This window comes from Colius striatus, chromosome 14, assembly GCF_028858725.1.
Source record: "Colius striatus isolate bColStr4 chromosome 14, bColStr4.1.hap1, whole genome shotgun sequence".
In the NCBI taxonomy this organism is placed as follows: domain Eukaryota; kingdom Metazoa; phylum Chordata; class Aves; order Coliiformes; family Coliidae; genus Colius; species Colius striatus.
Genome location: NC_084772.1, coordinates 3,195,362 through 3,753,485, shown reverse-complemented (window position 1 = coordinate 3,753,485; position 558,124 = coordinate 3,195,362). Strand labels below are relative to the sequence as shown.

Sequence of the window (558,124 nt, the reverse complement as noted above, 5' to 3'; positions counted from 1 at the left end):
TCAGTTCTGGGGCCAGTCTTGTTCAACATCTTCGTCAACCACCTGGATGAAGGGACAGTGTGACCCTCAGCAAGTTCCCTGCTGGCACCAAACTGGGAGCACTGGCTGATTCCCCAGAGGCTGAGCTGCCAGTCAGTGAGAGCTGGGCAGGCTGAGAGCTGGGCACAGAGGAATCTCATGAGGTTCAACAAGGTCAAGTGCAGAGTCTCACAGAGCAGGTCAGGGGGTGCTCCCACCTCAGGCTCCAGCATGGGGGGGAGGCTGTGTGAGGCATTACCCATGAGACACAGTTTTCATGCCAAAATCACTCCGTCCTGCAGTTTCAGTGTTGATTTGAGGACAGAGAGTGATGCTGCAGGCAAACGGATGCTCAGGCAAGTTTTGTGCCCCTCTGACTTCCATGTGTCCACAGTGTTAGCCACAGGCTAAACATGTTAAGAGTAAGGAAGGTTTCTGTTTCATTTCTTTCATCCCCTTGGGCAGGTCTTGATCTGTGTCCTGCCCAGGTTGTGCCCAGGCTGTCACCAGAGGGGCTTTGCCATCGTGTCTGTATTGGGTACCACAGAGAGAGTCCCTCTTACATTAGAAGCTGCCAGATTTTACCCTCTGAACACTAATTAACAGTATTCAATCTCAACAATGGACTAGGGAAACCTTCTTTCCTCCCAGCAGCGTGGCCAGAGGTGGTATCTACTGGGCAAAGGAGGGAATTACTTGAGAAATTCATTACAGAGGGCACAAGCAGTGGGGAAAATGCCAGTCCCTCCCCCCTCCCTCCCCCTTCACTAGGAAGAAGCTTGGTAGCTCTAATTTCAGTACCCTTGCAGACACGTTTTGTCCACTAAAAGGGTATAAATTAGCAGATTTATGTTGCAATTGGGGAGGTCAATTATAAAGAGTCAATAATTTATTTAGGTGCAGTAACTCACTTGGTTTTTTGAACTGGTGACTGTGCCCACACACAGGCTTATAAAGCTGAAAGGCTACAAGTCCACACTTCCATGCCTTTTATACTGCTACTTGTGATCTGACCTCGGCTCTACCAGACACGAGAAACACAGGGTAATTCTGCAAGGTCATCAGAAATGGATTAGCCTCTTCCAAGGGCTCTTAATAGCTCTGATCTAGATTGCATGTTGAAGGGAAAAATATTTTGGCCTGCTTTATGTGAATACTGTTGGAAGGAATAAACATGCAAGAAAGGTGTTACAGCATCCCTTCTCCCTACAACTGCACCATCACAAGCTCTAGCAAATCAGTGGCCTGTAACTTTAAGGTGAGTTGGTTCTGGTGTTAGATGCTCCTTAATTGCTAAAGCAACACAGCTGGGTAATGCCCCTTAATACACAACAACCCCTGACCACCCTCCTCCCTCCCTGGATGGATTTGGCAGCCACCAGCAGAGGAGTTTCTGTGCAGCACTCAGCTTCAGGCTCTGTGTCTTCTGCCAAAAATTTGCTTAGCTTGCCTACATCCCTGCACCTCAGGGTAACAAAAGTCTGATATTCTGTGGTTTTTAAGGTTTCTGCTAAGCAGTGGCACCTCCCTGAGGCAGGAAAGGCCCTATCTGGAGCTCTCCTGGAGTCCCCAGCCTAAGAGCTCTGCTGCTGTTAAGGGCTGAGGAGAAGCTGCCCAGCTCCTAAGCCCTGCCCAGGATGGTCTGTGTGTGCCATGGGAAGGTGAGTCTCGTTTCTTGGAGCTGTGCTGGCGTTTTGTTTTATTTGAGTTGGTTTCTTGTGCTGGTAATTCCTCGTGCTGCTCTGAGCCATCTGAGAGCTCTGGGGCAGTTTGGGCTATGTTTTCATGATGCCATAGGAGTTTGATTGATGGTGAGCTTAGTAACTCCCCTTCCTGAGGTTTCCCAGGTGCTGAGGCCTTGCCTTTAAGGTTAGAAGGGGGCCCAGCCTGTACCTGGTCTGTGTTTGCAGCCATTCCTCAGAAAAGCCCCCTGAGGGGATATTTGCAGGGGAGCTTTAAAAGAAGGGCTTTTTGTGCTCATCAGTGTGACTGCAGTTGGAAAAGGCTCTGGAGGTGTTTAAAGTCAATGCCTGTGTTTAGTCTTAAAATGAGGACCAGCAGAGCACTCAGAGATCAGTGTGTGTGTGAAGGTTCATCTGCTCCTCATTGCAGGCTCTGGGTCAGACACTCCGTGTCCTGGGGCTGGGGGGGAATCAATGCTTTATTCCCAGTGTGGGTGAGCTCTGTGTGTGTGTGTCCAGCCATGAGCTCTGCACAGCCCCCAGCTTGCACAGGAGAGAGGGGTTTGTTGTATTGTTAGAGGTGACCATACATCAAACGTGTATGTGGTCGCCCTGGGTCTTCTTTGGGTGTGGAGCTTGGTGCTGGGGTGTAAATCTGCTGCAAAAGCAAATGGTGATTACATGTGGCATTGTAACATAAATTAGGGATGAGAGCTGTGTTTCAGGCTGGGCAGGTGAAGCTGCTCTGCCTAATTCCCCTCTTCAATGGAGCTGTCATTTCTTCCTGCCATCCAACCCTTGGCTTACCTTCCATCCCTTGGTCATTAGTAAATATAAGTCATCTGTGACATTTTGCACCAAGTGAGGCTGCAGGTCCTGCCTGTAGGAAGTGTTTAATTAAATGAAGCTCCCCACTGTGGGCAGAGGGCCAGGGGGCAAAAGGCAGAAATCAAAGAGGAGATGAAAGCCACTACCTCTACCTGCCATTGTGGAGTGCAGTCAGGGCTTCTGCTCTGCCTCAGTTTGCTTTTAGAGAAGTCCTTCAGGTGACTTCTCAGATGAAGTTACAGCACAGGGTTTGAGCTCCTGCTCCAAAAGCTTTTCCAGAAGCTGCTGGAAAACAGTTGGTGTAGTAGCCAAGTCCCCTATGAAAGCTTGAGAGCAAGTGTTGCTAGTGGTAGGGGTAAACTGATATATTGTGATGTGCAAACACACACCAGGGAGGAAAAACTGCTGGGCCGAGATCAGACCTGAAATTCAAATGACAACAGCTTGCTCTTGAGATCTCTGAACTTCTAGTTGGGGGTGAGGGAGAAGAGCTGTGATCTCTCCCACCTTTCAGCAACCTTCCTGCCCCTTTAATTTATGGAACTGTAGTGGTGTGGGACCACATGTGTGCCTGGCCAGTGCAGCAGTGAAGAACCACTCAGTTTAATGTCAGGGAAGAGAAGGTGGAGCTGCAGCTGCTGCCTTTCCCTTTGCAGCTCTCAGGAAGGAAATGCCAATGGGTCAGCAGTGGGGATGGCAGGCTGTGCTGCCTGCTGAGCTCTGCTGCCTGATTGCTTGGTGATTAAGATCTGCTGCTTTCATTGGGATGCACTTTGCCTGGATTTGACTTTCCCTTTTGTCATCTCCTCTTTATTCCTCTGCCATTCAGCACCTGCCTTATGCATATGCATAAAGCTTTCAGAGCAACCAGTGGCTGCTGATGGCCATAACCTTTGATGAAAGTGCAAGAAGTGTGCTGGATGCCAGGGAGCAGCAGCTGAAGAGATGCTCCACCATCTATCTTAAGAGGCAGGCAGGTGCCAATACCATATTGTCTCCACTTGTCCATCACTTGCTTGGCTGCTGCTTCTTCTGGCCCTGACTGATGGCTGCTTGCCAGAGACCTGGGCAGTGCTTTGACCCATAGCACAGAGTGGCAGAAGAGGCTGGTGAAGCCCCAAGGCCTTGGCTGCAGTTGAGTATTTTTGCACAGGACACTGTCCTATCACCCTTGGCAAGAGGTGTGGGTTGAGTTTTTGGCTCCAGGAACCCAAGCTGAGGTGTGTGCCTCTGTCCTTCCCTGGGCTGTGATGTGACACGTGGGCAGGGACCAGCCTCAGCACATACCTTGGGGTTTCCTGGGCTTTCTCCCTTGGCCAGGAAGTACAGAATTGGCTTCTCTGTTCCTCAAAGGGAGATTCAACCTCATAGAAACCTGGGAATAACCCTGTCCCTAGCAATATGGCTGGTTCACTTCCCAGTGCAAACAGCCAGCTTCTGCCTAATGCTTGAGAAACTGAAGCTCTTGCTATCTAGATCCATTTAAGAGGAAAAAACCCAGAGTATTTAAATGCCACAGAGCTGGCTTTGGCACTAACAAGAACTGATCTTTTTGACAAAGCCATGGAAATAGCCCCACACTTCCAAGCCAAGTAATGACTCCTCATGGCACACAGAAAAGGAAACTCAAAGAGCCTTATTTACTAACTGCTCAGTACTCAGTTTAAAGTAACAAGCAGTGCCACGCTAGGTGTGGTGAGTACAGTCTGAAGCAGGCAGTTAGTGGAGGGTTGTCTAAAGGAGAAAGAAGCATCTGAATAATCTGAGCACTATAGCAGTACAAGAGAGTGCAGGCTGGGAGGGATACAGGCCAATGGGCAGAAGTGGTCAGTGCATTGGGATCCAGCCCACCTAAGCCAGTGGCAAGGGTGATAAAATGCATCTTGCATTAGATAGTTTCTGCTGTGAGGGATAAGTGGTGACTGAGCAATGGCTGGGTTTTACAGCAGCCTGCTCTGAGTACCCCTGTACATGAACACAGAGCCATTACTGTGCTCCCATGAGCTAATGCCAAGCCCCTGAAGTTCCTCTGTTTTTCCCCCATTAATTTTGTATTGCTGGAGAAGGAAACCCTTAAAGGTAAGAGCCTGGTGAAAGAGAGGCTCAGCCCATGGGCATCCTGCTCCCCTTTGCTGTGCCCTATCTATTTAAAAGCCTTTCAAGAGCTTTCAGCCATTATCTGCATCCTCCAGCAGAGAGAAGAGGGCTCCCACTTGCTTTTGTTTGAGCAGCAGATGAGAGAAAAAGGTGCATTTCCCTCCCACCTCAAACACAGAAGTTTCACCCTAATTTATCTGAACAAAGAAGAGTGGTTATAGGAAGAGGCTTCAGGTGGGCTTTGCTGGGGGTCTGGGCTCTGGTGCAATACAGTATAGAAGTGCTGCTTAAAGTAAATCATTTGTTGCTGGTTATTTTCCTCTTAAAGCTGTAGCATCTCAGGCCTTTCAGAGTGATTGTGCTGTTCCTCATCTGGAGCTCAGGCAAGGGGTCAGTGTGGGAAGTGTATGATGCTTGCAGGGGGATGCTGGGCTTGTCAGATATTTAAACCTGGGGATATGATCCTTTTAAGGAATGAAGGGAGAGGGAAAAGCCGTTTGGAGCCTGTGGCCACTCCAGTGCACTGAGGAACCTTCCCAGAGGGTCTGGGTCAGAGCTCTTGGGCTGTGGTGCCTTTCTGGGTCTGAACTTACCCTGGGAGCATCAACTTGAGCGTGGAGGGATAGATGAAATGATGTAATTTTGGCCAGATGACTTATTGCCCCTATGCAAGAGCAGATCTTGAGCTGTGTTGGTGAGTGCAGGAGCATCACAAACATAGAATTACAGGATTAGAAATACTTGTCCAGCTGAGGCTGTGGTTAGCTCTGTAGCCATGAATGCTGCAGTACTCCAGCTGGAGTAATTGCTGGCTCTTATAGGGGGCTGCTGGAGTAGGGGTACGGGTCAGAGGCAAGTTTTCCTTCCCAGCAAGGCATTTGTTCTCTGCCGTCCCTAAGAAGAGCTGCCAAAATGTGTTGTGGGGGTAGGGAGGCTGCAGAGGCGAGAGGGCATGCTGTGTGAATACTCCTTGTAGGTGGAAAACGCTTGAAAGGATGCTTTATGATGGAGCGGGAGGGCTGCATTGGGGCGGGCTGATTTACCCCCACCCCGAAAACCCTCCCCCCGTCCCGTTTTCGGGCAGGACCCCATCTCCCCGGCCCCCGGGTCCGCCCCCGGCCGCTGCCCGCCGCGCCGCGATGGAAAGAGGAGGAGGAGGGGGCGGGGAGGGGGGAGTCCCCGGCTCCGGCATGAGGCCGGGCTGAGCGATGTGCGAGCAGGCGGCGCGGTACTGCCGGGCGGGCGTGCAGAGGCTGCTGCGCAAGCCGCCGCCGGCGCTCCGCGGCTTGGACGGGCTGCTGCGCTGGGTCGTGACCAGGATGGGCGACAAGGGCCTCGCCGAGCGGGAGCTGCTCACCCCCGGCGCCGCCGCGCAGAGGAAGGGCATCTCCGTCATCCTCGATGTGAGTGCTCCCCAAACTCGGGGCCGGGATGCACCCCGCGTGCTGCGCACCCACCTCCCCGCAGGAGCCCCGATCCCCCCGCGCGGGTCCTGCCGCCGCGAGCCGGGTGGGCGAGCAGCCAGGGTCCCGCTTTCTGCCCCCCTCCCCGTGCCCGGCTTTCCCCACCCCCGGCCGCCTCGGGTTCGGCGTTCTTTGCCGGGCTCTGCCCTGGCGGGGCTTTACCCGCGGGCGCGGACCCCGCAGCCCGGAGTGTGCCCCGCGGCTCCTGTACCGGACCCTGCGCCCCCTCCCCGAGCGACTTGACGTCCGGGTTATTCCTCGGGTCCTGCATCCCTGGCTGGCTGGGGATAGGGTGCAGCTCAGGTCCTGCACCTCACGCACTGGCTAGGCACAAGGCTTTCCTAAAGGTAGTAACCCCGTTCCAAATCTTGGGCACGGGGTTGCAGCCCAGCTCCTGTACCCACTTGTCTGGATCTTGCACCTCCTAAACTGGGTGGACTCCAGGGATGCAGCCTGTGTCCTGCATCCCCTTTGTTCTGCCCACCCTGGGATAGCTGGGAATGAGGTGTTCCTTGGTCCTTCATCTCCCGGACCAGTTGGGTGTGGGGGTGCAAGCTGGATCCTGTACCCCTTTTCTGGAGTCCTGCACCCCCAAAGTGTCTGGCCATGAGGATGCATACCAGATCCTGCATTATTCTCTTGACCAGCTGAGTACAGGGATGCAGCCTCTCTGCTTGCCAAGATCCTGCATGCTCTGGACCAGCTGGGGATGGGTGTGCACCTCAGGTCCTGAAACCCCTGAGCCAGTTGGGCTGGGGATGCACTTAATGCTGATATTAGCTTACTGGAGGAAGATGCAGGACTCCAGGTCCTGCAAACCAGCCAGTCTTGCAGTATGGGTTGCCCTATGTAAGCTGGGCATAGCAGTGCATCACAGTCCCTGAAGGGCTGCAGCTGTGAGGGTCTGGGTGCGTGGGGCTGAGTTGAGACCCAGGGCTCCCTTACTCAAGTTTGGGGGGGGCAGGCAGGGTTGTGCTTAGTGCCTCAACTTTGGTGTTTGTAGGCTTCCTGACTGGGGAGCTAACGAAGCTGCTTACACTTAAATGAACTGGGAGAATGGGATAGAATTGACCAGAGTGCAAACAGTGTAATTACCCACTCTTCCTGCAACATCTAGTAGTTACACAAATAGATCCTCAGCTTCACTAGCTGGTAGCTTGAAAAAAACCAGTGAATACAAAAATAAACTACTGAGGCTGTAGTAAAGGATAACTCACACTCTCCTCCAGCCTCCTTGGAGTTAGGCAGTAGTAGCTCTTCTAGGCAAGCTCTTGCATTGTCTAAAGAATCTTCTGCATCTTGGTGGGCATCGTGGTATCTGTCCCCTGTAGGCATTGGCATGGGCTGGTGTGTCCAAAACCCATTGCTCATGAGCACCCTGGGCTGACAGACACTTGGGTTCCCTGAATGAACCAACGCAACTGTGCCTGCTGAGCTGCTGAAAGCAGCTGGGAGAGGAGATAGTGAGCTTGATGATGTGCTGCAGGAAATGCTGCTTCATGGGGAAACTGAAAGGACAAATGAAAAACCTTTATGGCTGTTAACTTTGATTTCTTCTGGGTTTTTTCCCTCTTTTTAACCTGCCTTGAAGTTACCAAATTTGTACAACAACTGTAATTTATGTGAAGTTCATACAAGAGGTTCTTGAGTTAGGGCTGGTTTTCCACCAAAATAGTATCTTTCCTGTTCAACTTTACCCTTTTTAAATAGAGATTGGTGGGGGTTTTTTTTCCACTTTGAGGTTTGAGCTGAGAAAATGAGCTGTGAACTTTCAGAATGGCCATACTGGTGGGAAACACAACAGAGCTGTGTATGCAGCTCCTGATGTTTTTTCCTTTTCACAGCTGGGTCTGGGAGCCCTTTCTTTACCTGCTGAAAGTAGAAATGGATGTTGGAAATAAAAGATTTGAGGATTTGGTTGTGTAGGGGTTTTTTTTCCCTCTTCTTCCTGAGAACTTGCTTCTCTCCTTTTCCTTGTGACAATAGAAATGTCAGCTGAAGCTGTGGCTTCACTCTAACAGGATCTTCAAGTGCGCCGTGTGGCACCCTCCTTAAATACAGAGAGTTTAAACACAGAAACATGAATTTAGGTGAGTGTTCACACATTAGCAGGAACCAAGAAAGATCTTGCTGAATCCTCAGGGATGAGAGCACATTTTCCAATGAACTCCTCCCTGTTCTTGCATTCCCTGGGTGTGCTGGGGAAGCAGCGGCTCCCAGACACGCAGCAGTGCGGCTCCTCGGTGGGTGGGGAGGGATTAAAAGACCTGTAAGATTTGATATTTAACTAACACATTTGCATGAGCTGGTGTGCTGTGTGGGCAGCTCATCGGGGGCTGGGGAAGGTGGGCTAAGCTTGGTTTTGGCTATGCATTGGGTAAGGTGGCTATGATGCTAATGGTACCTTAGTCACTTTTTCTTCCTCTTCTGTTCTGGCTTTCTTTTGACTCAACTCATCCCCAACCTGCTGCTTCTCACTCCTCCAGACTGTGAGGGTGGCTGGTGGGTCAGTATGAAGTTGCCTGTACTCTTTCCACCATTGAAACAAAACTATGGTGTTATGGGGGAGAACAGGGCTGAGAAAGAAGGAAATGAAACAAGGGAGTTTAGATGTCCTTTGTCACTGACCTAGCTCCTTCTCTTGGAAGATGAATCCTACCTTAGGGATGCCTTCAGTATTTTTCCTTTAGTTTGCTGTGTCCTCCTAGGTAAAGGATTAGAAAAAGGTTGGGATATGTTTACCAGTTCAGCTCAAAATCAGGGGACTCCAAGTGTAGAAAGCATCTGAAACTGCAGATTAACTAAACCTTGGTAACTATTGAAGAAAATAGTTAAGCCCTAAGCATCTCCTAAAATAGACAGCAAATAAAACTAGGGAGGGACAGCTGCTCTTCAGTGGTGGCAGTAGTAGATCAAGCAGAGGTGATGTCACACCAGGAACCTGGCAAACACCAGTTTGCCTGTAGTGGTCACTTGTTCCCATGTCAGTCAAATCAGCATGAGTTGGGGCTGAGCAGAGGGTCTGGACCCATCCTGCACTTGCCCTCAGGTGTCCACTCTGGGTGTTTGCTCTGTGGGTCTGGATTGTGCATGGCTGCAGGAGCCAAAAGCTGGCAGGTCTTTGTGTGTGTGTCTGCTGTAGATAACTAGTGTCTAGCCACAGCTTAGGTTGTGAGACTGTGGGAATGCTACATTTGTTCTCTGTCTTCTGGGCTGCTTGAAATAGTCTCCTTGAGCTGTGCTGGCAGGACATGGCTGGGAAGCAGGGGCTGGTGGAACTCCCTGCATTTGGAGATTGCTCCCTGCAAGGTACCTAATTGCACAGAAAAGTTCATCTTTTCTCTCTTGCTCTTCAGGGCTTTGTAAGCTGCATCCAGGGCAAATGTTTATGGGGAAGTAACTTCCAGTGCTGTGAAGGTGGTAATGTCTAATACAACTCTTGCTTGTCTCCTGCAACCTTTATTTAGGGCATCTAGGTAAAGTCTAAAGAGAAGGTAAGTGTAAGAGGAGAGACCAGGACATGGTGCTAGCTGCTCTTCTTGTGAGGAGACAAAAAACCCCCAATCCAGTCAGCTCTGGAGTGGGAAAAATGCTGTGAGACCTGGAGTTCCACAGCATCCTCCCTTTGGAGGGGGTAGCCAGTAATGCTCAGCCAATATCTCCATACCAATGACATATTTCTTACTGAAGCACCAAAATGAAACCTATCTCCTGCATAGTGTAAGGTTATTAGATGGTGTCTAATGATGTAGTATGAAGTGACAAAGCTGCAGGGCATCATTTTCTCACATTAGTATTGGGAAGAGCAGCATAAGCTGTAGGAGAAGAAATTCCTACCAGTGCCTGAGGTTAGAGCCATTTTAGGCCATTCCTGATATGGACCAAATCATAGAATCATTACAGTTGGAAAAGACCTTTAAGATCACTAACCTCACACTGCCAAGCCCATCTCTAAACTAAGCCACATGAGGCATTGAGACTTGTAGGGAAATGGAAAGGAAGAACAGGAATGTAGGCACACAGTGGGCAGATGAACTGGGTTTTTAGGGGCATCTGAGTGTGTGGATGCTGCCTCATCCATAAGCTTTCTTCACTCCAGGGACTTGGTTTTGTTTGTCCTTGATTATGCACCAAGATTGTGTTGGAAAATCAAATTCTAGCTCAGTTGCACTCTATTTGAAATGAACACTATATTAACCTGCTGAAGGGATAATAAACTCTACCAACCCTGCAATAATTCTCAGGCCTTTTAGGGGGGTGCTTGTGTTTATTTAATAAAACTGCTGAAAAAACCTCCATTCAGCAGCTTCCAGCGTTGCACAGTCTCATCCATGAGCCTTGAGAAGGCAGAGCTGAGTGTTTAAATTTGAAACCATCAGGGTTTTTGTCAAGTTTATTATTACCACTAGTGTTTTGAATGGCTGCTTTCTGCCAAATATCCACAGTAGCCATTTGAGAGTACAGCAATGTATGCTTTTCTAGAAAAAGCTGTTGGAAACCTTGACAGAGGCTCCTTGCTCTAAATAAAATAGATCTTGTATTCCTCTAAACACCTGGTAAATGGAATAAGTGTGCTGCAGGCAGCAAAATGCATGCATAGCCTATGTAAATCTTAGAAAATGGGATGATCTGGCCCATATTGTGGGCATCCTGTGGGCTCACCATGCAACTCAGCCTGTGCTTTGGGAGACCTCTTCAAGAGGTTTAAAGGAGAGCTGGTTTCTGTAGTGCTTTTTAGGCTGGGTAATTTCACATTTACCATCTGAAAGCAGCATGTTGCCCTGATGATTGGAGAACTGGGGGTGATGGAGTGGAAAGAACATCCCTGGCCAGGCTGCGTGGTGCTGCTGCCTTCTGTTCTGTGAAGCCCTTGGCCGCTGGGGATGGTCTTTGGATGGGGTGGAGATGTGGGAAACCAATGGCTGCTCAGGGCCTGGCAGGACATGGTGTTGCTTCATCAATATTTCACTGCTTCCACTCTCCCTGACCTCCAGGGCTGCTGCTTTGACTAAGTCTAAGTGACTCTGCTGCTGAGTGAGAATAGCAGGGATGGAGAGAGAACAGCAACCTTGTGAGGTGCAGCAGCTTTGCAGGCTTGGGGCTGGAGATAACACAGCATCCTTGCTGACTTTCCTTTTGTCCTGCAGCTGGCTGGAGCTTTCCTTTCCCTGAGCTCTCTGGGAGCCCAGCACTGAGCTGCTCTCAGGGCTCTTCCTCACTGGGCCATCAGGGAAGGGTGAGGGGCTGCAGGCTTCCCTTCCACCACTGAATCTTATACCTGTGCCTTCCCAAAAGCACACCTCGTCCTTCCTGCACTGGAACAGCTAATTCAAGGCATGAGCAGAGAGCATCTGCAGGTTGTGTGTGGGAGGGCACTCTTGTTTGCTGAGCTAGAGCATAAATCCTGGGTCTTCACAGCAGCAGTGTTTTTGGCAGCATGACCAAGCTATCACAGAGCCTATTATGTCTTTATCAGCCTCCTGATGCTCATTCCAGCGCTCCTACCTTGATGCACTGCCTGCCTGTGCTGACAGATGACTTGATCTTAAATTGCTTTCCCTCCAGGTGTACAGCTTTAAATTTTTGTGTGTGTGTAAGTTTTAGGGGAACCAATTAAGCTGGAAGACTAAATCTTGCTCGTTAGCAATAAAAACTAAACATCTTGGTCCTGTGGAATAAATCCTGGTAGGTAACACAGCTGATGTGATCAATGTGTTCATTTACAAGTAGTCATACTTTCTAGGAGTGTCTGGGAGAGTTAAAGCCCTAAAAAGTTCACTCAGTGAAGCTGGCTATAAATACTTCTGTTTCTTGCTGCAGATTGAGCCTTTCTCCTGCTTCAGGTTACATTGTTCTGATGGCTTGTGCCTTCTCCCTCTGACAGTTGTGCTTAAAGGGGTGATGATTTCCCACAGGACTTTCAAGGCATCCTTGCCTCCTCTGTGTTAGAATTGATGGAATGTCTTTGTTTCAGAGCAGTGGGAACTGTAATAGAAACATGTAGCAATGAAACAAAATACCCTAGAATTCATCAGCATGTATAAAGAGAAATGCCTCACCTGGAGGTGCTCACAGGGAGTGAGGTGCTGGGGTGTCCAAGCCAGGAAAAAAGGAATATATCATACTCTGGGCAAGGCATGTGGTGCATGGGTGGATGATGTGTGCCAAAGCCCCCAGGGCTTGCTGGGGTCCTGGTTATCCTTCCTGGCTTTAGTCTTTCTTCCTATAGACAAGCCATGATTGTCCAGCCCTTCAAAGCCCATATTTACCTCCAATGAAGTCTATAATATGGAGACAGGTAGAATTTCCCCCTCCCAAACTTCTAACTGCTCTAATAAAAGGAAAGTCACCCCAAGAAGTAAGCAGCTCTGGAGTGGTCCCAAGCTATGAGCCTCGTAGGGTTTTTGTGACCCTCTCCTGAAGCTGGGGCTTGGTGACTCCTGTTTGGCTTTGGCTCACACAGTGAGTGTTTGCTGAAGTACACCAGAAAGTCCTGCTTTGACTTTGCCCTCTGCAGCCTAGGAAGAACTTTGGGCAAAAGATTATTGTTCCTTGATGAAGCCATGTTCACTTAAATAGCATATTCTGCAATTCAACTTGTCTCTTGGGCTTCTTGTTTCGTGCAGCAGTGTCTCTTAGGATATGATTCTTTTCTTTAATGATTTTATGACCCAGAAAATAAGAGATTTCATCTTACAGCTGACTCTGATCCGTCCTGCTGGTGCTTTTATTCCCTCCACAGGGAAATTTCTTGCTACAGCCAAAATCTGTGCTCTTGCTCAAATTAATAGGGTCAAGTCTGAAGAGGATCTTTTCCCTTTTCTGCCCAGCTGATGAGCATGTTAATTTTTTGGTAATTCCTGCCCTTACTTGTGCTAGCAGCTGCTTTTTTGGCAGGTACCTATAAGATTTCAGACTTTGCACAAGCCTTTTGCTATTGATTGCATCATGTCAGGGGACTTTTCCTATGATGAAACTAGTCAGAAAAATAGCAGTTGTTTTTGCTGTCTTTGTCCCTGGCAAATTCTACTGTACTACACATTATTGCTTTTTTCCTTCTCAAAGGGCTATTTGATTCCTCTGTGTGGGCTGTTCTTCCACACTGTAGTTTTAAGTCTAAATATAATCTCCTTCCCACGCAGGAAACCTGCTTTTTTAAAAAGAAAAGATTGTAAATAACTTTTCAGAAGTGCAGAACTGAGAAACTTGGCTTAAGAGATATTTTTGGTGCTGGAAAAATGGTCTGTGCTGCCTGCTGTGTGGCTGTTGTAAGTTTTCTTTTACTGGGTATTTTTACTTGTGTTGGATCCGTTTTTTTGAGCTTCCTTCTGTGAAGGAGGTGCTGGAGCTGCTGGAAGCATTTTGTGTTACCTTTATTTTGCTGGCTAACTTCTTTTTCCCCTAGTTATTCCAAAGGTAACCATGTTGATCCTCTACCCTGGCAGTGGTAATTCATTGTGTAGGGTCTGGTGATGGGCTGAGCCTAGTGAAGAGTGAGCTCAGTTAATGGCTCATGGTGGGGATGGAGCATGTGGCCCTGCCCTGTGTGTGGGGTTGAACATGGTCCTGATGCAAGGAGCTTCACCCTTTCAAGTCAAAGTAGTAAAAATGTTTTTCTCTCTCTTTCCATTCTAGATTTTCAGAAGAGCTGACAAAAATGGTAAGTCTGTACCTTCATCTATCACATTTCTTGACTGAACTTGTGTCAGTATTGCCATTTTCCCTAATAGTACCATTTAACCATTTAAATGTTCAGTTTGCTGGGTCTGACTGATACAGTCCAAGCAACAGAAAAGGTTTTGTCATTTCTTTGACTGAGATATTCTTAGACCAGATATGATACTATGGTGCAAGTTGGCATGGCAAGATGCCTAAGATATGTGTCAATTTTGTGAAATACAACATAAAAATAAACCACAGCTAAGTGATAAATGAGGATCCAGCTCTCAGTAATCCTGGAACTGCTCTGCAAAACAGATCTCACCTATGGATGTTAGAGTTTGGTTCCTGAAGGGCTGGAGACACAAGCAACATGTATTGAAGTCTGTTTTTAGCCTGTATCTGTAGAAAGCTCAATAAATTCGAGTCTTGTCCTTAGATGGGAAATAGCACAGAGGTACCTTCATGTGACCTGGGATCCTGAAAGGAGAGAGCTGCTCTGCTGTGAGATTATGAAGTTGGGTGGGGGCATAAATCTGCTTGAGGGCAGGAAGGCTCTTCAGAGGGCCCTGGCCAGGCTGGAGTGATGGGCTGAATCCAAATGTCTGAGGTTTAAGACTGAGTGTTGGGTCCTGCCCTTGGGCTTCACCAAGCCCAGGCAGCTCCAGGCTGGGGCAGAGCGGCTGGAAACTGCTGCAGGGAAAGGGCCTGGGGGGGTTGGTGCCAGCGGCTGAACAGGAGCCAGCAGCAAGCCCAGGGGGGCAAGAGGCCACGGGCAGCCTGGCTGGGATCAGCACTGGGGGGGCAGCAGGAGCAGGGCAGTGCCTGTGCCCCTGTGCTGGGCCCTGGGGAGGCTGCAGCTCCAGGGCTGTGTCAGTGCTGGGCCCCTCACTCACTGCCACAGGGACACTGAGGGGCTGCAGCGTGGCCAGAGCCGGGCACAGAGCTGGGGAAGGGGCTGGAGCACAAGGGGCTGGGGAGGGGCTGATGGAATGGGGGTGTTCAGCCTGGAGAAGAGGAGGCTGAGGGGACACAGGAGCACTCTCTGACAGGAGGCTGCAGGGAGCTGGGAGTCAGTCTTCTCTCACAAGTAATGAATGACAGGACAAGGGGAAATGGTCTCCTGTTTCCCTGAGAGGGGAGGTTGAGGCTGGAGCTGAGGCAGAACTGTTTCCCTGAGAGGGGTGTGAGCCCCTGTGCCAGGCTGCCCAGGGAGCTGGGGGAGTGCCCAGCCCTGGAGGGATCCCAAAGCCGTGATGCTGAGGGCCAGGGGTTAGTTGGAGAGGTTGGACTCATAAGCTTAAAGGGCTTTTCCAACCAAAACAATTCTATGATGTTGTAGTTATGGGGAAAAGAGGCAAGAAATCCTTTTCTCCAGGATCCCTCTCCACCCTGAAAAGCATTTTAACTTTAGATCCCAGGTAAAATCCCAAGAGGTGATCTCTCTTCTTTCCCTTCTGTACAAGATGAAAACTAAATATGTATCAAAATGTGTGTGCTTGCTGAGAGACAGGTGGGAAAGTTTTTTTCAGAGGACCACAGAGGAGGGCTTGTGGTTTTTTCTCCTGACAGATTTAAAAGGGAGATACCCAATTTCTGTAAGAGCTTGTGGAAGCTTATGATCCCTGCCCCTAGGTAAGGCACTGAAGGATGCTGTGAGCTGGCTGCCATTTAAGCAGTAAATGCCCTCTTAACATGAGCATTTGGTTATAACAACTGACAGTCATAAGATGTTTGAAGTTTGTTGCTTGGATAAGCTGAGCAGATATGTGATGGCCAGGGAAAGTGAGGGGGAGAGTGCTCCAAGTGCTGCTTACAGGGAAAAATCAGCTTGTGCTCCTGATACACAGATTGTTGTACTTCATGGCCTCTTGAGCACTTAATTGTTTCATAATTGGAGACCTGAAGGGTTTTGTCTGCTGAACTATTAGATGCTGCCTCTGAGAGATGCTGCCTGCTTGCTTTCTGCTGGTGCTGTGCCTTCCCCCACGGAGCTGAGGGCTGGGACTGCCAACTTGTAATGAAGTCTTACCTGCCACTTGCTCCCATCAGGAGAAGCCTGAGATTTTTGGACTATGATTGTCCATGTCTTTGTTGCATGCAGATATGAGGCTAAAATCGATGCCTAGTTATTCCCATCTCAGTTTGAAGCTGAAAATGACACTCCAAACCTCCCCTAGTGAAACGATTCCTTGCTAAGCCCATGTCTGGCCTCCATCTTGACAGTTTCCTTCTAGTTTCCAGGGCAGCCAAAATCAAAAAGCCATGCTTTTTTATTTCTTTTCCATAAGAACTGTTACCCTGCTGAACAGAGCTTGAAAGGATATACTTTAATGTACTGGTCTTGATGTAGTTCTTTCCAGTGACTGCTTCCCGGGCTCTGCCAAATGATGCTGTGTTTCTGGTTTAGTATCAAATTAATGATGGGTGTGATGGGGCAGAAGAATCAGAACTCTAAGTACAGAATCTTGTGCTGGCTGGTGTGCTAATATTAAAGCTTTTCTAGGATGCACGAGGGGAGCAGCTGAGGAGTTGTTTTCACTCACTGCAGCATGGTGGCAGGAGCTACTGCTGGCCAGGGGCAGGCAGAGCCATCTTTCCAACCCAGCTACGAGGGCAAAGCTGTCATTTTGGTGGTTTCACTGTGTGACAAGGTGATGAGGGTAAAGTTTTAGTGCAGCTCTTGCTCCAGGGACAGATCTCTTGCTGTATATTAATCTGTGTTTTGTACTATGGGTGGTAACCTGGGTAAACTATGAACCTTTGGACCTGCCTGGTCTGCCCTGGCAAAGGGCTTCTGAGAAGATGTACCTTAGGAAGGCTGGTGACTTTTCCTGACCAGTTCTCTTGCTGTTGTTGAAACCCATCCATATCTCTTGTTTTTGCAAGCTTATACTCTGTTGCTAATGATGAGAAAACAACTCCTTCAGTGTTTTAGTGTGAATAAGAGATAAAGGCAAATCAAGGGGCTTCTGTCAGCAAGAGCCTTTTACCTTTGCCCTTCATCCTGGGGAAAAATCTGTCCACTCCTCTCTATCTTCTCCCTTTGAGGCTCCAGCAAGTGCTCCATGTGATAACAGGCAGGGTCACTGTTACACATGGAAAGGAAGACAGTGAGTGGCTCAGGTATGGTGTGCACTTAGCATTTTCTTGTCCTGCACATCTGACTAGAGGTAGTTTGGATTTGAGCAAACAAGCAGAGATGAATACCCCAGGGCTGATCTCAGTGTGCATCAGTCACTGTGGGCATGCAAACACTTCTCCATGGAGTTGCTGTCCTTCCCAGCAGACCTACCCTCCTGAGGCCCAGGTACCCTAAAATGTAAAGCCCCTGAGGAGCATTGCTCATAGATGAGTGGTCTCTTTGGCTGTGCAGATGTGAAAAGGTGTTCACCCCTTTGTGGATATTTGCCTCTAAGCTGTTCATCTGAACATCTTTATTTCATGTTAACCAGTAATATCCCAATTAAAACTCAAAACAGGGATGCTCTCGTGGATTGGAAGAACTGGAGCTCTCCTTGTCCAAGTCACAAAGTGTTACAACAAATGTGGGTTGCCAATGACATGTCTGCCACGCAGTAGCTGCTAATCCATTGGGTTGTAAAGCTGATGGGCTGACTTGTCAGGACCCATAACCAGCCTGGGATGGTATGAATAGGCAATAGCAGGACAAACTCTAATGTCTGGTGATTAAATTGGTGGGTCATTGTCAGAGACAGTGCTGGGCAGGAATTTGAGCTGTTAATGCTGAAAGCTGTCACTGCTGGGGTGCAGCAGATCTGAGCACTGGGCTTGCAGGGGATAAGGAGATCAACAACTGATCATGGGCACAAAAGGTGTCCCCAACCCTGGTAAAGCTGAGGGCTGCTCATCTGAAATCTGTCCTGCCTCTTCCCAGGTCTCCATGGGCACTGCACTGGGGGAAGCTGGTTCTGTTAAACAAGGCCAAATGTTCTCTGAAGAGAGAGTTCTCTTTATCTCTAGTTCCACTCTCATTGCTTGCAGTGCAGGTCACTTAACTGCAGGTGACTTAGGACAACACAACGTGAGTGGGACTTGGTGCTGCCTTTTCCTTTTGAGGACCTGGCTGACAGGCTCTGTGCTTGCAGAGCCAAGAGCTTGCTGTCACAAGAAACTCTGGAGTTAAGTAGCAGCTCTGACCCTGTGTTGGTTCCTGCTAGGTGAGGTGGCTGAGCATGTGTGGCTGCTTTCCAGTCCTACTGAGTCTGCCCATCTCTCTGATTTTGGGGCTGTCTTCTGAAGGGCTGTATGCCCTGTAGTTATTTTCCCTGTGTTTTTCCAGATGCTGCTTTTTTTCTTGAGATGTGTGCCAGTGTTGGTGGCCAGCTTCACCAGCCATTTGTATTTGCTGAAGTCTTGATAAGGGAGTTTGCCCCTCTTCATAATCAGCTCAGTATGTTCCTTTTGGGGTCACAGCAGTTGCAGCAGGAAACCTGCAGGATTATTTCCCCTGGTACAGCTTCCCACAAAGTGTGGCTCAGAGGTTTCTACAGCCAGAGGTAATATCTTTGTATTTAATATCTGTAGGGATTTCTCACAATTTTCTCTGACATGCTGGCCTTGAATTTATTGATTTGTTGAAATTCAGTCTCTTCATGGCTTTACTTGGTAAAGCATCAGTGGAAGCATCAGCCTGCTTGCATGTGTCACTGCAGACAGACTGTGTTCTGTGCACAGCCCTGCACTGAGAAGTGAAAATCTTGTGCTTTTAGATGTTTGTCAGAATCTTGGGATGGGGCCTTGAGCCTCTGGACAGGCTGCTGCAAGCAGAAGCTCATGTGCTCCCAAAAACATTTGAGATAAATATCTGTTAATAAGCTTCTGCTGTCTGCACACCTGCAGAGGTTCTTGTCTGGCAGGGACCTTGCTCAGTTTAATTACCTACTGAGACAAATTACCTGATGCTGTGTGCCAGAGGCATACTAGAGGAGAGAACTCCCAGGGGAGGAAATGCTGGCAGCCTTACCCAGGCAAGCTTTGCTTTCCTCCTTTTCCTTGTGGCAAAGCCACTCCCATAGACCTGTGTAGGAGCCCTGCAGAAATGGGGCAAAAAACCCAAAGAAAACTTCAGCACTTGTAGTTTAATTAGACTGTCTTGTGTACCCTTTGCCCTCCTGAGGGCAAAGGAAAGGAAAAGATGGGACTGTAAGCTTCAGGGATTCTCATTTAATGTGCAGCTTTGTGCAGTCAAGAGGTCTTAAATTTGGAAGTCTTTTTATTGTCTTTTTTTGCCCCAGTCTAGTAGAAATGGCACATATTGTGTTAAAGCAATGTGGCTGGTTCAGACATGGTAACTATGGAGCCTGATTGTGTGAGTTCAAGAGCTGCTGGCTCCCTCCCTTTTCTTTCAAAGCTCCTCAGCATAAATTGTTTATTCATGTGAAATTGGATGTTCTTGGTGTAAGATGCTGAAACACATTATTGTTCCTGCCATGTTCAGGTACTTGTGTCAATGTGATTTGATTCAGTGCCTACATGGACTAGGAGATTTGCTAATGAGGCAGCTCTTGCTGCTTAAAAGACGTCTGGATCCCTTGCCTCAGAGAAGTGAGATTCTGTCTCATGAGAGTTGAGTTCCCAGCCTTGATACCCATCAAGGATATCAAGAACTAGTTGTAGGATAATCCCAGCAAACACCTTGAAAGAGCACACCTTGAAACGGTGAGCACATGGGAGGCAGCTGGATAAACTGGCAAACAGTCTGAAGAGAAGGGTGTAACCTTCTGACAGTGAATAATTTGTCTAGCTCTAGTCATGCTTTGCAGGGGCATTGTTGTTAGTCATTCAAAGTAATCCTGTTCTTCTGTGTAGGAGTGGTTTTCCTTTCCCTGCTAATAAATCCACCTACTGTCTTGTAATCCTCCCAGTCCAGTAAACAATACTGAATCATTTAATTGGCATGTGGTAGGAAAACAGAGGTATCTTGGTCTAGGCTGGTGGAGCAGAGCTGTCAATCACCTGAGTTATCTGCTGTGCACTTTAATCCTCTCATTAGAAAGCTGTTAATCAATTAGAAGTTAAATAGCCCAGGATTTGCTTTGAAAGATTAAGACAGTTTTATTTTGACAGAACAGCCTAATTGCTAACGATTCCTGTTAGAAATGTTGCTTCCTGAAAAATGGAGTTTTATTGTCTTGAAATCTACCCAGCTCCCATGTCTTGGCTGTAAGTGAAGGTGAAGTGCATCCAGCTGTCATCTTGTGGCTTAGTTTGGTGGGTTTTGCCATATTTCTTACATCTTGCTCATGCAGATGAGTGCTGTCTACCCCATCCATGGGGCTGGCTTGCTGAGCTTTGTTTCCTCTGGACTTCTGCTGTGAAAAGAGGAGAGATGCAAAAGAAACTGTGCCAAAACCTCAGCTTATGGTTATAAAGTGCCTACAGCAAGTGACAGGAGGAGCTGGTGGTGGTGCAGTACTTTGACAGTGACCAGGGGTGAGTTAGCATCGTGGTTCAGTCAACTTGGCACCTTCCTACTGCTGCTGTCCTGTGGCTTCTGCACCAAGAACCATCCCAAGCTGTTGTGCTTCTCCCTTGAATTTATCATATCTAGAGAAAAAGTGAATGGGAACAAAAACCATTCAACACATGCTTTCTTGGATAGCTTCTGCCACTGTCAAAAATTAAATACAAGGAAGGGTGAACAGACTGAACATAGATCTGGAGTGCAAGTGCTGAGAGGAGGGTTGTTTTCAGGGGATCTGGATGATGAGCTGAAGGGCCTGTAGAGGATGTAGCAGAGCTAATAAAGGCAAAAAGGAAGTGTGAATAGGTGGCTGGAAAGGGCTTCTTGGTTAGGAGCCACAGAGGGCAATGGAGTTGTGCCCATTCCTATCCCATCAGGGCTTGTCCTTTAAATAGCTGCATGCAGATATCTGTTAGTCATTTAAGAGTTCATTAAAGGAGGTTTGTGCTGTTATTATTGGCAATTAGAAGTCTGCATACCCCATGCTGCAAGCCTCATAGCAATTCACCCTAGGAATGATGGGACACAGGTAGAGCTGCCAACAAGCAGTAATGTCAGTAATATCTTTGGACATGAACATCATAAACAGGTTGAAGAGCCTGGTTAGCTGGCAGGGAACTGTGCCCCGTGAGCAGAGCAAGCTCCACTTCTTACACAGAAACCAGCAGCGGTGGCTTTGTGGCTCTAACGTCAGTGCCAGCTCTGGCCCCTTGCTCTGTGGAACTCACAAGCCTCAAATGCTGGAAACAGGCAGAAAATGAAAACCTAGGAAACAAAAAGCTCATCTCTCAGCCACAGCTGGATATGTTAAAGAATTGAGACATAAGTGTCACCTAAGTAGAAATTGGTCTTGGTAATCACCAGTGCACAAATGAGGAGACTAAGGCTTGAGGTTTCTTTCATGCTTTCTTGCTTTAAGGGATAATGGTGGGGGAGCAGGGAAAGCTCTGGGCCTTTAGCAAAGGGAGAGGGCTAAAAGAGTCCTCCAAAAAGACCACGTGCAAGTATATTGTCCAAAAGGGCCTCAGATTAACAGGAGATAAGTACTCCAAAAGAGCATGTGAGTGAAACTCTCAGCAATTCCCATCCCTTCCCAAGTGCTGTGCGCCTGTCCTCAGTGTCTCACTCATAGGTTAGAGACTCTTCCTTCAAGGACTTTGAGGATCTGGGAAACTTGCAGGACTTCTCATGGTAATAACTTCCAAAGTCTTAGCCACCCTTTCAGACCTCACTTGGAGAAATGATTTGCATCACCTGCAGTGAGCCTAGAATAGGAAGAAACGAATGTTTGTCTGTGGATGTGCTTGAGCTTAAAGTCGTGGCAGCTGGACCCAGATCACTGCATGTTTCCTTTTTGCCCTTTCCCTCTGAGAGTGCCCCTCACTGAGCTTGAGTCATTAATACAGAAATTGGGGCAGAAAGGGGTGCAAATGCCTCCCAGTTCTGGCAGTGCCTGGAGAGAGGGAAGGAGAAAACTGGTACTGGTGAGCAAATGGTCCAAAGACCTCGTGTTTGATGTTTGCTTGTATTGCTTTATGTCCCTGTGGGCTCCTTGGCTGCAGGTTAGAGGAGTCCCCTGTGGGTGAAGGAAATGGGACTATAGTCTGAGCACAGCCCTGCTGCTGTGGCATGTGCCAAATGTCATGTATTGCTGGCTTGGTGTCCTGCCTGTCATGGTGGTTGTATCTTAGTCCTTTCCTTCTTTTGGAAACCCAAGAAGCTGTCACTGCTTACAGACACCTATTATTATTTACCTTGTTCATTTACTGAGACACTTTTAGAAGACTACTTGATTGGAATTTAACATGGTTATTGTCCACCAAGGTGGTTTTAAGGCTTGGAGTACTTATCTCTTCACCTTCCCCTGTTAATGTGAGGCCCTTTTGGACAATATACTTGCACAGGATTTGAATGGTGATAAGCAGCTGGGACACAGTGTGGCACCCCAGGCATCAAGGAAGAAAAATGACATCACCATAGCTTTGGGTGCTTTTATCTAATCATAAGTAGATGTCATCTTGGAGATGTGATACCTCCAGATATATATATCTCAGAATAAAAAGACACTAAACACTTAATAAGCCTCCTATTGCATGTACAACTCTTTCTTCCACAGCTCTGCACTGAGTTTTAAGTGATAAACCTTTACTCTGAGCTGGGAGCCTTGCAGTCCCTCTGTTAGGGGCTACCACTCAAACCCACTTATCTTCCAGGCCTAGGTAATTACCTTCTGTGTGGCTACTGCCCCTCAGGCCCAGGGAAAACCTTGAGCTATTCATGTCCTGGTGTGTCCAAATTAAATCATTTGTTCTGAAGGAGGATATTTATAATTCTTGCATACCAAACAGTTATTAGCAGCCACATTCAAGTGGAAGAATGCAGTGAGGAATCAGCTGTTGTGTGTATGGGTAAGTCTGGTAGGTTCTTCCATGGCCAGATGACCAGTCTAAATGGATTTCTCCTTAAAAAAATAAGAAAGACTTGCATTTAGTCTAGATTTCATGTGAAGATCAAACACCTTGTACTGGGTTTTATGTACAATGAGAAAGCTTGGCTCTGTTTTCACTTCTCTGGGCTCCTGTGTCATTTCCTAGCTTGCTCTCTATTGTATATTCAGTTTTCCTTCCAAGTCCTTGCAGAGCTCACAGCACACAGTTTTGAAGAGGTGACATCTGTTTAAATAGGGACATGCTATTCCCAAAATAATAAACCTATCAACCAGATGATGAATGTTGAGGTAATGCAGAAATGGTGGAAGGTGGCTGCTGGCCATGCTTTTGGTGACTTTCCATGTGCACTGTATGGGCAGAAGTGCCAACCCTTAGGCCATTGCTGATCTCTGTTTTCTGCTGGACCTCACTCAGGTCAGATGTGGAGGAGCACACTAGATCAAAGCTTTTGCATTGGAAAGCACCCACTAGTCTGCCCCATACCTGGATTTCCAACCTGACCCATCGATTGAGCCTTCTTGCTGCCTGTGAAAATCCCTGGTAGAGGTTCAGGACATGCCTGCCCAGGAGCACCTTGCCACAGTTCATCACACCTTTTACCCACAGGAAATGTTGTTCTCCATGCTGAGCAAATGCTGATCTGGCAGAGCAGAGGGAGGTCTGTGTGAGTGGGCTCTGACTAATGAATGCTTTGTCTTGGGAATATGGGACAACGTAGCTGTGTTCAGCCTTTGAGGTGGATTCTGTGTGTGTGATGGAGCCAGTGCGATTCCACAGGCAAAATGCTCTTGTTCTGCCTCATCCATTCTCTCACTTGGCTCCTCCTTTCAGTTCCTTCAATATGGGGAGTGAAACAGCAGCACATTGATGTCCCTGAGTGACACAGGGAAGGAACATTGAGGTTCTGCTTTAGCCTGGCAATTGGAGGCTGAACATTTGATCTGCAGGGCAGCATTTCCAGACACTCCTGCTTTGCTTTGAAGTGCACCAGTTAAGATCTGACATATGACAACCCAAAGAAGAGGGAGGTTTATTTTCTTCCTCTCTGCCTGGGTTGGGAGATGTAGGTTTTCATCTGCAAACCTCAATAGAGATTTCAGGCTGGATAGGAGTGAATGGGATATATTATTCTAAGACATTTAATGGCCTTGTTGCAAGTTGTGGAGGGTGGGAATAAGGGATTGTGGCTTTCTAAGGAGACTTTGAAAAGCCTCTCAATTAGCCAAGGAAATTTTAAAGACCTTTTTTTCCAGAGCCAAAGTTGAGATACTTAATTGGGAGCTGCACAGCAAATACATCTGCATGGCGTGATGACAGCTAGCAAAGGGCACTAAAACATTTACAGAGCTGTTACCTACTGGTGGTCCCCAGCCAACAAAACCCATTGAGCTTTAGTGGTAGTGTCTTAAAAGTGTGGAGCATGGCACTTGCTGGATATTGCCAGTTGGCACAGTGAGCTGTGGCTGTAGCCATCCTGGAGGCCATTTCAGATGAAGTGTTACATGTGGATGTTTTCCTTGCCAATGGGTTGGTCTTTGTGCAAGGATCTGGAGAACAAGTCTTGTGAGGAGCAGCTGAAGGAGCTGGGGTCATTTAGCCTGGAGAGGCAGAGGCTGAGAGACGTGATCACTCTCTGCAACTACCTGAAAAAGGGGTTGTAGAGAGATGGGAGTTGGTCTTTTCTCTCAAGTAATGAGTGACAGGAGAAGAGGAAATGTCTCAGGTCGCCCCAGGGGAGGTTGAGGCTGGAGCTGAGGCAGAACTGTTTCCCTGAGAGGGATGTCAGCCCCTGTGCCAGGCTGCCCAGGGAGCTGGGGGAGTGCCCAGCCCTGGAGGGATCCCAAAGCCCTGGAGCTGAGGTGCTGTGGGTTAGTGGTGGGCTGGGCAGAGGCACTCGATACCTGTGGACAGTGGCATGAATAGCCTGTGTCTGGTGGGGAGGAGGTGGCTTCCCCTGCCCCAGCGATGCCGTGAGCTCATGGAGATGTCACTCTCTGCATTGGCCCAACCTTATCATAATGCTTGTTCTAGTTTCAGGAGAGAAGGGTATCTACAGGAAAGACTTTTCTGCATGGGGGTGGCAGCATGGGGCAAAGGGAAGGCTCTGGCTGTAATGGCAAGTCACAGAACTGATGGGTGTTGTGGGCTTGGCACCTCAGGCACATTTTGACACATCTCAATAATATCTCATGCTGCTGTATCTGGGAAGCTTTTCAAAGTAGATCCAACAGATCAATATTCCTCCTGCTCAATTCTTCCCTCCCCCCCCCTCTTTTTTTTTTGACAGGGTTTAAATGTTGAAGTGTTTGGCAAAGACAACTTGTCTGGCTATAGCAGTCGGGCAGGTTAAAGAGATGCCACAAGCTGCAGGTTTTGGGGGCTCAGCTGCTGTGACACTGATCATGGGCCCTGGCTGAGTGCAGGGACAAGCTCCCAGGGTGAACATTTGCATTTTGAGTGTTGAGAATGGAACCCTAATACATGTGTTGGGCTTCAGTCACCTCATATAGCTCTCCTTTGGCAGGCAACGTGCCCGTCTCTCAGGCAGGACTAAGAGCTTGCTGTGTTCTTGTCCATCAAAACTAGATGCAGCTCTGGTCTGAGGCTCTTAAATCCTTGGGATACTCAGATTCACTGATGAGTATGAGTCTAAAGGGTCTTACCTGCTCCTCCCTGCTCTGTGCTGCCATCCTTGCTGCCCATATGTATCTTGTAACAGGAGGATGTCATACAGGGCAGCAAGGACCTCGCCAGACAGCAGAGCTGACTGTGCCCTCTCTGCCCTGGAATTTTCCTTGCAAAACCTAAGCCCCTTTGCTGTAACTGAGCTTAAAAAGGGGTTGGTTTTGTCCTGCTCCCTTGATAGGAAGGTGTCATCACCACAAGTGTTTCCCAAAAGGTGTTTAAAGGGACAAAGTGACTGTGAGATGACTTTTCTGCAGAGATTCTCATTAGTGCTCAGTTAATAATCTCCCTTGGATGCACTTACACATGATGCTGCTTTTGGAGAGATGTTCCAGCCTGGATGTTTCACCTTGCTTTTATCAGGATCAGTGATGTGGTTTGTGTGCTCCTGGTGTATCACAAAGGAGTGACAAGGTGCACTGTGGCAGTAGTGGCTTCGATGAGCATGGAGGAACTCCTTCAAACACCTTTGCCACCACCTTGCATCTCATGTGACCCTCCAGCTTGTGTTATTCCCTCTGCCACTTGCCCTAAATCCCACCTCCATCTTCCATTGCTATTTCTCTCTCTTGGTAGCAGGATTTCCCTGTGTTTGCCTTCCAGTTTCCTCAGGGGCAGCACAGCAGATCCTGCATGGAGGGGAAAAAATCCCTGCTTTTGCCTCCTGCCCTGTGCTTGCAGGCCATCCTCTGCTCTTGGCAGTGTGGGAGCAAGGGGCAGCACCAGGCATCACTTTTCATGTGTCTCTCGTACAGATCAGCTGCATTTATTGAGGATGGTTTATTATAGCTGTTAAAATTAAATAAGGCAAAAATTGCATCCAGAACAAATATGCTGCTGCGAGTAATCCTTATAATTCGCTAGCAATTTCTGCCAGACAATGGTGAGAAAATATGTTCTGGCAGCCTGTGTTCAGGCAATTGGCCAGAAACAGCTATAAATCATGTGTATCTTTCTCTTCCTATCATCTTTCTCACTCTAAAACCCATGGGTTACTAGACAATATGCATTGGAGAAAGAATAAGAATCTTCCTGACTTACAGTGGAGAAAGAAATGTGTGAAGCTAAAACAATGATCCCCCCAGAGCTATAATTGCCAGCAAGGACAACCTGGGGGACAGGAACAGCTAATTTATGGGGGTTTTTTTACTGGGGAGGATGTGTTAGTAAAGAATGAAAAGGGATGTTCATGGACACGAGACACAGGAGCCCTGAGTGTCTTTGGTTTTGTTGTCTGCACAGTGGGAAGGCTGCGTGTTGCTCTGGAAAAAGCCTGATGTGCTTGCAGAAAGTTTTACAGGTAGAAATAATTCTAAGTTATTTTTTGAGTGGAAATGTTTCTCCTGTGATCCTGCAGCAGCTTCAGTATAGAGGAGGAAACCTGTCTGTCAGACCAGTCCCAGCCAGAGCTCAGCTGGGAGGGAAGATGCTCCGGTCATGCTCAGCAGAACGTTAAAGGGATACGGCTCAGGTTCCAGAAACAAAGCCTGGGCTTTGGATCTGAGATCAGATCCTGCTGCCAAGTTGCTGCATTGGTTAGATACTGGTGTTGAGGCACCCAGCCTAGTGCAGCACTGGAGCAAATGGTTCCTAACCTCAGTCTGTGAAAGGGCTCAGGTTTTGGGGTGCTGCTCTCAGTAATGATCAGAGTGGGTGGCTTTCAAGTGCTTCTGCTGCTTGCCATGTCAACATTACATTGCTTTACCTTAAGCCAAAATAATTGACCTGGGAGACTGCAGGGCCTGTGTGTTCTGCAGGCACACAGTGGTTTGGTTCTGTAGTGCTCTGCTGTGCAAACATGAGTTTGCATCTGGTCTGCTAATAACAATCAGTATGCTGAGGCTTATTTTCCTTTCCAAAGGATTTTCTGTTGGTCACAGAGATGTTACTTTTCCAGCTGCCTGGTTTGCTGGCTTTAAAATGTTACACTGTTAAGCAAGGCTGCTTTTTCTTCCCTTGTCTTTGTAGTACCATCATGTACTTGCATTGTTTCCTTACACTTCCTTCTCCAGTTCCTAAAAAAGGTTGAATGAATATTGGCAAAAGGTTCAAGACTAACCAAAATCAATGTTTAAATGAATAAGCCCCTCTTGGGGTTTTTGCGCTCTCAATCTGCAACAGGTACATCTGTTAGGAATTAGTCATAGAATCCCAGCATGGTGGGGGCTGGAAGGGCCCTGCAGAGCTCATCCAGCCCCTGCTAAAGCAGGTTCCCCTCGCTCCAGGGGCCCAGGAACATGTCCAGGTGGGTTTGGAAGCCCCCTGAGAAGGAGCCTCCACACCCTCCCTGGGCAGCCTGGGCCAGGGCTTCCTTATCAACAAAGGAGTTTCTCCTTGTGTTTAAGTGGAACTTTCTGTATTCCAGCTTGTGTCCATTACCCCTTGTCCTGTGACTGGACACTAGAGGAAAAAGTGTCACACCATCCTCCTGACACCCACCCTTTAGGTACTTTAAAGCATTGGTGAGGTCCCCCAGTCAGATGCCACTTGGTGGCTGGTTATTCTGGAGGGAATTACTTTCAGCTTTGCAGGAGGTAAACAGGACAACCCATGTTCCTGGCAGGCAGGAGCAGCCCCAGTCCTGTCTCTGCAGCAGGTAAATGTGCCTCACTCACCAGCTCCTGTGACTTCCCTGTGAGGTGGGATAAGGGGAGAGAAAGGACAGAAGGGCAGGAAGAGACTGTGCTTGAACCTGAGATGCTTCTGCCTGGGAAAACTGAGCAAGGGGAAGGCATAGCTTGCCTGGCTGGGTTCCAAACTGGGAGACTGGGAGTAGTGAGGGAGATGAGTCAGTCCCAGTGGCTTTATGGAGCTCAAAGCTTGGTTATATGGCCACATGCAAAACTGTTAGATTTCTGTAGTTGGAGCAGTAGTGGTATCAAGTAATATGCTTGATGTGTGTCGAACAGTGGGGAAAGAAGTGTGTACTGTAAATACTCACACAAGACTCTAAAACCAAGATCTTGTTTCTCCTCCCCTGCACCCTGTAGTCATGTTGTTGGGAAATGACAGAGTTTAGGTGTTGCAAAAGGAATTCTTAAGTTGGAAACGAGGGAGGAAATGGTTTTGTAGCTTTTAACTGGATGAAGGGTTAACTGAAGTGATAAAAGTGGGACTGTATGTAGTTAGGAATATTGAAGTCCTGATGTAACAAGAGCTTTCTGAGTGCAGTAAGTGCAAGATCCTGGAGAGATGAGGGAGGAAAGGAAAATCAAGCAGTGGGGGATGTTCTTACAAAGCATCATCTGCAAATGTGGCTGGAGCAGGACACAGAGCCTGAAAACTCTTCAGAACCAGTTGCTGCTTTCTAAATGAGGCCCCTGACATTTTAAAGGTCAGCAGCCAGGGAGAGGGTGACCCCTGCTAAGGAAATGCAACCAGTGAGTGTGCTTACTGATTTGGCATGGGGCTGCTCAATTGCCTGAGGAGACAATTGTGGTGGCTGTTTCCTAAGGAGACAGGTTTGCAGTACCCAAATGAGGGAGGATGCCTGATATTTTTCCCGTTTCCTCTCCCTCTAGGAAAGCTAATAAAGGGAAAGTGGGTAAGAGAGACCTCACAGGAGTTGAAGCATGGCTTTGGGTAAGAGGAGAAGGAAGCAGGAGGCTTCTCCTGGCAGGGAGGATGGCTCCACAGACTGAGGCAGCAGTTAATAGCAGATACAGATCCTTCCTTGCCCACAGCCAGGGGCCATGGGGGGATGTGGCCTGTGGCAGCATCTCAGCAGGTCTCTGCTCCATCCCAGCAGAGTGATCCCTCCCCAGCCTCCTGGGACTGAAGGCTCAGGCTCTTTGGTGTGAAATACAGCTGGGGCCTGGCTGCAGGCAGAGGAAAAATAAACTAGGCAAGCAGGTCTGCAGGCTTTAAATATCAAGGACCTTGAAGTGTGGCTTGCTGGAGCAACTGGCTTCCTTCTCATGTGCTTTATCTGAGAGCCCCTCATGGAACTGAGCAAGTGTGTTCATATAGTGAGACCCAATAACCAAGGCAACACAAGAGAAAGCATTTGTCTTAAATGGCCACAAGACAGGACTGGACCATTGCAGTGTAGCACAAGTTAGGAGTCTTTTTCCCTTTTACCTCCTGTCATCTACAGTTTTGCTACTCACATTTCAAGCCTACAGTATGTATTTCTTTGCTCTGATTCTGGGATGTTGAGACCTTTGAATTAACAACACGCTGAGCATTTTGATCCTTTTATGAAATAAGAATGAGGATTAAATGTTTTTCTCAGCCCTGTTCTGGCAGCATGCATCACAGGTTCACAGAGGCTGCTCTTGGAGTAGGAGCCAAGAGGTTCTGTAGTACTAACATCTTGTGGGACTTGGGCAGGTGGGAAACCACTGAGCTGATCAGCTGCAAGTGCCTTTCTCACTGCAAAGGCACGTCACTGTGTGCATTGAGACAGACAGATAAGGTCTGGGCTTAGCTTCTCTCTAATTAGAGTGGAAGCAGCAGGAAACAGCAGATGTTGTGTTATCTCCCATGCCAAATGTTATCAGAGCCCTGTGTCAAAGGCTTCTTGTGAAGGCATGGCACCAAACCCTGCAGCACCCTGCTCTTCAGCTTTGGGAGGTTTGTAAAGGTTTCCCTGAAGGGAAACAGGTCACCCTTGGATGAGCTCAGCAGGGCTTGGTGGGCCAGTGTGGGCAGTGCACTGCCCAGTTTTGGAAGGATAAGGAGAAAGTGGTGAAATATGTTGAGCAGTGTCAGGCTGCACAAAAGAATTGTGTCTGTTTGTGCAATATTGGAGACTTGATTGTCCTGCACACAAAAGAAAGCTTAAGACTTCCCCTGAAAGAAATGCATCTATGGAATAAAGAAGGGGAGGCCAATAGAGAGGCATTTTGCCTGCTGTTAATTTGTTGTGATCCTTCTGCATGAAAGCAAAGTAAAGATGTTTTAACTGCAACATTGCCAGAAGCCTGGTTTGTTTTAGTTGTGTATGCTTCAGTCCTTCAGGGACATTTGAGGTTAATATTTGGACAAGTTCTGTGAATCTGCAAGTTTCTCCTTCCAAAGTGGGCAATGCAGCCCCTGTGCTTCCCTCCTCCTGCTTGAGGTTTGCATTGGGTCTGACCAGCACCCTCACCCACATCTGTGTGTTGGTAAAGACTATTTCATTTACTTAGATTATTCTGAGTTACTTTTCTTCTGTGTGTGTGAATAAGACACAAACATCTGGAGATGGGCAATGAAGCTGGTGAAGGATCCAAACCCTTCCAACCCCTATTGTTCTGGGATTCTATGACCCATGTTCCCATTTTCCTCCTTGTTCAGCACAATGGATGAACTGGTTTCCCAGCTGGTTGCTCATGCCAGTCTCCATTTCCCCCTCTGCTCTCCAGCCATCACCTTCATGCTTCATAAGACTTCAAAGAGAAAAGAAGAGAGCAGCAGTTCCTTGAGCAGAGGATGCAAACTTTGCTGGGCTGGGAGGTCTGGACATGCTCTCAGCAGTGGTGCTGTGAATTCCCATGGGTGCATCACTTGAGTCTGGGTTAAACCCAAATAGTGGCTCAGGGAGTTTTGCCTCTCAGAGGCAGATCTGGCAGCATCTCCCTGTGCTGCTTCTGTGCCATCCCTTAGCATGAAACTAGTCTCAGGTTATTGGTCATGCCAGGAGAGGCTGTGAGCCGCTGTTGCGGATGTTGCTGAGATGATGTGGAGAAAATGTGGATTCAGCAAAAGCTAAGTAGCACACAGCATTAAAAATTCACAAAGGCTTCTCTGAAACCCAGTCTCCTGGAGAAGCATTTTAATGAGGTGCAGCAGGGCTGGATGAAAGAGCAGAGAGACCCTTCCCCAGCGCCGGTAGGAAACAGGCCCCACGTATCTACGGGTCTCAGCTTTCAATAAAGGACTGCACCAGAGGGATTTTCTCCTCTTTTCACACTCAACAACTCAGTGGAAACTGTCAAGTTTGCTGTGGAAAAGGAAAATCAAAGTTGAGAGGCTGTTTTCAGCATTCAGGGGAAAATGTTGGGATTAAACTGAAACAAAACTTGAACTGTTTTAGGCCTGGGATTTTCGGATGTTCCTTTGAAAGCTTTAAGAGAAGACAGGTGATCCTGCTTTCTCCTGGGGAAAAAAAACCTCAAACCACCTTGTGGACATTCTTCCAATGGCTTCATCCTTCAAATACTTTTTTTTTCCTCATCTTACATGTAGCCAAATTAAAGCAGGCTGGGCTGAACTGCAGAGCCCCAGAAGGAGTGGCTGGAATGTTGGAGATGCAGACTGAGAGGAACTAACTGGGAGATGCTGAGCTGGTGGGGGAGAAGGTCTAGAGGTGGTTCCAAATAAGTCTTGAGTTAGTACACAACTTTCAGTTTGCTTTTTGTGCTGCTACTAATGGGCTTTGGCAGCTTTTGCAATTAAATCTGGAGAGGAGTACATGGAATGGGTGCATCAGGGCTGCTCTGCCTCAGCCCTTTGCAGAGCTGCACGGTGACCTACTTGCTCAGCCAGTGCTGCAGTGGCTCTTGTTCTTATGTGATCCATCATTTGTTTAAATTTATGGCTTTTTTCATTTGAACTTTTTCCTCTATTCCCTACAACACAGGGCATTGTGGAATTCTTTACTCTCCCTTAAAGCATGAAGCCTGATAAGAATCCTGTCTTCTTTTTAACCTATTTTAGAAATGAGCAACTACCAAAAAAACCCAACAGAAAATATATTAATGCTATGGCTTTGTTCAAAACTAATTGCAGATGTATGTGATTAAAGCTGTGGTGGTTTAATTTGCTGGAGTAGAAAATGTATTTAGGGCTTTATTTTTTTTCCTTTGCAGTCTTTTCAGAGCAGATGTGCCATTCCTGCAGGACTGCTCTGCTTCTGTGCTGCTCAGCTGGTTTGCAAACAGATGAAAGAGGGTGGAAAACAGCCTGAGCATAGGGCTTATGGGTTGTTTTTTCTGAGAAATTACAAGAGAAATTTGGAAGTTTATTAAGTGGGAGTGTAAAATTAAGAGCAACTGTGCTGGGCTGAGTGAAGTTTCACCTGGCTTCTCTCCCTGTGACCACAGGGAGCTTGGAGGGACCCCTTTGGCTCTCATTCTGGATCCTGAAGCAAAGACTACCCCAAATAAGTAAGTTTCTGGAGGAGACTTTGCTGTTGACAAAGGATTTTCTCAGAGGAACCATCAAAACACTAGTGGTAGTTTGATTTAGAGCCTGAAAACTTTTTCAATGGTAATTGTGAGACCATTGAGTTGCAAAAAATTACACATTTGTGTTGCTAGAGATCAAGGGTTGCAGGCTTATGCTTGGACTTCGTGGTTCAGGGGTTAAGATGAAAAGCAAGCTCTTAATTCTGCAGGTTCTCACTTGCTGTTCAAGTACCTGTTCTATCCTGGCATAGGGAGCTGGTTGTCCAATATGCAGCAAATGGTAATTCAGTAGGGTCCTTTCTGTGGCTTCAGAGAATGCAAATGAGGTGTTTGCTTTTGGAGTTAATTTTCTGCCTTCATCTCTGCACAGCTTGTTAGCTGAACAGAAAATCATTGGTGCTGCCAGTGCAATCTGGATATTGTTTCCTGGGACTGCAGAAAGGGCTGAGTTTGTAGCTCTCTAATCCGTGGTAATTTGCTGCTAATTTGACATCAGTCAACAACTGCAATGGCTACTGCATCAAAACAGCCACAGTGCCACTGGCTTCCTCTTATTAGTGGTGGAAAAGGCTGTTTCTAGCAGACCTTAGACCCTGAGAGTGCTGGGAAATTGAGTTAAATCCAGTTGTTGGCTGGTCACCAGTAGTGTTTCCTAGGACTCAGTGTTGGGGCCTATTCTGTTCAACATCTTTATCAATGATGAAGATCAAGAAGGGGATCGAGTGCACCCTCAAAAATATACAAATGACATGAAGCTGGGCAGGAGCACAGATGTACTTGAGGGCAGGGCCAGGCCCTGGGCCAAGGGCACTGGAATGAGAGTGCCCAAGGACAAGTGCTGGGTCCCGCCCTTGGGCTACACCACCCTCAGGCACCACTCCAGGCTGGGGCAGAGGGGCTGGAAAGCTGCCTGGAGGGAAAGGACCTTGGGAAGATTGGTCAACAGCAGCTGAACATGAGCCAGCAGTGTGCCCAGGGGGGCAAGAGGCCAAGGGCAGCCTGGCTGGGATCAGCACTGGGGGGGCAGCAGGAGCAGGGCAGTGCCTGTGCCCCTGTGCTGGGCCCTGGGGAGGCTGCAGCTCCAGGGCTGTGTCAGTGCTGGGCCCCTCACTCACTGCCACAGGGACACTGAGGGGCTGCAGCTCCAGGGCTGTGCTCAGTGCTGGGCCCCTCACTCACTGCCACAGGGACACTGAGGGGCTGCAGCGTGGCCAGAGCCGGGCACAGAACTGGGGAAGGGGCTGGAGCACAAGGGGCTGGGGAGGGGCTGAGGGAACGGGGGTGTTGAGCCTGGAGAAGAGGAGGCTGAGGGGAGACAGGAGCCCTCTGACACTCCCTGACAGGAGGCTGCAGGGAGCTGGGGGTTGGGCTCCTCTTCCAAGTAATGAGTGACTGAGAGAAAATGGCCTCAGGTTGCCCCAGGGGAGGTTGAGGTTGGAGCTGAGGCAGAACTGTTTCCCTGAGAGGGGTGTGAGCCCCTGTGCCAGGCTGCCCAGGGAGCTGGGGCAGTGCCCAGCCCTGGAGGGATCCCAAAGCTGTGGAGCTGAGGTGCTGAGGGCCATGGGGTAGTGCTGGGCTGGGCAGGGTGAGGGGAGGGCTGGGACTGCAGCAGCTTGAAGGGCTTTAACAACCAAAGTTATTCTATGATCCTTCAGTTAGATTGAAATGTAACCTCTGCATATCATAGGTAAGGAAACCAAACAAGATGTCACATTTGCATGTTTGTTCCCTTTTTTTTAACTGAACTCTCTGCCTCCCCGGGAAGGGCAGCAGCTGAAATTCTGCCCGTGGCTCCTGCCCAGGCTGTCTTTGGGAGCCACCAAGGCTTTGTCATGGCTACAGCCCTCTAACCTGAGCAGCTCACTGAGGAGCTGACAGTGGCACCAGCTCTGCTGTCACATCTTGCTGCATGCAGATTCAGTCTTTTGCTGCAAGAGAACAGCCTGAACCCTAGTTACATCCTCTCCCAGCCACACCAGGACCATGCTTTTGAGAAGCAACACAATGTATTTTCATGAAGGTTTCTTCTTTTGCCCAAACACTTGCCTGTTCTTTCTTTTTTTGAAGCTGAGTGCTGGGTGTAATGAGCTGAAGACAGTGCACACTCTACCTCAACCCTCTGAAATATTCATCTGCACCTTTTAAGAAGATAAAGCAAGTGAGAAAGGCTGGTTAATGAGGAGCAGAGGGGATCAGGGCTGTTTGGTGCCCATTTCTGAGCTTTCCAAGAAACCTGGATTTAATAGGCTGTTGCAGAGCTGGGATGTATTACAGCTGGTGGTGCTGGCTTTTGCTTGGAGATGATTGAAACTTCCTGGTATATATATATAAAAACAAGTGAACCTGGGATGATGTTTCTGTCACAGTTTAATGATCAAGTTTGAAAACATTGATGCTGGCAGTCTGCCTGGAGCTGATATTTCCCTAATGTGCTCCTAGCTGGGGAATGGTGCAAAATTCCATACGTTGCCTTTCTAAATCTGTTTTCTGACTTGTCCTCAACCAGAAGCAGGGATGTTAATTTGGCAGAGGAGGTCAGTATGATGCCAATATCTTCCCTTCTGGCTCTTCCAGTCAAGTAACACTCAATTTTGGTCCATATTGGAGTCTTAGAAAAACAGCTACTTGTGCACCTTAGTAAGGTTGCTGCAGGGCTGCAAACCTGTAGACTGGGCTCTGCTACAGTCTGCTGCAGGTATGGTAAATATGGTCTCTTCCCTCATCAGAGGGCTGCCTGCTTTGCTGCTCTTTCTGGGAGTGAGAGGGCTCTGTACAGATTATGATGTGTTGTAGGAACGTGTAAGAAGTCACTGTCAGTAAGCAGTGATGTTTCCTTACATGATTTGACTTTGAAGAACCTGTTTCAAATTCTCTTCCTCCTCTCTTTCTTTCCTTTCCACCCTGGTCTTTGGCAAAGCAAGTACCTGCTGCTACTTACCATGGAGGCTAAACACTGAGCCCCATCATCTGGGTTTGCTACTAGGCTTGAGGCATGGAACTGCGGAGTTGTTTGTCTTTGAGATGATCCTGATATCTAGAGTACATCCCAGAGCTGCCCTGGCACTGCAGCTGCTGTGCACAGGCTCTGGCTCTTCCAGCAAATGCCTGAGAGCAGTGGTCACACTCTCCTGTTCTGGCTGGGTGCAGGAAGGGGCTGTAACTCCAGGGTCTGTTTCTCAGTAAATGGGAGCGTTTGGCAGCCTTCCTGGAGCTGGAAATGAAGTGACCTGGTAAGATCCAGAAGTGATGTTTTCACCTACAAGTGAACATAGATCAGGCACTGCTGTGTGTATGTGATCTGTCCTCAGCCACCTTGGACAGGAAGGACTCTGCAATATGTTACCTATGGTAGCTTCTCCAAGGCTTTCTGTTCAGATATGGTGAAGGTAACATGGAGTTCAGGAATGTATGAGTTCCCTTAGGCACCATCTCACTGTTGCAGGTGTTCTGGAGGAGATCACAGTGAGTGCTGTTGTGGTTTTTTGTCTCTTTCTGCCCTTTTAGCAGATCCAGTGTGATGCCTCTGGAGGAGGACCATGGCAGGAGTAAGAGCCTTGCAACAGCCCCGAGCCATGTGTAGCTTTTGATGTGAGTGGGGGGAATAGCAAACAAGTCTCACTCCTCTGCTTTGATGGTAGCAGAGCTCAGTAGCAGACTTAAATAGCTCTCTGTGATTCCCAGGCCACCTCTATTGTGCATACAAAGAAACACTGAACCTTGCAGGGAATTATATCTAACACTGTGGCTTGCTGATGCATAGAAATGAGCTATTTGTTGCATACAAAAGCAGTAGCTGTACTAATTAATATTTTAATATATGTATCTAAATATCAGGCTTTCTCCCACTGTTTATTTTAGTGTGTTTGTCATGGTTTGCAGTGCTTCCTGAGCAGAACTGTCATTTTTAAGGCACTCTAGAAGACAGGTTCTGTTATTTTTCAGCAAGATCTCTTTGGAAGAATTTTGCCTTAAATGGAAGGAGGAAGTTTTGAAGTCAGGATTTATACTTTGGGATTGCTGGAGCATAGAGTGGTCTTGTATTATCAACAAGCTGTGCTGTCTTTGTAGCTTATTTCCCCTTTGGATCAAATGAGGCTGTCAGCAGCTTGTGTGCTTTGACTAGGGACTTAGTAGGGGAAAGCTTGTTGGTGTTCTGGGAATACAATGTTTCAGGAGGATGACTGGGAAAGGAGTGTGTGACAAGGCTACCTGGGTAATAAACCAACATTTTGGGGATCCAAGTGGTAGGGATTGAAGGTTAATGATGTTTCAGCCTACTTCTCTCTGTATTTCCCTAAAGCAGAAATCCCAGTTTTGTACTACTGCATCCACAGCTTGAGCTCAAGTGGAAGAGAAGGTGTAAGTGGGACAAGGGAAGATGCTGGAGGCACATTAATGGAAAAGGAACTTGGGATGACTGAGAAGGATGAGGCTGAGTAACAATAGGGAGAACAAGGCAATAGTATGCATATGTGGAGAATCAGAACCTTTGGGAGAGAGAATTGGGTTCTTTGGGTCAGGAGGTTGCAAGATCTGCACAGGAATCTGTCTGCTACTTCGCCCTTGTAACTTGTGCCTGTGTAACTTGGAGGGGAAATGGTTTGAAAGGGCAAATAAATCAGAGGTGCTAAAAAGTTATGGTTGTTCAAAGTGAGTCAACCACTTAACAGCAACCAATATAAAGGAGACAGGCTGAGGCCAACTAGGATGAAAAACAACAATCAGTGGCAGTTCTTTGTCTGGAGCTGGGTCTGTTGGTGGTTGCAACAGCTTGGAGACAGAGATGATCTCTGTGGTTGAGTGAAGAGGTGGGAGAAGGTGTGTCCTCAATCTCTTCATAGTCACTTGTTTATTCTCTGTAATTTATTTACTGTATCTAGCCCAGAGGAGCCCTGAGGCTTTTCTTGTGCTTCCACACATCCATTCTGTAAGGAGCCTAAAGGCTAGCACCCAGAATTCAGATATTGCCTCATAATGTGAACTATTTGCTAGGATGTTGCTTTTATTGCAAGGTACAGTTTCTTTTCCCACTAGTCTGCCCTGAGCCAGACCAACATGTTCATGTAGAAATCACCTGAGGGTTTCACAAGAGCAGCAGCACGTGGAGGGACTAGCTCAGGATTTTCCTTGTGCTGCTGCAGATGTGAAGCAAATGTGCTGAAATCAGCTGTTGATGTTCATTTTCTTTTTAAATTGCAAGAAAAGAAACCTAATTCATGAGAGGAAGACTTGAAACAAGTTGCCTCCTGTTTTCTGTAAGAAAATGGTGGATTGAGGAAGGCTTTGTGGACTGCTGCCACCTCTGTCTGAATCCTCTTCTAAATGAGTAATTCTTGTTACAGCCTCTATTAAGCAGCAATTACATTGAACAACTTGCACCCTGGAGAAGTCTGATCCCAGTATTTAATTTGTAAAGAACTGGGAATTTATTTGGAAGATATTCCTAAATAACTGGGATAAAACATCCAGAGTCAATATATTGGGTGAGTGCAGGAAAAAACCCACCCCATTTAAATCAGCTCATTACAGCAGGGTGAGGATGATCTGAGAAACTGAGGCCAAAAAATAGTAGTCTTCACAAAAGGCAGTGGGAGCAAATGTGCTCTGTCACTCCTGCATGTCTCCCTGCCTACATTTGATATCTATCTATAGCTGCTATGAGAAGGGGTTTCAAAATTACTTCTAATTCTAGGATGACAAAAGGCTTGATTTGGTGATAAAAGCTGAGCAGCTTGGGGAGACTTCTGGCATGTTAATGGACACTGTTGGATGCCCAGGCTGTTTCTGATGAGAATGAGGTGCAGATTTTAAACACTAGTGTTTAAAACTATTATTTAAACACTTCTAAGCATTTTAACATAAGTATTTAAGTGTGTATGTCAGGAGGATGGGGCAGCACTTTTTTCTGTCATCTCCAGTGACAGGGTAAGGGGTAATGGGTATAAGCTGGAACACAACAAGTTCATTTTAACACAAGGACAACATTGATTAGTGTTGAGCTGAGGGAGCCCTGGCCCAGGCTGCCCAGGGAGGGTGTGGAGGCTCCTTCTCAGGAGGTTTCCAAACCTGCCTGGACATTTTCCTGTGCCCCCCAATTGAGGGGACCCTGCTCCAACAGGGGCTGGGGCTGGAAGAGCTCTGCAGGGCCCTTCCAACCCCCACCCTTCTGGGATTATCCACTGTGATGGAAAGATCAGTCTATCTCTCAGGCTATCTGTGTGGATCACTTGGTGTGATACCAATCCTGGTGAAAACATCTGGGCTGAGCATTAGTTACCTTTCAGAAAAAAAAAAAAGGGTGATTTTGTAGTTACTCCTTAAATCCCTTTCACCAGAAAACAATTGTGGTCATTTTCTTTTAATGCTGTATTAAAAGGTTCTAATTAGCAAAGACATTTGCAGAGGCTCTGTTCATATTGCAGTGGCACCATCTGAGTGAGGAGCCACCAAAACATGGGCTGTGCTTGTAGTGCAGAGCTCCTGCTGTTTCACAGCATCAGCCAAAGCTGGAGGTGAATCACCAGGCTTGCTTCTGCCTAAATGCAGCTGCCCCCAAAACAGCACAGTGATACTGGTGTCAAAGTGTGTGGATGATTTTCAGCTGGGTGTGGAGGAGCTGCAGGTGACTTTGGGAGCAGATGGGAGGCTGCAGTGAACAGCCCTCTTCTTCAGGCAGCAGAAAGGTTGCACAATACCATGTGAGGGACATGGGCTGCTGGTGATGCAGGGGATGTGGCCCATGAGCTGCACCTGAGTGGCAGCTCAGCAAGCTTCATTTGGGATCCTCCAGCAGCCTCCCCAGAGCCACTGATTAAGGTGTTGAAGGACATCAAGACATTCATTAGGGACAGCATCTAGATAGAAATAAACTGTCTAAAAAAATCTCACATAGTTCTTCTGAAAGTGGCAGATGGAATGGCCTTCTGAGTCTGCTCCATGATCCTTCCCCCTGTTAAACAGGACTTTGCAGATGCTTCTTGGAGCACAGTTCCCAGTACCTCTGGGTGGGTGTATCTGTTACACAAGGAAAGAGGATGATGAGCAATGGACTGCCTGCCCAGGACATCCCTGTTGGGATGGGCCTGATGTGGAGAACATGTAGCTTACAAGGCAGCATTTTGCAGCTTAAAAACTCTGTTAAAAGGGATATTTTGAGGTCTCACATTCAGTGGCTGATCTGCATCTTTCAAATCCATCAGAGATCAGATCTGTGGACTTGGAGCTAATTTTTCCTAACAGGCCAGGAGTGAAAACTCTAGTCTTACATCCAGCTTAATGTGACTATCAAGCTGCTCCTGCTGACTTCTGACAGGACTGGATGATGAGTCCAGGGTAGAAGCCAGTCTGTGTTCTCACTGGCTTGTGTACCTGCACATACACCTCTTCCAAAAAGGAGGAAAGCCAGCAGTTGTCACTTTTATTCACTGGCCACAATAAAATGCAGTTTGCTTACCCACAGCTCTGCTGATGCTTGCACAGTAAGCAGGCCTTAAGGCAATTTAGACTCAGTAATAAAAATCAAGATGAAATATATTCATAATATAGCTAGAAAATATATGAGCAGTCTTAACCAGGTGTAATTGAAAATGGATGTAACAAACTCAGGCTCAGAACAGTGACCTTATTTTGTAGCTGCTTTAAGCTATTTATGTCACTGAATGAGGTTCCAAAAACTCAGCCATCAGATTTCCTCTGTTTTGGATGATTTATGACCTTAGATTTCCACCACCACTGGCTGTGTTGCTGAGTGAGAGCAACACGATTGTGCGAGTTAGTGCTAAAACCATCTCTAGCCTCCTCAGACTTTCACAATGGCAAATGTAGCAATGATAAAATCCCAGTTGGGACTTTCTGTTCTCTGTTATATCCTTCTCTCTTTGGTTAGTTTTAACTTTGATAACTCCATTTGACTGGTAACTTGCTTTGGTCTTTGCCTGGGACTGAACTATTTTGAGTAAAATGGAGATTACTGTCTCAGGAAGAAATGATGGCAGAATATCTGTGACCTGATTATCTCTTTTCTCAGCCCATCAGTGCCAATGCAGGCAACTCCCAGTTGGTATCTGTCCTTGCTGTCAGCTTAGGTGTTGACTACAAGTGCTGGGTTTAAAGTAGGGGGAGTGGGTGAACGAAGCTGCCTGCTTTTAGTGTGCTCACTCAAATGGGAGTCACAAAGGCTTCTCTTAGATCTTCAAATGATGAAAGCTTTATTTTAGTGAGGTTTGGTGTGGAAGCTCAAATTTTCTACTATCCTCCCTATCGAAATTAGCCACCTAGAAGCTCATCTGGGGATGCTTCAGCCCCAGGGGCCAGGGCATGGATGAGGTTGGGCTGTACAATTAGCACTGCCACTTCATTTGGAGAATTTCTCTCTCTCTCACACCCAGGAGCTTTCAGCAAAAAGCAGGTTTCTGGAAGTCTTATCTGTTCTTTGGTGAACACAGACACTTCTGCTTTCAGGAAAAAACTTGCTTTTCTGTGACTTTGCTGATAAGATTGCTCCTGGAGCACAGCATCTCCATCAGCTCTTATCACAGGCCCTGCTGGCACATGGACCTGGTGTCACTAATGTCATGGTCAATCCTTCCTGCCCAGAATTTGCTCCCAGTTTAATTTTAACTGCCAAATCCCAGCTGGGTCTGCTTCCTCTTATCAACCAAGTTCCCCAAAGGCTTCCTTGCCTGCTGGGCTCCAGCAACTCATGGTTTTCAGTCTCTTTCCCAATTATAGATATGCAGCTCAAGGATTATCTTGTTACCCTGGAAGGCATTCGCTTTGTGTGTTTGCAGACAAGTATTTCAGCTTGTGTTAAATAACCATCACCTTAAAGTAGAATGGGACTTTATGGGGTTATTTATTGGGGGGTGAAAGTCTTGAGTAAAACTTGTGCTTTTATTCAAATTCCTGCCAGGGGCAACTGGTTCTGTGGGGCCCCCAAACAACAAAAGTGAAATGAAACTTGTCTTGTCCTCCTCCCTCAGATCCTTCACCTGTATGGCTTTGGGCTGTTAAATGCCAAAAGAACTTAGTGCATGTGCTGTTGGTTTTTCAGTGATCCAGTCCATGGTGGTTGATACCTGTGCTTCTGGAGGCTGCAAGGCAGGAATCAGAGCAGCATTTTGGCACAGGTTTTAAACACTGACATTTCAGAGGCTGTGGCAAAAATGCAGCCTGGCACCTGCTACCTTAAAAAGCACAGAATCAAACAAAATGAAAGACAGGTTTTAAGATATAAACTAGGCAAAGGAAAAAGGATTTTTTTTTTTACCCTGAAACACCTTTGTGCCTTTCAGAGGAGAGCAAACTCTAATTTTGGATTAAAATACACTCCTGAAAATAAAATCTCTTGACTTTAGAGTTTCCCAGTAAGTTGATTCACGTGACTTTCCTGGGAATTCAATTCTGCCTGCCTAATGTGTGACAATTTTGAGGTGAAGCAGCACTGACTCGAAGGTTTGCAGGGATTGTAGCCCAGATGAAGCACTGCTTAGCCCTCATGGGACACTGCCAGTCAGGATCAGAAGAAACCAAACCTTGATCTTGGCAAGGATACTGCGTAAAAAGGAGCACTCTGGGGGAAGCCTCTAATCCAGCTGTGCAATGGAGAAAGTGGATAGTGCAGATGGGGCTCTTGCTCTGGGCACAGTCTCTTTATTTCCTTCAGCAAAAGGTCACCATTGACCTCGGGGTGATACCAGTGGGATGCTGTGAGCAATAGGGACTTGTTGAAGTGTAGATGCTTTAGTCTTCTGCAGTCAGAAACAGGCAGCAAATCTAGGACCCATCCTCCGAGCTGTGTGTTGGCATTCTGTACCCTGCCTGCTGCAAAGAGGTCATGGTTTGGGGAAGGAACACAGAAAAACAAGCTAGGCAGCTGGGCACTCTCTGTAGCCATTGTGCTGCTCTGGCAGCAAGACCCTTTTCACTGTAGAGTTTGTTCTCCTGCTGTGTTCCTTTTGTAATTGCCAATTAAATAAGTATCTTGGACTCAATTTATCACTGCTCTAAATGTGTCTGTGTCAGGCAAGGGAAAGTGGGTTAGCATTTGTCAATGCAGGTATGCTTTAGGAGCAGCAGACTTAGTTTGGGGAAGAAGTATTGATGTGTATGTGGGAAGCTGACTAATTTTGTCCTCCAGCATCATTTCCTGAAAGAGAAGCAACAAGGTTTATAATTGATTTGATTAAATAATAAATGATACATTCTCCTACTGCAAAGTAGGCAGCATTTCTAGTCTGAATCTTCTGTGGATATGAATGGAGAGACTCTAAATAGTACATGACCTGAGGTAGTTATTCCCCCCCGCCCAGGCACTGCTGTACATCAGAGCACAGTGTCAGCGACTTGAACAAGAAACTTTACCTCAGGTTTCTTTAAAGTTTCTTTTCTCTCCCATTGCTTTATCACTTTCTTCATTGGAGCTGTCTCTAGACCTTCTCACTTCCAGCTGTGGCTTTCAAGACATGCTGTCCACAGCACACAGGGAAAAGCTCCAGATTTAAGTTGGGCTTTTTGTCAACTTATTAGCAAAAGTTGCTGAGAAGTCCTTCTGACATCCCCTTGTGTGTGGATTTGATGTTACTTCTCCTTTCTAGGTCATTTCAGTAGGCTGTAGTAAGCCTAGTGTTAAATTAACACAGAGGATAATGTGGAAATTAATATGCCAGGTTTTCAAACCTCGATATTGAGCCCAAAAGCACTTTCTTCCAAGCATTGGCTATCTGCAGGGCCCCTCTGTGCAGCTGGAGGTGAGGCTGCTCAAGACCCTGGACACTTCTTGTCAGAGCCAGTATAGAAATAAACTTTCAGGGCTGAGCTTGGAGTTTGCTGCTGAAATTCCTGCAAGTTTATCTCCAGGTGCACAGGAGAACACCATTAACCCTCTGCCTTGTGACTCTCATGTGCTGGTAGGTTTGCCACAAGGCACCCAGCAAGCTGTAGCCTGTACTGCTGGGCAGATGGATTTTGTGCGTCATCAGGTGCCTCAAGAAGTAAAGGCACAACTCTAAAGGTGATACAGTCCTTGTGTGTTCAAACAGATGACAAGAAGGAAGATATGCCTGGTTATGCTTGGTAGCTGCTGTTCTGCATTTCTGTGCAGAGCTGGGAGAAGCACTGTGCCAGAGAAGATGCAGATGGATGGAGATGGCAGAAGGTACAGCTGGGTCTGCCATTAATGCCAGCCCTGGGCCTTTGCCTCTCTATTACACATCCCTTAATGAGCATCCTGCATTGCTCAAACATACAGTACACAAAATGCTCCATACCTTCTTTAATGTAATCCACTTTCAGGATGAAGCTTGCAGGCTTTTCCTCTTTAGGCTTGGATTGTGCTTGGGGTTAATAGCCTGGTCAGCTGTTAATGGCCAGAGCATCCACAATTGGGAACGATGGCTCAGATGACTCTATCTTGGGTGAAGGCCTGTTCTGCAGAAGCACTTTGAGATAATTTTGGTCTGAAGTGTTGAATCTGACCGTAACTCTTGTTTTTTCAGCCAGGCCCCTTGCTTTGCCCATTCCCTAACAGTGGCTGTGTTGTTCTGCAGATGATGGGAAGCTGTCCCTTGAGGAATTCCAGGCCTTCTTTTCTGATGGGACGCTCAACGAAGAAGAACTTGAGAAGCTCTTTCATACCATTGACTCTGACAACACCAAGTAAGTTCCCTGTACTGATAGTCTCTTATTTCACAGAGCCTTTGGGTCACAGTGTTAGTGTGCTTCAGAGGCTGCTGGGGTGCAACTTGCTTTGCAAAACCTCCATTTCTGCTTCATGATGGCTACTATGATTTCTTCTTGTCCTGGTGGGTTTTTCAGGCCATTTTCTTTAGTGCAACCTGATCTTTATGGCATCTGAAATGATGCTGAGTTTTACTCATGAGGGCATTTAGATGTCTCCTTAGTTTTTCCACTTCATCTAAAAGCTTTGCTGTGCTATAAAAGACAACCATGTGAATCTCTGTAAGTGTAGTTGTATCCAGCTATTTTACACACCACAAACTGGACTGATTTGTGGTCTCATCTCTTTATGATATCTCTGTATCTCCTCTATTAGGACTGTGCCTGCTTCACCTCCCACCCAAAATATCCCCTGGACGGTAGCAATGACTCTAACAGAACAGAAATGAGGCCTCTTCTCTTTAGGATGAGTTCACTTTGCATGGGGGAGGCTGCAGCTCCAGGGCTGTGCTCAGTGCTGGGCCCCTCACTCACTGCCACAGGGACACTGAGGGGCTGCAGCTCCAGGGCTGTGCTCAGTGCTGGGCCCCTCACTCACTGCCACAGGGACACTGAGGGGCTGCAGCGTGGCCAGAGCCGGGCACAGAGCTGGGGAAGGGGCTGGAGCACAAGGGGCTGGGGAGGGGCTGAGGGAATGGGGGTGTTGAGCCTGGAGAAGAGGAGGCTGAGGGGAGACAGCAGCACTCTCTGACACTCCCTGACAGGAGGTTGGAGCTGAGGCAGAGCTGTTTCCCTGAGAGGCGTGTGAGCCCCTGTGCCAGGCTGCCCAGGGAGCTGGGGGAGTGCCCAGCCCTGGAGGGATCCCAAAGCCCTGGAGCTGAGGTGCTGAGGGCTGTGGGTTAGTGGTGGGCTGGGCAGGGTGAGGGGAGGGCTGGGACTGCAGCAGCTTCAAGGGCTTTGCCAAGTGCAACAATTCTCTGACTCTGGAAGTTCAGCAGTGTGGAGTTCAGCCTGAGCCCTGCAGCTGCTGCTGCTCATGCTTTGTCCTGGCTCTGACTCTGGCCAGCCTGCTGTGGCTGGAATCTGGCACAAAGCCTGGGCAGGGCAGTGAGGAGACAGATCCCCAGGCAGCACCACGTCACCTGCACCGTGGCTGCAGGCAAAGGTGATGGCAGTGGAGGGCTCTGGACATGCTTTAGTTTGACATTACATCAAATTGAAGCTAAATGTGGCACCTGACGGCCCTTCCTGAGGATCAGACTTTTGAAGGCTGTGCCAAGCTATCAAATTAAGGTGACAAACTCATTAGTGGCTGATGTTTCCTTCCCCTCCACCTGCCTCTGTTGTGTCCCCCTCAGTACCATCTCTGACTGTCTGTCCCCTTGGCAAGGTCTGAGGTGTTTCTGAGCCCCATGATGACTGTCTGGCACCAGCAGTTTCTGTCTGTGGTAGGAGCCCCAGCAGGCAGTGATGGTGCTGGGCAGCAGCACAGAGGGCACAGCCTACGGGTGGGTTTCCTCTTTCCAAGAGGAATCCATCTTCAAAAGCCTGAGTAGCTTAGGCTGCTTGGAAAAACAAAGGACAGCCAGCCTTGAGTCATATTCCAGTGTGATTTATTCCTCTAGAGAGAAAAAAATCCATCCAAAAAGTAGATGAAAAGAGAATCCAATTTCAAATGAGAAGTGTTGCAGTAAATGCTTAAAAAAATAATAGTGTGGTTCATTATGAAGCTTTCTGGCAGCAAGTGGATTGAGTCTTGCCCATGTGAGTGGTGCATGCTTTGCCACCCACCCAAAATACCCCCTAGAAAGCAGTGATCATTCTGGAGTGCACTGCTACCAAAGAAACAGGTTTCTTGAGCCTGGGACAGGGTCTGCTGCTGAAGGTGTTTCTGAAAGCAAAGTAAAGGTGTCTCAGTCCTGTCTTTCCAATGTGTGTACTTCCCAAAGTCTACCCTCAGATCACATATGCCAAAGGTCAGCTTGGTGTGTACTAACTGAACCATAGGACCTTCAGTGACCTTGTTACTGAGGTGAGCTGGGAATGGTCCATTCTTTCTAATGGTTCATCTCCAGTAGCTGGGAGATGCTGCCATATGCTTTGTGGGTCCTTTGATTGAGCTCCAGGGGACATTCCTGGGTGGGATTTCTATAGGCTCAAGGACTTGGGTGCTCACCTGCCTCTGTTTTGAGATTGATTTATAACATTGAGCTAGTCAGCTTTCATCTGGCCTTTGAAAGGATGCAGCTAGCTGATGTGTAAACCAGGGGTTAGTGTGTAGATTCTTGCTGACATGGGACATTGGATTGCAGTCTGGTTTTGCTTGGACTGTGTAGAGAATCTGCAGCTTGCTCTGAGTCTTAGTAAGGGTTGTCTTCTAAACTGGACAGAGGGAAAATGTACCATTTCTAAATGTCATGCGACACTGCTGCTGGCAAGTGGGGTCTTGCTGAGCCTCTCCTGAGTGTGGCAACAGTTCCCACAATTCAGCAGTGTTTTTCTTTCGCCAGGCTGGCTTGATTCAGTCATCAATACCCATTTGGGACCAATATATGCACAGAGCAGTGCAGCATCTGCTGTTCTTGGCTGGAAAGCAACGAGTTGATCACCCTTCTAAGTTAAATCCTTGCATGAAATTGGCACTTGCTTATTGATTTGGAAAGCACAGGCACCTACAGCAAATGTATCAACTTGGAGGAAGAAAATATTCCTTGTTCTTTACCTGCAAGAGCTCCCTGTCTCCAGAAAACCTATTTCAGAGCCTGGCTTCCTTCTGCAAAAATGCTTTCTGCTATGAAATGAGGAGTTTGCTTGACTGCAGTCTGGCACCTAGTACAGCCCTTCAGGTTGTGTGTGTGCTCTTTACCTTGCTCTGAGTTTTAGTCTCAGTGCAGCGAATCAGTGAGTCTGTGGGAGGTTGGGCAGGAAGGATGCTGCCTGCAGCATGCCCAAGCATTAGGGTCACCAGTTTGAGAGCTGCTGCCACCAAGCAGGAGTGGAGCTTTCCATTTTACAGGTGAAGACAGGAACAATATTAACTCTTATCTTTCTCAAAGGCTGTTTGACAACCAGCTGCTGTTTGAGACATGTTTGTTTATTTTTAAGGCTGTTTTTCGTTTCTCTCTTGTGTTTTTTCTCACATCATGTTTGTTTAGTGTGCAAACCGAAGTTTGCTATTGGAATAACATTAAAGCTAGAGCAGAAAATGAAGAAAATCATGTTCCTGCTGATGATTAGTAATTACCAGACAAATTACAAAGTGTTGATTTAATTTTCCAGGGTATTTTTAGGAGCAGAGAACTGCCTTAGTGGAGTAAATAAAATCAATGTCTGTACTGGTTTCTTGACTTAGATAGCAGAAAGGAGAGAAGTTGGGCAGAGAAGTGGGAAGATGAGGTTGGTTACAGATGCAGGAGTAGCTGTGCTGCTGGAGAAGTCAGTCATGATGTGCTGTGGCTGGAGGAGCTTGTGCTTCTGTCTCAGATATCACAGGCCTTGAGGGAAATAGCTCGTTGTCAGAAAGGTGAGGTTTGGAAGACACTGAGCTGAATTAAGATACCCCAGGGACATTAACAAGGCTCCTTCTTTCCTCTTGACTTGCCTGGGAAGTGTTGAGGAGGTGAATGATGTGGTGTGGTGGGTGTGAACTCCCAACACCCACCCTGGGGTTTTATTACCAGTATCTCCATGAGAACCTTCCATCTATGGCAGGGTGCAAGGACTGTGCTCCAAGTCCCATTCCCCTTTTTCCTCCCCACTGAAGCAGGAGGCAAAAGCAGGATGTTGCTGGGTGACTTTTCACTCTTGGCTTCAGCTGCAGTCCCAGGTTTCAGAGGTGCTGTATGGGGAGCTGCCTGAAGATCGATGGAAATGTAATTGCATGTTTCTATTAATATCACTGCTACTGGAATCACACCTTATGTGTATGATATGTAAGCACACATATATATATATTTGGTTTGGTGGCAGAAGAGGATTACAAAAAACATTAGATTGATGTACTCCCAGGTCTCTCTCCCAGTGCTGCTCTCAGCAGGTCACCCCCAGCCTGTGCTGGTGCAGGGGGTTGTTCCTCCCCAAGTGCAGGACTCTGTACTTGCCCTTGGTGAGCCTTATGAAGTTCCTCTCTGCCCAACTCAAACTTGCTTTTACTGACCCTCTGCTCCCATCTTGTGCTCACTGGAGCAGGACATCTCACATGAGCTGTGCAGGTCCATTCACAAGGAGCCAGGAACAGGCCATTAGCATTCTGCTACCCTGCTGTTTATCTCTTTGCTAGGCTTATAGTTATTATGTTAATTGCTTTGTGCCCCCCCATCTCTCTAAATGAGCTCTTCTCTCCAGTGACAAACACTAGAAAAGGTTGGAGTGTGTAGGTAGAGTAATTAACAGAAGCAGTATCTCAGAAACCCTTCACAGCTGCTCCAGAGCATCACTTTTGTGAGGAGGATTGTGACAGAAGGCAAAGTGGAGACGATGAGGTTCTCCTGCCCATACCACGTTTGGCAATGTGTTGCCTCCTGCCTTCCCTGTCAGTTCCCTTTGGCATTAGCCCAGAGGGGTGATGGTGGGGGGACTGGTGGGGCAGTTGATGATGTACCTTAGAGTGCTGAACAACATCCTTCTTGGAAACACAGAGCCACCTCCTCCTCCAAGCAGGAGCACTGCTTACTTAAGGCTGATGGAAGCAGAGCAAATGAGGAGGGACAAATCTTTCAGGGGAAACTGTTAAGATCATGTCAGCACTAAAGAGCCATATAAGTGGAGCAAGCTGTATCCTGCAGTTATGACTTCAAAGAATCCCAGAATAGTGGGGGTTGGAAGGGATGAGCAGAGCTCATCCACTTTGACCTCCTGCTAAAGCAGGTTTCCCTGGCTCAGGGGGCACAGGAACGTGTCCAGGTGGGCTTGGAAACCTGAGAAGGAGCCTCCACACCCTCCCTGGGCAGCCTGGGCCAGGGCTCCCTCACCTCAGCACCAAAGGACGTTCTCCTCCTGTTCCAGTGGAACTTTTTGTGTTGTACCTTGATTCTGAAAACTCCTGGTTTGATAGTGTGCAAGAGCAATGCGGCATTCTGGAGGAGTCAGAGACTAAGGCAGAGGAGCTCAAATCTGTTCCTGAGGGAGCAGCTTTCAGGGAAGCTTGATGTGTTTAAGGTAAAGGTACACCTTGTACCTTTACCTTACACCTTGTGCTACAGCACCTTGTGCTACAGCTGGTAACTGGCAGAAATGGAGCCTCACATCACAAGTGAACATTAGGTTCTCAGCACCCTCCATCTAGCACATGACCCTGCTGCAGGCCTGGACCTCTCCATTACCTTTGATCATGCAGCATCCTGCTGTCCTGTTCCAGTTGTTTCTTTCCTCAGTGGAAAAGGTCTGTTGTTACCCCTTTGAATACCAGAATCTCCTCAGGCACACGTTTGAGATGCTTTACCTTCTCACAGCCCACTTCAGGTCTGGTGCTCTTTGAGGTGAGAAGACTCCATCTGATATTAAGCTATGGGCAGGGAGACTTCAGCATCAGTGCTCTGCTGCCAATGCATTTTCCCAGGTTTCTGCAGCTTAGTCCTTTCAAGTTTGAACAGAAAGTACTTCCACTTCTTGGGCAAGGAACAATGCTGATTGTGATTGACTGGTATCTTTCTCTGATTTTTCTCCCTTCCCTCTTAATCTTGGCTATTTGCATTACAAATCTGATCCAGTGCAGTGCTGGATTCATGCTGGATTGGTGTGGGACCTGAAGCCCACACTGCAGAGATGGATGTGCCCATTGAAACCAACTTAATGTTGGAGTATTGAATGTTCTCAATTAACTCTCTGGGAAATGAACTACGGCTGGTCTAATCAGCTGAGATGTTGATTAACAGATTCAAGAGACAGTTCTTGTCTCTTCTGAAAGGGGCAAGATGATTGCACAAAAATTATATGTCTGGCTCTAATTTCTGGCTCCTGAAATCATGGGCATGTGGTGGATTTTGTTCATTCTCTTTACATGTAAGAGAGTTTTTTCAGTCCTAGCTTATTCTTCTCTGTGCCTACATGTTACTTCAACTACAAGGTGCTTTATTTCTTTTGTAGTGAAGAAATACTTGGTGCCAAAGCTGGTGCTCACCAGCTGGGTGCTGATAGAGCTTCAAAAGCATCTCACGCTCACCAAAGAGAAGAGGCTTTTAAAACAAATCACTCACTGGGAAGGTCATGGGGAGAAATATGAAGCTGAAAAACTGCACAGAAACTTGTTTGAATAAAGATTTGAGAACTTTGTTTTTTCTACTTCTAATCATATTTCCCAGATGTTTTCCCAAGCAGCCTGTGCAGGGTCCCTGGAGGGAGCCTGTGTTGGCAGCAAGGCAGGTTGGAGCTGGGAGCAGCTGACTGGTGTTTACTGCAGAGGGTGAGGATGAGGGGAGGGTTTATCTTTGCAAATGGAGTGGAGAAGTATCACACCCAGAGCCTTTGCAAGCTGAGACTGGAGCTCAGCAGCTTATTTTTCTATTGGGAGTGTGAGGGACCATTCTGCATCAGAGATTTTCTTTCCTAAGGAATGGAAGGATACCAAGATTTTGTGTTAAAAGCACAAAAGTGACTAAGATATCTAATTCTAATCAGCCCCTTGTGTTTGAGTCACAGAGGCATTCAAAGGGATTGTAGATTGGGGTTGAAGCTCCCCTCTTACTCAGAAAAACACACACAGATGAGTTTGTAAGTGTGCACAGGGCAGCACGCCCTAGCAGTAAACATGTCCAGCTGCTGCTTGGTAGGCAGAGCAAGCCATCTGCCTGGGGACTGCATTTGGGGAGAGTTCTTCCAGATCATTCTTCAAAGGCAGGAGAAGAGAATCCAAGAGAAACAAAGGTACTGGGAAGATCCAGGCGTCAGAGTACAGAGATTTCTTGCTTTAGTATTCTTTTACCAATTCCCTGCCAGTTGTGTGTCGTGTATCCAGACAACCCCGTTTCTGTCTCTGATTTCTTCCTCTCCTACATACAGTTTTGTGGATAACTGAGATACCTGTACAGTCTAGAAGGAGAAGGAAGCTGATTTAATTTTAACTCATGCCCTCAGTGTCTTCCCATTTGCTTCTGGCAGTTAGCAAATAATTCAGCTGAGTTCTGAACAATTAGTTTTTTCCCTGGCTCTTTTGCAATTCAATATTACAGAGATTACAAATAGAAATCAGATTAGTTCAGGCTTCCATGTCAAGCATAAATAGGCAAAAAAGATAAATGTTACTTCATCAAAACAAGTACTTTCTGACTGAATTGTACTGCTGGCAGGTTGTTTGAAAAGCCTGAGAGCTCTTTCCTTCCCCTCCAAAAAAATGGAAGGAGTATTTACTTGTCTTAATGGTTTGCTCTGAACATTGAGCTAAAAGAAATAAGCAGAGATAAAAAAACCATCTGTAAATGATTTCTTTTGATGGAAACAAGAGGGCCAAGAAGTAGAGGGGAGTTTGTCTCAGTGAAAAGAACTGCTGAAGTTGAGCTTTGCTGCAAGGCCCTGAGAGTTACTGGTGCCATTAACCTGTGCTGCAAAGGGGGAAAATCACAGCATGTCTTGTCTTTCTGCACAGGGAGCACCAGGACACCAGCACAGCAGGACAAGGGCCTCCAGTCAAACAGATACAAATAGTTCTTCTTGGGTAACTCAGGCCAACAGTGTCCTGCTCAGAAATCCAGGCAGTGATTTCCAGTCCCTGTTAGGCATCAATAAAGCTTTTCCACCTTTATAACTGGTTCTCCTTCTGCTCTCCTCTGCCCTGGTGGGGTCTCATCTAGAGTCCTGTGTCCAGTCCTGAACTTCAGGAGAGACAGGGAACTGCTGGAGAGAGGCCAGTGCAGGGCCACTAACATGCTGAGGGGACTGGAGCATCTTCCTTATGAGGAAGGGCTGCAGGACCTGGGGCTGTTCAGCCTGGAGAAGACTGAGAAGGGACCTCATCAATGCTGAGAAAAACCTAAGGGTTGGGAAGATGGGGATGGTGCCCAGTGACAGGACAAGGGGTAATGGACATAAGCTGGAACACGAGAACTTCCAGTGGAACATGATGAGAAGCTTGTTTGCTGTTCAGATTAGGAAGCCCTGGCACAGGCTGCCCATCCACAGAGGAGGGTGTGGGGTTTCCTCTCAGGAGGTTGCCTGGGCACGTTCCTGTGCCCCCTGATCTGAGGGATTGGGCTGGATGAGCTCTGCAGGGCCCTTCCAACTCCAAGTGTTTTGGGATTCAGTGAAAGAGGGTTGTGATGTAGGATACTGGCTCTGCATGGAACTAGGGTGCCAAGATTAAATCATTATCTTGTTAGAATATGATGGCAATACAAAAATCACATTGTGTTTCTGAAGCAAAGCAAAGGAGTCACCTGTGCTGCCTCTGTGCTGGCCATGGCATGTCCAGCCCATCCTTCCAAGGGTCCAGAGTCCCAGTTTTGCCTGGCATTGTCTGGAGGTGAATGTAACATGAGCAAATATTATCCAGGGTATATAAACACTGGACTCAAGAGTGTATATAATAATCAACTTAATAAATGTGGAAGGGCCATTCTTTCTGGCATCTAAGCTACCTGTAGGCTGTAATTAAACTTGCCTTCTCTTTTCTTTGAGATACTTGTGAGCAGAGTGATGTTATCCCCCTTCCCCCAAAATCCCCAAACTGAGGGCTTAGATGCAATTGATTCAGGGTCTGGCATGCACAGAGACTGAAAATTTCTCGTACTGTGCTGAATGTCTGTTTTATTTAAGGTGTGATGACTGTGCTCACATCCCAGCTGTTGCATTAAGCTTAGTGCTGCACTGAGAGGTTTTTCAGGTTACCAGTTGTGCTATAAATAGGTATTTTGTCATGTTGTCATCTGGATTGGAGTTTTGATGAGCTTTTCAATAGGTTTCTCTTTTGTAAGTGCACAGTTAGAGGTTCTGTCCACCTCTGACAAAGCTGAGAGACGTGATGTTGATTATTTTTAACACAAGGTACAAAGAGATGCAAAAGGAGCGTGCCTTAATCACCCCAAATCACCTTCCCTGGGTGGAAACAACCCTCACCAATCTTTGGTTTTAACATGCAGATCCTGGGTGGCCGGATAGGACACAGAGACAAAAAGCTCTTGCCCACACTGGAGTTGCCAGAAGGTTGTTGTGTCCCTGACCCTGCAAGGTCTCTGCCGTGGATGCTGAGGGGCCGTGCTTCAGGGAGAGAGAGGTCGTGGGACATCTCTGCCTTGAGCTTCTCCTGCACTCCTTGGGGTCTGGATTCATGATTGACACTTTCTGGAAAATCTCACCTTTATGCTGCATTTTTGATGTTAATTTAGAGAAGGAATGGGGCAGGGAGGGCAGTGCTTTGCCTGCTGGGGTCTGCTCATCAGTAGTGCCTGGAGTCCCTAGCTCCTGAGCTGTGGGGCAGAGTGTGACGGTCTGGCACCAGCTGACAGCCTGCAGTGCCATATTGCAGTTGCTGGTGAATGAGCAAACAAATGTCTGCCACTCTGCAGGTGCCACTTTATTGTCCCTGCTTGTTTTTTTTTTTTTAAGTGACATTTATTTCTCTCTTAACTAGTGAGAGCTCAGAGCATCTTTTCCAGCAGCATCCAGACTGTTTGTTTCCTTTTTATCCTTACCCAGTCTCTTTTCTCGGTGCCCTTGATGATTGCAACTGGGTGTTTTGTTCTGTCAGATACTTCACTGTACAGAAAATGTCGTTTTAACTGCCTTGAAACTACTGAGGGAAGCATTTGGTTTGCAGCTTGGGACTTTCTGAGGACATGGGAGAGGCAGCTGGGGTTTTCATGCTATTTCTGAGCCTTACCTGCAGCTGTAGGTAGGAAATCAGTTGGTGTGGAGGCTTGTATAGGGCAGGCTGGTGTTAGGTAGGACCTGATGCTTCCTAAGCAATGTGTCTGCAGTATGCTAAGGGAGTGAGGAACTGGAGCAGCCTTGAAATATAGTAGCAGGTGGGAGTCTTTGAAAATGAGAAACTAAGCAAATAACAGGTTACATGGTAATGGTCTCAGTCTGTATGGTTGGTATTGATTCCCTGAAGGGAAATGGAAACTCTGAGAGTTGTGCTGCAGGAAGAGCATATTGCAGCTGGGGGAGTGTTTCATTCTCCCCACCCTGACAAAGTGCCTGCACTGGTTTTCTTAGCTGCACCAGCAAAAGCAGGAATATTGCTGTTTGCACCAAAGCAAGCCCTGGCGTGTGTGTATATGGGCCTTGTGCTCATCATCTCTTACCCCCTGGGTCACTTGTAGGAGACTCTGAGAAAACATGAGCTATCACTGTAAGAGATTTCCCTTCTCCAAACCTGGGAAAATCCACATCAAAAGCCTTCTTCTTGAGGGTTATGGTGAATGTGAAGCAGTGGTGGAGATAAGGGGCTCTAGGGGGAATGCATCTCACAGGAGAAGATTTGCAGCTAAGGTGGGGTCATGGGGGGCAAGGGATCTCTTTGGTTGCTGCATCCATACCTCAGCTTTGGTGGTTTGGGACTTTGGAGATTCTCTTTAGCAAGTTCCATAGCCTCTTTGCATTGTTTTTTACCAGGTTTATGGCTGCTACAAGGAAAATGCCATTGTATGACAGGTTGAGGAAGTGACATCTTTCTGTCACATCCCTAATTACTGCTCACTCCAAGTGCTATGGCAACCACCCTTCTGCCCCATGCTGCCAGGCAGGACATCTGCACTCTGCTATTGCAGGCATTTGGAGAAAGTCCAGGCTTTTTTTGGACCAGCTGCTTCCCAAAGTGTGCTGCCCACCTGTGGGATTCAGCTCCATGACCAATCAGTTAGGAGTCGGTATGCAGTGCCACCCATCCTTTCCTCCCCCACCCCTTTTCCTTTGCAGTCAGAACTGGACTAGTCTCTATAACACAGACACGCTACTGCAGTGGTATGAAAGGTGCTTCAGGCTGAACTCAGCATCTTCTGGCGTGGTGGTAGGGATGCCAAGTGACAGATCTATTTGTAAACCCTACACTCTGGACTGTGTGGTGGCCATAGGGCAGTATGGCTCTTGGCTGAGGTGTGATCATCCCCAAGAGGGCCACAAGCTGAGTTCATGGGTCTGTCCAGGGGTTTCCATCTTGAAGAGCATCTTTGGTGAGATTGAAACCACAGATGTGGATGTCTGAGATAGTTTTTGTCTGCTGTGGGCAGTGAGAGCCCTGCCTGCTAGTGCTCAGCAGGGAATCAGGACCTCATGAGTTCTGTCTGTGTTTCTACAGACAGAGGGAGTCTGTCCTAGTCTGCCTGGGTGACACTGCAGCAGCTTCACTGGGGGTCCTTGAGTGAGGAGGGTATCAGGGGACCTTAGGAGTCTTGATTGGTAACAAATTCAACATGACCAGCAATGTGCTCTCATGGGCAAGAAGGCCAGTGGCATCCTGGAGAGCATTGAGAAGAGGGTGGGCAGCAGGTCGAGAGAGGTTCTGCTGTCCCCTCTCCTCTGCCCTAGTGAGGCCTCATCTGGAGTCCTGTGTCCAGTTCTGGAATCCTCAGCCCCAGGGAGACAGGGAACTGCTGGAGAGAGGCCAGTGCAGGGCCACCAAAATGGTCAGGGGACGGAACATGTGTGTGAGGAGGAAAGGCTGCGGCCCTGGGGCTGTTCAGCACTTCTTGTTCTGGGGCTCATCAACACTTGTACCTAAAGAGTGGCTCTCAGGAGGATGTGGTGACACTTCTTTCTGTGGTGCCCAGTGACAGGACAGGATAATGGACATAAGCTGAACCACAAAAAGTTCCCCTGGCCCAGGAGGAGCAAGTCCTGTGGTGCTGAGGTGAGGGAGCCCTGGCCCAGGCTGCCCAGGGAGGGTGTGGAGGCTCCTTCTCGGGAGGTTTCCAACCCCACCTGGACATGTTCCTGTGCTCCTGATCTTGCTTTGGCAGTGGCTTGGGCTGGATGATGTCTATAGACATCCCTTCCACCCCTTACCATTCCATGCTTCTAACAGCTTTGAAGCAGCATGAGCAAAGGAGTGTTTTATCCTGAGCCCACCAGCTTCACTGTGCTTGTTTGTATTAAAGGTCAGTTCAGCTTATCTTGAAAAAATCAGTGTTTTCCAGGTTATTGGCTTGTAATGAGGAGTTTGCTGCCCCAGTGCTCTGGAGCAAAGCACAGTGCAGAGCACGGAGCTTTGGGTAAGAACATTTCCAGTTTCAGACCTATAGTTTGAAAACTGGGTTTGGGCCATGTCTGTACTAATGAGACTGCAGATGGCTTATCAGGGTAAGAAGCCATAGAGAAAGCCACATGCAAATATTGATATTTAACTAGGAAAATGTCAATCATGACCCTGAATCCAGGTTTAGCATCCAGTCCTGCTGCTGCTCACTTTCTCTCTCACCAAGCAGCATTAGCCACAGTGGCCATGCAGTGTGGAAAAGCAGCAAAAAGTGCCCCTGAGTCATCACCTGCCTAAGTCCAGAGGAAGGCTGTGTAAGGAGCAGCAAGGAGCTGCACCTTGCCTTTGGGTGGGTAAAACATCCTTGGGAACATTAGACTTCAGCCTTCAAATTGCTGATAGCAAGGGCAAGTAGGAGGAAAGAGATTCTCCCAGAGCACCTAGAATCTGTTATAATCCCAAATCACACACCACAGGTGATGAGGCCCTTTGTGATACAGAATCTAGACATGAGAACTTCATACAGAATCCTTCTTTTGCTTCTTTCTGTTGCTGAGCAAATCTTTGTCCCTATTTTTTCTTCTCTGGTAACAGCACTTCAGAGAAAACCACGATTCACTGCTGTGCTTTCAGCCTCCTTTATCGCGCTCCCCAAGTGCTCAGTGAGGGAGCATGTGCCGAGGAAAGAATAAAGTTATTAGTGTTGCTTTGGAGCAGGCAGAATTTCTCTCCCTTTCAGGAGCCCCATGGGAACTGTTCCCTGTAGGTATTTGAATCAAATTCATTTTGCTCCAGAGCTGGAAATGTCCCAGTTGTCAATCCACAGGGACTCTGCAAAACTGCACGTGTTTCATGAGAAGATGGATGTGGGGGGAAGCCTCTGTCTGGAGTGAATGGGGAACCCTATGTCAGCTTGTGCAAATGAGCTCCCCTCTATCCACTCTGGGCATTTAAATAGGGGATACTCTTTGCCCTGCACCAAAAAGCAGAGCTGAATGAAAAATACCTATAGGCTCAGAAATACCTGCTGGCTCACTCCATTTATTGGCTGAACTGAATGATGTGCAGGGCAAGGGTGCCTGGGTCAGTACACCCACCTTTCAATTCTTCCTGCTGAAGTGCACCACAAAAACACATTTTAAATTGATTTCCTGCAGGAAGAAGGGACATTTGGTGGGAGATTAAGACCATCCTTTAAAGTAAGAGCCAGATGGGTGCCAGAGGCCTGACTGCTAGCTTGCCACAGAGAGATGAAAGCCAAAAGCGACATATGTTCTGAATACTTGTCTGCCTACGGCACTCGAAGCTGCAGCTGTCTGGATGCACCTCTGGTCGTGGACAGCCTTGGCAGATGGTTGATGCTGCTTCTTTGCATGTGGCAGCTCAGATTTTGGAAGTCCTTTTCTACGTCACACCATGAATAATGTGTTGGATTTTGGTTGTGGGGTGGGTTTTTAAAGCAACTGGACAGGTGATGCTTGGATAGGTCTGGATTTAGCAGAGTTCTCCACAAGAGTACAGCGCTTAGTTTCTTAAAGTTACTCAGCTCCTGGCTGTCATCCAGTACTTGGTATTTCTCTTGCTCTGCCTGGAATAATTTCCCTCACTCTGGGGTTTGTGTAAAAACGTTGCTTTGAGTTCAGAAATTGATGCTCAAGAGTGGCCATCTGTGACCCCTTAGTAGGCATCTGGATGTGCATGTTCCACTTGTGAGGTGTTGAGATAACGGCGCTCTTGCTGCTGGGACCAGAAGGCCTATCATCAGATGTAATAATACTTTCCATCTGCACATGTTGGTCTTTAGTCTTTCCTAAATGAAAATGAGTTTTGCAGGTGGCTGACACTGGGGGATAATTTGTTTCCATGCTCATTTGACGTCTTGTAGCAAACCCAAAGCTGTGAACAGGAGATGGAAATGAAAGTAGAATGTGATTTCAGAAAAACCTCCATTTTCTGTGCTGCTGAACCGACTGAGCAGTGTGGCTGCTGCTGCAAACCTTTCCTCTGCCCAAGTAAAAGTGTTTATTATCTTCATCTGAAGCGGATCAGGTGTTGTGGCATTTGAGCAGCACATCCAAGCAGCTGTTTGCATGAGAAATACATTGTGAAGATGAGGCTTGGATGTATTTGTGACTCCTGAATTCACATTGTGTTTTTGATTGTGGCACCCATTGGGAGAGCCTGGGAAACCTTTCCCTTGGCTGAACTGGAACCCATGCTCTGCTCACTCCTCCATTGTTACCTTTTCCAAGATAATATTTCCACTCCTCTCTGTACTTGGAGAGAAGCCTGGAGCAATGGCATTGAGGCAGCTGGGGAGATGCTGGATGGTATATTCACAGCTGCTTTGGGCCTCTGCAGGGCTCTAGGGCCCTAGTAGTAGAACCATCACCAGCATTGGACTGGGGCAGCCCTGGCTTTGCTATTTTCAGTCCCAAAGACCTCCTGGGCTTCTCTTTGGGTAACCCCTTCCAGCACTGTGCTCCACTGGGTTTGCTTATTAAGAGCTAAAGCAAGTAATCATGGTGGGAAAGCTCCAGAGACACCTTTATCCTGCTGGAAAAAATGCTGATTGGCTTTAAGTGTTGGACTGATCTGGATCAATGTAGCTGGAGTTTCTGACCTGAGACCCAGAGCTTACATGAGGGACCATCACCCACCCAGCGATCTGACTGCTAGGATGCACCGCTTCAGCTTATAATCCCTGGGCTGCATAGAAAGAAAGTCTCCAAGATGGCATGCATTTCAAGAAAATCAGGCAAAGAAGGGAAAAAAAAAAGGCTTGTAAGTGCTTTGAACCAACAGAAAAGCAGCAGTCAGTACAGGCACAACTCTGATAAAAGCCCATCCACCAGAAAGTCTGCAGTCGGGGAGGGGAGGAGGCAAAGAGGCGACTTCCCAGGGATTCTTGTTAGCTCAGGCATTCATCAGATTACATGTTAACATTGGATGGGGTTGGGGGGAAAAAGGAGTATGCAAAAGGCACAGCAGTTACTCAGGGCAGCCACCTCCTCCTGTGGGTCACGTGGCAGTAATTACTCTCTGGGTAAATTCACTTAATTAACCCGCCGAGGAGATGCTCTCACAGCACGGCTGTTGCTCTTTCAGCTCCCACGTACCAGGAGGGGAATATCACACTTTGAGGACTTTTCTTTGAAATAACTGGATATAAACCAGCAGGGAATGTTATTTCCCTATTGCCAATGTGTTTATCTGGTCAAATTATCTCAGTGTATTTCGATGGTGGTGGGTGGTGAGCAGCAAACAGTTCTCTCTGTGGCCAAGTTGCTTTATGGCTTGGACTCTGGTCTTTCCAAAGATGCTCTAGGTTGAAAGCTGAGTGCTCGTGTTTGGCTCCTAGTTCTGCTGGAGAATTTAGCTCCCAGGTGGCAACTGGAGGGTCTCTAAAGTATATCTTTGACTTGGAAAGTAATCTCAAAGGGTGCACATCCCCAGCAAGGCTGGGCTGCTCTGTGTTACAGCTTTATTGGCTGGAAAACAGAGAAAAAGACCTGAAACCCAAACGACTTGGATTTCCTTTGTTTGGGTTTTTTATACTGTGAAAGAAAGACTTATGTTTTGGAAAGACATCAGATAGATGTGTTCAAAGAAGGGTAGCAAAGCTGATGAAGGATCTAGAACACAAGTCTTATGAAGAGAGGCTGAAAGATCTGAGCTTGTTTAGCCTGAAGAAGAGGAGGCTGAGGGGAGACAAGAGCAGTCTCTGCAGCTCCCTGACAGGAGATTGTGGCTGAGGCTGGGGGATTTGGTCTCTGTTCCCAAATAATGAGTGAGAAAACAAGAGGAAATGGGTTCAAGTTGCCCCAGGGGAGGTTGAGGCTGGAGCTGAGGCAGAACTGTTTCCCTGAGAGGGGTGTAAGCCCCTGTGCCAGGCTGCCCAGGGAGCTGGGGGAGTGCCCAGCCCTGGAGGGATCCCAAAGCCCTGGAGCTGAGGTGCTGAGGGCTGTGGGTCAGTGCTGGGCAGGGCAGGGACTCCAGCAGCTTCAAGGGCTTTTCCAACTGGAATGATTCTATGACTCTATACAGATGAGGCAGCTGTGGTGGCACCTTCTTGTAAGCTGCATCTCACACCATCAGGGTATCTGTATTTGTCTGCCAGTGCCTGGCAGATCCCACAGCTCAGAAGCAGCAGTGGAGGGGACCCCAGTATTGGTACCTGGGGCTTTGCTTTTGAGGAGAGCCCAGGCACAGCTGGCATTCTGAATTTGTGTTTCTCTGTAGCTGTGGTGTAGCTGGCTGAGGGACCCAGCAGCATCCCCAAACTGACATCTGCTCAGACAGAGCTAAAAGGGAAAGAAAATCCTCCTAAACTATTTTCTCTGCTAAAGGACAAAATGCTTTGTAAAGATGTTTGAGTGGGAAATGCAGCCTGTGCCCCATCCCACTGCCACACACAGCCCAGCAAGGCTGCTTTGCTCACACAGTGTCTGAGCCTGCTGCAGAAAACAGCAACACATTTCAGCAGAGGTGAGATGTTTTGGGGGTGCTTCAGCTCACTGCAAAGGCACCATGCTTTGTGTCAGTCCTCAATGACAGGGCTTGAGCACGGCCTTGGTAGTGAAGAGCAATCCCAAATTAACACTAGCTCACCCTGCATCAGCCCTTCAGAAGAGTCTCTCATCCCAAGAGAGGGCCAGCAGTGAGTGAAAGCTTCAGGGCAGGGAGACAGGGAATAGCTCAGGAGCTGTAGGCTGGAGTGGTCAGGAGGATATTGAGGTCCAGGACAGAGCTGCAGGGGATGCCACTAATGAAAGTGATATTGAAAACATCTCTTTCCCTAATCCACTTATGTTGACAGGTCAGACAGGGCAGGGGTGAGTTTAGCAAGAGAAATAGCTTTCCAGAACATAAAGGGACTGATAAAATATAATTCTATTAAGAGATCATTCTAGTGCTTGAATGGCAGTAATAATTGTGTGGGAATCTGAGGCACAGAGAGATGAGCAGCAATCTTTATTTCCCAGGCAGGTTGTCTGCTAAGATGTCATTATGTAAACTGAATGTTCATCAATCAAGAAGGAATTGTGTGGTATTGTGCAGAGGGAGCCCTGAGTGGGACCTGTGTGCAGCCCCACGGATGCTTCACAGGGGCAGGATGGAGATGAGAGACCCATCTAGAGAAGGAAGTGTTGCAAATTTTTATTGTGAGCAAATGGGGACAATTCCTGTGCTGCATTGGGTGCCCCACTGGGGTCTTTAGGAGGAAGGCAGAGGAGTTGCTGTGCTGGCTGTGCCGAGTACCCCATGGGTACAGGTCCATTCTCATGGAGAAATGCCCAAGTCCCTATTTCCTCTCAGAGAATATCCAAAATACTGTGTGAATCTCTCCCAGCTGCAGAGATGCTGAAGATGCAGAGGCATGTGGCTATCCTGAGTGCTACTAACTATTGCCTTCTCCTTAGGCTGGCCCCACAGGAGCCTGGGGGATGGCGGAGGGGTGGGAGGTTGTTGCAGGTGGATGTCAGTTAAGCCTGCAGCAATCATACCTTTCTGTCCCTTACATTAAAATCATCTTTCTCTCTCTCTTTTTTTTTCCTGCTTCCTCCCCCTCTTCCAGCAACGTGGACACCAAGGAGCTGTGTGGTGAGTGCTGTCCCTCTCTTGGGGCAAAAGCAATTGTGAGATGTGCATGTGCCTTTGAAGGTTGCAGGAGGTCTGTTACAAAGCTGACAGTGCTGTAGTGGTCACAGAGCTGGGAGGGTGGGTTTCTGGAGGTTGCATTTCTGCTCCTTTCCTCTTTACTCCCCATGAAAGCTGGCAAAACTTTGCTTCATTTCCTGGCACCACAAAGAGAGTCAGAGCTGAGCCTGGCTCCTGCTCAACAAGCCAGAGTTTCATTTCTGGCAATGTCATGGCTTTCAGCTCTGCACTGAAGCTCAATAAACCAGGATCCCTCTGCAATACCTGCAACGTGTTTCTCCTCAGGCAAACCTTGGTGTTTCCCAGCAGGCTGCCTCAGTTGTACACCACCTCTCCCACACTCCCCAAGGCTTGCAGAGATCACAGGCTGACAATAAAAACTCTGAGAATATTTTGTCCCACACCTTGACCAAAAAGAGAGTGTTTCCTGCTGAGGTTTCTGAAGAGCTTTGCCTTGGTGGGAGGTAACTCGTGCACAGGGCTCTTACTGCTCCCTTGGGTGGGCTTTTCCATGGCATTGGGAAATGTTTCCTGTCCACCAGCTTTTTTGGGAGGAGGCAAGTCAGAGGTGTGTGGCCTTGCAGAGGGCTCATCTATCTCTTCTCCTCCTTTCCTATGCCAGGATGCAGAAGAACATATAAAGCTACCTTGTCCAGTCCTCACCACTGACCTTTATTACTTTGCTGCTATTTACAGCCTTCAAGCATCTGGCTGAGCACAGACTGTGTACCCAAAGGCTCTTCCCAGGGTGCCTGTTCCAGCACACCCTGCCTTTCTCCCCACAGCACCATGCAGGACGTTGTGCATTCAAGCCTGCAGCAGCCTTTCAGTTGGTTACCTCCATTTCTTGTTGTTTTGGTACCCAAGAAACGAAGCCTTCCTTAAAATCCTTTTGGTTTGCTGATGCCATAAGTCCTTCCCACTGATTCTTTCTCATCACATTAGGTCTCCCTGCCAGCTGATTTAAGGACCCAAACCCCACAGCCTTCTACCATCAGCTTTGGCAGGAGATAGAGGGGTAGTAATATCATTGCTTGACCCCATGCTGCTTTCCCCATCAGTCTGATAAAGTCAGAAAATGACGTGGCTGTCACTCAGTGTGATCCCATCTCACTGCTAGGAGAGGAGGGAGATAAACCCATCACCTCTGGTAGGAAGCCAGAGCACATTGTCCTGCCTAGATCTGCTGTCTGCCTAGTACCTGCCCTTGTCTACAATGTCTTATTTGTTTGCTACTCTTGTATTAGTTTAAACATGAAACCTCATTTTGGCTAAATGGAAGCTGTGGTTTTCTCTCTTGAAATGAATTGTGTGTTGTGAGAAGTTGAGAGCATCTTAAAAGGGATTTTTTTTTGAGCCCTGCAGCTTGTATGAGAAATTGGATATGGCTTAATCTGCATCAGGTAGCATTTATAAAGCTCTGGGTTTTTTTTTTCCCAGCAGTGAATGCAACAATCCCCAGCACCTAGACTGGCTTGAACGTGGTTGTGTAGCTCCCAATCACAGCTGAGAGCATTTAGTATACCTGGAAAATGCAGCTACAGCTGCTGAAATGTATGGATGCAGCTCTTTATTTCAGGACTTTAAAAAGTCTGTACATTAAGGATGTGCTCAGTTTTCCCTTCCCAAGTGGAGAAATAAGCATAACGTGAATAAACACGCTGCAGTGAGAATGAGCTGTTTGGCTGAGCGTGGAACAGCAAGCAGCTGCTGTCAGTCATGCTGTGACATTCTGCTTTCTGCCTTGGATATGTTCTCAGGCTGTAAATAGCAATAGGCTCTTCTAATTAAGCCGAGAGCCTAATTAGTGGGATTGTTTCCTGGAGTTTATGTCTTGTTGTGTTCTGCAGAGATGGCACCTCAGTGTGAAGCTTCATGTCCTGGTGCTAAGGAACGGTGCTGGTGGGTTCCAGGAGCAGCTTTTAGCTGTAGTCAGTGTCAGTCACCCAGAAGCTGGGTAACTTTGGGTCTGTGCTGCCAGCTCACCCCAGGCAGTGCTGCTGGGCTCTGCTTCTCACTTCTTCACAGAATCATGGATGATTCTATTCTAAACCCTCAGGATGGGAAGGGCCCTGCAGAGCTGCTCCAGCCCCTGCTCAAGCAGCTTCCCCTGGCTCAGGGGCACAGGAACGTGTCCAGCTGGGGTTGGGAACCTCCTGAGAAGGAGCCTCCACACCCTCCCTGGGCAGCCTGGGCCAGGGCTCCCTCACCTCAGCACCAAAGGACTTGCTCCTTGTGTTTAAGTGGAACTGTTTGTGTTGCAGCCTGTGCCCATCACCCCTTGTCCTGTCACTGGACACCACACAACAAAGCCCATCCCCATCCTCCTGACACCCACCTTTAGGGACTTGTAAGTGTTGATGAGGTCCCTCTGAGCTCAGGCTTCTCTTCTCCAGGCTGAACAGCCCCTGGTCCTGCAGCCTTTCCTCCTCACACACATGTTCCAGCCCCTCAGCATCTTGGTGGCCCTGCCCTGGCCTCTCTCCAGCAGTTCCCTGACTATCTTAAACTGAGGAGCACAGAACTGGACACCAGTCTCCAGATGAGGCCTCACCAGGGCAGAGTAGAGAAGAACCTCCCTCAACCTGCTGCCCACACTCTTCTTCATGCCCCCTTCATTGGCCTTCTTGCCCATGAGGGCACATTGCTGGCTCATGTTCAGTTTAGTATCAGCCAGGACTCCCAGGTCCTTCTCTGCAGAGCTTTCATGGTAAATGGAGGATTTCAAGACTCCTTTGCTCATGCATGAAGCTGCCCTGGGGCTGACGTGTTGTGGAGCCATCAGTTGTGAGGGAAACACCAGGTTTGGGTGTATGTTGCTTCAGTGAAGAGTGACTGACCACAGTACCCGGCTGCTGCTGGAGCCAGGGTGTAGCCTAGTGTGAATCAGCCCTTCTGCAGGAGGAGTGAGAGTGTCACAGAAAGCGTGGGCTCTCTCTCTGTGGAGAACATGGGCTTTTGGGCCCAGCTCATGGCTCCAGGCTCTTTGTTTCCAGGCATCCTTTGCTCTCAGAAGCCTGTGTGGCCTGTGGTTTTGGGCTGAGGTGCCAACAAGATGGGAATGGAGGAGATGATGTGAGACCAGTCTCAGCTTGTATAAGTTGGAATGAACCTGTCAGGTGTTTGGATGCTTTGTGAGTGGCAACAGCTGTCAAGGAAGTGGAAAAGGAGTTTCTTTGGAGGCTTCTCCCTCCATTGTTGGCAATAATGAAGTCTCTGATTCTATGCAATGCAGAAGCAGGCATGGAAGTAAAGCACCTGGTAAGTTATTTTCACTGGGAGCTACTATGCCTTATATCTCTCAAAGTTCATGGGAATGGCACCACTTCCCATCCCTGAAGGACAAGTTGTAGCTTTGGCTGAGGATATAGAATATAAAAACACACCTGAAACCACCCTCCCATGTTTTTCTTTCCACCAAGTAGACCTTGCTGTGTTATGTAGCCTTGAAGAGTGAAGTGACATCAACGGTTCTCATCGTGTCCCTCTTGCTTTCCCAGACTATTTTGCTGACCATATGGGTGACTATGAAGATGTCCTGGCCTCACTGGAGACACTGAACCTCTCCATCCTGAAAGCCATGGACTACACCAAACGGGTGAGTCCTCCTTACTGCCCATTCTGCTCCACAGGCTCAGAGCCAGAATCCCAGAGTTAAATTGCCAGAGCAGCTAAGTCTGAAGGTCTTCATCCCATGCAGCAGTGCTGGCTCCTCATGCTGTTGTCTGGTAAGTGGATCATCACAGCAACAAGAAGACAGTGGATTATTATTGTGTGTGTATTAACAGCAGATGAGCCTCAAAAGTGTTGGCCAGATTCTGAACTAAGGTGCCAATGTTATGTGCAGTAGATGGTGGCTTTCTGGCAGAGAACCAAAACCTTCTCAGCACCTTTCCTAGGTCTAACATGCAGTCTTGGCTGTGCCATGGCTTATATCTGCTTTGCCTGAAGGATGTAGGTGCTCCAATTGTCTTCAGACAACACAGAGTCCTGCACCAGCACAGGCTGGGGGTGACCTGCTGGAGAGCAGCTCTGCAGAGAGAGAGCTGGGAGTGCTGGGTGATAATAAACTGACCATGAGCAGCAATGTGCCCTCGTGGGCAAGAAGCCAATGGCAGCCTGGGGGTAGCAAGAAGAATGTGGGCAGCAGGTCAAGGGAGGTTCTGCTCCCTCTCTACTCTGCCCTGCTGAGGCCTCAGCTGGAGTCCTGGGGCCAGTTCTGGGCTCCCCAGCTCCAGAGGGACAGGGAACTGCTGGAGAGAGGCCAGTGCAGGGACACAAGATGATCAGGAGACTGGAGCATCTTCCTTATGAGGAAAGGCTGTGGGACCTGGGGCTGTTCAGTCTGGAGGAGACTCACAGAAGGAACTCATTAATATTTAGACATATCTCACTGGTGGGTGTCAGAAGGCTGGGGCAGCACTTCTTCCTGTTGTATCCAGTGACAGGACAAGGGGTGATGGGAAAAAAAAGCTGAAACACAGAAGGTCCATTTAAACATGAGGAAAAACTGACTGTTTCAGTGAGGGAGCCCTGGCCCAGGCTGCCCAGGGAGAGTGTTGAGGCTCCTTCTCTGGAGGTCTTCAAAACCCACCTGGACACATTCCTGTGTGACCTGATCAAGGGGAACCTGCTTTAGCAGGGGATTTGAACTGGATGATCTCTAAAGGACCATTCCAACCCCCTCCATTCTGTAATGCTGTGATCCTCTTCCCCTCGTTGCTGAGTAAAGAGCTGGATTTCCCTACTTGATCAAATTCCATCCTTGTTAATGTTTGCAAAGAAGGCAGCACAGAGAGCAAAGCCACATATCTCACATGATGGTGTCTTGCCATAACAAATGCAAGGCAAAAGTCATCTGCCTACAGTGTTTGTGGAACTGGCAATGCTATGAGAGGGGGAAAGAAAATCAAGACAACCAGTAACAATTTCTTTTTTCTAATCAAGTTGCTGAGGCTGTTTCATTATTCACCATTAGCACCCTTCCTGGCAGTCAGATTTGCCAGCTCTGTGTTTTAAATACTTGTTACCATGCTAATAGATATATCAGTAATTCACTCCAACTTACTGTTCCTGATGCCTTCTACCATTGCTTTTGGAATGAGAGGTTCATATATATGACTAATTCCTCTCAGTGTTTAGCAAGAGGAAGGTGGCTGATTCCCTGTTAATAAATGAGGCATCTGAGCATGTGGGTATTACATTGCAGAGTAAATATGCAGCAGGAGCAGGGTGGCTATTCATAATCCCAGTCCACTGCCATCATAAGAGCATCTTTCTCCCTCATTGATTCAGGAGCTTGTGGCAGGATTCACCTGCCCTGGTTGTGACAGGTAAAGGTTATTTACCTAAAGCTGAGCTGGGCACCTCCATCACCATCGCATGGAGGGAACTGAGGAGGGCCAGAGCTCTGGAGGCATCTTCCTCCTGTGATGCTTAGGGATCCTGGCCCTCTTCATCTCAAGTGCAGACATTTCCCTTCTAGATGGCTAAAGCCAGGAAAGGGAATTCTGCCCCAGGGTCTTCTCATCACCCTCACTCTGTCAGCCCATAGAATGTGTTGCTCTTTGCTGCCCAGCAGAGACTTCTGGAAGCCAGCAAACAGAGTAAGACTTCATAGAGTCATAGAGTTCTTCACAGAGGGGAGCTGTCAAAGAAGCCTTTCATTAAAAAACATCCTTCCCTGCTGTGACTTTGTGAACAAAGTGGTACAAACCTCATCAATGAATTACTCAAACACAAGCTCTTTGTTCAAGTAAAGAACTGAAAGAAAAACACAGCAAGAAAAGAAGCCGCAGGGGGGTGCCACAGGGGTGTTTTCTTCCCTCCAGGGCTGGGACCATAGCTACAGGATGAGGCTTCAGCCCCAGGGAGAAGATCCATCCCAGGACTGCAAGAAGTGGCATGAGCTCCCCCTTGTCTGATGGGTCATAGAATGATAGAATGGTCCCTCCATAAAGATTTGCTCCACCTCCTCCATGGATGATGCTGTGATCAAGGGCCTCGTGCTGATGGCAGGGTGTTTAGGAGATACCTGCACATGAGTAGAGTTTTAGAAACACCAGATCAGGATGCTGAGGGGCTGGAACGTGTGTGTGAGGAGGAAAGGCTGCAGCCCTGGGGCTGCTCAGCCTGGGGAACAGAAGCCTGAGCTCAGGGGCACCTCAGCAATGCTGAGAAATGCCTCAAGGGTGGGTGTCAGGAGGATGGGGATGGGCTTTGCTCTGTGGTGCCCAGGGACAGGACAAGGGATAATGGGCACAAAGTGGAACACAAACAGTTCCCCTGGCCCAGGAGGAGCAAGTCCTTTGGTGCTGAGGTGAGGGAGCCCTGGCCCAGGCTGCCCAGGGAGGGTGTGGAGGCTCCTTCTCAGGAGGTTTCCAACCGCAGCTGGACACGTTCCTGTGCCCCCTGAGCCAGGGGAAGCTGCTTGAGTAGGGGCTTGGGCTGGATGAGCTCTGCAGGGCCCTTCCAGCCCCCACCATTTGGGGATTCTGTGAGAAGACTGCTGAAGCAACAGTTTTTGGTTTGAGCCAAGGGTGATTTTGTGCCCCCTGATGCTGGAGCCTTTTGCTCTCTCTGCAGCTTTGCCCTAAGGCAAAGGATCTTGCAAAGAGCTTGGTGCTGATGCCGGGTACTGTTCCTTGCTTGTGAGATGCTCCTGCTTATCCATGTTAAAATAAGCATTTAATCAACTGGAGAAAACTATCCATCATCTGAGAGCATTCCTTATTCCATCCCTTTCCCTTTCATTAACAAAAGTGCTCACTGCAAGTGATGAATGAAGCCTGAGCACCTTCTGCCCTGGCTTTGTGACGAGCGGTGCCCGCTGACGAGAGGGGCCGGGTAGCCGTGGCATTTAATCGCTGTTTATATTTCTCACCTTAAAAGACAACTGATTATTTCTTGCTCATGAAAAGGGAAAGCAGCAATTATCTCGTGCTGGAGGAGCTCATAAAGTATCAGCAGTAATTAGGTTCGATAGTGGAAGGTCTCATACAGCAAAACAAAATCTGTCATTGTAATTATTTCCCGACGCGGTGTCCGTGCGGTGCTGAAATGACTGTCAGTGACGCTGGGGAAGGCCAAGGTAAACCAGAGAGAAAGGAAATGAATCTTCAGCCTCTAACAAGAGCTGACAGCAGGAGATGTTCTTATATAATTCTCATTTACTCTTTTCTAGTGGAATCGACAAATAGCAAAATTGATGTGACTGGGGAGGACATGACTCGTGTGTCTGATGTTAAAGGGAGTGTGAGGTATGGGAGCTGGGGCACACAGCCAGGTGACTGCTGTCCCTCCTGTTTGGTTCCTGAACCCCCGCACCCAATGGTGCTCATCTGATGCCTCCCCCATCCCTGCCAACCTTGAGGTGGGACAGGGATGGGGGGAGCTAGAGGGATGGTACTGGGGTGGTGGTTAGCACTGAGCACCACCCTCACCCAGACATTCTGGGAAATATGCTTTATCTTGGGCGAAAAAAGCACATTTTGTGGGATTTTTGATGCTCCATGAGCAGCTCCATTCTTGCTCTGTACAGCTTCTTGCTCCTGCTCCCCACCTGTGCCAAATAAGCATCTTGCACCACTGAGGATGGAAGCGTCAGCAAGGCTGACCTTTAGCAGCCAGGCAAACTTTAAAAACAGGCTGCAAAGTAGTCCCAGAAATGCTGAGTGAGGAATGTCCTCAAGGATGAGGCAGCTCAGATTTCAGGACAAATCCTTCCTTCCTGGAGATGCTCCTGTTGGGCACTGGACAGGTCTGTGCAGCACCAGTGGCCATCCCTGATGTGTGCCCCAGCTGGAAGGGAGCTGCTTGGAAAGCAAAATTGCCCAAAACTCAGAGGTGAAGTTGTAACACACACATACACACTCCCTCATCTCCTCCCCATACAGGAGTGAAGTGGAGCTGCTTGCTCTGGGGCTTGTGAACACAGTGAGGGAAAGGGCTGTGCTGCTCTGCACTGGTGAGGGCTGGGAGCAGGGGGAGCAGAGGAGGGGGGTGCTGGGGAATTAGCTCACAGACTGGCTTCAGGGGCGAGTGAAGGGCAGTAGGAGGGATTTATGGAGGAGACCCAAGGACCTGCAGCTGGCCCTGGACCACTGATGCTCAGCTTCAGCTCCTGGAGGGGAGCAAAAGGAGATATGAAAGATGGTGTTTTACTCCTTGCTTGCTTGCTGCCAGCTCTGCTGTCAGTCTGTCACTTGCCAAAATCCTTTTTGTCCCATTTAATGGATCTGGAGTGGATTTAGGACCAAGTAGTGACATATCACACACCACCCCAAGAGCCTTCTTGTGTCAGGATGCCAGAGACCACACGTGTGTCTTATGGACAGGCACCGTCCCCAGGCCAGCTACAAACACGTTTTCCCTCAAGAATCATTATTTGGGTGAGACAAGATGTAAATCACAAAGGGAAAACTGAGTGTTCTGACCTTCAAGACCTGCTCCAGCAGCACTAGGGAGCTCAGAGGCGTATACATACAGGTGAATAGGTTTGCACACATTATTTGTGAGTTAGATTGTTCCAGCTGCAATTCCCCTTTCTTGTCTCTGCCCTGTGGTGGTGTTACAGTGAGCAGGCAACACTGGGGCTCCTGGGGCTCACTGGCAGCTGCTGCACTAACCCTCCCCTCCCTGCTGCCGTGGCATTGGGCTTCCCCCAGCTCTCACCCCTCAGCAGCACACTGCTTGTCTGAGCATCTTGGTTACAGCCCCAGAGCAAGCACCATCTGCCGCCAGTTTTGGATGCTAAAAATGATGGATGGGATGAGTTTGGTGGTTTTTAATATCCCAGTGCAGCAAAAGCAAAATACAGTGCTCTCATTTGCATTCCTACCTGCCAAAATGCAGCTTGCCAAATATGACATTGCTCTTTTCTGAATGATGACACCTCGAGATAGTCAGTAGAAATAATCCTTAGAAGTAATCTTTTCCTCTCCCCCTCCAGCTCATCCTTTATCTCATGCTTTCATTGTACCTGCTCTGCCAAACAAACGTGGTGTCAGGAGCTCTCAAAGCAGAGCTGTGATGTGGCAGGAGGCTGCTGGCCTATGGAAGAGAGTGACAGCAACATGGTGGGAACAGCTTTGGGTAGTGAACATCAGCTGAGGTCTCCTGGTCTTGGTGTGAGGGCCATGGGTACCACTGCATCACAGCACATCTGTTCCTTCATCTTTCCTCCTGGGAGGGTTCATACCCTCAGGCATATCAGTTCCTCCTCTGGAGACACACTTCTCTGGCTTGGAGCATCTTCCTTATGAGGAAAGGCTGTGGGACCTGGGGCTGTTTAGTCTGGAGAGGAGGAGACTGAGGGGAGATGTCATTAATAGTTACAAGTGTCTAAATGGTGGGTGTCAGGAGGTTGGGGCAGCACTTTTTTTCTGTTGTTTCCAGTGCCAGGACAAGGGGTGATGGACATAAGCTGGAACACAACCAGTTCCATTGAAACATAAGGAAAAACTATTTGACTGCTGAGGTGAGGGAGCCCTGGGCCAGGCTGCCCAGGGAGAGTGTGGAGGCTCCTTCTCTGGAGGTTTCCAAACCCTCCTGGACAAGCTCCTGTGCTCCCTGATTGCGGGGAACCTGCTTTGGCAGGGGGGTTGGACTAAATGATCTCTAAAGGTCCCTTCCAACACCCACCATCCTGTGACTCCTCACTCCCAAACACAGGAACAGCTTATCTCTTGGTGCTTTGTACCTGGGAGATCTTAGGGATCAGGATGTTTGCTTTTCAGAGAGGTTCAGAGCATTGTCCCTCCTCACCTTTGCAGCACAGAGATCTGCCCTGTCAGGGAATGAGTTGCTTTGGGGGTTATTAGCTGGGTTTTTTTGCCTCTTTCTTGGATGGGTGAGTTTATGATGAAACACCAGCTCCTGGAGTCCAGTTAAAGATGTGTTTGTGTGAATGGTTTTGGCTGAGAACAGCAATGATGAGGCAGTGCATTGGTAAAGGCTGACTCATCTTTGCATAGATTTTGAATTATACATTTTTGAATAATTTCAGTATCAATTTCTATAGCAAAAAGAAAAATGGCTTTCTAGAAAAGTTATGGATTGTTATAGGTCAAGAGTAATTGAGAAGGAAACACGGTCTGTTTGTTTAGCATCTTGGAAAGTATTTCTGCAGCTCTCCTCCGAAATGAAGAAAATATTGGACCACAAATTAAAGCAGAAAGTGCTTCTCCAGCTCTGCAGGAACTGAATTTTCCTCACCTTTTCTGTTCAGGCTCTAGACCACAAAGCTGATTCTTCATGCAGTGTCCCCCAGAGTGATTTCCCTGCCAGCTCTGCAGGGCTGTGGGTCAGATCCTGACGGGGAGCACAGTGGGGCTGGCAGGGAAAGGAACGTGAGGAAGGTCTCTCTTGGAGCTTAATTTTAGACAAAGATGTTTATCTGCTGCTCTTCTGCTCGTCTGTTGCTGCAAAATTTTTGTCTGTTATCTTGTCCTGAGAAGGAAAAGCATCTTCTACAAAGGGCTGCCAAGATGCTGAGGGGACTGGAGCATCTATGTGAGGAGGAAAGGCTGCAGGACCTGGGCTGTTCAGCCTGGAGAAGGGAAGGCTGAGAGGGAACCTCATCACTTATAGGTACCTAAAGTGTGAGTGTTGAGAGGATGGGGATGGTCTTCTCTGTGGTGGCCAGTGTCAGGACAAAGGGTAATGGGCACAAAGTGGAACACAAAAAGTTCCACTGGAACAGGAGGAGCAAGTCCTTTGGTGCTGAGGTGAGGGAGCCCTGGCCCAGGCTGCCCAGGGAGGGTGTGGAGGCTCCTTCTCAGGAGGTTTCCAACCCCAGCTGGACACGTTGCTGTGCCCCCTGAGCCAGGGAAACCTGCTTGAGCAGGGGCTGGGGCTGGGTAATTTTTGGAGGTCCCTTCCAACCCCCACCATTCTGAGACTCTGGGATTCTATGGAGGTCCTCCTCGAGCTGTCCTGGTTCCAGCTATCACAGGCCTCTTGTAAGATATGGCTTTCCTCCTCCTCCTTCCCATTTCCAGGCTATTACTCCTGAGATTCCATAAACTGTATAATGAAGGGAATGAATCCACTAGCCATCAGTGCTGTGGCCCTGCCAAACTCCCTGAGCACAGCTCGGAAGGAGCCACCAAAAGGAAAGACAGAGACCAAGTCAACATGCAACCAGCTGGCAGAGCCAGCCTGAGCCTTCAGCAGCTTGACCATCCCACGTCCTTACATCTGTGGGGTTTTTTGAGTAGGTCCTGTTTGGAAAACAAAATCTGTACTTTCCTTGGAAAACTGGAAGAAAATATGTATTAATGTACTGTCTTGTGGATACTGAATGTGGCTAATTAGGAACTTGTGTGAAAGGAAAGGCTAATTGTAGCCAGGGTGTGCAGAGTAGGAAGCCATGCTGCATCTGCAGGCCTGGTCTTTGCCTGCCAAGTAAGTGGATAGGGTGCAAATAGTGCCATGTGCCTCTTGATCCATGGGTGTCCTCAGGGAGTGTGCTGGGGCCAACAAATGCCTGCCCTTCACAGCCATCTGACGAGAAATGGTGGGATCAGATGGCAGCAAGGTGGCTTCTGATAATGAACAGAAGAGGGAAGTCCTGAGATAAACTTCTTGGGAAGGATCCACAGCAGGAGATCTTCAGGGCCAGACATGGCAAACAGAGGAGGGTGCAGCTCCAAGAGTCTTAGAGAAGGAAGATGTCATAGCAAAAGACTTTGAAAACCCATGTGATACCATCATCATTTTTTTAATCTGAGCAGGTGTCTCATTTGGGTTTCTCAGAGCCATTTCAGGAAGGCTGAGGGTCTTTCATATGTTAATGCTTTCATTTATCAACTATCTAAGTGTTCTCTTCAGGTTTCTCCTACTGATTATGTGCCAGGCAATCAGTTTTGGGTCTCTGCTTTTGAAGGAGTTGAAGAGTTAGGGGAGGGAAAGGAGCGAGAGGCAGGTCTGAGTGTTACTCTAATTATCAGAAAAGTGTCTCTAGTGAGAAAACAGGCAATTAGCTTCAATCCACCCCTCAGAGGTTACAGCACAACACGTGCTGGCGTTTTCAAGGGGTGAGTGGGTGGAAAAGAACCTCTCCTCCAGCCTGGGAGGAGGTTTGAGAGGGCTGTTTCATGGCACAGCAATGAGTTTGGTTTGGGGTTGTGGTTTTCCAGCCACAGGAAGAGTGTGGGTGAAACAGAATTGGCTCTGGTTTCAGGTTGAAAAGCCTCCTGGGTTTGTTGCTGTCGCTCCATGGGCACGTTTCAGTGGTGGCTGAAGAAGCAGCAAAGTCTCCAGGCTTGGTAAATGGAAACTAGAGAAGCCATCAAAGTCCCCAGGCTTGGTAAAAATCAACCAGTCTGGCCAGTCTCACTGCAGCCCAGCACCAGAAAGCCTTGCTGGCCTTGCTGCCCAAGGCAGAGGGAAGCTGTGGGGTTGTCATGGGGGGGTCTCCGAGTCTGTGGGTGGTATAGAATCACTCATATTTGTTTAGTCTTAATGAGCTAAGGAGTGACCTTTAAAAATGCCAGCAAATAAGCTTTTAGGTTCACAGCAACATTGAAAAATCCTCTTTTCCAGTCATTTGGTCCCCACAGGAACAAGTACAGGAGATCCCAGTTTCAGGCATGGGTTTGAAGTGCCCAGTGAGGGAGGGGTGCTCGATGCTGGTGTTGGCAAGTCAGTGGTAGCAAGATCCCAGCTGTGATTTGCACGGGTAACACATCCCAAGGGTGTTTTCATTAATCTGGGGCAGGTGCATAAGGAAATGGAAAGCTGGAGGAGCCATGGCAGGGCTTTGAGCAGCCTGTGCCCCAGTGTGTGCACCCATTGTGTGTGGGAAGCTGCACTACAGGCAGATCAAAAGCTTGTAATATGAAAAGAGAGGTGGGCTTTGGGGCTTGGACCTCAACTGACTGACCAAAGAACCCAGCACTACAGTATTTCCCCAGTTACCAGTGGTTAAGCAAGTTGTCCTTTCCCCACTCTTCCCTTCTGTCAGGTGTTCATTATGGTGTGTCAAACAGTGCTGCTTCCCGAGGCTCTCCTGAGAGCTGGCCCCTGCAGAAATCTCAAGGCCATCCTTTCAACCAAGCTTTTGTCTTTGCTCCTTGCTGCAGATGCATCTACCTGTCCCTCTGCAGCAGCAGCCATGAAGGCCAGGCAGCTGGGGATGCAGCAAAGGGAGAGGTGCCTTTTTTCACCCTCCACTGCCTCTTTGATGGCCACCGTGCTCCTCTTTGCTTAATACCTGTGATGCCAAAGTCTTTCTAGCCTTGAACTAATGGCCCAGCTGGGTAGAAAAGAGCAGGCTTGGAGATGAAGCCCTCCAAGAGCTGCTGGCACAAAGCAGCTTCATTGAGCAGCAGTTATTGCATTATCTCCATAAATATTTTAAGCTCTCAAGCAAAGCAAGAAGGAAATAACTCTTCAGGGTGGGATTAATGAGACCAAAACCTCATTAAATCTCCATAGGGCAGACTGACAAATGTTTTAATAAGATGATGGGAAGGATTCCTTTGGAGCTGCTCTTCCTAATGATTTGTTTTCACAACACCAAAGGAGATATTTGCTAGAGGAGAGCCCAGAGATCGCTGAAAAGCCTCCGAGCCTGTGGGTTCTCAGACATGACTCCTGAGAGCACATGTCACAGCTGGGTGGGCAAATGGCCAGAGTTAGCCAGGTGATGTGATGAAAATAACCACCATGGTTTTCATGTGAAACCTGGTGGACTTCCTGGCCTGCCAAAAGCATCAAATCTTCATGGACACTCCAATATTCCCCTGCTCTGTGGCTTTGTACCCAGCACCCATCCACCCACCCACCAGATCTTGACATAGGGAGTTAAGGTGAGTTGAATGCATATGGGCACCACCTGTGTGGGGTTTTGTCATAGAATCATGGGATCATGTTGGTTGTTAAAAGCCCCTGAAGCTGCTGCAGTCCCAGCCCTCCCCTCACCCTGCCCAGATCACCCACTGACCCCTGGTATTCAGCATCTCAGCTGCATGGCTTTGGGATCCCTCCAGGGCTGGGCACTCCCCCAGCTCCCTGGGCAGCCTGGCACAGGGGCTCACACCCCTCTCAGGGAAACAGCTCTGCCTCAGCTCCAGCCTCAACCTCCCCTGGGGCAACCTGAGGCCATTTTCTCTCAGTCACTCATTACTTGGAAGAGGAGCCCAACCCCCAGCTCCCTGCAGCCTCCTGTCAGGGAGTGTCAGAGAGGGCTCCTGTCTCCCCTCAGCCTCCTCTTCTCCAGGCTCAACACCCCCATTCCCTCAGCCCCTCCCCAGCCCCTTGTGCTCCAGCCCCTTCCCCAGCTCAGTGCCCGGCTCTGGCCACGCTGCAGCCCCTCAGTGTCCCTGTGGCAGTGAGTGAGGGGCCCAGCACTGACACAGCCCTGGAGCTGCAGCCCCTCAGTGTCCCTGTGGCAGTGAGTGAGGGGCCCAGCACTGACACAGCCCTGGAGCTGCAGCCCCTCAGTGTCCCTGTGGCAGTGAGTGAGGGGCCCAGCACTGACACAGCCCTGGAGCTGCAGCCCCTCAGTGTCCCTGTGGCAGTGAGTGAGGGGCCCAGCACTGAGCACAGCTCTCCAGGTGAAAACCTGCCTCAATTTACTGAGGCACATTGCTGCTCATGATCAGTTTGTCATCAACCAGACCCCCCAGGACCCCCTCTGCAGAGCTGCTCTCCAGCAGGTCACCCCCAGTTCCTGTGTGTGCTGTGCTTTGAGCAGCAGTGCAGGGACATGGGGGTGTATGTGTAGCCCCCAGCTCTGGCCAGGCCTCATGCTTGCCAGGGCAAATCATGTCCCAGAAAAACCCCCCTCTTAATTAAAAGAAGAATCCATTCATCCCCTCACAGGAGTGTGCACAGCTCCGTGTTTAGCAGTGGCTGGAGACCCACAGGTCTGTATTTAATCGTGGAGGGACAGCAGTCAGAGCCCAGCCCCCAGCAGTCAGAGCAGAGCTGGGTGCAGGAGCTCCTCAGAACCCAGCTGTAATTACAGAGCCTGCTTGAGCCCTGATTAATATACTTACACCTTCATTAGGGGCAGGCTGCTGGTTTCAGGCAGAAGGGAGCAGCCTTGGGGGGAAAAGAACCCACAAAGGAAATTGTTTCAGATCCTAAATGCAATGTTATGTCTTTGCCAAGGAGATTTATTGATTTAATACACCCTCCATAGCCAGAGTGTGGGTAGAAGAAGATGTGTTAAATGCTACAGTAATTGCCTGGGTGAGGAGGCGGATTTGGCCCAGTGTGGGACTGTGTCCACAGCGTTGGCAGAGGAAGGTGAAGGGTGAGGGACGCTGGCAGTGAATTTAATGCTCTGTCTACACAGGCTGGGTCAGATGTGACATATGAGAGTGTGTGTGTGTACAGCACAGTGCTTGGAGATGGATGTATGGTGTATATTGCATGTTCTGAGAAGGTTGTGAGGGGTTTTCTAGGGAGAAGAGAGACCATGCAGCTACCCAGGGACCATGGAGTCATTTCCATTGGAAAAGACCTTGGAAAAGATCAGGTCCAAGCCCTCACCTCATACTGCAGAGCCTGAGTACAGAGGGTGCTTCTGCCCCCCCAGTGCTGATCCCAGCCAGGCTGCCCTTGGCCTCTTGCCCCCCTGGGCACGCTGCTGGCTCCTGTTCAGCCCCTGGCACCAACCCCCCCAGGCCCTTTCCCTGCAGCAGTTTCCAGCCCCTCTGCCCCAGCCTGGAGCTGCCTGGGCTTGGTGAAGCCCAAGGGCAGGACCCAGCCCTGGCCCATGTTCAGCCTCATCCCATTGCCCTCAGCCCATGGCTCCAGCCTGGCCAGGGCCCTCTAAGGAGGGATCTTCAGTTTCCTATTTGTGGCTGCACTCAATTTTTTGTGTGTTCCCAGTCCAAATGGGAAATCCCGGGGGGGCAGGACAGTGCCCGTATCCTGCAGCCTCTGAGCAGGCTGTGGGTCACTGGTAGTACTGGTGGAGCACACTGGGCTGTACTGGGAGCACTGGGGCTGCAGAGGGGAGTGTGGTCCTGCTTGGAGAAAGGCTGAAATGGTGGCAGGGTCCTGTCAGAGCTGCTGAGTGCGTGCCCCAGACCATCCAGCAGCTGATGCTCCCCTGCAAAGCAGGAGTGAGGAATCAGCTCTGCCACCAGCTTCCCCAGAAGTATTTTCCTTCAGCTCATCCTTCTTTTATGATTCAAAATAGGAGATAAAATCCCTCTGGGTCCTTGCAGAGCAGCTCCAGTTGCCATGGCAATAACCCTCATTAGTGGCTTTGCCATCAAACAAGAGTCATTTGCTTTGGGGAGCTGGGGTGAGTGTGTTGTTCTGCCGTGTGCTCAGGTGGTGCTGGGACCACTCTGGCCTCAGCCTGAGTTTGGTTGTTGCCAGTGGCATGTGAGGAGCCAGGAGCACACATCCTGGTGCCAGCCTCAGGCACAGAAGGGTTGAAGAGGAAAGAGGAACCTTTTTTTTCCCCTGCCAGTGGTTTGTAGCTGTGGTGCTGAGGGGCCAGTGACAGCCAGGCCTGGTGTGGGCAGGGGCTGGGCTGGGCTTGGGCTGGTGTCACACTGGTTGTGGTGGGCTTGTGCCAGTGTCAGTCTGGTTGTGCTGATGTTGGGCTGCTTGTGCCAATGTCAGTCTGTTTGTGCCAGTGTCAGTCCGATTGTGCCAGTGTCAGACCAGTTGTGCCAGTGCCAGTTTAGTTGTGCCAGTGTCAGTCCGATTGTGCCAGTGCCAGTCCAGCTGTGCGAGTGTTGGTCTGGTTGTGCCGGTGTCCTGCCTGTGCCAGTGGCTGGCAGGAGGTACAGCAGCAGGCTGCTGTGTGGGCAGGGTGCAGTGAGGCCATGCTGGGGAAGGGACTGAGGGTGCTTTGAGCAGTTAAGTTGTGCTGTTAAAACATTTCCTTGGTTTGTGTCTTGGGAGGGTTTGGATTTCCCCAGGAGCTCCTGTTGCTCAAACAGCTTCTCCTCCACCAAAGCCCCCTGGGAGCAGTGTCTCTCCTGCTGAAAGCATTGCTGCTCCTCAGGCTGTCTCCATCCTGCCTCTAGCCCCAAACAGCCAGATCTTTCTTTTCTCCCTCTTCACAAAAACCAATCCTAATGCAAAAATAGGCTGAAGCTCCCATCTCACCAGGCAGGACGGACACAGGGCCAGGTGGGGACTGCCAGAGCTTCCTGCTTGGGTTTGCAGCTCCCCAGAGAGAGCCACAGTCATCCCAGACCCCTTGTGCTGGGCTGGCCATGCCCTTGTGGCCTGAGGCCCTGAATGACATGCCAAAGCTCTCAGAGTGGAGATTTCCAAAGCCACAGGAGGAGCCACTTTTGACACCTGCATTGCAAGGTAACAGTGCAGTCATTTTAACATCACAGTGCAGTGAGCTACTGTGGGCATTGGGCAGTCACCTCCTCCCGTTGCTTTGTGTGTCTCTACATGAAGTAACGCTGATGTATGTGCTGCCCACCTTCCCCTCATGGCCTCTGTTCCTCTGTCTCAAGCCGTGGGTGGCCTGTGGGTGCTGGGGGGCTGTATGTTGTGTGACCCATAGGTGCTGGAGGGCTGTGTGCTCCCCGTGGGGCAGCACAAAATGTGCTCACAAACCCCTGTCCCCTTACAGCTAGGGGGGCAGAGGGGCCCAGCTTGTGCGTGGGATGCTGGATGGGTGCTGGTGCCCACTGGTGCTGGGTCTGACCTGTTCCCTCTCTGCCTGGGCAGGTGTATGAGAGTGGCAGCAACGTGGAGCAGTTTGTGACACGGTTCCTGCTGAAGGAGACGGCGAACCAGACACAGTCGCTGCTGAGCTCCGTGGAGAGCGCTGTGGAGGCCATCGACGAGCAAACCAACCCAGCCAGGTCTGCAGCACCTCCCACCCTCCTCTCCCCTTCCCCAGGGCAGAAGGAGGAAGATGCTTCCACAACAGGAAGGAGAGGGTCATCCCTGCCCAAAGGCAGCTCCATCTCGCTGTGCATGGAGGGCAGCTGCAAACCCCTCTTAGGGGCAGCCACTGAGGAACTCACACACAAAGCCCTTGAAGCTGCTGCAGTCCCAGCCCTCCCTTCACCCTGCCCAGCCCAGCACTGACCCACAGCCCTCAGCACCTCAGCACCATGGCTTTGGGATCCCTCCAGGGCTGGGCACTCCCCCAGCTCCCTGGGCAGCCTGGCACAGGGGCTCACACCCCTCTCAGGGAAACAGCTCTGCCTCAGCTCCAACCTCAACCTCCCTTGGGGTAACTTGAGGCTGTTCCCTCTTGTCCTGTAATTACTAGGGAGCAGAGCCCAACCCCCAGCTCCCTGCAGCCTCCTGTCAGGGAGTGTCAGAGAGGGCTCCTGTCTCCCCTCAGCCTCCTCTTCTCCAGGCTCAACACCCCCATTCCCTCAGCCCCTCCCCAGCCCCTTGTGCTCCAGCCCCTTCCCCAGCTCTGGCCATGCTGCAGCCCTTCAGTGTCCTTCTTGTAGTGAGGAGCCTTGTTTTTTACTGTAGGAAGGTCACAGGGAATTTGTGATGTTGCAGGATGAACCAGGCCAAAGGGGTTTTGTAGCCCCAGAGCAAGGTGGAGGAGCTGCTATGGTGGATGTGTCTCCAGGAGAACCCTGGCTGCAGCCTGACAGTGGGACATATGCCCATGGGGTTCAGGCATGGGCAGACCACTGATGCTGCTCTAATCCTGACCCACTCCCCACTCTGGGTGATGCTGAAGGGAGGGAAGGAGGGAAAGAGTCTGATCAAAAAGTCTGCTCTCGTGTTGGCTCCCTGGGGCTGGCTCACCCTGTGCTGTACATACCCCTGAGGGTCTGTGTGCTTTCTGGTTGCAGGCATTACCCCAGCAAGGCTGCCCATGGCCTGAGGGACACTTGGTACGACAGCCCTCTGCCCAGCTACTCCCCCAGCAGCTGGATGGTCCCCAGGGAGCAGGGGAAGAGCTTCCAGACTGGTAAGAGATGGCTGCTTCCCTGCTGTGCTGGCAGGGGGGGCTCAGGGGAGGGAACTGTAGCCCCAGTGGCAGCACAGATGTGATGTGCAAGTGCCCCAGAGGGTGCCAGGGCTCTGAGGTGCCTTTCACTCCATCGTTGCCTCCTGGACCCACGCAGGTTCCCCTGACACGAAGGTGGAGGGGCTGGAGGGGCAGATCAACAGGCTGGCTGAGCTGATCGGCAGGCTGGAGGACAAGGTAAGGGCCAGCGTTTGGGTGTGTGGGGCTGTCCCTGGGGTGGTCCCACAGCCCCACCACCTCCCTGCCCTGCTTGGTGGCCAAGAGATGGCCTGGCCCATCTCTGTGCTCTGGAGTTGAGTTGCTGGTGGTGGTGGGGGGTGTTACATTGGCTCTGGCATTTATTGAATGTGAAACGATTAACTGTGAGTTTAAAGAAGAAGAAAAGGAAGTCAGTCCCTTGCAGAGGCAGCCTTGCTCCATCTAGGGACTGAGGGAGAAAGTCTTGCAGTGTGGGAGGTGTTTCTGAAACCCTCCTGCTTTGCACTTCTGGGGCAGAGGGGAGAGGAGAAAGGTGCTGCTGACAGAGACGGGCCGAGAAGGTTGAGAGCACAAAAATGTCAGTTGTGGCTGCCAGAGGAAATAGCAGCATACCCAGGGCTGGGAGGGCTGGGAACTCTGCTCCTGCCACCCCAGGAGTGACAGTGGTCTGGGGCTGGTGGGAGGACGTGGTGCCAGAGAGCTCTTGCAGCGGGTCCTGACAGGAGGGCACGAAGGTGCAAACAGCTCAGAGCCACCCCCTGCAGAGAAGGGAGCACAGCCTGGGGACAGAGACCCACGAGCCTGGGAGGGACACATCCTCAGCCCACCTTCCCCCCTCACTGCTTTCCCCCCTTTCCCCAGACCCTGTGGTTCGACCTGCACCAGCGGCTGTCGGACAGCGAGAGCGCAGCCTGCGCGGTGAGTGCCAGGCCAGCGGCCACGGCTCCGGGCTGGCCCTGCGGCGTGGCATCGGGCCTGGGGAGGGCTGGCACCACGGCTCTGGGGACTCACGTGCCCTTGTGTTTCGTGGGGGGCTCTGGCAGTACCTGCTCCTGGTGCGGGACGAGATGACAGTGTCGCACAAGCACGTGGGCGAGTTCTGCAGCTCCCTGAAGCAGTACCTGAAGAGCGTGGCCGGCGAGAGGGACTGCTTCCAGTGGGTATTGCCCCGGCTCAGGGGGCTGGGGGGCTTGGGGGAGGGCAGAGGGCATCCAGCAGCCCTCACAGCAACAGGCACCCCACCACAGGGGCCTCTGCAGCAGAGGGCTGCCAGGATGCTGAGGGGCTGGAACATGTGTGTGAGGAGGAAAGGCTGCAGCCCTGGGGCTGCTCAGCCTGGGGAAGAGAAGCCTGAGCTCAGGGGCACCTCAGCAATGCTGAGAAATGCCTCAAGGGTGGGTGTCAGGAGGCTGGGGATGGGCTTTGCTCTGTGGTGCCCAGGGACAGCACAAGGGGGAATGGGCACAGGCTGGAACACAAACAGTTCCCCTTAAACACGAGAAACTCCTTTGGTGCTGAGGTGAGGGAGCCCTGGCCCAGGCTGCCCAGGGAGGGTGTGGAGGCTCCTTCTCAGGAGGTTCCCAACTCCAGCTGGACACGTTCCTGTGCCCCCTGAGCCAGGGGAAGCTGCTTGAGCAGGGCCTTGAGCTGGGTGAGTTCTGCAGGACCCTTCCCACCCCCTCCTTCCTGGGATTCTAAGTGAAGGGCTGAGGCAAATCAGCCAGGGTTTGGAGTGTAGTGGTGCTCAAATCCATTTGCCTGGCCTGGGAAGTCTGGGGAGGGGGGAGTTCCCCCATCTGGGCTGCTGGGGTTGGGAGTCAGCCCTTGGTGACCCACCCTACAGCCTGCCTGTACCCACAGAGGCCAAGGGGGAGGGATACCTCGTGGTTCAGGGCTCACCCCTCTCCCTGCTCCCACCAGTGTCACCGCGGTGAAGCTGCCTGACGGGGTCACCTTCATCGTCTATGAGTTCTGGGAAACTGAAGAGGACTGGAAAAGGTAGGAAAAGGCGCCCAAAAAGCTCATTTTTGGGTGGAGTGCTGAGGCATGGAGAGGTGCCAGAGCTGCTGAGCCCCAAGCTCTGACCCCTGGCTGATGGCAAAGGTGAGGAGCGGGCTGGCTGTCCTGAGGGCATTGCTGTAAGGGGTATGGGGGGCTGGGGAGGCCCCTGTGCACCTCTCACCTGGGGATGCCTTTGGACATGGTGGGTGAGAGATCTCACTATCCTGAACCGTGGCAGGGCGCTTTGGCCAAGGAGAGGGTGGGCAGGATGGCTGGCACCCAGCCCCTGCCAGAGCCAGAGGGGTTGAGGGGGGCTGAGAGGGTGATTTTGGGAAGGGACTCAGGCTGTCACTCACTCTCTTCACCTGGGCACAGGCACCTGCAGAGTCCCACCTGCAAGAGCTTCCAGCACGTCAAGGTGGACACGCTGAGCCAGCCCGAGGCCATCTCCAGCGTGGCCGTGCCAGGTAGAAGGGTGGCAACTGCCTGGGGTGGGGGACAGGGACCCCAGGCTGGGCTGGCCCCTGGGGTGGCATGTGGGATGCATGGTGTGGGATAGGGGGCTGGGGTGATGTGGGGCTGTGCAGGGGTGACTCAGGTGGATCCCTGGAACGCCCATGTGAGGAGGAAAGGCTGCAGCCCTGGGGCTGCTCAGCCTGGGGAAGAGAAGCCTGAGCTCAGGGGCACCTCAGCAATGCTGAGAAATGCCTCAAGGGTGGGTGTCAGGAGGATGGGGATGGGCTTTGCTCTGTAGTGCCCAGGGACAGCACAAGGGGGAATGGGCACAGGCTGGAACACAAACAGTTCCCCTTAAACACGAGAAACTCCTTTGGTGCTGAGGTGAGGGAGCCCTGGCCCAGGCTGCCCAGGGAGGGTATGGAGGCTCCTTCTCAGGAGGTTTCCAACCCCAGCTGGACACGTTGCTGTGCCCCCTGAGCCAGGGGAAGCTGCTTGAGCAGGGGCTGGGGCTGGATGAGCTCTGCAGGGCCCTTCCCACCCCCACCATTCTGTGTTTCCATGATCCCTGCAGCTGCCTGGTGCACCCTGAGCCGAGAGTGAGCGCTGGGGCCAGGAGCCCCCCCAGCACCCGTCCCTGCTGCGGGGTGCTCGTGACCCCCTGCGTGGCTGTGGGGGGAGGGGGAGGTGTCAGTGTGACCTGTCTGCACCCCTGTCTGTGTCCCCAGCACCCCATAAGGTCATCCCCCTCAGCTGCTCCATCCCCTGGGTCACCTCTCCCTGGAGTGGGGTGTGTGGGACAGAGGGAGGCTCGCCGGGTCTGCCAGGGAGGGTTTGGGGAGGCAGCTGATGGGGAGGGGGCAGGGTGCCGGGGTGGGAGGCTGGAGCCCCCCAGGGGGGAAGCTGAGGGTCCCTGCTAGTCCCCAGGGCCAGCCAGAGCAGGGGCTGCAGGGGTGAGGCTGTGCCTGGTGCAGTCTGTGTGGGATGGGGGCCCACGTCCCTGGAGGGCGTGGGAGTCAGGGTGGTGGGCTGGGGGGTTAGCCCTGCTCCCAGGGTACCTCTCAGTCCCATGGGGTGTGGGTGATCCCGAGGGGTTGCCTTTGGAAAAGGAAAGCTGTGCAGCCCCCCTGCCCTCCCTGGGGTCTATGTATGTGTGTGTGTGCAGTCCTCCCCCGCCATGCCCCTGGGGTGTGTGGCACAGGGCCCTCACCATACCCTGTCCCATCTTTATTAGCCGCTGTACAACGGGGACGCCCAATAAAACCGTGACGGGATCCGTCCGTGTCCGGGGTGGCTGTTCAGGGCCCGGGGGGGGCAGGAGGGGGTGGGCAGGGCTTGGGGGTGCAGGAGGGGGGTGGGCAGGGCTTGGGGGTGCAGGTCCCTCAGCGCAGCAGCCCCAGCACGGCCAGGGCAGCGCTCTGCCCGCAGACGAAGGCCCCGCCGAGCACCGACAGGACCCCCCAAGCCACGAGCACAGCCCTGCGGGGACACGAGTGGGGCGGGTGGGAACGGACACACTTGGGCACACACTGACCCCAAAACTCAGCAGCCCCATGCCCAGTGCCCTGACATGGGCTGAACACCCTACAGCTGCCCACCTTGGCACACCATGCCCCCCAGACCCCCAGACCAAACCGGGTACCCCAGTGCCTCCAAACCCCACAACTGCCTTTCCCTGGTAGGTCTGGTAAGTGCCTGGGCACCTCTCCAGTGCCTGGTACCTGGGCAACCCTCCTGATACCCAGCACAGTCCCACTGCCCGAGCACACCCTGGCACATCCCCAATGTCTGCACAGCTCCCCAGTCCCTGGGCTCATCCCTGCTGCTCAGGCACATCCCTGACACCCAGGCACATCCCTCACACCCAGGCTCATCCCTGACACCCAGGCTCATCCCTGACACCCAGGCACATCCCTCACACCCAGGCTCATCCCTGACACCCAGGCACATCCCTCACACCCAGGCTCATCCCTGCTGCCTGCCTGACAGAGGCACAGCCCCGATACCCAGGCACCTCCCCCATAGGCACATCCCCGCTGTTGGAACACATCCCTCCATGCCCACCCTTCAGCCCCTCCACAGACCCCACGTCCCACAGCCAGTGCTCCCACTCTCAGTGCCCACAGGTGCCCTAAATCTCCCTCCCGTGGGGCTCCCAGGGTGGCCACGGGGCGCTGCCCCTGCCCGTCGCTGCGCAGACACTCACCTTTTGTGAGGCCCCAGGCTGCGGGTGCCGGTCATGCACACCAGGCACAGCCCTGTCACCAACGCAGAGGCTCAGCCCCGCTGCCCCTCACCGGGGCCAGGAGGGGCTGCCCTGCCCCAGCACGGCCATGCCCTTGGCACCGCTGACCCCCTGCCTCTCCCCCTCGCTCCCTTGCCTGGGAAGATGAAGATGAAGAAGGCGCTGATGCCGCCGATGAGCTCGATGACCTTGCCGATGTCGGGGACGAGGAGGGCGATGGCGAGCGTGGCGGCCATCCAGGCCACCGTCAGTGCCACGCGGTTCCGCCGCTCCCGCGCCGCGGCCACCTCCCCGGGCCCGGCCTTGGGGGTCACCCACACGTCCCGCACCACCGACCTGGCGAGGGGAGCACGGGGGGGGTGGTTGGGAGGCACCCACAGCGACTCCAGGGGGCACCCCGGGCTCCCCGCCGCCCCCTCACCGGCCCAGCAGCACCACGATGGGGTAGATGGTGACGATGGAGACGCCGAAGAGCAGGCGGGCGACGATGACCAGCGGGTCGCTCCCCGGGTACGACATCAGCACGTCCGGGGCCACGGCCTCGCCGAACGTCAGGTAACCGTAGAGCCCTGCCAGGGGAGCGGGGAGGGCAGCGCCAGCACGGCCTCGGGAGCCCCGGGGAGGACCCAGGAGCCCTGAGGAGGATGGAAAAGCCCCGGGGAGGATGGAGGAACCCTGAGGAGGACGAAGTCGCCCTGGCGAGGACATGGGAGCCCAAAGGAGGATGGAGGAGGCCTGAGGAGGAGGGGAGGACCCCAGGGAGGATGGGGGAGCCCTGGGAAGGTCAGAGTTGCCCCAGGGAGGAGGGAGGAGCCCTGAGGAGGATGGAGAAGCCCTGAGGAAGAGGGGGGAACCCCAGGGAGGAGCAGGGAGCCCCAAGGAGGGTGGAGGAGACTTGAGAAGGACAAAGGAGCCCTGGGGAGGATGAAGGAGCCCCAAGGATGGAGGAGCCTCAAGGATGGAGGAGCCCCAGGGAAATGGAGGAGCTCTGGGGAGGGTGAAGGAGCTCTGGGGGAGGATGGAGGTGCCCTGAGGAAAAGGATGGAGGAACTCTGGGGAGGATGAAGGAGCCCCAGTGAGGAAGGGGGAGCCTCAAGGAGGATGGAGGACAGAGGAGACTGAACAAGTGCTAAGGAGGGCAGAGGAGCCCCAAGGACAGGGGAACCCCTGGGGTGAAGAGCTGTGGTGCTGGGGTTACCGGTGAGGGAGTAGATGAGTAGGCAGATGAGCATGGAGAGCACGGAGACAGCGAGCCAGTGGGAGAAGCTCTGGTTGCGCATGCTGCTGTAGATGGTGACACAGGCCTCGTGGCACTGCAAGGCACAGGGGGGACAGTGCTAGGACCCCGTGCAGGAACAGCCTCCACCACCACCGCCTTCCCTCCCACCCGTGGCTGCCCTGTCCTGCTCTCTCCCATCCCCAGAGGCTTGTGTCTTGCCTCCCAGACACCTCTGGTGACAGCCAGGGGTCCCCTTCCCTGCAGTCCCCGACCTCCCCCATGAGAGGTGGTGTCCCTGTGCTCTGGGATGCTGTGGGAGGCTGCCAGCACCACCCCAGCAGCTGGGAACAGTGGGGCCTGAGTGACCCACCTGGAAGCCAAAGCAGATAGTGGGGATGACGCTGAAGATGGAGGCCCAGGAGGAGGCCCTGTGGCATGGTGGGGAGCGAAAAGAGAGCAAAGGACATGAAGCCCTGGGAGACAGTGGGGACCTTGGTGACATAAGCTGTGAAGCCTGGATGCCACCACAGGAAGCTCCCACACGCTGATTTAGGGAGAAGGGGGGATTTCTGGGGTGAAAGCTGGGGCTGGGGGCTGCCACCCACCCACTGCCCTGCCAGTTCTGGCCCCAGCTCGCACCCCCACCGTCTGCACTGCCTCCAGCCACTGCTAATGACAGGGAGGACAGGGTGGGGGGAACACTGGGCTGACCCCCACCTACCTGGCAGGCTGGGGGGGCTCGGGCAAGCCCAGCCTCTCTCCCTGCAAGTGGTATTTCAGGATGATGACCAGCGTGAGGTAGCAGGCGGCCAGCGTGCCCAAGATGCTGCCGGACATGAGAGAGCGTCAGCGCACAGGCTCCCCGCAGCTGAAGGCAGGGAGGGGGGATCCCGTGGCCCCACAGGGACCCAGGGGGAGCCCGGGGTGCCCAGGGGTGGGCCACAGCCACACCTGGAGTACTTCTGGAAGCCGATCTCCCTGGGGACGGAGAGGGGGAAGATGACGAGGCCGCAGAGTGCCGGGAGGGTGAAGCGCTGCTCTGCGTACCAGGGCCGCGGGGGGGCCAGGCTCAGCGTCCCGTTGGCATACAGGGAGTCACACACTGTGTGGGGGGAACAGGAGCGTGGCAGGCCCCACCGGCCCCGCAGAAACACCAGGGCTAACGCAGCCCAGCCGGCGCTGCCCGCAGCCGCGGCCCCCAGCGAGCCGCAGGTGTGTGGGGAGAGGCGGGGAAAACAACTCACGTTTCTCCAGCTGGTCCCCCACCACCCTGAGCAGGGCCACGGAGATCATGAAGAGGTTGAGGAGGAAGCAGACCTCGCAGAGCTTGCCCAGCGCCGGCCCACACAGCGCCCGGACGACGCCCTGGTAGGTGGGCTGGGCGCTGAGGGCCGCGGCGTAGCCCAGCACGGCCAGCCCGCTCACCAGGAACACCAGCGAGCCCTGCGGGGGCACGACGCGGCCGGGAGCAGCGCGGCACCTCGGGCGTCCCCGCGGGCCGGGCTCGGGCTGCCAGCCGAGGCGCCTCGTGGCTCCGCTGAGGTGAGCAAACCGCGGAGAAACCGCCCGACCTGATGCTTTGGGCTTAGACTGGGGGCTTTGGGGCGTGTAGGGAACCAGACAGCAACTTTTCTGTCAGGTTGAGCTAAAAAGCCGGCTAAGAGCATGGCTTCAGAAGCTAAGAGCAGCTCTAGGTGCCAGTGGCCTTTGCCTCTCTGCCCTCGTTGTCGTCTCTCGGCCCAGGACAGGGTTGCTGTGCAGGGTCCCGGCAGCCCCCCCAGACCCCATGGCAGAGCAAACACCCCCAACCCCTTTCACCTCTGCCGGTACAGCATGTTTCTCGGCTCCCTTCGGGACACCCCTGCCCGCAGCCCCCCCGCATCGTGCCCCCTCCCCATCCCCGCTTCCCCGTCCTTACCAGCTCCACCAGGAGGGCAGGGGCAGCCCCGCCGGCCCTGCCGAAGGCCCAGGGGAAGCTCAGCAGCCCCGCACCCAGCGCCGACTTCAGCATGATGAAGACGGCCCCGGCGGAGGAGAGCCCGGCGCTGCCTCCCCCCGCCGGCAGCAGCGCCCGGGCCTCGCCGGCCGCCCGCTCCATGCCGGGGCTCTGCGGCGGGACGGCCGCCCCCTCCCCTCCCTCCCCACAGCCCCCTCCCCTCCCTCCCCACAGCCCCTTCCCCTCCCCGCAGCCCCCGCACGCTGCCACCCCCGCGGGGCGGGACACCGAGGGGGCTCCCTGGGCCCTCCCGCCCCGGCTGGGGAGGAGCGGGGGGCACCGGAGGATGGGCTGGGAGCTGGTCGTGGGACACAAACACACACGTTCCGCCCACCGAGGGAAGCGCCGTCCTGCCCCAGGCCCCTGGGCGGCGGGCGGCTGCGGGTCCCGCCCCAGCATGGGCAGCCGGGGAGCTCCCCGTTCCCCCGCCCTGGGGGGTTTTGGGGAGGGGAGGCAGCTGCAGCAAGAGCCCGTCACAGTGAGGCTGGTGGGTGCTTCACCGCTCCACCAGTAAAAGCCCACCCCTGCCCTCGGGAGCCCTTGGCAGGGGCCCACCCCATCCCATCCCCAGCTCCACGTAAGGAAATGGGGTGCTGCGGGGTACGAGGATGGGGTGACTGGTGCTGCTGGGACATGCTGCACCCCACGGTGAGCAGGGACCCCATCCCCTGTGTGGGGGACACCGGCCTCTCCCTGGGGCCCAGCACACGGGTCCCCTCCTGACAGCCCCTAATGCATTTTTGATTTCCCAAATATGTGCCCTTCTGATCTCAGTAAGAAGGATAAAGAGACTTTAATCAGCTGCTGGGAGGAATTATGGATGGCTAATTGTGCCTGCCACCTCCATTACATCTCTGCCACCTACGGGGCTTAGAGCCCTTAGAAGGGTCCTTCCAGAGCTTCATTAGCTGCACACCAAAGGCTTCGGAAATAATTGGCCTTTATGACTTAGAAATTAGCCACTGGGCTGTAAAATACCTTTTAATTCGGACTGGGGCTTTGCTGCAGCTCCACTCGGGCTGGGAGGCTGTGGTGGAGCTGTAATCACTCATTAGTGCGGGGGGAGGAGGAGGGAGCCTCATTAGCACCCACACCAAAGCTTTTCAGGCTTTTTTCCCCCTACCAGGGCACAGCCTCCCCCACCCCCTTCATGTTCAGGACCTCTGAGCTCCCTCATACCTCCCCCTCCCCCATTTATTTGGCTGCTCCAGAGGCTCTGAGCCATAACCCGAGGGTTGCTGTGGGTTGGCAGCTTTACCCACTGCTGTGTCCCTCTTGGCACGAGCCCTCCTCCCTTCCTTATGATGGAAAAAGAGGCTGCTAAGGTATTTCCCACATTACTCTTCTTAAGACCAAGGTACAAAGGTGCAGACAGACAGGCTCCATTGTGGACAAATGAGAACAGTGACTGCAATTACACTTCAGTCCTTTCCGAGGTCTGGGCCTCGAGACTTTACACCTTTACTGGCAGCTCTTGCAGAGCTGCTGCTCATTGACCCCACAAGAAACCCCAATGCCACAGGTGAGATGGGCAAAATCCCTTCCCTGTCAGCACAGGGGTGTGTTGGGACGTGGAGGAGCAGAGATATTACTGGGATGAGGAAGGCCAATGGCATTCCAGAGTGTATCCAAAAGAGTGTGGGCAGCAGGTGCAGGGAGGTTCTGCATCTCCTCTACTCTGCCTTCCCGAGGCCTCACCTGGAGTCCTGTGTCCAGTTCAGGGCTCCCCAGCTCCAGAGGGACAGGGAACTGCTCGAGAGAGGCCAGTGCAGGGCCACCAAGATGCTGAGGGGATGGAACATGTGTATAAGGAGGAAAGGCTGCAGGGAGAAGGCTGAGCTCAGGAGGACTTCATCATTGCTGAGAGAGCCCTAAGGGTTGGGTGCCAGGAGAATGGGGCAACACTGTTTTCTGTGGTGCCCAGGGACAGGACAAGGGGTAAGGGGCACAGGCTGGAACACAAACAGTTCCCCTGGCCCAGGAGGAGCAAGTCCTTTGGTGCTGAGGTGAGGGAGCCCTGGCCCAGGCTGCCCAGGGAGGGTGTGGAGGCTCCTGCTCAGGAGGCTTCCAACCCCACTTGGACATGTTCCTGTGCCCCCTGAGCCAGGGGAACCTGCTCTAGCAGGGGCTGGGGCAGCTCTGCAGGGTCCAACCCACTCCATTCTGATTCAATGACCAGGACAAACCAAATGAGTTGAGGCTTTGTGACCCCAAACTGCTCCAAACTCTCCCTTCCATGACAGCTCCTTACACAGCCCACTGCCGAGCTGCCCCTGGGTCGCCCTCTCCTCAGGAGCTGCTTCTGTCCAACCCTCTGCACTCCTGCCCAGTCAGTGCCCCACAGGGAGGTCTGTTCTGCAGCTTGGGGTGCTGTGTCCAGGATGAAGATGGGGGAGGGAAGAAGCGAGACGTGAGGATTTTCTCCAGGCAGCAGCTCGCTCTGGCTGGCAGCAGAAGGAAGAGCCGTCCAGCAGCCCGGCACTGCTTCATACAGATAACATATTTATTGAAAATCTGCTTCACCAACAACGGTGAAATCATGGCCAAGAATTACAAAACATCATGGTAGTTGGCTTTATAAAAATAAACTGCAGGGGTATGTCTCACTGATCTGCCCTGGCCTCTCTCAGCCCCCTTCCCTCCCTCCCTCCCTCCGTGACCGCTGACGCCCTTCTAGAAAACCGCGCTCCCTCCACACAAATGCGCCTGTTTTTCCTTAGCAGAGGTCCTTAAAGTGACTTTTCCCCCCGCCCTCCCCCACAATAAATATAGAAAATAGCCTCTAAACAAATAAATTTTAGTTTGGTCAGCTTAAAAAACCCGAAAGGTCCTTTTCCTCCCCTCCTGGGATATGTAGTGACTGAGCAGCCGCTTCGACAGCGTTCAAGTCTTTGGTGGCTTCGGCTGCTTCAAGCTGCAGTTTTCTGCAGGGATGATCCACTGAGGCCCTTCTCTCCAGAAACCAAAGACTATGAGATGATGTGAGGTGTGAATCCCTCGTGCTGCACTGGCTGGGAGAGGCAGGGAGGTGCTCTTTGGGCAGCCAGAGCTCTCACACAGAAGGAGTCTTCGGGGGGTGAACCTGCTGCATGAGCTGCGGCCGCTTCACACGCGGTTTCCGTCTCTTTGGCCTGCTCTTGGCTTTGTTGATCTGTACCACAAAGAAGGCCAGAACCACCATGGCACCAAGGAAAGCAAAGACTGGGATGGTCTGTCCTACGTCCTGGTTGTAGCGCCCAGGCATTATACCTGAAGAGGGAGAGAGGTTTGGAAGTGACACGGCACGAGCTGTGTTAATGCTGCCGGCCGGCACTGCAACTTGTGTTCAAAGACAAGCCAGCAATTCATCACTTTACCTCTCAGACAGGAAGATTAACAACTGCAGACTGATGAGTGGAAACAAAACAGGATGCCAAGGTTACAGAAAAGCACCTGCATTTCCTCCTTGACCTACTTGGGCACATAACTCAGCCTTCCTCTGCAACAGCACTCTGTTCTGCGTCAGAAGCTGCAAACGCTTGACTGTCGTTTCACCACTCAGCAATTGCTGAGTTACACCAAATCCTGATGCCAGGAAGAAAGTGGCTTTGTGCTTGCTCCAGAGCTGCAGGCTCAAACTCTTTTGTTTTTACAGCATCTTCTGCTCCAGCAGCTCAGGCTGGGAAAAGAGCACGTGTGAGGCTTTCAGATCTGGAGGCCTTCAAACGACCTCCAGGCCGGCCTGTGGTGCTCAGCTCCCACAGGACAGCAGCTGACCATCCAGCTCAAAGCCATTTCAAGTGCTCTACAGCCTTTGGTAGTTCAGCACCTTGCCCAAGGCACTGCTCAGAGAAACTCTCCTGGATTTCTCTGCACTGCACAGCACACAAGGAATTTTAATGAGCAGGAGGTGTCCAGCCCCAGCTCCCAAGGACAGCGGCTGCTGCTGTCTGAAGAGCACCAAAACAAGCCTCAAACACTGCAGAAGCACCCACTCACATCTTCCTCTGGGTGTGTCACCCAGGCTTTCTTCCCAATAAACTACCTATATGCAAAAGCACTTCTCTCAGGGCTTCACCAGCCAGCCTTTACAAACACAAACACCTATTATTTGCATGCAAAGAAACATGTGGCCCCTCTCCTGGCTGCAGTGTTTGGGGTTTACTTTTCAAAGCTTATACAAAAAGCAAAGCAAAACCAGCAGCTTTCCAACTTCTCACTGTTTACCTCCAGGAATGTCCCACGCTCCACTTTCTCCAGGGGACAGGGGTCTCACTTGGGGTCGGTTCTGTCGAAAACTGGGCAGAGCCACTTTATCAAGGTCAATGGACAGTAGCTTTTGATGTTTCCAAAGGTTGCTAGAAGAAAAGACAGAGGTGTCTGCCTACTGACTTCAGTAATGCAAGTATAGAAACATCCAGGGAAAGTGGCAGTTGGAACCTACAGCTCCCTAAGCTCACTAGTTTGGAACCAAACCATAACCCGACCCATTCTTTACGTTCCAAAGCTGTTCCACAGGCAGCCAGCAACGGTGGATTTCAGCAAGACTGGTTGCTCTAAGCTGGGATCACTCAAGCACAGCACTGTGAAGCTGTCTTTAAACCCCTCTCATTTCATGGTGTAGCTATAAAGGGAGTCAGAATCATTCACTGAAGAGGCATCAATCATTATTTCTTCTTTGGAATCTGGTTTTTCTCTAGGAAAGGCATTTTTGCTGTCCCTTTCAAAAGCATGGAACAAGTCAGTTTTCATCTGAACTTAACAGCAAGACCTCTTGTAGAACCAGAAGAGAGACATGTACTAACCTGGGGGCAGTTTCATTCAAAGGCTGTGGTTTGGCCCAGGACAGGTGAGGACAGGCAGGAAGGGACCTGGGTTTAGGGTCTCCCAAGTGAGCCTCGAGCACCTTTGAGTATCGATGCAAATGGTTACCTGCAACCCACAGCAGATGCAGACAGGGGTTACCAAAAGACTGTTAGGGTAAGAGTTAATGACACTTGCCTCAGGCTAATGAACTGCTGGAAACCCAGGAGCTCCTCACAGTAAGGACTAAATCTCAGTTAGAATCAACCAAAGGGCACCTTACAAACCAGCAGGACTGTGCACCTACCATGGCAGGTTTTGCTGGCAGCATGTAAGACAAGACTACAGGCTTCACACACACCCTGTAGCTCTTAACTAGAACTCTACCTGGCAGAACTAGAGGTCTGGGAATTCCTGCTCTAGGAACAGAACGTGTTCTTTAGTTGAACCACAACTGTGCTGTGACAAATCCCTGCAGCAAATGCCCTCCTCCAGTAACCCAAGAGAAAAACACAGAGCTCACACCAAAGCAATCCAACAGAGCAATGCAGAGCTCACACCAAACGAACCACACTGGTGTGTACCTCCAGGGGTCTGCACGGCTCTTCTTTTAAACTCCACCCTGACACTCCCTCAAGCTGTGGGCTCTGCTTGCTCACAAGGCTCTCACCTTCCATCCTCTCGGGGAGAGCGTGTCCCGCTCCCGACGGCGGGCGCTGCCTGTGCTCCGAGTGGCTGAGGCTCGGCGGCGTCACCCCGTACGACGTGTACTGCAGGAGGGAATCCAGGAGCCAAAAGCAATCTGGGGATTTCAGAGAATCACACAGTCAGTTTGGTTGGAAAAGCCCTTGCAGCTGCTGCAGTCCCAGCCCTGCCCTCACCCTGCCCAGACCGCCACTAACTCACAGCCCTCAGCACCTCAGCTCCACGGCTCTGGGATCCCTCCAGGGCTGGGCACTGCCCCAGCTCCCTGGGCAGCCTGGCACAGGGGCTGACACCCCTCTCAGGGAAACAGTTCTGCCTCAGCTCCAACCTCAACCTCCCTTGGGACAACTTGAGCCCATTTCCTCTTGTTCTGTCAGTGGTTACTTGGGACCAGAGACCAACCCCCACCTCCCCACAGCCTCCTGTCAGGAAGCTGCAGAGAGTGATGGCTTTGGGATCCCTCCAGAGATGAGACTCAATCACCTCCCTGGGCAGCCTGGCACAGGGGCTGACAACCCTCTCAGGGAAAAAGTGTTTCAATCTAAAAATATTCTTCAATCTCCAACCTAAATCTGCAACTTGAGGCCATTTCATCTTGTTCTGTCACTCACTACGCAGGGGAAGAGCCCGACCCCCAGCTCCCTGCAGCCTCCTGTCAGGGAGTGTCAGGGAGTGCTCCTGTCTCCCCTCAGCCTCCCCTTCTCCAGGCTGAACATTCAGAAGTACAATCAGCTTCTGTGCTTCGTTCTTCTCCTTCTGAAGTTTAGGCCCAGTTTCAGAAAGATGGAACTTCCAACACACAGCCCACATCCCCCCTCAACACACACACAAAGAGGATCTGTTCAGTCTTAAAATATCTTCTGTACCAAATCAGGCTCTTTTTTGGGGGAGTAGGACATAAACCAACAAGTCTCAAATATGGGAGTTCCAGGTTCAAGTTGCTGCAAGAATTGGGAGGTTTTTTTGGTGTGCAAGCACAGGAAGCTCAGAGCTTCTGGTATCACTTATTTGGAGAACCAACTATTTTTCTGAAAGGACAAAATAAACACCTTGGCAAAGAGAATTAAGAGCAAGGTAGTGTTTTCAGCCAGAAGTTAGGACTCATTTGCTTAAAAGAATAAACAGACAAACAAAGGGGAAAGGTTTTGGCTACATCCCAGCTCCAGGAAAAACAAATACCTCCAGCAGCTGTGGGATAGACTGAGCTGGGAAGCGATGCCACAAGGTACTCAACCATGGTTTCCCTTGGCACTTCAAAGGCACACATGAACCCTCATCTTGATTCTGTCCTGAGTTACCACCACCTCCACCCAGAGCTACCTCTAACGAAGCAGCAGCCCAGCCAGCCAACATCACACTTCTCTCCAGCCTCCCTGTGCAGGAGCAGGACGATGCTTTATCAGCTGTTTCTACCACACAGCAAACTACTTTTTTCTCAGAACTTCTCCCCCCAGGACCAGCTGGCTGGGAACAGGAATTAATCTTCATAATCCTGGTGTCCCTTAAACCCTCACCTTTGATTTTTCAAGAGGTCAATCAGATTGTAAGGATTTATAGTCACAAATGCTAGGAATTTACCTCAGTTAAAGCCACCGATGTCTCTGCAGGAGACACAGCTCCTGGGTCACAACTTAAAAGCTAATTTTAAAGGATTTCTTTAGAGCCCTTTTTTAACCACTTTTTCTTGCTTCACAGGTCATACTCAATTTAACAGCATTAGGGAGGTCACACAGTGTGGTTTTCTATTGCTTAATTTAGAGCTACACACCTTCTCTCAGGCTACAACCTACAGCAAGCACCTAAGGCACCGAGATGTGGGTGCTGAGGCAACTCCCTGGAAGCCACTCAAGGACAGATAAGAGAAAAAAATCAGAGAATTTGCAATGAGAAAGAAAATGTTTGGGAGAGAAAGAAATGAGCTACAGATGGAGATTGCCCTCTAGGCACTAAGTTCCCTTAAACTTAATAAATCAGGCAAGGGATGGATTACACATCCCACTGTTTGAAAAATGCTGGTGACAAGAGCTTAAAAAAATGATCAACACACTTTTCATCAGAAAAGGAGAATTTAGGCTGAGTGGGATGTTCAGTAGAAATGTAGAAAAAGGCTTCACATGTTGGATTACCTTTTGCCTCTCAAGACATGGGTTGTGCTTTACATCTGGTGAGAAAACAAATCAATCTCTTAAAAACTATAAAAGTCAGGTCTGATGAGGTGCTAGAAGAAAGGTTTTCTAAGGACCAGGAGGCAAATGCAGACACAGCTCACATGCCTGCTACTACAGTTGCACACAAATGTTCTGAAAACCCAAACAGAAATCTCTGTTTTCTGGCATATTTACACCAGCTGGTTTGTGTCAAAGCAAAGTAACAAGAAAATAGTAAAGCACAACTGAAATGTTGAGCATTACCACAGACCCTCATGGGAAACACTGCAAAGGGAATGAGGCCAAGGCAGCAAAGGGAACAAGGCAAACTCAAGAGGTAAAATCCATTGTACTACATAAATATCCTGAGAGCACAACTGGGGAAGGAGTGAAGGGATGACCTCAACAGTCTATGCACAACTTTAGATCAAGCAAGTGTAACTGTCAGTGCTTTCTGGAAACAAAAACACCCCACAGAAGCAAAAAAACCTCCTCCACACAAACACCTCACCCCAAAAAACCCAGCCCCAAACCAGCCCCCAAAGCTTGTGGAGTGGGAAAAACAGGCAAGGGGCCTATGGCTGGGGGGAATGCTCCCATCTGTCAGAGGCGGCTGCTTAATTGCAACTGCACCTTGCAGCGTTTTCAGGAGAGCTCTGCAGAGAATAATCCCCAGCTAGGAACAGTGAGAGTCTGCAGAACACAGCTGCTTCTGATGGGAGCTGTAAGATGCCCAGAGGACAGCTGCTAGCTGAAGGCAGGAACTGTTCCTGTGTGGCAGGGCTCACCCACCTTTCTGTCGATGGCTGTCGTCCAAGCAATTGGAGTCGCCGTACAAAACAATTCTGCCGCCGCCTTCCGAAGGAACTTGGTAAAGCCCCAAAATAGGGACATTTTCAATGACAGCAGTTTCTTGCTTTAAAACTTCAAGACCTAAAGCAAGGTATAAATAAGCAAACTTTGAAATGCAGCTCTGCCATGCTTGGTGTCACACATTTATGCACAATGTGTTCAAAACCCCCACGATGTTACGATAAAGCTGCCCCAAGACCCTGATTGTGAAGCTGCCTCTTCTTTGCCAACTGACTTTGCTGCCATGTCTACTCCTACAAGAAAATGAACCATAGAACTGACAGAAGAGAGACTCCAGGAAATCCATCTGCCTCTCCATTGCAAAAAGAGAGGAGAGAGAGGAAGAGAGAGGAAGAGAGAGTGAAAGAGAGAGGGGGAGAGAGGCGGAGAGAGGGAGGAAGGACAAGTTTCTTATAAAGCCTCAGGGGAAGCTCATTTTAAAGAAAGAAAGGAAGGAAAAGTTTGTGAATGAAGCCTCAGGGGAAGCTCATTCTGAAGACTGCTGGGCTTGCATCTCTCTGGAGCTCTGCAATTACTAGTTGCCCTTGCACTTCGTCTGTTCAGCTTTCAAGTCAGGAACAAAGAGGAGCATTGCTTAGTAAGGATACCTAACAAAGGAAAAAGAAACTCATATGACTTTGCACAGAATCCCAAGGGCTGGAAGGGACCTTGAAAGATCACCCAGTCCAACTCCCCTGCCAGAGCAGGGCCACCTAGAGCAGGTCACACAGGAACTGGTCCAGGTGGGTTTGGACCCACCTTCCTCCCCTGTAACCTTTGGCAAATTTTACCCCTTCCTCACCCCAGGTGCTCTTTGACCTGTCAGACAGAACCAGTTTTCAGCCCTGCCATGGGCTACATAACACCTGAACAGTTCTGGTCCTTTGGTCCTACAGAGCAAGTCCTAAAAGCTCTTTTTGTTTCAAAATGGCCTGTTGCCATTACAGTTCTGAATTACCACCTCACAAATGGAAAGACATTATGATAAAACTAAAGAGAAAGGATAGGTACAGGGGATAAATGACTCCAAACTGAGAGCACAGACTTCTGTATGCCAGAATTCCTCCTTAGCAGACTCCAGCAGGTGTCATTTTCATTGAATCATTTTGGTTGTTGAAGCCCTTGAAGCTGCTGCAGTCCCAGCCCTCCCCTCACCCTGCCCAGCCCAGCACTGACCCACAGCCCTCAGCACCTCAGCTCCAGGGCTTTGGGATCCCTCCAGGGCTGGGCACTCCCCCAGCTCCCTGGGCAGCCTGGCACAGGGGCTCACACCCCTCTCAGGGAAACAGCTCTGCCTCAGCTCCAATCTCAACCTCCCCTGGGGCAACCTGAGCCCATTTTCTCTCATTCTGTCACTCATTACTTGGAAGAGGAGACCAACCCCCACTCCTCCTGTCAGGGAGTGTCAGAGAGGGCTCCTGGCTCCCCTCAGCCTCCTCTTCTCCAGGCTCAACACTCCCATTACCTCAGCCCCTTCCCCAGCTCTGTGCCCGGCTCTGGCCATGCTGCAGCCCCTCAGTGTCCCTGTGGCAGTGAGTGAGGGGCCCAGCACTGACACAGCCCTGGAGCTGCAGCCCCTCAGTGTCCCTGTGGCAGTGAGTGAGGGGCCCAGCACTGACACAGCCCTGGAGCTGCAGCCTCCCCAGGGCCCAGCACAGGGGCACAGGCACTGCCCTGCTCCTGCTGCCCCCCCCAGTGCTGATCCCAGCCAGGCTGCCCTTGGCCTCTTGCCCCCCTGGGCACGCTGCTGGCTCCTGTTCAGCCCCTGGCACCAACCCTGCCAGGTCCTTTCCCTGCAGCAGTTTCCAGCCCCTCTGCCCCAGCCTGGAGCTGCCTGGGCTTGGTGAGGCCCAAGGGCAGGACCTGGACCTGGGCCTTGTTCAGTTTCATCCCATTGCCCTCAGCCCATGGCTCCAGCCTGGCCAGGGCCCTCTGAAAAGCCTCCCTCCCTACAAGAATTTTTCCTTACCTATCTCCTTGGATGACCCCAACACTCACACCACATTTGGCAAGGATTAGGGAATATATTTCAGTAGCACTTGAAAATTGGAGAAACATGGATAAGTAACACAACTAAGACACAATTCCTTCTGAAGAGGCAGACAAACGTTCATGTGGATGTGTTTACAAGCAGCAAACCCAAAAAGGCAAGGAAGCACTTACCTTGATCCTTAAAAGTCTGTGCAATGACAATGCCATCTTCTGGAAACTTGGCAATACTGCATCCTGATGCATAATTCACTGAAAGACATTACAGAATTGCAGTTCAGGCTAAAAATGACCCTCCTTTCCCTCCCTTTCCACCACATCCCAGTGAATGCAGAAGAAAACATTCCTGAGAATGCTGCTCTGGATTTGCCAATGTGTGTATTCACAGAGAAGGCATTTCTAAGCACTGCTTTCCCAGCTTCACCTTTACACAGTGCTTTCAAATCTCTACATCTAGGAGACTGATATTATCTTTTTTAAACTGAAAAGCTTAATCAAATGCCACGAGAAACGTATTCCACACTAACAGTCATTATTCATAACTACAGGGAACCTGCCTCCTTCAATCAAGGCTGGTGAGCATGTAGAGCCATCAATGCTTGTTGCCTTCTCTTTTCACACGTTTTCTGAATGAACCAGTCAGAAGACAGCAGCTTGAAACAAAGCATGAAAACATGGAGTGACTTGGTGAGATATAAAGAATGGCTGGCTAGACCTACAAAGTCAGAAAAGAGTCAGGTCACAGACCTGTGGCCTAACCATAAGGTCTGAAACCAACCAAACATCCATTTCAGGGGAAGAACTGAAAAGATTACAAGAACAGGAATGCACAAAACATCTCAGGATGTAGTGATGCATGGCTAAACCTGTCTGTTCCAAGGAAAAAGGCCTTATTGATTTTCTTCCTCCAAAATTTCCACATAACTGCAAAATTAAACCAAAGGCTTCATCTTGCAAATAATATTTAGAGTCCAAAGATATACAGACAATTGTCTTCAAAGCATCAGCACTTGGGATGCAAACCCAAGCTGAGCACATTCATGATCTGGTCTGACAATCAGTCCCATACAGTTATGAAGGACAGAATCATTTAAGCACATTTATAAGACTCTTTTCACTGAATCTGTGTGTTTCCCTTGACTCTCCCTCTATCTCATTCTCACAGGAAACTATTTTCCAGCCACCACACTCTAGCCTTGCATAGGCAGTGGAGTCCAGTACTCACTTTCATGATTTGCCATGGTAAAATCTCCTTCATACAGCCCGTCACTAAAAGCCATATTCCAGACAGAAAGCAGATCGTTGAGAGCTGGTATATTGGCACCTCCAGTATCAGGCATCCACCACTGTCTGCAAAACCCACAGCATAACACACTTTATTAGTATTTGGCACATACTCCTACTAGAGTTTGCAAAATGAGAAGTCAAATATATCTATATCTATATCTTAAAGCTTTATCTGGCTCCAGGGGCATCCGAGGAGCTGACATCAAAGCTTCTGAGCAGAACTGAAGTAAAACTACTGTGAAGTTCTCAGTGAGGTTCAGTTCGATGGAAAACTCCCAAGTTCCATGAAACTTCAGCCTCAGGCACTGAAGCAAAACGTGGAATAGATCTTTCCAGCTTCACAAACCAAGCTGACCAGCTACAGTAATTACCAGAGCCTTTATCACTATTGAGGATATCTGTGTCTGTTCTCTTTCTATGACACACTGGAATGATTTCAACAATGGGTGCACAATCTGGCAGCTGTTTGCAACCCTCATTTTCTTTCTATTCTGCTCCCCAAGAGTGGAAGTATTTTTTGCCACAATCTAATTTCTTACTTCTTTTCACTGTAAATGCTTTTTCTGGACTTTAAAAGAAGATGACATAACCAAGAGGGCCTTTGCAATCATGACAAAATAAGCAGCTATTCTCCTTAAATTGCAACTTAACATCCATTTTGCTCTTCAGCTAGTCCTTCTGACAGGTAGCATGCAAGCACTGAGGTGCAGCCTATAACATTTGCATAACACATGCATAAAATGTCAATTCTATCACAGTCTATATCACAAATTGACACAAATCAGTCAGTACCTTGTGTTTTCGTCATAAAACTTGACTTTTCTCATCACAGATGTGTTGTACCAGTCACTAAAGACTACAAGTGAAAGTCCATTATCAACATCCCTTCTCAGCTTGGTGATCTCTTCAGGAAAATACTCTTCCTCACTGTCCACCATCAGTAAGGTCCCTGTGTGTAAAAGCAAACCCAAGAGCTAACCAGGCTGTTCATTTTGCTGTTACCACCGTTCACACAACCCACACAGAAGTCAACACAAGCACGTCAGTCCACGTGCCCTGCTCTGGCAGCTCACCGAAAGAAGTCACATTTAAGGCTGGGGAATACAAGACAATTCAGCTTACAGATGTATCCAAAAACTAGTATGCTTTCTAAGGGTGTCACTTAACGACTCATGTTTGTGTGGCCTCATGAACTGAATGTCCACCTCTGTCAGGTGTATATTTTGCAGTTTGGTCTCAGCCAAATGCTCCATTAACCAAGCCAAAAACTGTGGCAGGACAAGCAGGGGATTCACTGCTGTGCTACTGCAGGTGCACCCCAGGCAGAAGGTTTTTCACTGCTCCAGATTTGCAGCCAGGAAGACAACAATTATTCTGACACCTGGGTTTCACTCAGACCTTGGAAACTACAGCTGCATTTAAAGCAGATCTGACTGAAGTACCATTGCCACTTTCACATAACCCTGTTGCCACTCATGTGAACAACCAAGCACAGCCTTCTCTCCATCACTATAAAACACAACCAGGAAAATACACTTTTATTCCCTGAAAACACATCTATGCTTTTCGATTGCTTCTCTATCACCATGTTATTTGGCTTCTGCACTTTCTGACTGCCCAGGGAGGTGGTGGGATTTCCACCCTGACAGACAAGGCAAATCTCACCAGCACGATACCCTGAGCAATCTGATCAAGCACTGATGCTCACCCTGCATCTCTCAATCCCTTGCAACCAGGCGAGTTCTACAAGTCCAGGCAGTCTGTGTTTTATCACAAAGCCTTCTGAAAAAGAGCATCTTAATGAGATGGATGATGTGACAGTGCCCCATCACTGAGTTTGCAGACAATACAAGCTTGGGGGAGGTGGTGGCCACATCACAGATCACTGCAGTTTTCACCCCTCACTTCTTCCCATTGAGGACACTCTGGAAGTCCAAGAAACTACTAATCAGATGAGGTACAATGTAATGGGGAACCAGAGAAAAGTCACCTAATGCTGCTCTCCAACTGTAAAACTAGTTCTTCTTCAGAAGATAAACTATTCTGTGTCCAGCTACACACTCACTGAACTCAAAAATCAATGGCAAGATATTTATTGAAGAATCAAGATAAATACAAGAGGACTACTGACAACATCTCCAGAACTAGAAAGCTGGCAGGAGAACACACCCTCACTTTACACTCACTGAAGAACATCACACCCAAAAGGGAAGAAGGTCCTGTTGGAGTATGTCATGGTTAAACAGAGGGGAGTACTGGAGCATAAAAGAGCAAGGGCTGCTTGGTTTGTCCCCTGCCTGGCTCTGCCTCTTTCCTGATGAGCACAAAAGAAACAAACCACACACTGTTTTGCTATCACCTATGGTTAAATGGAATACTTTCCCCATTCTTTTACCTAGGCACAAAGATCAATCTTGGAAAAAAAATCCCCAAATCAACAGAAAGGACACTTTTGATTTTAGTCTGTTATTCACATCATGCTTCACTCTGACAACTCCAGGTCTGTCTTTGTGGGACTGAATACAGGGAGGCTTTTAACCCACTCAAGAGGTTGGCTGTCCCTCTCATTTTTCCCATAAGGACAGAAAACTGCACTAATTCTACTAGACTCCCAAGCAAGCTTCTGCAGTGGCACTTTATACAGCATATATCAACATATAAATAATAAATACACCCACTGTTACAATATTTTTCTACTACCATGAGAATTTTCCTTTGTACTCCCCCCAAATTTCTTGTCTTCCAAAAAGCAGGTCATTTTAGGAAGAAGTTATTAGTATGGAGAACAAGGCAATTAACTCGTGCTTACCATACTGACTTGCATCAAAACATGTAAATGGGGAACCAAGAACCTCAACAAAGTACCCCATGCTCCTTAGGTGCTGGTACATGTCCCTGAAGTTTGTGTGGATATGGTCACCATTCCTTAGGAAAAGAGCAAAGTTTGGAACACACTTAAATCTGACGTGCAGAAATCTGATTTGAATCCTCTAATCATAGATCACTTCCTAGTTCCCTTTCCAAAAGGTCCACTTCTTTCAAATGATAACCTGTGTTTTCTCACATACCATCTCCTCTTTGCACAATTCTTTACAAGTTACACTGGTTCTGAGTGCTACAGAGAAGAGTTATACAGGCAAAGCTAGAGAGTGAGCTCCTTAGAAAGCACAATTCTGCATGTTTGTGTCACACCCCAGAGAGAGACTGCTGGAGGGAAACCAGGTGCTCTTCACAGGACTTCCTCCTCACAGAACAGCCACTAAGAGCAATTTTAACTGCTAACTGGAGAAGCACAGAGGACCACCTGTAAATAACTGCTGAGACCCAGCAGAGAGTTCCTCTTCATTTGCCATACCTACAGGCTCCAAGAAGCTTTTCACAAGCTTATGTCTTGGTCCCTGACTCAATCCTTACTTCTATACTGCTGTGCAGTTCTTTCTATGGATGCTTTCCCTCTCCATCTATGAAAGGTAACATGTCAACTCAGCCTTTCTCTACTTCAGTTTCCCTCAGCAGCTAAGGGCTCTCACCCTTAGGATTCAGTCTTTCAACTTTCTTATATTTTTTGGATAAGAGGATGCTGAAGCAGCTGTTAAAGTGCCCCCCTCAACTTCCTGGGAGAAACTAGGGCAGAAAAGCAAAATGCTACCCTTGCAAAACCTCACAAGAATCTTAAATGTCTCAAATGTGTGTTTTAAAAGCTTTTCATTTCATGTAAATAAAACCACAGAGCCCCCAATATATCCTGCAGCAAAAGCACGCAGAGTCCAAGGGCTTTAACTCTGTAAAGTTACTCCCTATCATTCACATCCCACCATGAAACACTGATTTAATAGATAAATACCAATCTAATGGATCATTCTTCATCCTCAAGTTATCCCTGGGGAAGTATCCTGGTGGGTAACGCAGATTGTGATACTGATCCCAAAGGACTCGCTTGCTACGAGGTGGAGTAGGAATAATCTTCACTTTTATTGGAAGCTTCACTGTTGAAGTCTGCTCTGCACCATTCTTGGACTGAAAGACAAAACAAACTACAGTGAAATCCTTTTACCCCACGGGAACACTCACCAGTTAACTGTGGATTCTAAAAGACTAAGCAAATGGAGGTATCAAATCTGCTTTTAGTCACCAGTAGCAGCTCTGGAGACAAAGAGATGTCGTTTGCCTTAAAATGGTACTTTTTCTGCATTCAGCAGTTTATAGCTATGTTCAGAAGTAAAAGACCTAAGATATGTTACAACTGTAATTTGGTTCAATCATTAAGAACCTTTAAAACTTCTCAGGAACAATTAGGCATGTTTCTGGAAGGAATATGTTTAAGCCATGCCTTTCTCCAAACACATAACTTGAATTCACAATGAACAAATGGAACTATGAAGTTGTCTCAAAGAGAGGTTTTCTGGCTCTGAAGCAATTTGCAGGTTCATCCTCCTCTCCCCTATAAAGATTATTACTTGTACACTTCTATTTCCTGACCCCAATCTAACTTCTGGTTCAAATGACAGGATCAGAGCAACCCCTTAAAAAGAAGGTGTTTGTATACTGGGAAGCAATTTTAATCATTATTAACATAGAAAAAAACCCCTCCAAAATGCACAGACTTACTTCATTTTCTGCAGGGGACGATATTGTGATCATAACATGACCTTGAGCAATGCCTTCCCAAGATGCTGCTTTCTTTGCCACCGAGATGGAAATTGCCAAGTATCCAGACCAAGGCCACAACACAGGGGAATAAGAGAAAGCCACTTCGATATTATCCCCATTTTGGGGGAGATAGGGTTGCCAGTCTGGCTGTGAAATGAAGAATACAAAGCATCAGTAAAACAATATTTGCACTCCCTAATTTTTGTGCACATAGCACTGATCATTCACACACAGAAATAACAACTCTTGGCTCTTCTCAAGGTGCTCTGGCAGGGGGAGTGGACTGGATGATCTTTTGAAGTCCCTTCCAACCCTTAAGATTCTGTGATGTCAAGTTTAAAAATGTCCACAAAGCCCAAGAGGCTGGTGTTATGTGAGTAAATCAATCTAATCACTACAGCTTTCATGACCTGGACTTACACAGACTCTCTGAAAATCCACCTGAACGCAAAATTTCCTTTAGGTAACAAAGTTACCTCATACAGGCAAACAACATCAGCTGTGTCTGAGTATCACCATAAGGTAATGCTGTTGGATAACAGCTTCCAGGCTCTTGAATGTAAACTTAACTCTAAAACAGACCTCAGGATTCGCAGTAAAATGTTGAAAGTAAGGTCATTTCCATTGGCTAGAATGTGGGGATAGGAGCCTTATTTAACTTGCACCAATTCCCACACCTGTTCTACACTTGAACTTAAAGCTCAATAAACAAAAAGAGAAAGAAAAACCTCCCTAGTCAAGCAACATGCCCAATATCACTTGTGTAAAAGAACAGGTTTTGCAGCAGCCCTTGGTAAGTCAATACATTCAGGTCGTTTTGACCCATGCAAGAGGTATGATCTATAACACCAGGATTCTTTACTGAGACTGTTTATGCTCCAGACTAAGAAAAGAAACCAGGAGGAAAACCTATCCACAAGATTTTAAATGCTATCAAAGCAGCTGTCAATCCAAACTGGTTTTACAAAGACCAAATGCTCCACGCCCCTGAAACAAATGCATTGCTTGAAAACAAGAGCTGGTGTTGACAACCTGGGTGTGCCCTTTCAAATCAAACATTTTGCATCTCTTGCTCTCAGCTGTGAGAAATCTGATTTGTTCTATGAAATTTATAGCTAAAACAGCCTTTTCTGGGAAGGTTTTAGTTAAGTCAGGACTTGGGTCTTACCTTGTCTACAATCCTCCCTGTGACTCCCATACCATTCAGGATGGTGACATTAACAATGGTTGGCATCCCTCCGTAATATATGGGCTGAGAACAATAGGGCCACATGTAGGGACATTCTGTCAAGTCAATGTAGCTTGGACTCAAACTGCAGCAGGATGAAGAAGGTACGATAAAACAAAAATCAATCAATCAATCAACAGAAGAAGAAGTGCCACTATCTATAACTCTGAAACAGTTACAGATAAAACATAGATTCATAACATCTGAGGCTAGAAGAGAAAGTAAATGTATCTCTCATAGACACTTCATTCCCTACAACTTAGGCAGAAAATACTTTTTAGTCATTCTCTTGTCAAAATTCATGCTTCAGGATTAAATAAGGCTCATGTTCTCCTTGTTGCACAAGCATGGATTGCTCAACAGAGTTACACATGCATCACCTGCTCTCTGAAGAGAAATACAGCAGATTATAGTGTAATGTTGATTAATTAAGGATTAAAATTAACCTGGCCTGTGGTTTATAGCTGTTGAGGATCTGATAAGCTCTCAGAAGATCCAACTTGCCATGTCCTTGTTCAAACATGTTGACACCAGGAAGCCTCCGTGCTGACGCAATCAGAGCCTGCTTCATACTTGCTGGATTCACCATCTCGCGCTTCTGAACTGTGCTGAAACAGGAGCAACACATCACGTTAGGTTGCCTTTATTCTAATTTCCAGCTAGTCTTGCTTACCATTTTGCCTTAACAGTCATTTGATTTGAAGAAAATGCAAGCAGAAATCAGCTTGCTGTAACATCTTCTCGTTTGGGGATAATTACTTGATTTCTCCTTGGAACAGCTGAAGAAGAGTGACAAGGTTCTGACGCATTTCTCTTAAAAAACAGCTATTACATGACTTTTTCTCCTTACAATGAGCCTCATTACCAACAGTCATTACAATCAGGGCAGTTTCTTCCTATGCTACATAAAATACTCTGAAAATCAAAGCCCCTGTAACTGGAAACTTGCTGGCATCTTTCCCAAAATGACTCTTTCAGGGGGGAAAGAGCTTTGTTGTTTAAAGGAAAACACACCATTTAATGGAGAAAGTATGATGATGGTTTTGATTTTTTGGCCTGTTTCTCAAAGAAAGGTTTGTCTCATTCTTATGCAGTAGCAATGCAAGACTTGCAACTCCCACTTTCCTTTCAAGTGCTCCAGTTTGCAACAGATGATTTGCGCAACCGGATAACAGCCATAAAACCCTAAAGCCTATAAAACTTACAAGTACTTAGATCATTATCTGCTACAGGTGCCTACTTGGAGCAGCTGCTCTTCTACAACACAACTGACAGAAGCTCAGCAGTTCAAAATGGTTTAAAAATGTGACAAAATTGCTTTGTGGTCCTGTTCTCAAAGATGAAACTGTTACTCAAAACAGGTCTCAAGTTCTCCCCATACAATTTAGAGCTGGTTAGTCAAACAAGGTCATCTCCCAGGCAGAAGAACCTTGACCTTTATCCTCTGAGTTTGTTTTTCTACATCTAAACACAATTTGGTTTTATCTGGGGGGGCTCCTTTAAGACCTTCCTGAGTCAGTATCTCTTTAGAGGTTCTTATTTAAGACTCACCTCACTAACAAAGTAACAGCACCTGCCACCACAGGAGAGGCAACACTTGTCCCAGAGAGTGAGCGGCATCCCCCTTTCATACCAGAACCTCTCACTCCAGAGCCATAAGTAACAATATCAGGCTTCACTCTACCATAGCCTCCAGGCAGCTCCTGGGAAAGAAAGGAGCATGGATTATTACCCTGATATATGATGTTACACTTCATTAGGCTGTTTAAACTAACTGCAGGTCATGCTGAAGTAAAATCATCACCTAAACTAGCTGAGAAAAGCAAGTAACACCTAAAGAAGGATTCAAGCTGTTTGTCACATGTTGTTGGTGTTTCAACATCAATATGACTGCCTATTATTACCTTGGTGTCTATGCTAAGAATGTAACCACTGACAAAATGATAAGCCAACTGCTACAAGTCTACTGAGATGCAGCACAAACAGAAACACACCATTGTCCCCTTCATCAAGAGCACAACCCAATCTCATCTGAAATCACGTGTCAGTACCCATCACCTCAGTTCAACAGGTAAACATGTGTCACGTAGCACTTGTAGCACATGGAAATCCCAGGACTTCAAGGAAGGACAAGAGCAGGCCTTCACTTTTGCAGATTTAACCACACAGGCAAGTCCTCACTTGAATCAAAAGGTACTGGACATCTTACATCAAGAATGTCAGTAGCAGTCAAGGTTAATGATGAACAACCTTCCAAAGAATCACAGAATCAATCACAGACCCTTAAGGGTTGGAAGGGACCAGTGTAATCCCCCTGCCAGAGCAGGACCACCCAGACTAGGTCCCACAGGAACTCGTCCAGGTAGGTTTGGAATGTCCCCAGAGAAGGGGACTCCACAGCCCATCTGGGCAGCCTGAGCTTCTTGCTTTAAGACTTAAAAATGTTAACTACTCTGATCATTGATCAAATCTTTTACCACTGGTTACTCCACACGTGCCATCTGCATGGGATTACCCCTTCAAAAAAAGGCTCCCTTGCCAAGGCCCTTAATTTGGCTGCAAATGTGGCTGGCCCCAGTCAACGTAACTCACCCAAGTGGTCATTCCCCTAGATGAAAAGCGAGCTATGTTATCTTCAAAGTCAATGCCACCTACTCCAATCACATCCATCTGGTCAGCAGGGTTATTGAGAGTCCTAGAACAAGTTGAGAGGTAGGAAGTTTGAAAGGAAACCCAAACCAAAAAGCCATGACATAGTCGTGAGTTAATCCTGATAAAGGACACGCTGCCATCATTTTTGTCAGATGCTCTTTTAAACTCCACAGAAGCAGAAACAGTTCTGGCCTGATCCCTTCTGTATTCCTTAAGCCCAAGATCAGCACCCAAAGATGTCTGCTCACACTAACAGGGAAATGTCAGCTGGAAATACTGCTGTTCTCCTTTACTGACTTCCCACTTTACTAGCTAAGTACTTCACAAATTGCTGTACTACCACAGCAAATGACAAACACAGTGCAAACAGTTTGACTTGAGTCACTTTCTAGAAACAGATTACAGGAAGACAGGAGGAGGGAAAAGTTCCTGACCAAGCACATGCTTCCAGAGAGCATATAATAACACCATGTTTGCTTTTCTTTGAAGTGGGCACTGAAGCTTACCCATACAAAGGACCATCGTTGCCAATAGCAGAGACCATGATGACGTTGTTGGCTGTCAGTTCCCACACCTACAGAAAATAACATTTACAATAAGGCTCTGCCACCAAAAAAGACTTTTCTAACCACCCTACACCCTGTGGGGCCTCACATAAGGGAACAATTAGTCCAGCCTCTGTTTCTCACTGAGACTTAAAAAACAGATCTCACTAGTATGTTCAGTTTAAGATTATGTGACCAATAACCCAGACTCAACAGCAACACTGCTGATGGTATTTGTTTAGGTTGCACCAAGGAAAATCTCCTGTCCATAACAAAGCACTCCACATGACAAAGTCAAGTTATTCTAAATCCCCTCCTGTAACAGTCTGGGGAGAGCAGTGAAGTCACTGTCAGACTCAATTTCAAAGCAGATTATCATAAAGAAACCAAAAAGGAAGAATGTCTACTCCTCAAATCCCTTAATTACCCTTTACAAGGAAAGCTTTTATCCCTCTTTAAAACCTAAATGAATTCACTTAGTGCTTCTGAAGGACAGATCACCAATTCAGGGAACCTTGACATTTACAAAGACAAAAACCTAATTCTGTCTTACCCTGAAACAAGTCTCTTACCACACAGCTGAATCAACAACCTGTACTTTGTACCTATACAATTTGCTGCTCAATTCATGCTATACATATTTTTACCATGAAATAAACTACCCATGCAGAGGTTTAAAAAACCCCCACAAGGGTGGATTTCAGTTAAAACTTCTCCTGCTAAGGCCCACTTCCTACATACAGCATTTTGTAAAAGACAGCTCTGTGAATATTTGGGTTGTGTTTGTTTGGCTTTTAAATCTGCTTCTTAAATATATTCTTAAAAGCATGTAGACTCTAAAAAATGTCTCTCATGCAAATGGAACTCCACAGAAACTGTCAGCAGCTGCAGCAAAGAAGTAGCTCTGCCAAGTCCAGCACTTGTCTGAGGATTAGAAACACCATGATCACTTCCTTTCCACATACTAACCTTATCAACAAATGGATGATCCATGAAGTCTGGCCCACCAATACTTAGATTCAAAACATCTATCTTCTTTAAGATTGCATAATTAAAGGCATCCAGAAACCATGATGTATATGAGACCTATGCAAGAAAAAGGGGGGGAGAAAAAAGCAATCATTGGAAAATCCAGAGATTCCAAGACAACACAGACTTCAGCCAGAGAGCAGAAATACCACTGAACAGGGCACAAAAGGGACAGCAGTCTCTTAGTATTCTAGAGATCAGTACATTTGAGTGACTGCTCCAACAATCAAACAGATCAAACTTCCACACATGATTTAAGGAAGATATACCAGATCTGGAAAACTTAAGACATCTTGCAGTTAAGTCTCTTCTAAATGTATCTTCTTGACTTATCAAAGAAAACGTGGCAACACTTCCAAGTACCTCCAGTAATCCCAAAGGGAAAAGTTAATAAAGCAGTAATGTGAAAAGGCAACAATTGAAACACATGTAAAATCAGTCACCTGGTTATTGGTGAATACTCTAAAAATGTGCAGCTCTGCATTTGGAGCAAATCCCTGGCACTCTCTCATGCTGGCTATCACACCTGCTACAAAAGTCCCATGGCCTAAACCTATCCCAGAGAGAAGGAAACACAATGTTAGAAGACAAATCACTTCATTGTCAAAGATCTGTACTGTTAAACACTGCCTAAGCCAAGAATTACATCAACTTAACAGACTTTACAACAGCCCACAAAACGTGGGTTCAGCCCTTTTCTTCTTGAACCGTATTTTGCCACTGGGTTCAGTGAGGACAGAATTGCCAGATGAAGAGACTTTAAGTTTATCCACTCCTGATTGCTAGCAATGAAAACAAGAGCCACAAAAAGCAATCATGACAGAAAAAGGTTATTTTGACAAATGCATGTCACGAGGCCAAAGTCTTTTCACATCAATTCCTTAGAAGATTTTTACCCTTTCTCTGCAATAACTCTCATTTTGTGAAGGGTGAAAAATGAGACAAAGACACAGTTTGTTTGGGTTTTTTTAACTTTCCTCAATAAATCATTCAGCCTTTGTTTTATGGGACTGCCTGGGACTCCAAATCTGCCTGTCCAGCAATCATATAGGCACAAACCTGCTACAAAAAGCAGGTACTGCAATGCAAAGAAATACTGCACGGGATAAAACTACAGAGGGTGCACAAAAGACTGAGCAAAACACACATATACCTTGAACTCTAAAGGGATTAAATTGCCAACTGACTCACTGACCCAGACTGTATGAAGTTAATAATCTGTGAAAGCATACAGTGAGGGCAGGTTAGGGTTGAGATATGAGAAAGGGACACAAACACACTGCAGAAAATCAACAGATCTTTGGAACATTGATGGGCACGAGCCAGCACAGTGTTTGTTCATAAAAACTATATAGAATAGGAAACCTTACAGGAAGGTGCCAAAATCTGGTTAGTTTAGGACTGCACAGTAAAAGTGCTCTCCCCTCATAAACATGGAAATCTGTGGAATGGCAGAATACATAAAAAGGAATAAGAAAGAAACAGCTCTATAGGGTTTGTCTCACCTCCACCTAATATGACAACGTATTGATGCCTGAATAATGTCTTCTTGCCCCTACAATTTTCAAGTGCTATGATGAGAGACACATATCATTCAAAGAAGGCTTATGCCTGGAACTTTAATGCTCTTTGTTGAACTTGGTATGAGTACAATGTGCTCAAGACACAGTAAAATTATGCTTAAAAACTCAAGACAGACATTCTCAACAGATGTCAGCACCACAGCAGCTTTATAATGGAAAACAGAACATGCAAGTGTCAGGAACAGAATCACAGCATCATAGAATCAAAGAATGGTGGGGGTTGGAAGGGACCTCTCGAGGATCATCTAGTCCAACTCCCTGCTAAAGCAGGTTCCCCTCAATCAGGGGGCACAGGAATGTGTCCAGGCAGGTCTGGAAACCTCCTGAGAGGGAGCCTCCACACCCTCCCTGGGCAGCCTGGGCCAGGGCTCCCTCACCCTCACAGTAAAGCAGTTTTTCCTTATGTTTAAGTGGAACTTTTTGTGTTGCAGCTGATGTCCAACAGTGCACAGCAGCTCACCATCATCCAAGGTTCTCTCATTAGTCCAGTTTGTTCTCTCCTTTACGTTTTTGAAATGTGGATGTTTCTCGCTCAGCCCAGTGTCAAACACTGCTACTCTTACACCAGCACCTGTAACACAAAAGCATTGCTTTTTCTGATTCAACTTCAAAGTAAATGTTTCAACTGAAAGAAAACTTTTCTGTTTAATGTAGCACTCAACTTACAAGCTCTGTAAGTTACAGGATCATAGAATCTCAAGGGCTGGAAGGGACCTCCAAAGCTCATGCACTCCAAGCCCCCCCACGCCAGAGCAGCACCACCTAGAGTAGGGCACACAGGGACTCATCCAGCTGGGTTGGAATGTCTCCAGAGAAGGAGACTCCACAGCCCATCTGGGCAGCCCCTGCCAGTGGTCCCTCACCTCACCAGGGAAGAGATTCTTCCTTGTGTTTCTTTGGAATCTCTTGTGTTCCAGTTTATACCCATTGCCCCTTGTCCTGTCATTGGCCATCACTGAGCACAGCCTGGCTCCAGCCTCCTGACACCCACCCTTGATGGATTTGTAAACATGAATCAGGTCACCCCTCAGTCTCCTCTTCTCCAAGCTACAGATCCCCAGCTGCCTCAGCTTTTCATCACAAGGCAGATGCTCCACTCCATCATCTCTGTGGCCCTGCCCTGAACTCTCTCCAGCAGCTCCCTGTCCTGGAACTGAGAGGTCCAGAACTGGACACAATACTCCAAATGTGGTCTCACAAGGGCAGAGGAGAGGAGTAGAACCTCTCTGACCTACTGCCCACAGCCCTTCTAATCCACCCCAGGATGCCACTGGCCTTCTTGGCCATGAGAGCACACTGCTGGCTCATGCTCATCCTGGTGCCCACCAAGATCCCCAGGTCCCTTTCCTCTGCACTGCTCTGTAAGAGTTCATTCCCCAGCCTGTACTGGTACAAGGGGTTAATCTGTCCCAGAGAAGTTACAGACCTTAAAGAAAACATATTCCAATTCAGAACCTCAACAACAGATGATAAATATGATCAATTTCTCCTAAGTCCAGCACACACACAGACAGAAGAGCACTCCATAACTACACAATGGATCTCAACACAAAGTATTTCTCAATCTTTCTGGAACTGCCACCCAGTGAGAGATCAACACACAGGAGCCAATGAGCCTTTCCTTCCGCTTCACTTGTTGTTTTCAAAGAAGGTAATTGTTCTGAGCCCCCAGCCACAAGCATACCTGTGTAACCCATCTGCCAGAGGACATCTGCCTGCAAGGTCTGGGCGACCTGGCGTGGGATGGCTCTGAGCAAGCGCCTGCTGGAGTGGCGGCCGGTGGCGTGCCAGAAGCCAGAGCCCAAAGACAGGCTGGCTCTCCTCAGAGGACGAGACGACTGCCATTTCTGAGTCCATCTGGTCTCATTGCAGTGCACCACTGGATCAGCTAGGCAGGATGAGGATGAAGGAAAGACAATACAGCATGAGGGGAATCACAAAAGGTTAGATTTTTGTGCAAATATCCACATCATGGGGTTACAAGAGAAGGTTCAGAGGAGTGAGCATCCATTTTGCCTAATCCATTTTATCTCCTAGGCCATAGCTGGAATCACTACCATGCTTTCACAAAGATGTGACAAGACCTTGATAACTTTATAAGGCAGAAGAACAGATTTCTGTAAGTTAAAGAATAACTGTAGGGCACTTGTCATTTAGAAACACATAATCATTTCAGCTGCAAGAGACCTTTAAGATCCTCGAGTCCAGCCTCTGTCCAGCCCTATCAACCACAAGACCATTTCCCTCAGTGCAACATCTACCCATCTCTGAAACCCCTCCAGGGATGGTGACTCCAGCACCTCCCTGGGCAGCCCATTCCAATGCCTGACAACCCTTTCAGCACAGAAATTCCTCCTCAGATCCAGCCTGAACCTCCCCTGGTGCAGCTTGAGGCCAATTCAATCTGAAATAAGGCTCAGAAGACTTTTCCAAAGCAGATCTCACGCAACCACACAGAAGATTACTCACACTCCGCGTATTTGAGCGACCGGAAGACCTTCCGCTGTGGTGTTACACGCTTGATGTTGGGATGATCCTCCAGTGTCAGTACTCCATCCTTCTGTTTCTCATTGATCTGAATAACTTCAAAATCACTAGGATAGTCACTGGCTGGGTTGTTGCGAGGTACAATCCTCCAGTTCTCAATATCACTGCTTTTTAGTGCACTTGAAATAAACTTACTTCTAGCTTTAGCTGTGAAGTATCCGTTAAAAGCCACAATATATTCTGGAACAAGAGCACAACTCATCAGAACTGATGTTTAAGCAGCTTATGCATTCACATCACAAAGGTCCAAATATTTTCATTTATCCAGAACAAATAATCACAACTTGAGGCACTTTTTGTTGCCCTTAGAAACCTGTAATTGATTCTGCACTACATCATGCTTGGCTTTTTATGTTTTTTCCTCACTAGGAAACCTGAACATGATAAAAACCTTTGTTAAGGAAGGTAGAATTGTAAATATCATGGAAAGGTGGAATGATGAGGGGAAGCAGGGGAGAGGTAACAGATCACAGAATCATGGAATCTTAAGGGTTGGAAGGGACCTTGAAAGCTCACCCCACCCAACCCCCCCATGCCAGAGCAGCACCACCTAGAGCAGGGCACATAGGAACTCATCCAGCTGGGTTGGAATGTCTCCAGAGAAGGAGACTCCACAGCCCATCTGGGCAGCCCCTGCCAGTGCTCCCTCACCTCAGCAGGGAAGAAATTCTGCCTTGTGTTGCTTTGGAACCTCTTCTGTTCCAGCTTGTCCCCATTGCCCCTTGTGCTGTCATTGCCCATCACTGAGCACAGCCTGGCTCCAGCCTCCTGACACCCACCCTTTATGGATTTGTAAACATGAATGAGGTCACCCCTCAGCCTCCTCTTCTCCAAGCTACAGATCCCCAGCTGCCTCAGCCTTTCATCACAAGGCAGATGCTCCACACCCTTCATCATCTCTGTGGCCCTGCACTGAACTCTCTCCAGCACCTCCCTGTCCTTCTAAGGGGCTCAGAACTGGACACAATATTCCACATGTGGTCTCACAAGGGCAGAGGAGAGGGGGAGCAGAACCTCTCTGACCTACTGCCCACAGCTTTTCTAATCCACCCCAGGATGTCATTGGCCTTCCTGGCCATGAGATCCAGCAGTACAAACAACTGCTTGATATGCCAATTCAGTCTGTGTCTTGACACATGTGAGTTAATGGTATTAAGTTCTACTGCAAGTAACTGACACCAAGAACAACATGGACAGAGAATTAAGCTGGTCCAACAGTCCAGCCCTCAACCTGAATGAGTGACTTGTGAGTGGAACTCAGCCCCAGTGAACATTACCACACTCACCACAGCAAGTCTTTGGCTAAAGACTCACAGAAATGTCACAGGTTGACCTTTTGCCTGGAAGCACCCAGGTAGATATTGCGGAAACATTAGGGCCCCTGAGGGTCAAGGTCATTCTCATGCTACCCTCTGCCACCTCAGCACTGCCATCTGCCTCACTTTGCCTTTTGTCTCCTCCCTTCACAATTATCTTTCCAACTTCTACACACTTCCAAGCTTTCTCCTGAAGGAACACACAGAGAATTCTTGCCTTCTCACCTCTTCAAGGCCTACTTGTGGTTACACTTCATAAAAAAGCCTCAACCATCCCACTGGCTGGGTCAAAACACACCACTACTAAACACACCAAAGTGACCAGACTTGCCCACCTGAGCCTTCATTCTCACTTTTAACATCCTCTTAATTTCCCCCTCTCTTCCTTCTCTGAATCTCCAGTTAAACCAAGAACCTCTGAAAACATGTTTCTCTTTGAACAATCAGCAAACAAGACGCTTCTGCAGAAACTCTCTGCATTTTACAACGGCACAAACACCACAGATCAGTGACATTTACATAAACTTGGTGGTTTTTGTCATTTTGCTGTTTAACTCTTTATTACCATGTTCCACGACCGTCGAAGTGAATTCCACTTTCAAAGTAAGGCGAGAACATCCAGGACATATCTGAGCCTCATGAGAGGAATTCCCTAGTCTGGTACTGAAGTGTTTTTTGCCACAGAGTAAAACAACAACCAGAACCAACCAGATGTTTGCAAACTTCATGGTCATAGAAGAAACTGGTTTCATTCCAAAAATTCCATATATTCAAATCACGATTTTGTTCTTCAGAAACTAGTTAATTTTTGTTTCAGTAAACGTTGCTTTCACTGTGCTGATCAACTGGGTACTCTTAAAGCTGTGTCCAGAACAAGCAGAGATTTCATGGTCTTTTGAGGTAAAGCCTTATAAACAGGCTCATTTCTTTCTACGCTTCTTCTCCATTTTGTATGAAAGGATTCGGTCACTGAGGATGTGGCAGCTGAGTCCTGTACTCCATTGCTGATGGCAAGGTTAACTCCCTAGAAGAATTAGCAAAGCTGACTGTGAGCCAACCTGGAAGGTAAGGCAATACAGAAAATAATTAGGTTCACATTTGTGCAAATGTGTAGCCTGAAAATCACACAAGATAAACACCTTTGGAAGTTCATAGCACCAATAACACAGAAAAAGTTGGTCCTGTGTTTCATTTAGTTAATTTTTCATGAATCATGGAATCACAGAATCTCAAGGGCTGGAAGGGACCTCAAAAGCTCATCCAGTGCAACCCCCCTGCCGGAGCAGCACCACCTACAGCAGGGCACACAGAAACTCGTCCAGGTGGTTTGGAATGTCTCCAGAGAAGGAGACTCCACAGCCCATCTGGGCAGCCCCTGCCAGGGCTCCCTCACCTCAACAGGGAACAAATTCTTCCTTGTGTTTCTTTGGAACCTCTTCTGTTCCAGCTTGTCCCCATTGCCCCTTGTGCTGTCATTGGCCATCACTGAGCACAGCCTGGCTCCAGCCTCCTGACACCCACCCTTATGTATTTGTAAACACGAATGAGGTCACCCCTCAGTCTCCTCTTCTCCAAGCTATAGATCCCCAGCTGCCTCAGCCTTTCATCACAAGGCAGATGCTCCACTCCATCACCTTGGTGGCCCTTAGCTGAACTCTCTCCAGCAGCTCCCTGTCCTTCTGGAACTGAGGGGCCCAGAACGCGACACAATATTCCAGATGTGGTCTCATGAGGGCAGAGGGGGAGCAGAACATCTCTGACCTACTGCCCACAGCTTTTCTAATACACCCCAGGATGCCACTGGCCTTCTTGGCCATGAGGGCAAGTTGCTGGCTCATGGTCATGAATGCTCAAGTCTCTTCCTTGCTTGTCCCACTCAGCTACTAACCTGACAGTTAAACAGGCAACAGTAGCAACCAGACTCTACCACTCTTTGATAATGGGAGCAAAGAGAAGGAAACCACATGTCAGGCCCATGGCATGGAAAAAGTAAAGTGCAAAACAGAGTAGTAACGTGATAGTCTTTCAGATTTTCTTGAGGTGAAATGTGAGTTGCTACAGAGTGGGCACCTGAGAAAATGTAGGCTGGGATTACAGATGGAATAATGCAGAGCTAAATGAAACTGGTTCTCATGTGGAGGGGAAGATCCTTCCATCCACATTCCAAGGTGCAGAAAGCATTTGAGGAAAACTGAAAATACCACCATTTGTTTAGATTCCAAACATCTGACCAGCAATTAATAAATAAAAACTCATTAAGAGTGAGTGAAGAGAACCATTTTCTGTCTGGCCTGTCACACAACGTGGAGAAGCAGAGCTGGAGGAGCAACAAGGACTGGAACGCAGGAGCCTTACCAGGGGATTCACAGTACTTGGGAAAATGATGGGCTGACCGCTCAGCACAACAGCAGAATTAATCAAGCCTGTAGATGATAGCTCTTACTTCATCTTGATTTTAACTTTATTTAGCATTCTCAAGTATTTCCTTACAAGAGGGATGGAGTTACCCTCTATTTCTGTCTGACACCATGACAGAACTGCTTGTGATGACAAAGTTTCCTCTAAACACATCTCTAAACACAGTTACAGGACTGCAGATCTTGGCTGAGCTCTACCTACATTACCATCTTGTTCCTTACAGCCCCTACACCAAGCAACTAAATAAAACTTTAAAACACAACTACACAAATGAGAAAAATAAACATTCTTACAGCTGGAGAGTTGGGCAGAAAGGAACCTCCTGAGGTTCAACAAGGGCAAGTGCAGAGTCCTGCAGCTGGGGAGGAACAGCCCCATGCACCAGGACAGGCTGGGGGTGACCTGCTGGAGAGCAGCTCTGCAGAGAGACCTGGGAGTGCTGGTTGATAATAAACTAACCGTGACAAGCAATGTGCCCTCATGGGCAAGAAGCCAATGGCATCCTGGGGGTCATGAAGAAGAGTGTAGGCAGCAGGTCAAGGGAGGTTCTCCTCCCCCTCTCCTCTGCCATATCTGGTGAGGCCTCATTTGGAGTCCTGTTCTGGGCTCTCCAGCTCAAGAGAGACAGGGAACTGTTGAGGAGAGGCCTGTGCAGGGCCACCAAGATGCTGAGGGGATGGAACATCTGTGTGAGGAGGAAAGGCTGCAGCCCTGGGGCTGTTCAGCCTGGAGAAGACTCGGGGGTGGGGTATCTTATTGACACAAGTATTTAAAAAGTGAATGTCAAGACAGCACCTTTTTCTGTTGTGTGACGTGACAGGACAAGGGGCAATGGGCAAAAGCTAGAAAACAAAAGGTTCCCCTTAAACATCTGCCCAGGGAGGGTGTGGAGGCTCCTTCTCAGGAGGTTTCCAAACCCGCCTGGACACGTTCCTGTGCCCCCTGAGCGAGGGGAACCTGCTTGAGCAGGGGCTGGATGAGCTCTGCAGGGCCCTTCCCACCTCACCCCTCCGTGAGCCTGTGGTAACAGACGGCGAGCTGGATTCTGAAACACGACAGGAACTAAAAGCAGAGGGACAGCGCACCCACAACTTCGTGCTGACACCCTTGCCGTGTGGAGCTGGACAAGGCTTCCCAACAACAGCTACACTCGGAGCTACTCCCTGTTTTGTCTGAAGTCAGGGTACCCCAAACCGAGCGGTGACCGAGATCGCCGACCGAGACAGGCCGTGGGCAGCCCCTGTCCGCGGGCAGCCGAGCAGCCATCCGGCCCGGGAGCTCTGCCCGTGCCCCAGCAGGGGCCGCTGCCCGCCACAGCCGCCGCAGCGCTGAGCCCTCACAGCGGGGAAGGCCCCGCGCAGCCGCCGCCTGGGACGCACCAGCCCCAGACACACGGGGGAACCGAGCACCGGGTGCGGCGGGCCCGGCTGCTGCCTGCTCCGCTCCGCGCTCCCCCCCGCAGCGCATCCCCACAAGCGGCGCGGCGGCACCGCCGTGCCTCTGCCCTTCCCCCCGCGCCCCGCTCACCGCGCCGCCGCCGGGCCCGCCGCCGCCATCTTGGGCCGTGTTTACCACGGCGCTCTCGCGAGAGCCCCGCGGACACCGCGCACGCGCGCGGCCGGCGCCGGGGCGGCGGGAACGGGGCGGCGGCGGGAACGGGGCGGCGGCGGAGCGATGGCGGCGGGAGCGGGCAGCGGTGAGGGGCTGACGGCTCCCGCCGCAGCCGGTGAGGAGCCGCGCAGCAGCCGCCCGCTGGGAGCCGGTTGTTTGAGAAGCTGGTTGTTGAAATGTGGCCGCGCGGGGTCTGACGCGAGCCGGGAACAGCGGAGCTGTGCGGCTGGCAGCAGCTGAGGAGCATGAGGGACACACGGGAGGGGAAACGTGCCACAGCTGCGCTGAAGCTTCATTCAAGCCCTTGCTAAACATAAACGTGTTTAAAGCTCATTCGCCAACGAAATCATTAGTAACACGTAATGCCCAGTTGTGTGCTGCACGATAGAAGCAAACAGCCTTCAGGGCCAGGGGAGGCTGGGGACAGCCACAAGAGCTGACTGCCCCAGATCCTGCCCCCGCTGCTCCCTTCTCACTCCTTCCCTCCCTAAAAGCACCAACAGTATGGGGCTGCCCTAACAGCGGGTCAAAGGAAGGAGAATCTCCTCTGGAGGTTCCCAAGCTGCCTGAACACCTCCCTGTGCCCTCTGATCCAGGGGAACCTGCTTTGGCAGGGGCTTGGGCTGGAGGAGCTCTGCAGGGCCCTCCAGGCCTGAATCAAAGGCCTGACTTTCCCCCTGGGCAATAAATGCAAAGATCAGTGTCCTCCTCCATGGCCCAGCCCCTACAGGGGATGTCTCATTCAGTGACAAGGCGAGGGGCAGCGTCACTATATTAAATACATGTGATTTCTGTTTCTTTATTGGGGGGGCTGGGGGGATTAAGAGCTCTCATCAGCATTTCACATGACACAAATTAAGATTTGTACCCTGTCTCTTAGTGGATGGGGGCAAGCACTGAAGCATTCTTTACAAAACCAACTCAATAAAAGCTTGGGGAGGACATTGCCATTAGAACTCCAGGTTCTAACATCACCAATCCAGAGCTACCATGGAGGAGCAGCAGCCACATTTCACAATAGCCTTATTCAGCAACACAAGTCTTATTGCAACATTCAACCAACAAAGACCAGCACCAAGGAGGGGAGGATGCTCCCTGAGTCATGTTGCTGCCTATAAGATACTGCTGAGAGAGTTTATGGGTTTGGTATTTCAGGATATCGTTACAACAGCAGCACTAACAAGCCCATGACAACATAAAATAGAGGAAGATTGAGAATATTCTTCCTAAATCATGTCCCTCTTTCAGGTTGTAATTATGTGTACGCAGAAAAGAGGAGCAAATATATTTATATAAACAAAAGCATCAAAATCATACACCATCAAAACTCCAAGAACTTTTAATTATTATAATAGAAAAATCAGAATTTTTAAATCAAAACATTAAAGAAAAATACATCCTTTGTTTCAGATTGCTGAAGCAAAAAAGTATTAGCAAGATCATTCACACTTGGAATAAAAAAAGCATACAAGCCTCAGTTCCTCAGATGTCTATATTACACGAAGCTTGATTAGCAACGTACAGATGAGTTCCAGTAAGCCCACCAAAGTTCACTAAACATTTTTGCAGCACTCCGATGAGAACATACTCCTCAGTACACAGGACATTTGGATGATCCTCTTTCACTTTGTCTTATAACTTCCTTGACCATAATTCTGCAAAAAATGCATTGCAAACCATGCCCAGAGCCATTCGGGGAGGTGCTCAGCCAACGTGAACTGAGGAGAGGCACAGGGAGGCAAGAGAACAGAGAAAGGAGGGGGACAAAAAAAGGGGACAGGTTAGGATACATTCCATTAAACAAACAGTTTCTCCACGTACCACTACAGCAAGGCACAACCTGCTTGAACATCAGCACCTAAGCCTTACATTCAACCCCCTGGAAACAAATAGGTATAGCCATTTTGGAAGCCCACAGCTGAACAGTTGGGTTCTGCAAATAAATCCTGAAGTGGGTTGTTCAAATTGACAACAGCAATACTGCCTACTTCCTTTAATTGCCACATCTTGCCAGAACTCTTCCTCTTTTATTCCTTTTAGGCTAATCCCCACTTCTCCAATTCCTTCTACTTGACCTAACGCTCTAAAAGCCACGAGGCAGGACACACGAGATGTGACCAGTGTTTGTAAAATTACCTTGCAGCCCACAGTCTGCCCCCCAGAATGAACAGCAGATACATGGAGGGCCTACTTGCACATAGCTTAGGATGAAAATGAGGGCTTTTTAAATGCTATTATTGCATCCTCCCTGCCCCCTCTTCCCCAAAGCAGAAATACACTCAATAAATGAAGACTGAAAAGAGCTACTTCTGTTCATAGAAGACAGCCAGCAAAAGCCCGAGTGAAGTGAGATGTTCTGTGCTTTCGAATAAAGATTTCTTTCCCATTTTTGCTGTTCAAGTGGGAACTGGATTCACTCTCTCATTCTAAAAATAAGCATGCCTGAGCATAACTTACTAAAGCAGAATGAAGAATGCCTTTTAGTCCTACAATATATATTGCACTTCGTCAGACTCACAGAATGGTAGAGATTGGAAGGGACTTTTAGAGAGCATCTAGTCCAACCCCTCTGTCAAAGGAGCCTCCACACCCTCCCTGGGAAGCCTGTTTTCATTCAAGAAAGCAAACAGCTTATTTACTTGTGTTGACAAACATGCAACAGTTTAATTCTGTTACCTTTATTGCATGCTTCCAGTAACCAGTAGTCCTCATGGATAACCCAAGAGTAGAAACTGCATGACTGGCATATTCTTCAGCAGAAGGGAAAAAGAAAGATTTCCTTGATACGACAGTGCTGCCCGTTACCATTTTTGTAGCAACTACAAACGGGGTTAAACTCTGAAAAAAGATTCCTTTTGAGGCATACTCATAATGTAGTGCTCTACTGCAGTAGTCCAAGTAGGCCTAGTAAGACAAAAGCAGACAGATTTTTTCTTTCTCTCTTTTAAAAAAGCCAACAATGAAGCCTTAGGGCAGAGTCTTACTAATTACAGAAGAGTTGTAGAGTATTTTGTACTGAATACAGCTTAATAAAATCTTGAATAAATAGTATAAAAATACATTATATATAAATAGTACAAACCCACACATTTCTGAAGTATTACCAGCATTTGTATTTGTTGTTAGTTGTTTGCTAAAAACCTGCAACAACACAGTAACTTGAAGAACAAAGTGACTGCTTAACTCTGATACCAACTAAACACCAATCTGACTATTTCTGCTTAGAAGCAATACAAGAACACCATCATCTGAAACACCTTGTTTAGTCTGGGGACACTGCAAAGCTACTGTTAAAAGACAAAATGAAGTCCCATTTTTTAATACATTTACAGGTGATTTTCACACTCCACTATCTTCCCCTTCTTGCAACTTTTGTGCAAAATTAAACATATGTTTATGTGTATCTTTACTATCTCCTTTAGTTCCTTTTACTTTTACAGAATGACCTAAAAAAGCACAAGTCTGGTAAGTGGGATTGCTGAAAAATCCCTGAAAAAGGGCATTTTAGGCTGTTTGTGAGTGAAGGGGTTTCTCACACCTGCTTTAGGAAAACAAACCAACCAAACCAACCACTTCCAACACTACAAGCTATTAATGCACAACGAGGCTCAGGATGCCAGAGCAGCTTGTTCCCACTTCTGTGCCAATGTAACTGCAGAGGCCAGGCTCTAAACTGAGCTGTTGATCTAGGATTTGGAGGAATGACAGCAGCTAAAGGAAGAAACTTTGCTGCACTTGGTTTTGTTCTGTTCTTTTTCATTCAGGTCTTTTAATTGTTTGAGTTCTGAGTATAGTTCTACATATGCTCAGCATAACCAGTAGGGAGATACCCTGCAAGAGAAACAGGAATCTTAAGCCAGTTTCCACACTGAGGAAAATCTGCAAGGCTTTTTACACTCAGGAGTAATGGGAGCTGGTTTTGCATCAGGCAAAAGGAAGTACTCACAAGAGCTGTTCCAGGAGCAAGGCTACATCAGAGAGCAGCCACAGCCAGCCAGGAGCAATAACCATCTGTGTTTGGTACAGTGGATTGATTTGCCACAGCCCTTGTCACAGCACTGGCTTGAGCATGAGTACAGCCTGTCTTGCTACCAAATACTGTGATTCTGTAATACTAGTGTGCAAGGAGCTTGAGGTATGTCTGTACAGTTCAGCTGAAGAAGAGAGAGATTAAATTCTTGACCCTTTCAATGGGACATAGAACTAACATTGTTCTTTCCTCCAAGGTAACATTTTTCCATTACACCACAGTTGACACACAATACAAACAGCACTGACTGTGGTTCCAAGCCCAGTACTGGTGAGCATAAAGAGTTTACTGCATATTACAGATCATATTCACCTCCTATATTTGAACAAATCCCTACAAAGCATTCAAATATCTTTTGATCTCCTCGCTGAATGTGTTTACAACCAACCTATAATGCTCTACTTTTCAGCAGAAACTTACCATTAGACATTACACCCCAACTTACTTTAGAGGCTCCATAGATTGTCATCATTGGTGTTGGCTGACAACAGGATGCAGAAGAAATATTCACAATTGCCCCTTTCTTCTTCTCTACCATGCCTGGCAGCACAATATGCATCATCATGTTAGCAGAAGCAATATTTACATTGATTATGTCCCACAGCAAATCCTCAGGTAGGTTGGTAAAATAGTCTGGGTAGGGATAAAAAATTCCCACGTTATTCACCAAAATGCCAATTTCTCTGTCTCTCAGAGCCTCCTTAATGGCTGGGTAAGGCTCACGTCCCTTGCTGAAGTCAGCCACTATGAAATCTGTTTCCACTTTGTAGGTTTCAGATATACTTCTAGAGACAGCCTCCAGCTTGTCTTTGTTTCGGCTGATTAAGATGACACTGACGCCACGCTTTGCCAGCTCCTCAGCATACGCCTTCCCAATACCATCCGTGCCACCTGGAGGAGAGGATTGAAAAACAAGGTGCAAATCAGAGCAGCCCCAGCCTTCTCTTTTGTTAGTTCTCTCAATTACAGCTTTATTCTCTTCTCTGATGATCACATGGCACTGAAGATCTCAGAACCACAACAATAAAGTTGTATGATTGATTAGGTTGGAAAAGACATTTAAGCTCATCCAGTTCAACCATTAGCCCAGCACTGCCATGTCCACCACTAAACCTGTATGCACCACAGCTACACAACTTTTGAATATCTCCAGGGATGGGGACTCCACCACTTCCCTAGATGCAAAACCAGCACTGTACCAGCTACTAAGAAGAAACTCTATCCCAGATGAAACCAGGACAGAGGGCTGGCTACCCAGAGAACAGTTTAAAGACTGAGGCAAAGAAGGCATCAAGCATGTCAGCCTTTTCCTCAACCTGTGTCACTGTTTCACATCCAATAAAGGATGGAGATTCTCCTTTTGTTGCTAACACACTTATAGAAACCTTTTTTCTTTTACAGCAGTAGCCAGATTAAGTTCAATCTGGGCTTTGGCCCTTCTAATTTTCTCCCTGCATAACCTCATGACCTCCTAGTATTCCTCCTGAGTTGCCTGCCCCTTCTTCCAAAGGTCATAGAACCTCATTTTCTTCTAGGACAGTCTTCTTCCCTGCCAGCTCATCTTTCAGCACATGGGGATGGCCTCCTCCTGCACCTTTATGATTTCCTTCTTGAAGACATTCCAGCCTTCCTGGACTCCTTTGCCTTTCAGGACTGCCCCCCAAGAGACTCTCTCAACCAAGCTCCTAAACAGGCCAAAGTCTGGTTTCCAGAAATCCAAAGTAGCAGTTCTGAACATCCTCCTAACTTCTCCAAGAATTAAAACCACTCTCATTGTGTAATTGTTGTGCCCAAACTGGCCTCCAACCATCACCTCACCCAAACAACAAGAAACAACAGCTCCAGCCTTCCCTAGGTGGCTCCCTCAGCAGTTGCATGAGGAAGGTCCCTTCCACACTCCCCAGGAACCTCACAGACTGTTTCCTCTCTCTTATACTTTATTTCCAGCAGACATTTGGTGAGTTGAAGTCCATCCAGGACAACAAGGGCTAGCATTTCAGACTTCTTCCAGCATCTTATAGAATATTTCATCTGCCTGGGTGCATGGTCTGTAAGATTCCCACCATATCTGCCTTGTTGGCCTTCCCCCTGACTTTTACCCAAAAACACTCAACCCTATCACTGTCATTAAGCTCTAGACAAGAAAACACTTGCTAATATACAAGGCTGTGCCAACACCTCTCCTTCCTTCTTGCCCATCCCTTCTGAAAAGGTTATAGCCATCCTAGTTGTGCAAGTCATTCCACCACGTCTCCTTCTGTGATCCCATTCATACAAGCTTTATCTTTTCCATGACAACAATACAGATTTTAGAGCAGAACCTTAATGAATGGTGAGGATGTCAGAGGCACACAACTTATACCTCACTGAAGAACTTGAGCTCAAGTGAAAAACCCACAGCAGAAAAGGGATCTTGTCTGCACCTCTGTGTGTGCTTCTATGCATTCAGAGGGGAGCTTGCAATTGTGGGGAAAATTTGCCCTGTGACTTTTTCCCAGCACTCAGTCAATACACTGAACTCGCTTGTCTCCTGAGAAATTCAATTTAGTAAGGCACCGAACAACTGTCATTGTTTACGTAGAGTAACTTGCAACCTGAGGTAATACAGGTGACACAAAGCTCACCCAGCAATATAAACTAGCAAGTTTTGGAGGACTGCCACCATCTCTTACATAAACATAAGTAAATGTACTGTCTCTTACCAGTGACCACGGCCCACTTTCCATACCGCTTGACAAGATCGATCTCGCCGCCCAGCCTTGGAATCACATGCAGCCTAAGCACGCTGTAAGTGTCAAACACAAGAGAGACACACTTTCTGACTGTGTACCAAGCTCCAACTAGAGCCAGAGCCTCCATGTAAAAACTGCAGGAACGACTGATCTCTCTGTACAGGAGGTAGAAACGATCCACTGCAGCCATGGTGATCACAAGCCTGGAAAAAAATGAGAGAGATGCAGGCAATTACAACTGGCACATAATAACGGGTAATGGTTGACATGCAGCATGTTACAGCCTGAGCAACATTTCAATGCGGATAATGCCACAAGTCAGCCTGCTAGAACTTGGCTGTCACCTGCCATCACCCCTACTTGTTTAGCTACTGTTTATCCCTTGTTCAAGGGTTTAGCTCCTCATCAGTTATACTGTGATGACACCAATCGATACCACAAATAAAACGATTCCAGTCCAAGCAAATAAGGGAAGTTCAACATGTAAAAAGTAATCTTGGGTGATTAAGATCCTCCTACAGAAGTGGGAAGGGTAACCATCAGGAGAGAGCTGAGCACATAAGAAGCAACACAACCACAACACAATCCTCCAAGCACAGAATGCTACAGAAAGCACAAAACAAGCTCGGTCCGACAGCCCTCGGCACAATGTCTGACCACTAACCCCTTCCCAGCAAACGCGCTCCTCTGCGTCTCCTCATGCCTTAAAAACCCTTGAGTCACGGCACGCTGCCAGGTACAAACGCCACGGCAGAAAGCTGCGCCCCACAAGCCTTTCACCTGAGTGTAGTTTGTTTTCTAAAGCCAGCATCAATTCGCCCCGCCGGGCCCGGCAGCTCTCCCCTCACCCACCGGGCCCGGCAGCTCCCCCCATCGCCCGCCGGGCCCGGCGGCTCCCCTCACCGCCCGCCGGGCCCTCGCAGCTCCCCCCATCGCCCGCCGGCTCCCCCCTCACCCACCGGGCCCGGCAGCTCCCCTCACCGCCCGCCGGGCCCTCGCAGCTCCCCCCATCGCCCGCCGGCTCCCCCCTCACCCACCGGGCCCGGCAGCTCCCCCCACCGCCCGCCGGGCCCTCGCACCTCCCCGCATCGCCCGCCGGGCCCGGCAGCTCTCCCCTCACCGCCCGCCGGGCCGGGCAGCTCCCCGCATCGCCCGCCGGGCCCTCGCAGCTCCCCGCGTCGCCCGCCGGGCCCGGCAGCTCCCCCCGTCGCCCGCCGGGCCCGGCAGCTCTCCCCTCGCCCACCCCAGCAAACCGCGCTCCGGGCCGCAGGCCTCACCCCTCCCGGGGACGGATAAGGGGCCCCGGGCCCGCCCTTGCTGAGCAACGCGCAGCGCCTCGGCCCGGCCGCGGCGGCGGGGAGCCCTCGGGCGCGGGCACCGCGAGGAGCCGGGCGCGGGGCCGCCGGGAGCGGCCGCGGGGCCTTGTGGGGCTGCGCGCGGCGTTGCTGTGGCGACGGCGTCCCGCGCCTCAGGGCCCGGCGGTGGCGGCGTCCCGCGGCCGCCCCGGCCCGCCCCGGCCCTCGCCGTGTGCGGCTCCTGCTGCCCGGGACGTACCGTCGACCCCCGTGAGCCGCGGCCCGGGTCAGGTAAAGGGAGCTGCAGGTTTACCGGGAGGTGCGGCAGCGGGCTCTAGGACACGGGGTTTGTGGGCAGCCACAAGCGCAGGGCCGAGACGTAACAGCAGACCCAAACTCCCCAAGGCAGCTGTTGCACAAGGCCGGGCTGTGCCTCCAAGGAGCACCATCACTCCATCCTCAGCACAGCGGGACCAGAGGGATTTGCTTTGGTTCTGGGCCACGGTCCGCGCTGCTCTGAGTGAGATCCATGGTGGCACGAGTTACAATAAACCCACGGCGGTTTGATGGGCCCAGGGTCCAGCTCCACACAGGTGTCATCATTTACTGATACTGGCCTTATCTGCCACAGGCTCTCCTACGGAAACGTTTAGACATTTTGTCTGGAAAAGTTGGATTCTAAATCAAATCCTGGCTTGGTTGATGTTTGTCTAAATCACATCTCTTAAAATGCAATCACAACTTGGAGACTTGGACCAAGGCCTTGGAAGGGAGGTTGCTGCACAAGGGGAATGGCTGAACACCAGGAAGGAAGCCAAACCAAGCGAAAAGGAAAGCAATTCTGTCAACACAGGTGAGCCCATCCAGCCCATCCCTCACTAGGAGGGATCCTTAGTGCACATAAAGCCTAGACATCAAATCTGTCATTAAGCATCTGGGTACAAAAGCAGTTTATTCTTTCCTCCAGCAAATACACTGAAACTCTTGCTGTAACTGGGGCTTACTCAGTTGCTATCTTCTTGTGCTTTCATTGTTTTCCTGTTTCTTTACTTTCCTTGCTGGAGATACCCCTTTTCCTGTGTTGCAATCATACAGCTAGCCTGACCTCTAAATGTTTTAACTACTGTCCTATTTAAATGAGCTGTTACAATCATCTTGTTTGCACTGTCTCTTTTTAAGTGTCCAGACTACAAGTGCAAGTAGAAGGTGCAGAGCAAGATTCTGAAGACAATCAAAAGCAATCTAAAGACAGCTTGAATGAGAATAGCACCGGAGACACCTTCCAAAGAGGGCAAAAGGGTACTTTTGTAGGAGAGCTAGACTAAGAAATAGTGTTTGAGATGACTCTCATACACCATTTGTGTAGTCTCTTTACATGCAAAGTTAGCAGGTTACTAGTTTATTTTCTACTTCTTATTTTACTACTTTGCCTTCTGAAAAAATCAAGTTTCCTTTCATTAAAACTATCAGCAAAAGTCTTGATTGAAACGCTTCTTTCCTTGAAATTAGTATTTAAGTACTCTTGCATATTTCTCTGAAGTCACTGGCAGCATGACACTTTTCCCCCCAGCCATGCTGTTTAACTGCACTTGTTTTGTTACTTACAAAGATGTTGGAACTCAAGAGAAAGACATCAACTGTATACCCAGAGTAGATGAACAGAATGAACAAAAGTCAGATGGCGGTCACAAATCAGTCACCAGGTCATTCAAGCAAAGGACAGAAGAGAAGAGAGGCTGTGTAAGGTAAAACAGTATTGGTTGATGTTTTGTGTTTAAATCCTGGCATCACTGAAGTCAATAGGAGTTTTGCTATTCTAAATGTTCATCTTAATTCAGGAGAACAAGTTGCAAGACAAACTTTAGAATAATCTATAAATCAGGAACTGGTGATATTTCTGTACAGTTTTGGGGGTTTTTTTGGTGGCCACAGGAACAAGCTACATTCACAGAATCACAGAATCTCCAGGGTTGGAAGGGACCTCCAAAGCTCACCCAGTGCAACCCCCCTGCCAGAGCAGCACCACCTACAGCAGAGCACACAGGAACTTGTCCAGGTGGTTTGGAATGTCTCCAGAGAAGGAGACTCCACAGCCCATCTGGGCAGCCTCTTCCAGGGCTCCCTTGCCTCAACAGGGAAGAAGTTTTTCCTTGTGTTTCTCTGGAACCTCTTCTGTTCCAGCTGGTACCCATTGCCCCTTGTCCTGTCATTGACCATCCCTGAGCACAGCCTGGCTCCAGCCTCCTCACACCCACCCCTATGTATTTGTAAACATGAATGAGGTCACCCCTTAGTCTCCTCCAAGCTGAAGAACCCTAGCTCCCTCAGCCTTTCAACAGAAGGGAGATGTTCAACTCCATCACCTTTGTGGCCCTGTGCTGAACACTCTCCAGCAGAGTCCTTCTGGAATTGAGAATTTTTGATTTTGAACTTGAATTCTATGTAGCTGAAGCTGAACTGCCCCTGTACGGTTCAGCTGTAGCCCACAGCTCCCCTGAGTAGCCTTTTCTTCCTTCTCCTTTGCATGAATCATCCAAGGAGTGGAGCTGACCAGTAAGCAATTACCACTGATCAGGTATTGTTCTTCCTGGGGCATTCCTAGCCAGTCACAGTTGTCATAGAATCATAGAATGGTAGGGTTGGAAGGGACCTTTAGAAATCATCTAATCCACCCCCCCTGCAGAAGCAGGTCAGCCTAGATCAGGACACATAGGAACATGTTCAGGTGAGTCTTGAAGATCTTCAAGGAAGGAGCCTGCACACCCTCCCTGGGCAGCCTGGGCCAGGCCTCCCTCACCTCACAGTGAAAGAGTTTCTTCTTACATTTAAATGGAACTTTTTGTGTTCCATCTTCATCCCATTACCCTTGTGCTGTTGTCTTGAGTGCTGTTTCTGAGTTGACATTTCACTAAAAAATGAGGTTGATAACTGTTGCTTTTTCTAGTCAGAAACATGTTGTGTACTGGCTGTGCCACCAAAGAGCAGCAAGGAAAGAACTGTCAAGAGCCAGAATGTAACACAATCATGCTGCTCCCTTCCAAGAAGAGGGACTCTCTTATACCCCACCCACTTTCCTACCTACTCTGTCTTTTAAGCAAAAGAGACAGTAACTCACTTCAAACAGGTAGAAATGGAAAGCCACTCCTTGCTTTATTTGGAGTGTAGTCCTGAGAGCTGTAGCTATCTATTTTTCCCTTGCATAAAAGAACTATTAATTGTCCTGAAATCTGTTAAACCCCAAGATTTCAGAATGTGCCCTGAAATAGTGTTTGTTTTCCTTTTGCTTCCCTTTTTTGTTTTAGGATGACAAAAAAGATTCTGCAAGACCTCTGTAAGCAGCAGAAATTATACTGGACCCCACATTTAAATGATACCCTTTATTTGCATTATAAAGGTAAGATGTGGACACGACTGTTTGGACTGGTCATTCTAAGTAGCATTTGTGCTTTGTGGCTCACTGAAGGAAGGTGTCTAAGAATTCCTTTAAATTAGAAATTGTTTAATTTTATACCATAGTGAAACTGTGAAACAAAATGAGTCGCTATGAAGGTAGAAAAGTGAACTGATTATCAAACTAATTTGTGGAGTCAAAGGATGGGATGGGCACCTTTTTTACCTCACCCCAAAAAACAGTGGCCTCTGAAAAATGTCTTAATATACAGGGATGGGCTGCATTCAGAGGAAAACAGATGTATTTCTTCTTAAATGTGCTTGTATAAAGAGGCTGTTTTCCAGCTTTGGGGACTTTTTAAACTAGCAAATAAAAAACAGTCAGAAAGAGAATGAACAGTAAAGACTTGCTGCATGTTCTCAGACACTCCTGAAAGAAAAACAAGTTGCTAGAATGAACATAGATCATCCTTTTGTGATCTTTGAGCTGTTTTTTTCATGGGGGGTGAGCTGGTTCAGGTCAGCAGAAGAGTTGTTTTAAATAAATAGGCTGTGCTAAATCTACCTTCTGCATTTAGCCTTGTTTTTGCTGTTTCCTCAATATGTATCACTTGAGCAGGGCTGCAGGAGATATAAACCAGGATAAACATCCATCAGTGTTTTCCCCTTTGTGGACCTGGTACTGGGTGGAATTCAGTGGCAGTATCGGCAGCAACCTGAGAACCAGTCTCACGAGCTGTTTCAGCAACACTGCTTCAGGACATTTACTCTTCCAATGACTTGGTTTCAGTCAGTGCAATTTCACTTTAAAATCTCTTTTTTTTTCCCTGCAGGATTTGACCGCCTGGAGAATCTTGAGGAATATACTGGGCTGAGGTGTTTGTGGCTGGAATGCAACGGCCTCACCAAGATTGAGAACTTGGAGGCTCTGACGGAGCTGCGTTGCCTCTACTTGCAACTCAATTTAATTACCAAAATTGAAAACCTTGAACCCTTACAAAAGCTGGATTCCCTCAATATCAGCAACAACTACATAAAGACCATTGAGAATCTCTGTAAGAACTGTTGGTGCCACCTGGTTTGACCTATAAGGAGCCCACAGCCCTGAGCTTTGACAAAGCCAGGCACTAGTAGCAGTAGTTTCAATGGGGGGGGGTTATGCATGATGCTTTCCCATAGTCCACAACGCTTCTGTTGAAGAGTCAGACCCATGTATTTTGCAGTTTAAATAACTGAGAAAGCAGAAAAGACATAGTAATTACTTTCATGTGGATACCTAGGCCAATTCAGTTAGTTTTTTCTCACTTCTCAATAGCATCTCAGTACTTCCCCGTGCTGCAGACAAGCTGACAACCTGTTATTCACCATGTACTTCACAGTGAAGATGTGCTCTGGCACTTGCAGCCTTGATTGCCAAATCTTTTATATCTGTTAAAGGATTTTGTCCATCTTCAGCAGAACATACAAAGGAATCCTTCTGCATTATCATTTATGTCCATAGGGAGTCACTGAAAACACAAAGTCATGCTTTTGTGTCACTGACTAGATTGAAATTAAAAACAACCACCATCCTAAAACCAAACAACTGATTTTTTTTCCCACGGTGAAGAAAATAGCTTTGGAGGCCTAGCCAAAAAGTGCATTTGGTGGAATAATATATTATATATATATATAAATTGGTATCAAAAAGGCTTCTGACACTATAGTTTTCTGCTTGCTCCAGAAAACCCTCAGTGAATTAATGTCACCTTTCCTTTCCTCCTACTGTTGTTATCTGGCAGCTTGTCTGAAAGTCCTGCAGACTCTGCAGATTGCTCACAATAAGTTACAAACTGTGGAAGACATCGAGCACTTACGAGAATGCCCAAGTATTTGTGTCCTTGATCTTTCCCACAACCACCTAAGCGACCCAGGCATCATAAGCATCCTGGAGACCATGCCTAACCTGGTAAGCCAACCAGCCAGAGGGTTTGTATCAGGTAGATGAGCCTGAAATCCCATGAAATGGTTTGGTTGGGTAGCCCAGAGCATAAAAGGCTGTGGTGTGAAAGAAATGAGATTTGACTGTAGCTGGTTTTTGTAGGTGAGCTGTAACACCCAGGATGTTTTATTCACTTCTTGGTTTTGAAATGAGAAAGTGCATATCCAGATGGAGATTTGGGTTGGTGGTGGTTTTTTTTTGCTACCCCACTTAAAAAATTGTTTCCCTTGTTTCTCCAGCGTGTGCTGAATTTGATGGGAAACCAAGTGATAAAGAATATTGCTCATTACAGAAAAATACTTATTGTTCGACTAAAATTCCTGACACATCTGGATGACAGACCAGTTTTCCCAAAGGACAGGTAAGAAACAGAGACATCTCCATTACCCAGCAATAAAGCTCAGATGCTAATGATCACACATCCATGTTTTGTCAGTATGGAAGGAAAGGAAGACTGACTGGTATAATTTATGGAGGGTTTCACACTGTGGAGTTCTACATCTAACATACTTAGAAGAAATAAAGGCTTTTTCCACAGGAGAATTAATTCTTGGACAGAATTGTTTTGTGCCAAGTCTTCAGACCAGAGGCAAATCCTGATTTCAACAAAAACTGAGCAGGTGTCTGGAAAGCAGAGCCAAGCTCAGCACTCCTTGCAGGTCTCTGGTGATGCATTTGGATGTCTGTGCATCAGCACTGGGATATCTTTGTTTCTTGCAGTTCCACACACTACATAAGAGAGATGTGCATCTCTCTTGCATAAGGGGTTGTCACCATTTTTTTCTCTTGTAGCTATTTTATGCTGTTTCAAGCTATTTTAAATTTTTCACTCATTCTGAAGATGAGCTTTTGTGTTTTCACTAGAGCCTGTGCAGAAGCCTGGGCTGTTGGAGGGCTTGAAGCTGAGAAAGCAGAAAGGGAAAAATGGGAAACCAGAGAGAGAAAAAAAATCCAGGACAGCATCAATGCTTTAGCAGCACTCAGGCAAAAAGCAGAGGAAAAGAAAAGACAAAAGTGCATGGAAGAGAGAGATGCAACAGACATCCTGGAAGGTTTGTGGTTACTGTTTTGGAAGATGTCTGTGTCTACTTCTTTTGGAGGATTTCAAATAAATGAACAGTTCCTAAAAGTTCAGAAGCAGATAGATGCAATTTTTGCAATACACTTAGGAATATTCTTTTCCCATATGGTGCATCTTAGATTAACCACAACCTTTTAAAGCCATCATCACCTTTCTCACTGCTGGTGAAACAAAAAAAAACCCAAACAACTGCTTCCTGCCCCAGCTTTTCAAGCTCTTGTGCTCTTAAGCAGAGCAGCCAGGTGCTGGTCAGGGCAGCAATGGTTCCAGCAGGCAGGTACACCCCAGAAGCAGTATTTCCCCAATGGAATGCTTCAATAGGCACGTGAGTTCCTGTAAGAACCAGAGCTAACCACCCCACCAGGCACTTCTCCACTACTGCTGTCACTAACAGGAAGAGCTCCAGAGCCCACAGCAATGCTAATACAGGCAGGAAGAGAGATGTCTTGAATCATTTGCTTCACTTACTGCCCTGAATTCTTCTGTCACATTATTGAAGGATGTATATGTTTGTGGCCATTAATAGGTCCCAACCTAATCTTTCAGGAGGAGTGTGTGTGTGTGTGTTTTTCAGGATAGACAGGCCCAAAGCCAAATAAGAAGACAGTGCTACAGTACAGAGGAGTGTTTGTCTGAGATGCTTTGGGCTTTCCCGGGCTCTGAAATCAACCATAGCTAACAAGTAAAACTTATCCTGTAAGCAGGTAGACTGCATAAAGGAAAGGGTAACTTCAGCACTTGCCACTGGTCCATCCAAATGCTGAAGTGTATGTTTAAATACGTAGTCCCTTGTGAGTCTTTTCAAAGTCAACTATTGACCAGCCAATTATTTACTGCATTTCTTTCTCTAGAGGAGGTGGGGTTTCTTTGATGGGGAACTGTAATTGCTGGGCAGTTGAAATGGGAAAACCCACAAATTGCTGCAATGTTGGGAGGACTACTGACCCATGAATAGGTGTTCCAAGTAGGAGCTATTGATGCATATTCATAGGCCATACTATTAAGATCATGTAAAGTTGGGATATTTAGAAAGAGTAATGGTTGATTAAGTTTTAATGAACTTGTTTCTTGTGTAGGAAAGAAAAATGCAAATTCAGGTGACAGTGATGGAAGTTGTAATCCATCAGAGACTTCAAATAGATCACAAGAGGAGGACACTCCAGAGGAGACTGAGAAATTTAGCAACGAAAGTTTTGATGCTTGTGATGAAGTGTTAACACTCCTGCCAAACAGGGGAGATAACACAGATTTCACATCTAGAACTATTCCTGCTAGAATTCAAGAGGATGCACAAGAATCCCGCTCATTCTCCAGCTTCCAGAAGACAGATGGTAATGTACACAGGGAAGAATCAAACCAGGCTGAGGATGCAGAGGGGATGAGCCATAAACTCTGCCACGACTCAGACCCCTAACCATAATTCATTAATTCATGGATAAGAACACCCCATTAGGTTTCCATGGTGATTAGGTGAAGATCAAGTAATACTGGATAAAATATTCTATAAATACAACAAGCAAATTTCTGAGGGCTCAGCCTGCAACTTGTGCCACATGAAGGTGGAATTCCACTTCTCAGACACGCCAGGTTTAGCACCAGGAGAGGAGAGCTTACAGGCTTCCCTCACTCCCATGTAAACTGTGTGGTCTGTCTGCCAACAGAAGCTGGACATCCCCTGAGAGGTGGTTGTATGCTTTTGGAGATTGTGGAATATGCTATTGCAAAAAGCAGATATTAATTTATACAATACAAGGGAGACCAAGACTATGATGGAAAGACAAAGTGCTGGATTCAGCTGTGTCAGGGCCCCAGCAGTTTGCTTTTGCAGTGCTTGCTGTTGCAATAGAGAAACTTTGATTCTTTAGATCTCTGCCACTGACCATTGCTTGCTCTTTAGATCTAGAGACAACTCCTGACAAGGCCATGCTTCCTGAACTGGATGGATATGCTGACATTGAACAAACAAAACTGGAGACACTGGAGAAACTTTATCTTGATGTATGTATTGGATTCAGATTTCAAGAAGTTCATATTTGGGTATTATCTGTTCCTAAAAGAATCCTTGTAACATCCTGGGTAATAAAATTATATAGCCAGGTTTCTATGAAAGGTCTGCTGTTAGGAAAAGCAAAAGGAAGGAGGAAGGGAGAGAGAAGGGGAGAGAGAAGGGGAGAGAGAAGGGGAGAGAGAAGGGGAGAGAGAAGGGGAGAGAGAAGGGGAGAGAGAAGGGGAGAGAGAAGGGGAGAGAGCAGGGGAGAGAGCAGGGGAGAGAGCAGGGGAGAGAGCAGGGGAGAGAGCAGGGGAGAGAGCAGGGGAGAGAGAAGGGGAGAGAGAAGGGGAGAGAGAAGGGGAGAGAGAAGGGGAGAGAGAAGGGGAGAGAGAAGGGGAGAGAGAGCCCCAAAAGTAAAGTTGCAGAGGTATTAATTCTCTCCAGTGTAGCACATTTAAAGAATTTATCACCATTTCTAAAGTTTATTTTGTCCTTTGGCCATAAACCACCTGAAGTTGACCTTCCATCTCTGTGATTCCCCTGGAGAAGTGGTTGAGGGCTCTCATTCAAAAAACCAGGAATCAACAAACCATCAAAAAGAATCTAGTGGATACATGCATCCTCTGAGGCAAAACTGAACTGAAACATGCGGTTGAAACTGTGAACTCTTGCAGAGAGAGCATAAGGAAGAAACAGGCACCTCCATTAGCTTGCAGCATTAAGTGCAGAAATTAGTTCTCAAAATGAGGCTTTGAGGTACATTTCCCCAAGAGAAGCAGAATATGTGTTGTTTGGGTATACAATAAGAGATTGACAGTTGTGATATGGTTTTCCATTGTCTAAGATTTCTATCTGATGATGCAAACATGTAAACAGTGTTTAACCATGAGGAGAACATGGATACCACTGAGAAAGACAGTCTCACTTCAGAGGAGATTCACACAGAATCACAGTCTTAAGGGTTGGAAGGGACCTCGAAAGATCATCCAGTCCAGCCTCCTGCCAGAGCAGGACCACCTAGAGTAGGTCACATAGGAACTTGTCCAATGATGACACTGCTGCTAAATCGACAGTATCACCTTCTGACACATTTAGCCATAACAAACTCCTAAGCTTATCATTTCCCAGAGCACTTAACATACTCTATGATCCCTTATACCATTGCTCTTAACTCAATACTTACTAGAATGTCTTAGAAAAGTCCCTTCTATCTTTTCCATGCTCTTAATTTCCATCCTCTTATCAAAGGGCTCAAGTGAGTGCCTCAGTAGAGGGTTTCCTGATGCATCCCCCTGCTTGGCTGCTTTTAATAACAGGTTTAATAAGGACAGTGGAGAGAACTGGCAACACTTCCTAGTATATACAACATTATAAGCAGGCCTTGCAGGGTCTGAAACAAAAGTTCTAAATCAATAGTGATGCTGTAGGTACCCCCCTTGTGAAGATCTCCCTGTTTGTGCTGTGTGGCACCACAGCAAACTCCTGTGCAAAACTTTAACACAGTAAAACAGCAACTCTTCAGCACACCTGGCATGGGCTTTTTTACAACTCATAACAAATAGGACTCTTCTAATTCTATAGCAGAAAAAACACCCCCCAATCACACACCCACACACCTTTCAGGGATCTGTGCCACTTTGTTCTCCAACTGACCTTTACTCATGGAAAGAGCTTCCCACTCCGACCTCCAATACTTACACTATTGCTGATTTTCCCAAGAGCCTGAGTGCTGACATAGTGAGGAATGGCTGTGAGGAGGATGATGCTGAGCAGCTGCTGCCGATCCTGGAGTCAACAGATGGTCTCAGGAGTGATGTAAGGGAGAAGAGTGGAGGAGGATTTGTAACGTGGTGGTTACGACATCCCTCTGCCAAGCAGAAACAAGCTGACGTTGCTGCACGTGTCCCGGTGGTGTTGGAGCTAATCCCATGTGCCTCAACCAGCGTGAGTGCAGGGAGAGATTTCGGTTTGATCTGCAAACGCACCCTGCTGGTTGGAACCAGAATAACAGTGAATTCCACCCACTAACATTAGCCTCAAAGCTGAATTTGTGCATTTTAATGACTGACTTCAGGACGTGCTGCACTAACTACAACCATACCAGGAAGCAGAAATTTCCTTTGTGGGTTTGACTTCTGTAGTGATCCTCACCACAGCACAGTGCAGATTAGATGTTCCACACGCTACCCTGCCAAGCAGCTTGCTACAAAGTCATTAGGCTCTAAAACCAAAAGGAGATGCTTTTACCAGTATTGACCTGCACCACAAAAAATGGCAAAGAGGTTTTACTTTCTCCCTGTCACTTTGTATTCCCACCCTCTTCTTTTGCATTCATGTCAGCAAGCAACAGTGGTCTTTGCTAGTATCTTCTAATGGAATGCTGCAATGATTACACCTGTCTCAGGAAAAAGTTCTCTGGAAGTTTGCAATTGAATATCCTTACGAGGCACTGACAGTCAAATGTTGTATTATTAGATATAAGTACGTTAACACAGTTGCCTGATAAACAGTTTCAGGTAGACTGCAGCTCTTGATTTGGCTCTTACCCATAAAGACAGGCTGCAGTGGAGACTGAGCATGGCAGAAAACAGTACTTGGTCTGACAGGGAGGTTGTTGCCTTCTTGTGCTCCCCAGAGAGAGCTGTCAGCTGGAGAGGGGGGCACTGCTGCCTGTGCCCTCTCACCCTGGAAAGCGCTGCTTTGAAGATTCCCAACGAGACAGAGATAGATCTCCTTTCTTTTGGTTACAGTAGCTTTTCCTACCTATTATTGGTCTTGTGTTTGTCTTCAGGAACTGCCTGATTTAGAAGATACAGATGTAAGCGAATTGTCCACAGAAGAGGAAATCTTTATTCAAAAGGTAAAATACTTATTACTTTCCTAACCACATTTACAGGTGTTCTCCAAAACAAGGGCAGTCCAAGTTGTGAAATGCTCTTTTGGGAGATGCAATCAGGTCTGCACGTATAAACTAAAATGGCTGTTTCAGCAGATCTTCCCTAACCACCTGTAAATCTTTTCTTCATGGGATGCTTTACATGGTTGTGTTGCAAAACCAGAAGGAAAACTGAAGATCAAGTAATGCAACTTGTTAAATTAGATTAATTACAATTGAATGAGACTAATTTCTTGAATTAGGTAAATAAAATTAATTTCTTAGTTAAGGAAAATTATTTACCATTATTAATATGCTGCAAAGGACTGAATAGATAGAAGAAATTGGCTGCTACCGAGTAAAATCAGACCTTTTCAATTGAAAACACAGCAAAGTTGAAACTCCTGCGCTCCACTGCAGGCCAGTCAGAGACAAGGCAGTTTGTACCCACATCAGCATTGTGCTGGGCTCAAACTGAGCTGCTTGGCAAAGGCCACAAACAGAAACTGCAGAGGCAAAAAGGAAAAAAAAGCACAGCTCTGATTCTCCTGCTGCTGTTGACTCATGGTTGCCTTGCTGGAGACAGAGGCTGGGCCGGTGCATGTTTCTACAAGTCCCTCCAAGATAGTGCAAACTTTTCCCTCAGTTACTATCAATCATGGAATTTATTTGCTCTCTTGGTTATGGACTCATCAACAGTGTTGCAAAACGTGTTGCTAATGAAGCCTCCAATTAAAACAATATAAAGGAAGGGAAGGCAAAGACTATTGATGGAATATGTGCTGGCAGCTCTCATGCTCTGAAGGGTCTTCAGTTCCTTACTGAAGTCAAACAAAGATATTAGATCCCTCTGGAGGTAAAGGAACAGAAATGAGCCCTCATGTTGCTGAACTGCTGAAATAAGTCATCTTTTGTTATGACCCATGAATAGTTTATGGTCAGTTTCTCACTGATGCCTAAGAAAGAGTTAACCCAAGATTCGTTCCCAGAGCAGCAGAGCTGTTGGGTGAAGCACATCTTCCATACCTGTGGGGAGAGCAGCACAGCAAAGCTGACTGTGGATCCAAGAGGCATTTACCCATCTTTTAGCTTTTACATCTACAATAATGTATTTTGAATTACACTTTCTACTTTCCAGCAGGAATATCAGCCAAAGATTGAAATAATTTCTGAAATGACAAGTGACACCGACTCTGCATTAGAGGAAACCAATAAAAGCACGTTTGAGTGCCCAGGAGAAGTTCCAAAAGCCTTTTTTTCACGGGTGTGCAAGAGGCCTAAAGAGCACCAAAAGGAGCACTTAAGACCCCTTGTTGAAAGCTTCTTTCCAGAGCCTGCCAATTCAGAAAGATACCTGGAGAGCAAAGATCAACCAGCAAGCCCCTCGAAACCCTTGATACAGGAGATTACATCTGAGCCTGAGGAAGGACCAGAGGAGCCATGCTCATGGGGAGGGGACAGCTCCTTGCCCTGCTGAGCCCACAGCAACACAGTCATCACAGACAAGGAGGTGAGAGGCACTTACCCACTAAAAACAGGGAGATGCTCAGCTCTTATGGAAAAAAAATGCAAGCCCCTGTTATTTAACAGCCACCTGTTCCTGAGTTGTGTGAGAATCCTGATAGGGAATGCAAATGCCACTGTCTCATTCCACACAGCATTTGTTGCTGAGTTTTATTATTTAAAGTGTTTGGTTTGTTTCTTTGTTTGTTTTTAAACTGGTCTTTCCATTTCTTTTTCTGGTATTAAAGACACAGTGAGTTTCATTTGCCTTTTGCCTTCATGCTTTGACCAGGGCAGGGCATGGGGGGAGCAGCAGAGGGGGCTGTGGGTGAAGGCCAAGGACAGCCCCAGTGGGTTGGGTTAATCACAAACCCAACCAAACCTGAGCAGGCTGCTGACAGCCTGTGCTGATTCTCCAAAGGCAGACCTCGGCCATGACACTTGGTTAAACCCACAGAACACTTCCCTGGGGCTTCAGTCTGCCACGATCTCTAGCCTCTGACCTTCAGGGCGAGTTTGGGCCGTGCCAGCCCATGAGTCTCCCCCAGCCCCAGCTGCTTCGTGCACTGCTTCAATTCTCTCTTGTGCCATTTTTCCCCTTCTAGAAATAAAGATTCTACTGGTAACCACATACGTTTTGTGGCATCCTGCTGCCAGTGTGTGCCACACGATGGACTCAGTGATCGCTCCTTCACTGGGATTACACAGATCCAACATTCATAACATGACCACAGGATCACACAGTCCCAGCATGCTGGGGGCTGGAAGGGCCGTGCAGAGCTCATCCTGCTCAAGCAGCTTCCCCTTGCTCAGGGGGCACAGGAACGTGTCCAGGTGCGTTTGGAAACCTCCCGAGAAGGAGCCTCCACACCCTCCCTGGGCAGCCTGGGCCAGGGCTCCCTCACCTCAGCACCAAAGGAGTCTGTCCTTTATGGTGACTGTTTATGCAAAAACAGATGCAGAAATAACATCCATGCATGGAAAATTTGGTTTTACCTTTTAGGTAGAGTTCATTTGTGATGAAGCACCAACATCTGTCCTTTTCACTGGTTTGCATTGTGAGCTGCAGCTCAGGATCTGGATTTCAAATGTAGCAGGAAACCAGCAGCCAGGCAGCAGTGGCAGAACAACAGCTTTGATGGAAAAAGCCAATCAAGGGAATTCTTCTGTCATTAGTTTCTCTTTCACACCACTGTAGTAGTCTTGTGCCAAAGCTAAAGGAAACTGGTTCTCATGTGGAGGGGAAGATCCTTCCATCCATGCTCCAAAGTGCAGAAAGCTTTACTTTAATGAGTGGATGTGCTAGGGTAGATTCCCCTGGTCCCCATCCGTTAACTCCAGTAGAAGCTCTCCTTCTAGGGTCCTGTAAAAGCTTTGGTCATTCCCTCTTCCAATGCTCTTCCTGTGTACAGTACAAACACGGATTCAGTCCTACCCTGCCACAAAACTCTCTTTTATCCCTTCTGTGAAACCCTCCTACACCACTTTCAACTCCTTCTCTTTTCATCTTCTCTGCCTTCTCCTGGTCTAGTACAGCTGTTGCCACTATCATCATGTTCTCCATACAATGCTCCCCCATGTTAGAAGCAGAGCAACATCTCCTCAATCGCTCTCCCTGTTCTCTATTCCTGTCCTTCTCCAAAACCAACACTACAGAGCTCTGTGGTTAAATTAATCCACTCTCCCTCTGCAAATTCTGGTGATTTCTGGGAGTGAAAAACACACCTGCATAACCAATTTCACTCAATTTTTCTTCTCTCAACATAAAAGGTAACAGCTACATCACTGTTTTATGACTAAGAGTTCCATTCCTTGGCCACTCTTTGTCATCATCCCATTTATATTGTGGCCACCATTGATTACAATATCTAATTAAAGTTTTCTTTTTAACACTGCTTTTAGGTCTCCCCTTATTTCCCTCCAATGAGCAACCTAATGGACTTTCCTTGGGCATTTCACTGCTCTGCTTTCCTTCCATCGTTAATTTGTGATTGACCCGGTTTTCTCCAATCTCAACAGTGAATTCAATGAGAATATTCTATCCTTCTCAGCAGGCTTTTAACACCTAATATTAAAAGCCAATCTTAAATCCTGAGTTGGAAAGTTCCCCTCACAGCCCATGCACCTAATCTCTACAAAAGACTAACATCCATCTTGTCCAGGACAAAGGCACAGACCAAGTCTACCACTCTGAAACACTTTGCAAACACAACCTTTGGCTGTGGAGTTTCATCCCACACAGAGCTATTTAGTTTAGACAACACCAAGCACCATCAGGCAGTTCACTGGATAGCGTTTATAAATCATAGCATCACAGAAAGGTAGGGGTTGGAAAGGACCTTTAGAGCTCATCCAGCCCAACTCCCTGCAGAAGCAGCTCCCATCTAGATCAGGTCACACAGGAACGTGTCCAGCTGGGGCTCAAAGCCCTCCAAGGAAGGAGCCTCCACACCCTCCCTGGGCAGCCTGGGCCAGGGCTCCCTCACTGTTTCAATGGAACTTTTTATGTTCCAGCTCCATCCAGCTTGTCCTTTCTACTGGATACCGTAGAAAAAAAGTGCTGCCCCAACCTCCTGACACCAACCACTGAGATACTTGTAAATATGAGATTCCCCCCTCAGTCTCCTCCAAACTAAACAGCCCCAGGTCCTGCAGCCTTTCCTCATAAGGAAGAAGCTCCAGTCTCCTGATCATCTTGCTGTCCCTGCCCTGGCCTCTCTCCATCAGTTCCCTGTCCCTCTGGAGCTGGGGAGCTCAGAACTGGACACAGGACTCCAGATGAGGCCTCAGCAGGGCAGAGCAGAGCAGAGCAGAGCAGAGGGGGAAGCAGAACTTCCCTCAACCTGTTGTGATGAAGCAACTGATGCTCATTGAAGAATGTAGACAAGGGATATTCATGCAAGAATGCCCATGGGCACCATTGCACAACCAACAGGGCTGACTCAAAGCCACCCTTGGTTTGCTAGCTACTTACTTATACATGCTGCTTTCTCCCATGTGATCACACAGGGCTCAACTGATTAACATGCAGCACTTGTTCTTAATAATTGGCAGCAGCTTGCCAGCTGCATCAACTTGTCCCTGCCACCTTTATTCAAATATCTATTTATTTGATATTTATTTATTTATTCATAATATCATTTTTTTATTTTTACTCAAATATCAAATATTCAAATATCAAATATCAAAATTCAAATAAGGAAATATCTGGCTGGTCCAAATCATATCCTATCTCAGTTAAAACACATAGTCACAGCAACCTGCTGTCACACTCTTCTTGATGCATCCCAGAACGCCATTGACCTTCTTCCCTCTTATTGCCATTGGGCTGTGCAGGCAGGGAAGGCCAGTGCTGGGCACAGCCACCACCCAGTCAGAGGGAGAGCTGGGAGAAACCCTTCCCTTTGCTCACCCTCTGCAGCTGTCCCAGAGCAGCAGCTCCAGAGCCAGTGAGCACGTGCAGCAGGCGCTGTGGTGCCTGCAAGCCGTCCGTGCAAGAGGCGGCCGTCAGGTTCATGGGTGAGACACGGCCCCTGTCCCTCCCTGCCCCGGCGCAGCTCAGCCCCAGCCCAGGCTGCGCTGCTGTGGGCTCCCCGCGCCCTCTCCCAGCCCTGCCCTGGGCCCCGTGCTCGCTGGCAGGGGAAGGCCCTGGGCTCAGCCCAGATGAAGCGAGGCGAGTGCTTGGCCGGGCTGGAGGGGCCGGTGTGGGGCAGCCGTGACCCGCTGTGTGTTCCCAGGGCTCGCCGGGCAGCGCCTGAGGGGTCGGCAAGAGGAGCTCCAGGTCATGTGTGAGGGTGAGTGAGGGCAGCGGGGTGTCAGGGGGCTGGTGGGGAGGAGGAAAAGCCCTGGGCTGGGAGCTGCAAGCGGGTGAGCTCTGCCCTTGTGCAGACAAGGGCTGGTGTGGGCAGAGCAGAGAGATGTCAAGGGCACAGGAGAGTGGATGCACTATTGCAATCAGTGATGGCCACTGTAGACTTCAGGTGATAAGGAGAAATGGCCTAAAATTAGGAGTTTGGATTATAATGCCATTTTGTAGTTCATGTTATTGTGTAAGCGAGAAGAAAATGGGGTGAAGCAGCGTGTGTCGATTTGTTCTTGTCCCTGCATAGTACTTACGAAGTGAGAAAGGAATGTGGGCTGACTCCTAATGAAAGTACAGAAATGGCTTCAGAGCATAAGATGAAATGGCTGAGGAAATGCTGTTCTGCATGTTGTATTGGAAAGAGATGGAACAAGCTCAAGGAGCCTGAATGGGAGGAAGACGATGTTGAAATGTTGGTAGAGGGGGACTGGAGAGGTAAGAGAGGAAGAGAAAGAGATTGTGACGGTCAAGAGGGTGGGACAGAGCAGTCAAACAACTTCAAAAAAGTTTCAGTGGGCCCACAGTGCCCAAAGTGAGATCGTTGCTTCACTTCTCTTTAAGTTATATAAAGCGTGTTCTTTCATTTTTCGGTGTACACATTAGAAGGAGAAATCCCCTGTGCACATGGCACTGCAATAAGCTACTGTCAGCTTTCCAAACTGTAAAACCTGGTTTGGGGAGTGCACTCCTGTTACAGATCTCAGTAACAACTGACTTAAAAGTCCACTTCAGAAAAGAAGGCTGTGGATAAGGTGAAAGAGGGATGGGCAGTGGCTACTGTGAGTGACCAGCCCTAAGCGAGCAGAAGGCGAGGTCAAAGCGCTCCTAGCATCAGCTGCAGCCGTAGCCAAAGCCCTTCTAAGAGTCAGACTCGAAGCCACAACAGCGGGGCCAACTCCGGAGAGACTCGGGATTGAGGGAAAAAGGAGAAGCAGCAGCACGATAAGCTTAAGGAACACAAGAAGGGAAAGAAACACAAGAAGGGAAAGAAACACAGAAAACAAGATGGAACGAGGAAAAAGACAAAAATCCAAACTCAAGAAGCAACAATCAAAGAGGAAAGAGAAAGATGAGCAAAGCAGGCGGCGCGTCACTGCACAGAACGATGGAGAATTAAACACCGACTTAATTCTAACTCATCTCTATTAAACGTTGTTAGGATGTCAAAGAAGCGCAGCGTGGCCAACAGTGACATGAAAGACTCCGCGCCGCACTCACGGTACGTTGTGGATCTGTGTCCCACCCTGACGCCCCCATCCCGCTCTGTCCCGAGCCCCACCCCTGCCCAGATCCGCCCGGCCTGCAGCAGCCTCCCCCCTCCTCCGGGCAGGAGGTCACTCCGGCTCCTTCACTCGGGGGGCTCCCGGGGCTCCTGGGGGTCGCGGCGGCGGCGGCAGAACCTGCGGGGAGGGGGCAGGGCTTAGGGCGGGCCATGCCCACCGCGGCAGGGGCGCGCGCGGAGCCTCACCACACAGCGGCCGACAGGGCGGCGAGCGCGGCCGTGGGGACGGCGGCGGCCGCGGCGATGGGGCCGGGGCCCAGGCCGGGGCTGGGTGCTGGCGGGGCCGGGGGCGCCTGGGAGGGCAGCGGCGCGGGAATCACTGCGGGGGCAAGGAGAGCCGTCAGCGGGGGTCCTCCCGTGGGGAGGGGGCGATCGGGGATGGGGTTCGCTCCCGGTGTCCCCACCTGTGACGTTGAATTGGATCTCAGAGGCGACTTGGCCCCGCGTGTTGCGCATCTCGCAGCGGTACCGTCCCCCCACCGCCGCCGTCACCTCCTTCTGCACCAGCACCGGCTCGGGGCTGTCCACCAGGTGCTGCTCCCTGGGCTCGGCATGGTCCGTGGGGTCCTCCCAGAGCCGGTAGAACCAGTAGCTCTTGGTGCCGTGGGCTGCCCGGTGCCAGGCCAGGTTACAGTCCAGCAGCAGGTCCTGCCCCTCCTCCACCCACAGATGCTGGTCTGCACAGGGGAGGTGGTTTCCGAGGGGACTGCCCTCTTCCAAGTTACATCCCCCCAGGGACCCCATACTGCCTCCCCCTCCCCAGGAGATCCCCCAAATTGCCACCCCCCAGGATCCCTCTATCCCCAAATTGCACCTCCTGCTGTCCTCCTTCCCAAATTTTACCCCTGGGACCACATAACTCGCCCTCCCAGGACCACCTTCCTCCAAATTGTACCCATGGGATGCCCCAAATTTCATCTACCTCACTCCTGAGACCCCTTAGCTCTATCTCTCCTCCTCTGGGCTCCCCCAAATTGCATCTCGAACCCCAAGTTTCACTTCCCCTTTGGCCCCCAAACCAGTCTGGCATCCCCCAAGACCTCCCTGGCCCTGCTCACCCCCACAGTTCACCCCTCGGTTGCAGACATAGAAGCTAACGTTGCAGGACGTGCACTCGATATACACCACATCCATTCGCCCTGGGGAGTGAGTCACAGAGGGGGTCAGTGAGCGGTCAAAATGAGGGGCAGGAACCCCTGAAACTACCCCCTTCAGTCCCAGCCTCGACACTCACCGCAGGTATTGGCGCAAAACACTGCAAGAAAAGGTGGAAAAGGAGGTTATAGAGAAGTCGGACAGTGCAAAGCTCGGAGGGTGTTCGGGGGGGCCCCCATGGTCATGTGGGCTCTGGGGGTGGGGTTGTGGGTCCCACCTTGGCTCTGGAAGCGTCTCATGATCTCCTCAAAGTTGTTCTTCACCTCCTGCATGGCCCAGAACAGCTCGTTGTAGAGCTGCTTGTCTGCAGGATGTGGGGGAAAACCTGTCAGATACCCCCTGATTCAGACACCTGATTCAGACACCTCCCTTTCAGGAACCCCATCATTAGCTTCTGGAGTTAACCAGGCTGTACACCCTGCAGGGACCTCAAAGGCTCCAGAGTTAACACCACTCTGCACAGGCACCTGTGGGGTTAGTTGTGCCTGAGGTAAGGGATATGTGGATTCAAGGGGGAAGGTCTCCCCATGGCCCTCCACTCCCTTTTACTGGGCTTTGGGCTCACCTTGGAGGTTTTGCTTCATGAGTCGGGATATGGTCCGGTTGAAACTGGTTGTGGCCTCCTTCAGTGTCACCTCATCTGGGGCAGCAAGGGGGTAGAGAGGGCCTGAGGAGCTGGTAATGAACCCCATCCTTCACCACAGCCTCTGTGGGGTGTGGGGGCAGGGTCCTGGCAGTAGGTTTGGAGGCAAAGGGGTTGGTTCTTTGATGGGTTTAGGTAGAGTTTGGGGCATGTTCAGGGGGTCAAGAGGGGGCTTGGGGAGTTCCTGAGAGCCAGGGTGGGTTCTGGGGAGGATGGAGAGTTATCTGAGGAGAAAGAAAAGCATTGGGAGGGTTTGAGGAAGGATAGGGAGCTCTTGGGCTGCGCCTGACCTATGATGCCCCTGAAGGTGTCAGGGTGGTGCGGCAGCCAGCTCAGCCCCAGCACCCCCTGCAGCAGGAGGGTGCCCACGCGGCGCCGCATCTCCGGCTGCCGCGGCATTGCCTGGTGCAGGAAGGGGCCTAACAGCGTCTGCAGCGTCTCCGCTGCCTGCGGGGAGCAGAGCAGGCACCCGGCAGCCCCCTGCAGCACACGTAGCACCAGGAGCCCGAACAGCAGCCGCTGCATCCTGACGGCTACAGGGCTGCCCACAGGTCCGGACATCTCACCTGGGATACACCTGTGGCTGCGACACCATGGGGTGAGCGTAACTCTGGTGACATCACAAGGCTCCCTGGGGCTCTCTCAGGTCCTCCCCCATGCTGTGATGCAAAGCCCCTCTGGCAGCACGCTTCCTCTGTGTGAAGTGTTCATTCACCACATCTTTGGTCAGGAGCCACTCAGAGCAGAGAGCCCATTTTTTTTCCTATTCTTGCTGTGAATGTGCTTGCAGAAACCCTTCTGGGTGCCCTTCAGATGCATCACTCCAGCTGAGCTTTGGCTTTCCTATCTTGGTTCTCATATGCTCAGGCAACACTTCTATATTCCTCTTGGCTGTCCATCCCCACTTCCACCTTCCTGATACTTCCATTCTGTCTTTGAGCTCAGTCAACAGTTCCATGTTCAACCCTACTGGTCTCCTACCAATTCTGTTTGCCTGCTTACATGTGGGTATCAGTCACACTTGTGCTTGGAGGAAGCTGCTGGGGAAGATGAATCAGCTGTCTGAGCCCCTTTGCCTGCCAGGACAGTCTCCCATGAGACTCACACCCCACAGGGCCCCCCAGGCCCCCTCCCCACCATTGTGGGAATTGTCAGGAACAAAAGATGTAAACAATGAAGAAGCTGGTGCCCTCTCCAAAGTTGTGAATGCAGTAATTCCTTTTGTCTGGGTGACTGAGAAACCTGGAAAAGCTCAGTCAGCTGAACCAGTAAATGTAGAATTAAAGCCAGCAGCCAGACTGATGAGATTAAAACAGTATCCTACAAAACTGTACAGCTCTGAAATGAAACAATGACCACTTAAAGCCCACACCACTAACTCAGCATTGTGTGCTGCCATGTTAGAAGCCTAGAAGGGCGAAGGAAACGAGCAGGAAGTATCTTCTGCCTCACTCAGACTCTGGGTTCCACACCAGCAGTCCCTTTTATGCCTCTCATAGAAATGCCAGCAATCTAGAGGACACGCTCATTCTGCTCCAGCCCAAGGTGACTGAGAATCATAGACCAGAGCCTGGCATGGTCAGCAGCTGCAGGTGCTGTGGGGATTTTGGGATTCCCTGAGGCATTGGATATTCAAGCAGCCTTCTGCAAAAACTAGCCCCTTGCAGGGGTTTCTAAGGCCTGCCCAGCTCCCCGGCAGGTTCACAGCACATGCTGTCTTGTGTGAGTGGAAGAGGAGTGACAACATAGTTGGGGTGTTTATTGGCGTGTTTGCCCTCCAGGACCAGATAGATGCCCTCCTTCCAGAACCAAGCTCTTCAGGCAAAAGCAGACCCATTGAGGAGTCTCTGAAGAAAATCTACCAGGAGCATGTGACTATCTAGTCATAGAATCATAGAATGATGGGGGTTGAAAGGGACCTTTAGAGCTCATCCAGTCCAGCTCCCCTGCAGAAGCAGGTCCAACCTTGATCAGGTCACACAGGAACGTGTCCAGCTGGGGCTCAAAGCCCTCCAAGGAAGGAGCCTCCACAGCCTCCCTGGGCAGCCTGGGCCAGGGCTCCCTCACTGAAACACTGACACAGTTTCTCCTTGTGTTTCAATGGAACTTTTTGTGTTGCAGCTTCATCCCCATCACCCCTTGTCCTGACACTGGATACAACAGAAACAAGTGCTGCCCCAACCTCCTGACACCCACCAGTGAGATACTTGTAAATATTAATGAGCTCCCCCCTCAGTCTCCTCTTCTCCAGACTGAACAGCCCCAGGTCCCACAGCCTTTCCTCATAAGGAAGATGCTCCAGTCCCTGACTGGGAAAAGTCCAGAACAGCTTCAGTCAGTGACAGTGTCTCCTTGGTATAATTCAGATCACATCTTTTGCCCATGAGTTGAACCCTCAAGCTTTTGAGCAGAGGAGGAACTTTTTCCCACCAGCTCTGCTCTCTGTGCAGAGGTGCTGGGATGCTGCCGCAGACGAGGCAGGATGCTGCAGGTTTTGCCTCTAGCCCCCTTGTCCAGTTTCCTCGGTTTCATGTTCATGCTTTTCCCAAGCCAAAATCCATTCACAAGCATAAAACATCTTCTGCAGTTCCCAAGCTATGAGGATGGATGAGGCTGCTGAAGCATCCCCCTCATCTAGCCATGAGACTGGTCGTGAGAACGGCACCGTTGGCCTTCCAGCCAAAGGGATAGTCTGGGAGAGAAAAATCAGGGTTCAAACGGCCTGTGGAGGCCCAGGTCCAAGTGCTTTCCACATTACTGAGACTCCTAAACCACTGGGTTTTGGCTTTGAGGGGCTGTCATCTTAGGCCTGAAGATCTGTTTATGGTTGGCAGATAGCCAAAACACCGGTATATTTCCTAGATGAGCTGCACATCTGCAATTGAAAAAAATATCTGGAAAGCTTCAGTTTCTGGAAGTGACGAACCAACAGCTTCATGAGCAGGAGACAGTGATTATGGAGCTAGAAAAACAAGGGAGTTGGCATTTTCCCTCCAAAGAAGGCATCAGGGCAGGTGACAAGGTGCCTGTGGGTGTCCCTGGAGTGCATCTGTGGCGAGGCTCCCAGGAGCCTCCTCTTCCTCCTGCAGCAGCAGCTGGTCCTGGCATCACCAGGGCCGTGGCTCTAGGGCAGAAGCAATGCAGAGCTGGGGCTGTGTCCATGGAGACCAGCATGGCCGGGCAGTGGGCAGGTCTGGGCTGTGATTGGTGAGGCTGCCCTGAGAACGTGCCCCTGTCACAAGGGCCTTGCCCCAGCACGCCTAGGAAAGCGGGACAGGGGCACAGAGCCAAAGAGCCCTTATCAGCCACCAGCCAGGAAGGACCATGGAGTGGCGAGGGCAGTGGCTGTCCAGGCATGGCCCCCAGGCCTCCCCAGCGCCACAGCTCCTGCATACCTTTGTGCTCCCTGAAACCTACAGCCAAGGTAGGGACCAACTCAAACCCTGCAGCCTGGGGATGCTCCTGGAGGCAAGACCAGAGGTGACCGCCGGCCACCACTCCCATCTCTCTTTCAGGCTCGGCCAACGTTTTGCAGCTGCCCAGGCAGGTTCAGACACTCCCTGCAGCCACAGCAGCCGTGGTTTGGCAGGCACCCCAGGCCACCCAGATAGCACCAGCAGGTATGGCACCCCGCTCTGCCCTGGCACCTTGGTACTATCAGCATCCCCAATCCTTGGGCAAGCCCCACCATCCCTCTACCCATGGCAGGTTTTGCACAGGGGTTTGGCAAGCCTGGGCAAGTGGCCTTGCCCTCACCTGGGTAATGTGTGCCTGGTAAATCCAGTTTCCAGAGGATTTCCCAAATACTTGGGGCCATCTCTCCCCTTTCACCTCCTAGAAGCAAGTCTCCTCCTCAGTGTACAACCCTGTGCCCCCAGCACCACAGCTCAGCCCACAGGGAGTGGCCCAGCCACCAGGTCTCCACAAATCTGATGCCAAGGGAGGGGACAGTGGCTCAGCAGGTTCCCCTGGAGGGCATTCTCAGCTTAGCATGTCTTCCACTCCCCCATACAGGGCTGCAGATGACTTCCTATGGCTGCTACTTGGCCCCCCAGGTGTTCTATACCCAGGGAACAAGCACACACCTGCCTCCACCAGCCACCAGCACAATGGGCCATGGTGCTGCTTCCCTGCTGGTCAGGGCAGTCCCTGAGGACCCCGGGGGGCAACCACAACACCCTCCACCTCGCAAGAAACGAAAGCAAGCAGTGCCCTCAGGCCCCAGCGTGCTGCGGCTGATCATCCGCGGCTCCAAGCACACCAAGGAGCAGTCTGGTCAGAGCAACATCTCCAGCATGGACACCTCCATGGGGCAGCCCCAGAGCAGCGAAATCCTCACAGGCAGCAATGTCCCCCCCAGCTCCTCTTCTGCTTCCTCAAGACAAGGCATTGAGGACACAGTTGGTGACCTTCAAGTGAACAATGAAATGCTTTTCCAGGAGGCCCCAGGGCTGTCTGATTGCTACTGGAACACAGTGAGGGTCAGCCAGGATGGTCCCAGCAGCAGCTCCATGCCTGGCATCACCGGCAGAGAAGGCAGAGCAGTGGCCCCAGTCCCTCCAGTGCTGCTGACATCCATCCCTGGTGATAAGTATGTGGAGGGGCAGTCTGTGCCAACCAGCATCTCAGGTACAGCCATCCACATGGAAACAGCCCCAGGCAGCAACATGCCTCCAGGCATCAACACCCCCGCCAGTCCCTCTGCTGATCTCAAACACCAAGAAATGACAAGGGACAAAGACCTTCTTGAAGAATTCCTAAGGCTCTTGGATGGCTGCTTGGAGGACTCATTGGATACGATGGGGTTCAGCCAGGAGGTTCCCAGCAGCAGCTCCATGCCTGGGGACGTCGGTGGCACTGGTGCAACCACTCCCACCAACCACTGTGGCTTCCTATCAGTGCCTGAGGATGAGCAGCTCAGCCCCAACTACAGCCTCCCTGAGATCACCAACACCACTCTGGGCCTTGAGGAACTTGATAGCATTGGGCTGGAACCCCTGGAGCTCTGGGGGGATGCCTGGATGGACCTGCCACCATTCTAGCCGGCTGTGTCAGAGCAGCAGGGGAAGCAGCATCTTCTCAGAGACATCCAGCAAGCACAGAGCTCTGGCAGCCAGCACAGGAGGGGGAGGGGAGAGTTAGACCCACCACAGGGCTGAGATGGCACTGGGGAGAATGTGTGGTGGGTGGTGGTCATGCATTTTTGGGGGGAGGGTTCTAATGAGTCCTTTTGTTTTATCCATTAAAAGCTGTTTCTCCAAAACTGTTCCTTGCCTCTGTGGAAGGGGGAGGGAGTGCAGGGGATGCTGGGAAAGGACACCCAAGAGCTGCAGAAGCCCCACTGAGCCCCAAATCAGAGCCACTCCAGGGCTGTCATTGCCAAGAGGACAGGCAATGGGAGAGGTGGAATTCCCCTGTGCCCTTCCCCAGGGGATGCAGCCCTTTGACAGGTGAGCCAGGATAGACTGGCTGTGACAGGACCTACAGACACAGCTCCACAAAGAGAGCAGCAAAGAGCACCTGGGACAAGAACAGACTCTGGTGGCCCAGGGGCACATTAGCACACACGACAAGGGTTGCAAGGCCTTGTCAGCAGCTCCTCCAGCAGGGACAGGGCTCAGGGCAAAGTTCCTCAACACCTCACGACAATCCTCTTCCTTGTGTCCCATCACATTCAGCTCCTGAACCCAGCTTTGCCTCCCTGCTGCAGAAGAGTAACCCCAAATTGCCCTGAGAACAGTGTGTGTTACTTGTGTCTAAAGCACTCGAACAACAAGCAAAGTAATGCAGTAAATTTAGCAAAGCAGTGGAGAGAATAAGGCAATGACCTTAAATATCACTACATAAAGTTAGCATTAGTAATTAAGAAAAATACATCACCAGTCACCTTGATTATCATCACCCAGATCTGCAGTCACAGGGGAGTCCCGGTTGCAGCGAGGATTTGGAGAACTTGTTCCAGCAATTCCAGCAATTGGGAGCTGGCTCACAGTGCATCCACTCATAGGGGAGATCTCCACTGCAAGGATATCATTGAATAAACAATGTCACTTAACTTCAAATGCAGGAACATCTGGTTTCACACTCCGTTGGCCACGGCTCAAGGAGGAACCCAGGCAGTTTCTGTACCTATTTGGCTTTGACAATGTATTTTCAAACAAGGCCAGACACCTGGTTTCATGGCCTTGGCAGCTGCCTCTGAACAAGCAGAGGAATACATTCTCATGGCATCTCTCTGCACTAATTATTTTGTCTAAGCTACATCTTTCACAGAATCATAGAATGATGTGGGGTGGAAGGGACCATTACAGATCATCTTGTCCAACCTCCTAGTAAACCAAGTCCCACCTAGATCAGGTCACACGGGAACGTGTCCAGGCAGGTTTTGAAAACCTCCAGAGGAGGAGCCTCCACACCCTCCCTGGGCAGCCTGGGCCAGGGGTCTCTCATCCTCACAGTAAAATAGTTCTTCTTCCTTGTGTTCCAGCTTCTTTCCACCACCCCTTGTCCTGGCACTGGATACAACAGAAACAAGTGATGCCCCATTCTCCTGACACCCACCATTTAGATATTTGCAATGGATTTTGAAGTGGCAGGCAAACTGCTGTGTGAAGTGGTGCAGGGAGAAAGAGATCTCGGACTGTGGAAGCAGGAATGGACAGATGCTTCCACCAAATGGAAACAGGCTTCGGTGAGAGCACCGGCTTTAGGGCTCCCCGGTTTGGAGAGACCATTTGAACTGTTAGGACATGAGAAATGACAGATTGTGCTGGGAGTGCTCCCTCAGAAGCTGGGGTCCCGGAAAAGACCAATGGGATACTTTACCAAACTGAGACAGCGTGGGCTGGATGATGAGGTAGTGAGGTGGATTGTGAACTGGTTGAAACGAAGAAGGCAGAGAGTGGTGATCAATGGGGCAGGATCTAGTTGGAGGCCTGTATCTAGTGGAGTCTCTCAGGGGTCAGTGCTGGGACCAGTACTGTTCCATCTATTCATGAATGAATTTGGTGGGGGAACAGAGGGCACTGTCAGCAAGTTTGTTGAGGATACTAAACTGGGGAGAGTGGCTGACACGTCAGAAGGCTGTCCTGCCAATTCAGCAAGACCTGGACAGGCTGGAGGGTTGGGCAGAGAGAAACCTAATGAAATTCAACAAGGGCAAGCGTAGTGCATTGCACGTTTCCATGGTGACTTTGGGGCCCGGGACATGCCATATAAGGCCACAGGGCCCCATGTTTCCATGGTGACTTTGGGGCCCAGGGACATGCCATATAAGGCCACAGGGCCCCATGTTTCCATGGTGACTTTGGGGCCCAGGGACATGCCATCAGCACCTGGAGAGAGAAAAAGAGGTTTTGGAAGTGCAGAAGGTCAGGCTGAGCAGCCGCAGATGGTACGGTTGTATCACTGGGTACGGAGCTAGGCCAGCACTTGTACATGACTTGGTTGTCATTTTTGCAGCTTGGACATTTCCTCTCAGAATTTAGTGGCAATAATGACACTCAGTTCATGGGAAAAATGGAGGGACATGATTTTTCCCTCTTTTCCATCCTCCCTTACTCATTCAAATTACCTGCAATAGCTTTTGACAATTTGGAAGACACTTGTGGTGTTTCAGCCACCGTGGGTTTATTGTTCTGTCCTCTAAGTAGGGTGTTTTTCTTGGGTAGGGTTGCAAAATGTGTTTTTCAGACTGTTATGAGATTGGGTAGCTATGGAGGGATTGACATACAGGAGAATATGAACAGGTATTGGAAGAGTTTTTTACTTGTACAGATTAGGAACCTCACCCTAGCAACAACTGTGGCGATTCAAACTGAGGCAACTGACACTGTTGCACCAGCAGAGATCCAGTGATTTCCATTCATAAGCTGATTCACCAATTGGAGAGCCAAGGGGTAATCAGCAAAACTCACTCACCCTTTGACAGCCCCATATGGCCAGTGCTGAGGTCCAGGGGAGAGTGGAGACTGACAGTGGGCTACCATGGCCCAAATGAAGTCACGCCACCGTTGAGTGCTCCTGTGCCGGACATGCTGGAACTCCAACGTGAACTGGAGTCCAAGGCAGCCAAATGGTGTGCAACCATCGACATTGCCAACGCATTCTCCTCAATTCCTTAGGCAGCAGAGTGCAGGCCCCAGGTCGCTTTCACTTGGAGAGGGGTTCAGTACACCTGGAATCGACTGCCCCAAGCATGGACCTGGACGAGCAAGATACAGAATGGCGAAATGTGAATTGGCGCCCAGTGACGTCCTCAAGATCAATGCCTTCAGCTGACAGACAAGACACACCGAATAGATCAGCTGCAAACTCCTGATACTGCATGCAATGACCCATCTCACACACACCCCATCTGTCTATCCCCCATTTACTGTTATAAGTGTTTTCTCCTGAGCTTGGTTCTTCTTATTGTTGCTCTAGTAAACTGTTCTTATTTCAACCTATGTGGGTTTCCCCTTTCTCTCCAGTTCCCCTCCCCGTTCCGCCGAAGGGGGAGCAGTGAGCTCCCCCGTGGCTCTTTGTCCCCGGCTGGACGAAACCACGACAAGCTGTTCCTTGCTGCCACACTTGAGTCGTGTCTCTGGTACCCAGTTGTAATACCAGGGGTGTACAGACTGGCTAAAGTTGTCTTCCTCACAGCTCATGGGCAGCTCACAGCCAGATCACAGCCTGACGTGTTTGCCCTGACCCAGAGGCTCCCTCAGCCCACAGCCCCAGAGGAGGCCCGAGCCCAGGGGCAGAGCTGACGGCCTGACAACGGCTGCCCAGAGAGGGCCGGTGACCCAGGACAGCCAATGGGAGTGCAGGAGGGGGGCTCAGCCATGAGTGACGTGAGCCACGCAGCCAATCAGAGGCGGCAGCGCCTCAGGGAGGGCGGGCCCAGCCCAGGGCGGTGAGAGCCCCGCAGCCAATCAGAGGCAGCAGCGCCTCAGGGCGGGGCCAGCCCAGGGCAGTGAGAGCCCCGCAGCCAATCAGAGGCGGCAGCGCCTCAGGGCGGGCCCAGCCCAGGGCAGTGAGAGCCCCGCAGCCAATCAGAGGCGGCAGCGCCTCAGGGCGGGCCCAGCCCAGGGCAGTGAGAGCCCCGCAGACAATCAGAGGCGGCAGCGCCTCAGGGCGGGCCCAGCCCAGGGCAGTGAGAGCCCCGCAGCCAATCAGAGGCGGCAGCGCCTCAGGGCGAGCTCGGGCCCCTCGGCCCTGTGCTGCAAAGCCACAGCCAGAGGCTGAGTCAGGGTGGGAGGGCCGGAGTTGCTGGAGAGAGGCCCCGAGGGTGCTGGGATGCTGAGGGGATGGCACATGGCTGTGGGGAGCAAAGGCTGCGGGCCCTGCAGAGGAGAAGGCGGAGCTCAGGGGGCCCTTCTCAATGCTGATGGATGCCTGAAGGGCGGGTGGCGAGAGGATGGGGCCGGGGTGTGTTCTGCGCTGGGCAGGGTCAGAACAAGGGCTGACGGGCACACCCTGCAACTGGGGAAGTGCCTCTGGAACACCAGGAGAAGCTTCCTTACGGTCATACAATGCCCTGAGCTGTAGATGGACAAACTGGATTCAGGGCTGTGCCTCACAGAGCTCCAGAGACCCTTCCTCAAGCAGTTTCGATTCCCAGACCTAGGTGGGCACTGCTCTGGACAGCCATTGTCTGGAACGTAGCTAACGTGGATGCCCTGCTGCCCCCCAGAATGCCTTCCAGTTCTACAGCCTACCCTCTTGTGCCCCCAAAATGCCTTCCTGATCCTTCACCTACCCTCCTGCCGCCCAGTATCACCACCTGCCCCCCCAAAGAGACAACATGCCCACCAAAATGGCTTCCTGCCTTCCTCCCTGCCCTCAGGAAAGTCTTCATTGCTGTCTGCCAGCAATGACAGCCTGAAAGAGGAGCAAGAACTCTCTCCTCCACTCTGACATCTAGTGCTACTGCTGTAAACGTGAGGGGCCAGAAACGGGGAGCACTGGGTGATTTTTGACGATGGAGCTTTATTGTTTCTAGCAAAGCAGCTGAGAGGCCAGGAGCCACCAGGCCTTCCCCACCGGCTCCAGTGGCCCCAGCACAAGGAGCTCCCAGGGTCTGCTCTGCACAAGGCTCCATCTGCCCAGTCAGCCACGGGCCCAGAGAGAAGTGCATCTCCTCCAGGCCCTGCGGAGCCGGTCTCGCAGGCTGTGTCTGGAGGAAGCTGTTTCCTCTACACCTCCTTGGGAGTTTTTGCCTGGAAATCTGATGTTCTCTGGGATGCTTTCAAAGGCTGCAACAGAGAGGAACAGAGCTGAGATCAGAGCCTGGCTTCACCCCACAAACCTCTTCTGCCAGGGCCACCCCTCCAGCTCTTCCCAAGGCCCAGACGGAGCAGAGGCCAACAGGATCAGCTGGAAGGTGCAGCCCACAAACACCCCACATGCCACTAACATCCCTCTGCTCTGCCCACACTGTGCCTTGTCCACACAAAAGCAGAGCTCTCTCTGTCCAGGGCAGGAGTTGCAGCTCCCTGCCCAGGGCCTTTCCTCCTCCCTACCTGTCCCCACTGACACCCTGCTGTGCTCACTCACCATCACAGATGTACCGGAATTCTTCCTCCTCACGCCCCAGATGCGGCACAGCGAGCTCTGGGAAAAGATCTTTGGTCACAACAGCCCCTCCAGCCCAGCCTCCCACCCTCTCCCCTTGCCAGGGCTGAGCCCCGGGTGTTCCCCAGGCACCGGGCACTCGCGGCTCCGCAGCCATGGGGCCACTCCTGAGGCCACGGCACAGCTGGGGCTGGGGCCGAGCTGCAATGGGGCAGGGAGGGACAAGGGGCCGTGTCTCACCGATGAACCTGACGGCTGTGTGACGCACGCGCTGCTGTTGGCTCCAGAGGCAGCACATGGCCTCCCGCACGTAGTGCCCAGCTCTGCTGCTGCTGCACCCTGAGAGCTGGAGAGAGCAGAATATAGAAAGTTGGTGCTGATTCTCCCCCTGGCCGGGTGGTCACTGTGCCCAGGACGGGCTGCAGCAGCGGGCAGGGGCACAGCTTGCCCAGGCTGGGGCTGGGGCTCGGGGCCCATCCTTACCAGGCACTCGCCCAGCGCCCCTGTCTGCCTCCCCTCCAGCAGCCGGACGAGCCTCCTCTTCTTGAGGAAGATGGCAGCTCGCAGCAGGGTTACCTGAGAGGCCTGCAGGGACACAGAGAAGGGAGATGGTACCACGGACCGTGGGACAGAGGGGCTCCTCAGCTGCTGCCTGTAGCCAAGGCCAGGAGGAGGCAGGAGGCGGCCAGGCCACCTCCTGCAAGGACACGGACAGCTCAGAGATCCTCACCTCTGCCACCTCCTGGCTCTCATCATGCAGGTGGCAGAGCAGTCGGACCAGGCTCCGGCGCACAGGCCTCTTCAGCAGCTTTCTCGCGTCTTTCTTGACCAACTCCATCACGTGCTGGAAGAGCTGAAGGGACAGCAGCTGCACGTGGCTGTTTTCCTGGTGGGAAGGAAGAGGGCAAGACCTCAGCACTGGCTGCTGCAGGCCCACCTGGGCACGGGTCTGAAAATGCACAGAGCACAAAGTTTCCTGGCAGCAGCCAGTGCCTGTGGTGGGGGGCACAAAGCCTTACGTGGTCAAAGAGTGGCCGGAGCCTCTGAGCCAGCACCAGAGCGATGACGTTGATAACTGTGCTGTTGATGGCCCGGAGCATCTTTCTTAGCAAGAAGAGGGTCATCTGGACCACTTCCACATCTGCATCCTCCAGTAGCTCCATGAGCCTTCGCTGCAGCTTCCACATTCTCTCGGCCTGTGTGGAACACGATGGTTGTGGTGAAACCATGAAAAGCTGCACTGCCAAATCCATTCCAGTGGTTCAACCCCACGCTGCTGCCTCGGGACCCAGAAGCCAAAGACCTGCCGCAGAGGACTTGAGGAGGCCAGTGGGGAGGCAGGAGGGCTGGCAGCAGCTGCCAGAGCTGCCGAAGCCTAGCCAAGTCCCAGCTGTGTCCCCCAGCACCCCTCAGCCAGGCCCACACCCCCAGCACGGCTCCGGACGGCTGCCCCCTGCTCACCATGGAGGGCCCGTTGCACAGGGCGATGAGGGCTCTGAGCACCAGGCACTGCATCACGCTGCTCTCGCTCTGCAGGTACCTCGGCAGCAGCTGCAGGACACGTTCATCGCAGCTCCTCATGTCAGGAGAAGCCAGGAGCTGAAACACAGCGAGCAGTGATCCTCTGCCCCAGCCCACCAATGGGGCTCCCCCCGCAGCTCAGCTCATCCCTCGGGCTCACCTCAGCCAGAAACGCCATGGCAGGGACCTCCCAGCACGGCTTCTTCCTCCTGAGCATCTCCACCAGGGAGTGAATGAAGTTCCAGCGTGAGCTCTTGCAGACACCACGCATCTCCCTGGCAGGGGGGAAAGAAGACACTGTTGACCCCAAGCAGGGTGGGCAAAGCTCTCCCAGGACTGACTTGCCAACGGCTGCTCTTTCCCCACCAGCCCTCTCCAGGAGGAAGGCAGTGCCCCACGAGAGGGGATGCTGGTGTTTTGGGGGGTGTCTGCTCCTGTGCACTCACCTCTCTCAGACCTCTCCAATCTGGGGGGCCAGCCCTCAGTGACAAGCCCCTGTCACCCACCAGCAAGGGGATTGTGGGGGGTGCCCTGTTTGCAAGGGGAGAAAGGCTGGGGGGAGCAGGGAGGAGGGAGCTCTCACCTGGCCAGCAGCCCCATCGCATGGTGCCGGGTCTCAGCACTGAGCAGCTCTTCCCAGCCATCCTGATGCTCAACTTTCAGCACCATGTCCTTATAGCCCAAGCTGCAGAGCAGCTCTTTCACGGCATGCAGCACAAACCTGTGTGCAGAGCAAAGCCCAGGTCATACTGGGAGCCCTGGCCCCAGCTCCAGGCTGTGGCAGGGATGGCAGGACTGGCATGGGGCACCTGCTGGGGGTGGTGTCAAGGTGGCCTTCCTGCTGGCATTCCTGCCAGAATGCATTGACCTCCTTGGGCAGCTCCTCCGCGATGAAGAAAATTTGGAAGAGCAGAGCCAGGAAGAGTTGTGGGAAAAACACGCTCAGGCTGTCCTGGCACCTGGGCCTCCGGATGATCTCCAGCAGTGCCCTGGTTGCCTGCAGAGAAGAAAACACCCTGAGACCGTGCTCAGTGCCAAGACGTCCCCGTGGCAGAGCCCGAGCCCGGGGCTGAGCAGAGGCACGGGACAGAAACTCACAGCCAGGGGACAGATGTTGATGCTCCTCTCGTCAGAGGTCAACGTGCGGTGCAGGGGCCAGTCCGTCAGCACACAGAGGAGCTCCTCCAGCACGTCTTCTAGCATCTGAGTCGTGGAGACAGTCTGCCTCCAGAGGATTTCAGCACCTCTGCAAGGCCAGAGATCAGTGTCAGAAGGGGCTCGGCCACAGCCCCGTGGGCTGGGCAACCGTGGGGCTGGAGCTGGCTGCCAACTCTGCCTCTGCTCACTGCCCTGAGCGATGGAGCCTCGAGGGGCAGGGAGGGAGCAGGGCAGTGGGCTCTGGGGCTGACAGGCCAGCACTGGCAAACGGAGGGTCCAGAGGGTCCTGAAACCCTCCATGGGACAGGCTCTACAGCCACTGAGCCTGGGACTCTCAGGGCAGGCGGCCACGTTACCTGCTGCGCCACGGCACATAGTACAGGAGGGCCACCATCAGGTCACGTGGGTCCCAAAAGCTGTAATCAGCAGACTCATCACTGGAATCGTCAGGCATGTCCCAGGCTGGATGGGACAAAGAGCGAGCTGAGGCAGAGCTGAGGGGAACACAAGCGAGCCCTGCGCTCCCCAGGCAGGGCCAGCTCTGGGACAGGGGCTGCTGGGGATGCTGACCCACGATTCTCTGGCTGCATTCTGGGTCTGGGGGTGTGCAGGGCTCTGGGCATGGCTGTGGGGAACAGCCCCGGCCCCTCTTTCTGTGGGGATTGGCATGGGGATGGGACAGGGCCCAGGCGCCTGCAGCCACTCACCAGCCTCCGGGTACAGGACCTGCTCCTCTTGGGGCTGTCCTGCTGCAGCAGCCCCAGGGCTTTCCTCCTCAGCTTGCTCCTCTCCCAGCCTGGCCGGCCTGGGCACGCGGGGAGGTCTCTCCGCCATCCTGCTGAGGCCTGGCCTTGAGGGCTGGGAGACACTGCGCAAAGCGCCGTGGGCGCGGGTCAGGGGGAACAAGGTGTTTGCGCAGGGGCTTCTGGCAGCCGCACTCTGTCCCGTCCTGTCCCGGCGCCTCCTCCGGGCACTATGGGGATGCCACGGCAGTGCCTGCGCTACATCATGTCAGTGATGCAAGGGCTCTGTGACACGCTGCCACGTTCCACAGAAGGCCATAGGGCCCCACTCCATTGTGACATCAAGCCCAGGACGGGTATGAAAGGCTGCGCTCGCCACCCCGGCTGTGGCAGATGTGGCAGAATTGCTTTGTAGCCAACACCATGGCATGGGCTGTGGTGGGCCAACGGTCAGCAGCACGCAGCAGGCCCTGGCCGCACTGGGAGCCCCCTGGCAGCCGTGCGCAGGAGGACAAGCAGAGGTGGGAGCTGCAAGCCCTGCGGGCTGAGCTGCAGGAGGAGCAGCTCCTGACACAAGAGCTGAGATGCAAGTTTGATGCTGAAACCCGGGAGCTGAAAGAGATTTTGGCGAAGAAGCGGCAGCTCCTGTCAGAGCGGCTCCAATCCAAGTTGGAGAATAGACAGGTTCAGGAGCTGCGGCGGCTGCAGGAGCTGAACAGGCAGCGGCGGGAGGCCGAGACCCGCCGGGTGCTGCGCTGGAAGGAGGCCGAGCTCCGAGAGACTCAGGAGCTGCTGCGCCAGGAGCGCAACACGGCCATTGGCCGTGTGCAGGACCTGCAGCATCAGCTGGCAGAGGAGCTGATGATGCCCAGCCAAGGGAGCAGGGAGGCCCTAAGAAAGCTCCAGGGTCTCCTCAGCACGGTATTCTGGGAGCGGGAAGACTCCATCCGCCACCTCCAGAACAAGCTGCAGCTCGAGAGGACACTCTTTTCCAAATACATGCTGCAGCAGGTCGAGGGTGAGCAGGAGAGTGCTGTGGAGAGGGAGAGCCACCACCTGACACAGGAGAGCTCTCCGGGAGCGTGCAAGGAGGCAGAGAGGCTGCAGATAAATGCTCATATGGATCCTCTTGCCACAGGGCTGGAAGAGAGATCCAGGCAGCTGCAGGCAGCCAGCAACTGCCTGAGCAATATTCCACTGCTGCTGCTCAGCCAAAGCTGCACCGGGCAGCTGAGCACGGCACCGTCCCCTCAGCACAGGGCTGGGGGAATGGGATACCCTGACAGGGCTTTGCTGGCCCAGGACCAGCCTTGGGGCAGCTCCCAGGAGGCAACTGAGGAGCCTCAGGCCCAAGAAGGCTCTGGTTGTGTCATGAGCACTCGTTGCCCAACTCAGGAGGAGTTACAGGGGCAGCTGCTGGAGACAACAAAGGAAAACACTCGCCTGGCTGAGGAAAATGCTCATCTGTGTGAGCAGGTGGGTTTGACAGAAATGGCAAGGGAGGTGAGTGGCAACAACGTCTGCCCTCAAACCCACATGGAAGAGGCAGAGTGTGAACTGAAAGCCATGAGAGAAATGGCAGAAAGGAATCAACAAGTGCAGAAGGGACTGGAGGAGATCAAATCAGTGCTCAGGAGGAAAGAAGAGGAAGTCGAGAGCTGGCAGAGGGCTCTGGCAGAAGAACACAGGCAATGCCTGCAACTACTTCAGGACAAGCTGACGGGGCTGACAGAGCTGTGTCACAAGACAAATGAAGAACTGAGCCGATATTTTAGCAGCTCGGCCAACTGGAAAGAGGTGGATCCAAGCCTCTGATTTCTAAGCCACAACAGGCTACTCGGGACACATCCCCACAGAGGCCATGAGGAAACAGTCGACAAAGCTTCAAAAATCCCTCCCTCGACACAGCTGTCATCCTTTTCAGTAAAAGACTTTTGCCTTATGTTTCAGTGGAATTTTTTGTGTTTCAGTTTCTTTCCATTATCCCTCGTCCTGTCACTAGATACAATGGAAAAAAAGGATGTCCCAACCTCCTGACATCCACCACTTAGATACTTGTAAATATTAATGAGATCGCCCCTCAGTCTAAACAGCCCCAGGTCCCACAGCCTTTCCTCATAAGGAAGATGCTCCAGTCCCCTGATCATCTTGGTGGCCCTGCCCTGGCCTTTGTCCAGCAGTTCCCTGTCCCTCTGGAGCTGGGGAGCTCAGAGCTGGACACAGGACTCCAGATATGGCAGAGCAGAGCGGGACCAGAACCTCGGAGGGTCTCTGAGATTTGATGATTCTCCGACTGTATGTTTCTATGACAGAGGAGCAAGAACTATGGTAGGCACAAATGTGGCTTGGACCAGCCAGCTTGAATAAAGACGGTAGGGACAAGTTAATGCAGCTGGCAAGCTACTTCCAATGATCAGAAACAGGTGCTGCAGGTTAATCAGTTGGGCCCTGGGTGATCACATGGGCAGAGGCAGCATATAAGGAAGTAGCTAGCAAAGGAGGGGTGGCTTTGAGTCAACTCTGTTGGTTGTGCTGTGTTGCTGTCCTCAAATCCAGCCTGGGGGCTGCTGAGCAGTTTCAGGTTGTGCACTCTCTCTTGCCTCTCCTGATCATTGGCTTTCATCCGCGCACCTCTCGAGGACGTGGCGACACCGTGTAACTGTGTGCGGAAAAGAAGCCACCTGCTTTAGGCAGAGGGCTCGACCATCTGTGTGAAACAAGCCCGACGTGGGGATCACAATCACAGCTGTGATCCACTACGGTTTGTGTTTCAACCCAGGGAAATATGCTTGGCCTTGGGATAGGAAGCAGCCCACAGCCCCAGAGGAGGCCCGAGCCCAGGGGCAGAGCTGACGGCCTGGCAACGGCTGCCCAGAGAGGGCCGGGGACCCAGGACAGCCAATGGGAGTGCAGGAGGGGGGCTCAGCCATGAGTGATGTGTGACCCACAGCCAATCAGAGGCGGCAGCGCCTCAGGGAGGGCGGGCCCAGCCCAGGGCGGTGAGAGCCCCGCAGCCAATCAGAGGCAGCAGCGCCTCAGGGAGGGCAGGCCTAGCCCAGGGCAGTGAGAGCCCGGCAGCCAATCAGAGGCGGCAGCGCCTCAGGGAGGGCGGGCCCAGCCCAGGGCAGTGCGAGCCCTGCAGCCAATCAGAGGCGGCAGCGCCTCAGGGCGGGCCCAGCCCAGGGCAGTGAGACCCCCGCAGCCAATCAGAGGCGGCAGCGCCTCAGGGAGGGCCCAGCCCAGGGCGGTGAGAGCCCCGCAGCCAATCAGAGGCGGCAGCGCCTCAGGGAGGGCCCAGCCCAGGGCAGTGAGAGCCCCGCAGCCAATCAGAGGCGGCAGCGCCTCAGGGAGGGCGGGCCCAGCCCAGGGCAGTGAGAGCCCCGCAGCCAATCAGAGGCGGCAGTGCCTCAGGGAGGGCCCAGCCCAGGGCAGTGAGAGCCCGGCAGCCAATCAGAGGCGGCAGCGCCTCAGGGTGGGCGGGCCCAGCCCAGGGCAGTGAGAGCCCCGCAGCCAATTAGAGGCGGCAGCGCCTCAGGGCGGGCCCAGCCCAGGGCAGTGAGAGCCCCGCAGCCAATCAGAGGCGGCAGCGCCTCAGGGCGAGCTCGGGCCCCTCCACCCTGTGCTGCAAAGCCACAGCCAGAGGCTGAGTCAGGGTGGGAGGGCCAGAGTTGCTGGAGAGAGGCCCCGAGGGCCTAAAGCAGGTGGCTTCTTTTCCGCATACAGTTACACGGTGTCGCCACGTCCCCGAGAGGTGCGCGGACGGAAGCCAATGATCAGGAGAGGCAAGAGAGAGTGCACAACCTGAAACTGCTCAGCAGCTCCCAGGCTGGATTTGAGGACAGCAGGGCTTTTTGGAACAGAGTGAGCAGGAAGCACAAGAAATGAGAGAGAACCAAACAAACGGCCTGATGGTCAGGTGTGAACAAGCTTATTTCTTGCCATGTGTTCCTTTCCTGCTTTGTTTCCTTTGATGGGCTGGAATCTTTGTTTCCCGCTCGCCCGCTCTGACAGCCCCTGGGATGCCGTTGGCCCCGGCACGGGACGAGCACGTGGTTCCCATGGGCCCAGAGCAGTAAATAATGTTTTCTTCCTTTTTAAAAAATATAATTTAAGATACTTACCCTCCCTCCTGCCCTTATTTTCTGCAGCTCTACCAGGGAGGAAGAGAAGCAGCAGCTCCTGCAGCTGAGGACTTGAAAGCTGGCAATGCCAGAGCCTGGTTGGGGTCTTGCCTGTGGGGAGAGAGAGAGAGAGAGAGAGAGAGAGAGAGTGCAAGGGAGAGTGAAGCCACTCAGGTTTTTTTCCTTTTGTATCCCTTCCTCTGCCAGAACCAGAGGCTGAATTCATATGCTGAGGTAAGCCAGTGGGCTTTCTTCGTGGCACATGCCATTATCATAAAATCACAGGACTATTTGAGTTGGAAAAAACCTTTAAGATCATCGCATCCAACCACTCACCTCACACGGCCAAGCCCGTCATTCAACCGGGTCCCTCACTGGCACGTCTTTTGAATATCGCCAGGGCTGGGCTCTCCATCACCTCCCTGGGCAGCCCGTTCCAGTGCTTATGTCCAATCTAGACCTCCTCTGGTGCAACTTGAGGCCATTTCCTCTTGTCCTGTCCCTCGTTCCTTGGGAAAAGGAGGATGCTGTGAGAGGTGGTGTCAAAGGCCTTTCTGAAGTCCAGGAAGACACTTCCACAGCCGGCGGGGAAGGCCTGGTGGCTCCTGGCCTCTCAGCTGCTTTGCTAAAAACAATAAAGCTCCATCGTCAAAAATTACCCAGCGCTGCCCATTTCTGGCCTCTCACGTTTAAAGCAATAGCTCAAGATGTCAGAGTGGAGGAGAGAGTTTGCTGTAGTCATGCAAGCTATATTCATTCAAAGATGTAGAGAATCTAGGTAATGCACATGCAGATACATCCACAGGCAACAGAGTTGACTCAAAGCCACCCCTCCTTTGCTAGCTACTTCCTTATATGCTGCCTCCGCCCATGTGATCACCCAGGGCCCAACTGACTAACCTGCAGCACCTGTTTCTGATCATTGGAAGTAGCTTGCCAGCAGCATTAACTTGTCCCTACCGTCTTTATTCAAGCTGGCTGGTCCAAGCCACATTTGTGCCTACCATAGTTCTTGCTCCTCTGTCATAGGAACATACAGTCGGAGAATCATCAAATCTCAGAGACCCTCCGAGGTTCTGGTCCTGCTCTGCTCTGCCATATCTGGAGTCCTGTGTCCAGCTCTGAGCTCCCCAGCTCCAGAGGGACAGGGAACTGCTGGACAGAGGCCAGGGCAGGGCCACCAAGATGATCAGGGGACTGGAGCATCTTCCTTATGAGGAAAGGCTGCGGGACCTGGGGCTGTTTAGACTGAGGGGCGATCTCATTAATATTTACAAGTATCTAAGTGGTGGATGTCAGGAGGTTGGGACATCCTTTTTTTCCATTGTATCTAGTGACAGGACGAGGGATAATGGAAAGAAACTGAAACACAAAAAATTCCACTGAAACATAAGGCAAAAGTCTTTTACTGAAAAGGATGACAGCTGTGTCGAGGGAGGGATTTTTGAAGCTTTGTCGACTGTTTCCTCATGGCCTCTGTGGGGATGTGTCCCGAGTAGCCTGTTGTGGCTTAGAAATCAGAGGCTTGGATCCACCTCTTTCCAGTTGGCCGAGCTGCTAAAATATCGGCTCAGTTCTTCATTTGTCTTGTGACACAGCTCTGTCAGCCCCGTCAGCTTGTCCTGAAGTAGTTGCAGGCATTGCCTGTGTTCTTCTGCCAGAGCCCTCTGCCAGCTCTCGACTTCCTCTTCTTTCCTCCTGAGCACTGATTTGATCTCCTCCAGTCCCTTCTGCACTTGTTGATTCCTTTCTGCCATTTCTCTCATGGCTTTCAGTTCACACTCTGCCTCTTCCAGGTGGGTTTGGGGGCAGACGTTGTTGCCACTCACCTCCCTTGCCATTTCTGTCAAACCCACCTGCTCACACAGATGAGCATTTTCCTCAGCCAGGCGAGTGTTTTCCTTTGTTGTCTCCAGCAGCTGCCCCTGTAACTCCTCCTGAGTTGGGCAACGAGTGCTCATGACACAACCAGAGCCTTCTTGGGCCTGAGGCTCCTCAGTTGCCTCCTGGGAGCTGCCCCAAGGCTGGTCCTGGGCCAGCAAAGCCCTGTCAGGGTATCCCATTCCCCCAGCCCTGTGCTGAGGGGACGGTGCCGTGCTCAGCTGCCCGGTGCAGCTTTGGCTGAGCAGCAGCAGTGGAATATTGCTCAGGCAGTTGCTGGCTGCCTGCAGCTGCCTGGATCTCTCTTCCAGCCCTGTGGCGAGAGGACCCACATGAGCATTTATCTGCAGCCTCTCTGCCTCCTTGCACGCTACCGGAGAGCTCTCCTGTGTCAGGTGGTGGCTCTCCCTCTCCACAGCACTCTCCTGCTCACCCTCGACCTGCTGCAGCATGTATTTGGAAAAGAGTGTCCTCTCGAGCTGCAGCTTGTTCTGGAGGTGGCGGATGGAGTCTTCCCGCTCCCAGAATACCGTGCTGAGGAGACCCTGGAGCTTTCTTAGGGCCTCCCTGCTCCCTTGGCTGGGCATCATCAGCTCCTCTGCCAGCTGATGCTGCAGGTCCTGCACACGGCCAATGGCCGTGTTGCGCTCCTGGCGCAGCAGCTCCTGAGTCTCTCGGAGCTCGGCCTCCTTCCAGCGCAGCACCCGGCGGGTCTCGGCCTCCCGCTGCTGCCTGTTCAGCTCCTGCAGCCGCCGCAGCTCCTGAACCTGTCTATTCTCCAACTTGGATTGGAGCCGCTCTGACAGGAGCTGCCGCTTCTTCGCCAAAATCTCTTTCAGCTCCCGGGTTTCAGCATCAAACTTGCATCTCAGCTCTTGTGTCAGGAGCTGCTCCTCCTGCAGCTCAGCCCGCAGGGCTTGCAGCTCCCACCTCTGCTTGTCCTCCTGCGCACGGCTGCCAGGGGGCTCCCAGTGCGGCCAGGGCCTGCTGCGTGCTGCTGACCGTTGGCCCACCACAGCCCATGCCATGGTGTTGGCTACAAAGCAATTCTGCCACATCTGCCACAGCCGGGGTGGCGAGCGCAGCCTTTCATACCCGTCCTGGGCCTGACGTCACAATGGAGTGGGGCCCTATGGCCTTATATGGCATGTCCCAGGCCACAAAGTCACCATGGAAACATGGGGCCCTGTGGCCTTATATAGCATGTCCCAGGCCCCAAAGTCACCATGGAAACATGGGGCCCTGTGGCCTTATATGGCATGTCCCGGGCCCCAAAGTCACCATGGAAACATGGGGCCCTATGGCCTTATATGGCATGTCCCGGGCCCTAAAGTCACCATGGAAACATGGGGCCCTGTGGCCTTATATGGCATGTCCCAGGCCCCAAAGTCACCATGGAAACATGGGGCCCTGTGGCTTTATATAGCATGTCCCAGGCCCCAAAGTCACCATGGAAACATGGGGCCCTGTGGCCTTATATGGCAAGTCTCAGGCCCCAAAGTCACCATGGAAACATGGGGCCCTATGGCCTTATATGGCATGTCCCGGGCCCTAAAGTCACCATGGAAACATGGGGCCCTGTGGCCTTATATGGCATGTCCCAGGCCCCAAAGTCACCATGGAAACATGGGGCCCTGTGGCCTTATATAGCATGTCCCAGGCCCTAAAGTCACCATGGAAACATGGGGCCCTGTGGCCTTATATGGCAAGTCTCAGGCCCCAAAGTCACCATGGAAACATGGGGCCCTGTGGCCTTATATGGCAAGTCTCAGGCCCCAAAGTCACCATGGAAACATGGGGCCCTGTGGCCTTATATGGCATGTCCCGGGCCCCAAAGTCACCATGGAAACGTGCAATGCACTACACTTGCCCTTGTTGAATTTCATTAGGTTTCTCTCTGCCCAACCCTCCAGCCTGTCCAGGTCTTGCTGAATTGGCAGGACAGCCTTCTGACGTGTCAGCCACTCTCCCCAGTTTAGTATCCTCAACGATCTTGGCTGGGGAAATCTAATCGCCCAGGAATCCTGGAAGAAATCATGGACTGGCCAGAAGGCAGAGATTTTGGAGCATTGCCTGAGGAAGTAGCTCGCGCCCAAGAGGCACCACCATATAATGAACTATCAGAAGATGAGAGGCACTATGCTTTATTTACTGATGGATCCTGCCGCGTGGTAGGAAATCATCATAAGTGGAAAGCTGCTGTGTGGAGTCCCACACGACGAGTTGTCGAGGCCACTGAAGGAGAAGGTGAGTCAAGTCAGTTTGCTGAAGTGAAAGCTATCCAACTAGCTCTAAAGATTGAAGAACGAGAGAAGTGGCCAGTACTCTATCTTTATACTGACTCCTGGATGTTGGCTAATGCTCTATGGGGATGTTCTGAAGACCTGCTCGCTAGGCCATGCACGGAGGACGCTGGTCCTGAGAGACTCCACTAGATACAGGCCTCCAACTAGATCCTGCCCCATTGATCACCACTCTCTGCCTTCTTCTCTTCAACCAGTTCACAATCCACCTCACTACCTGATCATCCAGCCCACGCTGTCTCAGTTTGGTAAAGTATCCCATTGGTCTTTTCCGGGACCCCAGCTTCTGAGGGAGCACTCCCAGCACAATCTGTCATTTCTCATGTCCTAACAGTTCAAATGGTCTCTCCAAACCGGGGAGCCCTAAAGCCAGCGCTCTCACCGAAGCCTGTTTCCATTTGGTGGAAGCATCTGTCCATTCCTGCTTCCACAGTCCGAGATCTCTTTCTCCCTGCACCACTTCACACAGCAATTATGTCCCTCCATTTTCCCCATGAACTGAGTGTCATTATTGCCACTAAATTCTGAGAGGAAATGTCCAAGCTGCAAAAATGACAACCAAGTCATGTACAAGTGCTGGCCTAGCTCCGTACCCAGTGATACAACCATACCAATATCAACCAGTGTATCAGAGTGAGTGCTTTCGTCCCTTTTCCAAAGGCAATAAATACTATCACAGAGAATACACATTTCATATGAGAAGTTATTGCCCAACACCATGCAAGCACATAAATCAACATTGTCACCAGCAGCTTTCTTAATATCAGAAATGTACACAAGAAATTTGTTCCAGCCCACTCTGTCTTATTTCAACCCTCTAGCCCCATGTTGGGCGCCAAATAATGTTGTGGTTTTGTCCAGCCAGGGACAAAGAGCCACTCAGAAGAAACAAACTCAGAAGAAAACACTTATAACAGTAAATGGGGTGGTAGACAAAGGGAATGGTGCGTGCTGCTGCTGCTCACCACCCAGGACCCAACACAACGTGTACTGACCTGTTATAAATTGCTGTGATCAAATTCACTCGCCAATTTAAGTGACTCATGGATCACATTTATTAAGCAAGTGGCAAATGAGCAAAACAGCGCTGGGCGGCGGGGAGCCTCTGCTCCACCAACGGCACACGACCCACCCCCGTATCAGAGTCCTTTGATACAGTCCTTATCAGTCGGGTGCATCGCTCCCTGGTGCACTCTGCGCACGTGCCCGTCTTGTTACTAGGGGGTCTTCTGCCTCCTGGTGCTCGTAGGGTGGTCGCTGGGATGAAGTCAGTAGTCTTCCTCTAGTGGCCTGCTCATGAACTCTTCTCTTGGCTCTTATCAGCTCATGCACAACCTATTGTACCTCCTATAAGCATCCCAGCCAACTGCACCTGTGCACATTGTAGAAACTTTACAATTAAAGTGTTTCAAGACTTTTACAATGACTTTAAACGGTTCCTTGCACAACTATTCTTTCATGATTTGATTAACGAACGGGACCTTTTCCATTACAACCAGCAGCCGAACCCACGGTTCCGCAGCACCCCTCCGAACCAGCTCCCTGCCTCTATGTACTGGGCATGACTTCAGGATGGTGTGGAATACCTGTTGGCTGGCCCGGGTCAGCTGCCCATGCTGTAGCCCTTCCTACTCCCTCCTTGAAGTTAACCCTATCCTAGCCCAAACCAAGGCACAGCTGTATTAGCTTATGGCAAGATTCCCTCTAGAAGTGTAATACAGAGATGCCAGGGCACACACTGCACGCACAGAATGTCAACCTTGTTTCTAAACATGTGATCTGTGCTTATACACCTACTCATAAACAAAGAGAAAGGGAAATGTTTTCAAGAAATAAAACCCCATCTGAATCAGAGAAATACTATAAATGTGGATTACATAAATGCCATCCATGAAGTACTCGAGTCACTGGGCAAGTTGAATTAACTCAGACTCAAAAGGAGAGGCATTTGTGGACAAGGATGACAGAAGTCAGCAGTCGGCAGAAGAAATATCAGCATCGGATTGAGATTCTCAGTGATTTAGACAGCAGGAAGGAAATCCTGGAAATGTGGGAGCTGTATCCCTGGGGCACTGGCTACCAGGCAGCCATGCTGGCTCCTAGGGCATGTGGGAGCTGTAGCCCTTCAGCTGTGCTCCTTGTGTAGCTGTGCTCTTCAAGGGCAGTAACCCTTGAGTACAAGTTCCTTAGTTCATCATCTTTGCCATCTCGAGGGGCAGGCTGACCTGACACTTGCCTGATATTTGCATATTCCCAAACTCCTACTTGATAACTGAGAGCAGCTGTTACATTTCAACGACTTGGCTCAGGGGAGAAGCTCTGCGGCACCACAGAGTTCCAGCCTTCTGGGATTCCCCCTGCAATGTCTTCTCTGGAGGAAAAGTGACAACTCACCTACACTACTGACTCATGCATTACCATCACCAGCTGCTTAGCATGATGCTTCTGCACTTCCAAAACCTCTTTTTCTCTCTCCAGGTGATATTTTTCAAGCTGCAACAAAAGCAGGTTTTTGTGTCTGAAGAAAAGCCAACACCTGATCCAAGAGACCTTGTTCTTGTTCCTTCTCCAGAGGCCCCTGCCAATCCCTCCCATCCCGTGACTTTCACTTCATTCCTTCAGTGATGTCTTCTCAGGGCAAAAAATGACAGCTCACCTGTTTTTCTAGAGCTATAATCTTCCTGTTCTGTTCATAAATCAGATAGTTCTTCATTTCCAGAACTGCCTTCATGCTCTCCAGATAGTTTTCTAGGTGCTGATGTGCAGCTGTTGCAGCCTAGTAAACAGCAGGAGGTTGGATATTTGTCAGCCCTAAATGCACCTTCAGCCAGAATACAAAGGTTCCTCAAGGCACCCAGTGGTTTAGGAGTCACAGTGATGTGAAAAACACTTGGACCTGGGCCTCTGCAGCCCACCTGAACCCTGATTTTTCTCTCCCAGACCATCCCTTGGGCTGGAAGGCCAACTGTGCCCTTCTCTTGCCCTTCTCTTCTTCTACCCTTGCTGACACAGAAACGGACTCCAAAGACAAGGGCTGGGGAGCAGGTTGATTTCCTTGCTGCAGCCACTCAGTGCTGGCAGAGTCTGCTCTGCAGAGGGGATGGGGGACACTGACCTGCTGTGGATCCTGGAACTCAATTTGCTCCAGCAGCAGCCTGTGCATCCTCTGCAGCCCCAACTCCAGGGCCTGCAGCTGCTTCTCCACTGCCTGCAGCTTCTCCTGCTGCCATCTCTGATGCTGATTCAACATATTCTCCAAGCTCCTCTTCAAGTTCTCCTTCTCTCTCTGCAGGTTGCTGCATGTCCCTGTGTTGCGGGCTGTGGAGACCAGACCGTGCAGGCAGGCTCTGAGGCTCTGGAGATGGACCATCTCCACAGCAAAGAGACAGAACCGTGGAAAAAGCCACCACAGCCCTTGACACTGGGCTCCAGAAGACCCTCCACTGCAGGGATGCAGCTTGCCCAGGGTCAGGCCACAGGGAAGAACTGCTCTTGTGCCAAGGGAGACAATCACTTTGGTGTCACTTGTCCTACTCACCAACTTCATCTCTCAACTCCTCAATCTCAACTCCCAATTGCTTGCTTTCCAGAACAGCCTTTTCATCCTGTTGGAGGAGAACAGAGAGAGAAATAGGTACAGTCCCCAGGAGGAGCACTTTCCCATGTCCATTTAGTGAGGCAGCTCAGGTGGATTCCTCAGGATGGCTGCACTGCATGTACAAGATGGTTCCACTCCTGCTGTGGACACACTGGCATCTGTTCCTGCCTGCACTGAACCGCCTCTCAACACAGTCCCTTGGCCACGCAGCCCAATGTGCAGAGCCTATGCCTGTCCTTCCCCATCTGTGCTGCAGGATCCCGAGACGTGAGGCGCTGCAGGGCCTGTGACAGCGGGGTCAGCCCCATCCCTGCAGCCAGAGCGCAGCCCCTGGGCCCAGACAAGCGTCTCTCCCCTCTCGCCGCCCTGCCACACGCACTCCCCAGCACCGACAGCCGGGAGCTGCGGCACCGTCTGGGCCACGGCAGCGGCCACCTTCTGGCCCAGCCCCAGGGCAAGAGAAAGAGGCACAAGTACCATCTGCTTCTGGCTCCCAGCACAGGAAAACCACTTGGAGCAGCACTTGCCCATCCTGGCAGCACCACGGACAAGCCAGACTGAGGCTGGTGCAGCTACCGTGGCCTCTACCAGAGCCCCCAGTGATGCCACCATCACAGTGGGGGTTGCCAGGGAAGGGCTGGGCCACAGCCCATTGGCTCCCGGATGCCTGCGGCTTGGGGCACCAAAAAGGGGCCGCCAGAGTCCTGGACTCCTTTGGCTCTGCCATGCCAGCCCATTGAAGCCACACAGGCCAACACACTCAGGTGTCTCTTTGCTCACCTGACTGTAGACAGAGCCCCCTTCATCCTCTCATACTTCATATGCAAAACCACAGCCTGGGCCCTGCAGCACCCATCATTCAAGTCAAAATTAAATTTGCACCAACATTTGTGAAAAGAAACCTGAGTGTCAAGTCCTGACTGGAAAGCTGCCAGGCAGAGATGGACCTGGGAGTGTTGACTGACAGCAGCTGAACATGAGCCAGCAGCGTGCCCAGGTGGCCAAGAAGGCCGAGGGCATCCTGGCCTGGATCAGGAACAGTGTTGTCAGCAGGAGCAGGGAGCTGATCATTCCCCTGTACTCGGGTTTGGTGAGGCTGCACCTCCAGTACTGTGTCCCGCTTTGGGCCCCTTGCTACCAGAAGGACATGGAGGTGCTGGAGAGCATCCGGAGATGCGCTACCAAGGTAGCACATTTGGAGCACATCTCAGATGAGGAAGGGCTGTGAGATCTGGGGCTGGTCAGCCTGGAGAAAAGAAGGCTCAGGGGAGACCTTCTTGTGCTCTACAGCTACCTGAAAGGAAGCTGTAGCAAGGCGTGGGTTGGTCTGTTCTCGCTAGGAACAAGCAATAGAACAGGAGGAAACGGCCTCAAGTTGTGCCAGGGGAGGTTCAGGCTGGATGTGAGGAGGAATTTCTTTGCTGCAAGGGCTGTCAGGCACTGGAACATGCTGGAGTCACCATCCCTGGAGGGGTTTCGGGAGACGGGTAGATGTTGCACTGAGGGAAATTGTCTAGTGATTGATAGGGCTGGACAGAGGCTGGACTCGATGAGCTTAAAGGTCTCTGCCAGCTGGAACGATTCTATGATTCTATGACTCTCCAAAGAGCCCTTAGTTCTGACTGATGTTCCCCTCTTGGGCTCCTCTGTCACCAGGGCTGAGGTGCCCATTCCCTAGTGCTGCTCTCCCTTCTGTGGCCTCGTGAAACAGCTCCTGTGATTTGGCCGTGTTTGGAAGGCACCACTCACTGCAGGGCTTCTCTGGGATGCAGAGGGAAAGCGATGGTGCAGGTGCAAAACTGTGGCAGAAGACTGAGACTGTGAGAGCAACAGCTCTGCAGCCACCAAGGTCGGTGAAGAAGGAAGTGTCAATGACAGGAAAATGCTTAAAAATGTGTCTTAGATGGTATAGAATAAGGGGTGGACGTTGTGATGAATGCAAGTGATGCTCATTCAAAGACTTAGAAAAACTAGGAAATGTACATACAAAGGTGCACACGGGCAACATAGTGCAACCAGCAAGGTGAACTCAAAGCTACCCTTTGTTTGTTAGTTACATGCTGCCTCTGCCCATGTGATCACCCAGGGCCCAACTGATTAACCTGCAGCACCTGTTTCTGATCATTGGAAGTAGCTTGCCAGCTGCATTAACTTGTCCCTACCGTCTTTATTCAAGCTGGCTGGTCCAAGCCACATTTGTGCCTACCATAGTTCTTGCTCCTCTGTCATAGGAACATACAGTCGGAGAATCATCAAATCTCAGAGACCCTCCGAGGTTCTGGTCCTGCTCTGCTCTGCCATATCTGGAGTCCTGTGTCCAGCTCTGAGCTCCCCAGCTCCAGAGGGACAGGGAACTGCTGGACAGAGGCCAGGGCAGGGCCACCAAGATGATCAGGGGACTGGAGCATCTTCCTTATGAGGAAAGGCTGCGGGACCTGGGGCTGTTTAGACTGAGGGGCGATCTCATTAATATTTACAAGTATCTAAGTGGTGGATGTCAGGAGGTTGGGACATCCTTTTTTTCCATTGTATCTAGTGACAGGACGAGGGATAATGGAAAGAAACTGAAACACAAAAAATTCCACTGAAACATAAGGCAAAAGTCTTTTACTGAAAAGGATGACAGCTGTGTCGAGGGAGGGATTTTTGAAGCTTTGTCGACTGTTTCCTCATGGCCTCTGTGGGGATGTGTCCCGAGTAGCCTGTTGTGGCTTAGAAATCAGAGGCTTGGATCCACCTCTTTCCAGTTGGCCGAGCTGCTAAAATATCGGCTCAGTTCTTCATTTGTCTTGTGACACAGCTCTGTCAGCCCCGTCAGCTTGTCCTGAAGTAGTTGCAGGCATTGCCTGTGTTCTTCTGCCAGAGCCCTCTGCCAGCTCTCGACTTCCTCTTCTTTCCTCCTGAGCACTGATTTGATCTCCTCCAGTCCCTTCTGCACTTGTTGATTCCTTTCTGCCATTTCTCTCATGGCTTTCAGTTCACACTCTGCCTCTTCCAGGTGGGTTTGGGGGCAGACGTTGTTGCCACTCACCTCCCTTGCCATTTCTGTCAAACCCACCTGCTCACACAGATGAGCATTTTCCTCAGCCAGGCGAGTGTTTTCCTTTGTTGTCTCCAGCAGCTGCCCCTGTAACTCCTCCTGAGTTGGGCAACGAGTGCTCATGACACAACCAGAGCCTTCTTGGGCCTGAGGCTCCTCAGTTGCCTCCTGGGAGCTGCCCCAAGGCTGGTCCTGGGCCAGCAAAGCCCTGTCAGGGTATCCCATTCCCCCAGCCCTGTGCTGAGGGGACGGTGCCGTGCTCAGCTGCCCGGTGCAGCTTTGGCTGAGCAGCAGCAGTGGAATATTGCTCAGGCAGTTGCTGGCTGCCTGCAGCTGCCTGGATCTCTCTTCCAGCCCTGTGGCAAGAGGATCCATATGAGCATTTATCTGCAGCCTCTCTGCCTCCTTGCACGCTCCCGGAGAGCTCTCCTGTGTCAGGTGGTGGCTCTCCCTCTCCACAGCACTCTCCTGCTCACCCTCGACCTGCTGCAGCATGTATTTGGAAAAGAGTGTCCTCTCGAGCTGCAGCTTGTTCTGGAGGTGGCGGATGGAGTCTTCCCGCTCCCAGAATACCGTGCTGAGGAGACCCTGGAGCTTTCTTAGGGCCTCCCTGCTCCCTTGGCTGGGCATCATCAGCTCCTCTGCCAGCTGATGCTGCAGGTCCTGCACACGGCCAATGGCCGTGTTGCGCTCCTGGCGCAGCAGCTCCTGAGTCTCTCGGAGCTCGGCCTCCTTCCAGCGCAGCACCCGGCGGGTCTCGGCCTCCCGCCGCTGCCTGTTCAGCTCCTGCAGCCGCCGCAGCTCCTGAACCTGTCTATTCTCCAACTTGGATTGGAGCCGCTCTGACAGGAGCTGCCGCTTCTTCGCCAAAATCTCTTTCAGCTCCCGGGTTTCAGCATCAAACTTGCATCTCAGCTCTTGTGTCAGGAGCTGCTCCTCCTGCAGCTCAGCCCGCAGGGCTTGCAGCTCCCACCTCTGCTTGTCCTCCTGCGCACGGCTGCCAGGGGGCTCCCAGTGCGGCCGGGGCCCGCTGCGTGCTGCTGACCGTTGGCCCACCACAGCCCATGCCATGGTGTTGGCTACAAAGCAATTCTGCCACATCTGCCACAGCCGGGGTGGCGAGCGCAGCCTTTCATACCCGTCCTGGGCCTGACGTCACAATGGAGTGGGGCCCTATGGCCTTCTGTGGAACGTGGCAGCGTGTCACAGAGCCCTTGCATCACTGCCCTGGGCCCGCCCGCCCTGCGGCGCTGCCGCCTCTGATTGGCTGCGGGGCTCTCACTGCCCTGGGCCCGCCCTGCGGCGCTGCCGCCTCTGATTGGCTGCAGGGCTCTCACTGCCCTGGGCTGGGCCCGCCCTCCCTGAGGCGCTGCCGCCTCTGATTGGCTGCGGGGCTCTCACTGCCCTGGGCCCGCCCTCCCTGAGGCGCTGCTGCCTCTGATTGGCTGCGGGGCTCTCACTGCCCTGGGCTGGGCCCTCCCTGAGGCGCTGCCGCCTCTGATTGGCTGCGGGGCTCTCACTGCCCTGGGCTGGGCCCTCCCTGAGGCGCTGCTGCCTCTGATTGGCTGCGGGGCTCTCACTGCCCTGGGCTGGGCCCGCCCTCCCTGAGGCGCTGCCGCCTCTGATTGGCTGCGGGGCTCTCACTGCCCTGGGCTGGGCCCGTCCTGAGGCGCTGCCGCCTCTGATTGGCTGCGGGGCTCTCACTGCCCTGGGCTGGGCCCGCCCTCCCTGAGGCGCTGCCGCCTCCGATTGGCTGCCGGGCTCTCACTGCCCTGGGCTGGGCCCTCCCTGAGGCGCTGCCGCCTCTGATTGGCTGCGTGGCTCACGTCACTCATGGCTGAGCCCCCCTCCTGCACTCCCATTGGCTGTCCTGGGTCACCGGCCCCCTCTGGGCAGCCGTTGTCAGGCCGTCAGCTCTGCCCCTGGGCTCGGGCCTCCTCTGGGGCTGTGGGCTGAGGGAGCCTCTGGGTCAGGGCAAACACGTCAGGCTGTGATCTGGCTGTGAGCTGCCCGTGAGCTGTGTTTTTCCTCGGTTATCCACAGAGAAGTGCAGAGACCCTGAGGCCCAGACAGTGCTGTTTTAGGGGTGAAAGGAACCAGGAGTGCCCTTGGCTGGCAGTGCAGTGCTGAGAGCTTGAGGAAGGGCGAGACACAGAGTGGTCGGAGGTGGATCCCTCTGCTCTCAGCAATGTCTGGGGCTGTTCACAGGCACTAGGGTCTGTGATCACCCTCCATCTCAGAAAGCTGTCCACTAGGCAGAGGGACAGCCCAGCTGCCCTGGCTCTGCACTCAGCCACAGCCCATCCTCAATCCTCACAGCATTTGCTCTGTTCTCCCTGGGGGCAGCAGAAACACTGAGGACTTCTGTGGAAATCCATCTGTGTACAGAATGTTCTCTGCTGGTACATTCAGGGCCTCTAAACCCCCATCAACATCCCATTTCTACTTTGTCGCCAGTTACGCGAGAGAACAAAACAGGACAAGAGCAAGTCCTCAGGTGTTTTGTCTCTTCTACACAAGTACCACAAAGATGAAGCCTGGACTACAGTTTTGTATGCTTGAACAGTCAGCCATCAAAAGAGGAAGACAACTTTAGCCAGTCTGTACACCCCTGGTATTACAACTGGGTACCAGAGACACGACTCAAGTGTGGCAGCAAGGAACAACTTGTCGTGGTTTCGTCCAGCCAGGGACAAAGAGCCACGAGGGTGCTCGCTCACTGCTCCCCCTTCGGCGGAACGGGGAGGGGAACTGGAGAGAAAGGGGAAACCCACATAGGTTGAAATAAGAACAGTTTACTAGAGCAACAGTAAGAAGAACCAAGCTCAGGAGAAAACACTTATAACAGTAAATGGGGTGGTAGACAAAGGGAATGGTGCATGCCGCTGCTGCTCACCACCCAGGACCTGACACAACTGCTGCCGACTAGCAGCCAAACCCACGGTTCCCCAGTGCCCCTCCCGACCAGCTCCCTGCCTCTATGTACTGGGCATGACTTCAGGGTGGTGTGGAATACCTGTTGGCCAGCCTGGGTCAGCTGCCCATGCTGTAGCCCTTCCTACTCCCTCCTTGAGTTAACCCTATCCTAGCCCAAACCATGGTACTCATGCCATGACAGGAAAACACAGGAAAAGGAATGCAGTTGTTGTTCTGTAGAAATGGCTTAAGAGTGGAGGAAGATTTTGGGAAGACACCATTGCAAGACAGGCTAGGAGGACATCAGCGCAGCCCTTGGGGACCAGTCCAAGGCTGAACCTCTCTCCCCTTCCATAGGGGGCACCTTTGGGAGAGAGCACAGAGGAATGGCACAGTTAACATGAAATCCTGTCTGGAGTTTCCATAAGGTTTCTAACCATTTTCTCAAATCCCTTTTAGGATGTTCTTGCTTCCCTCTTGCTTAGCCATCATCTGCTAGCACAAGGAGTAGAGATGCAAAACCATCAGACTTTATTCTGTAGTCTGTTCACACAGTTGTAAGGTACAGAAACAGATAAAGAACGACTGGGCTGGGCAGGAACTGGCAATTCCTCTCCTTTCTCTCTGCAGAGAGGAGTCGAGGCATCTAGGACTTTTGCAGGCCTAAGGACAAAACACCGTGTGACTGGTGCAGGGGCACGCAGAGGGCAGATGTCAGTGAGTCAGCCCTTTGTACCTCCTGCCAGTCAGTCTCAGCTCTCTGTGCACTAGATACGGGGGCCTGGAAGACAAAATCCGGCAGAGAGAAAGTCAGCAGCACAGACAGGCTGAGGACACCTCCACCCCTGCCATGGGAAGCAATCCTGCTGCCAGAAGCTACATCAACAGGTTCAGTTGGAACAGGTTGGCCATAGCAGCCAATACCAAACCAACGTGAGCAACTCAGACCCCCAGGCCCCAGTTCCAGCAGCTTTGGCCTCCAGCGTTGAACCCAACCCACTGGCAGACACTTTTCAGCTGCAATTCATCCAACATCCTTCCCAGTCCAGACTGCCTGGGCTGATACACATCCCACAGCTGCTCCTGCAAGCCCAAAGGGACCCTGCAAAAGGGGTTGGTAAAGCTCCAGCAGAAAGAGCTATTTAAATGCATTCTCAGCCCGAGAGCAGAGGCTTCACGTGCCCAGGCACAGGCGGCTTGTCACATCCCTCTACTGCAACAGCAGTAAGCAGAACAGTTTGGTAACAGCACTGGCCTGGCAGAGCCATTAAATCCTGCTATGTCCCCTTTCCTACCCCTCAGCTGTCTCAGTGCAGAGCTTTCAGCCTTGGCATCACCTGGCTCCACAACACCCTCCTGGACCTTCACGTCACACCAGCATGAACAAGGCAAAACCCTTCTCCTCCTGGGGTTACTCTCAGTGGAGAAGACGTTTTGTGGATTTAGTCCTTGTTGGCAAACTCACTCCCCATATCTTGCCTCAAGCAGCATTCCAGCTGCTTTGTAGTCCTTACAAAACACACCCTGGCCGTAAGGACTGCTGGCAGCACAGGCTGTGTTCAGGGATTGTAATGTCCATGCCCAAGGTCACAGGGGTTCCCATGTGCTCAGCTTTGTGTTCTGTCAGGCACACACCATCTGGGATCTAGAAGGCCAAAGCAGCACAGAGACCAGGGGGCAACTCCATGACCAGGACTCCAAGGTGGCTTCCTGTTGGGAGTTCTTGCCATGCACCAGCGCTTGCAAGCACAAAGGCTTCAGGGCAATTGCTCTGAGGTTGTCACAGTCCATCAGAGCCCTTCCTTGCTTCCCCCACCAGCACCTCAGCACCCTGCCTAACAGCTTCCCCCAAGCAGCAGCCCAACAGCCCAGTGCTGACGGAAAGCTACCTCAACTGAAGCAGAAGCTGCTTGTGTCAGTGCCGGCCCAGCACAGCCCTTACCTGCCGTGCCATGCACATGGCTGCCCATTGCCAGCAGCCCCGCAGCATCCCTCCTGGCAGCCGTGTGCTCAGCGGCTGCTGCCACCTCCACCAGCCCCCGCTCAGGGGCAGCAGCGCCGGCCACCTCCGGACAGGCATCAGCTGGGGCAGCTGCAGCCGGGCAGAGCCCAGCGGGCACATCCCGCGCAGCACCCAGCAGCGCTTCCTCGCTGCACACACGGCGCTGCGCCTGATGGGCTCTGGCTCAGTTGGGAGCGGCAGCAGGGAAGGGGCTGCGTGTGACATGGCCTGTGGGGATGGCAGCAGCGCTCTGGGCACTGCTCAGCTCCGGCAGGGTCCCACACGTGCTCGTGGCGGTGCCAGCGCTGCTGACGGGCGCTGCTCTGGGCTGGCACCTCAGCCTGATCCCTGTCCAGGGCTCGCTGCAGCACGGCTGGGGCTCTGAGCTCTCAGCAAGCAGGACAGACAAACCAGCAGGGACACAGGCTTCTGGCTTGGGCCACGATTCCCTCGCTGTCCCTGCCTTCTGCTGCGCTTTCTCAGCGCCTGTTTCTCAGTTGCTTCGTTGCCATCTCTGGCCTGCTCTTTTCGATAGGAATACAGCCACCAGCAGCCAACAAGCGCCAGCACACTTGCACGGTGTAGGGGATCATGCTGCAGAAGCGCAGAGACGTTGCTCAGAGCAGGATCTAGTAGGAGAAACAGAAAGCGTGTTCAAATAGTCACAGGGAAGGGAACAGGAAGGCTAAAGTTTCAGGAATGCATTGAGGAATTGCTCTGGGCAGTTCTGCTGCTCTTTAAATTCACATCTCTGCTCTGCCATCTCTAGCTCCTAAACACTCATGTTTAACACCCATAATAACCTCGTTATAATACCAAACCACAGCACCATCCCAAAGCCCACCACCCCCGAGGTGCCACCGGCCCACACTGAGCATGTGCTCTGCATTTTCCTTACCCTACACCCTCCAAAGCGAAGCGAGAGCATTTCACAGCAATCCTGACGAAGGTCTGTATGACCAGAGTCACTCAAGCCTCACCTGGAAGAGACAAATACTACAAACATTGCTTAAGAAAGGGGGCTGTTAGTGAAGACAGCATCATGAATAAGTCAGGGAAGGCTGCATCAGTGGCTGCCTCTGGCTCCTGGGAGCACCTGACGGCTGAACCTCCCCCTCCCCATGGGGACACCTCTGGCTCAGCCTTGGGCAGCAGCGGCTGCACCTCAGAGCTGACTGGCCCTGTCAGATACAGGGGAAGCTCCTGACAGCTCTTTGTTTAAAGAAGCCCCCCTTGTAGCCCCTGCTCCCAAAACCTGCCCAGACAAACCTACTGCAGACACTCATCCACACCAAGGGCCAAAAGGAGGATGCTGGGAACTACAGGCCTGTCAGCCTGACCTCGGTGCTGGGGAAGGTTCTGGAGCAGAACATCCTCAATGCTATCTTGAGGCACAGAGGGGACAACCAAGGGTTCAGGCTCAGTCAAGGTGGGTTTATGAAGGCCAGGTCCTGCTTGTCTTACCTGATCTCAACAAGGTGTCTCACCTAGTGGATGAAGGAAAGACTGTGGATGTGCCTATCTGGCATCTGGGCTTTGGTAAAGCCTTTGACACCACCTCCCACAGCATCTTCCTGGAGACACCGTCTGCCCACGACTTGGACAGATGTGTTCTGTTTCAAGAAGGCTGGGCCCAGAGAGTGCTGGGAACAGAGTTAAATCTCGTTGGCAGCCGGTCACTAAACAGTTCTGTGATTCTATGACCCTATCACACATCCACGCTGCAAATAAAGCACATTTGTCCACACAAAGCCAGAGTTTCACTGAAGCTGCTCACCCCGCTTCCCTTGGGGCCTGAGTGTTCGGTGAGCTGTGGCACACACTGCTGGGTTTTTAGAGGCCAGGTCTCTGTGTGAGACACTAAAATCTCTTTTTAATGCTGCAGTCCTGACTGCAAAGGAAAAGTTTTGAAAATGTCAGCAACGATGAAAACATGAGGAAGGATGAAGGGCTGAGCAACAGAGAAGAGCTGGGGGCTGCTGTTCTACCAGGAACCAACAGGGAAACACCTGGGAAATGCCTCAAGGGAATTAGGCCATGCTCCTCTGAAAGGGTGTCACAGCCAACAGTCCATCTGAAGGGCCTCTGCATGCAGAGGGTAACGAGCAGAAGGAGCTGGAAGCCACTGTGCAGCTAAAGAGCTGCAACTTAATCACTGTCACAGCTGGAGAGCACACATTGGTGCACTGATGCTCTGAACTCGGGCTTGGGGTAGCTGACTGGCAGCCATTTCTAGCTGAGGCAATTTGGAGCCCAGGGCAGCTTGTTTCTGATCTCTCTCCATTCCTTCTCAACACCAGCTTTGGAGGAAGGGTCCAGAGTTCAGGCACTCTCCTGGGTAGATTCCATTTCAATAGAGAGATGCTGTGAGCGAGCCACACTTCCCACTGGGCTCCAGCTGGGACAGAGCCAGTTCAGGCCTGAGCTGCAGGGAGAGGAATCCAGACTTTTCTAGAGGATCATTGTAAGCACAGATCCCAACAGTCACAGCAGGAATGACCAATATCCTGATAAAGACAGTTTAATAAAGGAAAGCAAAGGCTGCATGTGGCAGCAAAGAGCAACAACAGGATTTCCTTCTGTGTTTCCCCTTGGCTCCTGCTGCCCAGCCCCTTTCTGGGAAGAAGGGCCTCAGGACACCCCGCAGGTGCTTTGGAAGACAAATGTCGCAATACTGACTTCTCATACTTCTTGGCTTGTGTTGCTGAGCAGGACACCACAGGGCATGGAATCCTGCTGGGGGTAGCTTGGGGCAGCTCTTCTGGCTTTGAGGATTTGGATGCCGGCACAAATGGTGCTTCTCTCCTGCTCCACTTCATTCAGCTTGTGTGCTCTAGCAGGGGAGTTGAGGCTCTGTGGTGAGGACGCCCTGGGTCCGGCTGGGTCATCCTGCAGGCAGAGGCCAGGAATGGCTCAGCTCAGCACACTCAGGGACCATGGGAAGGACACCTTGTAACTGGGCTGGTTGTTCCAGGCCAGTCAATCAACAGTGACTCAGGTGGCGACGTTTCAGAAGAGAATTTCCCTTCTGCAAGGCTCAGAAGGGACAGATGCACCGCCACCATCGTTTCTGTCCTGAGGGTGACTTCTCCTGGAGAGAAGTCAGCATGCAGATTGTCTGAGTTGCCAGGAGAGCCACTGAGAGTTCATCATCTCTTGTCAGGTGCTGGAGGGCTGTAAGAGAAGGAAGCAGAGCAGCTATGAACCTCCCTGCCTGCAGAGACCCCCAGCAGCGCCCTCCAGGCCATGCCTACCCAGCCGCCTCTTTCCCTGGGCAGGAGGAGTGAGACAAAGAGATCCTCTGGAAGCTGCTGCCCAGCAATGCCCCATGCCCCTGGCAACCCTCTGCCCCTCAAGTGTTTTCCTGGAGCAGGGCCATGCTCTGTGCCCTGTCCTGCCAGCACAGCACTGGCCCTACTCACCATTGCAAATGTCCTGCAGCTTCTGGCGTCTCAGGGGCTTTGGGTGCTGCGCGGCAAGACCTGGGGACAGAGCGGCTGTCAGAGCTGCCACAAGCCCTGCACCCTCCTCCCCCTCAGCACAGAGGGCCCCAGGGAAGAAGGGGAGTAGCTGGGGCTGTGGGACTGACAGGCTGCCTACAAGCCAGGCATGTGGGCAGGGGGAAGGCAGGAAGGCACAGGGCCAGGCTGCCAGGAGAGGGGCCCCAGGTGCTGTGGCTCACCCAGGAACCTGATGGCCGCCGCTCGCATGGGTGGTTGAGTGTCCTGCAGGTATGGCAGGCTCTGGAGCAGGTACTTCTCTGCCCTGGTGCTGTCCTGCTGCAGCTGGAGAGAGCACAAAGACAGGGGCTGCTATAGACCCTCCCCAGTCATCCACACCAATCCCTCCTACCAGCACTCCCCTGCCCCCCAGCTATTCCCATCTCTCAGCTAGAAGCCCTGTGGGACTGAGATGAGAGATGCGTGCAGAGGGGGCCTGAGGGTGCTGAGCCCCCTCTGTCCCACTGCCAGGGCTCATCTGGGTCTCCTTCAGCACCCTGGGCTGGGGAGGAGAGAGAGAAGAGCCCTTGGCGGGTCCGTGCTGGAATGAGGGTGCAGCTGTGGGCTAGGGGCTCGTGAGGCAGCCCTTCCCCAGTCTCCTGGGGCCATGGGGGTTGTCCTCACCAAGCACTCTGCAATCTTTTGTGTCTGACTTGTTGCAGCCAGGTAGCTGAGCTTCCTCCACCTCAGGGTGCTTGAGCAGGACAGGAGCGTGAGCCTGGAGGCCTGCAGAAAAGCAGAGGCTGGAGATGGCACCAGAGCCCAGGGCACTGGGCATCCTCCTCCTCCTCCTCCTCCTCTGGGCCAGGCTGGGGGCCCTTCCCAGCCCCTTGTGAGGAGAGGCAGTGACAAACAGAGGCTGAGCTGGGTGCAGGCCGCGGGGCAGGACACAGGGCAGCCACCACCTTCCAGAATCTGCTGCTGCCAGCCACAGAACAGGGATCCTGAAAGCTGCTGAGCTGCTGCTGGGGATGGGGCAGGCCCAAGGGCACAGGAGGTGAGGGCCCAGGGCTGCAGGCAGGGAGGGCTGGCTGCCAGAGACCCAGAGCAGGACGCAGCAGCAGCAGCTCCCCACGGGCATCGCCAGCTGAGGCTTCCCCAGCTGCTCCCGCCCAGGCTGTGGGCAGCAGAGCTTTGTTCCCAGGAGGCAGGGCCAGGGCCCCTCTGGCAGCATCTCCCCTCCCTTGCTCCAGGCTGGGGAACAAGCCCTTTCCTACTGGGGCTGTGTGGGAGGAGGGCTGAGTGGCAGGAGCAGGAAGGTAGCCACGGGCCTGCTGCAGGGCAGGAGGGAAGCTCTGCCCAGTCCCCGCTGCCTCAGGACCCCAAGGGGACACACATTCCAACGGGCTGACTGCCACCAGCCCCAGCCCCCAGGGCCCCAACCCACCCCGTGCTGCCAGCAGAACCTTCCCCACACCACTGGGACTCTGTGACATCTGTACCTTGGCCACGGCCGTGTCCTCATCACTCATACGGAAGAACAGCGCGATCAGGTTCCTGCGCACGTTATGCTTCAGCTGACGCCTGCTTTTCCCCTCCACCATGTGCAGCACGTCTCCAAAGAGGCTGATGGAGCTCTCCCGCACCTGGCTGGACTCCTGGGAGGGAACAGGACAGGAGCACTTCAGCAACAGCCACTCCCTTGCCCAGGCGAGCAGGGGCATTGATGTGGAAGGGAGAAGCTCCGGGGTTGGCTCCTCACATGTGGGTCACATTGGCAGCTGCAGCTGAACAGCCCTGGCCTGTGAAAGGCCACCCAAGAGGAGTGGGGAGGGGAGAGGAGTCGTCCTCCCAGAGTGCCCATCAGTGGGGCTCAGGCTCCTTACATCATCAAAGAAGCGTGGGAGCTTCTCGGAGAGGTTCAGAGCGATGGGGCTGGCCTCGTGCATCTGCTCAGTCCCCAGCACATTCCTGAGGAGAGCCAGGGCCTTCAGCTTGATGTCAGCACTGGCACAGAGCATCATCTCCATCACATCTGGCAGCAGCATCTGCATCTTTCTGGCCTGGATGAAACACACAAGCTCTTGTGTGTGAGGCACGGAGAGACCCTCCCCCAAGCTGCAGTCACTTGACTATGCGCTGCTCACCATCTCGGGGTCCTGCGACAGGGTGACGAGGCCTCTGAGCAGCAGCGAGAGCACCGGCGTGCTGGTGTGCCTCGGGAACCTCCAGGCTCTGTACATCTCCTCCAAGCCCGCTACAGCCCTGTTCCCCTGGGCCAGAAGCTACAGGAGAGATGGCAGTGAGGGAATGGCAGAGCCGGCCGGGCTCCGTGTGGCTCCCCCTTCCCAGCGGCACCTCAGCGCCAGGGCAGGGGGGCACACAGCCCGTGCTGGGGGCAGCTGGGCCTGCGAGGGCCTCGTGTCTGTGCCAGCTCCTCCTGCCCTCCCAGCCCTGCTGCCTCTGAGGGCTGATGGGGCAGCGAGAGCCGGCACAAAGGTGGTACCAGTGCGGGCACTGACGTGTGTCCAGGGTCCCAGCCTTTGCAGAGGTTGTGCAGAGCTCTGCCTCTGGCTCCTGTCCCTCCCTAGGCCCAGCCTTGCCCCAGCCCTGCAGCCTGCACAGGAGGCTGCAGGCACAGGGGAACCAACTCCTCACTCACTGCCAAGGGATAGATGCAGGCATCCTCCAGTTCAGAGCGCAACAGCCTGCGCGGCCGCTGGTCCCACAGCACGTCCGTCATCTCCTTCAGGGCACCATGCAAAGGGCCAGGCACCGAGAAGATCACCTCCAGCATAGCCAGGGCAGTGCTGCAGAGACAGAACCTCTGTCAGCAGGGCTCTCTCAGAGCCTCAGCACCGCCAGCCTGTGCTGCCACCCTGCCCCAACACCTCCTGCGCTTGGGGTGCCCGGGGCCCTGCTCAGGCAGGCAGGACGGGGCTGAGGGGCTGCTCCCCACGGGCTGGGAAGGAGTAGGGTGCTGGTGCTCTGCCTTGGCCGGCTCTGGCCAACCCACTGGGACTGGGACATGGGATGCGGGATGGGAAGGATGGTGGGAAGGATGGAGGGAGGGATGGGTGGCCCTGCTGCTTGGGGATGTCCTGCAGCTTGCCATGGCTCTGGCAGCCATTCAGCCCCATTCCCCAAGGAGAACAAGCCCTCATGGCTGTTGGGGTCACTACCTGTCACATGCTGGAGTGATCTTCAGCAGGCTTCTGCTCACCTCCCTGGGGTTCCTGTCCATCAGCAGGAGAAGGAGTGAGTTCAGTCTCTGCCGGGATGTGTCTGTGTGCACACACTCCATGGCTTTGTGCATGCACATTACGATGATTGGCACCTGGAGGGGACACAGGGGAGGATGGTGCTGCCCACCATCTACCTCTGAAACCTCTGCCCTTCCCACCCCTCTCTGCTGCCTTGAAATGGCCTCAGGTGCCCGAGAGAGCTGGGTCAGGGTGGGAGGGGGAACAAAGCCTGGCAGGGCTTTTGGGCTGGGCAGTCCAGCTCCAGGGCACTTACATCCCACAGCCAGGCGTCTGGGTTACTCATGGCCGTGTCCAGGATGTTGCTGCCCATTTGCCTGTAATGGGCTTTGTCGCTTGTTAAGGCCTCGATGGCCATGAGGACTCTGTCTGTCCTATAAAAAGGCTGCAGAAACACCTATGGGAGAGAGGAAGGAAGGAGAGGAGAGTGAATGAAGAGACGTCCTGCCCAGCACCCCCTGGCTGAGCAGCACAAGCAGCTCTGGCAAGAGGTGATGGGCAGTGCTGGCAGCAGCGCCCAGGAAAGTTGGCAGCAGGGGCTGCAGCCTCTGCAGGGCAGAGGATCCCCAAGGGGAGGGAGCAGGAAAGCTGGGATCACGGGCACTGTTTGTTTGCCAGGCAGAGAAGCAGGGCTGGCTGGTGGCCAGGAGGTCTGCAGCTCTGCCTGGGACACTGCAGTGCCACTTCCAGACAGTCCCTGCTCGGAGACAGCAGCCACACTCTCCCCAGGGACGGTGAGGCCCTGCCAGCCCCAGCGACTCTGAGTCCCTCTGCTCACAGCAGCACCCTGACAATGCCACGGACAGAAGTCCCAGCAAGGCCAAAGCTCAGTACCTCAACCACAGCGCTGCTGCTGTTGCTGCCTGAAAAAGGAGAGAAGGTGCTCTCAGAATGCCCTTCTGGCCGGAGCTCTTCACCCTCTGTCAGCATCTCACCTACATGGAGTGTAGACAAGGGTCAGTGGGACTCATCAGCCTTGCCAGCCACCTCCCCAAAGGACTGAAAGAGCTGTCATCGTGGCTGAGCAGGGAGAGGCTGTGCTGGGGCCAGCTCCCAGCAGCCCTGGCATCGCAGCCCCCCCTTGCCCCGTGCCCACGGGACAGCTGCTGCCAGTGAGCCACAGAAACGGGCTCTCAGCCAGCCCAGCCCTGGGGCCTCTCACTCACCCATCTGCAGCACCTGCACCTCGGTCACCTCGTTGGGCTTGGGCGCGGACCTGCTCTCCCGAGGAGCCCTATCCTCCCAGGCCAACCTGGGGCAGCTGAGGGGCATCTGTGCCACCCTGTGAGATGGAGGCACGTGTGGGTTAGAGGGGAGGGCAGCTGAAGGCAAACGGCTCAGCAGCGCGGGGCTGCCGGCGGCGACAGGCAAAGCCGGGGGCTACGCTCAGCGGCTCCTGGGCAGCTCCCTGCTCCTGCTCCCGTCACCGCCTCATCTGACACAGCAGGGCCACGGCTGCCCTGGCTCTGGGCTGGGGCCTGGAGGTGTCACTAAAGGCCTGCTGTGACCCAACACTGAGTGGGAGGGGCCCCGTGTCCATGGCGACGGGGACCCGCAGGGGGACGAGTCCCTGTGCCAGGCCCTGCTCTCGGGAACCTTCCCTGCGGCTCGGTTGGTGTCGGTCCCGTCCTGGGTCAGGGCTCCTGCAACTGTCCAGAATCTCCCAGGGAAGGGTAAAAGCCTTTAACTAGAAAGGAAATGAAGTGTTCAACCAGAGAGTTGTTCCCACCGATGTCAATTTAGAATAAAACAACATGGCAAATGTTTGATCAGGGGGTTCGCTCTGACCACGGGGAAAACTGAAGCTGGCAGCTGCGTCTTGTTGGTGAGAAAATGGTTTGGAAATGCAGAGATTGAGCGTATAGAGCACCAAATCTTTGGCTACTATCAGCTGGCCTTTCTCTAGTGGGATCAGTGATGATGACTTCAAGAGCACCCAGCTGCCTTGGGGATCTGGAGAAACTCTGGGGCCCACAAGAGTCAGCAGCAGTTTGCCAAACCCAGCAAAGGGCGTTGAGGTCCTGTGGGAACTGGCCACTGCTCTGTGCCAAAGCTGAGGGGATGCAAGTGAGATGTCATCTTTGTCTGGGTCTCAGGAAATGCTGATGGCTGGAAGGTGGTCTGAAAGGAAGCAGCCTGGGAACTGCTGCTCCTGCCTGTGCTTGCTGAGCATTTCTGCAGAGCAGGCAGGGACAGACTCTTCCCTGAGCTTCACACTGCATGTAGACTCTGATCTGCACTTGCCCAACTGGCCTGTGGGTTCCTAAAAGCTGCTCTGGAACTGAACTGACTTTAAGAACTTGAAAGGAGGAGATTGCAGACTTTCTGCCCATGGCTGTGTTAATGATACCAGGTGGGGGAGAACTAAGGTTTTGATGAATTAGTTTGAAATTCTGGAATGAACTTCTCCCTGATCTCTGCAGTGAGCATTGAGGAAATAAGTGTGGAGCTCTGACATTCAGAACTGCCCCAAGCGCTCTGCTGGCACCCTTTGGAAGAATGAGCCTGTTCCAGGACCCAGAAATAGGGATTCACCAAGGGAAATCCTGTTTGACCAACCTGATGCTTTCTATGAGGGCAGAACTGGCTGGCTAGATGAGGGGAGAGCAGCAGACGTCATCTACCTTGACTTCAGCAAGGCTTTTTTGACACTGACTCCCATAACAGCCTCATCAGAAAGCTCAGGCAGCGTGGCCTGTCCCATTGATCACCACTCTGCCGCCTTCCCTTCAGCCAGTTCACAATCCACCTTACTACCTGACCATCCAGCCCACATTTTCTGCCCCTGCCATCTGTGGAAAATACAGGGTGCTGCTCAGAGACAGAGGGATCACACCGAGAGTTACAGCAAAGCCCGCAGCCTCTGTCTCTCTCTCTTAAACTCTGTGTCTCTCTGTCTGTCTGTCCTAGTTTCTCTCTGTGTCTCTCTAACGTAGTCTCTTTCTCTCTCTGTCTCTCTTTTTCTAGTCTTTTGTTTCTAACTTTAATCAGCAGCAGGAAATGCCTCCAGGGAGTGAAAAACAAGATTTCAATTAAAACAAACAATTTAATTAAACCCCATTACTCCCAGGGTTTGGGCCACTTTCTGCAGCACCAGACTTATGTTTCATTTTTATTTCTATTGTACTAATTATCCCCAGCTGTCCCAAATCACTGTTAATACCTACTCATACTCCTACCTATTAGTATACCCCCACACTCCCCAGATTAGCCTTAATTAGCATAAAGCACACCTAGTTAATCAATTAATTATGCACATTAGGTTTAAAAAAAACAAAATCCCCCAGAAAAAGAGAAAAAATCAAACAAGTATGCAACAAGCATGACCCCGGAGCAAAAAACCACACACCTAACCCCCCCAAACCATGCGCGGCTGCAGTACCGCGTGTGGCCACAGCACGGCAGCACCGAGCGCAGCCGGGTCAATCACACGGGGACAACGGAATACTCATTTAAACGAGGCCATTCATTCCTTTGTCGCGGTTTGCACAGGGAACTGAGGGATGGAAAGGGCAAAAATTAACAACAGGGACAGCAACAACTAAACCCGAGGTGAAAGGATGTGTGAAAAAAGCGAGTGTGCTCGTTGAAGATGACAAATGAGATGAACACGAGGACTCTAGTGATGGGGATGAAGAAGGAATAAAGTAGAGGCAGCAAACAAATGGACACAATATGAACGCTGAAAATTGAGGAGAGTAGGCAAAGACCAGAGACACTTGAACTAAAGAGGACTGCAGAAAAGCCACATGGATTAAGGAAATAAGTTCCAAGCAGTGGCAGTCCCCTAAAAGGGAGAGTGAGGAAGAAACTTGAAAACGTGGAGGCACTAAGGAAGAAGAAGAAATCATACCAATAAAGCCACAGAAAGGGGGGGGGGGGAAGAGGCAGCAAAAGAATGTTTCAGAAGCGAGAGACTTGTAGGGAAATAAAAGGCCAAATTCTGAAATTGGGCAGCAAAGGTTAAAAAAAAGGGCAAAAAAGGGAAAAAGTCTTTAGAAATGAGGGCAGGAAGGGAAGAAAATAATGTTGTGGGGTTTTTAAACAACCCAGGGAATACAATTAGGCATAGAACAAACATTTAGAAACTGAGGAGCTGGTGAAGGAACGGATTCAGGAAACAGAGGGGGGAAAGAAAATAATGCCATGAAAATAAAAGGTGTGGGAAAAGGATTTTCAAAGAGGTGGTGGGAAGGGAAAGCAAGAAGTAATTAACTTCAGAGGGTGAAGCAAAGGATGGTAGTAGCCAGCATCAGTTGCAGGAGGGGCCGGTGGCCAGGGCGTGCTGGCACCGAGGGGCTCGACTCACTCCCTACATGGCTCTTCAGGGCTCATCTTGTCCCTCTCCATGTGAAATAATATGAATAGAAACCAAGTCACTCAGATGCTGAGCCACAGACAAACAATCCCACAGCTCTACTTCCTATTTAGGAATGTTATTCAGAGCCCAACTCCAGCTTGCCATTAAATAACCCCCCTCCCAGCGTTTGGCCTCGCAGAGAAGCGTTACCACCTCTGACATTCCTCCTGCTTCACAGCCCCACCTCAAAGGGTTCTGATCAAATCAAAGGCTTCTCCATGGAAAGCTACCAAAGTGACTGTCCATGCAGCCTGCTGCCAGATACTTGATGTGACAGGACTCCAGAACTGCTGCACAGACACTTCAGACACAGCAGAACACACTCAGTGCCAATCCAGCTGCCCCTGACTGCACAGCCCAGGCAGAGCAGCTCCCAGCCAAACACACACACACACACAGACTGACAGTCAGGAAGCCCAGGAAAATCCAGTGCACCTGGAAGAAAAAGATGACATACTCTTAAATCCTCTCCTCAGCCCTTAACACCCCATCTCCCACTGCTCTTGTCACTGACACCTGGGAAAGGGCCTGGCAGCTTCCAGGTGAGCAGCACTCAGGTTTCTCCTCTGCCTCGGGTTTACTGTGTGTAAAGAGTGGGGTGGAAAAGCCATCCTGCCTGGAAAGGATGATACTGCTCTTGCAGTGGAAATGCATCTCTAGGATTGGCAACATGACCAGATAAAGATTTAAACTTGGCTGTCCTGGGGTAAAGATAGAAAAGGAGGAAGCTGCTGTAGTCAACGGTGTGGGGAAGTAGTTTGTTTACATTACACCATTAAACCTAATACCATTCCTAATAGAGCTGTAACCCTGACACTGAACCAAACCCAGCTGGAACCCAGCCCTCAGGACCCTAAGCAGTTATTACAGGTGCACATGGTGGGTCCTCAGCAGCATTTCTCCGTGATGAATCCCCTTTTGTTTCTGTTTTCCCTTGTAACTCACCTACCAGTTCTTACAGGGTCAGGGTGGGCTTTCCATTCCCTTTGTACCTCCTCCCTCGATCACAGGAGATAATAGCTGAGACATGGGTCCATGCAGGTGGTGTCTTTTTTGTGGCATTGCCAGGACAGTTTCTCCCCAGCTGAGTCACAGGGCCATAGACAGGGAGGAAGAGAGAGGAGTTGGCCATCACTCCATCCGCTGTTTGCCCCTCACCTTCTTTCCCAGACGTAACTGCCAGTGTGTTGGCAGAAGATGGTGGAGCACTTTCTAGGAGCTTTTGCCACAGGGACTTCACCTGGATCTGTGAGTTATCTGGATCATTATAAATCACCTCTAGCACAGCTACTTCCCCTGCCTTGTCACTGCCCCCTTCCCTCAACAGGGAGCCCAGCTGCCTGGCTTCCCTCCGATTCCAGGCTGATGGCTGGGGTTTGAGTGGCCTCAGTGCCTGTTGCAGGGGTTGGGGCAGCTGTGGTGCCCGTCGGTTTGTTTCTCTCCCCTTCCCCCAGGCTGGAGCAGCCTGTCCCCGAAGGATTGTTCTCCTGTGGGTGACCCACGCTGGGGCAGGCTGTGAGGAGCTGCCCCATGGCAGGGCCCAGGCTGGAGCAGTTGGTGGGGAGCTGCAGCCCATGGGAAGGAGCCAGGCTGGAGCAGTTCCTGAGGGACTGTCTCTCATGGGAGGAACCCCACAGGGCAGCAGTGGGAAGTGTGAGGAGGCCTCCCCCTGAGAAGCAGCAGAGGCAAAGTCCATCTGTGGACACCTCAGCAGGTCTTCCAAGGCCATCCCTAAGGGGATGCCGCCGCCTCGGTGGGGAAGCGTTGCCCACCAGCCCCACACCTCGCACCAAGACTTGGGGCGTTTCCAGCCCCCTAGACGAGGCTTCAGCTGACATTCCAGATTGTTCAGTGCACTACTAATAGTATATTTAATTGTACTCTTTAAACAGCACAAGCCTTCACAAAAAGTGAACAAGGTTTCTGTATATGACACCTCCTCCTCTCCAGAACCTTGCAGCTCATTACCCAGAGATATTGGATGCATCAGCCACGCTTAAATGAAGAGAGCTGTAACCCCACTGCAGAGCTGAAGATCTTGGATGTCCTGGTGGCCCTTCTGCCTCAGCTCCCCTACAGCAGAGCCCTTGGCCAGCGTGGGAAGGGGCTGCACAAGCAGCTGCGCACAGCTGGAGCATTGGTGGCTCAGTGGTAGACTCAGGTCCTGTCATGCAGGTGGCCTCAGTTTGATTCCTGGCCAATACAGCACTGGGTTCCTCCTTTTTCTTTGACTCCTATCAGTACACTGGAGGCAGACCTTCCAAAACCTCAGCCTCAGCAAGGATCTTCAATGAAGGCGTAAAAGCTGCCACCATCTAACTCCCTGGAGGACCTTTTTTGGCTGTTGTGCTCTCTCCTAGATGGATGCCACTAGCCCAGAGAGCTGAGACAGCACCAGGAGATGAACCCAGGTTGATGTGAGATGGGCCCTGGGCAACGTGGCCATGGGCTATGGGGACAGACACCCCGGTGCCAGCCCACTGTGGCTCCTGACAACTGCACAGACCTACACATCCCCCAGCCACAGCCAGGGCCAGGCATGGGGCTGGCCGCAACCACCAAAGCTGCAGAGGAGCAAGTGCTGCATTTCTGATGAGTTTCTGAAGCCAGGCTGCTTCTGTAGTGCTGCAGAATGGCACCAGAACCCCTTGTCAGACTGCAGCGGGCTCCCTGGCACAAACCCTGCTCCAGAAAGGGCATCTGTGCCAGCGGGTCACTGCTTGGGCATAGAGATGATGGGCTCAGGGATAAAGGCAGGGGGATGAGGGGCAGGGGGAGGCAGGGCAGGGGGAGGCAGGGCAGGGGGATGTGGAACACGAAGCAGCTCTGAGGGAGAGACAGGCACTTCCCCTGCCAGGAGGAGCACCGTGCCAGCCCTGTCCTGTCTGCTGCTGTTCCCACAGGGCTGTGCTCAGCGGGGAGCGGGGAGGCCACGCAGGTAGAAGCACCAGGAGAGCCCTGGGGCCCCGGGGCAGGAGACCACCATGGTGCTGGCCACGGGGGCCTCTCCCCCCTGGAAGGAGACGGCCAGGAGGGCGGTCTGCTTGGGGCGCAGGCTGGCGGGGCCGCTGACGGCAAACGCCGGGTGCCCCACGGCGTAGCAGAAGGCCGTGGGCTGGAGGAAGATGTTTTTGAAGGGGATGGAGATGGTGGCACCAGCGCTGACAAGGAAGGGCCCCTGGGGCTTGGGTGGGAGGGCGAGGCCCAGGAGTGGGATGCTGTAGTCCCCGGCTTGCTGAGAGGAGAGCTGCAGCGTGGCGCTGGCCTGGCCCAGCTGGCAGGGCTCGTAGGTCACGGCCACGCTCACCCGAGAGCCCCCCGCGCTGGCTGGGGCCACGCTGATGGCTGTCTCTGTCTGGAAGTCGGCGCAGTCGGTCTGCACAGGGGAGAGAAGAGGAGGCAGAGGGGTCAGAAGCAGAGCTGGCATCCCGAGGAGAAACTGATGGCCCCCCCTGCCATGGTGGTAGCTGGGGTCTCTTTCCCTCACCTGTCCTCCCCCAAAACCATACCCCTGGGGAGTGAGGACTGTGCAAGTGTGGCCAGCAGGGACAACCCCAGGAGACCCCCCCCAGAGCTGGGGTTGAATGTACACAGCCAGGCACCATGCAAGAGGGGAGACAGTAAGGGTGGCAGAGAGGGGTCTGCAAGTAAGAACAGCCCGGCTGGGGGCAAGCCCAGCAGTGGTGGGAAAAGCCCCGGGCTCATACAGCCACCTCAGCCATGCCAGGCCAAGCTGGAGGGGCAGGGTCCCCCGAGGGAGAGGGCTGGTGCTGTGTCCCCGTGCGAGCCCTGGGATGGGCAGGCTGGGGGCACCTGCAGCAGGTAGTCTGTCCTGTGCCGGGCGTAATTCACGATTGTGGTGGTGATGGTCTGACTGGAGCCCAGAGTGGTGCAGAAGTGGAGGGGCTTCTCGGGCCTGCCCACGGTGGCTTTCAGCTGCAGGTCGTAGTAGAAAGAGCCCAAGTCGCTGCTCTGGAGCACCAGGCGCCCGGTGCTCTCGCCTGTTGTCAGGGGCTGGTACTCGCAAACAAGGCCAGCCTGGGAGGTACAAAGGGAAAAGCAGCTGGGTCAAGGCAGAGACAGTAAATACGTGGTCCAGGACAGGGGAAATTGGTCTCTGAAAGGCAGCTCAGCACTCTCCCTCGCTCTGGGAGACAGCCTTGCTGCACATGGGGGACAGTTCACATGGGGGACTGTTCCCAGCAGCTGGGAGCCCTCCAGCATTATGCCTCCAGAAGCTCCTCACCCTAAAGTCCCCCTTACCCTCCCCCAGGAAACACACCACCTCCTGTCAGCCCAAGCTGTGAGCACCCCAACAGTGGAGCATGCCCTGCAGCCACCCCAAACTGCAAACACCCACACTAAATAAGGAGCACGTGGCACAAGGACCTGCCACATGAGGTCTGACAGGGACACCTCCCAAGGGCTGCCATGGCTCATGACTCCACCGGCACAGGGCAATTCCCACCTGGGATATCCCCCCGGATCATTAGCAGGTGGGAGCTGTCATCCTTGGAAAGAAGAGGAGAGGGGAGAGGGGAGGGGAGGGGAGGGAGCTGTCATCCTTGGAAAGAAGAGGAGAGGGGAGAGGGGAGAGGGGAGAGGGGAGAGGGGAGAGGGGAGGAGAGGAGAGGAGAGGAGAGGAGAGGAGAGGAGAGGAGAGGAGAGGAGAGGAGAGGAGAGGAGAGGAGAGGAGAGGAGAGGAGAGGAGAGGAGAGGAGAGGAGAGGAGAGGAGAGGAGAGGAGAGGAGAGGAGAGGAGAGGAGAGGAGAGGAGAGGAGAGGAGAGGAGAGGAGAGGAGAGGAGAGGAGAGGAGAGGGTGTGAGAGGAGGAGGAGAGGGTGTGAGCTGTGGTCCCACCTCTGACTGTGCAGGAACGGTGATGCATGAGGGAACGCTGACGTCAGGCTCTTTGCAGTCGATGGCAAACGTCACCGGGCCAGGCAGAGGGTTGTGCACCCTGACAGTGGCTGACACCCTCTGCCGAACAGCAGCGGTGATTTCAACTGTGCCCATGGGTCCCGAAGCAGTGGCCTTAAAATCCACTCTGTAGAACAAGTACTCCTCAGTCACCTCATTGAGGAAGGTCACCTGAATCAGAGAAAAGGGCAGCGCTGGTCATAGAATCATAGAACCAGGGAATGGTGGGGCTTGGAAGGGACTAGTGCTGCCCCAACCTCCTGACACCCACCATTTAGATACCTGTAAATATTAATAAGCTCCCCTCTCAGTCTCCTCCAGACTGAACAGCCCCAGGTCCCGCAGCCTTTCCTCATAAGGAAGATGCTCCAGTCCCCTGATCATCTTGGTGTCCCTGCCCTGGCCTCTCTCCAGCAGTTCCCTGTCCCTCTGGAGCTGGGGAGCCCAGAACTGGACACAGGACTCCAGATGAGGCCTCAGCAGGGCAGAGCAGAGGGGAGCAGAATGTCCCTAGCCCTGCTGCCCACACTCTTCCTGATGCCCCCAGGCTGCCATTGGCTTCTTGCCCAAGAGGGCCCGTTGCTGGCTCATAGTTAGTTTATTATCAACCAGCAGGTTACCCCCTAGATTAATTCTGCACATAAAAATATCCCAGCTGTGCTGAGCCACCCAAAGAGGCTCCCAAGACCAGCACCTGCACCCAAGAATGGCTGCAAACAGCCATTAAGGAAGAGCTCAAGACCAGCTACTTGTCCTTGACACTCTCCTGGTTGCCCATTGCTTCCAGCGCACCAGCATCCTGACCCAGTGGTTCTGAGCAGCCCCCAGTGGGACCCTCAGAGTGCTGTGTGAGTGGGGTGTGTGTGGAGAGCTGCCTGCTGCTTGGTACTTGCCGAGGACAGCTACAACCCTATCAGGGGCACGTGGAGGCACAAAAACCCACGTGTAGCTTCTCAGTGAGCCAACAGCATCTTTGAGCCCCACAGCCTGGTGTCCACACTTACCATTGTGTTAAAGACTCCTTCTTTGTAGGAGAGGAACGTGAGCTTGTAGTCTTTCTTGGCAGAGCCTGGCACATCAATGTATTGCAGCCCCTGCAGCACAGAACTGCTTTCCAGATTTTCTGGTTTGAGTATGTCCAGCACCACCAGGAACCTGTGGGCGAGAGGGCTGCAGTGAGGGCAGCACTTCCAGAGGATACCCATCGTGTGGGGGTAACAGCACTGCCCCCCTCATCCCCACTGCCTCAGGCAGAGGGAGACAGCTCTCATCCACCTTGGAGGAAAGCCCTCCAGGATGAGTCTGCATTGGCAGAACACCAGCCCAGGCAGAACCGATGGCCAGGAACAGCCAAGGAGAGTGAGAAGCTTGCAGGAAGGAGTTTGCAGGCAGTGGGAAGCCCTTCCATGCACTGATGAGATGAGACTTCCTGGGCCAGACTCACCTCTGTGGCCTGTTCAGCCAGTTGGAGACAGGGATGAGCTCGGTGTGGGGGGTCCTACAGGGTACCTGACGGGAAATGGTCCCTGAACACTTGGGGGCCTCTGCAGTTCCCTGCAGGAGGTAGTACAAGCCTGTGCCATCTGGGAGTGGGAAGAAGATAGAACCCTAGAAGACAAGTAACAGGATAAGTGAGCTCTCCTGCTTTCCATCTGGACCAGTTTCTGGCTCTTAAGTGCACCTGGACAGTGCCAGGCTGTCACTTGAGCAGGTCCAGTTGGCAGAGCTGTGACTGCAGCCCAGTGTCCTGCACAGAAGGAGATGGCACTGTCACATTCCCTCAGGCTGGCACAGCCACAGGGCACAGAGGCAGCACAGCTGGGCAAAGCAAGGGAACACTGGCCCTGCAGCAGAGGTGGTCTGCCCATCCTAACATCCCTTTGCCTTGCTCACCTGGGCACATCGGGTGCCAGCCCTGTGCTCATGCAGGGAGAGCTGTGGCAAGGGGGTGGCAGCCCCTGCTCAGCTCAGCTGCCCCATCTGTGCTTTCCCTGTACCCAGCCTATAGCCACCAAGAAACCCAGCTTCCAGCCTGCATCACAGGACAATTTCAGCTTGCCCAGGACCTCTGAAAGTCATCTTGTCCAACCTCTTGCCCAAAGCAGGGTGAGCTGTGAGGGTCACCGTGCTGCCACAACTCACGTACCTGATGCTTCTTAGTCTCAGAGCTCATGGTCAGGGGTCTGTAAGTGACCTCATAGGGCTTTTTTTGTTGATTTGCCTCTAGATGGACAAATGCAGCCCCCTTCCAGTGCTCCCCCTCAAGGGTGGGTTGCACGGTGCAGGCCTCGTTGCTGGGGTTGGACAGGAGGATGGTCTGGCTGTGCTGCTCACGCACGCTGCACGCGAAAGTCAGCGTCTGCAACACAGAAGCAGAAGCTGCTTGTTCAGAACAACGAACCCATTCCACTCTTCTCAGACTCTGACCAGCCCTATGCCAGGACCTGGGGCACAGGAGGCAGCTTCTCCTGGATGTGTGCAAAACTTCCATCTGAACCATGGCTCTAGGAGTGAATTATTGCTCTTAAAGAAGGGAGAGGAACAAACCTGTCACAAGCTGGGTCAAGAGGCCTCTGCTGCTTCCCAAGAAGGGGAGTAAGAAGAAGGGAAGTCTTGGGAGGAAATTTCCTTGCAAGGACAAGACCTGCAGCCCCTTTGTGATGAAGAGCAGCTCCAGGCTCTCGTTTGGGAGTAACAGTCAACACCTCCCTCCTTCCTGACCCAGCGAGGGTCAGGAGCCCTCTAGGCTGCATTCCCTCTGCCACAGGACCTGGGTGCAGATGCCTTGCCCACTCCTAGTACTGAATGCCCTCCCCTGCCCTGACAGGGGTTGCAATATTGGGGGAATAGCGGGGTGGCTTTGCAGGGAGGGTCTGGGAAGACCCCTCGGGGTGTCCCGGCAGCAAGGGTGCTGCACGGCAGAGCCAGGAGAGCCAAGGTGCTCACTGGAGGAGCAGCAGCTTTCACAGGGGAGAGAGGCAAATACAGGGCTCAGAAACGTTGGGAATCCTGCCCAGTGGTTTTCTCAGCTCTCTGGGATTCCCAAGCAGGAGGCAGCTTACACACATTCACGTCCTCCACCCTCTGCCCTGGATGATGTGTGGAGCAAATGGCAGGGTAAGAAGGGGAGGCCCCTCCTGTCTCTGCCCTCGTTACCTCTTTGGCCACGGGGCTCTCTGAGCAGTATCCTGCCAGGGTGAGCTGGAGCGGCTCCCTGCCCTGCACCAAGCACTGCAGACCCTTGTACTCGACAGCGTGGCTCAGCTTGGAGGGGTGGAAAGTCACAACAAAGGGCACATTCATTCCTGGAGAGATGTAACCTTTTGTGGGGCTGATGGAGAAATCTGGCTGGAAGCTCTTTATGTCCCACTCGAACCTTTCCAAGGGAAGCACAAGGGCAGAAAAGGAAGGGTCAGCAACTGGGTGGCTGTGAACACAGTGTGCTTTCTAATGCTCCTGGGGGCTTCTCCAGGGGATTTCAGGCACGGTGCTGAGCCACCTGGCAACAAGGCCTCAGGCTGGGCAGCACTCAGCTGCACTCATCTGTAAACAAGCCTTTGGTTGTAAACAGCCCTTGATAACTTCCAGGGCCTGACTGCACAGCCTTGGCTGCATGACTCTCCACTGAGACAGGAGAACAGAAGGGAATTAACTATCTGGGCAAGCTACATCTCCCCCCAGCCCTCATCCAGGCTCTCAGCCCTCAGACAGGACAGAGTTTTGCATTACTTGACTCCTATGTCGCCAGTGTTCTGCATGACGATGCGCTGGGATGCACAGCTCTGCTGCACCACTGCTCCAAAGCTCAGGTGCTCCTGGTCCAAGCTCACACAGAGGCCCTGGCAGGAGCCTCGCACCACGAAGAGGCGCCGCAGGAGGCCACTGCACTCCAACCCCACCTCTGCACTGAACGGCTGCAGGCGGCGCTTTGGAGAGAACGTCAGCTCCACCTTACAGGTGTCTCCTTTGGGCTTCAGACTTACTTCATTGGTTGGGTTCAAGCAGAGAACCTGCCCAAAGAAATGAGTGGAGACTGCTTCAGCTGTGAATCCTCCATTGAGTCATCCAGTTTCTGTTCTGACCTCACCAACATTGCTCCAATCCTCCTCATTCCCCGCCTCCTGTCTCTAGGTATCCACCTGCCTATGGTGAGCTCAACTACGTCTTCCAAAGTGATTTCCCAGGAGCTTCAAGAGGGCTCTAACTCTTGCTCTTTAAAGATTACCTTTCCATATCTAATACACATGGCTGCAGCCTAATGCATGTGCCTAAAATGAGAGGAGAGAGGAACTGTACTTCCTTCTGACTTCCAGCTGTTAGGGATATCCTGACACCCAGCTCAGAGGAGGCATTCACACTGTGGGAAGGACAGGACAGTGTGCAGCTGTGATTAGCTACTGGCACCCACCCACAGTGGCTCACAGCTACCTGCAGGCTATCCTGTGTGCTCACTGAAGTGCTCTCCAGCCAAGGAAAAGGAGCCTTACCCCAGCTTCTTGCAGCTCTGGTGTGGTGGACTTGAGACTGAGCTTAAAAGTAAGAGGGATAGAGCTGTTGTTTGCTATGGTGACAATCTTCTGCACTGTCTGTCCGATGGAGAGGGCTCCCAGCTTCACCACCTTCCCTTGTGGTTCCACAACGTCAACCTGAGGCAGGAGGGATTAATAAAAAGTAGTGAAGTGAAAGGAGGAGATGTTAGGCTGGGGAAGAGGTGAGGAAAAGGAGAAAGCCAAACCAGCCCTTCTGCCACCTGGGGTTTGGGATTTAGGATTTAGATTTCGTCTCACCTTCATCTCCACGCCCCTCCCTCGGACCTCAGCAGTCTGCTGGCAAAGACCATTGATTTCAAAAGGGATGAGCTCGTGGTAGGAAGCAACTTCTCTGGGATAGAAAGTGACAGGCACCTCCACTGTCCCTCCTGGGCGCAGAACACACCCTGGGAAGCTGACCTCCAGGTGTCTGGTGCTGGCGAACAAGCAGTTCAAGCTGACAGAAGGGACAGCAAAGAGAAGCATGAGCTGAGATGTGCTCAGAGAACACCATCTGGGCTACTTGGGGCTCTCGTGTCTCGTCTCCCTCAGGATTTCATCTGCAGAGGTCGTGATGGCCCAGAGGAGGCATGTGCTAAGCTGAGGCCAAAGGACCATGTGGAGAAAGCCTACCTCACATCCCTGTCTGCCTTGTTTGTTATGAGAAGGCTCCTCTGGGCAGGTGTCATCCCAGCCTGGTAGATGAAGCAGGCTCCAAAGTCGAGTGTGGTGGTGGAGAAGCAGACAGCAGGCACAACCACGGTGGCCAGGAATGTACAGGTAAAGGTGGGACCCTTGCTGATCTGGTGGGGTGAAAGACAGCATGAGCTACCTGGAGAGATGGCAATTGCCACCACAAACACCAGAGGTGGCTCAGGAAGGAGATGGAGGACAGCTACCTGCTGTGACAACACAGAAAAGCAACTGCCAAAGGACCTCAGAATAGAAATAGAAGGTGGAAGGCCTGGTCTGAGAGGGAAAGAGGTTTTGGAGAGTCCTGGCCCTGCTTCATGCAGACACATGCCCGAGCAGTGGGGTCATATGCTGGCTTTCTGAGCTGTGGGAACTGACTCAGCAGGGGGCTGGCAGGGAGAAAGAGTTCCATCCCCATGCACATCTCGACCTCTCCCCAGATTACAGGCAGAGAGCATCTAGGGGATACGTCCTGACACAAAACTGCTTCCCAAAGAAATCCTGGACAAGCGCTTGTTAAAGCATCTTGTTCAGAAGCTCTCGGGCTCTTTACTTCGGCAGCAGGAGCCTCTTTACCTCGTTCAGGCTCTCTAGTGACAGAGTTCCCCCCTAGCTCTGGGCACCCCTGAAGCTCCTGTGAGGTTCCCACGTCCAGTGCTGGGGCCTCACCTGCAGTGACAGCTCTACATTCTTTAAGGAGCACATCTTCCGTGGGTGGAAAGCCAGCTGTGCCTCTGCCTTCCCCTCCGCCTGCACAGTGCCCGTCTGAGGGCTGATGGTGAGGGCCTGCTTGCAGGCTGCTGGGCCACTCATGTCCCAGGAGAAGGTGAAGCTGAACTCGCCCTGGTTGCAGATGCTGAAGATGCGCTTGGTGCTCTCGTTGAGCTGTACCTGTGGGGAGAAGGCAGCGGGGACGGGGCGCTGCAGCACACGTCAGCTGGCACAGCACACTCCTTCCTAACGTGCTCCTGCACCTTGCCTGTTCAGCTGAGGACCTGTGTGAAACATCCACCCCTCTCCCTCTAGAGACCCTCAGATCTGTCTGCAAAGCTCCTGGTCAAGGCCCAATCCCGCAGGGCTTCAGGGGGTAAATGGCTCAGGGAGCCGCTCACCTCCTTGAAGTCAATGACATTGTTCTGCTCTGCGCTGAGCTCAGTGACACAGCCATCACCATCCTCACACCTGACACACACAGCCACCCTGTAGCCAGTGGCCTTGACGTTCAAGGAGAGGGGCTGGCTCTTCCTCTTGACATCACACTTGAGGTTGAAGACCGCCTCTCCTTCCAGTGTCGGTGTGAGGAAGACTGTAACGGGTAACCTGTGGACAGAAGGTTCTTTTTGCTCCATTCGCTGTCAGCTCTCCTGGCCCCACGCTGCCTGCTCAATGGGAGAGCAGCTGGGCAATGGCTGTGGTGAGAACCCAAGCCCAGGAGAAAGCTGGAGCAGCACTCACCCTTCCAGGGCCTGCCACTGTAGAGCATCCCTGGTGGGACCTTGTTTAGGTTACGACGATGCAATGCAGAGGGAGAAGATGCAACAAGGCAGCAATCCCTGACCTTACAGCCCTGGCCACATGCTTCAGGGCAGCGGGTCGAGACCCCACTTCTGTCCCAAACACAGAGGAAGGCCCTCAGAGGCCCCCAGCCCTTCCAATTTGTACGTCAAGGCTCACCCTCTTTGCCAAGAGGAATCACCCAGCTCCCATGACAGCAGCATGACACAGGTGCCACCAAAATGCCTCTTTGTATGTTTTGTGGGTAATTCCTGGGTATGTGATCAAACACAGCCAACCTACAGAGGTTTCAGGAGCTACCACTTCTCAGGTGAGCTGCAGGAACTGATACAGGACGGTCTCTTATCTCACACCGTGTGGAAAGACAAAATTCAGCAGCTTTTAAGCTACCACAAGCTCCCCAGGGCTAAAGCATTCTCCTTACACCCCAATGGTTTACAGGATCACACAACCACAGAATCTCAAGGGCTGGAAGGGACCTCCAAAGCTCACCCAGTGCAACCCCCCTGCCAGAGCAGCACCACCTAGAGCAGGGCACACAGGAGCTCATCCAGCTAGGGTTGAATGTCTCCAGAGAAGGAGACTCCACAGCCCATCTGGGCAGCCCCTGCCAGTGCTCCCTCACCTCACAGTGAAGAAATTGTTCCTTGTTTTTCTTTGGAACCTCTTCTGCTCCAGCTTGTCCCCATTGCCCCTTGTGCTGTCATTGGCTATCACTGAGCACAGCCTGGCTCCAGCCTCCTTACACCCACCCTTTACATATAAAGGGACGGCACAGGGAGATTCATGGTGGATCAGCTGGTCCCCCATGATGGGCCTGGATGCTGCCAGCAGTGCTGCTTTGTGCTTTGCTGTTCTTGGTGGCTTTGCACATAGTGGGCTCTGTCACTGAGGGAACACAGGGAAAAGGAGACCTTGCACACCTAAGGCTGATGGCTCAGGAGGTCACAGGGTTAAAGCCCTCAAACGTGCTCTTGTCACCAAAACTAGAAGATTCAAAGCCTGAATTTCTCCAGGAAGGGAGCCTGGAAGAGCAAAGTAACCCCAACACAGCCACTTCAAGGGGAAACTTGCAGTTTCAAGACGTTCCCCCCCCCCCCCCCCCTCACTGGGAAGGAACAAAACAAGGCAGATGTATGCTAGTGCCAAGAGTCATCTGGTCACTGCAGAGGGGAGAGAGTCTCAAAAGCAAAGTGACAGTGCAAGGAGTGGCAGGCAGGAGAGGGAGCCTGGTCTGTGAGCCCCGTTACCTTGAAAGAGGAGCGATGGAGCCTTCCAGGGGCTCTATTCTCAGAGAAGCATTGCATCCCTCTGAGAAGAGAGAGTCTTCCCTGAAAGCAAAGTGGAAAGCTTCCTTCTCACTGTTGATCATATAGATAGTCTGATGCACCTCATGCCCTAGGGAAAGACAAAACAGCCACTGGAAACCTTTTGTTCCTCTGGCCCCCAGACAACTGCTGCTCAGCCTGTGCTCCTGGCTCCTGCAGCATGGCATGCTCAGAATGCCAACATGGAAACATGCTTCTAACTCTCTGGGCTCACTCCTGGGAGTAGCCCCAGTCACCTGCCTTCCTCCCTTCCCCTCCCTCTCCCTCATACACTCAGGTGCCAGGAGCTGGATATTCCGCTCACAGCAGCCTGCTTCCATTTCCAGCTCCCTCACAGGATCCTGCTGGAACAAGAAGACTGCTGGGCCCCTGGAACAGTCCATATTTGAGGGTGTTGCTCACCAATCAACAGCAAGTGGAAGTTCAGGTGGCATCTGTCCAGAGTCACCAGGGGGTCAGTGGCATTGCCCAACAACAGGAACGGGACTGAAATGCTCTGCTCACGGATTGTAAAGACCCAGAATGATTCTGTGACATCCAGGTGCCAGGGGATGAACTCAAACTTCATCTGAGAGAGGGAGAGAGAAGCAAATGAAGGAAAGTTATTGCCTTTTGGCAGAGTAAGGGGAGGGGAGTGCAGTCTGTGCCTCCACCTCATGTTGCAGTGAGGTCAGAGATTGGCTGCTGTGCCACTGACAGCCCAAAGCATGGGGCAGATGTGGGGTACAGGATGAGATCAGGTTCATCTGCCAGTTCATCTACATTGCAGCAGAAGATCTCTTCACTGTCTTGGCAAGCTCACAGGGAGATGGGACACCAGCAAGCTGAGGGGTAGCTGGTGTTAAACTGGCACACGTGTGTATGTCTTTTCTGCACCCACCTCTGCTCTCTCCCCTGGCTGGATCTGACCTCTCTCTGTGAGGCAGAGGAAAGCCACCTGCTCTGGTGGAGCTTCAGGGTCTTGGCAAGTCCACTGGAAGGAATAGGCAGAACTGGTTGGGTTTACAACCATGAAGGTCCTGGGAACAGAAAGCAAAAAGGACTATTAAGGTGGTGTTGTGATGTTAATGACTCTGTCCTGCAGCAGACATCAAGCACTGCCAGGCCTGGACACTATTTGGGAGGAGTTACTTGCTCAAACATTTCACCTGCTTTCTAGGGGCCCTGTTTGTGTCTCAGGTGGCTAAAAATTAATGGCTGTCAGACAAGAAATCAGCATTAAAATGGTAAGATCAAGTGACAACAGTAAAATCGAGCCCAGTGAGACCCCTTTGGTGCCCTCTGCTGCGGTTGCAGCCATCACTGACCCTGCCTGACTGGTATCTCAAAGGAGGGAGAATGTCCCCAGTGTGCTCTTCAAAGGGACAAAGGTTGTCCTGGCCACAAAGCACAGCCTGGGAAAACGTGGTCCTCCCAGACTGACCCACACCTCAGCCAAGGGACAAAGAATAAAAAAGTGGCAAGCTGGTCTTTGGTTCCAGCCCCAAAACAGACTGGTGACCAAGTGTCAGCATGTGACCAGCAAGGTACAGATGTGCCCTGGAACTCAGAAGAGCTGGGGAGGTTTCTGGTTGAAGGAGGTGACTAGCAGGGCTTGAACAAGAGAAGCCATGTCCACACCTACCTGCTGCTCCTGCTGGGCACTCCAGTTGCTGCAAACTCAATCACCCTTGTGTTGGGATCCAGTGTTACCCCCTTCTGTCCCTGCCTTTTTGCAGTGATGTAGTCAGAGTCTTCCAGTTCAAAGTGGCAGTGTGGCATCAGGCTCCTCCCCTTCACAGTCACCTCTGGGCCCTTCTGATTTGGCTTCAGGTTAGGAATACTAGGAAGAAAGGGACTGGTATCAGCCAGACTAACATTTTGAGCCAGCTAACTGCTTGTCTGCCTCTGTGCACAGCACACAGTGCTGTATCCTCTGTGTGTGCATGCACTGAGCAGCAGCAAACCAAACAGAACTGCACTCCCTGCCACAGAGAAGCGTGACCACTTGTGTGTCTAGAGCCCAACCCCAGCACATGTAGACAAGAAGGCTGTGCTTGTCTGATAAGGAAGCACAGCTAGGGACTGGCTGGCCCCTTGAAAGCCTTTCTGGATCTCTCCAGAAGGGGTTTGCAACACCTCCAGGAGTTTCTCCCCACATCCCCATATCTCCTTCTACCAATGGCAGGTGATCATCTTGCTTTGCCCCATTTGGTGGTTGTTTCTGCTGCCCCTCTGGGGCTGATTTTTGCCACATCCACACTTCCACCCAGCCCAGTCAGAGGCAATGTTATGATTCTCCATCAGCAGCATGAACTGAGGACCACCTGGACGTTGTCCTACCTGCAGAGCATCTGGCTCTCAAAGTCCCCCACATACGACGGGGAGAACTTCATCTGGAAGAGCTGCTCCTGGCCAGGAGAGATGGTGCCACTGCAGGGCTCAACAGAGAATGGCTGACTGTTGAGAGATGAGCCCAGGGAGGAAGAGACGTGCTCCAGAGCATGGCCCAGCTGGCTCGAGCAACGGCTAGGCTGGAGCTTCACAGAGGCACCAGAAGCAGAGGAGTGGAAATCCCCTGTGATAAGGAAAAGGTTATAGCAGGACATCCTTTGAGGAGGAAATCCTTTGTTCCCAGTACCTCTGCTTCCTGCTTGCAGGTGGAAAAGGATTGGGGTGAACTTGGAGCATCTCTGGCCAAGTGCTTTCAGCAGGACAACTCCCAGTGAGGAACAGGCAGAGTGGTCAGTTTGCTTTCTGCTTCTGTGTTACTGCTTGCTAAATCATAATCCCAGGAAGCCCTTGGGAGAGGTGAGAAAGCAGGAAGAGACAGGAGGGATAGCAGGGTGTGGGGCAGCAGACACAGTGAAAAGGCCCAGAGAACTGCTCAAGTTAAAACACACCACTAAACAGCGCTCTGAGGGATGCTCAGAGCACGGCCAGGAACTGTGTCTATGTCAGCAAGCAGCTGCTTCACTCCATGCCACTAAATTCTCTCCATCTCCAGGACTGGGGAGCTAGATGCAAACTTCTCCTGCAGAACAGCTTCTGGCCAGCTTTCCTTCCCCAGCCACGGCCAGGAAGAAACAGCAGAGCAGATTGTTACAGCATCTGCGTAGATTCCCGGGGGGTGCTTCACACCCCAGCACAGCCTCAGCACTTCCCCTGTGCCCTACAGAATTGAATTGTACTCATTGTGTGTGGTGGAGAGGAGGCTTTGGGTGACTGTTCTATCCTTCACACCCTTTCCTTCCTTCTTCTTTGTCAGACTGAGTGACCCCAGGCAGCAAACGGCACAGTCCAGCAGCCTGGCGTCGGCACCAGCGTGCCCTGAGCCCAGGAGAGCCGACACCAGGACACACCAGGGAGGGAGACAAGTGCCTTCAGAACGTCAGGGACTTTGTCTGAGGTCTCCCATCCTGAACAGGCAAGCTGCCTGTGCCAGGAATCACAAGGGTTGGCAGCTCTCCTCAGTCACGTCCCTGCTGAGATCTCTCGGACACAGCCCTGCTCCCCACCTCACAGCAGCAGAACCACGCTGCTCCCCAGGAGACCACACAGGTCAGATAACTTGTTGTTACACAGTCATTTTCCCCAGTCTCAGAGACTCCCCACACAGGTGCCTTGGTGTTCCCCTTCCCAGTCCTGACCCACAACACACGGCTCTCCCCTGAGCCAGGCTCAGTTCCCGCACAGAGCACAGCAGGGTCAGAAAGGCAGAGAGGGGACAAGGAGAATGTCTCCAGCTACAGCTGGGAAGATGCTGATCAAAGCAGAAGAGTGGACAGGGATGAGAAAGCAATTCATGTTTTGGGGTGAAGTGGCACGGTGTTCTCCCCAAGCCCTCAGCTACCAACCAAAACAGCCTGGGCAGCCCTGGTTGCCACACAGAGCCAGTGTCTTACCACCCAGAGCGGGCAGGAGCGGCTGGAGCAGCTCCCCAGTACAGCTCACTGTCCTTTCATCCTCCAGAGCCACCATCCAGGTGTATTCCAGGGCCACATTCCCTGTATTGGACAGCTGGAAACTGAAAAGGAAATGTCCAATAAATACAAAAGTGAGTAGAGAAGTAACAGTGGCCTCCTGGCACCCCTTTCTTGGTGTTGAGCAGCATCTTCCTCAGGCAACTCTGCCAGCTGGAGATTGATGCTCTGGGTTGTCCCAAGACAAAGTATTTCAAAATTTGGAAGTTTAAGAGGAAAGGCACCCAGAAGACTTAATCCAAGGGTCTTATTCTGGCCTTTTTATCTCAGTCTGACACTATTTTGACTGCAAACTTGTCCTCGAGCAGGTGGGAACAGGCAACGTGCAGTAAAAGCAAACCCATGGCTATTCTTGGCAGAAAGGCACAGCAAACTTGAGCCTCCTCTGGCATGTCTTGGCAGGTGGCAGCCACTATCACTTGCTTGGCTTTGTGTGCAGATAGATGGGCCCCAGCACCTAGTCAGGACTTGGGAAGGATGAAATAATACAAAACTTGATTAAAGGGATCAACAGCAGGAGAGTCTGAATGCAAAGCCCTAGAAGGGACTCAGGTCCCCATGACTGACATGTCCAGGCCCTGGGATGTGTCAGACTGTGTGGAAGCTGAAATCTCAGACCCAGCAGGCAGCAGCACCCCCTCCAGGGCTGACCAGCTTGCTAGAAACGAGATGAGGTTTATTAAGGGGCTGAGCAATGACCATGTCAGCATAACCTTTGTTGGCCATGACCATGAGCAGAAAGAAAAGGAGATGCCACTGGAGAGCACGGCGTGGCTCTGGGGAAGCAAACACTGAGGTCAGCCCTGCACACAAGCAGATCCTGGCCTGGCCTCCAGAACTCACCTGAATGTCTTTGTCTGGAAGAGCAAGGTGTCCTCAAACAGAACCACGTCTGTGTCCAGCCTGAACTCGGCATAGTCAACAACAGCGCTGAGGCGAAGCTCCACCTCGCGCCTGCTCTTCTCCAGGACAGTGTGAGCTGGTTCTGGGACTGCCTCAGTCACCTCCAAACAGGAGAAGGAAGAATCACTAAGCAAAGCCCAGAAAGCCAGGCTGAGCAGAGAGCCTTTTGGCCTCCATAACCAGCCATGGTTACAGGCTAGGAAGAACCATTCTCATTTCTTTCCCTGGAAGGATGACAAAATTCAACCCTTGTTCTGTAGTACTTGTTTCTATCTACTGACCAAAGTCATCATGGCCACGGCTACAAGAACACCCATGGGGACTATGATCCAGTATCAGCTTCTGTGTTCCAACCCTGAAGAGTGCCTGGCCTTTTTCCTGCAGGGCTCTAAATTAGGAGTGTTTCCCTGCTGGAGCTCTGTGGATGGAGAATCCCAAGATTGAACCAACCTAGAAAGCACCTTTTCATCTGAGGAGAAAGGGGTTTCCAGATGGGAGCTGAGGACTGGTATTTTGGGATTGGAATGAACTCACTAGGAAAGCCTATGACTGCTGCTGCTCTGATGGAGACATTGTGTTTAGAGATCTCACCATGGTTCAGAAACTAGGGAAGAACCATCAACCACGAGGAGTCTAATTGGCAATAATGGCAGTGAAAGCAAGAGTTTCTGGAGATGCTGCTTCTCCAGACTCTTGCATGGCTGCCATACAGTGTCTGGCCTGCTCCATAATGAGATACACCACATAGAAGAGAGATCACCACCAAAGTCCATGCTATCAGTGAAGGCAGAGCTCAGAGCTTACCCACAGTGTGCCAGTGGGCTAAGCAGCATGCAGAGACGAGCACTAGTGTCAGTATCCTCTTAAAAACAAGAGACAGAGCACAGTGGCTTTAACTCCCTGATGGTGAAAAGGCACTGAAGCAGACTAAGAGATCCTAATACCATCAAATGTGATGAAACCATAATGTGTGACCTCCCATTCAACACAGGCTGCAACACTTCAGCTTTTGGCAGAGACCAACAGCTCGCATGAGGCAAATGTCTCTTACCAAAAGAATTCCCCCATCTTGCATGCAGGTGAATGACATGCTCACACACCTCTCCCCTCAAATGCACTGCTGGTTACCCCCATGCTGGAAGCAGAAGCTGCTTGGCCATTTTGGCCTGCAGACACAGTAGTTTGCTGCCACTGGCAGGTCGTTCTGTAGCAGCTCAGGTCACTTTAGCTGCTGTGCTTCTCACCTTCTTCTTGACAGGCCACGTGGCTGTTGGGTCACCTGTGGCATCCACCCACTTGACAGAGCGCAGGCGGTCGTCCCAGTCGGTGACCTGGTGTGGTGGCAGCTGGAAGGCAATCCCTGCCACCCTGCACTTCACAGGCTGCCTTCTGAAGGTGACGGCGACGTCAGATTTCAAGGTCAATGTGACATCCTTAGCACAGCCAGCATGGAGGTGTCCCACCTAGGGAGAACCAGAGAGCCATGGCCAAAGTGGAATCACTGGCAAGGGCAGGACTCACAGCAAAGGGACTCGTGAGCAACCACACCAGGAACCTGCATCTGACAGAGTATTTCATAGAATCACAGCATGGTGGAGGTTGGAAGGGACCTTTAGAGCTCATCCAGTCCAACCCCCCTGCAGAAGCAGCTCCCACCTAGATCAGGTCACACAGGAACGTGTCCAGCTGGGGTTTGCAGCCCTCCAAGGAAGGAGCCTCCACACCCTCCCTGGGCAGCCTGGGCCAGGGCTCCCTCACTCAAACACTGACACAGTTTTCCCTTGTGTTTTAATGGAACTGTTTGTGCTCCAGCTTCATCCCATCACCCCTTGTCCTGGCACTGGATACAACAGAAACAAGTGCTGTCCCAACTTCCTGACATCCACCATTGAGATACTTGTAACGATTAATAAGATCCCCCCTCAGTCTCCTCCAGACTGAACAGCCCCAGGTCCCACAGCCTTTCCTCATAAGGAAGATGTTCCAGTCCCCTGATCATCTTGGTGGCCCTGCCCTGGCCTCTCTCCAGCAGTTCCCTGTCCCTCTTCAGCTGAGGAGCCCAGACTGGACACAGGACTCCAGGTGAGTACTTACCTGAGGTTTGATAAAGAAAAGTACAAACAAGAGATGCCGCCTCCCGTAACACAACGTGTCAGCATCCCTTACGTGGCACTGAAACAGGCTCTCACCAGCACCTGGTGACTCCCTGGTAGCTCCTGGAGCCCAGCAGGCAGGGCTCAAGCAGCAGAGAGGGACAGAGGTGTCCAAGCTCACCTGAGGGGAGCAGAGCAGGGGGGTGCCTGCCTGCCACTCGAACCTCACTGCCACCCTGCTGCGGTTCGTCATCGTCACGCTCACAGCGTAGGGTGTCCCAACGTGACAGTTCCCAAACTGGATATGATCCATTCTGGTAGCTGTTAAGAATGAAAGCAAGAGATCTCAGCATGCAGTGAGGTCCATTCACCCCCCTCACATGCACAGATGCATGTACATATAACTTTTCCATGTTCCAAGCCCTCAGGGAGACGCAGCGTCCCATCCTCCCACTTCCAAGGAAACACCCTGACACGTCTCTAAACACACAGCTCTGTGCAGCAGGACATGCAGTACAGTAGGCATTGCCTTGTGCACACAGCTGCCACACTCACAGACCACCAGGTCTGGTGGGCAACAGCACAGGCCTGGCTGTATAGAGGACATGGACTATCCTACGTGACCCTCACAGTGTACCATGGGCTGGCAGAATGCTCAGTTAGAAGCTGGTATCACTGGTACCTCTGACCCTCCCCTGCCAGCCTGCACGCTTCTCCCTTGGGTTCAAGGGTGGTTGCTCTGCAGGCTACAAAAGGCAGCAGGATCTGTCTGTTAAGGCTGGCACAGGGTGAGCAGAAATGTGTATTTTCCCATTCCTTGCTCTATTTTGGCAGCCTCTCCTCTCTTACCCTCGATTATGTCTTCCTCCAGATCACCCTCGGTGTTCCCTTCATTGCTGTCTGCCACTAGTCCATGGATGTTATCCAGGGTGAAGTCGTCCTCATAGCCTTCACCCACCAGCTGAATGTTGGTCTCTTCATAGGGGTTGTCCACCAGTGTCAGGTGGATCTTCCCTTCCACACGTTGGGCCAGGGTGGGTTTGAAAAGCACATCAAACTCTGCTAATTCCCCGCGATGCAAGACCAGGGAAGCGCTGTGAGGCTCCCTCTCTGCATGCCAATGGAAACCAGAGACAAGAATACAGCTGTACAGAGGAACTATCTCCACAGGGTACAAGAGGAGTGAGAGGTTGAAACCCAGCTGCCTCGAAGCACAAGTCCTTCCAAACCCCTTCCCATGTTCATAAAACTATCACAGCACCCTGCATATCACTGCTTAAGTGTCTTAAGCTCAGCTCTTGCTCAAGTTGCATCCACACAGCTCTTGCCATACATAAAGCTGAGTCAAAGAGTGGTTTGGGGTTTTGTTGTCTGGTTGTGGGCTCAAGGGCTGCCTCTGCTCAGGCTGGTAACATCCCACATGCAGCAAAGACCTTGGATGGTCCATCAAAGTGGAGACAGGCCCTCCAAAACTCAACTCACCATGTCCAGAAGAGCATAAAAGCTTCCTACAACTTGCTAGGAAGAAACCCTGCAAAGAGTCCACCTGCAAAACTAGGGGTACAGAGAGCCTCAGGAAAGAAATTGCATCTATGTGGCTGCTGTGTGGCAAAGCCAAGAGCAGGGCTCACACTTCCCCTGTGTGGATGACCACACTCTGTGGTCAGTGAATTTACCTTCTCCAGGAGAACCTTCCTTCATGCCCAGAGGTTGGTAGATGCAGTGTGTGGTGGGCCTGGCCTTCAAGAAGAAAGCTCTGCTTTCATCCAACAGGTCTATCATCAACTGAGGAAAGGGAACACAGAGCAGGACCACGCTGGTGTGGGTACAGGATGGCACAGGGACTGACACTGTACTGCTGCTGGTCCTGAATGGGGGACCCAGTATGCTGCCCTGCTTCCACCACAGCTCTTAGCACAGGTTTAAGTGATATCAGATAGGGAAAAAAAACCCACATTCAGAGGCACTGGGATCATTAAAATATAACAAAATAGGACAGAAACCACTGAAAGCAAAGAGCAGAATGTAAACTACAACTGAGATTGATTAAAATGTAGTAAAACATCATCAAAGACAACCTAAGCAGGACATCACACGTGCCCATGTGAGAGAGACAGGGGGGAAGCATCTCACTGATTTTCTTGGGGTGTGTTTTACTGAAAAGGTCAGAAAATCCCATTTCTAAGAGGAGCACTCCTCCTGGAAAGTAAAAGTCAGTCTTTTGCTTAAAAAGAACGAGACCTGTTCCCAGGTCTACTGTGTTTTCTTGTCTGTGGGACAAGCACTTGTTCCCAGACCAGAGCACTCCCTGAGCAAGTCCTCACCTGGACAGGTACCATGCCACCATTCTGAAGGACCAGAGGGAGTTTTTCTGAATCACCCAGCAACAGCTTCTTGAAGAGCAGCACAGGGTTCCCCCTCTTACTGTGAAGGGCTGGGCACAGGACCGTCACCTGGGGCAGATTCCCATCTCCGCTGATCTCGAAGGTCAGGCTTTGTGCTTTCGTTGCTGCAGGGCTGCAGGAGAGGCAGAAGAGACTTTGTTGTCACTCCTATGAACCCATTCCCCATTTGGCATGCAATGAAGCAAGTGTCACCCACTGCACTCTCCCTGGCTGGTGCTCCTGTACCCCGTGACACTGACTCCCTCACCTCTCTGCTCTCACTCAGGTCAGGGCCATTCACTAGAGGAATCTGCTCTGAAGAGCCAGAGCCTTCCAGAATAAGTTAAATAACATCTTGTTTGATCAAATCATGTGGTCCAGCAGCTAAATAATGTGCAGCAGATGAGACATGGCACATTCCCTGCCTGAAGTGATATGAGATATGCAAAAGGCACAAACACAGCATCAGAACAGTATAAAAACAAGAGCAGAAAACTAAATAACACCATCAGTGAAGATTCTTTCCAAGGACACTAAAACAGGAATAGCTTATTAGGGTAGAAAGCTGACTTATTTTGTCCTAATTCAGCAACTAGAGGGTTGGGAAGAGCAGCTCAGAGCCCTACTAAACAGGTCCCAAGATAGAGGAACTGGGATCCTTCATATAAGGGAGATGAGATATTTCAGATACTTCAACATAAAGAATCTTAAGTTGGCCCAGGTGATCATGTAGGGTCATCTCATTTTAACACAAGAAGGAAATAACACATGCTGACTTGCTGGCACAGAAACCTCTGCATTTAATGCTCTGTCCTTGGAAAACCCACCTGCACATGTCTGGTTTTCTGTGATTCAGTAACTTCCCGTTGGCTACCTAACAACTGTCTTCATAGTCACTCATCAGCCAAGCAATGACCCTCACTTCTCTGCTCCACTCGACCAGTTACCACCTCCTGTGTTATCTAATGCCAAGTGCTATACCTAAGGCTACTGAAAGCATTAGGAACCTCATGGAAGCACTGGAACCTCCTGAGGTTCAACAAGGGCAAGTGCAGAGTCCTGCAGCTGGGGAGGAACAACCCCCTGCACCAGCACAGGCTGGGGATGACCTGCTGGGGAGCAGCTCCAGGAGAGGGACCTGGGAGTGCTGGGTGATAATAAACTAGACATGAGCATCAATGTGCCCTCGTGGGCAAGAGCCAATGGCAGCCTGGGGGCATCAAGACTGTGGGCAGCAGGGCCAGGGAGGCTCTGCCGCCCCTCTGCTCTGCCCTGCTGAGGCCTCATCTGGAGTCCTGTGTCCAGTGCTGGGCTCCCCAGCTGCAGAGGGACAGGGAACTGCTGGACAGAGGCCAGGGCAGGGACAGCAAGATGATCAGGGGACTGGAGAATCTTCCTTATGAGGAAAGGCTGCGGGACCTGGGGCTGTTTAGTCTGGAGGAGACTGAGGGGGGAGCTCATTGATAGTTACAAGTATCTCACTGGTGGGTGTCAGGAGGTTGGGGCAGCACTTGTTTCTGTTGTATCCAGTGACAGGACAAGGGGTGATGGGATGAAGCTGCAACACAAACAGTTCCATTGAAACACAAGGAGAAACTGTGTCAGTGTTTGAGTGAGGGAGCCCTGGCCCAGGCTGCCCAGGGAGGCTGTGGAGGCTCCTTCCTTGGAGGGCTTCAAAACCCAACTGGACACGTTCCTGTGGGAGCTGCTTCTGCAGGGGGGTTGGACAGGATGAGCTCTAAAGGTCCCTTCCAACTCCCACCATTGTGTGATGCTGTGATTCATTAGGGTTAACACAAGATCTACCTCTTACCAGAGGAGAGGCAGCTCTCAGAAAGGTGTCCCTCCCAAGGAGTTCCTGGCTGAGTTACCTTGCCTGGGCATCGAGGGAAGCCTCAAAAGTGCACTGGTAGTTCTGCATCGCTTGTGGAGTGAAGGTCACGGTAGCGAAGGCGTGGGAGCGGCCGGGCACACGCATCTGAACGGGATCCACCATGAAAATGTTGCTACTGCAGCTGTTGAGCTTGGGGAACACAAAGAGCAGCATCAGGAGGGAACACCCTTCAATGGCATGCAGTTTTATACATATAGGCGTGAGAGGGAGCAGTCCCAGACAGCACATCTTCCTTCCCTGCTGCCCTGGACAGGCTCCTTCCATCCCAGAGGGTGACTCCGAAGCAGTGCTGGCCTTGCCCAGGGAGCTGCCATAAAACCCAGGAGTGCAAGAGCTTCCTTTGAGCACTGGGAAGTCACTCACACGCTGGGAAGCCACTCATACCTGGGAGGTAAATCATGCAAATAACCCAGAACTGGCCTTTGAAGAGAAGGAAAAGTCCAAGGAGGCTGAGGAAATGGTCTGCTCTGAGTCCTGGCACATCAGCCCACTAAAAGCCTCTCTCTGAGCATGACTCCAAGAGACCTTCAGAAGGGTTTTGGTTTCCCAACAATGACCCAGAAGGGTGAGCCCAAAATCTTGCTTGAGACACACTGAATTCAACCCACTGACACCCCAGCATTGCTGCTGTGTGACCTGCACTGAGCTGCATTAGTTGGGGCAAGGGAAAGCAACGGGTCTGCAGAAGGTGACATACCATCACACAGCCTTCAAAAAGCAGCCTTGGCCTCTTGCTCCTACCTTGCCAGGGATGGGGGTGATGGAGAGCACCACGTCACAGGGAACTTTGCCCACATTGTGGATCTTGAAGCGAGCTGTGGCCTGGTGCCCAACCAGAACATTGGTGAAGATAAACTTGTTCTCATCTGTGATGAACACACCCTGGTCTTGCACTGTCTGTAGGATCTGGCAGAGGTTGATGCTGCTGCAGATTCGATGCTCCTCAAAGATGGACTCTATGTCATCCACCACAAACGCTGTGAGAAGACCAGAGGGAAGGCTGAAGATGGAGAAGCCTTCCTGCTGAGTTTACAGCAGGACTCTGGGGCCTCCATAAGTCCTTTCTGCCCAGGTCACTGCAAAACCTGACCCTGTGCAGGGCAGCTGGCTGTGAGGACTGAGCTCAGTCACCCTCAGTCTTAAAGGACGTTGCTTTTCTTTCATTCTTCCATGCATCCCTCCCAGCCTCTCCCCCACTGGCAGGCTTGAAAGGGACTGGAACTTCTGGGAATATTAAGATGGAGCTTCAGGGTCAGGGTGCCTCTCTATCCAAGCAGTAAGCTCAGGTGCTGATCAGTAGCAAGTCTGCCCATGGGAATCTGAGGATAGGATGTACCTGGGAGGCAGGACTCAGCAAGCAGGGCATAGGGGATGCCAAGAGGATGGTCCTTGGGGTCCCTGTCACTGATATCGATGCACAGGCACTCCTTGCATGTCCCCAGTGACTCTGCATAGCAATCCACTGTGATCCTCTGCTGAGCCCCAGGAGGGATGGAGCCAAAGCCCGGGGACACCACAAACATGCCAAGAGTGAGATGAGCCTGCAGAAAGAGTCCCAGGAGAGGATGATGTCTAACAGCCTTACCTGGAGTAGCCCCAGCGAGGAGTATGCCAGTCCTTTGCCTCCAGACAGGCCCAGAGAGGAATGACTCTGTGGCCCAAAGGCAGCCCCAACATGAGATGAACAATGCAGGAGGAGCTGCAGGACTGTTCTGAGCAGCATAGAGAAGTTTGGATGTAAAAGGTGAAGGGTGTAGCTGGGATACTTGAGCCTCCAGGGGTAAAACAGGAAAGCAGAAATAACTGTGAGAAACGACAGGGGAAAGGAATGTGGAAGAAGAAAAGCAAGGTCATGAGACATCTCTGAACTGGGAGTTCCAACAGGGACACTCTGCATCAGTGGTATTCACTGATGTACTTGGGCCAGCAGCTACCAAACACAGGACCTGCCCCTCTGTTGCCCTCACAGAGCCTGGGACTGTCAGTGGGACTCAGCAGCTCCTGCCTCTGTGTGTGGCTGGAGATGATGAACCTCCATCCACCACACAGACCGTGGGGATGAGCCCCAGGCTGGGCACAGCAGCCTCCTCCTGCCCCCTGGCATCAGCATGTGCTGGGGGCAGCAGCCACCCACCTGCACCGAGGGCTTTGTGTCTGTCTGCAGTGGCTGTTTGCTTCGCTTCGGCGAGGGACTTGTTTTGCTCAAGCTTTCACTCTCGTAGGAGAGGGCAGATTTCACAGGACGTGCACTGAGAGGGGAAAGCAGAAACACCCATCATGCTGAGCTCCCTCTGCCTTTCTCCAAGCCCAAAGCTGCCCTTCCTCGCACGGAGGAAAGCCCTTCTGCTCCCAGAGGGCTGCCTTGCTCCCCTCACTGCTGTACAGAGACACTGAGGCATCCTCTGCTCCCTGCTCAGGAGCTCAGGGCACAGCAGGACAGCAGCCCGGTGCCAGGGCTGCCGCGCGCCGGCCGTGCCGCGGGGTCTCTCAGCAGGGAGGGCTGCAGCTCTTCTCTCACCTCTCCCTCAGCAATGCAGGTGCACTCTCCTCTGCTCTGCAGATCTGGAAGTTGAAGTCGAGGAGGCCTTTGTTCTCCAGCATAAGGGTGTGGGTTTTCCTGGTGCCCCTCACAACCGCGCCGAAGTCGATGAGCGAGGCCGGGGAGATGCTGTAGTGGCTGAACACGGCCCTTGCTGACACCCTCAGAGGGACCACAGCGATGGTCTCACCTCCCTCACGGGTGCTGGGCTCGATCACCTGCAACCAAGGAGTGGTTGGCAAGCACAGCACAGGCCAGTGTGCCTCACATCACCTCACTCTCCCTGGTTAAACACCCCCTCCAGAGCCAGACTTTCAGCTCTTAGGAAGCATCACAAATGGTTTCTGAAAGAGGTAAGAGAATTCTCCAAGCAAAACCCCTTCCTCCCAAGAGACACACACCCTGCTGACACCCTTGAGGCATGGGCAGTAATACTGCCTGCCCCAGCACTCACCTGGCAGCACAGGATGGGTTCATCCTCAATGCTCATCTCCACCTTGGGGTGGAAGAGCAGCTGGACCTGCACAGGGTGCTGGGGGTCACTCAGCAGGCCTTTCTGTGGCTGCACGGTGAAGTGGGAGGCCAGGTTGGGTATCTTAGTACCTGCAGCTTCCAGCTTGAAACTGGGGAGAAAGGGAAGGAAGGAAGATGCCTGCTGGTAAAAGCCCAAGTGCCACCAGCACAGCCGGGGCTTGGCACAGAACTGAAAGGAAAAGAGAGAGGTCCAGATCTTGGCTCGGAGTGCAGACAACCACCAGTGCTGTAAGACAACCCTGACACTGACTTTTCACTTTGTCTTTTAAAGAGTCTCCTCAAGGGGAATGAATCATAGAATCATAGAATCACAGAATGATGGGGGTTGGAAGGGACCTTTAGAGCTCATCCAGCCCAACCCCCTGCAGAAGAAGGTCAACCTAGATCAGGTCACACAGGAACGTGTCCAGCTGGGGTCTGAAGCCCTCCAAGGAAGGAGCCTCCACACCCTCCCTGGGCAGCCTGGGCCAGGGCTCCCTCACTCAAACACTGACACAGTTTGTCCTTGTGTTTCAATGGAACTTGTTGTGTTCCAGCTTCATCCCATCACCCCTTGTCCTGTCACTGGGTACAACAGAAACAAGTGCTGCCCCAACCTGACACCCACCAGTGAGATACTTGTAACTATTCATGAGATCCCCCCTCAGTCTCCTCTTCTGCAGACTGAACAGCCCCAGGTCCCACAGCCTTTCCTAAATGAGCTGACTCTCAAAGGCAATAAACTCAGCAGCGAGCAGCCTACATTTCAGGGTATCTGCTTCTGGTTCCTGCTGAGCTGAAAGAACTGATGGTGTGTGCCTGGATTCTCTATGAAAATACTTGAGACTATAGAGCCTGGGCTTTGTATTTCCCTGCTCTACGAGGCAGCCAGCATCAGATCAGGCTCTGGCTGTGGCCAGGAAGGGAACACAGGCCTGGCAGACGGTGGCCTTGGGCATGCACAGAGCAGGGAACTGGACCCACCTGTATGCAATCGTGTACTTCCCTTTGTTCCTCAGAGTCAGTGCTTGCTTTGCATCATCCAGCACCTTCAGGGTTCCAAAATCCACTCTGCCATCTGCACCTGCACAAGACCCAGGCAGTGAGGTAAGAAATGGTATTTGTGTGTTGCTACTGACTGCACCAGGTGACCAGATACAGATTTAGAGTTCTCAGGCAGCACAAATCCATTCTCAATGAGTTTCCACTCTTGGAAGTTTCCTCCACCAACTTTGCTGCCCTTTCTCTTCTTACTTTGAGCACCTGCAGGGTGTAGCAGCCATGGAGCTTGGTTTCAATCTCCTTGCTTCCAAGCACAGATCCAACAACCTGACCTGCTGTGCTGGCCCTTCAGGCCTTGCTGGCTGCTTGTTCCCAGAACTGTTGTTCCAAAGCCCCCAAACCCATCTGTGCAGTGAGTGTCCCACCTCACTTGTCCTACCAAGTGAGACTTGGGGCTGGCCGTGCCCTGACAGTTCCTCACAGCTTGTGTGTTCCATCTCCATGCCATGCTCACGCGCTCTCCTGAGTGCCTTGGCTGCCCAGCTGCCACAGCAGTGCTGTGCCCTTGGGCTACTTTGCTTTGGGGGGCCCAAACTCACCTTTAGAAATGCTGATGGTCAGAGCAACATCATAGGCCTCTGCCACAACCTGGATGTTTTCAATTTGAACAATCCCCAGGACGTTTTCTGCATCTGACACCTGAGGCAGCAAGAAACAAACACTGCTGACACCATTCTCCTGAATTCTTTTGGCATACAACACGTGAGTTCTTGTCTTTGTTGGCTGCTTCCACCATGGCCTCCCCTGCTTGACAAGCATTTGTGACTCCCAAGCTTTCCTCACCTCAGGGGCTGATCCAGTAGGATCACAGTAAGAAACCTCATCAGCCCAACTTTGCTCTCCTGCAGCAGAGAACGCTGCTGCTGCTAAAACACCCCAGGGGCAGAGGCACAGTGATGTAAAAACAGCAAGTGTGAGGTGTCCCAGAGCAGGTGGCACTGGCAATTAACTCTCCTCCTAAATCACCCAGAATTCTCACTGAAATGGAGCCCCTGAAACACGCAGAACAAAACCCCAGGGCGAGAGTTTGCTGTTCTACATTAAGAGCCCCAGGTGACTGCAGGATGGGTGCAGGGAGCAGGCCACATCCTGAACAACCAAGCAACAACCTTCAGCCACAGACAAGTAGCCCAGCAGCTGTAGCACAGGCTGCAGACTGTTCTCCTGGGTGACGTGGGTGCTCAGGGATGCGCTGCATGTTCTGCTGAGCCCAGTCTGAGGCAGAAGCTGTGATCACAGCACTCATCTGGCCCATCTCCTCCTGACTCCCCAGCACACTTGCCCAATGAAGCTCAAGCCACAGGACCACACAAGTAGCCACTTTGCTTCCAAGAGATTATCCCCCAGTGACAGCTTCTGGCTGCTCAGGGCCTGGCCCCGGCCACTTAGGTAGAAGGAATCTGACGAAGGCTCATCGCCCTTTGCCCTCTGTGCAGCCTCCTCCTGCCTCCCAGCCTCCCCCCCTAAGAGCACAGGGCTGAGCACTCTGCCCTGCGCTTCCAGGGAGGGCACAGCCCTCTCACCTCTAGTCGAATCATCTTCTTAATGCTGAGAGCCTTGGTGGCCTTGAAGCGCAGCCGCACGCCGAGCTCTGCGCAGGGACCAAGGATGCCCCGATCTTGTGAGACAGAGAAGTCCTCACCGAGGTTTTCCAGCCCACTGAGCCTCCAGGCCACGGGCAGCAGGGTGTGGTTCTGCAGGACCAGGGTCTTGCTGTCTGTCCTGCAGAGACAAAGACACTCAGCGCTGGCTGCTTGGTGGATACACCAGCCCTGCAACTGGGAGCTGCCCTATCCAGGTGCCCGGAACCACAGTGAAATGCTTTCTCTTTGTCACAAGTCTCAGAGGTGAGGGCCTAAAAGTGCATGCAGAAGGGAGACAAGGAGGCAGCACTGGACTGCTCCCTGAACCAATGGACAAGATAAATCCCCCGAGAAACCCATCACACATCAGTGCTGGGGACTACAGAGCTTGCAGCTGCCACGGGCCCCCTGAGCCAGCCAGGGAACGGTGAGCAAGAGCTGCTGAGAGAAAAGAGGGATGTTAGCCCAGCCTCCAGGCTGAGTGGCCACGGGGCCAGCAAGAGAAGCTGAAAGGTTGCTCACCCACAGCCCCTGTCCCAGCAGAGCGGCTGCAGCCGACTGACCTGTGCAGCAGCAGCCTGTCGAAATGCAGCTGCTTGGGGCTGACCCCCAGCTGCACCTGCACCCCCTGGCAGCACAGGCCGAAGGTCACCGCCTCCGGGTTGTCCCTAATGCAGCAGATGAGCCTGTCTTCCACCAGCCCAGCTGCAGTGGGGTAGGCCCAAACACACAGCTCCTGGCCCGGTCCCCAAAAGAAAAGACAGACAAAGGGGCATTTAGTGAGCAAGAGGAACGGCTCCCAGGCCCAGACCTGCCCTCCCCATCCAGGTCTACCTGCTTCTCGTTGGGTTTCAGGCTCATGCTGGGAGGGTCTAAAAGGAACGTGTCTGCTTTGAGATCCCGCTCAAAGGAGAAGCTCAGCTCCGCCTGCAGGGCTGTGGCGTTGAGGATGGTCAGCTTCTCGCAGTTGCCAGGACTGTCCAGTGCCTTGTACCTGTCACAGAAGGGGACACAGCTGCAGGTGAGGCCCCTGCCTTTATCACACACTGTGTCCCAACAGCAGGAGGCTGTGCTGGAAGACCACGGTCCAAGCAGCAGCCTAAGGGGCAGGATCACACTCCAGGGCACAGTCTGGGTGCTCACCCTTTTGTTTGACACCCACCCCAGAAGCCTGACAATGCACCAGCCACCTAAAGAGCACTTTACAAAACAGAAGCCCAAAGGTGCCTGGAGAAACAAAAGCCCACCAAGCCACAGGGGTTCTTCCTCCCCCTTTGTTGGTTTCCTTCCCTGCAGGGTATAAAGAAAAGCTTTTAAAAGCCATGTAGCTTCTGTCTTTCAAAAGAGTCACAAGACTGCTTTGTATTTCATGGGTTAGTTTGAAGGCTGAGGGAAGCAAAGAGAAAGGATTATATCCCAAGAGAAATACTGAATTTAACAAACATCCCTTTTCTCAGGAGTGGAAAATAATTTGGGGTTAAAGGATTAAAAAGGCAAACAGAACCCTGAGCCCATTCCTCAGCCTGGACAGAGATCCCCTTTTGGTTTTTATACTCATGTGATTTCATTGCCTTGGGTTGTTAAGATACTACTAACTCTGCAGAGCTCCCAGCAAGACAAGAACTTCACTTCCAGTGTTAAAAAAGTTAAAAAGAGAGCCATGTTAAAATCAGAACCACAGCAGCAGCCACACAGGCAGCTTTTCCAGGCAGCCTTCAGCCAGCAGGGAGGGTCAGGAGCATGGAATTCCTGCTTCCACTCCTCTGCACGTTACCCTCCTGCCCCCATCAGCAGGTCAGATCATGAAGCCTTATTAATGCTACAGACTGACTGGTCTACAAAACTATCACAGATGAATTGTTCATTCACTGTAGAGCTCAAAGCACTTTAATAAAGCACCATAAAGTGCCCATTGTAGCTGGAGATGTGGAGGGGGAAACACGAGTTGCCCCAAGTCACCTTCAGGTTGCAAGCAGCACATGGCTCTGGTCAGCAAGGAACCAAATCAGGTAGGAAGATCAGTTCCATCCCTCCCCAGCTACTCCAAGATTCCTGTGCCTGTGATCTACTCAAGTTCACAGACACAAGGACCTTCAGCCCCACGGATCTCCCAGGTCTCTGCCTGAGCCTGCTCTGAATTGTGCCTCGAGGACAGCACATCCCCAGTTATGTCCCTGAAAGCACAAGGCCCTGGAGATCCCATTCCAAGGCCTCACTGCTCACAGGGGGTATCAGGATGCTCACCCAGGGTCAGGGGCACGTACCAGTCCCTTGACTTGCCACACAGCAGCGGCCCAAAGTGGAAGGTGCCCGTGTTCATGACAAACTGCTTGGAGATGATGTCACCATCTGCCTTGCTCCTCCTGCAGCGAGGAAACACCACCCTGGGCAGAGAAAACAGGGGAGGAGGAAGTGAAAAACCTGGTCTTCTGACCCTTCTTGGGTCATAACGCTTCTTGGTGGCTGAGGCAGCAGCCCTGGTTGCCTGCCTCAAGCACGGGAGCTGTTGGGCAGCTCAGACAGCAGGTCACTGGGGCAGCCCTGGCTCTGAGCTCAGGGGGAGCAGCACGGGGGGCTCCCATGGGCCAGCCTTACCGTGGGTCCTGGCTGATGGTGGGGTACAGGCAGGTGCCCCTGCACTGCAGCTGGTACAAGCCCTTTGTCCCCTGGATCTCAAAATGCAGCGTCTGTTCGAACTGTCCCGGTGCCGTGGAGCTGAAGTGGACCCCGAGCTCCACCTCACCGTGGGCAGGCACGATCCACCGGCCACTGCTCAGCCTGGCAGTGACAGAGGAGGCTTCAGACGCTGCTCCCAGGCAAAGGAGATGAGGGGCAGGGCCGTGGACTCACCCTCCCAGGGAGGGAGCGGCGGGTCCCTGCCCGGCTGGGGACACGGGCCGCGGTGGGGACACGGGCCATGGGCAGAGGGCTCATCCCTCACAGCTCACCTGGGAGGCCTCCCCGGGGATGGGGCTGTGTCCAGGCCCTGTTGCTGTGTCTGCAGGGGAGGTGTGGGTGCTCCCACCTCTGGCCCCTGCACACCCCTCCTGCTGCAGCCAGCGCTCCGCTTCTGCCTCGCAGCCCCCGGGACGCCTGTGGCTTTCTCCCTCCTCAGCCGGCCCCTGGTTGGCGTGACCAGCTCCTCTGATTTCTTTGCATCCAGGAGAGAGAAAAGGGAGAGAAGTGAGACCTGCCTGGAGACATCCCTGCCCTGGAAAGGATGCTGTGGGTTTGTGAACAGGTAGGAGAGAATAAACAACATCTGCCATGGATTTGGTCTTCCACAGGGGACTTTGTTTTGCCTGTGACACCTCTCCTTGCCCAGGACCTCCTCCTCACCCAGGACCCTCCTCAGACAAAGCTGAGGGGGTTAGGTGATTTTCTTCCTCTCGTCTTACAGAATCACCCCATGCCTCGAGTAGAGCTGTCCCTGTGGACAGACTGTAGGAGTGTTTACAAACACGGGCATGTCTTCACTGCCCTCTGACAGTGACCTTTGTCCACCCCACCTGCCCCCCACCCAGCCTGGCTCCTGCCCCAGCACCTTCACTGCAGGCACACTGGGGGCACTCATGAGACTTTCAGTGGCCTTCTTTTCCTCCTCAAGGGCAGCTTCTGGCACAACAAGGACGAAGTGCTTGAGGGCTTCTCCTGCCACAGGGGCCGTCCGCTTCTCCGGGTAGTGGATGACAGAGTAAAAGGTGGTGGGGGGAATGGGAGGCCCTGAGGGACCCAGTCCCAGCTCATCCAGGATCTAAAGCAGAAGAGAAGATCCTGTTTATACTCCTGTCACCTTCATCCCCACACTTCCTTAAAGGCTTTTGGCCTTGGAGTTGTTTATTTCTATGGAGTACAGTGCTTTTTTGATGCGTGGTGGGGTGGGCAGGCTCCAGAGCAGTGCCAGGACCCACAAGTGGGACCTAGAGAGAAATGTCTCCTCTGGGTGACTCAGCTGAAGGAAACAACGACCATGAGGTGTGCTGAGATCACTGTTTAATGATTTCCAGACTGGGAAACTCTCTGAACAGACAGGATGCTCCAACAAAGAGCATTCCACACATCTGGGGGAGAGCGAGAGCCCTCCCATCCAGTGGCTGCTCTGGAGCCATTGTAGAACATCATCAGTGGACTGGACACTGGGGCAGCCCAGAGTGTGGGCTCAGCACCTGAGCCTCACAGGGCTTTACCTGCTCTGCTGCTGGCAGCTTGCCACTCTCCAGGATCTCCGCAGTCACATCTTTGGAGCTCAGCACCTGGATGTTCAAGCAGGGCACCCCAACGTCCTGTCTGCTGGCTGACCCTTCTGCACCTTCCCCTTCCAGCTGAGGTAACTTGGAGCCCTCAGCAGCCTTCAGTTGTCCCAGTTGCTCCTTCTCCAGCCACTCCTGACGCTCCTTCTCTCTGCTCTTCTGGCTCCTGCGGCTGGATAAATGCCGGTGCTGCTCTCCTGACGGGTGCTGTGCCTCTTCTGGCTTCAGAGGGGACAGCAGGATACCCTGAACTCTGTCCCAGCATGACAGAATACGAGTGACATCCTCCTGCAACGCCTCGTACATCTTAAACCTCAAGGCCAAGTTCTCCTCACTGTCACTTTGGGCCTCGGTTTTGGCTGCCTCCTGCTCTGGCTCCGAGGGCTGTGCAACTGCCAATGAGATGGCATCCATCAGGGGAGCCTTGCTCTGCTGTTTCTGGCTTTCCTTGTCACTTCCAGTAGAGTCCTGGTGCTCCTTTACAGATCCCTTCTTGTCTACCCCCTCGGTGCCACCTGAACTCTTGCTGGTGGTCGTGTTGGTGTTGCTGGTGGTCACGTTCGTGCTCTGGGCAGGAGAAGCAGGAAAAGGCTGTGAGTATTTCAAAGCAGGACAATGATGACCTTTGCAAGAACACCCCCAGCCTCATGCAAGACCTCTGCTAGGTGCTCTACAAGCCCCAGGTCAGAATGCAGCTAGTATCCAGTTTAGCTCCACTGAAAAGAAACACCAATGTCAGTCCTGCAAACTTGCTGAGAAACAGCTTCTCAACCCAAACAGGGAAACTGAGACACTCTGGTGCAGCCCTCTGGGCTTGTTTCCGTGAGCATCCCTGTGGCTGGCTGGCACTTTGGGAGGTCTGGCTGCTAAAGAACACCTCAGGCCTGGTGGTATCTCCTGCCAGGCATGTAGGAAAAGACATCCCATCCCAGACAGATCGTGGCTCAGAGGGGCAAGTCAGACAGAGAGGGGAGAAATACCAGAGTAAAACTACCTAGTGAAGATCATAGAACCATAGAATCACAGAATGGTGCGGGTTGGAAGGGACCTTTAGAGCTCATCCAGTCCAATCTCCCTGCAGAAGCAGCTCCCAGCTAGATCAAGTCACACAGGAACGTGTCCAGACAGGTCTTGAAGACCTCCAAGATATGCAGTTATGTGAAGCCAAGACTCAAAGGCAGCAGCATCCCAGAAGGGCAGCTCTATCACAGCCACTCACCTGCCTGACCACTGTCTGGCTTCTCTTCTCTGAAGCATTATCTTTTCCAAGCTCTCTCCTGCCTCGCTTAGTCTTCTTCCACTCTTCTTCCTCCTTCAAGCGTTCCAGCTCCCGCTGTTGCTTTTCCTCGAGCTCTCGAGCCAGCCTCTCCATCTCCCTTCAGCAGCCAAACAGAGAACACCCCTGAGAGCCACCACCAGGAACCTGGGCTTGCTGCAGTCCCAGCTAGTCCTGCACTTCAGTCCCTGACCCTGATGCCAGGCAAAACCCTGAGACATCTCCATGGACTTCCCTCAACTTGGAAAGTCCAAGTGAGGAAAGGTAGAAAGGGACATGCAGAGCCAGCCAGAGCTTGGCTTTGATGTCAGAAGGTCTAAATCACGCTGCTTCTCTGGTAAGGTTCACCTGGACCCCTCCAGCTCACTGTTGGAGGCTGATCCACCATCATCCCCACTGATGCCTGAAGCCCTCAACTTCATAGTGCAAACCAGTTCAAACATCACTTACACCTACTTATCCCTGAACAAGTAGTTGACATTTCCAGCCCTCCTCCCTGGGCAGAGCCTGCTCCTTGCTGAGGAGAAGCACATCATTCTGAAAATAAAAGCTGCAGTAACCCTCCTTCTGCAACCAACCAGCTGGAACTCAGACCATGGGAAGCTTGTGCTACCTGTCCCAGAAATCATGACTTGAAGCAGCCCTCCCAGGGCAACAGACTTCAGCTGGACCTGAAAGAAGTGCCAAAGCACAAGATGGCTTTAAGCAAGCCTCTCCCTAAGCTTCAGGTAGAGATTAATGCAGCCTTACACTGATGCATCCTCTTGAACAAGGGTGCTTTACTGGATCAAAGCTTCTCCCAAGCTCATCTGCTGCTGCAGCTGAAGGGGAACCTAAGACTCACCAGCTTGTATGGCTGCTGACCCTCAGGGAGGAAAATCCTGGGAGATCCACTCTGCAAGGACTTCACCTGTGACAGGTCTGGCATCTGAACCAAGCCAACATAGCTGTGCCTGACTCACACCAGCCCAGACCACAGTCCCCCTGGGCTAGTGAAGACGAGACATGACAGTGCTAAGAATCAACCTAATTAAGTTAAGAGACACTTCTGTGTTCAGTGGCTAAGCTGGAGGGCTCACTGCCAAAATAGAGAGGTGTCCTCATCTCACTCAAGGATGGGCCTTCCCGTGCTGGGAATTGGGGAGGAGCAACTGGCCACCCTTGTGCCACTTGTTGCACACACTTGTGGCCTTTGCTCTGCAACCCTCTGAGCTCAGCCAAGTCCTCTGGAGCACAGAAAGCCTTGAGGGACACTATCCTGGGCAGTTACCCATGGAAGGCTCACACACCTCTTCTTCCTCTCACGTTTTGCTTGTCGTAAGCAGTTATTGAACTGGATTTTCTGCTCCTCAGGGAGGGCACTGTACTCATCCTCATCCATCTCCCAGAGACGTGCTTTCTCCCTCCTGGCAGCTTCCTCCCGCTCCCGTCCTTCAGCACAGACCAGAGGAAAAGCCATTAGTGACCACAAGCAGAGCTGCTGTTCTGGGTGAGCTTGTGAGGATTCACAAGTCTGCCCTGACCCAGCCAGGTCTGACCCCTACACCCTGCCAGGGGACACTGGGGAGCCCATACCCCTACTCCAGAATTCAGATGATCACCATTGCCAGCCAGTGAGTTCCCATGCCTTGCCTCAATCACACGCACCAGCCTTGTGGGCAGCTGGCTGGTGGCTAGTTACTGAGCCACAGCAGCTGGCACTTGTGCCAAGCTTTAATGTTAGAGACTAAGGTAAAACAGCCTCAGCTCTGCTGTGCTTTAAGCAGCCATGAGCCAAATCCTGGCTACACCAAGGCAGAACAATTAACAAACCCATTTTTTACAAGCTCTACTTTTAACCCAGATACACAAGGACAAAGCTGAGGGCATGAGAGAGAAGACCTGAGGTAGAGTCTCACCTTCCTGCTCTTTTGCAGCCATCTCTCTGGCTTTCAAAGCAGCATAATCCTGGCACAGGTTCACCAAATAGATGTAAGGCCGATTTCCAATAGCTTTGAGCAGGCAGAGGAGAGCAGATGCTGTGTTACACGCATAGAGGGTCTCCAGGCCATCAATCACCACTCCCTGGTAGCAGTCACTCAACTGCAAATAAAGTTGAAGAGGAAGACAGAGTCAGCAAGTACACACACTGGGCTCTCCACTATCCAGTAAACCCAAAGCTCAGGAGACACCAGCCATCACTGTTCCAAGGGCATCAGCTCAGACCAGCTCTGGTCTTTCCCTGCACTCTGCCAAATTATGGCACCTGCATCTCCCCAAAGATCCCTGCAGGCAGCCAGGGAACCCTCCAGCAGCAGAGACAGGCCTCCTCCTCTCAGAGCTGCACCTCACTGCCTGTCTCTCTGCAGCAGGAATGTCCCATTTGCCCCCAGCCCACGTACCTGCAGCCTTTCAGACAGGATGGTCACCAGCAAGTCCTCAGGCAGCACACAGCTCATGCAGCTCAGCTCTCCTGCCATGCTGCCCCTGATGCTCAGGTATCGCTGTGCAGGAGCACAGGGCAGAGGAGAGACAGGACAAGGTGTGGCCGAGCCCTGCAAATTGAACAGGAGATAAAGGCATCGCTTTAGAAACCCACATAATAATGCTAGCTGCTGGCTTGGAGCTGGGACTTCTCACCAGTGGGGAACCAGAACAAAACTGCAGGCCAGCAGCTCCAGGGGACAACCCTACAGGGCACATCCCTTGGCCAGCAGCTCCAGGGGACAACCCTGCAGGGCACATCCCTTGGCCAGCAGCTCCAGGGGACAATCCTGCAGGACACATCCCTTGGCCAGCAGCTCCAGAGGGACAACCCTGCAGGGCACATCCCTTGGCCAGCCCCCAGTGACACATCCTGCAGCTCCCCCCACCGCTGCCTCAGCCAGGACGGTGCTTTGCCAACCAACCATGGAGACCCAGTCGAGTTCTTCTGCTGGAGCACAGGGTTCTGTTCCCTCCCTGAGCCATGCCCAGATAGCTCTCAGCACTACACACCTTCTTCCTGCCCGCTGTGGAGCTTGCCTGGCTGCTGGAACCGAGGGATGGCTCGCTGGCTTTGTCCTCAGAGCTGCTGCGGCTCCTGTCTGGGCTCGGCTTGGCCTCAGCGTGGGGCTGTTGGCTGCAGGAAGCATCTGTGCAGAGGGGACAGAGGGCTCAGTGGGGCTGCAGCCAGCGCTGTGGGGAGTGGGCAGCACCTCCCATCCCACAGGCATGGCCCTGTGCCCTGGCAGAGACACAATCCTCGTCCCCCAGCCTGTCAGGTGCTGGCAGCGCTGCTCTCCAGAAGCAGCTCCTTTCCCTGCTTCTCTCATGAGTGTGCTGAAGTACACCATCTGATACTGGATTTTAAAGCCAGAGAGCTTTGAATGCACAGCCCTGTGTCCCTCCTAACAGATGTGTGTGCAGGTGACACCCTGTGCACAGCAGCTCCTCTGTGAATCAGGTCAAGGATTCCACTGTTTCTGTACCTTGCACCCATCCTGCATTCTCGTGTGGAGACTGGAACAGACACACCTGCCCCAGCAGCATCACCTGTGTCATCTGAAGCTAAACCCTCTGCATGAGATAACCCCACACAGAACACTGACCCTTCTTCCTTCTGCCAGCTCCCAACCCAGCCGGGCTCAGAGTTGAGCAGTGCAACACTTCCCAAACTGGAGCCAGTCTGGCCTCATCCTGCAGAGCTCAGGCCACCAACTGCCCAATAAAGCTTCCCTGAAGTCTCCAGCCTGACATGGAGAATACCACAACATGCACAAGCTGCATGACCCCACAGCATGTGTTGGAAAATCTCATGAGAAGAGAGCTTATCTACAGTGTCTCTGTCATAGGAAGCTCCTCAGGCAGGTTATTCTTCCCTTCCTCTCATGTTTTTGAAGCTACCCTCAAAGTCAGTTGTCTAGTGCTAAACGAGCCACTTCAGAGGGCTTTTTCCTGGTTCAAGTGGGCAGAAGTTTTGCCCATGAGAAGTAAGTTGGATTCAGCTTTGAGGACATACTAAAACACCCTGAGCACAATACAGGTGTGCTCCCTTGTTTCTAGAAAAAGGAGTGTGTGCTGAGAAGCCCAGGGGCAGTAAAGTGCCTCTGTCTGAGCCCTAAAAATAGAGAGTTTTAATAACCAGAGATATGAAACAGCTTTGTGTTTCTACACGCTGCACCCACGTTCCCTGAGAAACCCAACTGCAAGGAGAAGTGCAAGGTCATGATGTGTTTCCAAAGCGCTGCTCTGGGCCCAGAGTCTCTCCTCACCATCACCCTGGGCCTGCCCCTGGCAGTGCTGGATGGCAGCCCTGCCACACAGCTCCCGGGCACGCAGCCCCGCGGCGCTGCTCCCCTCCGACACGGCTGCTGTCACCACGGCGTCGATGGACAAGCACGCAGCTCCATAGTGCCTGCACAGGGCAGCTGCCACCGAGCTCTTGCCTGCAGAGAGGAGAAGGGCACTTTCAGGGACAGACTCAGGAAAGCCCAGAAATAGGATTTCAAAGTCTCATGAACAATCAGAACGCAAGTGTCCCTTTAGGGAAAACATGGCTGGATGCATTGTCCTCTAAAGCTGGGTGGATTACTTCCACCTCATATTCAGCTGGGGACTTCACCCCTTGTGGTGAGCCCAGTTCTGGCCCAGGACACTGTTTCCAGCCCCGTCCCACCAGCACTCAGACTGCTGGTGAGCCTGTGCGGGTCGGCACTGCCTCGGGCACCATCTGGGCAGGGTTTGGTGCTCACTGTGGGCTGGGACTGCTCCAAGAAGGCACCATGGACACTGGGTAATGTAGTCCCACAAAGCAACAGGGACGTGGCCACCCTGTTTGAGGGAACGAGAGCCCAGTTGTACAGACACCAGAAGAGCCAGACTGCTCGCCACAGCTCGGCAGAGACCCAGGACCGGTTCCAGTCCCGGCAGAGCTGTGGCTGACCTCACTTCAGCTGGACAACCCAGCACCACGACCCACCAGGATACTCCCACTCCCCACCTCCCTCAGCAGAGGCTGCTGCTCACAGACCTGCCAGGGGTGCTCCATGGACGATGACGACGACCCCTCTGCGGTTCCGGGCTGCGGCTGCTTCTGCAGAGGTGAGAAGGACACAGGCAGAACCAGGTATTTTACACAGTCCCAAGAGAGAGGATCAAGTGATTATCCAAAAGCTGTCTGCCTCAGGAACACTACCCAGGAGATGTAGCAGCACTCTGAATTCACCACAGCACCTGCAAAGAGCTCCCAGCTCTGCCCTCAGGAGGCCACAGAAAACCACCCCAGCTCTCAGTGGAGGACAGAGAGCGTGCTGCCCTGCCTAAGGAAAGGAACAGCATTGCTCTGATCCCTGCAGGTCCTGGCTGCAGAGATGCTCATTTGGCAGAGCTGGGGAAAACTTCCCTAGTGTCTCACTTGTCTTCATATGTTTAAGAGCAGATTCAAAGCTTATAGGAGTGAAGAGAGCACCAGGCTGCAGCAAGGTGATGGAGGTGACACCCAAGTCCTCTGTTGAGACCCTTTGGCCACAATGGACATAAAATAGGTGAAGATCTCAGGGTTATTACCTGTCCTGCACCTTTTCTCAATACCTTCCTCCTTCTCTTTTCCACACTGAGATGTAAAGCCCACCTTGTTGAACCAGCTTTCTTCTGCCAGAGACAGGACATCTCCCAGGTCTGCTGAGGAGAAAGGGCACAAGGAGGGTAAAGGAGGGGGAACACAGCAGTCTGCTCTTTGCCACTTGCCACTCTGTACATCCACAGACAGAAGATGGACAGCTTCCCAAGGGGAAGTCTGCCCAGGCAGTCTCTGCCTTCAGGGGTTTTTGAGCTTGTGCTGTTGTTGCTGGGAAGGAGCAAATAAAAGGTAGTGGGTGCTATTAGACCCGGCCCTACTGGTTGAAGAACTCGGCCAGTCCTGCTCTCTGTGGCTGAGGGACACAAAGGACACTGTTTATTTCCCCAGTCCGTAGTAGGCAGACCTGAGCTTGCTCTGGCTGCACTCAGGGCTGGCAGGGGATGCATGTTAAGAGCCACAGACCTTCACCCAGGAATTCCTTCACCAGGCTGGGGAATCAGGACCTGGGGCTGTTCAGCCTGGAGGAGACTGAGGGGGGAACCTCATTAACACAAGCATTTAAAAGGTGCAGGCCAAGGGGATGGGGCAGCCCTTTTATCTGTAGTGTCCAGTGACAGGACAAGGGGTGATGGACATAAGCTGGAACATAAAAAGTTCCACCTAAACATAAGGAAAAACTTCTTTGTTGAGGTGAGGGAGCCCTGGCCCAGGCTGCCCAGGGAGGGTGTGGAGGCTCCTTCTCGGGAGGTTTCCAACCCCACCTGGACACGTTCCTGTGCAACTCAACCCAGCTGCACCTGCCTTAGCAGGGGGGTTGGACTAGATGATCTTTAGAGGTCCCTTCTAACCCACATCATTCCATGATTCTGTGATTCTGCTAAAAGCAGAGCCTCTCCATGGAGAATAAGGTCCTGGAGAGCTCAGGGTAGGTGGGAGGGTGCCTCCACTGTTCCCACACTCAGAACAGCCAATGTCAAACCCTCACCATTGTTCTGCCCTGCTGATTCCCCAGTCTTTGGCTTTGCCTGCTTGTCCTGGTGCCTCTTCTGTTCCTGGCAGAACTCCAGCACCTCTGGGGGCAGCTTCTGCCCCGGGACACGTGGAGGCAGCAACAAAGTGCCGTGGCCATCATAGTCCTTCAGCATCCGCAGCATCTGTGCTCACAGGGAAGAGACACCACACATGGGATGTCTTGACCTTCATCACACAAACACACTCCCCAGCCAGCCTGTCTTCTCCCTCACTCTGTCCTCCCAACAGCACAGCCTGCCCACGTCCCTCCACAGTCCCCTACCAGAGCTGGCTCATCCCGAAATGCCACCAGCCAGCCCTTACCCTGGGGACTGCACCTGGGGAGCACACATGGGGACCAGCCCTTCCCTCTCACCTCCTCCTCAGCGAGGTACTGCTGGTCGAACTCCAGAGAGTAAAACTCAACGGGGAAGTCACAGGGGTTCTTCACCACCACTGTCCCCTCTGCCCCACGGCTGCCCGGCAGCAACGGTCCCAGCTCGAGCGTGGTGGGGCTGAACTCCAGACGTGGCTCCAGACCACATCCTGAGACCTGCAGCTGGAGCTGCTGGCTGCTCTGGTGAATGCTGACCCTCAGCTTGCTTCTGTAGGACTTCTGAAATACAGAAGGACAGAAAGCTCCTACATGAAGTCCCAGGTGATGTGGTATTAAAATCAACCCTTGCCCCAAGGTCAGGAGTGTTATCAGTACCTTGCAGGTGAATGGAAACCAGACATTGCATCAGAGCAGAGGCTCCACCACCTGCACACTGGCTCACAGTAACTGGGGTGAATCCTGGTATGATGGTGTTTGGGTGTCAGAAGGATCTAAGTCAGACTCTCAGGTGTTTTCACCTAGTCACGAGTGAGTGTCATGCCCGTGAGAAAGGAACTCAGGGCCCTGTTGCCCAGACAGTCCTGGCACTGCAGTGTCAGGCCAACATCAGCTACACAAAGAGGCAGATGAGCTCTCCTTGGCTAGAAATGAGGCTTGTCTTTTCCCCTCAGGATCTGGCTCCGGTCAAAGCCAAAGACAAGATAGTTACACCTCTACCAGCAATTCCAGAACCCCTGGAACTGTTTCCAGGCAGGGACACACTTGTGTCCATCCTGTTACACACTGCCAAGGTTCCAGGACACGGTGGCCATGTGCCAAGTGCCTTTGGGGGAAGGCTCCATGGTTGATGCTGACAGCCTGAGTGCCTGGGAGCATGCAGGCAACCTGGGCAGAGCCATGGGCCCTGTGGCAGCACAGACCTGTCCTGCTGTGCTCAGGAAGGTGCCAAGATCTGTTTTATCTGCCACTACCAGCAGCAGGATGAGCCCAGAAGGGCCCTTCCCAGGCCAGTTGTGCCCAGCAGCATCAGCTGCTCTGCACCGGGCGCTGCAGCTACACACAAGCCCATGCCGGGGGAGATGGGGCTGAAAGGGTAGATCTCCCCTCACGTGCTGAGAGGAGCCACAGCACAGTGTCTGATGCTCTCCATGCAGCTCTCCAGGGGATTTCAAAGCCCTTCTCAGAGGAGCGTGTTGCAGGGGAAACTGAGGCACGGTGGGTATGGGGCTTGCAGAGGGATGTGAGGCAGACCTCATCTCTTGCTCCCTGCACTGGACGCCTGTTACCACACTGCCCTGGGAGCCCTGCTGGGGTGGCACTCACTAATCTCACCTCTGCCCTGGGTGAAAACCTGACTTGCACGTTGCACCACTGTCCTGGAGTGAGGCTTCCAGCTGAAGGCAGCACCTCAAAGACGCGGGGCTTGGCCTTCAGTGCCGGGAGAGGCTTTGGACGCCGGCTGCCCAGCACACGTGTGTCCTCCTGCAGGCAAAAAACAACTGTGTGAGGGCTCCTTGGTCTGGGAGGACAGGCCCTCGGTTCCTGCAGTGCTCTGAGATCCTGCCACGGTGCTCAGAGCACCCACAGCCAAACCAGCCACAGCCTGGAGGGAAAACACGTTGGTAGGGTAGGCAGGTGGGGTGGCACTGTGCTCAGAAGGAATGAGTGGAAGTGGCAGAGAAGTGAAGCATCAGCTCAACAACAGGTCCAGGTGAACAAGTCCAAGGTGAACTTCCTCACACCAGCTGTAGCCCAAGTGCTCAGGCAGCCACGGGGCAGAAAAGGCAAAGCAAACGCTACCCAGAAGTCACACCACATGTTCTTTGCGCCTCACCTTCTTAACAGGCTCGTTCACGGTGATGAACCACTCACAGGGCACCTGGAGCCGATTGTAGAGCCGGACGGTCTCCTCCTGGCACTGCCCGCAGAGCACAGGGCAGAACTGCAGCCTGTCCCGGGAGAGGCTGAGGGACGGCTCAGCCACGCTGGCACAGAGGCGGACGGGGACCGTGGGGCCTCCTGATACCTAGCACAGGACAGAGCAACCAGCTGAGTGTCCTGTGCCAGCCGCCGCTGCCCCGGGAGCTGCGGGAGCTGGCGGTACCTGGATGGGCAGCAGCACGTCCGCCTCTCCCAGCGGCACATGGCAGCTCTGGGGGCTGAAGCTCACAGCCAACGTCTCGCTCTGAGCACAGGGCAGGTGCTTCACGCGGCCTGGCTCCACACTGAAACCTTCAGCAGAGCAGAGCAAAGCAGCTGAGATGCACAGTGGACAGGAATGTGTCTGCAGCACCCTCAGGCCATAGGGGTGTCCCTGCCTGGCAGCTCTGTGCAGGGCCCCTGGGCTTTCCTGGAGAAGCCTGATGCCCTTTCTCCCTCGTCATCACAAAAGGAGAAAAGAGTTTCACAGCCACAACCCAAGAACCACGTGGTCAAAAGGAAACATCAGCTGAGGAGCTCCAGCAATTCCTTCATCAGGCATCCCAGGGAAGGACACACAGACCTCTCCAAAGAAGAATTCCCAACTGAGATTCCCCCATGTCCTGGTGCTCTCAGGAAAAACACTTACAGAAGACACTTGACCACACTGCAGACACAGCGAGTCTCCCTTGGATGGTGCTGCAGCCTCAGCTCAAGGCCCCTTTCAGCAGCTCATTTTAATACCACAGAGGACATCACAGGCTGTTTGCCCAATAAGGGCTGCACAGAGGGGCCATGACATGATGAACTCTGAACAAAGCACCTCCAAGCCACAAATGGTCCATCTGTCTGCAACCCAAGCCCACAGAGTGCACAAAGAAACTCAGATGATGCCTGTGGTAGCCAAGAGCAGAAGATGCTGAGAGCTGACCAAGGTGAGTGGCCCATCCAGTCCCTGCCATGACGTGAGGGCAGCCACAGGCAGCCCAGGTCTGTGAGCACCACTGGCCAGGAGAAGTCAGGCCCTAAAGCACCAGGCAGAGGGGCCCAAGGAGGTCCCAGCCATACAAACAAGCACTTCCAAAACTCTCCCTGTCCAGTGGCTTATGCTAATCTGTCAGAGATGGCTCCTTCCAGCCGTGTGGAATCTCCCCAGCCCTGGTTACCTGTGCCACACAGGGCCTGGCCCTCAGCGTGGAAGGACACAGGGAAGTGCCCTGTGTTGGTGACCTTCACCAGGCGCCTGTGGGTGTCACTGAGAATGACATGGCCAAAGTCCAGCACGTACTCAGGCAGCTCAGCTCTGAAAGAGTAAGGACAGTCCTTAAACCACAGCCTGGCCACGTTTCCAAGTGGATGCAAATAAAGTAGGTATTTCTGTATTAGCTGCTGTAGAAACTTGACTCAAGCCTGTGAAATCAGTCATAAGACTTGGGTATGTCATGGGGAATGGAGGTGGCTTTATCAGCCACCAAAGGGACCTTCAAAGAAAAGCACTTTAAAAAGGATACTCATCACAGCTCCTCTGCTAGGAAAAACTGCTGTAGGGAAGTCCACTGGACCTCCACAGGTCCCTGCTTCAACACCTTGTAATGAAATCTGCCTGCACAGGGGATCTTCACAGCTTTGCAACCAGATCTGTCCCCAAAGCAACAACAGTAGCTGAAGTAATCAACATTCACAGGATTCACAGGAAGGTCCTTTTCCAGAGCAATCCCATTGGGAAAGCACACAAATGACCTATTTTGCAGAGCACATTCTTCCTGAACTGGAGTCTATCATGCTCTTGTCTCATCATCAAGGAGCAAAGGCAAGGATGACCAGGTTACCTAGGTAAACCCTGCAGGGCCACCAGCATTTAAGCCACATGATTTAGGGTTTGTCAAGGGTTTGTTGACCTGTGCCATTCCCTGTGGTTTTGGCTCAGTGTGCTCTAGCAGAGATGCTCTGGGACAGAGATGCCAGTTTTGAGTCATCTCTTTCAGAGCTGATCAGCAGGGACAGTGCCTGTGCTGTCTGGAAGGGCCTGATGGTTGTCACTGGACCTCCTCAGCTCTAACAACACAGCCCAGAATCTGTGGGGAGCCGAGCACCTCCAAAGCTCAGAGCGGCACTGTGGAAGTGAGAACACTCAGCTGCTCACAGGCAGCACGTCAAAGCTATCCAGAATCACACCCTTTCTGAAGTTCCCAGCTGTTCCCAGTTCTGCAAACATAAGGAGCTCTCAGGAGCAGGGCTGCACTGCTGGGGGTTTCCCTCAGGGCACCTGAAGAGAGGGTACAGGAGTCCCTACTAACTTGAGAAGCCTCCGACGAGCATCCTGGTCAAAGGCAGTGTGCTCCGGGGCAGCGGGGGTGAGAGCTCTCTGCTGCTCCAGGGCATGTTCCTCTATCAGCATGTCTTCCACCTGCATCTGCAGCACATTGTCCAACTGAGAAAAGACAGGAGTTGGTTAGCAAAGGTCCTTCCCAAAGGACAGTGCCAAAGCAGCTTGGACAAAAGCCCTCGTGGAGAGAGCACCATGATAAAGCTGGTGCCTCTGGTTAACCCCAGACACTAACAGCACAGTCCCAGGGCATAAAGTCAGGCTGCTGATGGCCAGAAAGCTCTGTAAACCTGAGAGAGTTTGGGTTGTGGGCAACAAACCCTCCAGCAACCACCTGACTGTCCTTCCAAGTCCCACAGGTGGCATCCCTTGGGCACAGCCCTCGGGACCTCCCCAGGGGCATCTCTGCAGGGGCAGCTACCAGCCCCTGGGACACGCTGAGCTCACATGTGTCCCTGGCTGGGTGCAGGCCAGGGGGGTGTCCCCAGTGCCAGCAGGGCCCTGCCAGCCTGCAGTGGGGGCTCAGGGGACAGAGGGGGAGGGTGGCACACGCAAAATGGGGCAGCAGTCCTTCCCACCATGGTGCCTGAGTCATCTGTGGGCAGCTCCGCAGCTGCAGCTTCCCTCAGAGCAGCAGCTTCATCTGTCTGGCTGTCACCTTTCATCTTCTCTTTCACCTCCTTGAGCACCTTCTCATATTTTGCATTTCCTGAGGAAGAAAACATCCCCAGACAGAAGTGTGGGCATGGCCCCATTCCTGCTGGAGCTGGGAAGCCCCACGGTCACACACTGCCCGTCCCAGATACACACTCCTCGAGCAGGGTATGGAAAGTGGATGCTGCTTTTCCTCTCTGAACCCTGATGTGCATTCACTTGCACCCATCCTCCTGTCCCCATAGAAAGCACCTCACTCCCTACGATGTGTTACAAATCCAACCCTGTCCAAAGCCCTGCTGCCAGCCTGTATTACAGCTTTCTCCTGAAAGAGGGCTCCTGGGACAAAGCCCACAATGGGCTTCTGGAGAATCAAGAAGCACCCAGAGTGCTAAGTGGTGATCTGACAGCCCTGAAACCTCCTGGCTTCTTAGAGGTGTGTGTGAACATCCCTATGGATTTATGACATGGGATAAAAACAGAAGAGCTTCCTTGGCTGTGCTCACCTTTGATGTTCCTGGGCAGGTCCAAGCAGATCCTGGGAAAGCTTGCCTCTCCTTTCAGGTAGATCTCTTCTGGCTTCAGGTGACCCACTTGGATCTGCAAAGTCCTGCAGAAGACTCCAGGAACTCCTGGCAGGTAATAGACCTTCAGCACTTGCTCCTTGCCAGGTCCAATGTAACTCTGCAGGGCACGGGAGAAGAGGAAGGGAAAGCAAAGAGGGTTTGGTGGAGGGAGGCCTCAGATGACAGACATGCAGAGAGTTCAGGCTCTCACATATAGCAGGCATTCAGACAACATCATTTTCTAGCTTTCTTGTAGCCAAAAGCTGAAGTCTCCTACACCAGGATGCAGGATGTCCCTCAGAGAGCTTTAGGATTGCATCCACATAGGGCACACCCTCAGCTCAGCAGGAGCACAGCTCTCCTGCTAATGGCCTTTACTATCCACTGGCAAGAGCCAGATCAACCAGCCAGGAGCAGCCAGAGCTCCTTTACCACTCACTAGGGAGGGAAGTGAAGGGGCCACGCTCTCAGCAGGACCAACAGCTCCTGTCCCAGCATGACAGTGGTTCCCAGGTAGGTGCTGAGGGGCCTGACCCCTCATTAATGACCCAACGCAACATCTCTGCCTGTGCAGTTACACTGAGGGTGCACTGCCCAGACTCCCAGTGCCCTGCAAGCACATGCCTCTGGAAATGGATATGGTTTAGTGATGGGCTTGGCAGTGTTAGGTGGTTGGTTGGACTCAATGACCTTACGGGTCTTTTCCAACCATAATGATTCTACGATTCTATGAAATGCAGGAGCAGACACCAGGAGATTCGGGAAGAAGGTGTTGCTGGGAAGGACTCCCCAGGCTCTCAGAGGGGCTGTCCCAGCCCTGGGCTGCAAGCAGGCAGAACAGGACACAGCCACAGCTCTCCTTGGCTCTCCCTCTGCACCCTCAGCTCCCCGCTGCCCTCCACACCGCTGGAGCAGTTGCTGAGTGGGACAGATCCTGCTCCCCAAGCCCCTGCTCTGGCTGCAGCAGGAGTATCTCTGCCATGCTGCCAGCACCAAGGAGGCTCTCAGCATCAGCTGTGTGAGGTCCCACCGAGCTGTGTCTTTGGCAGCTCGCAGGAAGATGGCATCAGTGTGCCATCCCTTCTACGACACAGGCATGAGGAAAGGTGAAAGCCTTTTGGCTCCCTCTCCTCCTTGCAAATAAAAGGACACAGATAGGAATGCTGTTCCAGTTCAAAGACACCCACACAAGACTGAGAAGCTGGGATAGTGGGATGCTGCAAACTCCTGTCCTCACTGTTCCAGCCCTGCGCCTCCCTGGCCCCTCACTGACCTTCCAACCTGCAACAGAGCTACAGAGCTGGAGGAGCGAGGGACTAGTACACGGCTGCTACAATGTCTGGCAAAGGAGCTTTATGGCCAAGTAAGAGTATTTCAGTCCTGCTGAGTGCTGGCAAGCAGTAGGCAACAGAGTACACCCTGTCTGATCCCTCACAGAGCCTGTGCCATTGGTGTCCAGTGTCCTCACAGCAGAGAGCTCAGCCCTGGGGCACAGAGCTCTGGGGCACTCATACCTCCTGCAGTGGGCTGGGGGACAAGGTCAGCTCTTAGGGCTGCACTGTGTGGCCTTCTTTGCCCTCAGCATCAGCTCACAGCCCCATCCCTCCCAGATGCTTCTGTGAGCTTATTTTCTTTGGTTTTCTCCCCTAGTACCCATCCTGTGCAGCCTGACACAGCCAGGCCCATCCCTGGGGCTCCCTCCAGACTCACCATGCTGGGCACGACCAGGGGCACACCAGGCAGGGGTCTGTCTGCAGTAGCTGTGCTTGGGCTCAGCACCACACAGGAGAATCCCATCTTCCCCCTGTTCTGCAGGGTGACCTCTGCCTCAGTGACTTTGGTGAACGGCTGCAGAGAGGACAGAGCAGGGGAAAGTTACAGACACATGCCTGACACTGGGAATCTGCTCCTGCTTTCCTTGGGGTGAGAGCAAATGAATGCATCACAGGACAGAAGCAGAGGAGATACAGGCATTGGGCTCTCCCTGGTTAACCTGGGCAATCCACAGCCACAGGGCACCTGTCAGCCCTACCACAGGGACAGATATTGATGGTAGTGTGCAGAGGGACAATACCAACCACAGGAAGACCAGGAACTGACAATCCAAAGAAGATGAAAGTGCTCTGCACTCTAAGGGGTCACCTAATACCTGGCTGAAACCAAGGAGGTGGCATTGAGGCACTGCAGAAGAAAAGGCCCCCACAGACAAGCATTTGTGGAGCCTGCAGTGACAGCAAGAGGGGAGAGTGAAACTCAGCCAGCAGCAGCAGCTGGGGACACCTGCAAGGTTCTGCACTGAAAAGCCAGGTGGGGACTATTCTGGGACATTCTGGGACTATTCTGGGAAGTCCAAGTTAACTTCCTCTCTGGATTAGTTTGTTGATTGTTCCAGAGCATTAAAAGTGAGTCCCCTCCTTAGATCTCAGGCTTCAGGAGCAGCTCCACGGATGGACACCTCAGGGCACAACCCTCTGGAGACTGCTGCTCACCCTGGAGAGGATGACTTCCTAGGTTTGGTGGAGTGGAGACAGCCAGTAAAAACCAGCTTGGATGCAGGATGACTCAAAGGTTGTACTTCCAAGCCACAGAGCCAAGAAAGCCACCGGGAAGGGGAGAGAGCCCTGCACCTAATGCCCGTAAGGGTCTCAAGACAAGGACAAGCGTGTGTGGTACCTGCAGCCCGCAGTCAATCTCAGTGGTGCTGAGCTGGTGGCTGATAAGTGAAGCCTCCCCACGCAGGGTGAGCTCGTAGGTCGGGCCTCCCTCCACCCTGCAGCACGCTGTGACCTGGGCCACCACGTTGGTGTGGCCAAAGAAGGTGAAGGTGACACGCTGGCTCTCGCCCGGCTGCAGCGTCCCGTGCAGCGGCAGCACGTCAAACACCTGGGGGAAGGAGGCACAGAGCGAGGTGTCAAGCACAGAAACTGATGCAGAAGAGCAGCCACAGCTTGGAGCAAAGTATGGTCACAGCTGGAGGGGGTCTCTTCCTCAAACACAGGCAGAATCATGCTCATCTCGCATCCATTCTGCTCACCAGCGGATGCACCACGGGAAAAACCTCACATACACATTAATTAATGCATTAATTAACACACTGAAGTAATTTGAGATGTCTCCCGGTGGCAAGAAATTCTCTCTGCTGCAGAACTTGTCTTTCCAAACACCTTTCACTGCCTTTAGAACACCACGAGATTCAGAGGCCCCCTTTGGAGCCTGGGGGAGGGCTCCAGCCCAGCTCACACAACTCCTGATGCTTTGCTCTCTCTCTGATTTGTCTGCTGCTCTCTCAAGGTGCTGCAGCAAAAGCTACTGCAGAAATTTCCCATTGACCTCTTGATGAATAACACCCTCCATAGCTGCTACACAGGAAACCTGCTTGGGCAGCTCTCTGATGTGTCCCACACAGCCTCTCCAGCGACCAGTTGTGCTGGGCCGTGTGCTGGGAGGGACATGAGGCCACTCTGTGCGACAAGATTCCCACTTACCTCCTCCACTCCCAGGGCAAGGGGCTCTGGCTCTGCAAACTGCATCAACTTGCTGGTCTCCTCAAGGCTCTGAGGCTCTGCAGCACCTTCCAGCTCTGCAGCAGTGGATGGCAGCAGCTGGAAAACAAGCACCATGGGCTGCAGTAAGCAGCTGGCTGGGCTGGGAGAGACCACTCTGCTGCAGCTCCACCACCTCATTGAGCTGGGAGCAGCTGAGAAAGGACCCAGTCACAAACCAGCTGCAGGGTGTCTGTGCCATCAGCTGAGTGTGGGTCCAAGCCTACCCACAGATGAGGCACAGGCTCCATTTGCAGTTCCTAGTCATGAGCTTGCACAAGGCATCTGGCTGCACCCAGCACTCAGTCCTGGGAGAAAGCTCATGGGCATTTTGCAGCTCCATGCCAGTGCAGCTTCTCTCACTCCTGCCCAAGGGTCGTGTCCAGGACCCCACAACTGGACAGGTTAGATTCTCCATGACCAAGACTGGAAAACAGCTGCAAGTGAGAACTATCAAAACCAGGAAAAGAAGGACTTAGGAAGTGCTTGGCATAACTCTCCAACTTCAGGTGGTGCTTTGGTTTTGTCTCCTGTGTTCATCAGTGCTGCAGAGCTGTGGATCTCTGCTGGGTCACTCTTCTCCAACAACACCTTCCTGAAGGAGACAGCTCAGATGGTTTTGTCTTGCACAACTGAGGGCTGGTGTTCAACCTTGAGCCATCTTTCAAAAGGAACCTCATCTCTGAGTGTCAGATCCCTAGTTATAAGTGAGGGCTTTGTAATTGCTCTTGAGGTTTAAGGATACCTGCTTCTTCAGTAACCTGATGTAGTACTTTGTGCTGGCACCTTGACAGCAGCAAGAATATTTATGGGACTCCTTATACCTATTCAGAAGCTACATCACCCCAGTAGATAAAACCAATGGGGAGGGCTAGGCCTGTTTCAATGCTCTGTCTGGCAAAGCTTGTCAAGTGCATATTCTCAAAGCTGCCAACCCATCCTTCCTAGGCCTATGGCCTCCCACCTCACCCAGAAGGTTGTGTGGATATAGCCTTATGTGGTGGTTTAACCCTGGCTACAGACCAAGTGCCCAGCAAAGCTGTTCTACCACTCTCCCTCCTAAACTGAATAGGGGAGAGAAACTAATGAAAAGCTTGCAAGTCAAGGATGGGGAGATCACTCAGCAACTACTGTCACAGGCAAACCTGACTCAACTGGGAGAGAACTGGTTTCATCTATAAACAATCAAAACTGAGTAGGGAAATGATAAATGGAAACTCAAATCTTAAAACACCACCTGGGAGGAGGGAGCAGCACAAGGAGACAGGGAATGGGGGTTACAGTCAGTCCATCATGGATGGACTTTCCTGCCTCTTCCTCTCAGGGGGAGGCCTCCTCACATTTGCCACTGTTACACCGTGGGGTCCCTCCCCCTGGGAGACTCCTCCACAATCTTCTCCAACGTGGGTCTTTCCCACAGGCTACAGTTCTGCACACCCTGCAGACCCACAGGGTCACAAGCCTTGACAGCAAACCTGGGCCAGCGTGGGCTCCTCTCTCCACCAGTTCACAGGGGAACTTGCTCCAGTGTGGGCTTCCCACGAGGCCAACAGCCTCCTTCAGGCATCCACCCACCCTGGAGTCCTCAGGCTGCAGGTGGATCTCTGCTCTGGGCCTGGAGCATCTCCTCCTCTGTTTCTTCACTGACCTTCATGTCTGTGGAGGTGTTCTCACATTCTCACTCCCTTCTTCAGCTGCAGCTCTCACATCTGCACAGCAGCTTCTTCTCCTTCTCAAACACGTTAAACACAGAGGTGTTACCTCCAGCACGAATTGGCAGCAGGGAGTCCATCCTAGGCCTGACTGGCACTGGCCCTATCAGGCACAGGGGAGGCTTCTGGAGGCTTTTTTAAAGCAGCCACCCCTGTGGCCTCCCTGCTACCAAAACCTACCCTCACAAACCCACTGCACCTTGATATAGTGACACAAGCAGAAGATGAAGTTGCAATCCAGATGGATTCTTGGAAGCAATTTTGGATCCTACTTACCCACAGGCACTTGAATGTCCCTGGTTTACTTGTGCAACAAAACAGCAAATAAGGATCATTTCATGCTTCTCTTCAAAAGCATTCCTTATGCCTGCAGGGTATCATTTCTCCTGATTCAGAGACTGACATCTGGAGGTGAGCAACCCCTCTCCTTGAGCTTGATACCAGGCACTTCCAGCACCTCCCATGCTTTCTTACAGCCTTTCAAACCACCCCAGGAGAAGCCTCTGTCCCACACCATGTAGTACAAGGCACCAGTTCCCACTGGCACAAAGTCAAGCTCCAAAGCACCAAGGTTTACCAGGCAGGTCCACAGACCAAAGACCACTCCAAGTCAGCAGGAAGACAGAGCAACTTGGCAAAATCTCACTTTATCAAGGACCACCACCCCAATACTGGCCCTTGGGGAAAGGCAGAGACATGAGAACAAGCAGCTGGGGCTGAGAAGGTGGCATGTAGAGGTCAGTACTTGGCACAGCTTGGGACAAGAAGGAAATAGGAAGCCTTCACACCATGATGCAGGTAACAGCCTCATTTTACATTGTAAAAAACAAATAAAACCAAGCCAAAAAGATTCCAGCATAGGTCAGTAGGATCTGAGTGGGCTTCTCCAAACAAAGTCAATCTACTTTGTCCCTGCCCAGAAGCCTTGTGTACAGCCCCTGGCCCTGCTGGTCAGCCTACTCTCAGGGCACAGGACAGCAGGGCAGGAAGAAAGGAGGTTGGCATGGGCATGGCATTTCATTGGCAAGTTGGGGGAGGCAACACAAGCAGTAGATGTACAAGAAAACCCACCTTTGCTTCCAGACAGTCAGCATCTGCTGGCTCTTGGGCAGGATTCCCTGCTGCTCCCATGGCTTTGGCTAGCTCCCCCACACCTCCATCCCTGGAGCTGCTCTCTGCAGATGTTGAGTGCTCCAACTGGGTTTCCCCCTCCTTTGGCATCTGGGCTTCGATGAAAGATTTAGGTGCTGGAGGGCTGAACCTGGAAAGGAACATGACTTTGATCATGGATCTGCAGTGGGAGGAAGGGAAGGGAGGACAAGCAGGTCCTGGGTGGGCACTGGGGGTGTGAGCTCAGCAGTGGAGCTGACCCAGCAGCTCCAAAGCCAGGATGGAGCAGGGCAGAGCCTGGGACTGCCCAGAGGTGCCATGGGCAGGGCACTGGGACAGGCAGCTGGCAACAGGCTGCCACGAGGAACTGAAGGGGACAGAGGTGAATGCCTGGCAGAGAGGCAAAGAGTACAGTGGGAAAGGAAGAGGCAGAATCAGTGTGCAAAAGGGTGAGGCTGAAGGCAAAGAGGCAGCTCCAGACGGCATTGAGCAATACAGACCCACCAGTGTCCTCCTGAAAGCACCCACCACCACAGACTTGGTCCTTCCTACCCAGAAGGCCAAAGCAAGAAAGAAACAGTATTTATCCCAACTATTTCCCCTGACAGGTCCCCCCCAGCTGCCAGCCAGTGTGAGCCAGCAGAGATGCCCATGGCTCAGGGCCAGAGCCCGCAGCCGCTGAGCCTGACCCCCCAGCCCAGCGCCAGGCAGGGGGCTGCCACGGGGCACCCTGCACACACTGACACGTGGAGAGACACAAACAGCTCAGCACAGACTCCAGTTAAACAGCTCATCAGTCCCTGGGGAGAGCCAAGGCAGCAGCCATCGATGCTTTGGGGAAGGAAGATGTGGTCATTTTCAGTCCACACAGAGCAAACGCCCATGGCAAGATCGAGCTCCCTGCCGTGCCACAGCATCTCCCTGGCTGCAGAACAAGGGCTCTAACTGCAGTTTTCACTGGAAGGACAGTGGCTCTGATGAAACAAGGTTAGAAATTCAGTGGCACTGTTGGCAAGGTCACCTTCCCAGGAGTTTCTGAATGCAAACCATTTGTGGACCAGTTTGGCAAATGATTCAGCAGAGCAGTTCAGCTGCTTGTTTTATGAGCAGAGCAGAGTTTACAGCTTGAGCAACACCTGCCAGTAAAAAGAATATGGTTTAATATTTCCAAACATTCCCAAGTCACTCAGGTGATGTTCCCTGTTTGAAATCACAGCAGGTGCCCACAGCAACTCTGTTCTGATATCTAATGCCACAGGGGGGACCCACTGGAGCCAACTCTGTCATCACATCTTTGGCAAGTGCTCCCCATAGGCACAGGAGGCAGATTTTCTACAGCAAGCTGGATGCTTCCTTGCCAGCCAGGAATTCAGCACCTTTCCTGATGTGCTCACAAATGACCATTTAGCTTCTGCTTTACAGCTTATTCTTTAAGGCTGGTTTTCATTTCTGGATTTGAAGCTCTGCTCTTAATGACCTGAGAGCTCCCAGCTGACCTGTCCTTCCTGCAGTCCCCCCTGTGCAACCTTTGCTCCTCTAAGCTGAGGCACCTTAATATGTATTGGGGTGCAGGGATGAGTGACCAACCTGCTCAACACCCCCAGCAGCTGCTGACCTGGGCATCTGCATAAAGCTGAAAGCAACTCAGCTCAGCTGCAACAGGGTGCCTCTAGGCAGGCTGCAGCCAAACACAACCCATCCCTGGTGATAGAGGACATATCTGCAGTGCAATGGTACAAACATCCAGGGCCAAGAGTACATCAAAGCCCTCCAGCTACACACCAGTCTATACCACAGGTCATCAGGGTGGCTGTCTTGAAACTGCCAGCTGTGACCCAGCCTAGGAAATGAAAGTGGGCTCTTGGAGCCATCTGTGATAAATACTGTGGGCTAACAACAACTCCTCAGGCAAGCTAAATCCCCAACATAGAAAATTTGCCATCATTTAAAGGACCTTTTGGTTGGGAGCAACTCCATGGGATCACAGTGCCTAGACAACAACGCTTTTCCCTCTAAGCAGAAGCTCTCTAGGACTGGGTGCTGGGAGATGGTGTCATTAGCATGTCCAGCTGCAGAGAAGCACAAAACACAGCAAGGGACCTTTTCCAGCAGGTGGGGAAGTCAAAAATGAATGAAAAGAAGTGGAATGTCAATAAGAAGGGAGCAGGGAACCCAAAGTGTCAAGAGGAAGATGACTCCTGGGACAAGAAACTTCCTGGTGCCAAAGGAAAGGGGGTTGTCTTAGGAAAGAAGAAGGAAAGAGAAGACAAGGTGCTCTGCAGCAGCCCAGGCTTTAGACAGCTCTTCCCCTCTGCCACCTTCTGGACAAGGCTGTGAACACAGGGAGGAAGGTAAAGAGCAGAGAGCAGATCGTCCACCTGCAGAGACGACCCAAAGCACAGGGGCTGAGGGGCCATGGAAGTGCCTCCACAAGCAAAGTGGAGCTGAGACAAGGAGCCTCCTGATGTCAGGAGATCAGTCTGGAGCCAGAGGAACTGAAAGCAAGGTGTTCATCCCTCTCTGGGTCCATTTCACCCAACTTAGCCACCCCAAGGCAGTCCAGGGGTTTAATGGGAGCACAGAGACTGACACCAAGAAGAGAGGAGTCCTCCCTTCTAGGGCCAAGATGAGCTTGTGTTACCCACCATCCCCAACCTCTGAGATGTTAGGAAAATATACCTCAGCCTGTATCCTGGTTTCTGAGCCTGCTAGGGCTTCACACTGGTTCCCACACCTGCCTCTCAAAATAGAGGAGCTAGAAATCACACTGCTTCTGCAAACAACTGTGAAGATTCACGTGGGATGATGTGACCCTGCCAGCACAGGCTGTGTGAGATTCATCAACATCAGGACCATCAGTCAACACTGCAACAGGAATGCCTGAGATCCCTGCAGCCCCTCCCAGCACTGAGAAACATGTGCCAGAAGCCATCAGCCCTTTGCATGAAATGCAAGAGTTGGAACAATGCTGAGTTGCTTTCCCTGGGGCAGGCAGAGCATCCCAACCCAGGCTCCAGGGGTTCCCCACTGGAGTCCCTGTCGGGCACAGCCACAGCACCAGCTGAAAAGGAGCCTCCCAGCAAAGCACAGGCTCTCTTCAGGCCATGGCAGAGCCAAGCACCACAGGCCCAGGAGGCATCTGAACAGGCTTACAGACCCCAACAATTCACTCCTGTTTCTCCTTCAGGCCACCAGATGCATTGTAAAAAGGCACTTTGGAGCAAGCCACTGACAGCTCTCATGTGTTTGCAACTGAAAACAAAACACAAGATAGGAGCAAACCAAACCCTTCCCACCACACTGGGCTTGAGCTGGGCTGCCTGGCCAGCAGCTGAGGAAAGCTGTGGCAATGGTTTGCCCTCACTGAGAGCAACTGTCAACCTGCCTTTTGTCCAAATGGCCCTGAAGTCTCCTGCTGAGATAAGGTTCGTGTGATCACTGAGCCACTGCAATTCAGACAAGGCAGTAGAGAGACAAAAAAGCAGCAACAGCAAGACCCAACACCTCCAACTTCTGTCCTGCATGTGCTGGGAGGGATGAAGCTGGACCCAGTGTTCATGTGCAGGCAGTGAGCGATCACCCCGCTGTGAGCAGGTGTGAGCCCGTGGTTAACACAGCTTTAACAGGCACCATGTCTGCTTTGAGAGATGAGGAAAAACTGTCATTCCTTGCTTGAAAGCAGAAATTGTGTAGGAATAGATGCAGGGATACTCCTACTGAAAAGAAGTGAAGTGTCTCACCTGCCTGGGTCAGTAACCAAACCTCTCCTGAACCTTTCACCAGGACGCTCTGAGTGTCATCAGCTCCTGCTGAAGCCCACAGACCTCCACTGTATCACCACACTGTGTCATGACTGGGGCTGTTCAGTCTGGAGGAGACTGAGGGGGGATCTCATTAATAGTCACAAGTATCTCAATGGTGGGTGTCAGGAGGTTGGGGCAGCACTTTTTTTGTTGTACCTAGTGACAGGACAAGGGGTGATGGGATGAAGCTGCAACACAACAAGTTCCATTCAAACATAAGGAAAAACTGTTTGAGTGAGGGAGCCCTGGCCCAGGCTGCCCAGGGAGGGTGTGGAGGCTCCTTCCTTGGAGGGCTTCAAGACCCACCTGGACACATTCCTGTGTGACCTGATCTAGGTGGGACCTTCTTCTGCAGGGGGGTCAGACTGGATGATCTTTTACAGGTCCCTTCCAACCCCCACCACTCTATGACTCTATGATTCCATGACTTTCAATGAGAGGAGTCAGAGGAGGGTCAAAGGCCCCTCAAGCTCTATCTGACATGGCTCATGCCTCTCCCAGAGTATTTCCACAAGATGTGGCTGGTCTGGTTTTGCAAGGGTGCAGGCACTAAAGCTCCTCAGCCACCTCGGTGCAACCTGAGCTGGACCTGCACTGATTTTACAGACAAGAAAACATTACCCACTAAGTCCTCTCCTTCCTCATGCTTTGCACAACAGCCAAGTGATTTATAAGCATCAGGTGAGCTCCTGATTCTTCTCTGTCAGACTCAGGCCAAAGGTCCCTCTGAACAAATCAGTAGCTCTAATGAGAAACAGAATTTGTAGCTTTTGTTCAAAATTAAACAAGCCCTGACAGCTGTAATTTGGAGATGCTATTTAAAGCAATCAGCACCAATTACAATCTTAGCAGCTCCTTCAGAAATTAGCTCTGCAAACAAGCTGCCTGACTCCTGTAACTGAGAGCAAAGAGGAGAGAGGTGCTCCAGTCGTCTTTGTGACAGGGATCTGGAAACTCTCCATGTTGAGGTCTTTGTGGGCAAGTGCTGAGGGCTTGGATTCAAGGAGATAAAGAACTGGTTGAGCACAAGCAGCTGAGAGCAGCAGGCTGCTCCTGGGTGTATGAAAAGGCAAGAAAGAGGCTCCCAGCCAGAGGAAGGGAGATTTTCTCAATCTGTCCTCTCCTTAGGGTAAAGGCTGCAGGAGACCAAAGCTGCATCTCCATTGTGACAGGGATGAACAGGACACAGCCTGAGATGGCAGGGACGGGGCTGGGTGGGCTTGGCAGGCCAGCTTCACCCTATGAGAAGCTAAAAAGCAGCACAAGAGCGAGCTGAGGCATCCTGAGGGTTGAGGACCAGCACATGCCCAGCTACCCCTGCACTCCAGGTTCCCCAAACGTACTGTCCCAATGAGCTGGCAGCACTGGGGCTGAGAGGGGGGATGCTCCCCTGTCATTCAGCTGTGACCCCAGCAGCAGTGGTGTGGTGGATGTGTGCATTTCTGATGTGTTGTCACTGCTGACACTGCCAGCTCTCCCCTCCAGAGGCTGACAGAGCACTGCTGGCAGATTTTGCCTTGCACCGTTTTTCACTCTCTGAATTTTTTCATTTCTTGTTATAAGAACAACAAAGCACAAACCCATCACATATAAGACAGAATCCTCCTCTTTTTTTGTCAGTAATAAGGCTGGGATCTGGCTCGTGGGGTCCCTGCAGTGCAACTTGCCAGAGGACATGGAAGAGAGAGGGCAGAAACTACTCATGCTACAGGAACATCTACTTGGGAGAAGAAAGGCTCCTGGTTTGTTCCAAATAAATTGGCTGAGAACAACCTGGATGCAAAGGACAGAGTCATTTTCTACATATTTAGCTCAATAAACCCTTTCCCCAAAGAATCTACTAGCAAGTCACTATGCTGAGTTTGTAGCCAACACGCTCCCCCTCTGCAGAGGTGTCAGATCAACACACTGAGGGGGACTGACGAGTGCCACGGAGGTGCAGAGCTCCCTGATGATCCATCCTGACTGCTCAGTGTGTCTCAGCTCTGTCCCAGGGAGGAACATATCTTGCAGGAAGGGGACAGAACTGATGCAGGAATGGCAGTGCTTGGAGGAAATGACAAGGCACAGATCCTTATGAAAGGATGGCAACCACAGAACAGTTAAGTCTGGAGATGAGCATTTGGCACCAGTCTCTTAGAAAATCTTTGTATATCCATTGGATTTCATGATCCCATCTGGCCACATAGACTTGTGTGCATTGATGTGGAGCAGCAGGTCACAACACCACTTCCCAAGGACTAAGGGGGTTTCATTCTGTCCCCTGACCCTGTCTTCTGGCTCAGTGAGGCAGCTACCCAGACAACAACTCGTTTTACTACTGAAGACTGAGACAAAGGCATTAAGTACCTCAACCCTTTCCTCATCCTTGGTCACTCTGCTCCCCCTGCATCTCTCAAAGGATGGAGATTCTCTTTAGCCCTCCTTTTGTTTGGCATCTCCAACCACAGAGCAATAGTTGAACTATGCTGCTGATACAATTGCTCTGCTCAAAGCAGAGTGACTAAAGAGGAAGGAGGAAAGTAGGGGTTGAACAATTAGAAGAGAAAAAACATCTAAATACACTCAGGCAGGGTGTCCAGGCAGTGAAACAACATTTTTCTCTCCTGGCCAAAACAAATGCATGTGTCTGACTGATGCAGGCAGTGCCTGACAGTCAGCTCCAGCAAGGTGAGATGTATGGATGGTTAAATTCCACCTTCATGAGGCCTGGTGTTTGATTCCCTCCATGTCAGACTGAGTTAGTTTGATCTGATAATTCAGAATATCAACAGTGCTGAATGTGGGCCAGAAATAATACCTGATACCCTGCCCTTCTGCCAGGCTCTTAATGAGCAATTGGAGGTGTTAATAGCTTGGAGACAGCCTCCATTTCCAGCTCTGCCATGGAGAATCACATGGTGCCTGCTGAGGGACCCAGAGAGGGTATGTTACCTCTTAATTAACACACAGAGCAGACAAGGGAGCTGTCCTAATGCCTACATTTGCTAATGAGACAGCAAAGGAGACACATCAACCCTTTGGAGCAGACACTGCTCCCCTGCCAGAGCCTCAGGACCCTCAAAACTGCTACAGACTCTGCTGAGTTGTGTGACTTGGTACTGCTGGAAGAAGGAGCACCTGCAGGCTCAGGTCCAGCAAAGCCAGTTTAGGTGGAGAAAGGGTAATTAAAATCTGGAAGTCAATTCAGCATTCACATTTCCAAAAACTCCAATTGGCTCTGAAAAAAACCCCAATAAGAGTAAACAGGCAATTGGCCAACAAGTGGCCCCAAAGGAAATGAATTCCACACAGGCCCCACTGTAATGTGCCTCTTGCTCTGTTACTCTAAAATACATGCATTGTTCTGTCATCAAGATCAGGTTTTCCTTTCAGCTTGTAATTAAATCCTTATCTAATTGACCAGGAGATGACAGATGCCTCCAAGCATTGCTTACAGCCCTGCTGCTCTCTCCCTGCACACCTGCCTTTGCAGACTTGCCTCTGCATTTTAGGGTCTGCTGTGCATTAAGAAAGGCCACAGCTGCTGTTACACTGGGTAAGACCCAGCTTTGAAAGGGCTACCTCGGTGCCCACATTGTCTCCCCCAAGCCCTCCTCATAGCCCATTCCCAACAAGTTGTCTCCTCTGAGCCAGATACCAACTCCCTAAACAAAAGTGCTTCTTGATCACTGTTCCCTATCATTTGTAACAGCAGCACTGCAATGCACAGCAGTTAACATTGCTTGGTTTCCATGGGCATTACAGAAGAAACATTTGCTACTGTAATTCAAACTGCTCAGTGTGGACTTCTGCCCTGTGCAGAGAAGCCACAGCTGGAGGAACTGCTAGAGATGTGTTTACAGCTGTGCTCCAGTACAATTGCAGGACTGCTCTTGGGCTTGGAAACCATGGAGCAGTGCTGGGAGGTCCTGCTTCCCAGGGACACTCAGACAAGTGCTCCCCTCAACAGCTGGAGCTGTCCCTAAAGCTGCAGCACAACATGCCCTTCTGCTGTAAAATGGTGAACTGTAGTTTAACACACAGTCACTTCACCAAGGTAGACTTTGCTACCATGGAGGTCTGAGCAAGCAGCTTTCCACACTAGCTTTCCCTCCCAGGGGAACCAGCATGGGGCTATGGCAAAGCAGCAAGAGACTGGGACAGCAGCTCATTGTTCTGGAGGCTCTGCCTGGGAAGGCTGTCAGTATAAAATGATGAGCAATAGGGTTGGCAGGGAAAGACAAGGGGGAACAGATCTGCTTGTCCAAATGCCTGAGCATGGCTTTGTAGCTCCAAAGATAAAGCATGAGTCTGAGGTGTGGGCCATGTGAGAAGTGTTGGTACTGCCTCACAGTCTCAGCTTGGCTCCCTCCCAGCATCAAACTGGTGGAGATCACCTATTCTCTGGAGCATGCAGCCTCACCATGGCTGGCAGGTGGCATTTCCACATGGGAAAACAATTGCTCAGACCCCAGGCAAACAGCCTTGGTCTTTGCAAAGTACAACCAGGACAGCAGGCAGAAGAGCTTCAATGGGAGGGCAAAGGAGCACGTACCTCATCTGCTCCGTGCTGTCATCCATCAGGAAGCACCAGTGGTACTGGGCAGGGACAGAGCTGCAGTTGGTCATCTGGATGTGATGCACAGCTTTGGTGTCGTTCAGGATGCAGCCAAAGTCCAGGGCCTTGCTCTGGATGTGGAGGTTTGGGAAGCAGACTTCTCCCCGCACGCTGACCTGCTCCTCATGAGGATGCTCAAGAAACTGGATCTTCAGGACCTTCTCTGCTACCCAGCTCTGCAAATCCTCTTCAGAAGCAGGGTTAAATGCAATGGAGAGATGAAGCTCCTCCCCTACCTCCAGCTTCATAGGCTGCAAGGAGATGAAGAGTATTCATCACCAGGATGAAGTCTCAAGCTCTGAGAGTATGAAACACGTACATGTTCAAAGTGTGACCCCAACATGGGCTTATTGGCTCATCCTTCACTTCCTTTCCAGTGTGTGTGTGTCTGACTGCAAGCACCATCCTCTTGTCTGACATGTTCTCAGGCTCACCTTTCCATGCTTTGCACCAGTACAAGACACTAAGAGTCACTGTTCTCACGAGTTCTGGACCTGCAGAGCCCACGTGCTAAATGCACAGCCACATTAGTGCTCTGGCACAGCAGGGCCTTTGGCCCTGACTCTGCAGGAACCCTTCATCCTCACAGCACAAGTGACATGCCACTGCAGCCTCACCCTTGCAGGTGCTTGACATCAGCATAGAAACAGTGGCTGTGCCTATCACAGCACGTCTAGCGGAGTCCGTGCCCAACTCCTTCCATTGAGAAGAGGGCTGATGCCACACAGAATGCTCAGCCTTCCCAAAGGCAGAGCTGTCCCCTAAGAGAGCAAGCTGCTCCTGAGTGTCTTTGAGGTTGGCTGCTGGAGAGCTGGGACAGTTTCAAGGCGACACCTTCCCTCCATAGCTTGCCCAGACCTAGCTGCCTGCTCCTTTCCCCTCACCTCTTAGAGCCAGGACATATCTTCCCAGTTCAGATGACACTGGGTTTCCTGCTCATTTCAATCCTGATTTAGTTCCAGCCAGCCTACTGCTGACTGTACAGAATAAACTTCTCTACTGGAGGACTTCCCAACAGAAACACACCACCACATTCCTCTCTCTCCAAACCCCACCACAGGAAGGCTGATGGCTGCTCACCTGAACATCAGCAGCGAGGGGCTGTTGGTCTGCACCACAGATGAAGAACGGCTGCTCCAAGGCCAGGATGATGCTGACTGGCAGGGAGGAGATGTTTCTTAAAGCAAGAGGCTCATACTGAAGAATTAGGGCATCACTGGGTGGCTACAGAAACAGGATAAAATGGGAAGAACAACCTGAAGTGGCCATGGGCCTCCTTCCCCTGGCAATGCTTTTCAAATGTTTCATCCTCAAAAGAATCTACATCTGTTTCTGTTTTGATTACCTTCTACAAGGTTGTTCTCTATGTGCATCAGATGCTTTTCCTGGTCAGAAACCACAGCATCTCCCAGGGAATGGGGAAATAGCCTCATGTACAGATGAGGGAGTAGGGCCCTGAGAGAAGGCATTGCTTCAACAAGATCAAAACCAGAGATGAACCCAGACCACGGCTCCAGGTTTGCATCTTCCCTTGGGCAGAATGGCACAGCTGATTTTCCCTCCCAGTCACTTCTTACAAGCTGATAGGATCTAGTAGCCTCATGAAACCAGCAATGCAGGCAGAGGAGAAAAGCAAGCAGGTTTGGCCCATGGTGCAGAGCCTGCAGCAGCCTAAGGCTCCATTTGCACATTTCCACACACATACACCCAGCTGGAAACCTCCACAGTCCGGTGGTGTGTGTCCCACTGCCCCTGCTACAGTGACAAGGAGGCTGTAAGCCTGCAAGATGAGCTCAGCCTAAGCTATTTCTTCCTAGTTACACATCACTTTGAGCTTTCTGCATGGTTTATATAAACCAGACAGTGCTTGGGAAACTAGTTCTGGATGTATTGACACCCAGCAGCTGCAGTGCTGTAGCACCCAATAAATTGGAGCATGTGGCATCAAGCAGACCACAGGCAGACACCAGCGAGAGCTCAACAGCTTCTAATTAAACCTGAACTGCCAGTTCACAGGACTTTGTTTCTCTAGAAGCCTGGGAACCAAGACAGAGCAGAAAACTCAGAAACTAGATAATGAAATGTCTTTTCTTTTTCAGATATCTCGCAGGAGAGGGAAAGAGGATGCAGAAGTCAGGATCCAGAGACTAAAAGGCACCTGCTTTGTGTCAGTGTTATCACTGCAGCTGAAAGACATGTGCAAGTCCTTTGAAGAAGGTGAGGCTTGGGGAAATGCAAAGAGCTGGCATCCATAGCAACAGCAGAGAAGGCAAAAGGAGACAGGAGATGTCAGCTTTTCCTCTTCACCTTGAGTTGACAGGAACCTGAGTTTTTCTCAGCTTCCCTACATGATCTGTGTTCAGATATCACAACACTTTGGAAGATCCTCAGACACTCCCCTTTATAGTGAGTACAGAACTGAATGTCTCTCAAGAAGTGCCATGATCCCCTTTGGTGGAGCAGCTGTAGTCTCACTTTTCCTCAGTGAAGTTAAAAACCAGTCTAATCTGTACAAACATCCTCAGTTACTTGACAAAGTGCTAAGGAGGGGTGAGGAGAGGGTTTAGCAGCTCAGCTGCAGCAATCTGCTCTCCTATCTTCAGAACCACACACCAGGCAGCTGTGCAAAGCCCACACTGTTCTCATGGGTCCCACACATCTATCTGACCCTGCGCCTTTGGCTCAGCAGCTCAATTTTGTCTCCACATCAAGGGCTCAGTAGAACTACTGAGGCTGTCCCCAGCACTAGAGGAGTGAATGAACAGTCTCACTGTTGATAGCAACACTCCCATAGCCTTCAAGCCATCAGCCAGGACACAACCCAGAGACTTACCTTCTCCACCCTGAACGTGATTTCCCTGGAGGATATTTGCAGGGTGGGAGCAATAAACTCACAGGTGACATCCACTTGCATGATCTGTGCCTTCCCTGCCTTGCTCCCCACCACGGCGTGACACAGCAGCCTCTCCTTCACCACCTGCGTGCAGGAGCCACACGTCACACAGCAGCCACTGCCTTTGGTAGCCTCCCAGCCACAGACCCTACACCTGCCACACACTTACAGTTGCTGGTCTCCTCAACAGCACACATCTGGTTTTATGCTGCATCCTATTTTTTCTGCATTCAAATGCCTGCAGTGCTACAGCCTCAGATGCACAGAAGGCACTCAGGAATCGTGTCCTGCCTACAGTTGGAACAATCCCTGCCCCAAAGAACTCTTGTTTTGATTTGTCCCTTTGCCAAGCACAATGATTTCCCAAAGCTGTAGGAACTGATTAAACAAGGTAACTACATTAATAGAAACAGCTGATGGAACAGGCAAAGCCAGCAGACCCTTCCTTGGATGCTTCATGGAGAGGATCCATGGAAAACCCTGCAATGTGCCCTCCTAGAGCTGATTTGAAAAGAACCTCCCCAGGAAAGCATCGTGTTGCACTTCACATGAAAACCCTCTGCTTAGGCTGCCTGTTCTTTCATTCAAGACTTTTTTCCTCATTTCTTATGGTTTTATTTCCCCAAATTCCTCCCTTCATTTCCCACTCTTCCCTCTGATATGTCAGCACAAGTCAACTCCTCCTCAGAACCTACAGGCTTCAAAACCATCCGTGTTGCATGTGCCATGCAAGGAGTTGAGCTTCTGACCAATTTGAAGAGTATAAAGTTCTCACGACCCAAGGAAGGTGGAAAGCCCATTACCAGGCTCTTGGCTTTGACTGCAGGAGCCAGGTATCATAGAATCACAGCATGGTGGGGGTTGGAAGGGACCTTTAGAGCTCATCCAGTTCAACCCCCCTGCGAAGCAGCTCCTGCCTAGATCAGGTCATACAGGAACGTGTCCAGGTGGGGTTTGAAGCCCTCCAAGGAAGGAGCCTCCACACCCTCCCTGGGCAGCCTGGGCCAGGGCTCCCTCACTCAAACACTGACACAGTTTTCCCTTATGTTTAAATGGAACTGTTTGTGTTCCAGCTTCATCCCATCACCCCTTGTCCTGGCACTGGATACAACAGAAACAAGTGCTGCACCACCATTTAGACACTTGTAACTATCAATGAGCTCCCCCCTCAGTCTCCTCCTCTCCAGACTGAACAGCCCCATGTCCCCCAGCCTTTCCTCAGAAGGAAGATGCTCCAGTCCCCTGATCATCTTGCTGTCCCTGCCCTGGCCTCTCTCCAGCAGTTCCCTGTCCCTCTGGAGCTGGGGAGCCCAGAACTGGACACAGGACTCCAGATGAGGCCTCAGCAGGGCAGAGATGGAGCAGAACCCAACTGGCCCTGCTGCCCACACTCTTCTTGATGCCCCCAGGCTGCCATTGGCTTCTTGCCCACGAGGGCACATTGCTGCTCATGTTCAGTTTATTAGGTAGCCACAGCTAAGCTCACAGACCTCCTTTTGGCTTTCCTGGAAAGACATCCTCATCCCTTTCTTTCCTTTCTGGTACCTTTCTCTCTCTTGAGCAAAGCCTTTGTGCTCCGTACTGCACCAGTACAGCCCCACTGCAGTCAACTAGGTGAGTGACTAATCAAGTCTTCCTCAATCTACCATTCCAGCAACCCTCTACAGAACACTAGTATCAGCAGGACCTTCATGCAGATTTATTCCACATGTGCTTAGACATCTGTGCCCAGTGGTCCTGGGGCCAGGGAATTCACACCAGCATTAGCTGGCAGCTTCTCTGCAGTTGGATTTCCCCTGGAAAGCAGGGTCCAGGGAGCAGAATACGCAGTGTCCCTGCTGAAATCCCCACTCCAAGCTGTCACCCAAGGGTGCTGCAAGACCTGGCTGCCCTTGGGACATCAGGGCCAGCTGTTATGGAAACACTGACAACAGCCCAGCTGTCAATGATAACGATCCTGGGGACAGTTTCCCACGTGGACAGACATCACTCCATTGTAGGACTGACAACGCTGTTTCTGTCCTCCAGGACTCATTGATAGACAAGTCATCTGCACACATTTGTCTACAGAGGAAAACTGATGCTGCTCCCAGACACTCTGCCCCTTCACAGGTGTTTTGTTTTACCCTCTGCTTCCCACAATTTATTACTTGGCTTTTTTCATTTACTTTCTGCCTGTGCTCTTGGTCCAAGGGTAACTTTTCTCTGCCCTTCTGTTCTTCCTCAGCACACACCTTGTAACCTGCCCCTGAAGTAGCAATACTTCCTTCTGCCTCTATTTTGGTATCCACAAGTAGGGTTTATGGTAGCTATGGAAACATGAAAAAGCCTTGGCAACTGAGGGTGTCCAGCAAGGAAAGCAACTAGTGCTGCCATGGTAACCTGTGGCATTCAAACAGTTTCTTGAAAGCATGCTCTCATTTTCTCAGGTGAATGTCAAGGGGCTGTGGAAGAAGAGCCAGTGGAGATGACCTGATGGGTAAGGCTCAGTGCTCATTGACCTCACCTGGGGAGTGCTGGAGGAGCCTTCCAGTGTCATCTCCACAGTCTGGCCTGGCAGCAGCTCCGTCCTCAGGGGCTGAAGCTTAAACACAGGGCAGGCAGGTTTGGAGCCCTGAGAGGAATCTTTGCCCCTGGTGTTAGTGATGGGTGGGAGAGGATCATGGTTGTGAAATGAGGCAAAACCTTCTGTGGTCCAACAGAGCCGATGGCTGCGTCGTCCTTTGTTTGTTATCTTGAAGTGGTAGCAGCAGAGATGCAGGCTGGAAGAGAAGCAGAGACAGAAAATATCACAGGAGCTGCCACTTCCCACTAGCCACCCAACTTCAGCACCCTGATGCTGTTCTCTGATTGCACACTCAGCAATAAATCCCTCTCCCAAAAGGCTGACCTAGCTCAAAGCTTCAGCAAAGCCAGATCTCGGTTTCCCCTGAGTTTCCCACTATCCAGCAGCTGTCTACAAGGAAAGCTTTGTGAATATCATCTCAGCTGCTGCAGGCACAGCATCACCAGCTCTTGGTGCTTCGTATTCAGTCTTTTTCCAAGGTGCTTCCTGCAGGTCTCACTGCACCAGACACTGAAAGCTGGCCTGTCCTGGCTGCAAGCAGATGGACAAACAGCTTCACTGCCATTTCACCTGCCCCTCAGGAGCTGTTGCCTCAGATGGCTTCATCTGAAGATGCTACTGAGGAGCTGCAGGGTATCTACACTCATTTCATGATCTGGACACCATTGGCCTCGTTGGTGCAGCCCTTGCCCTGGCACCCATGCTATCCCCTTCATCCTCCCACTCCTTAAGGAGCATCCAGTCCTCATCGCTTCCAACACATCACCCTTTGCTCCAACAGTGCAGATGGTTTTGTGTTTTAGGAAGAGAAATGCACCAGGACAACACAGAACCAACAGAAGTTTCCCTGATATGAACACAGCAGCAATACCAGGTCTGTCTGCTGAGGGAATGGAGCAACAAGAGATAAGTAGCCAGAGCTAGACAGATAACAGAATGGATATTCAATGGAAATTGATTCCTTCATGTAAAGAAACACTAACTAGGCTAGAGAAATTCTTTTACCCTCTACACATCTGAGCAAGACCAGGAAACTCATTGTTCCTGGAAAAGTTACTGTTTGAGAGGTACAGAACATGTGGCTTACAAAATGTGTGTCTGCCACAAGCAGCTGAACACAAACATAGAGGTGACAGTGGGGAACTAACTCGTCTTTGAAGCAGACAGTTCAAAATGATGTGTACAAGCTCAGTGTGAAATGGTTTATGTGTGGACAGCAACAGATAAAAGCTTGCAGAAACTAAGGGTAGGTGAAGGATCTGACTCTGGGTAAGCATCTGGGTCCCATCTCAGCTCACCTGGCGACAGCTCTGCAGCCAACAGCAAGGGCAACAACTCCAAACTGAGGCTGCAGATGTGAAGGGGGCAGAGGATGATGACACGAATCACACTGACACTGCTCCCTTCCTTGTGTAGCCAATTTGGAGCTGGACAATCACCAACCTCCCTATAACACCCCTGCTTACGTGAATGGCTTGTGGATGCTTGAATCCCTAAAATCTATCCTAAATGCTTAAGGTGGGATTAACCTACTCTTTCTATCCCAAAATTCAGGTATTAGAGCACTGTGTATCCTCTTGCAGTCAGGGAAAGGAACAGGCATCCCAAGTAGACTTGGAAAAGGATTTTTCTCCCATTTGTAAGACCACACTCCATTTCAGACACAGGCCTTGGGATCACTGAATCCCCTCTGAGCTAAGCTCTTCCAGCTCACATCCTCAGTTTATTCCACCCAACCTCAGCAGATTTCTCCCTCTCTCCCTTTCAGGGCTGCTCCTGCAGCCACCCTTGGCTGCTGCTGTAGCGTTGTCAGAGACAGGGGAGGAAAGCAGCAGGAGAAGGGAGGAAACTATCAGAACTACATCTGATAAGGAGCAGCCCAGTGGGGAGCTGGGGCAGATGAGAGAAGAGATGATACTGGGCAGAGACAAATTCTGCTGCTTCTCCAGGACACCCTGGCAGAGAGGAAACAGACCAGCACCATTCATTTAGTCAAGGAGTTGCTAACAAGCTACCAACCAAGGTTTTCTGCTGTTGTGCCTCACTACACAGTGAATGTTGAAGTAAGCAACATTACTGCAAAGGGAAACACCTTTCTGCTTGTGGTGTAGCATTTTCCAGAGGCTCATAAGACCTGCTGTTTGCCTCCAAATCTTTATTTGATGTAGCAAGGAAATCAATCACAGAATCACAGAGTGGTTTCAGCTGGCAGAGACCTTTCAGCTCATGGAGTGCAGCCTCTGTCCCAGCCCATCAGCCACCAGCCCATTGCCCTCAGTGCAACACCCACCCAGCTCTGAAACCCCTCCAGGGACGGTGACTCCAGCAGCTCCCTGGGCAGCTGTTCCAATGCCTGACAGCCCTGGCAGCACAGAAACTCCTCCTCACACTCAGCCTGAACCTCCCCTGGGGACACTTGAGGCCGTTTCTCCTGTTCTATTGCCTGTTACCAGGGAGAACAGGTCGACCCTCACCTGGCTCCAGCTGCCTTTCAGGTCGTTGTAGAGAGAAGCTCTCCCCTGAGCCTTCTTTTCTCCAAGGCTCAACAGCCCCAGATCCCACAGCCCTTCCTCATCTGAGACGTGCTCCAAATCCTTTCCCATCTTGGTAGCTGCCCCTGGATCCTCTCCAGCACCTCATTCTGTAGAGAGGGGCCCAAAACTGGACACAGTATTCAAGGTGCAGCCTCACCAAATGATCAGCTCCCTGCTCCTGCTGACAACACTGTTCCTGGTCCAGGCCAGGATGCCCTTGGCCTTCTTGGACCCCTGGGCACGCTGCTGGCTCATGTTCAGCTGCTGTCAATCAACACTCCAGGTCCATCTCTGCCTGGCAGCTTCCAGCCACTCCTCCTCAAGCCTGTAGCACTGCTGGGGGTTGTTGTGGCCCAAGGGCAGGACCCAGCACTTGGCTTTATTGAAACTCATGGCACTGGCCTTGGCCCAGCCATCCAGCCTCTCTAGATCTCTCTGTAAAGCTTCCTTACCCTTAAGCAGATTCACACTTCCACCCAGCTTGGTGTCATCTGCAAACTTACCAAGGCTGCACTCGTTCCCCTCATCCAGATCATTACTAAAGACATCAAACAGGAGTGGCCCCAGCACTGAGCCCTGGGGGACACCACTCGTGTGGCTTGGGGATGTATCATAACTAAGGACAATTCTGTGACAATTTAGCAACTGTTCTCCACTTTGGTGGCTTTTGAGGGTATCTAATGACTTTCAAATGGCCACAAAATGTCTCTAAAGGAATCCCTGTGAGGAGTCTGAGGGGGAATCTCATTGACAGTTACAAGTAACTCACTGGTGGGTGTCAGGAGGTTGGGGCAGCACTTGTTTCTGTTGTATCCAGTGCCAGGACAAGGGGTGATGGGATGAAGCTGCAATACAACAAGTTCCATTTAAACATAAGGAAAAACTGTGTCACTGTTTCAGTGAGGGAGCCCTGGCCCAGGCTGCCCAGGGAGGCTGTGGAGGCTCCTTCCTTGGAGGGCTTCAAACCCCACCTGGACACGTTCCTGTGTGACCTGATCTAGGTGGGAGCTGCTTCTGCAGGGGGGTTGCACTGGATGAGCTCTAAAGGTCCCTTTCAACCCCACCATGCTGTGATTCTATGATTCAATGGAAAAGAGACAGGATATTGAGCACTGAAGGACTACAGCAAAACTCCTCCTTACTGAGCCCATAAGAGAAGCAAGAGCTGAGAGATACCCTACCTGAAGTGGGGTCCCAAGTTGAGCTCTGGAGCAAAGGGTCTGTCGGTGACAATGGTGGTGCCGACGCCAACAGCCTGGACAGGGATGCTGTAGGATCCCCTGTTCTCTATGAACAGCTTCACCTCGTCCTTGAACTTCTCAGTGTCATCCAGGTTTGCTATGACAGCCACAGACACCTCAGTCTCAGGGGGGATCACTCCTTGGCTTGGTTCAATCCTCCAGCATGAGCGTTTGCCAGCCTGTGAGATGAGCAAAACATCAACATTGGATGGAAACCATGGACTCTGGGGGTGCAGCAGAAGGAAAGACTGAAGATATGAGGGTAAAAGCCAGAAAGGCTTAACTTCCCTAAATCTAAGCCATGGTATCTGGAAATAGAAACTATGCAGGAGCTTATACAACCTGCATTTGACTCTCTTTTTTACAGACTCATTCCATGAACCAGTTTTGCCCAAGCCAGGGGACGTTCATCCTCAGGGGAAGGCGATTCCCCCTCCAATCTCTCTGTTGGAATAAGTGCCAAGGGAAGTTGCCTTCTCTCTCCTGGCTTCCTGACAATGGTGGCTGGGTTTGAAGAGAGGCTCAAGGCCAGAGGAAGCCAGGACTGCTCAAATCCCACCACAGCAGCCACAGGGCTGGAGGATACTGCTAAGAGCCTGAAGAATAACTGCAGAAATGGTTGATCAAAACCCCAACACCAAAGTCATATTTCCCAGGAGGTGCTTCTCAATAGTCCCTGACGGACTAATGCACTCAGTTCCCACTGACTATCAGCTGCAGCCAGTGCCTCCAGGGCCCAACCTCTTCCCCTGGTTTCTCAGGAACCTCCCTCCTTGGATGGGGCAATAAGTAACCACCATTACTAGCAAGACTAAGACTACCTGGAGGCCAGGGAAGCAATAATGTGCTGAGCATTCAGGGTGCCAGCAGCATGGGCAGCTGCCCCAGCTATGGTAATGCCTTAGGCTGAGTGTGCCCAGCACACAGAGCAGGTCAGCTCTGCCTGCATCCCAGCATGGAGCATGCCAAAGGTAGCAAAGTTGTTCCAGGCACTTGCAAAATTAATCAACTCAACTCCATTTAATTTGTCCTCCAGATCTGCAAAGGAAAGCCTTCAACCAAACAAGAACAGAATGGGACAAAGGAAGGGAGTTGTCACAGGGTAAACACCTCTCTGACCATGTAGCATCTCCCTCAGCCTCTCCTGAGCCTCTGTGTTGCTGAGCACTGCCTCAGAGGACCAGCTCTGCTGCCATCAGCCAAGGGCTACCAGCCAACACATCCACACCAAGCCAGGGGGTGTTTGCTTTTCACTGACAGTCATATACAGCTTCTCCTCTGATTCATGCTGACATGGAGCAGCTCGCTTGAAAAGGAGACCTGAGAGCTCTGCTCCAGAGGTGAATCTGCAAGTCTGCTCTCTGACAGAGCCTATTTATCAGAGCTTGGCAACAAGCCGGGCAGTAAATTGTACCCAAGAAACTATTGCTGAGGAATAATGATGGGCTGTCTCGATGGAGCCAGACTTGGCATTTCCCAGGGTGACCTGGTGCAGACCCACCGTGCCCTGCCAGGCCAACAGCCTGCCCCAGAGGAGCATCATTTGCATCGTGGCCTCATTCCTTCAGTTAGCATTTGGTGTGGGTCTAAGGGGCAGCACAGTGCATCACCAGACAGAGCTGCCAGGACCAAAAGGCTCTGCCTGGCCAGATCCACACATGTTTCTAGGTCAGCTTCTGCTTACACCCATCCAGGCTGTGTCCCAGAGGAAAAAAATCTCTTGGAGCCACAGTAGAAAATGCCATCAGAGACTGAGATCCAGCATCTCATAACATCTTGCTTACTCCTGAATGCTCTGAAAATGACACAGTAGTTGCATGCACTGGGTGGATGGCAATGGTGGCTTATCTTGTCCCTGCAGGAGCTTGTACTATGGGACATCAGAGTATGAGGCAACAAGTGTGGGACATGGAGAGTCACACAGTACAAGCAGGCTGAGTGTGAGGCAAGGGTTGGGATCCTCCACTTAGTCAAGAAGTTAAATGCTGAGATGATTAGCTTCTCCCAGGAATGGTTTCCATTGTGAGTAACAGCTACCAAAATTTGGTTATAAGGGACACCAACGTGCATCAGAGAGATGGATGGATGGCTGCCCTAAGGGACAGCTGAAGAGCCACCACATCCAGCTCTCCTGAAGCTACTTAAAGCTTGTTAAAGTAATCTGGTCACTCTGGTCTTGCAAAAGTGAATGAGGAAGAAGACCTCACTATGAAAACTGCAGCTATACTTTACCAAGCCATAGCTCTAGTGAGAGAGCATTCACATCTTGTCACCCAACCCATCGCTCCTCAAGGAGGGGCAATACAAAGGGGAATCACAGAATCCTTGAATGGTGGGGGCTGGCAGGGCCCTGCAGAGCTGCTGCAGCCCCAGCCCCTGCTCCAGCAGCTTCCCCTGGCTCAGGGAGCACAGGAATGTGTCCAGCTGGGGTTGGGAACCTCATGAGAAGGAGCCTCCACACCCTCCCTGGGCAGCCTGGGCCAGGTACTGTCACATTGGCAAATCACAGCCTTTATAAAGCAAACTAATGGTTTAGAAGTCTGAAGATGAGCTTTTGGAGCATCATGAGGCTCTGGTGGCTCAGCTCTGGAAAGAGTTAAGCCTGTGTATCTTCAGAAGCTTTGCTCACTTTGGAAGAGACCACATGTTCAGGCCCAGTGCTGCTCATACCCTGGAAAGTTCCTTTAACAGTCATATCTAAATAGCATTGCAGACATCATTTCAAGGGCAAAGGAACAAACACTGATAGTTGGGCTAATTATTCAAATGCTTGAGGGGGGGAAAAAGTAATTTCTATCAGATTTTAAAAGCACCCTCTTTCTAATTCAAGTCTGCTCCAACTTCAGTGAGAGCAGTTGAAAAGAGCTGTGAACAATGATGACACACTCTTCAAAGCCTTCCCTCCCTGCAGCCTCCACAATTTGCACAGATAGCAACCAAATCTCCCATCAGTCAGAACAAGAAACACAATCCCTAAAGCAGCATCCCTCGCTGTCACTGGGTCTGTCTCCATGTTTTGCCATCTCTCCATATGGCTGTTTCTGTAATGAAGGGAATGGCAGCAAAAGCTTGAGATGAGCAGTTAAATTAGTAAATGAAACAAATCCTGTGCTAATGAGGAAAGAAATGAGTATGGGAACAGAAACTGCATGTTCTCCTCTTGCTTACACCTCGTTTGACCAAGAGCCTTTACACACTGTCTGAAAATCATCTGACTTCTCTCCAAGGAGAAACCCAGCAAGACCAGGGAGAAGCAATGTCAGCTCCAGTTGAATCTGACAGCAGCTCATCCCTGGAAAGGTGGAAGGGGATCTGCTCACCAGGCACCATCCTGAAGACAGTGTGCCAGCTGCTGGAAACCAGGTGGCTGAGAGCTCCACCACTGACACAGGGCTTTGGATCAGGGAGGTCAAGGATCAAGTCAAAAGATACAGGACCTCAAACTGGGACTGTCACAAAAGCAGGAAATACCAATGAAGGTTTTATCTCTTCTCCCTCATTACAAAGCATCAGGAAACCACTGTTTACCTGCCTGTGGCAGCACATAGCACAGCCAACACAGTGGTTATGGAGGCAAAAGAAAGCTGACACTGATAAACAAAACTTACACCCTTTTCCTGCAGCTGTCTTCCATGATGCCAAGAGATGTCAGTAGTCAAAGAAAAGATTCCTGAGAAGATCAAGTGACAAAGAACAAGTAGGAGATTATCAAAGGCAGATGCTTTTCTGCAGGGACAGCAAACACTTCCATGAATCAATACAACTCTTTTCCCTTTGCCAACATGGCAAAAATCAGATGCTTAGGGAAACAAGAAGATGACAGCAGCAAGGAGGAGCAGCCACCCTTTTCAGCAGGTCACATCAGCCCCCAGCTAAGCTGCAAGAACCCCTTCATGCTGAGCCATGTCCCCAGTATTTTCTACCCAAGAAAAACACAAATCCTCCCCTTGTTGGATCCAGAGGGTTCTCTAACAAGGCTGCCCAGCAGCTTGGGAAGCAACCTGATGAAGAGAAGTACCTCAGACAGACAGGATTCAGTAGATGAGCCCAGGATGACATGCTGTTCCTAAGGGTCACAGGGCTGCAGATACCTCCCAGTCACAAGCAGGGATATGCCAGCAGAGGTTCTGAAGCCCCTGCACTCAAGGTTTTATGTCCTTCTGGTGGCAGAGATGCTCAGTGCTCCCCACAACTCATCCAGAAGAGAGGAGGAAGGGGGCATGGGGAAGCCTGTACTCTAGGTAATTCCTTAAATCACTAGCCCAAAGTCAAGTTGTCCACAAAATGCATCTCTGCTTGGTCAGATGATGCTCTTTTCTCCCATAAGGCAAGAAAAAGCTTGACTTGGCAGGAAGGGCAATTTGCACATGATGGTTAAGGATACCACCAAGGTGCAGCATGACAGCACTCTCCCTTTTGCTTTTGCTTGCCCTGTTGCTGCCCCTTCATTTAATCGGATTCAGTTTGCTGAGCTGCCACTCACTGTGCTGTAACACTGCTGATCCAACGCTGCTGGGAACATTTCAGATCAATAGCTCTCTCTTTCAGTAGGGGACCATGATCTATAACCCTAACTGCAAGCAGCCACAGTTTTGAGATTAGCCATCAAATGGGAGACAGGGAAATCACAGCTCACCGTCCTGCAGCAATCTCTGAGCAGCAAATCAAAGAGGCAGCTTTGGTATCTTAAAGACACCAGACTCAGGTTCAGGGGCAGGAGTGAATGAAGGATGTCCAAGTCACTCACCAGCTGGGCTAAGGGACAGCCAGAGACAGTTCTGCTCTCAGCTGTACATGTGCAGTTCACCCTGACACCTGACTGCATCTCAAATTTTATCTCCAAAATTATTCAGTCCTCTCTCCTTCCCATCAATAACTGTCAGTCAGCTCAAGGCAGCAACAAAGGGCAAAACTTCCCCTGAAGCAGCCAAACAGCACCAAAGCAGGGGGCTGCTGAGGGCAAGGGGGTAGCTGGAGCACATCTCTCCTGCCACAGTGCTGCTCCTCTCAGAGAGCAGAGCCCCTGCTGAAGTGGCTGATGGAGCAGGTTCTCAGGACCCACTTCCTCCAACATCTCCATGATATCAGCAGCTGTCCTGAAGCAGAGATACTCTCTGTGGAGTCAGCAGGGAGGACCAAGAGCAGCAGAGCCCACCCTTACAGCAGGGAAAGAAACTGTCTCTGAATCACCTCAAATCATGCTTCCATTTCCTGATGTGCCACAATATTGGCAGAGATTGCAGTGGAACAGGATAGGATTTGTAGCCCAGTCCTATACCCCTGTGTGATCTGATCTAGGTGGTTCTGGTTTAGATGGGGAGTTGGACTAGATGATTGATCTCTAGAGGTCCCTTTACTCCATGTCATTCAATGATTCAGGCCCCAACAGAGAGGCAGAGTCCCCCTGGGTGTGCTGGGAGTTGCCCAGGGCAGGGAGGGAAAGGGTTACACTGGGACAGGAATACCTTGACAGCTCTGTGGGTCAGTCTGCAGCACAAGCATGCAAAACCCATCCTTTATATACCAGTATCACCCATCCAAGGTGGCTTGCCCTCTGCAGGCTTTCACTGTACAGACAAAGAAAGCTGCCCTGGGAGACCCCTCCTCTGAGGTTACATGTATCCCCCAGACAGAAAAGCAGCAAGAGGAAAACTCAGCTCCATCCTCCTGGGCCCAAGAGGCTGAGCCTGTACTGTCACATGCTGCCTGATGCTTTATTCAGAGGGATAACCAAGTCCACAGTGCCAGGCTGGGGTTAACCAGCCCCAGAAGTTCATCCCACCTAGCACACAGAAAGAACAAACTTCCTCCAAACCCTGTTTTCAAGCCTCTCAGAGATACTCCAGTGGGGAGCACATCACACTCAGCCTCAGCACCAGAGCCCTTCCTGGCTGCATCAGTCCTGCTCCCCCTCCATGGCAGCAACCCAATCTGCTATGGAGCTTGTCACACCGGGCAGCCCCCATGAACTGAACAGCCTTTTTCTGCAGCCAGTTCTCCAGAGACACTCTGCATCTCTCCAGAGTCCACAGACTCCTTAAGGTATGCACATTTTTGTGCCACAATCCAGCTGGTTTGACCTCACAGTAGGTGTGAAGCTCACCTCATCATAAGCGATTTGAGGACAGACCTCACATCCCAGTCTCCACCATTAACTGCACTTCAATCTAAAGCAACTCCAACAGAGAAACTCTTTCAGGAGCAAAGGGGCACAGGGTTCTCTAGCTCAGAGCTCCAAAACACCTTCCACAGATTAAGGGAAAACCTGTAAAATCAATCCAAACTCAACCATCTGTGCAAACTCTGTTTCACTGAGGGATGCCCCAGCTACAGCTGCCCCCAGAGCCAGGCTCCTGTGATGGAAGGCTTTGCTTTCTCTCTCAGACAGCAACACAGAACCATTGCCCATCAAAATCAAGTCACAGGCTGCTAGGGAGCAGTGCTTTTCATTGGAACAGAGCCCCACAGATACCTACCATCTCTGCCCAGAAAGATGCAGGGATGAGGCTCTGATTGGAGAGGTGGAGAGTTCGGGAAGCATCCTGGAGAACTCGGATGCTGCCGAAGTGTATCTTACTTGGATGCACGTGCACAACTGGTCCTTCTGCAATGCTCACCAAATGGATTTGCTGCACCAGGAAGCAGGGAGAAAAAAGACAGGAAATAAAACAACCCACAGGGAAAAGTTTACAGAGATGAGGCAGCTCTAAGGACAGTCCCAGACTGAAGGATAATGATGGCTGTTTGACGTTTTCATTGTTTTAAGACAGAAACAGAAGGCCTGGAGCAAGGCATCTGGAGAAATCCCACCTGAAAGACAGGAGCTCCCTGGGCAGCCTGGGCCAGGGCTCCCTCACTCAAACACTGACACAGTTTTGCCTTGGTTTTCAATGGAACTTGTTGTGTTGCAGCTTCATCCCATCACCCCTTGTCCTGGCACTGGATATAACAGAAACAAGTGCTGCCCCAACCTCCTGACACCCACCAGTGAGATACTTGTAAATATCAATGACATCCCCCCTCAGTCTCCTCTTCTCCAGACTGAACAGCCCCAGGTCCCACAGCCTTTCCTCATAAGGAAGATGCACCAATCCCCTGATCATCTTGATAGCCCTGCACTGGCCTCTCTCCAGCAGTTCCCTGTCCCTCTGGAGCTGGGGAGCCCAGAACTGGACACAGGACTCCAGGTATGGCAGAGCAGAGGGGAGCAGAACCTCCCTTGACCTGCTGCCCACACTCTTCTTGCTGCCCCCAGGCTGCCATTGGCTTCTTGGCCACGAGGGCACATTACTGGCTCATGTTTAGTTTATTATGAGGCAGCATTCCCAGGTCTCTCTGCAGAGTCACCCCCAGCCTGTGCTGGTGCATGGGGTTGTTCCTTCTCAGATGCATTTCTTTAGGGACAGCTAGATTCTTCACTCAAAGTGAGTGGAAGAGTTACACATCAATCTCCAGATAAGAAAGATTAAGGTAAAGTTTGAAACTATAAATTATAAACTCAAGGGGGAAAAAAATCTTTGCAAGAAACCTGCAGTTAAAAAGCAAGCTGGCAGCTGAACAACTGGTTATCTGAGTAGGGTGAAACTCTCCTTTTTGAGGGAAGCATGCTTGTATTTATGAGCAAGTGTTTCGCCCAGCTTCAGGCTTCCCTGCAGAGCTGCATTGCCTGCTCTTCCTGTTGACTGGTTCACATGCACATCCACAACAGCCCAGGCTGAGATGCTCAGTGACATCCAGGGGATTTGGCAGCAGCATTTTCATTCTCTTTAATGAAAGTTTAAATCCCTTAGACCTCTTTCCAAATGTCAGCCTTCCTCTGTTACAGCAAGCTGAAGGTTCCCAGCACTCTGCTGACATCCTCTTTCATGCTCAGAATGGCAAGACATTTTAAACCACCTGCTTCAAAATTTAGTGTCATTATTAAATTAAAGCTCAATTAGCTAAATTTGTTCTAGATTCCAGCTTGATGAAACCAGGACACAACCCAGGACATTCTCTTGCCTATGTTTTGCTGTCATTGCTGCTGCTGTGTGTGCCTGAATGCAGACAGCATCTTTCAGGAGGCTCAGCCCAGCAATGTTTTGCCTCATCCATTGCCAAGCTTAGCAAGAGAAATAAAGCCTCTGTGCTTTAGATGCAAGCAGCATGGAGACTTGTGTGCCTTTGGCTGAGGCTTTTGGCAAAGAGACAGGACAGGTATTTCTCAGAGGTGATCTGACTTCCAGCAGGGTTTCTCACACATCCCGTGCTCTGGCAGGACTCAGGGATGTCCTTGCATGCTCCTGAACAAAAGCAGCAGAGTATGAGGCTCAGGGCTTGTACTGGGCTTGTTACCCCCTCTCAATACTGGTAATTAAAGGCTGTGTCAAACCCTTAGATTAGCACCTGAGAGGACACCACACTTCCTCCTCTCTAGGGATTAGCTGTTGGTTGTGCCATGAATATCTCCTCTCCTTGTCCATCCCAGCCATATCTTACAAGTTCTTCTTTTACCAGGAAGGATTCTTGGCATTAGCAACCCTGCCTGTACCCTTAATCCCCGTCAAGAAGAGCAGCACAAAGGCCCAACTTTCCCTAGCACTCACCAGAGGGGATCCTTCCCTCCCAAACACGGAGACATGAGCAAGAGTTTCCTGCTCTCCCATCACCTGGGCTTCCAGAGTAATGGGCACCTGCACCGAGCTGCGAGCCTGGACAATCCCACACGGCTCAGGGCTGGAGAACCACACAGCAGCACCCTCCCTCTGCTCCTAGAAGGGACAAAAACAAACACTACTTCAGAGTGACCTTTGAGGAAACTTTAAAGCCCCAAAGACGTACAAAGGACATTTTTCCCTCTGAAAAAGAAGAGAGACAGAAGACAAGATGCAACTTGTGCACGTTTCACATCCTCAGGGGGGTCCAAAAGCTGCTACAACCACAAACACTCACTCTTGTGCTGGCAGCCTTCAAAGACTAGGACATACACTGCTTCCCTAAAGACCTTAAACTGCTTCCAAAGCTTATCTTCAGGTAGGTTCCTGTTCTCAGCCAACATTTAGGTTTGAATATCAACCAGCAAGGTCTGACCCACAACCCTTTTTTCCCCTAGTATAGCCCAGGGTAAGGTTTCAGGGTAGGAGGTGGATGTGATGCCACACCTGAGGAAGAAGCCCATAGCAGCCTGGAAGGTCACTGTCATTCACCAGGGTCAGTGTCTGCTGGTGTGGGTGTCTCAGGAAGCAGCATCCAAACCTCAGGATGGGGCTGAGCACTCGCAGTGGAGGAACAACACAGCTGGGCAAAGAGAGGACCAAAAGGCAGTTGGAGATGCTGAGACAATGTAGAATGTGTTTGCTCCCCAAATAGCATGAAATAGACCAGAACACTTTTGTGACTGTCAAACAGGCATTTAATAGCCCTACAGTGATAAACTGCCTTTCACTTTTTACTCAACAGTGTCTTGCAAAAGATGGGCAAACCCTGAGGCTCAGCACCACAGAGGCTGCCAAGTGCCCAGGCAGAGCAGAGGGGCCTGTCCCACAGCTTTGAGAATCTTAGCCCTGGGAGGTTTGCAAAGACCCTCCCAACAATCCCAGCAAGGTGTGGGATCTGGGGGAGCCTTCCCACCAAGGATCCAGTGTTCCTCAGGCTCAAGGAACACAACTGCAGTGTCTCAGTACAAATGACTCTCTCCACTCCCAGCCTGCTCTTGTGCTGCCTGAAAGCTCAGCCTCAGTGAGGGAGAGCACAAACCACTCCCATTTGCACTTGTTTTACAAGAAATTGCAGCCCAGGCACTGACTGCACAAGTCTGATGGAGAGAAGCAATTGCACCAGTGAACTGCATCCCTCTTGCCATTAAACTGACACCCACTGCAGCACAACAGGATTGAATCTGGCTGCAGCAAGAGCAACTTTTGGCTGACATCTGAGAACATGAACGCTCAAAAGGAACAGAAGGAAGCACAGGAACCTATGCTCACCTTCCACATCAAGGACTGTCTTCCTAAGACCTTGCCTTTATCCCTCCCTCACCAGTCCTGCCATAAGCCCTTTTCTCATCTTGCACATGCTTTTGTCAACTGAACCAGACGTGAGCCTTCAGCAGCCTCCTTGCTGCGACCTAAATGAAAGCTGCATTTTGGTCATGACACAGCACAAGTCCACCATTTGCAGGAAGGAGGAGAAGTGGCCCTTTGGAAATCAGTTAGACCTCAAGCACCAAAACCCAGGCCAGTAATGAATACAATTACTGTTCCCTTTTGGGTTTTGCCTGTCCACAGGTGCTTCTCAACACAGGCTACTTTCACAGCACTGCTGTTCCATCTGTCTGGGGAGAACCAGCTCATGAAGCAAGGCTTCTTGTTTGAAGCTGGAGGCAGAGCCAGGCAGCTCAGTGGTGAGGCAGGAGGAGAGGGAATCAGCTGTAAATGTGGGTACCTGGCAGTGATGGGCAACACCAACACCTCCTCTCCAACCCCATCCACATCCATCAGCAGTGCCAGCCTGTACGTCCTCACCGTGTTGGAGCACAGGGTGACCTGGAGTGAGAGAAGAGTATCAAAGACTTCATTGTTCCCCAAAGCCATTGTCTTCATTCTTCTGTTGGTCCATGTGCAGAGCACAGGCTCTGGGAGTAACAGAAGTCTTCTGACAGTGTCAGAGTTGTTAAAGACACCTTGCAGGTATCAGGCCATGCGTGAGCTAAACCACAGAACAGCCTCAGGCTCTACTCACTGCAACACGAAAGGGCCAATTATTTGTCTCAAGCACAACAGCACAAATCCAGAGGAAATCTGCTGACTTCAACAGAATGAGTTCAGCTTTACAGGGGGAAGCTGAGGGCAAAATGTGACGCAGCAGGTGCTGTGCAGTTCACAGCTACCAGAGCTTTTTCAGTCCCCACTGGAGATCACCACACTGAGTACAACTCCTTCTGCTCCACAGGAGAGGAGAAAGAAGATCAGGAAAGAAGAGCAAATTGCTTTAGACAAAAACATCTCTTTTTAACAGTCACCTTCTGTCCTCACTCTAAGCAGCTCCCAAAAAAACACAGGACTGGCTTCCTTACTTGACATCATCTTCAGCTTAGGATTTTAGAAACAAAGCAGTGCTCCTTCCAAAAAGTCCCAGGGTAGCCCAGCTAACCAAAGCCTAACAGTAGTGCAGATCCCTTACTGCATTATGCTCAAAGCTGTCAGCCCTAAAGCCCTCTCATACATCAGTGAAGCTTCAGCTGCACCTGCCCAAGGGCATCTGGCTCTTCCCTTACCTGGATGTCCAGGGCTCCCTGGGGCCGGACGGTCCCTCTGCAAGGCCTTATGGTGAATTCAGTTGGTTTGACCTGGCTTTGGGCTCCCTTTCTCCAGGAGGGGTGAGTGTTGTCTGAGATCTGAACAAAACTGGAAGTGCTGGGCTCTCCTGAACCATCCTCAGGAATGTGGAGGCTGAAGGTCATTGGCACCAAGGAGGTGTTGGTGAGGACACGGGACAGGGTGTGAGGAAAGCCTGGGGAAAGGACACCAGGGTCAACTTATGCACCAATCATCCTGTGATTCCTGCTGTGAACACCCTGTCAGGATAAAAACTGCTTGGAGTGCAGCTTTTTTTCCATCTGAGTTACAGCTAGTTGAGAAGCTGAGCAAGGAATCAATCATCACTTAAGTCCCCATTTACACTGATCAGACATTACTTCCCTGGAAGTGACACTCTTAGATATGCTGAACACCAGAAGCTGCTCTTTCTCTCTGTAAGGAGTTCTCTCCCCAACCCAGCACCAATTATTTCTCCCTTTGGAGGGAGCATCCAGACAAGGCCATTTCTATCTGCACAATTAGCAGGAACCACCTCTCACCTCACCTAACAAATGGGGACACCACATCCACGCTGCACCCTGGCCTTGATTACTGCCCACAAAGCTTTACATCACTTGAGCTCTGATGCTTGCTCTCAATTACACCCAGTGGGAATGTTCTGCAGAGAGAGGACATCAACCCCCAGCCTGTGCTGGAGCAGACATCTGGCCTGGCTGGTCAGCTCTGCCAGGAGACATCTCCCACAGGCTGCTTACCCCCTGAGGACAGATGGGGAGGAAAACCAACTGCAGACACAGCAGGTAGTTTCTCCACACCCACCAACAGCAACCACGGCCCACCTCCAGCAATGTCCCCAGCAGAGAGGCAGAAGGTGCATCAAAAGGACAAACACAGACTTCACAGTCCCAAATGAGACCAAAGTGTCCAGCTGCAGGCAGCAGAAACCAAACTGCAAGAGCTGCCTTCAGCTGAAAAAGCTCCATCAATGAAATCAGATTAAGGAGGATGAAGCTCCTGTTACAAACCCATCTTTCTGCCTGGTGTATCTCTGGTTTTGATTATTGTTTTGTTTATTCAAAAGGTAATACAGAAGTGGCAGAGGGCTGATGGAGGGAGGGAAGGAAGCAGGAGAGGCAAAGCCTTTCTTTAGAAGTCCATGAATGGCATGAAAACACAGACATCCTAGGTGCAGGGTGATAATGGCCCTTCAATCAATCCACAACTGATTTCACATTTCTGCTTTAGATCACCTCACACAAAGGCTTTTGTGAGACTGAGATGGAGAATTGGAAGCTGCACTTCAATGGAGAGGCTCAGGGTGCTCAGCAGAGCTGGGCTTTTGGTGGGGAAAGAGAAGGAGCCCACAGCTATTGAGGACATCAGTGCCCCATGCACAGCTATGCCCTGGAGATGTTACCTGGCTGGTGATAAGGAGGTGCCCTCACAGCACTAATTAACATCTGGCACTAACAGTCAGGGATATAAATGCTGTTCTTGCCTTGGAACGGGAGCATTGACTCAGGCTGGTGTGTGGCCTGAACCCCCTCCTGCAGGGCCATCCCCTGAGCCCTTCTGGGACAGCCCATTCTGCTGCAGAGGACTCAGAGTGTGGGGATGAACAGACCATGAGGGATACAAGAAAACACCAACATTCTACCCCTTTGGTCCTACTTGATCTCATGATGGCAAAACGCCAGGGAAGCAGCCCTGGGTTTAACACCCTGCAGGCTGCTCTGGAGGAACACACGTGTCAGATGCCCTTATGCTCCATTTGGGTAACACACAGGCCCCTCAAGCTGTGGGCCAAGCCCAGGGCACACTCACCAAAGGAGACTTCACCAAAGTGCAGGGAAGGTACATCGAAGTGAAACGTGGGTCCGATGACACAGCCCCTGTGGGGACAAAGACAGAGGAGACATTGTCTTGGTAAAAGACAATTGGCAAAGTGTCCAGCCCATGAACAGACTCCAGCACCCTGCAGCAGGCCTGTGTTCATCACAGAACCTTAAGGCTTGGAAGGGGCCTCGAAAGATCATCCACCCCAATCCCCTTCATCCCTCAGCTCTCATTTCCAGTGCCCCTTTCTAAACACCAAAGGAACAAACAATTGGGATTTTGTAAGGTTGGCTACCAAGTAAAGAAAATCCATTACCTATGGTTGGGGCATCTAGGATCACCTTGTCAAAAAGCACCCAGAACTTGACCTTCAGGAGTTGCAACTCAAAGCTGATTTTGAATTCTTGGAGCTGAACGAGTTCCTAAGCCAGGCAGCAAATCTCTGCTGCTGAAGTTCCCTCTCCTCACACAAGCAGACTTAAGCTCCCAAGCCCCAACAGCTTCCTCTGAAGGGAGCTGACATATTGTCCATCACAGGATGATGGAAAACTCCTTCCAAACCAGCCACAACTGGGGATGACACTGGGAAATTGCCAAGGATGAGCCTTGCCAGGCCAGTGGGGAAATGACTGCCACTTGTGCTGAGGGCACTGTATCTGTGCCCGAGTCAATTAAACCTGAACGACTGCCCAGAAGGCTCAGGCAAGGAGCCAGCCCAGAGCTCTGTGCACCACAGCTGAGAATAGTACCACTGGTCAGGAAATGGGGGCCAAGGCAGTGGTTTGGGGCACAAGTGTGTTGCTGTAGCATTAAATGATGCACTTATGAAGGGAGATCAGGGTCCTTGTAGAGCAGGAAGGGTCATGTAAGGTAGGAGAGACACCTCTAGAACTCTCATCCCCTTTCCTTCCTTTGCAGTCCAGTGTCCCACCAGCCAGCTCACCTCCACCCAAAACAACTAGCATTTTTAATCCATGGAGGACTGAATCAAGGACTCAAAACCTCCCAAAGAGGAAGGCTCAGCTTGACCTGGTGGGTGGGCATCTCAAAGGCATCTTGAAAACAAATGGCTTGAGTTCTGGGGCTGGGGAACCAGAGATACAGGCTGGATAGGGATCCTTGAAATGAAAGGCAAGAGAGAAAGTTGGAAGGAAGAAGCAAACTCAGACAAGAGCGGGCTGCAATGGGAATTGCTGCTGAGAAACAGATGCACAGGGGCATGGGTACATCAGACAGGCAGCACAGGAGCCACCATCCAGAAAGAGAGAGGCACAGGGATGAGGAAGGAAGAAAAGAAAGGAACATCAATCCTCTTTCACTGAGACAGACATAAAGGCTGCACTGAGCTCAGGGCTGTGCTGGCAGAACAGGGCAAGCAGTGGCCACAGAGAAGGTGAAGACATCCTGGGCACTGGGAGCCAGGGCATCAGTGACAAAACACAACCCAATTCATTTGGTTCTGGGGAAGCCAAAAGACAACTATCCTGCTGGGAGCTGCTGCCTTCCCCAGAAGCAAGGCCACGGTGGCAAAGAAGCAGTGAGCACTACCCAAGGAAAACTGTATTCTACCTGTGAGAAGCATCTTTACAAGCAAAACCTGTCCTTGCTCAAGGAGAAGGCTGCTTATGCAACAGCATCCTGTGACCAACTTGGGGGAGGGACAGATGAGAATAAATTATTTGATTGCAAAGCATTCCCTCTTGATTTCCAAAAAAAGCAGCACTTTCCCCCCAACTGCAAAGCCAACAGAACTGTGTCTCTACTGAGGTCAGACCTACTCACCACTCTTCAGAAGTAATAACCTTGCTGTTGTCTTTCATCCATTTCCCTTACCTGCTTGTTAAAAATCAATGGCAGATTCCTTTCACTTCTTTGCTACCTTGACCTAGTGCCTCTCAATAACCTTTCTGCAGCCCAGGAGGCACAGCCAGCCCCAAAACTCCAGAGCACCCACATCAGCCTTCCTGCCTACACCTCCTTATCCCAGCAGCCTGTGGGAAATACTGGCTGGGACAAGTTCACATGCTCCTGGGGTCCTGAGAAGTGACCTTTTTTCCAATCAGCAGCTTTTGGTTTCCTTTTCTCCCCTTTGCTCTGAGGATTCTCTTTTGCAATGGCACCAGCCCATGGGATGATGCCCAAGTTCTCGTGACAGCACTTGCACAGAGCTCCCAGCACTGCACCAGCACTTCTCTGGCTGCAGAAAGGAGGTACCACAGCACTGGCTGCACAGGAGCCAGGAGGACAGCTTGTGCCAACACATTCCCATGGGAGATGCTGCTGAGGCTGCTGGCACTCATGCTGTGGGGATTATCAACAGAGGATTTGAAACACAGCTTCCAGCTGCAGAATGCCCTGAGGCTGTCCCATCCTTCAGCCTCCTCCAGAGCCCTACTGGCCTCACTGCACGTTCAAGTGGGGCAAGACCGACCATCTCCTGCCCAAAGCTGATCCCATCACACTGTCTGCCATGGCTCAAGGGGTATGAGCTCCCTGTAGAAGGAGTTGCTCCAGCTTCTGGGAATCTGGACTGGGCAGCAGGCATCTCTTCACCTTTCCTGTACATCCTCCAGTCAAAGTTCTTCTCACTATGGTTTGTCACTTGAAGCCCCAGGATCCTCACACAGAGATGTCCAAGGGTCACAGAAAGAACTAGAGCTGCTCAATTCTGTGCAAAGACTGTCCTGGAAAGTCACAGAGCCACCTAGGTCAACCACAGAGGCAAAGCTGCTTCCCAGAGGGACCCAAGACTCTCAGAGCTACTCTGGGTATTGAGAGCACAGGAGGCATTGTCACTTCCCCTCACAGATAACCACACTTCATTTGCTGGGGTCAAACTGGAGTCAAGGCTGAAAAGCCCTAGTTCTGACCCTACCAACTCCACACTAAGACCTTAGATAACACCTTCCCCCCCCCCCCCCCCCACTCTGCTTCCCCATAAAAACGAAGTTGGTAAGAGATGATCACCCAGAGACAGTGCCAGATGTGCCCAGCAACCCCCCAGAAGCCTCCTCACCTGATAGTCAAGGTCACAGGCTCAGGGGAGCCAGCCACACTGAACCTGAACTCTTCTGTGAAGTGTCCCAGGATGGTGGAACTGAAGGAGATCTGGATGACTTGGAGCCCATCTGGCAAAATGAGACCTTCCCAGGGCAGAAAGGTGAAGCAGGAGCCCAGAGCTGTGGCTGGAGGGACCAAGCTGAAGGCAGCATTGATGGCTCCTTTGTTGAAGAGGATCAGCTACAGCAGCAAGAAAGCAACACAGAAATACATAAGGAACTCCTCTTCCTGAACTGTTTTCTGATTCAACAACTCCCATCTGTAAAAAGCAGAAGATGCTGTGTGCTGCTGCTTGGCAGAAGCCAAGGGAAATACAACAGGACAAGTTCTGCCTTTGGGTTTTTTCCTGCAAAGCAGTGATAACTTCACAGAAACACAGTCACTCTGGGATTATTCCCCTGACACAGAGCAGTCCCCTTCCACATGCAGTGAAGAGGATCTGCTCAGCAGCACCAAGTTGATTCAGAGCCATCCCTAAGAGCAACAAAGGGCAGCTTCAGCATTACTAGTCAATCATCACACCCCTGATTTTGCTCCAGATGAGTTTGATCCTGCCAAGCACCCAAAAAGCTCAGCTTCCACTGCAGACAACAAGTTTATTGCATGTAGGAGACATCTCAGGACAGCACTATAACCAACTTCAGGCACACTCCCCACCTCTGGTACACAGCAGAATTCAGGTTTCTTTAATTTCTTCTTTAATCTGATAATTTCTTAAGGCTTTGCTGACACAGACACGTCAAGAAAGGACAAGTATGAGGTACCTAGCAGCTCCATCTATTCCAAAGAAAGAAATTCACAGCCACTATCTAAAACTTTACCATTATTAGAACAAACTGCCAGCTTAGACTCGAGCTGTATCTTGTTGAACACTCGAGAGATCTGCTGCCTACAAAAAGTGGCACAATCCCACAGACCTTCAGGCTAGCTGCTTAGGACAGCACTAACAGCATCAGCTACTTATTCCCATTTTCTCAGGTAATGAAAATAATAAATGAATAGAGAAATAATCAATATAGTCCCATCATTAAAAATGCTTAGTGGGCACAAGACTTTGTTAAGACAACACCTTAATGTGTCCTTTCCTGCCAGAGACAAGCTTTTTAAAACGTCTGGCCTGATGTATTGCTCATCTTTCTACCTCTTTTTGCTAACTCTTTTATTTTTGCAGAAGATTTGACACCACTTGGGAGGCAGCAAATAGGCAGGAAGCTCCTTGACTTCGTTTCCAGCAACACTTTGCTCTTTGTAGAGCCAGAGATGCAGAAAGTGTGAAGCATGTCGAGAGACCAGCTGGTGAGGGACAGCTGGGCAGAGAGGAACCTCCTGAGGTTCAACAAGGGCAAGTGTAGAGTCCTGCAGCTGGGCAGGAACAGCCCCATGCACCAGCACAGGCTGGGGGTGACCTGCTGGGGAGCAGCTCTGCAGAGAGAGACCTGGGAGTGCTGGTTGGTAATAAACTAGACATGAGCATCAATGTGCCCTCGTGGGCAAGAAGCCAATGGCAGCCTGGGGGCATCTGAGTGTGGGCAGCAGGTCAAGGGAGGTTCTGTTCCCCTCTGCTCTGCCCTGCTGAGGCCTCATCTGGAGTCCTGTGGCCAGTTCTGAGCTCCCCAGCTCCAGAGGGACAGGGAACTGCTGGAGAGAGGCCAGTGCAGGGACACAAGATGCTGAGGGGACTGGAGCATCTTCCTGCTGAGGAAAGGCTGCGGGACCTGGGGCTGTTCAGTCTGGAGGAGACTGAGGGGGAATCTCATATTTACAAGTATCTAAATGGTGGATGTCAGGAGGTTGGGGCAGCACTTGTTTCTATGGTATTCAGGGCCAGGACAAGGGATGATGGGATGAAGCTGGAACACAAGTTCCATTTACACATAAGAAAATCCATTTCAGTGAGGGAGCCCTGGCCCAGGCTGCCCAGGGAGGGTGTGGAGGCTCCTTCCTCAGAGGGCTTTGAGCCCCAGCTGGACACGTTCCTGTGTGACCTGATCTAGGTGAACCTGCTTTTGCAGGGGGTTGGACTGGATGAGCTCTAAAGGTCCCTTCCAACCCCTCCCACTCTATGATTCTCTGATTCTCCCAGTGATGTGCAAGGGAAAGCCCTGAGCCAGGACTCCAGGAATAGTAGGATGCACTTCACTGCAAACCATTTACAACAGACTTGAGTTCAAACAGGGTGAATTTGAACAGCCAGAGTACAAAGGCTCATTGCATCTAAGGCTGAAACAAAAGCCTTTGAACATCTCTTTTTTTGACCCAGTGTTGCTTTCATGAGTCAAGGGGCTGGGGTTTTGTTTTGCTGATCTCAAAGGGAGGATGCTAAAAAGCAGGGATTAGGGTTTTGTGAACATACACACCTTTCAGATTCCACCAAAAGTGTCCTAATTCTGTGAAGCCCCTCCAATCTATTAGGTCAAACACACCCTGCTTAAAACTGCCTCAAGCCCCACAGGTCCACGAGGCTCACTGCTCCCTTGGGAGCCACCCAGATCCATGCCAGCCCCTGCAAAACCCTTGCTGCTTACCTCATAGCTGTGGGCTGAGCCAACAAAAGCCTTCCCAATGTCCAGCTGCTCGAAGCTGAGGTGCAGACGGGGCCCTTTGCCTTCCCCTTTGAGGCGCAGGGGCAGCCTGGTCTCACGGCCTAGGGAGAGATTTCTGTGTCAGTGCAGCAGCTCCCTCTGGTAGCCTGGATTTTCCAGGCTGCCTCAACACTCATTCCTGATTCCAGGCTGAATGGGATCAGTTCAAGATGCTCCAGCAGGAGATAGGGGACCTTTCTCTTCCCTCAGCAGATACATCTTGGGGCTGGTTTCCAATTCCTAAGTAACCCCTTGGTTTGGTTTCTACTTTAGTGAGGCTGAGTTTAAAGCATGGTCTCTGAATTTCTTCCCATGTTACATGAGCTTTGAAATTTATTCTGTGATGGCATAAAGACCATGAAACAACCTGGCATTGCTGCCTCAGTGTCAAATACATTGAGGGGTTTGTAGCCCCAACAGCACAGCATTTAGTTGCCAAGACCCTCAACTTCTGCTGCTTCCCAATACTTGTTTAGTCACAAAACACAGGGATGTTCTGAGAATGCTTTTTAAATGTGGTTCTCATCTGAGCACGTCAAGAAACAAGAACTCCATGGTTCTACATGATGCAGGGCATTCATGAGGTAAGGGAGTGATTGGAATTCTGGATTTTGCCTCTCCCTGCAAGAATGGGTTTTGGAAGAAGTCAGATGTCACCAAACACATTTCCACATGCAGAAAGAACCTTTCAAAAAGCAATGGTAGGTGTCTGAGCCCCACGTTGTGTGTTTCCTTCCAGCACTCAAGAGCCAAGGCTTTATTTGCATGGATAACTAAGAAAGTTCATTTTGAGCTTAAATATTTGCCAAGAGCAAATTTCAAACCACTTCTTAACTACCAGCTCTACAAGTTGCACAGTGCTGATCAGTTCTGTAAATCACCTGATCCAGAAGCAGCTGCTAAGCAATCTATGGAGGCACCTGCAAAGCCCTTTTCCAGTGGGGTGTGAGATCCAGATGCACAATTCAGTGCTGCACTGGGCCAAAGCTTCCAAATATTCCCAGCAAAGGGCACACACCATCTGCAAATCATCCTCCAAAGGGACCTGTGACTGGCATGCAAACACATGAGGAAGGCAGTTGTGCTTCTCAGAGGAATCCAGAAGCCAGGTTGTCTCCTCAGTTCAAGGTCATTGTTTTCTTCTTTAAATTCTTTATGCATTCAGGGACCTTGACTCTGAGACAGTTTCCACCTTGACAATACAGTGAGTCCTCTTCCTAGGAGCCAGTGGAAGAGTTAAGCTCTCCTAAGAGCCCAAAAAGGGTCTTTCAAGAACAGGATCCTCTTTCTAAACACAGATCATTTGCCCAGCTCTATTCCCTAGCAGTCCCAGACCAGCTCAAGTGTTGCACTCAAGTAGGTTTCCTATTTCTCTGCAAAGAGAAAAAGTCTCCTGGTACAAACCCCGCAACATTCCTGCAGCAAAGTGATGGACAGACCCATCAACAGAGCAGAAATCTCAGAGCCAGCAGCACAGCACTGAGCAAGGAATCCCTTGGGAGCAACTTCTTAAATCAATCCTCTCCCTCCACAGCTCCAACAGCCTCAGCTGGTGGGCAGGAAGATAGTTTGTTAACACAAGCCCTGGGTAATTACTGTAGGTGGCATTTGCCAAGTAAACACTGTTCAATTACTGTATAAATAAAAAGCTGTTCCAAGACATTTGTATTCATCAACTGGGAGCAGAAAGGAAAGTAACAAAACAGCTGGGTTAGTGATTTCAGTACCATCCAGAACAGGCCTAGCTGGTAGAGGACCATGGGTCTCACACCTCCTCCTCTTATACAGGGATAAAACATGACAAAAGTTATGTCCCCTGGATTATGTCCCCTCATAGCTATCCCTCACTCTTGAAAAACACCTTAAGCTGCACCATGTAGAGACTGAGAGGTGGGATGAGGTAACCTGAACCACACAGCTTGGTGTAAGCATTCCCTGTCCTATGCCAGCACAGCAAAGCAATCACCTCTGTAAGGGCAAACACGGTCTAACTCAGGTGGGTCAATGATAATTGCTCCCAGAAAAAGGCTTGCCAGCACTTCTGTAAGACAGGATGAGCATAAAGCCTGCCTGGCAGACTGCTCAGCCTCTGTTTCCCAGGAGGGTGCTCACAGGGAGGGAGCACAGTGAGCACATGCAGTGCTGTGTGGGTGCCCCATGGCTGTGGAGGCAGAGAGTGGCTGTTCCCAGGCAGGGAGAACCATAGAATCATAGAATGGTAGGGGTTGGAAGGGAACTTTAGAGCTCATCCAGTCCAACCCCCTGCAGAAGCAGCTCCCACCTAGATCAGGTCACACAGGAACGTGTCCAGGTGGGGTTTGAAGCCCTCCAAGGAAGGAGCCTCCACACCCTCCCTGGGCAGCCTGGGCCAGGGCTCCCTCACTCAAACACTGACACAGTTTGTCCTTGTGTTTCAATGGAACTTGTTGTGTTCCAGCTTCATCCCATCACCCCTTGTCCTGGCACTGGATACAACAGAAACAAGTGCTGCCCCAACCTCCTGACACCCACCAGTGAGATACTTGTAAATATGAGATCTCCCCTCAGTCTCCTCTTCTGAAGACTGAACAGCCCCAGGTCCCACAGCCTTTCCTCAGCAGGAAGATGCTCCAGTCCCCTGATCATCTTGGTGGCCCTGGTGTCCAGTCTAGAACTGGAGACAGGACTCCAGATGAGGCCTCAGCAGGGCAGAGCAGAGATGAAGCAGAACCTCCCTCAACCTGCTGCCCACACTCTTCCTGATGCATCCCAGGACACCACTGGCCTTCTTGGCTACAAGGGCACATTGTTGGCTCATGATTAGTTTATTGTCAAGCAGCACATGCTGCCAGAGCTGTTTTGGCAGCCACCCTGCACTCAGCACCGGTGCTCTGGCAGCGGGAGGGGATCTGGGCTCTGGGAGCACACCTAGAACTCAGCTCCTACCACCTCAGCAGCCTGATGATGCACCCACCTCAGAAAGAGGTGAACAGTCTATAGGAACTTAGTGCTCATCCACTAAAACTGTTTTGCTGTGCAGCTCTTTGGCCTGTATAGACATCTCTTGCAGCAGAGCAAATGCTGGCAATCTCACAGCATGAAAGCTCTTCCCTTCACTGGTTTGACTGTTCTGGGGGCAGTAATCCCAAGTTCCATATCCTAAGCCCTGGCCTTGGCCAGGAGACCACCTGGAAACCCCAGGGACAGTGGGCATGAGCCAGCACTGCCCTGCTGACCAGTGACTCTCCTGAGCATTCACACAAGAACTGGTTGACCAAAGACTCTTTGTGCCTCTCCTTCACTGTGGGGAACAGAAGCAGGAGTCAGGAGCTGTACCTGAGATGTCACAGTAGATGGTTTGTTGATAGACTCTGGCTTCTCGTGGTTTAAAGATCACATTGATTTCAAGTGAAGACTTTGGCTGGATCTCTCCCTCCTAAAACAGATGGAGACAGCAAACCATTTATCTTCAAACTCCACATTTCTTGTTTTCAGCCACAGCCCTGTAGCCCTTATTTAGAGCATGAGTGAAGAGCAAGGAACAAGCAACACTTATCAACAGAACTCAGAAGTTTGGAATCATAGAATCAATCACACAATGGTGGGGTTGGAAGGAACCTTTAGAGCTCATCCAGTTCAACTCCCCTGCAGAGGCAGCTCCCACCTAGATCAGGTCACACAGGAACGTGTCCAGGTGGGGTTTGAAGCCCTCTGAGGAAGGAGCCTCCACACCCTCCCTGGGCAGCCTGGGCCAGGGCTCCCTCACCTCAACACTGAAATAGTTCTGCCTGCTGAGGGCTGCTCTCCCTGTGCCATGAGCAGGCAGCCAGCTCACAGGCTCTGCCAGCTGATGCAAGGTCAGAGAAACTTGAGAGTCAGATGCATCCCGTTTCTCTCAGCAAGGTGCATATACTCCTGTGTGAACACAGGCTCAAACAAGAAGAGATGGGATTTGCTCACAGCTCCACAACAATTTCAGTCATCAAGCTCTTGTTTGAGGATTTAAGTCTGGGCCACGCTGCCAGCACATCTGCAACTGTCACTGCTTCCTTGGGCTCTTCTCCCTCTGCTTCTGTCCCCAAGAGATCTGTCACTGGTGCTCAGTCCCAGGGAGCCTTGCTGTGCATTTGCAAAGCTTCTTTGCTTTGTAAAAGCTCTGACTTCTTGCAACTGGTTGAAACAAAAGCACCACTCACATACCCTCAACCTGTAGTGCTGCAAATGTTTCTTCATGCGTTTGTTGACCTGAACACTTTCACCTCTGACAACTGCAATCATGCTTTACTGGGAATGAAAAATTTAGCTCATTGGAGACAAAAAGAACAGAGTTATTTTTCTATCAAAGTGAGGCTTTGACTCTGCCTGCTGCTAGGCATCCTCAATACTTGATCCAGAAAACTTCAGCCTCCAGCAGTCCTGCTGCATAAATATTAAGTAATTGTAATATTTCCCATCGACTTAGCACTTCCAGCTCAAAGGACATCCCCCCAAAAAGTTTAAGAGCTATGACATGGTGAGTTATAGGGCTGCAGCTGCAAATAATTCCCTAATGCACAGGCTGCTCCACGTCAACAGATCAAAGGGAAGAACAGGCAGAGAAAGCTGCTTCCAACACCAACAAATCAATAAGAAGAAAGGGAAAGTTCAAAAGCACAAAGCTACTTGGATTCCTCTCAAAACCTAAAGCAAACAGATTTGCCAGAGGAAGTATTTCTATCCAGCAAGCAACTGGATGAAGATGAAGTCTTACTGTAAGGCAACGGGCTTGTTTGAAGAAGCAAACTGAGAACATCAGATGCCTGCAGCCCACAGTCAGTGTGCCAGGCATCAGAGCCTCGGGGTCCCACAGAGGTGCTGCATGGGCTCACACACACCCACAAAGTTATCTTGGATGCACAGGAATAAAAGCAGCCAGGGTGCTTCAGAAAACATCAGCTCTGTTGCTACACCTGGAGCTTGCCTCAGCTGAGCCACTGAGAAGCAGCACTGAGATGACAGATTTCCCTGCCTTGACTGGAGTCTAATAAAGAAATTACTGTCTAATAACTCACCAGTGCTCATCACCCAGCTGCTCACTGTCTGAATTCTGCAGGCTCACCCTGGGCAGCCCAGCCCTGGGGATGGGGGGGTTGCACCAGGCAGCTGCCTTTGCTTCAAGCCTGACAGCTGTAGCTGAACACACAGCTCAGCTCAGCAGCGTTCTGTGCTCCTCCTTGAATGGTGCTGCATGAGCTGAGCTGATAGCTGCTGTGGTCCTCTGCCCAGAGAGCTGCAGACAACCCTCATTTGGTTCCTATATGGCCAAAGGGTTCTTGATAGGCTTACCAGCACCATCAGCTACACAAACAATCAGTGCAGATGTGCTCAGCAAGGGCCTGACGGAAATACAGAGCAGTGAGGACGCTTGACATCTTCATCTTTTAGAGTGGCACTAAGAGAGCTCATCCTGAGCCTTAAAACCAAAACAGAGGGGTGCAGTAAAAGGGAGGCACTTCCAGCAATGAGTGGGAGAGAAATCAGCCCAATTTCAGAAGAGCCACTCGGATCACTCCAAGAGAAAGTCTCCATTTGCTCTGCAGAGCCCCACGTACCCACCAGCAAACTGGAGAGAAGGTATTTGAATGAGACAGAACAAGCCCAACAAGGCTGAGGGTGGGAATCAATGCTGGGATCTGATTGTAGTTCTGCCATCAGGCTCACGAGGGCCTTGCACAACCAGATTACCAGGGGCAGGCAGTTAAGAGTGTGTGCTGGCTGTCAGAGACATTGTGTCTGTCATCAACTGAGCACCCGATTTGCTGGGACTGTGTGACTGCAAGACCTTGGGATCTATCTGAACTTGTACCATGTTGCCATGTAGTGCAAACACTGGCTGCTCTAAAGCAGAGCTCAGCTTTCAGGGAATGAGGTCTGAGAGACAAATCATTCCTGGGAAACTCATTGAGAGCATCCTCCCTTCCAGAGAGGCCAGGAAAGAAACTTCTTTGAACCTAACACAGCAGGATCCATCTTTCAGGTCAATTATCTTACAAAGTACTGGTTTGTGGCTGGTTTCTGATGGACTGCAAGCTGATGGGACTATTTTGTCTGCCACAATCAAATCTATTGGCCCTACAGACACTTTGGGGCAGTCTGGTTATTCCTCAGAGGCTGACACCTCCCATTAATGGGAGAAAATGTAATACAATTCATAAACAAAAATGAAGCTGAGCAGGAAAGGAAGAAAATGAGAAAGAGCTATTGGTGTGATGAAGATGCATCAGCTAACAACAGTGCTTCTCCAGCTGAGTGAGTTCAGCTGACTTGGAGATTCTATGAGCTCCAAGGCCAGCATGCCTGTGACAGAAACACAACTGACAGTGATCTTACCCCACTGTTCTGGGGCACAGCAACAGCAGTGCATCACAGAGACAGGGATAGGGGCAGATTTAACCAGGCAGAGGACTTTGGAAGGCAGTGCAGAGGCAGAAGACAGGGGCAAGTGTGGGAGATGGTTCACAAACAGCCTGCGCTCGATGCTTGTGACAGCTCTGTCTTGCTACAAGCTGCACCCACATCACCTGTCCTGTTCTGGTCACTGCCAGTTGAGCTTTGGGTGAATAGGACTAGAATGACAAGCTTAACCTGTTCCCCAGCTGAGCTCTGGGGAATTTAATCAGAACTCAATCCTGGCTCAAGATAACCCAAAATGAACATCAAAACAGTGAGCTTCCAGTGTACCAAAAACCCCCAGCTTCAGCAAGAACCTGTGAGAGCACTGCTGTTGGAGATGGCACCTTGCAAGGCAGTGGAAATGAGTCCCTGCAGGTGTTACTAAGAGTGACTGAGTCTCTGGTGGGATGGTTTGCTCTGTACCACTGGGGCCACAGTGATTGCTGCAGTGTTGCTGGGATCCCTCTCTATTCTGTGTCATAAACCAGTGTGGGAGGGAGCCTAGAGCTTTGGGTCCATGTCATTTCCTCTTTTACAACCTAAACAGATGAGGGTACAGCACTCAACCCCCCCTTGCCATGCTCCAGGAAGCCATCCAGTGATGCACCAAGATCCTGACAAGGGACACATCTCCACACATCTGAGGTGCTGCTAGATCCCAAGGCACAGTCAGATGACACTCCTCTATGGCACCAGAGGAAACAAGCTTATGGATTAGCAATAAAACTCATCCATTTGTATGCATCAGCACAGCTCTCTGGAACAAGCCTCATGCAGCATTATTCCTGGAGCCTTGCACTCTTATTCTCACTCCCAAGAAAACATGTACCAGAAGCTCATAGACTCCTAGAGCTCCTGATATGTAATCACCATTTCACAGGATTCTGGATACTTGGATGGAAACTGTAGGCAATATTTCCACAGAGAGCTTCCCTGTATTGTGAGTGAAGCTGTGAGCCAGGCCATTTGACTCCAAGGGTGCAGGGCAAGAAGAAATAATCAGCTACACTTTATTCTATTTCATGGCTAAAACAAATTCTTTTAAGACATAACTATTCTGGGAAACTTTTGCCATTCCTCCCTTCATTACTGCTGGATGTCAGACTATAAACCTAGCAAATGCTCTGAGTTATTTCTCCTGGGAAATTAAGACAGACTGTTGAAGAGGTTCCTCACATTCCTGCTACCCCATAGGGAAAAAAGTACCACTGGTTAAAAGGATATGCTTCATTAGCCACCCTTGCAGGCTACTGCTGCATGTGTGCAAGCCTCAGGACAGCTCAGTAGACAGCACTCTGCCTGGGCCAGCACATTGTCTCTGGGATGGCAGTTGAGCCACAGCATGGAAAACTACTGTGGATGCTAACCAGGGCAGAAATAAAACTGTGCAGTGCTGAGAACAGGATATTGCAACACTTCTGGCTTGATGTCAGCCTCAGACAGGCTGCAACTGGCAGGTGGCATAAAATTGATGGTGGACGTTTGATGATACAGCACAAACCCTCCAGCTGTCGTACCCTGACTTTGCTATGGCACGAAGCAACGTGATGCAGGAGGGGGTGGCACACCATGACCCACAGTTACAGGGGGATGTCTGTGCAGCAGCCCAACTGTAAATACCTGCAGAATCCATTTCCCCTCCCTGAGCTCCTAAATAATGAGCATCTGCTACTAGATCTCCACCAGCCTGAATAAGAAGCAGCTGAACCTGATGAGTTGAGCACCACCAACTGTGGGCTGAGTCACCTCTTTGGTTTTGCAGAGGGGGAAATGTTACATGGAAGGGAAATCACTGCTCCAAGCAAACAGAAAACCCTCAAAGACAGAGCTGGCAACAGAAGCATTGAAATGCCATCCAAAGTGCCCCCTGTTAGCTCAGGACACTTAGGAGAAAGGTAATGCTAAAGCTCACATCTGCCTCTTTCCATATATCACTGAAGCCCCAGCGAGTGGGGGGAGGCACCAGAGCTCCCACTGGAGAAGGTGCCTTCTGCCAAAGACTGAAGTGCTCTGCAATAACCCCTCATTTGGATGAGAGGTTTATGATTCAGATCAGCCAGGTTCCCCAGATGAAGGGGTTGATGTACAGGAACAAACAACGTTGTTACCTCCTGGGCCAACCTCTGCATCAACAAGAGCAGCAGTTCCATAAACTGGATGTTTTCAAGGCCACCTCCATCAGCTTAGAATTAAACACATGATGCCAAGGAGTCACTACCAGGCAGTAAGAGGACAGTGATGACTTGTCAAGGTCAGGGCAATGGTAACTGATCCTCGTCCCTCCTTTCCTCTGGTTTCCATTTCCAAGGAGTCAGCTCCCATGTGACTGCCATGAGACTCAGGGCTGAGCTGTGGTGGGGAGGGAGCAGCAAAAAAACAAGGACTTTGTCCTTTGGTAGCCACCTGGGCTTCTACCACAGCTGCCTCTGCTGACACAGCATGAGCATTTGCAAAAACACATCAAATTCAAGATGCACTCGGAAAGTCAGAGTGGAATAACAGCTTGTTTCCCACAGGCTTGGGCGGCTGCTCAGGACGCTCATGGCCACGTGGGAATTCCCAAAGCACTGCCTCCTCTCTTTTGGTATTTCTTTTCAGCAGCAAAATTAACCCTGTACAGACTGAAGTGACCCACTGCAGCTTCTATGGAGCTGCTTACACAGCAAAGCTTCTGCAAACAAACCCTGCAAAGCCACTCTGGCCAGAAAGCCTTTGCAAGGCTGCTACACCTCCACCAGCCTCCTGTCCTCTGGAAACAGTTCTTTCCTCCAGTCACTTGTTACAAGAGGTTGATTGTTTCTACAGAGTACTCTCAGGCTTCAGAGGTGATAGGTGGGAAGAGAGCAGCAGCTTTTGGCCAGAAAGTCTGAGGCAGCCAGGTCCCAGCTTTGGGAGGCTTCTGCAGCAGATTCAAGTGGCAATGCCAGGAAGGTGTCTGCCCAAGCTAAAAGGTACATCACTGGAGAGAAGGTTGTTGAAGTCCATGGATTTTTAGACTCTATGTTTGATAAAGAGAGCTATCATTTGATATAAAGACACCCACATGCCAGGGGAGAAGACAGACATGAGCAAAACTCTGTCTGTGAAACTGGTTGTTCCATAAATAATGGGATTAATGGAAATCGAAAGCCTGATAATGCTGGACAAGACTGAAGGGGAGAGAGACTCATGTAGCAGCCCACTAATATTGAATGTGTCCTGGAGCAAACTGTGACATTGCATGGCCATTTAGGAAAGGTGTCCACTCAAGGCTTGAGGACAGGCTACACTTGAGGCCTGTACAGCATTACATGGAGCATTCAGCATTGTGGGCAGACTGACTTCTGGACCTGACCTTAAGGCCCTTCAGCAGCTCCAGAGCAGGTTAAGCTCACTCTGGAGACAGGGTCTGACTGTAATGAAGCAGGAGCTCTGGGACACACTCCAAAACCAGCTCTGACACACCACAGGATGTTCTTAATACTCAGCTCCCACAATACTCCTACTGCTCTGACAATTTGTTGGTCAAATGATGCTGCTGTCAGCTACTGTGGTGTGGAACTGCTGACATGGTGGCTCTCAGTCTTACATAGGCCACAGGAGTAACTAAGAGGAGAACATGACCTCTCTCCTTGAAAAAGAAAACCCTCACAAATTAGTTTCACCTGTTTCAAAGAAAGAAGAGGTTGGGATTATTCCAGGGCTCTCTCCAAGACAAGAAGGCATTTTGCACTGCTCAGACAGCAGGCATCCTTCATCTCAGACCATGCAACTACTAAGAATGAGGGCTCTGGGGACTGAAGGGCATGAGCTTTTGCTTGCATAAACAGAAAGGCAAAGAATATCCTGGCCCTATGAGCAAGAGAACTCAACAACTCTATTTAATCCTGCCAGCCTGGTGTCCAGGCTCATGGATGACAGTGGAAGGGAGATTCTGAGGTCATATAAATCCAGATTATATGAGGGGATTGGTGTTTCTGGGATTAAACTTGGGCTGAATTTGGCCACTTTTCCCCAGACAACTAACTCACTCCTCAGGTGACCTGACAGTGCATCAATACCCTTTGTTAATCCCCACACACATGTAATCCCCACACACAACAATCAATACCTCTGGACACTGTCAGGACACTTAAATGCTCTTAATGTTTAGCCCTGGCAGCAGAGCTCAGCTCAGGCAGCTCTCACTGCCCATCAGCAGCTCAGAGATGCTTTTTGCAACAAGCTCTCTAGCCTTACTAGAAACCTGATGTCTTCTCTCTCAGCACATCAAGGCAGGTGATGTGGGGATCTGCCAAGTGGCATCCTTCAAAGAGGAAGAGGAGGAGGAAGGGAGGTTCTCAGCTATTGCTTACCACTGGCTCAATGGTGAAAATATCATGAGAGAAAAGCATGGAGTCTTCTTGCACCTCTGCCCTCTGCTTCTGGAAGGCCCAGGAGAGAAGGGCGAGGCGGTCTCGGAGCGAGGGCTCCCCCATGGACTCCTGCAGAAGATGATCAGTCTCATCCTTTTCCTTCCTCTGCAGCCTGTGACAGAGCCTGCAGCCACGAGGAGAGACAAACCAAGCAGGTGATTGAACAAGCAACGTATTTGCAGAGACTCTCATCTAAGTGCAGGGGCAGCAGAGCATTTGGGAGGGAACAGCAGCAGCAGTTCAGGGGCTCATCCCCCAGCCACAGGGCCCCAAGGGATCAGATTATCACTGTTTCACCAACACAGCCAGTAGCTTTATTCCACACTTACAAGCTAAAAAGAGGATTTTGAAAGCTAGCAGCCTTCAAGAGAGCCTCCCTGTTCCTGCCACAACTCATGGAGAATCCCTCAACCATTGCAACTAGCTTTTTCTACCACAGAGTTGCTTAGGGGAGGCAGACAGAGATTAAGGAGCATCCAGTGCAGTGCTGCACTGGGAAGGGGAGAAGCTGGGTTTCAGCTGCAGGTTATTAGCATCACTTCTTTTTTCCCCCCTTTGAGACCTGTAGTGATAAGAAAAATATTTATCGGCTCTTTGTTCCTTACACTGCCTTCCACCAGAGGATCCCAGAGCACTTCAAAAGCAAACTAATGAGAATTCAGGCAGCACATCATCACTTGAGTGAAATTAATGGGTTTAGATGCATGAAAACTGAGACCCTGAGATGGGAAAGGACTTTGCCTAGCATTACCCAATAAAGAAGGCAGGACCAGCATCTCTGAAACCAAACCCTTGAACCACCTTATCTGACACAATTAATTGCTCACTTAATTGGCAGGTGTAGCAGAAATCACTCCTGTGTTTAAAGATCACAACCAAGAGAAGAGAGGGAGTGCTGCTGCAGAGCACTTGCTTCCTAGCTGGCTTCTTGCTGTCCCCCCTTCACGCTCCAGTTCCCTGGCCATGAAGAACCAGCAGGTGACAACTCTCTGGGGATGAGCTGAAGGCTCCATATGGAGCAAATCGAGGCAACATAGTATAAACAGGACAGCAATCATCACCCAGCAAAATCCAAATGCAATTAGAGAGGAATGCAGTTATGGATGTAACTGGCTGCACACAGACAGAGCCTGGAGCAAATGCCGTCACCAGCACCAAAAATACTCCCTGGGGAGTGCAATAGGACACATTTCTCCATGGCTGACCTACAATGCTGTGCATGAGGACTTCCAGCCACCAAGATGAGCAACCCTCAACTCAACCTCCACCAACAGACAGGAATTCCACCATGCCATTGCAGGAAGTCCTGCAGGAGGGAGACGGAGTAAACCCTTGGTGATCCAGGTCTTTTGGGGTCACATCCCAGTGCAGTGTCCTGCACTGTCTCCTTTCATGGAAACCTCTCTGCTTTGAGATCTCAAAAGCTCCTCTGACAGCCTTGGAGCTATGACCTAAGGTGGCAAGTAAGGAAGAACAATATGTGCCAGAGTCTAGGACACAAACTGGCAGGAGGTCAAATGTAACTGGGGAAAGAAAAGATGAGGGTGAAGTTAACTGTGGGGAAACCTGTCTGCTTCTGAGGGGAAAGAGGACCACTGAAGGTCCAGTCTGAGACAAGCAGGTGGTAAGGGACAGAACAGTCCAGTACCAAGAGAAGGTCATGAGATATTCTTGCAAGGCACAGCTTGCATGGAAGTCACACACTGTGTAATTAAAAAGAGAACAGTGGAAAACTAGCTTTGGCCTTCAAGGCATTTCTGACCTAATTATGTTGAACTTGATTTGCTATGAAGCCCTTCAAAAGTGCTCTAGTTTAAGGCAGTTTCCTGATCAGCTATGGATTCATACTAACTTCTACGTGCTACATCTATCCAAGTCTGAGAAGTCATACAAGGATTCCCTAAATCTCCCAGGCTTTTCAGTCTGTCACCCCCCTGGGCTGTTTCTCTGCTGCCTGAAATGGGAATTTCAAAGCTTCACCAAAGACATCACCTGAAAAACCTGCCTCGTTTCTCACCACTGTGAAGACACAAGTTGCTGAAGCCCAAATACAGTTCCAAGCCCTGTCCTGCCCTACCTTCCCTGCAGAACCAAACTCTTCCCCAGTCTGTAAGGAAGAGTGGAAATACCTCCTTGTGCTGGGAACCAGGACAGTGCAAGAAGACAAGTCAACATCCTACAGCAAGATAGCCTCAACTTGCTGGGCCAATAAAACACTCCTCCCTGCACATTACTGGAAAAAGAACCTGACATCTTATCCAAGCTGGAGTAGAAGAAACTGCAGTGAAAATCATAACAGTTCTGCTACCTCTTCAGTGCTACTACTTGCTGTAGGTGAAGAGCCTCATGGACCCTCTGTAGCCTCAGTAGTTCGTGGCTCCCACCATAAATACAAGTTTGCTTTCTGAGAAAGCATCACTGTTAGAATTCACCTTTCCTCCCCAAAACAACATCCTCAGCTGGAGCAGGAATGGAACTGGAATGGGAAGCCCAGAGACACATACTCTGATGCCCTGGATGATTTAACTTACCCTAAATCATTTAGAAGCATCAATAGCACTCGAGACCATACATGTCAGTTTTACCCCTGGATGGTGTATCTTAATGAATCTTTACAACTAACCTCAGCTTCTGCTCATCCTCCTCTTCCTGGGTGGCAAAAGCCTTCCACTGGAAGTAGGCTGTGACTTCACTCCTGTTGTGGATGACCACAGATCTGTGGTTTGACAGTGTGAGGTAAGTCTTGTCAAATGTCAGGGAGCTCCTCTCTAGTCCAATGTTGACATCTACAGCTGCTCCATAAAGGCTTGTATGAACATCTTCACCTGGAACAAAGCAAAGGGGAGTATTTGCTCATCTTATTTGCTGATGGAAGAACAAGGAACAGAGCAAACCATAGCCAACAGAAGAAAGTGTTACAGCTTTTCACTGTATTGGCAGTTCCACAGGTCAGCACAAACACATCCTGACAGCATGAGGATATGTTGGACCTCACCTGATGCACCTTCTGTCTGGGTGTGTTTGTAGGTATTTAGCCCCAAGATGATAGCATTTAGTGAGATTTGTTGGGTGAGCCCAGGTGGCCTTTGGGTTGCCATCCCACTCAAGTCACCAGGAATTCAGGTGATTCTGAGGGGTCCTTAGCCACAGCTTGTCCAGGATGCTTTATAAGCACTGCCATTGAATCCTCTGCAAGCTTTGGCAAGCAGAGGATCCAGGACCCAAGAAGTGAGAGTCATGTACTGGGCTTTGAGCACACACACCTCAGGTCCATGGAAACGTGAGCTAATGCTCTGCAACGATCAAGACAAACTACTACAGGAAAGTTAGCATCATCTCACTGGCTAAACACATGGACATGTGGGTCTTGCAATATTTGGTACAGCTCTGGCCTGAAGAGCCAAGCTGAAGCATTGAAGGGCATAAAGTATGATTAAACATATGAAGCAGCTTTTATAAGACTGAACAGGATTGCTCCACCTAGCAATTGTGTAGGACACAGCTAAAAGATGTTTGTTTAAGCAGGAAAGGCCTGGAAAAACTGAGTAAGGAAAGGTTTGTCACAATTTATCATACAACAAGAAGCCAAGGGCCTGGAATCAGGTTGTTCTTCAGAAATTGCACAAAAGTATGAGTACTTTTCCAGGGAGTTTTCCACCACCACAGGAGGCTGTGGAGCCCAACAGCTAGAAACCCAGGGAGCAGCTGAACCAGTTCTTGGAAGGTAAGACCATCAGAAGCCATTGAACAAAGATGAGAATAAAGCCTCCAGTACAGAAAAATGCTAACTCCAGAGCCCATAAGGGAGGGAGCACAGGCACTGCCTGTTTCTACACACCTTGCTAAGCATCCCCTATGGCTGCTGTCCTGGAGAGGAGCTGGGGCTGCAGCCACGGTAACACTCCTGGCTGCAGGCACTGAGGACTCTGCTGCAGGCTGGAGGCTTTGCTGGAGCACCTTTTATTACACCAAGTATTGGGTACCACATCAAACACACACACCAATTGCTTGGTACAGTAGCACATGCCCAGATGGCAGTGAGGTGGAAGGAAGTCCCAGATCTGTCTGCCAGGCAGAGGAACTGACATAGAGAGCAGCTCTCAAGGTTGGCCAAGGGCAGCTGCAGACTCCATGCCTTTGGTGCCAAATTAGACACAACATTTCATTTAAGGCTCTTGGTGGTTTAATATATAAGTTAACCAAAGGAAAAAGATCTGCACTGTAACAGGGACATAGCACTGGGCATTTCACCTGCCAAGGTGTCTGGTTTGAGATGCTTTCCTGTCATGAAAGCACTTTATTGAATCAAGATGTATCTGCCCTATCATCATTTACACAACATGATCTCATTACAGGCTATCAATTCTTTCCTCCTTACAGGCTTCTGATACATCTCCTACCAATGGCAGGACACAGCCCCCACTCTGCTGCCCCAGTGAAGCAATGCCTGAACTTGGCATTAAATGGTAGAGGAGATGCTTTGGGCTGTGCACTCCTGAACAACGTCCTTTGACACAGCAGAATCACCACTGTGTTCTACTCCAAGCATCTATCTGCATGACTACAGACACAGATATCTCAACACATCATGACAACTTTTCACTCTCTCAAAGAAAGAAATCTAGCAATGGGTCATCCTCTGTGAGGCCTGTCATGCAGGGGAGGGGTGGAAAAGAAGGAGGAATTTATGGAAGAGCTAAAACACTTTCCTGAATTCTTCTAATACTACATAATCATCTCAGTGCAAGAGTGAATGATGGTCAGAGCACAAATGGTTCTTAAATAGAAAGATAGATTTTGTTTAGCCTGAAAGTATAGCTCAATGAATAGATGAGCAAACCCTTGAACACATCAAAACACATTTCAGACTCTATCAAGAACGCTTTCCTTGTGCTCAACAGCCTGTACTTTCCTCCATTGATTACTGCTTTCAATATTAGGAAGCTGGTAGCCAGATTTATTACACTTATTCAGATTTATTAGAAACAGAACAGCACCCTGCTGCATTTCACCTTCATCAGGACGTCCTTCCACCACTCCTGTCACTCCCTCTTTGCCCAGTTTGGATTTTGAGTTGTTTTAGGAGGGTATGACAGTAAAATCTGGAATGTTTGTGTAGCACAGAAAGCAAGTTACATTTTATTTGCCCAGCTTGTCAGAAGAGTGTGCCTTGCTCTCATCTCTTCTATGAACGCAGCTGAAGAGAGACAGCTCCTGCTTTTCACTGAAAGTGCAAGCAAACAAGGAAAGCAGAGCTCTCCACTCAAAAGGGTGTTATTGTACCTCCATACTGATTTGCTCCTGCTACTATCATATCCAGCTGCCTCACGGCTGATGGCATATCCTTGCTTTTCAGACAGCGTTGTAGCTCTGCTGGTACCACTTCACTGCCAGGGAAGTGAGGCACTTCACCAGGTGAAGCCATCTCTTGAAAGCTACACAAGTCATCTACAGCTGGATCCAGTTCCCCCCACCACATGCTTTTTGTTAAGTCTCCTGCAGAGCTACCACTAGATCAGTAACAGGAGCATTGCTCTGTGCTGTTTTGCTTTCAGGAAGCTAATGGCATCACCTACGAGGTGTGCTGGGTCTCCACCAGCCTGAGAAAGGCCATCTGTTAGTCCCCATGCTTCTATTGCCAGAACTACAGCAAAATGCATGGCAGCCACAGTGGCTTCAAGTGTTTCTCCAAGGTGGTGTTCATAAAGTACCTTCAGACATTGTAAAACTGGGACATTATTTACTCCAGCCCTAAGAGCAGCTTGTTCATAAACCTTACCACAAAATTACCTGCTGCTGCTAACAAGGGTGTATCTAAAGAATCATTCCCAGGGCTCAGAGCATCCTAATCATTCCTGCCACCACAGTTACTGCTGTTAACAGTCAGAAGTCCCCAGCAAAGCATTCACTGAGCCCACTCAGCATGATGCAAGAAGAGGATCTCAACCTCAAAGGCATGGCAAGACAGTGGAAGACAACAGATGGGGATGAAGGCAGGAGATGGAAAGCAGGGACCAGCCAGCAGCAGTCTATGGGCCAGGTTGCAGGATCTTCAGACAGCTCTCTTGCACTTTAAAAGTCCTCTCATTTTTCAACCAGGCTCCACTTTGAGCATCCTTTTGGAATGGAGCATCCAAAGTATTCCCTATCAACTCCTCTGCCCCATGCTTTGGAAGATCTGTCTGCCTTGTTACAGGATGAAATACTCTGGCACAGGAATATCTGGGAGCCAGCACAGAGGCTTTGTTCTGCCCAGCAAGAAGGAGCTTTGCAGAATGTATTGAAAAGGACAATGAAACAGTGGGATGATGAAAGACAGGGCTGCTGCATGTCCAGGATGCTGCAGGCTATTTTTAATCATTACTGCTACTACAGCAATGATACACTGGGGTACCTGACTGGCTGAAACATTGGTTTTGGCCCACGGGGATAATAGCACAGGAATTTTCATCCTGATTGCCTGGCAGAGACATGCCCAATATATCACTTAATAAATCCATCACCCTTCAAGCTGCTCTTCTGCTTCTCAGCAGACATTGATTGATCCACGAGGAAAGGAGGCTAATGAATGGCCAGTTGTGCCCTGAAACACATCCAGAGTTAATGACACCTAAGAACACAGCAGTGATTTCCACTGAAGATGGAGCAGAGGTCAAGGGTGAGCTGCAGAGAGACAAAAGCCACGTTCTTCCAGAAGTCTTCCACGTGCTAAAAAGGGGGGAAGCAGGGTCACATGGAAGTCTGTTCATACCTGCCCATGAACACAACAGCCAAAAGCACATTTTTAACTTCTCAACCACCCTCCTAGTACACACCCCCCAGCTTGTGCTCACAGAGTCAACTCTGTGGGTTGCTTCAGTGTGGTTCCTTTCAGGAGTGGTGTTATGTAGCTGAGGAGCCACAAAGCCATGCAGAAAAACCTCAGGCAAACAAAGCTCCAACAGAATTCCCCTTATCTGCCCTCAAAGGGACAGACCATCTGCCTTAAAAGCCAAGGCCATGAGAGGGCTGAGGCCATGCTATTTGCAAGGAGCAGAACCACCTGATCTAAAACAGTGTCAAATATATTATTACAAGCAGTTGTAGAAAGAGGGAACAAAGAAAGGAAACAGCTGTTATGTTTTAGCTGTTTTGACATCAACACACACTTTGGAGACCAACTAATCTCACCCATTAACCAAACTGATTTGAACTATAAAAGCCTATAACCACATCAGCTGTATGAAGTACTAGGTACCAATCCCTCATCTGTAGCAGCACTGCAACAGATGTGAAATCAACATAGAATTGCATGAACACCTATGGATGCCTTTATTTTGCCTCCAAGACATGTCCCTCCACTCTCTTTGAAGCTGCCACAGAAGAACATTGAAGCCCAATGGAAACCAGACTTACTGCTGGGAATTCTCATCAGTGAAGGAAGAAAAGCACCATGTGCAGCCTCTGCAACAATCAGAAGGAAAAAAACATCCCCTTGCAAAGTTTTTAAATGCCTGATAGTCTAAGGATAAAGCTAGAGAAGCCTTTAGTACTAACTCCAGCATCACAGCCCAGAGTACACCTTTAGCATAACATGGGAAACGTCTTTAAAAGCTCAGAGAACAAAAAGTAAGTTTACACCATCTGCCAGCACTAAACACAAATGGGAAAAAAACATCTTCATCAATGAGCTGGATGAGGGGACAGAGGGACCCTCAGCAAGTTCCCTGCTGGCACCAAACTAGGAGGACTGGTTGATTCACCAGAGGCTGTGCTGCCAGTCAGAGGGATCTCAACCAGCTGAGAGTTGGGCAGAGAGGAACCTGCTGAGGTTCAACAAGGACAAGGGCAGAGTCCTGCAGCTGGGGAGGAACAACCCCATGCACCAGCACAGGCTGGGGGTGACCTGTTGGAGAGCAGCTCTGCAGAGAGAGACCTAGGAGTGCTGGCTGATAATAAACTAAACATGAGCAGCAATGTGCCCTCGTGGCCAAGAAGCCAATGGCAGCCTGGGGGTCATGAAGAAGAGTGTGGGCAGCAGGTCAAGGGATGTTTTGCTCCCCCTCTGCTCTGCCCTGCTGAGGCCTCATCTGGAGTCCTGTGTCCAGTTCTGGGCTTCCCAGCTCCAGAGGGACAGGGAACTGCTGGACAGAGGCCAGGGCAGGGACATCGAGATGATCAGGGGACTGGAGCATCTTCCTTCTGAGGAAAGGCTGTGGGACCTGGGGCTGTTTAGTCTGGAGAAGACTGAGGGGAGATCTCATAGTTACAAGTATCTCACTGGTGGGTGTCAGGAGGTTGGGGCAGCACTGGTTTCTGTTGTATCCAGTGCCAGGACAAGGGGTGATGGGATGAAGCTGGAGCACAAACAGTTCCACTGAAACACAAGGGAAAACTGTGTCAGTGTTTGATTGAGGGAGCCCTGGCCCAGGCTGCCCAGGGAGGGTGTGGAGGCTCCTTCTTTGAAGGGCTTCAAACCCCAGCTGGACACGTTCCTGTGTGACCTGATCTAGGTGGGAGCTGCTTCTGCAGGGGGTTGGACTGGATGAGCTCTAAAGGTCCCTTCCAACCCCCATCATTCTGTGATTCTATGAAAATTACATGAGTTAGTGCACCATGGTGATGCTTTGGAGTCAAAAGAGTCTGCTGCTTGGAAAGCAGGAGGTTTCCTCACCTCTTCTATTGTAAGAAGCCAATATAAATCTGCTTGCTGATGAAAGAAAGGAGACTTGCATGAAGCTGAACAATGACTCACTTGAATAGCAGTGGCACACAGTAGTGCCCATCAGCAGCTCAGGGTCTGTTGCCATGAATTCAGCTCAATATATTGTAACTTAACACTCCTCACAGTCACATCAGAGCCCCTGTAAGCACTCACACAAGACTGAGACTAAAACCAAAGATGGGTTTGGTATTGCCATCCTGGTATCCCACAGAACACAGGGACTACTCAGATAAATATCTAACAAGACAGTGAGCTTGTTCAGGCCAGTACTGAGCCTTCTCTCTTTTGGCTGAAGTCAGTACAATTGGAGAGCACTCAGCAACTAGTCTGAGTGATCTTGAATGGGAAATGCAACACAATAAGGGCTAACCCTCAGTTAAACCCTGCTGCCTATTCCCATCCATCAGTGGATTTACAAAGAAGAAAAAAAGAGAAAGGAAAAGGTTAGATCCAGAGATTAAATCAATAGGATTTTCATGGAAGCCATTGATTGCAGTGCCAGCCTTGCAAGACAGATCACAAGATGCTCAGAAAGGGAACAGCTATGCAAAGGTGATTTTCTCCAAAGCCTACACAAAACCACAGATGCATATCCCAGCAAGGCAGTGTTCTTCTCAGATGCTTTATCCTTGTAGTTAGAGATGTTCAGAGGTGCTGGCACATGCATGCTACTGTTGCTGCTCAGCCTCAAACAGCAGTAAACAACCAGGACTGGGATTTAATGTGTTTTCTCTCCCTGTACTGCAACCATGAACATACCATCAAGCCCTTGCAGAGGTGGCCTCATCTACCAAAGCAAGTCAATTCAGTTCAATCCAGCATCGATTTGACCTGAAGAATGGGATTCAGCATCCCCAGAATGTGGTGGTTTAGACCCATCTGGGCACAAAGGACCACAACCAGACATAAGTACCAAAGGCCACTGGAAGCCCCTAAGGACAGGGAGGGCTCACTCACCACTGATGGTCCCTGGTGAAACAGGCAGGACTGCTCAACCTGGGGAACAAAGTTCATTTCATCCACCACCAACCAAAAACATAACAACCAGGAAACAGCACAGAATGGTACAATGACAAAGAGCACAACCAGCCTTTCCAGACCACCTTCCCCCCACCCCTGCTCTCCACCCAGGCTCAGAGCCCTGATCCTGGTGTCTTTACCTGCTCCTGCCCTGAGCAGTGCAGGGGGCTGGGAGAGGGGTCTGTGGTCAGCCCTTTGCTGATGGCTCCTGCTGCTTGTCTTGCCTCAGGGCAAGTGGGCTCCTGCCAGTTCTCCCTGCTCCACCATGAGTCCTTCACAAGCCCTGCAGCCCCCCAGGGGCCTCTCAGACTGGCATTCACCCCAAGGGCTGCAGCTCCTCTCCCCTCCTGTGTGTGTCTCTGGGGCCCCAGGCTCTCCAGCACAGCCATTGCCATGGTTTCTCCTCACACAGTCTCTGCCTGTCCAGGTGCACTCATCCAGAGCTGCTGGTGGCTCTGAGCCCTGCCATTGCCCTCTGCAGCTGCTCTCACCACAGGCTGCAGAGGGGTCTCTGGCACGGTGCTGCTCCTTCCTTCCTCCCTCCCTCCCTGACTGTGGGGTCTGCATGGTCACCTCTATCTTGTACCACTCCTACACCTCCTCTTCAGCTGCATTTCCCTTCTTAAATAGTGCTGGCAGAGGCACCAGGTTGGCCCAGCCAGGCTGGATGTGAGTCCACCTCAGAGCCTGGGATGTTTGGAGGCTTACAGGGACCAGCACTGCAGCCCCCTCCCCCACTACCAAGCTGACATTGACACATTTCCATTCCCAGCTGGCAACCCCATTTCAGCAGGAGCTGAACAGTCATTACCAGAGCTGACCATTCCCCTTGGCTCATTTGCAAAGATGCACAGGCTTTGCTTCCCCTGCTGCCAGCCAAGCACACTCAGCTCTGTACTTACCCAGCATCCTCATCAATCCACAACGGCTCTAACACATCACACCAAGCTTGCTCTCTTCCACAGGTTAGTCAAAAGCTCCACATCAGCTCCCTAGCTAGTCATTTTTACATACAACTTAATTGTTTCACTGCCTGCCACACCAAGTACAAGCATTCCCATTCACTTGAGGTCTACCCAGAACTCTTATTTTTCCTTCTCACACTGCCCCAAGGAAACAATCCCTCTCCTACAAGCACCCTCATTGGCTCAGAGGAAAGGGAAGACCACAGACCTGCTAATCACACTTTCTCTAGACACAAAGAGAGCTGGCAGCTGTAGAGGCAGTCCACACAACTCACACAGCACATCCTGGTAGCTCTCTGGTGCTGGGTACCAAAATCCCCTGCAGCAATCCCCTTTGCACAGCCTTTGTACCTGGCTGTCACCCAGCCTCAGGGACTGGAGAGGACCACATGAGAGACTTGAGGGACACTACCAGGGAGAAGACACCATAGGCTAGGGCTTGCTTCTCCACACTGCAGCCTACTGCTATGTAACAGGAGTCTAACCACACTCTATCCTCCATCTAGCAAGATGCAATGGGGAGAAAGTGATGCTGGGAACCCTCTGTGTTGATGGTTAGCCAGAAAAGCTCAGAGGCAGGGCAACAAGGCAATCAGACCCTTCCCTGACCCAGAGCAGGGCAAGCTCACCTCTGCATTGTCTAAAGCACTGGAGAAACCTATTTAGCTGCTCTCTCTTCTCCCACACAGGAATCACCTGGGAGCAGGTCAGAGAGCAAGTTTTGCTCCACAGGGCTTAGGAGACATTACTTCATCCACTTCCTATGGGGACAGTAACTGACCCAGCACAGGAAAACTGATTGACAACTACAGAGCTGGAGGCAGACACTGCCCACATCTCCCACCAGCCCTCATGGTAGCTGATCAAGGAGCTGATGTGCAGAGCCACAAAAGATGCTCTGAGCCTGGGTCTGATCCACAGCAAACTAGATGAGCTTTCCTTTAGGAAACCTGCTGCTCAGGAACTTTCAGCAAGGTGTGTAGGAAGTCAAAGAAAAACAGGGCACTCACCTGCCAAACACCCAGATAGTTCCTCAGCAAGAGGCTGGAGGATTCCTGTGGGACTAAAACCACCAAGAACTGCTCCTGAGTCACACATCACCTCTCTCCTGGGGAAGCTGCTTCCAAGGGGAGACAGGACAGTAATGGAGCAGTTCTTTCTGTTTGAGGGCTGGCTCCTCTTAGATATGCTGTCTCCTAAAATTCTTGTAGGAGTACTGGCTCTGATCTCACCCCTCAATGAAGGTGAGATCCTGCCCCTGGGCTTTTGCTTCTACATTAGTCTCACAGAGCCACCAAAAGAAAATCATCTTCATAATTACTCATATTACTGACAGCAATAAAAGCATTTCAGGATCTAGAGCCTGTCAGCCATGCACAAGCTCAGTGGGGCTTTGCTAATTACTGAAGCTTCCTGTGCTGACAAAGAGATCTCAAGGGATATGGCACCAACGAGGAAAAACTCCACAGAGGAATTTTAGCACCACAGAACAAATCTCCTGGACAATAAGCACGTTGTAGCACTTTGCCACAAGGTCCAGCTGGCACTGCAGGCACCCACATACATGCACAGAATCTGGGCCTGCATCTTAAAGATCATACCCTACCAGGTCATTCTTGGAGACAGGAGTCTAATGCAAGTCAAGATTCAGGGAGCTCTGAGCAGGGAAGTGATTCTCCTTCCACAATTCCCAACATTTCTGCAGTGCCTCCTGCCTCTGGTAGCCTCCTTTACTTGCATGAGGCACCTGACATAGATGTTATTGTTTCTGGGTGCTATGGAGCTGAAGAGTCAGTTTTGCACCTCTGGCACAGCTCTGGGAACCCAGTACACATCTCCATGGACCCGTGTCCCTGAGCAAAGCTCGGCCTCCCACACCAAGCTCATGCTACACTGTCAGGTTGCAATGAACACTATGGCTTTGGTGTACAAACAGCAGCCCTCAGGGTGACCAGCTTGAGCAGCTCACTTCAGTACTGCCTGAGACCTAAAAGAATATCTAAACTGTATGATTACTGACTTGGTTGAGACCAGACTTAACTCCACAAACTGATTTTCCCACATCCATCCAAGGAGGGCCAAGCCACCAATGGGATTTTTCAGCAGCCTTTCCAAACCTATCTGGGTGCTTGACATGCAGGCTTCAGAAACTCGTTCTGATGCCATAATCTGATGTTAAGGTGATGCATGAGCATGTGCTGCAGCCCACAGTTCAGTATGAGCTGGGAGTTAGCACACCCAGACATGTATACATGGGAGAAATGGAGGAGTCTGGACATGTAGAGCATTAGAAGTCAAGTCTGCATTGGAAATCATTACACTCTAAGCAGCAAAGACATTTTCTTCACACTCATCTGTAGAGTTGGCAGCAACAGGACTACCACCAGACAGCCTATCCAGGGGACAACAGCACGTGTACTCCTAAGCAGGACAGTCTGAAGGGTGCACAACTTAAATCAACCACATAATAGACAAAAGGAGAACTGTGGCTTCACACTGAAGAGCTCCACATTTGCCTAGGCAGTGCTAGGACAGGTCTGATCCAACTTCAGCAAATTTAAAGCAATGCAACACACACCTAATCCTGCACAGGTCACACAAACAGTGGTGTGGTTCCTTGAGAGCTACCACCACGTGTGGGCAAGTCAACACAGATAGACAGTAAAGCAAGGAAAATGCCTCCCAACACCTCACACTGTTACTCTGCTCTTAGCACTGCTGTTTCATAAAAACCAGTGTGTGGTGGCTCTGAAAGAACAATCCAGCTGCTTTTTGGATGCAGGTCACGTGGAGTCTGATTTAGTGCAGGACAAATTAGCCAGAGCCTGCCACAAGAGGTTGTGTCACACTGCCTGCTGCTCTGCACCACACCTGCAACAAGCAGCTTCTAAGGCAGATTGATTAAACGTTTCAGTTTCACTACACCAATTAATCTCAGCAGGTTTTTACTTATTTGTATGCTTCCAAGGTAGGGAAATAACCTCCTAATTACTCCCTTGCCCTCCTCCTCAGTCCGTGGTTTATTTAATAACAACTGCAGCGTTGTACTGACAGGCAGCAGTGACATCCTGGCCCCAGCCCCCAGGCAGCTGCACATGTTCCTCAGAGGCTATCCAGCTCAGAGCCAGCAGATAGCCTGATCTGCATGGCCTATCCATGCAAATCACTTTGGCAAAGGTTAACCATGGAGGAACCAGGTGTTTCAGCAAGACTGAGGTTTTCAAAGCAAGCCAGGGAGATCCTGGCCCTAATTATTGACTCAGTCTTTTCAGTCATGGAGTATAAACCTACACAGCCCTCACCTCTAGTGGTACTACTCACTCTCATTTTCCCCATAGATCTAGCCCTCTGTATTTTATCCTATAGATTCTCTATGTGCATGCAAATGAGGCACTTGTGATTCTCTCTCTCTCAAATTTCTGCAGCTAGAAAGTATTATCCAAACCAATTTGCACAAACCACTCTCTTTATGCCAGTAACTGAAAAATATTCAGCAAAGCTGTGACACCTCCTGAGGCTACAAAGAACACTTGGAAGATACAGAAGCATTTTTCTAACTTTTGTGAACTCAAGACAACTAAACTGCTCATTGCTGGGCTAAAGCATCACAGGATCACGTAGGTCAGGACATTAAACTTCCCAAGACTGAAGCTGAGAACAGGAACAAAACAAACCTCTCTTCCAGGCAAGAGAAAAAGCACACCAAATGTATTTACACAACTGAGAAAGTGTCTTGTTGAGCAGCACAAGATATCTCTGCTGAACCAGCTGGCAGAAGTACTCTCATGTCACACCTTTTCCTTGAGTCTTTCCCCACTTACTCTCTAAGAGTCTTATAAAGCTGGCAGTATTTCTGTGGCCTGATCTTAGCTTCTCATACCATAGTATGAATTTTACATCCATCTTGGGATGCAGTGAGCAATTCCTGCCAAATCCCAAGAGCCCTCAAGTCCTGGATGTTTTAGTTGCAAGGTGTGGGATGTAGATGGGTGGAGGACGATGTAGAAAAAGGGTCTGTGGCAAGACAAGGAAGACAACTGAGAAGTGGTAAATGGGACAGAGGAGTGTAAGAAACAGTGGGCCTTGGAAAGAGTCTGAAACACACCTTGCCAATGTTACACTTCAAACACAGCACTGTGTAGGAATAAAACTGCACACACGCATACACAGGCTACAATGGAGCATCAGGGTCCCTCCTTCCTCCACCCAGCAGCTCCCAGGAAAACAGGAATCAAAATATCTCATTCCTGTTGGAAATGATCCACTTTAACAACTCCCTGAACACCAATTAGGTCTCACTTCTTGGAGGTGAAGTTGCAATGGGGAGGCACACCTGGAGAGGGAATGGAGGTGGCTGGGACAGTGGGGAACGATGGCAGTGACTGTCACCATGGGGTGCTGGGTGGAGAACACTGTGCTGACCCCAGGGATGGACAAGCACACAGTGACACAGATTACACACAACAAAACCAGACTCAGACTTTGCCCCTTACCTGCTCACTTGTCAGCACTGAAACATGCAGAGATTTGGAAAGAAAGAGTTTAAGAAGTAGCTTGCAAAGCAAGTTTAACATTACTCTGCTTAGAAAAGACTCTGCTGTGAAGGATGCAGAGTGTGCCCAGCACTTACCTGTGTCATAGTGAACTGTCAGAGATCTGGAATGGTCCCCAGTCTTCCGTGGGTGAAACTCCACTGTTACTTGTGTGATGTCACCAATCCCAAGAGTCCCAAGGGAAGGATCAACAGAGAAAGGGCTGCAACACAGAGAGAGACGTTCCAGGATTACTGTGGCTGCAACAGAGACATCTCAGGATTACCATGGGGGATTTGGGGACTAGATTGCTTTTGCAGTCTAGTTCACCTCAGCTTCCTGTGCAAGCAAGGAGCAAACACAACAGTCAGTAGAAGCACAAAAGGTCATCTACTGACTCGTTTCTCAAGAGATTCTCTGGTATAAAACAACCTCATCTCCTCATCTCTGCATCCAGCTCTCTGCAGTGAGGCTCAGGAGTCTGAGTGCTAGCAATATAAGGTGGTTTGGAAGACCACAGAGATGGTGAAGAGCTATTTGCATGCACAACTTGACTCTGACTTACTCAGGAGTTTGTCTTTTCCTGCCTATAAACCTCACCTCAAGAGATGCAAATGTCAAGGCCATACTTGTCTCAGGGAGATTACAAACTACAAATCAGACAGGGAGAATAAAAGTAGTTATTCAAGACCAGAGAATAATTACAGTTTTAACCTTGAAAACATCCTGGTTTAGCCCAAGAAGTGACAGGTTTTATCAACATTTCCCTGAAAGCTGCTCTAAGAAAAGGAACAATCAGTAAAATCTGAATGGGTGCAAAGGCTGATAAGAGCAGTACAATGTCATGGAAACAAGACAAAAGGAGTAATCCCATTTACAGCCTGAAGGCTTCACTCCCCAGCCAAATGAAGCACCCTTAATAGGAGCACTTTCATAGTTTAACAGAATGTGTTCCATGCATTCACAAGGAATGCAGCCTGGGACTGGGTTGCAATCCAAGCTTGTTAAACTGTCTGTTTGCTTGGCACCACCACCAGACAGATTCTGTGCAGTGTTTTGGGAACAATTGTGAAAATGTGTTAGTGCACTTTAGATTTTAGATGAGTAATTATGATTTGTCTCTAGGTGAACAGCTCGTGGCTGATACACACAAAATACAGTGCTTTAATGCTTAGGGATAACCAGATGAAACATGCTTCTGCACACCAGCTGCTGAGCTTTATAGCTCTTGTATAGCCCCACTTAGAAAACAAAAGTTACTGGCTTCAGAAGGTGGTCAATTTGTCACCTTAGGCATGTTCTAGAGAGTTTTATGATTAGAGAATGCAACATAGAGAAACGAGAACAACTGGAGCCACTTAGAAACTTGTTCAGGTAAGTAGTGACAGCTGACAAAATTGCTGGAGATCCTGCTGCAACTAGAGGCCTGGCCTGTTGCTGTTACAGCTAGGGAGTACAGCTGCTGACTCATGGAGAAGCACTGGGCCTGCAATGTTCACAGGCTGAACCTGAGACTTGTGAGAGGAGAAAAGTCAAAGCACCAGCAGCCTCAGAACAGGGTTGCTCTGCATGGTCCCGCATCTGCACTGCTGGTTGTGCCAGGACTGCTGCAGTCTCAGCTGGGGCTTGGCTGGGATCATTACCTGGTGTGGAAAAGGCACAGGATTCCTTTTTCCCTCTTTTCTTTTGCCAGAGATGTTGCCAGAGCAGAAAAGCTGCTCATTAAAGGGGAATACCCTGATAACACTTAGCACTATATCCCAACCCATAACCTTCCTGCTCCTTTCTGTGTCTCCACACTCCTGACCTCAGATGCCTGGGGTAGGCATAACACACCTGGGGGTGACACCAGGGGATGCTGAGATAGACAATGTCTTCTTATTTTCAGATTATCAGAAGAGAATCCAACCAAGGTCAGGACTGAGCAACCAGGCACAAATCAGAGACTGCACGTCCTACATGCCACCCATGCTGTACCCACAAAGGAACTCTGCTACTGCTCTAGCAGAAGCTCATTACCCCTCACACAGACCTGGTTCTCCCAGACCCAGAGATGCAGGTGCCACCTTGACATTGTAAGAGCCAAATGAAAACCACTGCCAAGAGACAAAGCTGGCAAGCTAAACTTAAGCCTTTTATGCATTCATTGTGAGCTGTTCTTTAGGAGAGTTCTGTCCCTGTTAGATGAATGGCTTCTGCTCGTGACAGACAGAAAAGAAGGTTGGGAGGGTTTTTACTAGCTTCCTTTCTTCTGAAATGTTTTATTAACTAAGCCCATTTGTATGTTTGCTTTGTTGTGTGACAGCTAAGCTTTCACTGGCCCAGATCTCCCAAAGGTACCTTGCAATCCTCACCTTATATCAACTCATCTAGTCACAGCAATTCAGGAGAGACCTTCCCACCAGCACCTACTGAGACCTTGCCTATGACTGTCCTTCAGAAAGAGAGCAACACTAGGGTTGGAAGCCATTTCATAATGATATAGTTAGGCATTTACATCTTGCTTACTTTCACCAAGCATCAGCTCCTCATCTTGACAGAGCTGGGCAAAACTCATGTCCCATGAGGATAACAAGGGCCAAATACTCCTGATATAATTTAGTGAACAAAAGCTGGTGATTCTGTGACTCAGGCTCTCAAACCACCAGCCCATCTCTTCTGCAACCATACTTTTGGCAAATGCAGCCTGCAAGGAGGTTCCACATACTTCAAGTCCCATGGTATTTTTATCTTCTACAGTCAAACTTTCTTTGATCTATGAGTGCCTCCATCTGCATTATAAAATGATTTGAATTTGGGAGAAGCAATTTCATTAACAGCCACCTCCAACCCCAGATGACAACAGAATTACTGGTGACTGAAATGCCTCATCTCTGCACTAAGACCTCTTGAAGAAACAAATCCACACAGATCATTTCATCTCAGCATCTGTTACTTTTCAGTAATGGCAGAACAGCCAAAGTCAAGCAGTGTAACTACTCCCATAAATCTAGTCTGTTGGGTCAAAGCATCCACGACTCCATCTCTGTGCTGGACAGTCCTGTGTAGAGTCAGCATCTCACAAGCTCTCACTTTCCCTCTTTTACTGCACCTAGGCTGTTTTCATACCCTTGGATGGCCCTTGTGCATCCTATGGCAAGTCTCCAATCCCACACCTCCCTGTAGTATACAGGTACTATGAGGAGGGATGCAAGGGGACTTCAAGCACTGTGCCTTGTAGGATCATTTCATCAGCATCCAGAGCTTTGTGGGGACATTCCTATATGGATCTTAGCTCAGATTGATCCTGTAGCCCCAGGGTATGGCATAACACAATGTCTGTTATGTCAGGAAGAGTCAGACCTGCATTGAGATCTGCTTCCAGACACCCTTTCAACTCAAATGTGCTGGGATGACATTTATCTCTGTCAATGTCACTGAAAAGAAACTCGTGATCCCACCTTAACTATGAGGAAAAACAGGAAGAGACTATATTTATACTAATAGTACTTTTTATTACCAAGCTCTGCAGTCCAGTGCAGTGTGAGGACGTGCAGAGGGAGGACAGGCACAAAGCCAGACTGTATCACAGCAAGTGCTTTGGGAGGGTTTTTCTCTCTATCAAAAAGTGGTCAAAACACAGCCACGTTTTCTGGCAGATACCATGGCAAGGGAGAGCTCTGAACAGAGAACAGCAGAAGGATGCTAGACTGGCCCCACAGATTCATTTAAGAGCTCTTCCCTGGGTTGAAATGTGCTATGGAAAACAAGGGCCTTAAATGAGCAACAGGCAGGGGATGTCATCATGAAGGCACCACATGTAAGAGCTGAGCTCTGGGTACCAAGAGGAGAGGTTAGGCTTGGAAATAGGCTGAAAAATGCACTGAAGGTGAAAGCAGAGAGGTTACACTTGATATCACAGAGAAAAGAGGCAAAGTAGTGACAGAAGCAGTGCACTGGAGTGGGAAATGGCATCTGCAGCTGGCTTGTGAACAGGCAAGAGCCTGATTTTGCTCAGGCCAGAAAACAAAAGTTGCAATAACTGAGACAGAAGATTCAATTGTGCAGGACACACAGGGCAGCTGATGGGTCTATCACCTTAGATCTCTCATTCTCTTCTAACTCCACTAATCCTCCTCTCATATATATGCTCATGTGCTTGTCCATACCAACACCCAAAGCTAGATGTGATATTCTGGTTGGCTTTAACACATCACCACATCCTTACTCAGCAGAAGTTCAGCATACATTCAATGGAGCTGGTTAAATTCCCCACTAAAGAACAGACTAAATCAGCCCTGAATTTAAGTCTGTAAGGCTGGCACTCCTTTCCCCTACCACCTACATCACAACTCTTGAATACTGCATCTCCTGTTTATACTTCCAGCTCTCCAGGACAGGGATCACAACTCATTCATTTCCATCACACAGCTTTAAGTGTTGTGTGATAATAATTAATCATCAAGTTATTATGGAAGTCATTCCAAAGAATTAGTGACAGGAAACCAAATCTTCACTACCTCTGTTAATAATGATGCAGCCTTAGTTATAGCCTCTATATGAGGGAAATGAGCCCCCTAACAGCAGTAGGAAAATGGCCTTTCCTGTGAAAGCCTCTATGCATATATTTGTTCAAAAGACAACTGCCAGCTCGTGATCTACTACCCTGTGGAGTGGTGTATTGGTTTGACTCTCAAGGAAACTTGTCATGTCAGCAGGGAGGCCAATTCTTTTCTGCTGGGATTACTAGAACCTCAGGGCTCACCTGGGAGCTCAGTGGTAGGCTATCAAGAGGTTTGGTCATTAAGGAGAGAGGCTGCAGATATGCCAGAGGGTGCAGAGCCACTCAGACTGCAAGGAAAGAGCTGGTGCAATGCAGTGCTGCTATGTCACACAATACAGCCTCCAAAGCTATTTGCAATAACTACTCCTGGCACACCATGGCCTCATTGCGTGGGGAGAACATGGCTGTGTGGTCTTGCTCTGCAGAGGGGACATCCTGACCTGGGCAACAGGAGCAAACACTCCAAATGTGATGGAGGACACCAAGCTGGGAGGAGGGCTGGGCTGCTATAGACAGAGACCACAATGGGCTGGAGAAATACCCTGATGTGAACTTCATGTAGCTGAGGGATGGAAAAAGAGAAATCCTGTAGCTGAGATAAAAAACCCCCCAGCACAGGCTGGGCATTGATGAGATAGTAAGCACTTCTGCAGAAGAGGACCTTAAGGGCCGGAGCACAGGACATACAGAGAGATGCCAAGATAAATGGGCTTGTAAAGGAAAGATGATGGTTCACCCCACAATCTTTCTTACTTGCAACTGACCCAGCTTTGACACTGGCCTTGCTTTGAACAGGGTGTTTCCTCAGATGATCTCCAGTGGTCCCTTCCAAAGTGATCCTATCACACAGAATCACAGAATCTTAAGGGCTGGAAGGGATGTTGAGAGCTCATCCAGTCCAACCCTTCTGCCAGAGCAGGACTACCTAGAGTAGGTCACATAGGAATTCATCCAGCTGGGTTTGGAATGTCCCCAGAGAGGGACACTCCACAGCCCATCTGAGAAGCCTGTTCCAGTGCCCACTCACTCAATGACTCTATCACTTTACCTTCTAAATCATCCCAATTCCATTCCACATATTCACCACATTTCTTCTATTTCCTATACATCTCTGCATATATATATATGTATATATAGGTAGATGGTAGACAGGCATTAGAGGAACTCAGTGGTTAAGAAAGCACCCAGTGAAGAATGCATTATGACATTTTGCTGAACACTTAAAAGCAGAGACAAAAAAAAAGAAAGAGTATTTAAAAAGAAATGTGAATGAAAGAAAGGGCAGCTCTGAGTAAAATGCTGCTCATATTCAAAGATTTAAATCATCTGTTTGAAATTTCAAACTGGCTTTTGGAAGTTCTTAATGAAATGCAAGAGATGACTGATGCCCTCAGCTGACAAGGGAACCCACATCAGCTTTTGATCTCAGTACACATGCAATGCAGTTGCTTCAAATTCTGCTTTTTTGTGTAGCTGGAAATATAACTTCTGTAATGCTTCTCATTTCTTTATGCAAATTGGGACTGAAATACTTAACTGTTGAAGTTCAGAAACTCTTAAAATCCCTATCAAGCAAGATTCAGTATGCACTGTATCACTCACCAAAACAGTTGGCAAGTGCATAGAATCATTGAATTACAGAATGGTGGGAGTTGAAAGGGACCTTTAGAGCTCATCCAGTCCAATCCCCTGCAGAAGCAGCTCCCACCTAGATCAGGTCACACAGGAACGTGTCCAGGTGGGGTTTGAAGCTCTGCAAGGAAGGAGCCTCCACACCCTCCCTGGGCAGCCTGGGCCAGGGCTCCCTCACTCAAACACTGACACAGTTTGTCCTTGTGTTTCAATGGAACTTGTTGTGTTCCAGCTTCATCCCATCACCCCTTGTCCTGTCCCTGGATACAACAGAAAAAAGTGCTGCCCCAGCCTCCTGAAACCACCATTTAGATACTTATTAATGAGATCCCCCCTCAGTCTCCTCTTCTCCAGACTAAACAGCCCCAGGTCCCACAGCCTTTCCCCATAAGGAAGATGCTCCAGTCCCCTGATCATCTTGGTGGCTCTGCACTGGTCTCTCTCCAGCAGTTCCCTGTCCCTCTGGAGCTGGGGAGCCCAAAACTGGCCACCAATATGGATGGCAAAAAGCTGCTAGCCTTTAATGGGTATTTAGTCTGGTGGTGACAACTAGGTCTGGAAATCCCAGAGGAAATCTGTCCAGTCTCTGCGTATGTATTTCCACAGCGAAAAGCAGCCACCTGCTTGAACAGCACCCTAGAAGCCTGCTTCAATAGCTTTGCCAGGCTTTTGTGGAACCTCCTCTTGTACACTCAAATTTCACAGAAGTAAAAAGTCTTTTGAGTCCTGTTTTCCTCTGGAAGAAATGGATGCAACTCAAGTGCATCAAGTCAGACAGCACATCTATTCTGTATTCTTGACCTTAGCTCCTGCATCAAGACTTCTGGGACCAAGCAACTTAACTACCAGCAACTGAACTAGTTTCCCTGCAGATGTGCTGTCAAAACCAGATTACTTTCCAATTCAGCAAACTGGAAAACTGTTTTCTGAGACCAACAGGAACAGTACAGACTGTCTGCAACACAGTTCATGTCAGGCATTTATTGAGGGGACCACCAGAATAGCATGTGCTTGTGCCCTCCCAGACAATGGTTGCATTTGGCTGGTAGTGGTGTGTAACTATTCCAGAAGGTACTTACCATCAGGAGGTTGCTTGCTACCTGCAGATATATTCTAGCACTCTCAGGGAAATCTGGGAGAGAGGAAGCTCTAGAAGAAAAGTTCCCCCTCCCCATCCCCAACCCATGCACTAGCTATTTGCTGCACCTTTTTCCTGTGCCCTTACCAGCATTCTGGTTTGGGGCTGCAGTGCAGTTTTGAAGCTAATGCCTTCTCATCTGCACTTCAGAGCTCGTTTGGTCCCAAGGACCAGACCAAACTTACTGGAAAACAAAGTTCCTGAGCCACACTGTGTTACTGTTGGGGCCTCAATACCAACTGCTTCACCTGCAATCTCTGCTTGCACCCCTTAACAGATGCAGCTGCTGATAAATTCTTATATTGCCTCTCACCAGCTCATAGCTCACCCATTCCTTAACAGCCTACATGAACAGAGCTCCCAGAGCTGTCCTCTGCCATGCAGTAGCTCACACAGCCCATGGCAGCCAAGTTGCCTTCCTGGGTTTGCTCTTTCAATGCAACAAAACTGTCAGCAATTGCAAGATGCTGTGTTGGAGACAGCACTGCAGGGGGACTCCACTGCAGGGGGACTCCACTGCAGGGGGACTCCACTGCAGGGGGACTCCACTGCAGGGGGACTCCACTGCAGGGGGACTCCACTGCAGGATACAACTTCCCTGAGGCTTTCAAAGGTTTCTTAAAGGTTCTATCATGCTTCAAACACCATAAGCAACAGCAAAGCCCCCATGTCCCACCCTTTTCCAGCTTTGGCTGCAAAACAGCATCTCTGATTGGTTCTTTTTTCTTATTGTTTGCCAACCACATTATCACACAACAGTGTTTTGCACAAAAGCCCCACAGGCTGAGCTGCTTCACCTCTGAGTGCTGATGCTGTAGCGGGCCTCCCGGTTCCCCAGGTTGCGAACCAGCAGCGTTTTCTGGGTGCTGCACTTGACTGGACAGACAGAGAAGCTGAGCTGGGCAGGGAAATCCAGGAGAGCACGGGCACCTACAGCTCGGATGGGCACAGTGAACTTTTCCCTTTCTGTGACACAGATGAGCTGGTGGAAATAATCCTGCAGGGAAAGAAACAATCTCAGCACAGGTTATTTAGTACCATCCCCACGGCAGACAAAAAACTGCTGTTTTCCAGGACTCCAATGGGAGCATTCAACAATGTAACAGGACTTTTTACCTTAATGACCTCTCATTCCAGACTTGGACAGGGCTGTTAACTTGCAAAGAAGAAACAACCCCATTGATTCACCTGCTTTCACAGCAAGCTGGACACACCAGACAAAATGATCTGAGGTACCAAAATAGAATTTAGTGTAAGGGATTACAGCAGCAACAGAACCTGCTTCAATCACCACTGCAGACTATTAAAGGCTCCCTGAAGAACCTGGTTTTGCCACAGCACTGATTCCAACCACAGCAATGCAGCAATCTCCTTGAAGCTTGATGCTCAAGTACATTTTCAAAAGGACTTTGCCACATGCATGATCGACAGTCAGTCTGGTGAAATACTTAACAAGCTGGACATGAGAATTGTTCTAATGTCAGCTGAGTGTAGGGGCACATGTGGATTTCCCATCCTTTCTCACAGCACTAGAGAAACAAGGTTGGGGGGACACACTCTGCAAAGATAATCTGATGCCTCTCCCCATCCCAGAACCAGCTCAGCTCTCTACCCAAACTCTTCTTGCAAGGCATTTGACAAGGACTTAAAAGCACTACTGATTCCAGCCCTGCCCCCAGCAGCCTACTCCAGCTGTACCCTAGAGTTCCTCCTGGATCTAATCTCAATTTCCCTTTATATCTTATCCTAGCCTCAAGGGACACAGGAGAGAGCTCTGCTTCCTCTCTGATGCATGGCTGATGCCTTAATCATGCCTCTCTTGTGAGGTCTCTAGGGTAAGTGCCTGGGTGCCTCCTTAACCTGACTACCTGAGGCAAGCAGATCAGGAGCTGCCAACGGAGACACGCAGACATCCCCATCACAGCAAACTCAACTGCTCTGTTCCCCTGCCATCAGCTTGTTCAGGAAAGGGCCACAGTTTCCCCTAGCTGTCTGGCATTTAGTGGTAGGAAGGTGAATCCAATCACCAAAACCATTTACTATAGGGATGAGCAGATCCATTTCCAGATGTATGGGGCAGCACTGCCGTGCTGGAAACATCCCCACTGAAATCAGGGGTAAAGCAGTTGCAGCAGGGACAGGAGCCTTTACCTCCAAGCACCTCTTCCTGAGAAGCTGATATGAGCTCTGCCTCTTCTCTCTCACTTGCTCCCCTGATCTTTTTCCCTCAGTGCTTTTAACTCATTTGATATTTTTACAGCCATTGAAGCAGCAAGCAGAGTATTTGCTTTATGAACTGCACACAGCAGCAAACTCCCCTAACCAAAACTAATACAGATTCCTCTGTGCTTGGGTTTTCCTGCTCCCATACCCATCCTCTCCAAGCCTGAAAAGGACCTAAAGCAGCCAGATGAGGCACAGACACACAGTTATTGCTTTAACCCAAGAGCCAGCACCCAGTGCTTTACCAAGCACCTGCTCAGCTGGGGCATGAGGCTGCTGTAGCAGATGCTGCCACATCCAAGATGTGAAAAATAAGAGAAGCACCTTTTTTTTTTCTTTCCCAAGGCATTTTATATATTCACACAGCAAATCACAGAAGGGCTTTTGCTTTGTCTGTTTGGAAGGTAAAGTAGCAGGAAGAGAACCACAGTAAATGAACCACAGAAGCGAGTATCACATTTCAGGACAGCCTTTCATCTGCAGAGAGTCTTTCTGCATTAGCAATTTTGTATTCCACCTTGCAGCCTAAATAAAAGCTATGGGCAGCCCATGTGAATTTAAAGCACCTATTATCTGTGTACTTTGTGTCCTGGACCGATTAGAGCCTCAGAAACTGCATTAGCAAACAAAAAACACCCTTTCCTTGTTTTGTTATTTTGGCCACACTACTGTAAGCAAGGCACCAGCTCCAATGGAAAGCTGCAAGCCTTAAGCCTTGGCATGCCATAGTTACTTATCTCTCCCTTCCAGATGTCAGGTAGGGAGAGAGGATGCAAGGAGTTCAGATCAGCAAGGAGATAAAGAAAAAAGAAGCTTCAACAATTGGAGGCATTAGGGAAGTAAAAGGGGAAAACCAAACCCAAATCAGTTTGTTGACATGGCTAAGGAGCAAGAGGCTCAACAGCAATGTCACTAAGAGCCCAAGGAACAAACCTCCCCAAGGGCAAGCCCAGGAAGCTCTGCTGGTCAGGGGCACTGGGTCCACCAGCACAGCAAGGATTTGGCCTCACAGATACAACCATGGCCTGCAGAAAGCTGCCTCTTGCCGCTCATGTACATGCACGTGTGCTGTGCTCCATCTCAGGGGTGCCCTGGAATGTTGCATCCTGCACGAGGCTGGACTCAAACCACTTTGGAGGGTGCTGACCCTTCTACCACTCTTCACTACCCCACCTTGCACCAAGTTGAATGAAGTGTCAGGCCAAACAGGGGAAACACAAGGAAAGCAGGGTGTTAGGTAGAAGCTGACTGCTCATGTTGTTGTGAACCCACAGTCCCTTAAGCTTTTGCAGGTGGAATTGCCCTTCCTTGGGAGAATAAGGTTTCAGTTTCCCCACTGCAGCCCTGCCCTGTGTTACCAGGACATTAACTCAGCTATGCACTTGTTTACAATCTGGGAGTAGAATTGAAACCTGCTACTTGGCAACTGCAAACCCTCAGCAGATTGTTTATAGCTGGGTTTCTAAATCAACAGGCCTGGGCGAGACAGAGGTTGCATCACTTCTATGCTTGAAAGATTATTGTGTTTAGATGCAGCTTCAGGCTACAGATTTCCATGAAAATACAACTTCATCCTTCATACAACTCCTCTCTCAATTTAGAGTAAAACAGAGATAACTGTAGAGTGGTTTCTTTTCTCTTATTCCCCTTTGATACTCAGTAAGTTACAAGCTCTGGCCTTCCAAGTATCACCACTGGCATCTGAATTAGCACCCACTGAAACTAAAGCAATTGCTTGTTTTAGATGTTATTTCAGGCTCTTGGCAGACTCAGGCTAATGTTCATTATTGCCACTGTGATATCAACCTTAACTGCCCAGCGTACCAAACTAAGAAGGCAGCTTTGTCACACAACCTACCCTAAACTCTTCACTAAATGCCTCGCAGCAGACAACTCACAGAGACAAGCTCATTGCAGCATGAAGTAACACAGTAAGGCAAGCAAGGAAAGCTCCCTGCTGAAACCATGAGATCATAAAGACTGAAAAACAAGGGCCATTAAAAAGGATGAGAGACTGGAGGATGAAGGAAGCTTCACCTGAGAAGGGGTACCCCTTCTCCCGCCTCCCTCAGCTGCCAAGGCACAGGAGGCTTAGAAACCAGCCACTTTGCTCCAGGTTTGTTTTGCACAGGGCCATCTGCCTGGATCTTGTGCCTTTTTTCTCCCTGCAGAAGTCATCTTAAAGAAGTCTGCGTGTAGTAACTTCTGTCTGCTCCAAAACACCCAACAGGGCTGGACTGGATTTTCCAGGGGTTCATTTTGGCAACGCAGAACTCACGGTCCTGGCATATCTCACATCAATCCATGAGCAGTAATTCAGTCCCCACTGAGCAGCAATAATGGGTTTTGCAAACCTTACAGACTGAACTTGTATTGCCTGAAAATACTGTATTGCTACAGCAAGAAGAGCAAAAAGACAAACTAGTAGAAGCTGTGCTATATTTTTCTATGCTTCTTGCTTCCTTTCAGATGATCTACTCATAAGCCTGAAGGAGACACAGATGTAAGTATTCCTGCCTGCTGTTCCACAACCCTTCCCAATTAGGCAGAGACTGTCAGACCACAGTGCAAGGGCACTCAAGAACACAGGGTGGCACGAGAACACCCACACTGGACAGACAACTGGAGCCCTAAACCAGAAATGCATAAATCAGGAGCAGCAACAGTAACTAATTGGAAATGTCACCCAGCAGAAAAATTAGCATTTCATATTCATAACACCAGTGACAATAAACAAAGGGACATGTCAGCTATTTATTTACTTTCTGACAGCCCAGTCATGTGGCCCATTCCCAAATGACTGCAAGACAATAGGAAACTGCTCATTTTTCAAGAAAGGGCTACATGGCACACGGCATTTCAGCAACTAACAACTCCCATGGTCCTTTTATTTAAAGCTTAGCCACAATTCAGCTCTGTGCTTTTCTCCTGTGACTTAACTGAAGTCAGACTTAACACAGGGAAAAACACATTCAAAGTAAGACAATTATCTAAACCAACTCCACAACACAAGCACTCTCCAGGCCTGACAGAGGGCTTTGTACCTGCAGCCCCGTCCACTGGGCTATCCACAGCCCCTGTGGATCACTAAGCAGCAGAGAAGCAGAAGTTATTCAAAGGCAGTGCTCATAAGCCTTCCACAACTACAACAAATTCTCTGCACACAACCAACTTGCAAGTCCAGACCCAACTCCCAAAGCTGCTGGTTAGCTGAGGGGATTTCAGGGTGCTGTGCACCTCCTGACTGCATAAAGATGCATTCCAGGTGAGCTCCAGCACTCTGGCCCTCTGCTGACTCACACTCCATCAGGGACAAGGAAATGCTCCACCTGTACAAAATTCTGATCCTGTGGTACAAATCCCCACGTGCTCCTCCCTGAGCAGTGTGGATCCCTCTCCTGATACAGCCCCTGCAAGCAGCACAGCTCAGCAGAAACCACCGGGGTGTTGCTGAAGCTGTGCAGGAGAACTCTCCCTGGCACAGCTCCCTGTTCTGTACACTTGCCAGTTCAAGGGCAAGACAAGGGACAAAGTAGGGACCATTAGTGCTCTCTGGGGTTATCTCACCCTACTTCTATTTGTGGGGATGTTCACATGTGTTGTTCTGCTGCCTCTCTAAACTTGAAGAGTGGTCCTTTGCCCTTCCCAGGCACCAATCTACCTCTTGCACTCCCAAAATCAACACTAATTAATACTAATAAATCTCATTTCCATGGTAGCAGTGTACTTTGCACAGCCTGCTTCAGGGATATTAAGCTCTTGTGTCATTTGGGTAGCTTGAAGAAGTGCCCTTGGACAACAACTTTTACCTTAAACATTAACTATATAAAATTATTCTCAGTCCCTCCAGAGGGAGAGATTCACAGCCATGTTGAGCTAGGGACCAAGGGCATTTCCTCTCTGCTTTTCCATGCCCATGCTGTTTGGAGATAGAACAAAGTGTTTAACTACATCTAAACAGCAAGCAAAAGAGGAGAAAACAGGTACACCCAAAGAGATCTTGCACCTCTGGCTTGAGGCAGAAACAGCAGCTGGCTCAGAACTATCCCCTAACCTTGTCTCTCCACCACAGTCCTGCAAAGAACAGTGCTACCAGGGAGCAGGATGGAAACAGTCAGCCTGGCTGTCTTGGTTTCCCTGCAATGCTTCCTCCCTTCCCTGCCACGTACTTCTGTATTAATAAGCCCCCAGACAACACCATTGATCCTTCACATCACTCACAATCAGACTTGTCAGGGCCACAGCACTGTTTGGCACAGAGAAGGTGCCAGCTGACAGAGCAACCATAACCACAGGCATGAAGACACAGCCACATCACCATCTCTGGGGTGACATGTCTGCCTGCAGACTATAACTACTCCTTTACTCTTACATGTGCTCTTTATTCCTACATATGCTTCCTACTCTTCCCTGTGCATCTTCCCTCACAAATGCTCAAGAAAGTGCAGAGAGGGGAAGCACAGCCTGTCAGTCCCCAATGCAGTGGCTCAGAGCACCATGCCCTGCCATGACCTCACTAACTTCAGACTGCCTGGCCACAGCCTGGCACAGACCTCACAGCAGGGTCTGGGCTATAACAAGCATGCAAAACAAGTGACAACTGTAGATGTAATGTTCAGCTGGTCTCACTGCTGTGTCCAACATGTCACTTTCAAGTGACTCCAGTTTCCCAAGGTGGTGGTCCTCACTCTGATCACCCTCACCTTTGGGTCCTCTAAATAACATGTCACTTTTAAACAGCGTTTAGAAATAGTGAGGCAAACCCACAACTGTGCAGCAGTGGACAGACAACAGAAACCAACACCTTGAGAGGCTGCCCCACCACAGCCAGTGGAGTCTGTCATCCCTGAAGCCAACAGACATTAAATGTTTCAGCACTGAAGGATAAAAACAGCCTGAAACACCTAAAAGTCTCCAGCCTATGACAGCACAATCTTCACCATGGGGAAAGAGCTTCCCTCAGATCCAGATCCAGTGCCACCACATGGAAACCAGCATAATTCCTTAAAACCCACACCAGACACCCTGTTCTGCACCCAGCCCTCCAGGTTTAGCTTCCACTGAAGGCACCAAGCTCTTGGGACACCCCATCTCACCTTGTTCTCCTTAGGGGTGAAAACGATGCGGCAAGTTGAAGCCATGCCGGGTGCGACCTTACGGCACACAGCACTGGGGCTGATCAACCTGAAGTAAGGTGAGCTCTCCAAGACAACCTTCACCAGGTGAAGAACCTGCAGGAACAGCATCAAACTATGATTTAGACGCTTGTGGAAACAGAAGAGATGTGGCCATGCCCTGGTGACATCCTTATTAACCATCTTTCCAAAGCTCTTTCAGCTCTGAACCTCCATGCTCATAATACACAAAAGTGGGCTTGAATCTCTTCTGCCTGGGTAAAAGAGCTATAGGGTAGAGGCAGCAGCACAATGCCCTGCACTGAAGGAAGTGCCAAGCAGGTAAGACATCAGCAGTATGGAGATACAATACCTAACAACCAAGTCAAACAAACCCAAAGCACCTGCCTGCTTCTGCCTGCACACATCCATGCAGGCATAGCTCTAGAAGGAGAATGTCTTATCTGAAGGCAAAGCAGGTGTGGTAGACTGGAAGAAAGAAGAAATTCCCTCCTAACACACCAGTCTGGAGTGGGGCAGTCAAGCTGCTGTACTCAGTCACACAGGCAAGAGAAACCACAGACACTGAGGCCTTATTGGGAATTAAAGCAAACCTGAAGGGCAAAAGGAGGAACGTGGGAAGATAAAGAGACAACCCCAGAAACAAGGAGATGGCTAGGAGAATTTCAAGAGGGCTGTAAAGTAGGGAGAAGCAGAACACACTCCAGGCTGATGCAGAAGATGAGAGCAGTCAGCCTGCCAAAATGATGGAACGCCAGACGACCTTCCAGGCTGTGCCTATCAATTATGGGCTTCAAAGGCACTTTCTGCCTTGACATACACAACCAGCACTGACTCGCAGTGTGGTTTCATTATTAAAAGCCAATCTCAGCTCTCCAGATGCTCTCACTGCCTGGTGATTGCAGCCAGGCAGCTCATAGTGCAGGCAGGGCAGATCTCTGGGTCTTCCTCCCCACAAGCAGGAGTCCCTGTGGGCACCCTGCTGCAAGGTTCTGTCTTCTGGGATACCACAGGCATAGAGAAAGCAAACAGGCCTTTTCCTGCACACAGACACCAACCCCTAGGTACCAGATCTCATCTTGCAAAGTCTAAAACAGGCCCTTTTGACTGACAGGCAGCTTTGCTGATACATAACAAACCCACATGAGGCTTGGCAGAAATGAAGGTTCTCTCTGCACCACCCACTCGAGCTTGATAATCCATAGCCAAGGCAGTCCCAAACTCCCAAAAAGCCCTTTGACTCTTAGAACTCATTGTCCCAGCACATTGCTGGGAGCCATTTCATGCTGCAGATAAACATTTTGGTCTTGGCAGATGAGCACAGGTGGCTCAGACCTTCAGCAAAAGCCACCCAGAACATCTAGGGGTGGTGAGGAGCAGCCTGGGGACAGCAAAGTAACAGCACTGAAGTCACAACAGTAAGTAGCCAGCAAAGCACTTCTGTATTTGAATGGCTACAGAGCCTCTATTTGGAACATACTCTGCTGTTAGCTGGATTTCTATGGAGCAGACAACCTCAAGCTACCATGTAGTGTAAGTCAGTACAATTCACAGGAACCTTCAGAACTGGAGAGAGGACTCTGAGACACAGCACAATGTTGCTTTTCTCCAGGACATTACCAAAAGCCAATAAAATTAGAACATAACTTCTCCTGGGGTTATCATCTCTCTCTGTGCACTTACATTTGCCAAGGAATTTCCTTAGAGCTGATCTTTTACACCAGTGCTGGCCAATGGTTGAGGTCTTACTTGTATCAGAACTAATTCATTTAGCAAAACTCAACAGTTCACACATTGCCTCCCCTTCATAAGGCACACAAATCCCAAGGTGCAGCTGTACAAGTTTATTATTTTTTACTGGGAATGGCAGAAATGTTGATGCAGATGTTCTTTTCCACTTGAGGAAGCATGAATAGAGCCAATCAACTGCTTGCCTGTTGGCTGGTACTTGGCAAAGACAAATGTTTTCAAGTGCCAGATGGATAATGGAGCAGCTAAAGCCAAAAGACTTAAGGGGAATGAAGCAGGGGTGTAGGGAAAGAGAAACTGAGGCATCTTTTCATCAGGAAAAAGGATACCTAGAGCAGAGCAGCCAGAATGGGTGTGGAGCACAGGAATGGTTTCCATTGAGCATGGGCACCCATGCCACATCCTCCCAGTATTCCCAAGCTAAACACCAAACCAGGAATGGCACAGTACTCTCTGGGAATAACTGAGGGGCCACACTTGCATCCTGCCTTGCTAAAGGCTCTTCCATTTCCAGCCTCGTCACTGTCAAAGCCTGTTATCCCAATATGCTTTGACTTCTCCTGCTGTTCCTTCACCTGCAATAGGCCCTTGGTGTTTTAGTCTGTTTCCTCCAACAGGTAGATTAGGAGAAGGGGTTAATTCCCCTGCACCCATGTACACTTTCATCTTCCCATCCTACTCTCCTCTCCTGTGTACATCTTGCTCTATTACAGAGCAGTATCTTTGATAGCACCTTTCTTTGTCTGACCTTTCTTTGCCTCCAGTACACTGTTAGGTGTCAGAAGAAACCCTTGCACTTAGTGTTCCCTCCCAGGGCACTTTCTAACTCAGCTCTTTCCTCCCTCCTGTCTTTTCCCATCAGCTTGCTCTTGGCACAGGCCTCATTCCAGCAAACATTTCCCCTGCTGAAATTCTAAAGGTCTCCATTTTCCTCTTCTCAGTGGAACAAGAATCCCTGACATTTTTCAGCTTTTCCCTTCTCAGCTTTCTTCAGAAATCTCAAAGTAATCACAATGTTTTCAAGTAAAGGTGGAGACCTCCAAGAGCACATTCCTCTGGATGTCCTGTGGTTCTCCAGATGGAAAGCAAAGCACCACAAGTTTTAGAAGACCCTGAGCAGAACTGAATTATGCTTAGCAGAAGCCTAAAGTTGCACCTAAAAGCCTCCAACCACTTCAGCTCAATCCATCTGTTTCCACTGCTGTTTACAAACATCTTCCCTGGAGTGATAATGCCACTAATGATAACTTATTCCAGCATCAAGTGCAGAAGATTCAACCCCTGTGCTATGACAGGGAGCCGCACAGAGACAGCTGGGCAAGCTGTGAGAGGCTGAGATGTCCTGCCAGAAACCAAGATTAACCAAGGAGCCACCAGGATGTGGTGCTCACAGCAGGCAACAAGTGTACAGCCCTCAACAGCCCCATCAATCTGAGGCATTCAAGGGGAAGGACACTGACTAGAAAAGCTCCTTTGGGTTCAATATCACCAACATAGAGTCAAGATCAGGGCCAGAATCCCCAGCATGGGAAGATTTCCACCATCTTGCAAAATAAAGGTGGTCAGACAGTTTATTCTGGATGTGCTGTGCTGCAGCAGGTAACTTGCTAAGCCATGTCCCACAGGAATGACACTGCCCTCCTCATCCAGAGCAGTGTCCAACCTCCACATCCCAGCACTTACCTTGTCCGTGTTCCTCAGAATCAGCGGCGCTTCGTAGACCTCATGGGGGATGTAGTTCTGAAACACCACCTCTGCTGGGAAAGGCTGACACAGGCTCTGCTCCAGGTCAACTGCTGAGAACTGGAGATGAAAGACAGCAGTGAGAGGATCAGCTACTGGGAGGAAGACTCATGAACAAGAATCCTACACTGATCTCCTGTGAAGTACAAGCTCTTGGTGAGTACATCTGCCCAGCTCACATGAGGCTAACAGTAGCTCACCCACCTGTGTCCTCTGTTGATCAAAAGTTCCTGGACCATGTTGAACAAGCTGAAGCTAATAAGCTCTTTTGGTAAGTGCTTATCCTGTTTTCCCTCTCCAAAATGCAAGACAGCTCTTACCTCCAGCAGAGCCCTGTGCTGTGTGGTCACACAGCTCCAGAGCACTGACTGAAGGAGCCAAAAGCACTCACGGAGCAAGGGAAACCCAACAATTTACACAAGGCCCCCACAGGAAACCATTCTACTGTGATCTTTACTGAGACAGGGAGACTGAGTCTCACACATCCCAGTATCTCTGTTGATGTAGAGCCTAGAGACCTGAGAAGAGCACCAGAGGAAGTCAGGCCAAAAAGAAAGAAACATAGGAGTTAGGAAAAAGACAATGAGATAAATGCTGGATGGTGATAAGGTTCAGCTCTTTCCTCAGTATGACTGGGCACCTTGATGAAGGCTGGACTTGGGATCTCCTTTTCCCATCAGCTTTAAATGGATTTTTTTTTGTACTCTATTGTTGTTTTATTCAATATCACTGCAGCAGCATGTCTGAAAACACACACAAACAGCATGAGAGTACAGAGCAGAGGCATTACTTGGAGAAAACTCCTCCCTGCTTTGTCTCACCTCTTCCAGATGCAGTGTTTCCACATGGAAGACACAGGCAAGTCTATTACCTCTCCACAGAAGTCGTGGTCATGCTGCAGGCAGCAGCTGCAGCACGCTGCCACTGACTTGTGCACTCACCTGATGTGCTCCCAACCTCCTGTGCTGTCTAGGGCAATCCTTGACCCATTTGTTACAGTTCTCCTGCTGTTAGTTTTCCACTCAACAGCCTACCTCAGTAATCACAGAATCACAGAATGGTGGGGGTTGGAAGGGACCTTTAGAGCTCATCCAGTCCAACCCCCTGTAGAAGTAGGTCCAACCTAGATCAGGTCACACAGGCACGTGTCCAGGTGAGGTTTGAAGCCCTCCAAGGAAGGAGCCTCCACACCCTCCCTGGGCAGCCTGGGCCAGGGCTCCCTCACTGAAACAGTTTTTCCTTGTGTTTCAATGGAACTTGTTGTGTTCCAGCTTCATCCCATCACCCCTTGTCCTGTTGCCAGATACAATAGAAAAAAAGGGATGTCCCAACCTCCTGACACCCACCATTTAGATACTTGTAAATATCAATGAGATCCCCCCTCAATCTCCTCTTTCCCAGACTGAACAGCCCCAGGTCCCACAGCTTTTCCTCATAAGGAAGATGCTCCCGTCCCCTGACCATCTTTCTGGCCCTGCACTGGCCTCTCTCCAGCAGTTCCCTGTCCCTCTGGAGCTGAGGAGCCCAGAACTGGACACAGTACTCCAGATAAATCTACTGGTTTGGGCTGGGTGCTATACTGAGCAGCCCTGTAAGAAAAGAAGCTTAAAACATACAGTTAAGTAAACACTGATCCAGATAAAGCACATCCACCACACTGCATGGGGTGATTCCCCTGCACACCTGGCAGGATCCTGCTGCCTGCAGACCAACTCTGCAAGGCTCCCACATGCTGTTCCAATCCAAAGCATTAATGCAATTGGTTTTGTTAAATCTTGAGTAATTAGCATAGGGCCCTACAGCCTTCATAGGCCAATGCCTCTTGTAGACAGTGTCTACAATAAAACAGCAGCATGGAAGATGGCAAGCTTGTGCCCTCATGTCCTACCCCGGAGCAAAACTCACCAGCTTCAGCAGAGGCTATTTATATTGGCTTAATGCAGATCAGGACTTCTCACCAGGGAAAAGTGTTTACCTTTCCCCCAGCAGAAAGAACTCCACCACCACCAGCAGTTTGAAAGGACAAGACCCAGTCACACAAGCATTCTGCTAAGCTGGAGGCCAGCCTGTCACCAGTATGCACCCTCTTCAAATGTCACAAACAGCAAGGCAAAGGGCAGGAAAAGGCTACCTTGTGATGGGAGGTTTCACTCATGCCTAGAAGCTGGATAATCTGGGGCTGCCTCATCTGCCGAGTGCTGGGCAGCCTCTGCTCTGTGGTAAGAGACATCTCCTTCAGGAAGGCAGAGGGAGTCAGCTGAAATGCAAAACACCAGCAAGAGCTACAGAAATGCCTTTGTTCAGAAAGGCTTTTCTTGTTCAAGTACCACTGATGAATAATTTCTGATCGCAGCCACTAGCATAGTCCTGGAAGTCCCATGAGCTACCTGCTGAAATATTTAACATCAGTAAATTAATGATACAGAGTGGAATACACATTCTGTAACAAAGTGCCTTGTCCCATTAGCTTCTCTTTCATGATGTGATGTGACATGGTTGGGGATTGCTGCTCTTCGGGCATTTGTTTCCTCTTTGGTTTTGCTGGATTGAGTCAGTGACCTTTGAAGAGAGAGGGGAGGAGTTATCACAGATCCCCTAACTCCATCCTTGCACAACACTCACAACCATCAGGCACGTGGAGATGTCACTGCTGGGTGAATCAGAGGGAAGCAGAACAGCAACCTTGTGCCAAGACTGAGGTGGAAAGGGATGGGTCCAAGTTTTTGTCATCTTGCTTTAATTAGCACTTGTTCTCTCTCTGTTCTGGCCTCAGACACCCCTCCAAAGAAGTATACAGAGATATCTCCTTGCCAGAGCCTCAACACCAGGTCATCTCTGGTCAAGTAAGCTCCAGTTAGCAAAAGGAACATTTGTGGATGAGAAGGAGGAATTGCTCTGACCACACTGATGTTTGCAGGGCTGGATCTGTGCTCCACACAGGATGAGATATTACAGAACCTCTTCCATCTGGGACCAGCCATGTCCCTCAAGTCTTCAGGCAGAGTTCTGGCAGCCCACCACATGCCCAGCTGCCAGGAGAGCAGGTATGGCCAGAGCAGCACTGGCAAGGTATGCCTGTGTGACAGAGGATACTACCTCCCACACAAAGAGGATGGAAAGAAGCATATACTTCAGCTATTCCAGTGCAACACCCAGTACATTTATTGAACTTGAGTCCAGTGGCACCTCCGTGCATGACTCTGGATTTTCCCCAAAGCAGCACACAGTCTATCCCCCACTGCACCATGACAGCCACCTCCAACAGCAGCACAGCAGAAAAGAGATGAGGAGGTGGTATTCACCTCCAAAGCACTGCTACACAACAGAAGGGGCAAGCAAGGGAGGGACACAGCAAGAGCTTCCAGCCTCAACACAGCTCCCGCCTGGCCCACAGCAGGTACTTACAGTTACAGGCTCCTTTGCCTCTCTGACTAGCTTTGGATCACAAGGTGCTACCTCTTGGCTCTGGAACACACCAGCCATTTTGAAGGACCTCACAGACTGATGGATCTTTCCAGTGGCCAGCTCTCAGCTCACCTAGAAGAAGCATCAATAGGACTTTGAAAACCCAGAATCCCATCTGTGGCAGACCCAAAGGATATACCTGTATCTCCATGCTGTGGCACTCTTAAGCTGAGACAATAAATGCCCTCCCCCCTCCCTCCTCATTTCAGGACTAAACCATATTTAAGTGGCAGAGAAGTAGAATCCCAGAGCAAACATTCCCTGAGCCTTTTCCTGTGGATGCAGTCCCATGAGCCACAAACATACAGCAGGACTTGCTTGCATGTCTCACTTTCCCTCTCACTTCCATTAACTTTGGGACCCCATTAGCTGGAATTATTATCCAAATCTCTATTAATATCCAAACTGTCCTTTACTACTCTTTGAAAGTTTCTTTGATGAGAACAGAAGGAAGGTGAAGTGTCACTTAGCTGCTTCATTTTGCAAAAGCAGCTGACCTGATGTGACTTTGTGCCTGACCCTTCCAAGTGCTCAGGGTATTATGCACAACCTTAAGCCCAGGCATAGCTGCTGCCCCGAGCACTAACAAAATCAAACCACTTTCCTCTTTGCAAACCAAGTGTCCATCCTTTGTGGAAGGAGCCTGGTGATGCTTCTAACTAATGGAGCACAGAGTTCAAAACTCTGATTAAGAACTATTGTTTCTCAATGCTAATTTGGTCGCTTTAAGTTACAAAAATTATCCAACAAATATGACTCCTTCCAGGCATGAAATTACCACAGTGCCCAAGAGCATTTCTCCATGGAGAATGAGGGCTCTAATTCTCACTTATTAACACCCAAACTCAAGTCTCTCTACAGGCATTATGGAGGCTGTAACAGCAGAAACAAAAGTATGAAACCATTAAAGGAACATGAGCAATTGGCTCAAATCTAAATGCCATGTAAATGAAAGCAGGGCCACTGAAGACTTCACCCTAATGGCAGTTGTTCTTTGGCATCCTTATCCTACAAGGAGCATGGGTTAATGTGTCCCTTGGCCATTCTCAAGCCAGTCACAAGCCCACCAACCACCTCTCTGCATCAACAAAGGGACTATGCAAGAAAAGGCAAGAAGAGAAGCCAACCCCAGAAGGCACATCTCGGGTACCAGGACAAAACCAGAGAGAAATGTGTGCAGCCTTTGCTAAGCACTATTTTGGATTAGAAATCATTTTCCCTCCCCTCCAAGCTAACTGGACTAAGGAGCAGATGGATTTGCCCACTTGTTTATCTGAAATGTATCCTGACAATGAGTAAAATCAGAGATCTCATTCCCTCCTGCTTCTCTCCACTCTGTGTCTTTTTTTGGGGGAACTTGCCGTATACAGAAAGACATCACCTATACAGAGATGACTATTCCTTTCCCCTCTGGTTTTACCCACATCCTGCCAGCAAAAGCAGTAACTTCATTCCTTTACTCCCCAAACAGCTACAGCATGTACATGGTGGTGGTGCTGGGTCCTTTCACAGTGCTAGGAAACGACAAGGTTGCCATTTCCTTTTTGCTCTTGCAGGAAACATGAAAGAGCCCAGCACTGTCCTATGGACACAAGCACATGCTGCAGCAAGAGCTAGGATTTAAAGCTGGAAATAACTATTTTTCAAGAGAGAAATGTAACAGGGATGATACCACATTAATCTGTGTTTCAGTGTTTCCAGATTCGCATTCGCTCTCCTGAATAACTGGATTATTTGTTCCAATTGTAATTTCTCTTCACTTGAAATTAATCCTGTTCATCACACCCACAATGCTTCTTTCCAAAAGGCTTTTAATCTCCCTGCTCGAGCCTTACAGCCTCCTCTATCTTCTAGCCCTGGCGTAAGGCAATTCCACAGCCCCACTTCCCTTGACCCTTCAGGGATCAGCCCCTCAGACTGGGAGCAAAGGGGCAGAAGGCAGCTACATTTCCCTGTAGAGGCAGGACAAAACAGCAGCCCCAACACAGCACACCTCCAGCCCCCTCCTCCTGTCTGGTGGGGGCAGAGCCTTACCATCTCCACCTCAGGCAGCCCTCTACCCACCCCAGAAATTGAGGAAGGACTGCAATTCCTCCTCTGCTCCGGGCTCAGCTCTGACACCTTGACTGATGTTTCAGAGCACAAATGCCCTGAGCAGAGGGAGAGGAATGAGCTGTGCCAGGACAAGATCTAACACCACACAGACAAGCAATGAAGAAAACATGCCCAGGGTTAGGGTAGAAATTTCTGATGTGTCTCAGGAAACCCAGACGCAGCAGAGAAGGGTGGCAAGCTGAAGATCCCTGAGGATATCCAAACTTCAGCCTCCTCCCCAAGGCTCCTCTTACTCCAGGAGCAGCTCAGCTCCACATTTCTACCCTCACAGCAATTTTAGAACCCACTCAACCCCCTTCTGTCTCCTCAGACTTCCTCTATAATCACACATCTAGTGAAAGCCAGCTGACAATCACAGAGCTGCTGCATCCTTGCCCTTGGCCCTCCTGCCCAAGCTGCCTCCTTCATGCCCAGGAGCCAAAAACGAGCTCAAGACAGGAAATTCTTGTTTCTCTAGAAGGCTTCACTTTGTGTAGTGCACAGTCCTGCTTCCTCAGGGGCTAGAGCCAGCTTGGAGGGGCAGAAGCCAGCCACAGGACCATTGCTGTGACTGTGCCCACAGCAGAATGGCATCAACTGTTACAAGGATGGTGCTTTGCAAGAGCCCAGTGGAAGCTGGAATGCAAGTGTGAGGGATAGTGAAACAGCTGTGCAACCCCTCTATGGTTACAGCCTTGCCAGGCAGAGCTGAAGGATTTTACCAGGAGCTCAAGGAAGGAGAGGGTGCAGAGTCTAACATTAGCTACAGGCCACTTATTTCTTTGCTGCTGAGCATCTCCTGCTCTAACCTGCTGCACTGTGCAGGCTGCAGGTGCTGTGCAGAGAAGCTTCTCAAAAAAGCAGCATCTCACCCTGTAAGCTGGGTGGGAGGAAAGCTCTGCTAACCCACTCCAGAGTGGGGTGTTACCTCCTTAACCTCTTCCACACCCAGAGAAGAGATGTGTGTTCCTGCCTGTGTGGCTTTAGGATTGCTTCAGCTGGAGGCTGGAGAGAAGGCTATGCTTCATGCCTTGAACTTTCTCAGTATCATAACTGAGTGACTGGGTCTGTACACTGGTGGTTTGCACTGCCCCTGAAACACCTTTGATAGAGTTACAGCTTTGTAAATGACTGCAGCCCATCTATTTCTTCAACATCAGTACTGGAAAGGATGCCTTCAAATAGCATTTGTTCACCTTCCACAAGCTCCAGATAAATTAATTTAGACACTACAGACAAGCTAATCCTTTTATTGTTTAGGGAGTAAATAAAGCTCACACTGACTTACAAAGCAAAGACTTTATTCCTGTTTTGCTCAGCCAGGGAGGACCCCAACCACACCAACACAAAAGGAAGCAGGCACATCCCTATGTTGCTGCAGCTCTGACAATGCCCTTGGGGGTGTCCTCTGTTACTGCACCTGGCAGATACTCATCTGGTGAGTTTGTTCCAATTAACCAGCACACACCTACACACACACACACACCAGCCAAGGACACCCAGCTTACAAGAGCATCTCATCTGCCAGGGAGCTTCAGTCATTTTTTAGTGCAGCATATGCTATAAACAAAAGCTTCTCACAGGACTCTTCATGCAGGCAAACCAAATCTTCATATCTGCTTGGCTGGGAAGAAAGAATCCTCTGTTTGAAACATTATTGGGAGGTTTACAATCCAACCAGCCAGTCTGTGGAAGCTCACTGCACATCTCCCACATAGTATCCAACCACAGATCAGAGTGGAGACTGGACAGCTCAGGCACAGACACCTCAGACGTGATACTCTCGTGCACTCAAGACAGAAGTGCTCTAAGGAAACTGGATGGTGGGTGACAATTCCCATCTCAGGAGGCAGAACTTGGGGAAAAGATGCCACAGTGACATCCATCAAGTCCCTCCTGCTTGGTCTGAGATGCACATACAGGGCTGCCACCTCGTGGTCCCTCCCATGGCTCCAGCACCTGAGAAGCAATGTTAGAGCCTCACTGGCTCAGCACAGAAGTGACTCCTGCCTGCTGCAGGCAAATAGCACAGCTGGAGCCAGGTTTCACGCTCAGAAGACATACCAGAGACACCTCAATGCTCAGCAAGCAAAACTGCTGGCTGCAAAGTATCTTCATGGTAGAAGCAGCATGAAACCCCACACAACTTGCAAGCACCTCAGCACCCAGTGCTAGTATCTCAGCCTGCTCTCACACTCAAACACCCAGCTCCCATACTCAGCTGTGTTCCTGCTATTCTCTCTATTTTTCCATAGTCCAAACCTTCCAGCCCTCCCAAGTAGACTGAGGAGGCCAAAGCCATTCCCTAGTCCTGCTTGGAAGACCAGACAAGGTCACTTCCACACATCCTAGCACTGCTGTGTGGAGAAAGCAATGCAGGCTGGCAGCTAGGATGCTTAAGAGCTGGGAAAAAAGCCATGGCTGGAGGGCTCTGCTCCCTTGATTAAGGCCTTTCAGCTAATGACTGTTTAACATGCAACACACAAGCAGTCTCTGGAGGAGAAAAAAAAACAAAAGGGAAGGGAAAAATACTCATGATGTGGACTCACAGCTAGAGCAGACTCCTTGCTTCAGGCTAGGCAGAAGAGGGTCTGCACAGGACCACTGTGCTACCAGGTGAGTGTTTTCAGCCATCAGCTACATTAAGTGTAAAGAAAAGCACCTTCACTTCTCTTCAGAGCAACAGTGTCAACCTCTGAACACTACTTAGCTGGTGATATGGGCTCGGGCCACATGGCTGAGGGATCTGGAAGCACAAGACAGGGCTTGATGCTACTCAGTTGTGCCAGGACCTGGAAAATTCAGAAGGCTCAACAGCACAAATACAGGCACAGAGGGGCCCTCCAGGGCCTGTGAGCTTGCTAAAAGCTGTGCTGAGCAAGAAGCTGATGTGAGCACTCTGATATAGCTCTAAAGCATCCAAATCCCTTGGTGCATGTCCATCAGCTTCCCTCTGGAAAATAAAACCGAACAGCTCTCTGATGCTACCAAAGACAGGAAATTAAAAGGAAGCAGCAAACCTCTTAATGTATGTTGAGGAAAAAAAGAAAAGGAAGTTTCATGTAAATGCAAAGTTTCATGCCTATAGAGATCCTGTGGCTGTCACTATGCCATGTGCCAGTGCTCTTATTTCAAGGGACTCCACATCACTTACTATGAAGCAGCAGCACCAATCTCTCAGCTGGTCTGATACCAACTGATTGCTCTCCAAACCAAAAGGCTGGGGATCTATTGGCACATGCTGCACTGCAACACCTTATACCCAAGCTTTTTCTTGTAGGAGCACAGGCTGGTGGCTGAATCTTGCTCCAGTATACACAATAAATCCTGGCTTGTTCCTACTGCAAAGATAAAGCACCTCTCTGGAGTAATTGGTTAACCTGCCTTTCTATTACACTTGGTTGGATGAGTAAGACAGGAGATGTGTCAAAAGTGAGAATCAGGATGCTATTAAACTATTCTGTCCAGTTAAATAATCTTGCCCTGCTCAGGCTTAAGTAGCAAGATGACATTTCTTGCCTAGAAATCACCTGCTTAGCTGTAACTACCATATAAACAGCATCTCAAGGAAACCAGGAAAGAAGCAGCAGAATTTCCACAATCTCTTGCCTCTCCAGCCCACTGTTAAGTGGCTGAGTGCTTTCTAAACCCAGTCTTGCCTCATCTGACACCTTTATCTTCCAGTCCCTCTGTATTTTATCACTGCAGTACTGTCATCCTGCAATTCATCACAAAAGCTCTACCATAGCCAAGATAACTAATCAGAGCCCACTGTTATACCTTCCTGTTATTTCTTTTAATAAACTTCAGCTCTCAGCTGACAGTGAGGTGGACCAAGCTCCCTTCCAAGGGTCTGCTGGAGATTCCACAGCTCCACATGCTATGATTTACAGCCATGGCCCTTGGTTTCAGGACTTAGAGGACTATTTTCCCTTTCCCAAGTGCCTCTTGCAGCATCTGATCTCTGCACCCCTGGCTCTGTGACTTACATCAACTCTCCCTTCTTATTTACTCTTCTGTCATCTGGACCTCATTTCATTTTGGTTCACAATGCACCACAGCTTCCACACAGCTCTGGAGTGCAAAAGCAGAAACCAGAGAACTATTAATGGATCCCAGGGTCAGAGCCAACAGCCATACGTGGGGTCAGAGCTGACTCTGCAGTAGTGAATCCAGAACAGCAGGTCAGGGAAGCAGGATCACTCTTAGCAGCTCTTGTCAAGATCTGATGATTCAAAGTTCATGGAAATTACAGGAGGACCCCCATGGTTATCAGATTTGTTTCCATATGTGATACTTTACTCCTCAGCCAATGCTTGGACACACCACTTGCCTCAGCTGCAGAGGAGAACTAATTGGAAGTGAACAATTCTGTACTTGTTGAGGGCTTAAAGCAAGTGAACCTCTGCTCTGTTACCATTTAACTGCACACCCAGGCTGGAACAAGGGGCACTGACAGCATCTCCAAAAACCACCTTCTCTCCCTTTCTGAGCCATCTTTGAGCTTCTGAAGCATCAATTCACAGTGCACAGCACAGGCTGCGCCACGTTCACATCCTGACCAGCTGCCTTCACCAGCCAGGACCCTGAGAGTTTAGGCATCAACTGAGTTGTCTGTGAACCTCAACCCAGGCCAAACTGTTTTCACCTCAATCTTCAAAACCTTCTCAGTGAAACACTTCTGTATATTCTTGCACAACCCTCACAAAGGGGCTTCAATCTCTGGAAGAATATGAACATTAATTCAAATACAAAGGCACCAAAGTGCAGACAGGTAAACAACCAACAGCAGAACCAGGAACACAATCCCCCAGTCCAACCTTGGCTGGCTGCAGCCTCATGCCTGATTCTCCAATACACACACACTCTCTGTGAGCTGCTAGAATGGTAAATATTCAGCATTTACTGAATTACCACTGCAATACTACAGCACTGGCTGTAACCTCAAGGTGTTACAGAGCAGGCTTTGGCTTCACCAGGTTACTTATCCTTCACTCACAGGGAAAGGCTGTACAACCTGTTATGAGCACTGCACCCCTCCTAGAGTAATCTAGCCCTTGTACTTTCCCTAGATGTATACAGGAATTGTTTCTTCCCAGAAATTCACCTATGCATGTAAAACCAAAGGAGCAACAGTGAAATAGCTTTGCAGTCACTTCTGCCAAGCCATCTGTGCATTTTTCATCATAAACCTTCAGAGTCTCTTATAGACACAGCAAGAATGATCTCAGCCCTTGTTTACACACTGTGCAACACAAAGATTTAAGGGGGAAACATCCAAAAGCCCACATGCAAGTCAAGAAAACCAGCAGCAAGGCAGGCAGCTCCCATTGAACCCACAGCCCGGGTCGGAGGAAGAAATTTACGAAGTTCCCTCCTCTTTTAGGGAGCAAAGCTTGCTCCCTGCCCAGCTGCAGTGGAGGGCTGAGGGGACAGAATCTTAAGGGCTGGAAGGGACCTCCAAAGCTCACCCAGTGCAACCCCCCTGCCAGAGCAGCACCACCTACAGCAGGGCACACAGGAACTCATCCAGCTGGGTTGGAATGTCTCCAGAGAAGGAGACTCCACAGCCCATCTGGGCAGCCCCTGCCAGTGCTCCCTCACCTCAGCAGGGAACAAGTTCTGCCTTGTGTTGCTTTGGAATCTCTTCTGTTCCAGCTTGTCCCCATTGCCCCTTGTGCTGTCATTGGCCATCCCTGAGCACAGCCTGACTCCAGCCTCCTGACACCCACCCTTGATGGGTTTGTAACATCAATGAGCTCACCCCTCAGTCTCCTCCAAGCTCCAGAGCCCCAGCTGCCTCAGCCTTTCATCACAAGGCAGATGCTCCACTCCATCACCTTGGTGGCCCCGTGCTGAACTCTCCAGCAGCTCCCTGTCCTTCTGGAACTGAGGGGCCCAACAAAGGCTCCAACTCCCCGTCCCCAACACTAACAACGTGCTGCAGCCTCCAGCCGCCTCCCACCCTTCACAAAAGCCCCAGCTTCACCCCACGGGCAGCCTCACCCCTAAAATCCTCTCCAAAGCAGTGACTGCAAGGGCAGGGGAATGGAACCCAGGGGAGGGTGAGCAGAGCCTGCTGCCAGGACACAGTGGTCAGGCCTGCGCCCGCCCACCCCGCACCCCCAGCCCCTCTGTGCCCGCTCTCGCACCAGGGACATCCCCACACCACAGAGTATGGCCCGGGGTGTCACCCCCACTCCCAGCCCTCCCTCCTCAGGCTGAGCAGCCGGGACGCACCTGAAGCCACCCCCCGTATTTCAGCCACCGTCACCTCAGCACCCGGGGCCCACCAGCCTCCCCTCCCTCCGCGGGGACACACTCACACGCGGGGTCCCCGCAGCCCCAAGGCAAAGGCCTCCAGCTCCGGGCCGGCCCCGCCGTCGCCACGGCAACCGCCGGGACGCCCGGAGCAGAGGCGGCGGTTCCGTGGGGGCGGCCCCGCGGAGGAGCGGAGCCCGGCCCAGGCTCAGCCGGCTCCGGGGAGCGGAGGCCCCGCCGCGCCCCCTCGGGCTGTGCCCCGGCCCGGGGAAGGCAGACAGAGCCCTCAGCAAGCGTGCGGGGAAACTGCCTCCGAAACACCCGCACAGCTCCAGCTCAGCCGCGTCCCTGCGTGTGTCAGCTGAAACCGAACCGCCGGGAGAGAAACTGATGGCAGAACCCAAAGCTTTGCTCTCACCGGCAAGGAATCACAGGATCTCAAGGGCTGGAAGGGACCCCCAAAGCTCATCCAGTGCAACCCCCCTGCCGGAGCAGCACCACCTAGAGCAGGGCACCCAGGAAGCCTGCTAGCATGCAGGACTGGCCATGAGAGGCACACACCACCTTGAAACACCTTATATATCCACATATCTGGAAAACATTGCCACAGCCAACCCAGAGGTGCCAGCACCACCCTCAAAGTGTTCCATCTGCCTTTCTCTCCTGCTCATTTTGTGATAACTGGGACTCCAGTTTAACCAGCTTACCTGCGCTGCTGGTATCTCGCACCTCTCAGCATGCCCATGGCTGACACTGGCACACAAACCAGCACAACCACCTTGCCCCTCAGGGAAGCACTGTAATAAATAACCCCAATCAGCCTGATAGAGCCCACTCTAAACTCTTTAATGACCTCAGGCTCCCTCTGACTCTCCAAAGGGCTCCAGATGGGCCCTCTCATTGGCCACACCTGTGGTCCATTAAAAGAAATGCATTTCACCTGAGCACCTCTGCCCATTGCTCTTGTGCAGGGCTTGACATAGGGCTCAAGGGAGGTCAGGGCTTGCTGAGCTCTGCTTAAATCCCTCGTGTTCATTTCAAGGCCAGATATGCTTCTGCAACTACGAAAATTGGACTGGTTGTTTGGCTGACAAGACCACGGTGGGAAAAATGAAGCTGCATCTGGAAATTAATTCCTGCTTCATAGTGATGATCAGTATTTCATTAAGAATCTACACGGGGCACCTCACACTCAGCCTTGGCAAATGCCATGTGACAGCAAAGTGTGAAACCATTATATAAATAACACATCACCTATTCATCTTCCCCACATTTCTTCTCAAACAAAAAGGCTCCTGCCTAAAGTAGCTAGACCTGAGAAGATCCAGAGCCACCAATGCACTTCACCTGGGAGCACGTGCATTGTGTTCCTGGGGCACAGCAAGCCTCAGGCAAGGCTCTCCCTGTGCATAAGTACATGGTGAAATGCCTGTTTCTCAGTGCAGAGTCCCTTCCAAGGACTGAGCATTAAAATACAAATGCATGCAGTAACTCACCCTGGTATACAGCACATCACCCTCTGCTGCCTTCAGCATGAGCACAACCTGGTCTCATCCTCCTTCCACTTTACTTGGAACTCAGTTACACCTAGGAGCTCACTCATTTTTCTCGTGATGTTCCTTACATTGCTAAAAATGAGCAAGTCATTAACTGACAGGAGGGAAAACCAGGGCTCTGAGCTCAGTTAAGCAGGGAAAGGCACAACCCTGTCAGCTCTTCCCAGCCACTGCTTCCCTTCATTAACCTCAGATCAACAGAGGTCAGCTTACTCACCCCCATTTTACCAGCTGGACACTGTGGTATGATTATTGCACTCTGTTTTCTCCTATCAATTAAGACCCATCAGTTGTTGCTCAGTTTAGGTAAGGTAGGTTTTTTTTCCTTAGACAGTAAGTCAGAGTTTACAGCACAGGAGAAGTCTGGGACAGGGGAGCTCAAACTTACTGGACTAGGAGAAACACATGCTGAATTTTTTTCATGCACATGCCTCAATTCCAAAGCCTTTTTCTCCTTGGCTCCTCTTCCCACATCTCAACTCCCATAAACAACTCCCTTAGTTCAACCCCTGACAAATCTCCACCAGCTATTGCCAGCCCACGGGCTGGACATATCCAAGGCTCATCAACAGGAGGGAAACTACACCAGACCAGCACACACAGCAACATGGTTTATGGATGTGGAAATTCCAAATGACAACACTGAAGAGGTCACCACTTGGTGAGAGCACATCAAGGCAGTCTGCAGGAGCTGATTTCAGCCACCCATACCAGAGAAGCACAGCACTCAGAAGGCACCAGCTCTATCCCTGCTTCAGCCAGGCTCTTCAGCCTGCCTGAAGTGCCTATCACCAGAGGGAGAGCCTGGGTAATCCTTGAAAAACCTGCTCCCAGCCCAGAAGGAGGCAAACACCCATTGCCATGGCCTTAAACACCCAGACAAAATCCTCACAGGCGGCAGGGAGTAGCTGATGCACCCCTGTCAGAGGGACACAGCAGACACCCTGGTTGATCAAGCAGAAGGGGACTAGTGTGCTCTGCAAAAAGCAGCTTCACATTACTCTCTCAGCTTTTGCACAAAGGGCCCTTGGGGAAGTTCTGGCATTTTGCAAAACATGTGTTCTGCCAAAGCTGCTTAATTTCTGATGGCAGGGAAGGTAAGCACTGCAGATGATTGATTTCTCTGGCTAAGGGTGACTTTAAGGGGTGGGAATACACTGCATTCCCAGAGAGCACAAGGGGGAGATGTCACTGCTACTGGGGTATGCTACCTGCTAGACTGCTGGCAACTGAGCAAGGGGAGGCCACAGTGAGCTCATCCTGTAGCTTCTTTACCATAACCATGACTCTTGATGGCTACAGGCACCAGGCAGCCCTGCCAAGCTGCCAGGTTTGAACAGCAATGGACCTGAAATTAAGACCAATAGGAGTGTACATACTTCATAAGCCTACACACACAATTGAGGACACCCTGGAAGATGCAGAAGACTACAGTCAACCCTTTCTGACCCCATCCTGGGCTTCACCAGGCTTGGAGAGGAAAAGTCATAAGACAGACCATTCCTCTCAGAGCTCGTTCCCCAGGCACACAAGTATACCTCAGACAGGGAAGAGGAAGGAAGTCTCTTCCAAGCTTCTTTCTCAGGACAGTGCTGATGAGTTCAAAGGCATCCACAAAATGAAGCATCAGCCATCTCCTTCCCAGGGGAGAACCACACCTTCAAAAAGAAAGCCCAGAAGCTAAAACTCATGCTATCATAGATGCTCAGGACCATGAAGTCAGAGGTGATATGAGGTTCATATCTCTGCCCTCTTCCCATTCCTGGGGTTGGGCATACCCATCCTTGCTCCCACAGGGACCAGAAGCCCCTGTTCCTTTGCCAACACCCTCTCTGCCCCATGAGCTCACCTGTTTTCCTTCATAATATTGAACATCACCAGCTTGGAGTCCTCATTCCCCATTTGCACTTGGCTCTGTTGGCTGCTGCATTTCTGACTCAGGGGACACACTTCAAGCAGCACACACTGCAGCTGGTGCCAAGGAAGCAGAGAGGGGCTCCCACGTGCACACTGCACAGAAGCCAGCCAGCCACCTCAGCTTCAGACAAGCCACCATTCTCCATCCTAGCAGGGTCTGACAAACCAGGCTGTTGGCCCTGGTCTCTCCAGAGACAGGTAACTTGGTCCATGCAGAGAGCTGCATGACAGGGCTGGAAATCCTCCCAACCCCCATCCTCTGGGAAATAGCTTTTATCCTCCTGCAGAAACAAGCCATCATCCAGCCAAGGGCAACAGGCAGGCATGTTGCATTATTAACCTCTCCTTTGCTACAGGGCTAGAAGGACACAGAGCACTATCAGCCAGTGTCCCCCAAAAACCCTGCTGCAGGCTCTGACACCTGACAGCACAGGCAACTGCCCTGGCCTCTCAAATCAGAACTCTTGGGGGGTGGGGGGTTGAAATAGGCACACCAGAAACTTTCCTGTCATCGTTGATGCCCTCACTAAATCAAACTCTGAGTAACTGGACTCTTTTGGTGTCTTGCAGAAGACACAGCTGCAAAGGCAAAGACAAGGGCTGCAATGAAGACTGTTCAGGGAGAGGAGGGAAGTGCTGGCTTACAGATGGGAGCATTCACTACCCCCATTTTAACCCACAAAGGAAGAACTCCAGCACACACTTAAGGACTGCAACACAAATCATTTTAGATGTTATCAAACATTTCCTACCAAACAACTGCAGTGAGATTACTTACCCAAGTGCAACTTCAAGTCCCAAATAGGCAGCCCATAATCCTCTTCAATCCAAGCAGGGTTCATATTTGTTTTCTTCTGATAAAGATGGAAAATAAAGTTGGCTGCTTTCAGCCACATTTCCCCTGCCTTCCTCTGAGAAATGCAATCCCACATTGCAGGAGAGAACATTGATTTCTTTTCATTACCACAGCCCTCAATGCACAGCCCTGGATTTGCTTTCTTCCTTTTTATTCCCATGTTCACAATCAATTTTGTTTCCTTACTTTTTTTTTTTGCCTTATTTTACATCTCGCTTCCAAACCCTGAACTGCTTCTCTACTCTCTTTTCTAAATCAAGGCAATATTTCAAATGCCAACATTTAGGAGACCCTGACATTAGCCATGAAAGTTGAAAAGAGTAAATTGTTTTTTCCCCTCACTGCTTTTTCAAAACAAAGCAAAGTCCTTGGCCCCAACAAGTGCAATGCCTCTTGGGTTTTCTTTTTCCTTAATACTATGAAACCATTTAATCCAACCAGCTGTCTCTGTGTAAATGCAGAAGAAAATTTACAACCTTTAAGAAGTTAATCACAGTTCAAGGGGAATCTCTGACATGGAAGGTGAGAAAGGCAGTAACTGAGGCTGGGATTGCCAGGACACACTGCCACAGGAAGGAAGACAGGTAGGCTTTGGGTGGAGGTTCAGACCTGACTCAGCAAGATACTGCTATAGCATCTCAGCCTAAGAAAGAAAGTGGACAGATGTCAAGGCCACTGATCACCCACACACTTACAGGATTGTTCAGTAGTTATTCCTGGGACTGGCACTACCTTAATCCCAACTGCCTTGGCCTCATGTTTCCCCTGGCAACTACAAACCATCTAAGGCTCCATGATCCTGAGGACAGAAACATGCTGCAGTACCACCACGCTGCAGGAACAGAGCTTCACAGACAGAGATCAAGCAAGAGTCCGACTTCTTCACATCCAGCTCTTCTCAGCTAGCAGGGTCCTGCCACAGCATTCTCCATCCCAGCCAGTGCCATTGGGCACCACAGGCTGGGGAGCACCAGGCCCAAGGTACAGAACCTCCTCTGAGCCTGAGCACATGGCAGCTCTCTGCTACCTGGCATCACACACATTTAAAACCAGGGACATACCTGAGCACCCACAGCCCAGCAAGTTCCTCCTACGGTCAGCTCCAAGGACTTCACTAAATGCCACAAGCATTCTTTCCCTCCAACTTCTCCAGACTAACAAAAAACCCCCCCTCATGTGCTTAACCTGGTCCACAACAGCTTTGTTGACATTTACAGCCTCTGGAATCCCTTGTCAGCTCCATTTGCAGGAGGACTCATCTCCTTGGCTCCTGGCTTCACAGCAAGTCAGTCACCCACAGCCCCAGCAGGCCTTAGTGCCACCCCTGCAGGGCACTTGCAAAGACCAACATCTGGTTCTGTGATTTGAAGAAAGGGAGAGGAAGATCAGAAAATGCTCAGTTACAAGTGGAACACAAGGAGGGATAACCCCAGCCCACAACATGTGTTTCAACGTGAGCCCACATGAGCACCCAGCACAACCACAGCAGCTACAAAGCACCACAGGCTGTGTGGGAGCAGCAGCTTGTTTTGTCTCCTGTGAAGCACTGAAGGGACAAGCCAAGGAAAGAAAAAATCCACACTGACTGTGGCTTGACCTGCTCCAGGCAGTTGCCTTCATGGGCCTGACACAACCATGCAACAGCCACCACTGCTGAGTTTGAACTCGAGCAAAACCCCAGAGCGGTCGCTGGTTTGCTGAAGAAAAGCTGGATTGCCTTTTGTTTAGTCAAATATTTGACTGTATTTGTATCCAAAGAGTCTTTTGCCAAAAAAAGACTGGGAGTTTAGTTAAAGAACAGCCAAGTAGAGGCCATCCCAGGCTGGAACCTGAGACAAGGCTTCCTGATTTTTAAACAGGGTACCTATTGTATCCCTTAAAAGAGCCTCTGCTGTCTGCCACAGAGCTTCTGTCAGACTCTGGCTTCTATGCAAAGTCTCCAGTGCTGACTCCCAGCACACCACATTTTGGCAATGGGAGCAAAGGGACAGATTTCACTTTTCCACAGAGATTGTCCAAGCTGAATTGTTGAACAATTCCTCAGGTTCTTCCCTTGAACATCTTTCCATCCTTAACATGTCCCAAGAACTATTATGAATCAAAAAGCCAGCGACAAAACCAGCCCCAAACATCTCCTTGATTCTCCTTGAGATAAACCTTCCCACTCATAACCTTCCCACCAGCTTTGTCACGAACATTTAGCCTCAAAAGAAGAGAGGGAAACCCTCCAAAGCACTCATCAGGAGTGGAGACACTCATGAAATTAGAGTGGTTAATCAGAAAAGTTGGTAAGTCTGTGTAGGGAGCACCAAAGGCCTGAGAGAATGGACCTATTGGGTCACTGATAGCATTTAAAACAGCTGGGTTTTAGCAGACAACCACATCAAAAGGAAAACCCAAAAATACCCCAAAATTAAGATAACAGTTGAAGGACAGGCACCCTAGTGTGTCCAAGAACAGCCAGGTTTGCCTCTCTCACCACTGTCATGAGCATCTTAGTTCCAAGGCTCAGAACTGCCAAACAAACCCACCTGTTGTGGAGCTGCCAGCTTCACTGCACAGCTTCTGCTTCCCCTTATCTGGTCTGTTACAGGAGCAGCTCAGGAGGGTGCAGGTTTGATTCGAGCAGCCTCTCTCTGCCAGGGATGAAAGCAAGGACCTGAGCACCCCATTTGTGACTTCCTCTCACATTGAAAAGTCTTCCTAGTGCACTCTGGCACCTGATCTCATTAAAAGGAAAGAGAGGAAACAGATGGAAACATAAAAAGAATCTGCCAGCTGCCAACCACTGACCCCATTCTGACTCCATCCCTCTCCCTGCTGCGGCTGCTCTGGAAGGGAGTTGTGCCCAGCACAACCAGCTGCTCTGGGAAGGACAAGAAGGCCAGCAGGAGACAAGGAGGATTTCAGGTGGGCAATAAACAGTGAGAACAGATGAAATCTCGGTAAACAAGAGCTTCTTTTGTCAGGAGGAAAATAATCTGCAATCAGGAAAGACAATATAAGAAGACTGTGTCATGCCTGGGAACCCTCATGACCCTGTAAACAGCGAGGAGCAGTGTGCTGACCGAAACAGCTACAGCATCTGAAGACTTTCCAGCATGCCTCTGCCTCCAGGCACAGCAAACCCAGGGGCAAAGCCCCAGTACATGAGCTGCCATCCCCCGCAGGGCTTGCAATAATCTCACATTCCTATCTCACAGACATTCAGCATTCAAGCATTCTAGAAAGCCTCAGACCCAGGTGGTGTGCTGTAACCAGGAGCATAAGAGAAGGTACAAAGAGTCACCACCCTTCCTTTCTGTTTGCTTCATCCCTGCCCCCAGATCATTCCCCCTTGGGCTCCAGGACAGACAGCCCTGCAACTTTCCTTTACAAAGCAGCAGGAGGACACCCAGGGCAAGTAGGCCACAGAGAGGAAACCTTCCCCACTTCCTTAACCAACACAAAACCTTTCCTACAGAGAGAGAAAACCCACAACTCTACCCCCATATGCCAGAGGCAACACGTATGATGGATGATGTTGAAGGTCACAAAGCTGCACTCATCTAGTTCCAGCTCTGCCAGGGATCAGGCAAGGTCTCCCAGGGACTGAACTTTCCTAGCTTAAAGTCCAGCAAATCTGATCTGGGAAAAGGCAAAGTCACAAGGACCAGCAAACAATTGACATTCACCACAGTGCTGTGAATGCTATAGAGAGGTTTATTTATCCCCTCTCTCTGCAATTGCACTCCCTACAACGTCTGGGCAGCCCAGTGTTTTTAGCAACACAGAGGAAGTTCTCTCAATAAAATAAAATACTTTTACCAGATTAACTTGATGGGAACAAGAAGTATTAGGGGCAAGTGTTATCCATATTGGTAGAGCATGCTGGCTACATCAATGTACCTGCAGCAGTCCTGAGAAGCAGGGAAAAGGCATCTCAAAAGTAAAGTATATATTGTTTTATGCATCAGCTTTTCTCCAGCAGCTGCTTACAAGCAGGATCTCGTCCCACAGAAGACACCAAGGATCAGATTCCACATCTGCTGTCAGCTTAGATGCACATCTGCAGTCAGGTCACAGCTGCCTACCTCCCACCTTTGGCACTCAAGTAAAACCCTTGAACAGGGCAATGGAAGAGCATTGAGCACCCTTTGTTCCTCAGCATGCTTTATCTCTAAAGAAGAACAGAGCAACTAAAATTATGCCCAGGCACCAGGAGCTTCTGGAGATGCCCATCAGCTGAACTTCTGAGAAATGAGTACCTACAGTTCTCTGGACACAGCCTGGCTGATGCTCTGACCTTTTTAATTAGAAACTGGATGCTAATTTCTCAGACAGGTTCCCAGTAACTTGCTGAACTGAACACAAAGATGGCTTTGGTTTAATTTTCCTATGACTGCAACACAGAAGTTTCCAACCCTGCCTGGAAACTATTCTTTTTTTCCCTGGCTGGTCTCACCAGCACTGAGAGCTTTTACAAATGCTGTCTCATTAAAGAGACATCTGGGATTAACCAAGCCAGCTACATCAAGCCTTCACAAGGAATAGCTGGGCTGCAAGGGAAACTGATGGATCTCCTTACGGAGCAGATCTGGGTGATTAGCCCTGCAATGAGACTGGTCAGGAAGCCAGCTTGTGACTAACACTTCTCCATGAGCAAAAGCAGTGACAACTTTGCAGGCCAACTCTCGAAGGCTCCAGCTGCCAACAGAACATTACTCCCTCCTTCACTGATTTGCAAGCCCTCCCCTTCCCAGGCAGAGGCAGCAGATTAGATAGCAAACCTCCCTTCAGACAGAATATCTAAGTCTGTAACAGCAGCATCGGTCCTTGGGCTTAGCCTCGCTCCCTTCCACAGCTCAAAGCTTTTCTGCCTTGTTGGACATGGTCTCTCCCTGTCCTGAATGAGAGGACCCTGGGGAGGTCAGACCAGCCCCTCCATATTTTCAAGTTTGCTGGGCTGCATCTCTGTGCAATCCACAGTCCCTGCACATAAGGGCTGCCCTTCTAGTCACAGCAGCAAAGTGAGCTGAAAAGCAGTTGGGAAGGAGCATTCACTTGGGAGAGCAGCGTTTCTCCTTCCCAGTGAGCAGCATTTGCAGAGCAGCAGACGAACTGTCTGACATTTGCTGAGAGCTCTGAAGGCACATAACCCTCTAGAAATGCCCATCATTAGCCCTGCTATTCTTGGCCTACAAAGCTTGTTTGTTTCCCACAAAAGCTATGAGAGCACAACTCTTGCACATATCCTGTCTCCCTGGGAACTAATCCTATTCTCATCCTCCTTAACTGACCATTTGAGGCAACAGCAACATTTCAAGGCCTAGAAACACCTGGCATGAAGTGAATACAAAGGTCAGATATCAAAGTGCAACCTCTTCTGCGGATTTATGCCCAACAAGTAACCTTCTCTCATTATGGCCATGGTTGAGGTAAGCCTCAGACACCTGCTCTTGAAGGGAGAAGCAATACAAGGAACTCCCCAGCACATCTCTCCCAAAAGCCCGCTCAGTCCCTTGGCAGGGCTGAGGCTGCTGCTCAAAACAGGCTCCCTGCCTTCCCAAATTCCTCCCTCAACACTTGCCCCAAGTCTGTGTACAGGTCCATCTGGCAACTTGACAGTAACAGCAGTTGTCTTTCCAGTAAAATAAATTCATGTAAAAAAGGCAGACAGCATCTGCTCCCTAACAGAGCTTCCAGCAGATGAGAACTGCTACATTTTGTAATGCTCTTCTCCTCTTCCTTTCTCTCCTCATAAAGCAGACTGCACAAGTCATCAGCAGCATCAGGCAGAGAACCATCGAACAATTTAGGTGGAACATACTTTAGATTTATCTGGTCCAACCCCTTCACACAAAACAGGCAATTTCCAAGTTAAAACAGACTGTGCAGAGATGCATCCAGCACTGTTAAATATCTCCCAGGATGGAGACTCACCATCTCTGGGTCACAGAAGCCTTTACACACACATTTGTCCTCAACCACAGCACAGACTCCAAGAAACACTGTGCTGTGATCCACAGCCCTTGTTCTGAAAGTTAACTTCAGCACACACCTTCAAAGTCCTTGGCCCCTTGAAAAGAAGAAAACATCTCCTGGTTTTGATGTCTCTTTTTTTTAAGCAGGCATTCATTGAACTACTGCCTGAGATCAAAATGCCAGCAGCTTCATAGCAAAGAGGAAAACCAGCATGTAGCAGAAAGACATTCAGGTTATCTGCCTGCTGTATACAAGTGGCAGAAGATGTGCAACAGACCAGTAATTGCATGGAAATAAAAGCAACCACTTTTAGCAGCCTTTATCTTTGATCCTGCAAATGTCATAAGATACCTTCTTCATGGTCTCTTGCAATCCAGAAGCACCAAGGCGGCCAGTCATCGAGGCCACGGCATATTCCTGTACATGGAGTGCTGCCAGAAGTGGTGGGCAGAGAAGCTCCTGGTTACAGACCCAAAAGGGAAGAACCACCAAGGCTTGCAAAACTCAGGACATCTATTCAGTAAAAGAAAAATAAGTGCCACCTGCTTTAAGGAAGTGCTAGGTGTTTAACTAGCAGCAGGAGACAATAGAATTGGCTGGGTTATCCAACACACTCTCATGACAGGCCTTTGCACCCTGCTCTGAAAAAGATGGTTGCAACCAGCATGTGATTTAAGGACAGTTTTGCCACCATCCAGACTGGCAGCATTGTGCTCCATGGAGTGGGGAGGCAGATGATGATGTATCATCCATGGCTAATACTGCAGATGAAGGGTGAGCATCTACACCACACCCCTAAAGCAACACTTTGTGACACAGCTCTTAACTCATCCTGCTTAACCTGCTGCAAGGTGAAAAGCTGCCCCTTGTCTTTAAGTTAACCTACTTGGAACAATCTGCTCCAAGTACTTTAATGTGTGAATGTCTGCCCTGGGACCTTTTCAGAGAGAAGTACATGAACACAGGCTTCCAGACTCGTGTCACTGAGAAGAGGATCATCAGCGATTCTTGCTGGACTGGTTCTTGTAACCAAGTCTGAAGAGTCTGATGGGTTTTTTGGTATGTTGTGCTACATCTTTGTGCTTATTTTCTTTCCTGGAAAAACTAAAGATGGTGCTTGGAGCAGTAACACAGAAAGGGCACATCCCAGTCTGTCATGGTTACCTATGTTACAGCAATGGTAAGGTCTGGTCTCCCACTCAGAGCCCCCTGCAGCAGTAAGAGGGGGTTAATTGGGAAGCACTGACCTCAGTTCCACTTCCTGGTCTAGCAGCTGATCACACACATGGCAAGTCAGAGATATAAGCAACTGTCTGTCTGTAGGTCTATAAACCACTTTTTTTAAGCCAGAATTTAGTAAAGAGAGGCTACAATCCCAAACAACCTGAAATAGGGAATATGTAGGAAACGGGCTGATGAAAAGGCAAGAAAAAGGGTTCCCAAAGCATCCCAGCCCCACAGGGAGGAAAGGTCAGAAAGCAGGTAACATTCCTAAAAGTTGGGCCAGCTGTAAGTAAACCCAGCTCTTAGGCTTAGAAAAGCAGAGCTGTAACACACATCAAGTGCCAAGAGCTGCCAAACACTCCCTAAACCAGCAGGGTTGTTTGGGGTTTGTTTCCACTGGATGAATAATCTTTTCTACCAGGACACAATCAAGAGACTAACTCTGATTTGTCTGGGACAGCCTTTCCTCTGATTAGGAACCTGGAAGACTCAGCTCAGACACAAGTTTCTTGCTTGCAGGAAGATTGCTTGTAACAGCCCAGCAGACTAATTACAAGAAGTATTTGCTGCAAGAGAAAAAAAACCCAACAAGACAAAACCCAGGCTGCTGTTTGCCTGCTCACACAGCTGCAGAGCATTTTAGTTGAGGGAACAGAGCAAAGGACTGTTCTTTCACTGACCCCTTGCAATTAAAACTATGCAAATGCTTTCCATCACTTATTTCCATGCAAATTTACACAACTGAAGGTGTTCATTGCTTTCTGAAATGAGGGCAAAATAATGGGGACTGGTCACCTCCACACATCTGCACTTAGGAGCTGCCCATGTGACTCACAAGCACTGCAATACCATAGTGCAAAAACAGAACTCTATCCTAGCACCTGACAACCAAGCCAGCTCATGAAACAGCAGGGCCAAAACCTGAAACAAAGATCTGCCCAGGACACGGGGAAGAACAGGGAGGAAGATGTAATGCTGGAGGCTGTGGGTTCCTGATGCTCATAGCAGCACGGATGCCATCTGGGCAAGCTCTATGTGTTGCATTCCCATTGAGTAACTAGTGGGAGGTTTAGCTTCCTGCATTTTTAAGTTAGCCCTGTACAGGGGTATATCTCCTACAGATCTGCAGTGGAGGATCTCAGTTCACTTAGCCTTGGCAAAACAAAGCCAAAAAGCAGATCGGAGTTGAAAGACAGGACCACTGTGAAAGCCACTGTCTGAAGTCCCCGAGAGGGAAGCAGAAGCCTCCAGTCTCCATCCAAGGGGCTACCCTGAAAGTGCCTCTGACCTTCAGGTCAGTAAAGCAGTAACTTGCAGACCAACCACATCTTTGAGGAAGTCTAAAGCCTCCACTGTGCACAGCAGACAAGCCTCAGGTGTCTTGAGCTGGCTGAATTATTCACAGCCAGGGAATTAGCTAAATGCAGTTTAACTCAGTTGCCAGCTTAATCTAGAGCACTTTTTAATCCCCATACATTGATACAAGTTGCCAGAGGTATTTTAACCCTTGAGACCCCAAGATGCTAAACACTTAAGAAAGCATTGGTTAAGAAGGCAATTTCAAGTATTCAAATCTCATTCCTTCAGTGGTTAAGTGACTGTGAATGAACAGCTCATCCATCCTTGCTACCTGCTCTTGTGAGAAGGCAGATTCATTCAGCTCCATCTTGCATGCATCACCTGCTTAAAATACTGGAACTGAATCAGCAGACTCTGTCCTGGAAGAACAGGTAACCCTGCCCTGAACCCTTTGCATCACATGGGCTTAATGTGGCTCTGCAAACTGAGGCCCAGAAGCAGTACAGAAACAGAACAAATAAACTGGCATGAATGGCTGGATTTTAAGGTCTGGTATTCTCCTCCCAAAAGACACATCTGAAGACAGAGGACTGTTCCTTCAAGTACAAGTAATAATATCATAAACCCTCAGTTTTGCTCCTGGAGTTGGTCACCAGAGAGCTGTCCATCAGCTCCTGGCCAGAGCAGCACACATCCTCATTAGAGGCAACGTGTAAATGCCCAAAGCAATACAAGCACTGATTCATTGGTGGCATTTGGCAAGGGACAAAGATACAGAAGCTTTTGGTAACAATTCTTTGAAGGGAAAAACTGAAGTTTAGAGACACCAGCGCTGGAAGGTTCTTGCAGTGGAGAGTGTTATCATCAATTGGCAGATGTTAATCATTGTCTGGGAAGTGTTGAATGCTGTCAAGATAGGAGAAGGCAAAGCCTCTAGCAGGAAACTCCCGTGGGCTCATCTCTGAGAACACAGGCTCATGGGCCACCAGCTCTGCCAACAGAGAACAGCTTACTGGAGCATGGTACATAGACTATGGTGCACTCAAAAATAAGGTCAGCTCACTATGGCATCCAACATCTCCCTCCAGCACCTGCAGACACACCTGCAGCCCAGCCCTGCTGTCAGGAGCCCTCTCTAGCAGTGGGTCTTCACCCCCAGGCTTCCAAACCCTGCCTTTCTGGGTGCTGCACTCAGCCCACTTCAGGGAAAAAAGATGAAGACATATCCTTAACTCTACCAGGAGGAGACTTCCAAGAATTCTCCCCTCTCAGGGAAAAGCAAAGAAAAGAACATTTCTGTTAAGTTCTGAAGCAAAACAAAACTAACCATGGCAGCAGCAAGCCAGCTATCACTGGAGTGGAGACCTTCAGAGCCCCAAAACAAACTGTCTTGCCTCTAGCTTCCAGCTCTGTGGGACTGCTTTATACAATCTCACACAAACCCCCAAATACCTCCTGCAAAGAAACAACATTAAGGTTGCACGTAGGATTAGGCAATGACATGTAAACTCTTCATTCTTTGGTGCCCACAGCAAACCTCCAGGTCTGATTCAACCCTTGGATGGTCTTCTGAAGTGGTAAGAAAAGCAGCTTCAGCAAGACCAGTTAGACCACAAAAATCTTCCTTCCTTACTACATCAAGCCCTGGTGTCTCTGAGCAGCTTGATTTCCACAACAGCCACTTGGCCTGCAGCAACTGAACAGCTCCAGAATCTGACCAGAGAATGAAGCAAGGCCTAGGGAAGAAGGCCAGTTGTGAAGGAGGCTGACAAAACCACAGCATGACCAAGGGACACAGGCCAGTTGTGAAAGAGACTGACATAACCAAGGGTTGGGCAGCATTTGGATCAACCTCACATCACTCCTTCAGAAGGGGCCTCCCCCTCTGGCACTACAACTACAGGGGCTAATGCCCTCAGAGAAAAAAACCAAACCAGCCATTATTTTCTCTGTCCTTGCTTGATACATGACTATTTAAATGACAGATGCCTTTACATCACTTGTGACACAGGAGGTTAAGACAATGGCTCCTTTGAGGGGAAAGGGAAAGGAAGAGAAAGTGTGTGGCAATATACCTTCCAAAGAAGATTAAAAGAATCAAGGCTTCATGAAACCTATCCATGATCTAGACATTTTTGTATCTGTAAAGATGTTACTGTGCTTGGAAAGGCATAATGTTAAAACCCACTGCACAGGGAGAACAGAGAAGCTTTGGAGATGAGCACAAAGTACAGCTCTGCAAACTCTTCAAAAGCCAGTGGAGCACACCTCCTCCCGGGGGTGGCCAGCTCTAATTGCCACATTGCTTCCAGTAATGATAGGGGGAAGAGTGTCAGGACAGCTGCAAAAAGCAAATGAGACTTCTCAAAGGGGGGGAAAAAAGGGAAGAAAAAGCACCAAGATCCTTTTACCATGCTATTTGTGACAAGAGCCATCAAACATGAGAGTCAGTGACAGACAGCTGGGGAGAACAGTCAGGATTGAACAGATAGGTTCAGGCAGCATCAAATCTGAGAGAAAATTAACACTCATTAAAAAAAAAAACCTTAGTATTTTGTTTTGCCCTACAAGTTCCCATGTCATATGGTAAATATCCCATTCTGCTGTCCAGACACAGGCCAAGACCACTCCTTCCCCAAGGGTGACTGCAAGGCATGGTGAGGATGGGACACCATCCCTTTTCCAGCTCATCAACCTGGGGAAGGGGAGCTCTCTCCCAGTCTGGCACATTTGCTTTGGCAGGTGTTAGAGTGGGCTGTACTGCCCACAGTTGTGTGTGGTAGGATGGGCAATTGTTCATGGGCTTCTCAGAGCCACATTGAAAGCAAATTCCAAAGCTCAGTCACCCTAACCTTCCTCCTCTGCTTTGGTTTCAGAGAGGTAATCCCAGTTTGGAAAACAACTCCATAAGACTCACCTTTTGTGACAGTGATCTCATCTTCATTAGGGTTTGTCCTTTCTCCTCCTAAGTAAAAAGGGCAGAGGGAAGACTGAGCAAATTGTTTCCCTTCCATGGGCAGTATTTGCTCAACTCTCCAGCACTGGGAGGCAAATTATCTGTTGGTGCAAGGGCACAGAGTTCAGCACAGTTCTGCTTGCAAAGAGCTTGGCCCAGCTCTCTCTTCTCAATTCCTGCTTTCTAACAAGCATCCTGTTGCTGAGCCGGGGTTAAAAAAAAGAGGCACTCACACAGCAGAGGCAAGCCAGGCTCCCACTCCTTCCCTCCTGCCTTCACACCAGGCCTAACACCCAGGAAAAATGAGAACTGGGAGGCAGACATAACATCTCATTTACCCCTTACAGCTGCCCTTGTTCTCTCCACTGTATCATTATGGTTAAAACACACAGCAATTAGTCCCCCCTGCGGGTACATTCTCCAGGAGGTTTTGAAGTGCAGCTCTGAAGCAGAGCCCCATCTGAAATAGAGTCAGCTTTGAGATTTCCATCCCAAAGCTCAGTGGGAAGCAGACAAGTCCTTGACAAAACATCAGTCTTCCCCAACAAGCCACCAAGGACAAAAATTTCCATGCCCTCTTCCCTTTGCTCTAGGGATTCCCTTTGCCACAAAGGTCTGCAACTCTGAAGGGGTAATTTGACAGTTTGCTCCCTCCTGTTGCTTGACAGCACTCCTGTTTTCACAACGTTGTCTCCAAGGCTTCTTCTTTCCCCTGCAGAGCAAGGTTACTCTAGCACTTAAATCATACAATACATTTGCCTGATGCTTTCCAGTCAGCCAAGGTACAGATCAAGCCCTGCAGAGTTCATGGTGCTACTGGAAGCTGGTGAATACAGCTCAGGTAACTGCATCTCCAGGCACAGCCTCGTCCCACTTGCTACAGCCCCCCACACTCAGTCCACAGAGCCCAAAAGCACATTTTCCATTGCCCTCCAAGCCCCAGACTGCAAAAGCTCCTGTTCTCCCTTTCCTCCAGATTGCCACATGCTCAGACACTCTACAACTCCAAGCATCTGAAACTATCATTATCCACTCAATCCCTGCTCTACTGCCTGGACTGTGCCCATTCCCCAGGAGAGGTGAGCAGGTCCCCTCATTTACTGCCCAGGAATCCCTAAGTAATTGGCCCACACTGGGCTCACATTTGTCTCAGAAAGCGCTCTCCTTCCCTCCCAGCTTGCTATAGCCACCTTTCTAGCTCCTCTAGAGAATAGCCAGAAGGATGCAGCTTCACTCATTTTCTTTCAGAAACAAGTTGCATCCCAGATCCAGGGAGGATTCCACACTGTGCTGTGACAGTCCAGAACTAGATGTCTGTACCACACTAACACACTGGCTATTTAATCCCCAACTAGTACCCCCATCACCCAGTGCTAACATACAATTCTTAAGCAGAGATTTCCCATTCCTTCTTAGGAAGGAATGGGTATGTTTTTACCCAACAGCCTTCCAGCTGGCCTACTGCAGCTCACCAGTGGCCTGCACTTCACAGTACCTGCTGCCAGATCACACTGGGAGCAGATTTCCTGGGTCAGAAGAATCAGAACCAGGTAAGATCAATTTGCTTTTAATGTCTTGCCTCAATAACTCCTTGTGCAAAGACTGCATGGTTAAATCTTCTCCCAGGTTTATGGTACAAGGTGTCCCACTTGGGCTCACAGGTGTATTATCAGTTTCCAGGGTTGTGGTTGCCCAACCAAGAACCAGACTCTGCCACAAGCACTGTAACAGCATTAAAAAAGACAATCCCTGCCACATAATAATCATGAACCATGCTATTAGCATCAACTCAGATAAAGACATCTAGTTTTTACCACAAACTACCTTATCATTAAGGAGCACAAAAACTGAGCAGACCAACTTCAGACACAAGGCCAAGACTAGAAAGGAACACACTAAGGACAAAGTGACACAGGTTGTAGTAAGGGGATAAAAAGTCAGAAGCATAACACCTCCTCCATTTAGGTTCCAGAAACCCTCAGCAATGGAGGGTTAATACTTGCAATTCAATTTTTTCTCCCAAGAAAAAATGGGGTAGAGAGGAATGTGTGCAGGCACTTAAAGGCACACAACCTCAACAGAGAAGGACAGCGTGCATGACATGGAAGATGGAGACACAGAAGCAAGACCCTTTGGGTGGTCAGCTATCAAACACCAGGAAATAACTGCTTACTTGCCTGAAGTTTAGAGTGGAAAATCCCTTTATAATGCCAAATTAAACCTTATGATGCCCTGCTGACCCCATCTGACCCATCTTCAAACAGATCACCATCCTGACAGATCTCAGCTGCTTCACCTCACAAATGTTTCACTGCCTCCTCTTCCAATCCATTACATTTTCATCAACGCCTTCAGATGTCTGCTGCTCACCAAGGTCAATTAAGGATGAAGGAAAACAGGACAATGACAACAGTAGCCAGGGCAGGGCATTAAATAACTGACAGCAGAGCTCTGCAACAGAAGTGACAGATAGCAAACTGTACACAATATAGATAGCATACTGTACACAAGCTGTCAGAGGCACACAGCATAGCCAGGGTAATAACCTGCTCTGCAGGTCTGGAAACCCAATCCCCTCAGCAGCAGCACTACTTACAGCAGCAAGATTCCTTCCAGAGTTTTAGGGACAGAGGAGTTTCACTTTGATCCTGATCCAGCCCACCTTTGAGCTGTACTGCCATTTGGAGCTGTTCCCTCTTTGATGGATCGTTCTCAGTATCAAGGCAGAAGAGACACCATCGTATCTGCATGCAAGGCTGTGTGCAATGCATCCAGACATACCACTCCAAGTCTGTCTCACCCCAGGCAGCTTGCAATAAGCATTATCAATACTTGTGCTACTACTTCTCCTACTTCAAGGAATCCTTCCCATCCCCACTGTGCAGTTCACCAAGTAGAAAACATCTGCTCTGCATCAGCCCCGCCTTGTTGTCTTCTTCCTCCAGCGCTGCCAGTTCCAGATTGGACATCATTGCTCTCTAGGCATGACCTGTTTTAAAAGTGTTAGTTTTGGTTTTAACACTCTAGACTTGCTGTGGTACTTTGTGCTTTTAGCCTTGTGTTTTCAAATTCTTTGTAGCAGTTACATGCAGTACTGAAAAAGAAAAAGCCCCCAAAACAGAGCAAAGCACTCTCCTGATCATACCACAAACAGCCAGGGGTTCATGAAAAGCCCAAAGCTCTCAACAGCTTTCAGAGCTAGGCACCTCTCCCATGTGGTTTGCCAGGGTGGCCCATCACAGCACCCAGCTCTGCTTTAGGGGGGCAAAAATGAGCATATTGGTTTGTCCATGCTTATCACACAAGAACGTATTGCAGAGGCAGAAGGCTTCTCAGTATAGAGCCAGCTCCTCTCAAATTCATGCACCTTGCACCAAACAGAGGCTAGGCCTTAATATTTCAGTAGGAACCAAGATTTTATGTGTTGGCCCCATTCCAAATATCTCTGCTTTTTACCTCACATGCACTAGAAACAAACAAAGCATTATGCTTTAGCTAATTTCTTCTGCTCCATATATCTCCACAGGCAAAATAAATAGGCTTCTGAATTTGAAATGGAATCTCTGAAGTTTCTGCAGAGCTTCACTTCCCAAAAAAAACCAAATATTTACATCCACTAGCACCAGCTGCCTCTTCTTTTCTCCTCCATTTCGCTTCCAGATGCATTGTTGATGCATCTGCTCTATTAATTAAAACTGATTTACACAAGACAAAACCGAATCCTTACTACAACCCTTCATTGGAAATGACTGACGTCTGAAGTCACACTTATGTCTTCCAAAATCCCCCATGTTCCATTTTCTCACCTTTGCTGCTTGACAAGTGTTTTGCTCTAGTGAAAAAAACATAGAAACACAATTCAGCCTACCCTGACTTGCTCCCAGCTCCTGCCACCAGTGATCAATGTGGTGAGGGCTGAGAGGAAGGCAGAGGGTATCTAGCTATTTGTTTCCATGGTCTGACCACTTCTTAAGTACATCTTTAGGAATGCAAGGATTGGTGTTGTAGTTCAGCTTCTGACCTGAGCTGACATGACAGTGCTCAGCAAGGCATAAACCAGTCCACAACTGGTAAGGCAAAGCAGTACAAGAGATGTGAGGAGCAAGCAGCTTCTCACACTACAGGTGTCCCTCCTCAGAGGAGTTATTGGCATGACTCTGGGGTTGGCCTGTTTTTAGTAATTCAGTGCCAAATTTAGGTCTGAAGGGCTACTGAGCAATCCCTGCCCTTCATTACCACAGGATCTATAAGAACTTGATGTCTTCCAGACACAGCTCAGGAGGACCTGAGGCAGGAAGGAGAAGAGAAGAGCTTACAGACAGCATGGTTTTAATTTGTATTCCCTCTTGAAAACAAGACAAAAACCCTCTGCAAGCTACAGAGGAGACTCTGGACACATGTTTTTTCCTCAGTTTGTCCTGTATCTAAACACCTTTCTGAGACTCTGCTGGCTATTTTAACAGAACCTTGCCCTCCCAGTCTCTGCAGGATACATCAGCCACAAACTCTATCTTGGTCCCCATACCTTAATCCCAGCTTCAATTTAATCTCAGCTGTGAAAAGCTACAAAAGTGGAATCCTTAACTTATTTGCCTTTGGGAGGAAGAAGTAAACATACAAGCTGTGTCTAGGAGCAGATGGTGTCTAAAGGAAAGGATGATAATTAAGCTTCAGAGTTGTAGGTTTCCAGGGGACTGCTTCACTCCAGCACCAGACCTCTAGGCCAGTGCAGCAGTTCTAAGTTTCACCTCATTCTATTAATTGCTAATTACTGCTTTGTTACTTCCACTCATGCTCCCAAGTCTGCAGCTGTCACTGTTTCCTTCAGGAAATGATACAGGTCACTTCAAATCTGCAAAGAGTGAGGTGATGAGTAAAGTCACTTACAGAAACGCCAATAGGCCTGCTCAGCCGCTTCACGTGCCCAGACCCAAAGCTGCTCCAAACTCTATTACCCTTGCTATGGATAGTTTTGAATCAGGATCACACTAGAGGACTCAGAAAAGGCCCCTAATCCCTGTTCTGGCTCCACATTTGCAAGCCCCACTGTTCCAGGAGCCAGCCTAAGGAGCAATGGCTGTCCTGACTGTCCCCCTGTAACCCACTGAGAAACAAGACAGACTGAGTTTCACGTTTGAGGCCAATCTGCTTCCTATTCAAATTCCCCCTGCAATCAGGATTCTGGTCTCAGCTCTCACATAGAACAGTGAAACTCACTCCATATAGAAGGTGCAGGAACCAAAAGCTGGACAATACCCAGAGCTTTGAACAGGTTTCCAACTCTAAAACTATACTTAAAGAACAGAACTTGGCCAAAACCAGTCATGTAATTAAAAATGAAGCCACTTGCACCAATACAGATTTATGGGTTTATACTACCCTGCTTCATAATGGAAACAAAGTTAATTTAGGTTCTATTCAGTGCCAGTGCTATTAACTGTGCATCTTAGGCATAACTGTACTTCCCTATAAATCTAAATTTCATTAACACCCTGAAATCAATTACTTGGTGATTTATAGTTAGGGCCACAGTCTTGACAATTATTAAACACTCAGCCTGCTCTGCCATTTCCATGCAGAGTGCGAGCTCACCCTAGTAGAGGGCCAGCCTCTCTGGTGTTCCCACAGAGCAGAGGTAAGCTTATGAACTAGCTCTCCTCTCATTCCCAATGAATACATGAGCTGGATCTCAGCCCCTTTCAGTTTGTGCTAACACTCAAGGCCACTTCTAGGAGAGCCAGGGTGGTTTCCAGGTGAACCTCTGCTGCTGAACATCACCATTTCTACCAGCCAGGGATCCCACAGCCACCCCAGGCCTAGGCACAAACACACCCTGTGCTGCCCATCTGCTGCACACAGGGCTCTCTCTGTGCAGCTCATGGTGTGGCTCCCTCGGGACGCAGAGCCTGCTACCGTCCGCCAGCGCTGCCGCAGCAGCAGAGGCAGGGAGCCCGTGATTCTGACATGCTCAGCAGCAGCAGCAGTCCTGCCCCAGCACCACGCTCCTCCACTGAACATGTGCCTGTCAGAGAGCATCATTATTTGAGGCAGCATGGAGCTATCCAGCAGCCACCTTGGAGCTGAGTTTAATTGTGACCCCAAGACAGATTTCATTACACTCCAGCTCAGCAGCGTTGAGCTGAGCTCTGCCATCAACCTGGTGCAGTGAACGGATTACAAAGCAAGTACTTAATCACCTCGACTCTCTGGAGACTTAAATTGAGGCACTTGACCACAGTCCCTTCATTCCTTTGTCTAATTGAGGTTTCATTTCCAACTGGCTACTGAGTCCTTGTTTTGAGGCACAGGTACTTGACAGCTTAGGACCTAGAGCTACTTTGGCATGAGCTTTCATTCCTTTTGGGCTGCATTCATCCTTTCATCTCTTAGCTGGACAGACAGTGATCTCTGCCTTCAGCAACACATAAATCTGAATATTGATTCACTTTCTCCCTGGAGTCCCCCAGTTTAGACAAATCAATTTGCCAACAAGTGACAGTCACTTGTCCCTGCTATCCCCCAAATTAGATAAGTCAATTCTTTAACAAGCAACAGTCACCCATTTAGTAAAGCACTATGAAGACACAGTTTAAAATATGTGTCCAAGTTACTTATAGAAGAAAAAGCTTGTCTTAATAAACAATTTCTGTGGTGGCACCAGTTCAAGTACAAGTGGTACTACACATAGAGTTTCACCTCCCCAGTCTCACTGGGAGACGCCAAGGACCTGACAACACAGAGAGTTTGATAAACACTTGTTCAGCCAGGGAGACTTGACTTTCAACACCAACTATGTGAACTCAAAAACTGACATTAGGCATATTAAGATCTGTCAAAATTCAAATAGGATTTCTAATCAACACAACCTAACATCTAAATTGACTTGAAGGACAGAAGAAGACAGAAGTTTAAGCTCTCTAGCAAACAGAATGAAGACATCCACACTTTCCCTTTGCTTTCCCATCTGCCATTTCATATGCTTCTTGGCACTGTTTTTATACTGTTACACTGGGAATGCAAATATTTAATAGAACTGTCCATGAGTTGGAACAATTCTCAACACTGACATTTCCCTGTAATTCACTAAAACTACATTAAACAGTATTCCCATCAAAATCAACCTGACAATCCTATCAGGCTCTTCCAACACAGCCTCCCATTTCAAACACCATTCACTTCCAAACTCCTCACATCCCCTGAAGTACAGTTTGATATTATCAGCCAACAGTCCAGAGCTTCACTAAACATCAAACAAGACAACACCATCCTGCATTTCAAAACACATTCACCCCCACTTCTAGGTAAAACATTTCCCCAGCAAACACCTACTGGCTGTAAGGAAATTGAGGTGTCAGAACAGTACAAATTTCTTGCACCATCTCCTACCTCCAGGACACAGGACACTCCTCTCCAGCTCTCTAGTTTGCAGCTCATTTCCAAAGAGAAAGGCAATGAAAACACACACTGGTATTAAAAACTGCAATCAAAATCAGTTACCAAGTAGCATAAAGACAAATCAGATAGCCAAGGCTGCACGTGCCCATGGGTTCCACCCATGCAACATTAACATACCTGTGTGTACAACGAAGGTACTCAACTGCTGAACCCTCTTCTTCATGTGGTTACGCCTCAAAGCCTGTTTTTAAAGATTTTTAGCAAGGAAAGGCTACAAAATCCCATCAGCTGCAAGTTACATTTGCTTCCCCAGGATGGTTGAAAAGCTTCCTGCATTTACATGTCTCTAAGGATCTGTTTGTTATAAGCACAACTGTCTACAGCCACTGGCTAGTTCTTTTCATAAATCCATTGTTAGGACTTGCAATCAGCTCTGTACCCATAAGGAGCCACAGGAGAAGGCTCAAGGACAGTCCAAATCATTGCCTGAAGAGCAAGCAATGAGCACACAGGCATAAACAGCTGCATTTGGTCTTTCTGTCAAGTGACTGAAGTACACAAGGAACCAAAACTAAGGATATGGGCATGGCATTGACCAAAATAGTGGCAAGAACAGGATGGAGAATCCACTACCAGACTTTGGCAAGGAAATTTTAACCTCAGTCCTCATTCACTAGAGTGCTGAAGGAAAGAAAAAAAGGGAAGGTGAAATTTAGCAGCTCCTGTTTTAAGATGAGGACAAGTACTGATAAACACCATCATTCCACACCACCTGAAATGTAACTTACACAGGCCTTCCCCCACTTCCCCACATACAATTAAATCAACCCTAAACTCCAGAGATGTTTTTAGGGATGGTAACAGGAGGCTCTGAGGCTTCATCTTACCAGTCAACCCTTGTTTCCAGCGAGTTGAGGAGTCAAGGTTCTGTATCCTGAAGCACCCAGCTCAGCACACAGAAACCAAGGTGTGGTTTTCTTTTCTGCTTTCTGCACAGGCACTTATTAATCCCTTCCCCTTAAGTCCCAAGCTGTTTTTCTAAACAATACCATTCTGCTACATGTTCTACTTTTACAGCTAGTAATGTATTTGATCCAGCTTAAATTAAGATGCATAGACACCAATTAGGACCATTTTAATAGGGTACCAGATTTCAGACTATAAATGTCATTACATTTTGTTTAAATTAAATTGGAAAGGCAGTGGCAAGAACATATACAAAGAGTGAACATCCAAATGAATCCAAATACAATACAAAATTAGCAAAAATAAGCAGCAGGTCTCTTCACTTGAATGGAACTCAACTTCAGAGAACAAAAAAATCATCATTTTCACTTAGCAGAGTATCCAATTCATCCAATACTTTCAAAGTGTTATGCTGTCTTAAAACAGAAGATCTAAGAAGTTTCAGAAAAATAATGCAGCTCATGACTCATTACTGGGCCTATCAGTCCTTCATTGGAAGCCTGCAACAGCAGGGCTGAAAAACTAAACTGAATCTTGATCACATCATGACCATCTTCTTCTCTCCAGCTCCTCTGCTTTCCCCTGTGTGAAACCTGAAGCTCCTAATTATGAAAAACAACACCCAGTTTATCTTAACATTGGGGTTTTTTTTCTACCTTAAGAGGAAAGAACCTTAAGAGCAGCTAGGATACTGAGAGACTTCATGAGGTGTCAACCCAAAATGAAATCAAATTGGCCAAAACCTGACAGCCTTGGTAAAGGCAGGAGTCAGCAGATGCTCTCCACAAAGATTAATATAGTCTTCCCCTGAATTCTTACACATTCCAACCACTACAACAGAAATTAAGTGTCACTCCTCTCAGAAGTCTTTGGTCTAGGACATCTAGGACAATGCAAGATTCTCACAATCAAAAGGTTGTCACTCCTAACTTTGAAATTCCTGCCATTTGGACAGCAATCATTTTTAGAAGCCTTTCTTTTAACAGAAGGAGCAGCTGCTGTCAAAGCCTGTCTCCTGTCAGCTCCCTATGTCTGCCAACAAAATAGTTCCAGAGCAAACCAGGCTTTGGGATCCATAGGCCATGAAATCTCCTTCAGTTCACAAACCTGGCTTTCCCCAAGAGGGCCTGCATGTATTTTTGTGGGGGTACTTCCAAACTGACAGATCACACTTTGGATATACAGTCTAAACTCTCCCAAAGCTCTGTGATCACCTACAATGTTTTCTCCTAACAATTTAGGAAAAAGGGGGATGAGGCAGGGAAGGGTGGGATGGGAGCAGTCCCAAGGAAGTCTGCACAGTTTGGCAGATGCACAGAACAGATTGAGGAAAACCTGAAAAAACAAATGTATTTGCTCTCATCATCAGTCAGTCACCTCAGGATTTTACCTGTAAAATACCTGCTGAGAAATATTGCAGTAACATTAACAAGACAAAAACCCCAAGTTATTTAAGTACCTCCTAGATGGGATGCTTCTGGGTACTCATGCCTCCACGACAGAATACCACAGTGTAAGCACACCCACACACTGAGAACCTCTGGTGTACCCCAGCTGTAAGAGGCATCTTCCCAAATGGTTCAGCTCAGCAGGAATTTCAGAAGCATTCATCACCTCTGAGGCAGTGGCAGAAACACAGGAGTGTCTTTGGTGGACAATGCCTTAAACCAGCATTTTGTTTCAGATAAAGAAGGCTTTAATAGGTGATCTTTGATACTGTCTCATCATCCACCTGCAATATTTCTTCCCCGCTTCCTTATTTTCTTCTCCAGCATTTTTCTTCTGCAGTGAAATCCATCTGTGACCCTGCTTGCACTCTGGGTTTACAGGTTGAGAAAATGACTTACAGGAGATGCTCTTACTGCACACATCTCACAGTCTGGAGCCTCTCTGCTCCCGTCCTTCTTGGTCAGGGAGGAAGCATGACAGCTCACAGCACAAAAAGCGAGTTCATTTAAATGGAAATGGACAATGACCATTGTTAGGCAGCTTCTATTTTATGTGGAAGCATAAAAGGCAGGATTTTAAGATAACATTTATGAATTACACCTGAGCCACCAACTCATCCACCTATCTAGTTCATAAATAAACAATGAAGTGGTAGAGGCATTACACCCTGCCCCAATCAACATGGCAAGAAAGGCTATTATATGTACAGCACCTCCAGACAAAACAGTTTTTCAGCAGAGCTTTTAATCCCTTACCAGTCATCAATTATCCTTCATGCTCCCACATTATACAATTAGGAGTGCTTCCAGAAAGTGACTGGTAATTCATCAGGAGACTACATTTTCCTTCTTACTAACTCCCCTCTTTAAATCTTTTTCTATGAGATCTTGCACCTATCAACAGCAAAACCATTTTTCCTTTAGGTATCATTTCTCTCTCTGAGCAGGTTTATTCCATGTATACCACAAACTTAGAAGCAAACATGAATAATGACAAGTTGAGCCTCAAAACTCAGCTCCCAAAGGAGCAATATGAAAAATAAAATTTGAGTCCCTAAGGGATCCTTAAAGGGGAACCAAGTGGAATCTTAATCATACTTTCCTAAAGAAAGTTATTGTATGTTTCTTCAGCTTCGTGCTCCTCCAGTGGTACCCAAAGCATTTCTGGATACACAAATCTGCACATGATCCTATTTTTGGCCTGAAAAAAATCCCCCACATTTGCAGTTTCTCATTAATAGTTGCTGCCAGAGACAGATGCAACTCTTCATTCCTATTCAAAAGTCTCAAATCATTACAAGTGAGACCCATAAGCCAAGCAAAAATAAATTACAGCCCATCCTTTGATGGTGAGACAAAGCCACACAAGAACTCATCAAAAACCACGCACAGCCTGATACTCTGTGCATGAACAAAAGGCAAAGTAGAGAGCATCCTTCCCTGGACACCCCTGCTACTGCTCACAGGCAGTCATTTTTAACACAGTCTTTGGGACACAGCTGCCTCCTGACAAGACACTCATCCCTCAAGTCTTACATCAGGCTTGCACACTGCAGGGTGTTGCAGCCCAAACATCACCTTTTGGATTCAACACACTGCCAAATATGTAGGTGATACATAACTCCCACACTTTGCTCCACAGAAGTGGGCTGATGGCACACAATAGAGTGCCCCAAGGTCTGGCCTGATGCAACACCTAAAATAAATCCCCACACCACCTCTCATCATGACAGCAACAGTTCTGACCCAGGTGGTATGCACAAACTTGCTCAAAGCACACTGTAACAGAGGAGAGTTTCTCCACTTCAGTCACTGCCCCTCCCAAGTCTCCACCATCTGAGATCAGAGCCTCGGGTCAATCTGACAGGCCAATACAGTGAAAGAGGGATTGGTAACATTGGGGGGATGCTTTAAGCTATCAATGTCACACCAAGGCTTTACAGTAACATTATCTTCACATGAACAATGTTTAACAGCTTCTACCTGCCTGTGAAACAAGGTCTAACAGCAGCAACAACCTGTTCCTTGCTAGAATTACACTAAAGGGAAATATTGCCAGCTGTGTGCAGTTGCTTGGCTTGCACAATCAAGTGGAGCTGTCTCTTTGCAATGGTTGTGTTCAAATCCCACAAGAACTCCAACAGCTTGCTCTGGAGGAGAACCTCCATAGGCACAAACTGCAAAACTTGATGAGGAGAGTCTGTGTCTAGTAAAGAGCTCATTAGTTTATTCAGCTGCTGCAGATATTCCACAACAGGATTTGGCAGGCCTCGGTAACCAACACACAGCAAAGCAGCACCAGTCCTTAGGGGCTCCTGGGAGGTCGGACAAGCAAACGTCACGTATCTGAAACAGCAATGCAGTATGAAGACCAGCCCAGCTGTGAAGCGTGTAAAGCAAGAAAGAACAGGCAAAATTAATGTATCTCCCATTGTAAGCTCATTCAAGGAATGCAGAACACACTCCAACAGCTGCTGCTGGTACTTTGGTTCTCCGTCATAAAGCAAAGAGAAGCCGAAAGTCAGCAGCGTGGCTGAGTCCAGGAGCTTTATTTCCATATTGGGTTGGCTTCCACTGCCACAGAGGGATGGTAAAGCCACCACAAGGCACTTGAATTGTCCACTACAATTTTCATTTAAGGCTTCCTGATGGCACCTGGAAAGATCAGACACTTCTGCCAATATCAGTTCCCCAGGAAGAATTTCGCACGAGGGACAATTCTGCAACATCCAGCTGCTTTTCAGCTTCCCCCCCACCAATTCCTTCAGAGCTTCATTAAGATTCTCCAAGACTTGGCCATCACAAAACGGAGAACATTTGACCATGGGCAGCCTTTTTCCTTCCAAAACATACCACAGGGTACATTCCAAGTTAGAAGACGCTCCTTCCAAGACACACATTTTACCAGCATTACTTAAAACATGTTCTTCAGCCCAGTGACTGAAATAGCCCTTTGCTACCTTATCATTCCACGTGAGGGTTTCCAGCATCTTCCTTTCATTGTACGTACTAAAATACCTGCTCCTTTGCCCAAACCATTTTGCATTCATGCTGCAACCAGTCTGAGACTTCTTGACAAGCCAGTGATTTCTGGCAATGGGTTTCATGTGAAGCTTTTGCATGAAGAACTCTACTGCACAGTCTCTCAACTTGTTCAGCTTCATTTGCTCCGCTTCCTCCATGCGCTCAAAGAGACGGATGTTCTCAGAGATAGTCTCCACCTGGTACTTGTGAAAAAACAGGCAACACTCCTCATGTACTTTAAGAAAAGACTCTGGCAGCAAATGCTGGGGGAAAAGTGCTTTGTTGACCATTTCTGTTCCAAAGTTCTGCATCATCTTAGAAAGCAGCAGATGAATGCTTTCTCTGCCCATATAACGAAGGCAAATCACATAGGCCTCCGAGTTCCCAGCTTTGCTAGTGGCTGGCTTAAAGACGTGGACCTCCTCAAAAGAGCAGCTCAGCAGAAAAAGCAGATTAGTGGAACAGTGTTCAAACAGGGTGAACATCTTCAAAACAAAGGATCCTCCAGCGCCCAGGATCATTAAAGCAGTGACTGTCTCACAGTAAAGAAGGGGTGAGACAAGAGTCTCCTGCTCGCCTGGATTTCCCTGGCAGTCAAAGCTGCCATCAGCAGTTACAAGGTGAACTGTGGCCATATTACTTACAAAGTTCTGAAGCCCAGTTAGGTGTGTCAACATCATCACATCTCCAGTGTTATCTGGGCCAAAGTACCACCAAGGCAACGTGTTTGCTATGAGACGGTCATCCATGATCATCGTGAGGGTGTCATTTGCTTCATGATACGGGTTCAGGGTATTGGCTACCCAATTCCAGTCACAAGGGATGTGGTGGGATTTCAAGTAGTGATTGAGGCTGGCTATAAAAGCTCCAGGTGCTTCACAGAGGTGGACAGAATTCAGTTCTCCTTCCTGAAGAGCTTCTTCAGGGAGAAGGGGAAAACTACAGAGGATCTCATGAAACTTGCACCAGGCCTGGGTGCACAGCTCAGCATTCACGGATTTCTTAACGTGAGGAATGATTTTCCCTGCTTTATTGGTAAGTGAGGTGTGCTGATGCCACTCTTCCAGGTTCTTATCACTCAGCTGATTCTTCACTTCATTCATTGAGTCCTTCAGAGCCAGGAGTGACTTGAACTCTTTGTGATCGCATGTAAAACAGTCACTGGGATCTGGCAGCTGCCATTCATTGTTCACTGGCTTTGTGTAAGTGAATTTCTTTGCAAAGAGCTTCTCTGTTTCAGAAAGAATTTCAGGACTGAACTTCTCAAGGTTTGTACTCTGGTCAACACAAGGCTTCTTACATTTGCTCATGCTTGGATCGAGTCACAACCTGGAGAACAGTAAGAAAGAAGAAGCAATGTCACTGCAATTATACACACATACCAACAGGCAAAGGTTGCTTTAACAAAAACACTTCTCCTGTTTAACCTCTGCAGTCCAGCACAGGGCAGAAATGCTCCAGGGAATCATGCAGCAATGAGGAAAAGAAATGTGGGCTAACATGAGCAAGGCTATTTGGAAATCAGGATGTCCACAAGTTCAATCACCCTTCATGCCATTTGCCTAAAAATCAAAGAGCTGGCTGCTGCTGCTGCTGTGGCTCCTCACTGACCTCTGAATACAACACTCAGTATATAAGCTCTAAACATTTAAGTACAAACACCTCTCTCGCTCACAAAAGAGAACGTATCAGAAGCTACACAAATTCAACAAGTGGCACAGAAATCTTTTCATGTAATATTCACCCAAGAGTTCAAAGTATGGAAACTGGGAAGACTCAAGCAAAGGCACCTTCGAGAGAGAGCACAGCTGCCCCTCCTATTTCCCAATACCAAACCCTCATAGCCCTTCCACCAAACTCAGTGTGATGCTGGGATAGCCCCCTCAGTCACAGTTGGAGAGACTCTGGTGAGGGGTTTACCACCAGCCTGCAAGCAAAACCCCTTCTCGGTGCTCAGCACTAGAGCTCTCTGCCAGGACACTGCAAGTCCTTATGCCTAGCTTGCCCTCCTGGAAAAACAGTGATAAATCCTAAGCAAAAAGACAATTTGTAGCATCTGTGGTCAATGCTGACCCATGCTTGATGTTAAAAGAAAAAAGTAATGCAGAAGAAAATGTGCTTCAAGTGGAAAAATGCAGACTAATGTAGGAGTACCTGGCATAAAGCTAACGAGCCTGCTGCCATCTGCTCCACTGCAGAGCACAAAGCACATCAGGCAGAAGCTAAGACTCACTAACCAGAAAACAGACAGCTAGCAATCTACGGAAAACTAAGGCATTTATTTAAGCAAAACAACGTGACCAGAATTACCACAAGCCAGGAAATCCCTCAGCATACCATTTTAACCATTCCACTCCCTGAGAAGCAAAATATAACAATCTAAGTGTTGTAGGACAGTTTAGTGTGGGGAAAAAAATATATTGGAAAGAATTGTAAAGAGTGGAGAACCTTTGAAAGCAAACAGGACAGAGAATGGCCAACCTAAACACTTGGCTCTTCCTACTGAACCCATGTCACATCTCAGGCCACAGCCCCATGGCCAGGGCTGTCTCCTCTCATAACCATCAGCTCTCTCAGGAGAAGCACGTGGATATGTAAGTTTCACCTCATGTCTCCCATTCGGCTGCCTTTCAATATTCTTTAACTTCACTCTCCTTTATGCAGATGGATGTATTTTGGCTTTAAGGTGCTCCTCTTTCCCAAGTACCCCTCTCTCCCAACACGTGCTGGGAGGAGGAGAAAAACAGAGGGAAACGGGAGACCACTGTGCCATAACTAGTTTTACTTTCAGTGCCAACTGTGAGCCCGGCCTTTTAATTACAGCTGACACCAGCAGAGCCTTGGACGGGCGAGTATCCAAAGCGCGAGATAGGCACACAATCACAGGCTGCTGAAGGCTCCTTCTCGCCCACGGCAGCGCCAGGGGAAAGAGCGTGCCCCGCAGCCCAGCTCCGTCCCGCACCGCCCATCCCCGCAGCCCAGCTCCGTCCCGCACCGCCCTTCCCCGCAGCCCTGCTCCGTCTCGCACCGCCCATCCCCGCAGCCCTGCTCCGTCCCGCACTGCCCTTCCCCGCAGCCGGCCGCTGCGCCCCGAAGGGACCCGCTCCGCCATTCCCGCCCGGCCGCGGCTCCCCCCCCGCCGCCGCCACGCTGCGGCCCAGCCGCCTCCGTCCGCCCCGGCCGCTCGTAGAGCCGCGCCCGGCCCAGGCGCCTCCCCGCGCCGCCCGCTCCCTACGCGAGGCCGGTGCTCCGGCGCGGCCCAGAGCGCACCCGCTCTTACCCGGCGGGCTGCAGCGCCGACAAAGGCAGGGCAGGCCCGGCCCCCGCGGCCCGGCCTCGCCCCGGCCGCTCCCCGCCGCCCTGCCCTCTGCTCTGCTCTCCTCTCCTCGGCAGGACACGGCAGGCACCTCCTCCCAACCGTGAGGGCTCCTGCCTGGGGGGCTTCTTAAATAAAGAGGGAGGAGGCGGCACCCATCGCCATTGCTGCGGCAGCGAGGCCCCACGGTCCTGAAGCGCAGGTTGCTCTGGTAAGGCAGGAGGAGTTCAGGTTCAAGGAGTTCAAGTTCTGTAGTTCAAGGCAATTTCCTCCCCAGGAGCTTGTTAAAGAGCAGGCTGCTTGTCACTAGAGCCTCCACCCCTCCAGCCCCTCATTTGAGCTGACTGGCTTCTGCAGATGGGGAGCAAAGGAGCCACCACCCAAGCAGGTGGGCATCTCAAAAGAAACAACACTGCTACATATTCCCTGAGCTCTTTTACCCTTCCACCTGCCTCAAAGCACTTTCAGAGCATGAAACCCTAACCTGCTTGTGCTGTTTCCATCCCATCAGAATAGTCTCCCTTCCCTGGAACCTCCTAATGAACCTTTTCTTTATACCCTGTCTCCTTAACACAAGTGGTTCTGCTTCCACAAGCTCCCATGGCCATAACCCCGAGCTGGAAGAGGGAGGGGTTGGCTGGTCTTAGATCTCTGCTTTTTTTGCCCATTCCTGCAGTACTGTTTGTTCACAGTTTTGTCAAGTTGCTTTCTCTTTCTGCCTGAGTCTTACACAGGTGGTGGGATTTTTACAGAGCATACAATTTATGAGCACTCGGTGTGCATCCCTGCCAGCGAATGTCATGCAACCCATCAGCAACTCATCTCCTTCCTAAAAGCCTTTTCCCCACGCTGCCCTTACAGGAGGGCTATTCAGGACTGTACAATTTGGGTAAATAGAAGCTTTTTTTCTGACACCTAGCCTAACTGAACCCACATCTCCCCAGCTCCCTGGCTCCTGTCTTAAGTTTCTGTGTCTCTCCTGCCTCCATGGCAACATTTTCAGGCTGCCATTGGAGCATTGCTTAGTTTTCATTTTGCTCAGCTAACCATGACAAGCTTTTTGAGCGTCTGATTTTCTGTTCCCCTCATCATCCCTTTCGTGCATTCTCTGTGGTCAAAGGTCACTTTCCTGAAGATGTACAGCAAGCAGTGCACACACCACTTCAGGCAGGTCTGACATTATCTATGAGAGAATTCACTTTTCTAGTATATTGTTTGGTTTTATTTACCCCTCTGCTAACATTCCTGTGGCTGATAAACACTGTGCAAACAAATGGTGAGTTTCCCAAACCACGAGTTCACACGTGGCTGCAAAAATCTGGATTTGTTCTGAGTGTATGCTTGGTGATTTTTTTAATCAAACTTGGATCCTGCACTTTAAATAATCAGCAGAGAAGCAAAACCTTTCCAAGCTTTATCCATGTCACCTTCCTCCAAAATGCTGAGGCAGAGTCCCGGCTTTTCTAAGTACGATAAGGTAATGAAAAATGACCCCCCCAAACCAAGATAAAGGTGAGCTCTGCACCCTTGGTAGTCTTGTAGGACTTTGCTGAGGGATGCTTCCTCCTGGACCAGGCTGACTTAAGTTGTCTCCACTGTGTAGACACCCTGTTAATCTTTCTGCAGCTCAGTTCTCTTTCCCAAAACAGCGAGGTGCAGCAGACTACAGGGTGAGAAGACTACAGGGTAATTTGATGCTGTGATAATGTGAGCACACTGGGAAGCGGGAGACTCACCCTAAAGCATTAATGAAGTGTCCTGATGAAATACTTCCCAGCACCTCTTCAGCTAGAAACTGCTGTGGGAGTGTAAAGCATTGCTATAAAGTTATTTCGGGTGATTGTATCTGCATCCCGTAGCAGCTGAAGTTCTAGCTGCAGGAACAGGACTTGAGTGACACCTAAGTCAATAAGATCAGGGTTACAGATATAATTTGCTGCAGACACATATATACAAATAGAGTAAGAGGCAACTGACATTATTTCAGGATGGAAGACCGTCAATATTCTTTCTTAAGGATTATACAACCTATTCAAAAGCCTTTTTTTAGACAGATCTGCTTTGGAGTACTTGTACAGGAACTGAAGCTTAATTAGGTTTTTTTCTGTCTCTCTGCAGTTATTGGCATGAATGCCCTCAATGCTCAAACTCATTTTTCTAGCAGGGTGAACCTTTATCTAGTTCTTGTCCAGCCAATGCAGCATTGCAGGTTAAAACTCAAGTCGTTTTTGTTGCTGTTAAATAACAGACACTGCAGAAAGGTAGATAAAATGCCCCCTTTTTGATAATCCTGTTTTCCATGTAAATCCAGACTAGGGAGGAGATCGTCTTAGATGAGAACAAGTTGGAAAGAGCTCTCAGGCTGTCTGATCGCTTGTCTGCTTTGCAAAAAAGAATCAGATTAATCAACGTAATCAGATTAAGGCTAAACAAGGGGACGTACCTGAGGGGCATCAGAACTCTGCTGATACCATGAGCTGTATGGAAAACAGTGTGGAGGGCCTGATGCGTGCTCAGTCATTCAACTGAATGGGAGCAAACAATGGCTTCCCATGGAGGTGGGTTTCCAGAGAGCAAAAGGACTTGAGGGGGTTGGAAAGTGGCTTGAAGACTTTGACTTTAGGCAGATATTGCTTGGGGTGACAGTAACTTGCAGTGACTTGGGTGTAGTGGCTGGTGTAGGAAGGCAAGCAGCTTGGGGCCTCTTGGGACATAGGGTCTGATGCAGATAAAGCTACCTAAAACCATCTGTGCCATCAGCCTACTGCCTTTTGTATAGAAAAGCAATGTGGGAGAGAAGGATATACACTGAAGAGGCAGAGAGACGTGGCTAAGGTTCAAAGACAGCCATGAGAGAGAATGGCAAAAGGGGGTATGTCTTAAAAAGGGGATAAAATCAGAAACAGGAGGGAGGAAGGAAGGTGGTAGAGCAAAATTAGGACCTTAAGGCTGTTTTTCCATTGCCCCCAGCAGAGTGAGAGCAAGATGTGCTGCATCACAGCAGTTTGCTGCTGGCCCCTGGGCTGGCAGCAGCAATACCCACTCATCTTTGTAGAAGAGGCATTTCACGTTTTCTGAGCCCGTAAAGAAGAGGAAGTGGGAGCAAGAGAAAGAAAGGGAGAAGGTAAAAAACTTGAAGGGAATGGCTTCCATTCAATCCATTTCATGTTACTTTGGTGCCAAATGATTTCAAAATATTCAATAGATACCTCTTGTCAACAGAGTTTGATGCTTAAATCGTGCTGGTGGTTGTGGACTCCCTCTGCCTGTGCTGGCATTGAAGGGGACACTGTGAGTTTCTGCTTAAAATGCCCTGTTTGCTCTTGCTGCATTTACCTTACTTGACTTTGAAGTTCTCTGTGAGTTTCTGGGGCAGCCCAGGGGATGTTTGATGTGAGGTCTTCAAGATCAACAAACAAACGTGAATGGAAGTAGCAAGAAATATTGTGAGGCCTGCAACTGATGCCACACAGTTAGCTAATGTTGTTATTTGTCTGGCTGACTTGTCTGGGGATTGATGAGTTATGATTGAGGATTTCTTCCTTCTTGGGATATTTATAAATTCTAGTCCCTTCTGGATCTGGCAAACTGTGAGTGGATGTTGTAGCTATAGCCTTTTACCTGGGGCATGTAAGGTCACTGCTCATCACGTATTATCTTGAATCTTTTTGGCATTTGGTAGTCTTGGAAACATCCATCGCTCTGTAAAATGTGCTTCACGTCAGTTGTTTGCATCAGACACTGTTGCACAGTCAGACCTGTATGACAAGGTTGTTTTCATCTTCATTTCCATGTGGAACAAAGGTAAAATTAGAGGGGCACGTGATGGGGCACAAGTTATTTTCCTGTGTCTTCCTTAATGTCATCAACTAGACTGGATGATCTTTCAAGGTCCTTTCCAACCCTTAAGATTCTGTGATTCTATGACTCTCTGATTCTGTGAGTAGAGGCTTAGCATGTCTCCAGGCAGTATTTCCTTTTGAAGTAGATGAGGCAATCAAATGTGAGGAAAAGCAAAACAAAAGTAGGGGCAGCTAACAGGACGTTGCCCCTGGTTGCCGTGAAAGTACGGGAAGACAATGATGTGAGATGTGGAAAAGCCTTGTTGCAGTGGTAGGTGATGCAGCTCATCTTGCAGAGTCTGCACTCGCCCAGTGAGCTCATGCCATGCTCCCAGGGGTTGGCATTGCAAAGGAGCAGGTGACTCCAGCTGCTGGCTGCTTCCCAGTTGACGCAAGAGTGTGCAGATCTATGCAGATCCGTGGTCAGCTGCTCCTCTCTGCTGAAAAGCGCACGTGTGAACTTTCTGGGCTTAATCTGCATTACAAAGTGTGTGTGTGTGTGTGTGTGTGCGTGCATGTAAGCTTTCTATAGAGCTCTGGAGCATATGTGTCATGGGGGGTGTGAGCAGAAAAGCAGATGTCCTGAACATGCCCCTCCTACTCTGGGATTAGAGATGCTGAGGGGAAAGCGGAGAGAAGCTGGACACACCTCCCTGACGCACTGCCGGAGACAGCAGCAGCTTCTGCAGGTTCAATGGGCCTCTGCTCTTTGTTCAAATAAAACCCTGCAGCTCCATTTCCAGCAACCATCCCCTTCTTTCAGTTAAGCAGAGAGGAGGAGGATGGCCTATGCTGAGGAAGACAGGTAAGGTGCAGTGATATAGGGGATGCACAGACATCCAAACTGGAAGGGGCAAGCAAAATGGCATCTCTTTTCCTCCCCTTGTTTTCCTCTTCTTCCTACTGGGCACTCAATAATTGTCAGACAAAGGCTGCTCAGAGGTGAACATCTTATTATTGAAGAGGAATCTGGCCATCTGCCTGTGCCAGGTGCTGGTATTATGAAATATGGCAGCGAGCAGGTGACCTTGGGAGAGGTTGTGAGCCAGAAGAGGCAAATATCGTGGTGTGGAGAGGCATACACTGCAAATACATGAGGCAGTATGCCCCCCTGGAACGTAATGCTGTATCTGTTTATTGGGATGTGCCTGCTTTTGACATGGATTTGCTTTCAGCCATACTGGAAGCACAAGGAAGGGTTGTTTTTTTTCATGCCATAAAGAACTGTCATTGATGACAGTCCTGTGTTTTGCAACAGATGCGTTTCTCCAGCGTGTGACAGCAACCACAATAAAGGGGATTGTGTTTTCCAACTGATCCTGTGATTTAATCCAGAGCAGTGCTAACTAGCACTATTATTAGGTGTGCATTGTTGGAGACTGAGTAGCTACAGGGGACTTTGTGCTACATGTATTAATGCAGGCTGTCAAAAAGCTTGCACAGATCTCCGGCTTGTACAGTTCCAGGCTATAAATGTTGCATTGGGTGACCCACAGGTCACCCTCCATTCCTGCTAAGCAGGTGTCCCCTTCATATTCAGAAATGATCTGTGCCTGCTGGTCCCCTTTGATGCTGTGTGTCTGGAAGAATTCTGAAAACTAGACATTGCAAGCAGGGCACTGCTGATTAATTTTGGCATCACCACTCTCCCTGCCCTGGGAAGAGCTCTACCCTGCCCAAAGCCTTTGGGATGGAGAGGGCTCTGCAAGGCCCCTGTGCACCCACCGAAGCTCTTTTGAGGGAAGTGCAGTTTTGCAGCACTGGAGGTTTACTTCTTTGGATAAGAAATACTTTAACTTCTATTTAGAAGGAAACCAAAAGCCTTCAAACTCAGCACAGCTCGGTCAAGCCCAATGTCTTCAGCAGACATTGAATAGGATTCATCCCATGCTCTTAAGATTTCTGGGGATATAGGAATAATATTCATTCCTTAGAGTTGTTTTGCAAGGATGGATGCACCCTTCTAAAAAAATACTGGAAGAAAAAGAAAGGGGGACAAGGGGAATTAATAGTCAAGAGGAAGAGCTGATCCTGGTGACCTCGTTCTTTTCTCATGCCTGCCCCAGGTACGTCAAAGCCTTGGGTATTACATTCAAATTCTCTTGGTTCCCTCAAGTTTCTACAAGGATTATAGTTACTCAACAGAAATCGGGGGCGAATCATTCCTCAATGTATGTAAAGCACCTTTAAAGCTTTTCTCCAGGAGCAAGGGATAATACAGTCAGGCAAGTGCAGGCTTCATTAATGCCACTTCCACAGCTTTTGCTTATTTCAGCTCATGGTTCACTTGGAAATGTTGAGAATATGGTATGATAAATAAACCTTGTTGTTTCCAGACTTTTCCTTTGAAGTTTTGCAGCCAAATGACTCTTCATTTTAATGTGTGACTGTGGTAGTTCTCTCTTCTCATTGGAATGCAGGTTTATGGCATATTCAAGTATCTTGTAACTAGGAATGTTAGTTTGATGTATGAGACATTGGACAGGATTTAGAGGAGGAGTTGCACAGCTAGGAGATGACAAAGCTCACAGAAAATCCCTGTGCAATAGCTGCTTGCCTTGTCAGTGTAAAGAAAGGAAAGACATAGAATTGAAGTCCTTTATTTGAATATCTGGTACTCCAGTTAGAGGAACCAGTCATACACTGATCAAATCCTCTCCATCTATGGTCTGAGACCTCTTGGAATGTGGAGCACCACTCTGGTCGTTTTTCTGCCTGTCCTCTGAGGCTGCAGACAGCAGAATCACATGGTGAAGGTTTGCACTGCTGGAAACAAGAAAGCATTTCAAAGGAAAAAGAGACGCTTGTGAAGCACATGGTAACTGCTTATCAGCACCTCCAGTCAGTTTGATATCACCTTCAGCCTCCCACTAGCTGATTCTTTTGCCCCTTAAAAAGCAGATCAGCTTTTCATAGAGAGAACCTGGTGCCCCCGTCCATGTTGCTTCATTCCATGACACAGTCCTCTACCATACAGAGGCATTAATTGCACTCATCAATGGTAATGATAGAGTTACTATCAAGAAATGCTGTTGCTACCTTTGCTTTGGAGGAGTTGCCAGTCAACCTTGATATTGACTCTCAGAAAGTATCTGCATTGGCCTACTGGAAGTGGGATGATGGGATTCTTCTGCTATTGATGTGTTTCAAAACTGTGATTAATGCATCTGGTGAGTACTGGGCTGGGAGGCCTAACAGTCTAGGTTCTCTCCCTTCCCACGAGACAGAGGCACAAGAGGCAGTGCAATGCCAGCTTCTATCCCACCTTCTAGCAACGTGCCTCAGCCCTGGATGACACTTCCTTTGTTCTGACAAGGTATTTGAGCAGTCCCACACTTCAATCAGACAGCATAAGCCCAGGAGCCTGCATTCCCAGCTTGAAGGTGTTTCAATGTAGACTGATGTCCTTGAGCCTCTTGCCTAGGACTAGCTTGAGGCTGTGATCTCCATGTTTAGCCTCCTGTGCTGGGGCAGATGTCTGGGATGTGATGCCAGCCCCAGAAGGACGCAGTGGGAGCTGATGGCACTCAGCTCTTGTGAAGATGGACTTCTCCATCACTGTAAATAATGTTTGCCCCACATCCTGCTAGTCCATCTCTTTCAGAAGACACTGTCTACTCCTTCCTCAGCATCTCAGCCATGCCACACAGGTGCCCATAGACTTCCACCCTCTTGTATTTCCCCATCACAGGTTGGACATCCCCAGGCACACGCACAGGGGCTGCAGTTTCTCCATCTCACTTGTGGTTTTGTGTTTCTTCTGTAAGTCAGAAGAGACCAGAGCTCATCAGAAGCAGGAGTGGTTGTGCCTTGTGACATTTCTGTGATCTAGATATCATTAGCCATTCTTCCACTTTAGAATGGAACTGGCAAAGAGGATTCAAATGATTTGTCTCTGGCCAGAGGTAAAATAAATGAGATTAAAAGTGAAACATCTTCACGAACAGCAGCAAAGCTCCTGTTATCTTAGTCTTAATGGAATTTCTTTTTCTTTGCACCTAGTCAGGACTTTTCTCCTTTCAAGCTTGTTTTTTGGATGGGTTGATAGCCTCACTGACCTCTTCTCCTTCTGCAGAAACAGCTATGAAATGTGTAAGGAAACAGCAGACTGGCTGCGTGCCCGCACTGCCCAGCGCCCGAAGACTGCCATCATCTGCGGCTCTGGACTGGGAGGCCTGGCTGATGTCCTGGAGAACAAGACAGTCTTTCTGTATGAGGACATCCCACACTTCCCACAGAGCACAGGTTAGCACAGCCCAGGGCATCAGCAGCCCACTCATCAGCAGCCACCTTACAGTGAGATAACACAGCATGCAACCACTTGGCATTGATCTGAAAACCAGTCCCTTGCAGCATCACACAATCACAGAATCTCAAGGGCTGGAAGGGACCTCCAAAGCTCATCCAGTGCAACCCCCCTGCCAGAGCAGCACCATCTAGAGCAGGGCACACAGGGACTCATCCAGCTGGGGTTGAATGTCTCCAGAGAAGGAGCCTCCACAGCCCATCTGGTCAGCCCCTTCCAGTGCTTTGACACCCTCACAGTGAACTAATTCTTCCTTGTATTTCTTTGGAGCATCTTCTGTTCCAGCTTATACCCATTGTCCCTTGTCCTGTCATTGCCCCTTGTCCTATCATTGCCCATCACTGAGTAGAGCCTGGTGAAATGTGTGTTCACCAGGCAGAGGGAAAGTTTCTGTGCTATGATATTTATTTGACCTTCAGCTCCTGGTTTTGCAGTGCCTGGCCCAACTGTAATGCTTAATCAACTGACAAATCCCTCTAAAGTTTGAGAGCTGTGACTAAAATGACAGGCTATTAATTTCCAGTTGCAGGGCATGTTGGCAGACTGGTGTTTGGGGAGCTGAACGGGCAGCCCTGCGTGTGCATGCAGGGACGCTTCCACTATTACGAAGGATATTCTGTCAGCACGGTGAGTCCTCCTTAAGCAAACCATTCACATGTAAAAGATGCAAAAGCAACTGTTTACTTTGATACCCAGCTGCAGAAGGTTAGCCCTTCCAATGAGCTGGCATTGCTCTTGCAGTCAGTCTTGCTTAGATTTTAGGTTCCTCCCCATAAAAATGAAATATGGAGTCCGAACCGAGAGGCAATCGGCTGCTGGGTGAAGGCACTGCTGTGCAGCCACTCAGAGTGCCCAGCCCTGCTGTGTTCACAGGGGAAAACAGCAGGCATACAAGGCAGGCTGGTTTACATGCTTTAACTCAGTCATTTTAATCAGGATTTAAAGTGGCAACCTGGAAACTTTGAGTGATAAAGAGTAATTGGTTTCAATCTTCGATTGTATTTGTGTGTAGTTTACAGCTTTCCTCCTGGAGGGAAAACAAACCTCCCTGGCTACTGTAACTTGGTCTGCTCACCCAGTGCACATACAGAACCATGTGAATGTTTGTGTTGGTATTACATAACGTGCACATCTGGCCACTTCTGTTAGGAAACACCAAGGATATTCATGTGCTGGCTGCGAGTGCTGCGTGTTTGCTCTGAATAGCTTTGAGATTTTACTTGTGGCTGAGGTCACTTTGCATTTGGGTATAAACTGTCACATTTGGCACCACTCAGCTTCTTTGTGGAAGAAAAAATATCTTCATAGGAAAAAAAACCCCTTTATCTTGAATGCACTTGATACAAAACTGGGTGTCTCAGGACAGGTTTGTCCTTTAACTCACTTCTCAAAGCAGTGATGTCCATCGTTAGGGAATGTTCCTGCTCGCAGCCTCTTCAGCGTTTCAGAGGTAGCACAAATCATCCTGATTCCTTCTTGACTTCTCAAAACCAAACTTCTTTGACTGCTTTTCCAGTTCCCAGTTGTTTCCTTAACTTTGGATAAGCAGGTCAGTGGAGGGAACCGACTTGAAGAGGATTAAATGAATGAACTAATCTCCACGCTTCTGTGAAATGCATCGTTGCTGCAAAAGGCTGGGTTTTCAATTATGCTCCATAAGTGCATAAGTAGTTACTCCAGTCAGCACAGTGGTTTGATCTCTGCAAGACCTTGGCAGTGAGGAAGAATTATCTGCATTTCCTTTTGGTACTGCATTCATTTGACCTCGGTGCAAACGTAGGGAATGTGGGCTTGAATGTTAATGGGGTTCATTTCCAGGTTAGGATTTAATATGTCTGGGGGAAAAAAAAGCCCAAACATTAAATTTCTTTCTGTTTACATGAGAGCAATGTTTAAGATTGGAGGAAAAGGTTGCTTTGAGTCCTTGTGGCCTCATATAGAGCCTTCTACATCACATAAACTATCCACTAATTATGATGCTATAGCTGTCGTAGCAGTAGCTGTCTGCTAGTTCTGATACTCATTGCATATATGCCTTTGGTTCTGGCAGGTAACCTTCCCTATCAGGGTCTTCTTTCTCCTGGGGGTGGAGATCTTGATTGTCACAAATGCTGCCGGGGGTCTGAATCCCCACTTCCAAGTGGGAGACATTATGTTCATTAGAGATCACATCAGCATGTTTGGCTTGGGAGGGCAGAATCCCCTGCGTGGGCCCAACGATGAAAGGTAAGAAGGCACCAGCTCCGTGTTACCAATTAATCCTTTCTTCCTCCAGCCACAGGCCAGGACTGCCAGTTGTACCTGCTGGCAAATATTTACTGAGAGGTAGCATTTGGCTCCAGGTACCTGTGAGGGAGAAGTTAAAGCAACAGCTGTGTGTGCTGTTCCACCTGCCCTGCCTTCCCCAGACAACCTTCTTTGGCTGTTGCTTACTCTTACAGGGCTATAACTTTATATGCAAACCCTGAGAGGTTTTGGTTTATAAGAGCAGGCTTCTGACCCTTGTGACACAGCCAGCAGAGTGCCTGCTGAAGAGACCTGCTGCTGTCTCTTCTTGTCAATCCCTCTCCCTGCTCCCTCCTCTTAACTGAGCAGTGTGGTGAACTGCAGAGTCTCCAGCCTGCACTTATCAACAGCCCTTTCTGGGGTGATGGAAATGATACAAGAGGCCAGCAGAAGTTGGCAGTAGAGCAAAGGTGAAAGCTCTAAATCTCCTAATAGGCACCCTTGTATCCAGGACATTAACCTGAGCTGCCTTTGTTAACATCATGCATTGGCTGAAGGCATCAGTCTGATGTGAGGTGGTTGTCTTGGCAGCCTCTTGGGACACCTCTAAATCAACCAATATGATCTGCTGCTGGTTGAGCTGGAAAATCAGGTTTCCTATACTATATAGCTGTGTGGAATAATTTTTGCCCTCTGGATGGCACACAGAGGGGCTTGTTACACGTCCTGATGGCTGGACTGCAGCTGCCACTGGAGCCAGATCTCACATGATCTGTCCAGGGCATCCAATTCTGTTTCAAGCATGTGAGTGTCAGTGCAGTGACAGGACAGCCCTCACTGCTGTGGTACAGGTTAACAGGACAAGGGGTGATGGGATGAAGCTGGAACACAACAAGTTCCACTGAAACATAAGGAAAAACTTTCAGTGTTTCAGTGAGGGAGCCCTGGCCCAGGCTGCCCAGGGAGGGTGTGGAGGCTCCTTCCTTGGAGGGCTTCAAGACCCACCTGGACACGTTCCTGTGTGACCTGATCTAGGTGGGATCTGCTTCTGCAGGGGGTTGGACTGGATGAGCTCTAAATGTCCCTTCCAACCCCTGTCATTCTGGGATTCTATGATCCCTGGCCATGACCCTGCTTTAGGAGCTGCCTGCTGTGATGGGCCGTGAAGGCAGCAACCAATGCTCCATCAGTCTCTGCTCAAGCCCCGTGGCTGCTGCTACAGGGAGCCTGTCTGCAAGCTGTTGTGCAGGAGAAGCAGCAGGCAGCAACTGCCTGGGCAATATTTAAAAGTCACTGTGGGCAAGTATTGGGGAAGGAGAGAACTGGCTATCAGTGCTCCCTGGAGATGGGAGTCCTTGGAAAGATCATTCCAGAAGGGTTTGTGCAGAAGGAAAGCGATGCCAGACCTTCCAACAGCCTCTGCATGCTGAGGGCCTTGGGTGATCAGATCCAGCAAGAATGTCATAATGGCAGCAGTACCTGATGAGGAGGCTGGGATGAGGGGTTACATCTGTGGCAAGTCTGCCCTTAGAATTTCCCTTTTCTCCAAAGGATGAGCATCTCTGAACTCTGATGCAGGGAAGGCAGCAGCAGCACTATTGGCATGGCTGTGCCTTTTACTGCCTTACAGGTTTGGAGTGAGGTTTCCCTGCATGTCAGATGCATATGAGCAAGATCTGCTTGGCCTGGCAATGGAGAGTGCACAGGAGCTGGGCTTTCTGAGCTTCATCCGAGAAGGAGTCTACTGTCAGCTGGCAGGTCCCTGCTACGAAACCATTGCTGAGTGCCGTGTGCTGCAGGCACTGGGAGCAGATGCTGTGGGTAAGCTGGGCTGGGCTGGGCTTGGCTGGGCTGGGCTTGACTGGGCTGGGCTGGGCTGGGCAGGGTCAGTTGGGAACCTTCATTCTGCTCAGGGATGGCTTTCCTCAGGCCTTGGCTCTCCATCTAGAGGGCCTGGAGAAATGAGCTCTGTGTGTTTCTGCTTAGCTCTACAGTGGCTTAATGCAGCTTCTAGGATGGATTTGCAGAAAGCTTCTGTGCTTAGGGCTGCCCAGGACAGGGATTCCATCACAATGTGGTGGTGGAATCTCCCACACTCATATGGCTCTACTTCAGCAGGACTGAGCAGGGCCCAATCTATTACATTTTGAAATTCTGACACTAGTAAGGATTTTCACTGTGCCTTTTCCCTACAAAGCAGCCCTCCATAGGAGGCCTGGTTATTTAGGGATGGCAATTATGGAAACCTTCCCAACGAGAGAGGTAAGTGCTATCATCCATATCACTCCTCCAGCTTGACCCCTGGGCCATTGAAGCACCTCATGGTAGTCTGTTCATTAATATCTGCATATCCAGTGTGTGTGAGGAAAGGAGTTCATCTTCCCACAAAGCTAATTTTCTGTGCAGTAGCTTTTTTAGCTAAGGGGAGAGCCAAATGACACAGCACATCAGTGCTTTCCTTAGCATGGCTGCAAGCAGTCTGACACGTCTTGGGGAGAGACATAGCACGCAGGAGTCAAAAGTGGGAGGTTTATTGTGCTGAGCAGGGTTGTAGCTGTAATGCTAGACTTACTGCAGCCTTACAAGCATCACAGCCTCTGACTGCTGTGTAGCTTGGGAATGGAGAGCTGTGGGAGAACGAGGCAAAGGCTTGTGCTGAAGGTAGGATCCCGGTTCGCAGCCTTGGAGACATCCTCTTTTGCTGTCAGTCCTGACTCTCACCAGTCCTTTCCTCTCCCACCATAGGCATGAGCACTGTCCCAGAAGTAATTGTAGCCAGGCATTGTGGCCTTCGAGTCCTTGGCATCTCCCTCATCACCAATAAAGTGGTGATGAGCTACAACAGCCAAGAGAAAGCCAACCACGAGGAAGTGCTGCGCATCTCGGTGGTGCGGGCTGAAGCCCTGCAGAAGCTGGTCACACACCTCCTTGGCAAGCTGGGGGAAAGCACAAGCTCCCCATGACCCCCAGCCACTTCTCACTCATCTCCTAACGTGTGAACACCAGCAGGTGCTGGGGGAGAGCTGTCTGTGAGACTGTCCCCTTCTGCTCTCTTGATTTCAAATAGACCTTTTGATGTTTGTCCCTGTGCTTTAGCTGGTTGGGCGCAGAGGTTTGCTTTGAATTTTGCCAGGATGATCCCCTTGTTAGCAGCCAGTGACTAAATCAGCTTTCTGGCACCCCTATTTAACAGGGAGTGAAAGTGCAGCCCAGATACAAGTCATGATTTCCCCATGCACGTTATAAAAGTGGCCAAGCTGGACACAAGATCTCGGCCCAGCTCTGCCTGATTGTGTTCGTTTCTGTCTTGGAGATCAGCAGCTCGAGCCACTTGCATTGGTGTCCCACCTTTGGTGTCCCACCACTGGTGTCCCAAGACAGAGATATCAGTTTGACCCAGTGTTTCACCCCAGCTTTGCTCTGCTGGAGACCCTGCAGCAGATGTTGGAGCAAAAATGGTTTGTGGAGTTCAGTGATGTGACGTTACAGTGGAAATCATTTTGGAACAGGTGTGATACTGTTCTGGACTTTCCCAGTCCTCCTACATGAAGAAACTGAGTGTGGCAGTGAGTAAAGGACAAACAGGAGAGGCTACCATGCTCCCTTCTGCCAGCATGCCAATGGTCTGTCCAGGCAGGGTGGCTGTTCACCAGAGTGGTGCATTATTCATCGTTCCCCAAAGGTCGAGCTGAGCCGTGGATGCAGCTGGATGTGAAACAGTGACTGTAATTATTAGGTAACCTTTTTTCCCTTCATTTATCTTGGAGTTCTCTATAAAACCCATCACTGTCACAGCTAAATGGTTTCAGTTGACACAGTGGTCTGAAGATACCCACCTGGTCGTGGAGAGCTCCCTCTCTGCCTTCCTAAATGTAGCTGCTCGGTCATTCACCGCTGACACTGTCGCTCTGTCACAGCCTTCAGCCCTCCCTGACATTTCTTCAGCTCCAGCACAAAAGGGTGTTGTGGCCCAGTGAGTTTTCTTCTGGATGGATATTTGCTTGAAGCTCTTTTTGCTGCAATTACTCTGTCAACTGCTGTATTAACGGCACAGATGTTGCCATCAGGAGGAGCAGAGTTGTGCTGAGCGTGTTTTCTGTTGGAACTGTAGCACTTTGGGTGTAGGAAAGATCTTGAGGTGGCTGCCCCAGCTCTTTCTCTGCTCCTGGGCAGGGTCACCTGTAATCAGTCCTGACAAAAAGCTGCCTGGTTTTGAGGACTTCTGGACAGGGAGGATTCTACTGCTGATGCTCTACTGGCCGAGTCACTTCTTCAGCAGCTCTTGGTTCTTGGAGGAGCTCTCTGAGCCAGCAACTCTTTCCACCTGGTGGGTCTGACTGTCAAAGAGAGTCTGAGGGACCAGCTCTGGTGGCAATATGCAAAGAGAAAGAGACTCCAGCTCCTTCTTCCACAAGGCTGTTGCCTTTTCAGGCCTAGCACGAGTGAAGTGCTCATCAACAGTGGCAGCAAAAGTGGGGAAATAGAAGTGGCAGATGTGCAGAGCAAGAAGGAACCACTTCTACCTGCTCTCTTTTCAGGCTTGTCCCAATAGGGGCTTGTTACAGGCCAGAGAGAGAGAGCAGATCATTTTCCCTCCCTTAGAAAATGGTGCTTCATGTTCATCTAATTAATACTTGGTAAATAGAAAGTCTCTCAAGTGAGAGTGGAAGACATCTGTGCAGCGAGCTGGAGCCAGAGAGCAGCCAGAGCAGCTAAGGCTGGGATTTCAGCAAACTCCATTAATTAATCAAAATCAGGCTGGACTGCAACGTGAAGGGAAGGGCCTGCAAAGTGAAGGGAAGCATCCTGACAGCCTGCTGTAGTGGTGGTGCTCCTCAAGCCAGGCCAGAGCCAGGGGGAAGCCCAACAGCAGCACCCGCTCTCAGGAGGCCGGCCCTGGGTGAAACCCACACCCTGCACTTGTGTCTCAGTACAACTTGAATTCCACTTGGAATTTAATCAGAACATCACCATGCAACGAAATCTTTGACAAATGATGGCTGTTCGTAAAGAAATCTTTTCTAAATAGCATTAAACAGGTGGAGACTCTTCTTTCTGCTCTCCAAGGCCGAGCTGGGTGGCTCAAACTCAGTGTGAACAGCCTGATTTTGTCCCTGTAAATGACCAGAAGGAAGATGCCCTGAGCACTTTGGAGGTCATCTTGCTCCTGCTTTGGGGGAGACAGGGGGAATGCAATTAAGAAGTGGGTACATATGAGCTTGGAGATACTTTCAACTCACTTTTATTCAGGTTTTACAGCTGACAAGTGTGAAGAGGTTGAAATACAATGATGCAAGGAGTGGGGAGGGACATGTGGGGAAGAAACTGGGAGGAAACAAAACCTGCTGTGATCCTGTGTTTGTTTGCTATGCCAACACCATAGGTTAGAGAGGAAGGAGTTGCTTAACTGTGCCCCTGGCATCCAGCCCCCCTCAAAGCTTGGGATAATCAGGACCAACATTTACTCAGCCCCTTGCACAGCTGTTTCCCACTGACCCCACTGGGCTGAGGAACTCCCAGAGAACAGACCAAGAACTAAAGGCCCTCAACTAACTGAAGGGTTTGATGGGCTCTGCTGGTGCCAGTGCAGCAAGTCACCTGTGCTGGTGGCAGGATTTGGTTTCCTTGATCCTGTGCCTTTTATTTAGTGCTCTTAATGCTTTCTGGCAACATCCATGGCTGAAACTATAAGACTGGGAGACAACCTTGGTTTTCTTTCATTCCTGTGTTCTGCACCACTCACCTTCTTCTGAACTTCAGGCTATTTATGGTCACAGACATGAGCTGGAAGATGCTTGAAAAGCTAAAGGAAATCTGGCAAGTGGAAGAAGAGCCCCAAATGTTGTGACTAATCTGGCTTTTTCAGTGCTGTGGTTAGCAACAAGCTCAGGCGCTGCCTGGTTAGTGAAAGCCACTAGCACAGGCTGTCCTGTGCTGCTGTCCCCATGGCAGAGGGACCCAGGGCAGAGCTGTGGTAGTGTGGGGCAGAGCTGGCAGAGCTTCCCTTGGCTCTTTTGCAGCCGTGGTTTCGTGAGCCAGCCTGCTCCATCCATTGTGCCACCTCTTCCCTTTCCCTTGCTCATCAGTCCAGAGAAAACTTTTCAGGTCATTGGGTCCTGCTGCTTCCACTCCCCTGGAGAAGGTGGGGATGTTATATTGCCAACCTCACATGGGATTCACACAAGCATGACGTCAAGAGGAGACACCTCTGATAACAGCCCTCAGCTGGGTCATCTCATGAGCTTTTAAGTGGAGATCTCTGCTGTTAGCTGAGAAACAACCCTGCAGCCTCCCTGAAAGATCTGATCGTGTGATCCACATCCCATTTCCTTCGTGGGGCTTGATTTCTCAGACTCTCTTTTACAGCAGATTCACTGGTTGCACTCTCTTCTACATGAAAGTAAACACAAGATCTGTTTTTTCCTTCAGTGTGCTATCTCAGCTCAGCAGCTGAGCATGTGCTTTGCCTTCAAGTAATCAACATTCCATTAGACCTTTCTCTTTACTGGAAGCCCACAGTTGAATTAAAGAGTTTCTGCTATGATGGTGCTGGTGGTTTATTTTCTCCTGAAAGCTTTAGGTCTTCACTGCAAGGATTTTGTGTGCTGGAAAGAAGGAAACTCTTCCCTGAGAGGCTGCAGATGTGGAGCAGGGGGAGAGATGCAGTGTGGGGCACGGCAGTGGTCTGGCTGTGTTGCCTGGCTCTGTAAGCATCCTGGGGGACTCTGGTTTCCAAAATCTGATGCTGCTTTCAGACAGGGATTGGTTTAAAAGCTGTGATGTGGGTGAGGGCTGGAGGGAACACCCCCTCCTGCCACAGCCTGTGCCCAGACACCCGTGCTAGGAGATGGCTTTAGAAAGAAACCACTCTCCCCGTGGGATGATGCAGCATCTCCCTTCCCAAGCCTTGACTCAGGCGTCCTGCCTGTCACAGCTCACTGTGGCATTAAAGCCAGGCTTGGGGCCATCCCCCAGTCCTCAAGCCTGCTCCCAGAAAAGGCTGTGGGCTCTGCAATCTGAGGGGAGCACCTTGCACCTCCTTTTCTCCCAGATTAGAGACAAAACCAAGAGGCACTGGTCCCCCTATGACTCCCTGCAGCTGCCTGACACCAATGACATCCCTGCTCTGCATATCTGAACTTTCCTGCCTTCTTCTCATCTTTAATTAAGTGCTTCCATCAGCTGAGCTTTCTGCCTGGATCTGATTTGTTCTCCTTTTTCCCCCCGTAGCCATGGCAATGCTTCCCCTGGGCAGGCTGTGCTGGAACCAGTGACCAGCCCCACATGCAGCTGTTTGTTGGGGCCTGGAAATTTCCCTGGTAATTGGGAAAAGAAAATCCCCTGACAAGCTGCTGGGCAACAAGGGGACCCAGGGTGAGAAACATCACTTTGTGGCCTGAGCATGGCTCCCATCCCTCCCCAGCAAGCCCCCTCCAGCAGGAATGGCAAAGCTTTGATCTAAGGCTTCCTTGGCTTTTCCTCCAAAGGATGGGTGCAGTGTCTGGGTTGTGTGTCCTCGCTCCAGCCGTGGGTCACAGGTGACAAGCCCTGCTGCAACCCTCCAGGTGCCTTGGTGCTGGTGGCACTGGGGCTGCTTCCACCCACCTCTCCTCCTAGGACCAGCAAATCGTGAGCCCGTTGAGGCAGGGGGCAGGGACAAGGCATGTGGATGTGGTGACACTGGGCAGGGATGTGGTGACAGGGGTAGAGCTGGGTGACACGCACAGGGCTGGGTGGTCCAAGAAGGGAGGGAGTGACAGACCAGAGGAGGCAGCGCAGGGCAGGATGATGAGGCAGGGCTGGGTGACATGGGGCAGGGCTGGGTGACATGGGGCAGGGCTGGGTGACAGGGCAGGGGCAGGTGATGGGGCAGGAGTGGGTAACATTGGGTGGGAGACAGCACAGCGCAGGGGCACAGGGCAGGGCACAGATGGTGCCCGGTGCTGCCGCCGCTGGTCCTGGTGTGCAGCTCTCCCATGTCCAGGACCTTGATGCCTGCCCAGGGCCACTGTCCTGTCCTGCCCTGCCCCATTCCATCCCATCCCACCTCGTCCAGTCCGGTCCTGTCCTGTCCCATCTCATCCCACTCTGTCCTGTCCTGTCCCATCCGGTCCTGCCCCGTCTTATCCCATCCCGTCAGGTCCCATCCCATCCCACCCCGTCCCGTCCGGTCCTGCACCGTCTCATCCCGTCCTCTCCCGTCTGATCGTGTCTCATCCCATCCCTCCCTGTCCCATCCCATCCCATCCCGCCCCACCCCGTCCCGTCCGGTCCCATCTCATCCCATCCTTCCCTGTCCCGTCTGGTCCCATCCCGCCTCATCCCTCCCTGTCCCGTCCCGTCCCGTCCCGTCCCATCCCATCCCGTTCGGTCCCGTCCGGTCCCGTCCCATCCCTCCCCGTCCCGTCCCGTCCCGTCGGGTCCCGCCCCCCCCGCCCGGCGGCCGGTGTCCCGGGGCGGCGGCGCCCCCTGGCGGCGGCGGGCGGCAGCGGCGGCGGCGGGTATAAAAGGCGGCGGCGGGCGGCGGGCGGCAGCGGCGGCGGCGGGAGATGGCGGCCCCGCAGCAGGCCCCGCACCTGCACCTGGCCGAGCTCACCGCCTCGCAGTTCCTCGACGTCTGGCGACACTTCGACGCGGACGGTCAGTCCCGGGGCGCGCGGGACCCGCCGTCACCCGCACACGCGCCCCCGAAAGCGGCGGGAGGGCACCGGGCTGAGCGTCCCCGGGAGCGCGGGGCTGGGGGGGGACGATGGCGGGTCCCTGGGCATCCTGTGGCGACGAGCCCAGAGGAGAAGGCAGAGCCTTCGCCACCGCAGCACAGGGGAAACGGAGCCCCGTCGGGGAGAGCTCCGGGATCGAAGGGATGAGCGGCCCCGCAGGACCCTCCCGTCGGGGAAGGACGGGGAACCACGGCACCGGACCCGGCAGGAGCCCCCAGCCGCGCCGGGGCTCCTTTGCGCGCCCCTCGGGAGCTCACGCAGGGCTGGTGTCGTCTGGGTCCTGCCCTCCCCAGGGTGCCCCTTCCCCGTAGCCCGGACGGCTGTGAGGAGCGGCCCCGTGTCCGCTCCCCGGGAATGCCCTGGACGGGGACATCAGCTCCCCGTGGAGTCACAGCCGGGCGTGACACGCCTGCTCCCATCCCTGCCGACCCCGAAAAGTGCGGGGGAACGCAAACTCGCCGTCGTTGTGGTGGGGAAAGAGTTTATTTCAGCGCGGTGGCGTGGTGAAGGAGGCTCAGCGCAGGGGTCTCTCGTGCCTAGAGGGGAGATTTGGGGACCGAAACGCTGCTGAGAGCTGCGTGACGCAGCGTCCCCGGCTGCGCTGCCCGTGCCAGAGCTCAGCCCGCGCCGGCTGCCCCCCGGCTGCACCGCCCGAGCCCCTCCTGCAGCCCCGCCGCGCCAGCGCCTGCGGCCACGGCCGTCCCTGGCACGGCTGCAGCACAGCAGGGCAGGGGTGCAGGCACGGCTGTCCCTGGCACGGCTGCAGCAGAGCAGGGCAGGGGTGCAGGCACGGCTGTCCCTGGCACAACTGCATCAGAGCAGGGCAGGGGTGCAGGCACGGCTGTCCCTGGCACAACTGCATCAGAGCAGGGCAGGGGTGCGGGCACGGCCGTCCCTGGCACAGCTGCATCAGAGCAGGGCAGGGGTGCAGGCACGGCTGTCCCTGGCACAACTGCATCAGAGCAGGGCAGGGGTGCGGGCACGGCCGTCCCTGGCACAGCTGCATCAGAGCAGGGCAGGGGTGCGGGCACGGCTGTCCCTGGCACAGCTGGGGCTGGAGCAGGGGCTGTGTGAATGGCTGTCCCTGTCACTGCTGGAGCAGAGCAGGGGCTGCGGGCACGACTGTCCCTGCTGGAGCTGGAGCAGGGCAGGTGCTGCACTGGAGCAGGAGCTGCAGGCGCTCCTGTCCCTGTCACTGCTGGGGCTGGAGCAGGGCAGAGGCTGCACTAGAGCTGGAGCTGCAGGAGCTCCTGTCCCTGTCACTGCTGGGGCTGGAGCAGGGCAGGGGCTGCACTGGAGCTGGAGCAGAGCAGGGGCTGTGGGCATGGCTGTCCCTGTCACTTGCTGGGGCTGGAGCACAGCAGAGGCTTTGGGCACGGCTGTCTGTCACTGCTGGAGCAGGGCAGCAGCTGTGTGCATGGCTGTCACTGCTGGAGCTGGCACCGGAGCAGGGGCTGAGGAAGGTGGGACAGTTGCACCCCAGCAGGAGTGGGCAGCTCCTTGTGTGGGTGTCTGGCTGCATGTCCTGCTGCATCCTTGGATGTGCTCCATCATCTCCAAAACACAGCTGCAGCAGGTGCCCTGGAGAGCTGGGCCTTGGGCATCGGGGGCAATGTGGGCAATGCTCGGCCACACCAGATGGGATGTCCACGAGCCCTGTCCACTTCCCTCTGCTGATGGGGTGATGGAGGGACCCAGGGTTCATTCCCTGCAGGTGGGACTGTTGCTCAAGTTCTTCCCTGCACTTAAACCCCTCTGATGGGGCTTTCACACGCTTCTCTTTAAGGCTCCTCACACCCAGGTGATGTCCCTTTGGGTGTCTTTGCCATCTTTGCTTTGCCAGCCATGGCTGCCCTTGGCTCCGTGGCACAGGGAGGCTCCGAGGTGCAGCTGCACAGACCAGCCACAGCAGTCTGGAGGGGATTGTCCATATCTCTCTGTCCATATCTCTCAGATCAGACCTGCCCAAGCTGGGGGAGGCCAAACTTCTGGCCAGGCTTTTCTTGGTGTTGTTCTTTTTCACAACTCACAACTCTTGCTGATTTTTTCCTCTGCTGATTCAGAGGAGCTCAGGGTTCTCCTACAGCCACCAAAGCAAAGCCCTTGGGAAGAGCAGTGGAAAGCCAAACCCCTCAGCAGCTCACACCAGCAGCCCACTGCCCAAGCACCTCATCCCCTCCTGGGAGGGAAGCTGCTCTCCTAAGGGATGTGGCTGCAGCAAGGAACGTGTCCTGGGACTTCTGCAGGTGCTTCCAGCCAGCATGTGGGTGGGTTGCTCTCAGCCCCACGTTGCAATGGGGAGCAGATGCCCAGGGGTGAGGATGGTGGAGGTGGCACAGAGCAGAGCACTGTGGCCTGAGCCTCCAGGGACCAATGGGAGGGTTTTGGAGCGATGCTCAGGAGGGAGAGCCCTGGCTCTTCCAAGAGTTCCCTGGCCAGGCACTGCAGAGGAAAGGGCAGCTGTGCCCAGACTGTGGGAGGGAGAACTTCTGTCAGGAAGGTGACGCCTGGCTTGGCAGCACTGCAGAGACAGTGTCCTTGCTGCGGTCCTCCAGCCATGGCTGGGCGGGTGCTGTGGGAACGATGCGTGGTTGGGTCCCAGGTCCCACAGGAGCTGCCTCTCAGCACAGATGTCAGCAGTGAGGGCTGGGGCACAGCACAGGCACTTTTCTGAGCCCCTGGCCACTGAGGTGGCCACAGTGGGGCTGATGCCATGCCTGGGGATGATGTGGTGCCGGGTGCCTCCTCTCTGCTCTCCATTTGCCCTCGCTGGCCCTCTGCAGGCAGCTGGAAGGAGACAGTCCTGGCTGAGGGATGCTCAGGAAGAGAGGTTTAACCAAACCACCTGGTTACAGCATCAGGAGATGGAGCTAACACCAGGATGGGGACAAAGCCCCCTGTGCCCTAGGAGCCAGTGCAGGAGACAGGCCTGGGGCCATGCCCCACCTCTGCATGACAACATGAGGGGCCGTGTCTCCCTGCAAACGCAGCCATCCATCACCATTCGTGCCACACTGCATTGCCACAGCTGCCTCAGTGTCCCACGCCGTCCCCAGGCACATCCCCCCCTCTCCTCCCAGCCTCTGGGGATGTCTTAGTGCTTGTCTTTTGTCCTTCCCTAGGAAATGGCTACATTGAAGGCAAAGAGCTGGAAAACTTCTTCCAGGAGCTGGAAAGCGCAAGGAAGGGAGCGGGTGTGGTAAGGGCCTCTCCTGCTTTCACTCCCCGCTTGCCCCCTTCCCTCCTGCCCCAGGGGGTCAGGCTCACATCATCTGCCCCCCACAGGACTCCAGGAAGGACAGCCTGGGTGACAAGATGAAGGAGTTCATGCACAAGTACGACAAAAACGCTGACGGCAAAATCGAGATGGCTGAGGTGAGGGATGCTGCCTGGCACAGCCCCGGGACGCGCCTGGGCCTCTCCCTCTGCATGCTCCTGTCCCCTCTCCCTTGATGCTCCTATCCCCTCTCCCTTAATGCCTGTGTTCCCTCTCCCTTGATGCTCGTACTCCCTCTCCCCTGATGCTCATGTCCCCTCTCCCCTGATGCTCATGTCCCCTCTCCCGATGCTTGTGTTCCCTCTCCCCCTGAATGCTCCTGTTCCTTCTCCCCCTGGGATGCTCCTGTTCCCTCTCCCTGGATGCTCCTGCTCCTTCTCCCCCTGGGATGCTCCTGTTCCCTCTCCCTTGGATGCTCCTGCTCCTTCTCCCCCTGGGATGCTCCTGTTCCCTCTCCCTTGGATGCTCCTGTTCCTTCTCCCCCTGGGATGCTCCTGTTCCCTCTCCCCTGATGCTCTTGTTCCCCACAGCTGGCCCAGATCCTGCCCACAGAGGAGAATTTCCTGCTGTGCTTCCGCCAGCATGTGGGCTCCAGCTCAGAGTTCATGGAGGTGAGTGGGGCTGTGCCCAGGCTCCGACACAAACAGCTGGGAGCTGGCATTGTCCAGACACCTTCCCAGTCTCCCCAGAACTCTGGGCTTTAGCTCAGCATTGGGAGGTGGTGCTGGTCTGAGGGGAGAGCAGGAAGGTAGTGAGTTGGTGACAGAGCACTGGCAGGGGCTGCCCAGATGGGCTGTGGAGTCTCCTCCTCTGGGGACATTCCAGCCCAGCTGGATGAGTTCCTGTGTGGTGCTGCTCGGGCAGGGGTGTTGCACTGGATGAGCTTTCCAGGTCTCTTCCAACCCCTGTGTTTCGGTGAGTTTCCCCAGCCCTCAGCAGCCTGTGGCACGGAGGGGCAGTGGGTGCTACTGTTCAATCAGATACTAAAGCCTGGCCTCGCACGCGCCGGCAGGGACCGTCACTGCTGCAGCCTTGGCGTGGGGCTGAGCAGGGGCACCCAGCCCCAAAGGAGAGCACGTGGCACCGCTGAGGCCCCCCCGAGCCACAGCCGGGGCTGTGAGCAGCCCCCACCCTGTGCTGAGGTGGTGGGAGGCGCTGCTGGGGGGCTGTGGGGGTCCCGGGGGTCTCCATCCCACGCTGACCCCGGCGGCTGCTCCGCAGGCTTGGCGCAGGTACGACACGGACCGCAGCGGCTACATCGAAGCCAACGAGCTCAAGGTGGGCTGCGGGCACGGGGGGGGCCCTGCCAGGGGCGGCTGGGACGGGGACAGAGCCACCCCTCTGCTTGCAGGGGTTCCTGTCAGACCTGCTGAAGAAGGCCAACCGGCCCTACGACGAGCCCAAGCTGCAGGAGTACACGCAGACCATCGTAAGTGGGACCCTGGGCTGGTCCCGGCCCGCCTTGCCTCTCCCAAGGCTGGGTAAAGCCCCCAGCCCGGGGGTCCCAGCACCCCCCAGCAGGTGGGATGGAGCTGGGGGGTGAGGGGTGACCGGTTGCTGCTTGTGTCCCGGCAGCTGCGGATGTTCGACATGAACGGCGACGGGAAGCTGGGCCTCTCGGAGATGTCCCGGTAAGGGCACGGCGGGAGGGAAGGGCCCCCCCAAACACTGGTGTGAGGAAGAGGCTGCTCCATCCTCCCAGGAAAAGCTTTTCCTCTTTGATTAGCTCATGTTTCTGAGTGAGAAGCCAGTGTGGTTTTAAGAAGCGTCGTTCCCTGGCTGCTTCTCCCTCATCCCCGTCCCTTTTTGGTTTTCAGACTTTTGCCAGTGCAAGAAAACTTCCTCCTGAAGTTTCAGGTAAGACAAAAACAATGGTGACACCCCCAGCCCGCTCCTGCTCCCTGCCTGCCCCTCCAGCCCCTCCCTCACGCCCTGCTGTGCCCTGCTGCCGCCCAGGGGATGAAGCTCTCCTCCGAGGAGTTCAACGCCATCTTCGCCTTCTACGACAAGGTAAGGAGGAAACTGCCCCAAGGAAGCAGAAGCCCAAACCTAAACCTGGGTGGGTTTGGTTGGGTCGGCTGCCCGCTCTGCTGAGGGGGGTGGGCACTGGCTGTGCTGGGGGAGGGGCTGTGGTGCCCACCCCAGGGCTCCTGTCCTCCCTCCCTCCTTTATCCAGGACGGGAGCGGCTTCATCGACGAGAACGAGCTGGACGCGCTTCTGAAAGACCTCTATGAGAAGAATAAGAAAGTGAGTGAGGGAGAGACAGGTGGGATGGAGCCTGGGGCCCCCCCAAATCACCCCCTGTGCCTCCTGACCTTTCCCAGCATGCTCTCCCAGCCCTGCTCCCCAGGCACCAGCAGCGATGCCGGTCCGGTTGCTAACCCCGTGTCCCCACGAGCGGCTGCGCTGGAGCTGGGAGGGCGGGAGGGGGGGGAGTGTCCTAGTTTGGAGACCCCCCTCCAGGGACAAACGGGGTGCCCAACCCCACCACTACCCCCCTGCCCCATCCCTTGCAGGAGATGAACATCCAGCAGCTCACCAACTACAGGAAGAGCATCATGAACCTGTCCCACGGGGGCAAACTCTACCGCAAGGAACTGGAGATCGTGCTTTGCAACGAGCCCCCCGTGTAGGACCCTCCCCCAGCACCCCTCTGCTCCCCCTCCCCAAAAACAAGCACAAGGGGGGAGCACCAGCAGCGCAGCGCCGGGGCTGGGGGCAGCAGCCACACAGTGCCCACCCCCCAGCCCCCTCCCAGCCCCCCCCCAGCAGCTCTTGGTCCTTAAAATCCCACCTTGGGGTAAAAACCCTCTCTTTTGTTCTTTTGCCCCATTCTCCAGCTGGTCGTTTCAGTCCTTTATTGGGGGGGGGGGGTGGTTTGTTCTTGAGTTTTGTCTGGTTTACCAAAGAAGAGTTTACAAATAAAGTCAAGTACTGCTCTGGCACAGCCCCTCTGTCCCCAGGCTGGGGCTCCCAGTTTGGGAACCCAGTCCCAGTATGGGCAGGGAGGAGGGACGGGCCCTGGGGATGAGCCCCCGTGGCCCTGTACAGCCCAGTTTGGTGCAATGGAGTCCTCGATGGTCCAGTACAGCCCAGTAAAGGCCTATATGGTCATGCAGGGCCCAGTAGGATCCTGTACAGCCCAGTCTGGCCCAGTGTGGTCCTGTATCGCCCAGGAGGGTTCTATATGGCACAGGGCAGCTCTGGAGAGCCCAGCAGGGTGCAGTGCAGTCCTACATGGCCCCATACAGCCCAGTATGGCCCAGTACAGTCCTGTCCAGCTCTGTACAGCCCCATATGGCCCAGTGCAGCCCAGCATGGCTGAGTACAGCCCAGTACAACCGAGCATGGCCCAGTACTGCCCAGTAGAGCCCTGCACAGCCCAGCACTGCCCAGCACAGCTCAGCACAGCCCAGCACAGCCCTGCACAGCTCAGCACTGCCCAGCACAGCCCTACACAGCCCAGCACAGCCCAGCACAGCCCAGCACTGCCCAGCACTGCCCAGCACTGCCCAGCACAGCTCAGCACAGCTCAGCACTGCCCAGCACTGCCCTACACAGCCCAGTACTGCCCAGCACAGCCCTGCACAGCTCAGCACAGCCCAGTATAGCCCAGCACAGCCCTGCACAGCTCAGTATAGCCCAGTATAACCCAGCACAGCCCTACACAGCTCAGTATAGCCCAGCACAGCCCAGCAGAGCCTAGTACAGCCCTGCAGAGCCCAGCACAGCCCAGCACTGCCCCGCACAGCTCAGCACAGCCCAGCCCAGAACCACCTAGTGGAGCCCTGCACAGCCCAGTACCGCCCAGCACAGCGCAGTACTGTCCAGCACAGCCCTGCACAGCCTAGAACAGCCCTGCACAGCCTAGTACAGCTCTGCACAGCCCATTACAGCCCTGCACAGCCCAGTAGTACCCAGCACAGCACAGTACTGTCCAGCACAGCCCTGCACAGCATAGAACAGCCCTGCACAGCCTAGTACAGCTCTGCACAGCCCATTACAGCCCTGCACAGCCCAGTAGTACCCAGCACAGCACAGTACTGTCCAGCACAGCCCTGCACAGCATAGAACAGCCCTGCACAGCCTAGTACAGCTCTGCACAGCCCAGTACCACCTAGCACAGCCCAGTACTGTCCAGCACAGCCTAGAACAGCCCTGCACAGCCTAGTACAGCTCTGCACAGCCCAGTACAGCCCAGTACAGCCCTTCACAGCTCAGTATCACCCAGCACAGCCCAGTACCGCCCAGCATAGCCCAGTACCGTCCAGCACAGCCCTGCACAGCCCAGCACAGCCCAGTACTGTCCAGCACAGCCTAGTACAGCCCTGCAGAGCCCAGTACCGCCCAGCACAGCTCCGCTAGGGCCCGGCAGGTCGGCGCGGGTGCAGCGCGTCCTCCCGGCCGCCAGGGGGCGGTATGGGCACAGGAGGGGGCGCGGCCACGCGAGCCATTGCGGCCGCCAGGGGGGGCGTGTGCGCATGCGCGGGCTGCCGTGTGCGGTGAGCGCTCCGCAGCCCGCGCGCCGCTATGGCTCTGCTGCACAGCCGCCGGCTCCTCGCCGCTCCGCGCCTCGCCTCCGCCGCCGCCCGCGCCAGGTAACGCCAGGCCGCCGCTCCCGCCGTCCTCCGGTGCCGCCGGAGGGGCTTTTCCGCCGGCGGCGGCCGCCCGTGCGAGGCGCGATGGAATCCAGGGCCGGGGGGGGGTGTAGCGGCAGCGGGGCCTGTGGGCGCCGCCGGTGACGTCACGGCGGGGCCGGCGGTTGCCATGGGGACGGCGCTCGGATTGGCCGCGGCGCGCGCGGGTCTGGGGGCGCGCGGCGCCTCGGCGCGCTGTGATTGGCTGCGGCCGCGCCCGGCGCCCCAACGCCTGCCCTTGAGGCGCCTCATGGAGGGCGCCGGGCCCGGCCCGGGCCGCGCCGCGGGGACCCGGCCGCGCGGAAAGGCGGCCGGGGTGCTGCTCCCCTCATGCGCCTGGCGCCTGGACCGAAGGGACCCCGCGCACCCTGAGCCCCGGCGCGTCGTGCGGTGGGGCTGGGGCGGTGCTGCCCGTGTGCTGCGCTCACGGCCAGGGCGGTGAAACCTGGCGGCAGCGGCGTGGAGGGGCCAGAACTGCTGGCAGCCCTGCGGCCCGCTGTCTGAAGCCCACGGAGGGATGGGGGGAAGGGTACAGGGTGCAGCTGGGGGGGTCTGTGAGGGGACTGAAAGAGCTCCACAAAAAGTACAGCTTGACCTGAGTGCCACAGGGCCCAGGCTGGGAACATCACACGCCACACATGGCCAAGGGGCAGAGCCTGCACGAGGCTCGAGGCAAAGCCTCACCACCCTCCAGAGCACTTTGACTACTGGCCCACGCTGGCTCCGAAGCTTTAAGAAGCAGCTTCCCAACAGGGAAGTAGTTGGGGGTTTTTATTCCCCATCCCAGCATATGGAGAAGGCTGTGAGATGTTGATTAACCCTCTCCTGTGCAGCATGGACCCTCACTGCCTTTTGAGAAAACTGTTCATAGCCCCTGCTTCCTCGAAGGCAGCCTTCTGGCTCTTTTCAGCAGCTGCCTACAACTTCTCTTTTCTGCCCTTGGACTGTAGCAGGCCTTAGAAACGTATGCCAGCCCACTGTTGCTAGCTTTGCTTTTCTCAGACTTGTTGTACATCAAAGTATAAATTACCAAATTGAATTCAGGTCACTTAAAAGAGAGGCAGACCATCCCTCTTGTTCCCAAAAGATAGGAGCCACTGCTGAGGAGCAGTGATTAGCAGTTCCTCTTATCTTTAGGAGCCTTTCCCTTTGCTTGGAATGGTCTTTCTGGAATCTAGAGGTAGGTGAAGAGGTACTAAGTGGCTCCCTTGACACACAAAATGCTAATTAAGGTGGTATCTCAGTCTGCTGCTGCTCTGATGTGTCACCAGACAGCCCTTTAAAATGCTTTTCCTGATGAGAAGCTTAAGGCAACTGACTGGGGCCATGAATTTTTAGGCTTGAGAGAGCTGCAGCCAGCAGCCTCCTGGCATTGTTCTTGTGTAAATATTTGCTTTAGCTGTGGTATCCATCCACCATCCTGCTGTAGGGGCTTTGGCAGAGGTTTTGAAATAGTCTCTTCTGTGGCAACCTGGATTGGCCTCTTCACAATGGAAACCTTCACTGGACTTGTGAACACTTGCTTCACTTCAGGCAAGCGCTCAGCTTCTGCCCATGAGCTCACTCTTTGCTCTCTGCAGCTTGGGCCACGAGTTTTACAGCCATTTTTAAAGGGTGTTGCTGGTGTACACAGTTCCTGATGCACTTTCTTTGTCTCATCTGTCACATGGGCTGGAAGGACTCACAGAGGCTGTTCTAATCCAGTTCTGCTCAGCATCTGAACTCCAGCTCAGGCTGCCTGTGCTCAAGTCCCATAGCTGGAGGATGTGTTTTCTTTGCCTCACACACGTGGTTGTTCAACCTCAGCTTAAACTTGCCTTTGTTTAGGTGTAGGCACTAAAACACCTCCAGCCTGGCAGAGAGGATGTGCAGTTTACAGCTTTGACCTGTATTTGCTCAAAAGAAAATGGAACACAGAACAGAGATAATGGAAACGTTGGGGTTTGTGGCCTCCAGCCCCTGGTAGATCTCTTCTCCCCTGTCTAGAAACATTTTGTTCTCTGATCCCTTGGTGTTTGGACAACTGAGCCTGGACTTTTTTTCTCCTGCCTCCCCACAAGCTCACCTCCCTGGAAACAGCAGAGGACTTCACCTGAAAACCTTCAGTCCTGAGCCTCCCCTTCGATGCCTTAAGCTGCCAGGAAAATCAGCTCAGAACACAAGTGCTTAACTCTCTGCAGCTTAGGAAGCTGCCTGCAGGATCAGCATTTGTTGCAGCAGCAGTGTTTTAGAGCCCAGTGGCCTGCTTAAGTGTTTGCAGGATCCAGCCCTAATTACTCCTAATTACACTGTAAGCCTCTTGGTGCACAGCCCAGCAGGGAGAAGGTGCCACACACCACCTCGGAAGCAGCAGCAGCCCTTAAGGACAGATGGCTGTGCTCCTGCAGCCCCAAATAATCCCAGCCCTGGGAAACTCCAGAGTATTCCTCTTCCTTGAGCCTGTAACCAGGTGAAATACCATAGGAGGAGTATGCACTAGGTCCAGATGCACAGGGGCTTTGTGGTTAGAACTAACATTAAGCTGGTACTGATCAGAATCTATGGAGTGGGGACAGACACCTGTCCTCATAAAGGATGTCCTGGAATGATGTTGCTCTGCCTGAAGGAGAGAGCCTGTCGTCATCAGGGGGATGGAGGGCCCAGTCTCTTTGGGTGCACAGCCAGCAAGGGCTGTGCTCTGCCCAGCAGCAGATGCTGGGGTGGGCCTGGCTGCTTTGGATGTATGGCTTGTTAACCAGGGTGTTCTTGAAGGAGGATTGGAGACTGAGGAGGACAGAACCCCCTGCCCTGCCAGGTGCCAGAAGAGGGATGATGGGTTACTCAGTCTCCATGCCAGGCTGCTCCCTCCCTGTGGGCTGGAGCAGGGTGTTGCTGGCATCACTGACTCATCCTCCTTTCTAAGTTGATCCTGTGCTTAACCAGAGGTGTAATTAAAGGCTTGTTAGTGGTCTAGAAAATGCCACGGGTATTTTCCATTCTTAAACTACCCAAGGTGTGTTTGCTGCCCTGTTTTCCATGGAGCCCAGGGGAGAAACAGGCTTTTTATGTGTAAATAAGGTGCTGGTGGGTGGAGGCTGAAGAGGACAAATGGTGTTTGGAGCTCCCTGAGATACAATCTGTGTACATATGCTAATGCAAAGTATGTTTATGTAGTGAGTAAACTGGGTCTAAATGGACTCAAACCAGGGACAGCTGGAAGGGGAAGAGAAGGTCCTGCTTTCTGCTGATGCCATTAGAGCTTTGTTGACCCCCTGGCCCTGCTGCCTCCAGGTGTGCTGTGTCTGCAGGAGGCTGGGCTGGCCTGGGGGGGTCCCAGGCTGTCTGCACTGCCTGGGACTGGATCAGCCCCTTCCCCAGGGCAGCATTCCTTGGTTGGGAAAGCTTGTTTGTTATCTTCATATGATGGCCTTGCCCCCACTGCAAAGCTTTGTGAAGCTGATAAGTGGCAGCATTATCTTCTTCTTTAGCAATCTGACTGAATTCTACCCCAGAGGAGATAAACCCAGTTCATGCTGCATGGCTTTGTCATGCACCCAGCTCAGGGGTCTGGGCAAGTGCCAATGTGATGCTCAGAGCTGCATGGAGTTATCCTCTTCTGTAATCCTTCCCTCAGGAGGGGTCCTTACAGCCCTCTGCCAAGCAGGTTTAAAACCACCACAGGGCTTTTTGCCTGCAGAGCCCTGGACATGAGACTGGGCAGAGGCTGTGGCCAAAGGCAGAATAACAGGTTTCTTTTTATAGTGTGGTCTGCTATGCCCTTGATACTGAGAAGAGCCATCTCTTCAGGATGTCCTGCCAAGAGGGCAGAGGCAGGTGGTTTGCAGAGTGGCTGGTGGGGAGTGGGGCACAAAGCTCCTCCTGACACGGGGAAGGGGCCTTCCCATGGGGAGGGAGTCCCAGGAGAACAGCGTTTGGCTGCAACATCCCTCTGAAAGTGAGACAGAGCTTGTAGGGCAAGGGAGGGAAACACCTTCACAAGCTCAGCCTGTGTTGCAGGAAAAGCAGCAGAGGTTTCATGGCCAGGAGCCCTTCCAGGAATTTGGAAGAGGCTCCGTATTTGGGCTGGTGCAACTGCTGGGCCTGGCCGAGGTCCCTCAGGGGACCAGCCCCCACAATCCCTCCCCTGGAGGCTGTGAGGAGCATAAAGGAGTTGGGTTTTTTCCCCCTTGAATAATTCTCCTAGCACTGCTTGTCCCTTTTCCAGTGGTTTAAAGACAAGATGGCCTTTGAGGTGTTCCCTCCAGCCATGTTGGTGCACGTCCCTGCCCACTTCTCAGACCTATCTCTTGCCTTCTTTTTCCCCTTCAGCTCATGGTGGTCCCACGTGGAGATGGGTCCCCCAGACCCCATCCTGGGGGTGACAGAAGCTTACAAACGTGACACCAACTCCAAGAAGATGAACCTGGGTGTGGGGGCGTACCGGGACGACAACGGGAAGCCCTACGTCCTGAGCTGTGTGCGCAAGGTGAGCCCGCTGCTGGCAGCCCTGCCAGGCACCCTGGCTGCTCAGGGGTGGGAGCCCTCCAAGCAGTGTTTTATCCTTAGAATAACCTTTGTCTCTGGCACAGCAGGATGGTTCCTGGATGTCTCCCTTAGCAATACTGAGACACAGCAGAGACATGAAGTAGGGGATGAAACAGGGAATACGTGTCCCATTCCCATCCTGGTAAATCTGATTTATTGCTGAGCTCCATAAGCACTCCAGCACAGCTGTCTTCTGGGCTTCAAGGTGTTTCTTCAACAGGCTGATGCTCCCTGGGCAGCCCACATGGGAGGAAAGAGCTGACATTGTCCCCTCAATGGATTAGTCTTAGAAATGCTGCTGAGCCAAGGTTACCAGTTTCTCCATAAGCCAGTCTGGAACTGCAGGCGAGGGAGCTGGACGTGGCACTGCCTGTGAGGGGATTACAGAGCCTTTCAGGGCTGCAAGCATGGAAACAGACTGTGGAATAGCTGGCAGCTCTCTCACACACACACTGAGAGTCTTCTTGGGGCAGGGAGGATGCTCTGTCTGTGTTTCTCATCAGCATGGGGTTTAAAGCCATCCCTCACTCCCAGGGACAACAAGTGTTGCAGCTGGGTCACAACAGGGAGCCACAGGAACGGCTTCCCCGGGGTGGGGGTGGATGCTGCCAGGGTCTGTCCCACTGCTCTGGGAGCACAGAGAGAGTTCCCAGAGTGCTCCAGATGTCTCTGTCACCACATTTTTTCCTGAGCATGGCTCCTTGTTTGCTGCTCTTGCCAGCACTCCCTGATCCTGTGTTAGGAAGGGAGTTGGAGTGGCTTCTGATGCAGAATCTGCCTGAGAGAAGCAGAGGCTAGTGAAGCTGGAGGGAGCCATGCTTAAGGATGAGTTAGCTTTCAGATGGGCTGATGTAAAAATTGGCTGGGGTTTGTGTAGTGGTTTGGGTCTTTTTTTTAGCTGGCTCCACACTCCCAGCATGCTGAGGCCCTACAAAGGGTTGCTACCCTACCTGGTTTTGGGTTGTCTCCCTGTGTAGAGGAGTAACAGTCAAATCTTGCCTTCCTGTGGGACGGTTCCTGCTTGGGCAAGGAAACGGGTGTCCTTCTGCAGCAGCTTTGCCTTGTGATGGGCTAGAAGTTGTGCTCTCCTCTGGAGCTCTTCCTGGCTCTGCCCTGGCTGCTGGGCACCATGCCCTGTGATAAGAGGCAGAGGGTCACCTGAAAGATTTGCTGCTGCCCCTTGCTTGGAACGAGCCCTGAGCTCTGAGGGGAAGCTCCTGAAAAACCAAACTCACCCTTTTGAAAGAGCAACTGCGATGTGACCTGGAGCTGCCCACTGCGCTCCTGCTGAGTGTGTGTCCTCCTCCCCAGGCTGAGGCCATGATAGCATCCAAGAAGATGGACAAGGAGTACCTGCCCATCGGGGGGCTGGCGGATTTCACCCGGGCATCCGCAGAGCTGGCCCTGGGCGAGGGCAGCGAGGCCTTCAAGAGCGGCCGGGTGAGGAGCGTGCTGGGGGCGGCGGGTGGGCAGCAGCGTCTCACACACAGGGGGCACCTGGCAGCCCAGAGGAAGGGGAAGATGTGGCAGGGGTACTGGTGCCTCTGCATTGCAGGCTGCCTACACACAAGGACAGCTGCTCCCTCTGAGGGCTGGGGCGAGATGGCCTGTCCCAGGGAGCAGATCTGACCTTGCCGGGGGCTCGGGTCCCCGTCTGGCAGCTGGAGGCACGGAGCTGTGCGGTGCCCTCCAGCGCTGGCTGAGCTTCTGCCAGAGCTGACATGGTGCCTGGGCTTTCCCTCTGCCACACCGTGGCTGCTCAGGCTCCTGTGCTTGTTTCTTCCCTTGCAGTACGTCACTGTGCAGGGCATTTCTGGGACTGGATCTCTGCGAATCGGAGCCAACTTTTTGGTGAGTCCCTGGCAGGTGGGGGAAGGAAAGGATAGATTTTGGCCAGAGATGAATCTTTGGTGTTTTCTAACTCCATGAACCTGTTCAATCTGTGTGAACACCATCTCTCTCTCTCCATCAGCAACGGTTCTTCAAGTCCAGCCGTGACGTGTACCTGCCCAAGCCATCCTGGGGCAATCACACCCCCATCTTCCGCGACGCCGGCCTGCAGCTTCAGGCTTATCGCTACTACGACCCCAAGACGTGCAGCCTCGACTTCTCTGGAGCCGTGGAGGACATTTCTGTGAGTTGCCTTTCATGCCTGGAAGCAGGGAGGTGATGTGGAGAGACCAACGATCTCACTTTAGCCTAAACAGAGTGCTTGAGGGCACCAAATTGTGGCTAGAAGCCTTAGGCGGCTCATCTAAGCTGTCTTAGGCAAGAACCTCATCTCAGCTGCTGAGGAGAGTGTTCAGATGGCATTAATAATTCATTGTCTGTAACACCTTCCTTAGAAAATTCCAGAGAAGAGCATCATCCTCCTGCATGCTTGTGCTCACAACCCCACCGGGGTGGATCCACGGCAGGAGCAGTGGAAGGAGCTGGCAGCTGTGGTGAAGGTGAGCAGCAGTGTCCCAGGGGTACTGAGCTCTCCCTGGGAAAGCCATACTTGTGGGCTCTCGTGGCTGTCAAGTTCCTGTTCTGAAGACAGGAGACAAATGCACCCACAAAGCTTCGAGCTGACCATCGGACTGTCTGCTGGCACCTGGAGTAGGGGGCCCTGAAGGGAGAGCAGCGGGGTTGAAAGGGAGCTGTGGCAGCTGGATCGGGGCTGCCAGTGCTGCTGTGTTAAAAGCACTGGAAGATCTTTCACCTGCCTGGTGTCTCCTCACAAGTTCCAACCAGAAACAGATTAGGGGCACGTTTGTCCTTCATAGTTGTCCTCCCCCTCCCTCCTGCTTTCATTTCACTCAAGCAAAATGTGGCTTGGGGATGCCAGGCCCACTATTAAGTGTCCTGAGAAGTGGTAGATATCCAAGGGGCCTCTGGGGCTTCCAGACAGCTGTGTGCCCCCTGGGCAAGGGTCAGTGTATGTGGGTTATGCACCTGGAGGCACTGGGAGGGCTGGCACTTGCCTAGAGGGTGTCTGAGGGGCTTTCCTGGAGACCGATAACACAGGAGACACTCAGGTGGGATCATTTCTTACTGCTGACCCCACTTCTCGCCTTCTGGGCCAGACTACACGTCCCTTAAGTGCACTGGGAGAGTCTTGACCTGCTGTTCTGGTGTGTGGTGGGTAACTGGAGTTGAGGGCTACCTTCCCTGTTGCAAACCAAGGGTTCTGCTTCTGGAGGAGCACAGCCGCAGCTGAGCTGGCTGCTGCCTGCATGGCTGTTTTCAGCCACCCTGGAGGGGTGGTCAGCTCCTGTAACACCCTCTCCCCTCTTTGGTGGCAGAAACGGAACCTCCTGGTGTTCTTTGACATGGCCTACCAGGGCTTTGCCAGCGGGGACATCAACCGGGACGCCTGGGCCGTGCGGCACTTCATCGAGCAGGGCATCAACGTCATCCTGGCGCAGTCCTACGCCAAGAACATGGGGCTGTATGGTGAGCAGGGCTGGGGGGAACCTGCTGCTATCCAGGCTGCATCTCTGCTGCCTGGGCTTCTGCTGCGGTACTGGCAGGGCACAGGAGGGGAGGTGCTGGGAGCTGGTGGAGACCCACCCATAGAGCAGGGCTCAGCTAAAGCCGTGTGGCACCGGGATGAGTTCCTACCCCAGCCCTGGGAGCCCAAGGCAGAGGCTGGGACCTGGCTGCCCCTCTTTCAGGAGAGCGTGTGGGTGCCTTCACGGTGGTCTGCAGCGACGCAGAGGAGGCCAAGAGGGTGGAGTCCCAGCTGAAGATCCTGATCCGGCCCATGTACTCCAACCCGCCGCTGAACGGAGCCCGCATCGCCTCCCTCATCCTCAACACCCCTGACCTGCGCAAGGAGTGGTAAGAGCGATGCTCCCAACGCTCCCCACAGCGAGATGAGAGCTCTCTGTGGCAGCCCTGTGCTGCCTTTCCTGCCTGCTGCTGTCACAGGCAGCTTTCAGCTCCAGGGGTATGGTCAGAACCGTGTGCTGCTCCTTTGCTCTGGAGAAATCCCTGCTGCTGTCCTTGGCAGCGCCTGGGATCAGCCCAGCCTGACACCAACTGGCTTCCCCTGTGTTACCAGGGCAGAAACACTGCAAGGGAGGGGATAAAGGCTGCAGGAGCTGCCTGTCCAAGGAGCAGAAAGGACTTGACTGAAGCATTGTAGCCACATAGTGTGTGTTACACGGGGGAAATGGAAGCGTAAGCTCCCTGGGAATAAGACCCAGAAATGTAACACTTATGCTCTAAGCCTGCTGCTGGCATCAGGCTGTGCCCTCCTCCCAGCCCCTCAGTGCCTGGTCCCTGCTGGCAGCAGGCCTGGCAGAACAAAGGCTTGCTGTGTGCTGTGGCTTCACCAGGAGCTGCCTTCCTTTGGCAGGCTCACACTGGTGCCTGACCCAGGGCCCGGCAGAGACGTCTCCTGGCTGTGCTGCCTGGCAGCAGGGGTTGGCACAGGCACCCTTCATTCACCCACAGTTAGTATTTTGGTTGGGACTGGGCAGTGCTGCCACAAGGCCTCCTCCTCACCCGTGGCTTTCAGAAGTGGGAGATAAATAAAGAGCAGTTGCCTTCAGAGGCCAGGAGGAAGCAGCAGCTCCCCAGCTAGAGCTACAGGTCCACACTCCCTGGTCTTTGCTCATCTGCATCCCCCTGTTTTCAGGGTGTGAAGCCCTGCCAGGGGCAGGGAGCTGATTCCCGGTGGGTGGGGTGGGAGGAGCAGGGTTGGTGTGTCCCAGCCCCGCTCTGAGCAGCTCCTGGGTTGGCTTCTCAGGCTGGTGGAGGTGAAGGGCATGGCTGACCGGATCATCGGCATGCGGACTCAGCTGGTGGCCAACCTCAAGAAAGAGGGATCCTCCCACAACTGGCAGCACATCACTGACCAGATTGGCATGTTCTGCTTCACAGGGCTGAAGCCTGAGCAGGTAAATGCAGTTCCCATGGTCTCTGGGTTTCATTTGCAGTCCTTGTCAGTAAGGTCCTGGCTGCATGTGCCAAAATGAGCCCCTGTAAGCAGTTCTTCCTCCTGGAGGAGCATCCTCTGAGCACTGGAGCACCATGGGGAGTGTGGCCTTGCTCTGCTCCCAGCTGTGCTTGTGGAGGTTGGAAGGAGATGCAGCCCACTTGGAAGCAGTCACTTGGTGCTGCTCTGAGGTGACCTTAAAGGTCATCTGGAGCTAGGTGGCTCTCCCAGCTGAGCATCTGAAGAAGAGTGTGGGCAGCAGGTTGAGGAAGGTTCTGCTGCTCCTCTGCTCTGCCCTGCTGAGGCCTCATCTGGATTCCTGTGTCCAATTCTGAGCTCCCAAGCTCCAGAGGGACAGGGAACTGCTGGAGAGAGGCCAGTGCAGGGCTGCCAAGATGATCAGGGCACTGGGGCATCTTCCTTGTGAGGAAAGGCTGTGGGACCTGGGGCTGTTCAGTCTGGAGAAGAGGAGACTGAGGGGGGAGCTCATAAGTATCTAAATGGTGGGTTTCAAGAGGTTGGGACATCCGTTTTTTTCTGTTGTATCCGGCAACAGGACAGGGGGTGATGGGATGAAGCTGGAACACAACAAGTTCCATTGAAACACAAGGGAAAACTGTGTCAGTGTTTGAGTGAGGGAGCCCTGGCCCAGGCTGCCCAGGGAGGGTGTGGAGGTTCCTTCCTTGGAGGGCTTCAAACCCCACCTGGACACGTTCCTGTGTGACCTGATCTAGGTGGGAGCTGCTTCTGCAGGGGGTTGGACTGGATGGTGTCTTTAGGTCCCTTCCAACCCACACCATTGTGTGATTCTGTGCAGTGTCTGTGCATTGCAGAGCCCAGCAGCTGCGTTTGCAGGGCTCCCTGCTGGCTCCACAGGCAGTGGAGGCCCCCTTTGCTTTCAGCTCTGACAAGCTTTGGTACATTCACACTCTGCTGAGGGAGTACAAGTTGGGGCAGCGGTTTGAAGTCTGCTCTTTCACCGGCAGGTGGAGCGGCTGATCAAGGAGTTCTCCATCTACATGACAAAGGATGGGCGAATCTCCATGGCGGGAGTCACGTCGGGCAATGTGGGTTACCTGGCTCACGCCATCCACCAAGTCAGCAAGTAAAGACATGGCCCTGCCTGGAGCTGGTGGCTTTCCCTTCCCCACCCTGCCGAGCTGGGGAGGGAAAAGAAACAAGCAGAATACTTCCAACCACAGTACTTGACGCTGCTGCTGAATGTATCATGTAGATGAGTTGTTGTAGAAGCCTAGTCACAGCCTGCCTGCCTGCTGGAGCAGGGGCAGTGGTGCTGGCTCCCGCTCACCACAGCCCTTCTGCCCGGCCTCTGCCCCTCTGCGCTGCCCTCCTGCCAGCACAGGCACCAGAGGCTTCCCCACGCTCCTCCTCGCTCCAGGAGAGGGCTCTGGGAGGCTGTTGGCCAGGGCTGGAGCAGCAATGGGGGTGGCTGTGGGGGAGGGCAGCTCAGAAACAACCCTGCAGCCACCTCAGCCTGCTGCCAGCAGCCTCCATCCTGCACCTTCCTGGCCTGGGGCTGGCAGTGCCAAAGCCACCCTCTGGCTGCCAGCTCCGAGGACTTGTCACTGCTGCCATCTGCTCCATCATTGGCTTCACTCGTTCCATGTGGGACTGTCCTGAGATGTAATTCAGGGTGGCACTGGGGTGTGGAGTGGACCCCTGTCCCTCCTCTGAGCCTGCCTTGTTCTCCCAACTTCACTCCCATACCCTGAGGTGGGACAATTTCTCACCTGCTTCCCCAATAAGAACCTCCTCTGAAAACAGCTCTCTCTTAATCTCTGCCTCTGCCTGTTTCTGTACCAGCCCTGGCAGCCCTCCCTGCAGAGCTGAGGCTGTGTGTGTGTCCCAAAGCCATGAGCCGAGAGGGGGGCCTGGCTGTGTCCACTGCCCGGGGGGGTATGAGGTGTCCCTCATCTGCTCCTTCAGCCAAATATCTGGAGCCTCCAGAGCAAAAGATCCCGAGGGAAAACTGAGAGCTGACAACTCCAAACAATGTTGTCTTACTAAACTGAGCATCCCCGAGGCCGTGTGAGTGGCGGGACTCTGGTTTTTAATCCAAATAAAGTGGTGTGTGGCTGTGTCAAGCAGGGGGCTTCCTCCTACCACTGCCCAGCAGCATCCCGTCCCTTCTGAGCCACAGCCAGCACGGGGGCTGTGCCAGCAGCGGGGCTCCTGCAGAGCCCGCGACGCCCCGGCCTCCCCATCTCCCCGCGGGGGCGCTGCGGGCTGAGGCCGCCCCGGGGTACCTCGGACCCGAGACCGAGGCTTGCGGAGCTGTTGTTGCTGGGGAGGGTGCGAGTTCCCCAAGGCCCCGCGATGGATGGGGTTTCTCGGCAGCAAGCGACGCTGCCTCCCTGAGCGGGTGCGGAGAGGCTGCAGCGCGGCCCTGGGAGCCGTCGCCCTCCGCAGCCGAACCCGGGTTGTTGGCCGAGCGGGTGCCGTGCCGCGGGCCGGTGCCGTGCCGCGGGCCGGAGCCGCCGCTGCTCGCCGGCAGCTCGTGAGAGGTGACGGTTGTTTACGTGGCGCGATGCCCGCGGCCGGCTCCCGATTGTGCAACGCGCCGCTGCCGCAGCCCCGTGTCCCGCGGCCTCCCGCGCCGTGCTCCCGGCTGTGCGCCGCGCTGGAGCCGCCCGCGGGCCCGGCACCTGGCACAGGCCCTTCCGCGGCCCGGCCGGCGGGGCTCTGCTGGGCTGCGGCTGGGGTCGAGGCTGGGGCCGGGGGCTGAGGGCTGGGAGCGGGGCCGGGGGCTGTGGGCGGGCGCTGGGGGCCGGGGCCGGGGCCGGGGCCGGGGGCTGTGGGCGGGCGCTGGGGGCCGGGGCCGGGGCCGGGGGCTGTGGGCGGGCGCTGGTGGCTGGGGCCGGGGCCGGGGCCGGGGGCTGTGGGCGGGCGCTGGGGGCCGGGGCCGGGGGCTGTGGGCGGGCCGCAGCGCAGCCCCGGCGTGCCGCGGGTGGGGCGGGGCCGCGCCGCCGCCGAGCCGGGCCGGGGCCAGACCGGCTCCCGGCGCCCGGTGAGTGGGGCCGGGGAGCGGGCCGAGACCCGGGGAGCGGCGCGGGAGGGGGAGCCCGGGGGTGCGCCGGGGCTGGGGCCGCGTCCCCGGGGGCAGCGGCGGCTGCCCGGCACCGGGCCGCGCTTGTCCCGGCGCGGGGGCTGACGCGGGGCGCGGGGCTGTCGAGTCACCGCCGCGGGGTCTCCGGTCGCCGGCGGGATGGCGGCCTTGCCTGGGGTGAAGGGCCGCCGGAGGCGCGTCCACCCGCGTCGGGGCCGGGGCTGCGGCACCAGCGGACCCACGGGCACCGGCAGAGCCGCCGGCCCGGCACTCGCGACCCGGGACCCGGGCTGCCTGTCTTCTTCCCCAGCACAGACCTCTGGGTTTATCCCCTCGCCCAGAAACCCTTGGAGAGGATTTATAGCACAAGCGTGGGGTTTAAATGGCCTAGAAGCAAAACGTGGGCTGGTCAGGAAGAGTCCCTGGAGACATCGTCTGGGGGAAGAAGAGATTTCCTCTGAAAAGGGATCTCCCTGTAGGTCCCTGCGAAGCCCTGCCAGGGTGTGAGGGCTCAGACGCACTGGGATGAGCTCTGGGCTGCCCATCGCCAAGGGATGTGGTGCTGGAAACACCAGGCCTTCAGGTCCGAACGCTTCTGAGACATCTGGTGCTGGTGGTTGCCCTGGGGGCTCAGTGGAAGGGGCCAGTTCTGCTTTTCCCGGTGGTGTTGGTGCTGCGTGTGTGGGTTGTTCCCACGGAGCCCAGCCTTGACCTTTGCCCGGGAGCACGTGCGCAGCAGCTCTTGCAGAGCTTGCAGGATTGGGGTTGGAGGTCAGGAAGCGAGCCGTGGTGTTGAGTCCCGTGCTGGCGGCTGGGCAAGTCCCCTGGCTGCCAGCAGTGCTGCCCTCACCCTGGATCTGAGGGACAGGAGGTGAATTCTGCTGTAGCTCTGCTGGCATGAGGACACCTGTGTGCTCTGATCCCCCCCAAGTTCCCTGTGACTCAGGGAACTCAATTCCTCTGTGTCCCCATCTGGCACCCACATTGTCCCTTGTTAGCATACATTTATCAGCTTCTTTATCCTGTTCTAGGAGCAGTGAGGTGCCTGACTGATGGAGCCAGTGCTGGCCACGCACTCTCCTCGAGGCAGCTGGCTGAGCCCCGTGCAGGAGCACTAGTGGGACGTGGACGGCAGCGTGTGCTGCCCTGGGAGGGACGATGGCTCACGGCACCGGGAGCATCAACAGCGACTACAGGGACTGGGAGTGGAGCGCTGATGCTGGGGAGCGGGCCAGGCTCCTGCAGAGCCCCAGTGTGGAGACGGTGCCTAAGAGTGGAGAGAGCCAAGGGAACGGTCCTGGGGCCACGTCAGCACTGGGAGCCGTCTTCATCGTGGTCAACGCTGCGCTTGGGGCCGGGCTGCTCAACTTCCCCGCCGCCTTCGGCATGGCCGGCGGTGTGGCCGCAGGCATCGCGCTGCAGATGGTGAGGGCGTGGGGTAGGGACAGCCTCTTGTCCCACCCTGGGAGGGGGCACAGGGGGGACACGTGCAGCCACAGAAGGGGTTCGGGGAGCACTTGGCTCCTGGGAAGAAGCCGTGTTGGGGCGAGGTGCAGCAGGAATGCTCAGTGTGTTCGGGTGCTCAGGGTGGCTTTGGGAACCTCATCCCACTGTTGCCTCAGTGTCAGCTCCCTGTCTCTTCCCCATGCCAGTGCATGCTGATCTTCATCATCGGAGGCTTGGTGATCCTGGCGTACTGCTCGCAGGCCAGCAACGAGCGGACCTACCAGGAGGTGGTGTGGGCTGTGTGCGGGAAGGTGCCCGGCGTGCTCTGCGAGGTGGCCATCGCCGTCTACACCTTTGGCACCTGCATTGCCTTCCTCATCATCATCGGAGACCAGGAGGACAAGAGTAAGTGTGTCCCACGGGGCATAAACCCATCAGCAGTTGCTGTGTGTTGTGCTGGAAGGGACAAGCCTGACCACCCCCCTCATCCCCACAGTCATCGCTGCTCTGGTGACGGAGCCCGAGGAAGCCGGGAGCGGCCGCTGGTACACGGACCGCAAGTTCACCATCAGCATCACGGCCTTCCTCCTCATCCTGCCCCTCTCCATCCCCAAGGAGATTGGCTTCCAAAAATACGCCAGGTGGGTGGGGAGAGCTGTGCAGGGCCGGGCCGGCCGGCTCCCACCACGCGTGGTCCCAGGGGACGGGGAGCTGAAGCGCAGGCAGGGTTCTGGCTCCGTAATCTGTGCACTCGCCCCTCACAGGTTGGACGTCACTTCCTCCACCTCTCGTGCCTTGCTTCCCCATCTGGGAAGCAGAGGAGCTGCTGAACATCTCCCAGTTGCAGCATAACACTGAGGGGCTTGCTTTCAACTGCCTTGTCCCATAGGTGGAGTTGGCCATGCAGCACAGAGGACAGCCAGAAGGGTGCCTGAGCTGGGTGGTCTGCAGGCCAGCCCTGCTGCTCTAGGCATCCTGCTGGAGATGGCCCAGGGATACTGAGAAACTGCCACTGGCCTCTTTCTCCTGCCCCCAGTCTAGCCCATGCCCTTGCTATGAAGTCAGCTGCTCACAGCAGCATGAGGCAGCCCCCCAGCACAGTGGGATTGCATCGCCTTCTACCCTGGGGACGCTGCCTGGAATATTCCCCTGGGAAGGGAGATCAGGGTGGTCTCGAGCCTGGGCCATGCAGGGATGGAGAGACTGGGAGAGGACCCTCTGCAGAGCAGGCAGGCAGCACACTGATGGGCTCCTGTCCCCTCCTGCAGCTCCCTAAGTGTGATTGGCACCTGGTATGTCACAGCAGTCATCATCATCAAGTACATCTGGCCTGACAAGGAGCTGGCACCCGTGGAGATCCCCACCAGGTGAGTGCAAGAGACTTGGTGCTGATGGTGGCCATCACAGCACTGCAGAGCCAGGCAGGGGTTTAGGACTGAGGGATGTAACAGCTGGCACCAAATCCTGCCCAGGGACACTGTATATCACTGCCAGAAGCTCCCAGGTGGCTGCATCTCTGCATGTTTCAGGGGTGAAGGAGAACAAGACCTCCTGGAGGCTGCTACAACTCCGTCCCAGGGTTTGATGAGCGCTGACTGGCGCTTACAGCAAAGCCCAGTGTTCCCTAGAGGGTGCTTGTGCTCACCCAGCACCCAGGGCTGGGTCTACTTTAGGACAGTTTTGGTTAATTTCTTGGCCAGCACAGCCCCTGTGGCTTGTCCCCTCGCTCACAGTCTGGGGACAGTTCTGGACTCGGTGTGGCAGTGGGACTTCTAGGGCAGAGCATGCTTCAGACCAGTTCTGGGCACTGCACAAGTAGGTTCCTACTCTTTACTGACTCGTTTTATTTTTCTGTGTCCTCAGTTTTGGCTGGTTCTGTGTTGGTGACAGACCCTGGTGTTCAGGGAGTGCCAGGTCCCTCTGTGCAAAGCACTGGCCTGGGTGGGGGGACAGGGTGACAGCAGAGGAGTGAGCCCATGGCTGAGCACTACTGAGCTGGCTGGGGGCACAGGGAGACCCTGGTCTGACTGGTGGGTGTTTCTCTCCTGCCAGCCCTTCCAGCTGGACAGCTGTCTTCAACGCCATGCCCACCATCTGCTTTGGGTTCCAGGTAAGGCCATGGGCCCAGCTCTCCCCTTCCCACCCCGTGGGTGCCCAGGTGAGGGACCAGCGTGGTCCAGGGATGCCCCTGGGCCGAACCCCTCCCCGTGTGATCACCTCACAGCTGTGCCAAGGAGCTGAAGCCGCTTCAACACCTCACCACTGGCAACAGATCAGTTTCACCCCATCTGGGAAGTCCAGGGCAGCCACGTCCCCCCTTTCCTTCCCCAGTGACAAACCTGAGGGGATGACGATGCTGTGACAAAGCCAGGGGTGTCACAGGCATGGGTGCCCGTGTGTGCAGCCCAGCCCACAGCGTGTCCCCCTCTCTCCTGGTGTCCCTGGCAGTGCCACGTGAGCAGTGTGCCCGTCTTCAACAGCATGAAGCAGCCGGAGGTGAAGCCCTGGGGGGCGGTGGTGACGGCGGCCATGGTCATCGCTCTCTTCGTCTACACGGGCACCGGTGAGCGAGGGGACACTGGGTGAGAGTGGCACAGCCCTCGGAAGGGCTGTCAGCTCCTGGAGGGCAAGGACCCTCTGGTTAGCAGGGGAACAGAGTGGGAAAGGAGGGGAGCCCAGCTAACCCCTGCTGCAGCGTGCCCTGTGCCATGTCCACCCCTGTCTGGTCCCTCAAACACAGGTGCGGGCAGCTGGTCCATGCACCCCGCTGACTGCTCCCTTCCCCACAGGCGTCTGCGGCTTCCTGACCTTTGGGGCCGGGGTGGAGCAGGATGTCCTGCTGTCCTACCCCTCCAACGACATCCCCGTCGCCCTCGCCTTCATCATCCTGTGTGTGCTGACGTCCTACCCCATCCTGCACTTCTGCGGCCGGTGAGCGTGGCGAGAGGCGGGCGCTGGCATGGGCAGGAGGGGTTGCACGGGGAACCCCCCGTCCTGGCTCTGTGCTCATGAGGGGTCACACAGCGAAACCCCCCCATCCTGGCTCTGTGCACACGAGGGGCTGTGCAGGGAACCCCCTGTCCTGGCTCTGTGCCTGTGAGGGGCCATGCAGGGAACCCCCCATCCTGGCTCTGTACCCATGAGGGTCACACAGGGAACCCCGCGTCCTGGCCCTGTGCCCATGAGGGGTCACACAGGGAACCCCCCAGTCCTGGCCCTGTGCCCATGAGGGGTCACACAGGGAACCTTCTGTCCTGGCCCTGTGCCCATGAGGGGTCACACAGGGAACCCCCCAGTCCTGGCCCTGTGCCCATGAGGGTCACACAGGGAACCCCCTGTCCTGGCCTTGTGCCCATGAGGGTCACACAGGGAACCCCCTGTCTTGACTCTGTGCCCACAGGGCTGTCCTGGAGGGTCTCTGGCTCCGTTACACCGGAGTGACGGTGGAGGAGGACGTGGTTCGGGAGCGCAGGAGGCGCCTGCTTCAGACCATCAGCTGGTTCCTCCTCACCCTCCTCCTGGCTCTCTTCATCCCTGACATTGGCAAAGTCATCTCTGTCATCGGGGGCTTGGCCGCCTGCTTCATCTTTGTCTTCCCAGGTAGGGCGTGCCGGGGCTGGCAGCGGCCTCTTGGCCTCGTGCCCCGTAGAGGGAGGGAGCGGGATGGAGACGTGGGGCCCGGGAGGTGTTGAGGGGAGGTCGGTGGGCAGCCTCGCTGTTTCACCTGAACTCTCTGCTCTGTAACGGGCAGCGTGGCTCCCTGGCTTGTGGAGGGTCTGCCCAGTCCCCTGGACACACAGCTCATCTGGGTCTGTTTTGTCTCCCTGGCCTTTCAGGGCTCTGCCTGATTCAAGCCAAGCTCTCAGAGATCCAAGAAACCAGAGCAATCAGGTAACCAAACCGTGCTTCCCGTCTCCTGCCTTCCCCTGTGGATACCGGGGCGAAGGTTCCCCCTAAACACACCCTGTCCTGTACCTGCAGCTGGTGGGCCCTGGTGGGCTACGGGGTGTTCATGGTCACCCTCGGAGCCTTCATCTTCGGACAGACCACTGCCAACGCCATCTTCGTGGATCTCACAGCCTGACTGCTCGCCCAGATGGACCACGCTGCTGCTGCTGAGGGGATGCAGGTTTCCCCCAGCACCAAAGGGAAGTGAGGAGAAACACACCTGGGAAGATCCAAGGGGAGTGTTGTAATCTGGGTCTTGGCTGTAAGAGCCCCGTGGTGGTTTGTATCTCACTGTCTTAACTCACCAGGCAGTCGGGCTTCTGCTCTCAGCCCTGACTCCCTGGTGAAGCCAGAGCAGTGTTACAAGGGGCCTGTGGTCCAGGTGAAGCCCTTTCTGCCCCTCAGGGTGGGCATCACTACCTTAGACATCCCTGGGGAGTCGGGGTTGGCGCAGGTGCCGCCGCTCTCAGCCATGTGCCCCTGTGCTGGGGGAGCTCCTCCGCTGCTCAAACTCCTGACAGACACTTTGTCTGGCATAAAGGGAACTGGTAACCTTGTTTATCAGGCAGGGTGACATTCCCCTGGTCCTCTTCTGTGTGTTGGTGTTTGGCTTGGTTTGGTTTGCTTTCCGGTGGCTCATCTCCTGACCCCCCTCTCACCTCCCCCTGCGCCTGGGCTGCACTTTCTGTTACAAAGCAGGACTGTCACCTTCAGCCTGATGGCTTTCACAGCCCCAGGGCAGGGACACTCTGGTGCTGTGTTTGCCCTGCCAGGGGTTGCTCACTCGCTACAGAAGGTGCTGTGGCTGCATGGACCTGCTGCAGACACTACACTAGAGCAAAGCTCTTCTCCAAATCCCAGTACTCTTCTTTCAAGAAGTTGTCCAGGGAATGGGACTGTGCCAGATGCAGGTTTTAAGGGATGCTTTGGGATAAAGCAGTCAGTACTACTCCGTTTTAGAGCATTCCCTTGGTTGTTTACACCCTGTATGGCTGGTGTTGCTCTGGGTTGTCTCTCCATTGCATCTGGATGATAGTTTCACTCCTGCTTTCACCAGGTCGAGCAGCTCCCCCAGCTGCAGATTCAGTCAGGGCAGGTAAACCTCTCGACACCAACCTGCTCTTGTTCAGTCTTTGAGTTTCTTTGTTCCTTCTTTGGCTTCCAAAACCCTGGGGGAAGGGGGAGTTCCTGTGTATCTGTGACTCCATCTGTGATGAGGGTCCAGCTTGGTGCAGCACCTGCCGTTGCTCCTGCTGCATCTCCAGGAAGCAGCCCAGGCCGTGGGAGAGAGGTGGTGAGCCAGGCCACGCTTCCAGGCTTCCCACCGTGCCTCTCCCCCTCTGAAGCCAGCGGTGAGGGGTGGGAGGACAGCAGTGGGCACTTCCCCACCAAGGTTTGCTGTGTGTAAATGGGGACCCTCCCTGCCCTTCCTCAGGGTGGGAGAGAGACCCAGATGGAGGAAAAGCCGGGAGGGAAAGCCCCAAGCACAGCGTGAATGTTTGAGGGACCCTGAGCTACCGCCCCCCTCCAGCCCCTCACCTCCTGACACAACCAGGCTCCAGCACCCCCTGCCCCAGGTGTGGGGGGTGTGTGTGTGTGGCACCCGCTGCCTCCCCAGCTCAGGGCCCCTGGGGCACAGAGGAGTGGGCGCCCAGGCAGGGGCCGCTCGTGCCCCGCGGGGACGGGCTCGGTGCGGGGGCCGTGCGGGGGTCCCGTGTCTGCGGTTGCCTTACAGCTCCCCTGACTGTTTACAGCCTTTCTACGTGTATTCGTACGTGCGGAACGTGGAGGGACCTGGGCTCAATAAACGTGGCGTTGTGGTGCCGTGTGCGGGCGTTGTGTGTGAGTGTGTGCTCTGTGAGTGTGTGTGAGTGAGTGTGTGCTCTGTGAGTGTGTGTGTGTGTGTACTCTGTGAGTGTGTGCAGGTGTTGTGTGTGTGTGCTGTGTGTGTGTGCAGACGTGTGAGTGTGTGTGCAGGTGTTGTGTGTGTGCTGTGTGTGTGTGCAGACGTGTGTGCTCTGTGAGTGTGTGTGTGTGTGCTCTGTGAGTGTGTGTGTGAGTGTGTGCTCTGTGAGTGTGTGTGTGTGTACTCTGTGAGTGTGTGTGTGTGCTCTGTGAGTGTGTGTGTGTGAGTGTGTGTGCTCTGTGAGTGTGTGTGTGTGTACTCTGTGAGTGTGTGTGTGCAGGTGTTGTGTGTGTGTGTGCTGTGTGTGTGTGTGCAGACGTGTGAGTGTGTGTGCAGGTGTTGTGTGTGCTCTGTGAGTGTGTGTGTGTGTACTCTGTGTGTGTGTGTGTGTGCTCTGTGTGTGTGCGTGTGCTCTGTGAGTGTGTGTGTGTGTGCAGGTGTTGTGTGTGTGCTGTGTGTGTGTGTGCAGACGTTGTGTGTGTGTGTGTACTCTGTGAGTGTGTGTGTGCAGGTGTTGTGTGTGTGTGTGCAGGCGTTGTGTGTGTGTGCTCTGTGAGTGTGTGTGTGCAGGTGTTGTGTGTGTGTGTGCTCTGTGTGTGTGTGTGTGTGTGTGCTCTGTGTGTGTGTGTCTCTGTGTGTGTGTGTGCTGTGTGTGTGTCTCTGTGTGTGTGTGCTCTGTGTGTGTGTGCAGGCGTTGTGTGTGAATGTGTGCTCTGTGTGTGTGCGGGTGCTGTGTGTGTGTGTGCAGGTGTTGTATGTGTGTGTGTGCGTGGGCGTTGTGTGTGAGTCTGTGTGTGTATGCTGTGTGTGTGTTTGCTCTGTGAGTGTGTGTGCGGGCACTGTGTGCGTATGGGTGTGAGTGTGTGTGTATGTGTGAGTGAGTGTACAGGCACTCTGTGTGTATGTTTGTGTGTGTGTGTGTGCGTGTGTGTGCGCGCGGCCGGGGCGCTGCGGGGGTTATGGGGGGGTTATGGGGGGGGGGTTGCGGTGCCGCGCGCGCTCCCGCCTCGGGCCGTACCACCGCGCTGGGGACGGGGGGGGGGGGTGCCCTGGGTGCGCGGCGCTCCGGGTCGTACCAAGGCAGCGCGGGGGGAGGTGCCTGGGTCCGTCCCACCGCGTGGGGGGACGGGGGGAGGCGCTGTGACGGGGCCGTACTACTGCTGGGGGCGGGAGGGGGGGAACACGCGACACAGGGGGAGCGACTCCGCCCCCTGCCTGGCTCCGCGCGCCCTTCAGCGCTCTCCGCCGCTTCCTCTCCCCGCCCCGCCCCGCGCCCGTCGGTCGGCCCCGCCAGTCCGTGCTGCCCGCCGGCGCGCATGCGTCGCCAGCGCTGATTGGCCGACGCCTTCGCAAGGGCTCCGGCCGCTGTCGGCCAATGGGAGCGCGGCGCTGGCTGCGCGCGCCGGGCCGCGCGAGGGCGGGGGCAGGACGGCGGGAGGTCGCGCCGCGTTGATTGGGCGGGCGCCGCGCGGCCCCGCGCTCCGATTGGCGGAGCGTGGCGCCAGGGGGCGGGAGGTTCGGCGGGCGCCCCGCCCCCGCGCCCCGCCGCTGCCCCCCCCGCTGGCTGCCGCGAGGGGGCGGGGGAGGGGAAAGGCCGCGACGTGAGCGCGCGACCCCGTCCGCCATTTTGTAGTGGAACGGCTGAGGCGAGAGGATAAAAGCGCGAGCGGCCGCCGCCCGCTGCCTCGCTCCGGTCTCTTCACGCCCTCTGAGGTGAGCGCCGCCCGCCCGGCCCCGCGCAGCCTCGGCCCGCGGGTGGGCCGCGTGTTGCGGCCGTGTACGGGGTCGGGGGGAGGGGAAGGGGGGGTGGGATCGGCGAAGGCTCCGCGGCGGCGGGAGTTGCGGCCGGGGTCTGGCCGCGGGGGTCGCGGGGGCGGTGCGGGCCGCGGCGGGGCCCGGGCCCGGGGAGCGTGAGGCGCCGGCTCTGGCTGAGGCCGCGTGCCCGGGCCGGCGCTTCCGGGGTGCGCGTGGGGCAGCCCCGGCCCCGAGGCCCGGCCCGCGCCGCTGCCGCGCTCGCCTCGCCGCCCGCTCCTTCAGTTGCCACGCGAGCGGCTGGAGGGGGCCGCCGAGCCAACTTTGAGGGGCTTTGCTCCGTCCCGGGCGCTGCGGGCCGATCGCCGCCGCGAGTGCATCGAGGCCCGCGGGTCGCTACCTGCGGCTCCCGGGGCAGGGCGGACGGTACCGGCAGCTGCACGGGCGTCGCGTCCAGGAGACGTGGAAGCCTTCCGCTTTTGAGCTGTTTTGATTTCTCTTCCCATTCGCCTTTCGTAGCGTCGATCGTGACAGGTGGAGCTGTGAGAGACCCGGGGAGCGGCCGGTGCTGGGCCTACCCTGAGGCACGGCTCAGTGGCCTCCTCTGGAGATCGGCCGTGGTGCAACTTAGCCAAAGAAAACAAGTCGCGTGTGAACAGGGAGCCGTAGTAAATAACCCAGTGACACAGCCTTCCTGCAGTGCCCGTGGAACAGAGGCTTCCCAGCACTGGCCTACCGTTTGGAATACACTGCCCAGTAAAATGGATGTGTGTGTTTCAAAACTAGAAACAGCAACAGTTGGTTCTTTTGACAGACCCTGTGTTGTTAGAAATAGCTCCTTTGCAATAGTTGCCCAGCTCAGAGGAGTGCCATGTTCTGCTTGCAGCCCTGTACAAGGTCACTGATTGGTCAGTTCAACAGACTACAAACATTCTGGACCATGTTTGCAACAGGATTGAGGAAATGCCAAAAAACACAAACCCAGACACTTGATCTGTCAGTATGTCATGAGCTGAGACTATCTGAATCCCACTTGTTAAAAGGAAGCGTGACATCTTCTTAAGTGGGTAACACAACAGGTATGACACCTGACAAGTCATTCCTATTGCACACAGCTTCAGTGTTTCCTGTTTCTAAGGTAACTACAGTGTCATTGGCTAAAATTACAGACAGGGTGAGTCCCTATGAGTGACTGTCTTATAAATGGGAAACAAACTTAGTTGCTAATATACTTGCTTGACATTTCTAGACTTGTTATGGTCCTGGTTCTTCTGCCCTTTGGCTTTTAAGTTTGCTTTTAACTGTTGACCCTATGGGCCTGATGTCTCCAAACTCATAGCAAGCTTGCTGGTGATAGATTTTTCTGCTCTTCAGAGGAACAACTGATCCTGTTTAGCCTTCTATGGTTGTGCTCCTAGGTACTTAGTTTGTTGTCATGGGTGCTGAGATGGCTGCTGGTGGTGTTCAGTTGAGTATGTGGAAGAGAAGCTGCGAACAACTTGGGAGAAGGAGACAGAGCTGCTTTGTGTGTGTGATGGGTCATTGCCATGTCGTGTTGGGAATCTATCACTGAGAGTTGTGTTTGAGGACATGACTGTTTTAGCCAAGTTTTTCTCTACTTCTATGACCATCTCTACTATATGGCAGCTCTGATTCTCCTTTGCCTTTTCAAATAGCATTTAAGGGGTTTAGAACCCTCTTTGGATGGGAAAGAGCACAAAGTCCTTCTGAATGAGTTGCTAAATTTCCTTCACTTCCATCCAACAGAAGCCATCCTACAATGTGTGGCTGAAGGGAAAGTGGGAAGTGAGAGGCTTTTGGGTTGTTTCTGTGAACGGTTCTCTTTGAGATATGAAAATGCCTGAAGCCTAACTGGCCTTAGTGGGGTAGGTTCCAAACCTGAAGCCTAACTGGCTACAGTCTCCCAAGGGCAGTTGCCATGTCTGATCAGGATCATGGCTTCCATTTAACTGCAGTTGTCTGCAGTTTCCCAGGATAGGGAATGTTCAAGTGGCTTTTCTTCCTGTAAACACCTACATTTGAACAGATCAGGTTGATCGGGAGCTTATTTTCCTGTTAATGTGACTTACACTGTAAGGTTTTTCTTTCTGTAGCTTTCAGAATGACAGCCACCCTGAAATCTGACTTACCTGTGGTATGATCTCAAACCTGCTTTCCCCCTTGGAGTGTTTCTTATGTGGGCTTGCGAGGTGTGCTGCTGTTCCTTGTGCTTTGTTCATGTGAGTTTGGGAAGTGAATAAGAGACAGTTCCAAAGAACAGGGTTAGCAATGGTGCTTTTAGCATGTTTGTATGGGTTTTGGCAGGAGTTTAGAACCTAATCTGCCAACATGTTGCTGTTTCTCTCACTTGAGGTGTCATATCTTCCACCTGTGGTACACGTGGCCTAAAATCTTTAAAGCTCTTGAAACCCAGTGGGCAAAGTTCCTTACCTCTGCAAAATACTGAAATAAAGTACTGAAAACCCCCCTGAACTTCAGATTAAAGTAACTTTGCAATCACTTGCTTGGTAAGAAAGTTCTTTGTGGAAGACCTGAGGTTTGTCATCTTCAGCAGCAAGGCTTAGTTCCTTCTAGTGATCTGCTCCAGGTTAGTCGAGAGTGTTTTTGTCAAAGCTGACTGCTGGTGCATACTGGCCCCCTCTCTTTGGTGATGTTTGGATTCTTGCCTAAAACTGTATTATATTTATGTTTTAATAACCCAACAGAACTCTGCTGTTGGAAAGAATCTACTGAAATAGATGCCAAATGTTTTGCTGATGGCCCTTTGATTTCCTTAGCAAGTGTTGAGGCCGTGTAATCCTACAGACTTGAGTAAATGTTTTCTCCCTTTTAAATATCAGCTGTATGGCACAATGTAACATGGTGATCTCTAAAGAGCTCCCCCCCAGTCCTGTGTGTGGCAGCTTAGTCCCTTGCTGTATCATAGGAACTGTAGCTGAAAGTCCTTAGTTTTGTCAGCAGATGTGAATTTCTTTTTTGGTAAAACCTTTCAGGATGAGGCCTGATTTTTCTGAGCCTGTGAGATGTCAAGTTGGCCCTGTGCACTGAAAGCTTCCTGAGCTAATGCAGCCAATGTGAGGAGATTCATTTCCACTAAGAATACATGCATCCAAAAATAAAGGCTGCTTTGCATAGCATTCATAGCTTGCTTAATCAGTGCTGTAGGAACTGAGTTTTAGCCTTGCATCGAGTGACCAGAGAGCTACCCAGGCACTTGTGCCTTCTGCACAGGGCTTCCTTAATTACTCTGATGTTACATACTGCTGGAAGTTAGGCTGCAGCATTTGAAGCTCTGAAACACCACTGCCTGGTACTTGAGAGCTGCCAGGTTTCTTTCTGTGTATTAGGATACATACTGTGCAAACCATATATTTAGACCAGAAATAGGAAGCTGCTTCCTTCAGCTATTGTGTTCTGTCCTTGAGTCGCCACAGCTGCTCAGGCTCCTGTTCTGTGTCCCTGAGAGGCGAAAATCCCTCTTTGACCCCAGCTTGGGTTCTCCCGTGGCACTGCTGGATTTTGCTGTTAGAAAGTGGCAAAGCTTGTTGTCTTGCTGTACAGTTAAAGCATGTGGAGGTGTTCAGTCCCTGCTTAGTATGGGAGGAACAGTGATATTAACAGAGAGTGGGATGGTCAGTGTCAATGCTCTGCAGGGTATTGTGTGGCAACAGGGAGGATCTGATTTACAACTGAGCCCAGCTTAAGAGTTCTAGTACCTAAAAGCTAGATTTTTGGGTGGAGGAGGTGTGATTGCTGTGCTGTTTGTATTGGTCTGAGGAACAATAGCCAGAGAAATATGTTTTTTCTTCTTAGATCCTGAAGGGAAAACTCTGAAACTTCTGTTACTGCTTTAAAACTGACAGAGGTGGAGTTTTGGTTTGTGTCATATTCTTGAGTCTGGAGTGAGTTCTTCAGCCCTTTGCAGGCTGCTTGCAGTGGCTTTTGTGGGTGTAGGTACTGTGACACAGTGATCTGGCTTCTCAATTTGTGACATTTGTTTTTCAGAAGCTTTATGTTGGTCCACGATGTTAAATGTTGCCAGTGAGAGTGTGTTGCAAAGCGTGTGTTTGCTGTGCCTGGTGATGTTGTCTGGATTATTCCAAAAGTGGAATTGAGTTCCTTAGAAAAACCTGGCCAGGCACTGTGCTACTGAGTAATCTTTAACATTCGTCCCCTTTCCTACAAAGCTGTCACACAGTCGGTGAGCTTTTCAGCCTGTAGGTAAGGGTAAGGAATGGTAGCTTGTCAGATGTACAGAGAAGGAAAACTGGGAGTTTTCTGTAGTGATTTGGCTGCAGTTTTAAGCATGGATGCACAGCTGCATTGCCACTGAAAGGTGCTTTCAGTGTTGCTGCTTGAAAATTTTTCTCAAGTGATGGAAGGTTTTTTTGCACAAGTAGTGTCTTAACTTCTAAAGGTGTGCAGGGTTTTTTCTGTGGCCTCATGGAAGTCTGGGAGCTGAGTAATGGTTTGACTTTTCCTTTCAAGTATTCATGTTTTGATTTAATCTAATACTCTTGTGAAAGAGCAGAGTAGTCTTCATTGCCTGTGATAGGATTGGTTGCTCCTGATGCTTTGAAGTGTAGGCAGATGTTAAGCTGTAGTTGTGAGTGAAAACCTTTATACAAAGGGAGAGGAGGGGAAGAGTTGTAGTTGTACTCAGCACAGCCTTTTCAGCTTGTCTCCGTGCTGTTCCTGTTCCCCTCTCGCAGGATGGCGGCTGACAAGTCGAGCCATGCTGAGCTGAGGCGGAGTGTGCTTCCTGAACTGATTTGCCCTGAGCCTTGTGTGTGCCAAGCACACGTCTCCTGTGCAATCCATCTCAGTGATGAGGCAGAAATTGGGGACTGGTGGGTTTCACTGTACAGCTGAGACAGTAAGGCAATAGTTTTTATTCTGTAAGAGATCTTCAGTCTCTTGGCACGATGCCTCATGACCTTTGTGTTTTAATCAAGTAGAGCTTGAAAACAGTGACTCTCCAGCTTGATTCCACCTCTGATAAATTACAGAGCTGCCTCTTGGAGCAGCTTATGGCTCCCTCTGAGACTCCTCAGACTGTTGGTTATGCAGGACTTGCTTTGGGATGCAATTTTATCACGTTGGCAATCAGTAATTTAACAGACAAGATGTCAAGTGCCAAGTTTTGTGTTGTCATAGAAATTTATTAAGCTGACAAGCTTGGCTGTTGGAGCTTGCTGGAAAGCTGTTTCAGTGTAAGCCAAATGTTAGAGTTAGTTTATTGCAGTTCTTTGTGCGTGTTGCTCCTTCACAATTGCTTGTTTTGGTGGGTACAGTTGATTGCAACACCACTGCCATGGTAGCGAGGCAAAGAAAAGGCACATGTATGTACTTACAGTTTGATGCTTTGAATGATTCTGACCTCTGATTGTTGCTGTGTGGTATCTAATTCATTATGCATCTTGTTTTCCTCTTCTCACAGTGCTGAAAGAGTAGTCATTCTTCTGAGCGAGCTGTTTGCTAGCTCTTCCAGCCTGGCAAAATGCAGAGATGAATAACTGTGGCTGGGTGGTGTGAAAACAGCTAAGCTTGTGTTGAGAAAACTTAATGGCACTTCTTTTTCCTTGGGGACATAGTTATGTCAAATGGTTTATGTAGGTTAAGCTGTCAAACATGTCTATCTTATCAATTTACATGTTAAAAAAGCTGGCTTCGTAAAACGAGCAAAAAAACCCAAAAGTGACTTCCAAGGCATAATGCTGAATTCCTCCAGGATTTAACTTTCCACCCTGCAGTGTTCTGGTGGAAGTAGGAAACACAGAGAAACCACTAACTGTTTTCAACACTACATGAGCTCAAAGATTTCTTTAATAATTAAAATGAAGGGGTTTTTTTCCTGTTAACTGGGAGCGTTCCATAGCAAGGGAACATCAGTGCCTGGAACGGAGCTGGGGAGTTGCTACAGAACCTAAATCTCATGTAATACTCTCTTTCAGGTGCCATGTTTCAGACCAGAGGAAGACAACTGAGAAAGAAAAGCTGAAGAAAGTAACACAGAACCAGATACAGGCTAATTGGGGGAAAAAAAATTAACCTGTCTCTGAGGTGACTAAAGGGGAATAATGGTGATTTTGCGCCGGGCTCGGCCGCCTGCTTCCGCCCCAACCAGCAATGAATCTTGACTCGCTCTCGCTGGCCTTGTCTCAAATCAGCTACCTGGTGGACAATTTAACCAAGAAAAACTACCGAGCCAGCCAGCAGGAAATACAGCATGTAAGTAAAGCAATGGTGCTACAGAAGAAACTGTAAATGAAAACTGCGAGTGTCAAATGGAGTTTGTCTTCTGTATCGAATCGTACTCTGTGGTGCTCTCTCGTGTTGCTGTGTGCTCTTCTCTGTGGTGTTGACAATCACAGCTCTTGTGTCTCTGATGTTCCTGTTGGCTTTGTCTGTCAGGTTGAGACATACAGCTGCTCGGAGCTGAGACCAGTGTTAGCTTTGTAGTTGGATATTAGGATTCATGCCTGCTCTTGGAGGGAGTGGTATACAAGCTTTCCTAACTCCTTCGGGTGAAATCTGTCAACTTTTGGACATCCCATAACACACTGACTGGGAGAGAGAGCAAAATACTTTCATTTGTTGTTCAGTTGTTTTCCTGAAAGCTGAGTATGTGGTTCCTTACATCTGAATGCTTTCACTGGCCTCAGGTGGAAGTTTTTTGCTCCTCATGCCATGAAATGCGGCTTAGCAGTGGAGCCAAGCTGACTTTCCTGGCCTTGGGTTTTCAGAAGGCAGGCAGAGAAACTGTATATGGAAACCCAGATATCTAAGATCTAGACAAGAATTCTAGTTCAATTGACCCTTTTAAAAATAGCTTTGAGTAGCAGGATGGACTGAAAAGCATTATCTGCTTAGGAGGAAATGAATGTTACTGAGCCAGTTTTAGAAACTGGTTTAGTTCAGTTCCCAGCAGATAGCTGGACCAGTTTATGTTTCTCTCTCACTCTACTGCAGCCTTGCGGTGATTGCATCAGATTAGGAGGCCAGGGGGCTTAAGAAGAGTGAGTTTCTGGTAACAGATGACTTGAAAAGTGCATTCATCACTTACTAGGGGTGAGAGGGAGTGCTTTCAGCAGCATTCACTGCTTAAAATGATCTTGTAAGCCACGGAGATAGAATAAGCCTCTTGTAGCTTTTGTAAAGCTTCCTTGGTTTTACAAGTTCAGTACTCATGGGAAGCTCATCTGAGATCATGCTGTCCTTTCAGTCCCTGTTGGTTTTACCAGACAGCTTTTGCAGGAAGGTGTGACTGAGGCATGACTTGCAGATCTGCCATCAACACTTAGGTAAAGGCTAGTAAACATTTCTTTGGTTTGGGAGAAGATTTGGTGCTTCTACCATTCAGTTGGAACTGAGATCCCTAAAACAGTAACAGCTTGTTCCTTATCCCTCATGGCAGGCCTCTTAGAGTCACTGTGGTGAGAGACTGGAAACCAGTCTGTGCAAATGGCTGCTTTGTTGTATATTTGGTTCTAAGACACATCTGGGATTTCAAGACTAAATTCCTGACAGTCTCACATGGTCCTTTGTCTTTTTTAAAACTTCCTGGTATTTACTTTTATAGTTGCTGGTACAGTTTCTCCTCAGATAGTGAAGAGATTACATATGCATGCTCTAACTCTCTTTGTCTCTCAGTACACTGCTTGGTGTAAATTCTTGGCATAATTCACTCAACTTTACAAAGCTTCTAAGCCTACAGAGAAGGTGGAAAGCCATACTTGGAGCTGTTCTTGTCACAGCTGACCAAAGTGACCCTTGTGTTTAAACACATCACTTGCAAGCATAGCTGTGCCAAAACTTGAGCACCTCATTTCTGCTCAGACATGCTTTCAGTGGTCATTTAACATAGGTGATGCTTTAAGACTGCTTTAAAAGAACCCAGAATTTATGTTAAGAAAATGCATTTGTCAGAGAGAAGTTCTAAAGAATGGCTTCCTCTGAAGTGGCTTTTTGTGGTCTCCTTTTCCTGAAGTAGTGATGAGGAGAGCCTGGTTTGAGAGGAGAGAAGGGCTTTGCATACACAATTATATAAGAAAAGCAAACTTCTTGTATCTGGACAAGCAGAGTCGATTTTATTTAATCTGACCTTGTGTCTGTCTAAGACAAATCCAACTTGTCTCCAAATAATAAATCCAAATACGAGTGGCTTAAGCTTCACCCCACATCACAGACTGGTGGAGGTTGGAAGGGACCTCTGGAGGTCATGTGGGCCAACCTCCAGCTCAAACAGCATCACTTGGAACCTGTTGCCCAAGAATATGTCCAGTCAGCTCTTGAGTACCTCCATGGATAGAAGCTGCCTCTCTGGGCAGCCTGTGCTAGTGCACAGTCACTCTCATGGTAGTAAAAAACCCCAAAGGCTCAGATTCTACAGATGGTTTTGTGATTGGGTACACTGTTCTGGAAGTGTGCAAGAGAACTGCCAGTATGAATGGGGTTTTTTCTACAGGAAAACAAGTAATTCACAGTCCATGTGTCCTGAAAAAGGTTCATGTGAATGTAGTTAGAATGGAAAGATGCTGCGATGCACTTCTAGTGTTCTCTTCCCTCTCTCCCCATGTGTTAAGTTTTCAAATTATTAAGCTTCTGAGGTTGCTTCTAAGCATGGAAGCAATCTAACTCTGATGCAGCCAAATTGTGTTGATGGCTTTAGTATGTACAGCTTCTGAATCTCTGCTTTGTTGAGTTCATCTTGGTCACAGCACCAAATAGTTCACTAGATTGGTCCAGCTTCATGCTAGTCTTCTTTGCACAACTAAATCTACATATTTATTTGGAATTGCCTAAATGAACTGCCTGTTTTCTGAAGCCTGAGCTGACTGGGAGACTTACTGTCAATTCAGTTTTGCTACTGTGTGCACCAACCAGAGCATCTTCCTACCTCATCATGGGGGATGATACTTTGGAAGACCATGCTGTCAACCTAACTGGATTGGGTGATTGACTCTGGACTGACATACCACAGGCATGTATCTTCTTGCCTGTGTATGAGCTCAGATGCTTCTTTACAGCAGAAATTTGGCAGCCACTGTAATAAGCAGGTTTTGAGGGACAGAGGAGCATAATGTTGGGTAATGATGGAAGAATTGAGATGAGAATGATCAGGAATAGCAGAGCTGGAGCAGTCACAGCCTAAAGCAATGCTGTTGTCTTCTTGTGCAAAGAGACTACTGGCAAACAGATATTGATGAGGGAGTGAAGCAGTTGGCTTTGGTGGAAGCAAACAGCAGAGCTGCTGGTTTGTGCTGGCACATTTTGTGTCTGCCCTACAGCTAGAAAGGGGGAAACAATGACAAAAGCTTTGCCAATAGATGAAGGTTAGATTTGTTGGTAGCTGATGCTGTTTGGACAAAAGAGCAAGCTACTGGTGATTAAATGACTTCAAATTTCTGCCATTGTGGATTTCACTAAAAGCAAGTAGTGTTGTCCAATTAGCTGAGGCTTAAAGAAATGTATAAGCACTGAAACAACCTGAACTTCAGACAGCTGGTCTGTAGCCAAGAGTTAAACTTAAGGCAAACAATAGAGGATGCAAACATCTCGTTAAGATCTAGTAATGAGTGGTAGGTGTTGCAAATTAACAAATGCAGATCACCTGTTTATGACCGAGTTACAGAATTCAGTTGAGTGAGCTCTAATGACAGGGGAGGAGACATGGTAAAAGGTCTCAGCTGCAGATGTTCAGCATGTGGCATTTGATTTTTAAAGCTTGCTAATGAGCAAGTTGGAGATCAACTTCTTTTCTCTAGATGGCAGGAACGTTCTTTTCAGGAACATCCCTTAGGTCCTAAAAGTCCCTGGGGTAATGGCAGTTAAGTAAGTTGTGACCAGGAGACAATGTAGAAGCTGCCCTCAAGATCAGCAGCGATGCTGTATGGTGCCTTGTCTCTGGGATAAGTTCCTCCTATGTAGGTATAGCACAGAGGTGCAGGCTGTCCTGCAGCTGTCTTCTTGCAGACTTAGGTACTATAGCTGTGGGGAGAAGTGAGGTGGTGGCACTGCGTGGATTCTAGGCTGCTTTGGTGGCAGAGATGCTTGAAATCAGCCTCAAGATGAGCCAAATCCCCCTTTTACTTAGCTTTCTAAGAGTACTACACATGAAATGGATGACTTCTGTGTCAGTGACTTGTTTCTAGATTCTTTATGTCTTTGTTTATGCATTTCATTTGCAAATAGGGTTAGTTACTTGGTTTCTGTCTCCCTGATTAAAAAGGAACATTCTTAGTGGATTTGTTAAAACCAAAGTAACCACTAGAAGTCCCACTGCAACTGTGGCACTAGACCCAGATCTTGCTCAGTGATGACTGTTTGCTACCAAGTTGGTGTTGCTGATTTCTGTGTTCCAGATTGTGAACAGGCACGGTCCCGAGGCAGACAGGCATTTACTACGCTGTCTCTTCTCCCACGTGGATTTCAGTGGCGATGGTAAAAGCAGTGGCAAAGATTTTCATCAGGTACAGTTTGCACTGAGGCATCAGCTTGTCTATTTTGTTTGTTAAAATATCTGCAATGGGATTTGATCCATTTTAAGCACTAAGTCAGGTAATAACTTCAAGCAGACCTCTTTTCTGGTAGATGGCCTTTCCGTTGCAAGCACCTTTTGCCAGTCCTCAAGTTAGAAGACAAGAAATTTTTGATATCTGGCTCTTAAAATTGTTCAATTTGGAAAAAACAGATGGCTTCAGTACAATTGCTCTTTATACCACATGCAGTGCTCTAGTTTGAAAGCCTTTCTTTGTCTTTTAAAACTTTGTCCAAATCAACTGTCACTCCTGGTGCTGCCTATGTCCAGTCTCTGAAGTGTTTTCATCCTTTAGCAATTTTGCTACAGACTTTTTTAGCTCATAAACAGGAATCCAATATTCTTAGATTGTTGCAGTATGTGAGGCTGCTTAGAGAAAACACAATGTTGTACCTGTGATGGAGAATATTTGATCATTTTCTCAGTCTTAAACTAAGCCTGAAGAAAACATGAATGAAAAGAAACTCGTTAATGAGTATTTGAGCACTTAGAAGGCCTTAAGCACCTTATCTTTTGTCTAGTTTTACTGCACACAGTAGAAGTTCTGTTTCTTTTGCCTTATTAACAATAAATGTGAGTGTTGAAGTTCCCTTCTTCTTTTCAGACTCAATTTCTGATCCAGGAGTGTGCGTCGCTGATTACAAAACCAAACTTTATCTCGACGCTGTCCTACGCCATTGACAATCCCTTGCACTATCAGAAGGTTTGTGTGCTTCCTGAAGGGGATCCCTGTGTCCAACTGCAGTCAACTGTTCTGTAGAAAGAAAAAGAAACCAGCTGCTTTTCGGGTTTTTTTTCCCTCTGGGTTTGTCACAGCTGAGACTGGTTGTACTAAAGTCCTAAAATCGAGCTCGCTTAGAGGTTGGGGTTTTTTTGTTAAACTGAGCAAATTACTCAGTCACTCTGGATGACTGCTAAGTAACTTTAAAGCTCAATCTAATGTTAGCACTTTATGGCATGTTTGTGACAGCCAGAACATAAATAAATCATCACTCCTCCTGTTTCTTTCAGTATGACAACCCTGATAGTGGTTTAATAGGGAAATTGTGCGATATGCTTAAGAAACTTATTGTTCAGATGTATCCATAAATAGTTCCAAAGATGTTGTGTTAACCTTCAGCAAAGTAGTTACTAGTATTCCAGACTTGCAATGGCCTCTAGATAGCCTGACACATCATTACAAGTGAGACTAATGTGTAACAGCTTCCATTTAACTCTTCTTACCTGTTTCAGAGTCTAAAGCCTTCACCCCATTTATTTGCCCAATTGAGTAAAGTCATCAAATTAAGTAAAGTTCAAGAGGTAGGTGAATGCTGATTTTAAAAGTATTTCAATGTGTTTTGGCTGAGCTTGTTAGAAAGGATTGATGTCCCCTTACGATGCTGTTTGCTCTTGTTTATAGGTGATTTTTGGTCTTGCTTTACTGAACTCTTTCAGCTCAGATCTACGAGGTTTTGGTAAGTGAAGCTGCTGCAGGGTTACTTCTTTTCTTTTTGAAGCAGAGGGCTTTCCAGATGGATAGATGTGTGACTGCATGACCCGAGTGCTGCAAGACCTAGCAGTATGCCATCAAAGTCTAACACTGTTTTGAGAGGAGGGGCAATAGCTAGCACAGTTGTCTTGTCTTATATGAGTTTGAATGATTTGCTCCATGAATGATTTGCTTAGATAATGAATCAAATTAAGGTGTGATGATGTCTTACCTTGCAGTTGTCCATTAATATTGGAGTTCTGAGGTATGGATTAGGAGGCTTCTATTTAAATCTGAACTGTTGTTGTGGCTTGTGCTAAACAAAGTCTGATTAACAGAATGGTAATCAGCTAAAAAGAGTCTTCATGTTAAGAGAACTTCCAGGGTTTGACTCCAGCCTCTTCTGTTTTCAAAAGCTGCCCAGTTTATCAAACAGAAACTGCCGGATCTTCTGCGCTCTTACATTGACGCGGACGTCAGTGGAAATCAAGAAGGTGGCTTCCAAGATATCGCAATAGAGGTCCTGCACCTTCTCCTCTCCCATCTCCTTTTTGGGCAGAAGGGAGCCTTTGGGGTAGGACAGGAGCAGATTGACGCTTTCCTCAAAACATTACGTAGAGGTAAGTGTGGTGGTGTTCAGGAAGCCTGACTAAATGGCAGCTTGGAAAGGGATTGTCATCACTTGCTGTCCGTGCAGACTGCTGCTGAACTCAGCACGTGGTCATGTTTGAGCTGATGGAAAAGCACCACTGTTGTGACATTGGGGTATCATGTATTGTTTTTCTTTCAATAAGCAGTAATGTGGTCTCATGTTTGGGGCTTTTGTAAAGTTGTGATAACTGTGTTAAGTAGGGGTATTTGAGTCTGTGCTTGCTTGTTTGGGATGGTAGTTGTGGGTTTAACTAAAGCAAGCCTGTGCACTCCAGCTGGAAAACCTGAGCTCCTTACAGTGTAAGGAACACACATAGCTATTTCTTATAGGCAGATGTTAAGCACTGGGTTGTTTATATTGGATGCAGAGCTATGAGGAAACACTAGCACAGCAAGGGAAAGAAAATAAACAGGTTTCATTTCCTGAAAGCTGCCATGATCCTTTAGTGATGGCATGGAACGTTATTGATACATACTGTTGCTTCAGAAAGAAAGCAACTACTGTGTTTGCTGTAAACCTCTCAGAATAAGGAGGATTTGGACTTGAAGCTCACTGAATTGAACTCAACCCACATCTTGGTTCTGCACAGACCTAGAGGAAGGCACCCTTTATATAAGAGCAAAATACTTGTTTAAGCATAGATCCTTAGTTCATGTTTTAAGGAAGATTAGTGTATTAGCTTCTGTAATTCCCCTCAGTTGGCTTTGGGAAACTGGGAACTCTTCTCTGAGTGCTCCCCAAAAGGACATGGTAACATTATGCCTCACAGTAAAAGTCACTCTGCCTTGGCAAGGCCTTACCCATGAGGAGTCTTGGCTGCTTTCCATTGAGCACAGCTCCCATCAGTACATCTGATCCTCTCATTATTACTCCTGCCTCTCTTAAGCTTTGTAAGTTTCCTGGAAGGAAGAAGGGAGTATTTTCTCTTACCATGCTCAAGTGCCTGGTTTCGATTTGCCAGACTTCTTAGACTCAGTAGCAGATCCTTTGTTTCCTAATACTTCCTGAGTTGGAGGAGAGGCTTTTACTGTGCTGCTGGATTATTTCCTGCTCTGTGGTTTGATTTTTTTTTTTTTCTGACTACTGTTAGCAACAATCTAGTTCTATACTTACCACCAGCACAGCTGCCAGCCCTTTTGAACCTGTGTGAACAAAGCCTATTCCACATTCTTGTTCTCCAGAAATATCCCAATGCCAGTAGAGATCTGGGAGGTGGGATGGAGGGATGCACGAGTGCCCTCTTGGTTTCTGCAGCAGGAGGAAAACTAGCACAGTAGCCAAGTTATTTTGGATAGTCACTTGCATGCAACTGCTGTTCTGAAGTTTCTGACACCCTTTGTTCTCCCTGCCTTTAGATTTTCCCCAGGAGCGTTGCCCTGTGGTGCTTGCACCACTTCTATACCCTGAAAAACGGGACATTCTAATGGACAGGATCCTGCCTGATTCTGGAGGGATAGCCAAAACCATGATGGAGAGTTCTCTAGCAGATTTCATGCAAGAAGTTGGCTATGGCTTTTGTACAAGGTTTGTGGGAAGATAGCATTTTCAAGCATCTTGTGTGGTGGTGATTTTCTTTCTTATTCCTTGAGTCAAAGGATCAGCAAGACTTAAAGCACTAAAACTGGAACCTCATGAAGTTTTATGAGGTCATTTGTTTTGATTCCTGTTTTGTGTTTTGCTTTCTTCCAATGTATATAACATGTCTATTGAGATTGTGTAGGATTTTGTCATGGTAAGAAGTTCTAGGTGATGGTGCTCCTTGTAAAGCCATTTGTAAGAATCTGACCATCACCCTTTCTGTCAGTAAAACCCAAGTGGCTAGGCAGGCATAAATTCCAACAGAGTCTTTGAAGAATTTTGCTTGTGTCAGACTCCTGTTAGCTCACTGTCCACATGAAACAGGTTACAGAAGAACTGAAGGTGATAGTCTCACCTCAAGAGAATTGACAGCTTTCTGTTTATACTGACTTCTGGACACAGTATGATTGAGATTACTTGTAGCAGTAGAATCTAATTACCGTGGTGAATTGCTACAGTTACCTTGACAGCTGCACCAGTCTTTGCCTCTTGAGACTTATTTTTGTAAAAACACAGCTGTCTTAAGCTCACCTTGGGTTTGTGAGTACATTTCTAGAAGCACATTTCCCACAGTGTTCCACATTGTTGTTCTGTCTGGGCAGCTCTGTTAAAGGACTGGCTGGAGCTGTGTGGCAGTGGCTGTTGTGGGAGTCCTGTCAGCAGAGCTCCCAGCTTGGCTTACAGCACTGCACTGCATGCCATGGGCTGTTTGTATAGATGTGTGGACTGCAGTGGTTACCAGAAGTGGAAGGAGGAGCTAGACTTCAGTCAGAAGCTGTCTATTGAAGAGTTAATTTGGGATATTAAGAGTTAAGTTTTATTTCCTGCTGTGTATCTGCACAAGTTCAGCTCAGTTTAAGCCAGTTGTTAAGATTTGAGGGCAGTGCTCTGATACTGATAATGCTAACAGGAGCCTGCCAGCATGTGGCTGGTTTTGAGGCAGCCCTTAGTCTTAGCCCTCAGTATGAACCCAACATGCTGGTTTTTATAGGAAGATTTGTTAAGAAGCATGAGCTAAGAGAAGTAAATGATTCTGTGTTGTAAAATGCTATTGACTCCTTTCAGGAGGTGATTAAATCTCAAAGATATTTACGTAAGTTTCTGTTTAAACAGAGAAGTAAGGAAACACAACATGAATGAAAATGATTTCCTTTAACATGTGCCAGTTAATAAACCATTGTTTGGCTGTACTGATGCATAAATCTCATTGGCCTGGTTGGGAAGTGTTCACAGAGTGAAACAAAAACTGCAAAACAGGCCTTTACTTCTAAAATTGAAACTGAAGCATCTGCTCATTGTTTGCTCTTTGGTCTCCTTGGAGGTTTTTGCTAGTGCTCTGATCAGAGGCACCGTGGCTTGCTCTGGGCTATAAAGTGTACTTTCACAGCTTACCTTTTGAACAGTGCATGTCATCTTTCTGAAATGTGTATTCTCACAGCCTTCGTTTCACCTACAGCTAGCAGGAAACTTCAGTCTTTTGAAGCTCTGTATCACAGGTCAACACAGGGAAGTGCTTTTAACAGAAAACGGTGCTAAACCTGCCCTGTGCTTTCACTGTGACAGAGCATAGTCTGTGCAGTCTCTCACTGCCACTTGAGCAGACCTAGCTTTCCATGGAGTACATGGCACAGGATGTTTCATGCAAATAGTTGCATGGCCTCTGTACTGAATTTCTCTTCTTACTTGTCCTGGATTTTTACTTTGTTGGATCATTTGTCTGACGTAGCTGAAGCTGAGTGAATGCTCATGTTTTATGGTCTGCAGCTAGTTTCTCCCAGCAGGCTGTGTGCTGTCCCAGCTGTTCTCACAGGTCTGGCTTTGATCTGTAGTGTTGTGCCACAGTGAAGCCTGCATTCACATTAAAGTCTCTGTGTTTTGTTGCATCTTAGTGTGGAAGAATGTCGCAACATAATCATGCAGTTTGGAGTTCGGGAGGTGACGGCTGCGCAGGTCGCCAGGGTTTTGGGGATGATGGCTCGGACTCATTCGGGGCTGACGGATGGGATTCCGTTACAAGTGAGTGGCCTGCTGGAGTGGGGGTTGTGGGTTTGAATCAGCAGAAGGTGACAAGTTAAAATGTTGGCCTCTAGTCATTTAAGAATTGCTTTTGTTATTCCAGCACTTCTAACTGTTCCACTGTAAATATCTGGGAGGTTCTCAGAAGCACAGCTGATGTGGTTACCAGTCTGAACTTCTGCTTACCTGCATAGTGCAGGCACTTCTGTAGGTAGTGGGTTTTGAGACTGCTTCATTTTTAACCAGTGTTTGATTGAGTGTATTTCACTTGCAGTCTATTTCGGCTCCTGGCAGTGGGATTTGGAGCGATGGGAAAGATAAAAGTGATGGAGCACAAGCCCATACCTGGAATGTGGAGGTCTTAATTGATGTTCTGAAAGAGCTGGTAAGATTTGTGAGCATCTTGGTCGTTCCTTCAGAATGTCTGAAGGAAGGACATGTCTCAGGGTGAATATAAGGTTTTTAAGCTTGTGGCAGCCTGAGTAGCTTAGAATCTCATCCATGTAATTTTGCTACTGTACTTAAATGATTGCTGGGTTTTCTTTTTCCTTATGAACAAGAATATTTTGAGGAATTGTGGGAAATAAAAGCTGCCTGAATATATAACTTGGGTACAACATGAGGTTTATTCCACACTGTTCCCATATACTCCAGCATATATTCTCTGAGGGGGTTTGTGTTCCAACTTACATCTGGCAGTGAAAAGCTTTGTGCATCAGGCACTTTGCTGTGAAAAACTTTTCCCTGTAGGCACTAATGATGAAAATGAAACAAAATATCTTTGTAGCTACTCACTCCAAAACAAAACGCTGCTTGCATACAATGATGCTTCACAAATGGGAAGTTTTTTTCCCAGCACTTTATAAGCATTTGTATTAGTAATCAACTCAGTGAAACATGAGTACCATTTCCTTTGTTTACCTTAGGTTGGGTGATGTGTTTTTTCCCTGTAATCTATGCAGGACTCACTGATCTGTTTTTTTAATCCTTGCAACATGCAACTGTGGTAGGTCACCTATTTCTGGAAGTAGTGGTCTTGGAGGCTATAGTTCCCTCCGAGCTCCCTTCTCCTTCCAGTTGCACACTTGCTGAAAATCTGTTAGGTGCTTTGCAAGTACTTGCAGTGTAAAATTTTCCAAAGGAAAAGCAAGTTGTTTTTGCCAGTGGATGAGACCCTTTCTGCCTCTTATTGGAGGGCAGGTGGAAGCCTCCAAAAGGAGTGAGGTAGCCTGCTAAGGAGCTGTATCATTGAGGAGAGGTGGGGCATATGTTCAAGATTTGTTAGTGAAATGTTTGGAAGGATAGATAGCTACTGCTTGTGATGTAGGGGAAGTGCAGTCTCACAGCCTTGTTTCAAGTATTAACTTGCATCAGGCAACTGTCTAAATACTCTTCTTTTTAAAACAAAAACTTTGCTTTCAAATAGAAGTTGGGTAGATGTTAAGCTGGATAAAATACTGATGAAGGAGGTTTCTTACAAACAGTACTGAAGATTGTAGTGTTCAAGGTTAACAACTCCCTTGTTTTTCTGGTTGCAGAATCCTACCCTGGACTTCAAGGTAGTAACTTATGAATTGGACCATCCAGGATTCCAGATCCGTGACAGCAAGGGCCTGCATATTGTAGTGTTTGGCATCCAGAGAGGGCTGGGCATGGAAGTTTTTCCAGTTAATGCCATATACAGACCTTGGAAGCATGCAGAGGGCCAGGTAGGTTTACCAGCATTTCTTTAACAGCACTCGCAAAGCTTCTCAATTTTTTGAATGACAAATGTGGATGAGTAATGTGACCTTTTAGACAAGCCACATTTGAGAACCTGCCTGTAAGACATAGGCATAGATCTGTCAGTGATGTACAGTCTGTTAACTGAATGGTGTCTGCATTGCTTGGGAGGAGATGGCCAGTGCTACGTGTGGAGACACAGTTGGTTTTAGCAGAGTTCTGATGTGTAATGCAGCTTGAATGTAGAACTGTGGCAGTTGATAAAGTGAAAGGAACCCTGAACAGCCAAACTACTTTTCTAATCTCTTTTATTTCCAGCTCTCCTTCATTCAACATTCCCTCATAAACCCTGACATCTTCTGTTTTGCTGACTACCCTTGTCATACTGTAGCCACAGACATCCTGAAAGCACCACCAGAGGATGACAATCGAGAAATTGCTACATGGTAAACCTGCTCTCATCTGCTTGTTATACCTAAAGTGACTTGTGTGGTCAAATTAGTATTGATTCCATGTGTGATGAGTGAAAGTTCTGGTATTATCAGAACTTCTGTTGTACTTCCATAATATCTGAAAGTGCACTGCCAGTTCTGGCTTTTGGTGGAGTCTTCTGGTTGGCTGGAGAATTTTTGCAGATACATTTTGGCAGATGCTGTGAACTGAGAGGAGGGGACAGAGAAGGTATGAATTTAAACCTGTCATTCCCAGGATGACATTAGAGAAACTTGCTCTACTTGTATGAACAAAGTCGTGGGATTGAAATAGTAACTTTATAGAGCTATTACTGAGGAATTGCATAAAGGTGTCTGAGCTAGCCTTTACACCCCTTCTCTTGATATAGCTGTATACCTGATTTTGGGGAAGATATTTGCTTCTGTTTCCATTGAATGGCCCAAAATAAGGAATTGGAGACTGGGGAATACAGGTAAATTGAGGAAGGTGGCAGTGATTACTTGTCTGTAAAGCAGACAAAACAAATAGAACATCTTCACCAAGTTCCACAAGTGGAGACTCGGAGGTGTTTAAAAATGCATTCTATTTCTGGAAGTATGTTCCAGCAAAATAATCCAAGTGACCCACTTCTTAAGCTCTTAAATTGAGTTGAAAAGAGAAAAAACCCACCCAACTCACAAAAAACAGAGGAGCTGCTTTTCATGGTTAGGCATGGTCTTGTAGGGGTAGTTGTATGGGACAAGAGCTGCAATATCAAATGGTTTGCAGTCAGCATTGCTTTATGTCATCTTCCAGTTGTTGCTACAAAGTGCTTGAATCCAGGATCCTGTAAGCAAACTGCTTGCTAACATTGGTGTGAGGTTGTCTGTTTGTTCTTGTTCCTTTGTTAGGAAGAGCCTGGATTTGATTGAGTCTTTGTTACGATTGGCAGAAGTGGGACAGTATGAGCAGGTTAAACAGCTCTTCAGTTTTCCTATCAAGCATTGCCCAGATATGTTGGTATTGGCCTTACTGCAGATCAACACGTCCTGGCATACCTTGCGCCACGAACTCATCTCCACGCTCATGCCAATCTTCCTTGGCAACCACCCCAACTCTGCCATCATTTTGCACTATGCATGGCATGGACAGGTGAGTGTTTTCACTGGAGTGTCTGTCTTTTGTTCATAGAACTGAAATCTTGTTAAATGGGTCGAACAGCTAGAACACCAGTGCTTGTATTGGTTTAGAAACTGGGTGATTTAAAGCCTAAGAGGTATATTATGGGTGGTTATGCAAAGCAATATGAGTTCTCCTCTCCTCACCTTGAAGCAAACTGTTGTGATTTGTTTTTCTTTGGGAAAATCTGTTTGGAACAAAGAAATAATGTTCACTGAGAAAATACTCCCGGGGAAGTGTAGCCCAAAGTGCAGCTTCACCTTTGGTTAAAGCTGAAAGTTAAAAGTTGACCATTTTTGTGTTTTTAAAAACAAAAGAAACCCAAACACCCCCCCCAAAAAGAACACTGAGAACCTCACAAGAGCAGCATCACCACCTCCTCCCAAACTCCCAGCCTCACACCTTTAGAGCACAGAAACTTGATGCAGTTCAAAGGTGAGGAAATGTTAACCAAAATAACCTCCATTGTATTTGCTGAGAGATGGGAGCTGTGCTAGGTGTAAAGAGATTACTTGCAGTACAAGGAGAAGAAACTTAAGGCAGGGGAAGCCTCTGAGGTGAGAGAGGATCTCCATTGAGAAATGCTTTGCCCTATTCAAGTTAAGTAGAGTTAGTACTAAGAAGCTTGACCTGTGAGGTCTTGGTCCACATTCACTGCAAAATGATGGTTATTTGCCAGCTGAAGTGCTATGAGCATTTAGTACTATTCCTGATAAAAGTCTTTAAATGGAGGAATAGGAAAGTAGAATGGAAATGGTGCTCTTTTTGCATAAGGGCTTGAAATTGCAGAGGATGCTGGTTTTCTACAGGGAAAGTTTCAGCACAAAGTACAAAACGATGGCTGCTGTGTAACGTGGTGCTGGTGCCACATTATGAGCATGTTTCACTTCCCCTGAGGAGGGAAACTTTAAGCAAAACCTTTGCTGCCTTCAAAATTTGAGTTGTGTCATAGTTTAGTTTCTGTGTGAACAAAGAGATAGGTACTGCATCTTCCATGTGAAGGTGTGACTGCAGTTTTCACTTCAGAACATGATGGTGACAGGAAAGAGATGGGGATGTAAACACTTAACCCTTCATAGTCATTCCATGCCCTTGAATTTAGCTCCTGAATAGTTCATTATTGCATAAAAAGAGCCCAACTCCAAGGCTAATTTCTGAAGTTAAAGAACTTACATGTTGTACCTTACAGGTAAAATATTCTCCTTATTGTTCACATAGTTGGTCCTTTTCCTAGAGGCATGAAATATAATCCTGACTTAACTGTCCTTAGGGTCAGTCTCCTTCCATTCGCCAGCTTATCATGCATGCCATGGCAGAATGGTACATGAGAGGGGAGCAGTATGACCAGGCCAAACTGTCACGGATTCTTGATGTGGCACAAGACTTGAAGGTGAGTTTTGCAAAACCCTACTGTTATTTTCTGTCTGGTGTCTTCTGCAGGCTTGCTCATCTTTTAACAGAGGCTAAGCTTAACTTAGATGTGACTAATGTAGTAAGGGCTACTTGAAGCATGTTTGAATTCAGTTGTTGCTGCTGCACTGCATCTTAAAGAAGGGGGAGGGGGGGAAACCAAACCACCAAACCCCAACCTATGTTCACATGACTTTGTTGTGGTATCTGACTACAAATGCTTTCTAGCCTGTCCAGTTCTGAACCCAAGACATTTTACAGGGTCTTTGCAGTAGAGTTGGTTATTGTGGCTCAGCTGACAAGTAACTTGGGATGTAATACAACAGAACTGCTTGCTGTGTGAATGAACTGTGAATCTGGGAAGCATTTGAACCATAAGTACTATGGAAATGGAGATATGGAAAGGATCCTTCAGATGTTTGTGTGAAGGTGGCACTGCTAAGGTTAATGGAGCAGGGATTTCTGAAGAATCCTACTACATATCAGTGGTTTTTACACTCCCAAAAGAGACTGAAAGTTGTGACTGACTTCCTTGAGGCTTTTTATTATTCCTTAATGTGAAATAATTGCTTGTCTCAAAGTGCAAGAGCACCAACTGCTGCTTGAAGTCACTTTTGCTATAGCAGTTACTGTGTTCAAACATGACCACTTCTCAAAGCATCCCTGAAGGAGCTGACATGTTAGCAGGGGCTGCTGGACTCTTCTGCTTGATTTTGTTGCAATATCAACTTGTTAGCTCTTTGCTACTTGCTGGTGGATTTTCCTGTAGAGGAATGTTAAACTGTCAGCATAAGGTTGTTCTAGAGAAGGCAGAGTCATGATTTCAAACGAGAGCCCTCATTGTCTCACAAGTGAGCTATAAGTGATGCTGATATTGCCCATCTTGTTGTTGACAAAGAAAGCATAGCAGCATGTGATAGCAAGACTTCTTGCCTAAAAGTTATACAGGGATTAGAGAGAAAAGAAAGGAGAGAAGGGTATCTTTGTGTCTTCACTAGTAGTCTTCTGATTTCTTTTCTTTAGGCCTTGTCAATGCTGCTAAATGGTACTCCATTTGCCTTTGTTATTGACCTTGCTGCACTTGCCTCTCGACGGGAATACCTCAAACTTGACAAATGGCTCACAGATAAAATTCGGGAGCATGGGGTAAAGCAGGATTTTTCTTTTCATTTCTGCATTTTCTCAGTGACTGACTGAAGTCACTTTAACAATTTACAAGTAGCTTTAAAGTTGTGGAAAGTGTCCATGGTCTGATAGCTCAATGTTTTCACTGAACTATTATAGTTTAGTGCAATTCTTTCCACGGTGCAATTGCCAAGTTTGACATTGTGGCTTGGGTGCCATTTGGAAGACTAAGATAACACTTTTTTTCCTCAGGAGCCCTTCATCCAAGCCTGTATGACTTTCTTAAAGAGAAGATGTCCATCTATCCTGGGTGGTCTTGCTCCAGAAAAAGATCAACCTAAAAGTGCTCAACTTCCTCCAGAAACCTTGGCAACTATGTTGGCATGTCTGCAGGCTTGTGCTGGGTAAGGGTTATGTTGCTTACACTGAACGTGTGATGTGTGAACTTGCTGGCTGTGCTGCCACAGGGTCACAGCTGGTTTGGAATTTCCCATGGAGAATGGGGTTAATGGGAGAACATAAGCTTGTGGGGATAGATTCAGCAGTATGTTTAATTTTGCACTGGAACTTCTGCTGTAGGCTGGGTCACAAGAGCTTGAAACTGTTGTCTTTATAACCAAATGGGTGAGATGAGCTTGGTAACTGGGGGATGGCTGGTTGGTCTGATTGCTAATGATTAAGTACAGGGCTTTGATTTGGACAAGAAGGAATACAGACCATAACTACAGAGAGGAACAGCATCTTGGAAAACAGGGACTGTACAAAGGATTTAGTGGTTGTGTTAAGCAAGTGCCTCAGTGGTTACTGCTGTAGAGAAGTAAAGGCTAATGCAATCTTTATGTGTAGGGGGAAAGTGGTAAGTGGCAATTGTGATGTAGCTGAGACAAACTAGACATGTGTAGCTTCTGTTGTCTTTAGTCAGTCTCATAGTGGTCAAAGGATGGAAAATACTAAAAATCTTTTTCAGATCAGATGGTTTAGCTGAAGTCCAGAAGAAAAGAGTGTGGGTCCTAGAGAGCTGCTGCCTCTGCTGGAGAGAGGGGAGGGCTATAGAAAGGCTTGTGGGAACTGAAATTGGACAAATCAGTTTTTTAAATAACTGTCTTCACATCTAGTAAAAATGCCTGAATGTTTTCAAGTATTTGGTGTCACTTCTTAGTGTTATCAGATGCAGATAGTATTTCACTGCAGCACTACTTTGAAGATAAGTAGGGGTAGCATAGTGTGACATAGAAGCCAGAGAGAAAGCTGGAGATGGTGCTAGTTTTGGTGTTCAAGTTTGACACCAAAAGATGCTCAACATGTCCCAGTATGTGTTACCTGATCTGAGCTTGCGTTGTGTCCCTTCACTTGCCAGTGTTGTCTGGAAAGACAGAATTAAAGATGTGCAGGGTGACTCGTGGCTGTCACGTAGATGCTGGGAAATCATTGTCAACAGAGTTGTCATGATGGATGTCTGAATGGGAAGAGAACTCAAGGTAGCTGTAAGGTGTTAGAAAGGCATCTCCTGAGATTTCTGTGGAAGTCTGTGCAATTAAACTTCAAACTGCTGATGACATATTATTTATGAAAGATAATGTTCTGGCATATGTCTTGGACCAAAAAGATGGCTGTTAATTTTCAGCTCTAAGTGTGTCTTCTGAGACTATAGTTGCCAGTTTCTCTTGCATGCTGCCCTGTCCAGAGTTCAGAGGTTTAACAGTTAACTCTAGATTTAACTTGCACCTAGTGTCACTGTGTTTTGAATCTCAATGCATTACCAAGTTTTATTTATTCCATTGATTCCAAGAGCCACTAGTTCTCTACTGGCACAAATTCTCTCAGCTTTTGGTTTCTTTTTATAGCTACTTGTATTCCCTTTTATGCAAGAATGTGACCTACTTGCAGTCACTTTCCGTTAGTTATTCTCTTTGAGCTTTAAAAAGAAAATGCTTGGGTTTCTTTCATGAAACAGTTGCTTTGATTAGCTTAGGTTTCAGTCACAAATGGAAGCAGGTGTTGTAAAGACTAGAAGATTAACGTGGCAGTAAATAGCAAGTATGTCTGAGAGGGTAGTTCTGCTTCACTAGCTGAAGTCTGCCATCTTCTAATCTGTTGATTGAGGAGCCTGCTCTTCAATAAGGTTGTAATTATTTCTTGTCCTGTTTTGTGTTCAGGGAGGCACTTTTCTTAGCCTCCAGAATCCTGCACGTGCTGAGACTCTTTATTTTTGGTACAACTTGTTTACCACTGATGAGCACTGCAGTTGTAGCTTCATCTAGAAATGAGACTACAAGAAGAAATAAGTGTTCCCTTCAGTAGTTTGGGTGTTTCTAACTGAGTGGTTGCAGGCACTGCAGGCTGACCAAGTGTGTGATTATACTGGCTTGTGTTAGGAAAAATCTGGCCAGCAGGACTAGAGCAGTAATTGTCTCTAACTGGTGAGGCTGTAGCTCCAGGGCTGTGCTCAGTGCTGGGCCCCTCACTCGCTGCCACAGGGACACTGAGGGGCTGCAGCGTGGCCAGAGCCGGGCACAGAGCTGGGGAAGGGGCTGGAGCACAAGAGTACTGGGGAGGGGCTGAGGGAATGGGGGTGTTGAGCCTGGAGAAGAGGAGGCTGAGGGGAGCCAGGAGCCCTCTCTGACACTCCCTGACAGGAGGCTGCAGGGAGCTGGGGGTCAGGCTCTGCTCCCCAGTAACAAGTGAAGGGACAAGAGGAAAGGGGCTCAAGTTGCCCCAGGGGAGGTTGAGGTTGGAGCTGAGGCAGAACTGTTTCCCTGAGAGGGGTGTGAGCCCCTGTGCCAGGCTGCCCAGGGAGCTGGGGGAGTGCCCAGCCCTGGAGGGATCCCAGAGCCCTGGGGCTGAGGTGCTGAGGGCTGTGGGTCAGTGCTGGGCTGGGCAGGGTGAGGGGAGGGCTGGGACTGCAGCAGCTTCAAGGTCCCTTCCATCTTAAATGAATCTATGATTCGTATGAGAAATCTTCCTCTCAAAGTGAAAGAATGAACAAGCTGTGAACTTGCTACTCCAGCAACCTGGAGCTTTCCTGCAGTTTTCCTGTAGTTCTCTTCCAGGAATGGCACCAGTTGGGTTAGGTGCCTGAATATGATCATTTTAAGATGCAGTTATCAGGTTGTGCCCACCTACTTCATAGAATTTTGCTCAAATACAGGTGTTTTTGTGAAAGGTTACATTTTTGTACTGTCTGAAAAGATTGTGATGTTTGCATCTTCACACAACAATGTCTTTTAACATGGTGAAGATCAGACTTTGCTTTACTAAAGCATACTGTGGTGTTTAAACATAAAGACTGCAAATTTAACTGCTACAGAAACAAAAGTAAGGGGAGGCAAAAGGTTGAGGGTGGTAACAATGTGTGAACTCAGCTCCTGAGTCTCCAGTCCTGTTCCCTGGTTAGCTGCAGTGCTGGGTGATCTTGGAATGCCTCCTGGGTCCTGTACAGCCTGTTAATTGGTCATAAGGACATTAAGTAGCAGAGACTTTGGATACTGTGGCATTGGGGTGTATGTGGTAGATAGCCTACCATGTGAAATGCTCAGAGCTCAATCTTCAGGTCTGGTTGCACTTTCTCAAAACAGAAATCCCTTGTTTTCTTTGGAAGGTAGATTTCTGGTTGCCTCTTGGTAGGTACATCTAAAGGGGCTTGAAGGATGCATCTAAAGTCTTTAACATTAGGCCCTGGTGAGACCATCTTGAAACACTTTTATCAACTGTTTCACAAGCTAGTTACATGTTTCTTGCCCTGTATGGAGACTTACTCATCCATACTCTCTCCCCAGATTCCCCTTGTATGTCCTGGGTGAGCTTTTACTCACAGTACATCTCAGTGTACTCACAGTGGATCACTGGCTTTGGAGAACAACTGAAGGCCCTTAACTCCAAGTAGCCTGCAATGGGACACTTGCCAAAGCTGAAGGCTGCTCTGCACATTGCTTTTGCTACCTCAGTTGTCAGGATGGTTGCTCTTTTCCCCTCACTCCAACAGCTGTACAGTAAAGGCTACTGACAATTGAGTTAAAATGAGGGATCTCCAACAAGGCTCTTGCAGCAGAGGTGTGCTGGTACAGCTGCCCCGTTACAGGATGCAGTCTGCTGCTGTAGCTGTCCTCACCCAAAGGTAGCACTGAAGCTTAGGAAAGCTGTAAATCATGGGCTGTGTTTTCCAAAATGCAAATGTTACTGTTGTGTTAGTGTGTTTGTGGTTGAGCATGTCAGCAGCAGAGCTGGCTTTCCTCCCAGCTGGAGAACCTGGCAGTCAGATGCAGGATACTTTGGAAAGGTACTGACTGCTTTGATTGTGCAATGACTTCATACTTCAGTTTGAGTTTACTGTTGGCTTTTCATTATCATTTCCTTGAATAGTTAGGTTTCCTGTCTCTGTTTTGGTTTAGTGTTAGTGCATGAAGCATGTCTTTCAGTTTAGAGGCATGATTTTTAGTGAAGCAGGTGGCAGTATTTAACCTCTCATCCTTTTTTGTCTGAGTGAGCAGCGCAAGCTTTAGTCGTGTCTCGTCTCTTCATTGGAGAGACCTTGTGTGTCATGAGATTAGGAATGGGAATAATCATGAATGTCTGAGCCTTGAGAAGCAGATTTGAATGAGGGATTATATCATCAGGTTTTAATTCATGAGGCTCAAATGTATATAGCCCATAACAAGGACAACAGCAGACAAAGACTGTTGTAGATAGTCTGTTCTTCTAGGAGCTGTTGGAGCCATGTAGGTATATATCCTAGCTTTAAGTCCTCACTTGCTGGGATAACTGTAAAGCAGCATTTGAATTACTGAAAGCAAAGGGGTATTCTTAGGAGATAAGTTTTAAACTGTAGTTCTAAAAATGATCTGTTTAAAGATAGCAGTTTCTCTTGGGACTTGCACTAGAGCAAGTTTTACTTCTGCTGGAGTTGTTTTGCAGCATCTGTTTGTGAAATGTGGCTTCAGTTTCTGTAGGAAAACCAAGTTGAGTTAGGGACCTTAGTTCCATGAATGCTCCATGGCTAACTGTTCTACTTTTATGTTGTAGGAGTGTTTCTCAGGAGCTGTCAGAGACCATCCTCACCATGGTGGCCAACTGCAGTAATGTCATGAACAAGGCCAGGCAGCCACCGCCCGGAGTCATGCCGAAAGGCCGCCCGCCCAGCGCCAGCAGCCTAGATGCCATCTCTCCTGTACAGGTACACAAAGAACATGCTGCATTTTTTAAAGTTGGTGTTGGTTTAGTGTTAGTTCTGCTGCACTGTTTGAGTTCTTTGAGCCAGGACTAAATAAAACATCGTCTGGCTTGCTCAGTTTTGTATTTAAGATGTCACTTGCTTGTGACTGCAGAGTGATGCCTGAGAGTTGTGACTGAGAACTGCCTTTCAGTTCAGAGATGTCTGTAAGAAGTAACTGAAGCATAGCAGGATGGGAGCACTGGAGAGAGAGACAGATTTGGTTTAGTTAAAATAACTGAGGGTTTCTTTTGAAGTGCTGAAACTTACTAAGGCTGTTGAGGATTAAGCACTGCCTTTGAACCTGATGTGTCTTGTTTGTAGCTTCACGGGCCAAGCAACAGTACTAGAGCATAAGGACTTGTTATAACTGGGGCTCTTCAGCTCTCAACTGAACTGCTCTTTTAAAAACAAGGTACATATAAGTTACTCCCTGCCACTCACCATCCCTTCCTCTTTGGGAGCAACACATAACAGATTTTGGTTCTAGCAGTTACATTCAATGCGAGATTTTGAGCAGTGACAAGTTTTTCACATTAAATAGTGGCAATTCAGCATTTAAGAATGTCTGAAGCATCTGTAGATTAAAGTAATTTCAGAGAGCAGTTTCCTTGCAAGTTGTTGCTTTATTGAAGTTGCTCATTAGATGTACCAAGTATCCTGACAACCTGCTGCAAATAACTGATGTGAACAAATAGAACAGCAAACGTTAGTCTGCAGTCATGCTGTCTTTTGGGTAGACAACACTGGTTTCTGCTCTTCCTAGTCAGAGGCTCTTAACTTGTTTTGTCAGCTGATATTGTGCCCTCTTTCCTACTCATCACATGGGCCTTAATGCTTTTTATTGAAGACTGCATTCAAGTATTTAGCTGTGAAAAGTTGTCATAGTGGGATCCTTCAGACAGTCAAAAATACTCTGTAAGCTTGGTATGAAATGCGCTTTAAGTTGTGAGGTCCAAGGTGCAAGTGCAGAGTATTAAACTAGTATCAAAATCTATGTGCTGCCTATGAGCATTCCCTGTTGTTACATTGAACCAGAGACTATGGAACAATCAGCCTTTCTGTGAAACTTGTGCCAGAACAGGATTTTGTGGGATTGTAGAAAAAGCAGTGAAATTGCATTCTGTAGACAAATGGTTTTTTGATGTTCTGGATGACTTCAGAATTTGAGGTACCCTTGTACAAGAAGCTGTTATCAGGAATGTTTTTATATGTAGCTGTGATGATACAAAACCTGCCAAAACCCAGCTTGGTTGAGGTTTATGGATATCTGTGTGTAATTTGCCTTTCTTCATTCAGATCGACTCGCTTGCAGGAATGGCGTCTCTTAGTTTAGGTGGCTCAGCTGCTCCTCATACCCAGAGCATGCAAGGCTTCCCTCCAAATCTGGGCTCTGCATTCAGTACTCCTCAGTCACCAGCAAAAGCATTTCCCCCTCTTTCCACCCAAAACCAGACAACGGGTTTCAGTGGCATTGGAGGACTCTCTTCACAGCTTCCAGGTACTGCTACCCGGGTGGAGTGGTTTGGTTTTGACGTGTCAGAGCTAAGACACTGGTCTTGCTATGATTGGAAATACTGGGCAAACAGCTGTGTTGTGTGGGAGGGAACTCTGCCCTTGCTCCTAGGTCACTGCTGAAACAGCACTTAATGTTGCAGCTGCAATAGGTAAACAGTTGTGAGTGTGTCAACAGGTTTTAGCAGCATTATTTTAGGTTGGGACAGAGATGAATTACTGGAGAAAACTTCTTGATATTAGATAGTTAGAAGACTATATAGCTCTGAGTTCTTCAAGTGATGAGTGCTGGGAGTGGTAAGTTGGAGCTGTGGAGGGTGCCACTGAGATGACCAGCTGTTTGCTTTCCAGTAGGTGGTCTTACTACGGGTAGCCTGACTGGCATAGGAACTGGAGCCCTGGGCCTTCCTGCGGTGAACAATGACCCATTCGTGCAAAGGAAGCTGAGCACATCTGGACTGAACCAGCCTACATTCCAGCAGAGTAAGATGAAACCTTGTAAGTGGTAGTGTTGTCTGTGGCTGTGAAGTGTGACTGTGGTCTGCAGTTAATCTGCATTTCCTTCTGTAGGTGGTAAATGTTTAAAATGTGACTTTTGTATTACACCATTAGTCTGAAAAAGGTGCCTCTAAGCTTCTATACTAAAAGCTTGCCAAGTGGCCTTTACTCCTTAAAGAAAAAGCTGTTGGCATAACGTGTTACAGATTTGCATGAAGAGTGTGTATGTGTCCTCTTGTTGTGCTATGTCTTGAACAATGTTGCTCTGCTCTTCACCAATATGTGTGCATCTGCTGAGAGGGTGGGTTTTGTCTTGTTTGTAACAAGGTTAACCAAAGCTACCTGGGGAAGGGCCTTTTGCAGCAGAGAAGGTGAAGCAGTGAATTAGACTGCAACACTGGATGCAAACCAGACTAACAGGAGTTGGTGGGAAGGTGGCTTTTGGAAGGAGTGATTTGGTCCTGAGTACTGAGCTGTTATCCTTTACTCATTCATACCTCTCAAGTATGCTCACAATGAAAGCTTTAAGCAATCAGACTTTGCCTTTAGGAAGCACAGTCATATGCTAAACCTTCCACATAGCTGTTTTTATATGCTTTTGCCATTCCTTTGATAGCTCTGCCCTAAAAGCAAAATTACTCATCTCTACAGACTTCCAATGGAGGTGACTGTGGTGCACATTGGTTTATACTGGGGGGTGTGAACATTCAGTGTATGCTGGCCTGAACGTTTGTGTGAAAGTTTGTCTGCATGTTAGTGTTGTGTAGCATGTTTGTTCTAGTCTGATTTGCATTCCTTTAGCTTAGGTGTCAATTGAGGTTTGCTTGAGATGCAGTGGGTTCCAGGAATACAGCAGTATGAGCTCAGCTCTCTCTCAGGATTTAGTGCTTTTGTGTAAATATAACACTGAAAACAGGTTTTAAAATAACAGTTCCTCTCTTCTGGAAAGATTGGCTACACTGCTTTGCAGGGGAACTAGCAGTTTCTGTCTAGGTGGGTGGAAGCTTTGATAAGGACTAGGTGAAATCCTGACTGCCTGAAGTTGTTCTGAGCATGATGCCTGTTCTCTTTTTTTAACAGCTGACTTATCTCAGGTGTGGCCAGAGGCTAATCAGCACTTTAGCAAAGAAATAGATGATGAGGCAAACAGCTATTTCCAGCGTATTTACAACCATCCACCACATCCAACCATGTCTGTAGATGAGGTGAGTGCCCTTTCTAGCAGTTGCATCACCTGCTGGGAGAGTTGCTATAAACTCAATAGCAGTAATTCCTTCATGCACCAGTCTTGGTGGAACATAATGAAGAGCTAGTGGTAATGCTTGCAGCACTACCTTTTATTCTGGCTTGAAGCTGAGTGTTTCTGAGGTGCCATGCTTTCACAGTGAACTGACAGTGATCAGACTGCTTTGGACTGAAGACTTCCTTAAAATGATGCAAAGTGGGAAGAGATAGATGTGGAGTACAAGGCTAAGTGTTCAAATAATTGCTAAATTGTGCCTTTAAATAGTGTGTGTAGTTACCTGAATGTGTTTGGTGTCAAAGTAGCTAAAAATAACAACATCCAAATACATAAAGATGTCCTGAGTTTTGCCTTCTGAGCTTTGATAGTTATTTTGGTTACTCTCTGGGAGAGTAATTACCAGTGTGACATACTTGCTCTTTGAAGTACTTCAGGTTTAATACATTTGTGTGGTTGTAAGTTAGGGAAGACACTCAACATTAGCTTTCATTTTTGCAGTCACAAAGTTTTATGAGGAGAGAGTAGCTTAAAAGAAAGGACAGAGAATTAGAGTCTGAAAAGGAAGCTTGTAGTGGTTTAGTGTCTACTGGATGAATTGAGGCTTTTCTGGAGGCAGTTACTCTGCAGTCTGGCTTGTGACAGTGCAGTTCACCTCAGGAGCTGCAAGCACTCCTAACCTCAAGCATGAAAAGGCTGAAGTCATGCAAATCCATTGGTAACAACTTTCACTTTCTTTCCAGGTCTTGGAAATGCTGCAAAGGTTTAAAGACTCCAACATCAAACGGGAACGAGAAGTGTTTAACTGCATGCTGAGGAACTTGTTTGAGGAATACCGTTTCTTTCCCCAGTACCCAGATAAAGAGCTGCACATAACAGCCTGCCTCTTTGGTGGGATCATAGAGAAAGGACTGGTTACTTATATGGCATTGGGCCTGGCCCTGCGCTATGTTCTTGAAGCCTTACGAAAGCCTTTTGCATCCAAAATGTACTATTTTGGTATTGCTGCACTAGATAGGTTTAAAAATAGGTGAGTGTGGGTTTTGGTCATACCTAAAACAGTACATGTAATGTTTTGTTAATGGTGAACCTCCTCTCATTGTGCAGTATGAGCTGGCTTGTGTGTGTTAGAAATGTACACGTGGCAACTTCAGAGATACTGACCTGAAACTATGTGCTCATGTGCTAGTTAGAGAGTCACTTCAGATTTGTTTAATCAGAATGTTCAGTGCTCTACCTGTATGAGTGTGGAACAAACTGAGATGCTGAAACTACCTGGTGGACTTAGTTTATAAAAATAAATCAGTCAAGTGCTGCATTAGCTGAACTTGTCAGCTTGTTAGGTGAATGTGGTGACCTACAGGTGATTTCTAGTGGTGTGCTGTTTGCACTGTTTCTTACTGAAAGACTGAGAAGGAACTAAGCTCCATGACTGGCTTTACATAGAAATATCAAAAAGTATTTCCAAAAAAATAAGCTTTCTCAAAGCTTATATGATATTATATGTATTGTAGGTAGAGGAATCTGTCAAGTCAGACTGCCATAGTAGGTAGAATTTGTACTCCCATGGGTAAAGTCTCCATTCTGGAAGCTGCTACTTGAACTTGAAAAGTATTAGCAAGCTTCCTGGAATTATTTAAGAACTATAAGTGTGTGGACTTGTAAGCAAGGAGCACATCTTCCTCTCTCCTTATTCTCTGCTAATAGTTCATCTGCCCTGCAGTATTTCATCTGTAATGAGAGCTGTTGTTCACAGCCTTCAGAGTTGCATAGTGTATCGAATTAGCTGAACAGAATGAATACACTTAAGGCTGACAAGCTTGAGACTTAGCCACCATCTTACTCCTTTTAAGCAGGACCTAAAGGCTTTACTTTCTCTGAGTAGCAGCAGCATCTAGCATTCATGAGTAGAGCTGTAATAATTGATGTGTGTAGGTGAAGCTTCTGCCTTGGGTATTAGAGGCACTCAAGTTTGTTGTTGAAAATGCATTGAGCCAGACCATAAATTACTTAACCCAATATTCTTACTGCAAACACTGAATATAAATGCAGTTGTGTGATGTCAGAAGTATCAAGATGTGGGATAGGATGAGTTGTTGTGAATAAACCTTGTGTTTTGCTGCTAAGTGAATTCAGAATGAGTTTTTTCAACAGAAGTACTTTATAGAAGATGCTTTGTTGATAGCACAGCTGCTGTAAGCAGTCCAGGAGTAGTTCTGTGGTGCAGTATGGGAATGACACACCAGTGTTAAATTTGTAGTTCTCTGTTCTTGCTCTGGGTTTGTGTTTCTGACTAATGCATGTCTTATCTGGCAGATTGAAGGACTATCCCCAGTATTGTCAGCACTTGGCTTCTATTAGTCACTTTATACAGTTCCCGCATCACTTGCAGGAGGTGAGTGTGCATGTTTGTGTTAGCACACAGACTTTCTGTGGTTCTAATGCTTTTTGAGCAAATTCTCATCTTCCTTTAGAAAAATAGTCTGAGCTGTCCCAACTTTAGACAGTGTACCCTCACAGAAAGACATGCCTTTCCTTAAAGGAAATGCTGTGGAATAGAGTAAGCAGGTGAAGGTGATTGTTTGTTTTCTGTTTCTGTAAATCTGAGTTGCTCATGTTGGATAAGTTGCCTCAATATAACTGCATGATCAACCAGAGCTTGTAGCTGTGCACCAAGGCTTTCAAGTGCCTCAGCAGATCCATATTCCAATCCCTTAAGGATTTTGGGTCAGGTTCCACAGGAGGTGGTACTGTGCCAGTCTTATTCAACATATTGATCACTAACCTGAATGAGGGGAGAGTGTACTCTCAGCAACTTTGCTGATGGTACCAAACTGGGAGGAGTGGCTGATACACCAGAGACTCTGCTGCCATTCAGATCAACTGAGAGTTGGGCACAGAGGAACCTCGTGAATGGCTAAATGTATTAGAGTGGGGAAGAGGCTCATTTTCTACTATTCAGCTGCTTTAGAAGATGAAATCTTTAGAAGTTGGACATTTCAGAACTGTGGCTTTGCTTATTTATTGTGAACTTCAGACTTTGCTGTTTCTGTGTACCTGTTGGAGCCCTTCGAAGACTTCTTCCTTGCCTTATAGCCATTTTCTTGATACTTGCTCTAGTATCCTAGGTTTGCATGTTTTGGGTAGTGCTCTGTAAACCTTTAAGGATACCAAGTCCCTTCATGCTTGACCTCAGCCTGTTGAGTTCAGAGCTAGAGCTTGAGGCTCTGCTCCAGTAAGGAAGTAAATAGTGAGAAGATGTGCTGTAAAAGGGTGTTCAGTTGTACCCTGCAGATTCCCTTAGTGGTGTTAGTGTCAGTATTATAAAGATTATTTATATTGCTCATGCTGAAGCTCTAGTTCTGTTGCTGCATGTGACCTCTTATATGTGCTTGTTTACCCTGTTTTAGTACATAGAGTACGGACAGCAATCCAGAGATCCTCCTGTGAAGATGCAGGGCTCAATCACCACCCCTGGAAGTATTGCACTTGCCCAGGCTCAGGCCCAGGCCCAAGTTCCAGCAAAAGCTCCTCTTGCTGGCCAGGTCAGCACTATAGTAACCACCTCAACCACCACCACTGTTGCAAAAACCATTACAATCACACGACCAACTGGAGTCAGCTTCAAGAAAGATGTGCCGGTAAGTGCTCTGCCACCCAGGGCCCTCCCTGGAGAAGCAAATCAGGTCTGGGTACAGACAAATTGTGGTGGCCATGAAGGCCAAGGACATCCTGGCTTGTATTAGAAATAGTGTGACCAGCAAGATCAAGGCAGTGATTATGGCCCAATACTCTGCACTGGTGAGGCTGCAGCTCCAGGGCTGTGTCAGTGCTGGGCCCCTCACTCACTGCCAGAGGGGCACTGAGGGGCTGCAGCGTGGCCAGAGCCAGGCACAGAGCTGGGGAAGGGGCTGGAGCACAAGGGGACTGGGGAGGGGCTGAGGGAATGGGGGTGTTGAGCCTGGAGAAGAGGAGGCTGAGAGGAGACAGAAGCACTCTCTGCAGCTCCCTGACAGGAGACAGCAGTGAGAGGGTTGTCAGTCTCTTCTCCCAAGTCACAAGCAACAGGACAAGACTCACTGCTGTAGGAATTACTGCTTATTGTTGCACTGTGATTCTCTCCAGACTGACAGTGTATGCAGGTTGTTCAGCCTAGTGGGTGCCATTGCAATGGCACCTTTTACATATGAATGCAAATGCTGGAAGCTTTTTGTACAGCAACATTCTACTGAGTATTGATCATCATTTATAGAGTAAAAAAAAGAAATCCCTGGCTTCATTAGAGTGCTGCTGAAAACGAATCTGAGACAGTAGGTGCCAGCTGGTAAAGCTTAATGGGTTTTTTACTTGACAGAACAGAGCAAAAGTTTCTTTTGATGTTGCCTCTAGGTATTGTCTGTTGTTAATTTCTTGTTTTCCTTCCAGCCCTCCATTAATACCACCAACATTGATACGCTGTTAGTAGCAACAGATCAAACTGAGAGAATTGTGGAACCTCCAGAGAACGTCCAGGAAAAAATTGCTTTCATCTTCAATAATCTGTCTCAGTCAAATATGACACAGAAGGCAAGTATGGAAGAACACTAGTAAAATTCATTACTGTTTGAATATTTCTAGAAATCATAGAATCACAGAATGGTGGGGGTTGGAAGGGACCTTTAGACATCATCTAGTTCATCCCCCTGCAGAAGCAGGTTCACCTAGATCAGATCCATTCTGAAGTGATGGGTAGTGATGCTTCTGCAGAAGTCCTTGTAAGAGATTATGGGAAAGCACACTTTGAAGAAATAATAGTTTTCAGCACTTCCTACATGAACTTCTTTGTAGACACAATTTTTCAGGGAAAGGAGAGGCAGGTGAAAGCGAGCTGTTCTTCATCTTGCTTTCTCCTACAAGTTTCCTTATTTCCCTGTAGCCAAAGCCTTTGTACTGAAGTGGTGTGTATCTGTAATGCTTTGTTATGAGGAAAGCATTGCTGGTAGGTACCTGGAGTAACTGCTGGGTAGTCCTCTCTGATGTTGTCACTCGAAAGGACTGAAAAAGACGTTTCTGGGGGGGAAAAAAATACAAGGTTGAACCACCATTCACCTCATTTATTTTGCACTTCTCCGGTAAAAAGCTGAGAAGTGGGGAAGAGTTAAACTGTTTTGCCTTGCTGATGTTATTGTACAGTCCTTGCTGATTGCCCAGGTCTTTGGATAGTGTCAGGAGGCTGGAGCCAGGCTGTTCTCAGTGATTACCAGCAGCAGGACAAGGGGCAATGGGTACAAGCTGAAACAGAAGGTTTCTAAGAAACAAAGCAAAACCTCTTCCTTGTTGAGGTGAGGGAGCACTGGATTTGCCCAGATGGACTGTGGAGTCTCCTCCTCTGGAGACATTCCAAACCCACCTGGATGAGTTCCTATGTGACCTACTCTAGGTGGTGCTGCTCTGGCAGGGGGATTGGGCTGGATGAGCTTTGCAAGTCCCTTCTGACCCTTAAGGTTCTGTGATTCTCTGACACTGATTTCAAAGCTTATTTAAAGAAAAACCAAAACCCAAGCCCTAGCCTTAGTGTTAACAGCAACTGGGTGACCACAAGGGTGTGTTAGAGCTCACCCAGGTGCTTTTAGTCATCTCATACCTTTGTGACATGTTTTTCCTTTGATATGGAGCCAGGTTGAAGAATTGAAAGAAACAGTGAAAGAAGAGTTCATGCCTTGGGTATCACAGTATCTTGTCATGAAGAGAGTCAGTATTGAGCCTAATTTTCACAGCTTATATTCCAACTTCCTTGACACACTGAAGAATCCAGAATTTAATAAAATGGTTCTCAATGAAACCTACAGAAATATCAAGGTGAGTAGTGCATTTTGGTTATACTTAGGTACATGTAAAGATGGACAAGTGTTCTCAGGCTGTTCACATGCTACGTTGCCCATCTTCAAATACATATCATTCCAAAATGTACCTGCTGGCTTACACTGAAGTAGCAGGTTACCTCCATGGATACAAGGTTCCTCTGTTTTCAGTCAGGAAAGCACCAAGGACTTAATTCTGATGGAATGAGGGGGCAAATCTGTATTTGAGTTATTTTATGTGAGTGCACTCTAAATTAGTGTGAGGTTTGCAAATTATAACCTAGGAGGAACTTGCTTATGGTCTGCTTTTGTGTGGAGATAGTCTAAAGATCAGCAAACCACTCTGCACTTTGGACAAAGAAAAATAAAGGGGAAGGGGAGGATTTTAGAAAGTGGGGGTGTAACAACCACAGTGTGCTAGAGGGCTAAGATAACAGGAGGGGAGGGAGAAGCAGTAACCCATGAGAGATGAGTGACTGAAACAAGGTTGTCAAGCAAGCACTATTTTTAAACCTATTGGTGGAATTGACCACCGTGGGTTACGCTGTAGTGCAAAAGAACCTCCTGGCTCTTCAGAGAATAGCTGGCCTTGCTGTGTTTGGCTCATGCTCCTCTGAAGCTAAGGAACACAACTAACAGCAGAGTACCTATGACATGATTGAAGTCTTGAAATAAGAATGAAATGATTTCCCAAGAGGTGCAAACTGTAGCTTTCAGGTCTGTGATGCAGCAGAAAGAAAAGGAAGCCTCACCTTCACGAGTTACACCTTCCTAAGCAAGTAGTTGTAACAGTCTTAACAGAGTCAATGGTGAGGTCTGGGAAAGTGTAATCCCCTTCTCGAAAGAAAGGAATTTACAGGGCACATTCATGGGGTGCTGCCTTGAAGTGAAGGCTGCTTTTGAGGATCTTTGTAGGATCCTGAAGCTCAGAACTTCATATTCTGAAACTCTCCATCTTAAGTCAGATCAGCTGTTGGATTTGGTCTTGAGTGTGATTATCTTCCAGTTATTGCTTGAGTTGGGTTTTTCTTATTAGGTGCTACTGACTTCAGATAAAGCTGCAGCCAACTTCTCAGACCGTTCCTTGTTGAAGAACCTTGGTCACTGGTTGGGAATGATTACACTGGCTAAAAATAAGCCCATCTTGCATACGGTGAGCTTCAGTCTTTGCAGGTTTGTTTGGCATGAGTTGGCACACTGTTAATGCTGTAACAGAGGCTGTTTGGGAAGCTTTATTGCCTTACAAGTACCTATTTTTTGTGTGTGCTAAGTACAAAACATGATTCCAGTAGTGCTGGAGACTTACAAATGTTTTTTATATCAGAAAAATGAGTAGTTCAGTTCTTGTCCAAATGAATCCTCTGTGAAAATGTGTATCTTTGCTCAAGAAGTAGCCACTGCTTGGCAGTCTGTGAAATTCAAGGACTGTCTTGACTCAACCTGAAGGAGCATGTAAGTGTAAGTGGGATTTTTGCAGCGTGCTTGTTGTTTTTTCCACCCTCTTCCCCTTCTCAGTTGTTGCTGGTGTTTTTCAGGACCTGGATGTGAAATCGCTGCTATTGGAAGCCTACGTTAAGGGACAGCAGGAATTGCTTTATGTGGTGCCATTTGTTGCCAAAGTCTTAGAATCCAGCGTCAGGAGTGTGGTAAGTGACACTGTGAGAAGAGCTCCTTACTTTCTGCAGCACTTCTTTTGCCACTTGAGCAATAACTCCATCAGCACAAAGCAAAAACTGATTGAATTTCATGTAGAAAAGGCACATCAGGGCTTATGATGAAGGGGCTCTGTTTTGAGAGAAAGTGATCTGTGCATTTTTGCAGTTAGAAAGGTGATGGGTGGTAGCTGAACTGCACCATGGTATCCCTGAACAGAACTCTGTTGAAAAGTGGAAGGATGCCCCTGAAGGGCTTCTGTGACCTATTTTTTCCAGTTCCTCACACCCCCCTTTGACCCTGATAAGCTTTTGTAAGTTCTGCATCACCCAGAACTGACCTCTCAAAAGTACTAAGTCATTGTGTTTCCAGTTTAATGTTCAACTAGCTTCCTAATCTTGTTCCAGTCAAACAGAATGCTACATTCAATCCTACTTGCAGCTGTACAAACTTTTCCAAAGCTGTATGCACACACAACTCCTCATGTTACAAAAAGGCCAATGGTAAGTTACACAGAGGATTCAAGAAGTTTATGTAATGCTGTTCTTTCTTGTAGGTCTTCAGGCCTCCAAATCCGTGGACAATGGCCATTATGAATGTTTTAGCTGAGCTGCATCAAGAACATGACCTAAAAGTAAGCTTCTGTTTTTCTTTTCTATACCTATTGAGTGTGGTATTTTCTTGACAATACCAGTCAAGAGGATGCTGTGAAAGGACCAAGTTTCACTTCTCAGTGCTTTAGAGCAGGGAGAATTGGGAATTGCCTCATTTGTTAGAGTGTGGATGAAGCTCTTCTGCTGTGAGGTCAGCCTACCAGATATTTGTATAGTCCTCAGTCACTGTTCAGGTCACTAGAAGGCATGGGGTTAGGATGGGAAGCTTGGGAGTCAAGTGGCCTGGTAAACGTTTCGGGTGTTTTCTTTGTGACATAACCTAAACTAGAATTGTTGTGCAGTTGAATCTGAAGTTTGAGATTGAGGTGCTCTGCAAGAACCTTGCACTAGACATCAATGAGCTGAAACCTGGAAGTCTCCTGAAAGATAAGGATCGCCTGAAAAATCTGGATGAGCAGTTATCTGCTCCAAAGAAGGATGTGAAGCAGCCAGAAGAGCTCCCACCCATCACAACAACTAGTAAGTGCCTTTCATCTAGAATCCAGAACCACACTATAGAAGTTCAAGTAAGGCAGGTTATGCTATTGAGCAGAAAAATGTGAAGTGACATACTGTAACATTGCTGAATGCTTGGAGAGTTTTGTAGTAGCAGTAAGTGTAAAGAGTTTGGAGCCAGGGAAGAAATGGAAGTCATCCTGAGGACTAATTCCACATAGGCTCTGGTAGCTGCTACTCAGAAGGGATGTCAGGGGCTGAACTGTGTCACAACCAACAGCTCTGTTGGTGCACAGAGAATAGTTTGGTTCTGATCTGGGGAAATGGAGAATAAAAATTGCCTGATGAATTTAAGAGGCTTCATGATCAAACTGCAAAACTTTTGTTGTTTGGTCAGTTGCTGTTTTCAATGAGAGTTGAATGCTTCCATTGTAAACATTTGCTTTTCAGCAGTGGTTCACTACAAACATTCTTGTATTCTACAGCTGCTTCTACAACTCCAGCTACCAGCACCACGTGTACAGCCACAGTTCCTCCACAGCCCCAGTACAGTTATCATGACATCAACGTCTATTCTCTGGGAGGGCTGGCTCCACATATTACCTTAAACCCTACGGTAAGTTTGGGAGCTAATGTAGTTCACTCAAACAGTTCTTACCACTGGTGGTGTCACAGATCACAGCTGCTGGGAGCAGACTTTGTAAGCTCAAGTTATTGGAGAGTCACTTCTCAAAAGTAATGGGGAGGATGAGCACTAACAAGCTACCAAATGGAAAACTGTAGGGGTGGTTAGTAGTTGCATTAACAGTCTTAGATGATCGAGTGATCTTTCACTATGACATTAGTATCCAATTGATTTGTGTCAGTTGGGATAGTTGTCAACAGGACTTGAGCTCAGCAGATTAGCTCTGAAGTTCATCTTTGCCTTGTGCTCAGCTGAAGCTTTGGAAGTAAAACGATTCCAGCTTTAGAACAATGAGCCATGGGGATAGCTTGATAGCTGCCTCTGGAACACAGGAGTGCTGTGCTGGGGGCAAAGCAGGGCGGTCAGCTTCAGAGCTGTTGGGAAGCTGTCAGCAGCCAGGGCAGACGGGTTGCTGGTCGACTCGCTTCTCACTCGGCTGCCGCAACGGCGCGGCAGATCCCGCTGTTCCAGGCGCACCCGCAGCTGAAGCAGTGCGTGCGGCAGGCCATCGAGCGCGCCGTGCAGGAGCTGGTGCACCCCGTGGTGGATCGCTCCATCAAGATCGCCATGACCACCTGCGAGCAGATCGTCAGGAAGGACTTCGCGCTGGATTCCGAGGAGTCGCGGATGCGCGTGGCCGCGCACCACATGATGCGGAACCTGACTGCCGGCATGGCCATGATCACCTGCAGGGAGCCTCTGCTCATGAGCATAGCTACCAACCTGAAAAACAGTTTTGCTACTGCACTGAGGGTAAGAGACCCGTCGTCGGCTCGGTGCTGTGGATATCCAGCATCAGCAGATCCATTCTCTGCACTGTCAGTTTGGTGATTAATGTGGCTTAACACACAAAGCTTGAGGTGAACACAAGCTGTGATGTGGTTGTAAAACACATACTCAAGAAAAGCTACTGACACAGCTTGCCCTTGACTAAACTAACTGAGCAAAGAGTAGCTGCTACACAGAATATTTACTGTGCTCAGCATCAGCAGCAGGTGTGAGAGCATAAGGATCTCGGGTCAAGACATAGCTGTCCTTTCAGGGACTGAGAAAGACAAAAGGGAAAGGACTGCCTACCTCTTGCTTAAGGGCCTGTCACTACTTCCCACCTGATAGGGAGTGACTGTGCAAAGGTCTTTTTGTGATGAGGTTTCTCTCTTGCATGGGAATTGGCTGGAGAGGGCAGGATTTAATGGTCTGAGGGCAGCACAAAATGTTAGTAAGGATTGCATCTGCAGCTATGGGATGGGATAATGCCTGGTGTAACTCCCAGGCCTCAAACACTCTTGACCCTTTATGTACAGAACTTAAGTAGCTCAGTTGCTGAGCTGGAGATCGGGAAGAGCATACTTACAAATCCTTTCCATCCATCTTAAACATAAGGATGGGAGTAAACAGATTGGGATTGTTTTGTTAACATGTGAGCTGAGTGACCACTGTTAGCACCTACGCTAATTACAGTTCAGTTTGAGTGTCTGTAAGAGCAAGCACAATTGTCCTCTGTCTGTTAAGAGGGACACAAATACTCCTGTGCTATGCAGTGGTTCATCAGGTAGGACTACAGTTCAGGTAAGGAGGTGGCTGGATAAATGCTGGTTGTTTCTTGGGTGGCATGAGAAGCTAGAGATGTGGCACTTGAGTTGCAGAGGCTGAGTGAACACAGACTGGTGTCACAACTCCACGTATCTGCCAGGCATTGTGTGTGTAAGCAAAAGTGCTTCACCTTGTGTGGAAGCCTCAGAGCTGTGTCTTGTGGTGCTTGCATAGTGTCATAAACACTGGGGAAAATGTAACATAGTAATCAAGGGATTTTCATCCCTGAAAACATAGGGCATTGCCTGGTTGTAATTGACTGGTTGTAATCCAAGGAAGTTTTCTTAAGGGGTAATTACAAAAAACATTGTGTTGCAGAAGTGCCCAATCTAAAAACTCACATCTGGCTTATTGTGTAAAGTGTGTTGACAAGTAAGAGTTCCTTTCCTTTGAGAGAAGGGCTGTAGCTCTCAGGAGTTAATGAAAGAGTGGTACATTGTAATAGACAGGAAAGCCAAGTAGATTGGACCATTTGCCTTTATGTATGTATTGCATTTCCAGTGGGAGGTGCTGCTTTGCACTCTGGAAAATAAGTTCATCTGTTCAGGGTTGTCTTACAGCAGACTCCAAGAAGCAAAGAGGAAAATGTGTGTCAGAAATAGAACTCACTTAAAGGCTGGGGGCTTCTGATTACAGCCTGGGAAGTGGGGAAATTTTGAGGCTGTGATACAAAGCTTGCTTTCCCTGCATTAGCATTTGTTGTATGTGCATTAGTCTAAAGCAACAGTCCTTTATTTCTATGCCCTGGAGATAGGTTGGTGGAGAAGCTGGAGAACCTCCTGCTGTTTTGTTCCTTGTTGAAAGCCTTTACTGTCAAAGTTGACTCCATGTTTTATTCAAAGCTAGGCAAAAGTAAATTGATGATTGTACATCCCATGCAAAGAGAGTGCATTCCTAAGAGCATATCTGCTTGCTGCTGGTGTCCTGGATAGGAACTAGTGCTGATTTTAAGGCTACAGGGAGAGTTTACAGCCTTCACTGATGATTGTGGTTTTCAATAGGCAGCCTCCCCACAGCAGAGGGACATGATGGAGCAGGCAGCTGCCCAGCTAGCACAGGATAACTGTGAGCTCGCTTGCTGCTTTATCCAGAAGACAGCTGTGGAAAAGGCAGGCCCCGAGATGGACAAGAGGCTAGCAACTGTAAGTATGGTACTGCTGTCTTTCCTGTGTGCTCCTATCCATCCAGATTCAGTGTCTAAGATTCAAGATGGTGTTTGGGTTTTCTCCCCAGGAGTTTGAGCTCAGAAAACATGCCAGACAAGAGGGTCGTCGCTACTGTGATCCTGTTGTGCTGACGTACCAGGCTGAGCGGATGCCAGAACAGATCAGGCTAAAGGTGAGGATAGTAACTGGGCTGTCTTGGGTGCTGCTCACCTGCCTGTCCTGTGAGTGGCCCAACTTCAGTTGAGCAGTCCTGGGTATTGTTAGTCTTGTCTAAAAGTGCAACTGCTGCTGGCTTGATTAGTCATGGAAATGCATGAGTATGGTGCTGCAAACTGAGTGTTCATGTAGTTTTCCCCAGTTCCTTGAAGACGCAAGAAGTCCTGTCTCTTGTGTGCTGTTGCTGTCACTGACAGGTGACTAGCCTGTTTCATTGCCATCTCCTTTGTATTTTCATTCCCTTAAAGGACATACCTTGTGCTCTCAGCAGAGCATTTCTCCTGGATGTCAGGCATACATGGAGCCACTATTCAGTTACTCCTGATTCTGAGAATGTGAGTTGCAGTTGTAGAGCAAAATCTTCCTGTTAGGAGATGTGGCAGGAGAGACAGAACCTTAGTGCAGAGCAGCAGAATCCTTCTCCTTGATGTCTAGGCCACTCTGTTTAAGAATGTGACTGACCTTTTACACAAACTGCCCTCATTCCTCACTGCCACAGTGCTCAACAAGAAACTCAGTGCCTGTTCTTTTCCTTACAAAGGTTGGAGGTGTGGACCCGAAACAGCTGGCTGTTTATGAAGAGTTTGCACGCAATGTCCCTGGCTTCTTGCCTACCAACGATTTAACTCAGCCTACAGGATTCTTGGCTCAGCCTATGAAGGTAGAGACTTTGAAATGAATCAGCTTCATACTGTAGTTCTGCTTGGGTGAATGTTGCAGAACCAATGTCCTTTACTAGGAGACTACTAAGAATCAGGCATTTGTTTTACTTGGTAATAGTGGTTGAACACTGCACTTGATTTCATGTCAGACTGGCAACATGAAACTTAAATCCAGTCTTGGGGCTTTCTAACCCAAATTAGGACAAGATTTGCAAGTTATGATTGTCACATGTAGCTTTAGCAGCAGTGAAACATCAAAATTCCAGGTTACTTTTGTGGGAAGGTCATGGAAGGGGAGCATGGGTTTTGAGACAATGAACAGATTTTGTATGCATGCCTGGTCTTAAGGACTGCTGGAATTCTTTGGAAGTTACTTCCCCAGCCTAATTTGCTCATAGTTGTATATTTGAAGTACTGTAACAAAGCACAGTAGACCTTGCAGAGGTCTAAATTCTGGATGTATTATACTGGACAATAAGTATTTGAGTTTCACAAATACAATCCTTGCAAAAATCACTCATTCTCACCTTCTCTTAAGCAGCAAGCTTGGGCCACAGATGATGTGGCACAGATATATGACAAATGTATGACAGAACTGGAGCAGCACCTGCAGTCCATTCCACACACCCTGGCCATGAATCCTCAAGCCCAAGCGTTGCGCAGCCTCTTGGAGGCTGTGGTTGTGGCGCGTAACTCCCGCGACGCTATCGCTGCTCTTGGGCTTCTGCAGAAGGTGAGTGTTAACAGCTCTTCTCCTCTGACAGCTCACCTAGAGTTTATTACACATCTCTCTTGCTGGTGACTGTGTATCTTTGTGCATCCTGTGGAACTTGCTTGGTGAACAGCTGCTGTCTGCAGCAGTTGGGTAGATAAAACTGGCAGTGTGCTGTGATGTTCACTTGGCCAGGCTGCTGTGGAGAGAAACAGGTCCAGAACCTTGGCACTTCAGGGAGTTTTATTCAGGTGTGGCAAATAGAGAGTTGTTGCCCTACAGAGTAGCCTTTGATTTCAGGATGATTTAGAGGCTAAGGCAACATTGAAACTACCCTTGTGGGTGGATAGTATTGAGCATAGCACTGGATGTGTAGTGACACGCTTGGGGGTTGGATTTTGCGGTAGCATAGTGGGTTGGCCCTTGTCAATGGCCAGTCATCTGCCTACTCCTTCTGCTGTCCTGCAGGACTGGGAGAAAATAGAGGGAAGGCAAGATGACTTCTTCATTCAGATTATGACAATTTAGTAGGGAAAGCAAAAGCTGTGTGCACAAACAAAACAAATCACTGCTTCCCATCAGCAGGCTGATGTCTGACTGCTCCTCAGAAAGCAGAGCTTCAGCACATGGAACGCTTGATTGGAAAGACAAACAATCATAACCATGAATGCCTCCCTTCATCCTCCTTCCCTGAGCTTTTATTGCTGAGCATGATGTAATATGACACAGAATACCCCTTTATGCAGATTGGGTCAGCTGTCCTGGCTGTGGTGTTTTCCAACATCTTGTTCATCCCCATCTTACCCACTGGTGAGGGAGGCAGAGTGGGAGAGAGAAAGCCTTGATGGTGTGCAAGCACTGTTCAGCAATGGGCAAAACACTGGTGTGCTGTCAGCACTGTTTCAGCACAAATTAACTCCATCCTAGCCACAACTAGTACACTGTACCAGGTGGGGAGTGTTGCAGTGAGCTCTGCAAGCTGAGCTGGCATCAGTGCCTGGGTAGGAGTGCAGAGCATAGTGACAGGCCTGGAGAAATATCCATCTGAATGTAGTGGAAGGATGCAGAACTGCCTGCCTGAGGATCCCAGAACAGTGGCAAAACACAAGTAACTGAAAACTGGAAGGAGAGTGCTCTTGACTAATGGTGCTTGTACCTATGACAGGATCTACTCCTGGCTAGGCCTTGACCAGGTAAATCATGCTGCCTGGGTAAAGACTCATTTCTATTTGATTAGACTAGCACAGATGTGTTTGAGTGCAGCAGCAGTTTCTCTAAAGAGCCTGGTAGCTGTCCTCTGTCAGGCTCTCTCAATTTTCTTTCATGTAGCTTTTCATATGCAGAATTGTTTGTGAGGAGATGTTGACTCAGAGAATCTGCAGCACAAACAAATGCAGTCTTTCACACTGCTTGGTGCCTGTAGAGCCAGTAGGACATAGGCTTAGGTGGTTTGTGGTAGGGAACATGTAGATGCTGTAGCAGCTGGTAAAATCTCTGATGGGCTTATCAAAGGGTCAGTACGATGACTGAGTTTGGATTTTGGGTGTCTGCTGAGTCTTCTGATGATAACTCTTGTTGCTGTGATTTGCAGAAGAGTTGGAAGAGGACTTGTTTTTTCCTCTGCTAACAGGTTGCATCTGTTCTAGGCTGTAGAGGGCTTGCTGGATGCCACCAGCGGGGCAGATGCTGACCTCCTGCTTCGGTATCGTGAGTGTCATCTGCTTGTGCTGAAGGCTCTGCAGGACGGCCGTGCCTATGGATCTCCATGGTGTAATAAACAAATCACTAGGTCAGTTCTGAGACTACAGGAACCTTGATGTAGCTTTTGTCATCCAGAAGTTACTGTGTTACTCTGAGTTACTTGCCTGTTAATATTTTGCATTGCTGCAGTGTGGACAGACAAAATTAACCAGTGCCTTTGGTCAAAAGTAACTCCGTCTTCTGACAACGCTGCCCCGTCCTAGAAGGGGATAGGCACTGTTGATGTAATTAAACATTAAAGATGCTTTGGGGTTGGTTTTCCTCATAGAGAATGTGTCTATATGCTGTCACAAACTGACATGACATGCCTGCCACAGGTGCACTGGCACTTCAGCTAGGCAGATGTGCCAGTGGGGCCTCTTAGGCTCAGCAAACTGAAGCTCTTGAAGGGTTATTGTGACTAATTGTGTGGGACAACAAGTGCTTGAGGCTGAAAGCTGTTGTGAACACAAAGGTGACCTTAGAGAATGCTCTAGGAGAGACTTCTTTGGGACCTGAGGAGTGAATGGCAGTTTCTGAGGTATCAGATCTGAGCTGCTTTGCTTTAAACTGTGTTGTTTGAGTAGACTTTCTAAAAGGTGTCCCAATTCTTCAGGTGCCTGATTGAGTGCAGAGATGAGTACAAGTACAACGTGGAAGCTGTGGAGCTGCTAATCCGCAATCACCTGGTTAACATGCAGCAGTATGACCTGCACCTGGCTCAGGTAAAGGGAGCTGCTCTTTTGAGAAGAGTTCTTTATGATCAGTCCACAAAGACTCGTGGCTGAACTTTGCCTTTTTTTTCACGTTGACAGTCAATGGAGAATGGCTTGAACTACATGGCTGTGGCATTTGCCATGCAGTTGGTAAAGATCCTGTTGGTGGATGAGAGAAGCGTTGCCCACGTGACAGAGGCTGATCTGTTTCACACCATTGAGACACTCATGAGGATTAATGCTCATTCCAGAGGGAACGCCCCGGAAGGGTGAGATGCAAATGTTGTGCAATACATCACTTCTCGTGCTCACTTACAATTTGAATGTTCCATAGGTCATGGCTAACATCAGAAATAAGAGTTTTAAGCTTTCTCTAGGGCCACAGCCCTGTGCTACTTTAAACTGATGTAGTTGTGCTCATTTTATGTCAAAATAGAGGCAGCTATCATGTCAAACTGAGTGAGCAGGAGCAGCTTTCTATGCACTGTGTTCCAAAATGGCCCTGGTACTGTGAGAAACCAGCTTGAATTCCTCCTTTATCTCAGATCTCAGCAATGTTTATACCTGTCTAAATATGAAACATCAAGTTGGTAACACAATAATTTGTTAATCACAGAGTTCATCAAATTAGACAATCTTTTGTTTCCTTGAACAACTTTGGTCAGAGTCTATATTAGAGTTCTCTACCAGCCTCACGTGGCTTGTGTGTCCACCAGCAGATGACTGGGCAGCAGATGTATCTGGAAACACCTGGGGGACTTGCAGGCCTCCTGTTGTTAAGGTGTAAGCAATTGCTGTTGGCTTTGAGAAGGACATGGATTGGAGCTTGGAGAGCTTTGGATTGCTGAGAGAGCAACCATCAGCTGGCTGCTGGTGGTGGCAGTGGCTGCTGCTACCACCACAACTGCTAATGGAGGTCCCCAAACAAAAGTCCTTTTGTCTGCAATGGGTGTGGGCAGACTGTCTTCCCTGTATGATTTGATTTCCACTGCAGCCAAATGGAGTGCCTCAGGCTGTTTAGCACTGGCATCTGACTGTCTTGGAATGCTGTAGGCTTTCCAAAGCTTGCAGAAGTGAAGCTGTTTGTGGTGCTTTGCTGCAGCACGAATCAAGGTGGAACTGCAAAGCTTGGATGGCTTCAGTGTTCCTTCTTTTGCCATAAATGCATCCACTTTCATGACTTATTTCTGTTATTCCAGGGAGGATGGGAAGATGTGATTTAGTTTAAGAAATTTGCCTTCTTTCACCTATATTTGACCAGGCTTCTAGTTCCCAGCCCTGCTGGGGGAGGAGGAATCCTAACCCAGCTCTCTCTGCTCTGCTGCCTTAGGTTACCCCAGCTGATGGAGGTGGTCCGATCCAACTACGAAGCCATGATTGACCGTGCTCACGGGGGTCCCAATTTCATGATGCATTCGGGGATCTCCCAGGCCTCAGAGTACGACGACCCTCCGGGGCTGCGGGAGAAGGCGGAGTATCTGCTGCGGGAGTGGGTCAACCTGTACCACTCGGCTGCAGCTGGCCGCGACAGTACCAAAGCCTTCTCGGCGTTTGTTGGACAGGTAGAGCTTTTGGAAAGAAAGGTGCTTTTTATTCAACATAAGTAGGGTGTGATGCCCTCCCTTTTAAAGCAGTGTTATAACCTGTGATAGGCATCCTTTCGAAGCTTTCGGGTGTGTGGCAGTCAACTATCACTTTCTTGTCTGGGGCTCTAGAAACCCTTAACCTTCACCCAGTCGTGGTCTTCAGATACCATAGCAACCAGCTCAAACCATGAGCTGGGGGATAAGTCTGGTGGGGAGAAGAACTTCCACCTGAGATTGCTGTTGTGTACAGCTCTTTGCAGTGAAGCTTGACTAGTGTTGCTCGTCACGGGTAACAGTGGAAGCTCTGACAGCCTACAGGAGATTGCTAGTAGGTGGAGATACAGATGGATCATTTCAGAGCTTATGAACAAGAGAATCCTTTTTCTAACTGGGATTATTAGAGTGGGGAAAAAGTTGAAGCTTCATTAGCTACAGTGATGCCTGGATTTAAACAGCCTCCAACAGTCCAGGGCACCTGAACAGCTGTGAACAGCACACATCTGCCTTCCAGGTGTGATGGAAAAGGGAGATGCCCTCAGCAGCCCAACACCTGTGGTAACAGACTCCCTCTGTACCTTCAGGCATCTTCCAAAGACAGTGTTGCTGGCAGCTCCTGGGCTGCAGCTGCAGGGAAGCCCCTGTCCTTATCTACTTGTATTGTGTTTAAATTTCCTTGTGGATACCACAGAAATGCCACATGTTGCAGGTAGTAAATGACAAGAAGCTAAAGCTACAAAGTATACCTGAAGAACTTGACTGGTGCAGTGACCTTTTTAACCTGACTTTAGTGTCCTCTTGTAGTGGCTTGTAGTCAGCTGCCTGTTGGTCAGATTTGTACTGCATAGCATCTTTTTTGAGTGATTTTAATGACTCCTTTGTTAAAGCCACTTTTTAAAACAACATGTTTTCACCTCTTCATGTCCCCCAGCTCTTCCTGTGCTTTCAAGTACGCTGGCAAAGCATTCTTCAGTACAGCATGCTCATAATACTCAATGTGCTTTTGTCCCACTCTTTTTTCACACTTGTTTGCTTAGCTTTTGAACATACCTGGTCATATCTGACATAGCAATTGAAATATGTCGAAGTGGAGTGTTGATGTATAATTTTTTCCTTCCAGGCTTTAGCTGTGGGTTCTACAGGAGTAATTTGTAATAGCCATCTGAAGCAGGGGCTCGTTACTGAACTGAAACCAACATCATTTTGGCTGTTGAAGTGTTGTTTCCTTTCCACTAGTCTTTAGGACAAAAGGAGCACAAAACTTTGACGGCAGACACGTTAATTCCTCTTTAAAAACCAAAAGCTTCTCCAGAAATACTCTTTAAGTTCTCCAAGAGTTAGTGATTGTGCCATTTGGATAGCTTCATGTACTAGGAGTTGAGAAGATGCACTTTCAAAAACCCAGAGCTTTCCTGCAGTGTAATTTGTTTCATTTGGATGGCTTTAGTACTGTGGGTAACAACAAAAGCAAGTCTCATTTCTCTAATGTGTGTGTGTTATTAGAAACAACCCTTCAATGCAGAACAGAAAAGCTCACTCCATCATTCTCTGCGTGTGGTGTTCCTGTAAGGAAAAGCCACTCTCCAAATGTAGTTGGCTTCTACACAGGGTTGCTGCAAAGCAGTGATGGTTCCTGAGATAGTAATAACTGAAGCCTGTCCTTCCCAGAGCTTGTGCACCCTGTGTGAGCTCCTAAAGGCCTGACAGACTGAACTGCTGCTGCCTCTCGCTCCCTGTGCTGGGTTGAGTGCTGATGGCAGAACTGAGACCGAAACAGGCTCCTCAGCTATGCTGAGGTTTGAACAGAGTTTGGGATCAGACAAGACCCTTTATTTCGGAGTGAATGTCTCTGTTAAAATTGTGTTGCCACCTCCAAGTTGCCTGGAAAATATTTGTCTTGGGGAAAAGCAGCAGAGCTAGTTTGCTGCTCCTCTCTCTTGAGAGCGTGGTAAAAATCGTGCCAGGTGAGGTGGGTGCTGTGTAAAGTGGGTGTTGTTTGCACTAAGCTTGGAAATGTGCTTGCTGTGGTTACTGTGCTGAGGCTTTTTCCTTTCCTGGGCAGATGCACCAGCAAGGAATCCTGAAAACAGACGACCTGATCACACGCTTCTTCCGCCTGTGCACTGAGATGTGTGTTGAGATCAGCTACCGTGCTCAGGCCGAGCAGCAGCATAACCCCGCAGCCAACCCCACCATGATCCGAGCCAAGTGCTACCACAACCTGGATGCCTTTGTGCGACTTATTGCACTGCTAGTGAAGCACTCTGGGGAGGCAACCAACACAGTTACAAAGATCAACCTCCTGAATAAGGTTGGGAACACTTTTGGTACTTGCTGCATTTGTAGTGCATAGCTGGGGGTAGCTCTGCTGGGGCCTTGTGAAACGTAGAGCTTGCTGCTGCTGAAGTGTTGGCTGAGGACTTGAGTGGCTTGGTCACTGAAGTGAAAACTATTGAGTGGAGCAACAAGATGCCGAGTGGCTTTCTTAGTCACAAAGAAACCATTCCAAAATTCACAGTTGCTCCTTGAAATGAAAAAGCCAACTGCTGTTCTGAGGCATTAGAGAGTACAGTGGAAGGCTGGTGATTCCTGCCTGGCTGCCTTGGTGTTGTGAGGGTTGTGCCCAACACTGCTCAGTTTATGGCTAGATGGTCTCGGGCAGTTGACTTTCCAACACTGCCCAGTCAGTCATTGTGACAGGGAGAGCAAAGTGTGGGGGCTGGGAGCTGCTGTTACAGCCTGTAGTGTTTATTTCCATAGTAACTAGAGGTTTTGGTTCTTGTTCAACTGTACTGTTTGTTCTAATGATGGTTAAAGTGTGACCTGTAGGCTGACTTACAAAGTTCTTGCTGGCACCACTGAAGTGTCTTGACCTCTTCAGGTCCTTGGTATCGTGGTGGGAGTTCTTCTGCAAGACCACGATGTTCGGCAGAGTGAGTTTCAGCAGCTCCCCTACCATCGCATTTTCATCATGTTGCTGTTGGAGTTGAACGCTCCTGAGCACGTGCTGGAGACCATCAACTTCCAGACACTCACAGCTTTCTGGTATGTATTTGAGACTGCTCCCAGTGCTTATCCTTTCCTGGTAGAGCCGAGATGTTTCATCTGAAGGCTGTCTGACTGTTCCTTTGTGGTGGCTTAATCACATTTGGAATAGCCAGTTCTATAGACTCTCCACTTGCTTGTTTTAAGGAAGTTAACTGGTAAAAACCAAGATGCTAAAATGCCTTGCTTTTAGGGCTTTGTATGTTTTCCCTCAATGTTGTGGAAAGCCATCTTATTGCTGTGCACTTCTAACCTGCTCTAACTTTTCTTTCAGTAACACATTTCACATCCTGAGGCCTACAAAAGCTCCAGGTTTTGTTTATGCCTGGCTGGAACTGATCTCCCATCGGATATTTATTGCAAGAATGCTGGCACATACACCACAGCAGAAGGTGTGGCTGCAGTTTATCTCTTCTGAATTAGAAAGCTCACACAGATGCTTATCTGGTGTGGTGCTGTTTCACAGCTCTCAAAGTGCACTAGTAGCATGGCTGGTCTGTTTTTGTTGTCTTTGTATTCGAGTAACCTAACTGCATGGAGGAGAGTCTTTGTGTCAATAAACTATGGAATACGGGGTGAATAAGCATTCCCTTGTCAGACAAAGTCTGCAAGAGCTGCAGTCTAAACCAAACACTGTCAACTCAGTATGGCATGTTGGGTTGTGGAAACACCAGCAGCAGATGATGTGCAGCTCAGCCCCTGAAGCGAGCTGTGCTGTGCTCACTGCCAGAGCTAGCACCAGGATGTTACTTTGGGTTTGTCAGAAGACCAAGCTAATTGTGCTTTAGACATTAAGGTAACTGCTCTTCATTGCACATTTTCCACCTGCTGTTTTTCTCTTGACAGGGTTGGCCTATGTATGCCCAGTTACTGATTGACCTTTTCAAGTACTTGGCTCCTTTCCTTAGAAATGTGGAACTCACCAAACCTATGCAAATTCTTTACAAGGTAAAAACATGTCAGCTAATAGATGCTACTTTCAGCCAAAGCTCCCTGAAGGTAGAGATGTTCTGGTAGCAAAATAGGATTTACTGTTCTTTTGCAATTTGTCTCTTGGAGTTCAATGCAAATCTGGTGTGGGACAGAAGCAAACTGCCCTCCCAGGCTCATTTCCCCCCGTTGGAGTTAACCACTAATGTAGAAGGATGGCTCTGTGAGGTCTTGGGGGCAGTTCCAGCAGTTACACACCTCTTTCTGTATGCCATTTGCTTTCCCAGGGCACTCTGCGTGTGCTGCTGGTCTTGTTGCATGACTTCCCAGAATTTCTTTGTGACTACCACTATGGATTCTGTGATGTGATCCCACCCAACTGTATTCAGCTGAGGAACCTGATCCTGAGTGCCTTCCCACGGAACATGAGGCTTCCAGACCCTTTCACCCCCAATCTAAAGGTAGGACTCGCTGTCCTGAGTTTGATCATGAGAAGCTTGAATGCTTCTGTGGAGTGTTGGTAGTAGTTTAACTTGAATGGATGCAACTGTGCAAGAGTTAAGTATCTTGAAACTGAAGTGCCATAGCAGCCAGCAGAACAGCAATTTTTTTAAGCAGATAGGTTTCAGTTGTGTTGGTAATGCTTAGTGTTTGATAGTTTCCATACAGGGTGGGTTACAATCTTTGTCCTGTGTGAAGTTGGTTGCAACTGGAAGCATAAAGCTTGCCTCTGGTCACTATGGCTTCATTGGCAGCTGTAGATACTTAGCTCTCTTGCATGTTCAGCCTGAACAGACAGGCTGTTGGGACTTGTGTCACAGAACTGCATCAGGGACCTAGTTTTGCACGGGAAGCCAGGGAGCTTTTCTGTTTCCCAGGGGAGATTGACTTGGTGATATCCCTAGATCTGACTGGCACACAGTGTTGGAGGAAGGACATCTTTATCGTTTCACTGTCTCATTTGTCAGTGAGAAACAGGCTGCTTATGTAGTCTTTGGCTTTGCTCTTTGGAAGTTGAGCCAGCAGTTTGCGTCTCAGTCTTGCTCAGCCCGTGCTGAATGTTAAAGCTTGTGCTGCAGAGGATGTGTGGAGACTGGAGTTCAGTTAACTTGTTGCTGAAGAGCTGCTGTCTGAGCACTGTCATTGTAAATGCTTTTGATGAGAAACACAGACGCCATCCTATCCTGAAAATGAGATGAACCACTCTTCTGAGACCAGCCTCTTGCACAATGGGCAGAGGCTTTGGGAACTGTTCATGTTACCTAATTAAATCTTTGGGCATATGCCAGTCTCCTAATCATGGAATGATTAGAAGCAAACTTTCTCACACTGCTAAAGCATTGTCCTGTTACTCTTCTTTGCCTGAGCTGTGCAGGGTGAAGGGAGCACAGCTGCAATACTCATTGGATTTGTGCTTCTTGAGGCTGAAGAAGGCTGTTCCTGCCTTCTGTGGGTGTTGGGTTTTTTTTGAACTACCAATCTCCTTGAGCATAGACAGGGAAACTTCCAAGACAGTGACTGAATTCCCCTGCAGCCTTTGCCCTTCAGCTCTTTTTAATCCTCTACTCTCAGTTCTTTGAGACAGTCACTTATTTATTAAGTTTGCCCGTTAGGGACCAAGTTTCTTCTGAAATGTGCCAGACACAAGTGTTTCCTTTTCATTACTGGTAGGAAGAGGTTGTCAGCACCAGCAGTTGATGTAACACCCCTCAGAGATCTGCTTTTGCTCTTTGTTCCTGTACAGATTGCTTGTGGTTTAGCTGGCTGGGTTTTCTCTCAACAGGTGGACATGTTAAGTGAGATCAATATTGCTCCACGAATACTCACCAATTTCACTGGAGTGATGCCACCTCAGTTCAAGAAAGACTTGGATTCCTATCTCAAAACCCGTTCTCCAGTCACTTTTTTGTCAGACTTACGCAGCAACCTCCAGGTGAGTGGTTGGTTTCTGAGGATGCTGAATTTAAACAGAGGGGGACAAATAGTCTCCCTGAGTCACCCTCCTTTCTTGCAGGACTTGTGTTGGTGTGTTGCAGGCAGTAGAAAACCCTGTGCACACATCTCTGAGAAATTCTTCTCCCACTCCCTAGCAGGATGGTTTAAGTGTATGTTAAATAGTTCCAGGGAGGTGGAATTTAAGGGAAGAGGAACCTTAACTTGAATTACCTTAAGGTATTCAGATTTAAAAGCAGTTGGGTTTATCTATGTGAGCTGCCAAATGCTCACACTGAAGATGTAGGGTTAGCTAAAACTTTTGCCTCTTCTGCTTGCACGTCTCTAGTGCACAGCCTTGCAAATCTTCAGTGAGGAGGACACTCAGAACTGATTGCATCAAGCTTGCTGGGGATTTTTTGCCCTCAGCCACCAGGTGATGAAGTCTCGTGGCTCCCATCACCGTGTGTAACCACTCTCTTGCCAGAGGGTAAACACCAAATTGAATTTGTGGATGTTGTCCTCTGTATAATCAAGGAGATGCTGGGATGCTGTTGTTGTACATGCTGTACCTTCCATTGCCAAAGAAAGAATGAATGTTAATGCTTTTCCTATCTTTGCTATTAGGTATCAAATGAACCTGGCAACCGCTACAACATCCAGCTGATTAACGCACTGGTGCTCTACGTAGGTACTCAAGCTATTGCGCACATCCACAACAAAGGCAGCACACCCTCCATGAGCACCATCACCCACTCAGCTCACATGGACATCTTCCAGAACTTGGCAGTAGACCTAGACACTGAAGGTGAGCTGGAAACGCTTCTGGTTCCTGCCATGTGGGGTTGAACAGCAGATTGAGAGATAGAGGAGATCGCTTCGTGTGGCTGCCAGTGAAGTCACAGGGAGTGGGGCTGCATTAGAACATTAAACTCTCACTACAGGAGCAGTATTCAAGCCAAATGTCCAAGGTGTTCAGGGGAATGAGAAGTAAGTTTAAGGAAGAGGAATTGGATTCTTACTGCCCCACTAGCTTGGGTTGATAAGGCTTCTTCATATCCCCGGTTGCTTTTGCTTGTTTTACCTCCATAAGGCAGCCTCACAAACCTTCATCTTGTGCAGCGTTAGTTGCTGCTTTATTCCTCCTCTCGTGGGTGTGTGTAAGGGGAAACCTGCTTCTTCCTTCCCTTCTGTAAGGCATGTCCTCCCTGTGCCCCTTCTGCAGGCCGGTACCTGTTCCTGAACGCCATTGCCAACCAGCTGCGGTACCCCAACAGTCACACGCACTACTTCAGCTGCACCATGCTCTACCTGTTTGCAGAGGCCAACACTGAGGCCATTCAGGAGCAGATCACCAGGTGAGCAGGAGGGCAGCTGCCACCCTTCAGCCTCTGCCTTCCCTTCCTCTGTGTGCTGGGGTTGTTGAGCTCTGACTAGCTTCACCTTTGCATTTCAGGGTTCTCTTGGAGAGACTGATTGTAAATAGGCCTCATCCCTGGGGTCTCCTCATCACCTTCATCGAGCTGATTAAAAACCCAGCATTTAAATTCTGGAACCATGAGTTTGTTCACTGTGCTCCAGAAATTGAGAAGTGAGTATAACTTAACCACAGCCAACCCCCTGTGTGCAGCAGGGCACCACGAGCACCCCTGACACCGCTCCCCGTCCCTCCTCAGGTTGTTCCAGTCGGTTGCCCAGTGCTGCATGGGGCAGAAGCAGGCCCAGCAAGTCATGGAAGGGACTGGTGCCAGCTAGATGAAGCTGCATCTCGCCTTGTAAGCCTGCCAGCCCGGAGCTCCCCGTGCCATCGGCTGACAGAAGACTCTGTAAGGCTCCTCCCAGCCCCCTGGGTTGGGCAGACACACCAGACCCTGGGGCAAAAGGCTGTGTGGGCACGTTCCAAAGTTTAAAACAAATTTTTGACTTTTGGCCAAAATTGAGAAGATGCTGTGAATATCCTTTTGAACCTAGTGTAAATACAAGGAAACAGAAACGTTTGTCTGGACTTTTGGGTTTGTGCAAATTGTGTAAAAGGCAGGTTTGGGTAACTGATGCCTGTCCAGCTTGTAATAAAGGGGCAGCTGCTGATGCCAAGCACTTGTCTGGGGCAGACCTCCTTGTCCTGACATTCCCAGACTCCCAAAGAGTATTGAAAAGCCAGTTATAATATTATGTAACTTATTTTTCTTTATGTGGATGGGGGACCTTTAAATCACTAAGTTTTACAGAAAGAAAGTGGAATGTGGGAATCCTATGGAGTAAGGGAGGGGTGAGGGAGGGAGGGGTTAAGGTTCAGTGCTGCTTTTCCCCCCCCCACCACCACCACCCTCATTAACTGCTGACAGACAGCAAGTGGAGTGGCAGGCAGAGAATGCCTTTTTCTGTTGAAGACACACCTCAGGCCCTTTGGGAGAGGGTCAGCTGTTTTTAGTAAAGAAACCAGAGACCAGGCCTATAGCTTTTTGTTTTGTTTTGTGTTTCTTTTTGGACACTTGTAAATTTTGGAAGCTGGGGGGAGGTGTAAATGCAGACCTTTCCCACCCCCACCCTGTGATCACACAGTATAAGTTTGTAAAAAAAGAAAAGCCAAAAAAAAAAACCCCTCAAAATACCCTAAAAGCAAAAAAAGAGAGTAAAGCAGAAATCCCACAGGACCAATACAGCCCATTTTGTAAGGATTTTGAATGTTTTGTAAAGTATTGGTCCACGTGTTGTATTTTGTAGCCTTTCTAGTTCTTGGGCTTTAGTTCTCCCACTTCTTGTATGTATGCATACTGTAGTTACACATTAAAGTCATGACCTGCAGCACGTGCCACTGTGCTTATTCTCTCCACTTCCACCCTGCCTGGCCAGCTGATGTCTCTCAAAGTCTGTTCCACCCATCCCAAAACTTGCCAAGTTTCCCAGGGTGTTTTGGGGAGTCACCTCCTGAAAGCAGCTGGGTTGGTTTGCCTAGTGTGAGGTCAGAGAGGGGAAGAGTGGCTGTGATTAGGGAGGGCCTTGCTTAGCAGAGCAAAGAGAAAGGGGCAGAAATGTCTCTGTTGTGAGTCCCTGAGCTGAGGGTTTGTCTCAGAAGGCTGTGGTAGGAAGGAGGCTGCTTGCAGCAGGGATACAGAGCAGACAGATGAGCTTTGTTCCTGCTGACTGGGGTGATTCTCCCCTCAGCAGGGATCCCTGCAGGGTTGCCATTAGCTGTGACCAGGACAGATGCCTTCAACGTTGCCAGTGCTGCAAAGTCCTTCTGCCTGTGGCTTGCCAGTGAGCAGATGCTGGGAACCAGCTTCACTGCTTTCATTGCAGGTAACACAACCAGTTAAAGCTAGCTGACTGCTATGGTATGGATGGGAGAGGTCAGGATTCCCTGCAGGGTTTAGGGACTGTGCCTGGCTGGGCTTTTGCAGAACACACTGGGCTTACCCCTGCAGCTCAGGATGGGCTCTGTGACCCATTTCCAGGCAGTGCTTTTCAGTCAGCTCTGTGCCCAGGAGCAGGTTCTTGCCAGTTCCTACATTTCCTGGTGTGCCTTTGGCAGCCCAGCAGCTGTACTGAAGCTTTGTCAAGTTAGAATTGGTTTTGGTGTTGCAGCTCCAGCTTATTCTTCCTCCTGCATTGGGTTGGGATATGGAGAAATACCAGCAACCAGTGTTTCTTTATCTAGTCCAGGGGTTTTTTTTTCCTGCCATTTAACTCTAGCAAACCATATGCAGAGCTTTCTGACTTGTCCTAATGACTCAAAGCTCAGAGGTCTCTCTGGTTCTGTACTAATGCTGCTGTATGTGGCTGGTTCCCTTCAGGCTTTAAGAACAGGTAAGCTGACGTAAAGAGGAGGTGGGTGGTGGACAAGACTCTGCCCAGATCCCAGTTACACAGGTTGGGCTGGTAGGAGGGAGGCCAGTGCTCTTCATGCCCTCCCTTGGCAGGGAATGAACTCGTGGCTGGTGCTGGCAGTGTCAGTGATGCTGGTGCCAGATGCCCAGGGAGAACCAGAGCTCCTGTGTGCCACATGAGCTTCCTGCTTCAGGCAACGAGGACCAACCTTTCAAACAGCTCTGTGCCTCTGAAATCCCCTCTGCTGGAGGGAGAGAAGCACCAAGGTGGCACAGTGGTGTCAAAGCAAGCTGCCCCAGGCACTGCTCACCCACCCTGGCCCCAGCAGTGCAGGTGGGGCTGTAGCCAACCTTCATCTCTACACAAGACGAAGCAGCAGCACCCTCTCAGGTGGACTTTGCACCCTGTTGAACCAGACGGCCATGGCCAAGTAAGAAACAGCATCTTTATTCAGTATAGCTTGGCCTGCAGAGCTCCAGGGGGGTGTCATGCAAAAACTGCTGCAGGAAAAACATCAATATAGAAAAGATGCTGCAGAGTACTGCCTGAGCTGAGGGAAGAACTGCCCAGCTGGAGGGTGTGTATCCAGGGTGTCTCTTGCCCATCAGAAATGCCTTCTGGAGAGGTACAAGGAAATAGCTCACTGTGCTGAGCCTCCCTGAAAACCAGCTGGATGAGCCTGTACTCCTTGTAGTGCCAGTATTAACAACATGTAGGGCAAGGGTTGTGTCCTCAGCATCTCTGCCAGATGTTTACTCTGCACACTCAGAGCCACCAGCTGGGCTTCTGCCCTCTTTGTCTGCACAAGGAGCAGCTCTTGCCTGACGCTTTGGATGCTGACTGAGGGAACCCACTTGCTGTTCTGACAGTGTTGTCTGCCCTCCTCAAAACAGCCATGAGGAGGTCTGGGCTTTCCAAGTCCTCTAGAAGAAGGTGGGGAGGTTTGCTCCAGAGTGCTTACTTAAGCCAGGGCCCTCCAAACCCCCTTCTGCTGGGTGACACTTTATTTACACAGAGGCAGCTAAAAACGCACACGCTGTATGAGGGACAGGGGGACCCTTGTCCAGTCTCAGCAGCAGAGGTGGCCCACAGCCTGAGCTCCCTGCCCAAGCTCTCCCACTGTTCCCTGCAGGACAGGAAGGTTCCTACTGCACCAGCTCCAGCACCTGGTGCAGGATCCTCTTCTGGCCGTAGCGCACGTGCAGCGCTTGCTGCTCCCTTCGACTCAGCTTCTCGTAAGCCTCTGGGCTCAGCAAGTCCTGCTCTGCCTTCAGGTCTGACCCATAGGACTCCAGGGTCAGCAGCACACTGTCGCACAGGAGCTTCTTGCAAAGGGGTTGAAGTCTGGAGAGAGCCTCATAGGAGAGGGTAGAGTTTTCCTCGCTGTCGTCTTCCCAGCCATCTTGTTCCTTATATGCCTTGAATTCCTCTTCTGACATACACAGCACCTGTGAACCCAGGCAGAGACACAAGTCACAGCCACTGCTGCCACATCCATTTGCTTCCTCACAGCAGAGTGCCTTGGAGCCAGCTGCAGCAAGGGCATTATCCCTTGGCTGCACTAAAGGTGTGAGAGTAAAACTGGCTTGGGTACCTCATCCTGGGAATCTGTGGCTTAGTAGAACAGTCAAACAGCAAACCTGGGTCTTGGGAACAGGCTCAGAGGACACCCCAGCTGCTGCCTACAGAGCCACAACAGCTCTGTGGAAAAGCTCTGGCCACAGGGCTGCTCAAGGGTGGCGTTAAATGGGGAGTTAGTGAGGAAGGGAAGATGGCTAACAGTACCTGAAGGCTGGGAGCTGGGCAACTACCCCCCCACCACTCCTCATGCAGGAATATTGGTACCAAAATGCCTTTATGTGCTTGGCCCTCTTCCCAGACCCATTCTGCATGCTGGCTGCAGGGGCTCAGCCCCCTTTCCAAACCCATTCTGCATGCTGGCTCTGGGGGCTCAGCCCCTGTCACAGACCCATTCTGCATGCTGACTCTGGGGGCTCAGCCCCTGTCACAGACCCATTCTGCATGCTGGCTGCAGGGGCTCAGCCCCTGTCACAGACCCATTCTGCATGCTCGCTGCAGGGGCTCAGCCCCCTTCCCAGACCCATTCTGCATGCTGCCTGCAGGGGTTCAGCCCCTGTCACAGACCCATTCTGCATGCTGGCTGCAGGGGCTCAGCCTGTGCTTCTCCCGGGGCAGCTCTTCTACAGGGCAGCGCTCACCTTCAGCGTGGCAGACAGCTCTTCCTCTGTCAGCACCTCCTCCCAGCCCAGCACAAAGGCCCCTTCCTCCCCCACCATCTCCAGCTGGCACAGGAACTCCCACTGCTCCATGACCAGCCGCTGCTGCGCCGCGCTCCCGGCCCCTGGGGAGGGAGAGCAGAGCTGCAGCCCCCTGGCACTGCAGGGGATGGGCACAGCCCCAGCACCCCCCCTGCTGCACCACAGGCTCCTTTTGCAGCCTGCCCTTGGTCCCTGAGGCAGTGCTGCCCGCCCCCTCCTCCCCCTTGGCCACTCACGCCGCAGCGCGGCCTGGCGCACGGTCACCATCTGCACGTCGGCCGTGTCGTTGGTGTTGCCGGGGTAGGGCTCGGCGAAGCCGTACATGTGCAGGAGCTGCCAGTTGGCCATCTGCCCGTAGGTGTTGAAGATCTCTTGTCCTTTGCTGACGCTCTGGGTCGTGACCATGCGCAGGCAGTGCTGCAGGCAGGCACAGGACGGGCGCTCAGCGCCGCGCTCATCCTGCCCCTCGCACGCGGAGCGGTGGGAAGAGGCTGGGCTGCCCCCGAGCTCTCCCTGCCTGCAGCCCGGCAGGCACCAGCGGCCTGTGTGGGGCAGAACAGCTTCCTCCTGCAGGGAGCAGCTCAGCACTCAGCTGCACTCACGGCTGAGTATTCCAGGTTGGCGTTGTGGTTGGCCACGTGATTCAAAATATCTGCTACAGGCACCATCATGGGAGGGTTGGGCCCCTTCTCATCTTCATCTTCCTCCTCCAAGGGTTCCTGGAAGCTAATACAAGGGCGATGAAGACAAGCTCGTTGCACAGAGACAGCTTCATCTTCTACCTGCCGCCTTCTGCAGCTGCCCCCGTGGCAGTACCGCGGCCGCCCGTCCTGCCTGTGCTCCTGCTCCTTGCTGGAGCAGAGCCCTCCCTTCTCACCTGTAGGCCATGACAAATGCCACCAGCTGCTTGTACAACTCCAGCGTGTGCAGCTTGGGGTCAAAGATGGTAGGGTGGGCCTCCATGAAAGGCAGGATGATGGAGCTGTATTCCAGGTGGATGTTAGCCAGGTCCTTCTCCACAGCTTCGGGGATGCCTGTGCCCTTCAGGAGCCGTGTTCGCTCTTCTTCAGACCTGTGCCCAGACAAGCCTCAGCTTTATCTCCATCTGGCCCAGGCAGAACGGTCTATGAACTCCTTTCTCCTTCAACAACCTCAGCTTCCTCCTGCTCTCTAGCTGCCTGGTCTCTGGTTATGCCCAGCCTTCGCTGCAGAGCCAGGGCCACCCCCTGCCCCCACTCCCCCAGGGCTCCTGGGCACACAGATCTCCCCTCAGCCCTGTGGGGTTTCGCCTTACCAGAACATGGGGTGATCCAGGCTCCTGAAGTCCTGCCAGAGGGAGAAATAGGGCTGCCAGTGGGAGCTGTGGGCTGTGTACTCGTGCAGCAGAGCCAGCAGCAGCGGCACCCACCCTGACTGGCTCTGCAGGGACTCCTGGGCTAACGGAGCAGAGAGGGAGGAGAAAAACAAAGGTTAAGGTGAGGTTTTGGCGCCTCAGTCTGAGACCAAATCTTCCACAAGCCAGCCGTTGATCCTACCCCCTCCCTTGGCTGTCAGGTTTTGCTCCCTCAGCCCTCTCCAGGCAGAGGTTTGCCCTGAGCCAAAGCCCCAGCCCTGGAGCCACGGCTGTGCCCCAACGCCCTGTCCTGAGCTCTGAGGCCAGGCGCTGGCAGCGGCCGCGGCTCGGCCGTGCCACAGCCAGAGCTGCTTCGCTGCCTCAGCTCCCCGCGGGCCGTCCCGGAGCCGCGGGGCCGTGCGGTGCGGTGCGGTGCTCACCTCGCTGCAGCAGGGGCTGGATGGCGCTGGTGTGCTGGGACAGCAGCGCGCTGCGGGGGATGCTGACCAGCAGCTCTCCCGCGTCCAGGTCGGCGGCCGCCAGCATGCCGTACCCCGCCACCGCGCCCTCGCCGCACAGCCGCACCTGCGGGACACGGCAGCAGTGACGGGGCCGCGGCCGCGGCGGGGGCCCGGCCCGCGCTGCCTCACCTTGGGGCTGAGCTGCACCCCGGCGCGCCCGCACCACGCCAGGAACGCGGCCAGCGCGTCCCCTCCGCCCTCGCCGCGGGAGCCGCCGCCGGCCGCCTGCGGGACACAGCGCGGGGGCTGGAGCGGGAGCGCCCGGCGGCTCTCCCCGAGCCCACAGCCCCGGCGGGGCCGCCCGCGGACGGAGCCGCCGCGCCCGTCCCCTGCCCCCGCTACCTTGGGCCTCTTGGGCGCCGACGCCATGGCGCTGCGAGCACGGGCCCGCACACGTGGCCCCGCCGGCGCTTCCGGGCCCGGCAGCTCCGCCCCGCACACACAGAGACACACACAGAGACACAGACACACACCGGCCGCCGTTCAGCGCGGGGCCTCGTCAGTCACCAGGGCTGGAGGGGCCCGGGGTGCTGTGCCTCACGGCAGGGTGGGTGCCCCACGCTGTGGTGGCCTTGCTGGGCTGGTGGGGGGCTGCAAGGGGTCAAAGCAAAGCCCCCCCAGTGTCCCACCGGTGCCTCAGTGAAGTGGGGTGTGTGGGGTCCGTCCTGGACACCCCCCACCCCCCAGGTGTGAGCCTGGATAGCTCAGCTGGGAGAGCATCAGACTTTTAATCTGAGGGTCCAGGGTTCAAGCCCCTGTTCAGGCGAGGGTTTATCCTTTAGAAGCCCCAGGGCAGCAGCAGGCAGCTCGTCCTGCAGCCAGGGGATGAGGGGGGACACCCTGGCTTCTTTTCCTCACTGTCCCCCTTCCTTTATGGGTGGAGAGGTCCTGGGGGCATCCAGGCCCTCCTCACACCTCTGGCTGCTCCCTCAGAGCTCCATTTCGGGCCTCATCCAGGAGCAGGCTCACACCTACCTCCCCCAAACCTCCCCCAGAAGGGGCTGTGGTGGGAGCTGCTCAGGGCAAGCCCATGCCTGCTATGCCTATCACCCCCAAACCACCCCTCCTGCGCAAACCCACACCCACTGCACCCATCACCCCTAAACCACCTCCCCTGCACAAACCTGCACCTGTAATCCCAAACCACCCCCTCTGCCCAAACTTCTGCCCCTCACCCCCAAACCATCCCCCTGCCCAAACCTGCACCCATCACCCCAAACCACCCCCTGCCCAAACCTGCACCCATCACCCCAAACCACCCCCTGCCCAAACCTGCACCCACCACCCCAAACCACCCCCTGCCCAAACCTGCACCCATCACCCCAAACCACCCCCTGCCCAAACCTGCACCCATCACCCCAAACCACCCCCCCTCTGCCCCTCACTCCCAAACCATCCCCCTGCCCAAACCCCTGCCCACTGCACCCATCGCCCCCAAACCACCCCCCTGCCCAACCCTGTGGCCATCACCCCCAAACCCGCACCCATCGCCCCCAACCCCCCGCTGCCCTGGGCTCCGGGGCAGCCGCTGCCGGTGCCACAGCCGTCGCGGCAGCAGGACGACGGCGCGTTCTTGCAACGAGCAGCAGCATCTGCACGGAGCCACGAGTGAGTTTATTGGCCCCGTGACCTTCTCTTCCCAGCGCTCCCGTCCCTCCCTTCCCCGCACGGCTCGGGCCGCGCCGCTCCCTCGGTTCATTTCTTGCCAGCAAGAAAACAAAGAATAAATAGGCAGCTTATTGGCAGGGGGGTGCCCAGGGAGCGGCCGCGGGCAGGGCTGCGCCTGGCCCCGGCCGGGGGGCGGCAGGGGGCTGCAGGCAGGCCGGGGGGTGAGGCACGGGCTGGGGTGGCAGTGGGGGGGGATATAGCAATCTCTGCTTCCTTACATTAAAATAGACTATTTAAAAAAATTCTTTCTAGTAGTTAAAAAAAGGTGGCGTGGTTACTGCAAGGCTGGGGCTGGGGGCAGCCGGGGGGCTCTGAGCCCAGCCCGGGGGTTCTGAGCCCAGCCCGGGGGTTCTGAGCCCAGTCTGGAGGCTTTGAGCCCAGTCTGGAGGCTGAGCCCAGTCTGGAGGCTTTGAGCCCATCCTGGAGGCTTTGAGCCCAGCCCCGAGGCTCTGAGCCCATCCTGGAGGCTTTGAGCCCAGCCCTGAGGCTCTGAGCCCATCCTGGAGGCTTTGAGCCCAGCCCTGAGGCTCTGAGCCCAGCCGGGGGGTTTTGAGCCCAGCCCTGAGGCTCTGAGCCCAGCCCAGGGGCTTTGAGCCCATCCTGGAGGCTTTGAGCCCAGCCCAGGGGCTCTGAGCCCAGCCTCCCCCGCAGCCTGGGCCCGGGGCAGGTGCCAAAGCCGGGCCTGTGTGCGCAGGCAGGGCAGAGGGGCGGGCAGCCCCGGCCCCACGGCGCGATGGGGCGCTCAGATGACGTGGCAGCAGTTGAACTGCCCCAGGGACAGGAGCCCGTCCCGGGAGCCCGGCCGCAGGCGGAACGCCAGCGCCTTCTCGCAGAGCGGGAGCTGCAGGAGCCTGTCCCGCAGGCTGCCGCCCTTGCCCTTGCCCGGGGCCGCCCTCACGGCCTCGCCGCTCGCCGGGCCCAGGCTCTGCGCCGGCCGCTGTGCCGGGCCGGCCGGTGTCGCCGCCGCGGTGCTGCTGGCCGCGGGGCCGGGCTGGCTGCCGGGGGTGGCGTCCGGCCCCGGGGACACCCCGGCGGAGCTGCCCCGGCGGGACGGCAGGGCCGCTCCGGCCCCGGGAGCCCCCGCCTCGGAGCCGCCGGGCCCCGCGTCTGCCTCCATCCTCGGGGGCTGCTCCCCGCGGCCCCGTCTGGCCGGGACCCCCCGGCCCCCGCCGAGCCCCTTCCCGGCCCAAGCTGCCCCCGGGCGCCCGGCGCAGCCCCCGAGCTCGGCCCCGCGGCGCCGGGCCAGCAGGAAGGCTCGCATCTGCTCCTGGTTCAGCGAGCTGCTCTTCCTCTCCGCGGCACCGGGCCTGCCCTCCTCCTCCTCCTCCTCCTCCTCCTCCTCCTCGCAGATCTGCTGCAGGGCCGGGCTGCTCTTGCTGATGGCGGCGTCGACGGCGGGGACGCTCAGCGGGGACCGACGGCCGCTCGCGTCCGCGGCGCTGGGCACGGGGGGCGCCCGGCAGCCGGCGCCCAGCGGGCCGAACCCGGCCGGGACGTTGGTCCTGAGGAAGGGGAGCGGCTCAGGAGGGATGGAGCGGTCGGTACCCAGCCAGGCACGGCGAGGGATGGGCAGGGGGAGGGTCTCACCTGCTCTGCACTTCCTTGGCCAGGTTGTAGACGAGGCTGAGGCCGTGGCCCTGCTTCTCCTGCCTCTCCCGCAGCATCCTCTCCGCCAGCAGGAAATAGGTGGCCGTGATGTGGTTGTAGCGGTCGGCCTCCAGCGCCCTGCCAGCAGCGAGGGACCCCGTCACTCGGCCCCCAACACACCCCTTGGCGTGCCCAGCGAGACCCCAGAGCCCGCCACTCACTCCTGGATGGTGTCCCGATCCGCGATGTTCCCGCAGGTCATGGCCTGCAGGATGATTTCGTGCTCCTGCTCCGACACCCGCTTGTGGGAGGTGAGGGGCAGGAGGCAGCGGCTGGCGGGGGACGGGTCCACCCCCTGCAGCCACGCGTGCGCCTCGATCTGCTCCAGGGACGCTCGCTGCTTCGGGTCCCGCTGCAGCATCCTGGAGATGAGACTGTGGGGAGAGGGGCAGAGGCTGCGGCCCCGCAGCAGCACCCGGCAGCTTCCCCCCTCCCCACGGTGGGGGCAGCGAGGTGGGAGGCGGGTGGGCTCACAGAGGGGCTGCAAAGGGGCTGTGGGGGGCTGCAGGGCGCTGTTAGTGGGCTGTGAGGGGCTGCAAGTGAGCTGTGGGGGGCCACAAGGGGCTGCAGGGGGGCTGTGGGGGGCCACAAGGGGCTGCAGGGGGGCTGTGGGGGACTGTGGGGCGCTGCAGGTGGCTGCAGGGGGGCTGCAGGTGGGCTGTGGGGCCTGTGGGGGGCGGCAAGGGCTGTGGGTGGGCTGTGGGGGCTGCTGGGGGTTGTAGGGGGCTGCAGGTAGGCTGTGGAGGCTGCAGGGGGGCTGTGGGGGGCTGCAGGGCTGTGAGGGTCTGCAGGGGGGCTGTGGGGGGCTGCAGGGCTGTGAGGGTCTGCAGGTAGGCTGTGGAGGCTGCAGGGGCGCTGCGAGGGGCTGCAGGGGGGCTGTGGGGGGCTGCAGGGCTGTGAGGGTCTGCAGGGGGCTGTGGGGGGCTGCAGGGGGGCTGTAGGGCTGTGAGGGTCTGCAGGGGGCTGCAGGGTGTGGGGGGCTGCAGGGGAGCTGTGGATGTGGGGGGCTGCAGAGGGGCTGCAGGGTGTGGGGGGCTGCAGGGGGCTGCAGGGGGGCTGCAGGGTGTGAGGGGCTGCAGGGGAGCTGTGGATGTGGGGGGCTGCAGAGGGGCTGCAGGGTGTGGGGGGCTGCAGGGGGCTGCAGGGGGGCTGCAGGGTGTGAGGGGCTGCAGGGGAGCTGTGGATGTGTGGGGGCTGTGGGGGGCTGCAGAGGGGCTGCAGGGGTGTGGGGGGTTGCGGGGGGCTGCGGGGGCCGGTGCTCACTCAGCGCACTGTGCCGAGACGTGCGGGGGCACGCTGTAGCGACAGTCCATGATCATGGTGAGGGTCTCGCTGTCGTTGGCCTCCTGGAAGGGGGGGTGGCCGCACACCAGCATGTAGAGGATGACCCCCAGGCTCCAGATGTCTGCGAGAAGCAGCAGCAGCTCAGGTCATGCTGACTGCAGCCCAGGCCCAGGGGAGACCCCCAGCCCAGGGACCCCAGGGGAAGCGCACCCCCGGCCCCCAGTGCCGAGCCCAGGCAGCTCCCTGGGACGCTCCTGGGAGCACACAGACCCTCAGAAGCGCGTTTGCAGGGTGCTGAGCGTGCCCCACAGCTCTCCCTTAACACCACCCGCGTCTCGAAGCGAGTGCCTGCCGCTGGGAATCTCCCATCACTGCTGCTTTTCTCTTTCCCCTCGCAGAGCCACCAGCTTATTTTTCTGCCTCTCCCCAAGCCACCCTCGTTCCCAGCTCCGGAGCCGCCTCTCCCTCAGCCCACGCTGGGCTTTTTGCTTTAAAGGTTTGTGTTTTGTTTTGCTAAATCCTCCCACTCCAGATGCCAGCGGAGCTGCCTCAGTCCCGCTTCCCTCCCCTGTCCCCCCTGCTGCCCCAGCCTGCTGCAGCCCATGGCAGCCACCCCAGCCCCCCGCAGCCCAGGGCAGCCACCCCAGCCCCCCGCAGCCCAGGGCAGCCTCCCCAGCCCCCCGCAGCCCAGGGCAGCCACCCCAGCCCCCCGCAGCCCAGGGCAGCCTCCCCAGCCCCCCACAGCCCAGGGCAGCCTCCCCATCCCCCTGCAGCCCAGGGCAGCCTCCCCAGCCCCCCGCAGCCCAGGGCAGCCACTCCAGCCCCCTGCAGCCCAGGGCAGCCTCCCCAGCCCCCCGCAGCCCAGGGCAGCCACCCCAGCCCCCTGCAGCCCAGGGCAGCCTCCCCAGCCCCCTGCAGCCCAGGGCAGCCACCCCAGCCCCCTGCAGCCCAGGGCAGCCTCCCCATCCCCCTGCAGCCCAGGGCAGCCACCCCAGCCCCCTGCAGCCCAGGGCAGCCTCCCCAGCCCCCCGCAGCCCAGGGCAGCCTCCCCAGCCCCCTGCAGCCCAGGGCAGCCACTCCAGCCCCCTGCAGCCCAGGGCAGCCTCCCCAGCCCCCCTCAGCCCAGGGCAGCCTCCCCAGCCCCCTGCAGCCCAGGGCAGCCACTCCAGCCCCCTGCAGCCCAGGGCAGCCTCCCCAGCCCCCCTCAGCCCAGGGCAGCCACCCCAGCCCCCTGCAGCCCAGGGCAGCCTCCCCAGCCCCCCGCAGCCCAGGGCAGCCACCCCAGCCCCCCGCAGCCCAGGGCAGCCTCCCCAGCCCCCCGCAGCCCAGGGCAGCCTCCCCAGCCCCCCGCAGCCCAGGGCAGCCACCCCAGCCCCCCGCAGCCCAGGGCAGCCTCCCCATCCCCCCGCAGCCCAGGGCAGCCTCCCCAGCCCCCCGCAGCCCAGGGCAGCCTCCCCAGCCCCCCGCAGCCCAGGGCAGCCACCCCAGCCCCCTGCAGCCCAGGGCAGCCACCCCAGCCCCCCGCAGCCCAGGGCAGCCTCCCCAGCCCCCTGCAGCCCAGGGCAGCCACCCCAGCCCCCTGCAGCCCAGGGCAGCCTCCCCAGCCCCCTGCAGCCCAGGGCAGCCTCCCCAGCCCCCCGCAGCCCGGCCAGTGGAGGAAGGGTGCTGGAGCCACGCAGAGGAAGCGGTTTCCAGGGTGGGGATGGAGCAAAGGAAACTTTCAGAGCTCCTCCACCCAACCAGCAGCATCCTGAGCAGGTTTCCTTCCGGCATCGCCCCCTGAGTAACCGGCTGCACCCTCCTCCTCCCGAACCCAAAGCCTCCTTGGGCTTTCTCCCCTCCCTGGCACAAGCCACTTCTCCATGGGATGTCAGTAGGCAGGGGGACGGTGTCTGCAGGGAGGACCCCCCTGGGCAGCCAAACACCCAAGGGGACAGGACTGTTCCCTGCTGGAACAGCAGTGCACCCTGGGCCTGGGTGCAGGCAGGGGACTGAGCTCTGCCCTTACCCACGGCCGGGGCGTCGTACTCGTCCCCCAGCAGGATCTCGGGCGCAGAGTACGCCAGCGAGCCGCAGCTGGTGGTCAGCATCTTGCCGGGCTGGAAGCGGTTGCTGAAGCCAAAGTCGGTGAGCTTGACCAGCCCTTGCTCCTGGAAGAAAACCACGTTCTCGGGCTTGAGGTCTCGGTGCACCACGTGGAGCTTGTGGCAGTAGGAGATGGCGTGGACGATCTGGGCGAAGTAGTGCTTGGCGCGGGGCTCGGCCAGCCCGCCCTCGTGCCGCATGATGTGGTCAAACATGTCGCCGCCGTCGCCCAGCTCCAGGATGAGGTAGAGCTTGGCGTGGGTGTCGATGACCTCGTAGAGACGCACCACGTTGGGGTGCTGCACCAGCTTCATGCAGCGCACCTCCTGCAGGAGCTGCCCCGCCGCCTCCCCCGCCAGCTTGCTCTTGTCGATCACCTTGACGGCCACGCGCTGCCCGGTGAAGACGTGCCGCGCCAGCTTCACCACCGCGAAGTGCCCCTTGCCCAGCGTGCGCTCCAGGTCGTACAGCCCCGCGATCTGGCCCTCGCCGCAGCCCTGCGCCGCGGCCATGCTGCCGGCTCAGCTGCGATGGGCAGCGGGCGCTGCGGGGTGGAGCAGGGAAAGGGGTCGCTGAGCAAAGCGGGGTCTCCCCCAGCAACACACACACACCGGCCCTGGGCATCAGAGTCCCCACGGCCCCATCCCCGGCATCCCAGCACCTGGGCACCCAACTGTACCTCCCCCACTTCCAGTCCCCAAGCACCTTGGACATCCCAGTTGTCCCACCTCTGTTCCTCAGCACCCCAGGGTACCCCAATACCCACCCTATCCCAGTCCCCAAGCACCTTGGACATCCCAGTTGTCCCACTTCCGTTCCCCAGAACCCCAGGGTACCCCAATACCCACCCTATCCCAGTCCCCAAGCACCTTGGACATCCCAGTTGTCCCACCTCCGTTCCTCAGCACCCCAGGGTACCCCAATACCCACCCTATCCCAGTCCCCAAGCACCTTGGACATCCCAGTTGTCCCACCTCTGTTCCTCAGCACCCCAGGGTACCCCAATACCCACCCTATCCCAGTCCTCAGCACCTTGGGACACCCTCATACCTCAACCTCTAGTCCTCAGCACCCCACGGCACCCTGAAACCCCACCCCCAGGTGTCCAGCACCCCAGGGCACCTTGAAACTCCCACCTCTAGTCCCCAACACCCCAGGGCACCTCATACCCCCACCCCCAAGTGTCCAGCACCCCAGCACTCTGGACACCCCAGTACCCCTGCTTCTAGTCCCTCATCACCCCAGGCACCTCCATACCCCGCCTCTAGGCTCCCAGCATCCCGACTAGCCCAACAGCCCTACCTCCAGGTCTCCATCACTCTAGGTACCCCAATATTCTCACCTGCACTCCCCAGCATCTTGGGCACCCCAACATCCCACTTGCAATCCCCCATCGCCCCGGGGTCCCCGCTACGCCACTGCCTCCCGGTCCCTCTAACCCCAACACCCTGGGCACTCCCACATCGCAAGCCTCCAGGTCTCCAGCGCCCTTGTCACCCCCCTATTCCCACGTCCAGACCCCAGGCACCCCCGTACTGCCAACCTCCAGGTCTGCAGCACCCTGAGCGCTCCCCCCGCTGCATCCCTCATCCCCCCGGTGTCCCCCCGCTCTCCAGCCCCCTGTGCACCCCAACACCCCCCCCCCGCCGCCCGGTGCCCCCCGGGACCGCGCTCACCGGCCGGAGCGGGGCCGCGGGGCTGCGGCTGCCGCGCGCGCCCGCCCCGTGACGTCACGGCGGCTCCGGGCTCGCGCCTTAAAGGGCCCCGTCCGCGGCCAGCGGGGCTGAGCCCGGGGCACGGCGCGGCGCGGCACGGCACGGCGCGGCGCGGCGCGGCGCGGCACGGCACGGCACGGCACGGCACGGCACGGCACGGCACGGCGCGGCACGGCATGGCGCGGCTGGGCACGGCACGGCGCGGCGCGACACGGGTGTGCCGGGGGTCCCGCCGTGCGACGCTGCCGCCCCGCTGCCCCCCGCCCGGGCCGGCTCCCCGCATCGGCCGAGCCGGTCCCCGCGCAGCCCCGGCCCCCGCCGGCCCCTTTTCCTGGAAGCGGCCCGGCCGCCTCGTTTAGCTCGTTACTGGCCGTGGGGCCGCGCACGGAGCGGCCGCTGCTGCTGCACATTAAGATGCTCTCAGCGCGGCCGCCCCCGGCCCCGCTAATGCCTTCCCAGAAGCCGCCCGGCGCTGCGAACGGCCCCTAATGAGCCGCGGCCGGGGGCTGCGAGGAGCGACGACCTGACCCCGGGGCTGGGGGAGCCGCGAGGAGCGAGGGGCTGGACCGGGCAGCCCGCGCCCCGGCGCTGGGGATGGGACCGGGGGGCTGCCAGAGCTGCCACGAAGGCAGGATGAGCCCCAGCCCGGCGCGCAGGAGGCGGCTGGTGCTGTGCGGGGGAGCAGGGCACTGGGCACCCCGCACGGCACAGAGAGGTGCCAGCTGCTGCTTGCAGCCAGAGAAGGGACGTGGCACATGGGCCCTTGTGCAGTCCTGTGCCCTTGCCCTTCCAGCAGCCCGGCCCTGGGGTGCAGCAGGAAGGAGGTTGTGCCAGGACAGGGTGCAGGGATGGTGTGCAAAGAGCCCTGGGGCCCCTGCTCTGCTGGGGACGTGCTGGGGGGGCCGAAGGGTCGTGGCAGGGCCCAGGGGCTGGGAGCAGCCTGGCAAGTGAAGAGCCTCCAGCTCCAGTTTCAGAGGCCCTTGAAGGTCTCTGCACTGAGAAGCTCGAGGAGCCACCTACAGTGGGTGTGAAACCCAGTGTCAGGGCTGGGAACAGCTGAACAACTGGTTCCTTCTCTCCCACAGTGGGGTCAGGGCTGGGATGCAGCAGGGAGCTCCTGGGAGAGCGCCTGGCATGAGGGAGCTGCAGGTTGCCCAAAGGGTATGTGACTGAGGGGTGCAGTTAGTGCAGGAGACAGCCTGAAGAAGGGCAAGGTGCTGAGTGGCCAGGAGCTGGGGTACTTGTGAGGGCCCTGGCCTAAGGCTGGGTGCTCACCAGCAGCTACAGGTGTGCAACGCTCCCTTTGAAAACAGGCTGAGCTCGGCATGTCTTTGGTGAGGAGCCTGTAGCCCTGGTATTCCTCCTGCCAACTAGATGTCCCTGGGCTGCAGCCCTGGTGCTGCAGAGGCCCATCAGGGAAGGGCAGCGGCCTGGAAGGGCAGCGTGGGGCTCACACACAAAAGTTGTGTGTGGGGCCAGGGGGGCTCTGTCCTGCCCACAGCCTGCCCTCCCTCCCGGGCATCGCCCCGCCAGCTGCCTCTCCGTGCAGACAAAGGCTGGTTTCCAGAGCAGCCCACCTACCTGGCCATCAGCAGTCACGTGCCACAGCACTTCATTAACTACAGCCCATATAAAGCCCAGGCAGCATGTGGGGAGCAGGACGTCGAGGCAGAGCCTGGCAGCGGAGCAGCGAGCGCAGGGCTCGGAGAGGTCAGTGCTGGCAGCGGGAACGGGCTGCTGGGGGGCTTCACGGGGAGCTGAGGAGTGGCCCGAGACAGGGCTGGAACCCCAGGGCAGCAGGGGCTGGTTTCATGGGGCTTGGCTGCCAGCAGTGATGGGGGTTCCCTCTCTTGGCCCCTTTTCTTAGCCAGACTCAAAGCTGGGGCTTCCAGACCCCCTTGTGCTTTCTAACTCTCCTCACGAGTGTGGGAGGCTGGGTGCAGCTGGGCAGGGATCCTGGGCTCACAGCAGAGCTGTTATCCAGCAGGATACTTTATTGCAGGGCTGGGTGCACAGGGGACATCACCAAGGCAAACAGCAACCCCCTCGGTTCCCCAAAGCCCCAGTTTCACAGGTGATTTCATTTTCCCTCCCCAACAGTCACAATGTCAGTGATTTTAGTTTCTCAGGCAGCCTCTTCCTGCCACCCACTGTCCATTCAACAGCTTTGCTTTTCACTTAGGTGGTCATTTACTTCATCTCCTGGTCTTCCCTCACCTCCCTCAGGCTGTTGGCCTCGTGACCTTCCACGTTCTGCTTCCCCAGTGTTTAATCTTTAACGTCAGGTTCTCACCTGAGCGTCTCGTGTCCCTCGTTTGGTGGCAAGCTGACCTTTAGCAGCGGCCGGGACGTTCAGCAAGCAGTGGGGCAGGTGCTGAACACAAAGGGCCACAACTCACTCCAACCACAGCCATTGTTACCTTTGTGTTCTTCCCTCTATTGATTTTTGTTTCATAGGTCACAGCCTGCACTTTCTTACCAGCCCCTGTCCCCTTTGTCCCTCCCATTTGCAGTTCACGTTCAGCTGCAGTGAGCAATGCCCAGTCTCTCCTTAACTGATTTGATACCAAAAGATCATCAGTAATGAGATGATTGTCAAGGCCAGGATCACGAGGAGTGGATGAATCCAGAGACTCATGACTTTGGCCCCTCTTTCAAGCCCTCCTGCTTTTGACAGTTCAGGCCCTCGCAGCTCCCAGCCTGACCCCGCAGCCTCTGCTCTCCCCACCCTCAGCTCACCCAGTCCTCGCCCAGCTGTGCCTGGGCTGGCTCTCCTCCCTGCTCAGCCTCCTCCAGCCCAGCCTCACCCTCTTCTCATCATCAGAGCTTCACCTCCATCTTCCTCACTTCTGCTGGCTGCCCTCACGAGTGGAGGGGAGGAGGCAAGGCCTGGGCAGGAGGTGAATGCACAGCACTGTGATGCCGTGGCAGCTGCTGAAGGGTGTGAGTGGGGCAGGGAGACCCTGCTGCAGGAGACATCAAATCTGAGTCCATCCCATTCTGCTCCCTCCAGTGAGACCAGGGACATGCCCCACAGCACAGGGGTTAGCTCTGGGGGTGCCTGTGATGCTCCCACAGCACAGGGGTTGGCTCTGGGGGGGTCCTTGTGATGCTCCCACAGCACAGGGGTTAGCTCTGGGGGGTCCCTGTGATGCTCCCACAGCACAGGGGTTAGCTCTGGGGGGTCCCTGTGATGCTCCCACAGCACATGGGTTGGCTCTGGGGGGTCCCTGTGATGCTCCCACAGCACAGGGGTTAGCTCTGGGGGGTCCCTGTGATGCTCCCACAGCACATGGGTTGGCTCTGGGGGGTCCCTGTGATGCTCCCACAGCATGTGGGTTAGCTCTGGGGGGTCCCTGTGATGCTCCCAGAGCACAGGGGTTAACTCTGGGGGTGCCTGTGATGCTCCCACAGCACAGGGGTTAACTCTGGGGGTGCCTGTGATGCTCCCACAGCACAGGGGTTAGCTCTGGGGGTGCCTGTGATGCTCCCACAGCACGTGGGTTAGCTCTGGGGGGTCCCTGCAATGCTCCCACAGCACAGGGGTTAGCTCTGGGGGTCCCTGTGATGCTCCCACAGCACAGGGGTTAACTCTGGGGGTGCCTGTGATGCTCCCACAGCACAGGGGTTAGCTCTGGGGGTCCCTGTGATGCTCCCACAGCACAGGGGTTAGCTCTGGGGGGTCCCTGTGATGCTCCCACAGCACAGGGGTTGGCTCTGGGGGGGTCCCTGCAATGCTCCCACAGCACAGGGGTTAACTCTGGGGGTGCCTGTGATGCTCCCACAGCATGTGGGTTAGCTCTGGGGGTGCCTGTGATGCTCCCACAGCACAGGGGTTAACTCTGGGGGTGCCTGTGATGCTCCCACAGCACAGGGGTTAGCTCTAGGGGTGCCTGTGATGCTCCCACAGCATGTAGGTTGGCTCTGGGGGGGTCCTTGTGATGCTCCCACAGCACAGGGGTTAACTCTGGGGGTCCCTGTGATGCTCCCACAGCACAGGGGTTGGCTCTGGGGGGGTCCCTGTGATGCTCCCACAGCACAGGGGTTAACTCTGGGGGTCCCTGTGATGCTCCCACAGCACAGGGGTTAGCTCTGGGGGTCCCTGTGATGCTCCCACAGCACAGGGGTTGGCTCTGGGGGGGTCCCTGCAATGCTCCCACAGCACAGGGGTTAACTCTGGGGGTGCCTGTGATGCTCCCACAGCACAGGGGTTAACTCTGGGGGTGCCTGTGATGCTCCCACAGCACAGGGGTTAGCTCTGGGGGTGCCTGTGATGCTCCCACAGCATGTAGGTTGGCTCTGGGGGGGTCCTTGTGATGCTCCCACAGCACAGGGGTTAGCTCTGGGGGTCCCTGTGATGCTCCCACAGCACAGGGGTTGGCTCTGGGGGGGTCCCTGTGATGCTCCCACAGCACAGGGGTTAACTCTGGGGGTCCCTGTGATGCTCCCACAGCACAGGGGTTAGCTCTGGGGGTCCCTGTGATGCTCCCACAGCACAGGGGTTAGCTCTGGGGGGTCCCTGCGATGCTGCCAGGCGTGTGCTGTCCCAAGGAAGGCTCTGGTGCCGAGGGGAGTGGCTGTCCCACGGTGCTGGCTGCGGGTGGCTGAGGCTCCACGGGCCCTGTGTGCAGGTTGGTGCCCAGGACCATGCTGCAGGGGCTGCTGCTGTGCTGTGGGCTGCTGCAGGGCCTCCAGGCCGCGCTGGCTGCCGACCTGGGCTGTGGGCCGCTGCAGAAGGCGAGCGGGGCTGTGGAGGGGCCGGACAGAGGCCGCTACGCCAGCCTGCGCCACAGGACCAGGGAGACCCCCACGCTGCCAGCAGGTGAGTCCTGCAGCCCCTCCCCACCCTCCCGCTGCCCCCCTCTGGCCGCTGGCTGCCCTGCCCAGGGTCCCAACAAAGCAGAGACCCCAGCCCCGAGGTGAGCTGCAGGGGGTGCCCGTGACCAGCACAGCAGCTCCTCTCCCCCGGGAGCTCTCTCCGTGGGGACACAGGAGCACTGGGAGCAGGGTCAGAGCTGACTCCCCCAGCAGCCTCCTGGTCCTGCCTCTCTGTGTCTTGCAGCTCTCCCCAGGCTGGGGCTGCAGCAGATGGCCCTGGAGGTCCAAGAAGCTGACAGTGACCTTGTGCAGAGCCCTGGCGTGCCGGAGCCACAGGTAACGCTCCCTGAGCTTTCTCTCACACACCCCAGAGAGCCTTGTCTGTGCCCCTGGGGCCAGGGGTGGTTTAGAGTCTAGTTCAGTATCTGCTTGTCAGCTGCTGTGACGAGCTGAGGCTGCCCAGAGCTGCAGGGGGCTCAGGCACTCAATGGGTGGCCCAAGCCCACATACCTGCAGTGTTTAATTAACCTCAAGCGCAGCCCAGGAAGCCTCTGCAGAGCAGGAGCTCACTGGGCAGTGCCACATCTTGCCTGGCTTGGACCTTGCTGCCTCTGTTTGGGCAGAAGACGTGGAACCCTCCACTAAAGCTGAGGCTGTACTTGGAAATATACGTGTGTGTAAAAAGACCTTGAGACATGCAGTGTGGCCAGAGCTGGGCAGCAGAGCTGGGGAAGGGGCTGGAGCATAAGGGTGCTGGGGAGGGGCTGAGGGAATGGGGGTGTTGAGCCTGGAGAAGAGGAGGCTGAGGGGAGACAGAAGCCCTCTCTGACACTCCCTGACAGGAGGCTGCAGGGAGTTGGGGGTTGGGCTCCCCAGTAACAAGTGAAGGGACAAGAGGAAATGGGCTCAAGTTGCCCAAGGGGAGGTTGAGGGTGGAGCTGAGGCAGAACTGTTTCCCTGAGAGGGGTGTGAGCCCCTGTGCCAGGCTGCCCAGGGAGCTGGGGGAGTGCCCAGCCCTGGAGGGATCCCAAAGCTGTGGAGCTCAGGTGCTGAGGGCCAGGGGTTAGTGGTGGTCTGGGCAGGGTGAGGGGAGGGCTGGGACAGCAGCAGCTTCAAGGGCTTTTCCAACCATTGTGATTCTGTGGTGGGTGAGGCTGTGATGCCTGCAGAGAGCCCATGAGGCTCAGCAGTGATTTCCAACAGACCATACCTGGAGTTGAGCAGGATGGAGCTCAGGGCTGCTGGCAGCAGCTGCCACTCTTGTCCCTCTCCCAAGCAGATCTTTGTTGCAGGCACAGTGGTCCAGCACCAACTCCTTCTCCCCCCTCCCCTCTCTCTCTGTCCTTCAGGCATCGGCGGCAGAGCTGCAGGCTGGGGACCGGCAGGAACGCTCGCCCCGCCGCTGCGTCCGCCTGCTGGAGTCCTGCCTGGGGCAGCAGCTCCCCTGCTGCGACCCCTGCGCCACCTGCTACTGCCGCTTCTTCAACGCCGTTTGCTACTGCAGGAAAATCAGCAGCAGCTCCCCCTGCGGCAAGAACTAGCGCCCGTGCGGCGGGGCTGCCTGCTCCTCGCCCACCCCTGGCCGCCTCCCCCGTAGCTCTAATAAACCAGCCTTAGCAAAAGCCGCCGCTGAGGGGAACGGCTCGATGCGACCGCTCGGCGTCGCGGGGGAGAGGGGCGGCTGCGAAGCGAGGGTGCCTGTGGCCAGGCGGGCACCGTGCCCCCGCACCCGTCCCGGCTGGATGAGTGGCCCCTTCGCAGGACGGGTGCCCCGGTCCCTCTGCACCGGGAGCTTTACTTCGGCTGAAAGGGGGAGTGCGGGGGGGCGGGTTGTTCCACCCACACTCACGCTGGCTTGGGCAAAGCCGATATTCCCTGTTACTTACGTGTGTGTTGGAGTTCTCAGGGACTGACTATCCCATCGACGCGGCCGTCAGGCATGTGGGCTGGCTCTGAGGGGCGTCCATGGGGGTCTCGGGCTGCTGCAGAGAGTCTCTCTCTGCTCCCTCGCTGCACTCTGCGTGGTCCCGGGTCTCAGCTTGTCCCTCTGCTGGCAGGTTGCTCGAGTCCGTTGGCAGGGCTGTGCCGGGCCGCCCCGCTCCGAGAGCTTTGTGCCCTCAGCTGCATTTCTGCGTGAGGCCGCCTCAGGCGCGGCCCGCCGCCAGCCCCGAGGGCTACGGCACGCAGCCCCGGCCACGCTCAGACACGACGAAACCTCTTCAGCGGAGGCTGCCGCAAGCCTTTAAAGCTGTCCCGGCGGGTTTCCAGCCGCGCTGGGGGCGAGCCCGAGGCCGGGCGCGGGGGGAGCCGCTGCCGGGCCCCGCCGCTGCCGCCATCGCCCCTCAGGCGCTTCCCGCCCGCGCGGTGCACGCCGGGAGCGGCGGGGCGGGTCACGTGAGGCGCCGGCAGCCCCGCAGCCGCCGCCATGTCGGCGTTCCCCGAGCTCTACTTCAACGTGGATAACGGCTACCTGGAGGGGCTGGTGCGCGGCTTCAAGGCGGGCGTGCTGCGGCAGGGCGACTACGTGAACCTGGTGCAGTGCGAGAGCCTGGAGGGTGAGTGTCCGCGCCGAGGGGAAGGCCCGGCCGGCGGGCTGAGGGCGATGAGGGGCAGAGGAGCAGCCGCGGCCCTCAGGCGCCGGCCCCTCTCCGCCCTTCTTCTCCGGCCGTTGTTCCGCCCCCGGCACGCCGGGCCGCCCCCTGCTCGGGCTGCGGCAGGTGACGGGCAGCCCGACGTCCCGGCGCTGGGTGTGAGGCGGCCGTGGAGCTGCGCCGCCTGGCCCCGTGGGGCTGCGCCGCCTGGCCCCGTGGGGCTGCGCCGCCTGGCCCCGTGGGGCTGCGCCGCCTGGCCCCGTGGGGTTGGCAGTCTGGCGCGGCTGTCAGGCCTTGCTCGGTTTGTCTGTCGCTTCCTAAATGGCAGGCAGCACAGCAGCGCTTTGTAAGGACAGAAGTGGGATTGCTGGGGTAATCTAACCGAATCCCTTAGTTTTTGAAGAGACTGGGTCATGTAGGAAAGTACCTGTTGTTACTGAAGGGTTGCTGTGGGAAAAAAGCTGCTGCAGAGCTTGATAATTGCCCTGCTGAATTGCCCTTTGCCTATAATCTCGAGCTCTCTTCCGAGGCTGATTCTGACTTCCAAGACATCATCCTTCTTTTTTACCTCCAGACCAGTGTGTATAAACCTGGAGAGCTGTGAAGGTTTTGCTGTGTGGTGGTTGTCATCTGTCAGCTCATCATCTTAGTGAGTGCTGAGCTGTTCCTCTCTCTTGCTGTGAGTGCTGAGCTGTTCCACTGTCCTCCTTACTAGTTTTTGTTAGTGCCCAGAACCTGGATCAAAAATCACAAGGATCAGAATCAGATCTCTATGGAAATAGGCTAGAAACGTGTGCATCCAGGTGTGTTGTTTTGGTCAATGAGACTGTAATTATTTGGCCCTTCTCTCTCCTAAAAATACTGGTGAAGCATCAGTTTTATCTTGGTTGTTGTGGAGCAACTGGAGTGAATATTGACTGTCCAGAGGGATACTGGGCCAGCTGAACCCTGGCTGCGAGTCACCTGGAGCTGCTCACTTGGACGTTAAGCAGCAGCGTGGGAACAGAGTGTTGTCATGTGCCTCAGCTGTCCTTCAGAAGTAAATACCCAGGGTATTTTTACTCAGGACAGAAGCCTCTTTGCAGCTAGGTTATGTTTTCTTTGCAGCAGTCTCTGTTGCTCTCTCTGTGGAGCCCAGGGCCTGAGGAGAGCAGTGGGAGGCATTCCTGCTCTCGTGCCAGTCACAAGTCTCAGCATTCTGTCCCTACAGACAACTTCCTCTTTGGAGCCTTTCTGTGCTTACAGCTTCTCTTTTGTCTCCCCTCCTTCCCATCTGAGCCACGTTGCATGAACACAGTGCTCCTTTGGAGTGGTGGTTTCTGCATTTGGAGTGAGTCAGGTTGGAATTCCCATGTGTTTGTCTTGGTGTCATTACTGTCCTGGCAGCTCTCTGGGGGTGGCTGCTGCTGTGCTCCTTGTCAAACTTCATTCAGAGCCTGAAGACTGTTCCAAGTTCACTGCCAATCTCCTTCCCTCTCAGCTTGGCTTTCTGTGCCCCTGTCTAGTGTGCTCTGGTGGAGGGATTTCCCTTCAAAGGTGTGTTGCTCTTCATCACTTCCCTGGGTCTGTGGTCACACTGTTGCTTTCCTCTGTTACTCCAGTTCTGATTTTCCCCGTTTCAGTTCCTGCTTTCTGTGCTCCACAGACTTTTGACCTGCATTCTTTCTCTCCCAGCTGTTGTCTGCACTAAGTTCAGGCAGTGACTGGTTTATTAGCAGCAAAAATAAGTACTCAGGCATAAAGTCCTCATACATCCCTTTCTCCTGCTTGTGTTGCTGCTGCCTCTTGCGTGTGAGTCTGGCTCTGCACTTAGTCCCAGCCCTGGAGTGAGTGATCACCTTGGCCCTGGGGAAATCCCCAAGGCTGTCCTGGGGCTGGCCCTGGGAATCAGGTATTGGCCTTGCCTGGGGGATGCTGTGTGTCCAGGTCAGGAGTGCTGCTCCCTCTTGTGTGCCTGGGTTGGTCTGGAAGCACCAAGGAATCAGCTTTTCTGCTTCAGGACTTGGGCTGACAGCTTGGTGCTGCTGGAAGGAGGAGATGAGGCTTTTCTGTGTGACCCTCTGTTGCCTCTGCTTGTTTCATCACAAAGTAAGCCGATTTGAGCTTTTGCTTCCTGATGAGTCAGAAATAGAGAGCCAAATAGTCTCTCTGTGGCCAGGCAGGCTCCTGAGCTGGCTCTAAGAAGGGACAGGAAAGCATATCCAGGATCAAAGGAAGAGTGAGACAGCTGTTTTGGCTTAAACATCCCGCTGCCAAGGGTTTCAAGAGAAAGCTTAATTCCTTTGTTCAGCTCCAAAAGCCCTGGCACTTGGGCTGTTTGTCAGCCAGAGCTGTGCATGCTGTGCAGCTGGGCTGGTATCACTTGGAACCTGCTTGGCCCTCGCTGTTGTAGCCAATTCCTGCTTCTGACACAAGGTGTCAGTGAAGGACTTGGAGCTCCTTCCCTCTGCTTCAGGGGATGGGAGCTGGATCTTTTCTTGAGTGGACTCTGCCTTGGATAGCTAAACTTAGGAGTCACACAGATTTCTGCTGTCCAAAGGGTGCTGAGCCATCTCCAGCTCCCAGAAGCTGTGTTAGCCTGTGAGAGGTCCGGTGTCATCTCTGGAGAGCAAAAAGCTGTTGATGCAATTGGATGGTGGTGCTGCTTCCTTGAAGGAAGAGTTTAGCCTGGGGCTGGAATGTGGGTTGTTGTCAGGCCTCACTGTTGGTCTGCAGTGTCCATGCTGCAAGAAGTGTGCACTAAAGCATCTTCTTTACAAACAAGACTTTCTTTACCTTCAAGTCAGTGTTCATGAGCCTCCTCTTGCTTCCACAGCAGCAGGGTAGAAAACCTATTCCTTTGTGACCTGCCAGTGTTATAAAGGTGATCCAGCAGCAGGGTGTGTCACCTTCTGGCTGGGCAATGAGGCTGGGAATCAGGCAGCTGAGGAGTGGCAGGTAGTTGGCTCAGGCTTGTGACTGTGGGCCTTGTGTTTCCACCACCACCACCTCTCTGTGGATGCTGGTGCCTCTGTCCATGCAGACGGCCCAGACACCTTGTGGAAGCAGCGCTGGGCATGTGGAGGGATGTGGTCTGTCCTGTCTTTGGCTTCAGCTGTGCACAGAGCTCATCTGAGCCCCAAGGATGGATTTGGTTAGGAGAAGGGTGGCTTGGAGAAGAAAGTAAAGAAAACCAAGTTGATCAGGGGACTGGAGCATCTTCCTTGTGAGGAAAGGCTGTGGGACTTGGGGCTGTTCAGTCTGGAGAAGAGGAGACTGAGGGGGGATCACGTTGATAGATACAAGTATATAAATGATGGGTGTCAGGAGGTTGGGACATCCCTTTTTTTAATTGTATCTAGTGCCAGGACAAGGGGTGATGGGATGGAGCTGGGATGCAACATAAAAAGTTCCTTTGAAACATAAGGAAAAACTGTTTCAGTGAGGGAGCCCTGGCCCAGGCTGCCCAGGGAGGGTGTGGAGGCTCCTTCCTTGGAGGGCTTCAAACCCCACCTGGACACGTTCCTGTGTGACCTGATCTAGGTGGGAGCTGCTTTGCAGGGGAGTTGGACTGGATGAGCTCTAAAGATCACTTCCAGCCCCATGATTCTATGATTATTCTCAAAAGAAGGAATTTCCAGGGCTGGGGTTCTCCTTCATCTCCTCACTTTGCTCCACAGGCCTCCATTTCCAGGATGCATGCAATTCAAGCAGTGAAACTGGAGGTCTTGGAGCCAGTTAGTCAGACTTGTCCTGCATTGCCTGGCTCCAGGCTGTCAGGAAGGCATGGTGGGCTGCCCCAGAGGTATCCTCACAAGTGCCAGAGCCTTGTTTCGTGTGGAATGCACCTGTAGCAATACACAGTGAGTGCTAAACTCTTGGTACAGGACTGGATGGTGTGGAATAAAGCAAGACTGGCCAGGTTGTTTGGTTTTGAGCCTTGTAGATTATTTGCAGGGTTGCTCTGTGTAGCCCTTAGTGCCCTGGAGGGCAGCGCTGATTGCTGAGCTGGGGGGCTGTAGAAGCCAAGGCAAGTGTGACAGGAACCTTTTGAAAGCACAATGACCCTGCTCTGTGTCTCCTGACATCTAGGAGCCCTTTGTGAAAAGCTGCCCCTTGCTTGCTGGGACTCTGCAGGAGGACTGGCCCTGTCCCCAGGGGCTTTCCTCAGCCAGGTGAGGGGCAGCATGTGGGAGCAGTGAGGCCTGGGAGGGTACCAGCCCTTGCTGGGAGTGCTGGCTGCTTGTGCAGTGGCACAGCAGGAGCCAAGAGGCTGTCCTGCTGGTCTCAGTGCTTTGTCCTGCCTCCTCTAGCGTAGCCGTGGGCTGTGGCTGGTTGAGCAGCTGCCCTGGTAAAACAAGCTCAAGGAAAACATTTATTGAAAGAAAGATGGCACTTCCATAGCCTGCTAAATCATGGTGGCAAACAAACACTGTGGTCTCTGGCTTCCTACAGGGTTCAGCAGAGGCTCTTGGCTGTTTGTTCTGGCCTCCTTTACTGGGCAGAGACCTACTTCGTAGCTTCTCCTAGCTCAACTTCAAGCAGCAGCTGAGGTCAGTTTCTCAGCAGTGGTGCAGCTTCAGCCCTTGTTTGTGTCCTGCCCCTCGGTATCTGGGTTTCCTGGCAGGTTTTGCCCAGCCAGCGGCCCCTCGGTGCTTTTGTTGTCTTGTTTTTCCACTGCTGTCGGCTCCTGCGGTGTGAGGCTGTTTCCTGCCCTGTTCTCGCAGCTTCTGAACAATTTCTGCCTCTTCCTTAAAGAGCTGCACTAGGTGCTGGGCTGGTGCCCTGTTAGTGCACTGACCTCAGAGGTTTGATCCCTGCAGTCTGCTTTTAGATAGGAGGGAGAAGGATATGGGGGGGTGAAGCTCACTGGAGAGGCAGGCAGGGTCAGGTGAGGTTACCTTGCCTTTTGGAAGGATCAGGAGAGGGCTGCCTAGTTGAGGGGCTCCAAAGGAAACAAGACCTATCCTTGCTAGGTTGGAAGCTGTGAGGGGGGTGAGTTCAACCCCAAGAAATGCTGGACTGCTGTTTGCTGCTGAGGGCATTTCAAACAGAGGTGAAGAGCTAGAGGTGAGAAACTGTTCGGGGGAGGGAAAGAACCAGGGAAGACTCTTCTCTGTGCCCAGAGGAATGTATTGCCTGACAGCAGAGGAAGGATGGCATGTCAATGCTGATGGTGTGTGGCCCCAGAACAGGCCTGAAATTCTGAGGGGAATGAAGGGTCTCTGGGCATTTCTCAGGTGAGATTGGCTTCAAGAGTGTCTGAGGTGACCATAAACAGACCAACCAGACAGCAAGAAGGCCAGTGGTAATTGCAGTCTTCTGAAGGGAGATGTGGGTGAGTCAGCTGATCTGCAGCCTGCTGTGTAATCCCTCAGCAGCTTGATTGCCTCAGGCCTGGGAGATGGCAAGTAACATTTTAATGTTGATACATGCAGTGATGGTGCTTTGGAGCTACAGCAAATAATGGTGTGGAAACATCAGTTCAGCTGGAAAGCTGCAAAAGCTAATTCCATGCCTGTGCAGGAGAAGACAAATCAGTCTTTGCCTGCCTGCAAGTGCTGGAGCCCTTAACTTGATTCAGAGCTCTGCAATGCAGTTATGGGAGGATGCAGAAGAAGGAAGGGATGGAATTATGAGCTGGTGGAGCCATGGGTCACCCTGTCCTAGTAAAGCGTACAGGACAGGCTTTGATGACTAACATATGTCTGAAAGACAGAGTAGTGGCTCTGCTCCTTGCTATGACAAAGCAAACTTGCAGGAGAGGCTTGTAGTATTGCTGTGCATCTGAAGTCCCCCAAGAAAACGTCACCTGGAGTCTGGAGGTGTGATGGTGGTGGTGTGGTGTGTTTCTGACCCGAGAGCTGACGGGGTGGCTGTCGGGACGTGTCACAGCACGTCGGGCGCTGCTCTGCTTGAGGCTGTCAGACAAGCCTTTGTGCTCTGGCACGAGGCAGCTCTCTGGGAAGTGTGACCTGGCTGTAATTTACTAACGTTTGTGGGGGAAGAGAGGCAACAAAGGCTCTGTGGCCATTCCAGCACTCCCTTGCCAAACGCTGCCTCAGTCTGTGTCTGACAAGCGTGTGAACTACTTGGAAAAATGCCGAAGCAGGCCAAGTCCCTCTGGGAAGCAGGCGCTGGGCTGGGGCCCTGTGCTGCTGGTGGTCGGCGTCTGGAGGAGCCTGGGCCGGGCTCTGGGTGCAGGTCCCTCTCCTCTTTGGCAGGCAGCTGGGCAAGAGGCAGGGCAGAAGACTGGCAGCCAGCGTCTCATCGCTGTGCAGCAGCGCGTGGGAGCTCTGGCAGCCGCCCCAGCCGAGCTGCTGCTGGGGCTGCCAGAGGCCAACTCAGGCTTGGTCTGAGCTTGTGTTAGGAAATAGGAACTTGAGCTTTTGGAGAGCTTGGGGCTTGCTCAGCAGCAGGGCTGCTTACTAGGCACCATGCTACTGGGACAGCTCTTCTGGCAGGGGATTTGTGAAACCACGGGACGAGTCTGTTCTTCTCACTGAAGTCTGACATGTGAATAGTCCTGCTAAAAACTCCCAGAGCCCCCTTGGCTGAGGCTTGGTGAGTGGCCCAGCAGCTGGAGGATGGGCTCATGTAAGGCACTGGTGTGCTGTGGGATGCATTGAGTCAAGGCTGAGAAATCTAGGCCAATTTTTGGAAAACATGTTGTATTCTGCCTGCCTGGATGCTGGGAGATCCAGGAGAGTTTAGTTCCTGCTGTTTGTGGCTGGCCTTCCCTGTAAAAAGCAATTCCAAGTGTTACATAAACATGGCCCATGTTCCAGTTGTAACCTAATGTTGTGCTGGCTCTTGTGCTATGGTGTTGGGGGGGTAACCCCCTCATTGGGCAGGACAACGTGCTCTGGCCAAGCAGCTCATGGGAGCTGGCTGAGGGAGAGGCTGCAGAGCACAGAGTGCAGCTTGTGTGGCTCTGGCCTAAATGCAATGCAGCTCCAACCTCCTGCAAGTGGATGGTCCAGCAGACTCTACCTTTTCTTCAGCATGAAGTGACCCCATGGCAAAGTGGCTTCTTGCAACCTCAAAAAAAGAGCAGAGTTGCAGGTTGTGGTGACACCAAAAGGAGCTGCTGGTTTTGGAGTTGAGGAAACCTTTGGAAGCTTCCCTGTTGAAGTAAGATGTGGTAGGATGTGCAATAGCTGCTTCTTCCCCCAGGTCCTGTGTAGCTGAAAAATAACAACATGTGCCTTTTGGCTGAGTTTTCATTAGAGCTCTGCACACTTACAGAGAACTGAAAGCAGGAGGTACATGAACGTAGCTGCTGCAGTCCCCTGTGCCTTCCCTTGCAGTCTGATTTTATGGGTGCAGTGCTCTTGCCAGGACTCTTTTCTCTTACATCCATTGTCCAACTGCAGCATTTTGCTCTGTGCTTTCTCTAGCCTCCAGTAAAGGCAAACTAGTGAAGCCTTGACCTGACAGTGCAACTTAATTTCTACTTGGACTCCAAAGCTCAGAGTCCAAAAGCTTCCAAAAGAGGGACTGAAACTCATTGAGGTGTCATTCTGGTGATTATAACAGTAAGGGTCAGTAACAGTCCTGTGCAGGCTGCATGGAGGTGAGGGGCATGCTGAGTTTTGGCTGACTGTGACATCAAAAGATCAGACTCCTCAAGCTAAGCTGAGTCCTTGCTCTGACCCCGCTGCCGTGGATGCTCGTGCCACAGTGCTGAGGGCTCGTACAGTTCAGTGGAAGGGAAAGGCAGCCTCAGTGCTCCTGCTTCAAAGGAACGAGGGAGAAATGTCTATTTTTTGGTTTGTTTTGTTTTCTCTGGACAGCGTGCTCACATCTGGTTTGACTAAACTCTTCCAGCTACTTTCCTTTCCCCATAAAGGTCTTGAATCCCTGGGAGGATGCTTGCCTAACAGGCCCTCTGAGGTGAAGCTGAAGGGAGATGAACATTATGTACCAGTGCAACTAGTAGAGCTTTGAGGAGGAGGATTTATATGATGTTCCTCAGTTCTGGATTCAGTTTTTCCGTAGAGACACTTAAATGTTTTTGGCTCAAATAGGGCTTTTATCTTGACAGAGCTCAGCATGTTGTGGCTGCTCCTTGGCCACCACTGCCACTTGGTTGGGCACCTGACCTGCAGCAGGGGTAGCAGAGGAAATTAAGGTTTCCTCTAGTTGCAGCTGGAGGAGGGGAAGGCCTCTGAGCATGTTCCTGCATGTTGGGCAGGGATTGCTTTCCATATGAGATGGATTTAAATGGCCTTCCTCTTCACTAGCCCTGCTCTTCCTCTTAATGCCTGACTTCCCCTTACCAGTACAATTAGCTGGACTCACTTGATGATGTAAGAATACCTCACTGCTTTGTAATTTCAAGGCTGCTGTCATCTTTTTGCTTTTGAAAGCTTTTTCAGGTGCCTCCACATCACTAGTATCTGAGAAGACTTGCTTGCGGGTGCAGATATGTTGTTGGTTGCAATTGCTTCAGAGAAGCCTGTGACCAGAGCCCATTCAGCTGGAAGAAGTGCTCAAGCTGGTTCTTTTCCTGAATTTCTAGCAAATACCTCCTAGACAATCAGTAACTTCCCACCTCAATTGAGCACAGTGGGCACCTGGCACAGGTGTGTGCTCAGCTACACAGGCAGTGGCACAGTTTCCTCTCTCAGGTGGGGCAGGGCTGGCATGGTGAAATACTGGTCTTTTCCTGCCTTTGGACTATCTGTAACAAAACTGAGCACAGGTGTAAGTGTAGGACTTAACACAAGGGTTTTGTCTAGGTGATGTTCCTGAGGAGAGAACGCCTAGAGAAGCGCCAAGCAGCAGCTTTCTCAGGCATGCTAAAAAAAACCCCCACCAAACCCAATACAAACCCTACAGAGTCGAATCATTCTTTCTGTTTCAGACTTGAAACTGCACCTCCAGAGCACAGACTATGGGAACTTCCTGGCCAACGAGGCCTCCCCACTCACTGTGTCCGTCATAGATGACAAGCTGAAGGAGAAGATGGTGGTGGAGTTCCGTCACATGAGGAACCACGCCTACGAGCCCCTAGCAAGCTTCCTGGACTTCATCACGTGAGTACTGGCTGTTGGGGAACACTGTTTGAGAACCTGGTGTTCTAGACTTGAGGGCTCTCAGACCAGCTTTCCACACCAGGCTCTGTAGCTGCTGTGTGTTCTGCACCTTCTTGAAGGAAGCTCTTGTATCTTGGGGTCTGGAACAGCACAGAGTCACTCTGGTGTTAAGGGCTTCCTCTCCCAGGGCATGCATGCTTCATGCAGAATTGGTCCAGGCTCTAACAGAGTGTCATTTACCCTTGTCTCTTGTGTTAAATGTTCCTGGGTTATTTTCTAAATGTGATCCTGTTGCAAAACATGTGCATGTACATGACAGAAGCTGCTGCTACTTCTGACCCACTGAGCTTGATCAGCCTTCATCAGGGATACTGTGGTCCTGCCATGCCAGCCCAAGTGCTGCAGGTGTTCCTCTGAACCCCTCACAGACTGCTTCAGAGACTTGAGCTGGCCAACAAATTGAACAACTTTTCCCTCTTGGGGTAACTCTTTGATTTGTTTTTCTCAAGACAGCCCAGTGGGATCCAACACATCTGCAGCTGGTCCTAGAACTTGCAGCAGGGAAAGACAGGCCTGCAGCAGCCTCAGTGTGTCTGTTCTTTGGTACAGAGATGGGCTGCTGGCAGGCCCTCTGGCAAGTGGCATCTGGCATTGTTGGCAGCTGTGTGTGCCTTACCTTGCCTGCCACCTGCAGATCTCCAAGTGGTGCTGGCTGATGTCAAAAGGCCTTTATGATCTGTTCAAAGACTTAAATTTTGTCCTACCTGTAGCTTCTGCTGCCTGTGCAGATGCTGCCTGAAGTCCTGTCTCTGCTGTATTCCCTCCTACTCTGTCCTTCCTATATCTGGACAGTAGCACTACCTCTTTTTCCTACTCCAGTGGCTCGTAGCTGTTGTTCTCTGTGTCACTGTGCTAAAGCTGCCTGTCTTTTTCTAAGCCTTTCCTAATTTCTATGATGTGATGATTTCTTATGTGTCTGTCACTCAAATTCATGGCATTTTCATATTTGGCTCCAGATGTGGAGCAAGACATGGCAACTCCCCAGCAAGGTGTGTGACCAAGGGCCTGCTTTGCAGTGGTATTTGCAATGTATGAGGCAGTTTCTAGCTCATAGGCTTAGTTGTGTGGAGCAATCTCTTCTATTCTCTCAGTCTTAACTTTTAAACCCCCTCTCTGCCTGTCTTTAATTTGATGTAAAGACATCAGTACTGTTTGAACCTGGCAATATTGGGTAGTTTGCCCTCCACTGAAGCTTCTCCTTTGCTGCCCTACAGGTAGATGGGAATGTCTGGTCTCTATGGAATATCACAGGAAGCACTAGTGGTCCCTCAGCCTCCATCCTATCTGTTTAAAGGCAGTAGTTTGGGCAGGACACAATGAGTATCTTGTGGACTTTAAAGCTTTGCTGTTCCCTCACAGTCTCAATTGAGAAACTGGTGTGTGGAAAAGATGAACTGAAAGGTCCCAGCCCATGCCTGCCCTGATTTCACCCTGCATGACTTTAGAAAGACTGCTATGGCTGGGCAAGTCCAGTTTCCTGCTGACTTTTATCCAGTGCCTACATCCAGCTCGAGCTGTGCAGAGGACCTTAAACATCTCATGTAATCTGATGGGCTGGGTCTTGCCAGCTGATGGAAATATTTAAAAGTGATGTTTTGCCCTCGACTTAACTCTGATCTTGTTCTGCCTCTGCCTCTGGTTGTGATGAGTGCTCTGTAGCAACACAGTTGTGTGCAGATACCTGTATCTCTTGCCTGCTGCATAGTCTCTGCTTAAATATGTTGGTCCCATTCAGCACAGGATGTTTATTCCTTGAGTTATCTTCGCTCTTGTCTCTTCTTTTTACCCCCAAGATCTGTTTTACTGCCATTGTCTGCAGTGCTGCCCAGAGGAAGGCAGAAGATGCAGCAGGAGAAAAGCAGTTTTCTCACGTGACACATCTCCATTCTCTCATAGAGCCCAAGTGTTTGGTTGTGTTTGTGTCAGGGTTCTGCTGCAGCACTGTGGAGGGGCCTCCTCTGGGTCTGCTCTCATCACACCAAGGGAATATTGCTGAAATAGAAGGTGGTGTCAGCTTCAGCTGATCCAAGGCAGGAGTCACTGTCGGTGGTAGGAGCTCTAATGACTTGTGATGACACTGCAGAGAAGTTAAACCAGAGGAATGAGGACTCTGGAACACAAGGAGTTTGGAGAGGATGCTGGTTTTGCTCAGTGGGTCTTAACATCCTCTGTTAGTAATCCTAATATATCTAATGACAAGGCTTGCAGGAAAGAGGGTAAGCTAGGGAAGACTTCTTGGGCTGCCTTTCAAGCTGTGTCTTGTTACCTGAAGCTGTCCTGTGGGTTGTAGTAGGTCTTGGTTTGGTGCAGAAGTGTCAGAGATTCTGTCTGCAGAGAGTGTGAAGCTTCCCATGCATGTCCCAAATAGCTGCGGTGGAGAAGGGCTCTGTGTGGAGGCTGTCACTCATGCCAATAACCTTCCCCTAACCCAGGCTCTTGTGTGGGCAGCATCCTAGACACGTTGGGCCAGAGGATGTTGTCAGTGCAGGGGCTGTTGTGCCCACGCACAGAGGTACTGTGTCATCCTACCTCCCTGAGTGACACTGTGCAAGAGCCTGTGCCACTTGATCTCCCACTGTGGCTGGCTGTAATGGGGTGATTTATCTTTGCCTTTTGAACACAACTGTTTCCCCGCTCCTTTCTTTTAGGACAGTTAATGAAACTTGAGCAGGAAATGGGTAAAGACTGTTCCTGGTAGACAGCCCCGGGCAAGTGAGGCACCAGGTGGTCAGAAGAAGAAATTGTCCTCAGCTGAATGTGCTAAACTCTACAGGCTGAATTGAAATTGGAAATGGTAGAAAGATGTGGAAAGTTTTGGCAGGGCTGGTTTCTTGGGTTCACTGGGGCTCTCTCTCTCTCGAGCTGGAAATGAAGACTTTTAATTGTGTGGGATTATACAAGGTGTGTCTGGCTTAAAATGGAAGGAAGTGTTCTGTAGCATGTCCAGTTCAGCTCTGAAACTTGCTCCTCCTGGATGCCTCTGTGTGTACTTGTGTTTTTGGCCTTACAAATAATGGATAAACCTCCCACAAGACATACCCATGGAGGCCTGTTAAACACTTTGGGTACCATCTCCCCGAGAGTGGCCAAGGTGCAAATGGCTGGTGCCAGGAGGTGGATCAAGCATTTAAAAAACCAGTCAGGCTTTCTCCTTCCCAAATGTCCTGCTGGACCTCCAGGGTGGCTTTGAGTTGATACACAGGTGACTGTTGTGCTGCTTTTTTGGAAGGTGTTTGGATCTTGACCCAGGGCACATGGCTGAGAAGATCTGGGGAACTGTCTGACTGTAGGAGCAGCTGAAACCCTCGTCCCCTCCCCTTGCTCCAGAGCCAACCTGCCAGCAGCTGTGACGTGGGGACATGCCCTGTCACTCCTCTTGCCTCCTCTAAGTCACTCCTCAGCTGCTGATGCCGTGGGAAGGAGGAGCAGTGATGGGGATGGTGTGGGGGCTCCGGAGGGCCTGTCAGACACGTGTTGCTGGGGTGCTATAGGGAGAGGAGGCGGCTGCTGTGGGCTTGTTGCTATCCTCTCCCAGCTGCAGGGAAAGGAGGCAGCTGCTGTGGGCTTGTTGCTGTCCTCTCCCAGCTGCAGGGAGAGGAGGCAGCTGCTGTGGCTTGCCGGGAGGTGGCACTCCAGCCCCGTGGCTGCTGGCCCCAGGTGCTGCCGCGGAGGTGAGGATGGCCACCTGCAGAGCTGTTCTTGTCTCCCGAGCTGAGGGGAGAGGACAGCATTTAAAAGCACACCAACAGAACTAGCCCCAGAACACAGAAAGAAGGCAGCAACCCCAAAGCACAGTCTTTGTTTGCTAAATCACTTACTGCCACTGATCTTTGTCCTGTTGTGCTCCTCTCCTGGCACCACTCTGACTAACTCCTGGCTCCAGTCCTCTCCAGGGACTCCTCAGTGGCGAGTGTTGCATTGTTAGTACCAAAATCTTGAGGAAGTTGGCCGATCTCCCTTTTGTTTATTCAAGCCATGGCTGTATCTGGCAGCCTCTGCCACTGTCTGTTGTGGAAAGGAAAAGCTCAACTTGCTGAGCTGGCCATGCTCTAAGACACCTCTCAGCCCCATGCCTTGCCATGCAGCTCCTCCCTGGAAGCTCCCACTGCTGGTGCTTCCCTGTGTCTTTCAGCTGACTGGTAGGTTGTGACTGATAGGCACAAGTTGACTGTGAACATCTCTGCTCCAACACAAACAATTGCCTCTTTGGCTGAGGGAATGCAGCGATCTTCTGCAGGGCAGCAACAAACAGGTATTAAGTGTACTTGAAACAGCAAAACCCACTTCCTGAATTCAACAAGCACATATTGACTCGTGGAATGGAAGTGGGTTTTAGCTTCTTCTTGGTGATGTGCTGCCCTGCCTTTCTGTCAAGGCTTTGTTCTTTGTCTTAGCCTGACACAGTGCCATGCCCTGTCTCTGCTTCCTCCCAGCGTTCCTGTGTGTCTTTATTGTCGTGTTGCTCCTGCCTCCAGCCTGCTGTAGCCTGGGAAGATTGTCAGCTTTCGTATTTTTTTGGGGAGGAAGTTGTATTTTGTTGTGGTTTCCCCCCCCCCCCATGCTTCAACACAGTCTCTTCCCTGCTCTGGAAGCCTGCTGTCACAGCAGCCTGCTGTAGGCTCTGGCAGCTGTTGTGCCCTGGAGCCCTTGCAGTGATCTGATGGGCAGAGCAGGGTTCAAGGTTGTGTTCAGGTGGGGGAGCTGCTGGTATCTGTGGGAACTGAGTCTGCTGCAGGAGTGAGGGCTGGGGGTGAGCTGCAGCTCAAAGCACTTTCCCAGTCTGGGATCCAGCCCGTCATCAGGGGACACTCTAGCTCACAGTCTGTCTTTGCCTTGCCACTCTGCTAGGGCTGGGAACCTGCTTTGTTGCCCTGAGGATACAGCTGGGAACTTGGCTTTCAGGATGTCTTGTGGTCACAAGATGTGCTTTTGATGAGGCTGCGTGTACCTTTCCCCTTGCACGTGCCTTTTCTTAGCTGCCACTTCCCTCTCTTACCTTTTCCCTGACCCAGGCCTGCTCTGCCTCTCCCCTGCACTGGATAGATCTAGTTTCTGCTGCAGGACTTTGAGTTCAAACTTAATCTTGCAGCAGTGGTTTTCCTGGAGCTAAATTGTTCCAATTGCCACTTGAGCTGAAGAGCAAGGATCCTCTTCTCTGGAGTAGGAAGCTGCCTGTCCTTACTCTGTGTGCTGGAGTGTGCATCCTGGCGTCACTGCAAAGCTTACAGGATGTGACTGAATCCTTTTGAAGTCCTTTCTTGCAGAAGGAAGAGACTCCAAATGGTTTACTTTAGACACTTGCAGTTAATTTGGGCAAATGCAACAATCTGAAGGATCTTTCCTAGTGCTGCTATGGTTAAAAACTGTGATACATGATTTTCAAGTAGCTGTTACTTCCTTGGTGGCAGTGGGATGGGGAAGCAGAAATCACTGTAGTGGCTGGGCATCCTGCAATAAAAGGTTTATGAGCCTCTTCTGGCAGAGAGGGTTTTGGCAGAGAGGCCCAGGTTTCTGACAAACAGCTTCCCTGTTTGCAGGGAGTGCAAAGTTGAACTGATAAGCTGAGTTCTTCTAGGGATTATGCAATGTTCAAAATAAGAGGGCATGTAACTAATGGCCTGGAAATGATCACAGGCCTGTGTCCTCTGCATGGTGGCATCAGAGCTACATCTGTTCTCCAGCACAGGCCAAGGACACAGATCTTGTGCCTGTTTCCCAGAGGCAGTGTCTGTGGGAATGGGCTGGCTGGCGTGGGGAAGCCGTGGCTGGGGGTACTGGCTGGTGAAATGGTGTGACTGCAGGTGCCTGCCTTGGAAAGGGAGGCTTCCACAGGGGGATTTCACTGTGTGTTCAGCTGAGAGGGTGCTTTTTCCCCAAACCTCTAGTGCCCAGAAGTGCTTCATTTGGCCACTGGAACAGCATCACCCTCCCCATGCTGACCAGTGCTGTTGTGTTCTGGGAAGGTGATGGCACAGTACCTGGCAAGCAGCGAGCCATGGTGATGATGCCATCAGTGGCACTACAGATGTAGCAAAAAGTGATTGCTGAGCTCCAGAGGTAAGCCCATGTTTCACTGAGATACAGAAGTCCTCAGTGAAGCTGCATCCCTGAGAAGGGGCTGTAGCATGCCAGCTGTGGGCCATGAGATGAGAACACATCACCCCTGGAGAACATCACCGTCAAGCTGGTGTTATTTCACCTGGAGGCAGTGGATGGACTTACTTGTTGTCTTGGGTTTTGTTTAGAGCTGAATTGCTCTGGTGATTCTGCAGCTCATGGGGACAGTCCTGGCACTGCCCTCATGCTGCTCCTCACCATCTGTCCCTCTGCAGGCTGAACCACATGTCTGTTAGAGACATAAAACAGGGCGGGAGGGAGCGTGTCAGGAGGTTCCCAATGCTGTTCTGAGCAATTAGCTTGTGGTTGCAGCTTTTCTGGAACACAGCCTGTGTGCAGTGCCCTCAGTTGATGAACCTTCTCCAAGCACTTCTGTGCCCATGTAACCTACTTCACTCCTTGACTGAAACCATTATCAATGTCTTCTGGTGCTGGACCTTATTAGCATCTGTCGTTTTCCTTTTACCTCTCTGTTGATTTGCCTCACCCAACACTCTGTACTGGCAAGTTCAGCCCAGAGAAGGCCTGGAGGGCAAAGACACAGCTTCTGGAGGCTTCATGGGAGCATCTTGGATCCTAGTCCTCTCTCTCAGATCTGTATGCTGGTTTGAAGTCTGGTAAATACTCTCTTAGAGCTTTGCCTAAGTACCACAATATCTAGAGGCTGAGGTAAATCCTGTGGCCACTCCATATGGTTTTCTGCATGTCAGGTGGGACGGTGAGCTTTTTCTTCTCTTCTACTGGCAGCAGATCTGTGTGCAGGGTTGTGTTCTGCATGTTAGCTGGGTCCAGACCACACTTCAGCTACCAGAGGCTGTGTGGGGGATCATGTGCCATTGCACAGTGCAGCCTTTCCTCTTGTTTTGTATCCTTGATATGGTTTATTTTAGGTGGCTGATGCTTTACATGTGAGCAAGGTAAGAAAACAGTTTATGCCAGTTTGACTTTTGCAGCTGCTTTGTGTGAAAGCAGCATGATTGCATGTTTCTGGTCAATACTTGCAATGTAGGTGGTGCTGAAGTCTGCTTGCATATCAGCCTAGAGTTTCTCAGGCTTTGAGAGGCATCATGTTTAGGCAACCAGAGATCCTTGCACGAGGCTGAGAGGTGTTCAAAACATTCCCTGGTGTTCCAAGGGGTTTGTACTCGTCTAGAACACCTCATATTCAAAAACCTCAACATTAAAAGTACTTAATCTGGCCTTTATTTCTCTCTAGCCTTTAATGCAGCTCACACTGTATGACTGCTTAAGTTACCAGATGGTACCACTGGAAAACTGAGGTCAACATCCCAAGAGACCTAGGCTCACTAGAAGATGGTAAAAATCATGTGGAGATGCAGCTAAATATAGACTAATGCTGAGAACATTCCTGGATACTTGGATTTGAAAGGCTGCCACAGCCTCTCTAGTACTGTCAAGTTCTAACTCTGCTGTGAAGTGGTCTCACTGGTGGAAGTTTAGAAGAGCACCCACTTGTTGGCTGAGTGCCCTTGGTTTGTGGTGACAACCATGAAGTTCTCAGCTTTCTCTTTGGCAGGTTCATGAACCTATCACTTAGGTGTGGGCTTTATTGGTGTGACTCTAGGAAAGACAGGGTGTAAAGACAGGAGGGGTCAGCACCCTTTGAGCAGCAACCATCATACGCTGCATCTCTTCCTGCTGCACCCTGGGCTGCCTGAGCTTCAGCTGCAGGCAAGGGGAAGAGCTGCTCCTGGCCAGAAGCTGCTGGGTTGTTGTGCTCTAGTCTGAGATGAAAACCTGACTGAAAGATTTGACTCGGATCATCCACTGTCTGTTACTCAAGCCTCAGCAAGGCACTGAGGTCTTCCTGATGTGCACCATCTCTCTCATCTGCAGTTCAGAACAGCTGTTCAGTTACTTACTAAGGGTCTCAAAAGGACACTCCAGATACAGGAGTCTCAGCTGTGGGCACTGTTCTTAGTGTCAGCTGCTGCTCTTTGCTGTTTTGAAGTTGGTGTGTTGCTTTTCCCGTGACTGTTTATGTTTGGAGACAGAGAGAGGTGTGTCAAGTGGCTCTGCCCAGCAGCACCTTTGCTCAGGTCTTGAACCCAGTGGGATACAGAGGTGGCTCTGTACTTCTGCACCAACCCAAGGAAGCAATGGCACAATCAGCCCAAAAACCTGTTCCTTTGGTTACTTTGCCCTCAGCCCCTGATTACATGAACCAGATGTAATCTTCCCTGTGAGAGGGAATTTTGACTCCAGTCAAAACAACTTCATCTTCATTTTGAGCTGTCTCTAGAATTCCTGCTGAGTTTGGAGCGCTGCTCTGATCCCACTAGGGATTTCCCTTTTTCCTCCCAACATAAACACATGCCTCTGCAGTAACCTGAGTCAGTGCCCAGTGCAGTCCCTCGGGGGCTGCAGCCTTGCTCACGTGGGGCTGCTTTGCTTTTGGGAAGCGCTGGAGCTGTGTGAGCCGTGCGATACCTTCCCCCGTCACAGCAGAAGCCCCGAGCCCGGTTCTTCCCCGCTGCTCGCCCGGTGTGCTGTTGACAGGGAGGGCTGTCCTCTGTCCTCGTGGCTCTTGCAGAGCAGCTGTTAAGCTACAGTTTGGCAAGGCTTTCAGAGGATCCCTGAGAAACGCAGGTCATGCAGTGTTCTGTCATTAGTCATGCTTTGTGACCACTTGCAGTATTGTTTACGGTTGCTTTAGTATCCTGGAGCAGAAAGCAATAAAAAGCACTAACCTATCTGCTATAGGACAATGACCCTTTATGATTAGATGAGATTAGTAAGTGGGGGAGGGAGAAACCCCAGTGATGGTGGGACTATGCCTGAATGCCTTTGGGTCAAGTAGCAACCACCCCATGTGATGAGCTTTCATGCATTTTATGTGCTCCCCTGCTAAAAAGCCTTTTGCAATATTCAGCATTGAAATCTCTTGCTGTACTTGAGTAACTCCAAGAGGAAGGCAACATACATTGTCAAAGTACCTGTCTATGACTTTTGCATGTGTGCCCTCCTCTTTGATTCTGCTTGGTAGCTGTCTGCTGTTGCCTGGCCCATAAGTCAGCTTCTGGGGCCTGGTGCTCCTCTGTTTCCTCAGGTCTCTGCTGTTCCTGTCTGAGCCCATACCCACAGTGAGGATGGTCTCTGACCTGCTGCTGCTGGAAAGAACACTCCCCTCTGCCTACTGCCTCTCTGGGCATCTCTAGGCAAATCCTGGCCTGGCTTTGTTCTCACTGTGTGCATGTTGCCCAGTGTGTATTGCGCCCACCTGGGTGTTGCAGGAGGAGCGCAGATACTGGCCCTCATTGTCTCAGACTTCAGGCCAACAGCTCTCACCTGCTTGTGGATGATATTTCTATGTTTGCTCACTCTTTCCTGTCCTTTAAGAAGAAAAATTCAATGTTTGTGTGAGACTACTGACATTTCTCAGTATGAAATGAAGTTGCATTTCTGTGAATGTGAGCTTGTGGAATATGCCACACCTCAGTTCAGTGGGGGACAGGAAGAGCAAGGCAGGGCAGCAACCTGCACATCAAACTGACTGAACATCCACTCTTTTTGTGTCCACCTCCCTCTGTGGGCAGATAGCAGCTCACAGCAGGAGTGTGAAACGTTCTTGCCCAACTGAGTTTTGCTGTGGCCTTTGTGGAGGCAAGTTTAGGGGCTTGAGAGAAGACGCTGGTTTGCCATTTAATGAGAGCCTGGGTCACTGGCTGTAGCTTATGTAGAGCCTCCGTGTCATGCTTTCTACTCTGAACTCCTGCTGAGTGCTCCCAGGGTGCAGAGGCTCATCCTCTCCAAGGAGCTTGTCAGACCTTCTGCCTGTCTCCAGTCTCCCACCAGACCATCCTCTGTCCCAGTCTCTTTTCCATACCAAGTGGGCTGCAGTAAGACCTCACGATGTTGCAAGTGTCCAGCTGCTCCTGTTTTCTGACATATCCCATCATCTGGTCTCGTTAGCTGCCGTGAGAGGTTGAAATGCTCTTGGAGCATGCATTAAGCATGAGAGCTGAAACATTTGAAGCTGTCAGAACCTAACAGGAGACAAGGAGGACGAGGACAAAAGTCACTCAAACCAGTAGGTGGAAGCTCCTAGGAAAAGTGCTGCCACCACAGTAAATCCAGTCCTTTGGGCCTGGGAGGAAATGCCAGTGGGGCCAGGACTTCTGTTTGCTACAGCTCTACTGGTGGAGGCAGATGCATTGCCCTTGGGACCTGGCATGGGAAAGCAAGCATTGTCCCTTCTGCAGATGAGAAGGGGCTTTTCCAGTTGCCCTGGCACTAGAAGACTTGCCATGTCATCATGGTTCACTGAGCTGTGACTGTTTTCACTGGGGTGAAGCAGAGGCTGAAGGGAATAAGTGTGGTCTGAGCTTGCTTGAGGGAATTGGGAACTATCAGTAGTGCTGCTGGTGTCTGCCTGGCCTTGGCAAGCACAAGAAGACCTTTGGCCTGCAGCAAGTCTCTTGCTGTTGTGTAAAAGTTTGAGATGCTCAGTGGAAATTTGAATGAGAGATTTCTGCTACATCTTGTGCACAGGAACTCCTCTTCCTTCAGGGATGAATCCTTCTCTGACAGCAAGATTTAAGGAGCTGCTGGTGGGCCTCCTTAGAGGCTTTGGCATTTGGTCCATGGGCTGTGTATTTCCCCAGACTTCCCTGGAGGATAAGGAAACACACAAGTTAAGGGGTATAAATGAAATGCAGAGAGCCAGGCTTTGCGCTCTGACAGTGGGAGCCAGCTGGGTTGTCTCTCCTGGGACCATCAGTCTGAAAGCAGGAGCCTCTCACAAGTGAAGAGGGTCAAACTTGGGCTTCTCTTCCCAAGCTTGACCGTGGCTTTTGTGCAGAGCTGGACTGGGAGGGCATGGATGAGCTCGGTGTGGCTGCAGTAAGCCAGGAGCTAAGCTGCTCTTGAAGACCTGCAAACAGAAAGGACTCCTCAGTTCCTCCTGTGTGGTTGACTTTGGCCTGGCTCCTTATCAGTCACAAATATCTTACAGAGAGGGAGATCTGTAAGCTGGGAAGGCGAAAGAAGTGTGCTAGCATGACCAAACTTCCTTGGCTGTTCCTTCATTGTAGGCTGAGCTGAAGAAACAGATTTGGTCTGGTCCTGCCTTGGTGAGAGTAGTCTTGCGTGTGATCTTGCTCCAAAGCTACTGGCTTGCACTAAGTAAACTTGCATGTTTGAGGGCAGATGGTGGAGCTGGGAAATGATCCTTCTGTATCCTTGGTCTGGCACACCTCGTGGAGATGCATCTGTGTCAGGGTGCAGATGCTCTTTTTCACCAGGAACCAGCTGCTCACTGGAAGGGACTAACCCCAGGTGCTCATAAACAGGCCCTTCTTGCTGTCCTGGAGATCTCCATGGTGAGAGCTGCACAAACAGAAGGCAGGAGAGTGACCTTGCCAGTTTAAAGGGCAAAAGGAGGTTTCCTAGTACATGAAGCTTGTGCTGATTGCCCAGGTTCTGGGTTGGACATCCTCAGCAGGGTGGGCTGCAGACACAGAGCTCTGCAGAGGCAGCGAGGCGAGGACGGAGGTGCGTTACACAGCCTGGGGGAAAAAAGCAGCACCTCTTGGAGGAACTAAGGTGTAGATTTGTTCATAGCTGTGCCCTTTGAGCATGTTTGAGAAGCAGGAAGCCCAGCTAATAAAAACTACCAAAATCTGCCTTTGACTGGCTCTGCTTACCTGCCTTTGATGTGGTTCAAAGGGAAGCAGGGCTGCACTATGACCTCCTTGTCAGTTTGGAAGTGTAAAGACCAGCAGCATCCCAGCACCTGCCTGATAAACTGCAGAGCCTTGCTGTCACTGCCCTTGCCCCAGCCCAGGTTTGCTGGCCTTAAGTTCCCGTTCTTCGGTGCTTAGGAACACATGGGAAGCCTGAACCTCTACAGAGCTCCAGCTACAGGTGTGCACAGCTCCTTCTGCCATTCTGTTTCAGGCCTCTTATGTTTTGGAGCAGCTCCTGCCAAGGAGCTTCTTCAGGTCTTTTCCATCATCTAAGTTTTCAGAGTTAGAGCTCTAGCAGTGAGAGAAAGGGAGCATAAACTTACAGATATCCTGCTCTTGCAGCCTCTGTGCCCCTTCCCTGTTCTGCTGAGGGACACTTGCAAAGGCATCTTCTGCTTTGTCTCACGTGATGTCTTTCAGGTTCTCAGCTTTGTTGACTTAGGGCTTGGCTGGTGGTGAAGGTGCCTGGAGCACCACTCCTGCTCTTGCTGAGGACACTTCTCCCCTCAACTCTTTGTGTTTACATGATGCCTTGACCCCTTGCTTGGATCTACTTGGAGAGGACCATTAGCCTTTCTTGTATTCCCAGTCTTTAGGCTGGCTGTGTCTCCCTTCTCTGGCTGGACTGGGAGGACTGGGAGGTGATGCACTGGTGGAGGCCTCACCTGAAGTGCTGTGCCCAGTTCTGGGCTCCTCAGTGCAAGAGAAACATGGACATAGTGGAGGGCCACAGGGTTCATGTTGGTGGAACTTGAGCTGAGTGCTGTGGGTCCAGGTTGAATGTCCCATTACTGCAGTGCCAAAGGCAGAATCTGCTAATCCTGTCTAACAGAAAACTTGGTTAGGGGTGTCAGAGCAGGGGTTAATGCAAAGAGGTTTGTAACTTTTAATGGGAGAGGTGTGAAAATCCTTGTGTATGGTTTTGTGAGGGTGTGGGTGAAGGTTGTGCCAAAGCTGCCCTGGTTCAATCAGGCTGCAGAAACACAACCTTTTCTCCATACTCTTGGCAAGATGGGGCAGCACTGCTGGCACTGAAGCTGAGCTTTAGTCAGACTGTCTGCAGGTTCCCCTTTGCTGGTGTCCTGGCACACACACCTACACTCTGGACAGAGCAGTGGGAATGCTGGAAGGACAAACGTTCCCAGCTAACTCCTGAGAGCGTGTGGGGAAGCTGGATTCGGGCTCCTCCTGGAAGCACACGGGGTTAGAATGAGAGACAGCAGACAAAGAGCCACGAGGGAAATTCTGATCAGCTGTTTTATTGTGAGTGTGGTCAAACACTGAAGCAGAGCCCCAGGGAGGTTGTGAGATGCAGATCCTTGCAAATAATTCAGAGTTCAGCTGGACAAAGCCCTGAGCATCTGGAGCTGGCTGTGCTTGGAGCAGGACATTGGGCCAGAGGCTTATAAAAATCCCTTCCAATCTAATACTCTTCAATGACAGGTAGGAGATGCCCAGCTGGTGTGGTTCAGCTGTTGCATAAATCACAGCCTGGGACTGTGTTTGACTCCTTTTTCCTAGGCTGGCATGATGAAGAGACGTCATACTAGTTCCTCATGGGAAAGGTGCATCTTTCTGGGGGTGTTCCCAGGGGCTGAAGGTCTGTCTGGTGCCAGGTTTTTGTGTTGTTTGTCTTTGGATTGTGACAGGTTCCTCTTTCATCCCTCCAGGTACAGCTACATGATTGACAATGTCATCCTGCTGATCACTGGGACTCTGCACCAGCGTTCCATCTCCGAGCTGGTGCCCAAGTGCCATCCTCTGGGAAGTTTTGAGCAGATGGAAGCTGTGAACATTGCTCAGACACCTGCAGAGCTCTACAATGCCATCCTGGTGGACACTCCCCTGGGTGAGTGGAGCCTTTCAAAATTCCTCTCAGCTGTGTGTGGAGCAGATGTCCTTTTCTCACCCCATCTGACAGGGTCCAGCTGAGCTGTGTTGTGCTGTAGGAGGATGAAGGTGGTGGGTAAGGCACAGCTGTGCCTGTACTGCCTGTGATTTGTGCATGTCCTGTGCCAGTTTTTCCTCTGGAGGACCAGCTGTCTGTCCATGCCCTTCAGGAGCTGTCTGAACCAGCACACTGGCAGTGCAGCCTGCTGGGGAGTGCACTTGGTGTGAGCCCAGGCCTTGAGCTGTCGTGGCAGTGCAGATGCACTTAGATCTGATCTACTAGATGTGTCCATTCAACAGCCTTTCTGGGCATCATCACCTGACATCAGGGAGGGAGGAGAAAGTTTGAGATGCCTTAGACAATGTGGTCTTTTTGATGATTGTCATGAGACACGTGGCACAAGGGCTTCCTTAGCAGAGGGCTGTCAGGTCCTGTGCTGGAATGAGTCACTTCATTCCCATCACTTTCAGCTGGACCATTGGGCAGTTTTTGTAGATAATTATAGAGATCTGCACATGCCCAGTCTTTTTCTGAGGCTGATAAAATTAGCTCTAGATCAAAGCAAGCCCTTCATATTAAAGAAAAAAGCCCCAAACAACAACAGTGGGAAAAAACCAAAGAAATGTAAAAGAATCTTCAGGAGGCTTTTTGAAGCTCCTTGTGTAGCAGGATCCTGTCTCAGGGCTGCAGGCCTTCATCAAGCAGGCACAGAGCGTGTTAACCAAGTGTCTTGTGAGCAGCTGGTGAGACTGGCATGTTCTTTAAAGATAAGAGGTGAAGGAAGTGGTTCTGGAGAAAAGATGGAAGTCTTTGCAGTGGTAGGAGAGGCACCCTGGGGAGACTTGTTAGTTTAGCCTCTGTGGGCAAAAACGTAACGAGGTGTGCCTGAGTCAGTGCTTAATCATTCTTCTGGGTTTGCTGGGAAGAACAAAACACACACAGTCATCATATTGTCTTTGATAGAAATAGTTGGGTTTGGAACTGAAAGTGCTTTTGCAAATGCTGTGTGCAGTAATGGGACAAGTGAAGGAGCTGTCGGGGGAAAACGGCTTCCCAGATAGAGCCCAGCGAAGGGGGGAGAACGTGTCTCAGGGTCTGTGCTGCAAGGTAAAGCAGCAGCTCAGCAGGAGACACGAGGCTCTGCCTGCAGCTGAGCTGAGCCTGCTGCAGGGATGGTGTGTGGGAGGAAAACCCTGCTCGTGGGTAAGTGGGAACCCTCTTGTTTTGGGAATAGGATAGAACAGAGTGTTTCAAAGCCACCGACTGTCGGAGACCTCGAAGCCGCTCACTGTGTGTGGAGTGGGAGCACACCCATGAGGTGCTTCTGGAGGGTGAAGCTGGCAGCTGAGAGCCTCGTTCATGTGCTGTGTGGGAGTCAGTTTTGCCTGCTCCTGCCCTGGCTAGGCTGACTTCTCCTTCAGACCTTTGCCCTGGCCGTGCCCTTGAGGCTGTGTACCATCTCGGGTGGCATTTCTTCAGCAGGGGAACACGGGCAGTGGCTGTGTTGCCTAAACAAGCAGGCATGCAGGCTCCAGTTGTTTAACTTGCACTCTTTCCAGTGACCACACGCAAAGAAACAGCAGCTCTATCTCTTAAAAGTACTTGAGTAGCTATGTGGCTTGGTAGGAATGCCTAACCCCAAATGGCTTTCATAGGTTAGCAGGGCAAACTCAGACTTGCTGTTGGCCTAATTTGGGATATTGGAGGGCCAAGAACTGAAATAGCTGTGTTCTCATTCCTCTGCTACTCTGAAGTAGCCACTGCCTGGCTGTCCAGGCTAGCCAGCGAGTCCTGCAGTGAAAACCAGTCCTGGCACACTCTGTCTTCATCTTTGCCAACCGTGGGGAGCAGTGCTCCTCCAGCTACGTGGCATTGGTCTCTGATGCTGTTGCAAGAAAGCTCAGGAGGGGTTAACACCCTGTTCAGGGCTGTCTGAGACCCACAGTGCAGCTGCTGCCTGTGCTGGGCAGCTCATGTGGGAGTGGTGCACGCCAGAGGTGTGAGGCTCCTGGTTTGTGACACGGAGCAGAGCACTGGTCAGCTCTCAGCGTGGGCACAGTGTCCTCTACCCACAGCTGGGCTGTGTAAGCTGAGAAAGATCATGTTTCTCTGTGTAGCAAATTCAGCAAAGTTGGTTGCTGAGTGAGAGCTGAAGTCATAAAAGTCCTGTCAGTGGGTTTTATTGTGCTCTTACTAGCAAGCAAGTGGTACTAGAGCCTTATGATATGTGCAGGACTCATCTTTATCTGCAGATTACAGTCAGCACCCTGTGTTGGGTCTGAAACCTGCCTGCCTTAGGTGGCAATAGCTTCTCCAACTCCTCCCACAGGTACTCTGGCCAAGTGTGTAGGGCTGAACATCCTACCAAAACCCACTAGTTCATCCTGTCTGCTCTTGCTTAGCTCCAGCTAGAGAAAGAAAAGTCCTCTGAAGAAGTGCAAAATGGGACTGAGGGGAAACAGCTCCTGACTCCAACCCTGGAGCGCCATGGGCTGCAGGAGCTGTGGCCTCTCAATGCTTCCTTAATCCAGCTGAGATAGCACAGGAGGGAGAAGCACCAGCTTCCTCAGGGCTCTCTGGCTGCTGTCTGGCAGATGCTTGTGCATTGCTGCCATGATGTACTGGGTAATTGGGAAGCTGTCTTGTCACCTCTGAGTGCCTGCATCAGGGAATAGTTCGGGGTTTGCTTATTCTGAAGAGCAGGCTGCTCTGACACTGATGCTGGGTGCTAGAGCTGAGAACTTCTGCTAAGAACAGGCTGTTAACTGAGCCCCAGGACTGGTGAACCACAGTGTGGAGCCTGAGGTTTTGAGTCATGGCACTTTGGTGGCTGCTGAAGATAAGAGACAGGTCTAGGAGAGGCAAGCTCAACATTAGGGTGGTATCGTTGGTGACCCTGGAAAGTGCTGGGCATGGGTCTGGTCAGGGCAATGCTAACTCTGTCTGTGGCTCTGTTTCAGCTGCTTTCTTCCAAGACTGCATATCTGAACAGGACCTGGATGAAATGAACATCGAAATCATCCGCAACACCCTGTATAAGGTCCGTGAGTCTCTGGGGAGGGAAAGAGCCTGGTGTGGCTGCAGCTCTGGCTGCCTCTCTTCCACCAGATCCAAGAGGGTATTTTCCTCTTGGAGGAGACTTCAAAGAGTTTCCTTCTCTCTGTTTTTCTTCCCTGGACTGGTGATAGGATAAACATGACCAAGAAGTGGTCCCATCCCTCGAAAGATAAAGATGCTGCTCTTGGCCCAACATCCCATCACCCAGCTCTGCAGAGTCAGGGCACCAGAGCAAGGCAGAGTGGGGTGGGTTTGTTTGGAGCTGTCAGGAGCATGTGCAAGAGGTATTCCAGAGGTTATGCCTTTGCTTGGGGCCTGAGGAAAGATATTCAGACAGGGGAAGGCTGCCTCCTAACCACACAATGTGTAGTTAACTGCATTCGGAGAGATGAAGTGGCTGCATGTTCAGCTCGGCTGAGGGACTCCACAGGCTTGGTGCTGAGTCTTCAGCTCTTTGAAAGAGCCTCCAGCAGTCTGCCCGAGCTGTCAGTGGCTGTGATTGAGGTGAGATGCTCCTGGCAGAGCAGCACAAAGGGTGCTGCAGGCTGTGGGGAGTGTGTGCCTGGGGATGTGGAGGGTCCGAGGGGGATGTCCTTGTCCGGAGCCTGCCCGGGGAGCTGCCGTCCCCTCTGCAGGCCCTGGCTGGTTTCAGCTGGCACAACCAAAGCGTGTGTTTATGTGCAGGCTGTGCCTATCGCTCCATCTCCACTCTCTGCATCAAGGGTGGGATGCAGATTGTATCTGCCAGCCTTGTTTTGGCTGGTCACAGCCAGCCTGCAGCCTGGGTGACCTCTGCTGCCCGAGGAAGCCAAGGCCCACTCGGAAAGGCAGAGAACAGATCAGGCGTGAAGGGAGGGAGGCAGAGGGAGGGCAGAAGGAGCTGTGTGGCAGCAGTTGTGCCTGGCTGCCTACAGCCTCTGTAGGGCACATACCAGCCCTTTGTTGTGGTGGGGAAGGGTGCCTAAGTGCAGCCAGGGCAAACAGGCTGATGAGTGTTCCCTTGTGTGGCCCCAGGGGCCACATCCTTTCCCATCTCCTTTTTGAGCCCCAATATTGCTTTTCATTCTGCTGTTCCCCAAATTGAAGTGTAGGTGCCTGGTATCCCTTGGCACGTGATGGGACTTGCTCTTGCTGAAGAGCAGCCCCCAGGGAACACAGGGACTCCAGCAGTAACAATGGGAGTGCAAGGGTGGCAGAGGTAACTAACTGCCTCTCACAGGCTCTCCCTCGAGGCCACCTCTCTCCCCAGGGACTGGAAAATATGTAATACAATGCAAATGGTCTTCATAGGCAAATGAGGGAAATAAAACCAGGTCTGAAATGTGCCCAGAGCTGCTCTTGAGGGGCACAGCAGGCAGGGGCCTGTGCGTGGGAGGAGATGGCAGGGGAAGGGCACGTGCTGCCTCCCAGACCTGCTGGAGGTTTTCTGAAGGAATCTGCAAACACACAGACAGGAGGTTTGAACACAACTCATAGGAGGAAACCAAGTGCAAAGGTTTCTTGTCAGCAATGACAAGCAAGAAGGTTCTCCCATGGAAACACGCTGGAAAGCAGTGGTTAGAAGTCAGTGGCCAGCTCTTGGTGCAGAGGGTGGCTGGCAGGGGAGGTGTGCTGGCACTGCTGCCTCAGTGCTTACTCCCTTCTCCCCACACCTTTAAGTGAAGCTGGTTGACTGTTGGCTTTTGATGATGAACTTGTAGGAACCAACTGTGACCAGACAACAAAACATAACAGGCAAATCAGTGTGGATGAGTGTGATGTGTGGGAGAGGCTGGGGGGTAATCCTAACTCTGCCTGTGCAGTGAGAGTCTCTGTGTTCCTTCCCACTGCTAAATGAAATCTTGGGTCCTGACTGACCCAGGTAAATGTCTCTCTACAGAGATGATCTGTTCATAACAGTAGGGCTGCACACATCACAGAATCTCAAGGACTGGAAGGGACCTGCAAAGTTCATCCAGTGCAACCCCCCTGCCAGAGCAGGGCCACTTAGAGCAGGGCACACAGGAACTCATCCAGCTGGATTTGGATGTCTCCAGAGAAGGAGACTCCACAGCCCATCTGGGCAGCCCCTGCCAGTGCTCCCTCACCTCAGCAGGGAGGAAATTCTGCCATGTGTTTCTTTGGAACCTTTAGTGTTCCAGATTGTACCCCTGTGCTGCTGCTGGCAGCTGCATTGTGTCTGTCCTGAGCACTCTCACTCCTCTCCAAATGTGAGCAGCAGAACGTGCTCAGAAGGACACATTTCAAGGTTTGGGTGCAGTGACCACAGGAAAGGTTGGGATTCCTGACCTGGGAGAGGAGGGAACCTGAGCTGTGGGGGTAACCACAGGCAGTGCTGGAGAGATGAGTGTGGCTGGAGAGGCCACAGCTCTGCCTGGGCTGCATGTGGCTGGGCAGACAGACAGGGCTGGCATGAGGCAGGGCTGGGGGCTCATGAAAGCAAAGTCCAGTTGGGTTATTACGTGCAGGGCCCCCATCATTGCTGGGGTGAGGGTTTCAGGGCACTGGGGATGCTGTAAGCAGCTGTGGTGGGCACAGGGCTGTGCAGGGGAGAGGGCCCAGCACGGCTGCTTTACATGCTGAGTTTCCTTGGTGTCTGATGCTGGGTTCTCACTCAGTGGTGGATGTTTGAGGTCACCCAGTTTTGCTTCTAAAGCCTTCAGTTTGTGCCTGAACTCTGAGAAGTGCAGAGGTAGGGACTGAATCTCTTATCCAGCTTCCCTCTTCTGTCAGCCACAAGCAAAGTCCTTGTTCCTGTGGTAACTGCAGACTGATGCTCTGCTGCACTTGAGCAGGTGCTGGGGATGATGTGTCTTTGATGTGTGATGCTCAGCCAGCAGTGTCCTCTGCTGCTGTGTGGTAACAGACATTCACAGAACACAGCAGCCCAGGTGCAGGGGCTGAGGGTGTCCATCACGTGTGTCCTCAGCCGTCATCAGTCCTGGAGCTGTGCTCACAAAGCAGAGATGTTGTGATGTCTCAGCTGCGTTTTATTCCGTCCCTTTTAAGTGCTTCTGGTTGCAAAGCACTGTCCTGGGAGGTATTTCATCACATGATGACTTCTTCTGAGAAAGTTTTTGCTGAACAGCACTTTTAGCCACGCTCAGCCTTCGTGGGGTCCCCCTGGGAGATGCAGTCATCTTCCAGCCGGATGACGCTCCATCTCCACAAAGCATTACGTTTCCTGGAGGCAGAGTAGCTGTGCCCAGCCTCAGATGTTTTCTGCAGTACTCCAGTTGGGATGGAGAGCTGGAAGTGGCTGCAGTGGGAGAAGAGAAATGCAGAGAGAGGCTGGTTTCCTTCACAGATGTCCTGCCTCATCCCTCGACTCCACTTACGCAGCGGCGCGTCCCGAGCGCGAGGCTCTGAGCTCTGGGGCTGTGGCTTGGCGTGTTTGGGGAGGCCACAGCAGGGTCAGGAGCCTGCCTGAGACTTCACTCAATGCAGAATAGGTTTTAACCTGCCTGCCTGGGGATCTTGCCTGCTGTGAGCTCATGCAGTCACTTGACCAAGCAGGTCCCAGGGAAGCACCGTCCCTTGTGTGGGGTTGGCACCGGGGTTCACGTGGGGTGAGAGTCCCTGTGCTGTGCCACACAGGCTCTGCTTGCTGGCTGTCCTCTGCTGCATGACCCTGTGGGGAAGCAGATGAAGCTGGCTGGAAGGGTGCTCATCTGCCTCTCTCTCTCTTCCAGGCTTACCTGGAGTCCTTCTACAAGTTCTGCAAGGCCCTGGGAGGGACCACGGCAGATGCCATGTGCCCAATCCTGGAGGTGGGTGTGGAATCCCCTGGAGCTGGTGATGTTCAGCACTCTGTGCCCAGGCCCAGCTTGCCTGACAGCACTGAGGCTGCTCAGGATGCTCTGCAGCATCCCCATGCACACTCTGCCTGCTCACTGGGAGATTCGGGTTTGGTTCCCCTCTGCCTGCTCACTGGGAGACTCAGGTTTGGTTCCCCACTCCTGAGCTTGCCAGGTGCTGACACATCTCTTGCCTTTGTGGCAACCCTCTCTCAGGGGTGTTGAGCAGAGAACAAGCAGAGGTGTTCAGTGCATGGCTCATCTCCATCCCAAGGCTGGCTGTGGAGTGTGCAGGGCTCAGAGGCAGTTGCTGTGAGGCACTCTCTGATTTGTCTGCTGCCTGGGGTGGGGGTTTCCTCACCTGCCTGCTCCCCAGCCACCAGCTGCTGGGCACTCTGGCAGCCCACACAGGCAGCCTGCCCTGGCTGGGCACCAGACAGTTGGCTGTGTCCCCAGCAGGTGCCTGTTGGCTTCTGTCAGAGATGTGGTGGTCCAGGCTGATCTGCTCTTCTCCCGCAGTTCGAAGCTGACCGAAGGGCCTTCATCATCACCATTAACTCCTTTGGCACTGAGCTGTCCAAAGAGGACCGAGCAAAGCTGTTCCCACACTGTGGCAAGCTCTACCCTGAGGGCCTGGCTCAACTGGCCAGGGCAGATGACTATGAACAAGTCAAAAACGTTGCTGACTACTACCCAGTGAGTGCTTTGGGGCAAGGGCTGTGGGGTCCTGGCTCTGGATCATGGCTTCTGAGGGATTTGGGGGCAACTTGTGGACAGAGAGCCTGGGGAGAGACGTGTCTGGCTGCTGCTACTGCTCAGTGCTGTGCTCCACTTGCCCAAGGGGGAGCTGACTAGCCTGGGATGCTGTTGGCTTGTTAGTTGTGGTAGTCAGGGCAGTGCTGGTAGGAGACAGATGTGCCTTGTGCCCAGGGAGTGGGCAGCAAGGGCTGTGTTCCCTTGGCTGGCTGGGGGTGTAAATGTGTCTGTAGGGAGCAGGGGTGTGCAGCATCTCCAGCCAGAGCAGGTCTCTGAGCTCTGGCTCAGTCATGGGGGAAGCACTGACCTGGGGAGACACACAGGGCTGTGTCTGGGTCCCTGAAGCTGCTCTGGTGCACGGATGGTGTTTGGAGTCAGAGCTCAGTGTCTCCTTACTGAAGCAGCCAAGGCATATGCCAGTGTTTATGGGCACCGGGGGGGCCTGGCCCAAACATTCTGATCTGTACCTGATGCATCTTCCTTGCAGGCTCAAAGCAATGATACAGCTTTGAGAACTGCATGTTCCAGAGAAGGGGAGTGATCTGTGGCTGGACAAGCTCACAGATGAAATAAAGGCTTTCTCTGCCTTTCTGGGGATTGCCCCCAGGCAATGTGTGTGCAGCACAACCCTGGCAGTGGCCTGTTGCCCATGTTCATGTGTGCACAGGGTGGGTTCTTGGCTTCTCAGTGTCCTCAGCTGATGTGACATGGTGGCTGGGGTGTCTGTTTGACTTGTAATGTCTTCCTGCAGGAGTACAAGCTGCTCTTTGAAGGGGCTGGCAGCAACCCTGGAGACAAGACCCTTGAAGACAGGTTCTTTGAGCATGAGGTGAGTGAGCCCCAAGACACTCCTCACCATGTGCCAACCTGTGGGCAAAGCTTGGGGCAGCAGCAAGCTTGTTTGCTGCCCTGTCAGCTGTGCTGGGGATGAACAGAGCTTGGGGGAAGGAAGAGGATGCCATCCCTGTGCTTCAGCAAGGGAATGGGTGCCAACACCGTGCTCACTTCTTGACCAGAAACAGCAGAGCAGTGTGGGAGGCAAGTCTGGGGCTCCTGGCCCATCCATAGTAAAACCTGAGTGTGAAGGGGAAAGGAGGATGCTCACAGTACTTGAGTATTTCCCCTCCAAACATCAGAGCCTGTCCTGAGCCACGTGTGTATGTCAGAGCTGCCCTGAGGCCTTGGATTGAGGCAGAGCAGGATGCCTGCGCTGAGCCTTGCAGCCTGCTGGGGAAGCCCCAGCACCTCCCGGGCTGCTCCACGCTTGCCTGGGCCAGCTCCTCCTGCCCGAGGTGGGCAAGTGACCTGGCCTCCTCTGGGCTTTCCCCAGGTGAAGCTCAACAAGCTGGCCTTCCTCAACCAGTTCCACTTTGGAGTCTTCTATGCCTTTGTGAAGCTGAAGGAGCAGGAGTGTCGCAACATCGTCTGGATCGCAGAGTGCATCGCCCAGCGCCACAGGACCAAGATTGACAACTACATTCCCATCTTCTAACCCCCCTCTGCCCCTGGAGTCTGGAGAGACCCCTGCCTACACCCCTGAGTTAGCCCTTCCCCAGACTCTAGGGCTGTCCCATCTGTGGAACTGGCTCAGATGAGGAAGCTGTACAGTTGCTGGTTAAATTATTCAGGAGCTGAGGTTTGTGTGTGCTGTGAGGGGCCAGGAGGGAGAGGGGCCAGAGCCTCGGCCCTGTGTAGCAGGAGGGACATCTCCTGTTGTGTACCCTGTAGTCTCCACGTTGCTGTTCTCTGCTGTGTGTGCTTGTGCTCCTAGAGCAGGCAGCAGCCAGGGGGGGCTGCCTGCCTGGGGCTCCCCGTGCTGCAGAGGCACACAGCAGCTCGGGGGTTCCTGCCTGCTCTGCACACCCCCTGCTCCCTGCTGTTCCTGTGAGTGTGGTTCAGAGCCTAGCCCAGGCTGCCCTGCAGCTGACCCCAGCTTGGGGCAGGCAGAGCAGCCTGGAGGGGTGGATGGATGGAGGGAGAGTGGTTCTGCCCCAGCTTGTGCCGTGGTCATTGCTGCAGTGTTTGTTATCCCCTGCTCTCTACACCAATAAACATCTGCCTGCTGCACTGGGCTCTCCTTACTTGGGCCCTGCCTCCCCTCACCCCAGAGGAGCCTCTTACCAGCTGCAGGGCCTCTTCCCCCACCTCAGGCCAGTGTTGGTGGCCCTGGAGGCCACTGTGGCTCCTGCAGGGGTGGGGTCTGTGAGTGCAGGGCTGATGGGGCCTGGGAAGAGCAGGAGCTGTGGGCTCAGAGAGCTGTGGAGCTCATTCCCTGCACCTGGGCCTGGCCCTGCCTCAGCCTTGGAGCAAACCTAAAGGAAGCCTTTGGGTTAGGGGGGAGTAGTGGGTGCAACCTCTTCCTTCTTCTTGGGGGCTGCCTGTGGCACCTGCTTTCCTGCACGAGGCTGCAGCCCAGTGCCTGTGGGCACAGCCCCTGCCCCATTGGCACAAGGACTCAGCCCCTGTTCCAGGGCACAAGGACTCAGCCCCTGCCCTGGGGGGCACAAGGACTCAGCCCCTGCCCCGGGGCACAAGGACTCAGCCCCTGCCCCGGGGGGCACAAGGACTCAGCCCCTGTTCCAGGGCACAAGGACTCAGCCCCTGCCCTGGGGGGCACAAGGACTCAGCCCCTGCCCCGGGGCACAAGGACTCGGCCCCTGTTCCAGGGCACAAGGACTCAGCCCCTGCCCTGGGGGGCACAAGGACTCAGCCCCTGTTCCAGGGCACAAGGACTCGGCCCCTGCCCCGGGGCACAAGGACTCAGCCCCTGCCCCTGGGCACAAGGACTCGGCCCCTGCCCAAGGGCACACAAGGACTCGGCCCCTGCCCAAGGGCACACAAGGACTCAGCCCCTGCCCCGGGGGGCACAAGGACTCAGCCCCTGCCCCAGGGCACAAGGACTCAGCCGCTGCCCCTGGAGGCACAAGGACTCAGCCCCTGCCCCTGGGCACAAGGACTCAGCCGCTGCCCTGGGGCACAAGGACTCAGCCCCTGCCCCGGGGCACAAGGACTCAGCCCCTGTTCCAGGGCACAAGGACTCAGCCCCTGCCCCGGGGGGCACAAGGACTCAGCCCCTGTTCCAGGGCACAAGGACTCAGCCCCTGCCCCGGGGCACAAGGACTCAGCCCCTGTTCCAGGGCACAAGGACTCAGCCCCTGCCCCGGGGCACAAGGACTCAGCCCCTGTTCCAGGGCACAAGGACTCAGCCCCTGCCCCTGGGCACAAGGACTCAGCCGCTGCCCTGGGGCACAAGGACTCAGCCCCTGCCCCGGGGCACAAGGACTCAGCCCCTGTTCCAGGGCACAAGGACTCAGCCGCTGCCCCTGGAGGCACAAGGACTCAGCCCCTGTTCCAGGGCACAAGGACTCAGCCCCTGCCCCTGGGCACAAGGACTCAGCCGCTGCCCCGGGGGGCACAAGGACTCAGCCCCTGTTCCAGGGCACAAGGACTCAGCCGCTGCCCCTGGAGGCACAAGGACTCAGCCCCTGTTCCAGGGCACAAGGACTCAGCCCCTGTTCCAGGGCACAAGGACTCAGCCCCTGCCCTGGGGCACAAGGACTCAGCCCCTGCCCCGGGGCACAAGGACTCAGCCCCTGTTCCAGGGCACAAGGACTCAGCCCCTGCCCCTGGGCACAAGGACTCAGCCGCTGCCCTGGGGCACAAGGACTCAGCCCCTGCCCCGGGGCACAAGGACTCAGCCCCTGTTCCAGGGCACAAGGACTTGGCTGCAGCCTGGTGGAATACCAAGAAAAAATTTATTGTAGAAGTGACAAATCAGGTAGTTGCTGTGGCGAGAGCCCCGTGGCACGGGCAGCCTGGCACGGGCAGCCCTCGGGCTGTGTCCCCACGGCAGCGGCGGCACGATGCCGGCGAGGGAAGGGCCCGGCTCCATGGCAGCCGCCGGGGCTGGGCCGGGCCGGGGCTCCTCGGGAGGACACACGGTTAGAAAAGATACCAAAAAACGAGGTCTCTAGAAAACGCTGATTGTTGCCCAGTAGAAAATAGATGTGCGAGATCTGCGTGACTGCAGAGAGCAGCCGGGGCCGGGCCGCCTGCTGCTGACGGTTCCCTTGGCACGGCACGGCACGGCACGGCTCAGCCCGCCTTGGCCTGGCCCTGCTGCTGCTGCTGCCGCAGCGCTCGCGGCAGCTTGGGGTTGATGAAGAAGCCTTTCAAGAACAAGTCTCGCACGAAGCAGGGGAGGTAGCGGTGGATGAAGTACATGAGGCCCAGCCCCCGGCCCGGGTAGTAGCGCGTGGCGGGGTTGGCGGCCAGCAGCCCGTCCGTGATGCTGTTCACCACGGCGCTCAGGTCCTCCACCGCCTGCCTCATGAACTGGATGAACTGCTGGTTGATCTCTTCCACGTAGTCCTCGCCGTAGGCCTGCAGCAGCTCCTGGGGCAGGCTGGCCACCAGCTGCTGCTGCTGCAGCTTCCAGAAGGCAGGGTCACACGTCGTCCCTGCAAGGACATGGCCCCCCCAGCTCACCGTCAGCTCCTCCAGCCCCCAGTGACCCCCCCCAGCCTCCCAGGATGCACAGAACCCACATGTGGTGGGGGCTGGAAGGGCCCTGCAGAGCTGCTGCAGCCCCAGCCCCTGCTCAAGCAGCTTCCCCTGGCTCAGGGGCCACAGGAACGTGTCCAGCTGGGGTTGGGAACCTCCTGAGAAGGAGCCTCCACACCCTCCCTGGGCAGCCTGGGCCAGGGCTCCCTCACCTCAGCACCAAAGGACTTGCTCCTCCTGTTCCAGTGGAACTTTCTGTGTTCCAGCTCCTGTCCATTACCCCTTGTCCTGTCCCTGGGCACCACAGAGCAAAGCCCATCCCCATCCTCCTGACACCCACCCTTGAGGCATTTCTCAGCACTGCTGAGGTGCCCCTGAGCTCAGGCTTCTCTTCCCCAGGCTGAGCAGCCCCAGGGCTGCAGCCTTTCCTCCTCACACACATGTTCCAGCCCCTCAGTATCTCAGTAGCCCTCAGAGGAAGGTCCTGCTGAAACTGGGGCAGGGATCTGCCACAAGGCAGGGAGGGGGGACAGGGAGAAGCCTGCTGGGAACACTACAGTGGCTCTTGGTAGCCCAGGAGTGGACCAAAGGTCTCAGATCCTGCTTGCAGTGGGGATGGTGCTGAGCTAAACGTGGCTGAGCTGCCTCTCCCAGCCCTAGAAGCAGAGGAGCTGTTGGCAGGGCTTCATCCTGACCCTGCCTCTCACCACCCAGCACCCAAAGGCCCCAGGATGGCTACTGTGCCCAGGGAGAGGGCTGGGGATGCTCAGAACCTGCCTCCTGCATCACTGCCATTGCTCCGGATCCCACCTCCCCGGGTCCCTGCCCTTTGCCCACGGGTGCAGGCAGCACGTGGGCACCGACCCTCGTACCTGTTTTGTAGTAGCCAGGCAGGATGAGGCTGACTTTGATGCCCCAGGGCTGGAGCTCGCTGCGGAAGGTGTCCATGAGCAGGCTGAGCGCTGCCTTCGAGGCCCCGTAGGCTGCCAGGCAGGGGAATGGCATGTCACCTGGCAGGGGCAGGGGCTGAGTGAGCCGGGCTGGAGGGGGGCTGTGGGGAAGGGGAGTGCTGGGGCTGTGGGACAGGCTGCAGGGGGCTGCTGCACGGCTGTGGGGCACGGGAGGGGGTGGGAGCTGTGCTGAGGGTGGGGGCTGTGGCGAGGCTACGGGGGGCTGTGGGGAAGGGGAGGTGTTGGGGAAGGGGGTGGGAGGTGTTTGGGCTGTGGGACAGGCTGCAGGGGGCTGGTGCAGGGCTGTGGGGAAGGGGAGGTGCTGGGGAGGGGATAGGAGCTGTTTGGGGGGGGGGGGGCTGTGGGGAAGGGAAGGTGCTGGGGGAGGGGGGCTGTGGGTCAGGCTGCAGGGAGCTGGTGCAGGGCTATGGGACAGGGGAGATGCCAGGGGTGGGGGTGGGAGGCTGTGGCCAGGCTGCAGGGGGCTGGTGGGGGGCTGTGGGGCAGGGGAGGTGCCAGGGGAGGGGATGGGAGCTGTTTAGGGATGAGAGGCTGTGGCCAGGCTGCAGGGGGCTGATGGGGGTCTGTGGGGAAGAGGAAGTGCTGGGGTAGGGAGTGGGAGCTGTGCTGGGGGAAGGGGCTGTGGGACAGGCTGCAGGGGGCTGGGAGGGGAACTGTGGGGCAGGGAAGGTGCCGGGGGAGGGGGTGGGAGCTGTTTAGGGATGAGAGGCTGTGGGACAGGCTGCAGGAGGCTGGTGCAGGGCTGTGGGGCAGAGGAGGTGCCAGGGGAGGGAGTGGGAGCTGTTTAGGGATGAGAGGCTGTGGGACAGGCTGCAGGGAGCTGGTGCAGGGCTGTGGGGCAGGGGAGGTGCCGGGGGAGGGAGTGGGAGCTGTTTAGGGATGAGAGGCTGTGGCCAGGCTGCAGGGGGCTGGCGGGGGACTGTGGGGCAGGGGAGGTGCCAGGGGAGGGAGTGGGAGCTGTTTAGGGATGAGAGGCTGTGGGACAGGCTACAGGGGGCTGGTGCAGGGCTGTGGGGCAGGGGAGGTGCCAGGGGAGGGGATGGGGGCTGTTTAAGGATGAGAGGCTGTGGGACAGGCTACAGGGGGCTGGTGGGGGGCTGTGGGGCAGGGGAGGTGCCGGGGGAGGGGATGGGAGCTGTTTAGGGATGAGAGGCTGTGGCCAGGCTGCAGGGGGCTGGTGCAGGGCTGTGGGGATGGGGAGGTGCCGGGGGAGGGAGTGGGAGCTGTTTAGGGATGAGAGGCTGCGGGACAGGCTGCAGGGGGCTGGTGCAGGGCTGTGGGGCAGGGGAGGTGCCGGAGGGGAGCTGGGGGCTGTAGCCAGGCTGCAGGGAGGGGGCTGCTCACCCGCGGGGCTGCTGATGGTGACGATGCGGCCGCCGGCGGAGCGGAGCAGGGGCAGCAGCCCCTTGGTGAGCTCCAGCGAGCCGAAGAAGTTCACCTCCATGCAGCTGCGGAACTTGCCGAGCGGCGACAGCTCGGCGTCGGCGATGGTGTCGTTGAAGCCGGCGTTGTTCACCAGGCCCCACAGCCCTGCGGGGGGTGCCGGGGGGGATGCTCAAAGGGAGGAGCCGAAGGAGACACCCCCACGCTGGGGATCCCGGCTGCTCCCCGGCTCAGGGTGCCCCGGGGGGGAACTGCAGGGTGCCCGGGGGATGCTGGCACAGGCTCAGGGGAGCTCCTGGGGAGCTGCGTGGGCTGCCAAAGCTCCCACCTGTGCTGTTGGTGTGGGTCTGGACGTGCTGCAGGACTCGCTGGATATCCTCGGGCTTGGTCAGGTCCATCTGCAGCAGCGTCAGCCTGGCTGAGCAGCTCCTGTGCAGCTCCTGTGCGCCGGGGCCCTGCGGGTCCAGCACGCTGGCGAACACCCTGAAGCCCAGAGCGTCCAGGTGCCTGGCTGTGGCCTGCCCAAAGCCCGAGTCACAGCCTGAGACAGACAAGAGGAGCTCTGCATTGGCCACTCACAGCTGCCACTGGCTGTCCCCAGCCCTCAGAGACCTCCCCAGCTCTGTCTCTCCACCCCCAGGGACCACCCTGGCTTGTCACCCTGCTGCAGCCCCTGACCCAGCAGGGAGGTGAATGGGGCATTCCCAGGCCAGGGAGCTGCTGTTTTCTCTCTATATCACACCAGTGCAAGAGGAAGAAAACACTCTCTTATCTGCAACCCCATCACCCTGTGATGCGAGGTGCAGGTAACACTGTGGGCATGCTGAGGCACTGGGGCAGCCCAGGGCCCTGCAGCAACGTGGAGCTGGAGCCATCCACTCTCCAAAACAGCCTCCAAATGCTCCACGGGGCACCACTGAGAGCTGGCACCGGGCTCTGTGGGAGATGTTCCCTCCAAGAAATGGTAACCAAGGGGCACAACACCCCTTTGCCTGAGGGGGACTAAAAACAGGGAGACAAAAAGAGGGATCCACCCCACATCCTTGCAAGGGACCATCTGAGATGTTGCCATGCCCAGTGCCAGCCTCAGCTCCATCTCATCTGGAGCAGGGGCACGGCAGGTGACACTGGCACCCACCAAGCCAGCACTGGGGCAGCCTGGGGGGAGCTGGGGCTGTGGGGCAGCAGCAGGGCTGGTGGCCAGGTTGCAAACAGCAGCTGCAGCATGGCACAGCGTGTTCCTGTGTCAATGGCAGCCCTGGTAGCTTGGAGAGAGCTGAGCCACCACCACTGCCCACTCACATTAACTGCTGCAGGGGCAGCCCCACAGCCCCTGCACCCTCCTACCTGACACTCTCAGGTGTCCCTTAGGACACCCCTGAAGAAAAGGCCCTCTCCAATGCTTGGAGCTACCCCAGGATGGACACAGCAGTGTCCCTGGGCACTGCCACTTGCTCCATGGGCCCTCAGCACCCATCCTGTCAGCCCTGGGGTGGGCACAGAGCCTGGCTGTACCCCTGGGCTCCCCACCTCAGCACCCCTGAGCTGGGATCAGGGTGCCAGCTATGCCATCCTTGGCTCTGCTCAGGGCTGTGTCAGAGACCTGCAATAAAGGCCCTGGCTGGAGGCCAGAGCGATAACACACCCCGGAGGCACTCAGATGGCAGCAAGGGGCTGGGGGCTTTCCCTTTCCCGGCAGAACCCCCCCAACACCGATGGTGCACACCGAGGCAGCCCAGCATCCCCCAGCATCCCCCCAGTGCCATTCCTGGTGCTGGAGGGGATGCTGATGGTGCCGGGGCTGCTGGTGCAGCACACCCGCCTCTGCCCGCCCGGGAACAGGTCGTGCTGCACACAGATAAAGGTTCATTTCACCTTTCCCAACAGGGCAGGAGAAAACTGCAATAAAGATAAGCTTGAAAAACAAAAGTGGTGTCGGTCACAGCCCCGGCCCAACCCCGGCCATCACCCTGCCCGGGACAGTCACCTGCGCTGCTCCCGCCCCGGCCGGCAAGGAAACGCCTCCAGCCCAAACACGGGGCTCTCCCCGGCACCTCCCGAGCCTCCAAACACCGGGAAACGTCCCAAAAACCCACCCCAGCCAGGCGGGTTTGCCCGGCCAGCGGGGAGCAAACACGGCCACGTGCCAGGCAGGGCTTGTTTTGCCTCCGCAGAGCGGGGCAGGCCCAGGGTTTGTTTCGGAAGCTTTAATTTATTCACACACACAAAAAGCAGCCCAACCCCTCCTGGGAGGCTGGCGACGGGCCCGGGAAGCCGAGGATGCTCTGGAGTTATTTAAGGTCTCTGGCGCTGCTCGGCTTCCCAGCCACCGCGCTCGGGCACGGCCAAGAGTGCAGGGAAGGACAATTAACCCTCTCTCCCCCCCCGGGACCCTAACACGTGGCCCCCAAAGCGTTGGCAGCTCGCCCTGCCCGTGGCTACCAGCAGCCGAGCGGGGCCGGCCCGGCAGCGCTGGAGCCCGACGGTCTGCGCGGCCCCGACGGGGCGGGCGCGGGGTGCGGGGCCGTCCCGCGATGCGGCATCACGAGGCCGTGCGGCGCCGGACCCCCGCTCCCCCCGCCCTCCGGAGCAGCCCGGCAGAGCAGGGCAGGCGGCTCCCGAGCCCCCCTCGCAGGCCCCGGGCCAGCAGCCAGAGGCTTTGGCTGCAGCAGCAGCGGAGCCATAGCCCGGGCTGCAAAATGCAGCTGAGCTCTGCAGGCTCCACAAGGCGGGGGGGGGCAGCCCCTTCTGCCGGGGCAGCAGCGAGTTCGGGGGACCCTGCAGCAGCTCCCCCGGGAGCGGGGCACCACTGTCCTCTGCTGCATTCTGCCATGACAAGCCCCGGCTTCACCTTTGTTGAGCAAGCAAAAAGCTTCGGGCTGCAGCACGGCGCTTGGGGTGCCCTCCCCCCCCCCACCCCGCCCCGCAGCACCACGAGCCTCCTGCCTGCAGATGGAGGGGCTGAGCTGGGCCATTCCCACAGCTCCTCGGCCTCCTCCTCCTCCTCAGCAGCCCGCCCGGGACAGGGGGTGGGTACCACTCGCTCCCTCCCTGCCACGCCGGGCACATTTACCTGGGGTGTGTCAGGCACGGCACAGCACCCGCCTGTTGCTGTCTCAGGTGTTCCCGCTGCTCCTGCAGCCACCACCGAGGCCCTGCAGCACAGCCACGTGCTCCAGACCAGCCGCTGCACTTCGCTGAGCTGCCCAACCACAGCCACCCACACCCAGTGCCGGCACAGTGTGTGCCAGAGAGCTGGCTGCAAGGCAGGGGTGCCTGCCCTGACAGAGCTGGGAGCCACGCACCCTCACCCCTAAACATCAGCTCTGTGACTTTGTCACTGAGGCAGGGAGCTACAAGCCATGCATCTTCATCCCTGGAGCCACCAGCTGAGCATCCCCATCCCCACATCCCAGGCTGAGCATCCCCATATCACAGGCTGAGCATCCGCATCTCCACATCCCAGGCTGAGCATCCCCATATCACAGGCTGAGCATCCCCATATCACAGGCTGAGCATCCCCATCCCCAAATGCCAGCCTGAGTATCCTCATCTCCAAATCACAGGTCAAGTATCCCCATCCCCAAGTCACAGGCTGATCATCCCCAACCCCAAATCCCAACCTGAGCATCCCCACCCCGAGCCAAGCACAATAGGAGAGGCCTAGCACAGCCCTGCAAAACCTCAGGAGTCAGAAGCACAGATCAGCTGAAGAAGCCTCATGAGGCTGCAAAGCTGCCCAAAGGCTGGTGGGTGCCTGGGCAGAGCAGCAGCTCCCTCCCAGCAGCTCCCTCCACAGCCACCTCAGCCTGGGACTGGAGAGGGGTTGCCCCAGGACTGAGCATCCCTCTGAGGGATCCCCTCCCTGGGTTAGCCCTGGCAGTGTGGGCAGTGGGCAGCCCCAGGGGCACGCAGGGTAAGGGCAGGCAGCCACGGGGCATCCTCTGGGGATGCTCCATCTCACACTGTGCCTGGAGGCAGTCAGCATCACTGCTGGAACAGCATCGCTCCATCCCCAGCACTGCAGGCCATTGCCCTCACAGCCTTAACACAAACCCCACATCAGCCCTGCAACACCTCACCAGTCAGGGCTGTCACCAGCATCACCCCCCCAGCGCTGGGCTCAAGGACAGTGCCAGCAGAGGGGAGCCAGGGTTGAGCAGATTAACACGCTGAGCTGCCTGTTTCCATAGGCTCAGTCTCAAATCCTGCCTGGGATGCCAAGCTAAACAGGGCTGACATTTTGCTCAGAGGTGTTGCCTTCTGGCCCCAGCAGGACTCGCCACTGCCACCTCAGATCCCACTCCTGTGAGGCTCTGCCGGGCACCAGAGGGACGGCCCCTGGCTTGGCTGCGTGGGGACAGCCACCCTGGCTCCATCCTGGGCACACCATGGGAAGCCCAGGACAAGGAGGCAGCTGATGGGATGGGGCTCCCCAAAAGGGACTCAGGGAGGTGGGGAGGGAGTCCCTGCATGGAGCAGGTTGGAGTGGGACAAAGTGCCCACCAAGAGGCTGCCTGAGCAGGGCAAGGTGGCCAACACCTCCCAGATGCCACACACGTTTGGAGCAAGGAGGGATAAAGGGGAGAGGGAACAAATTCATGCCAGGGTGCTGGGGAGGGAGGGAAGGGTCGGTGGGAGCAGCTGTGCCCGCAGCAGCTCAGCTGCCATCCCCCACGGGCTGCCCGCAGCCGGGGTCCTGCTGGGGCCGGGGGGCTGCGCAGGGGCGTGGATCGGCACCTCCCCTCCCCTCGGGCAATTGGAAACCGCCCCTCAGCCCGGGCTGTGCGGGGCCGTGCGGGGCTGTGCAGGGCTGTGCTGGGCCGTGCAGAGCTGTGCGGGGCAGTGCGGGGCAGTGCAGAGCCGTGCGGGGCCGGTAGCCGCTATCCCCGCTCCTCCCCGCCAGCCCGGGGCTGCTGCTGCCGGGGCTCGGTAGCTGGTGTGGGGAAGCCACAACCCTTAATTAAGGTAAATGAACTTAAAGCCAGGGAGACACCTTCAGGAACGACCCCAATCCCAGCCCCAAATCCCTGCCTAGGGGCCAAAGCACGAGGGTGGGCATCCCTGCAAAGCCTCAGCCGCCCTCCCCAGACAGACCCTCAGCCTGGGGGAGGGAGGGACACACACCCCCTGCACGGGGATTAGCAGCCTGGCCCTAGAAAGCAGCCACAGCCCCCTTCCAGTGGCTCCTATGGGTGAGGAAGGGGGGGCTGCAGCCCCCCAGCAAGGCAGAGCACAGCAGAAGGCAGAGCTGGGGATGCCCGTCGCTGCTGGGGGTATGTGGGTGTCACTCCCCGCCCTCCCCGTGCCAGGGATGAGAGCCAGATGGTGTGAATTACAACAGATTAGCTGAGTGTTGCTGAAGCCTCACACCTCCAGCCAGGGAGACATCTTCCACTCCACAGACCAAAGGGAAGGGGGGGGAAATGTGATTTTCTGCCTAGACAACCCAAAGCAGGGGGCCAGGGACAACGGGGACCCCCGAGGCCAGCAGGGATGGGCCCACAGCTGCTCACTTCAAGCCCATTTCTCAGGAGCAAGCACCAGCTCTGTTGCACCAGTACTGAGGATCCAACAACACAAGAGCAGCTGCAAGACAAATGAGTGTTGGGAGCCACAGCCCTCCTTGTCACAGTCCCTAAAAGCCACACAGATGCCTTATTCCCTCCTCCCCCCAACCCCCACCAAAGCTGTGAGCAGCAGATGCTGCTTGCAAGCAGCACAGCTAACAAAGCCTGGAGCTTGTTGTGGCCCAGCCAGGACAGAAACGAGCCCAGTCACCTTCCCCTGCCCCAGGCCAGAGCCTGGTGAGGCACTGGAGGAGGTCAAGATCTATCCATGAGCTTGCAGTCAGCCTGAGCTTTACACTCCCCAGAGGGCACCCAGCCCTGCTCTGTCCCATCTGAGGGTCAGAGGTGCAGAAGCACCAGAGTCTTCCTCAGGGGCAGGAGCAGTGGGCACAGGACAGCCCTGGCACAGAGAAGTCTGCCCCATGGCTTGCAACCAGGGCAGAGGAAGTGCCTCACCTCCTGGCACTGCTGAGGGGTTTCACAGAAGAAGGGCACAGCGATTTCCTAGAAGCAGCCACTCACCACATCCCAGGGCTGGACAACACCTTCCAGCAGCCCCCAGCCAGGGGAGCCCCTGAATGACAACTTCCAGCAGCCCCCATCCCCAGCCAGGGGAGCTCCTGGACAACACCTTCCAGCAGCCCCCAGCCAGGGGAGACCCTGGACAACACCTTCCAGCAGCCCCCAGCCAGGGGAGCCCCTGGATTAAACCTTCCAGCAGCCCCCAGTCAGGGGAGCCCCTGGATTAAATCTTCCAGCAGCCTCATCCCCAGCCAGGGGAGCCCCTGGATTAAACCTTCCAGCAGCCCCCAGCCAGGGGAACCCCTGGATTAAACCTTCCAGCAGCCCCCAGCCAGGATTGCCCCTGGATTAAACCTTCCAGCAGCCCCCAGCCAGGGGAACCCCTGGATTAAACCTTCCAGCAGCCCCCAGCCAGGGGAACCCCTGGACAACACCTTCCAGCAGCCCCCATCCCCAGCCAGGAGAGCCCCTGGATGACACCTTCCAGCAGCCCCCATCCCCAGCCAGGGGAGCTCCTCTCTGCATTCAAGGATTTGAGCTTCTCCCAGGCAAGAGACAGCAGCAGGAACCCTGCCTGGGAAAGGGCAGGGCCTGTACATCATCACAGCTAATTGGGAAGGGCTGGATGGATGTACCCCAGAGAAGAGGAAGTTGTGAAGAGCCCTGGTGATAAGCAGGTTAATCATCACCTTCAGAGGGAACATGGTGAACTGGGAACACAGAGCTGGCAGGCCAGGAGAGCCATCCATCAGCAGGAGCTGTCGCTGGGAAGGACACACAGGGCCCAAGGCCAGCTGAGAGGGTGGGTGTCAGTGTCACAGCACGGCTGGTGACACATCTGCCTGGCTCTGGGACAGGGGGAGGCCAGGTAGGAGCATGGCTGGGAGCTGGAAAGCTCTACCAGGGATGTGGCTTTGAAGGTGCTCTTGGGGAATAAGGTTGTAGTAGCAAAGCCATGGCTGGGGCAGCTGCTGGGAGCAGCCCAGAAGGGATGCCCAGGGACTCCCTGCAGAAACACCAAGCCCCAGATCCACACCAGAGGGAGAAGGTCATGCCTAAGGCATGCTACAGGCAAGGCTCAGCCACCCACCAACAGCAGAGCAGCTGGTTCCATGTGGACTACCATGAGCCCAGGACATCTCAGGGAAAGCACTTCTAGCCAGGACAGCAAAGGAGCAGAGCCACTGCAGGAGCAGGAGAACCTGTGGCCATGTGGTGGGTCAGGCCAGCTGGGGAAGAGCCCTGAAGTGCCACCCAGGCTGGGAGCCATTCCCCAGGTCACAGGGGTCTGGGACACACAGAACCAGGAGAGACAAAGCCAGGCTGGGGCAGCAGCAATCACAGCAGTTGCTGCAGATGGAGCCCAGAGGATGAGGTTGAACAGCTCGAGGGTCTGCAGCACCACCACAAAGCTGTTTCAATGGAGCTGTGCCACTTCAGGGCTATTCTGGTGATGAAACCCTGCTTTACCTACAAGGTGCCATCTCACTGCTGCCCTTGTCACAAGAACAAGCTCCCACCAGAAGGCCAGGCAGGCAGAAGACTGGATGCCATGCCCTGTCCATCCCCACATCCCAGTGGGCTCCACAGTGGCACCATGGTTTCTCTTGCAACATCCAGATCCCTGTGGAGCTCAGCTTTTTATTTAAGCAGCTGAGCAAAACATTGAGCTTCAGCCAAGACAGCTTCTGAAATGGATGGAGCTGCTTAAGATCCCCAGGCTAAGAGATGCACCCTCTTGGCCACCTCAGGCCACACCAGCCCCTTCTGTGCCTGATCTGTCCCCTCCTCACCCTCCACCAGCAGCTCTGAGTATCACAAGACTATTTTGGTGCATTTTCTCTAGATACATGAAGGTGGCCCTTCCAGGCTGATATGGTTGGACACAGCTGTGCTGGCCCAGGCTCAGGGCAGCTCACACACACACTCAGCTTGGGACAGCACAGGCAGAGCTCAGCACAGCAACTGAGGGGAGACAGAAGTCACCATGGGATGGCTGCACACCCCAGGCTATGGGGCTCATCCCCATGTGGTTACTGGGGTACTGAAGAGGAGCAAAGCATTGGCCACAGCATCTTTGGACAGTTATGAGCAGGAGATGTGCATGGCATGATGTTTATGTCAAACTAGAGTCTGACCAGAGTGGAGGAATGAGGTGGTGAGGGATCACAGGGGTGCTCAGTAGTGTGTGTGGTGGAAGCTGACAGAACCAACAGAAGATCACCACCACCAGAAGAAACAGCTTGAAAGTAAGTGACCAGACATTCCAAACAGCCACAAAAGACACAGGAGCAGGTACCTGCTGCTCACAGCCCAGCCCTCCCCTCCATCCCCACCCACCATCTGGCTCCCCAGGAGCATCCACCCAGCAGCAAAGCCTGTAAGGCCAAAAACTGCTTTTCAAGATTACAGCCCTGGAGGCAGCAAATCCTGGGACAGCACCACGTGTGCTGAGGAAGCCAGCTCCCAACAGGGAAGTTCATGAAGCTCAGGGGCTGGCAGCTCTCCAGGTGAGAAGGAAGCAGAAGTGATCCTCTGCACGTGGAAGCACGCACAGGCTGGGACAGAAGAGCAGGGAATGGAGAGGGTGGATGTACCAGAGCAGTCAGGGGAAACCAGAGAAGGAGGTAACAGGCACATGCTGGGCAAGGTTAGGAAAGAAGATCCCCAGCAACACACTGACAGCATGAAGGTTGGGGGCATTTTGCACCTTGCAGGCTCCACAGCAGTGTCTCAGCTCTGAGCTCGCAGGAGCAGCACTGGGAGGTGCCCAGCAGCCTCTCATCCTGCACAGGTCACCTGGGCAAGCAGCAGGCCCCCAGCTGGGGTTTCAGACCAGCACCAAAAGAGGACTACAGGGAGAAGGTAAATGCTTGCCCAGGCTTGGTGGAGGCACCTCCAAGACACCCACTTCCCCCATCCCCACTCAAACCAAACCCTGGCTGGACAAGCCCAGCAGCCCCCATGCTATCAGTAGCAAAAGCAGCACAGCTCCTCTGTAACCAGATGCTGGCTTGAGGAGAGCTAGACTCAACAGTGGGTAACACAATCCCAGGCCTCATTAAAGATGTGCTGCTCATTGGACTAGAGGGCAGCAACTGCCTCCACTTCTCTCCTCCCGAAGCATCCGTTCCCATCTGACAATCTCATTTCTGCAGGGAAGTCTCTGCTGTGCTGCTCTCATGTCCCCACATAACCCCAGGCAGTTAGCAAGCTGCCTTGGGTTTCTCTCCCAACTCTGCTCTCCCACAGCCTGCAACTCCTATGTGCTTTTGCTCCTTAATTAGCTGTGCTCATCATTGCTGGTTAGTGGCACTTGGAGCCATCACCAACAGGTCTGTGGTGGTAACAGGCTTCAAAAGGGCTCATTTAATAGGTAAGGGAGCTAAATCTGAGTGGGGCTGTCTAAGAGGCTGTGGTGAGCAGGGATTGGTATCTATTTCTGCAACCCAGTGAGGGGAAGAAGAATCTTAAAACCCTGGAGAGCTGCTGACAAAGTAGAGGGAAAGTTTCTGCCCTGCAAAGAGGCAGAGGAAGCAGGCTTTCTGCTCTGCTCCCAGGATACCCATAACTACAGGGTTACATGATGCCTTTTCTCTTTACATCTGCAATGTGTTGCTCTTACACCAAGGGCTGGAGTTTGGTGCTTGCCTCTTATCCCATCCCTGCTTGCCTCAGCTTGAAGGGGCAGTTGTCTCTGCTCTTCACTTTAATAGCTCCTGGGAAAGACAGAGCAATTCCAAGGAACAAGCTGGTTTTCAGTCTGCACTTAGCCAGGGTACCTCTGAGCTGGCTCACCAGCTCCAGCAGCAGCTGCCTGAGGGAGAGCTATGGGGTCACCACAGGAAGCTTTGCTCCTGGCAGGGCTGGGGCAGGCTCAGAGGTGCCCATCCCAGAGCCAGCACAGCATTGCTCAACAGCCCCTTGACAGCTCTCCATCACTTAGTTCATCTGGAAGGATAAGTCCAAGAGGCAACATCAAAGTCTGGATGGCAGCAATGCTGCTCTTCTAACAAGGAAAGTGATCTACCTTTGCAGCAGAGCAGCAAGCCCCAACATCTGGATAGAATCACTCCATCCTGCTGCACTCACCAGATGCTGCTGGAACATCTGTTGAGTCCATGGGAAACACTGAAGCTCCACTTGACTATGATCAAGTTGCAAAGCCTCTGTTAACCTTGAGCATGTTCTGAAGCTCTGCCCCATTTCAGGCTGTTAATGGGGCATGCAATTGCACCAGGACCAGGACAGCCTCACCAGGGAAAAAAGCAAAGTTCCCCTGAAGCAAGGAAGGAAAACAGAAGAGAATGTGGCACATTTGGGTCAGGAGCAGCCTGACCTGCCAAATGGTTTTGCTCCCAAATAGGATTTGTTGAGGAACAGACCAGTCTGCAAGTGCCTCTGGCTCTGTAGGCTACACTGAGGAAGAGGCAAGATGCAAGAGGTCCAAATTACCTCCCCCAGGCAGCAGTCCTGTGGCTTTGGGTTATTTCAGAGCTGTGTAACTCAGGGGTAACCTTCACAGACAGGACAACAATTCACTATTTACAACCTCTCATCCAAGCTGAGGTCCAAGAACCTTGCAACACAGCCCATGTCCTCTGTCTGCTCTGGGCATGCAGGGAAAGGATCTGTAGTAAGTTGGGCAATTGGCTACTGTCCAAAAAACCCACCCCAAGCACATGGCAGAGCAAGCAAGAGGCTCAAAGCTGCTCCAGCTGCATGGTAGAGCCCTGAGACACTGAGGGCATCTCTCCCTCACCTCCAGACAGCCACCTCACACCACTCCACATCAATTCATGATAGGAAGAGGAGGGGGTACAAGCAACACCCCTCTGCTCACACAGCTCAGGACTCCAGCACACCCAGTGGCACTGTTTTCAGCTTCAGGAGGGGGCACACACACAGGAGCCATTTGGTGCTCAGAGCATGGCTGGCACATGCCCACACCACTAGCCCACAGGTGCTGGCCAAGGGCATCAGCACCTCATGGGGCCCTGACCATGCAGCAGCAGTGAAGGTGCTGGGCATCAGCTGCTCTGCAGCTTTGGCAGCACTGGATCAGCTCCAGGGCAGGCAACTGCCTGTCCCCAGCCCACCCAGGCTGGGGCACACTGGGGTCCCTGCAGCTTCCCAAGCTTGGCCAGAGCCTGTGCTGGGCCAGGAGCTCATCTCAGAGGCAGGTCTGGGTTCACAGGCAGGCTCAGGACAGCATGTCAAGGGTGGTGTGGAGCTGGTCTTGGGCTGGAGCAGCTGATCTCTACTCCCCTGCTCATCCTGCCCCAGCTCCCAGGGCTGACCTCTCCCAGCCCAGGCTGAGCAGGAGGGCATTCTCCTCCTCACTGCAAACAGCTGTGACCTCCCCAGGAAGGCAGCATTAACACTTTCCTCACCCCCTGCCCCCAGCCAGGCTGCACACACCAGAGCAGCAGGACCATCAGGATGGGGAGCAAGAGTGCCAAGGGCACAGCCATGGATAAACACAGCACTGCAGGGACCAGAGGCCACCTACTTTGCTGCCCCAGGGGGGATGCACCCTGGGATACAGCAGCATTCCTCACTCCCTTCCAGCAGCAGACAGCTGCCCACCCCTGCTCCAGCCAACCCCCAGCCTCACATGCAACATCTGAACTGCAAACCTGCAGCAGATGGGAACCACCACAGCCTTCTAGTTCCTGCTGCCACCACAGGGTCAGCAGCTTTGCTGGGCAGCAGCTCCACATCTGCTCTGCTACTTTCCCACTGAGCTGCATGGGGGTTTTGTTTCCCTCAACCCCTGCCATAAACTAAGTCTTGATTAGCCAGAAGTGTCCAGACCAGCACAAGGGGCTGGAGCATCACACACCCAGCTCCAGTTTGGGTTCTTGCCAGGGAGTTTGGAAAAGTGGGCAGCTGGAAGAGCTTGGAAACCTCAACCAGGAGATAAAACCAGCACTGCAGCCATATCCATAGAGTCATAGAATGATGGGGGCTGGAAGGGACCCCCAGAGCTCATCCAGTCCAATCCCCCTGCAGAAGCAGCTCCCACCTAGATCAGGTCACACAGGAACGTGTCCAGGTGGGGTTTGAAGCCCTCCAAGGAAGGAGCCTCCACACCCTCCCTGGGCAGCCTGGGCCAGGGCTCCCTCACTGAAACAGTTCCTCCTTATGTTTCAATGGAACTGTTTGTGTTGCAGCTTCATCCCATCACCCCTCGTCCTGGCACTGGATACAACAGAAAAAAGGGATGTCCCAACCTCCTGACATACTCCCTTGCTCCACAGAGGCACCACTGAACCTGTACAACTACTTGCCACAGGATTAAGCCAGCAGCCAAGAACTGTTTCTGAGACAATGATGCCCAAAACTCCTTGGGTGTAGCCATCAGGAGGTGGCTTCATTGCACTCCTCAGTTGACCTCACAACACCCAGCATGGCAGAAGCCCTGTCCCCTACCACACAGCCCTTCCCTGCTGCCCAGCATTCCCCAGCACACAGCTCCATGCTTCTCAGTGGGGAAGGGGGGGGAAGGTCAGGCTGCTGTTCTCCAAGGGCTCCCTCCTGCACTGATCCTCCCTGGCTGTCCCTCCAGGCGACACCAGCAGCGACTCATTACCCTGGTGCCAGAAGGTGTCTAGAATTAATTCACAAATGAAGCAGGCTAATTGCTGTGCAAGTAGTGGAGGGAGGGATGCCATCCCAGGCAGAGCAGCCCTCGCATCTGCCCCTTGGCAGGCACCTGCTGGGGCTGCAGTGAGGAAACACCAATCCTGCACCACGGGCCAAGCCTCCAGCCTGTAAATCCAGCAAGTATTTACAGCCCAGAGCAAACACACTGGAGCTGCAGCAGTGTCACCTCAACACACCGGGGCAAGAACACCTTGTCCCTGCCGCTGACTCACTAATTATACAGGCAGTGCCACAGAGCCAGGGCTGGCTGAGCCCGCTGTGCCACAGGGCACCTGCGAGCGCAGGGCTGGCAGACACAGCCTGCCCAGGCAGCCCTGCCCCGGCTCAGCTTTGACCTTCACCCCGCTGAATCACTCAGTCATCCACTCAGTCATCCAGCCTCACAGAATCGTTTCAGTTGGACTTGATGATCTTAAAGGTCTCTTCCAAGCGCTCACCTTAGTGTCAAGCGCAAGAGAGATCTCCTTCTGCTTCCCACCGGTGTCACAGAGCCCTTCCAGCTGGACCAGGGACCTGGCTCACCTCTGAAAGAGCCCACATCACAAGGCAACTATCTAGGAAACACACAAATCCCCTTCTGCAAGTCATAGAGCCACAGAATGGTGGGGGTTGGAAGGGACCTCTGGAGATCATCCAGTCCAACCCCCCTGCCAAAGCAAGTCCCACGGGAGAAAGTGTCCAGGTGAGAGTCTCCAAGCCTGGCCCAGACATCCCCACCAGGATGCAGGCTCCTGGCCTTGGGGCACTGCTAAGGTCATGCCCAGGGGTTTCCCTCCCCTCTGCATCTCCATGGAACCAGAGATGGAACCAGCACTCTCCCGGCACACCTGCAGCAACAGCTGCTCCTTAGCTCCAGCACTTCACCCTCACCTGTATCTGCTGCCATCACAGCAAAGCACCTGCTGGCTGCTGCTACCTTCATCATCCTCCTCCTGTCCCACCACCAACAGGAGGGAAAGAGCAAAAGCACTTGCATACCAAGATATCTTACAGAGATGCAGCCACCGAGACAGAGCTGTGCAAAGCCTGGGCTGGAAGCACAGCACACCCCCTGTCCCCACAGTTGGGGTTCTTCTCAAGGAGTTTGGAAAAGTGGGCACCTCAACCAGGAGACACAAGCAGCACTGCAGCCGTGCCCACAGAGCCACGAGCAGCTCTGCTCCGGGCAGTCCGGAGCGGCTTTGCAGAGCAGCATCCCAGGGACGGCCCCGCGGAGAGCGGCCGCAGCCGCGTTCTCCCGCAGCAGCACCGGGGCCAGAGCTCAGACGGAGCGGCCGCCGCTCAGCCGGCTCCGCGGCCGCCTCACGGGTGCCACAGGCAGCTTTCGAGGAACGAGCTGTGGCTGTGGAGGGGAAGGGAGGCGAGGGCAGCCCCGGGGCTCGCCGAGGCGCTCCGGCACCGGCGGTTCCGCGCCCGCCCCACCACGTGCCTCAGCCCAACTCCCGGCACCGCGCCGCGAGTGGCGGCACCGCCGGAGCCCGGGAGCCAACGCGGGGCGCGGGGAGCCAACGCGGGGCCCCGCCGCGCTCCCCCGGGCTCCGGGCGGGGGGGCAGGTTACGGCCCGGCCGGTGCCGCTGGAGCCGCGATGCGGAGCGAGGCCGGCGGCCGCTCCTCGCCCACCCCCGGGGCCGCGGCCCCGCACTCACCTGTGACCAGGACGGCTCTGCCCGCCACCGGCAGCAGCCTGCGGGGCCCCGCCCGCCACAGCAGCAGGCAGGCGGCGGCGGCGGCCAGGGCGAGCCCCAGGGGCAGCGGCAGGCAGGCGCGGCACAGGCTCTGCAGCGCGGCCAGCAGCGCCAGCGGCAGCACCAGCCCCCGGCCCGGGCCGCGGCCCCGCAGCGCCAGGCTGCCGGCCAGGGCCGCCCACAGCGCGCCGTGCGCCCAGCGCTCCAGCCCCGGCTCCATCCCGGGCCCGGCCCCGCCGCTGCCGCCGCGCCCGGCCCCGCCGCGCCCGTTTATAACCGCTCCGGCGGCGGGAAGGGGCGGGGATGCTGCCGGGCCCGCCAATGGGCGGACAGCGGGCCCCGCGCCGGGGCGGCGGGCACGGCCGGCAGCGGGCTGGCACCGGGCTGGCACCGGGCTGGCAGCGAGTCGACATCGGGCTGGCAGCGGGCTGGCATCGGGCTGGCACCGGGCTGGCAGCGGGCTGGCAGCGAGTCGGCATCGGGCTGACATCGGACTGGCACTGGACTGGCATTAGGCTGGCATCGGGCTGGCACCGGGCTAGCATTAGGCTGGCACCGGGCTGGCACCGGGCTAGCACCGGGCTGGCATCGGACTGGCACTGGGCTGGCAGCGGGCTGGCAGCGAGTCGGCATCGGGCTGACATCGGACTGGCACTGGATTGGCATTAGGCTGGCATCGGGCTGGCACCGGGCTGGCATTAGGCTGGCACCGGGCTGGCACCGGGCTAGCACCGGGCTGGCATCGGACTGGCACTGGGCTGGCATTAGGCTGGCACTGGGCTGGCATTAGGCTGGCATCGGACTGGCACCGGGTTGGCATTAGGCTGTCAGGGGGCTAGCAGCGAGTCGGCATCGGACTGGCACTGGACTGGCATTGGGCTGGCAACGGGCTGGCAGCAAGTCGGCATCGGGCTGGCATCGGGCTGGCACCGGGCTAGCAGCAGGATGGCATCGGACTGGCACTGGGCTGGCATTAGGCTGGCATCGGGATGGCATCAGGCTGTCACTGGGCTGGCACCGGGCTGGCAGCGGGCTGGCATTAGACTGGCAGCGGACTGGCAGCAGGCTTACACCGGGCTAGCATTGACTGGCAGCGGGCTGGCACCCGCGCGGGCACAGCTCGGCTCGGGACAACAGGACACCGGCACGCCGAGGCGGGCTCGGCTCAGCTCGGCTCGGCTCGGCTCGACTCGGCTCGGCTCGGCTGGCGCGGCTGGGCTCGGAACATCGGGACACCGGGGTGGGCAAGGTTCAGCAGTGGCACGGCTCGGGACATTGTGCCACCGAGGTAGGTGCGATTCAGCTCAGCTCAGTTCAGCACCGCTGAGGATGTGATACCACCCTGGTAGGCACGGGCGAGCTCGGCATTGCTCGGCTCGGCTCAGCATGGCTCAGCTTGGCTCAGCACACTGGAACATCTGGACAGGCAAAAGTAGCTCAGTCTGGCACAGCTCAAGATGTCTGGCCACCAAGGTAGGCATGGCTCAGCTCAGCATGGCTTGGCACTTGCCACCGAGGTAGGTGTGATTCAGCTTGGCTCACTTTGTTTCAGCATGGCATGTAGTGCCAGCTTGGCTTGGCTCAGCTCAGAAGGGTTTGGGACGTGGTGCTACCTAGGGAGGCATGGTTCAGCTTGGCCCGGCTCAGCTCTGCTCCCTTCAGGACAGCTCAGGATGTGATGCCTAGGGAGGCACAGATCAGCTTGGCATTGCTCAGCTTGGCTTAATTCAGCATCGTGCCACCTAGATGGGCACAGCTAGGCTCAGCACGGCTTGGCTCAGCTTGGTTTGGCATGACTTGACATGTCATGCCACCTACGGCACAGCCCAGCTCGGCTGTGCCACCTGCATAGGCACAGGCCAGCCCAGTGTGGTTCAGCTCTGCTCAGCTCAACGTGGCTCAGCTCAGCTTGGCTCAGGAAGCAGCAGTGCTGCTTGGTGCGAGGGCAGGTCCCCTGCCCACTGCCAGAGCCAGAGCCAATGCCAGCAGCACCTTTGGGCCAGGGGCAGCACAGGGCACAGCCTCCCCCAGGGCAGCCCCTCTGTCTGTGTCTCTCTCAGGCTGCTGCCCCAGGACCTGCCAGGGGAGCACCATACGGGCACTGGGCTCAGTGAGGTGTGAATCCCATCCCAGCTAATGTCCCCTGGGCAATCCTGAAGCATTTCTCAGCTCCCTGCTGTTTGCCCATTGCCTGGAGCGGGCAGCACCCTCCCCTCTGGCTGCCCAGCTTGGCTCTGGGGCACAGCAAAGGAAATCAGCTCCTGCCTTGCCCTGGCGGGCTCAAGGGGAGCAGAGCCCTGCAGCACCAGGTGCCAGGGCCCTGCCACCCACATGAGTGCCAACAGGAGCTCCCTGCACAGGCCTGGCTGTGGGGACAAGGTCCTCTCCTTCCTTGGTTTATTACACAGCATAATTGCTGCCCCTGGGCTGGCTTTACCCGTGCCTGCTTGAATACCTCACCGAGACTCCATACATGGTGATCTTTGTGTGTCCCTGCCATGGCCCTGACCTTCGCTGCCCTCTGTGTGGAGGGCAAGAAGCACCAACGCTGGTCTGTGATGCCAGTGGGGTTGGGTGCTGCCTGCCAGGCTGCCCTGGGTGCTGGTCATCCCTGCCAGGCTGCCCTGGATGCTGGTCATCTCTGCCAGGCTGCCCTGGGTGCTGGTCATCCCTGCCAGGCTGCCCTGGGTGCTGGTCATCCCTGCCAGGCTGCCGTGGGTGCTGATCATCCCTGCCAGGCTGCCGTGGGTGCTGGTCATCTCTGCCAGGCTGCCCTGGGTGCTGGCTGCCCCTGCCAGTCCCTGTGAGCTCCGGGATGGTGGCAGCAGCAGCAGATGCCTGTGCTGTCCTTGGAATCAGCTGCTGTGGTGGTTTTGCCAGGGTGGTTTTGGCTGCGGTTGGTTTGCTGGGGTGGGTTTGCCAGGGTGGTTTTGCCAGGGTGGTTTTGCCAGGGTGGTTTTTCCGGGGTGGGTTTGCTGGGGTGGTTTTGCCAGGGTGGTTTTGCTGGGGTGGGTTTGCTGGGGTGTGGTGGGGGGCCCTGGCTGGGTCACAGCCCTGCTCTTCCAGGCAGAAGCACGCCGGGAATGCCGGCGGGGCAGAGCAGGGATGTTCCCTGCAGGGAGGCCAGGGGCTCTTTGGCAGGAACCTGCTCCCTTGTGGCACCAAGCTACTGAACTGGGTGAAAAACCATGGAAGCAGAGCCTCGGGGGGCTTGGGCTCTGAAGAGAACCCCGTTAAACTTCCCCTCCTCGTTGCATCACCGAGGGCTTGACAAATCCCTCTGCAGACAGGTTGTTTGGCAAAGCTGAGGGAGCGTCCCGCGCTGCACCAGCCCAGGCAGAGCTGTGGGGTGTGTGGGGTGCAGGAGCTGGGCTGAGGAGTGTCCCAGACACAGCCACAATGCAGAGTCCACACTGATGATGGTGTTCCACAAAGGGCAGATGTGCCCCTTCCCAAACTGCAGCTGACAGAGGAGACTTGGGAGGGATCTCATTGATAGTTACAAGTATCTCACTGGTGGGTGTCAGGAGGTTGGGGCAGCACTTGTTTCTGTTGTATCCAGTGCCAGGACAAGGGGTGATGGGATGAAGCTGGAGCACAAACAGTTCCACTGAAACACAAGGACAAACTGTGTCAGTGTTTGAGTGAGGGAGCCCTGGCCCAGGCTGCCCAGGGAGGGTGTGGAGGCTCCTTCCTTGGAGGGCTTCAGACCCCACCTGGACACGTTCCTGTGTGACCTGATCTAGGTGGGAGCTACTTCTGCAGGGGGGATGGGCTGGATGAGCTCTGGGGGTCCCTTCCAACTCCCACCACTCTGTAACTCTGTGATTCTCTGACTTCACACACCTCCCTGGGAGCTGGGCTGGGGGTCTGCTCATCCATCCCTTCCAGAGCTCCTCAGGCATGGGCTCAGCATGGTGGGACACCTCAAGATGGGCTGAGACAGCCATGGTGCTACTGGCCACAGGCAAGAGGTCTGGTGGGGTGGGGCTGGACCACCAGCACCCTTTGCTGGCCCTGGCCATTCATTGCCCAGCTTTCCCAGCTTCAACCCAGCTTGTGGCCGGGGTGACCTTGGTGCCCATAACCTTGAGCACGGCACCCAGCCGTGTCCATCCTCCCATTGCTGAGCAGAGGAGGGTTCCTCCCTCCCTCAGGCAATGCTGGCCCTGGCCCCATTACCTTTTGACCTACTTGAGCTCTTCCCTACCGGTTCTGCTAATTACAGCTCACCTTCTCAGGGGAAGTGGGGCTGCTTGGCAGCCACCCCTCACACCCTTCCTGGGGCAGCTCCCCCAGGTCCCCGTGGATACACACACACCACGTTTTCCCAGTGCTCCCCTTGCCCCAGGCTGTTCCTCCAGCCCTGTGGAGCCTCCCATGACTAACAGGTTTTGAGATAATTGTTCCACTCCCTAATCTCATCTGCAGAAGATTCATGACATTGTTTTCAAAGTGCCATGAGCCATTTCCAGGGGCTCTAAGCCCATGAGGGATGTGATTCATCCTCCCTGCTCCTGCAGGTACTTAATCTTCTCCAAAACAGCAAGTCCTTCTTCCAGGGCTATTATCTCCTTAGGAAATGCCACCCAGGTGAGCACCTGACAGGGCACTTTTGTCTCTGATGGAGACTTGTGCCAGTGCTTGCTTCCTGGCACAGGCCACAGGGAATAGTCCTTCCCTGGAAGCAGTTGCCTTGCATGAGGGGATCAGAGGTCTGAGACACCTTTGGATGTCACTTATGGGCTGAGCACCTACCATGGCCCCAAGGGAAAGGGAATACTGAAAATGTCCCCTGCAAACTAAAGCAGATGTGGCTCCTTCTCTCCTACATTGTGTCCTCAAAGAGCCCTTGGGATGGACGTGCCTCTGTCACTCTTCATGGTGAGACATGAGAGGCTGCAGCCCGTTGGTGTCTGGGGCCAGAGACAGTTCAGGGTTGACAAAGGCCATTGCACTGCCTGGAATTAACTCTCATTTTGACCCAAAGCATCTTGCAGAGGACAGTGATTAATTACCCTCAGCATCTCTAACATTTGTGTCCTACCACTGAACTTGTGCTGTTCTACTGGTCCTGGTTGGACTTTGCTGCTGGAGCAGGAGCTCTCTGTTATCTTGGCTTTCTCCTCTGGGGAGGGCAGATTTAGCTGTGATTTAGCTAAGCCAGGCTCAGCTCCAAGAAGCTGCACCCTTTCTTTCCTGCACCCAACACTAATACCCCTGTGATCCCACCCCAAGCATGGAAACCAAAGCCCAGCCTAGAGACAGTCCCCATGGCACAGCCAGGCTGAGCCAGGCTGCCCAGGGAGCCACCTGCACTCCTTGTGCTGGGATCTCCTCCTTCTCCCAGGACTTTGCTTCCAACTTGCTTTGTGCCACAGCCACAGAGAGTTTTGTGTGTGTGTGTGTGGATGTTCCTTATGTTCTGCTGATGTAAAACACAGGCAACATCATCCCACACGTCTGATGTTGCTGGGATCAGGCTTTTGATGCTCCATCTGTGGGGAGTTTCCCCAGCTGGATGGTGGGCACAGCACAGACCTCTGCCCAGGACCTCTGGGGACAACCAGGGCTCTGTCCAGGGCTGTGTTGCTGGCAGCACGGAGCATCCAGCCAAGTGCTGGCCCCACTGCCCCTTTGCAAAGCCCCTCATCTTTGGGACATTCCTCTGCCTTGTTCCTGTCAGGTTGTGGAGGATCCTGTGGTGTTTACAAAACACAGCTCTGCCCCCAGCCGCACTCACAGCTCCAGGAGAGCTTTCATCTGCTGGGAAGCCTCTCCTCAGTCTGACCTCATGTGCCACCATGCACACTTGCCCATGTGGCCTTGGCAACCCCTTTGCCAGCCAGGCTTTCCACAGCGTGGTTCTTCAAACGAGCTGTGTTGGGGCTGCAGGGACCTTTGCTGCTTCAGTGTGGCTGGGAAGCGTTGGTGACAGGCTCAAGTGCTCCCAGCTCTGCTGGTGTCAGGTGCTCTGCATCCCCCATCTCCTGGGGCATGTATGGTACCCATGCCAGGCTTGCTTTGCCAGCCCAGCATCACCTTCCCATCCACTGTCTCTCCCATGCTCACCACAGGGCCCTTACCTTGATATTAGGGTGATGGGGGACAGGGAAAAATGTGTCTCTCCCTCTTGTCCATGAGACAGATCCCAGGGGAAGCCCTGGGCCATGCTCCAGGTGCCATCCTGCCACCTCTGCCCCCAGGGGAGAAGGCAATAAGTCGTGGCAGCTGTGACCTGGTTCCTGTCGTGTGCTGCTGGGGAAGGTGACTGCAGAGTGGAGTGTGTTGTCAGCCTGGAGTTGCTCAAGAGGGTTGGGGCTGGGAGGTAAAGGAGGAGTCCTGCAGCTGAGACAGCAGGAGGAATTTGGAGGGGGCAGGGTGGGCAGATAGTGGTGGTGCTCCTGGAAGGTGGCCAGGGCTTACTGGTGCTTGCAAGAAGCGTTCTGGATGGCTCCAAGCTCTGACCAAAACCGAGGTTGTGCTCTCCCTGGTAAGGAAGGGTCCTTCTCACACAAGGTGGTGGGACTTGGTGGCAGTCTCGAGCCCTGGCCAGCAGGCGATGCCCCTCTGAGCTCGGGGACAGCAGCAGGGACGTGCCCGCGGTGACAGCAGGTCGCAGCCAGCCTCAGGAGCTGGCAGGAGAGAGGAGCCCGTGCCGGGACAGCGCTGTCGGGCTGGGATGGGGGAGGCGAGGGACCTTCCAGCACAGGCTCAGTGAAGGGTGGGAGGCGATGGCCACTGCCAAACTGTCACGGAAAAGACTAAATGAGACAGCGAATGTCTCCTGCTTGTCTCTGCTGCCAGGGGCCAGGGCCGAGTGCCGGAGAGACAGCCAAGGAAGGGCGGGAGTGGGGGGGGACAGGAGCCCGTCCCGGCAGCCCCGACGACGCGGCTGTCACCTCACCGGGGACATGAAAGCGGCGGGACGGCTTGTCCGGGGAAGGGGGGAGCGGGGCGCAGCCCCCGGGCTGCTGGGGAGGGGAGGGGAGCCCGTGTGCGAGCCTCCCGTGCCGTGTACGAGCCCGCTGTGCCGTCTGCGAGCCTCCTGTGCCGTGTACGAGCCTCCCGTGCCGTGTACGAGCGTCCCGTGCCGTCTGCGAGCCTCCTGTGCCGTCTGCGAGCCCGCCGTGCAGTGTACGAGCCCGCCGTGCCGTCTGCGAGCCCGTTGTGCCGTGTAGGAGCCTCCTGTGCCGTGTACGAGCGTCCCATGCCGTCTGCGAGCCCGCCGTGCCGTGTATGAGCGTCCCGAGCCGTCTGCGAGCCTCCTGTGCCGTCTGCGAGCCCGCCGTGCCGTGTATGAGCCTCCCGTGCCGTGTATGATCGTCCCGAGCCATCTGCGAGCCTCCCGTGCCGTCTGCGAGCCTCCCGTGCAGTTTAGGAGCCTCCCGTGCCGTGTGCGAGCGTCCCGAGCCGTGTATGAGCCTCCCGAGCCGTGTGCGAGCCTCCCGAGCCGTGTGCGAGCCTCCCGAGCCGTGTGCGAGCCTCCCGAGCCGTGTATGAGCGTCCCGAGCCGTGTGCGAGCCTCCCGAGCCGTGGGCGAGCGCCCCGAGCCGTGTGCGAGCGCCCCGAGCCGTGTATGAGCGCCCCGAGCGGTGTGCGAGCCCTTCGTGCCCCCTCGCGGCCGCGGCGCACGGACGGCCCGGGGCAGCCGGGCGCTATGGCCGTGCCGCACAGCATCCCCTCGCCCCCGCCGCCCCCTCCCGGGGCTGCAGCATCGCCCCTCGCCCCCGCGGGCATCCCGCCGCCGCCCCCTGTCCCTCTCCTTGCCCGGAGGGTTGGGGGGGGTGTTGGCACAAGGCCCCTGCGCAGCGGCCAAGCCAAGCGCTGGAGGCGCCGCTCAAGGGCAGCGTGTGGCCGGGGCCCCGGGGGCATCCTGCGAACTGCAGCGCGGCTGCCAAAAAAACCCCGATGGAAAAACCCCAGCCGCTGCTGAGGACACAGCCACCCCCAGCGCCCCCAAACCACGCGGGCAGGGGGCATTCCCCAGCTCCCTGCCTCGGTGTCCCCCAGCGATCCCTCAGGAGCAAACAGCTCTGGGGAGCTGGGCAGGTGCAGGGAAGAGGCTTTTCAAGCTCTCTCTCTCCTTCCTGCTGGGCCCCAGAGTCACCAGCATCTGTCATGACATCTTCATCCTCTCACTGGGGACCCAGGTCAGGCACCCAGCGAGGAGTGGAGCCAGACCACGTCTTGGGGCACCTAATGCTCTTGGCACGGCCCCTCACTGTCCCCAAAGCCACCTCACAAACTGGAACGAGCTGGCACTGCCCAGCTCCTCCGAGGCCCCTGCTGCATCCCTCCTGGCAGGAGAGGGCTGACCCTGGGCAGAGGGTGGCTGTGGAAGGAGCTGCCCTGCCCAGGGGAGTTTTTCTTCATTCCAGGGAAGCCGCAGAGACCTGCTGTGCGGGATGGGGCCGGAGGCTGTGCCGAGGTGGAGCTGCTGTGATGGATGTGACCCTGTTCCCAAATGCCTCTGCCACGGGTGACGGTGCCCAGCCCAACACCCAGCACCTGCAGGGAGCCTTGTGGC

At 51.7% G+C, this 558,124-nt stretch overlaps 17 protein-coding genes and 3 non-coding genes across 36 annotated transcripts; 12 read left to right on the top strand and 8 right to left on the bottom strand.

Annotated features, from left to right (window-relative positions):
* Nucleotides 1-5,833: 5,833 nt before the first annotated feature.
* NECAB2 (N-terminal EF-hand calcium binding protein 2) lies at nucleotides 5,834-83,927 on the top strand. Its single transcript, XM_062007668.1, has 13 exons — nucleotides 5,834-6,028; nucleotides 13,724-13,748; nucleotides 44,028-44,136; nucleotides 61,860-61,885; nucleotides 65,443-65,540; nucleotides 79,610-79,746; nucleotides 80,710-80,828; nucleotides 80,986-81,065; nucleotides 81,729-81,785; nucleotides 81,911-82,023; nucleotides 82,788-82,865; nucleotides 83,244-83,335; nucleotides 83,899-83,927. Exons 1-13 carry the CDS (start codon nucleotides 5,834-5,836, stop codon nucleotides 83,925-83,927), a joined length of 1,158 nt encoding a protein of 385 aa, XP_061863652.1.
* A 779-nt stretch (nucleotides 83,928-84,706) lies between these two features.
* SLC38A8 (solute carrier family 38 member 8) lies at nucleotides 84,707-88,829 on the bottom strand. The gene is made up of 10 exons (XM_062007664.1): nucleotides 88,707-88,829; nucleotides 88,033-88,231; nucleotides 87,740-87,890; nucleotides 87,510-87,614; nucleotides 87,159-87,216; nucleotides 86,768-86,882; nucleotides 85,991-86,138; nucleotides 85,706-85,905; nucleotides 85,531-85,582; nucleotides 84,707-84,803 (listed from the first exon to the last, which is right to left on the bottom strand). The coding sequence occupies exons 1-10, from the start codon at nucleotides 88,797-88,799 to the stop codon at nucleotides 84,707-84,709; spliced, it is 1,218 nt and encodes a 405-aa protein (XP_061863648.1). The 5' UTR covers nucleotides 88,800-88,829.
* A 2,435-nt stretch (nucleotides 88,830-91,264) lies between these two features.
* On the bottom strand, nucleotides 91,265-120,101 carry MBTPS1 (membrane bound transcription factor peptidase, site 1). 3 transcript variants are annotated; one of them, XR_009819718.1, is made up of 24 exons: nucleotides 120,042-120,101; nucleotides 116,662-117,154; nucleotides 114,703-114,960; nucleotides 113,918-114,121; nucleotides 112,694-112,804; nucleotides 111,094-111,203; nucleotides 110,591-110,707; nucleotides 109,583-109,650; nucleotides 109,017-109,119; nucleotides 107,976-108,127; nucleotides 106,871-107,032; nucleotides 106,365-106,509; nucleotides 105,155-105,343; nucleotides 104,391-104,563; nucleotides 103,356-103,471; nucleotides 101,339-101,495; nucleotides 100,485-100,609; nucleotides 99,434-99,511; nucleotides 97,211-97,351; nucleotides 94,237-94,368; nucleotides 93,569-93,695; nucleotides 92,991-93,121; nucleotides 92,141-92,442; nucleotides 91,949-92,033 (listed from the first exon to the last, which is right to left on the bottom strand). XR_009819718.1 is itself a non-coding variant. In XM_062007213.1 (23 exons), the coding sequence occupies exons 2-23, from the start codon at nucleotides 116,846-116,848 to the stop codon at nucleotides 91,837-91,839; spliced, it is 3,183 nt and encodes a 1,060-aa protein (XP_061863197.1). In that variant the 5' UTR covers nucleotides 116,849-117,154; nucleotides 120,042-120,101; the 3' UTR covers nucleotides 91,265-91,836. The 3 variants fall into 3 exon arrangements, 2 of the variants coding, with proteins under 2 accessions (XP_061863197.1, XP_061863199.1); XM_062007213.1 differs by lacking the exon at nucleotides 92,141-92,442 and having other exon boundaries at nucleotides 91,265-92,033; XM_062007215.1 differs by lacking the exon at nucleotides 92,141-92,442 and having other exon boundaries at nucleotides 91,265-92,033; nucleotides 113,918-114,112.
* Nucleotides 120,102-121,462: 1,361 nt separating this feature from the next.
* HSDL1 (hydroxysteroid dehydrogenase like 1) lies at nucleotides 121,463-128,269 on the bottom strand. Its single transcript, XM_062007216.1, is given in 6 exon segments — nucleotides 121,463-121,788; nucleotides 121,790-121,843; nucleotides 122,802-123,029; nucleotides 124,601-125,046; nucleotides 126,858-127,090; nucleotides 128,165-128,269. Coding segments are annotated over 5 exon segments (1,020 nt in total). The 5' UTR covers nucleotides 127,078-127,090; nucleotides 128,165-128,269; the 3' UTR covers nucleotides 121,463-121,716.
* Nucleotides 128,270-128,368: 99 nt separating this feature from the next.
* Nucleotides 128,369-141,183, top strand: DNAAF1 (dynein axonemal assembly factor 1). Of its 2 annotated transcripts, none has more exons than XM_062007574.1 (12): nucleotides 128,369-128,473; nucleotides 128,814-129,035; nucleotides 129,792-129,927; nucleotides 131,485-131,576; nucleotides 132,406-132,627; nucleotides 133,354-133,520; nucleotides 133,793-133,914; nucleotides 134,418-134,605; nucleotides 135,711-135,965; nucleotides 136,532-136,632; nucleotides 139,416-139,484; nucleotides 140,641-141,183. In XM_062007574.1, the coding sequence occupies exons 2-12, from the start codon at nucleotides 128,912-128,914 to the stop codon at nucleotides 140,974-140,976; spliced, it is 1,812 nt and encodes a 603-aa protein (XP_061863558.1). In that variant the 5' UTR covers nucleotides 128,369-128,473; nucleotides 128,814-128,911; the 3' UTR covers nucleotides 140,977-141,183. The 2 variants fall into 2 exon arrangements, with proteins under 2 accessions (XP_061863558.1, XP_061863557.1); XM_062007573.1 differs by having other exon boundaries at nucleotides 140,638-141,183.
* Nucleotides 141,184-195,758: 54,575 nt separating this feature from the next.
* HYDIN (HYDIN axonemal central pair apparatus protein) lies at nucleotides 195,759-350,120 on the bottom strand. Its single transcript, XM_062007844.1, has 85 exons — nucleotides 350,073-350,120; nucleotides 331,014-331,133; nucleotides 329,740-329,865; nucleotides 327,549-327,668; nucleotides 324,078-324,212; nucleotides 317,556-317,755; nucleotides 309,544-309,668; nucleotides 296,848-297,049; nucleotides 294,165-294,348; nucleotides 286,735-286,834; nucleotides 283,363-283,481; nucleotides 280,794-281,017; nucleotides 277,766-277,833; nucleotides 275,899-276,134; nucleotides 275,067-275,167; nucleotides 273,785-273,920; nucleotides 273,230-273,394; nucleotides 271,121-271,273; nucleotides 264,585-264,823; nucleotides 260,810-261,065; nucleotides 258,244-258,387; nucleotides 256,491-256,634; nucleotides 255,348-255,661; nucleotides 246,969-247,158; nucleotides 244,129-244,245; nucleotides 243,317-243,526; nucleotides 242,354-242,491; nucleotides 240,584-240,761; nucleotides 240,002-240,132; nucleotides 239,395-239,528; nucleotides 238,264-238,400; nucleotides 237,282-237,409; nucleotides 237,012-237,203; nucleotides 236,510-236,659; nucleotides 235,217-235,456; nucleotides 234,815-234,983; nucleotides 233,841-233,930; nucleotides 233,281-233,358; nucleotides 232,523-232,696; nucleotides 231,267-231,403; nucleotides 230,672-230,824; nucleotides 230,189-230,372; nucleotides 229,580-229,721; nucleotides 228,234-228,390; nucleotides 226,952-227,581; nucleotides 226,309-226,518; nucleotides 225,713-225,915; nucleotides 225,360-225,542; nucleotides 225,029-225,148; nucleotides 223,599-223,758; nucleotides 223,328-223,500; nucleotides 222,705-222,903; nucleotides 221,721-221,820; nucleotides 221,104-221,203; nucleotides 220,061-220,229; nucleotides 219,586-219,824; nucleotides 219,202-219,316; nucleotides 218,404-218,608; nucleotides 217,809-218,044; nucleotides 217,045-217,196; nucleotides 215,114-215,306; nucleotides 214,466-214,574; nucleotides 213,639-213,899; nucleotides 212,971-213,110; nucleotides 211,941-212,159; nucleotides 210,637-210,797; nucleotides 209,716-209,837; nucleotides 208,154-208,388; nucleotides 207,456-207,653; nucleotides 206,712-206,850; nucleotides 206,234-206,399; nucleotides 205,754-205,901; nucleotides 204,101-204,308; nucleotides 203,658-203,879; nucleotides 202,929-203,098; nucleotides 202,554-202,752; nucleotides 202,254-202,412; nucleotides 201,496-201,776; nucleotides 200,923-201,142; nucleotides 199,913-200,125; nucleotides 199,211-199,374; nucleotides 198,771-198,921; nucleotides 197,707-197,937; nucleotides 196,661-196,885; nucleotides 195,759-196,223 (listed from the first exon to the last, which is right to left on the bottom strand). The coding sequence occupies exons 1-85, from the start codon at nucleotides 350,118-350,120 to the stop codon at nucleotides 195,759-195,761; spliced, it is 15,081 nt and encodes a 5,026-aa protein (XP_061863828.1).
* Nucleotides 350,121-363,729: 13,609 nt separating this feature from the next.
* Nucleotides 363,730-371,596, bottom strand: CMTR2 (cap methyltransferase 2). The gene is made up of 2 exons (XM_062007721.1): nucleotides 371,314-371,596; nucleotides 363,730-369,362 (listed from the first exon to the last, which is right to left on the bottom strand). Exon 2 carries the CDS (start codon nucleotides 369,341-369,343, stop codon nucleotides 367,049-367,051), a length of 2,295 nt encoding a protein of 764 aa, XP_061863705.1. The 5' UTR covers nucleotides 369,344-369,362; nucleotides 371,314-371,596; the 3' UTR covers nucleotides 363,730-367,048.
* Nucleotides 371,597-373,883: 2,287 nt separating this feature from the next.
* Nucleotides 373,884-387,047, top strand: PNP (purine nucleoside phosphorylase). The gene is made up of 7 exons (XM_010198406.2): nucleotides 373,884-373,907; nucleotides 374,323-374,473; nucleotides 379,267-379,436; nucleotides 380,021-380,124; nucleotides 381,548-381,723; nucleotides 383,354-383,544; nucleotides 384,469-387,047. The coding sequence occupies exons 3-7, from the start codon at nucleotides 379,280-379,282 to the stop codon at nucleotides 384,684-384,686; spliced, it is 846 nt and encodes a 281-aa protein (XP_010196708.1). The 5' UTR covers nucleotides 373,884-373,907; nucleotides 374,323-374,473; nucleotides 379,267-379,279; the 3' UTR covers nucleotides 384,687-387,047.
* Nucleotides 387,048-390,272: 3,225 nt separating this feature from the next.
* On the top strand, nucleotides 390,273-396,571 carry CALB2 (calbindin 2). The gene is made up of 11 exons (XM_062007557.1): nucleotides 390,273-390,363; nucleotides 393,566-393,642; nucleotides 393,729-393,818; nucleotides 394,251-394,331; nucleotides 394,942-394,998; nucleotides 395,072-395,149; nucleotides 395,296-395,351; nucleotides 395,538-395,577; nucleotides 395,677-395,730; nucleotides 395,897-395,968; nucleotides 396,238-396,571. The coding sequence occupies exons 1-11, from the start codon at nucleotides 390,273-390,275 to the stop codon at nucleotides 396,352-396,354; spliced, it is 813 nt and encodes a 270-aa protein (XP_061863541.1). The 3' UTR covers nucleotides 396,355-396,571.
* A 1,643-nt stretch (nucleotides 396,572-398,214) lies between these two features.
* On the top strand, nucleotides 398,215-409,914 carry GOT2 (glutamic-oxaloacetic transaminase 2). Its single transcript, XM_062007704.1, has 10 exons — nucleotides 398,215-398,319; nucleotides 402,667-402,823; nucleotides 404,194-404,322; nucleotides 404,674-404,733; nucleotides 404,855-405,016; nucleotides 405,228-405,332; nucleotides 406,170-406,320; nucleotides 406,542-406,707; nucleotides 407,621-407,771; nucleotides 408,796-409,914. The coding sequence occupies exons 1-10, from the start codon at nucleotides 398,252-398,254 to the stop codon at nucleotides 408,916-408,918; spliced, it is 1,272 nt and encodes a 423-aa protein (XP_061863688.1). The 5' UTR covers nucleotides 398,215-398,251; the 3' UTR covers nucleotides 408,919-409,914.
* An 866-nt stretch (nucleotides 409,915-410,780) lies between these two features.
* On the top strand, nucleotides 410,781-418,084 carry SLC38A7 (solute carrier family 38 member 7). Of its 2 annotated transcripts, XM_062007324.1 has the most exons (12): nucleotides 410,822-410,837; nucleotides 411,356-411,459; nucleotides 411,908-412,301; nucleotides 412,529-412,727; nucleotides 412,819-412,963; nucleotides 413,591-413,689; nucleotides 414,375-414,432; nucleotides 414,771-414,885; nucleotides 415,112-415,253; nucleotides 415,723-415,922; nucleotides 416,159-416,213; nucleotides 416,304-418,084. In XM_062007324.1, exons 3-12 carry the CDS (start codon nucleotides 412,035-412,037, stop codon nucleotides 416,404-416,406), a joined length of 1,383 nt encoding a protein of 460 aa, XP_061863308.1. In that variant the 5' UTR covers nucleotides 410,822-410,837; nucleotides 411,356-411,459; nucleotides 411,908-412,034; the 3' UTR covers nucleotides 416,407-418,084. The 2 variants fall into 2 exon arrangements, with proteins under 2 accessions (XP_061863307.1, XP_061863308.1); XM_062007323.1 differs by lacking the exon at nucleotides 411,356-411,459 and having other exon boundaries at nucleotides 410,781-410,837.
* Nucleotides 418,085-419,710: 1,626 nt separating this feature from the next.
* CNOT1 (CCR4-NOT transcription complex subunit 1) lies at nucleotides 419,711-476,112 on the top strand. Of its 10 annotated transcripts, none has more exons than XM_062007197.1 (49): nucleotides 419,711-419,889; nucleotides 425,904-426,180; nucleotides 430,314-430,421; nucleotides 431,094-431,192; nucleotides 431,723-431,791; nucleotides 431,892-431,946; nucleotides 432,377-432,580; nucleotides 433,968-434,136; nucleotides 436,080-436,206; nucleotides 436,481-436,591; nucleotides 437,745-437,915; nucleotides 438,247-438,374; nucleotides 439,272-439,512; nucleotides 440,810-440,929; nucleotides 441,973-442,095; nucleotides 442,327-442,478; nucleotides 447,094-447,244; nucleotides 448,580-448,781; nucleotides 449,150-449,278; nucleotides 450,374-450,498; nucleotides 451,277-451,563; nucleotides 452,850-452,928; nucleotides 453,944-454,174; nucleotides 454,959-455,099; nucleotides 456,192-456,371; nucleotides 457,410-457,526; nucleotides 457,909-458,019; nucleotides 458,583-458,660; nucleotides 458,982-459,159; nucleotides 459,621-459,751; nucleotides 460,277-460,573; nucleotides 462,415-462,555; nucleotides 462,647-462,751; nucleotides 463,337-463,456; nucleotides 463,996-464,190; nucleotides 465,816-465,958; nucleotides 466,526-466,634; nucleotides 466,725-466,894; nucleotides 467,956-468,187; nucleotides 470,271-470,519; nucleotides 471,090-471,253; nucleotides 471,528-471,645; nucleotides 472,100-472,201; nucleotides 472,471-472,644; nucleotides 473,967-474,116; nucleotides 474,743-474,923; nucleotides 475,341-475,473; nucleotides 475,572-475,706; nucleotides 475,792-476,112. In XM_062007197.1, the coding sequence occupies exons 2-49, from the start codon at nucleotides 426,079-426,081 to the stop codon at nucleotides 475,868-475,870; spliced, it is 7,116 nt and encodes a 2,371-aa protein (XP_061863181.1). In that variant the 5' UTR covers nucleotides 419,711-419,889; nucleotides 425,904-426,078; the 3' UTR covers nucleotides 475,871-476,112. The 10 variants fall into 10 exon arrangements, with proteins under 10 accessions (XP_061863181.1, XP_061863175.1, XP_061863179.1 ...); XM_062007191.1 differs by having other exon boundaries at nucleotides 467,956-468,208; XM_062007195.1 differs by having other exon boundaries at nucleotides 449,150-449,293; nucleotides 463,999-464,190.
* On the top strand, nucleotides 447,568-447,703 carry LOC133626792 (small nucleolar RNA SNORA50). Its single transcript, XR_009819769.1, has one exon. It is a non-coding gene; the product is annotated as a small nucleolar RNA SNORA50 (small nucleolar RNA).
* Nucleotides 456,871-457,005, top strand: LOC133626791 (small nucleolar RNA SNORA46). The gene has a single exon (XR_009819768.1). It is a non-coding gene; the product is annotated as a small nucleolar RNA SNORA46 (small nucleolar RNA).
* Nucleotides 476,113-478,363: 2,251 nt separating the features above from the next.
* SETD6 (SET domain containing 6, protein lysine methyltransferase) lies at nucleotides 478,364-483,125 on the bottom strand. Of its 2 annotated transcripts, XM_062007722.1 has the most exons (9): nucleotides 482,419-483,125; nucleotides 482,206-482,301; nucleotides 481,996-482,140; nucleotides 481,517-481,658; nucleotides 481,100-481,294; nucleotides 480,825-480,948; nucleotides 480,459-480,639; nucleotides 480,163-480,305; nucleotides 478,364-479,391 (listed from the first exon to the last, which is right to left on the bottom strand). In XM_062007722.1, exons 1-9 carry the CDS (start codon nucleotides 482,443-482,445, stop codon nucleotides 479,089-479,091), a joined length of 1,356 nt encoding a protein of 451 aa, XP_061863706.1. In that variant the 5' UTR covers nucleotides 482,446-483,125; the 3' UTR covers nucleotides 478,364-479,088. The 2 variants fall into 2 exon arrangements, with proteins under 2 accessions (XP_061863706.1, XP_061863707.1); XM_062007723.1 differs by lacking the exon at nucleotides 482,206-482,301 and having other exon boundaries at nucleotides 482,419-483,124.
* On the top strand, nucleotides 482,770-482,842 carry TRNAK-UUU (transfer RNA lysine (anticodon UUU)). Its single transcript has one exon. It is a non-coding gene; the product is annotated as a tRNA-Lys (tRNA).
* Nucleotides 483,126-483,669: 544 nt separating the features above from the next.
* Nucleotides 483,670-497,642, bottom strand: LOC133626679 (SNF-related serine/threonine-protein kinase-like). 3 transcript variants are annotated; one of them, XM_062007217.1, is made up of 6 exons: nucleotides 497,180-497,642; nucleotides 488,684-489,304; nucleotides 486,655-486,796; nucleotides 485,553-485,765; nucleotides 485,332-485,469; nucleotides 483,670-485,246 (listed from the first exon to the last, which is right to left on the bottom strand). In XM_062007217.1, the coding sequence occupies exons 2-6, from the start codon at nucleotides 489,270-489,272 to the stop codon at nucleotides 484,487-484,489; spliced, it is 1,842 nt and encodes a 613-aa protein (XP_061863201.1). In that variant the 5' UTR covers nucleotides 489,273-489,304; nucleotides 497,180-497,642; the 3' UTR covers nucleotides 483,670-484,486. The 3 variants fall into 3 exon arrangements, with proteins under 3 accessions (XP_061863201.1, XP_061863203.1, XP_061863202.1); XM_062007219.1 differs by lacking the exon at nucleotides 497,180-497,642 and adding an exon at nucleotides 490,437-490,467; XM_062007218.1 differs by lacking the exon at nucleotides 497,180-497,642 and having other exon boundaries at nucleotides 488,684-489,494.
* On the top strand, nucleotides 491,794-496,904 carry AGRP (agouti related neuropeptide). The gene is made up of 4 exons (XM_062007220.1): nucleotides 491,794-492,185; nucleotides 495,107-495,297; nucleotides 495,538-495,629; nucleotides 496,643-496,904. The coding sequence occupies exons 2-4, from the start codon at nucleotides 495,123-495,125 to the stop codon at nucleotides 496,832-496,834; spliced, it is 459 nt and encodes a 152-aa protein (XP_061863204.1). The 5' UTR covers nucleotides 491,794-492,185; nucleotides 495,107-495,122; the 3' UTR covers nucleotides 496,835-496,904.
* Nucleotides 497,643-497,680: 38 nt separating the features above from the next.
* Nucleotides 497,681-530,357, top strand: ATP6V0D1 (ATPase H+ transporting V0 subunit d1). The gene is made up of 8 exons (XM_062007619.1): nucleotides 497,681-497,848; nucleotides 506,733-506,904; nucleotides 520,460-520,638; nucleotides 523,641-523,720; nucleotides 527,430-527,507; nucleotides 528,054-528,230; nucleotides 529,042-529,119; nucleotides 529,621-530,357. The coding sequence occupies exons 1-8, from the start codon at nucleotides 497,719-497,721 to the stop codon at nucleotides 529,780-529,782; spliced, it is 1,056 nt and encodes a 351-aa protein (XP_061863603.1). The 5' UTR covers nucleotides 497,681-497,718; the 3' UTR covers nucleotides 529,783-530,357.
* Nucleotides 530,358-532,031: 1,674 nt separating this feature from the next.
* HSD11B2 (hydroxysteroid 11-beta dehydrogenase 2) lies at nucleotides 532,032-549,814 on the bottom strand. Its single transcript, XM_062007842.1, has 5 exons — nucleotides 549,556-549,814; nucleotides 535,476-535,688; nucleotides 535,109-535,294; nucleotides 533,666-533,803; nucleotides 532,032-532,750 (listed from the first exon to the last, which is right to left on the bottom strand). The coding sequence occupies exons 1-5, from the start codon at nucleotides 549,812-549,814 to the stop codon at nucleotides 532,386-532,388; spliced, it is 1,161 nt and encodes a 386-aa protein (XP_061863826.1). The 3' UTR covers nucleotides 532,032-532,385.
* Between the last annotated feature and the right edge of the window lie 8,310 nt (nucleotides 549,815-558,124).

Coding starts and splice junctions, on each gene's coding strand:
- SLC38A7 (XM_062007323.1), top strand. CDS start 412,035: ATGGCTCACGGCACCGGGAGCATCAACAGCGACTACAGGGACTGGGAG. Junction 412,964..413,590: donor GGCTTCCAAAAATACGCCAG/GTGGGTGGGGAG, acceptor CCCCTCCTGCAG/CTCCCTAAGTGTGATTGGCA. Junction 415,923..416,158: donor CTTCATCTTTGTCTTCCCAG/GTAGGGCGTGCC, acceptor CTGGCCTTTCAG/GGCTCTGCCTGATTCAAGCC.
- SLC38A8 (XM_062007664.1), bottom strand. CDS start 88,799: ATGCTGAAGTCGGCGCTGGGTGCGGGGCTGCTGAGCTTCCCCTGGGCC. Junction 87,891..88,032: donor GGGGGACCAGCTGGAGAAAC/GTGAGTTGTTTT, acceptor CCCCCCACACAG/TGTGTGACTCCCTGTATGCC. Junction 86,883..87,158: donor CTATCTGCTTTGGCTTCCAG/GTGGGTCACTCA, acceptor TGTGCCTTGCAG/TGCCACGAGGCCTGTGTCAC.
- CNOT1 (XM_062007187.1), top strand. CDS start 426,079: ATGAATCTTGACTCGCTCTCGCTGGCCTTGTCTCAAATCAGCTACCTG. Junction 432,581..433,967: donor CCTCAAAACATTACGTAGAG/GTAAGTGTGGTG, acceptor CCCTGCCTTTAG/ATTTTCCCCAGGAGCGTTGC. Junction 438,375..439,271: donor AATCGAGAAATTGCTACATG/GTAAACCTGCTC, acceptor TTCCTTTGTTAG/GAAGAGCCTGGATTTGATTG.
- HSD11B2 (XM_062007842.1), bottom strand. CDS start 549,814: ATGGAGCCGGGGCTGGAGCGCTGGGCGCACGGCGCGCTGTGGGCGGCC. Junction 535,295..535,475: donor GACCCACACCAACAGCACAG/GTGGGAGCTTTG, acceptor CACCCCCCGCAG/GGCTGTGGGGCCTGGTGAAC. Junction 532,751..533,665: donor GCCTGGCTACTACAAAACAG/GTACGAGGGTCG, acceptor ATGTCCTTGCAG/GGACGACGTGTGACCCTGCC.
- ATP6V0D1 (XM_062007619.1), top strand. CDS start 497,719: ATGTCGGCGTTCCCCGAGCTCTACTTCAACGTGGATAACGGCTACCTG. Junction 520,639..523,640: donor CCTGGTGGACACTCCCCTGG/GTGAGTGGAGCC, acceptor GCTCTGTTTCAG/CTGCTTTCTTCCAAGACTGC. Junction 523,721..527,429: donor TCCGCAACACCCTGTATAAG/GTCCGTGAGTCT, acceptor TCTCTCTTCCAG/GCTTACCTGGAGTCCTTCTA.
- AGRP (XM_062007220.1), top strand. CDS start 495,123: ATGCTGCAGGGGCTGCTGCTGTGCTGTGGGCTGCTGCAGGGCCTCCAG. Junction 495,298..495,537: donor GACCCCCACGCTGCCAGCAG/GTGAGTCCTGCA, acceptor TGTGTCTTGCAG/CTCTCCCCAGGCTGGGGCTG. Junction 495,630..496,642: donor CTGGCGTGCCGGAGCCACAG/GTAACGCTCCCT, acceptor TCTGTCCTTCAG/GCATCGGCGGCAGAGCTGCA.
- HYDIN (XM_062007844.1), bottom strand. CDS start 350,120: ATGACTGGCCGCCTTGGTGCTTCTGGATTGCAAGAGACCATGAAGAAG. Junction 220,230..221,103: donor AAGTACACGATTGCATACAG/GTGGGTCCAGTT, acceptor CTTTCTCCCCAG/TTTCAAGCTGGAAGCTGCAG. Junction 217,197..217,808: donor TCACCCCCATCCCTGGCAAG/GTAGGAGCAAGA, acceptor GTGTTCCCCAAG/CTCAACAGCTGCAGTAGCAA.
- GOT2 (XM_062007704.1), top strand. CDS start 398,252: ATGGCTCTGCTGCACAGCCGCCGGCTCCTCGCCGCTCCGCGCCTCGCC. Junction 398,320..402,666: donor TCCGCCGCCGCCCGCGCCAG/GTAACGCCAGGC, acceptor TTTCCCCTTCAG/CTCATGGTGGTCCCACGTGG. Junction 405,333..406,169: donor AGCTGGCAGCTGTGGTGAAG/GTGAGCAGCAGT, acceptor CTTTGGTGGCAG/AAACGGAACCTCCTGGTGTT.
- CALB2 (XM_062007557.1), top strand. CDS start 390,273: ATGGCGGCCCCGCAGCAGGCCCCGCACCTGCACCTGGCCGAGCTCACC. Junction 390,364..393,565: donor GCGACACTTCGACGCGGACG/GTCAGTCCCGGG, acceptor GTCCTTCCCTAG/GAAATGGCTACATTGAAGGC. Junction 395,352..395,537: donor GGCCTCTCGGAGATGTCCCG/GTAAGGGCACGG, acceptor TTTGGTTTTCAG/ACTTTTGCCAGTGCAAGAAA.
- CMTR2 (XM_062007721.1), bottom strand. CDS start 369,343: ATGAGCAAATGTAAGAAGCCTTGTGTTGACCAGAGTACAAACCTTGAG.
- SETD6 (XM_062007722.1), bottom strand. CDS start 482,445: ATGGCGTCGGCGCCCAAGAGGCCCAAG. Junction 481,659..481,995: donor CCAGCCCCTGCTGCAGCGAG/GTGAGCACCGCA, acceptor CTGCTCCGTTAG/CCCAGGAGTCCCTGCAGAGC. Junction 480,949..481,099: donor GCATTTGTCATGGCCTACAG/GTGAGAAGGGAG, acceptor CCCTTGTATTAG/CTTCCAGGAACCCTTGGAGG.
- MBTPS1 (XM_062007213.1), bottom strand. CDS start 116,848: ATGAAACCAGTTTCTTCTATGACCATGAAGTTTGCAAACATCTGGTTG. Junction 103,472..104,390: donor AAGAATGATCCATTAGATTG/GTATTTATCTAT, acceptor TCTTTTCCTAAG/GAATGGTGACCATATCCACA. Junction 93,122..93,568: donor TTGAATGAAACTGCCCCCAG/GTTAGTACATGT, acceptor CTTTTCTTCTAG/CAACCTTTGGAAACATCAAA.
- PNP (XM_010198406.2), top strand. CDS start 379,280: ATGTGTAAGGAAACAGCAGACTGGCTGCGTGCCCGCACTGCCCAGCGC. Junction 380,125..381,547: donor AAGGATATTCTGTCAGCACG/GTGAGTCCTCCT, acceptor TGGTTCTGGCAG/GTAACCTTCCCTATCAGGGT. Junction 383,545..384,468: donor ACTGGGAGCAGATGCTGTGG/GTAAGCTGGGCT, acceptor CTCCCACCATAG/GCATGAGCACTGTCCCAGAA.
- DNAAF1 (XM_062007573.1), top strand. CDS start 128,912: ATGCAATCACAACTTGGAGACTTGGACCAAGGCCTTGGAAGGGAGGTT. Junction 129,036..129,791: donor AAGCAATTCTGTCAACACAG/GTGAGCCCATCC, acceptor TTACTTACAAAG/ATGTTGGAACTCAAGAGAAA. Junction 131,577..132,405: donor CCTTTATTTGCATTATAAAG/GTAAGATGTGGA, acceptor TTTTCCCTGCAG/GATTTGACCGCCTGGAGAAT.
- LOC133626679 (XM_062007217.1), bottom strand. CDS start 489,272: ATGGCCGCGGCGCAGGGCTGCGGCGAGGGCCAGATCGCGGGGCTGTAC. Junction 486,797..488,683: donor GTACGACGCCCCGGCCGTGG/GTAAGGGCAGAG, acceptor TGCTTCTCGCAG/ACATCTGGAGCCTGGGGGTC. Junction 485,470..485,552: donor GATCGGGACACCATCCAGGA/GTGAGTGGCGGG, acceptor CGCTGCTGGCAG/GGCGCTGGAGGCCGACCGCT.
- NECAB2 (XM_062007668.1), top strand. CDS start 5,834: ATGTGCGAGCAGGCGGCGCGGTACTGCCGGGCGGGCGTGCAGAGGCTG. Junction 79,747..80,709: donor GAGCAAACCAACCCAGCCAG/GTCTGCAGCACC, acceptor TTCTGGTTGCAG/GCATTACCCCAGCAAGGCTG. Junction 80,829..80,985: donor GGGGAAGAGCTTCCAGACTG/GTAAGAGATGGC, acceptor GGACCCACGCAG/GTTCCCCTGACACGAAGGTG.